General features: G+C 37.1%; 33 protein-coding genes and 1 long non-coding RNA gene across 63 annotated transcripts in view; 18 read left to right on the top strand and 16 right to left on the bottom strand.

Annotated features, from left to right (window-relative positions):
• The window catches only part of LOC129788784 (uncharacterized), a 12063-nt gene extending 9703 nt beyond the window's left edge, over nt 1-2360 (bottom strand). For 2 of the 3 annotated variants that reach the window (XM_055825119.1, XM_055825121.1), the window contains exon 1: nt 2244-2360. The gene's annotated coding sequence lies outside the window, so the exon portion shown is untranslated. Of the gene's footprint in view, nt 1-668; nt 1010-2243 lie in introns of those variants that run through there. The other variant, XM_055825120.1, reaches the window with a different exon arrangement.
• The window catches only part of LOC129788711 (mucin-5AC), a 1053002-nt gene extending 917758 nt beyond the window's left edge, over nt 1-135244 (bottom strand). Inside the window, exons 1-14 of one of the 4 annotated variants that reach the window (XM_055824965.1) lie at nt 134565-135241; nt 83536-83861; nt 83241-83447; nt 82412-82617; nt 80114-80233; nt 79782-79942; nt 79471-79715; nt 78673-78725; nt 74571-76982; nt 71946-72044; nt 71658-71851; nt 70003-70228; nt 69034-69670; nt 59535-61010 (exon numbers count right to left, since the gene is read on the bottom strand). In XM_055824965.1, coding sequence (XP_055680940.1) covers nt 60852-61010; nt 69034-69670; nt 70003-70228; nt 71658-71851; nt 71946-72044; nt 74571-76982; nt 78673-78725; nt 79471-79715; nt 79782-79942; nt 80114-80233; nt 82412-82617; nt 83241-83447; nt 83536-83861; nt 134565-134646 — 5127 coding nt within the window. In that variant the 5' untranslated portion in view covers nt 134647-135241 and the 3' untranslated portion in view covers nt 59535-60851. Of the gene's footprint in view, nt 1-59534; nt 61011-69033; nt 69671-70002; nt 70229-71657; nt 71852-71945; nt 72045-74570; nt 76983-78672; nt 78726-79470; nt 79716-79781; nt 79943-80113; nt 80234-82411; nt 82618-83240; nt 83448-83535; nt 83862-134564 lie in introns of those variants that run through there. The other 3 variants (XM_055824966.1, XR_008750383.1, XM_055824967.1) reach the window with 3 other exon arrangements.
• Nucleotides 2562-3989, top strand: LOC129788764 (sin3 histone deacetylase corepressor complex component SDS3). Its single transcript, XM_055825096.1, has 4 exons — nt 2562-2753; nt 2823-2898; nt 2973-3687; nt 3752-3989. Exons 1-4 carry the CDS (start codon nt 2645-2647, stop codon nt 3848-3850), a joined length of 999 nt encoding a protein of 332 aa, XP_055681071.1. The 5' UTR covers nt 2562-2644; the 3' UTR covers nt 3851-3989.
• Nucleotides 4804-8185, top strand: LOC129788730 (BTB/POZ domain-containing protein 9). The gene is made up of 3 exons (XM_055825044.1): nt 4804-5025; nt 5125-6708; nt 7523-8185. Exons 1-3 carry the CDS (start codon nt 4978-4980, stop codon nt 7667-7669), a joined length of 1779 nt encoding a protein of 592 aa, XP_055681019.1. The 5' UTR covers nt 4804-4977; the 3' UTR covers nt 7670-8185.
• LOC129788725 (complex I assembly factor ACAD9, mitochondrial) lies at nt 8181-10352 on the bottom strand. The gene has a single exon (XM_055825032.1). The coding sequence runs from the start codon at nt 10273-10275 to the stop codon at nt 8287-8289; it is 1989 nt and encodes a 662-aa protein (XP_055681007.1). The 5' UTR covers nt 10276-10352; the 3' UTR covers nt 8181-8286.
• On the top strand, nt 10392-35117 carry LOC129788710 (WD repeat and FYVE domain-containing protein 3). Of its 2 annotated transcripts, none has more exons than XM_055824963.1 (14): nt 10392-10601; nt 13819-14633; nt 17867-18053; nt 18134-18658; nt 20462-25678; nt 27079-28809; nt 30150-30444; nt 30508-30693; nt 30761-30994; nt 31980-32171; nt 32285-32690; nt 32769-32912; nt 34021-34270; nt 34346-35117. In XM_055824963.1, exons 2-14 carry the CDS (start codon nt 13835-13837, stop codon nt 34512-34514), a joined length of 10335 nt encoding a protein of 3444 aa, XP_055680938.1. In that variant the 5' UTR covers nt 10392-10601; nt 13819-13834; the 3' UTR covers nt 34515-35117. The 2 variants fall into 2 exon arrangements, with proteins under 2 accessions (XP_055680938.1, XP_055680939.1); XM_055824964.1 differs by having other exon boundaries at nt 10408-10601; nt 13729-14633.
• Nucleotides 11716-12486, bottom strand: LOC129788792 (ras-like GTP-binding protein RhoL). The gene is made up of 3 exons (XM_055825129.1): nt 12322-12486; nt 12134-12248; nt 11716-12076 (listed from the first exon to the last, which is right to left on the bottom strand). Exons 1-3 carry the CDS (start codon nt 12438-12440, stop codon nt 11735-11737), a joined length of 576 nt encoding a protein of 191 aa, XP_055681104.1. The 5' UTR covers nt 12441-12486; the 3' UTR covers nt 11716-11734.
• Nucleotides 35487-37012, bottom strand: LOC129788748 (uncharacterized). Its single transcript, XM_055825070.1, has one exon. It carries the CDS (start codon nt 36991-36993, stop codon nt 35641-35643), a length of 1353 nt encoding a protein of 450 aa, XP_055681045.1. The 5' UTR covers nt 36994-37012; the 3' UTR covers nt 35487-35640.
• On the top strand, nt 37540-39522 carry LOC129788765 (uncharacterized). Of its 2 annotated transcripts, XM_055825097.1 has the most exons (3): nt 37540-37741; nt 37914-37956; nt 38008-39522. In XM_055825097.1, exon 3 carries the CDS (start codon nt 38034-38036, stop codon nt 39411-39413), a length of 1380 nt encoding a protein of 459 aa, XP_055681072.1. In that variant the 5' UTR covers nt 37540-37741; nt 37914-37956; nt 38008-38033; the 3' UTR covers nt 39414-39522. The 2 variants fall into 2 exon arrangements, with proteins under 2 accessions (XP_055681072.1, XP_055681073.1); XM_055825098.1 differs by having other exon boundaries at nt 37544-37741; nt 37914-39522.
• Nucleotides 40756-42793, bottom strand: LOC129788762 (V-type proton ATPase subunit d). Its single transcript, XM_055825093.1, has 3 exons — nt 42507-42793; nt 41328-42091; nt 40756-41260 (listed from the first exon to the last, which is right to left on the bottom strand). The coding sequence occupies exons 1-3, from the start codon at nt 42625-42627 to the stop codon at nt 41099-41101; spliced, it is 1047 nt and encodes a 348-aa protein (XP_055681068.1). The 5' UTR covers nt 42628-42793; the 3' UTR covers nt 40756-41098.
• Nucleotides 44819-53651, top strand: LOC129788741 (cytoplasmic dynein 1 light intermediate chain 1). The gene is made up of 7 exons (XM_055825060.1): nt 44819-45002; nt 45543-45733; nt 47923-48326; nt 48399-48628; nt 48711-48822; nt 51782-51967; nt 52030-53651. Exons 1-7 carry the CDS (start codon nt 44923-44925, stop codon nt 52294-52296), a joined length of 1470 nt encoding a protein of 489 aa, XP_055681035.1. The 5' UTR covers nt 44819-44922; the 3' UTR covers nt 52297-53651.
• LOC129788364 (ionotropic receptor 21a) lies at nt 53667-58923 on the bottom strand. Its single transcript, XM_055824339.1, has 4 exons — nt 58420-58923; nt 56258-57474; nt 55435-56191; nt 53667-53807 (listed from the first exon to the last, which is right to left on the bottom strand). Exons 1-4 carry the CDS (start codon nt 58921-58923, stop codon nt 53667-53669), a joined length of 2619 nt encoding a protein of 872 aa, XP_055680314.1.
• On the top strand, nt 61304-68085 carry LOC129788772 (uncharacterized). The gene is made up of 2 exons (XM_055825106.1): nt 61304-62105; nt 67170-68085. Exons 1-2 carry the CDS (start codon nt 61931-61933, stop codon nt 67868-67870), a joined length of 876 nt encoding a protein of 291 aa, XP_055681081.1. The 5' UTR covers nt 61304-61930; the 3' UTR covers nt 67871-68085.
• Nucleotides 135245-151611: 16367 nt separating the features above from the next.
• On the top strand, nt 151612-155949 carry LOC129788729 (zinc finger protein 468-like). 6 transcript variants are annotated; one of them, XM_055825039.1, is made up of 6 exons: nt 151612-151761; nt 151961-152325; nt 153945-155020; nt 155092-155271; nt 155335-155524; nt 155599-155949. In XM_055825039.1, the coding sequence occupies exons 2-6, from the start codon at nt 152188-152190 to the stop codon at nt 155827-155829; spliced, it is 1815 nt and encodes a 604-aa protein (XP_055681014.1). In that variant the 5' UTR covers nt 151612-151761; nt 151961-152187; the 3' UTR covers nt 155830-155949. The 6 variants fall into 6 exon arrangements, with proteins under 6 accessions (XP_055681014.1, XP_055681018.1, XP_055681017.1 ...); XM_055825043.1 differs by having other exon boundaries at nt 151613-151761; nt 155335-155464; XM_055825040.1 differs by having other exon boundaries at nt 151614-151863.
• A 470-nt stretch (nt 155950-156419) lies between these two features.
• LOC129788724 (nicotinate phosphoribosyltransferase) lies at nt 156420-170853 on the top strand. 2 transcript variants are annotated; one of them, XM_055825030.1, is made up of 10 exons: nt 156448-156746; nt 158546-158716; nt 158795-159005; nt 159206-159333; nt 164134-164274; nt 164341-164512; nt 165750-166082; nt 168958-169223; nt 169300-169709; nt 169785-170853. In XM_055825030.1, the coding sequence occupies exons 1-10, from the start codon at nt 156635-156637 to the stop codon at nt 169860-169862; spliced, it is 2022 nt and encodes a 673-aa protein (XP_055681005.1). In that variant the 5' UTR covers nt 156448-156634; the 3' UTR covers nt 169863-170853. The 2 variants fall into 2 exon arrangements, with proteins under 2 accessions (XP_055681006.1, XP_055681005.1); XM_055825031.1 differs by lacking the exon at nt 165750-166082 and having other exon boundaries at nt 156420-156746.
• A 94-nt stretch (nt 170854-170947) lies between these two features.
• LOC129788717 (adenylyl cyclase-associated protein 1) lies at nt 170948-194714 on the top strand. Of its 9 annotated transcripts, XM_055825012.1 has the most exons (8): nt 177284-180947; nt 181385-182009; nt 183028-183203; nt 188685-189249; nt 189322-189854; nt 192234-192409; nt 193525-193875; nt 193970-194714. In XM_055825012.1, exons 1-8 carry the CDS (start codon nt 180674-180676, stop codon nt 194051-194053), a joined length of 2784 nt encoding a protein of 927 aa, XP_055680987.1. In that variant the 5' UTR covers nt 177284-180673; the 3' UTR covers nt 194054-194714. The 9 variants fall into 9 exon arrangements, with proteins under 9 accessions (XP_055680995.1, XP_055680987.1, XP_055680988.1 ...); XM_055825018.1 differs by lacking the exons at nt 177284-180947; nt 181385-182009; nt 183028-183203 and adding exons at nt 184386-185132; nt 186716-186874; XM_055825014.1 differs by lacking the exons at nt 177284-180947; nt 181385-182009; nt 183028-183203 and adding exons at nt 184852-185132; nt 186695-186874.
• A 1455-nt stretch (nt 194715-196169) lies between these two features.
• On the bottom strand, nt 196170-197827 carry LOC129788745 (dolichyl-diphosphooligosaccharide--protein glycosyltransferase subunit 1). Its single transcript, XM_055825065.1, has one exon. It carries the CDS (start codon nt 197743-197745, stop codon nt 196375-196377), a length of 1371 nt encoding a protein of 456 aa, XP_055681040.1. The 5' UTR covers nt 197746-197827; the 3' UTR covers nt 196170-196374.
• Nucleotides 197828-198486: 659 nt separating this feature from the next.
• On the top strand, nt 198487-199442 carry LOC129788796 (probable RNA-binding protein EIF1AD). The gene has a single exon (XM_055825135.1). The coding sequence runs from the start codon at nt 198686-198688 to the stop codon at nt 199127-199129; it is 444 nt and encodes a 147-aa protein (XP_055681110.1). The 5' UTR covers nt 198487-198685; the 3' UTR covers nt 199130-199442.
• LOC129788721 (centrosomal protein of 97 kDa) lies at nt 199144-203661 on the bottom strand. Its single transcript, XM_055825027.1, has 5 exons — nt 203555-203661; nt 202382-203353; nt 201883-202305; nt 201580-201811; nt 199144-200438 (listed from the first exon to the last, which is right to left on the bottom strand). Exons 1-5 carry the CDS (start codon nt 203556-203558, stop codon nt 199730-199732), a joined length of 2340 nt encoding a protein of 779 aa, XP_055681002.1. The 5' UTR covers nt 203559-203661; the 3' UTR covers nt 199144-199729.
• A 3105-nt stretch (nt 203662-206766) lies between these two features.
• On the top strand, nt 206767-215771 carry LOC129788719 (nonsense-mediated mRNA decay factor SMG8). Of its 2 annotated transcripts, XM_055825022.1 has the most exons (4): nt 208902-209758; nt 211292-212013; nt 212093-212384; nt 213999-215771. In XM_055825022.1, exons 2-4 carry the CDS (start codon nt 211929-211931, stop codon nt 215746-215748), a joined length of 2127 nt encoding a protein of 708 aa, XP_055680997.1. In that variant the 5' UTR covers nt 208902-209758; nt 211292-211928; the 3' UTR covers nt 215749-215771. The 2 variants fall into 2 exon arrangements, with proteins under 2 accessions (XP_055680996.1, XP_055680997.1); XM_055825021.1 differs by lacking the exons at nt 212093-212384; nt 213999-215771 and adding an exon at nt 206767-207102 and having other exon boundaries at nt 207172-209758; nt 211292-212088.
• Nucleotides 215725-216293, bottom strand: LOC129788799 (uncharacterized). The gene is made up of 2 exons (XM_055825138.1): nt 215949-216293; nt 215725-215881 (listed from the first exon to the last, which is right to left on the bottom strand). The coding sequence occupies exons 1-2, from the start codon at nt 216189-216191 to the stop codon at nt 215780-215782; spliced, it is 345 nt and encodes a 114-aa protein (XP_055681113.1). The 5' UTR covers nt 216192-216293; the 3' UTR covers nt 215725-215779.
• Nucleotides 216294-221270: 4977 nt separating this feature from the next.
• LOC129788805 (uncharacterized) lies at nt 221271-221880 on the top strand. The gene is made up of 2 exons (XR_008750394.1): nt 221271-221421; nt 221520-221880. It is a non-coding gene; the product is annotated as an uncharacterized LOC129788805 (long non-coding RNA).
• Nucleotides 221881-226413: 4533 nt separating this feature from the next.
• LOC129788753 (uncharacterized) lies at nt 226414-228196 on the bottom strand. Its single transcript, XM_055825077.1, has 2 exons — nt 227967-228196; nt 226414-227889 (listed from the first exon to the last, which is right to left on the bottom strand). The coding sequence occupies exon 2, from the start codon at nt 227848-227850 to the stop codon at nt 226630-226632; it is 1221 nt and encodes a 406-aa protein (XP_055681052.1). The 5' UTR covers nt 227851-227889; nt 227967-228196; the 3' UTR covers nt 226414-226629.
• An 865-nt stretch (nt 228197-229061) lies between these two features.
• On the bottom strand, nt 229062-231025 carry LOC129788746 (uncharacterized). Of its 2 annotated transcripts, none has more exons than XM_055825067.1 (2): nt 230610-231025; nt 229062-230560 (listed from the first exon to the last, which is right to left on the bottom strand). In XM_055825067.1, the coding sequence occupies exon 2, from the start codon at nt 230489-230491 to the stop codon at nt 229124-229126; it is 1368 nt and encodes a 455-aa protein (XP_055681042.1). In that variant the 5' UTR covers nt 230492-230560; nt 230610-231025; the 3' UTR covers nt 229062-229123. The 2 variants fall into 2 exon arrangements, with proteins under 2 accessions (XP_055681042.1, XP_055681041.1); XM_055825066.1 differs by having other exon boundaries at nt 229062-230534.
• A 7042-nt stretch (nt 231026-238067) lies between these two features.
• On the top strand, nt 238068-240589 carry LOC129788722 (conserved oligomeric Golgi complex subunit 4). The gene is made up of 2 exons (XM_055825028.1): nt 238068-238256; nt 238338-240589. The coding sequence occupies exons 1-2, from the start codon at nt 238155-238157 to the stop codon at nt 240558-240560; spliced, it is 2325 nt and encodes a 774-aa protein (XP_055681003.1). The 5' UTR covers nt 238068-238154; the 3' UTR covers nt 240561-240589.
• Nucleotides 240590-243699: 3110 nt separating this feature from the next.
• On the top strand, nt 243700-251627 carry LOC129788766 (sodium/potassium-transporting ATPase subunit beta-2-like). Of its 3 annotated transcripts, none has more exons than XM_055825101.1 (5): nt 243700-243762; nt 247750-247933; nt 249860-250117; nt 250189-250641; nt 250717-251627. In XM_055825101.1, the coding sequence occupies exons 2-5, from the start codon at nt 247789-247791 to the stop codon at nt 250821-250823; spliced, it is 963 nt and encodes a 320-aa protein (XP_055681076.1). In that variant the 5' UTR covers nt 243700-243762; nt 247750-247788; the 3' UTR covers nt 250824-251627. The 3 variants fall into 3 exon arrangements, with proteins under 3 accessions (XP_055681076.1, XP_055681075.1, XP_055681074.1); XM_055825100.1 differs by having other exon boundaries at nt 243700-243805; XM_055825099.1 differs by having other exon boundaries at nt 243700-243805; nt 247608-247933.
• A 521-nt stretch (nt 251628-252148) lies between these two features.
• LOC129788771 (replication termination factor 2) lies at nt 252149-253379 on the top strand. Its single transcript, XM_055825105.1, has 2 exons — nt 252149-252314; nt 252396-253379. The coding sequence occupies exons 1-2, from the start codon at nt 252246-252248 to the stop codon at nt 253254-253256; spliced, it is 930 nt and encodes a 309-aa protein (XP_055681080.1). The 5' UTR covers nt 252149-252245; the 3' UTR covers nt 253257-253379.
• A 682-nt stretch (nt 253380-254061) lies between these two features.
• LOC129788749 (zinc finger protein 501-like) lies at nt 254062-258130 on the bottom strand. 3 transcript variants are annotated; one of them, XM_055825072.1, is made up of 3 exons: nt 257914-258130; nt 256089-257418; nt 254062-254520 (listed from the first exon to the last, which is right to left on the bottom strand). In XM_055825072.1, exons 2-3 carry the CDS (start codon nt 257368-257370, stop codon nt 254492-254494), a joined length of 1311 nt encoding a protein of 436 aa, XP_055681047.1. In that variant the 5' UTR covers nt 257371-257418; nt 257914-258130; the 3' UTR covers nt 254062-254491. The 3 variants fall into 3 exon arrangements, with proteins under 3 accessions (XP_055681047.1, XP_055681048.1, XP_055681046.1); XM_055825073.1 differs by having other exon boundaries at nt 254062-257219; nt 257289-257418; XM_055825071.1 differs by having other exon boundaries at nt 254062-257418.
• Nucleotides 258131-259168: 1038 nt separating this feature from the next.
• LOC129788715 (protein cappuccino) lies at nt 259169-267906 on the bottom strand. The gene is made up of 10 exons (XM_055825004.1): nt 267013-267906; nt 265508-265918; nt 264882-265115; nt 262881-263044; nt 261481-262086; nt 260758-261258; nt 260365-260685; nt 259905-260301; nt 259545-259842; nt 259169-259468 (listed from the first exon to the last, which is right to left on the bottom strand). The coding sequence occupies exons 1-10, from the start codon at nt 267620-267622 to the stop codon at nt 259357-259359; spliced, it is 3654 nt and encodes a 1217-aa protein (XP_055680979.1). The 5' UTR covers nt 267623-267906; the 3' UTR covers nt 259169-259356.
• A 1126-nt stretch (nt 267907-269032) lies between these two features.
• LOC129788714 (hemicentin-2-like) lies at nt 269033-438764 on the bottom strand. 2 transcript variants are annotated; one of them, XM_055825003.1, is made up of 10 exons: nt 437454-438764; nt 318274-318466; nt 311652-311912; nt 311376-311572; nt 283412-284444; nt 282133-282829; nt 281114-281555; nt 280542-280925; nt 274916-275275; nt 269033-273868 (listed from the first exon to the last, which is right to left on the bottom strand). In XM_055825003.1, exons 1-10 carry the CDS (start codon nt 437479-437481, stop codon nt 273693-273695), a joined length of 3771 nt encoding a protein of 1256 aa, XP_055680978.1. In that variant the 5' UTR covers nt 437482-438764; the 3' UTR covers nt 269033-273692. The 2 variants fall into 2 exon arrangements, with proteins under 2 accessions (XP_055680978.1, XP_055680977.1); XM_055825002.1 differs by lacking the exon at nt 437454-438764 and adding an exon at nt 345033-345696.
• Nucleotides 438765-467131: 28367 nt separating this feature from the next.
• On the top strand, nt 467132-468398 carry LOC129788363 (sulfotransferase 1B1-like). Its single transcript, XM_055824338.1, has 4 exons — nt 467132-467466; nt 467542-467798; nt 467872-468072; nt 468145-468398. The coding sequence occupies exons 1-4, from the start codon at nt 467132-467134 to the stop codon at nt 468366-468368; spliced, it is 1017 nt and encodes a 338-aa protein (XP_055680313.1). The 3' UTR covers nt 468369-468398.
• An 890-nt stretch (nt 468399-469288) lies between these two features.
• LOC129788709 (sulfotransferase 1 family member D1-like) lies at nt 469289-470936 on the top strand. Its single transcript, XM_055824962.1, has 4 exons — nt 469289-469716; nt 469773-470029; nt 470092-470292; nt 470365-470936. The coding sequence occupies exons 1-4, from the start codon at nt 469382-469384 to the stop codon at nt 470595-470597; spliced, it is 1026 nt and encodes a 341-aa protein (XP_055680937.1). The 5' UTR covers nt 469289-469381; the 3' UTR covers nt 470598-470936.
• Nucleotides 470937-475971: 5035 nt separating this feature from the next.
• On the top strand, nt 475972-481950 carry LOC129788708 (muscle LIM protein Mlp84B-like). The gene is made up of 9 exons (XM_055824961.1): nt 475972-476535; nt 476645-476740; nt 476826-476886; nt 478362-478482; nt 478649-478745; nt 478822-478918; nt 480068-480361; nt 480438-480758; nt 481340-481950. The coding sequence occupies exons 1-9, from the start codon at nt 476430-476432 to the stop codon at nt 481620-481622; spliced, it is 1476 nt and encodes a 491-aa protein (XP_055680936.1). The 5' UTR covers nt 475972-476429; the 3' UTR covers nt 481623-481950.
• Nucleotides 481951-495176: 13226 nt separating this feature from the next.
• LOC129788707 (uncharacterized) lies at nt 495177-496441 on the bottom strand. 2 transcript variants are annotated; one of them, XM_055824958.1, is made up of 2 exons: nt 495326-496441; nt 495177-495229 (listed from the first exon to the last, which is right to left on the bottom strand). In XM_055824958.1, exon 1 carries the CDS (start codon nt 496265-496267, stop codon nt 495626-495628), a length of 642 nt encoding a protein of 213 aa, XP_055680933.1. In that variant the 5' UTR covers nt 496268-496441; the 3' UTR covers nt 495177-495229; nt 495326-495625. The 2 variants fall into 2 exon arrangements, with proteins under 2 accessions (XP_055680933.1, XP_055680934.1); XM_055824959.1 differs by having other exon boundaries at nt 495177-495399; nt 495471-496441.
• Nucleotides 496442-541016: the final 44575 nt, after the last annotated feature.

Genomic DNA, 541016 nt, shown 5'->3' with positions numbered 1-541016 from the left:
AAATATTTAATTTGATGGAATTTTCCAACGACTTTCCGCGGAAATGTCATATTGTGTTTTTTTGGTGGGTATATGTTTCAATAGTTTCAGCGTTTCAAAGAACATAGTTTAGTTCAAAATATTTCCGCCTCCATGAGCCGAGGTCGCCGGCGTCTGAAGATGGAATTTGCGATATCTCGGGGCCCTGCCTTTGGAGGTCTCTCTCTGCCTACTCTGATGCTGCTGGATGGAATTTCATCGTCCGTCAATTTTCTTCTTCCGAACCGTTGTTCAGGCCAGGCAGTCACACACACACACAACTACACCTTGTACACGCACACACAGCCAACACGGAAGAATATCAATTTGGAATTATGTAAAGATTTTTTTTTCATGCCTCTCTCGTCGATTGTTTCACAATTTTTCCTTGGGCTTTTGCGAATTTTTTTTCTCTCTTGTTGTAAAATTTATGCACGAAAGTGGGACACGAAAATGGGTTTTTCACACCCCACCCCACTGCAGAATGAGGGAAAAAACACCACGTCGCGAAGGAAAGTTAAAAGTAAAAAAGAAAAATGAAGAGAAAACGTCAAATTCGCTCACTTTTCTCTTAACCACCCATTTTTTCCTTCCTTCATTTTTTTCTCCCCAATCGCAATGAAACTTTTTTTTTTTCTGTGAAAACTCACCTTTTTTCACACTTTCACACACTTTTCCCACTCATTGGAGCAACGGTGAGGGGCTTCACCACTGCAACGTGTTCCCTTGTTAGTTTCACACGCAACTTACTTTAGTTTTTGTGGATTATTTTATTAATTAAATTGGAAAAAGAATTCTAAACTAAAAGCACTTCCATTTGTGCAAAGTGTCATCGAGTCGAAGAGAAAGTAGGACTGAAATCGCAGTTAGCCAATGAGAATTCACCTCACAGCTGTTGTACTACAAAATTTCACGAAATTTTCGCACACAAGGGAATGTTTCGTGAAATAAATATTTTTTTTTTCTATTGCAATGTTTTGACAGATCAGCTGGATTATTTTTTTTTCTACTGTAAAGGGTATTTATTACATGTCGTGTAAAAAAATATTTTACAGGTGATATAAATGTACTAAAATCATCCCAGCGGGGGTAGATGTAAGTTCTTTTAAAATTATCTCAAATATTAATCTTAATATTGGTGCAATTATCCCATTAATGTCTTACTCTATGCCTGCTGGGTGAAACTTTTGCTTACTGGTAGGCACTTTTTTTACACGCATTTTTCTCGATTTGTGAATGTATTGGCGCACTTTGAGTTCCGTAGTATTAAAATCTTAGAGATTTCTTTACTTCGCTTACAAATAAAAAAAAAACTCTATTTTCTAAAAACTAACCTTAAAGATATCTTTAAGACAGCTCGAATCTCCAACTCTGTGCCCGCTAGGATAACAGTCAAAAATTACCCAGCTGGTCTGTTTTCAAAATTTTACATATTATTGGCAAAAGATTTTCTCCATTTTTCCTAACAAAACAAATATCTTTTAAAGTAAGAGAAAACATTTCTTCTTCTTTTTATATTTTTCCATGGCCGAACGTTATTTCGACACCCACACAGCTAGAGAAGAGATTTCTCTTTGTTTTGCTTGTCAGCCGGGTTTTCAAATAAAAATCACACACGCAAAGAATGTAGAAAATACTTGACATAGAAAGTTTCATTGAAACATTTCCAAAAATTTCAAACAATCTTTCAAACCTTCGTCACACCAACACATTCGCAAGCAGTGGCGCGCGCATCGAGGTGTGATGGTGTTTGTGTGGAGTTGTGGAAGGAAAAAAGAGAAGAGTAAAAAAAATGGATGGGGCGCGCAAAAGGGCGCCAAACGATTGCACCACGTCGGTGCAAGTGAAAATCACCCCCACGGGTGTGTGCCTAAAAATAAATTACGCGACGATTGGGGTATTTTTGCACCGAGGCACGACGCAAAAAGACCCACGACGTTCGCCTTGAGACGTCGTTGGAATCAGAAAAAAATCGTGTCTCAGCAGGCATGTTGTCGCCACAAATTGCCGAATCGGCTCACACGCCCGTGAGAAATCCACGCCATTGATGAAAATGTGGCGAAATTCTGCATGGGCCCTACCATGTGGGACACAGAGGGCTTACCACGGTACCCTGGCGGGGGGTGTGCACGCGCGTGGCACGCACTGTCGCCGTGAACAGGGTGAGCCACGCAACGGCATGAGAGTGGGAAAGTCAAACAAAGAAATTAACATCGTTCAATAACCTTGTAGAGCCATTTTTGTTTCTCCACGAACGACAAATCGCCTCACCACGTCTTGGCTGCACTGCACACGGGGCACGCACGAATTTCACTCACAAACCATCACACACATGTCTTTCTTATGCACGGTGCATATTTTTCTGCGAAGGAAAAGGTGTGATTTTGTTCACGAAATCACTGCACGGAGATTTTTCGCGCGTCTGTCTGTCTCACGGGTGGTATCGGCACTACTGTGGTATCTCACCTTTCTTTATCGCACAACATTGTATGCATTTTGTGGTATCGGCGGTATCCAAAAAAAAGAACTTTTGACGTTTCACTCGGTAGTCGTGTGTGAGTGTGTTTTTCTCTGAGCGTCTGTTTTCCGTGGTTGCCTGGAAAATTGTGAATTTTCTCAGTGAAAAATGTCTTATCAGAACTCCCCGTACTACTCGGGGAATACCAATGAGGATTTCGATTGTGACTACGATCCATCATTTGATTTTATGGACCGTGAAAATGACAGCGAAGAAGGTGAGAATGAAACCCTTCTTCCTGGCCCCTGGAACGGGGATAAATCCCTGTTTTCCCCCCATTTTCCAGACACAGAAGAAGCCAGTGAGACGGATCTTGCCCTCCATCAGCGTAGTCAGGATGAACCTGTGGAAATTAAGGAGCAGTGAGTATTACAGAGACTTCCTGCCCCCCGGGAAGCTTTCCTGTATTCCTCTCCCATATTCTTCTGCCTTCCAGAATGTACCAGGATAAGTTGGCGAATCTGAAGAAGCAGCTGGAAGAGCTGAAAAATGGTTCACATCCGGAACTCGTGAGACGCGTCAAGAAGCTCGAGTATCAGTGCAAGGAACGTCTGAGGCTCAATGAGATCTACCGTGATTACCTTGTGGAGTGCGTGGAGAGGGACTACATTCTCGAGAAGAAGGCCGCTGTGAAGGAGTTTGAGGAGAAGAAGTCCGATTTGAAGGATAATCTCCTCACGGACTTTGAGGATAGGCGGAAGATGATTGAATCTGAGCACAATAGCATGGAACTCACGAGTGATTCCATGGATGTAAAGCCCACCGTGACACGGAAGCTTCGACGACGCCCCAATGAGCCCATTCCGGTGGTGGAGAAGCGCCGGAAGCCGACAAATGGGCAACTTGTACTCCTCCTGGATGAGAAGGATGTGGAGAATGATTTGAAGCTCATCAGCCGTGGGAAGGCAATGACCCCAATGCGACCACCATCATTGCCCAACAATGGTATTCCCACAAGTCCAGCCTCTTCCTCATCATCGTCCATCCCGTCAATTCATCCGCCATCGTCTCCGCCCATTGTTGAGGCAAAAATTGAAGATGGGAAACTTCTCTACGAACGCCGGTGGTTCCACCGAGGTCAACCAGTATTTGTCGAAGGGAAGGACTTTCACAGATTCCCAGCCACAATCTCCGCCATTGGCAATGATACTGTAAGCTCCCGGAAAACCTAAAAAAAGATCTTAAAAAAAATTAAAATTTCTTTTTTTCTTGCAGATTTGCGTGAAAAAACTCACAGATGCTGGGAGTAAATTCAAGATAAATACCGCCCATTTGAGCCAGGGGAAAGTATCCATCAAGAGGAGAGCAAATTGATGTGTAATCCCGGAGTTTTCTCCCCAGAAATTGTACAATTTTTCTTCTTAAATGTTTTCCATCATCTTATAATTTTTTTTATTTGATTGAATGTTCGCAGATTATTAAATAAAGCCTAATTATTTTTTCTTTTCCATAACTTCTTTAGTTTTAGAGGGATTTTTCGGGAGGAAATGGATTTTTTACTAAATTTTCAAGGAAGGAGATTTTTACAGATTTTCTGGGATTTTTTACGCCTCTGGATAAGCGTTTTTCAGGTTCTTTGATTTTTTTACAGCTTCTCTGCAATTTATACTTCTGGTTCTTTAATAAATTCTTGGATTTTTAAGTCTTTCCTTAATTTTTTACCGATTTTCTGGATTTTTTTTACAGCTTATCTGAATTTTTTTACGTCTCGAATGGATTTTCTTACAGCTTCTCTGGAATTTCTTTTACCTTTTCTGTTTTTTGACTAAGTTCCAGGGTTTTTTACGTCTTTCCTTAAATTATTTACAGTTTCTCTAGATTTTTTACAGACTCTAAGATTTTTTACGCCACTGGATGCTCGAATCAGCGATTTTTCAGGTTCTTTAATTTTTTTACACTTTGAATGGTTTTTTTTACAACTTCTCAGGAATTTCTTAAACCTTCTCTGGTTCTTTGATAAATTCTTAGGATCTGTTACGTCTTTCCTTAATTTATTTGCAGTTTGTTTTTTTACGTCTTCTCCAAATCCGGACGTTTTGCAACTTTGTTTTTTTTACGCCTTAAAGAATTTTTTACAGCTTCTCTGGAATTTCTCAAATGAAAAGTTCTTAAGATTTTTAAGCCTTTAATTATTCTTTTTACATTTTCTATTTATTTTTTACCCAGTTTCTTGATTTTTATACAGTCACCAAACTTTATTGATCCAATAAATTAATTTTTTATGAGAAAAATCAACGACTACCAATACTGGGGTGAAAATTCACCCCGTAGTCAGATTGAAGGGTTAACGACAACTGAAATGTCAAACAAAAATCGGTCAAAAAAAAAACAAATCTTTTTGCGTATTTGAAAAATTTCGCCAATTTTCCTTAAATAAATTAACAAGAAATCTGTGATTTTTCCGTGTAAGTTGTACCGGAAGTGGGCAGAGTGAGTGCCAAATGAGTAGCAATAGCCATAGTATGGCCGACCCAAATCCATGGGGCGAGGTAAGATGAAAGAAAAATAATCTCAAATTGGAAATCGAAGTAGCCCCTGGGAAATTAAATGAAAATAAAATTATTTTCTTGGCCTTTGTTTCCTTTTAGATTGAGCTTACGGGGCGCTTCTCGGAGGAAATGTCTCAATTGTGCATGAATCAAGACTATTCGGATGTCACCTTTGTTGTGGATGACATGAAACTTCCTGCCCATAGGGTAATCCTTGCGGCACGCAGTGATTACTTCCGGGCAATGCTCTTTGGGGGCATGAGTGAGAGTTTGCAGAATGTGATTGAACTGAAGGTACCACTGGATGCTTTCCGGGCATTGCTGCGGTACATCTATTCGGGGCATATGTCCCTGTCGCAGATGAGGGAGGAGGATGTACTTGACACACTCGGTTTGGCTAATCAGTATGGATTTACAGAGCTGGAGAATGCCATTTCGGGCTACCTCAGGCAAGTCCTTTCGCTGGACAATGTGTGTGCTGTCCTGGATGCAGCACGCCTGTATGCCTTTGAGGCACTCATGAATGTCTGTCACACCTTCCTGGAGCGCAATTCCGCAGATATCCTCAAGCACGAATCCTTCAAGACATTGTCTGAGCAATCCCTCATTGGGCTCCTTGAGAGGGATTCCTTCTCCGCCCCTGAGGTTTCGATCTTTGTGGCTGTGCACGAATGGTGCACAGCGAATCCGGAAGCAAATATTGATCTCGTTGTGTCTCAGGTGCGACTCCCACTGATGAATCTCGAACAACTCCTAACTGTGGTGCGTCCATCGGGAATCATTGACCCAGATCGTCTACTTGATGCCATTGAGAAGAAGACCACGAGCAAGTTCCTCCCCTTCCGCGGGGCTTTGTGGCCAGAAGAGAATGTAGCCGCGCTGAAGTATGATTCGCGAACAATTAAAGGGGAACTTCCTTCATCCTTGCTCGATGGGGACACAGACTCCTACGACATGGAGCGTGGCTACACGCGGCATACAATCAACGAAGCAAATGATCAGGGAATCATTGTAGAGCTGGGAAGGATTTTTCTCATAAATCACATCAAAATCTTGCTTTGGGACAAGGATGTGCGTTCCTACTGCTACTTCATTGAGGTCAGCGTCAATCAGGTTTCGTGGGAGCGTGTAATTGATCATCGGGAGTACAATTGTCGCTCCTGGCAGTTCCTCTACTTCCCAACACGTGCTGTACGCTACATTCGTCTCGTTGGCACCCACAACACCGTCAACAAGGTCTTCCACGTTGTCTCCCTTGAAGCAATGTACACAGCCAACGTTCCGCCCCTTCACAATGGCATCGTGGCCCCCGTGAACAATGTGGCCACACTGGAGATGAGCGCCATCGTCGTGGATGGCGTGAGTCGCACACGGAATGTCTTGATAAATGGTGATGTGAAAAACTACGATTGGGACTACGGCTTTACGTGCCATCAGCTCGTTAGTGGGATGATTCTCGTGCAACTCGGGCAACCCTACTACATTGGCTCCCTGCGGCTCCTCCTCTGGGATCTGGATGATCGAAATTACTGCTTCTACATTGAGACGTCGACAAATAGGAAGAATTGGGAGGTTGTTGTGGACAAGAGGGCAGAACCCGTGCGTTCCTGGCAACATTTCACCTTCACCCCACGTCCTGTTGTCTTCATAAAGATCGTTGGGACCTACAATACAGCCAATGAGGTGAGATTTTTGCTCATTATCCAATCAAATTGCTGGAAAAATCTCTTGTTGAAAGACTAGTTAATAAGAAGAAGAATTGCAAGTTCTCTGATTGGCTCCCATTTAATCAAAGTCTAAGGAGGAGCTTCGATGCAAAGTTAATTTGAAATTATATCAGAAACGTTTGTTAGGGATTGCAATTCAGTGGACTGTATTTTTATTTCATTCAAATTGATCTACGGTGTGGGAGGGTGTGGCGAGGATGGTAAAATCTATGGCGAGCGCGCCAGATCACAAAAAATGGCAAAATGTCGTTGATGTTGTGAGGGATTGTGCAACAAATTAATCTAATTAAATTCTTTCTAAATATGCTACAACTTATTTTACCTATTGTATTAGCTAGCCGCTTTTTATTCCCTTCACGCCTTTGATTCTTCTTCTAGCAAAAATCCTATTATAAATTAATTTTAATTAACTAAATTTCATTCTTCATACATACATATTATATATCTTTTATCTTTTGTTCAAACAGCTTTTTCAAATCAATCAATATTTTTACCATCCCATTTCGCCGACAAATTCCTATAAAAGTATTTAAATTATTAGTGCCTATTCTTCATTTTGTGACATAAATATATGCAAATTACTTACTATTTTACAAGGTTTTATCAAATTTTCATTAGCGTCTCTTCGAATTCACTTCTCTTTCTGTGCAACATACGCCTACTGCGACTAACTATAAAAACTAAACCTTTCAATTCCCCGAAAGGGACTATTGGGGCTATTCAATCATTAACAACGTTTTTTTTGCATAAAATTTTTACTTTTTTTGCAGATTTTTCACTGCGTTCACTTTGAGTGTCCATCGCAGGATCCAGTGTATCTGCAGGCGAAGGAGAATGACAAAACAAATCCTCAGCCAGGTAGCTCAAGTTCCGCCACACAGACTTCCACGTCAGAGAATCCCGAAGAGGAATCTTAAATGGCTCTCTCATACAAAATAAATTAGCGGGAAATCTTTTGCAGCAACGATCGATACAATTTTGATCCAAAGAATTATTTTACCTGTTTCGTTAAAAATCCAGTTTTTTATTGCATTAATTTCTGTGTTACAATCCCCCAGCATTATAGCATAAAAGCATAAAACATCCGCTTGAGAGCTTCTGGAATGCTTGAGAGAAGAAATTTTCTTGTCTTTTATCACTCAAAATTCCTTTAAAAAAAAAAGATCTCTTCCACTATTTAGGAAGAAAGATTTATTATGTATTCACAATTTGTTAAATGAATTTTATTATTTAAATCTTTTGAATTTTTACAAAAAGTTTTTTTATTCATTCGGAGAGGATTTGCTTTTGAAATCTTCCTAAAAGGTTTAAAAATCTTTCAAGAAAAACAATTTTTTTGTGAAGTTTAACTCGTTTTTGATCCTTCCAGTGACTTTTCGCTTCATTTTAAAGGCTTCTTCAGGTCTCGAAAGAATAAAAAAGTCAGAATAAAATGTCTTTATGATTTTTTTTTATTTCTGGATATTTTTTTTTCTACAAATTTGCCAAAAATCCTCCCATATTGACCATTCTTCCGCCCACAGAGAAGATTCATTTAGAAATTCCTCGTGATGGGATGTTCCAAGAAGTAGCCACGACTCTTGAAGAATTGCTTCCCAACAATTTGATGAGCAACATCATGGCTGAACATCTCATGCATTTGCGTCTCCTTGGCCAGCTCAACAATCCCCTCAGTGCCGTGGGAGCAAATATTTGTAGCCACGTGCATCTCATAGTCAGCATGACGTAGCCCAATGCAGTAGGATCTGGAAGCTCGTGCCACGGAAGCAAACATGGCAAAACAGTGGGATGCAGCTTCAGCTAGACGAATCAATTCCAGTTGATGCTTCAAGATTTCCGTCCCATGGCGATTGAGGAGGAATTCCGTCATGAGATGCAGACGTGTAATGCTCAGCTCCAGGGCATCAGCTCCGGATTTCACGGACAAGTGCAGGTAGTGCTCGAGATTGGCAAACTTCTTGGGACGATCGAAGCTCTGTGACGTGAACAGGCGCTTCATGACGAAGGAGGGATGAAAGAGGGGATTCCGGATCTTCTTTACATTCTCATACAATTCCTTCCCGACAAATTGCAACCCCGTCAGCGCAATGAGCCCCCGCAGGGAGTCCAGAACCTCCCCGTGTGTCTGAAATTGCAGAGCATCTCGGAGGAATCTCTCCGTGACGTGTCCGGGAGTGAATACAGAAGGATCCCGATGATTTGTTGCACTGCAAATGCCCCGACTGAGTGCCATTGCGGCCAGATTCTTCACAATGCCACACTCCAGTGTGACATCCTGCCCATCGTACATATCCATGAGACCAGCTGTGAGGTACATCGTTGATTCCACGGCGTATGTGTCACAAATAATCCGCGAGAAGCGATTCTTCAGCATATCCATTTCCGTCAAACTCACCCCAATTTGCTTCCGATTAATGCAGTGCTTTGCATTCTCCTCCAGGAACTTCCGGAGAATCCCTACAGCTATCAGGCCTCCATGGAGACGATGAAGCTTCAGCATTTCCTCACCAATTTTGGGACCTTCCCCGATTTTCCCGAGAATATTCCTCGATGGGACTTCCACGTTGGTGAATTTCACGGAAATACTCTCAGTGCCACGGAAGCCAAACCCATGCGAAGTTTCCGGGACTTTGTCAATCCCATTGCGATCTGCCTCAATGATAAAAGCCGTAACAACTTCATCATTAGCTCCTTTGTAGTTGATTGCTTCCGTTTTGGCGAAAACAACAAAGAGATTTGCCTTTGTGCCATTGAGAACGAATGCCTTTTCACCGGAAATCTTCCACACAGTCTCATCAGCATTGCACGTGGCTGTTGTATTGAATAGCCCCGTTTCAGCATCGTGATGCTCCTGCAGTGCAATACTCCCAATGAGATCTCCGGAAGCAAGTCGCGGTAGGTAGATTTGCTTCTGCTCCTCCGTGCCGAGCTTCATGATAACTTCCGCTACTTGATGATGTGCCCCAAGGGCAGCCAAGAGTGCCGGTTCTCCCGCTAGAGATTCCAGGGTGTACAGTGAATCAGTCACGAGGAATCCCCGACCACCAAAATGCTGTGGGATGTTCAAACCAAACAACCCATGCTGTTCAATCTTTCGCCACACTGTTTCCGGAATTTTCCCTTCATGATCAATCTGTGACATGTCAGTGAACCCATTGAAATCTTCCCGAATTGGTGTGGTTTTATCCATCATCTCCGGATGGGCTTGATAGTCAAATGCTTCCGGGTAGACCAGGAGATCCGTGTCAACGCGACACATGAACATATTCTTCACCAGTGGCTCCTTCCGAGGGAGTCTCTTTTCAACCTTTGTGTCAATTATTCGTATTCCTGGAGTTTTTGTCGACTCCTCCTGAACAACTTCCTTCTTCTTTGCACCATCTTCAGCGGGTGTCTTTGCTGATGATGACGCCTGTGGCTGTGTCTGAGCCCCACGGAGGGGGTTAGCCGTTGAAATAGCTACCCATGTTGGTTGTGACTGTGTCAGGAATCTCCTGATTGCACTCCTTCCCGCGATAAACATATTCCGGCCACAAGAAAACTCCTCCACTACAAAAGATTCTTAATTTGAGGTTATGTTCTCCACCGTCTCCCCCGAGGTAAACACGAAGATTTCTACGAAATTGCACGAATCAGAGAGAAAATGTTGATGGTGTTGATGTGAAGAAAATTTATTTGAGAAAGTTTTCTCTTGGGTTTTTTGTGATGAAAGGTGTGAGAAAATGTGATTGCGAGTTTGTGAAAATGTGAAAAAGATGTCCCAGTGTTGATTTCCTGTCGAGGGAAAGCCACAATATACGTGAATCATTCCGAAAATTGGTGTTTTTCCAACCATCATTACATTTTGAGGTATGTAATGCAAGAAATGTTGGCAATAGGAAAATTGCGAAAATTCCCATAAATCCCCTCACAATTTTCATCAATTCATCAGTGCAGTGAATACGTTAATGCTAAAGGAGGCTGCCACGGGGAGAATTTTTACTTCCGCCCTGTGGTGGAGGGTTGAAAAATCGATTGGAAAATTCGTGCGTGAGTCGCCCAGGCGACATCTTTCTTTTTCCCATCAAAACCAAAACTTTTCCGCGAACATTGCGTGCAATTTTTTCTACTACTTTCCATGATTTCTTATCAATTTCTCGTGCCTAATCCATCCGGCTAGACCTCAGACGTACCAGCTAAATATCTGGAAAAGACTTTTATCGCAAATTCTGTGAAATATTGAGTATTTTGAATGAGAAGTTGAAGCATAAAAACTCTGTTGAGTTGAGTAAAAACAAACAAAGCACATCAGTTGATTTTCAAAGAAAAAATTGATTTATTCATCATTTTTATTATGTGACACCCACGCAAATGTGTGAGGAAATAATGCAGAGACTACGCTGTAGAGATTAAACATCGCACTTTAATTAAATTCATTGAGTTTAATTGAGAAAATCGCACCGAGATGACGATGGATGATGTTTGACAGCGCATTTGCGTGCTGATCGATAAACTCATCCTCCCTCGCACTCTGTAGGCCTTTCCAGGAGGGAAATTCCACCCCATGGGGTGGAAAACTCAATGGGGCGAAAGTCAAAGAAATATTTAATTGAATAGAATTCTCCGTGAGATACAATTGGAGGCGGGAAATGCGATAGAAATTACCCCCCAAAAATCACTGAAACACCTCCCGAAGGCGCAAATTGATTTATTGAGAGGGAAAATCGATGAAAATTAATTTTTCACAACTCCCAAAAGCCCTCCGGGGGACACAGGGGGTACATCCACGTGGGTAATTCAATTAGATTTTGCGGGAAAAAGCAGTGAATTCCCTTCGATTCTGGCAAAATAAATATTATGAAAAGTGAGAAAGTTCCTAAGCGCCAATCACATTAGGGCAAACCCCTATGCCACCTTTTTTAACACCAAAAATGTTCACTAGATTTTGTGCAAGAAAATGAATAAATTGCAAAATAAAAAAAAATTGAAAACAAAGATTTTAATTACTTAGAAAACCACCTACAGCAGCAACAAAGCCATGAGCTATTTTCAGGTACTTTTCTTGATCCTCTAATAGCAGCCCTGGCAGCTTCTATAAAGATCTCCTCCACATTTTTCCCCGTCTTTGCGGAACATTCAAAGAAAGCATCAGCTCTTATCCGCCCACAGAGATCTTCCCCTTCTTTCCTCGGCACGCAATGGCGGTTTCTTTTGTCCTCTTTTGTAGCCACAAGAATCACTGGGATATCCTCATTGTCACCTCGAAGCTCATCTATCCATTTCAGCTCAATGTTATCGAATGAAACTCTATCAGTAATGTCGTAGCACAGCACAAATGCGTCCGCCTTAAAAATACGTAATTTTTCGCAAAATTTCAATGAACAAAAATTAAAATTACTCACTAAGTGATAGGAAAAACGTCTTAGACGCTCATAATCCTCTTGACCTGCTGTATCGTGGAGTTTAATATAATGTTCATTTCCGTCAATCGTCATTGTTATTTCCTCAGTATCGTATCTGGGATAAATAAAAAATTAATTGTGTTTCAACAAAAATTCTCTGAACTGGCAATTCTTTGGTTTCTTCTTACACAGTGGCCACATGAATTTCAGGGAAAGTCCCTTGAGTAAATGCCAAAAGCAGGGAAGTCTTGCCAACAGAACCATTACCAACCACAACAATATTTTTTGTTACACCAATTAAAGACATGGTTAACAGAAAAACTTTAAATGAATTCGTAGGCTGACAAACACAGACTGATTATGTTTCTTTCAAAATTAGCACCATATAGTCTGTTAAATTGATATCTCGTAATTTCTTTATCGCATCAGAGTTAAGAAAATTGATAAAATACCTTTATTCTTTATATACAATATTCGCAGAAAATTATCTTTAGATGTAATTGCTTAATTCGCATCAAATACTATCACAAAATGCTATCTTATCGTTGAATTCTTGGTAAAAGTACCTACAGCACCTACAGTTTTCTTTTATTAAGTACTTATTCTAAAAAGCGCGTGGAAAGTGCTTACATTAATGATAAAAACTCTCTAACTCAAGGGGTGTTTATCTGTCAATTATTCTGATTTTCTTGGTGAATCATTCGAATATTGGCAAATAATCCGAATATTTTCATTCAAATAAGCATTCTTAGCTAAATACAATAGTTGTGTTTGAAAGAACCACAGTTAAAATCAAATAACTTAAATTTAGTACTTTTAAGCTTTAATTTAGTACTTCTTCGGTTTAAATTCAGTACTTTTTAAAGTCTTTTTTTCTTAATCTGAGCTGTTTTAGGACTAATAACAGAATAAATCATTTTTTTTCGATTTGAATTTAGTAATTTTTACTCTTTCGCATCATTTAAATTTTCTTTTCTCGAAATTAAAAATTAATTTTTTTTTTTAAAGTTGCTTTTACGTAAAGTTTACATAAAAGATCCCAAATAAAACGTTTTTACTGAGAAATGTTTTCTGAGAGCATTCCTAGAATAAATATCGAGATAAAATGACCACGTCAATGTTTCACGTTAGACGCAAAAGGGTTTTTGTGATTTTTTTTGTCAAAATTTTGATTTTTGCGAATTATTTAAATATTTTCACTAGGTCCTACAAACATTCAATCTTATTTTCTTTACTCATATTATGTTATGAATTTAATTCATAATTTTTTATGATTTAGAATTGAGAAAATCTTCAAAAACCTTGTTCTCTTATCGTCTTTTGGAAATTTTCCAATTTAAAAAATAGATAGGTAGATAAATTTTTTTTTCGCAGAATATTATTTTATTACGAAGTGCTACACACTTGATTAATATCAAGTATCGCCCTTATCAAAACTCTAAGTTACATTGACACAATATATTATCTCCCATCAAAAACATAAAGCAAATCCTTGATGAGAAGACGAGCTAAAAAGCTACCAAAGAAAATCTCATTGAATGAGATTCTTCTTCGGCTTCTTCAGTGTCTTCTTCCGTCTTTTTTTTTTTTAATAGCTCTCGCAACTATACTTTCTCACTTGTATATGAACATAGTTCCACCACCAGAGAGCTTAGAGCGGCATTTGCTTTCTTCCTCCCACATAGACAAATCCACAACAAAATGAACATAATGCGGAAGCTACGGAGTGGGGCTGTTGCCAGCGACAGCAGCTCCGGGGAATTGTCTCTTGAATCCTCCTCCCACACCGAATTGGGGCTTATGCACCTCAAGAAGCTCTTCAATGAGTACACCCACCCCAAGGAGCCGCTAAGTGAGACAGAACGCGACTATAAGCTGTACAACATGCTGCCGCTTTTTTGCAAAGTGTTCGGTTCAACAAATAGCGCTGATATGAATGAGCAATTCTGGGATATTCTGGCCTTTGCACAGCAAGTTTCACGCCTGATGGTGTCTGAAATTCGTCGAAGGGCTTCGAATCAGAGCACCGAGGCGGCGTCCATTGCAATCGTGAAGTTCTTTGAGATTGAAAATAGTGAGGAGTCAAGCAATGGATGGATGTTGCTGTCGGCAATAAATTTACTCGCTGTGGGGGATGCTTCGCTCATTCAGGTCATGACAACAGCTTCAGTACCGTCGACACTTGTCAAGTGTCTCTATTTGTTCTTTGATCTGCCCGAGATCCCCGAAGAGGTGGCCGATCGTGATGATGGGAGTGAATTTACGCCACGCGAAAGACGAATTTTGCTGCAAAAAATCTTCGTGCAGGTCCTCGTGAAACTCTGCTCGTACCCATATCCAGCTGAAGAACTCGCACGTATGGATGATCTCACACTCCTCTTCTCAGCCATTACATCCCAATGTCCGGCACACAATGTTATGTGGAGGAAATCAGCAGCAGAAGTCCTCACAACGCTCTCAAGGCATGGGCTAACGGTACCAGTTGTCTCCTACATTCACTGTAAGTGAAGATTTTCTTTTCTTTTGAAAGAAAAAAAAATGAAAAAAAAAATTAAAAGATTTATTTCCGGAAGGGAAATTTATTTCCTTGGAAAAGTAGGTACAAATGTAGGTAGGGGAAGACGGGGTAATTTGACTACTTTGGCAAAGTTATTAATGGAAATATGTCAAGTATGGTAAATGCTAGAAAATCCATTTCTCCACAGTTTATACTCCTCATAGTGATGATCAATCGTACCAAGTTTGGGGAAAATCCGATCATTAGATTTTCTTTTATTTGATAAAAATAATTTTTTCACTTTTTCAAGTGCATTTGGAATTTTAGGAGTTTGACATTTTCGATATATTTTTTATGCTTAAAAAATAGTTTATACGTCACTAAGGGTCATTGATCCCTTATAAACACGATAGTGTCATCCATTTCCCGATATCTCAAACAGATTTTCCTGTGGAAATGGTTTTATTCGGAAAATTGGAGTGGGGTAATTTGGCCACTTGAGTTTTTCCGGCACATTTTCCGGCGCACATTTAAGATATTCATTGTGGTTATGCCTCTTAATGTTTTCTTTTTGATTATAGGCAAAGTACACAGATAAAATGAATTCGTAAAAAGTTCGTCAAATTTCTTGTGAGGTTCGTGAATTTCCCATGCATTTATATGGGGAAGTTCACCTCCAGGTTCGTAAAATTGGGTTTCAACTCCTTTTGGAGGTAAAAGTTTGTAAGAATCCACCTCCAAAGTTCGTAATTCTCATTTTACCTCCAAAGTGTGTCATTTTCACCTCCAAGTTTGTAGAAGGTTTGTAATTCGTTCTGGGCATAACTGCCTTTTTTGAACAACTAGCGCTCGGTGGTTGTTTAGGTAATTATTATTTTGTCTTCAAAAATTCTGTCATTCTGTGACTTTTTGTTTCCAGTTTCCTTCCAGTTTGTTTACGTTTGGTCATCAGAGCCATAAAAGAAAGCGGTGTAAATAAGCTAGAAAAACGTATGAAGCACCTGAAGAAGCCCCATGATGTAAGAAACCAGGTGTACAGAATCAGCAGGAAGTAATTGTGGAGAACAATTTAAGTTTCCTGCAAATTGAGAGGCACGGAAGCGCAAGACAGAGTGGCTGATTGCGGAGGAAGCAGCAAAGGATCGTGTAGCAGCTGAGGACAAAGACTACGAACGCGTTAAGATGATGGGAATATCTGTGGGGGAAGCTGAGATTGCCCTAAAGAAGAAGCACAAAGGCGATGGGATTTTTCCAACTATGTGAAGCACAGACCGCAAGGCAGTACGACAGATCCATCAATATCCTTCCACTGTGCATCACGGAGCATTATGAGACAAAGAGGAGAAGTCACCGATCCACTGAGACATCTCCGTCCAAAGGATTCAGCTGGGGCAATCGATAATATGGTGGAGCACCTCCAAAAGCGGCTTGATAAGAAGAACTTCTCCCGGAGGTGGACCAACAACGATGATGCTGACATTGACTATATCAATGAGAATAATGCACGCTTCAATAGGAAGCCGGAGAGATTCTACGGAGAGCACACAGTGGAGATTAAGAAGAATCTCAAGTGGGGAACAACTGTCTAAAAAAATGTCTTAAAATGCAAAAAGAAAACAAATTTAATTTTATGAAATGGAATGTCTTTTATTTTCACTTCTTCCCTCGATAGATCACAGAATTCTGAAGTTTCTTCAATGCGTACCTCATGGAGGAATTCAGGTTGTGGCAGGACCTCCTGGAGGCTGTTCCAGATGAACACAGACAGGTTTTTCGTCGTACTGGGGATCTTCTTAAAGGCATCAATATTCCTGACGAGATTCTTGTGATCCACCTTCTGCATAACCCCCATGTCCATGTACTGCTGCAGTTATGTGCTGCTAAATCTACAGTTGAATGCAGTTTTTGAATCCCCTATGTTATGTACGAGCCTCTGGAGAACTAAATCTCTCTCTTGAATGTCCTGTAACGGGGGAAAATGAAGAATTTTCATGGAAATTGTAAGAAATGCGTTAAAGATTAGCGCCGAACATAATACCTTTCCGTGAATTTCCGGTGAAGTTTTTGCACTAAATTCAGAACATTCTGCATACAGATGTTTTCATTGGGATGAGCAAGCTGATGCAGGGAATTTGCCACCTTGAGAATTTTCCTTTTTCATTCTTTTTATGGCTCTGATGACCAAACGTAAACAAACTGGAAACAAAGTCACAGAATGACAAAATAATAATTACCTAAACAACCACCGAGCGCTAGTTGTTCAAAAAAGGCAGTTATGCCCAGAACGAATTACAAACCTTCTACAAACTTGGAGGTGAAAATGACACACTTTGGAGGTAATATGAGAATTACGAACTTTGGAGGTGAATTCTTACAAACTTTTACCTCCAAAAGGAGTTGAAACCCAATTTTACGAACCTGGAGGTGAACTTCCCCATATAAATGCATGGGAAATTCACGAACCTCACAAGAAATTTGACGAACTTTTTACGAATTCATTTTATCTGTGTATGACAAAAAATTTTAGCTAAAAAATGAAATGTACGAAAATTTGAAAAATGGCCTTTTTGAGGTTATGCTCGTTTATGGTTCAGAAAATGTTTAAGTTTGAGGCTCTGTTAAATATTTTTATCTGCAAATTACTGGAAACGAATCTTAAATAAATACCCTATTACCCTAAAAGATAATTGAAAAAATAAAATTATTTTATTGTCCAAAAATTTTCATGTTTAATAATTCATGCGCCGAAGTGTCCAAATTACCCGTGCTCGGGGTAAAGATAAGGGTCCAGGAAAATGGAAAATTCACCCATTTCCCATCGAGATAGAGAAAAGTGTTATATGGGGAAGCTGTAGGCAGGAAAATTTCCTACAAAATATGGCTTGTTTGATATATCCCAAGAAACGCCAAAGTGGCCAATTTACCCCGTCCTCCCCTACACAGTGGTGGGCAATTGAATTGGCACAAATATACACACACACATTGAATGAAAATTCTCGGGAAGGCGCCTTAAATCCGTGCGTGGAGGGATATCGTGTTTGAAACAATCAATTTGTAAGGCCATTTAGATGTCGCGATGAATAAAGAAATTCTGTACACAACACAAATTTATTAATTCTATTAAAAGACGAAGAGCAGGAGGTTTCGTGTTGTGAGACAAATTGCCTTTTGCGCTAGAAGAAAGACTCCTTCGTGGGAAAAATCAATGAGAAATCTGAGATTTGTGTTTTTTATAGCAAAAGGATGCGTTGCTTTGTGCATTGATAACATGCAGAGGGTGCCACAATTGACACCATTGGAGGTTGTTGAGATGCTTGTGGCTGTTTTCTGCTTCCTCAAGGATTCAAGTGAAGTTTCTGAGATTCTCTTGGATGACTTTCGTGCATGCCAAGGCTACAGTTTCCTCGCGGATTTCCTTATCAAGTAATGAAAACTTAGAAAGATTTAAAAAAAAAAAAAGAAGAGAAAAGAAGAAAGTTTGTAATCTTTTCTTGCATTTGTAGGCTCGATAGTGAGCGTCAGATGAATACGGAAGCTCAAGCAGCTATACGGAATCTCGTTCTAATGATTGCCTCACTCTGTATGTGTGGCTACAAAGAATTACGCCCAAATATCAATCAATCGGGCTCTCTGTTTCAAATGCAGGGCTTTACAATGCCCCAAACATCCTCACGTGGCACGTGTATACGCAACGTTCATGCATTCCAAGTACTCCAGACGATTTTCCTCAAATCCAACTCAACGCCACTCTGCTGCAATATTCTCGATGCAATTTCAAGTGTGTACCATTCGGATAATGCCAATTACTTCATTCTCGAATCCCAGAATACGCTGTGTCAATTCACGGAGAAGATTCATGCAAAAAGTCAGGAGATTCAGGAGAAATTCTTCGAATTGTTGGAATTTATTGTGTTCCAATTGAACTTTGTACCGTGCAAAGAATTGATATCAATGTCAATTTTGCTAAAGAGCAACCTCTCAATTGATTGTAGTATCACCTGTATGAAGACACTGCTCAATATTCTCAAGTAAGTAGAACAATTCTCCGTAAGAAGAGGGTTATTCACAAAAATTGCAAAGATTTGATTTTTTTTTGACCAAATGCATGAATATTTAATTTTAATTTATACAGCTCATAATGAGTTTTTACAGCAAAGAATCTTCAAATTAAATTCATTCTGGTAAGTGATTTATTAAGCTTAAATTGAGAAGAATAATCCATAAAAATTCCTTAGATTTAGTTTGTTTATAAAGTTTCTAACATTAGAATCTCTTTGTGATGCTTTTGGCAGATGGAAATTGATTTAATTTTAATATTTTTTCTTAGAAAGGAAAATTTAAAACTCCATAAAAATGCATTAAAAATGTTTGAGGAAAGGAAATAAAGCTTTGTAGAATATTGTGAAATTAACCCCATCACGCACATAGAAATTCATGAGCAAAAAGAATATTATTATTAAATATCAATATTTTGAAGCCTGTAACTTTCCGGATATTCAACTTCTAGATAAAAATTATTATGATTCCAATCGGACGTCCCGGAAAGGATCTAGTCTATTTTGAGGGATATTAAAGAGTATTTTGAAGCGCAAATAATGAGAAATAAGATATTAGATGTTGAAAAAATGAAAAGCATTCATAATTTCTTGAAATTCGGCTCCCGGAAGGTTTTTTTTTTAGTAAAACTTCCGGAATGAAAAATCAAGAAAAATCCTTCAAAAATGTACAAAAATCACACAATTGTTGAAAAATCCTTTCTTTTTTGAAAATTATCTTTTTCTTCGCGATCTAATTATTAATCTTGACTAAAAATAATTTCAAAAATGTCCTTTCCGGACAAGATCTGGCTAAGATCTTGTCTCTTGTAGGTAGCTGAAATTCATCCAGTTTTAACAATTCTGATCTCAAAGTTGTCATTTAATATTGATTTTTCATACAAAAAAAATTAAAAATTATATAAAAAAAACAATTAGAGGAATTTTGCCATTGGGCCATAATGGCCAATTTCGTCTTCAACATAATTTTCAAAGAATTATCAAAAAAATTGAAGATATTGAAGAATTTCTTTAATAAAATCTGGAATTGAGATAAAAGTAAGAAACTAAAAAAGAAAAGACTTTTTCAAAATTAATGTGGTAGATTGTGATAAAAGTCTTTTCTTTTCTTTTTTAACAACTTAAAAGTTTGTTGTAAGATTTTGACAGATGGAGTTTTTAAATCATTCTGTTGTCGTTTTATAAAAGAAAAATTAGGAATTAGTTTTTCCAGAAAATAGTCAGAAAAATCTCTGAAGAAGCCTTTAAAAATAATTTCCTTTCAGAAACCCGTTTAAAGAAACAAATTAAATGTCAAAGTCTTAAAAGATTTTTCCCAGAATACCAAAAATCTTATAACTGTCGAATTGTAAGGAAAGAAAAGATAAGATTCTGTATCAAAATCTACTCCTAATATTAGAAAAATCATCAATTTTATTTAATTAATTTAAAAAATGGATTAATTCAGGTCTATTAGATCTGTTATTATGATTTGATGATTTTATTATTTTGCTTATCAGTTGAATTCACCGTCATTTCGGTGATGTTATGACGTCTTCTTCAGGCCTCCAATATTACATTTATTAATTAAATTAAATAATAAAGTCATCCCATCAATAAATCAAAGATTTCATTCTTTAGTTTGCACATTAAACATTTTTTCTTAGTTTCTTTAGAAAAATTGCAAGAAAAAAATAATCTTGACATATTTCATTGCAATTTTCGTGAATAACCCTGTGTTCTAGAGAGGAAGACGAGTAGAGAAGAATTTTAATTTAAATAAAAATTCCCAAATAGACACAACAACGTCTTCAAGGATGCTTACCGTGAGGTGGGAATCCTGGAGGTATTTGTGGCCTGCCTGCAGCGCTATGAGACATTCCTCATGAAGTACATTGGGGAGCATGGGAAGAGTGTTGAGGATGATTTACGCGTGGAATTGGAGGGGAATCAGAGTGAGAATCTCGGACGGATGATCATGAATGCCCTGACAATGCTCCTCAATGCCAACAATGCGAATGCAAATGTTTTCCGGGAGAGCGGAGGGGCTAAATGTGTGCACGATATGGTTAAATTTGGGCACTGTCGTGAAGCTGTTTTGGGGATTGTGCGGGAGTTAATTTTGTCAGCTGGTGGTGATGATGATATGCTATTTATTCTCAGTACAATGCATTCGGCGCCATCGTGTAAGATTCAGCTGAAGATACAAATTCTAAAAATTCTCCTTGGTTGCCTCCGTGATAGCCATAGGACACGAACAATCTTCCGGAAGGTTGGGGGCTTTGTCTATGTGACGAGTGTTTTTGTCTCCCTCGATCGGGTATTGGGGAATGTTGTGAAGCAGGAGGTTGTAAATGAGGGAGATGCAACAGAGGGGAGTATTGATTTTTGTACACTCCTCCAACTACTCAACATTGTCTGCCAAACTCTGGCCACGGCGATGCGTTTTGAGCCGGCAAATGCAAAATTCTTCCATCAGGAAATCTGCAGTACGTCCTTTTGTGACACATTGCGCCTCCTGGGGTGCTTCGGGACGCGCACACAGTTGGAGACACTCACGGAAATTCCGGGGAATCTCGAAGAGTATCAAGCGTACTTCCACACAATCTTCATTGGGAATGTGTTGGAACCGGAAGTGAGGGAAGATATTCCACTTTCACTCATCCTGGCATGCCTAATTTATCGCTTGCTGTACGATATTGCCATTGATAACTTTGATAAGCCCAATTTGAGTGGAGTAATGGGGATTCTGGCACAGAGTGGGCAGCAAAAGGTGGCGAAAGTTGTGGCAAAATCCGGTGATATTCGCAGTTCGATACAGAGTTTGAATCTCAGTCAGCAACCACCGGAACCGCTGATTGTGCATCCGGGTGTCGTTATGTGTATGCTGCAGCTACTTCCGTCAATTGAATGCGATGGGCACGAGGAGGTGAGTTATGCCCTGCAAACGTACACGGCTGAGGTGATAAAGAGTCTCGTGCGGAGTGAGAGGAATCAGCAGATTATGTGTGAGGCCGGTCTTGCGGGGCAGCTGCTCAAGCTCGGCTCAAATCCCCTCAATGATGAGCAGAATCTTCTGCATATTCCTCTTCAGTATGTGTTGGAGCGTTTAGCAGCACAAGCACTGCAACCGGCAGAGCTGAGGGCTTTCCTGAGGTTGGGTAATCCACTTTATTGCCTCAGTCCGGACTTTCAGGCACCCTACCGTCCGGGAGGTTCTGTCCCCCTGACGAGGATTAAGACTCTCGTCTCAATGACAACCCCGAGGGATTTTCGTGCTCATGGCTCGTGCACATTGCCGCCATTTATTGAAATGGATATGTCCTCTGAGGGCTTTGCGAGTATCTTCCTGCCCAGTATTGCTCCTCAAGCCCCAAATATTGGTGGGAATATCGATACGAATACAATTGGTGGCATTGGAGCGGGTGACAGGATATTCCCCCCACAGTCTGGACTATCCTACTCCACGTGGTTCTGTGTGGATAAATTCTCAGATCCACGTACGGATCCACACTGTGTGCGCCTCCTCACGCTCGTGCGAACGGTTAACAATGTCCGGGAGGATAATCTCGTGTGCTTGACGCTTCTTCTTTCGGCACGAGATAAGGCAATAATTGTGTCAACGCAGGAAACAATCGTTCCACCCAATGCTGGGGAATGGGAGCCCGATGGAACGGGTGATAGTGGAGCGAGAATTTGGTGTCCGGATCTCCTGCACGAGGGGCAATGGCATCATCTTGTTGTCGTCCTGAATCGTGCTGTGCTGAAGAATTCGAGTTTCTCCCTCTTCCTCGATGGGCAGCACATGCATACGCAGAAATTGCATTTTATCTCCCAAAATCCCGGCGCGGGAGCTGCTAATCTCACTGTTGCCACGTCTGTTTATGCCTTCATTGGGACCCCACCAGCATGGAGGAGGTATTCACGCCTCTGCTGGAAGCAGGGTGTTTGTCATCTCATTGAGGATGTCATTAGTCCGCAAATGGTGGTGACAATCTTCAATTTAGGGCCCCACTACATGGGTTCGTTGCAGGCACCACAGGTCCGGAAGCAAATGGAACCCCTTGGGCCGCTCATCCCGGAGGAAAGGGTGATGTTTGGGCTGAATGCCAAAGCAATCTCGCAGCTAACTCTGGCAAAGATACGCAAAGTCTACAGCAGGGCGGATAATAAGACAATAGCAAAGCAACTGGGGATGAGTTCGCATGAGAATGCCACTCCCATAAGGATTCTTCACAATTCCGCTGGACACTTGGCGGGTCCTGCGAGATCCTTGGGGGGTGTTTTGGTGGGATATCTCGGGGTGAGGGTATTCAGTCCGCATCCAGTGTCGGCAATGATTGAAACAGTTGGTGGCTGTAGTATCCTGTTGGGGATAATTGGAATGGCTCAGGATGTTGAGAGTCTCTACGCTGGGGTGAAGGCCCTGACGTGTGTTGTGCGCAGCAATAGGGCGACACAGAGTGAGATGGACAGGAAGCGGGGATACCAAACACTCGGGATGTTCTTTAAGAAGAAGAAAAACCTCCTAAATTCCCACATTCTCCATTTGACCTTCAGCCTCGTGGGAACGGTGAATAGTGGGCAGGAAACATCGGCAATCCCCAATGTGACGGCTTTTCAGGATTTACTGTGTGATCTGGAGGTGTGGCAGGGAAGCCCCAATGGTTTGCTGCGTTCCCTTCTTGAGCATCTTGTGCAGCTGGCATCGGAATCGAGTGAAAAGCGAACAAATATCAAGATAATGCGGGATTTGCAGCTTGTCATGAAGCTCCTGCATATAATCTTTGACATTCACGATGAACCAACAACGGAGATTCTCTTTTCGCTTCTTTCCATCCTTCTCGGGGGGCAGCCAAGGCATGCAGATCTCCTACTCTTTGGGCAATTTATTGCAGCGAGATTGCCGGTGGATGATGCGGAAAGGAATATTGTTTTGGGCAATGGGGGAGATCAGAGAGCTGGACAGAAGGACAATATGCGGAATCTTGTGGTGCGCAATCGTTGCTTCACAATGCTCCATTCACTCCTTTTCACGGCAAGAAATACCGTGAATACAATCATCTGTGATGATATTTCCAAGGTTCTCGGACTCGATTGGTTGCTCCTGTTTATGCAGCCACAAATTCACCCGACAACAGTTGTTTGGGCAATGCGAATTCTTATTGTGCTGTGTGCTAATGAGACAATAATTGCGCGCTTCCGCGATGGCTCACACAATGGTGGCTACCTTCGGCATACGGATATTGTGTCACAGAATAAGAGTATGTCAGTTCTGGCATCAACACAGCTGTCCACATCATCCCCCGTCAATACAAGCTCAATGATTCAACCAGGAATGATCTTACCCACGCAGTTGGCGACAGAAGTGAAAACTGGGGTGCTTCATGTACCGGGATTTCAGTACCTTGAATGGCTTTTGCCGTCGCATTTGGAAATCCCCGAGCTCTACTTCCTCCTCATTGCCCTGATTATGGGACAACCCGTCAAGGGGCTGGCGTCGGATCACAAAAATCTCGATTTAGACAAAGTTTGGGCTTTCCTCTGGGGTGGAACAGTCACACAGACATCCATTGGGTCGATTGGACCGAAAGTAAATCTCTGCCCCGAAGGTGTTTGTGTCCTCCTGACAATGGTGCGACGGATTGTGCACACAGACACAGCACTTGAGTGGCTGAAGAGTCATCCTGTGACAATAATTCAAGTAATGTTCTCCCTGTATCACAATCTTCCGGATTTCATGCCGGTTATCATGTCCGGGGATGTGATTAATGCCCTGTCGGCCATACTCTTTCCCGAGGGGAAATTTGATGCGGAATCCGGGCCAAATAGCCCAACGGAGGAGCAATTGTGTTGCGTTGTGATTCCCCCAACGCAGGAGAGCGCCCTGACGAAACATCCCGCACGGAAGTTCATCATTGACTTCCTCCGGGTGATCATTGTGGATTCAATGAGTCTTTCGGCAACGGGGAAGGCATCACCCGTTGTTGATCTTGTCTTGGACTCATCACCCGAATCGAGTGATCTCACGCAGCAAATTGAATTTCAAACGGAAATCATTTCAGCTCTAATTGATCATCTTCTTGCTGCGGATGTTCTTGTGGGTGAGCAAGCAGCCCTACCGATTGTTCCGCTCCTTCAGAGTCACATTCAGAATGTTGTTCCCAATGTTTTCTACGTCACAGCGAGGATTGTGGATAAATTGTGGCAGGGATGCCTCAATAAGGATCCCCATGAGGTGTTTGATTTCATCGTTAAACTCATTGGGCAGGCAAAGAGGCGATCATCATCCCTGTCGCTCGAGCAGCTCCATCATTCGCTTAATCGGACAATTCTCTACCTACTTTCACGGCCTACGGAATCCGTTGCGGATCAAATGGCCGTCCTGGAGGCACTACATAAGTTAACGACTAATCGTCTCCTAATTTTTGGTGCTGGAAATCATGAATTGGATTTCATTGGTTGCCTAACGTACTGCCTGCTGCAGCTGACGTCTGACATGAAGATCCTCTTGGATCAGAATACAGCTGCACGTACGACAACGTGGCACGTTAATCCGACAAATGAGATGATTGAATCCCGCGATGATTTCCTCAATCAGCATCAGGGGAAGAATTTAATTGCCGGAGCGGCTTTTCGTGTCTGGGAAGAGCTGTATGTGTGCAAGAAGCCAGCAATTGAGGAAGTCTTCAAGATTACACTCACACCACCAGCTAATAATGCCAAAGCACCCGACCTGACCGTAACAAGGGAACAAATTCTCGAGGCAGCTACAAAACTCTGGTTCAACTACGTTGAGAGTGAGCGGAAGGCAACATATCGCGTTCCCTGGGAGTTTCACAATCAAATCCAGTCGAAAATCCAAAAGGTCACCGGTGGTTTGACGCGACTTGCAAGCCGAACGAAGGTCAAGAAGGAAGACTACGTGAGGACAAAGAGTCAACTCACAAAGACCAAAGCATTCCAATGGACAGCAGTTAATGTGGGACTGGTTAGAGATCTCTGGGATATTAGGTGAGTTTATTTTTCTCTTAAATGCTTTTCTTTAAATTATCTTTGTATCAAAATAACCATTTTTCTTTTTATTTAACAAAAAATTAAATATAATTGATTTTAGAAACGTTAGAAAATAAATGTCAAAAAGCTGAAGAAATGTCAAATAATTGAAAAGTAATGTCAAACGTAAGAAAATAAACATCAAAACGCTGAAAAATTTAAAATTTTGAAAAACGAACAAATATTGTGTCAAAACACAATAAAAATGTTAAATATTTAAAGAAAAACATCAAACGTTGGATAAGAAATGTCAAAACGCTCGAGAAATTGTCAGAAATTTGAAAAGATACATTAAAAGCTAGAAAAAAGTTCAATCAAGAAAAGTAACTTGAAACGTTAAAAATGTCAAAATGATAGGAAAAATGTCATAGAGAAAAAACGTTAAATATTCGAAAAGAAATATTAAACACCAAAAAAATGTAAGCTGATAAACAAAAAAAAATTAAACTTTAGTAAGGAAACGTCAAACACCTAGAAAAATGCTTCAAAACGCTAGCAAAATGTCAAATAGTAGAAAAGAAAAGACAAACTTTTTTAATGGCATGTCTAATACTAAAGATGGAAACATCAAATGTAAGGAAAAACCATCAAACGTCCGAAACAAATGTCAAAGTTTTGAAAAGGAACGTCAAATATGAAAGAAATTTAAAATGTTAGACAATGGATTTAAAACGTTAGAAAAGAAACATAAAATTTCAGAAAATAAATGTCAAAACACTGGAAAAGTATGATACATTAGAAAAGACTTTTCAAACGTAAAAAAAGGTCAAAACACTAAACAAAATATATTTATTATATAGGTTAGAAAGAAAACGTCAAATGTCAGAAATAAATGTCAAAACGCTTGAAAATTTTAAATATTAGAAAAGGAACGTTAATAAATGTCAAAACGCTGGAGAAATAAATAATATTAAAGGAGAAACGTCAAACGTTAAAATGACAGCAAAAAAATTTGAAAAGAAACGTCAAACGTTAAAAAAATAATGTCAATGCACTAGAAATTGTCAAATCTTTAACTATAATCATCAAACGTCAGAAATGAAACATAAAACGATGGAAAAACATTAATTATTAGCGAAGAAACGTCAAACGGTAGAAGAAAATATGCTAAAAATTGGTAATTCTTTTCTTATAAGATCTTGATATTTTGTTTGTTTCTGACAAAAGATTTTTATCAGAATCGACCCTTGTGTCTCTCTAGTTGTCTCGATCTTTATAAATTTTTACAAATCATTTTTTTTTCCTTAATAATTTCTTGGCGTTTTTTCCTTCAAAAAAATATTTTAAAAATTCATCAAAAAAATCATTTTCTTTTCTTAAAAAATATTTTTTCTTCTCTGCATTTTGCCCCCCATCAGGTATGCACAGCACAATCAGATGATGCAGCACATCCGGCGGTATGTCTATCAGGAATGGATTCAATCGGAGACAGAATTAACGCGTGAACGTGGGCTTTGGGGTCCAGTGAGTGGAACACTGCTGGAGAAATGGATTTTAGATTCAACTGAGGGGCCACACAGGATGCGCAAGAAGACAATGCGAAATGATGTGTTCTACTTTCACTACCCATATCGCCCGGAGTTGGAGCTACCTGACAATCGTCAATTAAAATACAAAGTTGCCACGAGTTTCGATAGTAAGTTGTATTCGCAGTACTGCCAGCAGACCCCGCGTGTTCTGTGTGAGATGGATTCCCTGTTTGAGGGGCACAAGGTGGATAATCAGCTTTCCGTTGAGGCAGCACCGGTACTCGAGAGGACACACAGTGAACCCGGTGAGGATGTTGATGAGGAGGAGGAGGAAGTGTCGCATGTGTCGGACAATCAGACACTTTTGCGAATGCTTGAGGAGCAAGAGAAGATCTCCCACATGTTTCGTTGCGCCCGGATTCAGGGCTTGGACACGACGGAGGGATTGCTGCTGTTTGGCAAGGAGCACTGTTACATTGTTGATGGGTTTACATTGCTTAAGAATCGCGAAATCAGAGATATTGATTCCATTCCCATTAGAGCGTATGATCCCATTCTTCCCAATCCCGGAAGCCCTCGGAGATCTCAGACAATCAGGCAATGCTCAAAGTTCTCCTACGAGGATATTCGGGAAGTTCACAAGCGTCGGTATCTTCTGCAACCCATTGCGTTGGAAGTTTTCTCGGGGGATGGACGAAATTACTTGCTGAGCTTCCCACGGAAGGTGCGCAATAAGGTGTATCAGAGATTCATGTCAACGGCCACGTCAATTGCGGATAGTGCTCAACAATCCGTGGCGGGGCAAAAGAGAACGGCAAGTGTGGAGCAAACTTCGGGGATTTTTAGTAGTCTCATTGGTGAGACGTCCGTTACTCAGCGCTGGGTACGCGGGGAGATATCAAATTTTCAGTATTTAATGCATTTAAATACCCTCGCGGGACGTTCGTACAATGATCTCATGCAGTATCCCGTTTTCCCGTGGATCCTTGCTGACTACGAGTCCGACGAGGTGGACTTTGCGAATCCAGCTTCATTTAGAGACTTCTCAAAGCCAATGGGGGCACAATCGGGGGAGCGTTTGGAGCAATTTCAGAAGCGCTACAAGGAATGGGATGACCCTCAAGGGGAGACACCACCCTACCACTATGGGACACATTATAGTTCAGCAATGATTGTCTGCAGCTACCTCGTTCGTTTGGAGCCCTTCACGCAGCACTTTTTGCGCCTCCAGGGAGGGCATTTTGATCTTGCCGATCGAATGTTTCACAGCGTCAAGGAAGCCTGGTTGTCAGCGTCAAAGTACAACATGGCCGATGTGAAGGAACTCATCCCCGAGTTCTTCTACCTCCCAGAATTCTTGGCGAATGCAAATAACTTTGATTTGGGGACAAAACAAAATGGAGAATCTCTCGGTGATATTATTCTACCGCCATGGGCAAAGGATGATCCGCGGGAATTTATTCGGGTGCACAGGCAAGCCCTTGAGTGTGACTATGTGAGTCAGAATCTTCATCAGTGGATTGATCTTATCTTCGGGTACAAACAACAAGGACCAGCAGCTGTGGATGCCGTCAATGTGTTTCATCATCTGTTCTACGAAGGAAATGTTGATATTTACAAGTAAGAAAATTATTGATTTTTATTATTTTTTTTAATGTTGGGATTTTATAGCATAAATTGTGTCGTGATTTAATTTTTAGTGACTTTATAGCATAAAATGTATTTTGACTAAATTTTTGTGATTTTATAGCAAAAATATGCATTGGCTAAAATTTTAGCGATTTTATAGCATAAAATGTGTCTTGGCTAAGTGTGGTGATTTTATGGTATAAAATTTGTTTTGGCTAAGCTTAAATAATTTTATAGTATAAATTGTGTCTTGGCTAAATTAGTGATGACTTTATAGCATAAAATATGTTTTTACTAAATTTCAGTGATTTTATAGCATGATATGTGGCTTGGTTAAGTTTGTAGTGATTTTATAGCATTAAAAGTGATCTAGCTAACTACGTGATGATTTTATAACAAAAATTGTGTCATGGTTAAGTGTGGTGATTTTATAGAATAAAAGGTGTTTGGCTAAGTTTGGTGTGATTTTATAGCATGAAATGTGTCGTGATTTAATTTTTAGTAACTTTATAGCACAAAATGTGTTTTGACACAATTTTAGTGATTTTATAGCATAAAATGTGTCTTGGCTAAGTGTGGTGGTTTTTTTGCCATGGAATGTGTCATGACTAAGTTTGTGTCCATTTTATAGTAAAAATGTGTTTTGGCTAAAATTGTGCAATTTTAGAGCATAAAATGTGGCTTGGCTAAAATTAAGACCATTTTATAGCAATAAATGTGGTATGGTTAAGTGTGGTAATTTTATAGCATAAAAAGTGTTTTGACTAAATTTTAGTGATTTTCTTGCATGAAATGTGTCTTGACTGAGTTTGTGTCGATTTTATAGCATAAAATGTGGCTTGGCTAAGTGTGTGGTGATTTTATAGCATAAAATGTGTTGTGGTGATTTTATAGCATAAAATGTGTCTTGGCTAAGTTTGTGATGACTTTATAGCATAAAATATGTTTTGACTAAGTTCTTAGTGATTTTCTAATATAAAATGTGTCTTGGCTAAGTATGTGCTGTTTTTATAGTATAAAATGTTTATTTATTTAGTAAAGGGGGTGCCATCATTGCTGATGATTCCCCTGTGCATAAAATGTGTCGTGGCTAATCAAATCAAATCTGAATTCTTTAAATTCTTATTTTTAATTATTATTTTCATTACGCTTTTTTGTAAAAAAAAAAAGTTTTGTGAGATATAAAAATACATTTAGAACAAGCAGCCAAGACACATTATTTTTGCTATAAAAAGATTAAAGTCTTTCATTACCAAATTGTAAAGAAAATAAGTTTTTTTTCACAAGAAATTAGCTTGAAAATAAAAGACTTTCTTCCTGCATTTCTCCAGCATTGATGATCCACTGAAGAAGAATGCAACAATTGGCTTTATCAACAACTTTGGTCAGATCCCGAAGCAACTTTTCAAGAAACCACATCCAAGCAAAAAAATGTCCATTACAAAGCACGGTGGAATTGATCCGAATAACCTTCTACCGGGTAGTACTGCACTCCAGTCGGATAAACTATTCTTCCACAATTTGGACAATTTAAAGCCAAGTTTGCAACCAATAAAGGAGCTCAAAGGGCCCGTTGGGCAAATTATTCAACCAGATAAGACTGTTCTAGCTGTTGAACAGAATAAGGTAAAAATAAATTAATTCTTTAATGTGTTTAGAAGCTTCAAATTCTAACGCCTTATTGTGTAGGTTCTTATGCCACCTTCGTATACAAAGTACATTGCTTGGGGCTTTGCTGATCATTCTCTCCGTATTGGGATCTATGAGTCAGATCGTGTGCTCTTTGTGTGCGAAACAGTTGCACAGAACTTTGGGGAAATTCTAACGTGCGCCTGTCCCAATGCCAGGACTATCATAACGGCTGGAACGAGTTCGGTAAGTTGGCAAAATTTTCCCACCAAAAAAAGACTTTTTTCTTACAATAAAATGATTTTCCTTGAAGGTTGTAACAGTTTGGGAATTTGATTCGCGGAAGAAGATGTTGGCACTCAAGCAATCTCTTCATGGGCACACGGATGCCATTACATGCTTAGCAGCTAGTCCGGCATTTAATGTGATTGTTTCCGGATCACGCGATGGGACGGCAATTGTATGGGATATGGCCAGGTATACGTTTGTGCGTCAATTGAGGGATCATGTTGGAGTTGTAGCTGCTGTTTGTGTCAATGAGCTCACGGTGAGTTTGCGAAATAAATTCTTTCCTTTTGTCCTTAAAAAAATTCTTCAATTGCTGAAAATTGAGCATAAAGAACGCAGAAATATTTTTTTTTATGAAAAGTCGAATTGATTCATTTGCAGGAGGAATCTTAGAATTTCTTTGAATATTTCTTGAGATTTTGCTTTTTTAAATTTTGTTCAAGTTAACCCATTCATATCCATTGGATCTACGTTGACCTAAGCTTGAAACATATTATTTTCTCGATCTTTTTAAAATGAATTTATAGGTAATTATTTTTTTTCTAAGTCTTCAATGCTTTTGGTTTACGTTGAAGAGGTCAAAAGAAGACAATTTTACTAAGAAAATGTTCTCAGAGAGCATCTGCTGATTAAATATCGTGATAAAAAGACAGCATGTTTCATTGTTTCCATGTTTCATATGAACGCGAAAGGATTAAAGCAAATAGGTAGCCAATGATTAAGATTTTACCGCGAATTCATCAACCAATAACGAAACTCTTTGTTGGAATACAGATACTTTGTCAAAATTCACAGATGAAACATCAGCGATGAAACATGCATTGAAACATAATGACGTCATTTTTTGCATTTTTGTGCCAATTTTTGCTGTATTTGTCCAACTGATTCCAGGGTGAAATGGAAAGTTTGTTGCGAAATTTAAAAAGTGGATTTTCGATCGGATACAAGGGTCAAGAGCAATTATTGTTTCTTTTTATTTAATGTCGACGTTTCGGATTAATATAAGTCTTTCCTCAGGGCCTACAACATTTGAATAGAATACATTAAGACTCGACAAACAATTAGATGAAATTAATTTTTGGATTTCTTAATTCACAGTTAACTGATTCATTACCTCTTTAGCGATTTATTTGTTTTTTGAGGGGCTTTACCACACAGATGTGAATAAACTCCTTTCCAGTGCTTAATCGGGGTTAAAGGAAGGCTAAAGAATTGTTTGATTTATGAGAGAATCTCTGTTTTAGGGCGATATTGCAACATGTTCAGCCACATGGCTCTACATTTGGTCCATCAATGGGCATGCTCTGGCCAATGTGAATACAAGCATTGGGAGTATTGATCGTATGCAGCAAATTCTCTGTGTTGCCTTCTCGTCGAAACGTGAATGGGATCAGCAGAATGTGATAATAACTGGATCAACTGATGGTGTTGTTAGGGTGAGGCTCTCTCTCTCTCTCTCTTTTATTTCCCGAAAAATTCGGATAAACTTCTTTATGAATTTTCTTTGAAAAAAACTTTTTTTATTTTCTTTGTATTTGAATTTCAAAAGATGTGGTCAATGGAATACGTTCAAATCCCCATTGAGGAGAAGGAAAAGAAGGCAACAGCAGCAGCAGCAGCAACAACAGCTGCTGAAGTGAAGGCAGCAAAAAGACAAAAAGAAAATACGAATCTCATCAAGCAAATTAGTGGAGAATGTAGTGCTGGTGGAGGTGGGGGGATTGATAAGTCCCCAAGTGAAAGTAGCATATCCGAAGCATGCGACAGTGTGAAGGAGACATCAAAACGCTTCGAGACGGAGAAGGAGGATTGCAGTGAGAATGATGAGACACCGAGTCTCAGAGATGATGAACCACCAATTCCACCCGTGAGGAAGAAGCATAGCATCTCAGCTGCAAAATCCCTCCATGAATTTCGCGATGAAGATCCCGATTTGGCGGCAGATCACAAAATTGGTGAGTTTTTTCGGTCAATTTAAAAGTCTTTTCAGAGGAAAATTCTTGGTATTTTGTTTATTGTGTAAAATTTTGCAGAAATTTCAGCAAAGAATGGTGATAGTGGTGAAGAACAATCCCGTGGGATACGTCCCAGTAAATCAGAGACAAGTATTACGGGATCCTTTGTGGTGATTGAAAATGAAACGGCAAAGAAATCAACTCAAAATACTCTTAGAACAGGTTAGTTCTTATTCTATATAATATACTTTATTTCAATTTTCAATAAATAAAATAAAATAAGGATTGAAAAAGGATCATAGAGGGGCAAAAAAGATCACTGAATTGTCTTTTTTGAGCTCTTGAAAATACCTCCAAAAATAGTTCTAAAAAAAGCTGAGGTTTTGTATAAAAATCTCATCAATCTTGGTAGAGAAGAAATGAAAACATTTAAACTTTTAAGTAATAAAAAAAATTTGCTATATATTCTAGGCAAGATTCTGCATAAGAAATCGTTAATTTTTATTTTAAGAACTTTTATTGAAAAAAAAATGACGCAGAATATCGATTTTGTTTATAAGAGAACTTTTTAAAAATTTTGAGATCTTTTTTTTAGTATATTATAACTAACCCCTTGAAACGGTCATTAAAAATTAATATTATCTAAATTATAAAAAACTCAGAAATATTTTTAAAAAATTGGTAATTATTTTTAATAAATAATATATAAAAAAATTAAGTAATTGATATTTAGCAAAAACTAAACAGAAATTTTTTTTAAATTATTTAACTTTAATAATTTTAGTATGAGATCAATTTGTGTCGGATTCGTGATATTTTTACGTCGGCAAATGCCATAAAAATAGCTAAAAACGCTCATAGAACGACCTTAAAAACTCACTTTTACCATAAAAGATAAAAATCGATAAAAACTTACGCTGAATACCTATTTTTATAAAAATTTTTAAGAGTAGTAAGTTTTTACATTGAATACAAAAATTCTTTTAACTTTAAAACAATAGAATTTTTTTACGCTGAATCTAGCACTCTGTTTAAAATTATATTGCACTGAAGCTCCTCCTTAAGGTGTGACGTAAAGCCCTCGAAGTAGCCAATGAGAATGATTTGCGAAGAATTTTTCATCCAATCAGAAAGCTCTTATTTCAATTTAACGAATTTAACTCAAATTCTTCTTCTTATTTATTTATATTTCATTTTTAAATTAATTATTATATTGATCCAAATTATCGTTTAAAGGCGGGGCTTAGGAGTAAATCAGAATTAAATTGCCAGAGAAAAGATTCTTTAAATGAAGTTTTATAATAAATTACAAAAAAATCCTTTTTTTTAGGCTTTAAATGGCAACGGCAATTACTATTTCGCTCGAAATTAACCATGCATACGGCTTACGATCGCAAGGATAATGCCGAACCGGCAAGTATAACGTCCCTTGCAGTCTCGAAGGATCACAGGACGCTCTATGTGGGTGATGCACGTGGGAGGCTGTTTTCGTGGAGTGTGTGCGAACAACCGGGACGCAGTATGGCGGATCATTGGCTGAAAGACGAAGGGGCAGATCAGTGTATCAACTGTAGTGTTCGGTAAAGGCTTTTAAGGGTTAATTTTTTTTTCAATTTATCTTCTTTTAAATGTTTTTTTTTGTGGAAATCCCGCAGATTCACCCTGTACGAACGGAAGCATCACTGCAGGAACTGCGGGCAGGTTTTCTGCAATAAATGCAGTCGTTTTGAGTCTGAAATCTCACGATTGCGCATCCTGAAGCCCGTACGTGTCTGCCAGACTTGCTATACATCCCTCAGGCAGGCCAATGAGGCTGCCACGTAGACACAACACAGAGGACAAAGGTCTGGGCGATCTTTCCCCCTTGAAATTAAGTTGCAATGTTAGATAAAAAAAAAATAGTGATGAAACCAAAAGTATTTATACTGTGTAAAGTGAAATTTTAAACTCACCAATTGTGCGAGTATTACAAGACACAGAGAGATGGAGAAGAAAGAAAAAAAAAACAGATAAAAAATTCATGACTAGAAACAGAAAAGATAAGAAATTGTGTAAAAGAGCAAGAGAAAAAAAATAATTGTGTACAATGTAGATTGAGAAAAGTATTTAGAAGAAACTTAAAAAAAAATTGTAGAAAATGCATGTAATTTTCTGTTTTTAGACAAAATGTGCGTAAAGCGCAAAAAGAGCGATATTTAGGCAAAAATCTATCAAATATAGGCCCTCCTCCCGAGCCAACCCCCTTATAACTTCTTCAAAAGCAGTCTCATGTAAAATCCTCATCACTCTCTGTAGCTAAAAAAAAAATGAGAATAATTTATTTCTTTTGTGATTTTTTTTATTTTACAAAAATGTGGTATATATACAAGGATGTCGAAGGTGAAGAAGAAACACAATAAATTGACAAATATCTATACAAGAAAAAAAGGTTTTTTTTTTTCATTTTTTTCAGCATGGTTCAAAGGAATTTTCTAATGGGAAGTCTTGATCTTATCGGATCTATAAAATAAAGAAGTTTATTCACAATCTGAGGAGTTAGTCCCCAAATTTAATTTTTAAATTATCATAGGGCATTGTCAAAGGCTCAAGAAAAGCGTGGTCATTTCCCGGAAAAGCGCTGGGAAATATACGAATTTTCATATTTTATGTAAAATCGGGTGCAAACTTCTTTAATTTTTTTCTTAATTATCTAGTTAGTCTGGAAAATTCCATTTTTGTGACATTTTGTTTTGCTAAAATCATTTCAGACATTAAATTAAATTTCTAAATTTTATTCATCTTTTAAATACATTTCACTTCAAAATGTGTTTAGTTTAATTAATAAAATTAAAATAAGAACTCTAAATTCAAGATTTGTGAACGAGAAATGGCTTCAGTGCCAACAATAACTTCAAAATAATTAAAGAAGGTAATGGTAACGATTGTAGCGCAGCGTTGTGAAGAAATTAATCTAACGGAAGCGTCTTGTGCAGTATTGGCGGATGAACCAAAGTTCTTCTGAGAAACTCTTACGGATGTAGGACAGTTGGATCCTGTTGCGATTGTTCTTGACGAATGTTTTGATGAAATCACATTTGGGGCCCTTGCCTTCAATGTCCTTGTGAATGGGAGTATTGCTTACGATGAGCTCCAACGGATGCGGACGTCCAATCAAGTGGGGCTCAAGGGCAATGAGGAAGTCATCCGTATATTGTGGACACTCGGAGATATTGATGGATTCGAGTGCCTGGCAATTCTTGATAACCTCCAACAATCCTTGAGGTGTGATGTTGACGCATTTAATGAGACTGAGCTCCTGCAGTGTCTGCGTACACGAAAGCATGGCCAGAGTCGAATCCTTGCAGTTCCCTGCATTGTACAATCCCAATTCTTTGAGCTTTGTGAACTTTCCAATCTCCTGGAGGGTGCTGTCGAATTCGATATCTTCCAGGATCAAACTCTCCAGTCGATTGTACATCAATGGATAAAATTCACGCAAATTATCCTCATCCGTATATCCTGCGCCGTATTGAACGCGAATCTTTGTCAATTTTGGCAATTGTGCCAATTTCTCAAATTCAAACTGCGGATCATCATGATCGTTGTAGTGATCATTTATAGAGAGACACTCCAGATCCTTCAGTGTCTCCACGAGGGTATTCATGGCGTATTCCTCCAGCAGGCGCAAACCAATAATACCCACCGAACGGAGCTTTCGGTTTGCCTTGCAGAATCGCACGAAGAAATCGGCCTCAATGAAATCACAATGCGACAAATCAATTTCCTTGATCCCCCTCACGCCAATAAGGCAACTCCCCTGGACATTGGCATTCCCCGTCAATTCGAGAACCTCCATTTGTGTCGCTTCCACCAGGCAACTCTTGATGTCATCATTGAATACGCAACTATTCAGTCGTACCACCTTCGCCTCCTTAATAGTCACTGAAAGCCGCTTCAGGGATGCCGGAGTGATGATCTTAAATCCAGTCAATTGCACCTCCTGCAGCTTCTTGCATTGCGTCAACACAGATCTCGGGAGGATTTCACTGTTTGAAAGGAAATTCGTCTTGGAGGCAATGAGGGAGCTAATGTGCTTCCCCACGCGCTTAACAACGTCACTGGCATCAGTTAGGGGGATGAATGCCGTCTGTGAGAGTTCATCGAAATCAACCTCATCGATCTTGGGATATATTGACTTTGCCAAAGCTTGGAATCTGCGGCAAACTTTCTCCATTCTCACGAGATCCAGAACATTCAGGTAGTCGAAGATGCATCGAAGGCAATCTTCATTAAGATCAAGGAAGAAATTGCGTTCGCTGGACATCTTTACTGCCTCCGCTGAGTCCTTTTGGAAAAGAAAAAAAAACAAATGTAAAAAACTTTTGCAGCTGGAAGCTTCTGGAACAAAGAAAAACGATAAAATGTACAAACCTTTTTTGTTTTGGGGATGATTTTTCTGCGGACTGGGAAAATCTGCGGATTGGGCAGTTGAGGTTTCCCACCGCCTTCCAGGAGTTGTCCTAGGACAACTCCTGGGCATGAGGGAGCGCTCCCTCATGCCCATAGGAGGAACTTTTTAGTTCTGTCCTCAAACTTCACTCCCAGCTTTGAAAGGATGAAAATTTTCTTTAAAACCTCTAATTTCTTTGGTATATCAAGGAAAAACTAAAATAATCGCGGAAAAAACTTGAAGGACGCCGTAGTCGTGCGAGCTTTGTTGGTTTGTGAGGTTAGGAAAAATTTCGGTGAGAAGTTTCGGTTAGGTTTGAAAAGATTTTCAGCATTCAGCACATTCAAATCATCTATCTCACTCTCGCACACGCAACATATATTGCCATCTCGTTTTTGCGATGGTTTGTTTACTTTTTTTGTAGCATTTTTGACATTTTTACCTTTTATAAAAAAATATTGTCTTTGCTTCTGTTTGGTATTCTCCCTAAAAATCCTTTTCTTTCTTTATTGTTTCACCTTTATCTTACTCCTGAAGTATTAGACTACGAAGAGTGCATGAAATATCATTTGAAAATACCCAAAAATATCTGATTTTGAAGATTTTTCTCCGAGAGAAAGGGGTAAGATTTGTCATTGTTTTGAATCCTTCACAAAAATTGGGTTTTTTAATGAAAATTTAAGAAAATTCCTCTTAAATCTTACTTGAGGACCTTCCCTGAGTTCCCAAGAATCTAATTTTTATGTTCTATTGAAAATATAAATTCTAATTTTCCCTGAAAATCTTTCTTACAGAATGCCTGGTGCTGTTCCTCCTGCTGATCTCACAAAATCAAAAGTAGGATCCAGAAAGGCTCTAGAAGCTCAGACGGAATCTTTAACGTTCTAGCATTAAATTCCACTTCAAAGGACACAATGGCAGCAAATGGATCAATCCTGATGCTAAATGATGATTGTCTTCTACATCTCTTTTCCTTCTTTACCCTCAAAGAACTTCTTGTGATCGACAGAGTCTGTGAGAGATTCAATAATGTGGCACAGAGAATTTACAGAACATACCAAGTGATGGATTTTGATCAAATCTTTCGTAAGGACTCTATTCGATTAACTAAGGAGGATGTAGTTGAGATATCTCGTCGTATTGGACCACATATTCACACATTTAGAGCCTCACGTGTGTGTTTTGCTAAATCTATCCTAGATGTTTGTGAATTTCCCTTTGAGGCAATTGAGTTTTGTAGTGATAAAAAATTGCAAAATATTTACTTTTGTGGCTTCATATTTATAAGCATTTCGAAGGAACAAATGAAGATCCTTTCGCGGGCTTTCAGTTCCCTGAAAACAGCCCATTTGCAAAATTGCACAGTCACAGATAACTTTGAGAGTTGCTTTGTGGATTCCAGTCAACTTGAGGTGTTGAATCTCATTGAAAGCAATCCATTCACAGGGCAACATCTAGCGAAATTGACAACCATCACGGAGCTTAATTTATGCTACAGTGAACCCATAAATCCTCAATTTTTCATAAAATTTTGTCAAAGAAATCCCCAAGTGCGGAAACTCACCATAAGAGGATGCAATACTCTCAATGAAAACTGCTTAAGAGCCATAGTGAGTAATTTTAGGAAACTAGAAGAACTCTCAATTTGCAATAGCCTTTCAGTTTGTCTTCTGGATTATGCCATTTTGGCGGATATTGTGAGTTTAAAGGTTTTGCAAATAAACTATGAACTCTTCGAGAATTCGTTTACGGTGCAAATGCTCGTCATGAAAATTGCTCAACACGAGACATTGGAACATCTCGAACTTTTGCGCTGCAATTCAGATGAAGCAGTATTGAATGATCTTGTGGGAAATTTCAAGAAGCTAAAGGTGCTAAAGTTGTGCCACAGTTGGCATTGTAGGGACTCCACATTGGCGAGTATCTCGTGCACAGACACACTTGAGGAGCTCCACATTACTCACTGTAGGAGCATCACACCCTCTGCCTTGAAGGTACTCATTACTAAATGCAAATCTCTGCGTTTAATCGATCTATCGCACTGCTATCGTTTTGATTTTAACTTCCTCGTCAGTATTGAACCACATCTATGGAATAGGCAACAAGTTCTGGAACTTGTGGTTAATTGTACAAATATTTCAATTGATTTGAAGGATTCAAGTAAAAATGATCTCAAAGAGTTCTTAGTGAACAATGAGGGAAGAATAAAATTAACAACAACTGTAAATGATAAAACATGGACTGAGATGGATAGATACATTGTTGAAGAGAATGAAGATGACGAAAATGACTGATTAATGACTAACTAAATAATTAATCTGTGTGTTTTTTTAATTGATCTTTAAGTATTTTGTAATATTTTTTATTCAGTAAACAATAAGAACGAATAAAAAAATTCTTGAAGATTGCGTTTTCTTTTTTAGCTCCCAGCACGGTCCAGATTTTGATGAACCAGAATTTTGAATTTCCTTTCTAGGGCTGAGAAAAGTTGAAAAACATCAAAACTGTCTGAACACGTCACATTTTTCCACTTTTCTCAGCCCCCCAGAATGGAAATTCAAAATTCCGCTACATCAAAATCTGCACTGGTATTTCCTCTTTCATTTGCTTTTCACCCCATCAAAATCCATTCAGTAGATCCTGAGAAAAACCTTCCTTTGTGTTTTAGGATAATTCTGTGAAAAAGTCGGAAAATCACAAGATGGCGACGCAACGGAAAGTGATTTTCTTATACTTCACTAATTAGGCTACAAATGTAACCAACCAAGTTTAAGAAAAACCCCAAGAAAAATGAAAACATTAAAAATATGTAAATTCCAACAATTTGTCCAAGAGAGTCCCTTTGACCGTAGCGTAAGGAAGGGTGTTTTGGTGCTTAAACACCCCGTAAAAGATCAAGCTATGTTTTTGTTTTTTCTTTAGTAGTGAAAGAAATTATTTTCATGCTTAAAATTATAAAGATTCTCTGAAAAGAATATTTTCCAACGTTAGAAAAATAATTTCAGATATTTTATTAACACTTGGAGGATCGCGGTTTCTAACCTCAAAAGTTTGACCTTAATTTTCTCTAAAAAGAAATTATTTTTCCAAGTTTTCTTTCGACGATCTTGAACATCTTGAAGTAATGAAAATTGTCAACAGATAAGAACTTATCACGAACTATTTAATAGATTTTAGTTTTCTAACGATTGAAAAAAAGTCGAATTGGCCGCTTTGGCCAGCAAAATCCTGCAGGGGTTAATCGTATTTTAAAAGATAATTACTTTTCCAGGGCTCATTAGTGATTTTTCCGGCGATTTTCTAAAAAAAAAGAATCCGTTCGTTTTTTAACGAATTTTATTACCACTTTAAAGTTAATTCTTAAAAAAAAGATTTTTGACAGAATTAAAGAAGCGTCAAGTGTTAGAAAAAGAAACGTCAAACATTTGAAAAACTGTCAAATGCTAAAAAATAAATTATGGAAATGTTAAGAGAGATAATGTTAAAAATTAAAAATTACCTTTAAAAGTCACCTATGCTAAACACTAATAAAAACGTTCCTTATCAATCGTTAGAATTGCTGTAAATTGTAAAAATCTGCTAATTTGTGAGCAATAGAACAAACCCTGTTAAATAAATTTCTGAAAGAAAACAACATTTTTTTTCCACTGAAATTATCCTTTATTTGATGACACAAATCGGCATAAAATCTCCGCTGGAGGAGTCCCTTTAAGTGAACACTCCCCCGCAGAATCCAACAACAGACTAATAAACGATAAATATATACACATCATTCTTTGTTTTAACTAATACTCTTTGCACCATCCTGCTCTCTCCTTACTTACACGTGGTTGGTGCACTTTTAATTGGAAAGAATCCAAAAAAAAAAAATTAAATTTATACAATGTTTAGTTCCCCCGAAAATTAAGGGCATGTAGCTTTGATATCTAATAAAATGTGGGGATTTGAGGAATGTGTGCGACAATCGCGCCTTTTCTCCTTAGAATATTGGGATGTAGTTGTCGATCTTTGCACGATGCTTCTGTGCCACACATTCGGCAATCCACACAATGTTGCGGCATTCCTGCTCCTTCAGCTTTAGATACGAGTAGAAGACGCCAAAGTGGAATTGTTGGATGAAAGCAAAAACATTCAATTTCACCTGAAAGGAAGGAAAAAAAATAATTTTAGAGGAGGAGAGTTGGATGCAATTTAGGGGAGAGCTTTACCTCATGTTCAAAGAATTTATCCTCGAGAGTTTTATCACCGGGATTGTTGCCGGATCCATCAAAGAGTGCAGCATACTCCGCGTAGTACTCAGCCACAGCCTTCACTTGTTCATAGTCATCGGCTCTTGCGAGTGCAGCCAAACCATCGGGATTCATCTTACCGCAGCGTGGGTAGAGCTTAGCCCGGTCGTCCTTGGACAATTCCGTGCCGAAGGAATTGATGGTGATGATGATGGCCCTGCGATCAGCCTCGAAGGCAAGAATCTCGCACATCACGTCAGCCGTGGTGCCGCCGATGTTCTTGCAAAAGTCATAGAATGCCTCCAGGTAGGCCTTGTAGAGGGTATTTCGGATGATCTCAATGTTCATCTCATCGAGATCCTGCTCGGAGATGCAATCCACGAAGAAGGGTGCCAATGGGGTGTCCACGAGGACGGCATTGTACAGCTCAGCCGGAGTGGCGGCCACATGGATGGCTTCCATTTGCTCAAAGCTCCCCAGTGGGTGACATTTGGGGATGAGCTCGGAGATGGGGCGCTGATGGAGGGTGCCCGTAATCAGGAGGATGATATTGTCAATCATGTAGCTGTACGTGATGAAGTCCAGGAAGGTGGAGAGTGGTTCCACGGCGTGATTCCTCATGTGCTGGAACTCAATCACCAGCTTCTCACGCAGTTTATCATCAATCACGGACACCGTGAGCGGAGATGGCTCATTGGCCAGGAATTGACCATAATCCGTTCCCTGGAGATGGAGCTTCAGATCTGTGTGGATGAAGGAAATGTCGAAAAAGTTTATTCAAAGGGGATTTTGGGGTCTTCCAAAGTCCAAAAAAATCTTCCGGAAGCTCCACTAATTTTCATTTTTCTCCCCTAATTTTGGCAATTTCTGAACTTTTTGGGCCAAATTCTTCTCATTCCCTCCAACTAGATCCCCATTCAAGACAATGAGACAAGGAAAATGTCAAGAAACTCGAAATTTTCCCCAAAATATGATAAGAACCTCAAGGACACTCCCCTCACGAGACTTCTCACCTGACCTCCCAATCAGCCAGAGAAATCTCCCTTCCTACCTTAAATTACTCATCTCAGAAGCTTCCTGGAAGTATCACAAAACATCCACAACCCCCAGAAGCACCTCCTGCAGAAAGAAGGGGTCAGGAAAAGTTGGAAAACTCACCCTCAAGTGTTTCGCATTGAACCAAATTTAGGTAGTCCGATTGCTTGAGGATACCACACTTGAAGCCACGGCACAAGCCCTCCAGGTAGCCACCGTCAATGTTGAAAATGAAGCCCGTCATCTTCTGGACACTTTTTTCACGCGGAATCACGAGAAATTGATCAATTTAGTGGCCACAAGGGAAAATTTTCCGTGGTCATATGATTCCAAGAGTTTGTCACCACCTACCACGGGGAGCGCTGATTCACAACCATCCAAAAAGATTTTTATCACAGCCACGGGCAGCGCTGAATGAAAGAAAGAAAATGGCGCCATCTAGTTTGTCAGATTTATATTTCAGGGAAAATTCTTTTTGGCTTGTTTTCCCGAAATTTGGAAAATAATCTCTATTTTAACTGTGCTTCTGTGCCTAGTAAAATGCAAAGACGTTAAATCGGGCTCAAACTCGAGAAGAGAACGAATTAGGTCCCTACCGTTCAAAAATAAATGTGCGCCAAAAATCTTTCGAGGCGGCCGGCCGGCCGGCTGATATACAATATTACGAAAGAACGGTAATAGACTGGCAAAAAATAGTTTAAAAATTTAGTGAAAGGGGTGGAAGATATACAACTTTAAAATAATAAGTTTGTAAAGTTTGCAAATTAATAATTTAGCTGTGATTCTTTCGAAGAAAAGAATAGCACAGCTTCTGTGTCCACTCTAAAACTCAAGGTTTTTTATATTTCTTTGACTGGCCATTTATTTCCAATTAAAAAAAGAATCACAGCTAAAAAACAGTAATTCTGCAGCTCTTGCAATGATGATCTTTGCAAGAAAAATATATTTTATGGAGATTCATCATCCTCTTCATCATTCCCTTCCTTCTTGTCCTATAAATTTAAAGATGGAAAGCGACTTGAACTCTGTGAATAAATTAAAACGACGATTTTTTCTAACTGTTAATAAAGTAAAAATGATAGGAGTTATTCAGAAATGCTTCACAAACCGGACCCTCACAAACCGAAGAATGTAGGCACCTATCTTAAAAAGTTATGATAAAATATTACTAATTTTAGTCTTTTTACCTGCTTTTGGGCCAGACTATCTAAAAGTTCCCCTATACTTGACCAACTGCGTCTGAAGTGATCCTAACTACGACAACTACGATGGACACCGAAACATCCTAGTCCACGTCCACGTGTTCTATTAAATTGCTCTTTTAACTGTAGATCACGCAGATTATGACAAGTAATTTTAATTTTTTCTTGATTTCTCTCCATAAATTCTTCCAGATTACTATTTGTTTGGTGTATCATGTCAAAGGAAATTTTTGTTTGATTAATCACAAATTCCAGGACATGTTGCCTATTCATTATATGAGGTTCGAGACTGATGAGAAAATCTAAATCAAAATTACGGCAACACGTTAAGTCAACAAAACGTAGTGATTTGCATTTCATGATGAATTCCTTCAAGCCAGAGGGTGTAATGTTCGTGCAAAAAGTAATGTGGAGCTCCTCAAGTGTGTCTGTGCATGAGATACTCGCTAAAGTGGTATCATTGCAATTCACCATGCTATTCAGCCCCACATTCAGCTTTAACACTTTCAGTTGTTTGAAATTTTCAAGGAATGTATTCAGAGCAACATCACTATCCAAGATTTTGTCATCTACTTTTTGACCAATAATTTCTTCAATTTTTTCCAAGTCAAAGAGTTGTTGGTAAGTCTTGTAAATCCTTTGGACCAAGCTCTTGAATCTCTCACAGACTCTTTCGATCATAAGTAGATCTTCAATGGCAATGTAGGATAGAAGATGTAGAAGACAATCATCGTTTAGCATCAGGATTGATCTATTTGCCGCCATATTGTAGCAATTAAAGAAGCTTCCTGTTGGTTAATAAAAATGAAAGAGTTTTAAAGAGTTTCTTTAGTTAAATTCTTTTCATTGTTAGTTTTTTTTCTAAAAAATTATTCAGGAAGTCCAGGAGTAGTGAAATCATTTAAATAAGTACATATCTCATTTTTCTGCTCTGGCACCGCTCTGTTATCGCATGGAGGCGGGCAGGTCGCCGGCCGTTCTCGGATTACTCACGACTCTCATTTTTCCCATTAGAAAATGGAGAAAATGAACATTTTGAACATAGCTATGGCATTCAATGCTTCGTTAATTCCTGATCCCAGAAAATATTCGATTTTCCCCGGAAAATTTAGCAGAAAACGCGAGAAAGGCGATAAAAATTATAAAAAGTTTAATAGACTAAATTTTGGCGCCGCGAATTCGCAAAAATCAAATAGTTGTGAGGTGGTTTCTGGGACACCTTGATGATGGTGCTCGCCGAGGTGCTCGCGCTTTAGCAACACGCTCGTAGCGCCACCACAGTGTGGCTGTCAAAATACCTGGTTTTGCGTGAAGAAAAAAAATTGGGATCAAGAAAAATGGAAATTACATCACAGACAAACGGTATAACGGCGACCACACGCAAAAAGGATGGCACAGACATCAAGGAGAATCTGTGGTGAGTAAAAATGACGCTGTGACTGGTCGGGGGAGGATGGTGCGTGGCAGAGAAATGCTGCAGCACTCCCGTGAGAACGCCTATTTTGGTCGGCCCCCATTGTCAAAGCATTTTCTTTCACACACATTCACTTCGAAGCACCTCGTCGTCACACAATATGCTAATTAAAATTAATACGCGATTCTCCCCCCATCCGCGGAGACTTTTGCATTTCACATTAATCACCCACTTTGGGTTTGTGCGCGATTTGATGACATCACGGTGTGGCCAATAAGCCTTGCGGAAGAGACAAGAAGAAGGTGCTTCCAAGATGCCCCAGATGTGCTGTATTGGAGGTAAAATGTCAGCTCACCCCCATCCTGTGTGCGGTTGCTGAGCTGGAGTGTCATGAGGGGGTGCAAATTGTCGGAGTGGGGGTGGATAAACAGGTGGTGGAATCTCTCCGCGCACAGTGCTTGATGACTCATCGGATGCCTTTTTTTCTTGAACGGAAATTCCCCATTTCTCACACAAAGCATACGTTTCTTCCTCTTCCGGCAGGTCTGAAATTTTGGGCGAAGTACAAAAGCAGGGCAGTACAAAGCTGCCATCAAATAAGTCGGTGCTCGTCGTTGGGGACAATGCATCCGGGAAGACGAGCCTCATTGCTAAATTGCAGGGTGTCGAGGACCCCAAGAAGGGATCAGGCCTTGAGTATGCCTACATAGATGTTCGCGATGAGTACAGAGACGGTGAGTTTTCTATTTTTCTTTTTTAAACAATTTAATTTATGTCAATTGAAGGGATTTCTTTGTTTTTTTTATCCGGAAAATTATCAATTTTCCAACAAGATTCAAATAAGATTTAAATTCTTATTTGTCTTTTGAAAATTTCTTATAAGAATTTCGACTTTCCCTCAGAAGTTATTTTCTCATTTTGCACAGAAACCAAGGGGCGTTTATCTGTAGAATATTTTGACTAATTTTGGCGAAGAATCCGAAGATTAACGAGTAATCACAATATTTTCGAAAATCTGAATATTCTCATTTCAGCTGGAATTTAGTACTTAATTTAGGCTTAAATTTAATACATATTCGCCTTAAATTTAGTACTTTTTCGGTTTAAAATTAATTCTTATTGAATTTAGAACTTTTTCGGTTAGAATTTACTTTATTTTTGGGGAGAATTTAGTAGGGGAGAGCGGGGCTAATAAAGTCACTTAAGGGTTTAGAAAAAGCCTAAAATATCATATTTCCTAGCTAGATAGAACAAAATGATCTGAGAAAGAGTTGTAGGGCAGTAAATTTCCTAAAGAAATGAGCTAAACATTTCGCTTTATTCATTTGGGAAATATGATATTTTGAGCTTTTTCTAAACCCTTAAGTGACTTTTTTAACCCCGCTCTCCCCTATGTTTTCGATTTAAATTTAGTACTTTAAATTAATAAATTTACTTCTTAAGATTGAATTTTAAAAAGTACCTACTAAATTACAGCCGAAGCAATTGTAAATTCAAGTCGAAAATGTATAAACTTCAATAATTAAAAGTACTTAATTTTATTCAAAAACATAGTAAATTCTAGCTGAAAAAGTATACTGAATACAATGGGAAGAGGTACTAAATTTAAGCCTATAAAGTACTAAATTGAATTTTTACTTCTTTAACACTTGGAGGACCCAACATTTGGCACAACGCGGAGGATCAAATTGGTAATAACTACCAGCCGATAAAATATGCTCAATAATTAATTATTAATCAGTTTATTGAACAAGGATCGAAAGTTTCACTAATTCTTGATCTCCTTCAAGCATTCCTGCATCTAATTACTAAATATTTAATTGAGAAAATCGTCACTGAAAAAAAAATTGCGTCGAATCGATGCAAAATTGCCAATTCAAACGACTTTTTTAGCTACAATTTTGCATAATTTATTATTGCGCCTAAATCATCACAAACTTTGGTTCTTAAAGAAACTTTTTAGTCACTTCCGGCAATAAAATTAATCCATATTAAGGATTTTCACCGAGAAAAAGTAAACAAGAGTACTTTATTTGGGGAAATATGGGGAAACATAACCTCAAAACAATGGCTAAAATGTATGGGATTTTGACTGGTAGTTATTACCAATTTGATCCTCCGCGTTGGATTCTGACTTTGACCTCAATTATCTTCCAAAGAAAAGACTTTTCTCGAGATTTTCTTTCTGCTATCTTAAAGTAATTAAAATTCCCTACACATTGATGCTAAATTCATCGAGATAAGTCCAATAGATTTTATTCTGTGACGATTTTTAGGTTCCAATTGGTAGCAAGTACCAGTAAAGTCCTCCAAGTGTTAAGATTGAATTTTAAAAAGTACTAAATTCCCGCCGAAGCAATTGTAAATTCAACTTAATTTTATTCAAAAACATAGTAAATTCTAGCTGAAAAAGTATACTGAATACAATAGGAAAAGGTACTTTTAAGCCTATAAAGTACTAAATTGAATTTTTACTTCTTTAACTAGAATTTAGTACTTTCCGATTTAAGATTAGAAAAAAAGAGGGGCCTAATTCAGCGACCAAGAAACCCTTGAAATCTTTGAATTTTGTACTGTTTCAAGATTTCAAGCGAATTTCAAGGGTTTCTTGGTCGCTGAATAAGGCCCATTCGTCCTGAATATTCTGATTTCTTTGGTGAATTATCCGAATATATTTTTTTTTATTCAGATAAACACCCCTTGACAGAAACAATTTCTTGGCAAAATTACAACGACAGCATAGAGAGAAATAAAGAGAAAAATACGAATCTTGTATTAAATTTCATTGCATCCTCTCTTCCTTCTTTTAAAAGTCTTTGGGGGTTGAAAGAAAAATCGATTCAGAACGAATCCAACAAAGAGAGAGATGAGAGTGCGAGAGAAATAATAAAAATCTCATGGATTCTTAATTTTTTTCCATTAGATTTAACACGACTGGGAGTTTGGGTACTGGATGGTGATCCAGGGCATACAAATCTCCTGAAATTCGCCCTGAATGAGCAGAGCTATGCACACACGTTGGTCATTTTGGCTGTTTCAATGAATACCCCGTGGTCGTGGCTCGATCAGTTGCAGCATTGGTTGAAGATTTTGGCTGAGCATGTGGATAAGTTGAAGCTGGAGACGGAGGAACGGCAGGCGGCACGACAGAAGCTCGTTACGGCATGGCAGACGTACTGTGAGGCGGGTGATGATCTCGATCCGGGATCACCCATGAAAAGGAGCACCAGACTGTCGTCGGCAGACGATGAATTGGATGCGTTACCACTGCCCGAAGGGGCGCTCACTACAAATCTAGGATTGGACATTGTAGTTGTTGTAACCAAGGTTTGTCTCCTTGAGAAATTTTTTCTTTTTTTGAAGAGAATTTAATTTTGATTTTTTCTTGTTCATTTCCAGACTGACTACATGACCACACTTGAGAAGGAATTTGATTATCGAGATGAGCACTTTGACTTTATGCAGCAGTGGATAAGGAGATTTTGTCTGGCACATGGTGCCTCCCTTTTCTACACAAGTGTTAAAGAAGACAAAAACTGTGATCTACTTTATAAATATTTAACGCATCGAATTTACGATCTGCCGTTCCGGACACCGGCTCTTGTCGTGGAGAAAGACGCTGTTCTCATGTAAGTTTCATTTTACCTCCACATTAAGATGAAATTTGTTGAATTTTTTTACAAAATAAATGTTTTTTTTTCTCTTCTGTAGTCCTGCTGGTTGGGATAACTTGAAAAAAATAAGTATCCTGTACGAGAATATGCAGACCTGCAAACCCGATGATTACTACACGGATGTCATTGTGCCTCCTCCACAGAGGAAGGTAAGAAATTTTCTTAAAAAAAATTAATCTTTGTTCCCCCTTTTGCCTTGACCTCAAAGCCCCTAATTGATGCATTTTGCAAATCGAGAAAAAAGTGTCTCAAGATTACAGAGAATTGCTCCATCGCACACACAAACACGCCGCGATAATTGCGTGAAATTGTGCATAATTTAGAGATCTCTCTCAACACTAATCTCTTGGCTAAATGATCTTTTTTATGAAGAAAAAAAAATCCATAAATCTCAATCATTTACTTCATAGAAAAATTGTGTTTTTGGGCGTTAAAGATGCAACACAAAAGCTTTGACCTCATCAGTGAAAGTTTATCAGCAAATAGGGTGTCGTAGTGATGACAAAAAGTGACCTAATTTCTCATTAAATGAGAAAGGTCACTAAATGAACTAAATTTACTAGCTCCATTAGAGCTCACATATCTTATCACAAAGTGTTGTGAGTAATTTTCAGGGAATTTGATTTATAAAATGAAGCATAATTTATTGAAAAAAATTTCGTGGCTCTTTATCAGTTTGAAAGAAACGAGGAAAAAGTGAAAAATGCCTATTATTTGCATTTGTGGAGACTTTTTTTTCAAGTCTTTCACTCAAATTATGATTAATATGCAAAAAAAAAAGCAAACTTGCTTAGTCAAATATTTGACTTTTAATCACACTTGAATGCTGAATTGATGGGTTTTTACAATATAAAATTCAAGAGATTAAGCAAAATTGAATATTTTTTGGAGATATTTAGAGAGTTTGAGTTGAGATAAAGCCTCAATAAATACTCAGACTAGCTTTGAGAATAGAGAACATGAAGAAATATATTTTACATGGACTGTCTTAAGTCTTAAGTCTTAATTCAGCTCATTCAGATCCTTTGAACCACTAGGCTTCAGTTTAGTCAATCGTTAACGATTATTAATTAATTATTAATAGTTTTGCTTAGTTTTCTTATGCAAATATTGAGTAATTTTTTAACCTTATGCGCGCTGAGGTTTAAACACTCACGCGCATTGCTATGGGGTACATGGCAGACCTCATATATCTTTATATCAAATTATTATGCAAATTCTTTCGGAGATGAGATTTTATTGATTTCTTGGACAACTCTAAGAAGATTTTCTGTTTATATCACAGCCCAAGGGGTGTTTTCAAGCGAATCATCTGAATATTTCCAATTATCTAAATATTTGATTTCACATGAACATCTTTAGCTAAAAACCGAACACAGTTTGCTAAACGTATTTAGAACTTTTTGGTTTGAATTTAATCTTTTTTTGGGTTTTTATTGTTTTTTTTTTTAAGTTTTGTTACTCAATCTGTGCAGTTTTGGAACTGAAAACCATACATTTATCTGCTTGAATTTAGTTTTTTTTTTGGTTGAATTTATTACTTTTCAGCTTGAAATTAGCACTATTCGGTTTGAATTTACTACTTTTCGGTTTGATTTAAATGTTTTTATGCTTAAATTTATCATTTTTAGGCTTATAGATTTAATATTTGAATTTCCTTGCTGAATCACCCTAAAATTGGTTTGTCCAATATTTACACGGATTTCTAACCTAAGATATTCACATAAATTCAGTACAATTTTGATTTTCTGTCTCATTCATCCCCATTGAATGTAAAATGTTAGGTTAGAAATCCGGATAAATATTGGACAATCTAATATTAGCGAATAATCAGAATATTTACGAAGATCCGAATAATTTTGTCCAGATTAACCCCCCTTGTCACAGCCAAAAATTACTTTAAAAATTGGATTTTAGTGATTTAAAGGTTATGTTTAAAATTTTCTGAAGTGGGACAGAACGATTTTTCTTAAATATTCATATTTTTAATATTCAAAATTTTTGTTTCTGCTTCCTAATCACAATTTAATTATTAAGATTGATCAGTTAATTATAACATATGGGTGATTTTATGGAAGAAAATGAGAAAATCGATAAGATTTAGAACTGAAAAAAAAAACGAAAAAGTTTGACCGTTACGTCAATTTTTGAATTCTCATTTCTTATATTTTTTTTAATAACTTTTTTTCTGGTGATCGGATTTAGCTGAAATTTTAACATAATCTTATCAAACAATCAAGGAATCTATTTCCAAAAGATCTATACTAATTCTATCAGAATTATTTGGATTTTATTACAAAATATAGCTCTGGGGTCAGACACTTTACTCCTAATGACATTGAGAGGGTTAACGAATTTTTTTGAGAAAGTTTTTGCTTAGAATTTTTAAAAACATTTTATTTGTTAATTTTTCATTCTGGATGTTTTATTTCAAAATTCTGGGAGTTCTCACCTGAAATTAACTTTCATTTAGCCACAATTTCCTATTTAACGTTAATCGACACTTTATTGTTTTTTAAATCAATTATTTGCTTTAAAAATTGAGATTAATCTGGTTAGCTTCACTGTTTAACACTACGCAGGGCTGAATTCACAATTTCTTTTAGAATTTGAATAAAAAGCTCAGCTTTTATAGCTTTTGTCGTTACATAGGGAGAACTGGGGCAAAAATTTGAATTTTTTAGAATTTTTAGAAGAAGTAATTTTCTGTATTTGAAGAAATTATTTCTTTTATAATTAGATTTTTGGCAATTAATTTTATTGAACAATTTATCATCTAACCTTGAATTTTCTCAATGAAAAAATAGATTTTCTAACAACTTTCTCAGAATTTCAAAGAAGGAAAAGATTTTTGAATACTATTTTGATCTTTTGTATTTAATTCTCCAGCTCCACTCTCTCCTATAGAAGAATTTTTCTATGAGTGTTTTACCAAAAAAAAAACATCTTTTCACGATAATCTTAATGAAAACAATCTCTTAAGAAAAAGACTCTGTAAGTGGACATTGCATCAGTCATCGGGAATTCCATATTTGAAAAAAAAAATTAGAGTTTTTCTTTTGAAGTGATAAAAGTAGTTTATGTTGCATTTTGTGTCTTTGTTTGAAGACGGCAACAAATCGAGAAGTTGAGGTGCATCCAGAGGATGAACAGACATTCTTGGCGCGTCAGCAGCAACTGCTGCTGCAGGGACAGGCCCCAACACGTGGAGAGTCCCCAATGAGGGGTCAACCGGGTGTTAAGGTGTCACCACGAACGCCAATTACGGGGAGTCAGGGATCACCTAATAAGAAGGTAGGAAGGATTTAATTTATTTAGCAAAAGGAGGTTTATTTGAATAAATTTTCTATGCGTAGATTGATGCCAAACTGACGCCAGGGACGCCTGGTGGGGAGGGAGTCTTGGCGAATTTCTTCAATTCATTGCTGAATAAAAAATCTGGATCTCCGGGTGGGCCTGCAACGGGTGGGGAAATGGGTACCACTCCACGGAGTCCAGATGTGAGTGGGGCTACAAGACAGCCACCAAATGGCATGGAAGAGGGTACAACTGGGGATAAGTTGAGTGTACGAACAGATGCAGCCGCGGAACTCGATCGATTGACGAGAAATATGAGATTGTGAGTGGGAAGAGGAGCACAATATCCAGCAAAAATTGCTGCTGATTAAAAGGAAAATATTCCTCTGACCACAAGAGTTGAAGGGAAGAGGAAGAAAACGTAATGAAGGGACATTCTGATATTCCAAAAAAAAAAAGAAAAGAAACAGAAGATAATGGAAGGATAAGTTGGAGGAGTTTCTTCTCAATTTCTCGGGTTTTTCTTTCATTTAATTTAAAAAAAAAAAACCTACTACTGCTGCCCTTTCTACGAAAGGCTCTGCGTGGTTCCTGCAGTTGCCGCTGTTTCTGTGCAATTTATTAATATTTTATTTTAATTAATTTCTGTAAAAGAACAAAATCGCGATGCCCAGTTAAAGATGAAATTATTCTAAAGCAAAAAAAAAGCCTTCCAAATGTTTATTTTGTGTCTGTATAGATTAGAGAGATTGTTGTTTTTTATTTTGTTTAAAGAGAGCCATTTTCCCCTCTTCCTCCGCGCCTCACCCCCTCCCCAAATTCCCACAGGGGAAAAGGAGATTCGGATGAAAGGGCAATGCGTGGGAGAAGACCGATTGAGTGTAGAGGAGAGAATTATGTGTATAAAGATAAAAAAGAAAAAAAAGAAAACTTAACTCGTTTAGATGAAGAATTAAAATGAAGAAAGAATCACAGCTAAAAAAAATGGGGATAATAAAAAGAAGAAAAATAAAATGATAAAGATTTAATTATAAAGTGCTGCTAAAAAGTATTTATTTTCGAGTAATTACATTACAATAATTATAAATATATTAATAATATTTTGAGAGCGAGAGCGAGAGAGCGTGTGGAGAGGAAATTTAACATGATTTTACAATTTAATGTTAGATGGAGAGATAAATTTAATTTATTTTTTACTATTTTTTATTTCTCAAAATAATCCTTTCTGTCCATACGAAAAAAAGTTTTTTTTTATAAGCTCTGTCTTGATAGCCATTCATGAGTCTCTGAATCATTTTTCATCATAATTTTTTTTGGCTAAAATGAAAATTTCTTAACTTTTGCACACAAAATCTTTGCACAAAAAAAAATTTGCATCATTTAGTAACTTTTCAAATAGAATATTTAATAAAAAGAAAAATTAACAATGCCGAGAAAGTCTTTTTCATTGCAAATTAATTTCTATTTTCATCTATTTTTTTCATTTTGTAAAAAGAAATTTTCGAAATATTGATACTCTTCCCTCAAGACAAGAATAATTAACATGAAAGAATACTTATTAATGAAAAACAAAAAAATATTTGTGCTTTGATTGGTGATTTCTTTGGTGGGAAAGTCACCGCAAAAAATTAATGTAAAAAAACTATAGCAAATTGAGAAAATAAAAGAGAACCACAACTCATTTGCAAAAATATTTTTATGGGTGTGTGACCTTCTCCCCGAAGGCTTCGTCGATTTTTTCACAGCTAAATGGTGTTGCAGGACGATTTATCTCAACTTCATGCACCTCATGGATGATTTCAGCATCAAGGGAGCCGCCATTTAGTGCTGGTTTTTCCTGTAATTTTTTTTTTTAAAAAGATTTTTTAATATTTTTTTTGAAAATTTTAATTTAAAAAGCATTTTTTTCCAGAATGGTCAGAAAAAAGGTTTGAATTAATAAAAAAATATAAAATTATTATTTTAATGTTTTAAGGTATTTTTTCTTTTATTCTGCATAACCCCTTTGAAAGGATTTTACACACTCCAGTATAGAAATATTCCTCGTTCTAAGGATTAATCAGGACATGGTTTATTATTATGTAGACAAACAAAGAATAAGAAATCCCAAATAAAACTTCTGAGAAAATCAATAATCCCAGAAAAGACGTTAAATATTTGCCCAAAAATTCAAACAATGACGTCACAAGTCTGTTATTTTGTGTTATTCAACGCATGAAGCATTAGCGCAATTCTGGGATGAGATCCCCAATCCTGAGGTCACTTCATCATTACTAAGGAGGAGTGACCATAAATCCGGCAAAAACTCCTAACTTTTGTGTAAGGAATGCATAAAATCTAGTATTGGTCAGGAGGATCAGGAGGATATGGAAGTTCAGTGATGGTATCAAATACCCAGATGAACAGAAATGGCCAGAAAGGCGGTAAAAATCTTTAACATTTATTCCCGGAAGAGCCAAAGATGGCAAATTGCTTATTAAAGGAATTTACGAACCTTCACGAACATGGAGGTGAAAAACTACGAATCTGGAGTTCAAAACTACGAACCTTTTTACGAAAAAGGAGTGAGACCCCATTTTACGAACTGGAGGTTGATTTTCCCATAAAACCAATAATGGGTAAATAACGAACCTTCTACGAACTTTCGACGAACTTTTATTTTCTGTGTATAAATCTTTTCTTTTCTTACAATTTATCAGTTATAAGATTTTTTGTATTCTGAGAAAAATCTTATAATATCGAATCTTGTTTTTGAAGGAAAATTACTTTTTCAGGGTTCTTTAAAGATCTTTTCGGCTGTTTTCTGTAACAACTTATTCTTAATTTTTCTTTCATAAAACGACAATAGAAGGATTTAAAAAACATCAACTGTCAAAATCTTACAATGATTTTTAAGTTGTTAGAAAAGAAAATGAAAGATTTTTATCAGAATCGCCGTCTTATAGATTCAGTTTTTTTTATCATTCAAAAGAACTTTTTATTTAATTTGTCGTGTTCCTTGGAAATTAAGGATTTCTTTGCTTAATGTTTGCCAGCCGGGTAATCATAAACAAAAGGATAATTTTCTACTCGTAGAGAAATAATCGTCAATGATACCCATTGAATCGTTTTATAGTTTGGAATGTTTTAGGATTTTGAAAAAAAAATATATTTAAGATAAAGTAGTGATTTTCCGACGTGGGGCGACAATAATGATTTTTTGGGTTTTTCGTATAAATTCCTTCTCTCTGTGGCCACTGAAGAAGGCTCCGAATGGAACCGAAAGCTCTGGAAAACGTGAGTTTTTTTGGGTGAGAAACCCCCATTTAACCGCATAGAAAAACCCCGAAAATCATTATTGTTTAAGATAAAAATGATAAAAGTTCTTTAATTTAATTTTAAAAAAAAATGAAACAAAAAACAATTTTTCAAAATTTAAAAAGCAACGACAAAAAAGCTTGTAAAGAAGCGAAGGGTTAACTCACCATTTCTTGGATTTCCTTATCGAGATACCCAAAAAGTCGGAAAATATTAATCGAATCAGCTTCCTCGTGCTTCTGCTGAAGCTTCTCCAGTGCCTCAGCATCCGTCATCATTTGCCCATCCATGAGGATAACCGTTGAATGCCTCCTCTTTGGGCCATCAAATAGTTCCTTCAGTGTGTGCTGATTGAGGCTCTTCAGGCTCATTGCCTTTCGTGGAGTCTTCTCACTGCCTTCGCGCCCTATTTCCCTCTCCGATTGACTCGCAATGCCACTCAAGTGAAACTCCGAGTTTGCTTGGTGATCTGGTTGAATGGAATTGGGATGGTATGAGGTGGTTTCGGAGACTTCCTCCGATGGGAGCCCTTCGGCACGACGACGACGCTTCAGGAGGATACTTTTGCATTTTTTCGTGCATCCACCAACCCATTCGGAAACTAGAGCAGCCAGTGCAAGGACGAAGCCCATTCCCAGGAGCAGAAACATCCCTTCGGTGTCTGCGAGAGTGAGGCCACGTTCCTCCACTGCAACTGCTGCCACTTTCCCCGGGATAACCTGTAGGAGTCTCCCAGCAGGGGTGCGTTGCATTGCCCACGACACCTCATTTGAGAGTTTATCAATCAAACCACTTTGTTGCATTCGCAAGATGGCTTCATTGATGGGATCCGTGTAGACGGAATCTTTGGGCATTGCAAAGGCAGAATAGAATAATCCGAAGCAATCATCACTGATGTGCAAAGCTGATCGTTTACCCAGAGTTCTAAAAAAAAATAAATAAAGAAGATTGAGAGGAGAGAGGGCAAGAATTGAGGGATGAAAAACCTACTCATCCGTGTAGTTGGATTGGACAACATATTCCAGCTCCCGTTGAGATCCGAGAAAAGCGTAGGACCAGAAGAAAGCCTTCGTGACATTGTTAATACCCTCAGGGATATCACGAACAAATTCCAGATCTTTTATAAGACGTGCTGTATCCTTGTGCGTGGAATTGGCAAACCAGTACTCCCAGCCACCTTTCTCCAACGTCCCAAAGCGATAGAATCCACTGAGAAGTTGATCAATTGAGTCAACAGTTGCTGGGAAAATGGGCAGAGTGACGAAGGCAATGATGGATCCCGTGTAGCAGGATGTAATGATGATTGTGAAGACCCAATACCATCCAATGAGCATCCTCGTGGAGTCCTTCTTGCTTGTACTCCACGAATACTTACCAATGAATGTGAAGCAATTGGTGAATGTTCCAAAGACGTACCAGAACATATTCTCCACTTCTCCGGCATTCCCATAGAGGTGACTCAGGGTTAGGCGATCGGAGAAGGCAAGCGGGAAGATTGCCACGAGGTATGTGAAGGTGAGGGCAATCCACACGGGATACTGGAAGGGTCCGAGAATTGCACGATATCGTGGCAGAGCTTTGGACATGAGTGTCACGTAGGCGGCACAATCACGTGAATGCCCAACGGTCATCTCAACATCCGCTATTCGTTGGGTCGTCACATACGCCCCCCCAGCTCCAATGTCCGCCGTTCCAAGAGCCACCTCCTGCACAACTCCATCGCCGGAGCTGAGTTTCTGATTGTGTGGCTCCATAATTTCATAAGTGAAGTTCAGCTTGGTCTTGAGGATATTCAGCAGGCGCAGTTCAAGTCCTTCCCATGCAATGTTGACATTACCCACGCCATCGGTGGATTTCTTCTTGAACACAAATGGTGGTTGATGCGCAGCAGCCACGAGGAAGCGATGCCCAGAAAAGCCCTTGAGGAATTTTGGCGGGAAGAGATTCACATGAGGTCGGCTGAGCCTATCATTGATCCACGATGTCAGCACGATGGGCTTATTGGCACCCAAACCGTCTGCATAGAGTTTGTGCGTGTACAAGACAAAGGGGCGCTTTTTGGAGACTTCTGCCGATGAATATGATTCCCCAATAACAAGGAGATTCACAATATCACGCGAAAGGGGTGATGAGAGGAATTCCTGGAGCTTCCATTGTGTTGTCCGGGGGATTACAACGACACGTGCACGGATTTGTGGACCCAAAACCTAGAGGGAATTAAAGCCAAACGAATTAAATTGTGAATATTTTTTATTTTCTTATTTTTCTTGTTTTATCAATCATGCTAGATAAATCAAGCTAATTCAGCAATGAAAAAGGCAGGAAGCAATTTATTTGCAAAGATTTCCTTTGACTAAGGAGGGGTGATTATCTGAATAAAAAAAAACAGATATTCGTGTTTTGTACTAAATATTCGGAATATTTGAAGAATATTAAGTTTATATTCGGAATATTATAGGAAAATTAGGAAAACGCATATCGTTTGTTGGAATAACACAAAAAAAATTCGAGAATGTCGAGAATTAACAAAAAATCTGGGAAAAAGAAGACAGATAATTAGATTAAAAGAACTGTTAATAAAACTTAGAAGGAAATTATTAAAAAGTTTAAAAAATCCAAAAAATCCTGCTTTGTAGTCAAAAACAAGCTCAATAAGCAATAAAGATCCATATAAATTGCACAAAATGGGCCTTATTCAGCGACCAAGAAACCCTTGAAATTCGCTTGAAATCTTGAAATTTCAGTACAAAATTTAAAGATTTCAAGGGTTTCTTGGTCGCTGAATTATGCCCAATGTTTAAGAAAATTCCAAAACTTTGAATAAGAGTCCATAAACAATAAAAATAACCGAATATCTAACAAAACGAACATAAATTCATCTCAAATGTAAATTAAAAAAGCACAAAATGTGTTTCTGAAGCCATAAAATGCATTTAAAAGTGTAAAAATTGCTTTGGAAATGCTCAAAATTGCGCTTAAAACTTGTGGAATTCGTTAGAAAATATTCGATCCATTGGATCCCGTTTTCAATATTAAATATTCCATAACAAAGTGTCCCAATATTCACCAGATAAATGCCTCTTGATTCCTTTCACTTTAATTTTTCTTTTAGTCACTAAAAAAAAAATAAAAACTTCCCACAAAATTCTCACCTTTCGTGTCATCATTGCATCCGCAAGGAAGAGAATATAGCTCCGGCATTTTGAATCTGTGGCTACTTGCAGCAATTCCGGCTTCTCCACTGTGTAGTTTTGAGTAATCCTACCGTGAATGTAGCTCATTGGGAAGGTCTGGAAGAGTTTCTGTAGGATAACGCTGTCTGAATTTTGCACGAATTTATCGTAGAGAATAACTGGGATGCACGAATTGAGGTATTGCGTTGTGATTTTATTGAGAAGAATAATTAAGGATGGGGTTTGATCGAAAGAAGAGGAGGTTGTGTTGAAATTACTATGCCAGACTTCCTCGCGAGTTTTGGGATTACCACGAAAAGTTGGATCAACAAAACGTTTTTGGACACTTTTTTTAATTAAATTGTTGGTGGTGGCATTTTGGAGGTAATCCAGGACACGGGGGCACTCCTCCTCCTCAAGGAGGCTCACAGTTGTGGTGAGGAAAGCACACAGGGTGAGAACAACTGAGATTTTCACGTTCATCTTCACGACTGGGTAGCCTTTTGAGGGATTCTCGTGGCTTTTATAGCCTTCCACATTTATGGCTTGCGAGGATAGCCGCAGTGAGCAATAAATGAAGGGATTAAATATTCAGAAATGTTATGATGGAACACCTGCATGAGGGAAAAGCAGGAAAAGTCACACATTGAGGGGTTTACGATATTGGGTGAGAGTAGAAAGGGAAAAGTTCTAAAATAAGCAGATTATTATCATTATGTATCGATTTTTTGGGAATTTTCCTTTAAATTTGAGAATTTTATTTGTTTTTATGTACATTTTATGGATTTAATTGCATTTTTTTTACTTACTTTTTTGTTATTACTCTTTTTTTTAATAAATACGGAGAATATTTATAAAATATTCCGAATATTTGATACAAAATTCCGAATATTTGTTTATTTTTCATCCAGATAAATCCCCTTGATACAAAAAAATACTTACCTACCAAAAAATCATGAAAAAGCATAAAAAAGTCAAGTTGAAAACATAAATTAATTTCTTCGGTGTTGCTTCATCGCTCAAATCCTCTAACTAAATAAAATCAACTCGAATTACCCAATATAGACGCCATGCAGAAAGAAAAACAAATCCAATTTATTTCTTTTTAAATATAATTTTCTCTTTTATTATTTCTAATACATTTTCATTTCTTTTTTTGTTTTATTACATAAAGCCTATAAAATAATTACATAGAGTGTTTCAGATATTTCTCAATGGACACATCGGAAGGGGAAAATTCCTATTAGGGTAGGTATATAATGTATTTTCCAAATTCCCAAAGTCGAAGCAGAAATATCTCTAAATTTTCTCGACATGTACAAGTTTTTTTTTAATTTAATTTTCAAAGAAAATTTTCATTTTGCGCGGAATTCACATTTTTTTTTTAAATTTTAACATGAAACTTCTAAAGCATTGAAAAACATAGACATACCATAAAGAATAAAGCTCATGGGAAAAGAGAGAGATTTAAAAAGTAATAAAGAAATAAATTTTGAGATAAATAAAAGAAAAGAAAAAGATTTCAAATAAGAAAGAAGAAAGTTCTTAGAGAGAATTTAGAAGAAGAGTGTAGAGGATTAAGAAGGAGGACTTAAAAATTAAGGAGAAGAAGCTTTATTGAATAGATAGAAGAAGTCATAATACGATATTTTGTTCCTTCTCACACTCATCATTTATATCAAATCTTAAACATTTAAATTCGCCATCATTTCTTTGTCGTGGTTTTTTCATTTTATATTAAGTCAAAAAGGTATGCAGCCCATCATTTACCGCGAGACACGTCGGCGCGCACAATCGAAATTAAAATATTCTCCGGAGAATCCACTAAAAGTCGTCAATAAAATTAAGTAAAAAAAATGGCTTCGAATAAATCCTCACATAAATTAAGTGATAAAACAAATCTCATTTGTCGGCAATACGATGTACTGGACACCTTATCAACACTGCTAAAAGTTGAACATTTCTCTTCTTCTTCATTTTTGTGATAATTAAGCATCAATTGATCTCTGAACTTGCGCCAGGAGTATTCTTTCACATTTTTTTTTCTTGGGAGAGACTTCTCCGTGCCTCCCCCAAAAAAAGTAATACATTCATTTTATCACAAAAAACACGCAGCTAAAGGCGCGCAAAGTTGATTTTTTTTCAGAAATTAATTGACTTTTCTTTTGACCATCTTAAAGGGGGTTTTGATTTTCTTTTCATTTGCAGCAATAAATAAATTAATAAGCCAAATTCACAATTTTTTTGTCACACTAATTAATTTTTTCTTGTTTTTTTTCTCATCAGTACTAAAAATAAAATATTGATTAATTCTCATTTTGCTGTTCATAGGGTTTTTTGTTGTTGTTGTGTTGAAATTCATCATCAATAGTCAACGCGCTCAAAATTGGCGCTCTGGAGGAGTTTTGAGCTCACTCCTCAATTTCATTGTCAACGCGAGACGATCGAATTCCAGTCTTGCCGGTCCAGGGGTAGATATCCGGACACGGCTGGCACGTTCGCATGTACCTCACGCCGGATTTATGCCACAGATTGCACACTTTTGGATTGTTGCAGCGTTTAGGACGTCCCTGGAAGGTCGAGAAATTAAGGTTAGTTGTTTTTATTTTTTTAAAATATTTTTTATGGAAAGAAATTGATGATTAAGGGTGAAATTTGTTAGTAAAATCTGTTTTAATTTCTTTAAGCTATGTCTAGAATTTTTTTTAAGGATAGGCTTAAGTCGCTTAAGTTGTTTAGACTAGGCTTAGGTTTCTGGGTCACGTTCAAGTTTTGTAGCGTTCGCTTTTCCATGGATTTTCTTGATTTTTCAAACTGTCGTAAATTTCATAAATTTCATTAAATTTTTCAGTCTCGCAACCTTAATATTGGCCAACTGCTAGAATTGTTTTTTCTGAGGTTTTATGTGGGACAGATTAATGAGATTTGTGACGTCCCCTCCTCATTGGAAATTTATTTTAATATCAGTTGTGTCTTGATTCCCAGAGTATCCGCACGGAATTGGGGAGCCGAGCTCTTGGCCCCAAAATCCCCATAGAATGTCGTTGAGTGATCCGCGCGTGAGTGGACGGAAGAGGCTACTGTCCGGATTGAGCCGGAAGGGGCTGCACCCGAAGTGCGAAGAAGAGAAGTACCATCGCTCTCCCACTGGAAGGGAAAAGATGCTGCCGTCTACGAGGCCCCATGTCGATGGATGTGACCCCACGGGCTCCGTGAGCAAAGGAAAACCCTTTCACTGCCGAGCCAATGGCAGAAGAAGGGCAGAAGTGAGTACCCAAAGATGGAAGAAGCTTCTACACTGCAACATTCGTCGTGGGAGACGAATTCTGCGTGCTGTGCGTCGCGAGACCGACGGTTGTGAAGATGCCCTCCACCGAGATGAGCTTCAGGAGAACACCGAGTGGAGGACATGGATTCCCTTTCGGGGATGGGGAAAGTCCTCAAGCCTGGTGCCGAAGGATGAGCATCAGGAGAACACCAAGTGGAAGACATGGATCCCCTCTCGGGACTGGGGAAAGCAGCATCCAGAGAACACCAAGTGGCTGACATGGATTCCCTCCCGGGAATGGGGAAAGTCCTCAAGCCAGATGCCGATGGATGTCAATGGGACGTGGCGTGCGAGGACACTCGCAGAAGAGACAGGAATCAGCGAAAACCTGTATCAAGTAACTATGTTTCATGTTTAACAATTCTCGTCGAATGACGAGTGGCGCCCAACATAAAAGTCATTTAAAGTAACTTGTAAAATTCTAAATTTCAATCCTTGCTTTTCTTTTTCTTAAATAATTTAAATTAAAGTTGCCTACTTGTGGATAAAAGAAATGGTTTAATTCTTGCCAATTTTAATCATGAAAATTGAAAGTCCCAAATAAAATTCCGTAGTGCAAAAGTAAAAAGAAAATCTTTTCTTTTCCATGAAAAGAGGTTCATTTCAATGGCGCCCAACTATGCGCTCTTAAGTAACTCACCTTTGAGAATTTTTCTTTTTTTTGCCGTTTTTTCTTTTTATTTGAAGAGATATGGTTTTGGTATTGAAAGAGTCTTATGTTTTATCATTTTTTCTGAATTTAGCCGTGTGGGCAGGCTGTTAAAGTTAATTTTCTTTTGAATAGAGAGCCGTTCTGGGGATGAATGAAGGGATATTTGTGGCAATTCCTTTCCCCCAGAACCTCTCAGTTTTTCATGCGATCTCAGGACGAATGAGAGAGTCGAAACGCGTAAATTCGACAGGCTTTCTCCCTGAGATCGACATTATATGCTAAAGTTATTAAAGATTTCTTTTTCAAATTTTATTATAAAAATTTTCATGCAAATTGTGTCGTTTGCTAACATTGTGATTGTCTGTGGAGTTTTGTGATCTCATTTAGTCCCTTTGAAAATTTAAAATTCCTTGAGGGAGAGAGCGGGAAATTTGATTTCCTCGAAATGATGAGGAAAACCCCGGAAATCTTTGACTTTCATTTAACCTTGTGGAGCCATGACATTGCTCCACGGTCAAAGTGTGTTGGCTTATCACATAGCGGTGATCTCTTTTGAGATAATGGTTGAGAGATTAAATTAAACTTTGTCCCCTAAAAATTTTGGGGATTCTTTAGTAGTAATTCTTTTTCAAAAATTTTTTTTGCGAGAATTTTAAAATTTTACCGGTGCATAATTTTAAATCTTTTCTTTTATCTTTAATTATGCACTGTTGGGGAATTGTACTTTCAATTAGTTTTGATTCTTTTTATTTGCGATCAGTCCTCTTGGACTTTGATTGGTTGAATTTGGTTTTGAATTAATTTATTGGAGTATTTCCTCGTTTTGCCATTGAACGCGGGGCATGCGCTGTGGGTTGATCGGGGGCGGGTGCCCTTCGATTTTCTGATCCCCGTATCTTGCTTAGGCAATTGATTAAGCGGGTTGAACAGAATTTGCTGGACCATTTGTGACCCGCTTTTCTCGCGTGCTGCGTCCTGCGGGCAATGATGGAATGAGGGAAGTTATTCTGTTTTTTTTTGAAGTTTTCCAAGTTCAGAATATATTGCTGACACGTGCACCGTGCTAAAGATTCACGGATATTGGAATAAAGCTTTTGAACCCAAGTGCTTTAAATGCAATTAATTTGTCTATTCTTTTTGCAAACAATTTCCCCTTTTCCTTTAAAAAGCAATTATGTGGCAGGACAAATGGCATATGGTTCGGTGGATGGCGACCAAATTGAATTTTCTAGCAAATTTTCCTTTTTTTTTCCCATGTTAATTCCGATTCTAAACGAATTTTGCGGTAGGGAATTTGCTAATCAGAATAGTTGTGATTGAAGTTTTCTGATCACAATTTTCTTGCTGAAAGTTTTCCTTTATTTAATTTTGAATTTAAAATTTATTAATTCTCGCGTTTTCCTGATCCCTGCATCGGGCGTTGAGCATGCGATGCGAGCCGACTCAGGATGGGCGGCCGTTTATTTTCCGGACCTCGTATCTTGCTTAGGCAATTGATTAAGCGGGTTGAACGGAATTTGGCGGATCGCTTGTCGTAAACTCTGTCCTTGCGTTAGCGTTTGACGAACGGTGATGGGTTTATGGAAAATTAGCGCTTTTCATTTGATAAGGATGTTTTTGGAACAGCTTGCATTGCTGCTTGGAATTTAAGGGAGAGAATTGCTTAATCTATTTTAAATTAAACCTACTGAATAGGTAGTACAAACATCCTTGGAAAGCTTTCTTGTTTAAGCGTTAGATTTTCTATCCGGGGATGGAGGTCTCCTCAGTGGTTTTTCGGCGTATGTTTTTCACGAGACCTCTTGTTTTCTTTCCCCGTCGTGAAGTGGCGCCTCCTTCCACGGGATTCCCAGCTTTAGTCTGGTTTATCCAGTTCGGATGTGAGTCCTTCCCTTTTGAAGAGCTCGCCGGAAAAATTTTGGGATTCGTCCCGAAGTTTCGCCGTGGATTCTGGTTTGAGGAGATGTGTAGCTTCTCCCAGATCCATCCGACCCCATTGAGATGTGAGACCGTTGGTGGTTACTTTCCTCGCACCCTCTGTGTGAGGATCTCAAGGAATCTTGATTAGCTTTTGCTTCGATGCCTCTTGTGAGAACAATTAATACTCTAAATGGGTGATTCTCTTTTGATAATTCGTTGGGAACGTCTGGTCGGTTCGAGATCCTCCACTTTCTTTTCTTTTTATTTTTCTCGTTTGAAATTCATCGCCAACCCCAGGGTTTGACTTTGTTGACCCTTGCATTCTCTTTCCTTTCCTAAATATTTCCAATCATCCAATATCACCATTAAACCAGGATCTGAATTTATTCTGAGATTGGTTAATGCCCTTTTGTACAGGTTTTGCAAGGAGAGAAGTTAATTGAAGCATGTTCCGCAGGAACTAGGTTTTAACTGTCTGTACTTCCTCTCTCCATATTTATTCATTTTGTTCAAACCGGAAGGAAGGTATCGAATTGCTAATTGGAAAATTTATTATTGTTGATTCCTCAATAGTTGCAGTATGAGGAGAGATTTTGCATGAGTATCAGCATTCTTGGTGAGAGTCACGTTTTAAAATTTGTTAGAGTCGTATCATGCCTTGTTTGGCAAGAGCTCTTTCGGATGGCATTCGTTGATTCGTAATCGGAGATGTTTGTTCCTCGAATTCTTTCCCCTGCACTTGGCAGAATCCAATTAATTCCATCCTTCCCAATCCTATGAAAGTACATGCACAAGATGCATAGGACCCATCCCACCTAACTAGTAGAGTCAATACTCCTTTTGCATTCTCGTCTAGTCCGCGGAAAAAAAAATAATCACATGAAATAATAGAAAGATTCCTTCCTCTTGTTGCCATGCGACCACCTCCAATGGTAGGGCAGAAAAGTGTCATCTGGACCCATACTTATTCTCGTGGGCTCGTGGATGAATCACAAGAAAGCGAGGACGGCGTACCTCCAAGGTTGTCTCCTTCTTTTCATAGGTGCTCTCTGACGGTGACCTCGAGGCAAGGAATCGTCGAAAATTGAAGAGTGGTGGAGGAGTTGAGCGGCGAAAGAGAAGAGAGAAAGGCAAAACAGGAGTCAGATTGACAAAGAGCCCAATGAAAGGGGTGGTCCTTTACACCAACCTGGGATAACTCTGCATATGAGCCTTTTGCTCGAATGGTGGCGGCGACTGAGTTCACATCCACCCAGTACGCAATCTCACGGATGGAGCCGAGGCCCTGAAAAGCCAAATCTTCATCGAAGGTTCACCCCGTTCGTGCCCATGTCTAAATTCCACCCCATCTACGTTTTTTTGAAAGAGAATGAGGAGAAAGAAAGTAATTTTGGGCCTCCGGGTGGACTGGAGATTGGAGGAATAAAAAATAGGGTAGGGGGGCCGGTGAAATGCCGAGGGGAGGTGAACTCAGTAAAGAGAGAGAGGAGGAGAGAGAGAAGGAGGAGAAGAGAGAAGGAGGAGAAGAGAGAAGGAGAAGACAGAAGGAGGAGAGAGAGAGAAGGAGAAGCGGCGTTGAGGATTCTTTGCCTGGAGACCATCTGATGAGATGCTCCTGTGGGGAGTTGGTGTCGGCTAAGAAGGGACAATGGACGAGTGGACGTGTGTGAAGTCTTAAGGTTCTCGGGAGACTTATGGAGCGAGGAGCCAACGAGAGATGCCAGCAGTGGTTAACGCAGTTAGGATCTTTCGCCCCCCAAATCCGTTGTCCAAGGCTCACGTTATGCAAAGCGCGTGAGTCAATGTCTTACGAGTTTGCGGAAGGATCAGAGAGAGAAGTGGAGATAAATTTAAAGTCCATCTCACCTTTCCCCACACAAACACTTCCGCGTTGCTAATAGCAAATGCTGGTAAAGAGAGAGTGACCATCAGTTTGAAGAGAGCTCCGGAAGCTCTATTAGAATCACACCGCCTTCCGTAAAATCTCAGTTTCCTCAAAGAAAACATTTTTTCTCTCCTTCACTTTTGTGACTCTCGAAATAATAATGGATCTTTAAGCTAATCTAGATCCACAAGTTGAAGGAGATGTTGATCAGTATTTAAAATTTTTTTCATTTCATGGTAATTTTGAGTCTGACGAACCTGAAGAAACTCAATCTGCAGGGTTGGGGAGAAGAAGACTGTGGGTTTTGAAGAAGAAGGGCAATTAGAACAAAGATATCCTTTGTCATTCCTTGATTTCCCTTCCAATTCCTTTCCTTGCCTTTTTCCACCTCGAAACCTTTTCTAAAGGGCGTGACATTCACTCGAGGGTTTGGAGGAGCGGGATACATAATCCCCATAGTTTTCACCTCTTCTAGGTGCGATCAGCTCATATTCCCTTTGGTTTATTATAGTAAATATGGAGGCATAAATTCTTTAATTCACCCAATAAAGTTTCATTAAATAATTACGCCGAACGTGGAAGAAACCGATGCCAGCCCTTCTGTCCTTTGCCAATGTTTAAAAGATTTTAAAAGTAAAATTTCCTTTGCCTACATCACCTTATTAAGAATAAGTAAAAGTTCTTTTCTTTTTTTTTATTTCCTTTTTTTTTTCTTTTGTAACTAAGAGGTGATGTAGCGTTCGCTTTTCCATGGATTTTCTTGATTTTTCAAACTGTCGTAAATTTCATAAATTTCATTAAATTTTTCAGTCTCGCAACCTTAATATTGGCCAACTGCTAGAATTGTTTTTTCTGAGGTTTTATGTGGGACAGATTAATGAGATTTGTGACGTCCCCTCCTCATTGGAAATTTATTTTAATATCAGTTGTGTCTTGATTCCCAGAGTATCCGCACGGAATTGGGGAGCCGAGCTCTTGGCCCCAAAATCCCCATAGAATGTCGTTGAGTGATCCGCGCGTGAGTGGACGGAAGAGGCTACTGTCCGGATTGAGCCGGAAGGGGCTGCACCCGAAGTGCGAAGAAGAGAAGTACCATCGCTCTCCCACTGGAAGGGAAAAGATGCTGCCGTCTACGAGGCCCCATGTCGATGGATGTGACCCCACGGGCTCCGTGAGCAAAGGAAAACCCTTTCACTGCCGAGCCAATGGCAGAAGAAGGGCAGAAGTGAGTACCCAAAGATGGAAGAAGCTTCTACACTGCAACATTCGTCGTGGGAGACGAATTCTGCGTGCTGTGCGTCGCGAGACCGACGGTTGTGAAGATGCCCTCCACCGAGATGAGCTTCAGGAGAACACCGAGTGGAGGACATGGATTCCCTTTCGGGGATGGGGAAAGTCCTCAAGCCTGGTGCCGAAGGATGAGCATCAGGAGAACACCAAGTGGAAGACATGGATCCCCTCTCGGGACTGGGGAAAGCAGCATCCAGAGAACACCAAGTGGCTGACATGGATTCCCTCCCGGGAATGGGGAAAGTCCTCAAGCCAGATGCCGATGGATGTCAATGGGACGTGGCGTGCGAGGACACTCGCAGAAGAGACAGGAATCAGCGAAAACCTGTATCAAGTAACTATGTTTCATGTTTAACAATTCTCGTCGAATGACGAGTGGCGCCCAACATAAAAGTCATTTAAAGTAACTTGTAAAATTCTAAATTTCAATCCTTGCTTTTCTTTTTCTTAAATAATTTAAATTAAAGTTGCCTACTTGTGGATAAAAGAAATGGTTTAATTCTTGCCAATTTTAATCATGAAAATTGAAAGTCCCAAATAAAATTCCGTAGTGCAAAAGTAAAAAGAAAATCTTTTCTTTTCCATGAAAAGAGGTTCATTTCAGTTTCTTTAAGAATAGGTTTAAGTTTTCTTAAGCCAGGTCTTAGTTTATTAGGCTAAGCTTAGTTTTTTAGGCTAAGCTTAGTTTTTTAGGCTAAGCTTAGTTTTTTAGGCTAGGTTTAAGTTTCTGGGCCAAACTTAGATTTTTCAGGCTAGGCCTGAAACATTTTAAAGCTACGCTTAAGCTTTAGAGTCTAGGCTGAAATTTTCTTAAGCCAGGACTTAGTTTTTCAGTCTAAGCCTAGATTTCTGGGCAAAGCTAAATAGTTTTAGGCTAGACCTTATTAGTTTGTTAAGCTTGGTTTGAGTTCCTTTTTAAGGCTACGCTTAAGGTTTTAGTGTGGGCTAAACTTGTCATGAGCCATTCCTCAGTTTTATAGACTAAAGCCTAGCTTTTTGAGTTTAGGACTAAATTTTTAATATCAGGCTTTTAAGGTTTTAAGTTTAGGTCAGGCTGAATCATGGCTGAATGCATTTTGAGATGTTTTTTATGAATTTCGATGCGTAAAGCTTTTGGCATAGAAATTCGCAAAGTTATTAAAAAAAATGCATTCAGCCCTCATTCAGCCCTCATTCAGCCCGATCAAATTTTAAAACCTTAAAAGCTTAAACTTTAAAAATTCAATCCTGGCTTGAAAAAATGAAAATTTGTTATACAATTTTGGCATGACTAGTAAATCGATTAAGCTGGTCTTAATAGTGATATTTTACCCTAAGATTGAGGAAAAAATCAAACTTCATAAAAATTTCCAGCGACTTTCTGACAAATTGTAAATATTCAAGAAAGCTTTTAAGATAATGAAAACTTTCCTTTTTAGAAAAACGTTAAGTATAAAAACAATTGAAGATATTAGTAGAGTCGAAACGTCGCTGGAAAGTATAAATGTTTAAAAAATATCAAAAAAATATGCTACTCACTGCATAATTGCACTGGAAGGGCTGGAAGGAGTTGAGTCGTGAAATGGGTGTGGGATCTCGTACCCACTGGAGCGCTTGCCAGTTGGTGACGATCCACACATCCTTCATGGCATTAATGGCATCGAGGAAGGCAATGAAGCCCTCTTTGTGATGCGGTTGCGTGAACCACGCTGCGTGGTAGTACAGCCCAAAGGGTGCCCTATTGGTTGTGTAGTGACGCTCAAAGTTCTTCATTAGCATCTTCACGACACCTTCGGCTTCGGGTGGATTGGAGCAGGCATCACCCATTGAGCACCGGCCCCCATTGAGATCCTGCCACATTACCATTGGCACCTCCCACACACCTGGGTAGCTCTTTGTGGGGCACGGTGGGATCATGCAGTCGTGGAAGATTTTGTAGTCGAGCGTATAGGGCCAACTTGGGGGACGATTCTCGTACACGGGCATCGAGGAATCATAGGTGAAGTTGGAGTCGTAGAGCATTTTGAACATTTTATTGCCACCAATTGACAGGAAGGGTGCACGCATACCACGGACATCTTCCAATTTTACACCTCCGTACGCTGATAGGATCTCTCGCTGTCCGGCTACCTCTCGCGTCCATTTCTTCTGGCTGAACTGCTCTCCAAAGCTGTGCCTGTTATTCGGTTATTTTTTTTTTTGAAAAAAAAAAGAAAAAATGTTAAGATTTCTGCAAAATCTTCAATCTTGCGGTGCATTGAAGGTATATTTCAGTGTCTCATGAAAGTGTTATAAAATGTAGCCAATTTCTTTTTGGGAAGCCATCAGACATTCTGATGGCTCCCACGTGAAAAAAATGAAAGATTTTGAAGCTTTTGTGTTAAGAATAGTAGTGTTAAGAAAAGAATTTGTGGATTTTGGTGCTGTTGTGCAGTCTCCAGTGTTGCTGTGTGAATATCCTCCTTTCTCTGTGTCTCTTCGGCGGTGTTTTCTTGTGTGCAAACTTACGAGATTGTATGCGATGCCATTTCATGTCCATCAGCATAGAGATTCTGCACTTGGCTGTAGTCCGTCCATTCGTGCGATACGTAGAAGGTGGCTGTAATTGGGCATCCATTGGGGTTGACGCGTCCCTTTTCGAACAGATCAATGTAGAGTTGCTTGTTGAGGTCATTCACAGAGTCGTCGAATGTAAGCAACACAATCTGTGGCACATGTTCCACTGGCATATCACCTACGGACAAAAGTGGGTGGATAGGAAGCAAAAAAAGGTTTGAGGAAAATGAAAAAATAACAAGAGTTCCACACGCAAAAAAATGAGGAAAATGGGATTTCCTCCACATATGTTTTTCCCTCCAAAATTGTATGTAGTGTGTTAGTGTAGTATAATGGTATTTTCCCCCAAAGAAGTAATAATGATGGAGACATGAGAGGGGCGAAGCAGGAAAAGAGAGACACTCCTTCAGAGAGACAGAGAGATGTGTTTCCTGACGACACTTACGATACAGTGTGGGAGGCAATTTCATGACCATCCGCATATAAATTCTGTACTTGGACATAATCTGTCCACTCGTGCGATACATAAAAGGTCCCCGAGATTGGGCACCCATTCGGGTTAACCCGCCCCCGTTCGAATAGCTCAGCATACGTGCCCCGATTGAGATCATTCACGGCGTCATCGAATGTTATGAGAACAATTTGTGGTGTCTCCTCCACGGCTAGATCTCCTGCCATGACAAATTCATTTTATGCAAAAAAAAGAAGTTATGCCCATCCCACATCATGAGGTCTTCTCTCCCCACAATCTCAGCTCCATTGAGATGTTTTTGAGTGTATTTTTGCGTGTAAATTGTTTTACATTTATTCGTTTTTCTTGTGGCAAATAAATCCCATTTGTGATTGAGCAAGAATTCTTTTAATATAATTAACTTTTTTACAGGTTTTTCTTGACTTTTTTCTCGTATTTTGCTTTGTTTTCATAAATCTATTTAAGGAGATTTTTTTTATATGTTTAAGATGTCATTCGGATACGACGTTTCGAAGGCTTTTATTCCTTCTTCATCAGGTCTATAAAGTTTTTTTTTATAAATACGCTAAAAAATGATTAAAATGAATGATTTATAAGAGTCAAGGTTTATGAAGGTTTAAATTACTAAACTTTTTCTTTGAATGAACAGCTTCTGTCAATTCTAACGTTTACCATTTTTTCTTACGTTTGGCACTACGGTACGTTAGATTAAGTGGAGTGCGGTCCGGAGGCAAACATCCTTTGTGCTCTACAGCTCTATGGAATTTTCGTGCAGAGCGTTTTACATTTATTTTCTAACGTCTGATGTTTCTTTTCTAACGTTTGACTTGTTTTTTTTTTAAATAAAGTTTGACATTTTTTTTTACCGCTTGACGTTTATTCAAACATTTAACGTCTATTTTCAAAAAAAAAAAATCGACGTTTCTTTTGCAACGTTTTGATATTTATTTTCTAACGTTTGACGTTTACTTCTTTAAGCGAGGTGATCGTTTGAACATCAAACAAAAATGAATAGTCTCCTTTAAAGAATTTTTTCAAACCTACAAATAGGATTTCTTTTCCAATAAAATATTCCTATTATCCTGTAATTCAAGAAAAGGATGAGAAATCCTCTCGCAGGGGCTTTCGAGCTTACCTGGAATATCCTTTCCACCGCAGAAGCAATCAGGCAGGAGACAAACATCCTTGCGGCACTTGGCGGCCGTCTTGTCGGGTGTTGGTTGTGGATAAACTGGATCAGGACGCCATGGTGGGAATCTGTAGATATCAATGTACTCCTGTGCCTTTGAGACAATTGTCTGGGAAGGTTTAAGCGTTGGCCTGGCGCGACTGCAAGGCAAAGAAAAAATTCTTTCCTAAGTAATTTGTCTTCTTTCTATTATTTTAATGGATTTTTATGGTTTTTTTTTGGGGACGTTCTTACGGTGGATGCGTGCCGCGATTGGACGTTACAGTTGAATGTTGGTTTTCGCTGTTTGTTGAATAGTGCGAACTTCCTCGATTCCTTGTATTGGTATTGGTTCTACGGGAAATAAAATTGTGCTTTAGTGGAAACCTAAAGAAGAGAAGCTTGATTGTTTGTTTGGGTGTTTTGTTCTTCATAAAAGCATAATGTTTGTGTGTTTGTGTGTGTCTCCATTCCAACGAAAAAAAAATAATAATTTGATAAAGAACACATAAAATTATTAAATAAAAGCCACACAAAAAGTCATCACAAGAGGTGAAGAAAAGCGAAAGCTCTCTAATGCCACTATATGTGTGTAACAGGTGAACACAATGTTTCATGTCTTAACCCCTTTTAAGCTATTTACACAATATATATATATTTTTTTACAATCATCTACGGGTATATACGTGTTACATGGCGTGCATTGGTGCAGATTAAATACATATTACAGCTCTAAATTGATTATATTACATACATAGAGTTTTTTTTAGGTTTTTTTTTATTAATTTTTAATCACAACATTTACAATTTCTACGGTGTGGCGTGAATTCTTAAGTGAGGGTTTTTGGGATGAGAGGGATGGATTTTCAGTTTATAGGATATACGGAAGTGGATAGAAGGAGTCTTCCGGTAGGATCATCTTCTGCATTTGAGAAAGACAAAGAGAATCCAAGGATGATGACTTGCGATGGGATCATTTTGCTTCTTTTTTTTTCATTTTTTTTTTTTTGCTAAAATGGTATTCATCTTAAAAAAAAATGATTATCTCGCGATTGGATTAGCAACAGATAAGGTACAAAAAAAATGGTTGGTATACAAAACATTCAATGGAATGTGCTTCTCTTAGAAACAACAACGAAAAAAAATATCAGAAAAATGGTGAACACAGAGATGTGTGAATTAAACCAGCAACGCGCACAATGATTGATTGCTCCAAATGGCGAAATACTCCTTCGCAGCTTTTATGGGAATTTTCCCATGGAAAAAAAATGTCTTCATCTTTCTCTTTGTGAACCTCTCAGTGTGGTTTTTGTGTTGTTTTTCATGAGGAATTCTCTATTTATAGAAGTGCTCCAAGTGGGGTTTTATCAGCTTCTTTTTTTTGAAAATCCAAATTTATTTTTGGACACATTTGTTAATGGAATTAATAAATTGAATTAATATAAAGGTGATGGTGCAGTTCATCAAATTAAATTTCACTAATATGGCATTTCTTCGGGAGGGACTTTCAGCGGTGTTTTTTTTTTACTTGAAATTTAAAAGTTGGATTTTAAGGGTTGTTTGGCCATTCGTTTTAGCAGAATATTGAGCAAAAAATTGCTTCAAAATTGAATATTTCTCTTGGCCATGCTTAGCAGAGTGAAAGAATGGTTGTAGCTGCTACGTCAGAGGAGGGAAATTTGAAAAAAGGTTGAGTGAATATTCATCAAGATTAGAATTTAAATTTTCTGAAAATTTCGATTAGATTAGCTGTGAAAGAATCACAGATTAAAGAAAATATTTTTATTAAAAAATCAAATATTTTCGAGTTTTGTTATGGAACACAAGAAACCAGAAAATCATTTCACTGAACTCGGAAAAATCGGAAAACAGTTCAACGGAATACGTAAGACTTCGAAATTGTTTTTCAGAGCATAAAGAATCGAAAAATAGTTCTACGAAATCCAAAAACCTGGAAAATTGTTTCTCAGAACTTGAGAAATAAGGAAAAAGTTCAATGGAACACAAGAAACTGGGATAAATCGAATTTATTTCCGGGAAGTGAAAGAAAATTCGTTTCTCTTTCAAAAAAGTTCTTGAATTCAATGAAAAACTATTTTTAATCTTTTATAATGATTTATACGGAAAATATGAGAAGAATATCAGTAATTTTGGACCAGCCGGGTAAAAAATCTCAACCGTTTTAATCATTTATTACGCGTCGCGTAAAAAAACATTTTCCGAATATTTTACAGATCATTAACGCGTTAACAATTTTTTAAAAAACAATAAATAATAAATTAGAAAATTCTTTACTCAGCTCCAACAATTTTTCATTGAATTCTATGAAACTTTTCACAGGATTTTCCTTGCTGAAATATAATTGATGGAAATTAAACAACGACCTCTAAAAAAAAAAAGACCTTCAATTAAGGTAAAGTAAAAAATTCTCAAAGGAAAAGGGGGATTGCAAAATAGAAAGAAAAATAAATCAAATATTTTTGGGCAATTGCAGTGCAAAGCTCAAAAGCGATAGAGGGTGTGAGCGCATATCCAGCCTGCCAAACTTTCTTCTCTCCACATTTTATAGCATAGTCAAGAAAATTCACGAAAGGTTCTTCCGCTAAGAATGTTTGCCAAGGAAAAGAAAGTGAACAAAAGAGGTAGAATGAGAGAAAAAAAAAGATAGGAGAAAGAGCAAAACGCTTTTGAAGAGTAAGTGAGTGTGAAGAAAATGCCATTCAACTTCTAAAGGATTAATCTAAAAGAGAGATTTGACTTTTTTTTGGTAAACCGATTTTTGACTATACACAGAACTTCTTCACTTCTTTTGGCTTTGGTTGCGGTAATCTATAATAGTGTGGTGAGTTTTGCTGTTTTTTTTTTTCATAGATTGAATACCTCGAAGGAATTTCGTTGCATTTGGCATTTGGCGAATTGTCTGTACATTTCAGGGAGGCAGCTGGTATCCTGCGCGGCAGCGAGGCTGCAATGGTTGTCTTGATGGCATTGTTAACCCGAGAGGCGCGTGGCGGGATTATCGTTCTCGTTGTTGTCGTACTCTGTTGTGGGGTCTTTGTCGTGGTCTTTGTCGTCGTCACAACCTCCGTGGTGGTTGGAGGTGGTGTCGTGGTTGTCGTGGTTGTCGTTGGGGTGGTGGTTGTGGTAGTGGTGGTTGTACGACGCGTGGTTGATGTTGTTGTATCGACAACAACATTGGGACTCTCAGTATCCACGGGATACTCATATAGGAGGGGATTTTCGCGATCCTGATAGAGAAGCTCATCATCAACATCTTCTGGCTCGTATATTTCTTCCTCATCTTCGGGTTCATCTTCCTCCTCCTCCTCCTCATTCTCCACCTCAACATTGTCACGGAATGAGGCTCTCTCAGATTCGGTGGGTACATTCAATTCCGGCATTTCAACGGTTGCCCGGAATTTCTCACGATTCGCCTGATTGGCTAAGTCATCATCCGCACGGATGAATTCATAATTCTCAAGGTAGTGCTTCTTTGGTTTGTCTGAAAGGCGTTTGTAGTGTGTAAAGTAAACTGGACGATCAGTTATTTCCACGACTTTTTGATCAGAGTCAGTTGGGGACACGGTTGAGTCGAGGTCAAACTTTGTCAAATTCTTCTCAATTGTACTCTTAATTTTGGGAAAAAGTTTCTCCAGCGGAATCACCTCCTGCTGACGATCCCGATTAATTGAGCTTTCATGGAAGGCTCTCTCCTGAATTGGGGATGACAATCTATTGCGTAGTCTCTTCTGCGGCACTCGCATCTTTATTACCCGCTTTCGACTACTCCCTGGTGCCGTTGTTGACTCTGCTTTCGCTTCCTGCGTCAGTGGAATAAACCTCAGCTTTGGGGCATATGTTGTGGGATCAATATCGAGCGTATTGGCTGTTGTGTACACATAGGAACCCTTTATCCTCCCACGTGGACTGTAGGCTTTTGTACTTGTTCTGCTTCTTGACCTAGAAATGATAGCTGCTGTAAGATCTTCCACCACCTCAGGTGTTTCTGTCGCATGAGGTTCTTCCTCTGCAATTGTTGTCTCTTCAGCGGGCATTTGTGTTGTTGTTGTTGTGCTTGATGTGCTTGCTGTTGTGCTCGTTGTTGTTGTGCTCGCTGTTGTGCTCTCTGTTGTTGTTGTGCTTTCTGTTGTGACCACACTTGTGCTTCTTTCAGTGCTTGTAACATTCCTCGGGGCGGCCGTAATGAGGAAGTGACTTCGAAAGGGTGGTGATTGTGCATTTGTCGGATTATTCCTCACCACGGGCCGCAAGGAGGATGTACCTGCGCGTATTGTACTGTCTGTTGTGAGGAGCGTTTCGAGGCTCTTGTACGGGGAGACAATTGGACGACCACTTGTGGCGCCTGTATCGAGTGTCTTATTGAGAACTTCTTTGAAGAAGAGATTCCGTGGTGTTGTGAATGGCGTGTGTGTTCTGTTGATGAAAAAATCCACTGGGAATGTACCCCTATGACCACCAACCCTTGGGAATCCCTCTGTTGCTGGTATTGGTGTACTGAAGAACTTCCTTCGGGGCTGTGGGCTTGTCTCCACTACCCGTTCGAGAGTTGTCGTAGCTGTTGCAACTCTTGCTGTTGCATGATCCCAATTATAGGGGGATTGTGTTGTGGTGGGAATTACAAATTCAATTGGGGGATTTTCGCGATTTCTGAAAAATAGTGGCACAGGATGGATTTTAGCTTCAATCACTGGTTGTTGTGTTGACGTCGTTGTTGTTGTCGTCGAGGGAATGGGTTCTGTGGATGTCTCTACAGGAATTCTTCTCATTGGTACTTCACTGGATGGTTGTTCACTGTACGATGGCCTCACAGCGGGAGGCATAAAACTCTGTGGCTGTATATCCGAATATACATAATCGAAGATATTCTTCTTCTTAGCAACCGTCGTCGTTGTACTCCTGCCCTCAGATTCAGTCTCATTGAAAGGGGTCAGGGTTAATCGTGTGTATGGGCCTTCCCAATCTGCCCGTGCCAGTGGCGTGCTCGTATAGATACTATCAGTGTCTCTTGTGGTATTGTGGCTAATCGTGATGACTACTGTCTCTGGTTCCACACTGTGTTCCAGAACCTCACTCATGTGATCCCCACTCAACAGTGTGACTCTCTCCTGGGTGGGAATGGGATCTGGGGAAAGGGATGGGTATTCACTGGATGGGGAATGTTCAATGTCAGGATATGTCTCGTGTGTGTCATTAGATATTTCCGCGCGTGCCTTCAGTGTTAAAATTACTTTACTATCCGTCTTATTGTTGCTACCATCCGACAGTGATGATCTGTAGGGATGGGAAATAAACAGGACTTTACAACCACTTCTTACAAAAAAAAAAGAAACATTTCTTCTTTACTTTCTTTCGCCTAATTGTACTTTACTTCTGATTTATTCATTCTTGGCAAATTTATTTATTTTTTCTGCTGAAATACGATGAGTTAGATGCTTTCTTTTTTATTAAGAAAAAAAAATCTTGTTACGGATTAATAAAAGCTGATCGCTTAGAGATGGTTTGGGTTTAAACTGGACCTTTTACTCCGATCACGCCGCAAGATTTTTATTAGATTTTCTTTTAGTACGGTGTTAGAACCTTAAAGATTTCTCAACGAATTCTTTTTTATTAGTTTGTTTCTGAATCAATTGAGATTCATCACCATCATTCAGAAGTTTTCTTCTTCTTCTTCATTTTTTTTTGGATTCTTTAAGGGATTTAGAGAATGAATTAGAGGGTTGTTTGGTGGAAATGGTGAGAAAGGAAATGAGATGAATGATGTGAATGAAAATGATTTGTTTTTATTTAATCAAATTAAATTAAAAGAAAAAAAAAAGCTCTTTCACAAGAAATGATCTCTCCATGGTAATTTGAAGTAGTAGAAAAAAAAAAGAAAGGGGAGGGGACCCCGTGTGGATGTCGATGAGGAAGGAAAAGAACTAAAAGCAGCACTAATTCGCGATTTTATGCGCCTCTGTGTCTCTTTGCTCAAATAATTTTCTTCTTTTTTTTCACGGCTATTTGATTGAGACTTTCATTGGCTTTCCACCCCCCTGAATAAAAGTAAAAGAATATAGATTTCGCTCTCTACGCCAGATAAGTGTGTAAGAGTGGGTGTAGGCTGTCGCATTACTAATTGATAAACTTCTTCCCAATTGAGTGTCGCATGGTGTGGTTGATAAAAGGAATACCTTGTGGGCGCCGCTGAGTGGGAATATGCTGGCGTCGTGACTTTTTTGTGGGTGCTTGTGGTGATCGAAGGATATTTGGGGCTTGTGGCCGTCCGGTGTGTAGTTGAGATCACAATGGGACGTTCAGTTATGGAATTTAACTCATTTCTGTCTCCCCTTTAAGGACATGCAATTTTTTTTATAATGATTGTTTGTTTTTTAATTGACGTGAACCCTCTCCTCAATCTCATGGGGAATCTTTTTTCTCCAATATTGCAGAAAATGTATATTACCATGAAATGGAGCGAGAGAGAGAGAGTGTTTTATGTAGGTATGTGGGAGCACTTTATGCTCCCTCCGTGTTTTGTGTGATTTTTCTTTGCATATTTTTGCATTCTATATACTGAAATAAGTATTTTTATGTTTATCCATGTCTCACTTTTTTCTCATTTCTTATTTAACATCTCACACTTTTCTCACACTCAATGTCTGATCAACTTCTTGTATAAAAGAGTCAGCATTATAACGTATTATAGAGTTGAAAAAAAACATGTAATTTTGTATAATGATAAATGCAAGTTAAAAAAAAAAGTAATTTGAGAGTAAATAGGTAAATATTTTGTATAACAAAAAAAGGATAAATTAATAATCATGATTTACATTCATGTTTATGTCATGGATTGATTAGAGATTTTTGTTTTTAAAGGTAGAAAAAATAAGTTAATAATAAAATTGAAATAAAAAAATTATTCACAAATTAACTTTGGTAAAAAAAATCGGGCTAAGGGGGAGGAAATATTGGCTAAACATACCTGATTCCTTCTCGTGTTCCCTGGCTATAGGGCGTAAGTCCTTCCTGTTCGAGCTGGAAGAAGCATTAAAAATTGAGAAAATTACTTCTTAAATGATTTTTAAACGTTGGTCATAGTTCATAGTTTATCAGTCTTTTCCATGATTTTTATGCGAAGAAAATAATTTTAAAATAATAAAGAATTAGAGTTAAAATGCAAAGGAGATTATTCAGGCATATATGGATTTTTTTCTGTTTCGAGGAAACAATTTTGCCCCGAATTTTCCTGGAAAATGGAAAGTTTTTTGGTGATTTATTTTTCTTTTTTGATTTTCTGAAAGATAATAGGATCAAAATTGTTTTCTCGAATAAGGATAATTTCCGTATATTCCTGAATAATCTCTTATAGAATTAAAATATAGGGGTAACTGGGGCAAAATGTTAAATCGCAAGGTTCGGAAAATGGACTGAAAATGCATTTTCCCATTGAGATAGAAAGAAATCGTGTGAGACAAAGTTGTAGCCCGGAAAATTTCCTATAAGACAGTCGTCATTATAAAATTAAAATATTTTCTCGGTACATACCAAGGAATATATAATTCTCAATTAAAATTAACAAATTGCCCCATGTTCCCCTACCTTTAAATTCATCAAATAAACTTTTTAAATAAAAACGAATAACCCCAAATATCTCAAATTTACCCCATTTTACGATAATATATTCCCTCTTAAATTTTCTTTAGTTTTTACTTTCCGAAAAAATTCTTTTTGATTCCCTCAAAAGTATTATTTAGCAACTAAATTAAATTAAATTAATTACCTGTGAGAGGAGGACGTCATCATCCTCATAGTCGGGGGTGTATACTTGTGCTGGGCGTTCGTATTGCTGGGGTTGCTGATGAACATAGGCATCGCGGTGTGACTGAACTGGGGCATAAGGTGTGGATGAGTGTGTTGGCGTTGGAGATGCCGTAGTTGGTGTTGAACTTGAAATAATGGCTGGACGGTATGTTGATTGATGCTGAGGCTTCTGATTTGTATTCCCGCTGTACTGTTGACTGTAATCTATTGACCAAGCCGGGCTATTAGCAAAGAATTCCTTTCGCGAAGAAGATGAAGGGGATTACTTACCAACATCTCTGTAGAGTTCCACTTCGTCATCGTAGACGTATGAATAGGGATCGTATTGATCATATTGTCCTTGTGTGGTATTGTAGTAATTTCGTGTATTCTGTGTATTAACCTTTTGTGGTTGAATGTAAGAATTTGAAGCTGGTGACGAGGATTCCACTCTGAAAGAGCCACAATGATAAATTAAAGCAATTTGCAATAAAAAAGCAACGAAGAATTTAAAAAAAAATAATAAGAAGGTGTCCTAAGCTTGCTCTAGAAGCCTATGATGAAAGCAAGATGAAGAAGCTAAGAGATATAGATGGAAAAGTGAGATAGGGTGCCTTATGTACCTGTTGGGGAGTCTTTCGTCGAGGTCTCCGAGTCTGTCAGGTCGTTTTGTGCTCTTGGCCGTCTTCCACTTCATGGTGCCCCTATTGCCGCTGCCCACACTCGTGGGATTCCTCCCCCTACTGGGACGAACGGTGTAAATTTTGTGCGTGGTTACATCCGTTGTCGGTGCTGTGTGTGGTCTTGTGAATGGTTGCATTGTACCCTTAGTCGTCGTCACCTTCCATGGGTCTTTTATTTTAATTCTTGGTCTTGGCGTCGTTGGACGCACAACTGTCTTATTGGGTGCTCGTGGTCGTAGGTCTTGGAAAATGTCATCGGGGAATTTAATAATGGGCGGAATGGGGCTTGTGCCGCCAGAAAGGAGTCGGATATCGAGCTCTGTCACATGTTCATGAGGTGGTCTATGGGATGAGGGTTTAAAGTTCTGTGTGGGGGAAATTGTGGGATGAGGTCTGAGGGAGGGTGTTGGTGGTGGTCTTGGTGCCATAGTCTCAGACATTGGCATGAATTTGGACTTATTAGCTGGTGGCCTGAAGACTTCGTAGTCATCGTCGTAGTAGTATTCCTCACTACTTGGCGGAGGGGTGCTCTTTGGTGGATTCTTGCCAAAATTCGGTGGTGGAACGCTCTTGATGAAATTATTATCATTATATGGGCGTACAACGGTCGATGGCCTAAAGAATTGGCTACTTGGGGGAACTTTGGTTGACTTCTGTGGCGGTACCTCCTCTTCACTACTATCATAGTAGTACTCCTCATCCGATGCCAATGGCTTTGGGGTAGTCTTGACATTTTGGAGATAATTGAAGGGACGTGGTGTGCTCATACTGATAAAACTATGATTTTTCCCAATCTCCCTAAGTGGACCCTTCACGGTGTCCGGATCTGCTGAGGACAGATGAGATTGCCTTATGTCCGTTACAAATTGACTGAAGTCTAAATTGCTAAAATTAGGATTAATCACAGAAGGTTTCCGCACGAAGGTGTCTGAATTGAAACCGAGACCATTGTGTGGATTTTTGGGACCAGCTGGGGTTCCTATGTGCATTGTCGTAGGGGTTTGAGTGTAGGATTCATGCACAATTAGTGGCTTCTCAGTTGGAGGACTTTGAGTAATGTGGAAGGAACTCTTTGTTGTTTCACCTGAATTGCTGTAGATACCTCGGATGGGTTGGAAGCCAGGTGGTTTGGATGAATTGGGTTTCTGTTGTTGATTCCCAGAACTATAGAAGCCTCCGCTGTAGTGAGATGGTGCCGGTGTGGTGGTTATCAGGCCAGTTTCTTCGGGATTATTGAAGATGTTGTAAGCATAAAATCCTGGCCTAATCTCTGATGTTGGATTAAGTGGTTTGGTAGCATCTACCGGTCTGCCATCTTGCTGAAGCCTATAGTGTTGCTTCAGGTATTTATCTGACGTTGTTGCGGGGGTGGGTTTATTATTGTAAAAGCCACCCACTGTGCTGAAGGCTACAAAGGAACTCTTTGGCGTGGTATTTGGGAGATAATTGAAATTTTGATGAGGTTTTGAACTTTGAATGTTGGAGCTACCACCACCAGTTGGTACGCTTCCCTTTGGATAATGGAAAAAGGAGAAATTATCCGGGAGACCTTCGAGCTCGTGTGAGGTGTCTTTTGTGGGTTTAGGTTGGGATTCAGACTGATGTGACAGAGAAAGGGGATGTATAAGGACAGGGACTAAGTCTCCGTTGTTTTTGCGTGGCTTCTCCCGCGGTGGCGGTGGTGGATGATCAAAACCCCCATATGCAGCTGGTGCAAAGGCATTCTGTATGTTGTCACCGCTAAAGGACGTCTTGGGGTTGTATACGCCAAAGGGATTGCTCAGGGATGTTCTCACATGTTGACCCGTACTCGTGAAATATTGATTGATATTCGTATCCACCAATGGTGGCGGATGGAAGCCACTTAGGTGCTTGTGCGTGTTAGTCTGAAAGCCACCAAAAGCCCAAGGCGTCTTGGCACGTAGCTGCCGCACTTGGCGCACCTGACCATCATCATCAGGTGCATACAGTGCAGCTGCTTCGGGTATTAGGTCACTCGTCTCCAAATCCTCGTCCGTCTGCACGTCTCGCTTCTTTCTGTCGTGTCGCGTCTTCGTCCTCGCACCATTGTCCACGTCTTGTAAAGCGTCCTCACTGCGAGCGGCAACTCGTGAGTGTCAATGTGCCACAACACCAAAAACATTCGTATAAAAACAGATTTGGTGGACACACAGAGCCCAAGCGTGTCATACCACCGAGCATTACAAGAACAAGAAAAAAAGCAAAGCCCTCACTCACCTGTACTGATTGACCTGAGAACCAAATGCATATGATCCTACTTTCCCATGACTCGGGATGGCATTTACACTTGACTGCTGGAAGATACCGTCTCGGTCGCGCTGTACCTGACCCACTGTACTTGGCTGTCCGCGGTACACTCGCTGTTGCCTGTCGGATTCCTCCTCTTCTGCTGGAGGCAGGGTATCATGGGCATCTGCGTATAGCTGCAATGTTCAGGATAGATTTTTTTCTTTAACAGAAATTCCATTTTTAATTTTTTTTTATCTTCCTTCTGCCAAGATTTAAATTTTTAAAAAATCCTATAAAGAGTCTCTTTAAAAAAATCATAAAATTAAGCTATGGGGCAGGCTAGAGAGAGATAGAGACACTCCACTTGCCGGGTGAATAGTTCCAAATTAAAGCTCATAATTAAAATAAAATAAAACATTAAAAAAATTGAGGTCGCTTTCGTCATGAGATCTTCTGCAAATTTTTTTTCTTCTCTAATCTAAAAATGTTGAGAAATTCCCACCGAAAAAAATATATGTAAACCATTCCCCTCCCCATTGCAAAAGCATCAATTATGTGAGAAGTGTTTCACTACAAATAATCAAATCATCACCTCACGCGCTATCTTGGCAATGCTGCCTAATTGCAAACAAACCATAAAATTGCAATTATTAATTAGCAATCTCCAACAAATCTCGGGGTTTTGCACTTTTACGAGCTAAACCGCACATTTTAGCTCTTTTAAAATGAATATAGGAAATGATTTAACATGCAAAAAGGCGTTCACTCCGTGTGTGCGCTCACAAAACACGCAAAAAAGTCATCAAAAATACTCCACCTGGGCGATGTCCTCTTGTAGAGACACCTGCTTAGGTTGTCCACGTGATGTGATCACCGGATTTGGGGCTACTCTCAGCTCTGGTGGTGGTGGAAGGGATTGAATTTGCGCAGGAGCCGATGGGCCCGCAATCACAGATGGGACAGATGTGAAGCGAATCTTCTGCGGTTGTACCTGCTGAATCTGTGGCACTCGCGTTACTTGAGGCTTTTTTGGGCAGGGAATTAAACAATTAATTTGTTTTTCTAATCAGTGTCCTTTTCAGAAGGATTGCAAAGGAATAAAATGAGCTAACCTGCTGTTGCTGCTGCCGTGTTGCGGGTGTTGAAGGTGCTGCAGCAGCTTCAGCAGCATCACAGCCCACATTGCGTGGCCAGTCGCATGTTTGCAACTCATGGCTGTACATGAGGCCACCGGTGCAACTCTCCAGCAGGGCACTGCCAAAGACGCACACGTAGTATTGCGTGCAGTCGGTGGGATGAGGGTAGTAACCAAACTCCTCGGGGCAGTCAAAATCCGCATTAGCGGTTGATGTGCTTTGTTTGGGATTCACCCCAAAGGCACGTGCTGTGGGTCCTGATGATCGCGCCGACTGACGCTGTGAGTAAACTTTTGCTGCATCTGAAAGTAGAGCAAAGAAATTGAAACGGTTAGAATGAGATTTAAAAAGGATTTAAAAAGAATATTTAGTCCAAAGTTTGGAAACTAAAAGCAAAAATTTCGTTAAATGGGCAAACAACGCCTTAAGGAAATGCCAAAGTTGCCCAATTGTAGCACAAGAGAGGATTTTTTTTCATCGAGAATGTCTATTAGCAAACGCCGTACAATAATATCTTTTAAAATACTTCCTTTTACATGAGCGCAACATTTATAAGAAAACTCGAATGCCATGTTCAGGCAATGTATCACATTTCATTCAATTCAATTCAATTCCAAATTGCGCATTCGCAATCTTTCCCTCTTGTTTGTGAGCCTAATCTCCCAAAAATCTCCCCACTTCATTGTCTTGCTCTGAATTTTGTTCACCCAAAATAAAAAAGAACGAAGAATGTTGAAGAAGAAAAAAAATTCTTGTGGCAAAAGCAAAATTTTTGCGCAATTGTCCATGGGGCGCGGGGAGGGTTTAGTTTTTTTTCTTTTTAGCATAAAACAAGGAGAATGAATAAAAGCTACAAGAATTTGATTTAGTTTAACGACTCATGCACGAAAAGTGTAACTCTTTTGCAGAAATTGCAAAATCACATAATCCACAACTGTGCGCGACTAAGAGCGCGCTAAACCAGGAAATGGATTTTCTCCATCATACAATTCAAGCATAAGACACACACACTTCTTGTAGCCCACCAAAGGGAGGTTGGGAGGGAAAATGAGTGCGCTTTTGGTGCCTCCGGGGTGATTATTGTAAATTTTCCATCCACAACACTAATATTTCGTCGCGCCATCCCGCATGGTTTCTCGCGGTGTGAAGGTGTCTCTCTGCAGGATGTTTATTGCATGTTAGATTATTATTATTTTGCCGAGAACACGACTCACATAATTTTTCCTAAATATACAACATCATGCGACAGCTGTAGCCATGCTGAAAGATGAGATGATTTGGTGGTAAACACTTCTATGAAGAAATGCTCTCAACTTTCATAATTGGCATTGTCTCAGCTCAGGTGTCAGGTGCGCACGGGTGGTGGTATAGCGAAGATGCACATTTTTTGTGCCATCCGCGTGAGTCTTTCACCCATGGATGACCATGTGTGTCAGGGCTGGGTGCTGTATTTGCCATTGTTTTCATGCGATACTACTTTTAGCGCATCTCCCGCACTCTCGCACTTTTTTGCACATCCAATTTGCACCTCCAGAATGCCCAATCAAACATTTATTACTCTTCTAGCTATATTTTTTCTCCTATTTATACAAATTAATGGCAATTCGGATCGCAGAGACATCTTCAAGGGCTCCCCGTGCGGAAAAGTGACTTTTTGTGCGAAAGATTGAGGTGAGATTGTGCCCCGTAAGAGTTTTCATTGCAGGTGGAATGGAAAACAATGGGTGGAACAATACGTTATTATTCCCAAAAGAAAAAAAAAAGATTTAAAATGCAACACAATCTTATCTCCTAGGAGATATGTAAGAAGTTTAATAAATCTTAGCCGCTGCAGTGCATCCCGGGAGAGTCATTTAAAATACGAAGAGATTTTCATGAGATGAGAGAAAAAGAAAAGGCGATCGAAGGAAATCTTTAACGTTCTGTCTGATATTTAAATGTTGGCTGAACCTTTCAATTCAATAGGAAGTTTCTTTGCTTTGGATTTTATTATAAAGGTATTTTGCTGCAATACTAAATCCTTACAAAGCTTACAAAAGACTACAAAGTATTTTAATTGTTGAACGGTGCGTTGTTGTATTAGTTTGTGTACCATTTTTTTTATTTTGTAATCTTTCATTGTAAATTACGCTATTTTGTAGCAAAAAAAATTATTTAACAAATTGTTAGATAAAAGCATCAATAAAAATCGAAAGAATGGTTGAATTAGAATTTTTCTCAGTCTTAACACTACAAGATCAAAAGATTCGTTAGAACACCTCAAAAGCTAGCTAAGAAAAATTAAAGATCTCTTTAGAGAGATTCAAAAAGCAGCAAAATCTCTTATAAATAAAATTTCCCAGTTATCTCTATTAAATAATCTATTCAGTAGAATCTTGTAAAACATTCTAAATACCTATTCTCTGAACATTCATCACACATTTCCAACAAGAAAAAAAAATATTTAAAAATACACACCATTCAACAAGATGTTTTACATTCCATTGAAGAAAAAAAAACTCCCAATTCCGTGAACTTTTTTTTTCTTGAATGAGAAACACAAATAAAAGTGAATGGATCCCAAACATATGATGTTGATTCTTCTGCGTGATGGTTGGTGTTTGTGTTTGCAAACTGAAGAATCGGCAGTACCTCTTTCAGTACAAATATTTACATTAAATAATGCACTTGAGGTCACAATTTCGCATGCTTGATAATGAAAATGCTTATTGGGATAACGAGGTGAATTAGCATATTGATGTTTACTGTGAGATCTAACTTTTGCTGATTTTTTTTACTTCTAAAATTATTTTTATTTCTTTTATTTTTTAGGAAAATTGTCGTGTGATTCAAGAAGGAAAATATCGAGAGAAACTTTCTTGATGATGGAAATGTAGAAGAGGTTTACAAGAACTTCAAGGAATTAAGAAAAAATCATATTGCTGAGCTAAAATTTCCCTGGAGTGTTTTCTGGGTAAGTAAAAGAATTTTTTATGACCCAGAGCAGCTCTTCAATGTTTATTCTTGACCTTATTGTACAGTGAACTCAAAGAACCAGAAGAACTAATATAATTGATCAAACTGATCCCTTTTTTTTCTTGATTAAATCTTGATTTTTTATTATTTCTTGAAACATTTTAAGGAATTAATCAAGATTCTCCACTAAAGAATTCAAGATTTTCATTGAATTAATTCTCATTCTCTAACTCAAGACGCAACAAATGCAAAATACTCCAACAGATGCAATATATTTTAGCAACCTTTCTGTGCAAATTTTCTGAGAGACTCAAATCATCCCACAAAGTATCCTCATTTGTCTGAAAATTCCCATATAAAGACAGGATTTAATTCAACCACCTGCAGCTCTAGTGAAAAATTTACATAATCTGCTCGCGGAGGTATTTTTAGGTGTACCACAAGAATTGAATGGTTTGCGGAGTGAAGGTATATGCAAAAAAAAGAATTTCCATCTCTTACCTCATTTCCAAGTAAAATGTCTCCCATGTCAATTGCCAAAGCCAATTCATATCCAATACAAATTGCAATTGAATACTGAGAGAGCACTTATGGATGGAAAAAAAAAGAAGTTATTGAAGTATCTTTTGCCATTGAAGTAGAGGAGAGCAAAAGGGCGGCTATTTGTAGGCTGCCCACCCCAAAAAAGGGCAATGATTTGCATCTCAAAAGTCGCGAGGGTTTTTTGCATTGAAAAGGAAAATTAGTGTAAAATGTGAAAGACGTCTGTTGACGGAGGGGGGCTGCATTGAAAAGTCAATGCGACTTTATGCGCAAAAAGATGTTTGGTGAATGGGTTATATGGATGGAAAATGTCCATTGCGCCCACTTTTGTGACTGCCTCGTTCAATTCATTATTGTGTGTTAAATTGTTTGCCTTTTGCACTGATTAATTATACAACATACACGATGGCTGAGGAACGAACTGCACACACAATATCGCGTCAGACACTTTGGCAGAGGCCCCCGCGTGAGTGTGTAATTAAGTAGACTAATTTTATGAAATTTATGTACCACCATACCCGCCATTCATTTTATTATTTGCAATGATACACTTCATAATGTTATGAGAGTCATGCGAAAACTTGAAATTAATTGCTGCGCACAGATATCATTGCACGGTAGGTGCCATTGAGGTGTTGTTTGTTATATGTTGCTTAAAAGAAGAAAAGAGAATCACAACTCACGCCTTTATGTCGAACAATACAAGAAGCCGATAGAGAATTTTCTATGTCGTGCAATTTTATGCTCAAAAGAATAAATCTCTAAATTCAAATTATTATTGACTCCACAATAATTCGATTTCAAACATAAAGTAATCTCTTGAAAAGGAATTATTAATTTTCTGACCACCACTGTACGTAACACAGCATACCTACATATAAACTTCTCAAATGCACCGTAAAATGGTAAAGAAAAGAAATATATAGCTAAAAGCGTGCCAATTATTTACCTTTTTAACTCCCCAATCCTAAAAAGTTTTTCAATCTCCTCGCGGGCACTTTGCGTGGGCTCCCATATTGAGTAATGAAATACAAAATTAACAAAGAAAGCTCATTGAGTGCACAAAGTTTACCGCGCTTTCTGTGTGCAAAATTGCCAATTTATGCACACACCACCAACTTTTGCACCAAATTCTATCACACGCAACCTCCTCCCTCCCATTTTGGGTGCAATATATGGATAAATTTTCAATTTTGAGCGTGACGGAATGTCTTCTTATTGCAAAAGAGATTTATAAGAAGTTTTTCTTCTGAAGAAAAAACGACTCAATTAATGTGTTTCACACCTTCAGAGTTGTGTGGAGATAAAGTTGATATAAAAATGTTTGTTATGATCACACGTTTATGTTTAAGAGTCTTCAGATGTAATTAACTCTTTCATCATCATCCTACCAATATGTTCACACTGCTTTATGTATTTAGTATAAGTTCCCATAAGCAGAGATTTGTGGTTGATTTTTTTTTAAAGCAAAATGGCATTGTTGTGACTTCTTAGCGTGGAATCATATATTATTTAATGTTCAATATTATCGACGGAGCTATTTTGCTGGAGAATAAAAAATTGAATTTGTAATAATTCTTTGTTATTATGGCCTTGATGAAGATCTTAGTCAATTCACGAAAGCTCTGATAGAATTTTCTATTTATTTCTACACTAACAGATTTTCGAAAGCTTAACCCTTGGAGGATTTTGCTGGCCAAAGTGGCCAATTTGACTTTTTTCAATCACAATAAAATTAAAATTTATTTAACGTTTCGTGATGAAATCTACATTTGTGTATAGAAGAGTTTTATTACTTTAAGATCGTCAAAAGAAAACTTGGAAAAATATTTTCTTTTGAAAGAAATGAAGGTCAAACTTTTGAGGTTAGAAACCTCGATCCTCCAAGTGTTAAACCAAAACTCTTATGAATTTGCCAAAACTCACTAACCAATCAAGGATCTTCTTTAGCACCCTGATTCTTCTGCTCATTCATTTTTCAATTATAAGAAAATTTAAAATAAAATTTCAATAACTCCTTGAGCAGCTTAGCATTCTCGTGGAAATTGAGGAATTCTCACTGAATGTAAACAAACATCTATTTTTCTCTTAAACCACGATCTAATCCACCTTGAAATTCACATAAAATCCAAAGGTAACAAAAAATGAGTTCACTAACGATTACTTTTCTCGTATTGTAGCCGCACGAATTAAGATTGAATACCTGGTGTTGGCAAAAGAATAATCAACTCATGTAATTTACTCTGTTGATGCTATGCTATCATTCATCCAGAGACAAATCTCTAATTACTATTTAGATTCCAAAGCGTGAGAATGTTTAGCATTGAAGATGGTGACAATTTATTGGGAGGAAATCAGCTCCACCTTCTTTGTGAAAATTTGCACACTGAAGAAGATGAAAAAAAATCACAGCTAAGAGATTAACTCTGATGAGTGCATTGAAATTCAGGAATTGTTCTCATGACTGTTTTAGGGTTTGGTTTGCTCTTAAAAAGACACCCACATGGTGCGGTAGCGATCATTAACAGTGATCCCCTCTTTGCGTTGAAAATATTCTTCGTGGAGATGAGGGCAATTTGCTTGAGGGGGATTATTGTTCGCACGCGCAAAAGGTGAATAAGCCGGTGGGCATATATCTCATTCCTCCAGCGTGCGTCTTCCTTGATGTCGTAAATTCCTCCACACACCTTAACGTGGGATGCATGGAGATTCGCGTAAATTGCGCCAACAGATGACAAGCGTCAACAAAATTGACCAAAGTATCCATTTCCATGTCGCTGAACTCTCGCAAAAATATTCCTCAATTTATGGGGTTGTTGCTCAAAGAAATTTCCTTATGATGAGGCTATGGGATAGAGGAGTTTCTCAACACTACTCACTGATGCTTATGTTTGTTGTGGTTTATGCAAGAGGGAAAAACAAGTGGAGAATATTCCAATAAATCTTGAATATTTTTAAAATATTCTTTACATTTTAAGAATATTTTTTTTCTGTAGTTTGGAGGTAAGATTCGACTAAAACTCCATCATTCTAATAATATCCTCATCCGTGAGTTCACTAAACCCTCCTCTCTGTTGAGATGTTTATTGTTATTTACTGCTCAATGGGAACTCCTTAATGTTTTTCCTTATAAAAGATAGATGGTCAATGGAGAACGTATTTATTTTCTGCTATTCGAATTTAATGTAATTCTATGTGAATTCTGTGGGCGCAAGATGTGACAACATCCCATCGAATAAATTCTTTCTTCACAAGAATCGTGCCAATATCTTTTTTTCTCACCTTTTCCAAAGAATATTGCAAATCTATAATATTTTTTCCACGAAATGCCACTGCAGTGGTAGAAAGTTAGGGCTATAAATTTGCAAGAATTCACGAAGAAACAATAAACCTCTCCTGGACGTCCTTCACATCGATTTTTCCACCCGAAATTCTCAGAGTTTTTCTTGGTGATCTTTTTTTTATTCGTTAGCATCTCTCCCAGGTAGCTCGCGTGATTTATGGGCATTTTATGTGATTTGTATGCAAATGATGTTTTGACTCTTATTTTTTTATGTTGAATCTTTGCTGTTACTCTTCCTGCACAGCATGATACTGATGGCATGGCATCATCAAATATTTCTCTTGCTCATCTTGCATGACTTCTCAAATAGACATCTCCTGATCTTGTCACACGGAATGCAATTAGCAGACAATTATTCTTCGTCACGACAGGGCTCCCCGCGTGCGAGACTTTCTTTGAAAGTGAATGATATATTTTCTTGAAAGTAACAAATTGAAAATTTGCAAGTGATGGTTCAATTTGAAGTTGAAGTTAGAAGAATACAATACTTTCTTCGTGAGAAATACAAACCTAGTGTATTGAGTGTTTGTTATTTGAGTTAATTAAATGGAAAAACTGCCAATTAAAATTAAATTATTTCACTTAAGGAAGCCTGAGGCGATTTCGTACCATACTAGAAATATTTTTATTGCAATTTCTACGAAGGTTTTTTTAATTACAGAACCTTCAATTCTTAACATAGATGCCCTAATTATTTATTTAATAAGTAAATATGTTTTTATTGGGGTTAAAAGTATGTCATTTTATCAATTATTTAGCGACATTTTTTACAATAAAAATTGCAGAATATTATCTTTCCTTCTCCTCCTCTATTCCTCCCTATATTTGGTATTAGAACAAGAAGTGCTTCGCAATGAAGAGAAGTTTTTTTTTTACTTTTAACTAAAAGATGTAAAATATTCCACAAATGCACCTCATAAAAGGTTCTTTGGCCACACAATGCATCACCAAATGCCATGGGAGATGATTGGTGAATGGTAGCAGCGCGGTTGTGATCGAAAGAGGTGCAACACATTAAAATCCTCCACCTCGTGATGGTGCAATAAATCACCTTGTGACGCGATATCGAGTGCACAAGAGCAGAAGAGCACTGCGGCAGCAAAAGGTGTGCGCAATCTCCCGAGACATCGCCGATGACCTTTAAGGGGGAGCGTGTTTTGGTCCATGAATTGCAAGATCGCACAATTATTTGTTTTGCTATGGTGCAGAAGGAAACAGAAGCGAAACATCTTCAATTACGCGCCGGAGCAATGAAAGTCATGATTGAAGCAGGTTTCCCATTGTTCAAAATGAAAACGAGCTCATATGCCACACGAGAGTGAGTCTCCTTCACCTGGCCACCGTGGGGCTTCTCTTTTGCGCTCACTATTCTTTTTTTTACCATTCAAACTCATCTGTTTTTGGCGAAGGTGTGGGACTCACGGTGCAGTGAGCGATATGGTTTTGGCTTTGAGTCACATAATCTTAGATAACTTTTATAATGTTAAATTCTCTTTTATGTGGTACAATGTTTTACAATTCTCTTGAATGCCATGTGCTTTGGGATTTAGCACAGGTGGATTCTCTTTCTTGCATCTCCCATGTGGGTCACATTCTCATGTTAAAGTTGACGTTCTTTGCATTACGTGATATTTTGAATAACCTTGAGGAATTGCATACTTTTAGGCACGGAATGGTAGTAAGGATAATACATAATTGAGATGGAAATTCCAAAAGCACCTCCGTGAAATTTTTATAATGAAGTATTTCACAGAGAGGACAGTGAGGGCTTCTTTTGCATAAGATTCAAACATCAGGGGAACCCTTATTCATCTCAAAAGATCTCTGTAGCAGCATCATTGGCAATTCGCCACTCATTTGTCACTGCAATCGGTGGCACGTTAGGTGAAAAGATCCATCGTCAAATCAATTACAATAATCATCCAATGAGGAAACTATCGATCTCCTCTATGCCTTTGCAGCAGCAGCTCGAGAAGAGGTCCCCCCTTTTGAAAATTCATAAACGACCATTTTGATAAATGTGCAGAGAGTTGCAGCGGATGACAACACAATAGATGACTATGTTGCTACCTTTTTGCGCAATCCCTCCGTCTGGCCTTTTGTGCCGCGCGCGCTGTATTTCCATTCGTCGCAATTTGTGCACCACTCAAATTTCTAATATAGCAAAATCGTGAAATTATTCACCAACAGTCGCAAATTCCTTCTTAAAGCTCCCGCTCATGGCACTATTTTCGACAGCCCATATTGCATAAAATGTCTCAATGATATGTCTCTTTTGTGTCCCCTTCGCCATATTGATCCCATTTTTGCGCCATGTCGCGTTCTTATATGCAGAAATTGAGTGAATTTGATCGTTTTATTTTTTCATTCTCGTTCATTTCACAAAACTCCCGTGGTCACGCGAGATATTCCTGGATTAGACATTACAAAACATCTCTTTCTCTCTCTATCCAATTCAAAGGCAATTTTGTTGTGGTAATTTGATGAAGTCTTTCTTGGAGACATGCTCGGAATTGAAAATAAATTACTTCTTAAGCAGAAGGAACGAATTAGCAGTGATATATGATCATTTTGATGAGATCTTTTTCTCTGTGGTAGCTATAAGTGAAATCTCCTCACTTTAGGCATAGTTTTCTTATATAGTTATTTCTATCAATTAAAGTTGATGAAAAGACTCTCAGTTATAGCTTGTTTGAATGGTGCATTTAAAATGTTGAGGCTTTTTGCTTTTGCCGTGCCGACGTATTTTTCAATATTTGATAAAATATTCGGGTTCGTCGCTTGATTTGTTCAAGTCTATTGTTTATTTCTTACAATATTTTAATGTTTCTCCTCACAGCAGGGTATAAAGTTTGCAGAAGAAATATGAGAATCTAAATTTTAATTTATTTTTTGAAAAAAGAAATATAAAATTGACAAAAATTCTTTGAGGTTCCAAAAAAATGAATATGTTGTAGGAAGACTTTTACAATCCATTGAACATTTTTAATGTCTTCCTAATTATCCATCTATTCTATAGCAATTTCCTACCATTCTAAATGCCTTTTAGTGATATTTCTTTTTCCAATTTTCATTTATGGAAAAGAGAATAGAAATCAATTTTACAACAAAATCAGGTTCGTCGCTTAATTTGTTGAAGTCTTTTGTTCAGTTTTTCTACAATTCTGCAATATTCAGGGCATTTTACATCATTGAGGGCGCCAGAGACTTTTTGAGATTGTAAAAACCCCTCTCGTGTATTCGACTACATCCATTTAGAAGGACATTTAATTGACGATGGTTGGAAAAAAAGTGTTTGAGTACCAAATGCAGAGCAAGAAAAGTGGCTCAAATTGCATGAGGTTTAATTAGAACACCGCCATATAGGGCTTAGTCAATTTGTAAGAAATCTCTCGCAATCTTTTTTTTATTATTACTTCTTTGCCGTGTGATTTGAGATCTACCACACGACCCTAGTCCGCCCATCAGGGTCACATTTTTGTGGTTTAGTTTTAAAGAGAAAGAATGAGGAGGGGGCTGCTCTAAGGTAGACCCATTCTGTATATTAACAGATTGAGGTGGGAAAGAACGTGATAGACCAAGAAAAAACGACTAAGAGAAGGAAATTGAGGTGGAATAAGAAGAAAAAAACTGCAATAAATTAAACACCATTAAGTGCGGCAGTGTAATGAAAACAAAGAGGTGAAATTGAAAGTAAACACTTCAATCAATATTACAATCAAATTCTTGGCCATTTTGCGCAATCCAATTGTTTTGCCGCGCACAGAGTTGGGAAAAACTAACTGGTGGTGGAGTGGAGAGAAATCCACCGGATAAGGTCGTTCATTTGCTTTTCAGCTATGAATTTCCTGTGAATGAAACATTTTTTCTTCTCTCTCAATAAACTCCCAATCACTTCAAACAAGCACTTCTTTTTCGCCACTATGGCGTGTACCTTTTTTTTCGTCTTCTTCTTCTCAGTCTCCATCAAATACCATTAATATATGGATTTGGTACGTTTGGGGCCAACCGCGAAACCAGTTGAGCGTGAATTTGATTCCCAATTTTTGTGGATTTTTCGTCTGATTTCAAGTGTGGCAATTGCACAAGACTTGACCAAAATGAGTGGAGAAAAAAAGAGAAACATTGCATTGCGCAATGCTGAATCTGATTCATATTATTTATTTAGTTTTCACTCCATTCAGAGGATCTATAGCATATAGTGTGCGATTGTTCACAAAGTTCTCCTTTAATGCCACAACCCAATATCATCAAAAAGGGGTTAAGAATTAATTGCGATCTCTTGACTTCTTTCATACCCATTGATATTTTCATATAACTTTTTGCCAATCCTTTGCCATTTTATGCGCGCGCGCGGGATTCCTCCCTCTGACAATAATAAATCTCTTTGGGTTCGCCAGAGTTCAGAATTCCAAGCATTTTTTTTTCGTCTTCTTCATTATAAATGAAAACAATCAGTTTGTTGCCACAAACAAAGGGGGCAAAAGAGGCAGAGGGGAGGAGAGTATTTAAATTGAACATTAAAAAAAATAGAAAATCACTTTCGCCTTCGTGGGTGGAAATCACAATTCACCTTCCTTGCGACGCATACATAATACTTGGCAAAATTGGCACATGATTTGAATCAGCTGACGCATTCTTCAGCTGGCGCACGTTGTTGACCAAGGGGGTATTCATTATGGCTTAATTTTGACTATATGTACGATTTTTGCATAATGAATTTGAATAGAAAAGAAATTCTTTAATGTAAAAGGGTTTTGTAATTGAGGAATAGAAAACAATCTTAAATTCTTTGCTATAATTTCATTAATTTTCTTCAGAGAAGATGAAGGAAATTTTTTAAGAAAAGAATATTTCTTGTTCCCTCTCATAGATTTTATTCGTCATTGAAAGGAATCTATGAGACAATACAGAGAAATGTTTAGCCAAAACTTCCTAAATAGTGAAGCTACATCTCTATGGCATTCAGGTGTGGGATTTCACGTGTTCATTTCCATGCAGAAAAAGAAAATTTATAAAAATTAAGAAAGAAAATAAAAATTGGTTCTCTGCAGAGCCCCTCGTGGACTTGATTAACCCAAAGATAAACTCCACAATGCGTCTTAGCGTGGAAATTTAACGAAAAAAAAAGAGTAAAAAATGCAGTGAGAGTGGGATCATGAGAACGTGCTCTGAATACGCGCACCGTATAGAATGTCCCAATGGTCAGTGCTTTACAAGAAAAATTTCTCATAACTTTGCTACCGCGCGCTACCATCTCGTGTTTAATAAAAATTTTGCAATTGCCCACAAATATGCCACCGATTGGCCAACAAATTGGGTCTTCGAGGTGAAACGCCGCAGAGTCAAAATCACCTGCGATTTAACACTTTTACCTGCGCACATTTTTTTGTGGCTTCACCCAGCTGCAATTCTTTTTGCGGGGCACACAGAAAGCTTGTTAGGCACGAGATTGCATTACAATTTTTACAATTTCCACAGGGGAGAAGCGGGTGATTTCAAAAGGAATAAAAAATTTAGGAGTGTGTGTGAAGAAAAAAGATCAATGTTATTAATGCGCTAAATCATCTTTTCGTACACAAATTGATGATTACATGATGGGTGCGCGCGCGCGCGAAGCATTTGATTAGCCCTGGTAAAAGACATGGCGGCACTCATAGGTTTCTCCCTCTCCCCCCGAAAAAAAGCTTCACGGAGACAAGCCGCTGTCTCAAGCAATTTATCTTTTCTGTGGTAACTCCCAGGCTTGTGTGTCAAAATGAACATTTCGTTGATAAATAGAAGAATCGTGAGCCTTGACTTGCGTCTCTATTTTTTTGTCAATCATCCGCCGCAAGAGCTTTCGCGTGGCGTTCCAGGTGAAAATTTCAAAGGAGAGGTGATGATGTTCTTGAGAGATGAATTCAAGGCAGCAAATTCATTTTGCACACCTTACGCGTACTTCTTTAAATTGCCATTAAGATCATGAGATCATCTCCCGCGATGATGGCGTCTTTTAAATTACACGTTTAATTTTGATTGAAATCTTCTTTGCAATATGTGATTGTTTTTGGGAGCTATAGGGTCATTTTTTGTTGTTCTTGTTGGCGAGGAAATCAATGGTCATTTTGATTTTTATATAGAGAAGAAACTTGATAAGTTCCCTTCATATTGGATTAGAGCCATCACTTTGAGAGAATACTTGAAAATGCTTTTTATTAATCAAGGACTAATATCTTACTCTCAGGAAGCTTAAAGCATTTTATTGATTGATTTTTTTTACAATCAATTTTTAATGATGTTTTTTCTTTTATGAAAGTTTCTATTTTATTCTATTTGAAAGAAAAAATAATTTGTAAAAAGTTTGTCAAAGTTTGCAGTCTTGGGGGATTTTTCTAAAAATTCAACGAGAAAATTTTGTGGAATAAAGTCAACAATAAATCAATTGATTAATAAATTTTTCAAAAAATGTACATTCAGCATAAATATCACCACGAAAGTATTTTTCAAGCCCAAAAAACTTCATTAAATCTTCCACAAAAGGTCGATTTTAACGTGCAATTTGACCGTCAAATGTTACCAAATGAAGATTAAATAATTCTGGAGCGGCAATATTAGTTGGTGTTCCACTTCGTGGCCAACACCAAGTATTGTAATCGTCGGAAAAACCGGCCACCTCAGATCGGGTTCAAACTTGGTATGAGCACGTTTTAGACATCCCACATTACGAAAATGGTGGTGGAAAATTTTTGATCCGGCCGGCCTGCCGGCCGGCCTGCCGGCCTGCCGGCCGGTCGCCTAAACTTTGCCTTATAACTTTCGAACGGTAAGAGATAGAGACTTCCGGTTTGAAGTTTTCTATAGAAATATGGGTGTAAAATTTCATTTTTTCGCATTTTCAAAATCCAAGATGGCCGCCGTCCGCCATTTTGAAATACTATCAATCACTTCCCTTATAGCTAGAGGTCTGAAATTTTAGTATGTTGTAGAGCTCAGAGAGACGTTTTCATCAACAATTCATACTTGACAATCGGTCAAGCGGTTTAGCAAATATGGCGGCCTTAAGCAAAAAGTGTTTTTTCGATACAACTCGAGAACGGCTTGACCGATTTTGATCATCTTGGTATCAAATGAAAGGTTTCAAGAAGCCCTACAACTGTATAGAACATTCCAAGTTCCAAAAACATCCGCAAGAGGCGCTAAAATCAAAAACAAAAATTGCCTAACTTTAAGAGGCAATATCTCCCAACATCTGTTATAGATTTCCTTTAAATTTTGATATGTTGTAGCCTGACTCAATATCTGTCACCAGTCCGAAAATGAAGAAAATCTATGTCGCCGTTTAGAAGATATGGCCATTTGAATAATTCTTGCATTTGAAAAGTTCTAAGAACCATATCTCTTGAACCGCTTGTCCGATTTGACTCAACTTTGTATCAAATTAAAGGTTTTGCAATTATCTACAACTTTCTAGAACATCAGAAACCTCTAGAACCATTCCTTCAGGACGAAAAATGCGAAAAACTGTTTTGGTGAAACAAAAATCCGCCATTTTGTGTTCTGGAGGTGACCTTGAAAATTATTGAGATATATGTCAAATTATAGCTTATTTCAAGACCTTTCCAAAACTAGTCATGAAATTTCTGTAGGTGTTATAGAACAAGAGATATGACAATTTTTATGCATCAAATTGCTGAATTTCACTAAAAAATCAACTTTGCCTACTAATATTGTTCACAAATAGTATTACAACGCATAAACAAACTTCTACACGTTGTGGGACACCAACTCTTATAACTGGACGCGTTATGATTGACTTTAGTTTTTAATTGAATTTCAACCGCCTTTGTAAGCTCTTAATCATATCTCAAGTTCACGTTCAACAAAGCCAATAATGCGGTCGTTTTTCATTAATCTCTAATTGGAGCTTCATTATAAAGCTTCTTCAGATTCTTCCGAAAATTACAGACTTTCGTGTCTGCTGATGGCTCCCACGAGAAGGAGATTCATCACCTTAATGGATACTCTGGGCCAGCAAATTGAGTGAAGAAGCTGTGCGCGCATGATTAACAAGAAGTCTTCACGATTTCTCGATGAATCTCTTCTTCTTCTTCTTGTGAGAGATCAATAAAACCCAAAGTGCTACTTACACTAGTCATGCTCACTTTGAAGCACAAATCATCGCGATAAAATGTGCACTCTGTTGTTGCCCTCAAGTGAGAGAGAGAGAGAGGTTCCAATGTGGAGTCTCTTGACCATTTATGTATAGAATATGCATCACTAAACAATAAAAAGCATCGTCTCTTGGTCTTTTGCGGTTCCACATGATTGGACTTTCACTTTCTAGTAGGAAGGAACATACCGTGTGCACATCGAAATGTATAACACTAGAGCAAGTCTAAAGGCAAAGTTTTCCCGGTAAAAATAGTTCAGCAGTGTTTAACACAAAAGCCAATATACTAAAATATCAATTTTTTGCTGTTGGTTGTTGCTAAAAAGGAGACATTCTGTGGGGGCTTCTCCATGTATGCGCGCGCGCAAAATGAATATTCATTGCTGCTTTGGCCCCTGGGGGTACTTCTTAGTGCGCCAAGCTACCTGTACTTCGCAGGTGATGCAACATATCGCGAAGGTGTGCGGAAAAGTGTACGCGATGTGTGTACCTTCCATAGATCGTGATTTGCTATCAATGTAAATTATTGGTCTAACATGGGGGCCCCCTTCCCATATATAGGCGAGAGTGGAAGTGCTGGAATTTTTATGACTTGGCCCAAAACAATTTAATGTAGCGTGTAAGAGGAATTTCCTCCATCAAAAAGCTCTTCGCGCGCAGCTGGAAGTGTAATCTATAAATTTACACCAATTTTGGTGGCACTTAGATTTACCTTCCTACACGATAATGTTCCATGTTTTTTTTCTTTAATATTTTTTTCGTTTTTCGGACCTTCTCTCCGTGTGGTGAGACAAAAGGTGATTTCTTCAATTACCAGCATGGTGATTTTTATGGTTTGATACACCCAATATATTTTGATCTCAAATTGCCCCAACAATTTACATTTTAGACGAAAAATTTCCAACAAAAGCCATACCTTTTCTCTTCCTTCACGGTGAGACACAAACTGTGAAGAAAATTATTGAATTTTGCTCGGTTGCGAGGGAGAAAATGAAAGCAAAAAAAAGACATTAAAGAGAAGAAACTTATGGTACATTGAGATTCTTATTTTGGGTGAATTTAGGAGTTTTCATTTTTCTTTTAAAAATTAATTATTTTTTGTTGTTGAAAAACTTTCTTTCGTGTTGAAAAGAAGAAAAAATATTTTGATAAATTGTATGATTTTGCAAGATGTTGAAAATTAATTAAAATGAATTTGCAATTTTTCTATTAAATGCTGTTTCTTGAAGTAAAAGTAGATAGTTTAGTGTTTGTCTTTGCAGTTTATTTGTCATTTTTTTTTTGATAAGATTTCTATAAATATATCCAATATTAATGAAATCTTCAATATCTCAATGAAAAATTAAAAGTATTTTTTTTCTACACTGCAAAAAAACTCTTTGCTGTTTTTTTTCTCTTTAAAATATTTTTAACGTTTAATTAATACTTCAAATGATTTATTATCTACCCAAAAATATGAATTAAAAGAAACTTTTGCATTTTCCCCACTTGCAATATCAGTGATACTCAAGCAATGCCTTCGTGATAAACAATTGTAATCTTTCAAAAAGCAGGTGAACAGGTGGAACTGCAGAGAGGAAAATTTCACCTCTCTGCGGGTTTAATTGAAAAAGACGACTTAAGAGGGAAAAAGTGTGAAAAATTTCGTATTGAACTTTCAAGGTGAATCTCTGCATAATATTTTGCTTCTTCATTGTAATCCAAAACCTCGTTTGAATTACAAATTAATGAATTTTGCATGGAAATCTTTTATATGCTGCGATGCCATATATAGTAGATGGTATAGGTAATATTGATAGTGAGAGGTATTTTAGCGGTGTAGCATGATGGACTAAAAACGAGTATAAAAAAACATTGATAAGTTATGATTTTCTCTCTTCTAATTAGTCGCATGATTAATGAGTCAAATGGGTGGATTTGTGAGTATGGAAAGGAGCATTAGGTGAGTTTCGCGGTGGCGTTTTTTTTTATCATCACCACCCATCCACCGCGCCCTCCACGGAGCTCCAATTTCTCACAGGCGTGCAAATGTATGTATATTTGCAGTGTTGCCTGAATATGGGTGCGTTTTGAGACAGGCGCACTATACTTAATTAAATGTTCATTTAATATGTAACAACGTAGCACAGCCAGAGAGCTTTTGCACCGCAACGGACGGCCTAAATTCACTTTCACCCAAAGAGTAGCCCACGAAACCACAAGTGTCCGGTGTATTTGGTGCAAGTAAGAGGAATTTCTTAGCATGCGTCTTAAAGCAACATTATAAGAAATTGAGTCCACCATTCGAGTTGGAATTGCACCAAAAACAGCCATATGTGTTCATAATATGTGGTACCATATTAAAAGTGATACAAATACCTGTCCTCAGCTTGATATATTAGCATAATGTAATATGTGGTGTACAAAAAGAACGGATAAACACATATTTACACCTTATTGAAAAATTGGATTGCATTATGCAATAACCAAATTCGAATTGCCATGCAGAATGCCTTTATGTTTCTCAGTCAGTCCTTTCTCAGTAGCATAATCTTGTTGTTTAAACATACAAGAACAAGTTCGAAAAGATAAGAAGATTTCCTGCTTTATAAATATTTTTATGGGAGAGTTTTGAAAGAAAACATTTAGCTTTGGAGTATATTAAAAATTCCCAACATAAAATTAAATTTTCTCGAGCTTTCTAGTAAATTTTTTGCTAATGCAGCAATTTTATAAGACTTTAGCATAAATTCGTGAAGATTCCTTAATAAGAAATCTCCATTCTCTATGATTTTCTTAACAGAATTATCTCAATCTTGTCTTCAATTCAATAAACATAAACTTCCATCTGCATTGTGTCACCGCGCGCAGAAAAAAGAAGCTTAAAAATATCGAACAAATTTTTCACGAGAGCCGCAAAGAATTTATTACATAATTTATGTAACAAATAAGTCATTCTTCGCTCCAGCGAAATCACATCGATTGTACCTCCGAGTATTGTTCGTTGCGGGGCCCTCAATGAAAGTGAATTTGCTCCACATTCTGCCACAATTTCTTCACTTTCCACACTGTGGCAGACAAAAGGCCGCATACAGGCAAGAATTCCAACTATGAGGCCCCAAATGGGCAATTTGGCGTTCGATCTTTTTTCCCGTCGCGACTTTCGGACTGATGAATTATTCAGTTAAAAGAAATGTTTGGTGAAAAAAAGAGCTCGCTATATGAGTTGGATTGGGTGGTCGGGATTGTCGTGATGGTCACGTTCACAATAAATCACTCATGGGGTTATTTTTATGAGTGAGATATGAACGATTGGAAATTGGCGGGAAATTTCTCTTTCCTCACATATTCCACCGCCATACAGCTGGGTGTTGTGAAATATTAGTTTTGTGACCTGTCGAAGAGTTTAAGAAGTTATCCAGCGCCGCACTGATTGACTTGATTTCAATGGGTTTACCAATATTGCTTTCACTGCGGCATTAGTAGAAAAAGCTCAATTCACTGTCAAAGGGAGATTATTGAAAACTCGAAGAGGTCAGAGGTGGGACAAAAACTCATTTGGGGAATTTGATGAAAACGAAAGACTTCACGTTTAATCAAGAGACGAACCTACATATTTAGGCCACATCTTTATTAAAACTTCACTTGTCATCTACCTACCTACAAGAAGACATTTAAATAAATATGAGAAGGTGTTTTTTTTTTATTCCTCCAGTAACGTCTTCATTTGATTTATTTTATCTCTGAAACACGTAAAAAGAAGAGGCGCAAAAAGTTCGGTGTCACCGCCAAAAGGGCCATATATCTCACATCATTTGTTCCCGATGCTTAAAAAGTAATTTATTGGCAACTTCCAGTAAGAATCCATTAAAAGATTTAATCTTCTCTAAATGCTTTGCAACAATTTGTTGGGCTTTTATTCGGCTTTTAATGATATTTTAAAATGCGCGGAAAATTGCAATGTGTTCGTGGTGAATTTATGAGATGGATTTATTTAAGATGCTGTCTTGTCTTCCATATTAGTGGGTTTTATGGGATTTTATTGCATTTCATTAAGAAGATTTTTCAACAATGTAAACAATGCAAAATTTAATTTTTTTATATTTCTAATGTAGCATAAATTACTTTGGGAAAACATCCCAAAATTCTCCGAAAATTAAATTAAAATGAAATCATCAATAAAACAATTTTGTGAATTTATTTGGACAAAATAGCCCACAAGTTGCAAAGAAATAAGTGCACAACATGAACGTAATTTTTCTTTCGTGCTTCAATCTCAATCATGTGCACTTTATTGGTTTATTCACCGCTAAATCCACCTTTTTGCTTTACTTTCGGGAAGCAAAATGCATGGATGATGGATGATCTATTGGCCACGCACCATTATTGCTCATGTTTTATTGGCATTCTAACAAGCATCTGCAAATGCAAACTGATCCATCTTACTTGTGCTCTCTCTCCTCCTTCAAAATACCCGCGAAAAGCCTAAGAAAACCCACCAATGAATCGAAAAATCCCACGCACCATTTGCAATTCCGCATGCACTCGTGATAGAGCAATTGTGTCTCAGTGCTGTAAATCTCAGCTGAATCTCTCGCGGTGTCTCCGACTGTCCCATTAATGCCGCTCAAAAAGCCAAAGCGCGATCGTGCTGGAAAGTGGGTGGTGCAGATTCCGCGCGCGCACACTTCAAGGTCCTTTTGGGTGATTTCTTCACACACATTCGTGGGTATTTGGCGATGCATTGGACGCGATTAGTGTCGCTCTAATGGGATTTTCTTTTTGCCATCAAGAGACCAAAAATAATATTAATTAAATTCATTCGTGGGGATGGAATTCAGAGAGCTTTTTTTTTTCTCTGTCTTGTTGAGTGAGGGAAAAAGTGCGTTTTAAGTGTCACCGCGTGAGCATTTCACTTTTCCAGCAGCAACAGTGGCAAAGAGACACGAAAAACAGGGCAATTAATGGTATATAAATTCTTTTGCGATTGATGGCAATGAGATCGACAACTAACACAGCAAAATGCCAGGATGATGGTGAAGAATTCAAAACGCGGGAAAACACCGATTGGCACGACTTCTATTCCCGCCAATCACCTGTACAGTTGTGTCTCGCAAAATGAGCATAATAATTTTTATTTTAATGATGAAAATGAATTTATCAAGACGTCGCTAAAGGGGATAAAACTACCGTCATCTTCACGATTTTCTTGAGTTATTTTTTCTTTAAATTAGATAATACCACAGATGGCGGTAGTTGTTGAAAACCTCTACATCTTTTCTCATAAAAATCTAGAGAAGAAAATTAATTAAAATAAATTTATCAAGACGTCGCTAATAAATCTAGAAGTTCTGTCTTTTGGTCTGAAATTCAACTCTAGAAAATTCAACAGATGGCGGTAGTGGTTGGAAAATTAAACTTCTTTTGCCACAAACAAAAAAGAAAATGGTAAAAATTTATCAAAATAATTAAAAAATATTTAATAAAACCTCTCTGAATCTAATAAAAGTGCAGCCTTTTTGATTTATTGATTTGTGTTAAAATTCTAAGTTAGAAAAAAATAACAGATGGCGGTAGTTGTTGAAATTTTCAAAACGTGAGATATCCCGCAAGATTTCACGACAAACCCCAAATCAACGCCTACTTGTCTTTAAGTGCAGCATTGCTTTCAAATTAATTTCCAACGTTTTTGTGATCAGAGGCAAGCCCGTACTACATGATATTATACTACATTGTTCAAAAAACACGACATTGCACAACTTATCACCTCATTGTGCACCAAAGTGACATATTTCCTTGCAAATATTGCTCGACAACCCGCTCAGCAACAAATCATTTCACCGATATCAATATATAATAATTTTTTTTTCTCACACCAAAGAAACAATTTTTACGTGCCAAAAAGGTGTGGATTGAGGTGGCGAATTTGCTGTTGCGGAGAGTATGTATACCAGCATAGAAAAAAAAAATAATAAAGTCTCCACAGTGTGACACAGATCAATTGCAATAAATCTGCAGAAATGGAAGATGATGGCAAAATGCCATTTGAAAGTATCATCATCTAAGTTTTCTGTTGCAACCATTTCACATATTGGACCTGGAGGCGGTACCCAGGCGTGATTTACTTTTCTCAAGCCAGCACATAAGCTTGTGAGAAACCACAAGAAGATTCACATTTATATAGTTTCCGAAGAGATTTGTTATATATAATCTTTAAATATATATATTATTTGCATAGTGCCTTGAAAGTTTAGGTTTTTCTCAGCTGCTTTTTGCGAATTTATTTTATTCCTCAAATGTTAAATGTTTGTGCATGAAGGGATAATTTTATGCAAAAGAAGAAGAATATTTGAATGAATTTTCTTAGATCTCAAAACATTAATTTTCATCTATATAGTACTTCCTGCGAAATTATTAAATAATTTTAATGTTCACAGTGCAACAAAGAAATGGCACAAAATTGTTTTAAAAGCGATAAAATCTTACGAGTAGTAAAGCCCCAAAGTCAGCGTAGCCAAAGAAATCGTCTATATAATGGGTGGACTCATTAGCAAAAATAAGATGTATGATTTGCAAGTTTTCCCCCTGGGGCGGAAGTTGGACCTCTCATACCAATTGAGTGATTTCCTCCTCCCCATTCGCCGTCCCACCCACTTAATCAACGGCCTCAGCGCCGCCGTGCAAAGCAATTTTTCGATCAAATTTGCTTACGGACGCAGAGCATAGAATTAAGTATTAAAGATAAACACGGGGAGGAGAAGACATTGTGCAATAGGTATTTGACGTAATATCAATTAAGGTTTTTTTCTTTTTCATTTCTTTCATTTTGACTTTCTTACTGGGGCTCTCACTCGCGGCCAAATAAATATGTATGAACGAGAATAATTCGATAAGAGCCAACATATTGATGCCTATGTGGAAAATGTCTCGGAGGGACTTTTCCAATGTGGATAATGTACGATTTCCTGCCAGCTGATTTGCAGGCCTACCACGTGATGGAACCCGTTGCGCCGGATTTGCAAGTGAAAGACGCGACGCATAAAATTCCAGGAGCTATGGCCGTACACCATTTCATATTCATCGTGAGTTTTCGCATTGAGCTATAAATTGGATGCGCATCAGCATAAAATCCCGCATGGCCTCTAATTGGATGCTTCACTTTGAGGACATGAAAGAGATCATTTTGTGAGCTTCTGACTTTTTTTTTCCATTTAACATGGGGATTGCAGTCTCCTCTTCAAATGCCATGGATTGCGGAATTTTTCGCACACAGAGTATGAAATAATTTTTTTTGTTGATTTTCTGACTCTTCTGCGTGCGATCTCACGCCTCAACGCTAAGAAAGTGTTGAGGATTGTCGAAGATGCGTGAGAGAACGCTAAAGTGGCAATAAAAAAGCGATTTTTTTCTTCAAATTTATTCCCGCTGCAATGCACTCGAATTGAAGCTTTAATTGCTATATTATTTTCTATACATACATACATGTATGCATTACATATTAAATATGGTGGTAAACTCTTTTATTTTTCTTTTAATTTAATGTTTTTTTAACATTTGCGAACAAAGAATTTGAAAGGGACTTTTGGTTTTAAATTAATCAATAAATTTCTGAATTTTATAGCTTAATTTTAAACTCTGCAGCCATAATAATTGATTTATTGGTGCTTTCGGGGGGGAAAATGCAGTTGGAATGTTATTTGAAAAGTTAACAGTAGCATTGTTTCTCTGAAAGTTTTCATTTCTAACTGAGGAATCTTTCTTTTCTTACAGAAGATCCTGGAGTTAGGATCATCTAAAAAATCAATCAGGTTGGATTTTTTTCAAGAACAAGATTTGAAGGATTTTTGGCGCGAAAGAGGCAGCTTCAATGTAAGTAGAACCATCAAAAATTTATTTCTTTGACAATTTTGCAGAAAGAACACACAATCTCGCAAAGAAGCGAAATCTCTTAACGGTGTAACAATGTTTTTGGGTCTCTGTGCATCTTCCCATAAGATGCTGCGTGTGTCGTGAGAAAGATCCCAGGTTCCCATGATGATGCCCACACCATGTCTTTGATACTTATTTTTTCGGCTGCATGCAGACCGTGTCATTGGCCACAAGGTGCGCGTGCATTTCACGGGAGAGAGAAAAAAAGAAACAAGAAGCACAAATGATTGTCAGGTGTATGGAGGTGATCTCTTTTTCTCATCCACAGACGCATTTTTCTCTAATTATTCGCCGAGAGAGTGAGAAAATTGATCTACTTTCCCTGTTGCCAAGAGTAAAAGTCTCTCTCGCCAACAATGTTGAATGTTTTTTCGGAAATTCAAACAAGAAGAAATTAATTGATCTCGCGGAATGTATCGACAAGTGAATGAGATGCGTCTCTATGAAGAAGATCACTTTTACTAGCGTCTTTCACTCTCACGTGGGGAAGCACTGAGACTGCCCAAAGGCATGCCCAGTGGGAAGGAACCACACACGGGCATGGGAGAGCTCCGTGCAAGGAATTTTCATTGCGATCGTGCCTTGATATTTTCTCATACACCGCAAAAGAGCATTTTAGTGCGATTTGCGTTGCATAATGGATTCTTATACGATCACCAAGACGCACACGAGATCTCTCCACGAGCGCGGCAAATCAATTTTGCAGCACTATATCTTTCGGTACACATTTAATAGTCTTCCGACTGCTGTCCTACCTTTTGCCACTGATTGACTGATGAGATTTTCTTCGTAGACGCGATCGCCATTGCATAAATTCTTATGCTGTGCGCGCGCGCGGGCTAAAGTGCGGTGTTACTTTTGCCACAAAGTCTCGCACACGGGGGAATTCACTCTACCATTGCGCACAATGCACCTTTGCATGTCTTGTGGTATTTTGTTCAATTAAATGTCCATCCGAGTGTCCATTAATGCCCATTGAATGCATCGTATTCATGCGGGATCAGTGTCCAGACGATTTGTTGGAATTTCTTCTTCACTCTCTTAAATTCCCACTTGAGGAATTTCAGGAAGATATGAACATTGTACAGAATTTTACGCATTAAATAAATCTCTTGTTGCGAGATTTTTCTTACAAAAAAAATTATTTTCTTTGAGAGAGAGAAAAAAATCTTCAAAGCCGGATGAACATCTTCAATGTGGTTTTATTCGTTTTATTCATTATTTTGAATTGGCCACAATTATTCTTTAATTTTTCATTGATTGAAAGAATAATTCTGACATGCCAAAGAGGTGGGAAAAAATGTATTCTTGCGATTCATCTTATTTACTTACAATTTTGTGGTTTCTTTTGATTAGCTTTTAAACTAATCAAAGGTGCAAAAGATACTTAATGTTCTTGAAAAAAATTCTCTGATATTATCGATTGATTAATATGCTTAAAAACATAATTTAGAGGTTTGAATTGCAGATAAAAATGATGATTTTTGTATGAATTTAATGAAAAGAATTTCTAAAAATCATCAGAATGGCAAAAAGAGTAGAAATTAGTCGGAAAAACTACATAGAAAATTATTAGGAATTCTCTTTCCATTAAAAGCTTCCCAATGAGCAGAAAGCTCTCAAACCAACCCCAAATAAATCAATTACCTATGCTTTGCAACAGATGTTTGTACAACTCAAAACTCCTCTATTACCAACAAAGTCTAAAATCCATCATGGTGTTAATGAAGTCCAAAGTTAAATGCAAAATTATTAACTGGAAAGCTGATCATAAATTTCCCGGGACTCGAGGCGATGGCCTGTTGTATTTTTTTTTCTTCTCTTGCATAAAAAATATCAAGTCTCTCTGATCAACATTTGTGAAAAGCATAATTCCTCGGAAAAATCTCACCCTTGGCTAACTCTCATGGGTGCTCGTCAAAGTTCACTACACTTCCATAAAACTTTATTGCAACTCATTCCACCAGCAGTGGCTCGTGCAAACTTTACAAAATCACCGATCAATGCACGGATTGGAGGGAGAATGATGTTCTGCAAATATCTCGGGGTACTTAATGGCAACACACGCGCAACACTCTACCCACTATGGGTCCTCTTAAAATGACGTAGGCACTAAAAATGCGCGATTGTGGTGAGAATAAAAATCACATTGAACTTTAGGGGGGAATTATCACTCGGATGCTCGGATGAGATGAATTTTGCGACAGAGCTTTTAGTTTTTTTTTTTCACGCGAAAGTAAAACAAAAAGTGCACACAGTGATTTAAGCATAAAGTAGCAAAATAAATATAAATATAAATTGCTGAATCGTGCAAGGTTGATGGCGCGATTGGATTTTTTCAAAACATTTGCACCTAAAGAAATCAAATGTAAATTTATGGAAATTGTCTGTGAAGGTTGTTTGGGAGCTGTAGAGACTTTTTTTTTCTCTCTGTCTTTTCATTTTCAATTTTATCGGAATATTTTTGCAGATTATGTAGGTGATGTAGGTACATATAGTTGCATATATAGGTGTCACCTCCTGTTCATGCCTCGCCCCCAAAGCGCACAGCATGCAATCAAAGAGATGTGAGTGAATGAACTCCCAAAAATGCCTGGTGGATTTATTGGCAGTCGCGATTGAGATCACAATTCCACATGTGATTCATATCTCTGAGGCTTTGGACAACGCGGTGGGGCTTGAGAGTCATTGACACACACACAAGACCAGTTCACCTGGTATCACCTTTTCAATTAGATATGCCCCGCACATTGACAGCATCTCGAGGGGGATTCTGCCAAAGCTCGTTATTTATTTTCCAAGCCAAAAGGAAGACATAATCAACCGGAGAAGCCCATTTACGTGCGACTATATGTATTTATTGGTTAATAACTCCACATTATTATGCTTTTAATTGAGAATTCCCCGCATTTGGTGCAATAAATAATATTTCAATGTATACGCAGCCCCCTTGCAAACATTTCCCAAAGACTCTACAACATATTTTGCAACATGATCGAGTGATTGCTGATAAGGATCTCCCTATACACGCCGGAATCATGTAGTGGCTAAACCAGGGGATGTGCGAATGGAAAAGAAACCTTCCATGGCCTCTTTTTTCCAGCATTTGATTCAATCTCATTCCACAGGAATGGTTGATTGAAGTGATTGTGATTTGATTGCGGGGCTTGATTGTCATGCGATAGGGCTCATACTCAATCAAATCAAATCCAAATGCAATTTACTACTTTATGCAACATTATTAAAATCAATTTGCAAAAAGATACGAATTTTTATTATTTTCTCAAAGTAGAATAACCTGCTTCAATATTAAGAACTCCAATGGTTCATGGACTGTCGTGAAATACAAAAAAAATTGTAGGTATCTAAAGACTAATTAAGCAAAACTTGGAAAGTTATTATATTTTAACTTTTATTACCATTTTCAATCTTTATTTTATTTTGGTATCCATTTAGTATCATGTAAATGTGGTAAAAAAAACGCAATATAACCACCTTGCAGAATTATTTTTTTTTATTTTGAAACTTTTGAAATGAAATAATTTTACTTTTATTGCAGTTCAATTGCTTATAGCCTTGTGGTGGCAGTGTCGCCATAAGTGTGTCACCGATTAAATGAGAGTTTAATGCGAAAGTAAGAGTTCTCTGAACTACTACCTCTTTTTCTGCACACAAATCCCATCCATATGGATGTCGCGCGCGTGTTGTGCATTTTCAACATTTACCACCGAGTGCTCGCAAAAGAAGTTGATGGTGGAGTGAAAAAAATTGACACAAATAATGCACAGCACGCACAGAGACCTGCAAATTAGCAGGTACATAGGCAGCAGCAAACTTTTTACATTGATAGATAGCAAACAAATACACCACCAGGTGGTGACCTTTGCCGCCACAGCCCCGCGTATCTCCCGTGCAATTTTTGTGCTGAAAGTCAGGTGCAAAGAAAAAAATTGCGCGCCCCATCAAATAAATAAGATGATGTGTTGAGCAATATACACTAAAGGTAATCCTCCGCACAAACCACAAGATGACCATAAATTAAGCTAAAGATTGAGGGAGAGAATGCGCATAGCAAATACAACAAAAAAAAAGCTCCACAACTTGCCGAAGAGCCAAAGCGCGAGGTGCAAAAGGTATGCGGCTAATTTATTGTGTTGTCCAATAAAAGGGCAATTTTCATCGCGCTTAGATCAATCTCTCACCCATAAGAGCAATTTTTTCTACCACCTCGAGGTGTGAAGTTGGTGGAATTTTCGTTTCTTGCTTCTGACCAACGGAGAAGAAAAGAGCTCCACTTGTGAAATTAACTCCATCATGGAAAGGTTTTTTTTTCATAACTGATTAAATTGCAAAGATCGCATTTTGTGAACTTTCTAAGGCACGATGATTGCTTGAAGATACTTTGTCGTGGGTTCGAGAGCACCCCGGCATGCGATATTTCCTCAATTTATTGCGATAATTTATAGAATTCGCACAAATTGATTGGAAATTTCAATTGCTTTTAAACTAATACATAATACGGTGCAATTGCAACTGTCGAAATGATCGAGAGGACGCCGCCGTTGAAGGGTAAACAAATTACAATTTTAAAGCATCAAATGATTTCCTCGTTGATTAATAAAATCTCCTTATCATGATGCTTTTTGCATTAGTACACAGTTCAATTGGGTTGCTCCGTGATTAGATGAATTGAATGTGAAATGTTAAAGTTGTGGTAGGAAGTGGTTTGGAGTAATTAGGAAGAACATTAAGAGATCTTCTGATATTTCAATTTTTCCTTCATTTTGTAACTTTCAATCCTTTCTTGCGCGAGCATAAAAAATGATTTACGATTTGACAATATTGGCGCTCCAGCAGAAGGGCGTTTCTGCAATCTCCCAAAGGAAGACTTCTCAGTCAGATAAAAGAGATTCTTTTAACCACCTTTTCAACAATGAAAGTTTGAAATACAGAAATTAAATTTAGATTTAGTCGTATTTCAAAACATTTAATGCTCTTCTTCACTCACAAAACCTTTCGGTGTGACATCATAGAAAAAAAACTAATCCCTCCCCAAAAAATCAGAGGAGCAGAAAGCAAGAGAGCAATAGAGTGAGCACCGTGCTGGGTTATTTATGTGGTGCGATGAAGAAAACTTATGGTAATTGAATGCATAATTTTGCAATACAAAATCCAAAGCGAAAATTTCTCTGCTCGAGCACAAAAATTCAATTCACAAAATGAAATGTGTGGTTGTTTTTCGTGAAAAATTTCATACATCCGGCTAAGACCGTTGCGGAGTTAACGAAAACGTGAAAGTGTTTAAAAATGTACCCCCAAGAAGTTTAATAATTTTTAATTTCACAAATTTTGATTACTTTATGCTGCTGTTGCTGCAGAGGTGACCCAGAAAAAGAAATAAAGAATTGGAGCTTTGGCGGGAAATTCTTTTCTTATTTCTCGATTTTTTTCTCTCTAAAGGTGGACGTGGCTCTATCGACAACATATAGGGCTTATTCTTCAACATACATTACATTGCTATATAACGTGCATTAGACTGGCAAAAGGTGATATATCAGCATGGTGGTGAAGAGAATAATTTTCACTCGTTTCACTTTCACATCACAAACTCATAATAAGATTGTAACTTTCATGTCACATAACTTTGCCTTATCATTAAATATAATCGCTCTATCTCGCCTCCATTTCAAATTTCAATATAATGCATGTCGTCTGGCACGGAGAAGATTCTATCGTCCCACAAAAAAAAAAAACTAAAAGGTGTCACTTTAATTTTCCGGCCAGAGGCAAAATTGTCTCCTCTACACATTCATTTCGAGACCCCATTACCCCCTTACATCACCTGCAATCATTTCGGTGAGTGTTGGACAAAATTTCTTACAAATTGCCATTACATAGTGGAGGAACAAAAAAATCAAATTATTTTAATGTGGAATGTTACGAATGTTGGACGTCGTGAAAGATATTGTTGCAATATATTAAAAAGTATGTTGAGAATGTAGAAAATTTAACATTGGGAGGACATTGCAGAGAAAAAAAGAAGTATGCAGTGTCCTTGAAAAATCTAGCAAGTTACCTTCGAGGATGTTAAAGCTTTTCTATTTTTTTTTAAAGTATGATTTTATTTCTAAAAGATTTAGGGGTTATTTATACGCACGAAAAACTTTTTAAATAAAGGATTAAAAATTTACTATGCTAAGTCTGCTTAGCGTAGTATATTATGTAACCGACGATTATTTAAAATGATACGAAATCGAAAGTTTGATGTTTTACATCGCAAAAGGTGATAGAAAAATAATTTGGATGCTTTCCAAGATAAAAGAAATTCCAATAAATCTTATCTGTAGCTTACCAAAGTTGATGAGAACGTTAAAACTCAAAATAAACGTAAAGTATTCTTGCAGAATATTCTCTGAAGAATGTTTTCTTTAACAGTATTAGAAGATGCTTCTGTAGGTGATCCAGATATTTCAGAAATTTACCTGCAACAAAAGAAATTTTAAAAAAATTAAATTTATTAATTAAAAACAAACAATTAATGAAAATAAATTAAAAATTGCAAAAATAGGATTCAAGCCACAAAAAAAAACATTCAAACGGTCAAATTTAATTTCGTCAATTCTTCTTCACTCTCCACATGGATTAGCAAATTTGCGCATGTTTCTCATTAATTTTTCTCCCTTGAGTCATTTTGCAATTTTACTTTTCATCACTCTCATTGGGGATCTACCGGAGAGAGGGCAAAAAAAAGTACTTTCTTCACAAAAGAAACCAACCAAGCGGGAGGTTAGAAGGTGGTGTGATGAAATCCAATCTCTCGATTATATTCATCACATAAAACTAATAGGATAATGATGTACATATTTAAATTTTTTCTTCTTTGCGTACACGAAAGATCCCCGTAGCATTTTTATGTGTTCTATTTATCAATTTAATTGCGTACACACATTACACATAACAGCTGAAGAGATAAAAAAAGAGTGCTCACACACATTTCTGCGTTGAGTGAGCAAAAAAAATCCCCATGTTATGTTCCATTAACACCCACTATTGAATTGTTGATTGATTTATGAAATCAAATCGTGGGATTTTTTTGCCCATTGCGGCGCCATTGTTGGCTAAAAGGAAATTTTGTCTGTTCAAGAAACTCCAGAAGCTCCTGCGGGGGACACCACCATATACAATGTATTTGCGTGGGTGTGGGTGGACGCGGGAGTTGCAAATTGCTTGAACAAATGCAGGAAATGGGGAGTTCTTTCACGGCCATGGTGAGGCATATCGAGAAAAAAAGTCATTATGCGCCAAGAGTTGTTCTTCTTGGAAAACCAATAAATTTGCATTGAAAGCCCCCGAAGGTACTCATATTAATTAAATATTGATCCAGTGATGCCAAGTGTGGTGTTGTGTTTATCTTTCGCGCCTCACTCTCACCTCTGTTGTTTCGCGATCTCCCACCGATGGGGAAATTTATCGATATTTTCCTCCAAGATTAAGATCTGACTCACTAGTGCAATTTATGAGGATGCAATGGAGAACAGCTGCCCAGAGAAATTTAGGGCTTCCCATTGTTTAGTGGCATTTAAATGGAAAGAGGAAAAGTAGATTAGATATTTTATTCAATACTTTATGGCATTTAGAGACTTTCAAAAATTATTAAAATTGTTTGAATCTTTCAAATTTAATTTGGAGAAGCATTGGCTTTTATTTTACATTTTTAACATATACTTCAGTTGTAAAATACTTTGCTCATCATAAGTATTTTTCACTTTAACCATATACTTCGCTTGCATAAAAAGTATAGTGTGAGTATAAGTAAAGAATTTATGATACCAGTGTTGGGCCATTTTTGTCCTTATATTACTGCCTTTAAATTTTTAAATATTTATTTCAGATTTTTCTTTGAATTCTTTGATTATTTTATTGTTTTTTGAGATTAAAATATTTGAATAAAAATAACGTAAAACTTCATAAAAACATTTTTTTTAAAAAGAATATTTCGCGTGATACATCAGATGTCACAACACGTGCCACAGTAGGAAGGCTTTAAGGGTTTTATGTGCAACAATTTAAGCATAATCTCTCCTCCATCATCACATGTCCTACAGCACTTTCGTTCTTATGCGAAAAGAGAAGAAAAAAAAAAGAGACTTCTCATGTTACATAAAATAAAAGAAGTTTGCTATATGTGCAAAAATGCAATACTATGTTGTGTCTCCTTTCCATCACCAACTAAGCTGACGTTTTAATAACTTATGATCCATGCTATTTTACCTTTTGTACATAAATTCAATGTAATTACAACAAATTTTCCACGAGACAGAGAGTAAGTTTCCGTTCCGGGTTTGACATAATTCCATCTCTGGGGCCACGCGGGGCGGAGAAATGCTTTATGCGAAGTGAAAAAAAATAAAGTGAGCAACATTATGTCACTCTCGTCAACATTTTGCTGGTGTTGTGTATGTGGAATGGTGGTGTGCTAACCTTTAGAACAACCTCAAGCACTAGTGTGTGCCATTTAATTGGGAGGGAAAAGAAATTAAGCCGTTGTCTTTGGCGGAATTCCATCTACAATTGCGACAAATTATTTTTTAATTGTCCCCCAGGGAATGTCAGCACAAACAATTAGCTGTGAAATTGCATTGTTGTGGTTTTTCTTGCGTAAGGGTGTGCGCAAGTGAAAGACGCGCGTTTCCCGGGTCTCGTGATTTTTTTTCTTTGCTCTTTTTTCGTGTATTTTGACTGAAAAATCGCACCAGAGCCCCAAAAACCTTCAATCTGCTCAAAGAGAGAAAGGATAAGGCTATATTAAATTGCTTTATAGAAACTTTGCTATATATAGAGACACTACTGCTATATAGATATATAGCAATGGATTATTATTCAATAGATAAGTTGATCTCTTTAGTTGCACATTTGCGTGAAATTTTCCTCTATTTTGTGAGCAAAGCCATTTCACTTTTCCCTGCACCACTTTCCCGCCAATTTCAAACTCGTTCCACTCACAGCGCGCTTTCCACCATACTATATAGCAAAGGCCTTTCAGCACCCCCCTAAGCAGCACCACCGAAGATATTCACCGGCGTCTAATTAAAAGGTGGCAATTTGAGTATATGTTGCCTTTAAACCATTGGACATGCTTATAAGCAATAAATCGTAGAAAAATTGCCATTTCATAACGTCGGACAAAACTGCAATATTATATTACATTGTAAATAACCCTCGGCGCACGTTTAATTTCGTCCAAAAGGAGCTCATAGTGATGCTGAGAAAGCTAACAGAAAAAAGGCGAACACAGTGGTGTAGAAAAAAATAGACAGGTGATTGCGGAATTTGTTGTTAATGCACAATAAGAAAATGAAAAATACAACTTGGAGAATGAGAAATGCCGCGGTCAAAGCAAATTTCTTCGCGCGCGCACGGGTCTCCGAACAAATAGAAATGTGGACAAAAAACACCAAGACCATTTAACGGCTCATTATGCTAAAAATCTGTGCAAAATTTCATAAATTACATAACCCCGGTGGTGGCGCGAGTAATTGAATTGCCACGTAGTGGGAGGAAAAGCTATATGTGCAAATCCTTGGAAGGAGGCGCGCGGGAAAGTCTCTTGAATTTTTTTTATGCTTTGTGTCTCCCCAAAGAACTTCCCAAAGTTTTTTGTGTCTGAACTTTTCCCACCTGTTGAGGCCTTTGGGTGATATTTAAGAGAGAAAAAATAGTGTATAATCCTACATAAGTGAAAATCCACCTCATTAATTAGTGCTAATTTATTAGCTAATCCCAAGAGGTCAATTTCGTTTTCATTCACTTCACACATGCGTCTCCGCGGTGTAAAAATAACACGGCAGAGACTAAAACATTTGATTAGATCCCCATTAATAAGCACAACATGAATGGAGTAAGGTAAGAACAGTTGTGTGGTGGAAATATTGGCGCACACACAATGCAATGAATATTTGAGCTGTTTTCTTCTCTTTGGGCAAGGATCAACAAGAAATTCTTTAAAACTCTTGAATTGTCATTGGAATATTCCATGAATTCCACTGGAAAATGACATAAAATTTTAAATATTGCAAAGCAACGGAAGTTATAAATTTTTCAATTTCCTCGCAATCGTTTACTATCCCATTTTTCACCACAAAAAGTCCAATTTGTTGCCCCATTTTTGCCACAAAAAAATTCCTTCACACTTTGCTAAGACTAAAGAGCCTGCTTTAGTATTTCCTGCACGCAACTGTTTGGCGATTCTTGCACTCTGCTCACACCAATGAGGCCATTAACTCGAAAATTGTTAAATTACAGAAATCCCAAAGTTGCGTACACTCTCATTTTCAATTCCCCTACCGTGGTGTTCTCTTTTTTTTTTCACTTCATCATTGTGCCCGCGGTGGAAAAATTTTTCTACCGTACAAGACACTCAAATTGTAATTCACAATTAACCTTCACGCTGTATTTGCACGCAACAGCATAACAATTTTTCCCCTTAATCCGCATGCAAAGCGGATGATGAATGGAAATTCACGCAGGGGAACACGGGGGGGTACACAAAGTGTTTGTTTTCTTACCATCATCGTCAATTGTCCACCGTGAGGTGTCGAGAGTCGTCTGGTATATATGGGAATCAATTTTTTCGAAGTAAACACTTTACGAGTGCTGCATATGGTACTTGCAGATGAGGCATAATGGCGATGAGTACTCTCTGGGTGGGTAAATTGCAACATTTTGAGTGTTTTTGCGGATTTTGCACCCTCTTGAGACTTTTTTGGAGCATTTTGACACACATTTGGGTTAATAAAAAGGTCACAAGAAGTCTTAACCTTTAGCCATTATGGCGCAGAATTGATTTTATTACTTCCCTGCAAAATTATACTTTAGTTGAGTTAAGAATTCCTAAAGATTTTCTTAAAAATTTCTTAAAAATTCTTTAAGAAAAGATTATTTTAAAGTATTTTCTATTGGCTTGTACCTTCATAATAAGTTAAAAAAAATTACCGCCATATTTGATTGATCTCGAGTACATAGCTTGGCGGCCTTTTGTTCATTTCCTTAGTTATGTTTTCTCATGATAAAGCTCCAAATCAAAGTCAATATTAGTTCTTCCTACGTTTTATTATTTATTGAATTTTATTTCAAAGAGATCAAAAGATTTTTTATGATAATAAGAAAGGAAAATTCTTAACGAGGCTTTTTTAAGGTTATGTTTAAATTAGAGGGTAAAAATTTCAAAAACTTGCGACCGTTATGCTACATTGCGAAATAATTTCTTTTATAAAATATTCTCAAAACATTAATTAATCAAATTCCAATATCAGACTAAGTCAATCATAACGCGTCCAGTTATAAGAGTTGGTGTCCCACAACGTGGAAAAGTTTATTTATGCGTTAAAATTGATTTTTGAGCAGTAACTATTAGGCAAAGTTGAATTTTTTTGTGAAATTCAGCAATTTGATGCATAAAAATAGACATATCTCTAGTTCTATAAAACCTACAGAAATTTCGTGACTAGTTTTGGAAAGGTCTTGAAATAAGCTATAATTTGACATATATCTCAATGATTTTCAAGGTCACCTCTAGAACACGAAATGGCGGATTTTTGTTTCACAAAAAGAGTTTTTCGCATTTTTCGTCCTCAAGGAATGGCTTTAGAGGTTTATGATGTTCTAGAAAGTTGTAGATAATTGCAAAACCTTTAATTTGATACCAAATTGAGCAAAATCGGACAAGCGGTTCAAGAGATATGGCTCTTAGAACTTTTCAAATGTAAGAATTTTTCAAATGGCTATATCTTCTAAACGGCGACATAGAATTTCTTCATTTTCGGACTGATGAAAGATATTGAGTCATGCTACAACATATCAAAATTTAAAGGAAATCGATGATGGCGATTCGGAGATATAGCCCCTTAAATTTATGCAATTTTTGTTTTTGATTTTAGCGCCTCTTGCGGATGTTTTTGAAACTTGGAATGTTCTAGACAGTTGTAGGGCTTCTCAATACCTTTCATTTGATACCAAGATGGTCAAAATCGGTCAAGCCGTTCTCGAGTTATATCGAAAAAACACTTTTTGCTTTGAGCCGCCATATTTGCTAAACGGCTTGACCGATTTTCAAGTATGAATTATTGATGAAAACGTCTCACTGAGCTCTACAACATACTAAAATTTTAGACCTCTTGCTATAATGGAACTGGTTGACGGTGTTTCAAAATGGCGGACGGCGGCCATCTTGGATTTTAAAAATGTAAAAAAATGAAATTTTACACCCACATTTCTATAGAAAACTTCAAACCTGAAGTCTCTATCTGTTACCGTTCTCGAGATATAAGGCAAAATGTGGAGTCCGGGCCGGCAGGCCGGCCGGCAGGCCGGCCGGATCAAAAATTTTCCACCACCATTTTCGTAATGTGGGATGTCTAAAACGTGCTCATACCAAGTTTGAGCCCGATCTGAGGTGGTCGGTTTTTCCGACGATTACAATACTTGGTGTTGGCCACGAAGTGGAACACCAACTAATTAATTACATTCCAAATGAGTATAAAAATATATTTTTGATTTTCAAAGCGATAAATTTTAAATTTATAATCAAGCGTCTCAAAATGTATCGTGTTTGCCAATAACCTTTCTTGTTCTTCCCCGCAGTCCAGAAGTTAATCATTCCCAAATTCAATCGCGTCAATAAATTCCCCCAAGAAATATTTTTTTTATTGGAAGACCCAGAAAACGAAAACGTGTGCAAAAATTCCCAGTGAGAAATTTATCTGTTTATCTGAAAGGAAAAATCTACTGCGCTCCTACAATAGCTATTAATTACCGTCAGACGTGGCAGATTTGGCCCCATTTTTGGTGGCAGAGACTCCACTGAAAAGGGTTTCGTGGGACAAAAAAAAGCGACGAATTCCCGTGGAATGGTGCGCGATGCAAATAAAAGAAATCAAGCATAACTTGCTCAATGTATCGGAGCATTGAGTGAGCAAAAAATTGCATAATTTCGCGAGTTGGTTTGTCAATAAATTCGATCGAAAATGCAAATGAGAAGCATGGCGTTTTTTTTTACAACATTTTGTGTGCATTTGTTGTGCACATAAAAGTATTTTTAACGGGAGAGGGGGTGGTTCTCATTCCAATTTTCATCGGCAAATTCTTCGCGGGTGGATTACAATTGCTCACAGCATAGAATGCATTTTTGGTGTATAAGTCGCATAAAATGCAGCATGGTAATGCTACGGCTGAGAGTTGATTGTATAAGATGATGGAATTTTGTAAGTTTTATCCACTTGACGCCTCTTTTAGACACTCCGTGCGAGATTAATTTTTCACGTGAAGTTAATTGATTGGGCAATCCGTCGAGTTCACCTCACTTTGCCGGTATCGCACCTTCTTGGGCACACCGCACAGTCACCGTAAGGCTATTAATTAATTGACTGTCGCACGGATGTTTCATTATTTGTGATAGGATGTATCTCAAGTTTTGTGAGATGATTAATGTCACATTCAGTAACTCACGTGCGACGTGAAAAGTGGTGCTACTTTACACGTGAATTGATTACGATGTAATGTGACAAATTGCGCTGAAAGCTCTCTTTATGCTCTCACACTGAAATTTTCCTCGAAAAAAAAATCTCTTGTGGGGTGGAAAGTAGAGTGAAATTTTTAAGTGGCCATTTGGAAGTATAAATTGTGTCTACTTAAAAAATTTATAGCATTTTTTTTTCATGAGTGATCGAGGCAAAAAGAAGTAGGGCGTGATACACAAAAAAAATCACCATCAATCGACAGCTGGATGTGTGGTGTACCTGATGGTGTCTGGGTCAAGAGGCGAATGAGACGTCCTCGTGCATGTTAATTGAATGGGCAACCGTGGAGAATCGAGAGTATAAATTGATGGTGATAGGGCGACAATAAATATCGCGACAATTTTTGCCTTTGATCACGGCGCGAGAATTGCATAAAGTATTGACATTAAAGATGGAACTTGGCGTGAGATCTCGCGCACCAGAGATGAGGAGTGATTGGAGGATCATCAACAATTGCACAGTTGAGTGATCTTACATAAATGGTCAAAAGTGGCGAAAGACCTTTGCCACAGTACTCGAAATATAAAAAAAAGAAATCGAATTGTCTGCAAAAATTTCGATACAATTGGGTCGTTGATGTACGCGATGGACTGCAAATAAAAAGATTCGACTGCTCATCTCTTGAGAATTCGAGAGAAAAAGAGATAAATTTCATTATTGAGATGTGCAGATATGGTTAAAATCTTGTACATTATGTATTTTGAAATTTGGGTCAATTTTTGAAGGAGAAGAATATGTAAAACTTGCCCTTCTTTACTCTAATTTTAACCCAGATTTGATCAAGAATTTTTTTTATTTAAAATTTCGCGAAGTCTGATTTAAAAATTGTTCAAATAAATCAATTTTCAACCAAAACTATTGAAAATTTTTGCCAAAAATATTCTAAATCTCTTCAGTTAACTGAATTCATTCAGTTTTTGTTAAAATAAAAACTTTTTAAACCACTTTTATGGACTCAAAGACAGAGAAGCAAAATTAATGGGCGCATAAGCTCCTTTGTGACACCAGCGCACTCTTCTAAGTCGCGCCAAAATATCAAAACTCTCGCCATTTTGCATTTCAAGATTAATTCATTCTCATAACTCCATGACAAACTGAGCAAAGTGGACAAAAAGTGCATGTTTGTGTGCAAAAAGTTTAATCTTAAGCTCTCAATTTCGAAACAATCGCTTCGATTAAGTCTTTTTGTGCTAATTTGCAAGCGCAACAACCACGGGAAGCCACGGGTGAGTCTACTATTCAGCATAGTTTCCATCATCTGCAGGAACAGCAGAAAGCTTTTTTCTTGAGCCAATTGCTCGATTGTGTCCTCTTGACATTTGAACGCGCACATGTGCAAGAAATCCACCACAAAACAATACACCTCTTTGGGCTTATACGCAAGAGGTTAAACCTCTCCGCCAATTATGCTACAATTAAATTCACTCTATGCACAATTTAATTCCCGCGTCTGGTGCAATTTTCGGGCTACACCATGGTGTGAAATTCTGTAGCGCTTATTGAGCACAAAATCAATTTAACATCAGATATGTGGTACTCGATGGCGAGCTCTAAAAGAAGTCATTTTCAATCGAAACTTCGCACAGCTCCTTATCCGTGCTCGCCATCTTAATATTTCAATAAATGGACTTTTTCCTCTCGCAGGCAATTTTCAAGATTATTATTTAAAGAAAATTAATAAGCGAAAATGGAGTGTTCTTTTTTCTGCATCGCCACTCTTTTCTTCATTGTTCCCATTTATTTATTGGGTGCGATATGGAAATGAAAATGAAAGTTTTTTAAATACTCTCTTAAGATATTTTTTTATCTTATAGAGATTTTCGATACATAAATTTTTGCTTTTTTTATGAAAAATCTCCCCTTTGGCGTGCTTTTCACCATTTTTTTTTGGATGACTTAAAAACAATTCAATGAGAATTAGGGCGGATTTGCACGAATTGATTTGATGAGGTAATTGTTCTTTTTTTTCGAGGGTCTTGCATAAGTTTTCCGTATATAAACGTTGAGAGATTTTAATCAAGGCTGACTAAAAGAGCTCCTAAAAGAAATATAAAGAAATCAAGCGTGTAAAAAGTAGTTTATATTCCGGATTCCTGAAATTTTTGAGAGAGAGACAAACACCGGAGAATTGTTGTTCAATTAATCTGTTCTCGTGGTATGGTTTTATCTGTTTTTTTTAATAATAAATAAAAAAACAACTTCTTTTATTTTTCTGCACTACAAAGTGGACTTTTCCTCATCCTATATACACTTGGCTACCGCCCCGAAAATGCCAAGGTTTCCACGCGAAAAGCCACCCGGCTTTTGTAGCCCATGATCGAGACAATTATTAGTTGGTGTTCCACTTCGTGGCCAACACCAAGTATTGTAATCGTCGGAAAAATCGACCCCCTCAGTTCGGGCTCAAACTTGGTATGAGCACGTTTTAGACATCCCACATTTCGAAAATGGTGGTGGAAAATTTTTGATCCGGCCGGCCTGCCGGTTGTCCTGCCGGTTATCCTGCCGGTTATCCTGCCGGTGGTCGTCATTTTGTCTTATAACTCGAGAACGGCAAGAGATAGAGACTTCGGATTTGAAGTTTTCTATAGAAATGTGGGTGAAAAATTTCATTTTTTCGCATTTTAAAAATCCAAGATGGCCGACGTCCGCCATTTTGAAACATCGTCTACAGGTTCCCTTGTAGCTAGAGGTCTAAAATTATAGTATGTTGTAGAGCTCAGTGAGACGTTTCCATCAATAATTCATACGTGACAATCGGTCAAGCCGTTTAGCAAATATGGCGTTCTAAAGCAAAAAGTGTTTTTTCGATATAACTCGAGAACGGCTTGACCGATTTTGACCATCTTGGTATCAAATGAAAGGTATTGAGTAGCCCTATAACTGTTTAGAACATTTAAAGTTTCAAAAACATCCGCAAGAGGCGCTAAAAACAAAAACAAAAATTGCCTAACTTTAAGGGGCAATATCTCCGAACATCTGTTATCGTTTTCCTTTAAATTTTGATATGTTGTAGCCTGACTCAATATCTTTCACCAGTCCGAAAATGAAGAAAATCTATGTCGCCGTTTAGAAGATATAGCCATTTGAAAAATTCTTGAATTTGAAAAGTTCTAAGAGTCATATCTCCTGAACGGCTTGACCGATTTTGCCCATCTTAGTATCAAATTAAAGGTTTTGCAATTCTCTACAACTTTCTAGAACATCAGAAACCTCTAAAACCATTTCTTCGGGACAAAAAATGCCAAAAACTGTTTTGGTAAAACAAAAATCCACCATTTTGTGTTCTGGAGGTAACCTTGAAAATTATTGAAATTTATGTCAATTTATAGCCTGTTTTAATATCTTTCCAAAACTAGTCAAGAAATTTCTGTAGGTCTTATAGAACCAGAGATATGACCATTTTTATCCATCAAATTGCCGAATTTTACAAAAAAATCAAATTTATCTTCTAATTCGACTCACAAATCGCATTACAACGCATAAACAAACTTCTACACGTTGTGGGACACCAACCCTTATAACTGGACGCGTTATGATTGACTTCTTTTCTTGCTCACCAAGAGATATTACCAATAAATTCATTAATCGCGATTCGAAACCTGATTTGGGACTTAATGAATGCGCACACAAAGCCACCAAGAAATCCCTCGATGGCTGGCTTTCAATGCGATCATACGCAATTTGCATTTGATCTTTATGCTCAAGTGCTCTGGTTTTTTTTTCTCAATCAGCATTGAGAAAAAAAACTCGCGCCAAAACCATTAAGAAAAAAAAACCTTCCAAAGAAACAAGACAAATTGCATTTGGCAAAAAAAGGGAGGTGAAATCCAAATGGATATACACACGTTGGAAATTTGCATGAGGAAATTCCTCTTGGGCACGCGAATAAATCGTGAAGTTTCCTTTGCACGGAGCCGACCTTTTAAACCATACCTTCGAGTTCACCCATGTTATGCGATTCCAATCGAGAAATGGTCTTTCCAGTGCATTTCTGGGTGTGACCTTCTCACACACTCTGTCGTATTAATTGTGGATCATTGCACAATGTCTTGAGCTTTGTAGATGGTGGAAAATTGGTACAAGAATTCCGTTTACTTTTGAGCTGCATTTTGGTGTTGATTAACAATGTGATTTGCGCGCTAGTTTCGTTAGAAGAAAGTTAACCTAAATAGATATTTTCGTTATATGTACAGAGAGGAAGTTTAAATTAAGATTTGTGGATTAATTTAACCTACATAAATGGTTAGAATTTTTTGGCACTTAACAATTTCTTATGAGGTAGGTACTCAAAAATTGTCTTTTGTGGCCATAAAAATGTCTTTTAAGTTCTCTTAATTTTTTTCTGATTTCCATGACAATTTTATCGTTGTTTTACACCGTTTTTCGTCTTTGTAATTTTATTCTTACAAGGAAATGAGACAGAATCAACAACATATTGATCAATTTTAATAAATTACACAGCAAGGTAATAAATAAATTAACCTTTTAATACAATTTAAAGAGAACAAGCTATTTATCATGATTACCCCCATATTACCTTTTTTTTAATTAAGTAGGTATTTAATTTTTCAATCAAAAATATTCGGTTTTATGCAAATTTTCTGTAAATTTTCCAACCTAATTTTTTCTCACCTCCTTTTCATAGAGTAAATCGCATGATTTATGTTTGGGTATTAATGTTCTATTCCCTGAGAAAAACAAGAACATTTAGTGACTTTTTAATGTGTCTTTTCACGAGATTTTTGTAGATTCGTAGTATATAAGTTTTTTTTCTTTTAGCTCAAAAGCATCAAATTTAATTTAAAAACATGCTGCTGCTATTTTTGTTGCCAGAGAGTGTCATATTTTTTTTGCCTCAATAAATGCTACTCAACTTTGAATATCTGACTGGCTGGCGCGAAGGTTAACAGCCGACATTCTCGGGGAAATAAATTACTTGTCTATCACCAAAATTAATTCATTTATATTAAAAAGCAACTGGAGCAATTCCCATCCACGAGGAAGACTTCTGTGTAGCTTGGCATGACGTCAAGCAGTGAGAAGTTAATTTTGAAGCTTTTTATGCGGGATGTGCTTTAGGGGCTTTTGAAGGGAAACCCAAATGATATGCGCGGGCACAAAACAGCTTCGTGACGCATATCGTGCACCAACTACCATGAAAAACTCAAATTTATTTTCCCATATATCGGAATTCCTCCAGCACAAACTAGCTGACATGACAAAACGCTAAAAGCCATCTGCATCAGAAAATTTATCCTTGGCATTTTTCTCTTTAAGGGAATATCGCACCTAACAAGCACACGGCGAATCCACCAGAAATGTGCCCACGGAACCTCTCAATTGGATTAATGCGGATTTGTTGAATTTGAGATGAAATACTATTTTGTGCGTTAGACAGTCATAGACAGCAAAAGAGGCACAACACACAATGATGATTAATGGAAGTGAATTTATTAAATAAAAACCCGATGTCCGTGAAATGTTTGCGGTGCTTCAATCATCCACAATCGCGAGATGCGTGACATTCGTCGTCAATCTCTCCCACCCCAAAAGGCACATCTCAATTAATTAGCCATTCACGATGAGACTTATTGGCGATAAATGGGGATTTAAATGCTGAAGATTTAGATAAAGTAGCAAGAGCCATCTTAAGGATGGTTTGGATGCAAGAAATGGACGTTTTTAAGAAGGAAATTAAATAATTTTATCCTGTGAAGGAATGTTCTATTAAATTCTACAAAATTTCTTAGAAGATTGTGCGTGAAATCTTGCGGAATTTTTAGGTAGTCTAGACACGTACCGAAGAAATTGATAGGGGAGAGCGGGGCTAATAAAGTCACTTAAGGGTTTGGAAAAAGGCTAAAATATCATATTTCTTAGCTAGATAGAACAAAATGATCTTAGAAAGAGTTGTAGGGCAAGAAATATCCTAAAGAATTGGACTATACATTTCGTTTTATCTGTTTGTGAAATATGATATTTTGAGCTTTTTCTAAACCCTTAAGTGACTTTTTTAACCCCGCTCTCCCCTAATGTTGTTTTAAACAAATTATATTTTTTTTAAGAATTATTTGACAATTTTATTCTAAAGAAAAATTATAAACGAAAGTTTTAAAGCTTCTGGTAGTAAGAGAATTCTAAAATTCTTTTTTTTTTTAACTTTGTATTTTTTACTTTGCGAGATGTGTCTGGGCTAAAAAGTTTTTTTTGCATTAAAGAATTTTTTAATTTATTTTCATCTAAATTCAACTACTCAATTCTTCTGTGTAACTTTATTTTCACAGAATTTGTTCCACAAATTAATACAACAAAAAAATTGCAAAGAAAAGAAAAGATTAAGTACATAATTGAGGTCAAAAAATACATTTTCTTCTCTAATATATACTTCCTTAAATTATCATTAAACAATTTTAAGAATTAATAACAGACATTTCACACGCAATAACCCAATAGATACGATACGTTGTGCAAAATTTTCATGTGAGCTTTTAAGCGGAAACCGGTGAGAGAGCACACCATCGGATTCCCCAGTGACCTCCTTCTTGGAGATGCTTTCTGAAACTGGAAATTCTGGCTGAAAATTTCGCTCTCAAAAATTCCATGTTTTATTTATTAGAAAATGTCAAAGAAATTATTTATAGTGATTTGCACCACATGTTTTCTATGAATGAGGTGAAAAGACCTCAAAATACATCTCTAATTGCCTCATTATGTAAATATATAATACACTGTGAGACGCTGTGGTGTGGAGAAAACTCTTCGACTCTGTGCACATTTTTTTTCTTGTCTTTCAGAGTTACAGAAAATCCAAAACAATTGAGAATGATAGTTTGTTTTAGTTGCGAAGCTTTCAGAGAAAATGGACAGACACAGGAGGATTTCCCGCCTTTTTTGCAAATGCAAACGGCATAGAGGGGAAGGAGGTGGGGGGAATAAATATATGCAAATTTGGCTGTACGTGTAAATTATGTGCGAGGCTGCAATTTATAAAATAAAATAATTAAGGTGCAATTTATGTGAAACAACTTGGTGGGAGAGACACCATGTGCAGTGCAGAGAGAAGTTGAGATAGAACACAAGAGACAAAATAGCAATTGCATAATGATTTGCGCGCGCGGTACAAAGGGAGAGGGTGCTGTGTGTGTGTGCATAAGAATGCTCAAGCGGTGGAATTGAGGTGAAAAACGACGAAAAAAAGGCACCTCAAGAAGCATAATTAAATGGAATTTCTGTCAAATCACGTATCAGGCGACAAAGCTCTGCTACATTTTTTTTCAACTTCACCACCACCGGCTTTTCTTGCATTTTCGCGATACCTTACATCAATATTCGTGACTGCAATTGAGATCGCGGTGGACTTGTTGATGCTGTGAGTTACCATTTAGTGGAGGTTTTTAAGCACATTTTTTTGCCACATAGCTCTGTGTCACCTTTCCTTGATGGGAGGTTTAAATACTCCGCACCACCAACACCATTTGAAATTTATCCGTGCGGACACTTTTCCTCCACATCGTGATTTGGTGGTGAAGGAAAAGACCCATTCTACGTGATCCACACAGATTGAGGGAAAAAAATATGACGAGATCGCGTTCTTTATGAAAGTTTTATTGAAAAAAAGCTCTCACAGCTTTTCCTATGTTGTTGTTGCTTCGGGTGGCGGTTATTTATTGAGTGTCATGTTGTACTTAAAAAATGTCTTTAATATATTTTCTCTATGCAGGAATTTATTACACAGCAGCACTCCTTACTCTTTTCATTGCACAGGGTGTGCTATAGTTTTTTTTCTGCTGTGAATTGGCAATGGAGGCGCCTGGTGCTCTATTAAATGAACGCAAAAGTTTCAATAAAACTACTTAAAAGCGAGAATTTTCCATTTGACATCCTTCTGGCTGTTTTAGCGACTCACTCAATCGATCTTCCTGATTTTAATAAATTCATTTTAACGAAGAAAATATCAATCACACATTGCGGCTGTAGGTTTGGTGGGAATGGAAATCAATCCAAAAAAGTATTGCAAAAGATTCTTGACTTCTCAACTTCATGTCGCGCAATGATTTGAAATCCAATTTGAGCTCATGCGATCAATTGCAATCCCTGAAGCAAAAGATTGGATATCCATCCACTCTGCAAGAGAGAACTCAAAGGCATCAAATATGCAAATTCGCAATCAGCAGCATCGATATGGGCTTCAAATTGGTTCTCCGTCACCATCTCACAGTGTGACTCCCCATGAGATGCTTCACATTGCTCTTTTGCACATTTTGGCATGAAAGTGTGCAATCCGATCTCTAAGATATTTTCACTTTTACGGTAAAAACCACCTACAATTTTTTTTTCGCACACACCTCATACATGCACATTGGAACCAAATGTGTCCTCATTGTTGGCATGGCGTGGAATTTATGTCTCGAATTTCTGCATCGGAAGGTGATCTGGAAATCAGTCGAGTGGAAGGGAAAGAAAAATAGGAAAGGGCGAAAGTATATATGGCTTTTGTTGAGAGTGAGAGATAAGTTAGAGAAAACATAATTTCCTATATATAGCGGGGAATTTCTAGCGCAAAAGTCTTCATGAAATTTTTCAAGTGACGATGAATGGGCAATGAGGAGAAAATTCATATGAATTTAATTGCAATTCAATTTTAAAACATCTTTTCGCTGCGACTCATTAAATTGGTGATTTGTGCTGTATTATTTATGCTTTATTTTCGGGGGAAATTCCTCCTTTGTGGAAATATTTTACCATTGATTTTTATGCTTTTTTTTGTGTACAGGGTGTATACGAAAAAATTAACATTGATTTTCAAGATTTTATTTATGAAAAACATATTAGAAAATTTAAAAAAAAATTTAATTTTCATTTCATTCTTTATTTATTGAATGGAATTTTTTTTATATATTGCATTCACCTTAGGGAATGAATAACCGGACGCATATTTATATAAAAAAAAATAAATAAATCTTCAATATCAATTAACTAATAAAACATGGTAAGAAGCGGTTGAGTTGAATTGAAAAATAAATTTATAAATTGAATGTTAATTAAGAGAAAACACTTGAGGACATTAGCGTAATATTTTCACAACAAATATAAAGAAAATTAATTGATGTTTCACCCTCTTTTACGATTACATATTAATATTATCATAATTAGCAGTATTTTGTTCGTACAAAATTTAGGAACTTTATGTTTAAAAATATATGCTTAAAAAGCTCCTAAAAATGTTTGAATTTTCCTCAATTATGTCACACAAAATGCCATCAACATAAAAGTATTTAAAATCCCCTCTCACAGCATAAAATAATGTATTTAATTGATCTTCCATGGACACCTTTATAATTTTCCAGGTATTCATGCTTTTCCATCATGGCTTTTCATGCAATTTGGGGTATTTCGCAAAAGGAATTCACTTTGCCCGCGGAAGGTTCATGCAATTGTTTTATGTTCATTGTGCAATAAATTAGATATGTTAAGTATGTATATAAATTGTATAACGTGCTATATTGGAAAATTAAGTGGCAGGGAAAACCTTGAGTCTGTGTCGCTTTACCATAAAAATTTCACTAATGAGCCGCAATGTTTCGCCAGGTTTATCCATTCATTTTGTGAATTTCGACCATCTCACGCAGCGGCAATGCTTGAGCATCGCGTCTTGTATGCTGCCCGGGCGCATGAATTTTTTTTTGAGTCAAAGACATCTCATATGTCTCTTGGCGTGTCTCTCGTGATCGAATTATGTTTTATAATATTTACGATAATAAAAAAAAAGAAATCGAAATCGATAGCAAGGTCGCGGCGCGATTGGTAGTCATTTTTTATGCTTTCATCGTGATTGGCAACGGCCACCGCGGCCACAGGGAGTGGTTCTTGTTCCTGATCCGTTTCACCTCCCCCTCGGTATCTTTATTATATAGTTCACACGGACAGCCTGTCGAGTTGTATCCATCAGCAACTTCTGGCGTGTGGTATTTTCCATTCTCATGGGGCGCGCAAGATTGAACTAAATTGCGTTCACCAATTCACGCGCGCCACCACTATGGAGCCAATTAAGCTTTTTGTTCTTGGGCGCTAAAAGGTACTACTCCCAGGTGCTCAACGCAGATCCGTACTCACCCATAACAAAAGCTCTTTCCCGCCTGATACGAAAGCAAGAGCAAAAGCCCGAGCAATCCCTGCCTGGTGGTGCAGCAATAAATAATTGTATTTGTAATAGAACTTGATGGCATATAGCATGTGTTTGTTTCACAAAAGTGCCCACAATAAATGAAATGACATTCAAAAGAACAAGAGCTGAGATTGAGACCACACCCAATCTGCTGATGCAGAGAACTCGCGCGCCTGTTACACTTTATGTACACACATTGAATGTTGTGTAGAGCAAAAAAAAAAAGATTGGTGCTTAGAGACAGACATTTAAAATAGATCGAAATGTGTTTATATATTGGAGACCTCGAAGGCCGCGCCATTAGAAATATCATATGGAAAATTATACGTTATATCCCTAAGCATTGCGAGATGGCAGTTTTTTTTCCTTCTATTAATTCAAACTCACAGCATAGAGCATGGTGCTTTTTGGCATCAAAAAGTATACCAAATGGGAGTCAATTTAAGGCCTGCCGCCATGGTATTTTGACACGTCAATTGAGAATGCAATTCTTGCATTGTTTCACCACCTTCTTGGAATGGTGCGCGCGCTAATTCAATCTTCAATCAATCTTAATTGCTTTGGACATTTTTTTTGTGCATTCTTTGTCACGCGACGTGTAAGCCCACGAGATCTCCTGATGAATGAATCGAGAGAGATCTTTCTTACGAAATTCAACAAATGTCTAATTGACACCTGCCTAATTGACAGAGAATGTTTTTTGGTATTGACTTTTGATTGAGGTTGTCGAAAGTAATGCAATGCTGTATTGGGTTCTATTGATTAGATGAGGAGCGTCTGAATGCAAGGCTGAGGGTGCTCCGAGATGTTAGACTTGTTCCCGTCAAGAAAACCAGAAATAAAATTAATTTACTCTTGTAAAATTGAGAAGAATTTTTGTTTTTAGAGCGAAAATGACATTTTTAATTGTCAAAACTAATAAACGAAACGATTTACTTGAAAAACGACCGTTAAACTTATATTTATTCTATAGTCACGAATTTGAAAGCTTTTCTCAAAATTTAAATTCTGACATTGACGTTTATTATCCGTCAACGTCAAGTTCATCCCATGAAAGCGCGGGAATTCAAATTAATTTCACAAAATTCTCCAGCTAAAAATTACTTTTATTGTTAAATCAACGAAGTAAAAGTACTTTGAGTGAAACCCAACAAGGTCGCTCTACTAAACCGTTAAAGCCGCAAGAATTCACTTTTCTCGGACGAAAAGCCATCTACGCGACTCCAACGGATGTGCAGAATCAAAACAGCGAGAGTGTGGTGTGTGTGTAAGTCTCCTCTGGACATGAAAGCGCGAATGAAAGCATCAGTGAAAGAATGAATGAAAGTGCAATTGGTCGATCACGGTCATCATCGTCAGAGATGATTATCACAGCGTAGAGCGACCCGTCAGCGCGTGAATCGTGGTGAGGAGACACATATCCATCGCACATCTCAATGAGCCATAGATGTTGAATTTAATAGGTAACTTGTGGTCATCAAACAAGTAATTTTCTATCTCTAATTCCAAACCATGCATCCCAAGCTCGTTTGCTCAAGACAAATACTTCGCATATGCATTTTATATATATGGTCTTTTCACGCGGCTATTCTCGCGGGTGAGTTTGTTAATGGAAAAAAAGAAGATCTGGTTGTTGAAAGTTTATGTACACCATACACGTTTTTTTCTTCTTAGTCTTTGGTATGGTGAAAAGAAATCAAGAGTGAACGGAGGGCGGGAACACATATGAGGTTGGTTTTTCAAATTAAGATGCTTCTTTTGGAGTTGCATCGAGAGCATAATTTTCCTTTCATAGGGGAGTTGCATCAATCTTGCAAGAATTAGTTGCTTTTGCTGAAACATCTCACAGAAGTCATCTTCTCCTCTGACCACACAATCGAATTAACCTCGAAAGACGTTGAGGAGGGTAAAAAAAAGCAAGAATGATGACATGGGAAAAAGTAACGCGGCAATCTCAAAGATGCTTCGTCCACGCCAAAAAAAAGCTCGCACGATGATCAAATTCATTGTCGTAATCTCTGTGATTAATCGCGTGAATTTGAGAATTACAAGTTAGAGACGTATTTTTTTTCGTCTAGGCGATGCTAGCTTCTTCAATCTGTGCACCCAATCTTTCATTGATCACCTATACAGTATCTTTTTGCTCCTGCAAAACCGATCTTGCACCGCGTACATATTACATAATACCATGAAAAATCACAACGAGCACACAGAACAACCTCAATGGGCGCATCAAATTGATCAACAGCGCTAAATTGATGATGATCAATTAACAACACCAAAGCATTTCAATTGAAAATATATACGTCGTAGACGCCGCCGTACTCATAAGACCCAAACCCACAAGGTAATTATTGGCTCTTGAGATGCCCAAAAATTTCACTATTATGCGGATATTGTACTTTCCAGGTGCTTCCTTCATTTTGAAATTTCTTTTGCATTTGGATCGTTAAAGACTATTATACGATTTTCCTGATCATGTCGCTTTTATGACCACCATCCGATTTATTTCACTGAAGAAATGAGAGTGCCCACAGAGTCATCTCTTTTGACCCTCATCTGTTGCTTCTCTTTTTTTGCAAACATCCACACAGACTCTTCACCTCGAAATCACGTCACAATCTCAATAAAAATTGATGGTACATCACTGTTAAGTGAAACTCTTCTTATTTTTTTTTTAAGAGAAGAATTGAAGCAGGAGAGCAGATTTTGATATAAATTTTTAGCTCAATAAAATTAAAGGAAAAAAATAACTTTCTCACGTCTCAACATCACGTCACGGTTATAAAAATTAATAAATTTATAGACAAATTCATAAACATTTTTTTTACATTAGATAGTTTGTGGTAGAAATTATTAAATGGTATCATTGTGTTTTACATGTTACTGTTTATGATTTCTCGAATTGCCTCTTTAGTATATCATTGATTAATCATAAAAATATTAAATTATCTATGTTTACTCCATGTTAGAGCTTAACAAAACTCAAGGAAGAACTGCAAAGGCATAAAGAATTAAAAGTTTTCTTTTTGAATTCTTAAATTTAACAAAGCAAATTCTGCAACAGAATTAACTGCAACAGATTTATTTTTAAATTCTCTCTAAAACTCTGATCACAACCTCTGCTCATAAAATACATTGATTGGAAAATTTTACCCCATAAAACATAATTATGCTCACAAAGTCTACAATCTTCAACAGGAGACCTATTCTTAATTACAATGAAATTTGTCGCAGAGCAGTAATCAATTGATTTAAAATTAATTTGTAGTGTCTCTCGTGACTCAACCTTGTTTGCACGATCTTAATTGCAATCTAAAAAAAATCCAAGAAAATCAATTGATTACCAATCTCATGTTGGCTTTGACATTACAAACCTACTTATTATATGCCTACATGATCTCTTTTTTTATAAGTTCACCACAAGGGACGACAAGAAGAAGAAGTTGAAGTTAAAGAAAAAATCGCAAAAAAAGGAAAATTTCGAAAAATTTTATTTCCTTTTAAACGTTACATCCGGTCATTCCTTAATATACTTCCGTCCCTGGAAATTTTGCACCCAAAAAAAAAACAGCAGAGAATTAAATTTCCCTGAAAGTGTCGTTAAGTGGCGTGAGAACTCACGTAGAGCGGATGCCAATCATCAAATCGTCACTTTTGATGGGCACGACATTTTTCCCATTCCCGAAAAAAAGCATCTTCAGGTGCTCCTCATGCACCGCCATGGGGCAATAAATCCAATTTTGTGGCAATTTATATCCAATTACAATCTCTATTCTTCACCTCAATGCACGCACATATATATATTTTGATATCGCGTTGTGGAAGAAATGAACGAGAGAAAGAGAGAAATTTAAACTTGCATTACTTTCTGCTGCTGGTACCTCTCCAGCCCACCCCCCCCTCCCGCATGCCCCATCATTAAAAAGTCTCAAAATGGCAAAATAACCATTTTCTAATGGTATTAAGCATAAAAGTTAAACACATACTATATGGGTATTTTTGCAAAACTGACGACAAGCTCTTTTTTCGAGATTGCGCACTATGCTCCACTTGGGGCACGTTTCTTTTGCATTCTCATGCGGCAGTGATATATCGAATCAATTTATTAGCTTTATTGCTGTTGTGTGGTGTTTGGTTTTGGTCGAAAATGCGCGCGATTTTGCAAAAGGCAACTGCCTCGAATGAGGGTTCGTTGCCTGGTGCAGCGTTCAAGTCTTTCGTGCACAGAAGTAATTTATTTTTTGGATTTTGGTAGGAAAAACCAACGCCTGCTGCGCATTATGAATTATTTTTATAACTCTTCATGGCATGTGGGTGGTTTTGACTAAATCAAAAATTGAAACTTCAAAAAATTCTTACCTTCATTGAAGATCAGCATGAGTGCTAAAATCCAAAATATTCCAGCTGGTATCCCCATTGCTCCAGTTTGAAAAACTTTCATCACACACTTTCTCACACAGCTATTTTATTTGTGTTGCTTTTGCGCCAACAAAATATCAAGCAATATTGCAAAGAGGTGAAGTGAAGAGAAGAAGAAAAAAATGAAAAACCGAAGAGTTTTCGCAAGGTGAAGACGAAAGGGGCGCAACGGTGCAATTAAGATGAAAGAGAAAAAAATCCGAGCTTTCGTGAATTATGGCAATATGGGAATTTATGGTTTCATATGATTAACAAACGGCACACATGAAAATATTCTTTGCACTTTTCTCTTCCTTTTGAGCCTTCGCACCGTCATTTAAGCCATTGGCTATGCGTAGAAAAAAGGCTCTCACCACGGCAGAAAAAAACGTTAAAAACTCGCGGTTAAAGAAAATTTTAAACTCGAACAAAAATCACACAGTTTTCCTTTTCAAGCGACGAGTTTCGCAGAAAAATTCCTCAGGACACGCGGGGGGTGGTGCTGCAGTAGTTGAGCAGAGTCTTTTTCTGTTTTAAATAATATGTTTTATTTCTGTGTGCCTCCAGAGTGGATGGTTCGAAAAAAACGGGAAACTCTGTCGCTCTAGTGCTTCACATTCGAGCACTTTTCTTCAACTGAAGTCTCAATCTCTTGCAGGTAGCGCTGGGTGAGGTGAAATGCCCACGAGTCGTGCTACACGGTGGGGGATTTCAACTTCTTGCACAGGTGGGGAAGCATAAGCAACGGTGTGCAAGAACGAGAGATTGCGCCGTCTCAAATGGCTCTATTACTCCTTCTGCCACTACCACCACCACCAACGTCAAAGAATGGGAAATTGCGCGCTCTAATAGAGGAATTATTCATAAAATTCAATCAAGGAACTTTTTGGAAATTTTTTTATTAATATAATTTGTATGGAAAATTTACCAAAGCGTCGCTGGAAGTATAGGAAATACGCTAAAAGGAGTTTATGCATTGATATATGAAACAAATTGTTAAGGTGGGTCTTTTTTGAGAGCTGATGAAATTGAATATTTTAATTTTTCTTGGGGTTTTTCTTAAACTCAGTTTTCAAGTGTTGGTGTTATTCAAAGACTTAATATTGAAGAGTAAGAAAATCACTTTCCGCCATCTTAATTATTTTCCTCAAAACACAAAAGTAGGTTTTTCTCATGATCTACTGGATGGATTTTGATGGGGTAAAAAGCAAATGAAAGAGCAAATACCAATGCAGATTTTGGTGTACCAGAATTTTGAATTTCCATTCTGGGACTGAGAAAAGTGGAAAAATGTGACTTTTGTTCAGATATTTTTGAGGCTAAAATGTAACCAACATCAGAAAACTGAGTTTGAAAAAAAAAGCCCCAAGAAATATGAAAAAAATTAAAATATGTCAATTCTAACAATTTGCCTAAGAGACCCCCTTAAACTTACTAAAACATAGAGAAAATTTTTCCCAATTATTCACAATCCTGTATTGAAAAATATTAATTTCTTTGACCACATAAAAAATTAACATAAATTTCTCAAACATTGCAATGTGAATCATCGTCCTTTGAAACATTGGAATTTCTTCAATTTTTTTTAGAGCCCACTTATAACCCGCTAAAGGCCAAATTGGGGAGTGCTCTAAAAATTGGTGTTAATTGCAGATGATGTAAAAAAAATCGCTCAAAGCTCTGTGGCTATTGTTTAATTTCATAAAATGAAAATAATATGAAATTAGTGCTTCCACATAATTTCAATTGTTCATAACTGTCCATCAAGGTTGACCTTCGTGTGGCTTTTACAGCCCAACATTTTGGGTGACGCGCGAGCTAAGAAAAATAATACGAGCATAAAAAAAAGAAAAATTTCATTATATTCCGAAATCATATAAAATTCCTCGATGGTTTTGGTGCTCAATGGGGAGGAAATTATTCGGGCAACTTTTATGGGTGTTTTCCTTTCGCGCTCGTACAAAAATACACCACCTCACTTTCCATGGTATGTACACCGCAATTTCAACACCCATATCGCGCGCGAGGCTCTCTCGAAGCCCCCCAAATGGTGGGAGTGCTTGTGGAAAATTGCGCAAAAAAATCAAAATAAAGAATACTTTTCCACAAAGTACCTTTCGCAACAAGCCAACATGCTTCAATTAATTAATAATTCAAAACAATATTGCTATATACGCGGATTTACGTTTGAAAGTGGGGTATGCAGCTTGAAATAATATACAATACTCCAACGAATTTCTTGCACTTTGCTTACTCTTGCACTTGCTTCATATTTTGTACTTTTTTTTGCAAAACATTATACTCCAATTCTTTTTTTCTCCTCCTTGTTTTTATTTTTCCATTCAAAATGAGGGCCGGGGGAGGTGGGAGAAGGAAATGAGCCAGTACGGTAAAAGCTTCAATGCCGCCATGAGTATGGCAGAAATGCAAGAAAAATCACCATCATCGTCCGTGAATTCCGTAGAATGATCTGCAACATATTTCTCATTGTGTCCAACACGATATTAAATGGCAAAAGAATTTAATGATGGTGAAGCCATTAAAGACTTCCTACTTTTACAATATTTTTGTCTTGTAAAAGAATGGTTTGTAGCTCTGATGAAGAGGAAATCCAATTGGCCGGGAATTTTGGATCATTACCTTCCAAATAAAATAAAAAATTGACGAAGTAATTGACTTTAAAAGAATGGTGTGTGATGAAAAATTACACGATAAATCGCTTGATTTCGGTGGACAATAAATTTTGAGAGAAAATTAGGAGAAAAAAAGCAATTCCGTGTTTGGAAAAAATTGTTTTTCTGTGTTCTTTTGTTCTCTCTCTCTCCCCAAAATTCTGCGGCGATTTATGGTGTTTATCAAATTTGCATAAATATTTCTTCCTTCTAATGCTGATGTCAAAGATCTCATTGTGATCATCGCAGTGGTTGTATCAATAAAAGAAACAATACTAATTTACGATTATCAATGAATAACAAATCCACTCAAAGAAATTTCTTCGTGGAGTTAAATGACAAAAAAGGAGAAGAAGTTCTTATAAGAATTTGTAAGAATTTATTAATTTTGGGGGAAGAAATCCTTGAAAAAGTTCATTGATCTTCTTAAGATGAAACAGATGAAATGATTCTGAAGAGTGATGTTTTAATGAGATTGTGAAAAGTTGTTTTGAAAAAAATTCAAAATCTTATTCTCCAAGAAACCAGATTTGCTTGAGAACTTCTGCAGCAAAGCTTGTTAGTCACGGGAGAATGATGGATTAGGGAATTTGCAAATTGTCTTTGTTTTCTGCAAAATATTATCATTTATTTAAATCATTAAAAAAAATTAAAACAGAAGCATTATAAAGATGTTGTTCAAAATGTCTTCAAGACATTATAACAAGTATTTAAGGTAAAGTTTACATGAAAAAAAGAGCTCATGTAAAATGCCAGAGAGTCTGACCAAGAGCACGAGAGATGTTCAACGTTGCACCAAAGACGATGAACGTGTGGTATTTGATGAGGCAAAAAATAATGCCCGACAGCATTATTTATTAATTGTAATTGTCCGTCATCTTCTGTTGTTGCGAATAAAACACGAAATTGTGATAATTTCTTTGTTTGGTGCGTTGCGCCATTTGAGGCCACGAAGAAATCTCTTTCTCTGCCGCGGTGCATTTCTTCTTCATCATGGGAAAATTTGTGTGTTTTTCATTCTCCCAAAGGGGGAGTACAGCCACCTCCGTGAATTCTCACTGCTTATGTTTGTTTTGATTCAGAGCATTTGATGGTGGAAAAAGTTTCGCCATTTCGTGAAAAATGCGCCAATTTTTCTCCCTCCGTTTGGACCTCTTTTTAACTTCTTGAACGTACATATCACTGCGGGCTTGAGAGAAAAATTCCCATGCGGTACACTTACACGTGAACGCAATCATGTTGGGATGGATGATTAAAATTTAATATTATTGTAAATGTATCTCATGCCAATACTAGATGGAGTGAGAAAGATAAAAAAAAAGAATTGCTGCAGCTCCATGGCAAAGAGCTTTCGCGCCTTTGTGAGTTTTTACCTTGGAAACCGATATGTTGCTCTTAAATGCTGGCGTCGATAGTGTTGCATATTTTTTTTCCTTTAAAATTCAATATTTATATGCATCTTATCGCGTAATATTGCACAAAAGCTCACAACTGGGTGCATTTCCTGATTGCAATGGTGTAGGCAAAGTCTAAAGAATTTTTGCCATTCACATCCAGAAGAAGGGCAACAAAAAATGTGTGGAAGAGTGTGAGGAAATTTCTGATGAGGAAAAATGTGCAATGCAATGAGGGAAATTCGTCCACATACAATTTCCATCATCAACCGTGAACCAGTTGTGTGTGCTATGGTTCACTTGCCAAGGCAAACATTTGTTCTTTCGGCGCCTCTTACATTTTAACACATTTCAACAATGCTTAAATGGTAAAAAACACAACAACAACAACAAAATGAGTCCATCGTGTGTGAAACTTCCGAAGAGCCTTCATGGCTTTTCTTTTCTTCTCTTGCCCAGACCCTCTCACGCCGTCACGGCGAGATTGGTGATCTTCTCTGTCCTTTGCTTTTTTCCGCGTGCCTTTTGTCATGCAAAATTTTCAAAAGAAAAATTCCCGCGCACATCCGGACCACCACTGGCGTCCCGGAAGTAGTGCTTCAGGGAAAACCTGTGTGGTGGCTCAAAGGGTTGTAAATCTCAAACCGCCATGATTCACATCTCTCGAGGAAATTTCCCACCCTTCACGTTATTATTTTTTTCTTCTATTTACAATTTTGTTTTGGTAGCCCGCTGGGCAGTGAATCACACGAAGAAGTCTCATCAATTTCTATTTACGTGTCGGAAACCGGCTAAAAGTGCAGAAAAATTACCATGAAACACCAATTAAAAGCAATTAAAGGTGAACGTGGATGAGTTTATTTTGTCCAAAGGAACAAGCAAACATTTCCCGGTAGTTCCACACATTTTATGTCTAATTTTTTTTTACAACAACGAAATCAACCAGAAAATCTATCATTTGTTCAAGAATTGGACACGGTTCTTAATTCCAAGAATGCATCAAATAATCCATTATTAGTTTTTTTTTGTTATTTCACTTTGAAGAATTTTTTTAAAGCAATTTATCAGCCCAATTAATAATAAATTGATTGATAGAAAATGCAATTTTATCGGTCAATATATCTGTTTTTGTTTTTGGTGCCTAATTATTTTGGTTTTCTTCCAGTTTGATTAAAACTGAATTAATTAATTAATTTAGGAAGAATGTACAATTATTTTTTTTATTAATTGACACGTTAAATTATTTCAATAAAAAAAAACTAATGTCTTTTTCAAGGAAATTCTATGGAAAGTTTGTTTAAAAAAATGCAATGAAAAGAAAATATGCAGAATATTTAAAAATAAAAATTGCAGAAATTCTAAATATTTCCGGAATATTCGTAATAAAAGTTGACCTAATAATTAAGGAAAGGAGTTTAATTACTGTATATGGAAAAAGTTCTTCATTCATGGAAAAATTGGGACACTGGTAATCTTGTCAAAGAATCGCCAAAAAATTTTCTTATTTTCCACAGGGATCTGCTGGTAGAAGCCGGGAAAAGACAGCAAAGATTTATACAGAATTTTTTGATTTTTTTAAGCAAATCTTTGCCGACTTTTCTCAGCTATTTCCAGTAGAAGATGGGAAGTTTCTTCTAAGATATCTTATATTTTTTGATCCTGTACCAGATTAATTGTGCCGATTTTTCTCTCTGAATGAAGAATTTTTCCTTTTATACGTGACTGAATTCCTTTGAGAATTTTTGAGTCAATTTTACAATAAAATGTATTTTTTGAAGAAAATTTGTTATTTTCGTTTTTGAAAATAATTAATTCTTATTATTTTGAATTTCAAATATTTTTTTCTTTTACTTTGAAGAGGAATTTCCATTAGACTTTTTCATATTTTGAGAATACAGTCGTGCCTTGGCATAAGATAGTTTAGGATATACTCTTCACACTCATTGTTTTCAATACGCGAGAGCAGTACATCCTAGACTATCTTATGCCAAGGCACGAGTGTATTTGAGAAATATTCGGAATATTGGCAATGAAAATTCTCTGAATATTCGTTAATAAAAGAGGCTTACGTGACGACTCAAGAGTCCTCTCCTACTTCTTTGAGGTGGAAAAAACAACAATTATCTCTGGGGGCAAGCTATATGTTCCTTAATGTGGACTTCTGTGCCACAATGATTTTATAATATTAAGATCATAAAACATTCAATTCACGTAACAAACTGGAAAAAATAATTTTTGCATAATGAGGTTGATTTTGTATTTATTAAAAGGATTAAACAATATATTCTATATTCTGCTCTTTAAATTAAATGATCCAAATAAACAACAAGAAGAAAAAAAATGATTCAATTTAATGTTTCGGAAGTTTATTATTGCGCCAGAAGTTGTAAAAAAGCAGTTCACGTTCGTCAAAAAGAAGAGGAGAAAAAGAAACGTCTGTCCATGATCATTGACTCTCAGCAGTGATCGCGAGTCATCTTCCTCTGCACGAGGTCCATCTGAATTGCTTAATTTTACCCGATCAAAAGGGCCATTGAGTATCGAATATTGTAATTTTTGTTAAAACATTACGCACGAACAAGAAAAGTTGCAGACACTGAGAAGAGATAGTTGGGCCGATCCGGATTGTGTGCTTTATACTCAAGGTGCTCTGCTTCTCTGTGTCTTATATACAAGCAAAATGGATCGCTGAAATGGTCCAGAATGTCGCTGAAGGCGAATGAGAGATATTTATACTTTAGCTTTATAAATAAAATGTCGATCAGATGCAGGTCTTGAGAGTGGAGCAAAGATACCTAAAAAAAAATGTGCAAAATAATGCTGGTTAATTTGAGAAACAATGAGCTGGTTAAAAATTGCTGGTCAGTGGCCCACAAGCAGCGTGGCCCCAATTCCTCCAACTCGTGCGCGACTGTGTCCCCATGTCGAAAACTCGGCGCGCGCACAATAATGCGATTATGAGTGGCGGAGCCCTCCCCCGCTATGTGGGTACACATATAGTGCACGAAAAAAAGCTCGCGGACGCTTAAAGAGCGATATAATTGTAAATCAGAGACTTTGATTGGCATCTCTTCTATGCAATATGCGAGCACATTGTTTGGAGCTTTGTGTTTAGGAGTAGGTACCTATAAAGAAAATTCATTTTTACTCAGACGACTATTCGCATTCCAGAGCACCTTTTTTGGGCTACACCACAATCGTTATGTTCTTTCGAACGGATCCACATTGAGTGCGCGCCCCATCGGGAATTGATTTTACCTCGTTAAGTGCGATATGCAAGTCAATGGCAATAACGATGGAGTCTTCAAATTCTACGGTGTGGAGCTCTCTTCAATTGCACCACACGATGGCACTTCAAAAGACATCGCACCATCCAGCTTCATTTGCTTATGCGCCAAAGAAATTGATGGAATCCCGCGCTCTGTGGCCGATTGGGATTCTTAAAAGCTCTCGCTCGTATAAAATTTCACGGAAAATAAAGCACTTTGAGAGAGAATTTGTTTCAACTTTTATTGCAAAGAAATTATGCAAGAAGGTGAATTGCACGAGAATATGCGCCTTCGGTGATATTTTGTCTCTGAATTTCATTAAATACATATTTTTTATGTTATTTTTTTTTCTACCTTCTCCCCCTCTCCCGCCTCAACTTACACAAGAATTGAATTTCAGAAGTTGAGAGAGTGGATGAATTTTTTTTTACTTTAAAATTATATCAAATTTGGTAAGTCGGTGAGCAGGAATTCTTGTGCCGAAACCATTAATTTTATTACATTCAATATGCAGGTGATTATCGCAAAAGTAAATGTTTCATAAGAGAGGCGTTCCCCACATATGGTAGAATTTATGATTTTTTTATTGTCCAATTATTAATGATTCTTTATTAAAATAATTGCGGTGTGTGAGAACGTTAAAGGGACAACTATTTGCTGCAGTTTGTTAAAAACGTGCAATTGGTGTAAGATATGGGATTGGCAGTTCAGTTTCAATTACGAACTTCAATCTTTGGATTACACAGACAAAATAGACAGCTTAAGAGGCTACAGTTAAGTAAAGATTAACCTTGAAAAGGAGTTTATGCGTATTTGTGTGGGAAAACCCCTCATTCAAGGAAATAATTGGAAAACGCGATTTCTTAAAGACGATAAGAGTAAGAAATCACCAAAAAGACTTTCCAGAGAAATGAATAAACTCCTTTGAGCGATTTATTCTCTTTCAATATTTTAAATATTTTCAATATTATTTGTTCTGATTTAATTTCGTTGATTTTTTTATTAAGAAATTAATTTAATTAATAAATTTTCCATTGAAATCAATAAAAAGAAATATTTCAAAATTTCACAGTTTATTTCAAAATCCTGATATGCCTTTAGGGTGGCCTGTTCTCCTATAGCACAATGTTTCCATAAATTAAAGTCAATGTTGAGATCTTTCTGGAGAGGTGTGAAGAGACACCCATCTCGCGTTCCAGGAAGAAATTCCCTCCTTAATGAAGAAGAAAAAAAGCATCAAGAGCTCTCGGGAAGGCTTTTTCGAGAAGCAACTAAGCATATCGAGTAATTATTTAATCGTGACTTGCCAATTGGAGCTTTTTCTTGCACAGCATGCATATCACTATGCTTTTTTCCAGAGATCAAAATGCTTTCTCGGGTGGATTTATTTTTGCAATTGTCCGAGTCGAATTGCACATAAAAACACCACACTCCCCTTGACATCCAGCACTCCCCCCCGTGTGTGTGTGTATGAGATAAGAGAACAACTAATCTTTATACAATTTATATTTTCTTGTAAGTTATATTGAAAATTTCATGCCTTTCGCCTGGTGGTCTCAAAGAGATGGCGAATAAAAATGATTGGGGCAATATATTTATTTCTTTTCGTTACCACAACAAACCGCAAAGTTGGTCCCATTTGATTGCGCGGTGGGAGAATATTGAAGTGAACAACTGAGAGACTGGATGTAATAAAATTACAGCACTATTTTGTGTATATGGTAAGAAAATTGATTCGAAGGCTGACCAGTGTCTTGGGCGTTCACTGAAAAAGCCAGTTCCGGAATCAACTTCTTCGCCAAGAGATTTCCTGAAGTGCTGCTGCTGCTGCTCCCTCCCTACCCCTCAAGGAACCCACACAAATCGCAAAATCACTATGATACCATTCTCCTTCGAAATTAGCTCTGATTTTGTACAAGTCAAAAATGATGTGAAATTAATTAATTTTGAAAAATTATCCCAATTACATTGCTAATTTATTGGTATGATTTATCGGATTTTGCCTTCTCTCCTGCCATATATTGATTTCATATATACGACGACAGTATCTGATAAGGAGATTTTGATCCCGCGCGCACTTACATGTGAAAGTCTCTGCAGCTCCCATGTGGACAGACATTGATTGAAAAGGCGCGCGCGCGAGTTAGAATGTGCCGTATCTATTTAAATCTTGGCGCAATTCTCTTGTGTGTGGCATTTCTTGGGCTCGTCCAGCGCAACAATATGTCACGAATTTTTGCCAACTCCTGCGAGCGCCCCATTTGTTTGCCCACAAAATGCAACATTGGGCGGCAGATCTCTACCATAGATGATTTCTGCGAAACTTTCCTCACGCTTCACTCACAGCTATTCATCAAATGTTGTATGTGCAAAATTTAAAACCACAAAATGCACCAAAGAATTCAATTTATGATCAATTTGTGGATTAAATGTTTATTATATTTCGTTTTCACAGGCAAATGTTTAGCTACACACAAGAAATACTTTGGGATCGGTCGGGTAGCGTACATAAATAAATTCACCCAAGAGATGAAGGAATTTATTGCATTTCAATGAAAATCCAAAAGGACCATTTTATGTTGCAATTAAGTTCAGTTTTAAATTTATTTTGCTCTCTCTGTGAAATGAAAAATTATTTGAAACATTTGAAAGCTTCGTTGAAAGGCAAATTGGAGTGTTATTGGTTCAATTTTCTGCAAAAAGGTTCAATTGATTTCCTAAGGTTTTAGGAAGAACTTAAAATAACTCATTGTCCAATGAGATAGAAAAGAAAATTTGAGAGAAAATTACAGGGCGGAAAATTTCTCTTAAAAAATGATCTGAATAACTTTGTTCTATCTTATTGGAAAAAATATATAGGTCTGATCCGTCCTCTTCAGTATTTTTCGGTTTACAAGATCAATTACCTGTTGGAACGTTTCTTGAAAATTTAATTTATTTTAAAAGATTAATTTAATTTAATCTTTTTCTCTATTTCGTCGTTCTCTGTACGCCAGAATAAATACACTGGAAAAAAAACTCTTGCGTGAAAAACTTCTCAAATCTTTGATAAACTAAATTGTTAATAGTAGGGGAACGTGGACTAATTCGGACCTCCAAAGGTCCGCGCAGAATGAGAAAAAATGGTATAAAATTAAAAGCAATATTCTTAAATTTGGTACGATTTTAAAGCCCATTCAATGCTCTTTTAACTCCTAAAATTTAGGATTGAAAAAAGCCTTAAGAGGTCCGAATTCGGCTACGTTCCCCTAATCGTAAAGATGTTCATTTAACCTGTGAAAAAAAATTAATTAATGGTGCTATGCAGGAAAAGAATGTCAAGAGAAAATGATCATGACATTTTTTCCTGACATTTTTTGTCATTCCCTCTCACTCCCACTAATGTATTTCTGTATCTTTCGTCTTTCTCTGACGCATGCTTCCGACATTTTCATCATTCTTTTTTGTGCACTCAACATGTTTTTCATTTCGTATTATTTTCTCAGTATTTGGGGATATTTTTCCAAGAAAAAGTGAAAATGGGCTTTGCTGAAGTGTTCTCAGTGCCAGGAAAGCCGTGAAAAGTGGAAATTTGTGGTCATTTAGCGGCCAAATATGTGAAAATGCGCGAAGTGAAAAATCAAAACATTCTTTCCCTGACCAATTTTTACGGGATATTTTTCTGTATTTTCACGACACAAATCACTTCCTGCAGGTTTTTTGGACCTTCCTAAAGGTCATCTGCATACGTAAAGTCTGCCTGAGGTCAGGGAATTGCTTCCTGGATCGTACAAAAAACTCCTGAACACAGAAAAACTGGTCCGGGAGTGAATGTTTTGTTGTAGAAACTGCAGTTTTCACTTATTTGGCCGATAAATACCCACGATTTTCCACTTTTCACATTTTCACAGGCACTTAGAACACTTCCACAAGTCGCTTTTCACTTTTCCCGAGCTAAAATATCACAATTTACAGAGAAAATTGACGAAAAATAAGAAACGTGTTGACTACGCAAGAGCTTGAAAAAGAATGTCGCAGGAACATGTTTTTTTCTGTCATTCTTTTTTCAGCTCTTGTGAAGTCAACGTATTTGTTAGTTTTCTGCAATTTTCTCTGTAAATTGTGATATTTTAGCTCGGGAAAAGTGAAAAACGACTTGTGGAAGTGTTCTAAGTGCCCGTGAAGGTGTGAAAAGTGGAAAATCGGGGGTATTTATTGGCCAAATAAGTGAAAACAGTGAAGTTCGACAGCAAAACATTCACTCCCGGACAAAGTTTTTCCGCGTTCAGGTGGGATTCCACCACCCAGGAAGCATTTTCCTGCCCCCCACACAGACCTTCCGTGTTGCAGATGACCTGCGGGAAAGTCCAAAAAACCTGCAGGAAGTGATATGTGTCGTGAAAATACAGAAAAATATCCCGTAAAAATTGGTCAGGGAAAGAATGTTTTGATTTTTCACTTTGCGCATTTTCACATATTTGGCCGCTAAATGACCATAAATTTCCACTTTTCACGGCTTTCCTGGCACTGAGAACACTTCAGCAAAGCCCATTTTCACTTTTTCACGGAAAAATATCCCCAAATACTGAGAAAATAATACGAAATGAAAAACATGTTGAGTGCACAGAAAAGAATGATGAAAATGTCGGAAGCATGCGTCAGAGAAAGACGAAAGATACGGAAATACATTAGTGGGAGTGAGAGGGAATGACAAAAAAATGTCAGGAAAAAATGTCATGATCATTTTCTCTTGACATTCTTTTCCTGCATAGCACCATAAAACACTTAATTTTGGAAAAAAATGTAGAACGGAAAACGAAGAGGAAGAATTACTTTTATCGCAAAAAATATCATTTTAAAAGCTCACAGACAAATGATTTTTTTAGTGTATAATTCCCATGCTCAATACATTAATTTAATTTAAACATAAATGCATAAAATTTATAAAATAGTATATTTTTACAACTCAATTATAATGTAATTTTACATTCATTTTATGGATAAAAAAATACATATCTGTCATCTTCCTACCAGACAACGTCCACGTAATACTAAACACACTCTCCCTAATAGAAATCTGCTTGAAAGATGACAAGTAAATTTGATTTATATCGATTTAATATGAATTTGAAATGTATAAACTATTGCAAAATTAAAACTAGGTCAAGAAATATTTGGGCTATATTATTCTATTGGAATTTAAATAAGTTTTATAAAAGGAAATAATTTAATTCACATTCCCAATGAATTATTTAGTTTAGAGAGTTTCTTGAACTAACCCAATGTGAATGATATGAAATTCCAATATAAACAACTCCCCAACCCAATAATATTCGACCAAATGTGAATTAATGTGATCAAATTTTGCATCTTTTGGGAAAATATCGGGTTTATTTGCAACAAAATGACTTACTTTTGACATACCTACTATATAGGTAGTAAAGGCATATGTAGGTATTATGCTAAAGACTCTGCATTGCTGTATTTGGAATCTTTGTATGCGCGCGCGGGACTTTTTGCCTCAAATCACAATCTAATGCTATGGTACACGCGTCTGCCCCTCATGGGTCTCCTCCATCATGCTTTAGCACAAAAGAACCATGCCCAGAGTTGGTGGTGGAGTTGGCTTTTTTTGTGAAAGGAAATATCGTATGGAGTGCAATGAAATGTGTATCAAATACGAACCAAAAATGCATGGAAATTACCTTGATGGTTTTTAGCCGTGGCGTGGCTGGAAATTGGATTTTATTGCATTTTCGCATGATTAACAATCTGGCGGCATTTATCTTTTTCGCACTCACAAATTTCAAACTTTTCTACCAGAGAACGTTGTATTTTATTGAATTTACCGCATGTGCTCCAATAATTTGACCAGAGCCACCAAATAAATCTCAATCGTTGCTTTATTGTGTGTATAATTTATCTATTAATGATTTCTTTTAACGACTCAATGGCCCATTCGTCCACCCGCTGAGGTCTTTTCACTTTTTAGAAAAATACTTCAGACGTACATACACTCAAGGAAAACATTACGTACAAAGCACAAGGGAGAAGTTTTTAAAATTCATATTTTTTTTAACTGATACAATGGCGATATTGGGAAAATTAGATTACTTTTGGCAAATTGTAAAAATATCTATCCTATCCGCGCGTAGTAATTGTAACTGAGAAATGGAATTTTCAGAGGTGATTGTTGGAAAAATTGCTGTTTCAATAAATTCAATTTGGTTGTTGTGTGATATAATTGCATAGACATACCACACATGAAACTCCTCTATTTTCTCAACTTTTAATTGTAATTTCGTGCAAAAGCCGCACCCGCATGCGGAGAATGTCTCGATCTGTATCTCATGCCAACCACAAGATACTTATATACCCTAAAAGAGAGGTATATTATGTTGGGAAAAAACAACTAATTCGATGGACTTTTTTTGCTTGGCTTTGCATCCACATTAGTTACTCATTTGCAGCGTTCTCTGTAAATTAATCAATATTACTTTGGGTGGTGGCTTTTTGAGGTTGAAATCAATGACTAAGTGGACTAAATACAACGAGAATATTATCTTAAGGTGTGTTGGCGAATTTTAAAATTGTAGTTATATCTACTTTAATAAAAAAAATATATGCTATAAATAGATTGAATTGTGATTAAGAGATTTTTATTTAATATTGCTTTAATGTACTCCTACACTTGATTCTTAAATATCATGGAGTTGAACAATTAGACAAAAAAAATAATTCATCTTAAGAAGAAAGAGAAAAAATAAGGAATGATTTAATAAATCAGGGGCGTAGCAAGAAATTTATTAAAGGAATTGTCTCAAAGAAATCATTTTTTTAAGAGTGCTAAAACCGGGGTAAAAAGAATGGTTTAAAGTCAAAATTCATAGAGATTGATATTCTTTAAACTATATTAACGATTGTTGCATTTTGAATTAATAAAATTTTACAATAACTTTGAAAAATTCTTACGGTTGACAATACTTTTTTTTTCCAACGTTTTAGTTCCATTTTCAGATATTTTACGTTTTTTTCTTTATGTTTGACTTATTTTCTGAAGTATTACTTTTTTTCTTGCATTTGACTGATTTTTGAAGAATTTTTAAAGTTTGACATCACTTTTTTTACGTTTGACGTTTATCTGATGTTTGACATTTCTTTTCAAATGAATTTCGTTTATAATCAATTTTTTTAACCTCTAGGCCGCCAAGCGGGGTCGTTGAACGACCCCAGCCCTATATTTCGTGCTATAACTCAATAAGTATAAAAGTTAGCGTTCCTTGGTTATCTGAGGAGGTTGTGTAAAAATTTCAGCTCAATCCGACCACCACAAGAAAAGTTATTAAGGAAAATGCAGAAGAAGGGAATTCAAAAATTGGTGTAACTGCCATACAGCGGAAAATTTCTTAGAATGAAGTTAGTCACGTCATGAACCGTGTGCCAGTGGGGTTGTTTTTATTTCTCAATTTACCTTCTCAGTGACAAAATTATCGCGAATACGTAGCATAAATCGCATAAATCATAGTTAGAAGCACATAAATGTTGAAAATAATAAAGAATTTTCTAGAAATATTGTCATTTATTACGGTGTGGGAAGTGAGGGGAATGTGGGGAAATAGTGAAAAAAGATAACAGTTGCAGTCAACTTCATGGCAAATTTCTTAAGAAGAAATTGTGAAAAATGAGTGAAAAATGTTTTTTTCTTAACATCTCCTTCTAAGTCATTTGTGGTGGAAAATTTGTTGTTCAGGGGGCAGGAGGACTATACAAGGAGTCTAAAGGTAGTGACCCGACAGTTCCCGGTTGTATAGTTTATGAGAAAATCGACTTCCTTCTTGGGGTCGTTCAACGATCCCACCTTGGCGCTCTAAGGAAGTTCCAAGGTCTTGGCGGCCTGCAGGTTAAATTGACGTTGTTTTTATCTTTTTCTTAACGTTTCACTTTTTTAACATTTATAAATCCCTTTTTTATTTATAATTTTTGCATGTATTTTTAGTCAAAATTTAATTCTCTTTCACCAACTTAAAACTAATCCTCCCAACTTTTTAAGGTGTTTAGACCTCTGTAAAAAATTCTTTAATTTAAGAGTGTTTTTAATTAAAAATGTTCTATATAGCGTGATAAATTGGAATTTATGCTCTTCTGGACCTCATCTTTATTTCAAAACCACGTCCTTTTCAATCACACATAGTGTCCATATCGTTAGATCTTTCGTTGACAAAGTTTTATTCCCACAGAGAGAATTGTCCAGATGGCAAAGTTACGGCATATTAAAGAAAATTATAAGGTACAGCATAGGTATATGTATTTTTTAGTCACTCTGCATTAATTTGTAATTTAATATGCCATTTTAATAGTTCGTCGTTAAACCTTATGCTATACATAGTATTATAGCCCCACCCTTGGTGCCTTGGGGCTAAACTTTTGACCGGAAGTTATGTTTTGCCGCCTCGTGTATAGAATGAATTCCACGCAGAGGAAAACAAATCATTTGCACACACACAGCTTCTGAATGTCTGGGACCGCAACAAAACCTTCACGGGGCATCCGAAAAAACACCCTGACCGCGTCAACCTTGCTCACAAAAATTTTTAGAGAGCGCAAAAATTCTCTAAGAAAATTGCAACATACAATGGAACCCATTAGTGGTTGTGTTTTTGCCATTATTGTGTGGATGCGAACTCCCCCCAGTGTGCACATTAAACTTTCAATCAAATGGGCCAAATGGTTGTGCCATGCAGCAGCCAGACACAACACCTCCATCCCGCGTAGTCCAAGATCACCAATTAATCACGCGGGCGCTATAGTAATTTTTGTCAATTAAAATGCGATTTTGTCCAAACTGAATCCTCCTGTGTATTATTTGTAAAATGCAGCGCGGGTGTTGCGCAATGTAAAGAGAGGAAAACCAGACCTCGTGCGCCATTCACAGGTAAATTATTCAGCTCAGTTGCAATTTACCTGAGGCACACGCCTAGAAAATCCATAAAACGTGAATTATTGTGATCAAATTGTTCATGAAAGAAAAACCATTGCCCATGGAGGCGCCTGGTGCTGCTTCACATCTGGTGTGATGCAGTGGAGGCGCCTGGTTGTTCGTTATGTATGTTGTGTAGTTTGAATTGTGCGATGAAGACGCCGGGTTGTTCGAATTCTCAGCTTTGAAGCGCTTTAAAGCTTTCAGCAATTTCATACATATGCTGTCGTTGAAAATGGCGGGAAATCTGCAAAAAGGAATTAAGGAAAAATTTATGATTTTTTGTCATTGAATTATTTGTTTATTTAAGGCATTTATTTGTGAGTTTACAAGAAAGTAACTTCAAGAGCAGTTGAATGAAAGCTTTTTTTTAATAGATAAGAAAGCTCCCGGAAGATTCTCAAGCATTCTCTTCTTTATCACAAAAAAAATCAAGCTCTAGAGCTATAGAAAAGGCCATGCAGTCACCAAAAAGTCTAACAAGACTAAGAAAATGAATTGATGTGATTAAAAATAAGTTTAACAATTGAAAAGAAGAAAAAAAGTTGTCGATGTAATCAGTATTTGTCGTATTTGCTTAAGAAATTCCACACAAGCGCACGAGTATTTATTATACTAATCACACCAACAAGAGGTGGAGTAACCAGAAAAGCGCATGACGCCACACAGAGCATTCCAACAATATTATGTATAGCACAGTATATGTTTGGATGGAGCATTCGGGGGAGTGGATCCGTGCGGGCAGCATGTTTTGTATCTGGCTGCGGAGTGTGTATGCGTGCTGCTATAGTGAATGGTGTTGCCGCTGATGAGAAGGTCGGGAGAGGAGGAAGCCGACCCACTACCCCGCTCACCACCGGAAATTCTGTGAGTTGTGTGAGTCAGAGAGGCGCACAAAACAATAATACAGCAGTATGCGCCGTGACGCTGAAATTATCAAACATACCTCCACAGAGAGGATTGGCTCAAGTATGATTTTGTGCCCTGCAATTGACTCTCTAGCTTATTGATTAATTTGCATCCATTTAGGATTTATCAGTGTTTTTTTTTAATTCTTGCCTGAAAGCTCCAGCGCAGCAGAACATCGAAGAACTTTGGAAGGGAACTTGTGCAATTTGGTGGTGTGAAAAGTGTGTGCATAAGAAAAATCCCCAAATCTTCCGGGTGTGGACTTGAGAGTGAGCACCACAACCTGAGAAAAACTCCCGCAGGTTGGTGTGGAAGCTACCCTTGTTGATTGGGATTCAAGTGATAGTGTTGTTGTAACCTGCGGTGGAGAAGTGTGGATTGAAGATGGATTTAGCAAACAGCATAAAGGATATGTGTCGTCTATGTGCTATGGATCTCACAAATAGCCCCGCAACAACAAGGATTCTCCATCTAAATGAGAAATCCATTCTCGATCGAATTAAGAAGTACCTCCAAGTTACGGTGAGTTAGTCCAGCAAGGGAGATTTCATCAAATCTACCCCAATTCATATTATTGATTTTATTTTTAACAATTCCACACAACATATACGTTATGTATGGCTCCCTGAACACATATACTCTCACCCAGGCACTTCTTAAGAGAAGCAACAATAGGAAAAAAAAATGAGCCATACAGCAATATGTACGTAGATACATATATCGCTCTATGGGGCTTTGGAGAGATTGTTGTGTTATTTATATATATACATACATACCTACTTACATTTTCCTCACTCAACCAGCACTACCACCACAGCTATTTTGTGCCCCCTTGCATTTCCACGTTGCGCACCCGGAAAACCATCGCACACACAGCCAGCAAGTTGTGAGTTGGTGTGTTGTTGGAAAATTCGCCAACAGAGCTCCAAGTTAGGGTACACAGAGCAAGAGAAAAAAAAAGATATGCTCTTATAATGTGTTGCTCGTCCTACATAGAAATCGATAAGACACGCAGTCCCTGCTGATTCTACGTCGCAACCCCCGTTGTCAGGCCCAATAGGGGGGTGCATTTCCATGATTTTTGGGTAATCTAGTGGAAAATCTCACCCATTTGGGGGGTGGGTGGCATAAAATGCGGTTACTGTACTCTCTGATTGAGAGCATTTAATTCATTTTCATGCTCAACGTGCAATCGGTCAGGTGCGGTGGTCCCTGAAATTTAATTAGATCAATTTGCACATTCAACCGTGTTTGTTAAAGGGGTTGATTTTTGGGGAGTTCTTTAAACTCTTTAAAAACTGCCTAAATTTTCCCCACATTTTGCTACATTTTTTTAAATATTCATTTGCTGCTTATTTTATCAACGGTTTTTCTTGAGAATATTTTGAAAAATCAAGATCAACATGGCGCTCTTAAAGGACGCCAACTGATCTTGAAAATCTTTAAAGATTTCTAGAAGATATTTTAATCACCAGAGGGCTTCTCAAGGTGCCAGAGACATCTATTTTGTAAAATGAAGATAAAATGAGAACGCGTAGATAGAAGAAAATTCTTTGAATATTACTTTCACTACAAATTATGTAAAAATTCTTCAACAACAAATTACAAAGTCAAGAAAGAGATTTCGGAGAATTCTTCTTTTAAAATTTTCAACGCGAGGAAAGCTTTGAGAGACTTTGGCTGGGAACTTTCCGGGAAGATGGATGGATGTATGTGTGTGTTTGCTTGATGTTTTGCGTCTTGTTTTAATCACCAGCGCGACCAGCGCAGAGTGCGATAGTCGATGTGATCTCCAAGGTCTCCCCGCAGTTGGGACTGACTTGGGGCAGACTCACACACAACTCCATGGCACTCATACAAAATAAGATGAAAAAAACCCACGAGCACGGGGTCGCGAAAGCTCCTCAAAACTTCTTATTTTCCTTCATGAAAAATACCTAAATTTTGCTGAAGAAATTAAAATCAAATAGGGGAGTAAAAATTGGGTGAATGTGGGGGATGCGTGGGTAGATAAATTTAATAAATATACAGCCTGTATGCGCCGGCGTTTGAAGAAGCAACACGTGGCAACGGCTGTTGGGAAAAAAGCGCGGGAAATTAATTAAAGTTAATTCTTTTTCCCCTCTTGCATTGCATTGCAGGTAAAACTTGATGACTACATGCCAAAGCAAGTATGTGAGAGATGCTCACAGATAATCACGGATATTGATGAATTGGCAAAGGTGGCAAAGAATACCCAGAAATATTTCCTAATGCACCTCAATGCATCCCTGAAGAAAATTGAGGAGAAGCATGAAGTTAAGAATCCCCCTGATGAGCCACCTGTGCCACCAGTGAAGCGTTCCAGGAGACGTGGGAAGAAGCAAGATGGCAAAGCTCCTAAGCCAACAAATCCCCCAATATCCCTGGAACAGATGATAAATGAGCAAATCTCAAAAAATCCACAAGGTGGGGAAAAATGTCTCCACAGTAGTCCTCAGCTAACGTACTTGGCCAGCAACGAAGTGTCCATCTATGCGTATGATGATTTGAAGCTGGGACAACTCATTAAGGACACAGAGCTTCTAAAACTCATTCTGAGAACACTAAAATGGGAAGATTGTGAATCAGAGAAGCAACTTGAGAAGTTGAAGAATACGAGCTTCAGGAAGATCCTATCAAATTCAAATCTCCTCCACGATGGGGATCTCCTTCAGCTCATCAAGTCATACGTTGGCCAGGACACCTTTTCAAACACCTTTCGCCCCCTCAATGCTGCTGCAGGAGGCACGGATGGTGTTGTGTATGATCTTCAGGTAAGCTACCACCTGCCCAATGTTACAGTGACCAGTGGATGCCATGAGAAGCTTGGAGAATTGAAGAATCTCTATGGGGGTGAAGTCAGTGTCACTGAGATGGAGGTGGGAGTAGATCCGGAGCTTTTTCTGCCCTATGACGAAGACACAGAGGCTACAAATGGAGATGGTAGCTGTGACAGCACAACCCTCAGTGTTGATCTCTCAACTGAAAATCGTGTCAGGGACTTTGAGGATATCGAAGAGAAGGCGGCCAGTGATCCCCCCATGCCAGGACGTCCTGGAGCATTAAACATTCCAGAAGCTGGATTCCACTGCACAACATGCCCGGAAAAATTCCACACTCACGTTCAGCTACAGGATCACGTGTTGACGCATCTTCTGAAGAAAAAGGCGTCTTCGGGAGAACCAAAGAGCAAGACGTGAGCAATTGGGATCAAACTATTATCTATTTTAATAATTTTAACAATTTTCTTTTTGAAAATTTTTCTAGAACCCCAAAGGCTGGGAAGGAAAACGAAGCCAAAGTTAGGAACCTAGAGGAAGGAAATCTCATGGGAAAATTCACCTGCCTCGTATGTGGGAGGAAACTATCAACAAAGGGAAACTTAAAGGTTCATATGGAAACTCACAAGCCCAAAGGAAAGTACGCCTGCGATAAATGTGGAAGGATGTGAGTATGATCAATGCTGCATCCGGGAATTCCTTCTGAAATCTTCTTAATTTTCTTTTGAAGATTCAAAACGGTGGTTAATCTGGTGCGCCACAAGGAGTATCATAGTGGAATTAAATTTTCCTGCACAATCTGTGGACGAGTTTACCCCACAAATAGCACTTTGAAGGCTCATAGCATAACTCACAGCAATGTAAGGCCCCACACATGCTCCATTTGCCTAAAAACATTCAAAAGGAATCAGGATCTCAAGGTTTCTGCTTCCAGGATCGACTTTTTTTTAAAACATTTTTCTTAACAATAATTTTCATTTTTCTTTCCCAACAGTTTCATCGGAATCAGCACACCGGCGAAAAGCCATATAAATGCATTTACTGCCCCAAAACTTTTGCCAGTTCCGGGAATTGCTTTTCACATCGAAAAAGAATGCATCCGGAAGAGATGAAAATAGCCGAGCAAGAGGATGAAGGTGTTCGCAAAGAGAATATTTCTGCCTATGGGGAAGAAAATCCCACCGGAAGGACGGGAGAACAATCTATGGAGATTGAGAAAGCATAAAGAATTCCATAGTACTTATTTTAATGTGCATATACTTAATTGCTAGATAAATTAACTTTCTGTGATATGTTGAGAAAAATCCGTGAAATAAAATCGCCATGCTGGATGGATTGAAGAAAAGTGAGGTTAGAATTGGCGGGAAAGTGTAGGAAAAGATAAAAGGGAGTTCTTCTGTGATTTTCTTGAATCTTTGTGGTAGTTATGATTTTTCCAAAAGAGTTAAAGTGGAAATTTCAGAAAATATTGTTCGTTTAGTTGGAAAAACAATTTTTTTGCACTCAATTTGAGAATCTTGAGCGGGATTTTTTGTATGTGTGTGTGTGTTGCGCATGAGTTTGGCGGGCAAAAAAGGGGCTAATAATTTTCCTCTATCAAACCCTGGAAAATCGCAATGTTAAGGTATTTATGGCATTTATTTGTCGGATTCAACAAGAAGTAAAGAAAGAGTTTTAAAGAAATATGAACTGAGAAAGAAAAAAGGTTTTTTACATAAAAAAAAAACATTCTAATTTTGATTGAGGCAAACGAAGCAAACGCTTCAAGCATCGCAGCTGTGTTTCAAAGGTGCATCATTGCTTCACATGCGGTAACAAAAGGCAAAAACATTTGACGTCTCTTTCAGTCTGCTCGCGAGGTTATGAGTGTGCGGACGCAGAATTGCTGAAGCCAAATTCCGTCTCAATTCCCTTTGAGTTTCTCACCTCAATTGCGTGATTCCCCCAACCACTGGACCCATCCAGTGGACCCCCGGTATCTGTGACCAAGTGTTTTGTGCTGTGAACCCCGTGAATTGAGCCACCACACAATGGCCACGGATTCGCGAGAGGATGGAAAATTCCTCTGCCGGAAGATGATGGCCAGGTGCAGTGGACACTGCAATGAGAATCGCAACAGTGTTGTCCAGCCACTTCTCACAGGTGAGTCTCCGGGGCAGTGGGCAGAGCACTGGCACGAGGGGAATTTCTACGCAGTTGCACTCGTCTTGGAGTTTGACGGGAAAAAAGGCGCCATGACCTCTAATGACCCTGGCGGGCAGAAATTCGGCCAATCGCCTCAGGCAGGTGTCTGCCCTCGCGGTGAACGTGGTCAAGAGCGTCCGGAATCTTCCATTGCCCACTTGGGAACACCACCATGGAGATAAGAGCCCCCACGATGGACTTCTCATGGTCCAATCATTGTGTCTTTCTATTTGCCATGCCACAGAGCTTTCTTATCACTGCCTTATCACGTTGAGATTCAGCTCACTGAGGGTTTATCATTTGAATGAAAAGAATGCCCATCAAACATTTTTTTGATAATTTCTTTGTATACCAAACAATCTCTCAATCTCTTGTTTTGTGTGAAGCATCCATACAGAGATGACGAAACTTTGCCAAAAAGTCTGTGTGAGGAACGCAAAATGAAAGCAAAAAAAAAGAGCTAAACAGGTGCATTAAGATGAGGTCATTCATCTTACATGATGCCGAAATTCTGTTGTGTCTGATTGGGTCAGGCAGCAGATTCAAAAAGAAAAAAAGATTGGCGGATGACGCCAACAAATATTTTAGGCCAAATACAGACGCGACTGCTTTCGTCATAGACCTTTTAATGTCATCAGAAAAAGAGATAATCAAAGAAAGATTTAAAATAAATAAATTTGCATTAAATAAACTCTTGATATATCGATAAATTATTTAATTCTCTTATTGATTTGGACACATTTATATTTTTTCTTATTTTTAAGGCTTAAAGCAATATGAAGAAAGCCTTTAATGGATTAGTACCTCTATAGGAGTATGTATTTGTAGTATTTCTAAGGGAGAAAATGAGAAAGAACCTTTGAAGATTTTTTTAAAAATGATTTTTTAAAGCACAAGGACACTAATTTGATTTTCTGTCTTTATTCTCTGGAAAATTTTTAAAATAGGATAATTCTTCCCGTTCTAGAGACCATAAATGTTTCTTATTCTAATTGAATTTTCTTTTATAAAATTCACTTTGAATAATTTCTTATAAAAAAGCTTTTATTCTAAAAAAAAAAAAGCTTTAATTTAAAAGAAAATATTTTTTTACAATTTTTTATGTCTTAAAAGCCTTGAAATGTTCTTATATAATCTTATATCTTTTATGAAATAGCTTAGACACAGACCATGAAATCTATAAAATACGAATATGAAGACCAAATAATTCTCAAGAAGATTGAAAGAGAACCTCAACAGATTCTTTGAATTTTTATTAAGTTTTAAAATTATTCTTATGTTTCTTTTGCTTTAAATTCATCCCCACAATACTAAATTTTTTATAGCACAAAAATGTGTCTCGACTATGAAAATTAACTCCTTTAAAAAATTGATAAAATACAAAGTAATTCTTATCTGTTATGTTTTAAAAATGGAAAAGAAATAATGACAATGTAATTCAATTAACGTAAAATAAAATGCATTAATCTCCCCATTTATTGTGTCTTCAAAGGAGACTTCCATAAATGCGTAGAATTTTTCCAACTGATAAACCCCGCATGTGTAGCTAGCTGATCGTGGGGTCACAATGCAAACACTCACACAATGTTTGCAAATTGTATAAAAATAGGGAAAACAGATTGAAAGACCTCCACGAAAGGGGGTCGATACATGGAAAATGCCGCAATTAATGCAAAAAAAAAGTTCCCTCATCATGCCTTATCAGCGTACTTGTCAGTGATTGCAGAGTGAACCTACGTAAAATTAAATTTTTGCAGATCTCTACCAAATAACCATGGCCTATGCTTATTGGAAGTCCGGCAAGACGGAGGATCAGAGTGTATTTGATCTTTTCTTCCGTACTAATCCCTTCCAGGGGGAATTTACAATTTTTGCCGGCCTCGAGGAGTGCCTGAAATTCCTGGAAAATTTTCACTACTCCGATGGAGGTGTGTTGTTTATTAGATGAGTTGTCATTTCATTGAGAATTTCCTTGAGATCCCTTGAATTCTTTGCTTTCTCGGTAGATATTGAATATTTGAAGCAAACCCTTCCGGATGGGATTGAAGATGAATTCTTTGAGTATTTGGGGCAGCTGACAGCCAAAGATGTCGTTCTGCATGCCATTGAGGAAGGATCAGTTGTTTTCCCGCGTGTTCCACTAATCAAAGTCGAAGGACCTCTGATTGTGGTTCAACTTCTCGAGACAACGCTCCTTACTCTCGTCAACTATGCAAGGTAAGAAGCTCCCACGTTTCCGTGTAAATTCAATTAATTCCATCCTTTTTGTGAGCAAAAGGATATTCAATCAATAATAATGTTCTTTAAGAGAATTGACAACACGTGCCATCGACGGAAATGAATCAAATATTTGAGTTAATCACACAATTTGCGGGTTGGGGCATACCCTGCCGTTTTCTTCCTTTCTTCTTGCACAGTTTGATGGCCACAAATGCAGCACGCTATCGAATGGTGGCGGGAAAGAATATCAAGTTGCTGGAATTTGGCCTAAGGCGAGCTCAAGGACCCGATGGTGGACTCTCTGCATCGAAATACTCCTATGTTGGTGAGTTTCTTTTTTTTTTACTTCTTCGATGAACATTTCAGCCACCCCCATCCCCCATAAACAACTCAAACTTTTACCATCCACCCCCTGCTGTTCAGCTGGGGAACAGCATTGGTGAGAAATTCGTTGCGGGAACATCGTGAATCGCACGATTTTCGCTCAATGGGATTTCGTTTTTGCTACTTTATTAGATCGATATAAATTTTGCCATATTAGCAATTTATGCTGTATTACCCCCCGAAAAAGAGAAAGAAATATGGGCGTTGAAAATGGGGAGGAATTTTAGGCTGCTCACGAAGGACTTCAATGGTATTCCAATAACATAACTTCTTTGTCGCCGCTTACACATCAAATGCAAAATACAATGAAGGTTAAAATTATACGAACAAATGAGACGAGGAGAAGAAAATGACATTTTTTGAATTTTATTGAAATAACATGATCCTAAATAACAATTTTGGGGAAATTACGTCATTTTCTTATTGATTTTTAAATGCTATTGAAAACTGAATTGAGAACCCGGTAGGTCAATCGGTTAAAGCACCATCTAAAGCTCTAAATATCAAGGGAAGTGAGTTCAATTCCCACCTGGGTAGAAATTTTGTTTTTCATAAAAACTTCTTTTTATCAGCGAAAAATGAATTTTTTGCAAAAATTCAGAAAGTTCTAATTCTTCTCTGCAGCACTGTAGAGCTGAAATAATTTCCACCTTTCAATATTGTGCGGTTGTGTTTCTATTGTTTGCAGAATATCTCATATTTTATTCCATGCCTTCCGATTTCTGGTATAGCCAGGTGTGGGAATACCCTTCGGCAAAACAACAGACACGAAAAAAAAAGCCAAAGAAAGAAAATTTGCATGGCAGCCAAAGTTGTGGAGGGTTGATTGGCTATAGGAGTCAATAGAGCTTTTGGTAGGGGGTGGTGTGGGTTATGAATTTATCGATGACACGTGAAGGTTGAATCACTACTGTGTGAAAATTGTTTACAAATTTTCTCCCGAAAAAGGAGAAAAAAAAGAGAATTCAAAAAATTTCCCCTCAAATGGTATCAATCACTCTCGCTGACATCATGTCCGAATTCTAGTATAAAGCCCCGCAGAGATGGCTTTCCTTTTCCACCAAAATGAAGAGTTAGAATCCAATAAAATCTCTGTTGACCTAGTCGCATCGCATGGATAGAATTCTTTCAAATATATTCAAAAATACTCCATTGACATTGACTCATAGTCTCGTGACGCTCTTTTTAGAATCTCCACCTGATGCGATTTTATAGATGGGAAAATTGATGTTGGAAATTGAGTGGATAAATTTTTTTCTTTTTTGTGGTGTATGTTTCGAACAAAACGTGCTCTTGTTTTCTGTCGAACGATAGTGAAATCTATTTTCAATCACACGCCGAACACGTCTCTTCCGAGGTTATATGCGGAAAACGCGAGAAAAATTGGGTGGAGTTCTGGCGGAGGAATGGGTTTGAGAGAAGAGAATAAATTGGAGTTGTTTACAGGGGGAAAAAAAAGGGAAAATTTTCTTTTTCAACACATGGTCGTTTTTTGTTGTTTTGTTGATACTCTGTGGGGATTTTCCTTCAATGAAAATTCCAACTGATTCTTAATGATTTTGCTCTCCTTTTGCTTCTTTTTTTTTATTAAATAATTTTCTTTTTATTGTAAATGGAATTTCAAAAGAAAATTAAGAATTTTTAGAGAAAATTTTTATCTTTGTGCTCTATAGCAGTTTTTAGAAGTTTATTCTGTGGAAAAGAATTTCTTTTTTTTTCTTAAGAGCAAAGTGTCAAAGGTCATGCTTTATAGCACGTAATGTGTCTGTCTTTTATCTGGTTAGATTCTTCAATAAACTCTAGAGCAGTTAATCTTGAAAACATCTTTAGGAATGATTCTAAAAACAAAAAAATGGAAAATTACTTCATGTAAAAAAACATATTTGAAAATTAAAATTAAAATCTTTTAATATGTTATTAACGTATTTTTTAAGAGGAATAAAACGATCACAATATCAAGGTTTTGGAGGTCATGTGTCAAAGGCAAAAACTTTAAAACTTTGGAATTGCGAAGAAAAATTAAATTCAACTTTATTCCTTCCTTTTTGAAACGATATTTTTTGAAAAATTAAAATAAGCCTTTAACGTCTAGTTTAAACTTAAATTTTCTCGAATTTAAGTTAATTTAATTATTTTTCCAAGTTAACAAATACGTTAAAGTTACAGCCAAAGAAGACGTTTTGTGGCCGAAATGTAATTTGAGAATATTCACAGAACAAATATCTTGTTAAAAAGATCGCATTTTTAATTTTCTTTGTTTAATTTGAACAAGAAATGGTTAAATTAAAACATTTAAAGCAATAGAAACATTCTCATTTAAACTCCCTTCTTTTTATTTGTTAATAATCCTTAATAATGATAAAGTTTAATAAGAAGAAAAATCGTAATTAATGGTTTAATAAACCTCGTTTATTCGTACATAATATATATAATGTGGCTACAGTACATTACATACTAATAGTGGGATAGGTCAAACATCAAGACAAACTGGCACTGCACATAAAAAAAAAACTTCCTCAACGATAATTCGTTGGGAATGTTAACAGAGGAAACTAATGAGAAAATTAATAGAATATTTTCCACATAACTCTACTCTAAAGCGAGAGGAAACTTGCAAGTGAGCTTTCGCATATTTTCCTCATTGTTTCCGTCTTGCGGGGAGGAAAAGCAAGAAAAAAAATCAAAAAGGGGTTGAAATTAATGAGGTTACAAGAACATTTTCACTGGGGCATCACGCTAGATTGTGTGTGTGTTTGCTCCGTGGCGTCCCTAAGGAAGTATCAATTAAGTGCATCGATCAAGCATTTTCTTTCGCCACCACTAAGGCAAGTAAATAAATATAAAACTCGAAGGTGGCAAATGCCTCTGTGTGAGCTTTCGTCGAGGGTTGAGTGGCAGAGAAATATATGTACATATTTTGCTTGGCTGCCGCGCAAGGAAGGGGGGGCTTTGCGATGCCGATGGGGTAGGAGGAGTGGAAAAATGTGAAGTTTTTCCCACGGATTTTGCGAAAATGTAAAATAGTTTGTGATCGTGTTGGACGATAATTTAAAGCGAATAGGATACCTTGAAGTTCAACCTCGTGATGCCAAAACCAAAAAAGTTCGACAAAAGTTCTCACACAGCAAAAGGGGTTGTGATTTTTCCAACGAGGGGGTGGGTGGGTGGTTAGAGGGAAAGTATACCAACAATTCAAATATTGTATAGAATATAGACAGAGGGTGTGTGTGTACAGAGGGGGAAGGAGAAAGAAAAAAGACATGGAATGTGCCGCATTTGATTACGTTCTCATGATGCGATATTAAATGGAATCTTCCTGCAAACAATAAATTCTCGCAGATGATTTAATTATTTGCAAAATTAAAATTGTACTTTATACCTCTTTTGGAGATAAATAATTCTTATTATTTGTCGACAGGATTCTTTTTTTTTTCTATCGTAAATTGTTAATAAATTTTGTCTTTTGCATTGTAAATCTTTGTCAGAGATGTGGGGGATGCTTCAGCAGGTTATTTACAAAGTTTCATTGAAATCACGATTGTTGTTTACTTGCTTTATAATCTTTTTCTTTCTTGATTCTCTAACGATATTTATCTAATTTAGCTGTCATGAAGTCAAATCTTTTATTTTAGTTCAGACACATACCAAAAATTTTAATTTTTTAGTACTAAAATTTATTAAATATTTTATTTGCAGAATTAATTCATTAGGATTTTCGTAGAAAGAATTAAATCTTTTTTTTTATATTCTGTGAAAAAGATTCTAAAAATTTCAATTCTAAAAATTTTAGTCCCATGCCCATTTAGAAAAAAAAATTTCTATGAAAAATACTTAAAAACTTTAGTTCTAAAAATTTAGTACATGTTCTTTTAGAACTTAGAGTCGAAACACATTTCATGATAAAACAAAGAAAATGTGGGAAAATCGTATTTTAGACAAATCCAGATTAATTTAAAAAAGAAAAAAGCTGAAACATTTATTTATTAATGATCTTTACAAACGTGCAGCGCATTTAGAACTCATTTAGAATTTTGAGTCAGGACACATTTCGCGATATGAAAGATAAACTGCTGATGAAATTACAGGAAATTTGAATAAAGATTAGGTACAATTCCAGATAAAATTCTACACCAGTTCAATGATAAAAGTTCACTATTTAGGAGTAGTGGAAAATCTTTTTAACCGAAAAATAAGAAACTTGTGCTGTACGCTTGTAAAGATCCTTAATTAACAAATATATCAGCCTATTATTTATTTAATCTGGTTTATATAAAATATGATTTTCCCACATTTTCCTTTAAATCGCGAAACGTGTCTTTACTCTTAAGTTCTAAAAGAACATGTACTAAATTTTTAGAACTAAAGTTTTAAAGTCTTTTTCTCAGAATACAAAAAAAAACATTAAAAATGTAATAAAATATTTTTCAAAAGATCGAGATTTTAAAGATTTTTCTCAAAATATAAATCCTTTATCTAGGAAAAATATTTAGATTCAATAGAACTCTGCCAATTTCATTTGACCCTGCAAAAATAGAAAATAGCGTATCCTGATTGTAAATATCGAACGGCACATCAACGATGACAATGACTCACAGAGGGTTTTGCATTGAACTCTTTCAGCTGTCGCGGGTGGGAGAAGGTGGTGAATGTGGATTGAATAATTCACGTGAAAATTAATTTCGTGAATTTTTCTTTATGTTGCATTTGCCATGAGGGATTTTTTTTCTTTTGTATTTTCAAGGTGGTTTCGATGGGACATCCAATGTGTTGGCGGGAAAGTTATTTGACATTCCTGTTAAGGGAACACACGCTCATGCCTACATTACATCCTTTACGGGTTTCAGTGAACTCAAGACAAGGACATTGCGTCACAAAGTTACAGGTAATGATGAAGCTTTTAAATAAAAAAGATTTCTAGCGTTTTCTTCTTTATTTTTGGGTTTTTTAGGTGTTCCACAGGACCTCCTGGAGTTGTCTATTCGACACAGAGAAGCCCTTTCGGATGTGCTGGACATTAATACAGAGGAATCCAGTGAGGGTGAATTAGCAGCAATGGTTTCCTTTGCAATTGCATTCCCGGACGGATTCATGGCTCTTGTCGACACGTACGATGTTAAGAGGTATTTCGCTTTTAGGCAAAACTCTCTCGGATTTGTGTGTGTCTCTCGAATTTTCTTTTTGTGTGTGTTTTCTCTACATTTTTTTCAGAAAAAAATCACACGTTTATAATCTTTTTTTTTCCTCTTTCCATTAGTGTTCCTCTCAATTTTTCTTTCCGGTGTGTGATAAACCCAAACACGAGAGATTTGTCTCATATACAAAATAATATTTTCTATCCCGCTGACCCAATTTATTCACTGATCTTTCTCACTTTCCCATGTTTTTCTTTGGAGATGTTTTTGCGTATTTATTTTTATACATTTTTCTATTCTGAGCGGAAGATGTGGTTTTGGAGATTTGTTGAGAGATGTTCAGCCGAGTAATTGGATTTAATTTGCTATGAGGAGGAAGATGTAGTTGGAAGCTCGATGATTTATTATTTTAATGCGTGAAAAACAAATTAATGGATTTTCATTGTAAATTACTATTGGAAATTTTTTTTTCTGTCATTTATCAATTTTTAATGACTTGTTTTTACGTATTGTCGTCCTTTCAATAACTAAATTTAGTTGTTTTGAAGATTCTTATTCATTTAGATCAATCGATATTGATCAAGAGGTTTGATCTCTTTAGTTCTTTAACCTTTAGCATTGATTCTTCCGTTGAAATTCTAAAGAATTCAAAAGCTTCTAAACTAAACTAAATTAAAAATCAAATCAATTCACTAAAGCTGAATATGAGAAGCTAACTTGGAAGCTTATTTGCGAATTTGTGAACCTCTAAAACACACAAAAAACGATCTCCTTCTCTGTTTTTTAATGGGGTTTCTTGGCCTGATAACTTTTAGCTTCTTCTGTTCTCTTTTTTTTCTTTCTCTGGTGTATGTTCTTCTGTTTTTTATTTATTAACTCTCGTGTGCGTTTTGTGAGGAATGAAACGAAGAAAAAAAAGGCAAATTGTGAGCTACAATGTATTTTTCTTATTCAATTTTATTGTGTCTGAGCATCTGTGTGTTGTCTCATTTTGAAATTTGCATAAAATTTGAATATTTTGTTGTGCGAACTTTATGGGCAAGTCGTCGCATTTCTTATGTATGCTGTGAGGTGGGGGTGATCACCACGCATTTGCCCCTGGAGTGATGATCTCAAAAATGAAAAGAAAAAAGATCAAGAAGAAAAAACAGCCTAAATGGGATATAGCAGAAGATGAGAAAGTATTTAAAAAAAAAAAGGTTGATGTGTGGAATGTAATTTCTAGTGTTCAGAATGGCGTGGATAAGCTACATCCGTTGAATGGGGAGATGAATGGTCATTCAGGACATGGTGGTGCACAATCGTCCGATATCAACTCGAATAGCATAATGCCAAATGTTGCCATAGAATGTAATCATAAGACTGATGTCAAACCAAAGTTGACGTACAATGGAGATGATGTAGAATGTAAATGTAGACAGCCTAGTGGTCAACTGGAGGATCGTGGAGGAACGAGATGTTGCTCATCCATGAGAAATAGTAGGAAGATTCTTGTAGGACATGTTGTTTTAGGCAGAAACAGAATGAATCTGTTGACAAATGTTGGGAAGTCATTCAGGTAATTTTTAATTTTTCAATTTTTATTTTCTTATTGCACAAGTTTTATTTTAATTTATTTTTTATGCCTCTTTATTTTTCTAAAAAAAAATAAATATTATATATAATTCTCACCCCTCCCTCATCGGTGTTTATAATATTCATTAATTTGATCTTTAACTTTTTTATTTATATTTTTTTTTTTTACAAAATTCACATCTTGGATTTTGGTTGCATGATCGAAGTTTTGTTTAGTTTTTTTTTTAATTCATTTTTTCGACACAATTTAAAAAATCCGTCATGGGACAAATAAACAAGGATGATCTACATGAAGATCACTCTCTAAGATTCATTTAAAATGAGAATATATATTTTTTTATTTGGTGTGTTTTTGTGTTGTGATCGTACGAACTTTTTTGCACAAAATATCGGAAATTTTTGCGATAAGTCTGAGAAAATGATTTTTAAACAAAGAAGATCGTCAAAGATCACTTCGCGATCACATTGCAAAGTGACTTCCCAACGAATTTGTAAACAGAGGTATGTAAAATGTAGTTTGTAAATTTTGTTTCAGTAAAAAAAAGATCTGTAATTTGAAAAGCCTTTTTGCTAAATAATAGGATTTATTGATGCATTTAAGAGAAATAATTAAAAATCTCCCTTTAGATTTTGGAAGTTGAGAAGGTTAATTTCCAGTTGATTCATCTGCAATTTGCTGGTAAAAGTTTTTTTGGTATTTATATTGCAGAGGTTTGTGTTTGATGTAAAATAAAATAATAATATTTCTTTTCTAAATTTTATTTTTGGTATTTTTTTTTTTTTTGGATAAAAACTCACAGATTTTAATTTTAATCACAGATATTATTGAAAAACTAAAAAGTAAGTAAAGTGTAAAGTCCGAGAGAGCACTGCACGGCTTTGTGAAATGTAGTGACATATTTTATTTATTTTTATTCGTTGAACTTCTTTCATTTTCTTCACCCAATTTGGACGTAGAGGCCAATCATTTGTAAACATTTCTCATAGTGAAGGGGAAAAAAAGTAGAAAAAAACTTCATCTCGGTGTTTGTAAATTTGCATGCAGTGCATCAAATTATTACGTAGTTTAGTAATATACTGCATTTTATTTTGTATTTTGTTTTAATGTGATTGTTATGCAATGAAAACTTCAAACTAATTCCCATGAATGACTTCATCTGTAAATAACCAAGATAATTGTGTTGGATGTGAATTACATATACTTCTTTTATATTATTACTGTCTGAGTGAGCTAAAAAAAAATTCATTCAGGCAGCATTTTTTTTTTAATTCTCTTTTCTTATGTATAAAACATATATAAATATAAAAGCACATTTTTTACAAAGTGGGTGACCAGAGCTGAATAGCATGTACTCTGCAAGACAGGTGGTGTTAATTCTCCAATATAAACATCTCTTGCAATTTTTTTTTCTCATTCACGCGTGGCACGGTGCCATTATGTGAGTCATTTCAATGCTAAACCTCTCTTTTAATGCAAAATTTGCTCCATACAGAAGATTACGTTTTATATAAAGAAAAATCTCAACATTGTTGCTATCAATGTACATTATGTATTTGTTTGGGAAGATTAAAGATTTTTTTTTATCAGCCTCTATCCTTATCATGGGGTTGTTCTTTGCAATTCATTTGGTAGATTTATTGACATAAAAAATGTGATAAGATTAATGTTTAGGTGAGGCTCTTCAGGGGCTATTCACTCACGTTATCCTTTAATTAGATATGTTAACATTCTTTTGTGATTTGTAAAACAATCTTTTTTGATAATCGCAATTTTAACTTGAAGATTTTATCTTTTATCTATTTTTATAAGAAAATTAGGAAAATTAGAAAATTAATGGGCTTCGATTAAATAATTCAAAAGTTTATCATATTTTATTTATATTTTTTTTTATTTCATTGAGAAAATGAACGTAGAAAGTCTGAAGAATATTCCAATAAATTAAAATCGGAAAATTATCTTTAACATCTTTAATGACTTAATTCGCATAAAAATTGCATTAGAAATTTTTATTTTTGGAAAATCTGATTGGATTCGATTAAATGGAGAATTTAAGAACCTCTTGTGCGAAGATTCAAAAATGTTGGTTAAGAATTTTCTTTTCTAGAAAGATCTAAAGAAAAACTTTGTAAAAACATCAAAATTTTCAGCGCAAATCTGTGTTAATTTTCTGGGTTTTTAAAAAATATTTTGAGAACTAAAGAATAATATTTTATTATGTTTTGAAAGGTTTTGTATCAACTAAAGCCTTTCTGTTTGAATAATTAGCAAATTGTGTTAATAACCTCAAAATTTAAATTGGCGCAATTCGAAGGAGCTAAGAATTCCAGTGGTGGTTATTGGAATATTCCAATATTTCGATGGGAACATCGTCTGGAATTCACCACCAAATAATGCTGAAAATTAGATTGAATCAGTATTTTCTCGATTAAAATGGAATATTCTCAAAATAATTTTAGTTTTATTTTAATTAAAATATTTCTCTTTTGATTTTCTTAATTATTTTTTTTTCTTTGAAACATTCATTATTATTTTTCTTATCAAAATTATCTTTGAATATTAAATTATCAGTTTAAGTGAAAAAAAATCTATTTTTTTGTGCTCTAAAGAACTTTAAAAAAGGGACAATGACTTCCGCCACGCCATAATGTTTTTCTTTTTAACAACAAATTCTTTCTTTTTTTTAATTTAAAAAAGAATTCAAAATAACATCACCTGTTTTTATCTGATCACCCTCTTTAGTGAAAAATCTTTTCTTCTCAATCTCTCTTAGCTGACAAAATTAGGAACAAAAATACTCCAATGTTTAAGAGATGTGTGTAACTAACGATGCTCCCGATGCTTTTCTTTCACCTTCCAGGAGTGGTTTATTGAACTTCTGTGCCGTAGCGCTGGCGCTAAATGATCAAGGATACCGTGCTATTGGGATACGTATTGATTCTGGTGATTTGGCGTATCTCTCTTGTCTGGCGCGACAGACATTTGAGCAGGTGTCGACACGCTTCCGCATTCCATGGTTCAATACCTTAACTATTGTTGCGTCCAATGATATCAATGAGGACACCATCATCAGCCTCAATGAGCAAGGGCACAAAATTGATTGTTTTGGAATTGGAACGCACTTGGGTGAGTTTTTATTTTTATTTTTAATTGATTTATTCCTGCAAATGTCTGCAAATAAAATTTATAAAAAAAATTGTAGTTACGTGCCAGAGACAACCAGCTTTGGGGTGCGTGTATAAGCTTGTTGAGATTAATAATCAGGCACGGATAAAATTGAGTCAGGACGTGGAGAAGGTGACAATGCCGGGGAGTAAGAATGCATTTAGGCTGTTTGGAGCGGATGGGCACGCTCTCATTGATCTCATGCAGAAGGTGTCGGAGCCACCGCCGGAAGTGGGGCAGAAGGTGCTCTGTCGCCATCCATTCCAGGAGTCCAAGCGCGCCTATGTGATTCCCTCGCGTGTTGAGTGCCTCTACAAGGTGTACTGGTGCGAAGGTAGGGTCTGTCAGCCACTATCTAGGCTCGATCAGATTCGCGATCGTGTGCAAACATCGCTCAAAGCCATACGCAATGATCACAAGAGAACGCTCAATCCTACACCGTACAAGGTGAGATCAATTAGAAAGGTTTTACCTTGAAAATGATTTTTTTTTTAAATTAATAATTTGTCATCATCTCTGCAGGTTGCTGTGAGTGATCATCTGTACAATTTCATTCACGACCTATGGCTTCAGAATGCTCCAATTGGGGAGTTATCATGATAAAAGTGCATACGTGGTGTGATCACAGCTACGAGGAAGCGGAAATGGTTGGCATAAAAGGCAGATGCTTGCAATAATTGTTATTCTTCCCCCATCACCCCCTCATGGGTCAGTTTAGGCGCATCAAATGTGTGTAAAAAAAAAAAGAAAATTTTCCGTTCCACCAACTACCCCCCAAAAGAATTGTGCCTTTTTGTGTATTGCCGGTATGAAGAGAGAATGGGTTTGAGAGACGTGATAATGTCAGCTGTGCTGATTCCATTAATGGAATAAGAATCCCTTTTAGAAAGGAGGAATCTTGTGTAGATTCACAAAGATGTTATATTTTCTTGTTTTTCATTAAGAACTTGAGCTACTGCAATGGCGGCTAATGCACAACAGCGCCCCACGGCGTCACTGTGGCTGGTACGCAAAGTTAGCAAATTGCAGAGCCTAAGTGAGAGACTCTTTCCTCTATTATATTTGTAAAACCACGTACCTTTATGTAAAAATTTTGTTCGTGAAGGAATATCTTTTAAATAGTCTTTACACCCAAAAGAGATAGTTTGAGAGAACAAGAAAAAAAGCCCATCTTCGTGGGTTTTATTTAGGAGAAAGACACACTTACCTAATTTTAAGAGCGGCATTCAGTGTAATTTTTTTTGTCACAAATTTATTGTTCTGTAGAGTGCAGAGAAAATGTAAAATTGTAGGAGGGAACTTTAGAGAGGAATCAGCAGAAATTTAGATTCTTTCAAAGGAGATTTTCTGTGTCCCTTCTCCGTAAAAAGTAAATGCATTATAAAATGAGAAAAAAAATCTTGCCACGAACTTTATTTCCACCACCCTCACACCCTCAATAGCTGTAGCGCTGACGCAATGTAACATGTCCATGTAAACAATTTTGCGAGTACACAAAGTGGTTAAAAAAAAAATGCAAGAACACCGTGTTTTGCCAGTTAAAAGGTGATTTTTAGAGAGAAATAAATTATTTTAGAATGAACCTAGAAAACCGTTGATTTTTTGAATGGCACACTTTTCCACCGTTGTTCACGAGGTGGCGCATCGAGCGGATTACAAGAAAATATTGCAAGAAAAATCTTCCGCTGTGTTTTGTGATATTTATCAGCTTTTTTTTACAAGTTAATTCCCAACTTTTGCCACATTTGTGGATTAATTGGTCATCAGTGGTGTCCAGAGTGCCCCACGGAATTGCAGAACAGCAGGTAGGTGGGCTATTACTCCCCCAAAGAACTATGTTTTTGCGGCGTCCGTGAATGGGGAGAGGTCAAGTTCACGCAGAGAAAACTCCCCAGAGGGATTTTCTCGGTTGGAGGCAGTTTCTCCTGCCCCTTTCCGGAATACGTAGAATCCGTGGTGTTGTATGAGGAGTGTGCCTCCTGATCCGTGCCTCTGTGGAATGGCCGTGCGGCTAATTTTATCGCATTTTGTGAGGGTGTGAGTCATACAGCACAAGTGATGTCACTGATGATCCACCGACGAACCCAAGTCGGATGTGCCGGATGCAGGTAGATTGAGTGCAGAGCATGTATGTGGCTGGTGATAATACAGTTATCAGATTTCACATGTTACCGAGCACGAAATCCATTTAATTTATACGAAGAAAGCATTCGCTGAATCTTGCGACACTGATAGAAATCGTTGGGTAATGCTCTCAGAGATCTCGTAAGGAGGGATTGCAATAAGTCCAAGAATAAATCTTATTGGGATTCTGCAAAATGCCTATTAGAATAGCATAATACTTTCGTGTCTTCCGGTGTTTTCTTTAGTTAGTTTTTCCTAAAAGATACTTTGCTAGGTTTCCCGAGATTTCGGCGGCTAATAGTACCTTCATCAGGTACTTTGAGTAAGGGAAATTATAGAATTTTAGTTATTTTCTGCTGAAACATACATTTTTTTACTTCCCAACTTTTCAAGGCTTAATACAAAATTGAAAGCTATGGGAAAGCTTTAAAAATCACTGAAATGTTAGAAAAAATTACCTGGAAGAAAGAAATTCACTAAAGATTTACAAAAAACATGAATTTCATTTAAATTTTCTTAACTTTTTGATAAATAAGAAATTTTTAAAAAGAAAATTTATTCTTTCAAAACGAGGGTTAATAGAATTTAAAGAAATCAATGATATTTTTCACCTCTTTAGAAGGTTTAAACTGTCTTAAATTGGGAACGAAATGTGTGATCCAATTTACCCCTTTGTTGTTAATAATTAAATATTAGATTTCTTTAAATAAAAAAAAAGATCTTGAATAAAATGTATTTTAATTAAAAATCCTTCTTATTTGGTTTTGATACCGTTGATTTGTGATAAAGGTAAAAAGGATAGAACCTTAAATGCCTCTTAATCTTATTGTTGACCCTTTTAGCCCCCAATGATCCGTTCTTCGAAAAAAGATATAAGAAAATTTTTTTTTTTGAAGCTATCCTTTCAATTTTAGGGGCCAGAGCTTTCGACGCTACTGTGCGTCTTCCTCAGTGGTCAATTGTGTCTTTGTTTGGGAATCGTCAAACGTCTGAATTCTGTGATCTTGCGGATTTTCATGTAGGGGATTCTCTTTTTTCTTTGATTTTCTTTCACTGTACTTTAACTGACTTTTCTTGGCAATTATCTGAGGCATAACTGACGATTCCCAAACAAAGACACAATTGACCACTGCACTGAGGAAGACGCACAGTAGCGTCGAAAGCTCTGGCCCCTAAAATTGAAAGGATGTGTTTGGTTTGACCTACCGTCCCTTGGCTGACGCAATCGGAAGGATTTATCCTAAAGCTTCAAAAACATAAAATTTCCGTCAGTTACAACCCGAATATAAGAAAATTGTTAATTTTCAGAATAAAAGTTTCAGAACAATGAGAAATTCATCTTAAATGAGAAATAAATCTTAAATCTTCAATTAATTCAATTATTTCTCCATTTAATATTGCTTCATACCATTTCTATCAGTGTAACACACACATTCACTCCCCCAGTCTCGCGGATGGGCGGACGAGCGCTAGAGCTCTATGTCACCACCAGCAGTAGGTCTTTGACCCACTTCATTTTGTACCAACAACTGCATGCGCGGGACGGGAGCGCCACGACTGGAAGTGCAAGATTCAGCAAATTGGCCTTCCCATAATATGTGTCCGGAGGCTCATCTATCTCTATAACCCAACATAGAATATTTTCATACCCAGATGTGAATCACCTGGTCACATCATCGATTATCTGAACACGCGAAATGTGATTCAAACGAGTTTTTTTCGCAGTATCGGTTCACTGTGAGAGAGAGTTTTGCTACCATAAATGGCAAAAGCCGCAACCAGAGTGGGCTTCAACGAGAATGCCGCACTTGGGCAAATTTGTGTCGGGTCACGCAAGAAAGAATCACAAAATGCTTGTGCTGAGTGAGGAAGAAAAATAAATGCTGAATTGAAAGGAAAACAGAGGGATGAATTGGATACCCCTGAGTGGAATGGATGGGTCTGTGTTTTCTTTGCTACTGAACTCTCTTGTATGAACGTTACGCGGTATGAGATGAAGAGGCGAGGACTTGTTGATCTACACAGTTCTCTCCAATTATTTTTCTCTCCGTGTGTCTGTGAAAAAGATTCTTTTAGAGGTTTTCCATGTAACGAAGGATTTTTGCGTGAGATGTTTTTCTTGAAATTATTATTTTAAAACATTTTACATTTTTTGGGGTATTATTTAAATTTCAGGAGCATACAGAGAAAGACAAATTGTATTCTAACGTGTTCAGGTAGCTCAGGAACATACAATTTGAAAATTCACTAATTTTGAAATGGTTTTCATAGGAAGTGTCCTCTCAACCAATCTCTGAAATCTCTCTGGACAAATTAATAGTTCACAGAAATTTCAATCTCTTGTTCAATATTTGCAATAATCCCAAAATTAAGCGAAATTGCAATTCTGGAAAACTTTCATTCCACACAGGGTAACCCGCAGGATAAAATATTTACTCTACGTTACCAAAAACTTTATCTCGCACTGCAATATCATGGTGAAAATTTATGTAATATGAAAAGGTTAAATTATACAGTAAATTATTCAACGAAAGATAATTAAGAACTGTTTCATGCTTCAACAACTTCAATATCATAAACTCACGGTCCTTTTATCTTTTTTGCATGCGTGGAAAATTTGCGTCGCCAGGAGGGAGAAAAAATTGGAATTAGAGATTAATTTAGTGGATTTTTTTCCCAGAGAGATTTGAGAGTTTTTTTTTGACTCAGCCGCTTTCGTTGACATATAAACATGTTAGGCAATATTTCAACCCCTCTAGGTATTTCCATGGAAATTCTTCTCATTCTTCTTCTGTATTTTGCATTTGTTCAAAGATTGAGTAACATGTGCAGGATGTATAGTACAGGGAATGCTTTGCCTAGGACCTGGTTTGGTTCGTTTAACTATATTATGTACGTACGTGTACCTATGTATAGACTACCTACCATTTCACACGTCCTGAGAATCTTTATGAGAACATATTCTTGCAAGAGAAGCAAAGGAAGTAAATTTAATCAGGGCAGAATTTATGAGTCAAGAATTCATGTGGTGCCAATGTTCATAAATTTTGTTCATTCGGCGAAAAAATATTATCTTGAAATTTTGAAATTTCTGAGATTTCTATTTGTAAATTCAAAATATCAGTTTTTTTTTTAATTTTGCTTTAAGTTTAGGCTTGAACTATGCTCTCAAAAATTTCTTATGGGAACTCTAATTTATCTATTGAGCACTAAAAGGAGCTTATTCATGCTTATATGAATCAGGATCATTTAAGAAAACAATTTTGATTAAAAATTAGTAATGGTGCTATTCACGAATCTCATGTAAAAAGAAATAATCATTACATTTTTCCTGACATTTTTTTTTGTCATTCTCTCACACTCCCACTAATGTATTTCCCTATCTTTCGTCTTTCTCTGACGCATGTTTCTCACGTTTCCGACATTTTCATCATTTCATGCCTTCTCGCTCGGACTTGTGAATTTCGGATTTTTTCTCTTATTCTTCGCCGAGCTGAACATTTTTTCCAACATTCTTTTCTAATGTTTGGGGATATTTTTCCATGGAAAAGTGAAAATTGGCTTTGTGAAGTGTTCTCAGTGCCAGTAAAAGTGAGAAAAGCGGAAAATTAGGGTTATTTAGCGGCTAAATATGTGAAAATATCCCTTTAAATGTTTCAAAATATTCGATATAATGTTTCATAGCCAAAACCTCATTTACGAAACATCCTCATGATTGTTTTGAAACAATTAAAAGGACAAAAATTTAATCATTTTATACTCTTTGCTGAAATATTTTTAAAGGTGTTTCAATTTTATTGACAATTATTTATACTAGAATTATCCTGATCTACCTAGAGACTTTAAGTCTAGTTAAATTCTACCTGAAACATCAATATCTTTTAAATCTTTAAAGCAACATAATTCTTTGGAAAGTTCTTCCACTTAATTAATTATGTACTTAAAAAGATTAAAGATGCATCATAAAATTTCCTGCACGTATAAATTTGTTAAATTTGTCAGAGGATTTTGTATTATCCCGATTTTTAGTGCTTTTCCTCAGCCACAAAAGCTTTCCGTAAGCCTCCCAGTAAAATGCGTGTGCGTGCAACAGACGTCCTATTTAGGGGATGATTGTGATGGGATATGTATACGCGGGAATACATTGGAAAATGAGGACACAACGAGGAATCACCCCGCAAAAAAAGGATTTCCTACAAAAAAAGACTCGTTTTAGACAGAGCAGAGAAAAGATATTCCTTTTTGCAGTGAGTGTGGGTGTGGGGGGATTGTGTGTGATTTTAGGGTGTGGAAATGTGCCTCAAACGGCGCATGAGTTGCCGTATGCCAAATACTATCTTCGGACCATCATCCGTATACAACAAAAGGCTATCACCCCCGAAAAAAAAACGGGAAAGAGTGAGATGCTTGGCGATATATATCCGATAAAAATCTCACTCATTTATCATTCTCTTTTCCCATTCTCAAACTTTAGAGAATCGGTTGTACATTATTTTTAATTTTTTTCTCTATGGAATTGGGGAAATATTTTCATTTCGTTTTCTTTTTATACCTAAAGCGGGGTGTGCCCGTTGTGAATGATTCGTGAAAAAAGAATCTCCTGCGTGATCCTGAAAGAAGATAATCCGCGTGAAAAGTCTCTCTTATGTTGGGAGGATTTTCTTTGAGCCAAAAGACGCCTTTTTATCGCACACAACCCATCAGGAGGTTCTCTCGGAAAATGTGTGAGGAAAACGCACAAGGAGAGATTATATTATTTTGTACTGTAATGTATATTAAATATTAATCTGAATAAACAATATAACTTCAGGAGTATCACTCTCTACAACATTTCCCTCAATTACACTAAATAACACAAGATTTTCAACCTTCTTCCACTTTTTGTGAAGGAAAATGAATCACAATTTGTCGAAAAATAAAATTCCCTAAACTTGGGAGGATTGGTGGATAAATAAAGCTTTTGAAGAGATAATTTTTAATGGGCAATTTGAGTTAAAACTTTTCGGTGAATTCATTTTTAGGGAGAGTCATAAAAATGTGGGTGTGATTAAAATGTGAACAAAGTACAAATAAAAAAGCTCTTAAGTCATTCAGTAAATAATTTCTAATAAATTTGCTAAGAATGGAGTCGTTCTGCAAGGAACTCTACAGTATCTACCCAAACATATTTAGCAATTGAGTTTTCTCTTGAAATAAAAATTTCTTTTTCTGATAATTCTTGTTTTCTGTTCTATGGAGAACCTTTTTTTCATGAATATTATTTTCCAAACAATTTGATGTTCTGATGAAGATCCCATGGGAATCGAAAAGTCAAATGAATTGATTTATTAACCACAAATTCTGCTTTTTCAAAGTCTTTTAAAATAAAACTTCTTACATTCTGTAAACTTTTACTAACTTCCCCCAACTTTTTTTTCTTCTAAATCGTAAATCATTCGTCCCTACCTTTCTACGAGGATGTGTTTAATGTCTCACAGGTGGGGACTAAAATCCCCCAGCTAGATCCCAAAGTTGGGGAGAGGTCCACTCTTGCGCAGTATCATTCAAATAGCAGCACATTTATGATTCTCAAATTGATTCACTTACAAATGCTAAAAATTTTCCTCACAGACCTCTTAATTATTCACAAGGCAGTTTGTATAAATTCCTGGAGCGAGAACACTTCTTCGTCAATGACAAAGTCATGGAGAAAATTATGGGTTTTCTGCCCTCATAGTTTTCCACCAAAGCTGCCATAGAATAAGGGTGTTGAGGGGGGCTGGTTGTGTGTGTGGGGAAAAAGCCAACGACTGAAAAGCTTTTTGGGGAAAATTGTGTAGTGTGAATGAGATGGCTCTATGGTGGAGGAGTCTTTGCCGCTGTTGAGCTTCTCTGTATCCTTTGATGGAAGTCAGTTTGGTGGCATTCGTTGAACGTGCAGAACCATCGCAAGTTGTTCAACCAGTGTGTTCTCTGCACAAGTGCGCGCGGGTTGGGCAGAGGGAAGAAGAAGATTTCTCCATGTAGTTGATTTTCCTCAATGTTGGCTTGTCTTTAAGAGAGAGGAAAAAAATAAGTGTGGCACTTGCTGGGTGTCTCACACAACTGTGTGTTAGCTTTAATTATTGCCGAGAGTCTTTCCACTAAAGACGCATCTTCGGTGCAAAGTTGAACATTAGAAAATTTCAAATGGAGATAAAAATCGCAAATTCTTAATTTAAATTTAAATTTAATTTAAAAATAAAAAAGGTTTCAATGGAAGTGGGTGTGAAAGTGCGGATGAATATTGTGATACCTATAATTTCCAATTGATGTGCACAGAGGAAAATCAAGCTGAGTGTATATTGTGTGTGTGGTAACATAGAGAACACAAATTTATTATTGATTGCGAGGAAAATTCAAATTAATTTTAATTGGAGCTCTATACTGTGAAATATTGTGTGTAAATCATTAATAATACCAATATTAATTACAAAGCTTGCGAAATACTATTGATAACATTTCTAATAACTGATGGATGGGAGGGGGGAAGCTCAAAAGCTCATTAAGCTCTTCAATGCGGAAGTATAAATTTTGTGAAAAGTATCCTCCACTTCCCCTATTGAGCTTCAAATCTTCTCTCATTCCACCCTCAATTGGCAAAAGGGGATTAAAAACTTAAAAAAATATTTTTTTTTTACCCAAATATTGACGCAATTTCAGAGGCCTCTGTGTGAGGGATTTGTTATGCGCCCTGTAGGAAAATTTTCATTATTTTGTGATGCTTTCCCTCCCTCTGAATTGAGATGAATCGCGCGCGAATGTAAATGGAGGATTTTGTGTGTTTGTTGCTTCATGCAATTGGATATGCGATGGAAATTAAGTCAAGTGAATGTAATTTATTATTCACACACAAATTCCAAACACATTTCCCCCTATCCCCGATGTCTGCCCCTTTGTGCTCTATGTAAGATGCTCAGTGGGGGTGCGGCGAGGCCAACACAAATTATTTATGAGGTATTAATGTGGATAACAAAGTGAATTAAATGTCGATGGATTTTATCAAATTGTGGGGACAACAGCAAAAGGGATCCCCATGTGGCAGATGGATGATGATTAAAAGGAAGTTCATTTCATGCGAAGGAGGGCTTTATTCATATAGATATGTATATAGATTCTCAAGGATAGCCCAAACTTTAGGGGTGCTTGGAAAAATATACTTTTGCGGATAAAGTTTATCTCCAAAAAGCTCGTGCGAGGTGCAGGCTGAAGGAAAAAAGGGTGCTACGAGGAAATGCCATAGGGTACGAAGGAAATTGTTGATGTGGACAAAAAGGATTTTCATGGGGGGGGGGGGGGAGAGACTTTTGAGAAATCCAAAGTTTAAATCAAAAGGATTCAAGGAATCTTTAGGCAACGGAAACTTGTTGATTACCTTCTGGGATTCAAATTTGTTGAGCTTCGATTGAGAGGGTTAAAAGAAAACTCAAAGTTATGTAATATTTTTGCTGGGAAACTTTTTATTTCTTTTTCTGTAACTTTCTCTCAATTTTTTTTGGCTCTGATTTTATTCAGAATTCTACGCAATATAACTGTCTTTAAAGTTAATGAGTTTACGCTGAAATAGTTCTTGATTATCTCTTTAATTTTTGTTAGTTTAGAAATATAATTTATATTGAAAAATTTCTCAAAATAGACCCAAATATCCCTCGTGCTTCCGGGAATTACATGTAAAGTCAATTAGGTCAGGAGTTCATAAATCAATTTCCCGCATGCACATACCTCAAAATTGAGTACATAGATAATCTATAATTTAGAACCACAGATGAGTCTCCATCCCCAACCATTTAAGTACTATTTGGGGTAATTTTTGGTACCGGAAAATCCATTCAAGCGTTTCTCATTGATTTTTCCACCCTCTCACGGTTTCTTTTCATTCCTTTTTACCGTTTCTTTTTTTTCTCTCGACCAAGTCAGGTGATAACCACCCCCTACCTCATTTAGGGTAGGTACGGTAGGTACTACACAGGATTTTCTTTCATTCGTACAACCCCTCGTGGTGGTTAATCCACGGAGTCACATTAAATGAATTACACACACCAGCTAGAATTTCATTTCCATCACTCATTTCCTTAAGGGACCTGTTGCCGTTATTAGGGGGAGAAATCTCCATCGTAGAGTAGGATTTTCAACGGGTTGATGATTAAGGGAAGTCCTAAATTGTAGGGGTGGAGCGGGGAACCTTCTATTCCTCTGTAAAGGACATATCCATTTGAGTTATTTGCAAATCGTGCGGGAAATGCTTAAACTCCGCATAGGGGATGTGTGTGAGACAGCATTAAGCTTTTTGGCACCTTCACAGGATACCTATCTACGTGAAAATATGCAATGGTTGACATTATTAACCCATTATGGGCATATTGTCTCTGGGAAATGGATTTTCTTTCTCTAAATTCTCTTTGTTATTCAGTTAAGAGGTTAATTTTGGGATAGATTGGAATTTTAGGGACTTTTTTACCCTTCAAACCGCAAATTTCTCTCTGTAAAGTCTTAAATTTCAAATAAATAAAGTTCAAAATGTAAATTAGAGGTATTTAAAACTTCAACCTCTGTGGGATTTACATAAGCATGCAAGAAAGTAATTTAGTAAAAGAGATATCTCAATTTTGTCGCAAATTATACCCTCTAATGGGTTAATTTCCCACGAGATCCACCCCCAAATGCCTCATAATTCATCCAGAAAAAAAACACGGTAACTCATATTGTTTTCACTAATTTTTTGGGGTAATTTTAACTAATTATATGTGTTGGAGTTTACATAAAATTAACAGCATAAAAATGTTTATCGATGGGGCTAGAAAAAAAGACGCGGAAGGAAAAAGTTTCGAAGGAAATTGCTGAAGCAAACACAATTTTCCCAATTAATATTTCCCACTTCCGCAGTGAAATGAGGGTGAAAATTGAGAAGACAAGCTGTGCCCTATTGATTGAATGTTTTATTATGAATTTTTTGTTAGGATATTGAGATGAGAGATTCTCTATGGTGGCGTTGAAAATGAAACCATAAAATATAACTTTGTTGAAGTACATAAAGCTCTTTTGTGTGAGAGAGTGAGAGAGAGGAAAAGTGCAAAAATTATGCTGTTTTAACTTGTTGACTGTTGTTGGAAAAATTCTATATACAAAAACAACATTGTGAAAAAATTAATTAAGTGAATAAAGTGAAGCTCAGGGAATTGAGAGTTTTAACGGAAAAGAAAAAAAAAAGTGGAGTAGTTGTGTGTGGAAAAAGAGCAAGAAGATATCTGAGAGAGAGAGAGAGATAAAAAATGTTTGGAAGCTGCTGTGGATGCGGGAATCGTAAGGCGGGCAGGTCAAAAGCACTATCATCGACAGACGAGGAGGATTCATCGGTGGGTGAAGAGGAGGTGGTAAAGAAGAAAAAGGCAGAGAATGGTGAGGAGAGTAATGGAAAAATAAGCTCATTGGATGTACCCTGTGAGTCGCAACAATTGAGTAAGGATACACAGGATGGAAATTTATTGAATGACGAGATACCGGAGGAAAGTGCCAAAGGATGCGAAATTGACGAGAAAGCCAATGGTATGATTTTCCATCAATTTTCTTCGCCATATTCGGTGGAAGAAAATTTTATTTTCAATAACCTTCATATGCGAAAGACGTATCAGTTGCAATATGTGTAGTTTACCATGATTATATATTTACGTTATTTTCATGTGAATCGTCTTCTCTGCTCCAAACATGATTGACATTCTTCTTTCGCATCTTTACAATCAATTTATCTTCTCCTGACCTTCTTCATCTTCTCTTTACTTTCTCTCCCATCCTCCCTTAATGCTTGGGCTTGAACCCTCTTGATTTTTAAAGTATGGTTCTCATGGTATTTTCTCCTTTTTAAAATTAATTGTATATAAACTCACAAAATTCGCAAAAGATGAGAATAATATTTCTTATGAAAAGGAGGAAATCACATCATTTTTTTCTTATTTAATAAATATCTACCCTCCCCAATGGAACAGTCGCTGAAGGAGATAGTGTTGGAAAGAGTGTGGTGGAGGAAGAAGAGGTTGCTGGGGAGGTAAAACAGCCCTCCCCAGTCGCCCTCGAGAGAGTCACAGAGGTAGAGAATGGTGGGAAGATTGATGAGGATTCTGACTCCATGGAGAACGACGATGTTTCACAGAAGCAGAGGCATCGAAGCGATGCGAGCAATGTAACCGTTGAGGAGTCCATTGTGATACGATCTGGCACAAGGAGTAGCTCAGTGGACGAGCACGAGGATTCGTCCACATCGACGACTGTGACGAATAGAGAAAATTCCACAATGTGCCGCACAAATGGTAGCCACCATCATCAAGATGATCATTCCAAGGGTAGTGATACAGGTGAAGAATTGTCCAGGAGTTGCCTATCCCGCCGTAGTTCCTCAAAATCATCAATTAAGAAGCGTGTCAACTACAATGCAAGCACAGAATTTATCCCACCGTCTGATCTCACCTCAATCAATGATGATGATGAAGTCTTTTCGGACTCAGTACCACCGCAACTACCACGTGGAGATATGTGTGCACCTTACCTGAAGAAAAGAGGCTCAATGCCAGGACTTGTAGCACTTCCTGATTGGTTCAGTTCAGACAACTACAGGTTCTAAAGAATTTTGTATAAAGAGAGAAAGAATTTTACAGGAATTGCCATAAGATTTATTTATTTACATGAATTGTCCAGTGATTTATATCATTGGGAATAACTTGAATTCCTCAGACATCCTTCTCTTGTCTGAAGTAGCACTGGAGAGAAATGAAATCAATTTATGGCATTCTTGGTAGCTTCTTGAGAGGGGAAGTGTTTCCTCGGGAGGGTTTGTCATTTCATGTCTTTCTTTAAGATTAAATTCAAATACTTTTGTGTTAAAAAAATCCTTTTCATCGATCTCAATTTTGATTAAAAAAAACTTTAAATTTTTATTTAAAAACTACTTTTTTGGTTTAAAATAGTTCAAATTATGGGGTAGATTCTGATATAAATCTTTTCTTTTCTATCCTTTTAGTATTCTGAGAAGAATCTTTAAAAATTTTGACTCTTTATTTATTTCTTTAATCGGATTTTCGAAGGAAAATTTCTTTTCCGGGGCTCTTTAAATATCTTTCGGAACGTTTTTTGGAGCAATTAATTCTTTGTTTTTCTTTTATAGAACGACAACAGAAAGATTTAAAAATTCCATTTGTCGAAATCTTAAAACATCTAAAAAGGAAAAGATTTTTAACAGAATCTACCCTTATGTCGTGGGCCTGATGAAGAAGGCAAACAACTTCCGAAACTTTCCATAAATTTAAATAGAGACAATACGGCTATATCTCGTAGGTATAATCCCATTCAAAAACAATTATTTTAATAACTAATATTTCAATTTTTCCCACAAAATCTACCTTATTACTTATTAATGTACAAAAGCTTGTAAAATGACAAACCCCTCTTTGAGAAGCTTTTCTCGTAATCCGCTTTTAGTGAAGTAAAGAAAAATGAAGAAAGCTACAAAGTTGCGATATGTGTGTAGTAAATAGGATCTCTTCTAATCTCCCTATTTTCACGCTGCTATGGATTTTGCATGGGATACATTTGCGACAAATACGCATTGTGGGCGGATGGGGGTATGTCAATATAGGGAAGAGGGTGGTGTCCTGGAGCCACCTGTTACGCCAATTGGTCGAGATGAATTGGCCCTCAAGAGGCATCGATTCTTCTCGGAACTCCTTACAGCTGCTCAGGCGGCTGTTGAGCACAGGGTACGCTTTGATCCCCTTGGGCCGGATGTGGCGGACGATCTGGACGATGAGGACGGTATGCGAGATTATTAACTCTCGATGTGCTTTCAAAACCACTTTTGAGGTCACTTTTGTCGTCCTACTTTAACCTTCCACCCCGTTGAGTTTTATTTGCAAAGTTTTTTTTGTATTTTATTTTAAGTTGTTTTGTTGCTCTCGCATGTCCTCCTGTGTTGAATTTGTATCGCTTCAGTTGTTCACCTCATACATAGGATAGTTTTATGCCATACAGGAAGTGAGTGGAGTGGATTATAAAAGCTCTCTCCCTCTCTGACGTGTACACGTTCACTTACAAAATATTCATCAACAAATAGGTAGGCATACAGAGAGCCCATATTCTCACTGTAGCATTAAAGAGTTGGAGTGAGAATTATATTGCGGGATTTTAGCTTCAGCTTTAGTGGATTTATATATATTTTTTCTGTGCTCAACATCCCCAACATTTTATTATTCATGAAAGTTGCAATAAATTCCACCGCTTGTACACCACACAAAGTTCCTCCTATTGCAGGAGGATGATGCACAGAATTCTCTTAAGCAATGCGGAAGAGCATAAAGTTGGGGGTTGTTTTGTGCTCGCAATTTTGCTTTTGTGTTCGCTGAATTGACAATCGTTTGCCAAGTGAGAATTTTCATTGAAATTTGATGGGAGTTTTCTTGGAATTTGTATTTGAAAGTGCGTTTAGTAAAAGAGGAAAAAAATGGAATTATTCTTTAGGCTTTGATGTTATTTTCCGTGACACAGAGTGTAATCAAGGCACGAAAATTTCTCAGAAGGAAATATAATTGAAATATTTTCTTCATATTTATTCAGACATCCTTTTGCGCCTGGTGTGAAAGTACAGTGTGCAATACCACGAATGCAACTTGAAGTATAAAAGCTAATTTTCACAAACATTTATGCTTATTTATTTTTCTTATTGAAATTAAGTACCTACTGAAGCTCTGAAAGTAATAAAAACTGAAATGTTAACTGAAGTTTTCCATTTATATCGTAAAATGGCTTTTTCATGTGCGCGCATATTACGCGAAATCCTCCTTTTACAGCAAATATTAATTCAGATTATGAATCCAAAAGATAAATTTTATCAGTATCGTTGCTCCCTTCAACACAAGAATTCTCTAATCTCACGTCTAAAGCGTGGTTATAATGAACTGCCTTATCTATATAGCTGAAAATAGAGTTTTCTCTCTGTGTGGTGAAAAATTGCACAGAGAACTTCCAAATGAATGCAAAACTTTGCTGAATTCTCTTTTAGAATTTTTTTTTTTGAAAAATATTTCTCCAATAAGAAAATTTGAGATTTATCAACTTGTCTCATCAATTGATTGGGAAGTTTAATTAACTTATAGTCGATTTGATTGAATCACATTCAATTGATGTTGGTCTATTCCGGGAGTGGTGATATAATGTTTCAAAGTCAATGTAAAATAATAGAAAAAGAAGCACAATCGTTTGCAAATGAATAACACTGAAAAAAAAACTTGTGAAACTGATGATTAATTTGTGATCTTGGGTGACAATTTGCCTCAATTCGGTGGGATGTGAAGTGAGAACAAAAAGATCAGCAAACAGAGAGACTCAAGAACTCCCCGCTTGACTCTGGCCACAGCCCAAAATTCTACTCGCATGCAACTCATCAATTTGTTCAGATGTTCAGTTTTTCTCCCACTCTCATTGCCTCCTGACGCGACTTCTAAACGCCACTCGTTATGATTTTCACCGTGTGATTGAGATTTTTTTTTACCAAGGAAACGTGTATGTGTAACTGATAAAAAAGAAGTCAGAGATAGGTAGCAAAAAGTACGTTTGATAAGACATTTTCGTGGTAATTCAGTTCACTGTGAGACTTTCAGTGTGTTGCTGGTTAATTTTTATTTGTGCGAAGAACTCTTAAGGCAGAAGGAATTTCGCATCAAGAAAAAACTTTGAGGAGATTTTCTTGTAATTAAATTAAATAGTTTGAGGGACTTTTCTTGTGTATTTTTTACCCACCACACAGAATAAATCACAGAAGTGTGTCTCTCAATGTAGGTAAACGTTGGTGAAGAGAGTGGCTATTTTCCAGTCAATGCGCTCATAATACTAATAATAAATCTGCCATATAACATATTTTTGTGGATTTCAATACAGGAAAAACATTATGTACAGAGTGTTCTCTTTGAAATGCAACCAGATTTTCTTTAAAAAAATTATATTTCTGATTAAAAAAAAATCAGGGAAAGTCATTTTTATGTGGATTTCTATTAAAAAAAAAAAAAAAAGAAAAATTAGAAAATATAAGATTTTTTTCATTTTAAATTGTAAGAGAATTATTAAAATAATTTTAAAAAATGTTTCAAGTTAAAATCACGCCCATAATGTAACTCATCTTCCTTTTAAATGCACAAAACTTATGCGTTTAATCACTGAAGCATTAATGCATATGTTTTATGCTCAATAAGGCTTCCCGTTAGATAAATTAAGGGAATGGGGTTCTTGCATTTTCATCTAGTCTTTTCTAAATTTTAAGTCCAAAGATTAAATCTAGAAAAAAAATTTTTTTTGGGTTTCTTTTAGTATTTTTTTTTGTTTAGTGTACAATATGCAGCTTATGCTTCGTTCTTTGTCTTACTCTACTCAATGTAATTGTTTTTTTGAATCATAATATTCTATATTTGAATACTCAATTAAATGATTTATTCATTGGGTTTTTTTCAAATTGAAACAGATAAATTTAATATTTTATTGATAACGTATTCAACTACAAAATATAAAGCTTTAGTGATATTTTTATTAAAATTTTATAAAATTCATTTCATTAATCAGGAAACTTGGAAACGAATTTTTGAACAATAAATTTTGAATAATAATTCTTAAAATTATCTAAAAAAAATTAATAATGAAATTGATTGCATTTTAGGTGACTCACTCTGTATTTTCGAGCAATTTGTTAAGAGAGAAGAAATTTCAATTGACTTACATTTGCATGAAATTATGTATTAAAATTCATATTCTTCTTCTAATTTTCTTGAATGTGAAAATTTTTTCTTTGCCGTGCGGAGAAAATTTAGGGAGAATTTTCTTCAATTTTATCGCTTTTCACGTGTGATCTCACGCTATTTTTTCTTGATGCTTCTTTGGGCGTGAGAAAGTAAATATATTTGGAGAAAAAGCTCTCAAAAGATTGTGTGTTAATTTTATATAATTAGAACGTGCGCGCTGATATAACTTTTGCAAAAGACTTGGTGAAAATGGATAAATTTAGATGCTTGTAAATTGTGTGTATATGGCACGACGAGGAATCGGGAGAGATTCTCTCATCGTCCGCACATACAACAAGCCCAAACCACATAGGAATGCGATTCACACGATCATTCTGTGAGAGAAAGATTTTTCCTTTTTCACGGAAAATTCTTATGTTGTAGCCACTCTCTCCCTCTTGATTTGGTGGTTTCTTTCCTTTTTTTCTGTGGTGAGAAAAAATACACACAAAGTGGAGGTTTTTTCACGTTGTTGTTGGAAAGTTTTTTTTTCTTTCTTTTGAGTATTTGGAAAGCGAGGAAATTCCCGCGTGGGCGCGGAAAAGTGGGATGATGAAAAATCTGTGGGTGCGACTGTGCTGAAAATCCGAATGGGTCAGAGTTTGAGTGTTTGCTTTGGTAGAACACTTATTATCAATGATGTGAAAAACTGCAATAATCCAGGTAAAAAAAAACGAGATTTCTCTGCAACCTTCTGAAATTATAAAAAAAAAGAGTGGAAAATGCGTGGAAAAGTGCGAGAGGAAATTTTGCGTGAATAACGTGTAGGGGATACTTTTTTTTATTTAAGTGTCTGCAGGCGCTATCCATCCGTATTGTGCGTGTGAGTGAATGAGAAAATTCAAAAGAGTGAGAAAATTTAATTGAGCCCCAATTTGTGTAGACCGGGTGGCACTCTTTTGTATGCTCGAAGAGCTCGAAGATGAGAAAAATTCAATTGTGGATGAAAAATCAGTTGGTGGAAAAATCCTCCATTAAAAAAAGTGAAAAGGAGAGGGATTTGATAAGAAGGGTAATTCGGGGAATTTCACGATGAAAAATCATTTTCAAGTTTTTAATTTAATTTTTAATAAAAGTGATTTAAAATACGACGATTTTGTAAAAAGAAATTAATCATTTTAATGCGAGATTTATGTATTTTAATTTAGATAAAACGGGGAGTTTTGCAGTTTTCAATTAATCTATCAAGAATTTTCTCAGTAAATCATAGGGTTATTGCCACCTCTAGGGGTTTCACGCGGAGACTTCGGGTTTCGGGGTATGATCTTCGGGCTGCGGGTTTAGGATGAATTTCTTCGGGTCACACGATTTTAATTTTTTTTTGCTTTTACATTCGGCAATACCAGAAAACTAAAAAATCCAAAGTTGAATAGACTCTGTAATTTAGAAAGTTTCAATTTTTTTAATTCTAAACCAGAATAAACTTTTTTAATTTAGACTACCTACAGTTTTCTTCAAACTAGGTTTTACTTTTTTAAAGTCAGTCCTAAGATTTTTAAGTAAGACCTTTGTTTTTTTAAGGTCAGGCTCTTAAGGTTTCAAGGTTAGATCTGGCTGAATTGAGGCCAAATTCGTCTTAAAAGTCTGACCTAAAGGAACTATGGTTCGGCCTAATAAAAATAGGCCTGGCTTAATAAACGGCTTAACTTTGTTTCTTAAGTCAGGCTTAAGTTTTTAAGTCAAACTTACACTTTAATTTAAAATTTTGAGGTATTTAGCAATTTACTTAAGGCTAAAAAAATTCATGAAAAAAACTAAACTTATAAACGAAAACTGATTTAATTTTTTTTTAATTAAAAAATTCTAAATAAAAAAAATTAGGTAGGTATATAGAAATAAATTTCATTGCCTATCGTGATATCTACGTAATTTTTAGTATTACGGACATTCAAAAATTTAAGGGGGAGGGGGGTAGTTAAAATCTCCTAGTGAATCAGAATGAAAAATTTGAAGGTCTTTCTTGGTTTTTATTGAATGATTTTAAACGTTCTGAAAGATATTGTTAAGTATGAAATTTTCAATGATTCTCATAACACAAACAAATGTGAATAGAGTCCTTTTAAAATTGATTAAAATCATCTTTCAGCATTAGAAATTTATTCAAATCTTCATAATTAATTTTTTAATTCTTTAGAATAAAAAGCTTTCCCAAAAAAGTCAATTTGTAAGCTCTAAAAGCTCCGAGAGCTTAACAATTGAGGTTTTATTGCTTAAAATTATTTTTATGTGCTTCCTAACAGAACTTATCAAATCACCTTTATGGATTTATTTGAATGTTTTATTATATAATTAATATGTATTCAATGGCACTTTTTCTTTCCTTTTCCTCCCCATTCCACGGTGTCGCACATGTGTGGAAAAAAATCACGGAAAATTCTCTATCAAAAGCTCTCCCTCTTATTTATCTTATCAATAGAGTTTTGCTGATTTTTCCATATTTTTTCTTCCCCCCCCCCTCGTGGCCTTCCGATAGATTGCGATCCGAGCGTTAAACCCTCAACAGCAGCTGAATTGGAAGCTCTCATTGTGCGCCTAGAGAAGATTGTTGATCGTCTGGAACGAAGTGTTTCAGCACGTGAGTTAGCTATTGTCAATCAAACCCTTGATTCGGTGAAAAATCAGCAGGACATTGTTCCGGAAGAGTCCATTGAAAGGGCAGATTGTTATTTGAGTAAAGAGGAATCCCTTGATTTGGATTTACCTCCACCACCAACACCACCACCCACAGCAACTGCAACGAAGAATTTTTCAACACTTTCGGCGGATCTTGAGCAGAGAATTAATAATCTTGAGAGTGCAGTAAGGAACGGACAGGAAGAGCAACAGGAGGAACAACAGCAAGAGACTGAGGAGGACGATATACCAACGGTTGTGCATCTCATAGCGCGTGAAGAAGGAAAATTAGGGATGAGTGTTCAGGGGTATGAGGATATTGTGACGGGTAGTTTGGCCCAGTATGTTCAGCTGTCGCAGAAAATTGGCGGAGATGTTGCGGCGCAGGCTAATCTTGTCAAGGAAGCCTTTGATGCTCAACTAAAGTAAATATTTTTGGGTTCTTTTTTTTTGGGGGATTCTTTTGGTAAATTATTTTATTCTAATTGTCACGTCAGGTATGTTACGTTGGCAACGCAATCCGCTCAACCGCCGCAAGATCAACAAGTGAGGCTTTTGCAGCCAACATCGGAACGTATTGCTGCCATTCAGGATTTCCGTGAGAAGCATCGTACGTCGACATTTTTCAATCATTTGTCCGCCATTAGTGAGAGTATCCCAGCCCTTGGATGGGTATGTGTGGCTCCAACACCGGGGCCGCATGTGAAGGAGATGAACGATGCGGGGCAATTTTATACGAATCGCGTGCTGAAGGAGTGGCGAGAGAAGGATGCCACGCACGTGGAGTGGACACGCGCATGGATTCAAACTCTAACCAATCTGCAGCAGTACATTAAGCAGCATCACACAACGGGGCTCGTGTGGTCCGGCAAGGGTGCTGTACCGAGTGGTGGATGCCCACCACCACCACCACCTGGGATTCCGCCACCACCACCTGTAATCCCTCTGGGAGACTTATCGCTTAACAATAGCGGGGATGATCGTAGTGCTCTCTTTGCGGAAATAAATCGTGGCGAGGACATTACGAAGAGTAAGTTTCTCTGTTCTTTGTTTCTTTGAAAATTATCTTTCTTTGAAGGTATTCTGAGATAAATATCAAGATCAAAATAAGAAAAAAACCAAGATTTGGTATTCTACTTTAAAGTTCCAAGAAATTTTCAGGATAATCTTGAAAATTCAAAATATTCAAGATTTAGTATTCTGAGATATAGATTTACGGTCGAACCATAACCTAAAAATCTTGTTTCTTCATACAACTTCCAAGACTTTTAGTATTCTGAGATACGAATCAAAATCAAAATCAAGATTTACAAAATGAGTTGTCAAAAGAGACTTGGATAAAAATATTCCAAGATTCTGTATTCCACGATAGAGATTTACGGTCTTATTATAACGTAAAATGTCTTGGATTTATGGGAAATTCCAAGACTGTTCAGAGGTTGCCTGAAAACTTGGTTTTTTTTAAATGAGGTAAACGCAAAGTAAATTTGCTATGGGAGATATGAAAACTCCTGAACAAATAAGGCATGCAGATGACGGGTTTTTTGTCGGATTTATGTTCACTCCATCTTGCTAATGATAGAGTGACCTCCTGATTGTACCAGGATTGTCAAATTTTGGACAAATACGGGATCTTGGTGCAAAATTGTTTGTTTTTCACTGGAATTGTGGTCACTTCTCCTTTATAATGATGGAGTGACCTCCGGATTGCGGATCTCATCCCCGGATTGTCACATCCTGGACAATCCTGAAATGCTGGTGCAAAATTGTGGTTTTTTCTCCGGAATTGTGGTCACTCCTGATTGGTAATGATGGAGTGACCTCCAGATTGAGGATCTCATCCCAGGATTATCAAGTCCTGGACACTACTAAAAGTCTTGGAAGTTGTATGAAGAAACAAGATTTTTAGGTTAAGGTTCGACCGTAAATCTCTATCTTAGAATACCAAATCTTGAAATATTTCGAATTTCCAAGATTATCCTGAAAATTTCTTGGAACTTTAAAGTAGAATACCAAATTTTGGTTTTTTTCTTTATTTTGATCTTTATATTTATCTCAGAATACCGCCAGAGACTTGGATAAAAATATTCCAAGATTTTGTATTCCACGATAGAGATTTACGGTCTTATTACAACGTAAAATGTCTTGAATTTATTGGGTTGTCCAATATTTATCCGGATTTCTAACCTAACATTTTTACCATTACATTCAAGGGGGATGAATGAGACAGAAAATAAAAATTCTACGGAATTTATTGAATATCTTAGGTTAGAAATCCGTGTAAATATTGGACAAACAAATACAATCAAGGCTCCTGGATGTAATGTTCCTAAGGAAGAAATTCCCATAATGTGTTTAAATTTCGTTCAATTGTCATCCGAGAGCGAACAAGAAAGCGCAATACAAAAAAATTAATGCGTTAGAAAGAGATTCGCTAAAGTTTTCTTGGTGCGAAGCTGAAATCCTGGATAAAGCGTCGTAAAGTAGAATACCGACAGTCTTGGTCTTGAAAGGTGCTCTATCATAGAATGCCACCCATTTTCTTGGTTTCTTTTTTCTATCAGAAAGTTTCAAAAGAAAATCCCTAAATTGTAGGTCAGATGACAAACAAGATTAATTAATTACAAGAGACCAAAAATATATTCATAGAGATTTTAATGAGTTTGCACATAAGAAGTAGGACAGCTGTTAATTTCTCCCCGCGTGTAGCTACAGAATTTCCTGGTGTGGAAGAAAATTAAGAAATTAGGCGGGGGAGGATTGTATGGAGGCAAGCAAACATACCTCCGGCAACTTCATTACGGAAAATGAATAATGAGAGCAAATTTGCTCAGCATCTACCCCCCTTCATGCAAAGTTTCCCATTCTGTATGACTTTTAGTCTTGCAAGCAATTGGAAAGTTTGATATTTCTCCCCCGAAATTAAGTGCTTAATCTCGTGAGAATTCTCTTCTGTTAGAACCATAGATGACCCTAACCGAAGGATGTTTAGAAGGAGAAATTTTATCAAGGAGAAAAATGTCAATGTAGTGCAGGAAGTTCTAAAAAAAAAAGAACGTGAAGAAGCAAAGAAAAATCCATTTAAATGAATATTTTAGGAGCTTTGTGTCACCTCTGTGGATTTATTAAATTAACAAGAAGAACTAGGAAAGAAAACGAGACAAACGGGAGAAATCAATTGTTAGATTTGCTGTAAAAATATCTCGAAAGTTGTAAAAGAAGTAAAAAGGATTATTGTTGCTATCAATTGTCCCCAAAGTACAAAAGGCAATTCCTTTGGCACAGAAGAATATCCTTGAGAAATACAAATACTGTGAGAATTTCCACACAGAAGTAATTAATAATCCTTTATCCTCAAAAAGAAAGAAAGGAAAATCTCCTGATTAATGGATTAAACATTTCTTTGCAGATTTGAAGAAAGTAAGCGCTGATATGCAGACGCACAAAAATCCAGCACTTAGATCGGGTCCAGCTCCATTCAAGGCACCAATAAGTGCGCCAAAATCCGCAGGCGCCCCTAAACCAACAACGGATGTTGCCAATAAAGCCCCAGTCTTTTCGCGTGATGGCAAAAAGTGGCTCATTGTGAGTAGAATCTCTTCTTTAAGCTATATTGTTAAATAATTAATCAGAGCTAAATTAGTCCTCAATTTGGGGCAGAATCTAGTCTAGAGTAATCTGTTTTGGGTGTGCCACTGACAAAAAAAAAGCTCCTCAGAGAGCTTTGCACGTGACACCCTTTCTGTGTAAGCTCCCAATACAGGGAGGGGACGGAGGGAAGTTTAAATTTAATTTTATACCAACCACAATCTTCCATCTGTGCACGAAATATCGTAAATTCTCATTATTGTGGCTTTTGAATATACACGAGAATGTGGATGGAGAACATTTAGCTAAATTGGAAATGTGAATTCAACAAATTTACAGCTTTCAGGGACACTTCTTGCCCCCAAGGTGAGATGAGTGGTGTCCTTAATTTACTCTCAGGGATGGAGGTTTTTTATGGGTCAGATGTACGAAGCATATTGTTGATTTTTTGTTAAAAATATTTTGCCAAAAAAAAATCCTTTTAGAGGGATCCCACCGCTGCCACCAATTGTATGGAAGTTTCATATATATTTTTTTTACATAATTTAATTCAATTAATTTATTTTATTTGCAAAAAGGAACTCTCTACACCATGTACAAAAAAATCAACCCCCCCATCTTCTCCCTCAGGGCGTGAGAGATGATATAAAATATGTTGGTGAAGGATACACATTTTTCCTTTGAAAGCAGAATTATAGCTTGTCGTGACACTTGAAATGAAATTGAATTTACAAAATTGTTTCAACATATTAGATAACTTGATGGGAATATGTGTGACTATTTTATGAGAGAGAGAGAGAGAAAAAAACTTATCATCATTTGATTGGGAAACTTTTATCGGTGGTACTTGAGAAATTTAACGAGAAACTTGCAAATTTTATTTTATATACTTTTGATTTTTCGATGAAAGAAAGTTTTCCTCTTCAATATTGAATTGCATTTGCAAGGAAATGAATTTTGTGAAATGATTGGAAGTTTTTTTTAGAGATTTTTCTTTCCTCAATTTATTGAGATTCTTTGGGGGGAGATAGATGGATCCCACCGCTGCCACCAATTGTCAAGAATTGAATTTTTTTAAACGTTTTTTTTTTGGTGATGTTTTCTCTCTGCAGGAGTACCAGAAATCCAATCCTGGGCTAGCTATTGATAATGCCGAAATGAATAATGTGGCCTACATGTTTCGCTGCCAGGACTCAACGTTGACGGTCAAGGGGAAGATCAATAGCATTGTGATTGATTCATGCAAGAAATGCTCAATTCTCTTTGATTCCCTCGTGTCGTCCATTGAGTTTGTCAACTGCCAGAGTGTGCAGATGCAGGTCTTGGGGAAAGTGCCTACGATCTCCATTGACAAGACAGACGGTTGCCAAATGTATCTCTCCGATCAATCAATGGATGTGGAAATTATCTCATCCAAATCATCAGAGATGAACGTACTCATCCCCAAGGGCAATGGAGACTATGTAAGTACAACCTTCTTTTCATTTAATTATTCCTTCCATTTGTTGGTCTGCGCCTCTAATTTCGCGAATTTATGTCATTGTGTGCCGGAAATAGGCGGAACAACCGATTCCGGAACAATTTAAGACAACCATCAAGGGGAAGTCCCTCAATACGGTTTGCGTGGAGAGTCTTGGTTAAGCAGAAAAGAAAAAAAATCTGGTCTCTATAAGATGCCACAACATCCACATTTTTACTCTTTAGCACGTGGATTTTTAGCAACACAACTTTTTACTTTATTTTTTTTTTTCATTCTATCCTCCCGATCGAAAGTTTTTTCTACTGACACCCCCACAAAAAAAACCCTTAAATTCTAGAGAGAGTGAGAATGTCTTTTTCTAATGCAAATTTTGTCACAAAACAAATAGGTTTGATTTTTTATTTTTGAAATGATTTTTACTTTCAACCCCCCTCATGTTTTTTTCCAGAGCATGAGCAGGAAAATTGTAATTTAAGTGTAATTGATTGAAAAGATAAAAGAATATTTATCGAAAAGTGAGAGAAAGAGTCGAATTAGATAGTTTAAAGTGCATTTTTTAAGGTACTGCAACTAACAGTTTACAGTATTTTTTATGTTTTATTTTTACGTCTTTTATTCAATTTTTTTTCTTTTAGAGAGTTGGAATGATTTTTTTTTAAATTAAACTAAAAGTAAAAAGAAGAGAAAAAATCATTTCCGAAAAACTCATTAATATTATAAACAACATAATCCTTAATTAAAACAAAACAAAAAAGTATGTATTTATCCTCAAAAGATTTTATTGCTTCTTTTGTAAAATAAAAAGTTTTTTTTTGACTACAAGGAAGATGGATTTTTAGGGTAAGTTGGTGGATTTTTTTTTTCACTTTTGGTTCTAGGTTTTCTTAGGTACAGTCTTCTGAGGTAACGCATGAATGGAGAGAAAATCAAGTTGATCTAATTAAAACCTACAAAGTTTTTTAGTTAAGAACCAAGATATTTTGAATTGAAATTCATTTAAAAAAAACTGAAATCCGGGTATAAAAGTTTAAGCCCAATTAAACAGCTTAAAACTGATCTGAATATTTGGCTACACATGAACATTTTTTTTGCTAAAAACCGAAAATTCAAAACCGAAAAAAATCCAAAAACGTATTTAGGACTTTTTGGTTTGATAACTTTTTCGGTTTTAATTTAGTTCTTTTTCAGCCTTTTAATATATTTTTTTATGTTTTGTTCCTTAATCTTTGCTGTTTTGGGACTTCAAACCAAATACTTATCAGCTTTAGTTTAATCTTTTTTTTGTTGATTTACTACTTTATTTTTGTTTGAATTTAGATCTCTTAGACTTGAATTTACTACTTTTCTATTTGGTTTAAGAGTTTTATGCTTGAATTTACCATTTTTCGGCTAAGACTTATATTTAAATTTCCTTGACGAATCATCCGAATAATTTCGTCCAGACACTTAATCTCAGACCTAGCCCAAAAATTGAATCATTAGTGTGAAAAACCTGTCTACTTAGTCTGACAACATTAAATTCATGCCTATCTTGAAAAATTTAATTTTAATTAAAGAAAAAAAGCGTAAGCCTAGCCTAAAAAACCTAGGTTTAGGCCTTGCTTAAAAAAGTAAAGCCTAGTTTTAAAAAAATTAGTTTGGACTAGAAACCTTGATCCTTGCTTTAAAAAAATTTAAGCCTGGTTTAAAAAACTTTAGTTTGGTTTAATAAATTGCTTAAGACGGTCTCAGTATTGAATTTCAACCAAAATCTTGAAAAAGAAAACCTCTTCATGCCAAAAATTAAAGATTTTACAAAAGTAAAGTAATTTTTCTTACCTGATCTACTTAACCCTTTCGTGTCCACGTGAAACATTAAAGCATGAGCTCTTTTTATCGCGATATTTATTTTCTAAATACTTTTCGCGGACTTTACTCAGTCAGAACGTCTTCTTTGGCCTCTTTTGCATGAATTTGATTCCTTTGTAACTTGGAAAAACAATTAAATTCATAAATAATTGGAAAAATAAAATGTTTTACGTTTGGGTTGGTCAGCGTATGACCCAAAAAACGCGAAAGGGTTAATACAGTCGTTCCTCAACTTACCTTTTCTCACTCCATACAGCATAAGAAGTGAGCAGAGTTAAACCTCATTAAGTTCCATTTAAGAACAACTCACGAGCTAATTAAATGAGACTCATTGAGTCGATTTTGACTCATGAGGGAATTTTCCGGAAGAACATTTTCCTTAAAATTCCGCAAAACAATTTAAATTCTTAAAGAAAAAAAATCTTTAAATCCTCACACACACGTCTTTATTGATCTTATTATTATGTATGTATAAACATCTCTTCTGGATGATTTTCCTTACAACGTACAAAAAAAAATGCTTCCGGATGCGAATGTTTAATTTTTTTTGTTTGAAAAATGTCCGGCAATTTTTATTTCTTGTGGTGCTTTGCACAGAAAATCTGTGTGACTGGGATTGAATTTATTTATTTAATTATTCCTTGTGATGATGGACATCCTTTTCGCGTGAAATGGAAAAGTCCAGGCGCATCCAGATGATGACGAGGACAAAGAGAACCATGAAGAAGCCCACCACAAGGAGGGGTTCCTGCAGCATCATAATGCGCGAGAAGGTGTACTTGAGATTGAGATCACTGATGTGATTCTCCACGAGATTGCGCTTCGTGAAGGTGACCACGGGACGCCCGAAAGTATCTAGGTAGGTGTAGTGGAGGCTGTCCGGCAGTCGCGTGACGCTGTACGGGGTGACAAGTTTGATATTTCCACTTCCCTCGGGGAGGATGATCTTCACGATGAGCTCATCGATGGCCATGTCGTCGAAGATGTGATCAACGGCGCGCATCTTCAGCAGGTAGTTGTCCCCGGAGGAGAAGAGGTACTCAAAGGAGGGAACATTGTAGCCGAGCGTGTAGTGAGTTTTCCAGCCGCCAAAAAGGGGGAAACGCGGGCGTAGATCCAGCTCCACGGAATCCTTGAGAATTCTCATGGCTGACGTGGAGATATTTCCATTTGTATCGCGATAGTAGACCCCAGTGGCTGATGCCGGGAGGATGGTTTTGTAGGATTTAACACTCGACTGCCCACTTCGGGTGTCCTTCTGGAAGTCATAGCGTGAAAAGGAGCCCTTGAGCATTGCCCCCGAATGTACCATGTCGATGGTTTCCTCCACAGCAATATTTCCCCAGTGGGAGACCTCAATGGTTCTCTCGAGGCGTGTCACAGTGAGGAAGGGTGAGTGATTCTCATAGTGCACAACCAGTTCATCCTCCACAAATGACCCAATATTCTCATAAGGCCCATAATTGAGAATAGTGTCTGATTGTGAGACTGGCTTCACCTGTGTGTAGGATTCCACATTCCGGGAGGCCAAATGGACGGTTGTCTTCTGCGTGAGCGTCTTGTAGGGTGTGTAGAAGTACAAATGACCAAAGTATCGCACCAATTGTTTGTCAGATTGTGCAATGTGCGTCGGATAGGGTTCCAGGAGCTTCGTGAAGACGGTCTCAATGTAAATGACGGGATTCGCGGAGGGTGTAGCCAGTGTGATGCGGTACGATACGCCATTCTTTGTCTTTGACTCACTCAACTTCAATTCCTTCTTCGTGGCATCCTTGACGGAAATGTAGGCTAAATGCGGGGCATCCTTCTCCGGGACAACGAATGTGTAGAACTCAATGGACTTCTTATCCTTTGCTTCCGGAGTTATCTTGTAGGAAATCTTGACGAGCTGCGAGATCACATCTATCGTCCTATCCACGTTCTTATTCTCAATTTCCACATACGTTGCACCCTGGGTGGTGAGGACAGCAGCCAGGAGGCTCAGGAGACAAGCTACTTTGCGCATTTCGTGGGTTTTTTGCACTAATTTTTCCTATTTCACCCGCCGGAGCCGGAAAATATGACACGACAACACGCGGCGACTTCTTTCTGCTCAATGCGCCATCTACACCTGTTCAAAATCGCAGCTTTTACGATTAATTAAAAACATTAATTTTCCATATAAAACTCATTTTTGGGACTTGGGCCTACGCGGGAAATGCTTAGGGGAGCCCCGGGGAGCTTCAGTAAAAATTTGGGGGCGCAATTCGCTGGATTAAAAAAAAACATTTTGTACGACTTTTTTTGGCGGAAATGAGTGTTTTGAACTGGGGACGCCAATCGACGCGGCGTCGCTTCCTGGTCACAAAAAAGGTAATTTCGCTGGGAAATTCGGCGGAAAACGCGAGAAAATTGCGAAAAACTGAAAGAGTGAGGGAGACAGTATCAGTGACGTGCACTGTCTCATTTTCATACAAAACGTAGGAAAAATAGCAGTGGCGGCTTTTGGAAGTACATTTAGAGCGCCAAATTCAAAAGGTAATCAAAAATGCGTGAAAATTATTTGGGGGCGCTACGAAGAGAGGCTCTGGGGGGAAAATGAATATCGTTGGTGAAAATCGTTTTCTTTGTACCAAATTTCATCGCTATCGGTTCAACGCTGTAGCGTGTGAAATTAGCCGGATAGTCCTATTCCCAATCGATAGTTTTCGATAGCCGAAGCTATCGATACTATCGATAAATATCGATGGTTTTTGCATCTCTAATTCTAACCTCAAAAATCTACCAAAACAAACAAACACACACCAAAATTATTCTTCCAAAAAAGCTCAATTTTCTTCATTTTCTCCGCATTCCTTGTCAAGAAGTTCAGTCTCTTCTGATCCCCGAGGAAGAAAGGAAGCAAATTTTGTGAAAATTCTGTGAATTCATCAATAAGTTTGACGAGAAACTGAGAAAAACAAACAATGTCTCACACAACAAGACGGAAGCACCTGATGAGGGAATTTATGCTGGATAATTTGGACCTGCCCACAGAGAATCAGACTATTGTCAAAGTTACGGCATGTCCGGGGAATAATTTATTCGTCGTGGAACCCCCTGGAGATACGGAGACCTTCCTCGTGTCGCTACCTACCAAATTCCGGAGGAATATGTGGGTACAGCGTGGGAGCTATGTGCTGGTGGAGCCCATCGACGAAGGAAATAAGGTGAAAGCTGAGATTGTGAAGATTCTCATGCCAGAGCACATTGAGGAGTACACAAAAGCCAACATTTGGCCAGAGAAATTCAGGAAAACCATAAAAGAACCCGCAGATGCGTCTCCAAGAGACATCACAACCCTGCCCGGTAATCCAAATCGACCGGAAGAAGACTCAGAGGATGACGAAACAGCCAGCGATTCATCGTAGCTAATAAAAAAATATTTCTTCCGGAATGCATTGAATTTTTATTTTGAAAACTTTTCAATATAATTACATTTAATATAAGTTAATTTTTTTTCTTTTTAATCACTTTATAAAGTTGATTAAATTGTTGTAAAGTCGTAAAGCACATTTTATCCTTCTTTCGGCCTTTGCTGCCCAATTTTGCGTGCATTTATGTCTCAAAAAGTGAACGCGCGAGAGAAAACTGGGAAAATTAATTTCTTTTTTCCTAAATTCTACTTTTTTTTTGTTTGCTAAATTGGCTCTTTCTAAGAGACGAAATAAATATTGAAAACAATGCTTAATATTCTTTCTTCCTCCTTTTTATCCTGAGGCAGGTGGCTGGGGGAGGAGGTACATTATTACAGAGAAAGGACACTGAAAGCCACTACGGCATACTAACTGGATTCTTTGGGAGCTTAAAGGGGGATTTTTTTGGGGAGGAGGGAATGTACTACATTATTCAAAAAATGCCCTAAATGTGGGTGGATTGAAGAAAAAACGGTGGGGATGGTAAAAAGTGTTGTAAGAAAAGGAGAATTTGGGAATTTCTACAGGAAATGGGGACTCCACCAACATTTTCCTTCACTCTTTGGCCTCCGGGGCATCTTCAGTGGTGACTTTCTCACCATCTCGCGCCTCCACAGCATCCGGAATGTCATCTTCGAGTGCCTCCACAGCCGCCTGGGATGCTTCTGGTGTCTCCAGTGGCAGTGTCGATGGCCTTGAGATACGCTGATGCAGTGCCCCAAAAGGAAATGGTGGATTCTCCACTTGTGGCGTGTGCACAGCCACAATTTCCGTCTGTGTACCCGAACAATCCTTCATCTCGGGCACAGCTGCAGGATGCGGGAGTTGACAGAAGAGTGTCATGCAATTTACAATATCCTTCATACTTCCCTGCAGCTGTGCCACTTGATTCGTGAGCGTTGAACACGTCTTGGCTAAATCCAGCACCACAGAACTCCCCTCAAGTGGCTGTTGCGGCTGCCCCTCACCCCCCGTGGGGCCTTGCATTGTGGAAACCTTCTTCCACAGCGCACTAATTGCCTGCATCTGAAGCTGTTGGATCTTCCGTTCATTCTCAAGGGCTTCCTTCGTTACCTCCATGTCACTCGTTAGCTTCTTTATATAGTCCTGCGTACGCTTCCGCTGGAGCTTCTCTGCAACGTACTTTGTTCGCTTCCGGGTGCGATAGCCACGCCAGAGCTTCTGAATTAGTATTGCCGAAGTTTCCGTTTCACGTGTGGCCAGGAGGGGAGGCTCTGCTGATGGTTTTGTCTGCTTGGTTGCTCTGAAAGTCAATCATAACGCGTTCAGTTATAACAGTTGGTATACCACAACGCGGAGGGGTCAGTCCATGCGTGGTAATTTAATTTGTGAGCAATATTAGTAGGCAAAGTTGATTTTTTTGTAAAATTCGGTAATTTGATGCATAAAAATGGTCATATCTCTTGTTCTATAACACTTATAGAAATTTCTTGACTTGAAAGGTCTTGAAACAAGCTATAATTTGATTGATATCTCAGTGATTTTCAAGGCCACCTCTAGAACACAAAATGGCGGATTTTTGTTTTACCAAAACAGTTTTGGCATTTTTTGTCCTAAAGGAATGGTTCTAGAGGGTTCTGATGTTCTAGAAAGTTGTAGAGAATCGCACATCCTTTTAATTTGAAACTTATATGAGCAAAATCGGTCAAGCAGTGCCGGAGATATGGCAATTAGAACTTTTCAAATTCAAGAATTTTTCAAATGGCTATATCTTTTAAACGGCGACATAGATTTTCTTCATTTTCGGACTGGTGCAAGATTATTAGTCCTGCTACAACATATTAAAAATTCAAGGAAATCTATGATCGGGATTCGAAGATATTACCCCTTAAAGTTAGGCAATTTTTGTTTTTGTTTTTAGCACCTCTTGTGGCCATTTTTGGAACTTGGAATGTACTATACAGTTGTAGGGCTTCTTGAAAGCTTTCATTTGAGTTTGAGTTGGTCAAAATCTATCAAGCCGTTCTTGAGTTATATCGAAAAAACACTTTTTGCTTTACACCGCCATATTTGCTAAACCGCTTGACCGATTTTCAAGTATGAATTATCGATAAAAACGTCTCACTGAGCTCTACAACATACTAAAATTTCAGACCTCTAGCTGTAAGGGAAATGATTGACGGTGTTTCAAAATGGCGGATGGCGGCCATTTTGAATTTTGAAAATGCAAAAAAATGAAATTTTACACCCACATTTCTATAGAAAACTTCAAACCGGAAGTTTCTATCTCTTACCGTTCTTGAGCTATAAGGCACAATTTTCGTAATGTGAGATGTCTAAAACGTGCTCATACCAAGTTTGAGTCCAATCTGAGGTTGTCGGTTTATCCGACGATTACAAAACTTGGTGTTGGCCACGATTGTGGTATACCAACTAATTCTCACCTTTCAGCTGCTTTATTCCGGATAGTCTTCAACTTGTCCATGTTGATGTGATCACTATCCTCATCCGAGCTAACAGTGCTACTATTGACATCTTGATGACTTACAATAGCTGTCACCTTGGTCTTTGTCTCCTGCGCCTTTGGTGCCGTCTTCCTCGGGCTTAAAATGGGAGATTTCTCATTCCTGCGCATATGGGGGCTCCCTTTGTTCATTTTTGGTGAAGCTGCTTTATCTAAAATCAAAATAAAAAAAACGAATAAGAAAAGATTTGAGAGAAAACAAAAAAAAATCAATCAAAGCCACCTTTGGTTTTCGTGGAGAATTTTGTCGTATTGTTGGACTGGAGGATGACTTTCTGGACAATTTGTGTCGATGGGAAGCAATCGGGGCTCATGAGGGACTCGGGAACGGGCATCATTTTCGATGCAGCCGCCAGGGGACCTCCGGTGTGAGTTTGCTGCCCATTGAAGTGTTGCCCCTGAGGGCTGCTCCGGGTGGTGGACTCCGTGGTGTTCTTGACATTGTTGCTGAGTACCTGCGGATCGAGACTCTGCGTCATGAGGCTGTCGTTCTTGATGTTCTCAATGAGGGACGTTGTCATCTGCAGAAGTTGATTTGTTGATGCGTACGGATCACCCAGGGAGGGATTTGTTGATGTGTTGCCATGGTAGCTGTTTGACATTGAATCCGGTGAACCCTGGCGCACGCTTCCAAGGCGGGAATTGACTGAAAAAAAAAAAGAAAATCAAAATCTTGATCTTCCGGGAAGGAATGAAAGCATCAAAGGAGAGAATTTACTCACATCTGGGCGATTGAATGCGACTCGAGACACCCCTGCGACGTCCGGAAGAGGGGGAATTACTACTGGAATGTTCATTGCTGGAGATTTCTTCAGCCAACTGTCGCTGATGCTGCTGCGCTTTGCTCAGGATCAGCCGCAATTTGCGTTCCTTCTCACTCTCGAGCGTCTCTCCGGACAGTGGGCACACACTGGCCAGGTAGCGCGTGAGTGCCTGCTGCTCACCAACACGGAATTGCCGACCCCTACCCTGACTGTACAGCCACTCCGCCTTGAGGCTCTCAATTGGCGTCACGACGAAGCCATCAATCAGCTTGACGCTCATGCACCAGTTGAGGACGTACGGGCGATAGTCAAACCCCACGGCGGAGCCCGTCATCTGGACGCACGGGTTGTCCGAGATGGAGATACTGTGGAGGTTGCACAATCCCACGAGGGTGGAGATCTCACTGAGGTCACTAATGTTATTCTTGGCCACAGTGAGCGTCTCCAGGCTCACCGGGAGGTACTTATCGCATTGCCTCAGGTGCGAGATGCGATTCCCATTCAAAAATAACTCCTTGAGATGCTTCAGGAAGGATATATCGGAAATGCTCCCAATGGAATTCTCAGCGAGATTCAGGTGCTCCAGGCGCGTGTTGGTATTGAGGTGCTCAATGGTTTTAATGTGATTCCCCTGGAGGTTGAGATGCTGCAACTGCGCAAGCTCCTTCAAACCCTCAATTGTCAGGATCCCATTGTAGGAGAGATTCAATTCCCGCAGGCAGTGAAGGCGACAAACCCCATACATCCGCAGGAGTTGATTCCTGCACAGCGAGAGCTTCTCAATCCGCAGATATGAGTCGATGTTGTCGATCTTTTGCAGCTCATTGTCGTCGAGAATGAGATGCCGAACCGTTTGGGCATCATCCTGCTTCGGGACCTTCTTGAGGGACTTTTTTGACAGATCCAACACCCCACGGTTATCTTCGGCATCTACCCAGGAGTACAGAGATGCGAATTAATCCGAGAATTGATGGGAAATATGCCCAAAAGGGAAAAAGGATTAAAGGTCCTTCAGGCAGGTTCAAAGGGGGAGGATTTGTCAATATGGAAGAGCTTTTGATCCATTCCTCACATCCATTTGGGACTCCTGGCCACGTGGAGGGTTCAGAGAGGTTTTTTTGATAAACTTACCCATTCTGAGCCGTTATTTTTTCACTTTTCTCGCACACAGCAATTTTATATCAACAAAACCAAACAACTTCTCCTCGCGAAAACTGACAGCTGACCATGGAGGGGGAAGGTCGAAATTCAACCGAAAAGAGGGGAAAATGGTACTACCCTGAAGTTTTGGGACGTGACATTTGTTTGTAGTTGTGGGGAAAAATTTTAAAAAATTAAATTTCCATGGAAAAACTCATTTTTGGGCCTCCAAAAGTTGGCGGGTGGCTCAGGGGGGCCCAAAGTACGTTCAGTAAAAATTTGGTGGCGCAACTCCCCGGATTTTTTTGGGGAATTTGCACGACTTTTTCTGGCGCGGATTTTGAGAGTTTTGAACCAGGGGTACCAAACGACGCGGCGTCGCTTCCTGGTCACAAAAAACGTAATTTCGCTGGGAAATTCGGCGGAAAACGCGAGAAAACTGCGAAAAATTGAATGTGGGAGGGAGACAGTATCAGTGATGTGCACTGTCTCATTTTCTCTTATACAAAATGTAGCAAAAATAGCAGTGGTGGCTTTTGGAACTACATTTAGGGCGCCAAATTCGAAAGGTAATCAAAAAAGCATGAATTTTATATGGGGGCGCTACGAAGGGGGGCTCTGGGGGGGAAATGAATGTCGTTGGTAAAAACCGCCTGATATCAGGAGTCTCTGTACCAAATTTCATCACGATTGGACCAACGGTGTAGAAATGCATAGCTGTACAGGAACGAAATCCTTTCTTTATTATATAGAGATAAGATATAGAGGGACATCCGGAAGTATTCATGCTGCACAATTGTTAGATGGCACCCTAGGCCCTAGTCATAAAAATTAAAAATATAAATTAAAGGGTGCTCTTCTTCTGAGCCAATCTTCGTTAAGAAATGATGAGAAAAAATTTATGATTTTACAAAAGCTTGTTGAAGCCCCCGGGCAAATGTGAGTTACATGTAGTATTCAAGAAGATGTTTATTTTCAATATTGAAACGGACTTTTACACATAAAAATATTTTGATTACGACGTTTTGTTGTATTTTGAATTAATAAAAATAAATATTTGTCCTCTTACAAGTAAAAGAGCTAATCATTTTTTTAATATATTTTTTTCAAGCGAGAGAGAGAGAAATATAATCTATGAATAACAACAAAGATTTTTAGATAATGAAGAAATCGACCGTAGATTGTTTATGGAAAATGAAAAAGCGGATTTTCGATCGGTTTTTAGGTTAGTTTTTTTTCGCCGACGTTTCGGCGTCCTTCCTTGGTGGCGAATTGTTGCGTTTATGTGGCGAATTGTGGCGTTTATTCTCTCAGATTCGGGAGTGTCTGCACGTGCCAGTTAGGACCGAACACGCAACTCTAGACAGGAATTACATCATCACTGCGCACAAGGAAGGAAGCGGGATCTTCCGATCACTCCATAAAGGCCAAATAGGGCACTCCATTAATCTGAACTACCTCCAACCTAACGTTGGAGTCTGCGAGGGCTAGGATCTCTCCCGTGCCATAAACATTTATGATTCTGTCATACCGGATGGATGACAGTTCACTAACTTGACGCCACTGTTTGAACAACACATTTTCCGGAGCAGGTACTCCATTGTCTTGCAAGTGCCCTGCAGTTTTAACAACAAGCAGAGCCTTGAAACTCTCAACACTATAAATAGTGACTTTCTTCCATTTGGTCTTTTGAGACCGCTTCTTGTGCTCGGATTTCTTTCCTGGTTCGGACATCGTACACAGGATGTGAATTACTCCGTACTACGCTACTTTGAATCTTTTTAAACCATGTGCCACATTTCGCCACTAAAGCGCCATAATCCGCCACATAAACGCCACGATTCGCCACTAAACCCACTCCCTAGAAAATCCGAAAACAACGCCACAATCACAAAATGTTTCATCGAAAATCGGCCATAACTCGAGAACAAGATTATTCTTTTCAGCCTCTTCTTTTTCGTTAGGGCCCTAAAACACTAGTCTGTAAAAGGGTGAAATAAATTATTATTTTTCGTTAGGGTAACTCCGATAAATCGCAAGTGCACGTTGATACACTTCAGCCTCTTCGTACTTGTTTCGCTTTTCAGACACAAGAGCTAGTTTTTTGAGTTCCTTCGCCACTAATGGTTGATCCACATCCAATATTTTCTCCATAATTTCATGTTCCTCTTCCAGCTGGCGGATTTTTTTGGCCTGCAACTCGCAATTTGAGCAGTTTTGTACTGCATCTGCAATAGACGAAACATTTTTTTTTTATATTTGATAGGTTGACCAAAAAGTTAAATTTTGGAAGAAATATTTTTCTGAGGGCGTATTATGTAACTCTCCGAGTGCTGGGTGCCTGTACATGGGCCACCCAGCACTCGGAGAGTTACATAATACGGGCTCAGCTCTGTACTCCAAAGACGGATGCTTCTTCGTGAAATGGCGTTTCAGCGTGTCCGCCCTTGAGTATGTCTTCTGGCACACATAACACGTGAATTCGGCGGATCCAGAATTCATGTGCATCTTTTCGTGTCTTTGCAAATCGTAGAGACGGTATGTGCTGTATTCACATCTAGTGCATTTGAAGACATTTGCTTCCGCCATCTGAAAAAAAAGGCGAAAGGCACAAATTTTAAGTAATTTCTAAAAAAAAAATACTATTGTAGCTAGTCATCCCGAGACCCAATCAACTTGTATTGACACCCTCTACCCCCATATCAAACATCACGTTCGGCCCAGCCGTTTTGGAGGAGTTCATGTGCCACAAACAAACAAACAGACAGACTTTTCAGGTTTGAATATTAAGATAAAGCTACATAGAGAAGACGCGCTTTTAGAGAGAAAAAAATGTGTGACGGCTCGAAGGACCACAAATCAATCACGAACCTGTTTATATTTAAATTTATTTAGATGAAAAGTAGACTGAGCCCATCCGGTGAAAAAGGATCAAACTTCCAGTTTCCAGGAATCACTTTCAAATAAAAAAATACTGGAGAACTTTAATTTAATTGCACTTTATTTAAATTTCCTTGCGCGAATTGAAAATGCGTCTTTCTTTGTTTGTGATTTTGGCGGAAGTATTTTAATTAACAGTAATAAGTATAAAACTAGCTCAAAATTATGAGCATTGAGCCACTTGAAAAGCAGGTGTCCGCGCATATTGAGCGAAAATTTTTTTTGAACTTTCGACACATGCGACATCGGCTCATTTAGTTGACGATTTTGTCCAAAAAATCCGGATGTGAATCACCTGTTTGTTTTTTTTCCGAAACTCAATGGAAGTAGTTTTTAATCAATTTTGACGGTGATTTCCTGGACATAGAGATTGGAGACGGCATTCAAGTGATCACGGGGGATTTTGTAAAGGTTAATGTGACAAATTCCAGAAAGTGGTGGCGTTGTTGGCAAAATATATCTCTGGAATAGCAGCTATTTCCTGCTTCTCTTGATCCTCCTGGCCATTTCCGGTGCTTGAAGATTGTAAAAGAGAAGTTTTAGTATATAAAAACAATGTTGGAACATTTTTTATACGAGGAAATTACTCAAAAATTGAGGTTAGAAATTTGAATAAAAATCCCTCCAGGAAGTCCCCAAATCCTGACAAATTTTTTTTCTATTTCCAGTGATAGAATCTTCAGTGATGAGAAAAAATACATCATTGTGGGTGTCATTGGGAAATCCTTCACGATGCATGGGAATAAAATGGAGATCTTTAAGAATCTCCCGGAATACCCATCGCTGTCGGAGAAATTCCTTCCAGGATGCAGCAAAGATGGGCGAATAACATTCTATGCTGATCATCAGAATCAAATTCTCTACCTACACTTTGAGACAACCTACGATAATTGTGTTATGATGAAGATTCTGGAGGAGGGGAGATTTGAGCATTTTGTGAATTTTTCAACGCACATCCGGACACGATTTGGTCGGATATTGCTATTTGCGAGTCAAGTGTGTCACATTGTGGTACTCGTGGAGACACAGAGTGCCTTTGACACAACATACCTGGGGCTCTTCCGGAGTCTCAAAGTTATCCGGGAGAAGTATGTGCTGAAGTTCCTCCCAAAGTTCCTCAAGAATTCCACAGCAGGATGTATTCTGGGGAAAGAGGGAAGACTGTGTTCCCCAAGGTTTATTTTCTTCTTCGAAGATTGCCCCGGGGAGTGCCTCGATGATCCGGAGCAGCTGCGGAAGGTGGAATTTGAGATGGAAGATGACATCTACAAAATGCTCCGGAATGATTTTATCATCATGAACAACAGCGCCAATTCCCTCTTCTCCATTCCGCGCAACAAGAGATTTGTCTTTGTGAACACAGATCAAGATGTTCACTCAGATCCCACTGTGGATGCCCTCAATCATCTCATGGAGTTCATAAATAAACCATCAGGAAGGAATTCCGCCGTGCAGGAGGATGAATTTGACTCAATACGACCTTTTAGGGGCTTTGCAAAGCCCCTGAGTGCCTACGGGGATGCCCCGGAAGAGGAGACAAAGCGTAGCTTTGGGAATTTAATCCAGGAGCACGTTCAGGAAGCCCTAAGGGTGGGATTTGATGATAGTATGGCTAAATTCCGGGGGAAGAGTCACTTTTCAGCCCCAACGGCTAAGGCCTGGCTCGAGACTTTCCGGATGCTGCGTAAAATCTTCCTTGAGAATCCCGATACGCCGGGATTTGAGGCAAATGATGCCGACTACAGAGCCTACCTGGAGAACTTCCTCCGGATTATGGATATTGATGAGAGATTCTTTGCCGAATGCACAGATGATGGGTTAGAATTTGCCACACTGCACTACCATGAGCTGTTGCCGCATCACTATAGCAGGGCATTTCATGAGCAGAAGCTGGCACAGAGTGTGGAGTTGTTTGAGAAGTACGCCCGGGGGCCGAGAAAGGCGGAGAATGAGACAAAACTCCGGGAAGTTTGTGAGGCGACGTGGCTCACGAAGCAACAGTGCGAAGCACCAAGTCTCACGGGGAATCCCTGCACACTGGCAAAGCACACAGTGACAGATCCCACACAACACTCCAGTGGGGTTCTCTATGTGTCCACGTGCAATTGCGGAAGAACCCAAGGACGTCGGGAAGATCCCTACACGACAAAGCAGGCCAACTATGATTTCTATCAAATTCTCGCAGCAAACTGCCTCGGATGCACCAAAGCTGAGATGTACATCTTCCCAATTTTTGAGCCATCCGGTGTGGATTTTAGAGCAGCTGAAGTGGTGCACGAAGCCCTCCAGGAGTTGTACAGTGAAGATGAATCCAATGCAGCCACACAGCTAACACAGAACACTCACACGGATTTGAGTTTGAAATCCCTGGCAGAGGAGAATCTGCCACGAAAATCACCGGAAGATGTTCAGGAGATTGTTGTGAAGGTGGGTGAGAGCCCTGAGAAGATTCTGCGGCAGCATTCAACGACAGAGTACCTCCCAGGGATGGTGCATACGCAGAGTATCACGGGATTGCTGCCACAATTCCCAAGTTGGTCACTTGTTTGCATTGGACCGAGTTCCATCTACAGCCACACATCGGGGCTTCCGGAACACACACAATCGGGCTTCCTCTCAGGTGCAAATTTCCTCATTCCGTGGGATGTTCACGTGCGCCTGGAGCACTCAGCATCGTGGGCGGCGTCGTATGAGAAGAATCGCCAGAGGAAGCGCACGAAGCACCATTCAGCCGATGCTGGGGTTGTGTTTCAGCTGAAAATCTTCGTTGGGTGCGAGTATGAATGCCCACGGGGGCATCGCTTCATCATGGCGGCTCCGGATAAAATTCTACGCGGTGGTGGTGGATCCCTGGTCAAGGATAGCGGAAGTAAGGTGGTTTACAGCGATATGCCATTGTATTTCCCCTGTCCATGTCGCACGGGGAAATCCCTCACGGCTCAACTGATGCGGGTGCATGTGGTCACGCCCAAAGCTCCGGTTAATGTGAATCTGGAGCCGAGAGTAAGGATTGGGGCACGAGGGAGTGGCATTACCTTCACAACGGGACTCCCGGAGCCGGCAAAACTCAGTCAGAGCGCCTACTGGATTCTCAGGCTGCCCTACATCTATCAGGGAGACGATGGACCCATTTGCCCACCCACGGAGGTCACAGCAGCCACAGCCAGTAGCTACGGATGCCTCCTGGCGGGGATGTATGGTGTAACAGAGACTGAGGGCGCCGATGGAGATTCTTCCATTGTTATCTGATGAAATGTGAGTAAAAATTCTTGATTTTCTTTTTTTTTTTTTAATTTATTCTTCAAAAAGATGAAAGAATTTTAATTTTATGCGTATTTCGATAAAAAGGAGTTTATTCATTTTTGAGATATTTAATGGAATAAATCGATAATGGCGTTTTCGAGATATTCATCGAAAACTCCTCGAAAATTTTGTTTTTGATTTTTGACCCCCTAGCCGTCACTTTTAAAACTTTGTATGTTCTAGAGAGTTGTAGGGTTTGTTGAGAGTTTTCATTTGATCCCGGGTTGATCAAAATCGGTAAAGCCGTTTTCGAGTTATAGTCGATTTTCGATGAAAAATTGTGGCGACCATATTGACTAAACGGCTTGACCGATTTTGGAAAGTACAGTATCATTGGAAAGGTCTTGATAGCCCCTACAACGTATAACAATTTCAAATTTTTAGCTATTATAGGGGCTGATATATAGGCAAAACATTGATAAATTGTTTTTAAGAATTTCTTTTAACACCGGAGGACTTTACTGGTACTTGCTACCAATTGGAACCTTAAAATCGTCACAAAATAAAATCTATTGGACTTATCTCGATGGATTTAGCATCTATGTGTAGGGAATTTTAAGTACTTTAAGAAGGCAGAAAGAAAATCTCGAGAAATGTCTTTTCTTTGGAAGATAATTGAGGTCAAAGTCAGAATCCAACGCGGAGGATCAAATTGATAGTAATTATCAGTCAAAATCCCATACATTTTGCCATTGTTTTGAGGTTATGTTTCCCCATATTTCGCAAATAAAGAACTCTTGTTCACTTTTCCCCGAATGAAAATCATTAATATGGACTAATTTTATTGCCGGAAATGACTAAAAAGTTACTTGAAGAATCAAAGTTTGTGATGATTTAGGAGCAATAATAAATTATGCAAAATTGTAGCTAAAAAAGTCGTTTGAATTGGCAATATTGCATCGATTCTACACATTTTTTTTCAGTGACGATTTTCTAAATTAAATATTTAGTAATTCGATGTAGGAATGCTTGTAGAAGATCAAGAATTAGTGAAACTTTCGATTCTCGTTCAATAAACTGATTAATAATTAATTATTGAGCATATTTTATCAGCTGGTAGTTATTACCAATTTGATCCTCATCGTTGTGCCAAATGTTCGGTCCTCCAAGTGTTAACGCTCGTTGTTATTAAGAGAAAAAAAAACAATGAAAATTCTCGATTTTATTTGAGAACAAAAATGAATAGACTCCTTTTATCTCACAGTTAATTCTTCAATGAGCAGCTTTATCTAAAAAAATTAAAAGTAAACAAGAAAAGTATTTTTTAAAGTCTTTATTTATTGTAAATTAAAGTTTAACTAAATCCTTAAAAATCTTTCCTTTAAAAATGAAAAAAAAATTCTCAAAAAAAATATTTTTTAAAAAAAGTCAGTAAAATTAAGAACTTTGCGAATTTATAGCAAAGAAAGCATTCTAATCTCCAAATTCTTTCTCCTCTTTTTGAGGATTATAAATATATTTTTCTTATCTTCGTTCCTTCTCTAGCCCACCTCCTGTGCACGACTAATGAATCCCAATGATCTCAAGAAAATTCCCATCAGACGTTTTCTCAATTCCATCGTGTTTGAAAACATTTTTTTTCTTCCTCTCCGTGATTACAAAAAAAGAAAAGAAATCTTATCACCCTTATCACCACATTAGCATCATCTCGCAACTCTTTCTCACCACCAAATGATCTTGACTCCATGACGTCACCTATAACGGCCTTATCTGGCTGTATTGATGGAAAATGTGCATTTTTCTGATTATTTTTGCCGCGATGAGAGAATATTTTATCATCTCTGTAGGCAGAGAGAGATTCATGGAGTATTCTGCCAAGTTTTTCTGGCATTGTCAATGAATATGTATCCGGCAAATAGAAGCAAAGTCCATCATTTGGCCAGACAATGGGCATCAGGCAGAAAATGCTCCGTGCGGGAGAGAGAGAGGTCACTTTCTCGGGGTGGTGAGAAAAATTACATAAGACAACGAGCCGATAAGGAGTCGCAGCGGGTCAGCGCGATGATTGCTGTGCGTGTGTCTGGAGAGTGCTGCTGGCTAGCCCGTAGAGTAGCCACCACCAGTGTTGTGTGTATGCCATTGGTTGCCAGTACCATAGACGACGTGCCTGGGAAGTCATCAAATGGGGATTTATTCTGTGTTCAAGAGTTTGTGGATTTTTAGTGTGACGTGCTGCCTTGTGCCCGTTATTCTTGCTTGGTATCCGTGTGAGTACATCCAGAGGAGAGGATCATTCTGGAGCTCTTTTTTGTGAATTTTTAATAAAAAAAATTGTTTTGGCAGCAGTTGTTTCAGTTGTGCGACGTGTGTGGCTGAATTTGCTGCGATGGCAGTACCCAGCATTGGCGTTCTCACCCACAAATACAGTGAGGAGTATTGCAGATACAGCCAGGAATCCTGGGATCCTTCACATTGTGCTCAAGGTCCAGGGGGAGGCGTGGGATGCAGAAGCAGTGAAGAAGAAGATGTTTGAGCATGTTCTTGAGCGAAGGAATAAGGATCACACGTTGGCTTTTCCCTTCATGAAGCGCAGCCTAACACGCCGGTGGGGTCATTATGCCTGGGCAGATGACGCCAGGTGAGTTAATTTGTCTCCCATAAATCCCTCATTTAATGAGTCATAATCTCTGGGACCTTTGGAAGGTCTTTTTGCAAAGAAAATGTACTGGTAAGCTGACCAAGCTTACGAGAGCTGTGTTTCTTTCAATGTATACCAATTTTGTGAGAGCAAATTAGAGCGTATAAATTAATTTAAATACGCGCAAAGTCGGGAAAAGTTGAAAATTCATCCCCCAAGAAATCTTTGAAACGCCATATCTCAGGAACGGCTCCATAGATTTTCGATTATGGGCTATCGTTGGAAAGGTCTTAACCTCAACTATAATATATTAAAATATGAAGTAAATCGATAATGGCATTTTCGAAATATTCGAGTTCAAAATTTTCGAAAATTTTGACTTTGACTGTAGCGCTTCTCACGGTCATTTCTCGAAGTTGCAGTGTTCTAAACATTTGTAGGGTTTCACGAAACCTTTCATTTGCGCTTGAGTTGATCAAAATCGGACTTGTAGAACCTGAGATATGACATGTCAAAGTTGGAACTCAATATTTTCAAAATGGCGACATAAATTTTTTAATTTTTTTTTTATAAATAGATGTTACTAGTCAACCCGAGCCCCCAATCACGTGAGAGCAAACTCCATTTTGAGCTAGGGGGGCATATATTAGTAGAGAAGATAAATAATACGGTACATACCCCGAAAAATTTTAAAAATAAAAAAACACCCGTTATCTGTGACCCTTCACCAGGTAGAAAATGGGAAAAAATCAACTTTTCTGTGGGGGCGCTATAAAGGGGGGAGGGGGCGGAATCCCACATAGCGCTTGCAACTCGTATTGACCCCCTCTACCTCCATACAAAATTTCATCAAGATCGGCCCAGCCGTTTCGGAGGAGTTCATGTGCCACAGACAAACAAACATTTCAGCTTTATATATTAAGATAGTGTGCTATAATATATCAAAAAATGAAGCAAATCGATAATGGCGTTTTCAAGATATTCATCGAAAACTCATCGAAAATTTTGTTTTCGATTTTTGGCCACCTAGCGGTCACTTTTGAAACTTCTGATGTTTTAGAAAGTTGTAGGGTTTGTTGAGATCTTTCATTTGAGCCCGGGTTGATCAAAATCGGTCAAGCCGTTTTCGAGTTATGGTCGATTTTCGATGAAAAATTGTGACGGCCATATTGACTAAACGGCTTGACCGATTTTCGAAAATGAGGTATCGTTGGAAAGGTATTGATGGCCCCTACAACATATCAAAATTTCAGATTTTTAGCTATTACAGGGGCTGAGATATAGCGAAAACAAAATTTTGAGGTTATTCAAAATGGTGGACGCGGGGTTGGGGGGGTGGTGGATTTGACCTCATAATCGGATGTCTTCCGGTCGATATTTAAACTTTGCCGTTTACCGCAAGTCTCTATTACCGTTCTCCTGCAATGTGGGGACCCTAATTCGTGCTCATCCCAAGTTTCAGTCCGATCTGACGACTTTCGATTTTGCTCGGTACACAAAAGCTGTGTCTGAAAGAAACACAGCTAACTTTCCCTTTAGGCTAACAAATTTTAGGGGCAGGTAGATGAGCTTTGTGGCAGTTTTGCTGATGATTTTCTTTGTTTATTTTCCCAGCAATTTCGACATAGATAACCATGTAATCTTCAGCCAGGAGGGGTACAGAGGGCGCCCCATAACGGATGCCAATGTTCAGCTCTTCCTCAGTGAACAAAGCTCCAAATTCCTCCCACTTAATCTCCCACCATGGCAAATCACCGTAGTACCCATCTACCAGGCTCAGCGTGCCCATTCGAGCTTCACAGATACACCCACACCCACAATGGATCACTACTACATCCTCCTGCGTTTCCATCATCTCCTCCTGTCGGACATGCCGAATATTCGTATTTGTGACCTTCTCCTTGTGGAGAGTGGCAAAGCAGCTGCAGCAGCGGCGGCGGCTCGTGTGACGGATGAGAAGGAGGATGAAGATGTCCAAGATCTCCCATTTAGTAATCTCATAACAACCCCCATGAGCATCCAGGAGCTCTATTCACGCATCACAGTGGCCATAACGAATCGTTGGAATGAATTTATCTACCGGCATGACCCTTTGGAATCCCCGGATGGCTTTAAAGTTCGCGTGAAGGAGTTGCCACAGCTACTTTCACTCCTCCTCATTGCCGGTGTGTGCGTTCTGAGTGACTTCTGGCGTGGATATCATGCCATCCGGGAGCACCCATCGGAGAAGTTTAAATTCTTCATGAGTCTCGTACGACGGGAGGTACGTCGGAGGAATCTCTCATGGGAAATAGTTGGAGATTGCGTGCTGGATGCCATTGATCCCATTGCAATCACCCGGAGGACAATAAGGGGATTCTTCTGGCTCCTTGGGCAGGCAATTGTGATTGTTCCCTTTGCCATTGTACGCGAATGCATGGCAATACGGTGTTGCCTTTTCTTGGGGCACTGTGGCTACCCAAATACCATCATTGGCTTCCTCTTTGAATTTATCCCGCTTGTTTTTGCAGCTCTGCGGGAAGTTTTCGAAGCACTGTGGCTCATTGTGAATGCCCCAAAGTGTCTCTTTGAGAGTTTGATGGCTGGTGGCGGAGGGAAGAATACTCATGGCATTCAGGCGGCTACCATTTGTGGGCGGAAGGTGATCTCGTGGTCGGAAGTTGTGGAGAGGCAATGCGTGAAGGAGGGTGCGAAGAAATTTGGGGCATCTGAGGCGGAAGTAAGTTTGACAATGCTCGCAGCTGCCATTAGGGATGCCCTTGAGGGATTCTCCGATGCACCCGTACCGAAGGTGGTGGATATTTCTGCACGGAGTGTCCATCAGGATTGTCTCCTGGGTAGGATGTCACGGTGCTACGGTGTTGATGGGGTGATCTGTATGCCATTGCCATTGGGTGGAGGTGGGAAGGAACATGTTGTGGCCATGCGGAGGACACTCCAGGAGGCGAGAAGGAAGAATATCGCCCTGTATACAATCACGGCGTTTGAGACACGACGCACAGTCATGACGAATGTCTTCACGTGGATGTGGATAAAGCTACTGACCAACTATCTGTCCAAGAAATTCTGCATCACCGTCACGGATACAGTGGAGGACACGAGGAGACGCTACAGGACCCTCTGGGGGCATCATGTGAGTGATATGATCTACTTCAGACCACCCATGGCAAATACATCCCTCTCCCTGACCATACAGAAGTTCGGCACACACATCCGTGTGGGTGTGATTGCCGACGCGGAACTCGCACCCTGTCATGCAGACATTGCACGCTCCTGGACAAACTACATGCAACAATTCTCAAGACGTGAATCTCGGACATCAAGAAAACACCAACAGCCGGAAGTTTCTCAGAGGATTTATTAAACAAAGAAATTCATGACAAAAAATTCAATATTTATCGAATGCTGTAGACATTGGGTGCATTGGAAAGGAATTGAATCATCATATTGTGGGATTTCTTGTCCAATTCCTGCCCATCGTCCGGGAAGATGATCACCTGGAGGATGAAAGTGGGGTTATGTACAATCAGGTAAGTTTTCTCTTGCTTCATTTTCACATCTTACCTCTGCATTGTTGATTGTATCTGGTCGGGATGCTTGCCCGATGACCTCAACCCATCTATTGCGGAGATTTGTCTCCAGTGGGGCACTTAAATTTACATTAATAGTAGCATCATCGGTTGTTATTCCCTTCAGCAATGTTCCCGGAATATCGTATGTGTCCACTTTCACGATTATGCTGACTTGTTTGCCAACATTAATGCGCAAACTAGCACCATTAACAATGGTTCTCAGTGGGTCACTCATTTTCTTTGCTCTTTATTTGCGTGAAAATGTGGAAAAGTCGCGGAATTGCAAAGTATCACGAAACAAAAACAAAACTCGCGAAAGAAAGGCGCGTAAATATGCTTTGTTCGTATTTCTTTCGGGTAATATGCTTCGTACAACTTCGGCTCCTTGCGCGGAATTTTTGAATTATTTAAATTCTCCCTAACCTGCAAATTCAAAAATAAAGATTTTTTTTCTTTTTTGTACAGTTTATAAATATTTTCATTTTTCTTGGGGATTTTCTTAAACTTGTTTTTCCGATGTTGATTACATTTGTAGCCTAATTATTGAAGTGCAAGAAAATCACTTTTCGCCGCCAACTTAGGTGCGACGCCATCTTGTGATTTTCCGACTTTTCCGCAGAACTGCCCTAAAACACAAAGGTAGGTTTTTCTCAGGATCTACTGGATGGATTTTGATGGGGTAAAAAGCAAATGGAAGAGGAAATACCAATGCAGATTTTGATGTACCAGAATTTTGAATTTCCATTCTGGGGCTGAGAAAAGTGGAAAAATGTCAAAAGTAATCGTTGAAAACGCATTGAGATCATTAAAATTTATTACTCATAATTGTTAGCATTAGCTTTGTGGAGTTCCTTCCCACGTAAATTCCCTTAAGTTCTTCACGAATCTCTTCGGAAAGTTGCCAGTGGCTCTGAACAGACGGCCGTGACTATTGGTTGACGTCTTCGCGATGCAACTTTTTGGATGTGACTTTTTTGCGCAGACATAACCTCAAAGCAACTTTTTTTTGTGCAAAAAAGTGAGAAATACGGGAAAAAATGCGTGGCAGTGCCCCCGGGGGGCCTCCCTTATGCTCTTGATGCATTTTCCAGGCGGAAATTTGCACAATTCTGTTTTTTGTCACAAAAATCTTTCGATGCAACTTTTTTTGACACTTGGATGCGACTTTTTCGATGTAACTTTTTTGGATGTGACTTTTTGGGTGTGACTTTTTTGATGCAACTTTTTTGGATGTGACTTTTTCGAGGAAACTTTTTTTTTTGGTCAAAAAAAGTGAAAAATGTGGGAAAAACTGCCTTGCAGTGCCCCCGGGGGGCCTCCCTTATGCTCTTGATGCATTTTTTAGGCGAAAGTTTGCACAATTCCGCATTTTTTATTTCATGTTCAATTGAGGTTATGTTTGGTGGAGTTTTTTTCCCGAGCGAAAAAAAGTTGCATCCTCAACTGAAGTTTTGGGTGAGGAAAATTTTTTCCTCGCCAAACATAACCTAAAAGCAAATTGTTTGGGTGCAAAAACAAAGTGAAAAATGTGGGATAAAGTTCATTGCAGTGCCCCCGGGGGGCTTCCCGTATGCGCTTTAAAACATTTTCTGTTCAAAATTCAGCACAATTCCGAATGTTTTATCGTGTATTAAATTGAGGTACCAGACCACTTCCGGATGCAATGTGGGGTTCCTTCAAGGGATCAGTCGGTTTGCGGATGTGGCGGATTTGCTGAAAAAGTAGACGAAACTCATGTAAGTACTTTATTGAATTCTTGAAGCTTTCTATCAATCACAACATTCATCAAATTATCCAATTCTATCAGGTGAGCACTGCATCCAGAGCTTCCTCTCAACCATTGTCTACGTGAGTTTCTTCTCGGTGGTCGAATGCGGGATCCTGACCATCATTCATGGCACCTACATTGCCCACGTGACGCGCTTCAATCGTACCAGACCACTTCCGGATGCATTGCGGGGTTCCTTCAAGGGTTGCAGCGGAATACGGATGTGGCGGATTTGCTGAAGAAGTAGACGGATCTCCTAAGCTTGTAGTACCGCTGGTACTAACTGTCATGGTATAGGACAGATTGGCTTATGTGTGTGGGGTTGGCGGGAGTCTTAAGGTGGCTCTCTCTCCCAACCACCCTAGTACGGTTGGCTCAGTTACTCGTGGGCCATGGGGTCGTACGGACGGACCCACCCCATAAGTCTGAATCGTAGTACCTGGCTATGACAATTGGTATCCCATTGTCAGGTATTTTACAATTCAGAAGTGGGATAAGCCCAAAACTCGTTCGCGGAAGTGGAAAAGTGCGTGATTTGTGCGAATTCGCGAGTGAAAAATTTCATGGCGTCACTTTGACGTCACGTGGTGAAATTCGCGGAAAAAGTCCACCGTTTTGGGACTTTCGCGGCGTAGAAAATCGCGTTGTAGCACCCGTGAGTGCTAAATAATGGTTTCTTGTTGTGTAAATGAGCGAAATTCGGGGAAAACGCGTCGGAAAAACCGTGAAAAACGCGACATAAAAGTGACATTTTGGCAGTTTTTGTGTTGCCCGGCGCGAAAATGTGTGCGGAAAAAAGTCTCTTGTGGGGCTTTTGCGGGGCAGGGGAAGTCCCGTCGTGGTTTCCTTCGATGCGAAAAACGTTTTCGCAGAGGAAAAAGTGTCGCGAATTTAATGAAAATGCGTCATTTGAGGACGTTTAAGACGCAAAAAAAAAGTGTCGCGTGTGTAGTGCATGAGAGGGAGCGGGCGCGTAAGAATGTGTGTGTGTGTGCGGCAACGACGGAGATCGCTCAGCATGATCGTCGCAGAGAGCGAGAGCACATACACACACCAACGAAGCTCTCAGCGATGTAGCGAGTTTGCACGCCCAGGACGATGCGGCATGGGTGTGTGTGGTGAGTGATGGAGAGCTCCGCAGCGAACATCGTGACGACAGCGACACACACACACACACAACAACAAAGTCAGCATCATGCAGCGGCCTGACACGCTGAGGATGATGCGGCGGAAAAGAAGGCATGCAGGATGAGCATGTGGAGTAAAAGAGAAGGAAAATCGCAAGTATTTTCTCTTGGTAGGAGAGTGGTATTCTCCGAATTTGGTATCATGATTTTTTTTTTGTTAAAAAAAAATGTTTTATACCATGATATTGAAATGTTAACCCTGAAAAGCGCTTTTCAACCCCTGTCATTCTCTTGATGAATTTTGTGTTTATGTTTAACATGTTAAATTTAAGAGAATGTTAATTGCAAGATTCCTTTACAGCATTAAAGGAATGAAATAAAAAAAAAAAAAGAAAAGAGGTGAGTTGCAAAGGAATTATAAGGAACCAATGTGTTGAAATCTTCATGAAATTCAAAAAAAAAGGAATTTAATGAAAATTTCAAAGAATTGAAGAATTGGTTGAATTCCTTGAAATGCAACGTAACAAAAAAAAATTGTCCAAAAATTGAAAGTTTCCTTTCAGAGAATTGAAGAATAAAAAAAAAGGGAATAAAGAATAAGAAAAAAGAGACCAACCGGGACTCTTCTTGAAAAAAAAAAAAAGGGGGAAGAATATTTCAAGAGGAATAATGAAGAATTAGGACAACTGGTTTTCCTTGTGATCTTTCCTTGGGAATTCGTACATCTCGGGTTAGGATTATTGAGGGATCTTAGTTAAAAACCGAGATGAAAGGAATATTATGGTGGTTCGAATAGAGATCAAAGAGGATGGAATCAAGGTTGTCGATGTCCAAGAAAGATTCTTCAGTAAATTGTAGGGAAGAGAGAGAGGTTTCACTGAAGCATAGTTAGGGCTTGAATCTAGTGAAACGGACTAGTGGCGTTATAGCATAGGTAGTCTCTCTTTTGTGCAATGCCTACCGAGGCATCTGATGATACCTGAGCGGAAGGAAGTTCTTCGAGGTTATCGCTCTTTCCCTGGTGTGGTATCATGGTAAAAGAAAGGTACTGGTATTGGTACAAATCGTTATTTACTGAAGCGTAGAAGTATAGCTTGCAGTATAGGACACTGACAAGACGTAGTGTGTTGAAGTAGCGTTTCTCTTCTGATCAGGTTTACTGAAGCATTAGATACCTGGGTGAAAGGAAGTCCTCTGAGATTCTTGTTTCGCATAGAGGTATCAGGAGAAGAGAAAGGTGCTTGTGCACATGGAAGAGCGATTCACTCTGTTTATGTGATCAGTAGAAATACTGTGATAAACTGGCTCTTCAAGCATCCATAGAACCAACCTTCTGTCTCAATAGATATGGTAGAATGGATGAATTGGAATGTAGGTCTGGGCGATCAATGGACGCATTGTAAGCTAGACAAGACATTCAGGTCATGTAACCAGTTAATACTAAAGACAACATTCATGAGTCTTCGTTGACTAGATGATATAGAGATTCATGAGTCTGTGAGTAAATGATACTGGTGTAGATAAAGCATGACGAGGTTTTCGCGGAGAGGCATCATGCTTGCATGGTGGGCCTGTTACGTTGAAAATCTGAAGTGTCGTATTGGTTAACATCAATCCAAGGTTCTTGATAGTTAGTCATACGACGAATGGTTTCTCGGAGACACTAGTCTCTATGGAACGAGCTTACGGTTCCTGGAACTGGGTAAGCTAAGTCTAGACATATGTTCCATGAGAAACAAGTAACATGGCGTAAGCTGTGTTGAGAGAACCTTCTGTAGGTTCATGGGTGTGATGATTTTGTGTCATGTGCACTGGCGTACTAAATCAAATAGAACCCTTGTGTACTTGGACCACCAGGTACGGTTCCATTAGGAACAATTTGATATTCTTCCAGTTGTCTATAGAGTTGTTGTCCACTGTGCCGGGCTTGCACTCTAGAACACATAAACCCAGTTGTTATCGCATTAATTGCGAAGTATACTGGTTGGAAGAAGTTCCACTGGAACATTTTGATATGATCTTCAGTTTGTGCAAAGAGTTGTTGTCTAATACAGACTTGTACTCTATACAAAGGACCGTAGTTGTTATCGCATTCATTGCGAAGTATACTGGTCGAAGATCACGGGAAAATTCGGTCAATCTGTCTTGCTTTTCCTAGCTTGTGCCGAGGACGTCACAAAAGTCAGGAATGGCCGAATGTAGTACCGCTGGTACTAACTGTCATGGTATAGGACAGATTGGCTTATGTGTGTGGGGTTGGCGGGAGTCTTAAGGTGGCTCTCTCTCCCAACCACCCTAGTACGGTTGGCTCAGTTACTCGTGGGCCATGGGGTCGTACGGACGGACCCACCCCATAAGTCTGAATCGTAGTACCTGGCTATGACAATTGGTATCCCATTGTCAGGTATTTTACAAGCTTCCCCCTCAACAAGGAGATTATGGACGAGTTCGACTTTTGGGTTTTACGGGAGAAGCTTTTCTTTCCTTTTTGGAGCCTCCAGCGTCCGGAAAGAGATTGCAACAATCGCAACATAGTTCACCTTGTCACAACACCAGCAATTTTTTTTATGGTAAGCTCTTTCGGAAATGTGAATATAATTGAAATATGTGCTCACAGATCATCGAGTTGCTTTTCTTCTCTTATATCTTCTGTTTCTCTACTCTCCAGGTGCTCATTCAGCTGTTCAGGATAGCCCAATTCTCGTGTACTCAACAAACATTCTCATCTCAGGGAAGAAAATACTTAACCGTTTGATCGGCTGGCTTTTCATGAGTTACAGTTTGTGGTGGAAGAAGCACGATCTCATGGGATTTACAGAGGGAGAGCTTAACCACACAGAGATATATTTTTGCATTTTAAATAGCTCCCCAAGAGATTATTAGTTTGTACTTTTTGTTAATTTAGAATTTGTTTAAAATGTACCCAGGACAATGATGAGTAAATGCATTTATTCTGCATGCATTTAAGGCTTCAACGTACTTGTATGAGTTCCGGGAGAAGCATTATTTATTAAAATTGTATTCTTAAATTCCCTATGGTTTTTTTTTCTTTTCTCCTCGGTGTTGCTAGAACATCCATATAATTGAGTCTTGTGCTCTTGAAGTGTTTTATAGTTCTCTAGTGTTTTTTTCTTCTAATAATTGTCTTAAAACATCCTTCCGGGAGCAACTTGAAGTTTGTACCCTTTTCTTTCCCGGAACGGTTTGATGTGTGCCCGGAAAGTACCATAAGTGCCTGGAAGTTCAGCAGGAGGACTGCCAAGTGCATCAGGATGTTTCTAAGTGTTCTTGGGAACCTCCTTTTCAACATCCGACTGATCCTTGATTTCATTTAGGGGCCAAAAAAAATAAAATTTAGGAAGTCTTCTCTGCAATTTCGTGAAGCATTTTTATAGATTCAGACTTTGGCCTAAAGATGACACCGAGGATCAGTCGGGTGATGAAAAGGAAATTCGTAAGATCCCTTAAAAACTTCCTGATGCACTTGGCAGTCCTCCTGCTGAACTTCCAGGCACTTATGGTACTTTCCGGGCACACATCAAACCGTTCCGGGAAAGAAAAGGGTACAAACTTCAAGTTGCTCCCGGAAGGATGTTTTAAGACAATTATTAGAAGAAAAAAACACTAGAGAACTATAAAACACTTCAAGAGCACAAGACTCAATTATATGGATGTTCTAGCAACACCGAGGAGAAAAGAAAAAAAAACCATAGGGAATTTAAGAATACAATTTTAATAAAACATTTTTTATGTCTACAATTGCTGATGCCCCTCCCAGAGCACCCTTTTTGTACTCGGAATGTAGCACTGATTGATCTCCAAGCCAATGTTTTCTTCCTTGGTGACCTGTAAATACAAATTCTAGTTAGATTTCCATTCCCGGAAGAGCTTAAATAAATCTTACCATAATGTTACTGATTACTGCAATCTCGTCAGTCGAACTCGTCCATAATCTCCTTGTTGAGGGGGAAGCTTAGGAGATCCGTCTACTTCTTCAGCAAATCCGCCACATCCGTATTCCGCTACAACCCTTGAAGGAACCCCGCAATGCATCCGGAAGTGGTCTGGTACGATTGAAGCGCGTCACGTGGGCAATGTAGGTGCCATGAATGATGGTCAGGATCCCGCATTCGACCACCGAGAAGAAACTCACGTAGACAATGGTTGAGAGGAAGCTCTGGATGCAGTGCTCACCTGATAGAATTGGATAATTTGATGAATGTTGTGATTGATAGAAAGCTTCAAGAATTCAATAAAGTACTTACATGAGTTTCGTCTACTTTTTCAGCATATCCGCCACATCGGCATTTCGCTGCTGATATGGTGGAATGTGGTGGCTAAAAATGTCTTAAAGCGCATACAGGAAGCCCCCCGGGGGCACTGCAATGCACTTTATCCCACATTTTTCACTTTGTTTTTGCACCCAAACAATTTGCTTTTAGGTTATGTTTGGCGAGGAAAAAATTTTCCTCACCCAAAACTTCAGTTGAGGATGCAACTTTTTTTCGCTCGGGAAAAAAACTCCACCAAACATAACCTCAATTGAACATGAAATAAAAAATGCGGAATTGTGCAAACTTTCGCCTAAAAAATGTATCAAGAGCATAAGGGAGGCCCCCCGGGGGCACTGCAAGGCAATTTTTCCCAAATTTTTCACTTTTTTTGACCAAAAAAAAAGTTTCCTCGAAAAAGTCACATCCAAAAAAGTTGCATCAAAAAAGTCACACCCAAAAAGTTACATCCAAAAAAGTTACATCGAAAAAGTCGCATCCAAGTGTCAAAAAAAGTTGCATCGAAAGATTTTTGTGATAAAAAACAGAATTATGCAAATTTCCGCCTGGAAAATGCATCAAGAGCATAAGGGAGGCCCCCCGGGGGCACTGCCACGCATTTTTCCCGTATTTCTCACTTTTTTGCACAAAAAAAAGTTGCTTTGAGGTTATGTCTGCGCAAAAAAGTCACATCCAAAAAGTTGCATCGCGAAGACGTCAACCAATAGTCACGGCCGTCTGTTCTGAGCCAGTCTGTAATCACGAGCTCCAACATGTGGGATCTCCCCCGCAGATGTGGAAGAATTTGAGGAATAAAATTCTCATCAATATTTCGGCAATGTCTCACGTTGAGCAGCTGCAAAAATTGGCATCTCTTAACAAACAGCTCAAGATGTTTCGGTGAGACATCTGAATGGGGAATGTGGAGTTTCTGCAGAGATGTAGACAAGGACTCCAATGTTGAATCTGTGAATTTGTGCAGCCATGTTGTATCATTTATGTGCAATTCCTTGAGTTTGGTGAGATTTCGAAGGGCTCTGTCGTTTCCGTCATGGTGGGTGATGTATCTATGACACCATGCTAAGGATTCCAATTGATTGTGCATGCATATTCGTTGAATAAGTAAATTGCGATTACCCCTAGAATTCCATGGGATTCGTACGATTTTTAAATGCTTCAGCATTGGCAAATCCCCCAAATTGATGTAATCTTCATCCACGGCGGTTTTATATGAATCAGAAATTTTAAGGCTTTCCAATTCCCTTAGATGCGTAGCGATTGAACTCAAGCACGTCTTATCAATACACTTCAATGCACTTATATCGAGACTCTTCAAGTTTGGATGTTTTTTGCAGAATTCTTTGAATAGTTTACTCTTCACATTAGGACAGAAGCATAGGGTTAGCTCTCTAAGATTCCTCGTGAGTCCTTCCAAGAAAGTTCCATCGAGTTTTTCATTGTAGTAACATTTGAGAACCTGCAGTTGATTAACTTGGAAGAGCATCTTGAAGTTATTGTCGGATAGTTTGCAAGTGTCTATCACTACTTCCTTAACATCTTTAAAGGCAATTGAAAAATTCATGATTGTTTCACTCCCCTGAATATCACAGCCTTCACAGTAAATAAATTTGTTGCAAATTTTTAAAGTGAATCCTTAAAAATTTAGCAAAGTTCTCTTTTTCACTGTCGAGTATTATGTAGTTTGATTTTATGAAGCTAACATACGGCCCAACACGGCAAGCAGCTTTAATTGCCTTTGAGGAGTTTAGATCACACAGGATGTCGTCGGAAAAATCCAACATCTTGAAGGATTTATATGTTCTTGCTGCTACTTCTTCAAAGCGCGTGCAAACTTCTTCTGCCACCATGAGTTCTTGTAGTTTGAGGAATGAGAAAATGTGGTAAAGGCAATCAAAGTTTAGACGTAAAATAAAGGCGTCATCATAAGATCTTTTCGTTGGAATAGAACTGCACTGTTCTGCTGTTTGTAGATCCATTTTCCTTTTGTTGCTGCAGCTTAAATGCATTTCTGTGGAAAATTTTAATCAATTCAAAGCGTCTCTTTAAAAGAAAAAGAAATAAATTCGTTAATGTTTTAATAAGAGGGGCATTAAAGCATTTTTACTTACGTTTTATTTCTTTTCTAACTTTATAATTTCAACGGTTTTACAATGCAAAAGAAATTTCTTCTAAATTAAAAGGATGAAAAGGCACTATTAAATTAATTAAAGCAGAATTATGTCGCAAACAAATAAACTACAAATGCTCAGAAGACTTTTACGTTGAACATTGAACGCAACGACTGATTCTCGTTTTCGTTATTTCTTCTTCTTTAATTTTGGCGGAACCACGTGTTCTTCTTCGGATACTCTTCGTAAAACTTCGGCTTTACGAGATATTAAAATTTTCGAAATTCATTTCTTTATTATTTCGCAGTAAGATCAATTTTAAACATTAAAAAAAGCAAAAATATGAGAAATATTAAACAAAATTAAAACTCATTAAAATTTTGATTTTAGATAGGTAAATTTTATTTTATTAATCTCACCTAATTTCCTTAATTCATATCCTTATTTTTTATTAATTAAGAGTTATCATTAACTTTGACGAATTCATTCCAATGTAGGTCCTCTGAAATTCTACAGAGATTTTATCGAGAGTTTTGAATTGATTAATCACAAGTTCCAACATGTGGGATCTCTCCTTGAGATGTGGAAGAATACGCAGAATAAAATTCTCATTAATATTTTGGCAAAATGGCACATTGGCTCAGAACAGAAGGCCGTGACTTTTGGTTGACGTCTTCGCGAAGCAACTTTTTGGAAGCGACTTTTTTGAGGAAACTTTTTGGAAGCGACTTTTTTGAGGAAACATTTTTGAGGAAACTTTTTGGAAGCGACTTTTTTGAGGAAACATATCCTCAAAGCAACTTTTTTTTTGTGCAAAAAAAATTGAAAAATGTGGGAAAAACTGCATTGCAGTGCCCCCGGAGGGCTTCCCGTATGCCCCTAAAGTCAATTTCCACCCGAAAATTCGCACAGGAACTTGAAGGAAGTCATATTTGCAATTTCGTAAAACATTTTTATACACTCAGATTTTGGCCCAAAGATAACACAAGGAAAAGCCGGGTGATAAAAAGGAAGTTCCTAAGATCCCTTAGAAACTTCCTGGTGCAATTGGCAGTCATCCTGCTGAAATTCCAGGCCCTTATGGTACTTTCCGGGCACACATCATACCGTTCCGGAAAGAAAAAAAGTGTATTAAAAAGTGTACGAACTTCAAGTTGCCTCCAAGTGCCAAAAAAGTTGCCTCGAAAGATTTTTGTGACAAAAAAAAGAATTGTGCGAATTTTCACCTGAAAAATGCATCAAGAGCATACGGGAAGCCCTCCGGGGGCACTGCAATGCATTTTTCCCCGTATTTCTCACTTTTTTGCATAAAAAAAAGTTGCTTTGAGGTTATGTCTTCGCAAAAAAGTCGCTTCCAAAAAGTTGCTTCGCGAAGACGTCAACCAAAAGTCACGGCCTTCTGTTCTGAGCCATTGAGGAGTTTTAAAAATTTGCACTTCTTGATAAAGTTTTCAAGATGTTCAAGTGGGATTCTCGCTTCATAAATGTGAAGATGCTCCAGGCATGTAGACAAGGAGTCCAATGTGGAATCCGAGAATGTAACAAGCCACGTTGAACCAGATACATCCAATTCTTTGAGTTTAGTAAGCTTTCGAAGGGCTGTCTCATTTTCCCTTTTATGAAAAATGTATCTGTAATGCCATGCCAAGGATTCCAATTGATTGTGCTTGCATATTTGTTGAAGAAGTAAATTGCAAGTACCCAATGAATTCCATGGGATAGATGTAAATTTTAAATGCTTCAGCATTGGCAAATCCGCTAAAACGGCGTAATCGTCACTTGAAACATTTTTATATGAATTTGACATTTGGAGGGTTTCCAGTTCCTTTAGATGTTCAGCGATTGTACTCAAGCAGGTCTTATCAATACAATTTAATTCATATATATTGAGGCTCTTCAAGTTTGGGTGTTCTCTGCAGAATTTTTTGAATTTTTCACTATTCATATTATCACAACAGCACAAGGTTATCTTTCTCATATTCCTCGGGAGTCCTTCCATGAAAGTTCCATCAAGTTCATCGTCGTAAGTACATTTAAATATTTCAAGTTGATCAATTTGGAACAAAATCTTGAGATTGTTGTCCGAGATTTTGCAAGAGCTCAATCGTACTTCTTTAACTTCTTTGAAAGCAACAGCCAAATTCATAATACATTCTTCACATCTTCGTGCATCCAGGTATATCAAAACAACTTTTTGCAAATTTGTAAAGTACATCCTTAGGAATTGGGAAAAGTGTACTTTATCCTTTACATCCTTGTCAAATTCACGGCAGTATGCCTTTATGGAGCTAACATAAGATCCCACACGGCAAGCAGCTTTAATTGCCTTTGGTGATTTTATATCATTTTGCAAGTCTTTGCTAAAATCCAACATCTTGAAGGATTTATATGTTTTTGCTGCTACTTCTTCAAAGCGCGTGCAAACTTCTTCTGCCACCATGAGTTCTTGTAGTTTGAGGAATGAGAAAATGTGGTAAAGGCAATCAAAGTTTAGTCGTAAAATAAAGGCGTCATCACAAGATCTTTTCGTTGGAATAGAACTGCACTGCTCTGCTGTTTGTAGATCCATTGTCCTTTTGTTGCTGCGGCTTAAATGCATTTCTGTGGAAATTTGAATCAATTCAAAGCGTCGCGTCACCTTAAAGAGAAAAAGAAAGAAATTGAAGAAATTCGTTAATGTTTTAATAAGAGGGGCATTAAAGCATTTTTACTTACGTTTGATTTCTTTTCTAACTTAATAATTTCAACGGTTTTACAATGCAAATAATATTTTCAACCTTTCCTTAGAAATTTCTTCTAAATTTAAAGAATGAAAAGGCACTATTACAGCAATTAAAGCAGAATTATGTTGCAAACAAATAAAAAGCTCAGAAGACTTTTATGTTGAACATTAAACACAACGACTGATTACAGTTTTCGTTATTTCTTCTTCTTTAATTTTGGCGGAACCACGTGTTCTACTTCGAAACGATTCGTACATTATTCGTTAAACGACGGCTTTACGGGATATTCAAATTTTCGAAAATTCGTTTCGCAGTGAGATCAATTTAACACTTGGAGGACTGAACACTTCTTACCTACGCGGAGAAATAAAATGGTCACCGTGTCCAACATGATAAAAAGGCTAAAAAGGCCAAATATCAAATGTTTGGTTAATTGTAGATCTGCTTATTGAATGACGATCAAAAGTTCCATTAATTCTTAATCTAATCCAAGTATTTTTGTACTCAATTTTTAAATAATTTTTCACAAAAATTAATAATAAAAAAAGTTGCGTACAATCAATGCATAATTGTCAATTTAAATCAGATTTTTTGATACAATTTTGCCGATTTTCTTTTTGAGCCTGAATAATCACTTCCTTCAGTTCTCTAAGTAACTATCTGACCACTTCCGGCCATAAAATGAGTGCACACTAATGATTTTCATCGCGAAAAAGTTAACAAGAGATCTTGATTTAGAAAATACGGGGAAACATAACCTCAAAAAGCTGTCAAAAATGTATGAGAACTTGAATGGACACTGTGTCCATTTTCATCCTCCGCGTATAATTTCGACTTTGACCTTAATTATCTTATAAAAAAAAAGATATTTTCCGGATTTTTTTCACCTAATTAAAAGTAATTGAAATTCCTTACACATAGACGTGATAATTATCATGATAGGTCCAATATATTTTAATCTATGATGATTTAAAAACTCGAAATGGCCACTGTGTCTACAGAAATCTTCCAAGTTTTAATAACATTAAAAAAAAGCAAATCTGAGAAATATTAAACAAAATTAAAACTCATTAATATTTTGATTTTAGATAGGTAAATTTTATTTCATTAATCTCACATAATTCCCTTAATTCACATCCTTATTTTTTATTATTCAAAAGTAATCATTAACTTTGACGAATTTATTCCAATGTAGGTCCTCCGAAATTCTACAGAGATTTTATCGAGAGTTTTGAATTGACAAATCACAAGTTCCAACATGTGGGATCTCTCCTTGAGATGTGGAAGAATACGCAGAATAAAATTCTCATTAATATCTTGGCAAAATGGCACATTGAGGAGTTTTAAAAATTTGCACTTCTTGATAAACTTTTCAAGATGTTCAAGTGAGATTCTCGATTCATAAATGTGAAGATACTCCAGGCATGTAGACAAGGAGTCCAATGTGGAATCCGAGAATGTAACAAGCCACGTTGAATCAGATACATTCAATTCTTTGAGTTTAGTAAGCTTTCGAAGGGCTGTCTCATTTTCCTTTTCAAGAGCAATGGGTCTGTAACGCCATGCCAAGGATTCCAATTGATTGTGTTTGCATATTTGTTGAAGAAGTAAATTGCAATTACCCAAAGAATTTCCTGGGATAGGCAAATTTTTAAAATGCTTTAGCATTGGTAAATCCGCCAAAACGGCGTAATCGTCACTTGAAACATAATAATATGAATCTGACATTTGGAGGGTTTCCAGTTCCTTTAGATGTTCAGCGATTGTACTCAAGCATGTCTTATTAATCCATCCGTATGAACAAATGTTGAGGCTCTTCAAATTTGGGTGTTCTCTGCAGAATTTTTTGAATTTTTCACTCTTCACATTATAACAACCGCACATGGTTATCTGCCTGATATTCCTCGTGAGCCCTTCCATGAAAGTTCCATCAAGTATATCATCGTAATAACATTGAAATACTTCGAGTTGATCAATTTGGAACAGAATCTTGAGATTGTTGTCCGGGATTTTGCAAGAGTACAACTCTACTTCTTTGACTTCTTTGAAAGCAACAGCCAAATTCGTAATACATTCATTACATTTTTGTATATCCAGGAATCCCAAAACAACTTTTTGCAAATTTGTAAAGTACATCCTTAGGAATTGGGAAAAGTCTACTTTATCCTTTATATCCTTGTTGTTATATTCAAAGCCAACAACCTTTATGGAGCTAACATAAGATCCCACACGGCAAGCAGCTTTAATTGCCTTTGGTGATGTTATGTCATTTTGCAAGTCTGTGGCAAAATCCAATTTTTTGATGAATTTATACATTTGCTGTGCCACAGCTTCAAACCGCGTACAAACTTCTTCTGCCACCATGAGATCTTGTAGGTTGAGGAATGAGAAGATGTGACAGAGGCAATCATCGTTGAGCCGCAGGATGGAGTCTTCACCTTCCCGGAATGATTTTTTTCCAATTTCTTCGGCTGCTTGTAACTCCATTTTCCTCTTGCGGTGGCTTCGTAAATACATCTTTGTGGAAAATTTAAATCAGACTCTGTTGTAAAGCGTTTCCCTAAAAAATAAATTAAAAAATCCCGTCTATTTTGATATTAAAAACATTGAAATACTCACTTTTGTTTTTTCTAACCTATATAAATAACCTTAACTCTATCTTTACCACTTTTACAATGCAAATAATACTTAAAAAGTTTTTTTTTTAATAAACTTCTGGATTTATTGGATGAAAAGGCACTTATAATGGCAGAATATAAACCAAGAAAATAAATTAAAAGGCCGGAAGACGTTTTCGTTATTTCTTCTTCTTTAACCCTTTAAGGTTTTTTGGGTCATACGCTGACCCAAACGTGAAACATTTTATTTTTTCAATTATTTATGAATGTAATTGTTTTTCCATGTTACAAATGCATCAAATTCACGCATAAGGGGTCAAAGAAGACGTTCTGAGTGAGAAAAGTCCTCTAAAAAAATTCATAGAATACAAATCGCGATAAAAGAGCGCATGTTTCAATGTTTTTATGTTTCACGTTGGACGTTAAAGGGTTAATTTTGTCGGAACCACGTGGTCTGCTTCGGACACTGTTCGTAAAACTTCGGCTTTGTGGGATATTTAAATTTTCGAATCAAATGGGCGTGATTAAAATTCCACAATTATATTTTTTTTATAGCATTTTAATAAAAAAAAAGAAAAAACTCTGAATACAAATTATATTAAAATTCCTTTAGAGGTAACTGAGGCAAAAAGTTTGAAAGACAAGACAACACATCTCCAATATCTCAGTAAATATTATTTCGTAATTGTTCTACTTAATTTAGTCAAAAGGTACCTTTTATAACTCTAAACATATAAAGTTTTATAATTAATTGATCTACTATTTTGGGACTTATCTAAACAAATTTTTTTCGAATCTCAAAGTTACTTTGACTTTTAATTTCAATATCTTATTTTGGCGTATTTCTTTGTATTCTTTGTTGATCCAAATGCATTTTTAGATAGAGCAACTATTGCTGAACTTCGAACCTAGTCTAAATTTTCCGGGTTTTTCCGTAGAACATTGTCACTAAAAAGTACCACTTGGGGCAAAAAGTTAGAAACCGTTTTTAAGAATCGGTTATTTCCTATAAGATAGTCGTTATGGGCCCTATTGAACTTGGGTGTATTTCCCACCATCTCCCTTATGCACAAAATTTTGGGCCTTATTCAGCGACCAAGAAACCCTTGAAATTCGCTTAACTTGAAATTTCAGTACAAAATTTAAAGATTTCAAGAGTTTCTTGGTCGCTGAATTAGGCCCTTTAGCTGTGTTTCTTTTAGACACAGCTTTTGTGTACTGAGAAAAATCATTAGACAGGGTGACTCAAATACAAACTGCAAATATGTTTTTTAAAATAATATAAAGTGTACATTTTGTTACTTTGGCGTCAATTATTGCCTGTAATTTACGGGCCAGAGGGTGATTTCGGTCCTAATTTTTTATTTATTTTATTTGGAGGTCCGTTCATACCTATATGTGAAAGAAAAATAAACATTAATTTTGATTTAATAATTTAGCTCTGAGGGCGTATTATGTAACTCTCCGAGTGCTGGGTGGCTGTATAGTTCTTATGGGCCACCCAGCACTCGGAGAGTTACATAATACGGTCCCAGGAAAATGTTTCTCCCAAAAAACTATCTTTTTGCCCCATGCCCTCTTATAATTTTTATTTTAAAATTTGGCTAATTTTTTTCTTCATTAGGGCTTATTTCATTGATATCCGGAATGAATAATAAATGAACTGTACATATATCCTTAAACTTAAACTTAAAACTAATAGTTATAGTTTATCGTCAAAATTAATTTTGTGGGATTCCATCCGCTGTGAGTCATGAGTAAATCTCTTCTTTCTTTTCGGTATATTTGCCATGGAGCAAACTCAAGCTTCAACATGTGGGATCTCCCTCTCAAATAACGAAGAATTTTATTAATAAAACTCTCATTAATGTATTGGCAGTGTATTACACTGAGAAGCTTCAATTGTGTGCATCTCTTGACAAACAACGCAAGATTTTTTGATAAGACACTTGAATGATGAATGTGAAGGTACTCTATGGAAGTAGGTAAACATTCCAATGTTGAATCCATGAATTTAAAATCCCACACTGAACCAGTTATACACAATGCCTTGAGATTGGTTAGTTGTCGAAGAGCTGCCTCGGTGATCGGTGTTACAGGTAAACAGCACCATATCAGTGATTCCAATCTATTCTGGTAGCTTATTCGTAGAAGAAGAGAACTAACATCAGCAGGTTCATGGGAGGGATAATGTACGACTTTAAAATGCTTTAGCATTGGTAAATCCGCCAAAATAAAGTAATCATCATACAGAACGTTTTCATATGAATCTGAAATTTTGAGACTTTCCAATTCTTTGAGATTTGTAGCGATGGCAATCAAGCATATCTCATCAATCCACTTACATCCAATTATGTCGAGGCTCTTCAAGTTTGGGTGTTCTTGGCAGAATTCACTGAATAAATCAGGGTCCACATGAGGACAACAGCATAAACTTATCTCTCTAAGATTCCTCGTGAGTCCTGCCAAGGAAGTTCCAATGAATCCTTTAATGTGAATAAATTTTACAGCTTCTAGCTGATTAACTTGGAATAACATCTTGAAATTATTGTCGGATAGTTCACAAGTGTCCATCTCTATTACCTTAACTCCTTTAAAAGCAATTGCGAAGTTTACGATAGTTTCTTTGTCTTTTAAATCGAAATCTCTTAAGTAAATTTTTCGCAGATTCTTAAAGAATTTCCTTAGGAATTTGGCGAAACTTACGATATCTTTGATGTTATTTGATTTTATGTAGCTAATATAAGGCCCAACACGGCTGGCAGCTTTAATTGCCTTTGGGGAGTTTAAATCACTCAGGATGTTGTTGGAAAAATCCAATATCTTGAAATATTTGTATATTTTTACTGCTAGTTCTTCAAAGCGCGTGCAAACTTCTTCTATAGCCATAAGATCTTGTACTCTAAGGAATGAGAAGATGTGATAGAGGCAATAATCGTTGAGCCGTAGGATGGAGTCTTCACCTTCCCGAAAGGATTCATTAGCAATTTCCTCTGCTTCTTGTAATTCCATTATTTTTTTCTTTTGTTATGTCTATGAAAATCTTTATGGGAAAAAACCTCTATCAGATTCAACTGAAAAGTGTTGCCCTAAAAAAAACGGAAGTGTCTCGTCAATATTTTCATAAAGGAAAAATTGTTGTTTATTTAACATTATTGATTTCTCTAATTTCAACTCTTTTACCTTTTATATCTCTTACATGGAAAATAGTAAATAGGTAGGTACTTGCAATGTTTCTTATCGAATTTTCTCTATTTTTGTGAATAAAAGGCTATTATAAAGGTTGAATAAGATGAAAGAAAATGAAGGAAACAAGCCTAGAATTTTATATCGATCGACTTGGCCCTGACTTTTATTTTCGAAAAATTCTTTTTTCGTCCTTTCATCCTCGGATTCCTTCGAAATGATTCCCTCCTGTTCATGAAACTTCGGCTTAGCGGGATATTTGAATGTTAGAATTGGATGATATATGGTCAGTAAAATGCGGTAAAAACTCCAATTTTAATAACATTTATAATTTTATTTATTTATTTATTTACTCCATTTACTCCACTTAGATACACAATAACATTTATTAAAAATACTTACATAGATTCTGAATACAAAAATTTAATATACATATTAAAAGTCGTCAAAACACAGAATTTATCAAAATAAATTGGATAGATTTTAATATGGCGGTTTAAGAAAAAGTCAAATTGGCAGCGATTACCAATTTTGTCCTCCGAGCGTTAAAAGAAAAGGAATACATAATTCTTTCTACAGTCAACATTAACTTTGAAGGTTTCCTTCTAATGTAAATTTTTCGAAATTCTGGCGGTATTCTAAGATAAATATAAAGATCAAAATAAAGAAAAAAACCAAGATTTGGTATTCTACTTTAAAATTCCAAGAAATTTTCAGGATAATCTTGGAAATTCAAAATATTTCAAGATTTGGTATTCTAAGATAGAGATTTACGGTCGAACCATAACCTAAAAATCTTGTTTCTTCATACAACTTCCAAGACTTTTAGTATTCTGAGATACGAATCAAAATCAAAATAAAGATTTACAAAATGAGTTGTCAAAAGAGACTTGGATAAAAATATTCCAAGATTCTGTATTCTACGATAGAGATTTACGGTCTTATTATAACGTAAAATGTCTTGGATTTATGTGAAATTCCAAGACGGTTTTGGGGTCCTTTGAAAAATTGGTTTTTAAATGAGGTAAAGGCAATGTAAATTCAGTATGGGAGATATGAAAACTCTTGTACAAATATGGGATGCAGATGCAAAATGACGGGTTTTTGCCGGAATTGTGTTCACTCCATCTTGCTAATGATAGAGTGACCTCCGGGATGTACCAGGATTGTCAAATCTTGGACAAATACGGGATGTTGGTGCAAATTTTTTTGTTGTTCATTGGAATTGTGGTCACTTCTCCTTTGTAATGGTGGAGTGACCTCCGGATTGGGGATCTCATCCCCGGATTGTCACATCCTGGACAATCCTGGGATGCTGGTGCAAAAATGTTTGTTTTTTGCCGGAATTATGGTCACTTCTCCTTTGTAATGATAAAGGGACCACCAGATTGAGGATCTCATCCCAGGATTGTCACATCCTGGACAATCCTGGGATGCTGGTGCAAAATTGTGGGTTTTTCGACGGAATTGTGGTCACTCCTGATTGGTAATGATGGAGTGACCTCCAGATTGAGGCTCTCATCCCAGGATTATCAAGTCCTGGACAATTAGGGGATGCTGGTGCAAAATTGTGGGTTTTTCGCCGGATTTATGGTCACTTCCTATTAGTAATGTTGGAGTAACCACTACTCTGGCGAAAAAACCACAATTTTGCACCACCATTCCCTAATTGTCCAGGGCTTGATAGTTCTGGGATGAAATTCTTAGTCCGGAGGTCACTTTATCATTACCAATGAGAAGTGACCACAATTCCGGCGAAAAACAAACATTTTTGCACCAGCATCCCAGGATTGTCCAGGATGTGACAATCCGGGGATGAGATACCCAATCCGGAGATCAATTTATCATTACCAATGAGAAGTGACCACTAATCCTGGAAAAAAATTAAAAAAATTGCCCCAGAATCCCAGGATTGTCCAGGATATGACAATCCTGGGATGAGATCCTTAATCCGGAGGTCACTCCATCAATAGCAAGAAGAAGTGACCACGATTCCTAAGAAAAATTCAAAATTTTGCAGTAGCATACCCCCCCCCCCCCCAGTTACCGCCAAATTATCATAATCTGGAGGCAGAAAGCACCTCTCCGACAATATTCATTCCATTCCCGGAGCAATAATGCCTGGGAATAATAGCCGAGATTATACAATCAGGGCTCCTGGATGTAATGGCAATAGGGAAGAAATTCCCATGAAGTGTTTAAATTTCGTTCAATTGTCATCCGAGAGCGAACGAGAAAGCGCAATAGAAAAAATTAATGCGTTAGAAAGAGATATCGCTAAAGTTTTCTTGGCGCGAAGCTGAAAACAAGAAACTGACAAGTAGGATAACGCAAATTTTGATTTTACTTTCCTGGATAATTCGTCGTAAAGTAGAATACCGAGAGTCTTGGTCTTTATTTTGATTTTTATCTTGATCTTGAAAGGTGTCTCTATCCTAGAATACCACCCTTCTTCTATTTCTGTGGCTATTTGCTCATCATCGCATTTAAATTAAAACTCCTTCATAATTTTTATTTTAAAATTTGGCTAATTGTTTTTCATTAAGGCTTATTTCATTCATATCCTTAAAATTAAAACTAATAGTTATAGTTTATTGTCAACATTAATTTTGTGGGATTCCTTCCTATGTGAGTCATGAGTAAATCTTTTCTGTCTTTTTGGGATATTTGCCATTCAGCAACCTCAAGCTCCAACATGTGGGATCTTCCTCTTAAATGAGGAAGAATTTGATGAATAAAATTCTCATTAATGCTTCGGCACTGTGCTACATTGAGAAGCCTTAAATTTGAGCATCTCATGATGAACAATTCAAGATTTTTTGGTGAGACGTTTGAATTAGGAATGTGAAGGTACTCTATGGAAGTAGGTAAACATTCCAATGTTGAATCCTTGAATTTAAAATCCCACATTGCATCGTTTACATGCAATTCTTTGAGTTTGGTGAGATTTCGAAGAGCTTCCTCGGTGATCGGTGTTACAGGTAAATAGCTCCATATCAGTGATTCCAATCGGTTGTGGGTGCTAATTCGTAAAAGAAGAGAATTAACATCAGCAGGATCAAAGGAGGGATAACGTATGATTTTTAAATCCTTTAGCATCGGTAAATCCGCCAAAAGGAAGTAATCTTTATCCAGAATCTTTTCATATGAATCTGAAATTTTGAGACTTTCCAATTCTTTGAGATTTGCAGCGATTGCATTCAAGCATATCTCATCAATCCACCTACATCCAATTATATTGAGGCTCTGCAAGTTTGGGTGTTCTTTGCAGAATTTACTGAATAACTTAGGGTCCACATGAGAACAACAGCATAAAGTTATCTCTCTAAGATTCCTCGTGAGTCCTTCCAAGGAAGTTCCAATGAATCCTTTAATGTGAATAAATTTTACGACTTCTAGCTGATTAATTTGGAATAACATCTTGAAATTATTGTCGGATAATTCACAATTGTCCATCTCTATTTCCCTAACTCCTTTGAAAGCAATTGCAAAGTTTATGATAGTTTCTTTGTCTTTTAAATCGAAATCTCTTAAGTAAATTTTTCGCAGATTCTTAAAGAATTTCCTTAGGAATATAGAAAATTTGTTGATATCTTTGATGTTATTTGATTTTATGAAGCTAACATACGGCCCAACACGGCAGGCAGCTTTAATTGCCTTTGGGGAGTTTAGATCACACAGGATGTCGTCGGAAAAATCCAACATCTTTAAGGATTTATATGTTTGCTGTGTCACAGCTTCGAAGCGCTTGCAAACTTCTTCGGTAATTATAAGAGCCTTTAGTTTAAGGTAGGAGAAGATGTAGTAGAGGCAATCATCATTAAGCCAGAAAATTGAGGCGTCGTCTTTTCCGGAGGATTTTTCTGCTGCTTCGAGATCCATTTTACTTCTGTTGTAGCTGCGTAAATTTTTTTCTTCTGCTAATTAAAAAGTTAATTCAGCTAGTAAGCGATTTGATGTTAAGAATTCAATTTGCAGAGGTTTATTTGATGTTTATTGCATCATCAAATAAAGTTTTTCTTTGTAAATTTTTATAAAAAAAAAGAACGTTTGATAGTAAACTTTTGAATTCTTCAAACGAATAATTTGAACAATATTCACTCACATTTTAAATAATATTTTGCAAGACTTTTTTACAATCCTCTTCGAGATTTTTAAAGGATTCAAGACACTATTAAGGCTGAAGGAGGTTGCAATTTAACTTCACAAAAATCCTTGGAAAAAATTTAAGGCCAAGGATTTTACTTTGGCGCGTTGGCGCAGTTTGATTTTCGAATTGCATTCGGTTTTCTTCGGAAAGCCGAACATCCACGACACAGCTGATTATGTTTTTAGAATTTTGTGTTTGAGTGTTGTTTTTCACAATTTTCCCCAAAATGCTGAAGGAAATTGAGGATCTGGAGCATCAAATACAGCTGTGTGATCTCTCAACAGCTGATAAAATTGAAGAGTTATGCAGGAAAATTGATGAGAAGGAGGTGAGTTTGCTTTACATTAGAATTCTAAACGTTGTTTCCGCTTTGCCAACTCACCGGATATTGTTATGTTGCTTCTTGCAGGATGCTGTGGATGAGAAGCTGAGAGAGATTTTGTCGCGTAAGGAGCCAGTTGATACTAAGATGGGAGCAATTGTGCGTGGGATGGATGAGATTGCCCTCGTGAAGGGAGATTCCCGGAAATTGGCTGAAATGATTGGTCACACGGGGATTTTGGCTGAGAATGTGAGTGCCAAGGTGCGGAGGCTCGATGAGGCACGGAGTAGGGTGTCTGAGTGTCAGCAAAGGGTGCACGATCTTATTGATCTTCAGCTGTGCAGTCAGGGTGTCATGACGGCCATAAAGGAGGAGGATTACGAGAAGGGTGCCGCCCATGTGCATAGATTCCTCTCAATGGATGAATCTCTGCTTAAGAAGACAGCTGATGATGTTTCAGAGTCTGTATCATCGGTCAGCAAGGCTGTGGACACACTGCAGCAGGCAACGATGCAACTTCGACATCTCATCACACAGAAATTCGATGAATCCGTGAAGAAGGATGATTTGGCGTCTGTGGAGAGATTCTTCAAGATTTTCCCCCTCCTTGGGATGCATGATCATGGAATTGAGAAGTTTTCTCAGTACATTTGCCATAAGCTCAATGCCAAGGCACAGAAGGAGCTGCGAACGTCCATGGATACCGCAAAAGCGGAAAAGAGGACAGTGGTTGCCTTTGCGGATACCCTGACCATCCTCCTGGAGAACATTGCACGTGTTGTGGAGGTTAATCAGCCAATCATTGAGACGTACTACGGGAAGGGGAGATTACATCAAATGGTGCGGATTTTGCAGGAAGAATGCGATCAGGAAGTGAAAATTTGTCTGCTGGAATTCAACAAGGGCAGGCACATTCAGCGAAGGGTAGCCCAAATTAATGAGTACATAAAAACCGGCGGTAGTGGTGGGAGTTCCGTGGCAGGGCATTACAGGAAACCCTCCGGAGGCTCCATGGATAAGCTCAATCCCAAGGATATTGATTCTCTCATTGGGGAGATCACAATCATGCATTCCCGTGCGGAGCTTTATGTGAAATTCATCAAGCGTCGCGTTGCCAGAGATCTGGACAGCAGCACCCTGGATGAGGAGAAGAAGCGTACAGCACTGGCGGGTGTGGAGAAGTGCCTGAAGGATTCGGATCTCAATAGGCAGATGCAGGAACTTCTTGGAATTTATTTGCTCTTTGAGAGATTCTTCATGGAGGAGAGTGTCCTCAAGGCAATTGCCCTGGATGCCCATGAACCTGGTCAGCAGTGCTCCAGCATGATTGACGATGTTTTCTTCATTGTCCGGAAGTGTATCCGTAGGGCAAATACCACGCAATCTCTCGATGGGATCTGTGCGGTGATCAACAATGCAGCCACAGCGCTTGAGAATGATTTCATTGCCGCCATCAAGGAGCCCCTCAAAGCGGGCTATCCATCTGGCTACATTGACTTGGCGCAGGCCTACAATGTCCTCCAGAGTTCCATTCAGCAGGGGAAGATTCAAACGTCAGACACAGAGCATGCCAGGAGCAATTTTCTCGTGAAACTCAACGATGCCGACATGGCAACAGAGTACGTTGAGACTCTCTGGACAATGATGATGGAGGAGATTCGTATTGCCTTCCCTGCTCTCTCGCCGCGGGAGAGTGAGAAGCTCGAGAGTTGCAGTAGTGGCCTCAAGTCCGTGGGGGACACACTGAAGGCTGTGATTGATTTTGGGATGCAGCAGCTACGTTCGAGTGCAGTGAAACCACGCCTGCATCAGTGGGTTGATGAATTCCTGGCGCAGAGTCACAATTTCACCGAAGATGAACTCGCTGCCTACGATGCGGGGGAGACATTCATCCAATCGCTAATCTCTCAAATTGATTCCCTCCTCAAATCCTTCGAGAATGTCCTCACAGCGCGAAACTACGGGATTCTCGTGGAGATTCTCGCCACGGATGTAACAGCGCGCCTCGAGAGGGTTATCCGGAAGTCAACATTCAATCGCCTAGGTGGCCTGGTGCTGGATCAGGAGGTGCGGGCTCTTTCGACGTACCTCACGGGAGCAACATCGTGGTCTGTGCGGGATAAATTGGCCAGGTTGACGCAGATTGCGACAATTTTGAATCTTGATCGGGTCGCAGAGCTCAGTGATTACTACAATCCCAGCGATACGAGTACTACGCCCACCTGGAGGCTCACACCCAATGAAATCAGGACGATAATGGCGCTAAGGATTGACTTCCGCGTGGATGATATCAAGAAATTGAAGATTTAATGGCAATTAAAATGAATTAAATTCAATGATTTAACGGATTTTTCTTTATTTGAATAACTTTTCGTGGATTTTGTCCAAAAAGAAAAGAAAGTCAATCATAACGCGTCCAGTTATAAGAGTTGGTGTCCCACAACGTGTAGAAGTTTGTTTATGCGTTGTAATACTATTTGTGAGCAGAATTAGTAGGCAAATTTAATTTTTTTTGTAAAATTCGGCAATTTGATGGATAAAAATGGTCATATCTCTGGTTCTATAAGACCTACAGAAATTTCTTGACTAGTTTTGGAAAGGTATTAAAACAGGCTATAAACTAACATAAATTTCAATAATTTTCAAGGTCACTTCCAGAACACAAAATGGCGGAATTTTGTTTTGCGAAAACAGTTTTTGGCATTTTTTGTATCGAATGAGTGGTTCTAGAGGGTTCTGATGTTCTAGAAAGTAGTATAGAATTGCAAAACCTTTAATTTGATACTAAGATGAGCAAAATCGGTCAAGCCGTTCAAGAGATATAGCTCTTAGAACTTTTAAAATTCAAGAATTTTTCAAATGGCTATATCTTCTAAACGGCGACATTCAGATTCAGATTTGTTTGGGGTGGCCGCGACTAAGGTCGTTTCCAATCCACTGCAGCTAAAGCAAGCTTATTGTGGGTCAAAACGGCGACATAGATTTTCTTCATTTTCGGACTGGTGAAAGATATTGAGTCAGGCTACAACATATAATCGTTCGTTTAAAAAAAGATGTATACCTGAATGAGACTGACATTAGGGGAGGGCGGGGTTAAAAAAGTCACTTAAGGGTTTAGAAAAAGCTCAAAATGTCATATTTACCAAATAGATAAAGCGAAATGTATAGCTCATTTCTCTAGGAAATTTACTGCCCTACAACTCTTTCTCAGATCATTTTGTTCTATCTAGCTAGGAAATATGATATTTTAGGCTTTTTCTAAACCCTTAAGTGACTTTATTAGCCCCGCCATCCCCTACTAATAAAACAACACGGACTAATGCATACAATTTTTTTACTGTATTAAAAGGTATCTGCGGCTCAGGACAGGGGGTAACTGACTTTGCCCATGTACTGGAAGATTTCACCGTAACTTGCAAGAATGGCGAAAGTAGCAATGAAAGAGAGCTAGAAAGTGAACTGGGATGGGAGTGACAAATGTCAGATATCCCGTGGCTTAGCTTATAAAAGGGTCAAAGAAAAAATATTGTTTAAACATAAAAATAACATATTTGATGAGAGTGCCGTGAGCAGGTGGTGGCACTTTTCTATCAAAATCGGATTAACCCGGAGGATCTGGCCTACTTTGATGTGGTTCTTGAAGAATGTCCTGGCCACATTTCCGTCGTTGGAATTGCCAGATCCTCCGGGTTTGGGTTCGAAGACCCTGATCCCCAACTCAAGCCTCAGCTCTTCTTGTATCTCTTTCTTTCTCTGCTCCCTGGCTCTTTTCTTCTCTCCTTTCTACACTGGTCCTCCTTCTTCCCGCCACGGGATTGAGAATGACAGATTGAGCAGCCACTCCATGAAGCGAATTCGGGCATGCAAAGGCGAAAGGCCGTATTTGTAGTAGCCCTCATTCGCTTCATTATTGAAGTGCTGCTCATTCATTTGGCTCGGTCGTGTCTTGCAAATGTAGCAAGTTTGGGTTGAGTTGTTGGCTGTAAGGGCGTTGCATATCTTTCCATCTATCATTGTCATTTTCATGTTGTAACATGCACGTCCCCACAGCCGTTGGATTGAGCTTCTCAATCTCCTCCTCCAGCTCCCTGTTGAATAGAATTATTCTAACTTTTATTTCACAGTCTTCTCTCTACGTGCGACCTTGTACTTCGGCGTCTATACAAGAAGTGATTGAGTTTGCCGCCCTTCTTCCCCAACCCCTGACATACCCCTGACATTGACATTTAATTCGAAAATAGGAAGGGCGGCAAATTCAAAATCACAACAGAATAATAAAAAGGTTTTCTTACCCTTTACAAACTGATGCAAATAATGCAAACCTGGTGAGGTCCAACACCATCTCCGTGGTTTCCTTTGCCACAATAAGCCGGATTGGACGGCAAAACCATGGGGAGGATGGGGTGACATTTTGCCACAACAGAGTGCGCTCCTCTTGTTGGCAGTAGTATAGCTGAAAGGATAATTTCACAAAAATAAAAAAAACTGATATATTCTTCAAAACACCTTCTTTATTCTGTTAGTTCTTTATTTCCGTCCTTTCACTTTGCCTTTCACCAAGAGAATGAATCTTTTAGGACACTTTTGGAGAGGGCGACCTCTATGAAATTAACTTTGAAAACACTTCAGGGTAGGGTGCCTTAATAATTCAGGTATTGCATTTAAAACGTCCAGTAGATCCGAAGACTTTAGGGTAGCATTTATTGTGCTTCAAACAAAATTTAGAGAAAGAAATTTATTGAGATCAAACCTAGATTGAATGGATGACTAATTAAAAGAAAGTGAATATAGATAACGAGGTAAATTGGAGCGAAGCGACAATTTACCTCGCCCCGCTTCGCGGGGATTTGTTGCGCTTCGCGCAATTTTTAGAGAGAAAAATTGTGATGGATTATAAGTAGTTTGAGTTCACTTATCAATCCGGAAAAAAAATTTGCAAAGAGAAGAAATCATTTTCATACAACATTTCAGGCGCCAAATTCAAAAATTCGCAAAAACTGCATGAACTTTATATGGGGGCTACCTGAAGGGGGGCTTTGGGGGGAAAATGAATACAGCCATCTGAAACCGCCTGTTATAAGGAGCCTCTGTACCAAATTTCATCGCGATCGGTCAAACGGTGTGGATTTGTATAAAAAAGTCAGAACGACGATTACCAACAAACAGACCTTTCTTTATTATATAGATTGGGGAAGGGTAAGGAAAGACTTAATTAATTTGCCCACCCCCAATTTTCAACTAATTTTTACTGACAAAGAATCACAGCTAAAAAATAAAAAGAAAAGAGTAAAAAGATCTTTTTCAGTAAACCAAATGGTTGATTATTCTCATATATTGGTGAGCTTCGGCGGAAGCCGCCACGAAGGTGAATAACGACGGGAAATTCGGCTCAAATGGGAGCTGAGTAGCGGCTAGCAGAGCCAAACCCTAATCTGTGTGAATTCAGTGGCGCCTCGAGAGTCACACTGTTGAGTTGCTCACGCTTCCTTAAAGTGCTTTCGCGAGTTTCTCAGTAAACTTTTTTTATTCTTTTGCATTTTTTTTGGTGTTCAGAGGTCAGAGAAAGAGTGTCATTCACATCTTGAGTTTTTTTTTTAATCTTCTTTTGAGAATTTTTTTGTGTGCTCAACTTGTTCTTGCTTTTCGTTGGCCCACCAAGTGTGCAAAATTCTTTTTGGTAGTGCGGTGATTAAATTTCTTATTTAAATTATTTTCTTGCGATATTAAAAAAAAAATTATTGACATTGTGGATCATTGCAAAACTTCCCAGGAGATTTTTCCATTTCGTTAATCATAAAATAATTAGGGATATATAGGACAGGGAGAAAAGAGTAATGTGGTAACAAAAGCTCTATTTATTTCCCAAAGTAGACGTAGGGAGGGAGGGAAGGGATAGTGTTAAAGCAACAGGCGCCGTGATGGTATATATATAAATGTCCTCCGTCGAGACGAAAAGGACACCAAAAAAAAATTAGCCACATTAGAGACATCAGTCCATCAGTCTTCTCACTAAATATGTACATTTTCAATCGATTTTCTTTTTACTAACTAAACTATCTCAAAAAATTTGTTAAACAAATTAACACAAATGCGCCATAAAATACTCTTCTCGACTGTTCATACAACAACAACAACGAAAAGAAGATATTTTACAAGAGATGGGAAATTTATTATGGTTGAAGGTTCTTTTGAGAAAATTCTCTAAAGATAGATTTTCACACACTCACCCATATATTGTTTATTTTCTCACTCTGACCGAGAAAATGATGGAGAAGGTGGAAAAGTAGGAAAATTCTGGGTATCTCCATTACTTTTCCACATGATTAATTTATTAAAGAGAACCTCATAATTTTCAGTGGGTTAAACCATTTTTTTTGCGTGAAGGATTTACCTACATAATTAGAAAATTTATGCAATTTTCTTCTAATTGTGACTACATAATATGTGAGAATGTATAGTAATTTAATTACAAAATATACCTATAGTTTCGCGCTTAATTAAATTGCAATGCTTATGGGAAATTTCAATGAATATTCATTTAATGGATTGTCCACAAATTATTATAATTCTGCAAATATTTATGAACATAATAGCTCGCATATTTTCTATGATGAATGGACGGCAAGTCCATAGAACGATCTCTTGCTATCATAAGGGGAAAATAGCCTATAAATATATATACTAATGTACAAGAGAGGTTCAGAAGGGTTGGTGAGAGAGCTATAAAAAGAAAAATTTTCTGTTTAATTGAGCCGAAACATTTTCCCTATTTCACCACTCTCACGACAATAATGTGGCAGAAGTGTGGATATAGGAGATGGAAAGAAGATAATATTAAAGTTATTTTAGTAAATTTAATATTTCAAGAAATATTTAGAATAGGTTGAAATAAACTTACTCAACTTAAATTCTTCTGCAGAACTATTTATTATAAGTTAATAAAATAAAAAAAAATAATAAAATTATTTTGAAGACAAAAATTAAAATCAAACTATATTAGCAAGGGGATGGTTTAACCTCATTTTCAGTGAAGAGAAGTCACTTTTTGTTGAACAAAATGTATGAGGAATTCTCGAATCTCGCTCAATCTCGACCGATTCCCGAGAAACACTTTAACTTTTTTTATATTAATAATGTTATTTCGATGATGAGAAGGGATCAACCGATAGCTAATTAAATGTACTATCGATTGCAAGTGGAATTGTGCAAACTGATCCCTTATTTTGATCGGAAGAACCTGCTGCCTCACTAAAAGTACTGATTTCTCGGGGTTGGGCATCCCCCTGTATATTAGTCGTGTAGGTAATATTAATCATAAATACATAATGTTAGGTGAAATTTAGATACAGTGTCGTTTGTATTGTAAGGCACCCTCAATTTCAATCTTAAATATCTCATGCTGTGTGTGATCAATTTTAAAAAATGTCATAGATTCTGAAAGCTACATTTATCCCCTTTCCAACGGTGGTAACCTTTCGAAAATCGGTCCATCCGTTTAATTTTGATTAAGGATTGAACCAAAAATGGTATTTTTAGGTATTGGTCTGCTTGATTGACTATCAAAAATCATCCTTTTGCTCGATTTTGATCACTCTAGAAGTTTTGGGCAGATGAGGAGTGTAGCTTTCAGAGTTCTTTGAAATTATGAAAATCGGACACTCAAAAAAAAGTTAGGCCGACTTTTGTGAGTGATTCTATTTCTATAGAGAGAGTCTATAAATTAAGATTGAAAATGCATATCCAATAATTTACATAAATTCATGTAACAATTGTTGTAAATTTCAATTTTATTTAAAGGAGATTTTAAGTCTTGTGAGCTAACATGTCACCCACAGCCTGAGATATTCAAGATTGAAATTGAGGGTACCTTTAAAATAATATCACTGGTCCTATTATTTTTCTCGGCACTGTATGAACTGAACATCTATTGAGGTTTCAAAATATTAAAGATTATGTTTTTCCTTGAAATTTTTGTGATGAGGATCAATTAAATGATGAAGAAATCGACCGTAAACTACATTTCGGACTGTATGAATCCTTCCTCAGGACCTACAACACTTGAAAGAATACTTAAAGGCTCAAAATGAATTTTTTATCGGCTAAAAATAAAATTAGCCAAAAAAACGTCCGAAAATCCGCCTTTTCATTTTCCTTGGATCAATTAAAGTTGAAAAAAAAATCCCAATTTGTATCGAGAAGCGTTTACCATGCGTGAAAAGTGAATTTACAAAACATATTGTTCTGTTTCCTGTGCTCACGCTCAAGGTGTTGAAGTTTTGCAAAATAAAAGACCGTTTATGCGGTTTATTTAAAAGTAAAATATTACCTCTATATTAAAACCGTCTAGTCCACTTTGCTGCGAAATAACCATGAAAATGAAGATTGTGAGGGGTCGATAGTTTTTTTCTCTTCAAGCCAAACATGTGGTTAAAAAAAGCGAGCAAACAATGTATGTATAGATATAGCAGAAGCTAGTTCTCTTGATAGCAGTATTCCTACTGATAAAAGTGGTGAAATAATACCAAGTATGTAGAGAAAAACCATTTAGTGTGTAAGTGTTTGTGTGTACGTTATCAAGAAAAACTTCCACGCAACTAATGAAAATCTTGAGACTTTGACGCATTTTTCTTCCTCATTTCATGACGATTTTTTTTTAACTCCACACATTTTGTCGCCAATGTGGTGTCTGTGAATGAAATTTTGCTTTAGTAAAGCATTTTGCGTGAGCCATCGACAAAAATAAAGCATATTTATGTTGTCTTATTCAGTCAAAATCTTTAATTAGTCTCCCCTACATCACACCAAAAGCATTTGAAAGAGATTAGAAAAAAAAAATTAAAATTTTGAACTTTATCTTTTACTTTTTGAAATATCTTGAAATTAAGTTTCTCTTTAAGATTTGTCAATAATTCAAAGAAAATTAATATGATTCGAATAGAACTATTTTCTCAATTTTATTAAGATAATTTTCACAAATTTTCATCTTTTTCAATTCAATTTTCAATTGGAAATATGATTTAAGGTATAGCTTTAAAATTTGCAGAACGTAAAGTTGAATTCAATCCCTTCTAAAAACTCTCTTCTATTGAATAAAAACCATTGATTTTTTTTCTTGGATAGGGTATTTAATTGAGCAAAGGACTAGCTAAGAAAATTAAATTAAAAACATTAAAAAAAATTCTCTTCCAAAAAAGAATCGTCAGAAAATGGATTAATGTTCAAATTTTTATAGAATACTTTTTAACCCTTGGAGGATTTTCCTGGCCACTGTGGCCAATTTGCTTTTTTTATGCCGTCTTAAAATTGAAATCTATAACGTATATAACATTGTGTGATAAATTCTACATCTGTGTGTAGGGAAGTTTCAATCGTGTGAAGCATTAGGAATTCAATAAGTGATTTGTATATTTTTTAAATGTTGCCAAAAGAAGAACAAAAGAATTTGAAAAAAAGATTAAATTATTCAAGGAAGTGTGAGACAATTTGTGATTCTTTTCAGTAAAAAAAACTATTAATAAAACAGAAATAGCTAAAAATCATGGCTAGTCCAAAGGACAAGAATGGCACGGGTCAAGTGACTTATGAATTTCCCTATATGAAGCCAAAAGAAAAAGTTTCTCTGCGTAAATTTCTCTATAACAGTGAAAATGGGACCATTATGTCACGAACACCATCAAATTGGGGTAAGTTTATGAATTATCTTTTATTTTTAATTCGTAAATTATTCTATTATTTGTTTGATTAACTCCATATATGAGGATTCTTTTTCAAGAAAATCCATAATATAAATACCTCACTGACATCAAATCCTTTTTTATTGTAATTTTATTAGAATTTTCTTGTGCAATTCCACAAATTCCAAACATCCATTGACTTTTACATTGTTTAATATGTAGGTACATATGTCTCTTATATGCATATTATATGTTCAATATGTTGCGTGAAAACGAGAAAGGCACAAAAAATACATAACGAAGTAAAGTACCTACCTAATACATAGAATATTGCAGGGAAGGAATTTTAATGAGATTTTTTATGCTTTATTAATTAATTGAACAAAGTGTCTCTACTGGACAGTCATGATGTTTGCTTTTATTTAAATATTAAATGACCTGCAAATTTATTGACTCACTATTGGATTGCACATTGACTTATTAATGAATTACAACTTGTATTGTACGTAAAGTGAGTTCATGTTGAATAACATTGGGATTTTGCCTGTCTAAACTGCTTTATGCAGTTTATGTTGGCTCTTTCACGATCACAGTTTTTGCAGGACTTGAAATATAATAAAATCTAAAAGGTTGTTAAACACGCGTTGATTCATTGAATTATCAATCTAATCATAAAGATATAAAACTTTCTCTGATTTCTAAATTTAAAAAATCATTTTATTTGATTTTATTACATTCATAAAAGATTTTTCTTCAGACTAAGGGGTAGATTCAGATGAAATTCTTTTCTTTTCTAACAACCTATAAGTTGTTATGAGAATTTAACAGTTGATGTTTTAAATCGTTCTATTCTCATTCTATAAAAGAAATAATTTGTTCTTCTGGAAAACAGTCAGAAAGATCTTCAATGAGCTACAGAAAAGCAATTTTCCTTCGAAAACACAATTAAAGAAAAAAACAAGAAATCAAAATCCTATAAGATTTTTCCAAGAATACCAAAAAACCTTAGAATTGTTGTAAGAAAAGAAAAGATTTTTGGAGTAAATTCCGATAAAAATCTTTCCTTTCTTACAATTTGTCAGTTACAAGATTTTTGGTATTCTGTGAAAAATCTTAGGTATAAGTTTTTGACATTTTTTTCCTTCTGGTTTTTGAAGGAAAATTACTTTTCCAAATCTCTCTGAATATTTTTTTTTAACTGTTAAGAACAAATTCTTTGTTTTTCTTATATAGAACGACAATAGAATGATTTAAAAACATCATCAGTCAAAATCTTACAGCAACTTTTAAGAATTATTAGAAAAGAAAAGATTTTTATCAGAATCGACCTTTTTATCAGAATCTACCTACCCATAAATCCTAGAATAAAATAATGTATAATATTTGTCTATTATACCTACTGATTATAATTATACCTTTTCCAAGGACAAAAAACGTCAGTATTAAATTACCTAATTAGGTTTTTTTTAGCGAAATCTGCTCCTAGATTCCAAATAGGTAATAAAAGTAAACGATAAAATTGTTAATAATTCCCTTCTGAGAAGCAAGAAGTCTGCTAAGCTAATTTAAAGGCTAAACTTCCTTAACACTTGGAGGACTCGAATTTCTAACCTCAAACTTTGAGCTTAATTTTCTATTATAAAGAAAACGTTTTTCCGGATTTTCTTTTGACGAACTTGTTGTATTTGAATCCGCCTACACATAGATGTAGAAATTATCAAGATAAGGTGGATAGATTTTAATCTATGGCGGTTTAAAAAAGTCGAATTGGCAGTGATTACCAGTAAAGTTCTCCAAGTGTTAACAATGTCTTAGCCTTATCTATTTATTTCAATTTACTTTACAAAAAGGCCATCAATAGATAATGCAGAATGAATCAAATACAAACTAAATATTTATTCAACACTAATTTTATTTATCTTCTTTTCTCTTTAGCAAAACTTCTTATCTTCTATGCCATCTTCTATACAGTATTAGCTGCCCTATTTGCCATTTGCTTCCAAGGTCTTCTCGCCACACTTACTGAGGAATACCCAAAGTGGCAATTGGATAGATCACTCATCGGCACGAATCCTGGTGTTGGTTTTCGTCCCATTTCCGAGGATACAAGTCAAGGATCTCTTATTTGGTTTAAAGCATCTGATCCAGATAGCATTCGTCCATGGACTAAATTGCTTGATGATTACTTGGCCCGTAAGAATTCTTTGTTGATTCTTCTTATTAAGAAAGAATAAAAGAACAATGATTTAAAATTTTTTTGCCAGCATACCAGAATGAAACTTTGCTCCCTGGTGAAGGGAAAAACCAAGAAATGTGCGACTTTGGCTCTCCCCCGAAACCAGGACGTGTTTGTGCTGTGGAGGTGTCAAAATGGGAGCACTGCAACAGCGAAAATGATTATGGATACTCAAAGTCATCTCCGTGCATTTTTGTGAAACTCAATAGAATTTTCAATTGGATTCCGGAATTTTATGATGATGTCAATGATCTACCCGGTGATATGCCCGAGGAGTTGAAGGCACACATTGCACAGTTGGATGAAAGTAAACGGAAACAAGTGTGGATCTCCTGTCGTGGAGAACATCCGTCCGATCGTGAGGCAATTGGGCCAATTAAGTACATCCCTTCACACGGTATGCCCTCATACTACTACCCCTTTACCAACGCACCTGGATACTTGAGTCCAGTGATTGCAGTACATCTGGAGAGACCTGCATGTGAGTTGATAAAATTAAATTATGTTTAATTCCAAGGAAAAATAAATATTTTCATTAAAAAAAAATTCATTGCAGTGAATCGTTTGATCAACATTGAATGTCGCGCATGGGCTAAGAATATTCAATATCAAGGTGGACGAGAACGATCTGGATCTGTGCATTTAGAGTTAATGATTGATTAAGGTACCCACAGAGTGGGAGGATTCAATGTTCATTTTAGGATCAAGTATAAAATAAATTGACATTAAATGCCTTCCAAATTGCCCTCATTTCTAGCCAAAATGTAAAGAAGGAAAAAGTTCTATAAATAAAAAAAATTCGTCAGAAAAAAAATTAAAATGAATTAGATTCAAATATAGAATTATTATTTAATTAATTGCGTATGTAATTTATTTCTCATTCGAAACACTGACTTTTTCTAAAGAATTCAGCGTGATTATTCTTTTATTTTTCTTTAATGTTTGATGCTACAATACAGCAGAAGTAATAGGAAATTTAACCTCAATTACAAAATTAAAAAATTCGAAAAATGAAAATGGGAAAATGCTCAGAGACCTCAAGTTGTAGGACCCCAATTAAAACGGGAAATAATTCAGGATCAAATTCTGAGCCGATCCTAAAAAAATTGGGACTACACATGTCCTAGTTTCTTTATTTCAAGGTTAAAAGTCAGATCCGCTGTACTAATAATATATTTTATTTAATATTGTACAGAGATGCGAAAAATTTGTAAAAAAAACAACGTTTGTGTAGGTAGATATTACATTATGGCTGTAAAAACAATTTTTATGTTATAATAAGTTATGTTATATTATTTATTAGAAAATAAAATATAATAGATTTAAAAAAATCTTGAGATATCATCTTTTATGAATAATATATGAATCCCTTAAAAAAATCTTTGTGAAATTGAATAAAAAATAATTAACTTAACTACTCTTTAAGTAGAAATTTTAAAGTGCTTAAATAAATAAATAGAATAATAATTTATGTTTTTTTTTCTTATGTTGATTTGAGAGTTAACCATTTCGCGACTCTTAAGGCATACGTAGACCCGAACCTGAAACTTCTTATTTTCCCAAATTTTACTTAATTTGATTGATTTTTAACTTAGAAATGCGTTAAATTTACGTAAATTAAGCCAAAGAGGACGTTCTGACTGAGGAATGTTTTCTGAGAGCAACCATAGAATAAATATTGTGATAAAATAAGTGTTATTTCAATGTTTCTATGTTTCACGTGGACGCGAAAGGGTTAATTGATGTAATCTTTATTTTAATTTAAAAAAAAAAGAATTTCGCCTCTTCACAGTTGTGCATTTCTACACCGTTGATCCGATCCCACCGATTTCCATTTTCCCCAGAGCTTCCCTTCATGTAGCCCTCATATGATTTCATGCATTTTTGAATTTGGCGCCATAAATGTAGTTCCAAAAGCCACCACTCTGTTGGATAGGTTGGATACGTAGCAGAAACAAAATGTAAAACATAAATGTCACAACATTAAGGAAAAGAAAGGCAAAGAGGAAGGTTGTGTTTACTCAGTTCTCTTACTTTTTTCCACAATTTGGAGAATTTTCCGAATTTTCTCGTACGCAAACAACAATGGGTTGCGATGGTGGAACAATCCCTCGTCGCGATGAACTCGTGCGGACAAAAAAGAAGCCCGAACAGGTGAGTTTTCCATGATTAAATTTTCACAATTTCCCAAAGACTTCCGGACTAATTTGTTTTGTTTTTTTTTTATCCCAACAGAAGGATAAAGAGTCCGAGATGCAGTTCCGGTGGCGTCATTGTGCCCTCACGCAGCAACCACTGCAGGAGCCAATTGTGATGTGTGGCCTGGGGCGTTTGTACTCCAAACAGAGTGTCATTGAGCATCTGCTGGAGAAGGAGAAGATGCCCGAATCTGCAAGCCACATTAAGTCTCTCAAGGATGTGAAGCAGCTCACTCTTACACCCAATCCCACGTACAGGGATGCCGATAAGCAGGAGGGATTGCTGGATGTGCGCAGTGCTCCGTACATTTGCAAACTCATTGGACTGGAGATGAGTGGAAAGTTCCGATTTGTGGCTCTCTGGGGATGTGGCTGTGTCTTCTCTGAGCGTGCCCTCAAGGAAATTAAGAGTAGTGTGTGCTCACTGTGTCAGACCCCCTACACGGAGGCTGATATTGTGATCCTCAATGGGAGTGAGGAGGACACAGATTTGATGAGGAGTAAAATGGAAGCTCGTGTGGCCAGAAGGAAGGCAGAGAAGAAGGAGAAAGAGGGCAAGAAGGCTAAGAAAACAGCTGAAATGCCACAGATTTCCGAACCTGGACCATCAACGGCATCAACATCGTCATCAACAGTGACAACAGCCGCTCCTGAACCCTCAAAGGAGACAAAGGAGGCAAAGGAGCTCAAACCAGGCAGCAGCAAGATCATAAAGGAGCTCAAGAGATCCAACAGTGAAAAACTCTCCGATCCGGCATTCAAGAAAGCCAAAAAATCCTACAGTGTGGCCAGCGATCCCAAAGCCACGGATGTCTACAAATCCATCTTCACGTCGCACAAGAGCGAAAAGGAGCAGGATAGAGCACACTGGGTGACCTACAATCCTTTCTACAACTAAACTTTGCAGAAATTAGTGGAATCAGACGATTTCCTAGCGTGAAAAGGAATTCCGCGTATTGTTTTTGTCTTATTTTATGATTATTTGTGTAATTAATTAGAAAATAAATAATTTTCTTTTGAATTTCTCTTGTTCTTTTCTTAAATAAAAACTCACAGCCACTGAAGATGATGCGATGAGCATCGAAAGCTCTGGACCAAATGCTTTTTAATTCCTTGGATTAATTCAGCAAAATTTAACGACGCTTCCGGGTGAACGTAAGTTCAAAAATTACATATACGTCGGAAAATTAAAAAAATAATTTAAAAATTGTGATTTATTTTTAATTATTAGGTACTTATTACTTTCTTAAGGAGATTAAGAATTGTTAATGAGTTTTTAAAGATTAAATGGAGTAAATTAATGTGAAAATTCAGGCTAAATTTAATTAAAAGATCTTGAAAAAGAATTCTCATGCTCAGAAATACATTTTTTTTTATTCTTGCCTTTCTGCTGTTTCTCCTTCAAGTTAAGTTCGTGAATTAGACTCAGAATTTCATACAGAACCATTGAAGATTTTATTTGTCGTCTGTAAAAATAATTTCCCAATTTTCGTGAATTTTCTTTTCAATTGAATTAAAACAAAAAAATCATTCTAAAGTTTTTCTCTTTATTTTACACATGGAAAAAAACTCAAATCACTACAGAAAATCATAATCAGATTACAAAATAATTAGTTGGTATACCACAATCGTGGCATACCAAGTTTTATAATTATTTTGGTTCAATGACATTCTCAAACAAACGAAGGAATACATCTTCGGAATTATTATAGCGCAATCACAAATCATTACAAATATATTCTATGCTCTTTAGGGACTTAAACATAAAACTTACATTATGTATGAGAATACTGTGGCAAATCTATGGCAGAAAAATGACAAAAAAAAAGATAAAAAGTTTTGTCTTAAAAATTACATTTTACAAATCAAATTAGTCTCTAATATGGCAAAAAAAATCTATACGTCTTTAAAAGTTTTTTCTTCGCATAAACTCTCTGTTCTAGTTCTTATGTGAAAAATACTGCGTGGAAGCTGAACTAATGATCAACTTCTTTTTTTTTCTTTCTTTTTCTAAAATATAAGGATCTCTTGTTTTCTCTAGCTCATATACATTGTTTTTTTTAATATAAAATTCTCTGTGTAACTTTTTTTTTCTTATTAAGGAAACTGGCACAAAATGCTTTCTCTCTCTCTCTAAGTACAATTTGTTGATTTGCTTTCGCCTACAAAATACTACATTTTTAAATCCTATCCAACTAATTATCATGATTTCTTTTACAAGTTTTTGAATCTTTTTTTTTTCTTTTGTGGGGGAGCAAAAACATTTTGCTCTGTGAGAGTTATTGTACAATTCCAGGAGGTTTCTTCACGTTTAACACTCGGAGGACTTTACTGGTACTTGCTACCAATTGGAACCTTAAAATCGTCACAGAATAAAATCTATTGGACCTATCTCGATGAATTTAGCATCTATGTGTAGGGAATTTTAATTACTTTAAGATAGCAGAAAGAAAATCTCGAGAAAAGTCTTTTCTTTGGAAGATAATTGAGGTCAAAGTCAGAATCCAACGTGGAGGATCAAATTGGTAATAACTACCAGTCAAATTTCCATACATTTTAGCCATGGTTTTGAGGTTATGTTACCCCATATTTCCCAAATAAAGTACTCTTGTGCATTTTTCCCCGGTGAAAAGTCAATCATAACGCGTCCAGTTATAAGAGTTGGTGTCCCACAACGTGCAAAACTTTGTTTATGCGTTGTAATTTAATTTCTGAGTTGTATTAGTAGGCAAAATTGATTTTTTTTTGTGAAAATCAGTAATTTGATGCATAAAAATGGTCATATCTCTGGTTCTATAACAGCTACAGAAATTTCTTGACTAGTTTTGGTAAGGTATTGAAACGAGCTATAATTTGACATATAATGATACCTTTCAAGGTCACCTCCAAAACACAAAATGGAGGTTTTATGTTTTACTAAAACGGTTTTTTGAATTTTTTGTACTCAAGGAATGGTTCTAGAGATTTCTGATGTTCTAGAAAGTTGTAGAGTATTGCAAAAGCTTTAATTTGATATCAAGATGAGCAAAATCGGTCAAGCAGTGCAGGAGATATGACTCTTAGAACTTTTCAAATTCAAGAATTTTTCAAACTGCAATATCTTCTAAATGGCGACATAGATTTTCTTCATTTTCGGACTGGTGCAAGATATTGAGTCAGGCTACAAGATATCAAAATTTAAAAGATTTGCCTAATGGGGATTCGAAGATATTGCCCCTTAAAGTTAGGCAATTTTTGTTTTTGATTTTAGCGCCTCTTACGGTCATTTTTGGAACTTGGAATGTTCTAGACAGTTGTAGGACTTCTTGAAAGCTTTCATTTGATACCAAGATAATCAAAATCGGTCAAGCCATTCTCGAGTTATATTGAAAAAACACTTTTTGCTTTAGGCCGCAATTTTTTTTCAGTGACGATTTTCTCAATTAAATATTTAGTAATTAGGTGCAGGAATGCTTGAACGAGATCAAGAATTAGTGAAACTTTCGATTCTCGTTCAATAAACTGATTAATAATTAATAATTGAGCATATTTTATCATCTGGTAGTTATTGCCAATTTGATCCTCCATGTTGTGCCAAATGTTGGGTCCTCCAAGTGTTAAAAATGATGTTCAGAAGGACCATCCTTTGTGGAATTAACGCAGAAAGAACATAGCTTATAAGGCATTTAGTCCTTAAAGTGTCCCCTGAGATGCGTAACGAGATCATCTGAATTATCAAATTGTGACCTACAAATGGAGCATTGGTAGATCTGGGGATGAGCTTTTATCATATGCCGGGACATTGCAACGGCATTATCGAATGTCTGATGGCACTCAGTGCACTCCTCACTACCCTTGGTGGTGTCTCGTGCTATGTTGTGTCGGATGGCCATGTGCTTGTTGAAGTAGGCCTGCTGACTGTAGGATTTCCCACATTCACGACACGTGAATGGCTTTTCGCGACTCGTGTGAATCTTCATGTGCACCGATAAGCTGGAAGCTTGTGTGAAGGATTTATTGCAGTCGGAGCATTTGAAGGGTTTCTCCCCCGTGTGGATGCGCATGTGTGTGTTGAGACTGCCCGGCTGTGTGAAGCTTTTTTCGCATATGCTGCATTGAAAGGGTTTCTCACCCGTGTGGCATTTCATATGTTGCACAAGTTCACTCGCATGGTGGAATGCCTTGCGGCATATGCTGCACTGGTAGAGGGGTGTTTCGGTATGTAGTAGCATATGCTCCTGCAGGAGGTGCGCCGCCTTGAAGGTTTTATCACAGCTTGTACAGGGGAAGGGTTCTCCTTGGCTGTGAAGACGCATATGCAGCACCAAGCTACTGCTATTGACAAACCCCTTGTCGCATATGCTACACTGGTGGGGCTTCTTCGTCAAGTGGGACCGTATGTGCACCATAAGGCTACTTGATTGTGTGAAAGCCTTGTCGCATTGCTTACACTTGTACGGCTTCTCGCCGCTGTGGATGCGAATGTGTGTGTTGAGGCTGCCAATATGCGTGAATGTTTTGTCACAGATGGAGCACTGATAGGGTTTATTTTGTGTGTGTGACCGCACGTGCTTAGCCAGATCGCCGGCAAATTTGAATGTTTTCTCACACACCGTGCACTGGAAGAAGCATTCTGTACCCGTATTCCGGGACTCCACATCTTCTTCCGGCACATCTCGACGACGTCCTCGGCCGGGCGCTTCGGAGAACACCTTCGCTACACCATTGCTGGAACCGGAGGAATTCTCATCGCTTCCAGAAAATTGGCGGAAATTCAATTCCGTATCATCGTGCCTTAGCTCACAGATTGGTTCCAGGGGGAGATCATTGCAATCATCGTCGTCATCGTCAAAATCCATCATGAAGTCATCAACATCAGCATCTGAGTGGAAGATTTCTATATGATGAGCGAGGTCCAGTGGCAAAACAAAGTCAGCATGGCAGAAAATACATTTAAAACTCAAATTTGGGACTAAGAGCGATGATGGAGATGCTCCACCAACAGCTTCCCCAAAAGAATTCTCAACTTCCATTCTTCCAGGAATTCCACAATCCCACCACGGCTAATCATAGAGAAGAATCTGCAAAATAATAAAAATTTAAATGAAAAAATCCGTTAAGAATTAATCATTTAAAAATGTTTAAAGAATAACTAAAAATAAACTAAAAAAGAAAATATGAAATGTGTTTCATTTTGCTAAATTCGCGCATTGATTGTATTAATAATTGAGAAAGAGGGTGGAGGAAGGTGCTGTCTAAACCACCACCACCACCACCATTTTACTGAGCTTTAAATTATTGATTTTTCTTATGAAACTCTCAATATAATTAGAGGGAGGAATTTGCAAGAAAGCCCTTAATTCGCAGGGCTCGCGGGGTTTTTCCTTTGGAATCTCGTAGGAGGAGTCTACAAGTCATATAAATATATAGCTAAAATGTAATGCAAGCAATTACCAGCATCTTCCCGCTCTTGTAGACACAAAGAAGATTATGAGAAGCGCAAAAAGAAAATGAGCAAAAAGAGAAAAAAAGAATAATGTTGGAATATGATTTACCCACGCGCTTCGTATCCTTACCCGTTTTTAGCCCGTTTTTTTAGGGTGGAAAATCGGGAAAACCGTTGAACGGAAAAGCGTCACAATTCACTGAATTCACAGAAATGACATTAATTGAAGAGTTGGTGATGAAGAAAAATAGAAGAATTTAGTAAAAAATTAGATATTCAAGTGAAAATCACGCAAAGATTTCTCACTGTAATTTTAAACCATTTTTGACAGCCACTGAAAGTGCCCCACTAGCGCAGTTTGATGCCGTATGGGACATATTGTATGACGTTCATATGGCATGTCCTATGTATGAATTTTATGCGAAAATATTTCAAGTAGGGGTAACTGGGGTAAAATGGTGAACGTGAAAAAAAATTTTAAATCATATTTCAAAAAGTAGTGACCACTGTCTAATTTTGTCAGTAGATACACTTCATACCCCTGCCTAAGCATAGAAAGTTTCATAATAATTGATCCAATATTTTGGTTTTTATTTGAAAAACAAATTTTTCGAACCTCAAAGTTACTCTGACTTCTCAACTAGAAATTAAGTTTTGGCGAAATTCTCTGCAATTTTTTTTTATCCAAATGCAACTTTAGACAGAGTAACTATTGCTAAACACGAATCTAATCTAAATTTTCCGAGAAAAAAATTCCGAAAGTAAAAAGTACCCCTTGGGGCAAAATGGTGAATTGCGGTTATTTTTAATAACTTTTTAAATTCTTCAAATAAATATTTTTCTTTAATCAGTATATAACTAATTACATTCAATTTAGGATATTTGATCACTCACTATTACCTATTTTTATAAAATAAAAAAGGCAATTTCTTAAATTTAACGGTTTTTTTTGTATTTATTTTTATTAAAAAAAAGTTTTAACTGGTACACAAATCTCTCATTCTCAATAGGTATTTTAGTGCCTTGCTAAAATAATTTCGTTAAATTAAGATTAGGGAACATAAAACCGCAATTCACCATTTTACCCCAGGGGTGGGGCAAAATGATGAAAGTGCAAGGGTTCGGAAAATGCGTTTTCCCCGTTAAGATAGAAACAAATCGAATGAGACAAAGTTGTAGCCTGGAAAATTTGCTATAAGATAGTAGTCATGGGAAAACTCAAGCATTTTCATAAAAATCAGGAAAAATTATTTCCCAAAAATTCACCATTTTACCCCAAGTTCCCCTATTGCTACCATTAATTCAAAAAAATGTCCGTTACTGCATTAAAAAAAGGATTAAAGGTCAGCTTCGAAGGAGAGAAAGGAAGAAATAAAAATCTCCAATTGGAATAACGCAGAATGCAATTTTGCAGTCCTTTGAAAATATATATTACTCATTTTATTGTCTAACAATATTCTACAACGAGGGAGAGCACTGTACATGATTTTTTTTAAATAGCTTTGTAGGTATATATAAAACAATCTAAGGTACTAATATACAAGGAATTTCTTATTAGGAGACTGAAACAAATCTAACTGGACAATTTACTGGAGAACTTCTGCATGCGATCCTTTAAACTTCCCGGAACAACCTTCTTAGCCTTTGCTTTGGTCACCTTCGGTGATGGTTTGGTCTTTTTGAGCCTGAAAAAAAAATGTTTTTTTTTTTAAACTTTCGAATCCTTTTTGGTAAATTAATTAAATGTTAAGGATAACTTACAATTCACGCGTTAGATCGTGAATCTCCCGTTTCCAAATGTCTTTGAAATCATTGGAGAATGTGAGCCACAACTCAAAGAACTGCTCAGGTTTTGTGTCATCCAATGAACCAGATTTTGGGAGAAATTTGTAGAAAATCATCGTTCTGTGGAATATCTTTTTGCAGTCGTTGACATCCTTTTTCTGCAGCAACAAACGATCCGTGGCTGCATCCAGGAAAACTTTCATTTTCTCCTCAAACGGTTGAACATTTTCTGGTGTTGAGGAATCAATTACTTGCTGCGATGTTTCCTTGCATTCTACAAAAAATCAAGATGTTTTCAGTAAAAGAGATCAACGGCACAAGATCAACGTTTATTACCTTTAAGTTTCTTCTCAAGACGCTCCAGTTGCAGCGTGAGATCCTCAAAATCAACGGTGCCACAAACGGATACATCTGCTGCTTCTGGGATGGGAATTTGTAGTTCAGTTAGCGGAGTTCCATTTTTCCTGCACTGCTCAATGTATGTCTTAACAATGAAATGCAAAAGAGTTATTTTGGAATCCTTCGACTTGACATCTTTGAGCTTTCCGAGAATTTCAAGCCCAAACCCATCGGCTTGACCACGTGTTCGATTCCCGCCATTCATGTAGTTCCCAAGTGTAAGGATGAGAGAGAAGAGATTCTTGAGTGCCTCACTTTCCACCATAAACTTGCATGTGTCCGTGAAGACGTCCATCTTACGTGCGAGGAGGGTTACTGCTTCGTCAAACTCTGCCTGTAAAAATCGCGACAACCTCTTTGATTTTTCTTTACCACCTCAAGACGCGCCCTCACTCACCTGGAAGACGATGCAGGAGATCCGTTCGGAGCAGGATGAGATGTCTTCGAGACGCAATAGAAACTGCTCCGGCTCATCTAGTGGTGATTCATCATTAACAGCTTCTCTTATTTGCGACAATTCCTCCGACGTTGCTCGTATATCACGGATAACTTGTAGCGCTTGCAGACTTATTACGGATGTATCACAATGGCTGATTGCGTGTTCAATTTCAGCAAAGTCTGCATGCAGTGAACGGACGAAAATTGCAACATTTTGACTTCTTTTGCTGTCTAAGATTTTTATTGAGCGAACTTTGGTCACTTTGGGGGTTTCCTTCATCTGCAAAGAATCGAGATGATCAAGAAATTCTCAACGTAAAAGCTGAGTGAGGATTTTTTTTTTTAAATTTACTTTGGGTATAACGGCCTGTCGCGAGAAGAGTTCCGTAAATTCATCGAGATTGTCTAACTTCATCTCATCAATTTCAGCCCAGAGTAGGTTGTTAGTTGTACTCTCAACAGGAGACTTCGGAGCAACTATTCGTGTCCAGTAGAGCGGCCTCATTGGTTTGGGCGGGTTAACAGCAGACTTCCGTAGTGTAGCAGCTTGTTGCCATCCCCCAGCTGGTGGCATAGGGAATGGAGCAGGTCCTGGACCAGCTTTATCTGCTGATGCGGGTGGTGGTGGTGCTGGAGGTCCTGGCGGGGGAGGTGGTGCCGTTGAACCAGGCGGCAAAGGAGGCGGAGGAGGTCCTGGGGGTGCATTTAATCCCACAGGAGGCATTGGAGGTGGTGGTGGCCCCGGTGGAGCTGGTGGTGGAGGTGGCGGCGCTGCTGCAGCAACCTGAGGTCCCTTTTCTTCCCGTTCCCCATTAATTGTATCGGCATTTTCGTTGATTTTATTTGTTTTCTCCTGCAACCAAAAAAAAAAAATCAACAATGTTTGTATTTTTCTTTAAATGATTAGATTAGCTTCCTAGTAAAGCTTGGATTTTCCAGAAGTCATTCAGTATAAGATCAAATAATCTCAATGAAGCCATAAATGGTTTCAAGGGCTTCAAGATAAGATTGATTTACTTTAAATACTATTTTTTTCCAAGAAGAACGTTATCTTATGCTGAGAGAGAAGTGTTACCATTTCTTTCATCTGCGGAATGCAGGAACCTGGTGGTGGAGGCGGTGGTGGTGGTGGTGGAAGTGATGGAGCTGCTGATGCAACAGGACTCTGAGCCGGACTCTTTGGTGCTGTAGCGGAAATGGTGATTTTCTTGAGGTGCAGCACATTGATGTCCTTCTCAGCATCCGTCTGCGTTGCTTTATCCTCACATATACTACGATACCCATTCGCCTGACCATTTTGGACGATGTGGTGGTGTGATCTCAGTTCGGCGTCACTGAGATCACTCGATAAATTCCTTCGTATCCGTCGTGGTTGAATTTCTCGGGAAACTTTGGTCACATCACTAATCACATCATCACTTTGTGGGGAAAATTTCTTCTCCGCCGCCTCAATGAGGCTCTTCATGCCACTAACACTTTCACATTCACATAGTCTCTGTTTGAGTTCCTTGAGATTGTCTTCTGTTGCTTCCTCTTCGATTTGTTCCTTCTCCGGCTTCAGTGGTGTTGATTTGTCTGATTGCGGTGTGTGCGGCCATGCTGATGAAGGATCTAATCGTCCTGGTGTAACTGGTGTGGCAGGAGGGACTTCTGTGTGCGTCCACTGGTACATGAGATTTGCCTAAAGAGAGAGCATAAAATCGTTGAAATTTAAATGAATTCGAAAATTTATCGTGTTAAGGATTAAAATTATGCTGAGGCCAGGTTCAAAGATCAACGAAAGATCAAGATCAATTAAATCAACGATTAAAGTAAAAACAAGGAATTAAATCCAATCCCACATTAACAAGCCGTTGAATCATAACTGAATTTAACTTTCTTCCCTTATCATTCCATTATCCAATTAAATTTAATCGCAATTCATTGCAAAATGATAAAAACTCATTGTACCAGAGTTCAACATGAATTATAAGTAGGTATATTCCACCAAAATATTTACAAAAATGTTGTCACCTGATAAGGTAAAAAAAAAGAGGGGATTTCTTATAATTTCCTTGCGGATACCTCGTGCGGATTACGCGTGAAAGACAAACCATTTAATCACTTAAGTATTGGATTTAGGATTAATACCGCAATAAAACCAATAAATGACCCTCTGTGAGCATGCTAAGGTGCTGCTTCACATGGAGTCTTTGTGTCTCCGCAAGTAAAAAAAAATAAACTAATAAAGTTGTTCAGTGAACAACCATTTCCTGAATGATGATGGGTCTTTGTGGAAGAAGAAAACGCGAAACTTTATGGTATTTTTGAAGTACTTTTGAGAATGGCGCACACAACACTTTCGCCTGAATGAGCCAAGAGCCATGAGTTCACTGACTCACTTCTGTGGCTATGGGGCTCTCTGGAGGCAACGTGGGTATGCACAAAGTCACCTGGCCTCAGTTGAGGACAGAAATTAAGGTGTGTGTGCCTTACGCGAAATGCCTCCTGAATGGGCGCAAGCCGATCTGGTATCTGCTTAATGACGCCGGCCATGAGGAGATTTGTGCACGTCTGCAGACAAATGGCGTGGATGTCGTGGTCCGTGAGATTGGTGTGTGGCTGCACTGATGTCACCAACCAATTCATTAGCATCTGACCTGGAATGAGAGTGAATTTCTTTGTGTTATTCACAAGCATTTGAGTGGGGAGATTTTGCGCGCGCGGAACCCACATGGGTCGATGGGCACGAGAGCGAAATGCTTTGTACGAAGGTATTCTGTGGCTAGGCGAAAGTGAATGGCTATACGGAGAACCACAGGCCCGGAAGTACCGTGGCACGCACACTGAGCACTTTCCATCCACCACAGCACCGATGCGCAGTGGTAGCAAACAATTTTGGCGCACACGCATGCTGGCACCACGATAGCCCAGCATTTCTTCCGCCACCCTAGGCTCCGTCGTGGCTGCCATACGAGGCATCTTCGGCGACAGAAGCGACGGAAGTGCCTGAGGATCGCGAGGGCTGCACGTGAAGCAACCACGAAGTTCTTTGACTGCCACGGAACAACCACAAGGAGCTTGCGAATGAGGATGATCTTGTGATCTCTCATGGTGCCTCCATGAGGTATTGTCTTGCACTGAGTGAGGGTGATTTTTTTCTTTAAATTCCAAGGAGTGAGTTTTCAAGACGAATACCATCAATGAGATCAAGGGAATTCATCTACATGGATGTGGTGTACTCAAAGCTTTTTTTTTGGAAATTTTATAAATGAATTTTGCTTCATGAAAAAGTCTAGAAAAACCAAATAAATCATTTTTGGATGAAGTGGAAGAATTTGAAGAAGATTTGCCTTATAAAATTGGATAAGCCACGCCTCTATTATCTTTGATATTCCATTGAAATGCTTCGAATTTTATCATAAAAATACTGCAGAGATGCAATCAATGATCTTCCTGTAGTGAATTAAAAATTTAAGATCTTTTATGGAAGATAAGCAGCATATGCTTTATGCATGTAAAAAACCTAAAAGGGGCGTGACTTGTTATTTTATTTAGCAAATCTTTATGTTGATCTTTTTTGGATGACCTTTAGCGTGAAAAATAAATCAAGATAAATGTATTTTCTTTTGATTTACTTAAATATTTTTGCCTCTCAAAAATACTTTGATTCTTTTTAATGATTCTTCAGTAGATGTTAAAGCCCCAAAATGAATAATCTCCTTTGGGAAATTGTTATTTAGGCAAATTGAATTTTCTGGAAGAAAACGATAAATCTTTGCAAAATGTTTCTTCAGTAGATTCCAGAAAATCATTCCTTAATTTTGTCTTTTCGTGTACTTAATTTAAAAGGACTAATGTGCTGAAAGTTCTTAAAGAAACACTTCAATTTATTAAATTAATTATTTTATTATTCTTACTACTTTTATTATTCTTTATTTTTGAATTTTCCCATATAAGTTATTTTCAGCACATTTTCCTGTATTTCAAAATTTTCTAACGAGAAAAATAACAGATTTCTCAATAATTTCCTAAGAAAATGAATAAAGCTGTCATCAGTCTCTAGAAAATAATAATAATAATAATCTTTATTATCCCCACTACAAACGAGTGTATGGAGGCTCTAGAAAATAATCCACAAAGTGTTCCAAGTTATTCACAAGATTCCATAATCTTTCTCCGTACATTGTGCATAAAGTCCTTTTACCAACAACACCGAACTGAGCTTCTCAGTAGAAGAAAAAAATCGAATTTTCAATCAATTTTTCATCTTCATTTTGGTGTACATTCCTTCATTGCAACACTTCCACCCTTTCACTGGGCTAACGATAAATTTATCAATTGAACATCGTCACTCTTTGTCTTCTTCTTAGCTATCTTATCGGGTGTATTTATGTGCGATAAGATGGTCAGAAATGGCAAACACTTCAAAGTCTCCGTGGCAGCTTTTAAAATTGTCTTTGAGTCATTCTTCATTGATAAATTTTTCCAACTTACCTTCGAACTTTTCATAGGCGCCAAAATTGAGTTTTTCCGGGACGAATGATGGCTTCCGTTCGGGCTGTTGGTGCTGCATGCGTTCAGCTGAGATCAAGGAGGCCACCTTCTTGAGTACACTTCCATCCGAGGGGCTCTGGGGTGTTCCATTGCGTGGGAGTGCTGGTGTTGTGGGCAGAGGAACATCCCGTGGGTTAACGCCATCGCTCTCTGGCAGACACTGAGTTGGAGTGGCTGGAATAGGTGTATGTGATAAGGCTTTAATAAGCAGGTGCTTGGATTTTTTTTATTTTCCTCTTTCTGTGCTGAATTCGCAAAAAAGAAGTGAGATAAAGCACAGAGCAATGCTCGAACTTTTTCTTCGGAATCTAATTCAAGGAGTATTTTATGCTGAAGATTTTGATCTAATTGCGTGGAAATTTAAAAGGAATTTTCTTAAAGCTCAATTAAAGAAAAAATGTAAAGAATATTTTGTAGAAAATCCCATCTCTGTAGCCCCCCTATTTTAATCCCTGTGCCAGTGATGGGCAAATATGAGAGATTGAGGACGTCACAGTGAGCTTTATCTAATCTCTAATGTGTCTTCCAGCACCAAAATGTTGATAAGAAAACGAGCTTCAACTCACGTATTGTGTTGTCCGTAAATTTAGCCAGATTATCGATCAATTCCACCCTCTTGACGCGCGAAACATTGAATAAGGTGCCTCCTGATCGCTCCTCTTCGCTACTCCCTTTGCGGATCCTCTCTTGCGCCATATCCACGACTCCTGCCACACTTATTGGACTCAATCGTGCCACAGTGAGCTTTGTGAGTTGATCACGATAATTCCTCGCCGCTAGGGCACTCAGGAAGGGTCCACGGACGTCGGGGGCTGTGGAGTCGCAAACATCCTCTTCGGAGTAGTAGCACTGATTGAATTCCGCCGTGAAGCCCAACGGTGTTTGGGCATCCGTGAAGACGGAATCGGAACTAGAGGAGGTTGTCTGTTCACGTACAACGATGTAGCTTCCACAATTTGATGGTGATGTTTCTCGACCTACGTTTGAGAGAGGATTTAGTTTGTTAATTCAGAGTGGAGAGAGAGTGTGAAATGTTTGTTCTTCACACAATTATGCTGGCGCAATTCGTGGAAATAGAGTGTGAGCATTCAAAAGAAAATCTCCGCATGAGGGAAAAGTTGTCAGAGTGATGGAAAATTGTGGAAATTTTGTGATTTAATTGGGGATGAATTGTTCTCTCGGAGTGTGTTTGGGAATGTTTTGCTTCTATTTGATTTTTTATTTAATAAATTATTTGTTTATTATTTTTTAAAGTAGATAAAAATATTTTTAAAAGCAAAAAAAATTAAGAAGATTTAATGCAAAATATTTTTGCAAATTGCTTCGAATAGTTCTTTAAAGCAAAAAGATCCTTCTGATGGGGTTGCCTGGTTGTAACTAGGCGCCTCCACTGCAAATTAATTTAAAAAACTAATACTCTACGTTCTACACGCTGCTTAAATTAACCTTGAACCTTAATTATAATTTTAAATTAATTCAAATTAAGTTTTCAAACAATTTAATGCAAAAAAAACTCATTTATTTAATGATTAAAACTCACAAAATAAAATTAATTACATACAAAACACTAGATTAAATTAAATCACAAAGCGTGGATGTTAAGAGAAATAAAAGAATTTCCATTGCTCACAAATAAATTGTGCAAAAAAACAACAAAATAAGTCACGTTGTTGTAGCACAGCAAAAGCAGCAAAAGAGATGTGAAGCAATACCAATTTGATACACTTCTTTGCCCTAATTATTTGAAGCACAAGAATTCTTTTTTTTTTGGCGTTAAAAGAAGTTTAGAAAAATAAGAAAATCTTTAAAAAAAAAATCATTGAGCGTTCCCGGAAGTAGATAGATGTGGTTTGTTTCGAAAGTTCCGTGCGTCTGTCTCTTTGGGTTTGTTGTACTCCCCCAAGTCCCGGGAATGCGAATGTATTGGAGAGAGAAGCTAAGAACTGGTTCCGTGTGTACATAGGGTCCCATTGTTTGATCTCACAGAGTCTCTCTCTGCTGCGTACCCCAACAACCAACCATATGGAATGCCATTCATTTTGCCACCATTTAGATGCTCGATCAAACTCACCTGTTTGGGTGATTTCTGATGCTTGAACAGCACAAACACTCTGGGCGTTCTTCCAGGAATCCGTGACAAAGAGGATGGATTTTTCCTGACACGACGTTGGGACACTGTGCGAAATTGGCGGCTGACTCCCGGCCCGTGTGACGGCCGAATTGTAACTGAGAAGGTCGTCCCCATCCAAAAGCACCGAACAATCCACCGGAGCTGGTTTCTCCTGCACACCTCTTTCTCTCGAGGTCAACGACACGTGCTCACTGATGGATTTCCGCGGTTGTACCTCCGATTGGGTCTCATTCACCGCACAATTCCCATTGTTTGTCATTCTCTCCGAGCACACAGTGCTACTCTGCTGACTTTGCTGGCTCTGCTGCTTCCCATGGGGGCTCTCCGTGCCAGCGATGCTGCCCTCGGGATTGAGACTTCTGAAGTAGGATGAATCGACTGATTTGAATCTCTTCTTGTGCCCGCCAACGAGTATTCCAGGAACGTCCTCCGGATCACCATGCCTCGGTGTGTCCTTTGTGGGGGTTTTCTTACCACCAAATCGCATGAAACTCTTCGCCTTGACCATCTTCCCCGTGGGTCGTTCCGGAGCTGCCTGGGAGTTTCCCATTTTCCCACCAATTTGCAAATTCTGCTTCACAAGAACGTCGCAATGGAATCCAGGGGGAAAAGTCACGAAATCACCGCAACACTTCTTGGGTTTTCACATTTTTTCTTCCTGATCACGGACAAGCAACTTTTCCTTTTTTTTACATGGGGGGTGGTTTGTTGGTTCTACGAGAAAAGTGACGGAGGAGCAGTTGCTGCTCTTGCGCACTTGTAGCCACGAGAATGTCTCCAAAACTGGGGCACCGACCAAAATATGTTATGTGGCTGGTCAACACGAGGAATCCCAGTTATCTCTTTGCAGGATTAACTGATTTCAATGGCTCAAATCTGCGGCGTTGTGTGAGTTTTTAAATTGAACGATTATTTTGTGCAAGGTTTGGCTGATACAGTGAGGAGGTAAAAAAATTGCCAGGAAAACCAGGAAATTTTGTGCAAAGATGGATTTATTTTTAGGGTAGTTTTGGGAATGTTTTTTTGACAAAAAAATTAAGAAATTGACGAATAAATCTTAAGGATTGATGTAATGCGAGAGCCTCAATGTTCGATTAGTTTAAATCGTTTGAATAAAATATTTTTTATCAAAATCTTGGTCTTATTTTCTGAAAATTTTTCTCCAGATTTTCAAGATCTTTAAATATTTTTTTCGCAGAAATTTTTAATAAAATTTCAAGAACAGTCTGTTTCCTGAAAATAAATTTGGATTTTAAATCTTGACGATATTTTCTTAATTTTCTTACATAAAAAAAGTAAAAACGGTTGCAAGAAGATTTTAAAGTTTGGGATCGATTCAATTAGAAATATTTTCTAACAACATGAAGGTTGTAAGAATTTGTTCGTTGATGGAGTCGATTCTGCTAACTTTTCTTTTTTATATCTTGAAATGCTTCAGTTATAAGATTTTTTAATTCTAAATTCAATTTAGAATTTTTTAATTTCTAATTTTTAAAGAATTTGTTTTTCCAGAAAACAGTCAGAAAGATCTATACCTAGAGAACCCTAGAAAAGTAATTTTTCTTTAAAAAAGCTAATAAGAAGTTAGCCGGTTTTACAATGTAGCCTTTGAAATAAAACAATCTGTCAAAATTCGATAAGATTTTTCATAAAATTCCAAACATTTAATAACTGAGGAATTGTAAGAAAAGATTTTTAACAGAATCAATTCTTTTTGTTAAGTTCACGAGACAAGAAAAATAGAGGAAAATATGGATTTTTCAAAAGTTTAATGATTTAAAATAGAAGCTTCAATAAACGAATACTTAGAAAATAAAATAAAGTACAATATTTTGTGAAATTTTCCTAAACAAGAAAATGGTTACCATAAAAATCCCAAATTCCACGAATACAACGAAGGTTTATTAGGTAGGTAGTTTATTTATGTGGAGTCGGTAGAGCCTAAAAAAAAGAGTCTTGATTAATTAAATCATACTTTTTATTTATCTCAAATTCCTGTACATTGTAATTAAAATTATAATTCTTTTACTATCTCGATAAAATCTTCAATTTTTTTTCTCTTAATCCTCCATCGTGATAATATTTACAATATTTAATGATAATATTAAATATTTTTTTTTTCTTTTCAGCTTTATCAGTTTTTTTATATATATAGCTATGTCCTCTTTAATAGTAAATGCTTGTTCGTGACCTTAGAATTAATACAAAGGTATATCCATGCTTCTTTTCTTTGCTTAAATCGCTAAGTTTCTTTTCTTTTCTTCTTTTTTTTAGAGTCGATCACAGAAATATCTTGAGTTATATTTCTATGAGAAAACCGATATTTTTTTTATTACCTATCTATACACAAAAAATATTTTTTTTATGTCAAATCCTACAACTTTCCCACCTTTCTCCCTCCAGTTTTTTTTTCATTAATATAGACTATGATCGTGAATACCATCCTTAATTACATTAGATATTTCAAAGAGGTTTTTTCTTCTTCTTTTTATTCTTTTAGGGAACTTTGAAATATCTTTTTTTTATATATTCTTCCTCTGTAGAGATTCACTTTTTTTTTCTTTAATCAGTAACATTTCCATCGATGTAAGACTTTTTTTTTTATATAAGAGATTTCTTTACAAAAACAAAAAACAATTTTCCACATACTATTATAGGCATAAAATGCAAATTACGGAAAAAGATTTTTTGCAAAAAACTGTTCGTTTATTATTCTTTATTTATATTAGAGATTCTTCTTTAACATTTAGATCTGCTTGAAAAAAAATAAAAGATTTTCTTCTTCTAATAAAATCACCATCATTTTTGACACTGAAATTACTTTGCGGCAAAGCAAAATGATGGATATCTTTAGTTGAAGAGCGCGTGTGCAATTCACATTAAATATGTATAATGTTATGTGTGTGTTAAAAATCTTGGAATTCTTCTTTTTTTTATTGTTTTTACTTTTTCGGTCGACAAACAAGAGAAAAACACTTTTGTGCGAGATTAATACACTTTATAAAAAAATATATGTATATTACTTTATGAATGATGATATATTACAATTTTTAATAATATATATTTTCTCTTTCCACGCGAAATTCATCAGTGTTCCATCAGTAGCGCCACAATTTAACATTTTCTTGTTGTTTGTTTGTTTAGGAGTTCTCAAGTGGGGCAGAAGAAAAATCCGCTCGGAGGATTTTCTTTGAGCAAATTTTCTTCTACTGAAGCATTTTCTGCTACAAAGGAAAATTTTATGAATAGTTCAAGTTTTCTTCTTGTTTTTCCTATAAACTATATTTTTTAAGCTCAGTTGGTGATCTTTTATTTCTTTTTTTTTTCTTCTCAGTAAGTACAATCGCCGCAGATTTTATTTTTACGAAGATTACAGACATGGTGAGAAAATTATTGATTTTTTTGCATTATTTTGTTATGAAGCAGAAGATATAGAAGAATGAAGAAGAACTTTTTGCTGTTGATTCTGTAGGAAATATTTTCATTTCTTTATCATTTTTGTCTAATATAAAGACAAAATATAAAAGCTTTTCTTTTATGATTAGTCCTCAATCGCCATAAATCGCTAAGCTTTGAGAAAGACTAAACTAAGGATTAAAGACTAAACTTTTTGGAAGATGAGGCGCTGCTTATTTGTGTTATACCGAATTGAAAAACATTTTTATAGCACAAAAAATTGAACTGATTTTGAAAGATTTTAAAAGAAAAGAAAATATTTTTGTCAATCCCTGTGATTAACAATGATTTTTAAACAAAAAATGTAAACTTCTTTAGCGACCAAGAAACCCTTGAAATTTTCTTAAAATCTTGAAATTTTAGTACAAATTTTAAAGATTTCAAGGGATTCTTGGTCGCAGAATAAGGCCCAATATCGCCATTATTTAATTTTTTTTATCTCTTCGTCGATTATTTTTGACAAAGACTTAAAAAGCAAAATGGTGACGTCATTCTTTAAATTTTGGAACAAATCTTTGTCGAATTCTTTCACTGAAAAATTGAGTATAGTGTTTAGCGATTTCTTAACATTCTCCACAAGTTTACGAATCCTGATTAAATTTTTGAATGAAATGATTTTCTCGTTCAAAAATGAATAAACTTCTTTGAATCACTGCTGTAAAGTTTCAATCCTTAAAAGGTTAAATTTCCTTTTCCTTTCAAAGTAAAAATTCTTTCTTTTGCTTCAAACAAAAAATTCCACACAAATTAATAATTTTCACCATCAATTCAATTCATTTTTACAAAAAGAACATTTTTTTTCAAATTATAAATCAACAAATTATAATTAAAGCACTTAAGAGATATTTTCCTTAAAACATTCTGTATTTTATAAAATCTCGAAAATCTACAAATGATTCTCTTTTGAGCACATAAATCTACAAACTTCTTACATTTTTTTTACCCAAGAAATGAATTAATTTAAATTTATTTATTAATAATTTTAAAAAAAAAGTCCCCACAGCTTGTGTGTGAAATGCGTTTTGGCACTATGTCATTGTGATTATCAATTTTCTTCTTTTTTTTCTCTTAAATAATTAATAAGAAAGTTATATCTAACACAGAAAGACAATTAAGTGAGAAATAAAACAAAAATAAAACATTTTGGCGCATTTAGGCGTGCTTCTCTGGGGGGAGGAAGGAAGGTTCAAAGTGAGCACTGCTAGAGTGGAGCTAGAGTCATGAATTTCTCTGAGTGTACACAGGGGTTTGCGTCACCGACATAATTTTCAAACTGTTAGCAAATCGGTTATACGACAAAAGTGCGCGATAAACCTCTTTTACGACCTCCACCGAGAAAAATCTTTATCACAAAGGCGTGCATTTTAATAGTGAATGTGCTTTGCTGATAAATACATCGTTTTTTTTTCTTTTTCAATCTACATTCCTTTTGTATAAGAGTTGAGAAGAGACACAGACACCTTTTTTTTCTTTAATCTTTACCTAACAATACACACCAAGTATACAATTTTTTTTTCTTACCTCAAGCTTCTTGTTTTCATTGTTTTCCCAACAAATGGATGAAGGTGTTTTGAGAGAAGAAATTTGTGATAAAAGAACATATATTGTGAGAATTTTATGGAGGGCTCGGCGAGAAAAGTCGTCGGCAGGGGGGAGGTTGAAAGAAGCGATAAGAAAGTATTTTGTTGAGCAAAGAAAAGAACATTCAAAAAGGGGCTTTATGGATTCTTTTTTTTATCAATGACCTCTCAATCAGTTCTTTCTTGAAGCACATCGCGATGGACTACGGCTACAGAGAGATCTTTAGAAAATTATTCTGCAACTTTGGATTTTTTTTGTTCTTTGTAGAAGCTTTAAGGTTTGAGCATAAAACTCGGAATTTACTTAATTTCAATTCCAATTTTGTTTACGAGGTTTTATTCCCAGACTTGTGAAGGCCTTAAGAAAATCCTTTTAAGGACATTCGCGTGTTCTTGGCCTCTTGAACAAGAAAAAGCTTTGAAAATGTTCCAAAGTTGCGGGGAAGAGATTAAGAAGCACAACATCTACGAAGTCTTCTAAGCAAACCAATTGATTTTCTTCACCTTTTCCAGATTTTTTTTTCTAAACCCATTTCGCTTCTTTTTTTATCCTTAAGTATTTATACTATATACCTTACTATGTACAAAATACACTTAATGGTGTTTTTTTCTTAACGAAAAATCCCATTTTTTCTTCTTTTTTTTTCTAAGTACGTTTTCTGTGTGTTTTTCTTTTTTAGATCGATATAGGCTACAGGATTTCTAAATTATTAAAAAATATATATTTATAATAAAAATTAGATAAATTTCCCAAAAGGTATTTATATAAAAAAAATCCCTTTGGAAAATAACTAAAACAAGATTTTATAAAAAAAATAATAATAATATCTAAAATAAACATTCTAAATCAATATCATGGCAATTTCGTGAGAGATTCAACAGATTTTCTTTTAAATTTATTTTAAATGCTTATCACTATTGCTCATTGGATTTTCCTTTCTTCTTCATCTCTTTTGAATTTTCTCTCTCACGTGAAAAGGATGTTTTTGCTCCATTTATTTTTGGAAACAGTCCCTTCAGTTTAACAAATACAAAAAATAAGTTGTTTACAATTAAAAAAAAAACCATCACGGCGGGCAGAAATATTTGTACAATATCATGTCAATTTTTTTTTCATCTTTCTCACATTTCGTCTCTCAATTTTTTTTCTTTAAAATTTCTTCTTGCTTACAAACTAAGGGATGAAATTCTTAAAAAATAGTAAATTATCTTTCTTTTATTTTTTTGAGTTGTTGCCAACAATATTTTGTTCACATGCAACAAAATTGCAGCACTATATGTCCCTAAAGTTAAGTTTTTTTTCTCATTTCACAAGAGTTCACTTTTTAATGTTTTTTTTTTAAACTCACTAAGGGCACAATTTTGCGAACGATTTTTCACTGTTTTTTTTCATTTATCCGGACACCACGGCGATTTTTTTTGGGAAGCTTAAGTGTGCAAAAAAGCCTCTCAATCGTCCTCCCCCCAAAGTTTGACGGCACCCTCTGTGATTCAGTCCAGCGAGAGTGTGTTGTTGGGGTGCGTGGCGTCGCGAATCACCCGCTATAGGCACGTTCCGTCCGCAAAACGCACCCTTGGCGTGTCTCAGACAATTATTTCCCGAATAACCCGACGATTCCTCGAGTTGGGTGTTGAGTAGCCACTCTCGAGGCTCTCATCGTAGCTCAGTGACATGTGCTGTGGCGGTGGTTTCGCATCCTCCTGCTCCATTTGCTCCATATATGGATCTGGGAGGCCACTCACATCGTGATAGGGGGAATCTGTTGGGGAAAAATTAATTTAAATATAGGAAAAATTGAATTTTATGCAAAAAAATTGAAAATTTTTAAAATAAAAAGAAAACGATTTAATTAGGAATTATTAGAAAGAAATTAGGCATAGAAATGCCAGGAAAAGTGTCTAAGGAAAGTCTCTTTGGAAGTCGAGTAATAAAAAAAATCATTCCCAATATTATAATAATTTCTAAATTTCTTAAGATCATTGTTAAATTAATTTTAAATTCTAATTTATTCTGAGGAAATTTTAAGAACGATTTTTAAGTCAATTTCTTTTTAAACTTTTTATTTATTTTCTTATCTTTTTTTTATTTAAATAGGATAAGTCTATTTGGAAGAAAAAAATTTAAAAATTTCCTTGAATTTTCATTAAATGGCCAAAAAATTTTATTTTTAAGTTTTTGGCTCTAGCTCCCACAATTTTTGAGATATCGACTTCAAATCGAAAATAAAATAAAATAAAATAAATAAATATTTTGGCGCTACGTCCCATATAGGAACAGGGCCGGCCGCCCTATATGATGTTGTTGTTCTCCTTGCGGAGAAGTAGTGGGCGGCTTGCTAGATACTACCACGTGTGGGCCATTTTACGGATAGGAGTGTATCAATCTCCTGATCCAACCGGTCAACGTGATCTAATTGCACGTTGGCGGATGGGGCCGGCGTTGGCGTTGCCGGGTTCTGTATTCGAACCGGCGACCTATGGATGCGCACTCAAGCGCTCTATCCACTGCACCCCAGGCCCACTTCAAATCGAAACCAAATGAAAATTTTTAAAGTTTTTCTACATTTTTCTTATTTTCGCGCACCCAGTCAAAAGATATAGATGATCAAACATAGACATTAATTTTTGAACCACCTTGTATATAATAGATTAAAATTTATTATTTTTTATCTTTTGTAAACAATTTTTTGTAGTCAGAAAAATTATTTTAAGTTTTCAAATTTTGACCATTTTTTTTGTAGAGTTCCCAAATTAATTTAACCATCCCTTAAAATTAAATTTAAATAAAGAAAAATTGCCAAACATACCTAGGTGCTGATCTAGTCGCTTCTTTGGCTTGTGCACCGCCGCGTAGGGATCGCTGCAGTACTCCTGCCGCGACGGATTCTGGCTGTTGCGGACATTGTGGTAATCATCGCCATGCTGGCTCGGTGTGGTCGTCAGGTGTGGGTAGGGTGCGTAGTCATCAACGGCACCGTATCCACCGTGCGTAAGGGGATCGTAGCCGTAGGATGGTTGTCGTTCGACAAAGTTGTGCGATGGGACGAGATTTGCCGTATTCCCTGCTGCTGCGCCCATCTTCATCTGCCAGAGGGAATCCTGGGAGTTGACGCTACCGCCGTTATTTGAATTGGAATAGCTGTTGTCCATGTACCCAATATTTACCCCTGTTGAGGTTCAAAAGAAAACAAAAAAAAAAAGCCAACGTTTAGTTTTAGCACAAAGGGTAAACAATCTCACTATATATTGTAGTTGATTTTCGTGGGAATGTAGTAGCGAGCGAGCACAAAAGGGAATGTCAGAGCTTAACTAAGCATGAAGGATAAAATTTAGGAGATGTGTATGGGAGAGAAGGTAACTTTTGGTGGTAAGGACAATCGTGTTAGATCCTTGACTTGCGACCTCACAGCGATATCTCACGTTTTCTTTTTTTTTCTTCTTCAATGCTGCATTATCTCAAGGATCGTCATACTATGAATTTTGCAGCAGAATTCTAAATTCAGTCACATATAGCCCAACCTCCGGGCGAGGGGTGAGGGTGATGGGGTGCACATCGTGCTTTGTTTTGCCTCTCGAGAATGCGATAGAGAATAAATTCCATGCAGAAACCACACGCTGCAGTTTACATTTGAGCTTCCGTTTGTGTGGAAATTGCTCTGATGGGAAAGAAGTGTAAAAGGGCTGACTAAGCTGTATGATGGGCTGTCTGGGTGGGATGGGGGGGGTGGTAGTGCAAAAATAAGGCAAACACTTGAGGAGTGGCATACATTCGACAGAGTGTGTGGAAAAAAAAGCTCCACATAGAGCTTCCAAATGAACTTTTTCACTTTTCGCCTCTTTTACTCCAGACACAGTGCACACACAGGCAATTCTCCTTTCCACTTTACACAACAGACTGGGGGCCTTGGGGTGTGGGGTAGTGAAGGGATTTGTCTGGAAAGTATATGTGTACAGTGGTGCACTACCACCCCTGCGGTACCCATGAATTCTACACGTAACAGACTCTAAGTAGATGTGGTTTGTTGGGCCGAGTATTGCTCTAACAAAGTTCCCAAACCCCGCAAGAACATGACCACCGCCTTCTCGTATCAATGCCCATCCTACTTCAGGTAAACTCCTAAATTGGTCCAGCCACACTGTCTCCCCTTTTGTCTTCTTCGTGGAGCTTCCACCCAACATACAGAGGCCTGCATTCAACTTCTCTTCTATAGTTTACAAAGCACATGCGACACCCACCAAAAGCTTCTCTTAAGGTTCAAAAGTTTCGTGGAAAATTTAAGGAATTTTACAAGTTTACATAAAGTTTATGTAAAAAGAAAGAATTTGTAGATTTACTAGAATTTGTACTAAAAGTAGTAGGTATATTGGGAGTCTATAAAACTTTTCTTTTATTTATTAAATTGAAGGATATTTGAAAAATACTTTTAAAGGAGAAAAATTGGAAAGCTTTCTGGTCTTTTTTTTGGATAATTATTATTTTAATACGAGAAATAATTAGATATGTTTTTAAGTAATTTTCTCCTGAACTTTCTTTAACGGATCTTGGAAAAGATCCTTTAAGTATTCAAAAAGAACTGAAAAATTAATTTATTTCTTTAAAAATGCAAACGCATGATCAGTCCTGGCTTAAGTTGTGAATTTGTTATCTTTTCATATAAAGTTTTAATGGTTTTAATGTAATTCAGGACTTAAGTTCTAGGTTAGTCCTAGGTTCCAGAACACTAAAAAAGATTCTGTGTCAAATATTAGATGTAAAAATATTAGAAATCGACAAATGTTGCGCTAAAAAAATTATAAAATTTGATTTTTATTTTTTTAAATAAAATTTATAAATTATATAATTGGATTTTTAATTTTTTTGACTAGTTGATAAAATAAAAAAGGTATTATGATAAACTTTAAGTGGATCGATTTGTACTTTTAAAGAATTGTATTTAAACAAGAATTTAATGTTGTACAGTGTTTTTTAAGAGATATTGAAAAGATCTTATAAAAGCCTTTAAAATTTTTAATGTAGAAAAATTAGCTACAAGTAGAATTATTTAAAAATAAATAAACAAATTAAAATGAACCTAAAGAAAAATTTTGGCCTGCTTTTGACGCTAAGAATTTCATTAATTGAAAGAACAAAGTGTGATTAAATTAATCATCTAATTATGTATATTGCATCTAATTTAGCCAACAATTAGTAAGAAGTTAGAATGAAAATTTGGGAAATTTGCTTTAATTCAGACATTAATTGACACCTTCACTTTAGGCTAAATTTAGCATCCTAAACCTTTCTGCTAATTTATCTTTGACTTTACTAAATATTCTAATACTTTTTATTTATTAAAGCAGAATATTTAGCTTCTTCTTCTTCTTCATAAAAGAAAAAAAGGGAAACTCTTCATTAAATAGCAAAAACAATTTAACAGTCTGGGTCACAGCAAAACAAATCTGTTTTTCACTGCAAATTCCATTGGATCTTGAGGGTGTTTACCGCATTTTCTTCTCTGTCGCATGTAGTTTTTATGAAGCAATTTGTGGGTGGAAAAAATAACTTTGTTGCAAGAGAATAGTTATATGTGTGTTTGTATACGGAAAAGTCGAGTCATTTGTAGCTCATTCATATGGCAATTAGCTGTTGATTAAATTTGAAGGGTTTGTGCTGCAAATTTTCCACTAAATTGTACCCCATTCACTGCACTACTCTCCTATATTGTATTTACGGAAAATAATTACATCCACCATTCTTAAATTAGTATATAGCACACCCAATAACCATTTTTGCCACAACCCCCATTAATATATTTTGCTATATATGATATTTTTTAATAAATGCTATTTTTAGTAACTCTATAGAGGGAAACTAATATTATTGTGCCAATCAGTGGTTTGATTGTGATTAAAAAAAAAAGAAAATTATTAAAAAAATTAATGGAAATATTTCCTGGAAAATTTCACGAGGGAAATAAAAGCTTGAAATGTTTTGGGACGTTTGCGTTGCATGAAGAAAGGATATGGAGTGTGTGTGGGCATTTGTGAATGACTCAAAGAGCCACTATAAGCTCCCCTGGCGTTTAGAATAGATAATCGTGGTCAATTTCCGGAATTGCATGCATTATAAAAACTTTTACCCTCAACGCTTCTCGAGATCCCCACACATTTTGCTTTTTAGATGAATTTTCATCCACCCACTGCACACCACAAACGGGTGGGGGGGTGAGGTGTGTAGGTGAGAGTATGAAACTCAATTTCGGGAGGATTATTTATTTTACTGGGTGAATGAGGATGTATAGGGTAGAGAGAGAGAGGGGATCCGGATGTGGGGGTGTGTGGATTGTGTATGCAATAATTTGCAATTTATGCTTGCATACAGTGGAATACCACATAATTAAAACTCATAGCATGCACGCAGAAATCTAGAATTGGTGGCCACTTTTTTTTTCTCTGCTGTTTTTGATTACTTTGTATGGTTCTCTTTACCTGTCTGATGGAGAGGTGCGCTACCTAGTCCTGAGCATTATGAGCCCATTTTTTTGCATGTACACACACATAGCAAGAAGCATGAATGAAAGAAATTTTAACCCATTTTAACCACATTATCGCCATTTTGTAATTTATGCTAAAATATAAAACGAGAAATCCTCTCATTTGCTGACCGGATTAAGAGATTCGAAAATATGTTGCTGATTGTACCACAGATATACACACACATACCTACATAAATACCGCATAGGTGGGTGGATTAAATTCTCTCTCTAAAGTCCAGTTGTGGTTAATAAGTTTAAATTGCTTTTAATGTTGAGGTATGGTACATAATTTGTGGTAATTCCGGACTAATGCTCCTTGTTTCCCAATATGTTGTAAATTGTTGGGTTTACATTACATGGGAACTATTTTGAAAATTAAACACAATATTTAGAATTGAGTGTTCTTGAAATATTAAAAAAAATTTTTTTTGTTGAAATTATTTATATTTTTATGAGAACTTATTTTTTTTTGTGGGAGTAAAAGAAGAGAAAGATTCTCCGGGTAAGAATAATTTTATTAAAACGTTTAAAATATTCTAAAATCTATTTTGGATATTCAAAAAATAATTTCAAAGGATATCAAAAAATCCATCATTCTTTAAAAATAAGTAGGGGAGACCGGGGTAAAAATAGTCAATTTGCATAAATCCTTATCTGCAGGATTCCCCAAGGGCAAGAAAATTTCCTCGATAGGTCATTCTTATAGGAAATTTCCTGGCCTATAACTTTGTCTCAGACCACTTTTCTCTATCTCCACGGGAAATATGAGTTTTCGAGCTTTTCCTAAACCCTTCCGCTTCTGACTTTTTTTAAACGCGGCGGGTAAATATAGTCACCAGTTGGCTAAATAAAGTCGGTCGAATTTTCCGACATTTCCAATGATTTTCCACCTAAGAGATTGATAGTAGTTGATAGCTAAACTTCTCACCTTTTGATCCGCAACAAGGAATTTCACTTTTATACGCACTAATACAGAGAATTTTGCGATTTTCTCAAACACGCCATTTTGCAACAAATGAATAGAAAATATGCCAAAAATTTCGATCTCCCATATGATTTACATGAGATGACTAGATCTACCCCAAGGGGTATGTTTTGATTCAAAAAATTGTAGAGAAAAATCATTAAAAGTTAATGAAAAATACACCTTGGCAACGTTTTCTGAAGTAACCCAGCTAGTGAGAAAAATTATCAGGTTCGAAAATTGCTGAAGGAAAAGCTCGGAAAACGCGTTTTTCTCAATACGCAAAAGTTTGGGAAATGGGCCAAAAATCTATTTTCATTTTTAACTCCTAAAGTACTGATCGGATAACCTCCAAATTACTGTCAAAAATTATAGGTTGGTAGGGCTTTGCACCCTAATTTTTTCCGATTTTTCCGATTTATATTTTGGGAGAAATTGGCATTTGAAAATTCCAAAATGACTATTTTTACCCCGGTCTCCCCTAATAGAATCTCTCTGGAAACAGCTCAATTTAAGAAGTTCTAGCAACTCCTTGAATAATTTTAAATTTATAAAATTTTTTTTTCTCATACAAAACTATTTTTTAAAGATAAAATTAGAATGAATTCTTAAAGAAATAAAAAAAAATATCAGCATAGTCGGAATTTTCCTTAATACATATTAGGAAAAAAATTTAGTCAGCATTTCAAGAATTTCTCGTTTAGTTTTATTAGCCAACCCCTTATTAGTTTTAAAGCTACCCTAAGCTATTACATTACAGATATCAGAACTAATCAAAATGTTATCTCTTTAAAATTCTAATGATTCTGATGTTTCCACAACAAATGAATTAAAAATTTCAAGAAAATATTTCAAACAGTTCTGATACCTTAACTATCTATATCTTTGCCTAATTTGGTTATTAAAGCTTTTATAAAAAAAAAGATAAAAAATATAAATAATAGAAGGACTTACATTCATTTCCAGGGATTGTGTGGCCAGGAACTTGAAGTCCAGCATTAGGGTGGTAGCCGTAGCCATTCTGTGTTGCATAAACGGCATTCTTTTGATCCTCCATGGCTAATGCGAGATCCATTGAGTGCTCCAGAGCTTTATTCTCAAGTCCACTGGCAGGGTAGTAGGGTGGTGGAGCTTGATTCTGTTGCGCAACAATTGAGGGGCGTACTGAATCCATTTCGTAGTCTTTCGCCGCAGCACTCTTTTTCGATTGATTCCTCTTGCAGCGGCAGAACATAAGAAGGAGCCCAACAAATAGGGCGAAAACCACGCAGGAGACAATGATGGCAATTAGCGTGGGAGTTGCAATGGCAGCTTGTTGCTCAATGTATGATGGTCCAACTAAATGAAGAAGCAGTGTTAATTGAACATGACAAATTGATAGGCAATTTGGGGGTATCTCGTAAAACTTCCTAATGAGGTAATTGGCTTCTCCGCAGAGATTTCTTTTTCATGGTAATTCAATTAAATATGTGACGTTGGAAATATTTAATTTTTTTTTAGAGGAAAATCCCCAAAAAGCGACTTACTTTTAGCTTCGGTGTATTCACCGCAGTGTTCGTGATTCTTGCGCAGGCACAACTTCACGCGTACTTTGGGCTGTAGCTCATCACTCAGCGCCAGAGGGAGGTCATCATCGTTGGGTGATCCACCACCAAGGGATCGTCCACTTGTACTACGTCTGGGTATAACGAGATGCTCAATCACTGTCTCCTTGTACGTTGGTGCATTCCCGGACACCTGCAGGGGTATCGTGTCGACAATTTGCCATGCCGGCTGCAGGGTATCCCCATTCACGACGGACTCCACGATGGCGATGACGGAGAGACACGTGGCACCCACATTGATGGCCAAGACGCGGGAATTGGGGTCAAAGGTAACATGGAGGGGTGGTGGGATTTTGCTAACCTTCGTCGTTGTCGCAATTTCGTTCGAATACTCTGAATTTCCTTTCGTGTTGAGTGCTTTCACCTGTTTTCAGACAAAACACAAAGATGAATTGCAAGCTTCCTCATCATCCCCGCCCCCACAGCCTTCGTGTGGGGGTGGTTTTACAGGGTGTGGGATAGAGCTAGATGGGGGGAGTGGGTAATTGACTCATTGTTCAACTTCTTGTCATTGCAAAGTGACTGACCAACTATCAATTTTCTCTCAGTGGAAAGACACACACATTTCCTCTCCCACTGTTGGGATGGATTTGTTTCGCAACTTTGAATACGGATATGCTCTGAAAATGTTGTCAGGACTATTGTGGTCTTTAGGGGGAGGTAACTTCTATACGGATTAGTTTATTCTTGTGTTCATTCGTTCATTTATATTCCAATTTTATTCATGAATTCTCATTTGAAAAGTTATATTAAAAGTTCCTCCAGAATAGCCTGATTGGCTCTCAAAACTTTTTTTCAGGAGAATAAGGACTTAGTTGGAATGAAAAAAAATGTTTCAATTAGCAGCAATAGTTAATCATGGTTGAGATTTTGTGCGCTGAGCTTTTTAATTAAAGATCAATCTTATTTTATTTTGAGAAAAAAAAAGGAATGATTCTCACCTTGAAGACGTAGCTTTGATGCTGCTCTAGTGGTGTAACACTGCAGGGGATGTCACGATGGCAATCAAACTCCATCCATTCACTCGTGCTCATTGAAACAATTCCACAATCACCGATAACTTGGTCATCATTTGCCCCTGCAACTTTGCGGTAGGATACGAAGAATTTCGTATTGCTGAGGCCACCATCGAAGCCGGGGTCCCAAAGTAAGCTAGCATAGTTGGGTCCAACATCAGCTGCTTGCAGATTAATTGGCTTCTCTGGAGGCCCCTTGGGCTGAAGGCGAATTGTCACGCGGATTGTTTCGAGGGAATTCGCCACACGACAGTGGTAGTCACCGTAATCCTCATGCCCAAGCCGGTGAATCTTCAAAATTGACGTGTAAACATCATTGTTGTCGGTTGTTGTGTTGATCTCATAATGCCCATCGGCGGACATTGATAGCGTAGCTGGGTTATTGGCAAATTGCCACTGAAATTCGGGTTTAGGGTATGCTTGGACTTTGCAAATAACCTCAGCTGTTTCCCTAATGTCGTAGGCAACCTTATTGTACTGATGCAGCACAATTGGCTCATGCTCAATCCGGAGGTGCATACTGGAGTTCGCTGTACTCACTTCATTCTCAAACAAACACGTGTAAAGTCCACGATCACCGGGGATCAGTTGATTCTCATTAGGTCGTGATCTCCCATGGAATCTGCAACAAATAAAATTATAAGAGGGGAAATTTTATTGCACATGCCGCACCAATTAGCAATTTAACTCCTACTATGAAAGAAGGTAAAAAATAAAAGATCTGCAAGTTTCCCACCTAATGCTTATTTAGACACAAAAAAAAAGTTATTAAATTTAATATTTTTTCGCTCTGGGAATGTGAATTCTTAGACGTAATTGGTGTAATTCTTGAAATACGATGATGGTATCGATAAGATCTCTTTGCGGTGGGTTTTTTTTCTCTCCTTATTTCCACAGAGTTCTGAATGAGTAAACTTCATGAGATCATTAATAATTCATAAAAATTACAAATTCACAATCTTGATGACATTTTGCAACACTATAAAACCTCAGTGGAGAATCTGAATTGCAAAAATGTAGCATTTCTTTATGTTCTCTCATGCTCTAAGAATTTCATTGAGATTGATTTAATTTTGATAAAATCTCGAGGTTTCTTGTACGGATTCTATGTCTTTCAGTTTTTGGCTTTTCTTGAGCTTTATCTTCGTCTGAATTTGATACAATTTGCATCCGTTTCTTTAAAGAAAAATAACTTCTTCCTTACCTCAATGTACTGTGAACGGTGACCATTCCATTGGGACCTTCAACAGGATCAGTGATGACTTCATACAAATTGGGTTCTGGGGTAATTTCCTTGCCATTCTTCAACCAAATAATCTCCGGACGTGGTTTCCCCTTAGCACTGCAGGTAACATTGTAGTTGTAGTCACCAACACGCTTTGTCATGTGCTGCTGCAGCTTAGCTAAGAATTGTGGTGGTTGATGAACTTCCAGCACAATTGTAGCCATATCACCGTGTCCTAATTCATTAGCAGCATGACAGTGGTAACGTCCTTCGCTTCCGAGATGAGCACGCGGGATGACGTACTGAGATCCTTGGGCTAGAACTGTCTGTGGTGAGACTTCTCCCTCAATATCCCTGAACCAGCGGAACTGCGGAACAGGCCAACCAGGAGGATTGGCGCTGCATGTAAGTGTAACACCATTACCAACGTGAACCACTGGTTTACTGGGCGTAATGAATGCCCTGCCAGGACGATGACGAACAAGAAGAGCAACAGTAGCATTGCCGATTCTCTCCAAACGTTTACCACCGTGTGGCATGAGGATGTTTACAGCACGACAAATGTAGGTGCCAGCATTCTCAGCCTTAACATCCCTCAGGGTTAGAATATCCCCGCTAAATCTGAATTCGGGACTTCCCTCCTTAAGCCATTCAATGGTAACTGGAGGTGGGTTTGATGTTACGTTGCAGCGAATGTTGACGGTTTCCCTTTCTTCGGCTTCTCTTGTCTTGGACTCAATGACCACAACAGGTGGATACAGGACATCCAGGTTCATCTCCTGCTCACCCACCTTCCCTAAACCATTGTCAGCTGAGCATGCATACTTCCCTGCATCTTGAACGGATACACGGTGTATCGTATGCGTCATTGAGGAGCTGATAAAGCGGCCATTGCGTGTCCATCGGACAGTACTGACTTTTGGTTTTGCATCCACGAAGCATTCGAGTTTAGCCGTTGAATCGCGTTCTACTCTCAGTGGGTTCTCTGGGCCAACTTCAACGCGTGGGTAGTCTGAAAGAAAGAATTAAAGGAAATCCGTTAAAATACCTAATTTGAAATTCTCTAAAAACGGAAGCCTTAAACGGTTATGTGAGGAAAAGTGAGAGAAAAATGATTTTCCGAAGTTTGCAGAGAATTTCGCTTTATTCTTTCTGTTAAAATTATTTATGCTTTTTATGCCTTTTCATACACATAACTTTTCTTAAAGGAAATTAGGAGCTTTTAAAATTTTAATGAACATTTTTGTTGTAAAAAGCTTCAAATTTTTTTATTTTTAAAATTCTCTTAATCGAAAAAAAACTTCAATGGGGAATTTATGATTTTTCCGGGAAATTTTTAGCAAATTGAAAAGGTTTTTGACACCCGCTCCATAGCACATAAGTCCATTCTTTAATCTCCAATCAATCTCAATTGCCTAACTACTCTCTAAAAAATTATATATCCGGCCTTTGAGCGCTTTTTGCTATCTATATTGAATTACAATTGATGTGCAACGGCGTTTCCGTTTCTCTGTGTGCACACCTCATGCGGCTTGTTTGCCGTGAAAAGCTCACAGTACTCAAAGCTTACAAATGTGTGTTTATAAGGGGAGTAACTACATCCCCTAGAGGGCCACCATGTATGATCTCAACGAACTTCCGGGTATTCCTTTGTATTTAGGGTTGCCATTCCTGCGCCTAGTTCGTTTAGTTGATGGACTAAAGAAGGATTATTTGGAATATTTTCCTCTCGCCTTGCTTAATGTAAAAAGCTTCCCTCGCTTCTCTTGATTTCAGAGCTTTGATGGGTCCATTGTCGCGTACAAAAGCACCTCATCTTTCATTAAATGTTTTGGCGATTGATCCAGGAAGTTGTTGGTGGGAATTTTGGTTTTTTTTGGGTGTGTATGTTGTACTTGTAAAAGCACAAATATAATTCATTCATTTGAAGGGGGAATTCTCTGTTGTAATAAGCTAGCGGGAAGAGCTCAATGAACATCTTGTTCCAATTGTATGTAGATCCGCTGTGTTTACATTTAGCAACACAACAGACGCTTGATTCTTTTCATTTTCTCGCAAGTCACACCGAATGGGAAAATTCGGCACGAGGGGAGATTAACTAACCCAAAAAAGAGATGCGAGAGACGAAGAATTTGTGGGGATTATGAAGATGCTAATAGCATGTAATGGACTGTAAGCCATTGGATTTGGGATTTTTGGAGTGTTTGGTTGAATGTGCTGAATTGCGATTAAGTGGTTGAGATCATTGTACAAACACTGAGGTTTAAGTCATAATATACAAAATTCTTAATACAAGAATTTGAAGCTTTAATTTCCTCGTGAATTTTCCAAGGTTAACGCTACAATTCTCATTGCCAATTAAATGTAGGATAAACAATTTTATTTTATTTCTTAATTTTGTCTTAATTTTCTTTCAATATTTTTTGGTTTTTTTGAATTTTCTGGGTTGAGAAAAGTCGGAAGATTTGTCTCTGTGAAACGTCAATGTTCAAAAAAATAAATTATTCTTTTGAGAAGTAAAATAAAATGTGAATGTTGTCAGAATGCTTTCATTCCATGATTTATTTAATAAAATGTCTTTAAGACAATTCCTTTACAATTTTGAGGATGCTTTGAAGAATTTCAAAGGAATAATTGATTCAAAAGATTTGCAAAAGAAAAATTAATTTTTAAAGAAAATTTGCTTTGCATTTTTCCTCAAAACTTGACAAGTTTTAATTGTTTTGAGCTATATTTCGAATAGAATCTTTCTTATGTACATTCCATCAGCAATTATCTTTATGACCCCTTAATTATTATAATAATTAACTCAAGGAATAATTATACTTGTAAAATTATATGTTTTGAGCTTTTTTTCTCCCCTAAGCTATAATACAAACTGAAAAAATGGGAAAAAGTCTATTAATTTCCGGTGGGAGGTTTTTATACATAAATTTTTTACTTCTCCGAAGAAATCTTTTATGGATAGACCATTTCTTTAAAAGCTTTTTAAGTGAGCTTTTAAAAATATATATTTCACGCATTTGCGTGTCACTGTGGGTGTGCATTTGCAAACCCCTTGGTTGCACGAGACGGAAAAGTGTGCAGATTGGCATCGTGGGGAAAACACATTAAATGCGTTCTTGTCTCTGTTGAATTTTCTTTCTGGGTGGACGTGAAAATAGACTAATGCTGAGCTGAGAATGAGAGTTAATTCTGCCTGTTCAGATGCCTTTTCCTCTGCTCTGCTTTTTTTTCTACTACTAACTTACAAATAAACACGTCAATTCTTCTCTCAACCAATTAATCCCCCCGAACTCTCGCCACACCGTGTGTGTTCTGGGCAGGGGATTGGGATACTGTGCTTGCTTGCCTTTAGCCTATACATGGGAAGTCAAGATGTCCGGAATAGAATTTATATGTTTTGAGAGTCAATGGGGTTTACGAACTTCTGCTCAGTGTTTCATGACTTGAGAGATAAATAAATATCAAAAAGTTTAGTTTCTCTGTCTCAACAACCGACATTCTGCTGCACATGGATTGTGTGTGTATAATGGAGAATTTTCACTTGTTTATCCCTCATAAAGATATTTCTATAATGTGATGTTGGCGCGGAGGGAAAATGTTGAAAATGGATTTTCGCTTATGGAGATTCTTTCGACGAAAATTCTCTCCTTCATTCTACAATAAATTCTCGAGCCATCGGCAACACAAAACATGAAAGAAATATTAAATTAATATATATAGTGAGATGGTGAAATTTTTCTCTCCCATTCTGCGGGTACACTCCACACTCGTTTTTTCCTCGACGTCATCTTCCATCCTCCTGGCCAAGTCATTTTTCATCACATGTCTCGTAAATAATTTTATAGTGTTTCTCCTGTTTTGCAGGAGGAGCAAACATGCGGAGTGAAAAAACTCTGCGGTTGCACTTCTTTTTTTCCCGCCCCGTGTGATGGATCATTTTGAGATGTGGAAAGAAGTGAAGGAGCGAGAATGCTTTAGATGATTTTATATAAATTTCTCCCTCAATTGTCTACACTTTTGTGAAAAGGAGTAAAGAATGGAGCGAAATATGTCAGCTGCAGCGGAAGAATTCTAAGGTGCCATGCGGCAAATTGCACTGTAATCGTTTGCCGTATATAGCAAAAGGCGGGCGGACATGAATCACCAATGTAGGTATAAAAGAATGGTCGGGTGGAGATAATTAAGGTCCATCGTGCTGCATGCTCATTACATTGTCAGAGTTTTTTTTTTCACTGCAAAGTGACCACAATTACTCGCGGACTTTTAAAGAGGAATCTCAACAACAAAAAATGCTCATTTAATGTGGCAAAATAATCTTTCCTTGATGGCACTTAATGATTTACAGATTGTTATCTGCGTAGATGGTATAAGATGATTCAGTGAAATTAAATTCATTTAATAATTCCACAGTGATAGTAGACTTGATTAAAATTGCTCCATTATACCATAAGAATGCTTATCATACAAAAAAGTTTGAAATGATTTTAATTTCAATGGTTTTGCAGAGCTTTCTTTTGATTTAAAGCTCCTAAAGAACTCGCAAAGATATTTAAAATAAATATTTTGAAAGCTTTTTCTTGATTTTAGCCAACAAATAAAATAAACAATATAAAAGATAAATATTGAAATAAAAAGAAATTCGGAAGAAAATATTGTATAAAAGGAGTTTATTCATTTCACTATGGGAAAACTCATCATTCGGGAAAATAATTGACAAACTCAGAATCTTGTAGAGATATGGAAAAATAAAAAATTGCCTAAGAAACTTTCTATTGGGATTAATTGGGGAAATTCAATGAAAAGTTTCCCCAAATATTGTGTTTTTTAAATCTTTTCATATATTTTTGTCCAAGAGCTTTGAGAACGTAATTTTATTTATTTAATTTTGTTACGGGTTCCATCCAATAAGATGATTTCCCACGTAATTTTATGTTTCATACGTTAAAAAAAAAGACAAAAAATACAATCGTGACGTCATTTGTTGTATTTTTGAGAAAATTTAGCAAATCTTTGCAGGATTTTCTTAGACTTTTAGACTAATTAGAATAGAAATTTTATTTTTGGTTAAAAAAGTAATATATTCTTCATATATCTGCAATCAGAATCTTTTTCTTCTATTAAATATTCAGATTAATCAAAAATGTAATCAAAGACATTCACACAGAAATCGAAAATATTTTAATTTATTAAAGAAAACTGCCCGAAAATTTTCCTTAAAAACAATGTAGAGTAAAATATAACAGCTACGTTTTCCAGCAAAATTGACACCATATTATATACAAGTATACGTTTAAGCGCCCTTTGTAGACAAACTAATGTGTAAGTTAACAACCGTAAGTATCCATGGGAAAAACAGACCACCAAAGTGCCTGCTGGAGTATTAAATCTCGGAAGCGGTGAATGATGGAAGTGTTGTTTGGGAGATCTAACTGATGGATATGTGGAGGCAAGTGACAATTTGGTACATCATCATCGTCGTCTCATGGGGGATAATCAGAGATGTGGAAAATTTGTTCTTGAGCCCCCACACACATCAGGAAGCAAAGAAAAGCCACCCGAATCACGACAATGGACGCTAGACAAAAAAAATCTAATGAGTTTATGAAGAATCACTGATAAATCTCTGTCGTTGGGTGATTTGTTTGGGGGGAAAAGTCCATCCTCTCCTCCCATATATTGTAAGTGAAGAAAAATGGGTTTCACGTGTTGGATGGAGCTCTCTCGTCTTCCCTGGCAAAGAATCTAATGACCATCGCGTGTGGAAAATATCGTATGTCGTTTTTTTCTTCCTCCTCCTTTGATCAATCCCAAGAAATGGAGCTTCATCTTGAATCCTTCGTTTCTTTCGTCGTTGGTTTTTTTTTCTTCTTAACATCATCTTCTTTTTAATCTTCGCACGGGAGAAAATACGAGTGAGGTGTAATTTAAGAAAACTTGTTAAGTCATTAGATCACATATTAAGGCCTCATCTTCGTGCCCATGATTGGTGAATTCTTTTCATCGACATATTCGGGACGTGTAATTGGTTTTATTTCTTCATTTTCAATTCATCTTCATCAAATGCGAGGTTTACGTTTATTTTTTGTTGTTGTCTACATTGCTCCCCATCTCCAGTGCTCCCAGAAAAATCTTGCTTTGGGTCTTCTGCTCAAAATCAAACACAATCGTGCCGTTCTCTGTGTAATTAGTCCCCATCGAAATGTAGTCCAATAGTTTGTGGTTTGCTCGTTTTTTCTTTCCTTTTCGTTTGAGAAATTGATGAGGAAAAAAATCCATTAGAGATATTACATGAAATCCATGTACGCGGAGGCAAAACCCGGGTGGAGCATTTGCCTTGAGGAGAGAGAATGTGGCGTGTAAATTAATTACATTGACTGAATCATCTGCCTCTGGTCTCACATAATCACCCATTTTCCCGCTTAGATTATCATTATTTCATCCGCAATGTTTCGAAAGATTCAATTTGGGCCCGCGAAAGGCGTACAATTGAACTATTCGAATCATCCAAACACTGCCCTAGAATTAACTGCACAGAGAACGTTCTTCAAATCTCTAAATATTCTACTCGCGATTGTGATTACCTCAAAGTAGCCATAAGTAGGTTTATTCGTGTGCAAATTGTGCGAATTAAAGTTTTCCTATTACAAATTTAAATTCTCATTTAAAATAATTTTTCCATTGAACAATCTATATACATACATAGCACAACACAATCTTATGGGGATGCTTTTGAATACTTCTCACCATTTTATTTAAACCAACACTTTCCAATTAAAAGTTGTTGTTCTTTTCAACATAAATTCGCCACCAAGAAGTAGGAAACTTGCTCACTTAATTACTTTGCTATATAGAAAATCGTGTGTAGTACATGAAGTTTTCTCGGTTGCATTTAATGAGAAAACATGGAACTTAATTAGAAATAAAATTATTATAATATGCTAATTTTTTGGCTGAGAGCATCAATGTTTTTCTCAAGATGATGGATTGCATATTATTACCCATCTTTTGCCATTTAATTCTTCACATTTTTTTGTTGGTTTTTTGAAATATTTCATTGGGAAAATTTCATGAAAAATTTCATGAATAATCAACCTCTCACTACGTACATACATAACTACGAAAATTCGATTAGGAGGAGACCCTACGCCAATGAATTGAGTCAAAAGAGCCACATCATTTGATGGATTTTCTCTCGTGGGGCACCACAATCGATCCTCGCAAGTCGCCAAAGTGACCGCCGGAGCGTATCGAATGGGGATACCGAATTGGTCGCCTTCGCCCCGGCTGCTGTTTCACTTTTTGGCTTCTGCGGCTTTTGTGGTCTTTTGCTGATTCATTTACATAAATGAGTTCAAACACGTCGTCTTGTCAATATTTGTTCAAGGGGGCCTCAGCACACGTTCTTTTCCAGCATCATTTGGCCCTTTTTTTTCTCTCCTCCATCTTCTTTCCAGCCTTTCTATACCTACATACATATATGTGCCTACCTATGCCTTCCCACTTGGGCTTCTTTTAGTCATGCACTGAAGATACGAATAAAAAACCACTTCCCAGAGAAAAAGATTCTCATGGGGTTTTTGTGTTAGCCAACCTATTGTTTTGTTTGAATTGAAGAGAAGAAGCAGAAAGGTGTAGATTCATTTATTTCTTTTTTTCTTAAAGGGGCATTGCGTTACACACCAGAGGATGATAAGAAATTCTCATTTGAAAGTTGAATATGAAGATAAAAAAAAAATCTATTCAAATTAATGTTTTGTTCTGATTTAGTACTTTTTTAGTACACAGATTGAATAAAAGAGTTTTAGTACATCATGGACATAGATTGAAATTAAAAGGCATATTGTTTTAAAACTCGTCAAGTAGCTTTTTTTTTTAATTTAATAAAAAAAAACATTTAGTATTCATTGAGGGACAAAAATTTGTACTAAAAAGAGCAACAAAGTTTCTCAGTGATTGCTACTAAATTAGCTCTAAATTCATGAATAAAAAGAAAAGATTTAAGGTTGACTAATGATATCTAGAATTTTTTTTCGATTCTACGCATTTGGTACATGATCTTGTACTAAAAGTTAAAGATTAAAGATTTTAAAGAAAAAAATATTTTCAGGATATCCTTGGCACATTTCTCTTTGTTCAGTTTTCGTTTTGGAACAAAAATAATAGTTAAGAGTTTTTTAAAGAAACTTTCAATTCTTCAAGTGAAAGAAATAATTAAAAGTTTTTAGTTTGAATTTCTTGTACTAAAAGTACTAAAATTAATTAATTCTTCTCAGAACTCTACACATAATAAGAACTTTCTATAAAAAGCTTCATTCTTTGAGCCTTGATCTGAAATAATTATTTTTTCTTAATTCTAATTTCCAAGGTACTTAAGATAGGTAGGCGTACTACACCCATCAATCAAATTAAATTAAATCAGATAATTTAAAGTACAATAAACTAAGCACGATCCAATATATAATATTCTCTTCAGTGTCCTAATCCTTTGTTAGCCGCCATTGCAACTGATTTAGTGCACTCTGTGTGAGCTGCGCTAGAAAGTCTTGCCACGTGCGACGGATGAATGATTTTAATTAATAGTTTATTGCCATTGTTGGAACACACTCCTTGTGGCAGTTTTCTTTGCAAACCTCCCGGAGAGAATTGCATTTTGTTACGGAGTGCAGCATATGTACATATGTATGCATTGAGTTCGGGACCCCCCTTGCGGCCCCCGGTGGCCATTTTGCTTGCCATATCGCCAAACACCGTTGATCTCTTGCGCGTTCTACTTTGGCGCTTTAAGTCTCGCGAATGGCTTCTTGCAAGAGAGTCGCGCTGCTGGGGTGCAATGAACTGTGTCTTGTGCCGCACGGAGTTGGTACACACAGCCACTTTTTCGCAAAAGCCAATATATGTTGTGTACATACATATAGGAGTTATGTATGCTGTTGTGCCTCGTTTTTATTCCAACTCCATTGTGGCAATAAAATTGGAGATTCATGTTTATAGAAGAAGATGGAGAAACGTCCAAGTGGGACGCCAAGGGAGATCTGCGCGCACAAGAACTTGAGGAAAAGATGAAGCGAAAGATGCTGATAACGAAGCACAAGAAATAAAAGCAGGGCAATGTTCTCTTTTTTTTTTCTCTCCTTTGCCCCCTTATGCCCAAAGAGTGTGGTGGACTCCTGGTGGAGCGGGTTTGGGTGGTTATAAGATGAAGAACTCTCTCTCTATAGGGAGCTTCAAGGTGTTTTCTTGCCTTCTGCCTTTACTTCTTCCTCTCTCTCTCACTATATTGCCTTTCAGCACTATCGCGCACTCAACTACCTACTACCTACCTATATAGTTAGTATATATAGCTTTTCCGTTTGAGAAGTCAATGAGTCAGATAAATCGTACAAAGTTAGGAAGTTTTCTATAACATTTTGCAATTCTATTGGAAGAAACTCGTGAAAAATTGGGGAAGAAATTGTGTGTGCAGTTCACTGGAGAAAATTGGAAAATTATATTTAAGAACTTCACAACATAACTGTGCTTATTTATTTCTATTTACATATTAGAAGAGAGAGAGAAAAAAAAGACAGAATTTTCAATTAAAGTTGCTAAATATTTCGCTTCATTGACTTACAATGTCTAACACATCTGTGACATCTTTTTTCATCATTCCATGCGCAACCATTTAGTGTACAATATTGCCTGAATAGCATTTTTATTTTTCTTTAGAAAAAAAAAGACGCCATGGTGATTCATGGACAAGGTTAGGAAAATTTAATTAACTTTTCTCAGGTGCACAGTGTCCGGAAGACGTGGAAAAAATTGAATTTATAATTAAAATTTCCCCAACACTCAGGATAAAATTCTGTTCAAAAATTAATGCTAATTTTGTTAAAACATTAAAAGGAAATTTCTTTATTTTATTTCTGGAAAATCTTTCAACATTGTAGAGAATTCTTTGGAAATAAAAAATTGCTCAAAGCTCAACAAAGCTCAAAGAGAAAAAGAATCTTTTTGAGATAATTGTCTTTTAAGAAAAGAAAAACTGAAATTTCTGAGGGGAAAGTTCAGTTTCTTTCAGAATCTTTTGTAAAATGAAGAAGTTCTCTATTATGAGTCTTCTTAGAATTAGTCTCACTTTTAGGGACAAAGCTCCATAAAATGTATATAAAGAAAATGAAACATTTCGGCATACCTATGGAAGAGATAAAAAAGAAATGACTCAACTAAACTACTTTTAAGAATTACTACAAAACAAGAAGTAATCTTTTTGTATCAGAAATGTTCAAGTAAAGAAAATGTTGACCCAAATTTCTCTCTCACAGCCACAATCACAATTGCACGCCGTCATTTTAGAGACACACGCAGAGGCATTTAAGGAGAATATTATGTGATTTCCATATGGTTGCATTTGTGAGAAATGGTCAGAAACACTGCACTATACAGTAGATGCATGCCTACATATATATATGGGGGAAAATGAAATAGTGAAAAGAGATATTATATCAGCGAAAAATGGAGTAATGGCAAAGTTGCAATTTGGTGTAATTTATCGAACTGGATCTCGGTGGAGAGCTTTTAGCGTTCCTCAATTTTGGAGTGCATGGTAATGTCGAGTGGGCGGTCTATATTGCCGCCGATTGCCAGGCTTTCAGCGTTGTTTGCTATACGACTTCTTGTACAATGTATACAGATAGATACGATCCTCCCGCGGGTTGGAGAAGGCATTAAATGGCTTGGCATTAACTATAAAATAGCGCCAAGAGTGCATTTTCTGCCTCAATCTTTTGCCATTTGATGCATCTTCCCAGATGGACTTTTTGCACCCTTCTCCCCCCCCTCCCAACACCACCCATCATTGCATCCGGAAAATTGAAGAAGCAATAAAGAATCAGAAGGAAAAAAAAATTATCCATTTTCCCATTGCATTTGCATCAAATTTCTTAAGCAAAAAAACACACGATAAAACTATTTAAGACAAATAAAGAAAGAAATATGAGAAAAACCACTCGCTGAGAGGATCGTTTTTTCCATCTTCAACAGCCAAAGCATTTTTATGCCCTTTGATGTTTTCTGTGTGAGATGCGATAGAGGCGAAGAAAAAAATTTAACTGTTTATTCTTGTAAATGTCTTCACAACTGCCATCGCGCGCCCAAGGAGAGCCCACGAAAAATGCTTGGGTGGAAATTAAATACAGAGAGCCGTGTAATGAGAAAAAGTGGCACAGGCAAATAAAAGAGACACGATGATTGTGCTCGTGTTAATCACTGCCGGATTTTAATCTTTTTACATGGCGGATGATTATAAGATGAGAAGTGAAAAAAAAAAGAGCTGCCCCGTCTGACTCATTCCATCTTTTACCCAGCACTATACTCTGCCTCATACCAATTTAATGGCAGAATTTTTTTTAATACTTCCAACGACTGTTTTACTAAACCATTTTGCAATTTGCATTAATTTTTCCCTCTGTCGCGGTCATTTTCTTCCTCACACACCGACTGCAATAATGTCTCTCCAGTCAGTAGGATGCTATATACAGCATGAGTAGCTCTTCTGTGAGATGCTTTCCACGAACGAAAAGTGAGCATTTTTTCTCTCTTGTTAATAAATTAAGGACCAGCACTCTTGCTATATATGCTGCTACTATAAATTCAACAAAAGGATTTGAAGGGAAAAATATGCCAGAAATGCAAAAAAAAATTATTTACGTAAAATGAATTAATTGGAACGTGAAGAAAAATAGAATAATTCCCTATTTATTTAGTTGAAGTCTGTCGGAGGCTAAAATTATGTACAATCATGGAGCATATTTAGTTTATTTTATTTGCCTATGTAATTAGATGATTGAAGAAAGACAACATAAAACATTAAAAAAAAACAATTTTCTTGAATCATGTTTTTTCTCTACAGAATTATGCAATAAAATAAAGAGAAAGAAATAGATAATTGCAATTTTATTGATTTATGCAATATTGCATTGAATATTGAATAGAATTCCAAGAAAGGATATGCTCTAAATTAAAAATTGATTTTTTAATCGATCACACCTACATACGTTGCAATTTATGATACAATGCCCTCTCTCAATTAACCTGATACCTTCCTCTATCCTTACAAGATAGTTTTTCTCCAATAATTATAAGTCTGAAGAGATTTAATTACAGAGTTGTTCCTTTTAATCTCTTATTTATCGCAGTTTGTGGGTGTTCTATCATTATTCTTTGTACTTTATTTCACGCGGAAAATTTTGAAATCTTTTTTTTTGTGCATAAAAATGCACTAGAAGTTTATAAAAAAAAAATAAATTTTTCCAGTTGAAACACAGTCAAAGGATTAAAACTTTTTTTTTACAAACTACATTTACCCCTTAAAATCCTTTGACGAACTTTTTGAACATCTGCAAAAAGCTCGTGTATTAACCCTTAGCGGATGGCACTAACCAAAAGAGTAGTGAGGGGGGGAGGAATGGTTAAAGAGGGCTGGGGGAGTGAGGTTGGAGACTTGAATATAATTTCATTTCCTGCCTCTGTTAGTCCTTGTCGTGTTGGCGTTGTCTAATTTGCCAGGAAAAGCGAAATTTCCCGTCGTCGTCCTCCACGACCGGCAACACCCATCCTCCCGTATGCATAAAATTAATGCTGGGAAACACAGTGCGGCAGAGGCAAAAAAAAAAACGTGCGGAGAGATGACAAGCGCTCTGGTAAAAGTTTTGTGTGTTAGAAAATGAGAAACATCCTCCTTATTCATCTCTCCCAAAGCCCAGGAAGGAGGAGCTCTTCTGCCCTACTATGCTACATACAATCTACATGGAGAATTCACACTCATATTGCCGGAAAATCCCTTTTCCTGCCTTTTAATTTCCCCCGCCAGCCATGTTATACGTATTCGGGAAAAAGTGTCTCATCTCCACTTATAATTACCGCACCGAGTCTCTCTCATATATCGTGAATAAATCCACTGTAGCCACTGCCAGACACACACACACATGGTGGTGGTTGATGCGCGGTTGTTAGAGATGCCCACCCCCACCGTTCACAGCATCCAAGTGCTGCAGCAATTCACCAGACAATAAATACCATAACCAATTAATACACACACCACCCCCACACACTCTGGTTTGCATCCAAATGCACGGCGCCAGTTACGAATGCAAAGTGTCGCCGTGGGAGTGGGGCCAAACTTCCCGCTCTGGCATTTTCCCGCCAAAAAGCTCATCTGGGATGTGTATGTGTTCGACGCGAAAACAAACACTTTCAACTTTAATTTGCAAAATTAATTGCATTAATATTTTCAGCAGTATGTGGTGGAATATGTAGTTTGTGTAGTTGTTGTCACACTTTGGTATTCATCTGAGGGCTTACATAATATGCATATTTCATTTTCCCGCCAATCCTTTTATCGTAATAAACACCAAACGAGGGATTTTGGTGAAAATACGGAAATTTTGGCAAAAACCCTTGGAAATTTTTCCCTTTATTGAGAATTATTTCAAATTTTCATTCCTTTCAAGAGCTTTTGCAAAGTTGAAAGCTTTAAGAAGTTTATTTTGTTGTGTCGTCTTTTTTATCGTGCCAATGCTACCCCTTTTAGAATAGCAAAACATAATTTAGTTGGATGTTACATTAAGCTTAAGGACTAACCGATAGAGCCACCCCCGCAAAGAAGCTTCATTGAAGTGGTCATTGAATGGGTGGTGGGTTTTAGGGGGTGGGGGAGTGTCCAGAGTAATTTGGTGTTCCATTTTACAGAAAGTCACCCCCTTATGCACCGCACTATCAGCTTCAGTGTGCGAGAAATATTGTTTTCCCCCCATTTTATCTCTTCCTTGTCATATTTTCCGGGGGATGAAGAGAAAAAAACCCCATCATATACATAGATACATACACAGAAATAACATCATGTGGCATTTACCATCACGAAAAATTTTCATCCCTTCTGTGTGATAAAAACAGCATCCTAAAAGCGAATGCTGATGTTGTCGATCAACGGTTTGGGTGCAAAAAAAAAACCAGGAGCTGCTGCCACTTCCTCAAGTCCAAAAGACTTCAGGGGGTGTGGGCGAGAAGCACGTAGTGAGAATATTGAAAAGCCAAAAAGCTCTCCTTTCTGGGACGATGGTGTTTTTTTTTATTTTTGCTCTCATGCCTCATGGCAAAGCACATTGAACATCCTCTTCCGACACTTGCCTTCCTGTTGACGCCAAAGCTGGCACTATCGCCACAATTTCCCAATCACATCCACACCCTCAGGGAGTCAGGGGTACGGAATCGAAAGTCCAGAAGCTGATAGTTATAGGAGAGCTTTTGGAATTTTCCTCAAAGATTAATAACTTTCAGCGAACTTTAATAATTTATCGCATCGAGTGTGTGCCAGTGGAGAGAAAAGTTAAAGAGGCAGCCGATTAATTCACAGCCTGTGAAAATGGATAAAAACTTCCCGCTATCGGGGGAGCTTTTAAAGAGAACATTAGGGGTTGATTTATTTCCAAAGTACTTTAAGTTTTAGTAATTTAAAAAGATTGTTTTTTTTTCTAAGTAGTTTTAGTAGTTTTTTTTTTACTAAATTGATCTCAATTAAATAATGCAGAAAATCTTCAAACTTTAGTGAACAACACGTGTAACCAAAGTCCTTAAGTTGTTGTAATTTTTTTCAGCCTTGTATGGAGCTTTTATGAAGTTATATCATTCAGAATACAAATTATTCACCCCTTTATGGGAAAACTGCCCACCCAAAGTTCCATTTGCCTTTAGGACTTGTCGGTAATCTTGGGAAGGAGAAATAAATTGTAGGATAAGAAATACTACAATAATAACTCGTAAAAGGGGTCATTCTCACCCCGTACGTGGGAGGGGGCGAGGTGGCTTTCTCATCTAGCTCTTCATCCTTCCCCCCATCCATGGAGACTTTAAAGTTTCATTAACTTCCACATCGGGGCTTGATTTATGCTGCTGAATTAAAAGTTAATTCGTTGTTCACCCTCAATCATTGTTGCTCTTCCATATAGCAGACTTTTCCTTTGCTTTTCCGGAGCCCTACCCTTTTGTGCACATCGTCGACACGATGTCCAGGGTTTATTTATTTACTCTAACCCCACCACCACTAAACCACAAGAGCTGTGTGAGAGAATTCCAACAAACTATCCCCGGCTTTTCACATTGAAGTAGCCGTCATCCCTTTTTCATCCCTCATATGTGTGTGCAACTCCATTTCGCCTCACATGATTGATGACATTTTGCCAGTGACATTTTTCTATATAGCATTTCTACCCCATTCACGAACGTGTCACTCACGTGGCTACCGACTCATCTACCCACCACACACACACATGATTTCCCATAAATCGTTGTGCGAGAGAGTGTCGTACAAAACCAAGGAAGACCATCCCGCGGAGGTTTTAATTAAAAAATCTTAATGAATTTTGCTGTGTCCCCCACCTCAGCCACCACCCCCGCTCCCTTCCCTACCATCTGTTCGAAAGTTTTCGCGATTTTGTCCCCGTAGCCAGGATCACCCGGGGTTGCAACACTGAAATTCATGAAAAATTCCATCCGCGGCGCGAGACTTTTAATATTCCGGTGCAAATGAAAAGTGAAAAAAGGACCTCCTCACCGTCATTTCCCACGGGTAACGTTTTCAGTTTTAGCACGGTAGCAACGAGAGGGAGAGAAAAGGGATATAAAGCATTGCAAAATTTTGAGGATGTGATTGAAAGTGACACAGTGAGAGTGTGTAAATAAATTTTGTATATGTTGCATCGTGAAGTTTCCTTTTGGCTCTTCAGAATTATTCCATGCATAATAATTCAATTCCATGTAGAATACCCTCAGCACTGTAAAATGTTTATTTAGCTCTATACAATTTCATTTGGGGGTGGTGAATGAGTATGTGGAGGGGATAGGGTTGAAACAAAGCTCCCTGAATTGTCACATACCGTACCACCACAACACCCACTTTTTCTCATGCATGTCCCCTCAGCATTGTACCCCATGAGAGGGTAGCATTTTGCTTCTTGAAACTTTTGAGGATATGTTGTCACATGGGTGTGGTGGGATTGTAGAAGAATAAAATGAGATCATAGGGTGAGGATGAATGGGTTGTATGAAAAGGATTTTATTTACTCTATGACAAAAGGATTTATTCTTAAGTTTCAACTCATGGGAATGTCATGACTTTATTAAATCTAAATTGATTTTTAAACATTTAACGAACTCGTGTCAAAAGTCTTTTTGAAATATATAAATTCCCCTGGAAATATTTAGTAAGAAAAATTGCTTTAAATGCAGGTAGAATAATTTTAGTTAAATCATTCTCACAAAGAGCTAAAACATTTGAAAGGAGTCTATTCACTTTTATCGTCTCATGGGAATAATTCAAAAATATAAAATTTTATAATTTATAATTTAGCATAATTAAATGAGAACCTCAAAAATGAATAAACTCCTTTTATAAATTTTTCAAGATAACATCCGTTTAGTTACTTGGAAGCCCTTGGCGTTCTTCTTCATCCCTTTACATCCACATACATATGTACATAGAGAGTTTTTGGGGTTAAAAATAGTGAAAAAGGGCCCATAGCGTAGGACGAGGGCAATTGGCAAGACAACTTTTCAATGTAAAACGCCAGCAGAGGGTAAAACATTGAATTCAAATGTCTGTGCAATAAATCATGACTTTATGGTAAGCACTGCAGAATTCAAATGAGCTTTTATTGCTAAAATATTGAGCACTTACGGAGATTTTCGGGGCATAGAGAAGCCTTTCACCCCCCTCCCTCATCCGCCGGGAAAACTGAATATGTGTGGAAAAAGCCCCAACCAGACGGTCATTATTAATGTTTTCAATCCTTTCCCATATCCCAACACCCCCCAAAAGTGGTCGGCAATATTGGAAATGATTCTGGGATTGGTTGTGTGCAATAATTTCAGCATCTGCCGAAGAAAACTTTTTACACAACCACTTTCCATGTTTGCTGACTGTCTTGACTAAATATTTATTCTGGGCATATTCGTAAATTTCAAATAATATATACCCATAACATACGAGGCACATGGATGCACCGTCAATTCCTCCCATGTCTCTCATGGTACGGCGCAAATATTTGTTCATCGAGAGACTTTTCTGTGCTGCCATGAGATGGTGTATTCACCATTTAGCAGGCGAAATGGACACACACAACTTTCAGAGGGACAAAGCGGGTGTTCGTTAATTGAATATAAACATTTAACAGCGACGCCCCAAAAAGTGTATTTTTTGGCCCTCACAGTGGACAACGCGCGCTCCGGTGTGGATGAGAGAGTTGTTCGTCTATTCGTGGTGTTAAGCGCACTTTATTTAGTGTGTCAACACCCAGGTATATACGGAAAACAGACAGAGAAAAGGTGGAATAACACCAATTTTAGGCCATCACCCACCCCCACTAGTACAGTACAATCAATGGGTAGCAGTAATACCGGGAAGTGAATCAATTTCAGCACACACAGGGGTAAAAGAATTTACTGAAGCATGGAATGTCCCACCCTTTTTAGGCAACAGGAATCACACAAAATATGACATCTCCTTGACGATGATAAAGTCTTTACCGCCCCCTGAAAAATCCTTCTCATCTTCTCTAGCCTCTCATGTCCTAGTTTCTCCCAATAACCACCTTTAAAGGCAAATAATACCATTAACTCCTTTGGAGCTTTCGACGAAGCTTTCGCACATACATAGCATGATTGGGAAAAGTTGAAATATTTATTATTTAATTCTGAAAATGATTTTCCAATTCATTCCTAATCAAACAACAAGACTATGACGTGAGAAAAATCCTTTAATTCCTTAACAATGACGTCATTGGGACTATATATATCAGGGGAAACTATAATGATAAGTAGCACACATAATAATGTGAGTTAGATAGCAACACCCCATAAAATCCGACACATTCTAACAATATATTTCGTCGATGTGATAGGGAATCTTGTGAACTATAATGGGTTAAATATTACCTCTCAATTGATGTACCAAGACCATTTGTTAAGCTCTCTTGACTCTTTGTGTTGAGCTAAATCGAAAATTCTCCTTGTATATACCGAGGGTAAAAGCGCGCCCATAAATGGTCCATGCCAGGGCTATATGGGTGCTTTCGATGAGAGATGATGATGAGATTTTAGTCCATAATTACTGGGTACACCCATCTCTCTACAAGTTGCCATCTGACAAAGGAAACACTCTCGCGCATATCGATACCATCATCTACTATTATATACAACAATCTGAATGAGGAAGAGAGAGATAGAGACGATTCAACATCCCCAATGTCGCCAGCTACCGTGGGAATCTCCTCAACTCGGCTTTCCATCTTCATTTCCGCACCCTCGCATTTGGGAAAACAACACACCTCAGTGATCGACGAGAGAGTTTTCCCACCGTACTCACAAACCCCCCTCAACATAGCCAAATTGTCCCACTTTTGGGGAAATCTCCAGCGCGCGTGGAATTTTCCAAGAGCGGGTTTGTGTGGAAGTGATGGAGCATTTGGAAGCTTTCACCGTTGCATCTTTCAGATTTCCTCTTCCCCTGGCTGTTGGATAATTGTATTTTCCCAGTCACGAGACGATCAATATCTCCCCCCTCATCTATTGCTTGGCATCCTCTACTTTAGATGCTTCCTGTTGCAATTGTACCTTGAGGGGGTTTAATTGAGGATGTAGGGGTTTGTGTGGACTTATCTCGCTCTATACATTGTTAATATGCGGTGGGAATGTCAAGAAGGAGATTCTTTGCTTAAATGAACAATTTAGAATATTCCTAGTTTTCATTTATTAATTTTTGCTCCATTTCTATCAAGTTCTGTTCTACAAAATTTTCCATAAGAACTTTAAGGGGGGTCTCTTGGGAAAAGGAAAGAAAGAAAATATTTCTTGAAAAAATGTTTAGAAAATTGTATTCCTTCACCAGGGAGCTTTATGCCAAAATTTCCCATGTAAAACGGATCATTTTCTTTTGCCTCTTTTTTCCCTTGAAAAAAAAAACTGATAAAAGTTTTCTTTTTTTCCCCAAGAACACGCATTTCGCAGGCTATCTGTGTAGAGAAAGAGCAAGAAGTCAAGTTGAATGCCCCTCGGGAGGGAAATCCAAATAATGAGAATGTTATACATATCTTGATATTCGACATTTTCTTCAGAGACTTTTCCTTTAGATGGAAACTCAAACCAAACAACGTATGTGTTTTTGATCCAATTGTTGTCTGAAGAGGCACAAAAAATGACTTCTGGGACATGGCGTGGGTGGAAATTTAAATAGATCTCTACAAGATTTGTGTGCCTATTCTTCGGATTGTCGCATTTTTTTCTTTGGGTATGCTGGTAAATGCTCTCAGCCCAGCTAAAATGTTTTTTTTTGCATGCCGGGAGCTGGGGCAACGTGAATTCCGAGGCTTTTCCGAGAGGTTTCGCTTTTTTTTTAGTTTATGTATTTTCTGTATTTGAGAGAAAAAGGGAAGAGAAAAGTTAATTACCATACATCACTTGTGAATTCACAATGACTACGTGGGGGGTTGGGATACGTCGTTGTGGGCTGCATTGACTACTTGAATGGTTCTTTTAGAGATTCTTTTGCCCATTTATTTGATCCCCAATATATTGAGGAGGAAGGGAAATTGGTTGAGGAAAAAATATAAAAGGAAGAAAAGGATGACCATCTTTCTATTACAAAAGCTCCCTCGCGCTTTTCCGCATATCCTGATGAAAAAAATTGGCAAACCATACATTAAACCACCCACGCTCATTGCAAGAAAGCTGCATTTGGAGAGAGAGACAATTCGGCACTCACAGAAGCCATATTTTGACCTCATAAACACATCTCTTCCAGACACCTCCACACACCAAAAATCCCCCATTCAGACGCCCGTGCCAATAAGCAGTTTCCTCTGCACCAAATTACTACATATGCATAGTCATTTATGTCCTCACATAGAACAAGAATAGAGAAAATCCCACGCGAAATTTTCATGCGAAATCGAGGAATTGTTTCCTCCATGGCAATTTATTTACTTTTCTGTCTCTTCAACAAGGAGATGATTAATGAATTTCAGATTTATCATTGCAAAGGGGGGAGAGCCTAAGAGAACTCCCCGCGTGTTGCCATTCATTTCATCTGGGCTACAATTAATTTATATTAGTAAATTAAGCAGTGGGAGAAATAACAATGGACATGATTCTCATAAATGTGAAAAATGTTTATTCTTCTAATCGCTTTCGTGTATCTTATCAATTACTAAAATCTTATTATGATAGAATTTTTGTTTAATAAATTTTTCTTCAGTTGATGGGAATTCTAAGAAAGCCGTTATTTTTTGCAAAAATTCAAAAATTTCATTCACTGCTTTAAATTTCTATGGGCGGTACTGCGTTGCATTTCCAGCGATGCTTTGATATAGTAAAATATATAATAAATTATATGTATATGCAGTTTCTAACTCATAAAATGTCACATGTTAATTGAAATCATCGTGATACATAAAGTACCTGACATTATGTGACCAATTAATATAACGTCTCTGCTGCTACATGCAAATTTCGAAGAAGATCATCTTCACTATAGAAACGGCATTCATGTTGATTGTCTAACTGTCTCATGAGCTTAATTCCAACATATTTCCGCTCATCAGTAATATGTTTTCTCTCTTGTGGAGCTAAACTTGTGTACGATGGGTAGGATGCCAATGTTATTGGGTGACGATGAGAACGTTTGTCACCTTGGTAATTGATATTGTCGCAATGTTACAAAGCATATAATATATAACCCAATTATGATGATGTTTAATGGTTGCACTCAATTCCACTACATACATTGTGGTTAAGTCCACGTTATTCTTTTTTTTTTTCATTCAACAAAGAAGAGATCATGAGCTTTTTTTCACCTCGTTGAGCACCTTTTGTCGATCATTTGGACTCATTTTTTTTCGCTTTTAAACCAAACTCTTGCCTCTAGTTTGCATTTAAACAAAAACCACGCGAGAGGTGTTTGTGTGTCACAGATTTTGTTCTTTTATTTTAACACTATATGTGCCTTCTGGTGCAAATTGTATCCATAAACAATGGTATGCTCGTATGTCTATCATAAGATCACAATGTGGCTCGCCTTGAAAAAATCTCCCGACTAAAGTTTCTCATTACGCATTGAAAAACATCGTGCTTCATTCTCACTATCGAGAAATATCTCCTGGGTAATATTCTACACACAATATTACTGCAAAAACATTTTATTGGATGCCATGGAGTAATAGCCAGAAGAGATACCATACCATACATACATATATATGTAGATAATGTAGGTAGTACAACAATTTCACAAAAGATATCTCTTGTTAACCTCTTGTGAAACTATCTATTGATGGGTTTTGTATCATATACAGGGCATCTCATGGAAGTTGTGAATGAATTTTATTTGCTGAAAAGTATTTTCTTCAGGAGAATTTTCTTTTCTTGAAATTATTCAAAACAAAATTATATTTTTATGCAAAGAAAGGAAAAATATTTTATGAAATTTCATTGAAAATTCATCTCAAATCTTAATTTAAGAGGAACATTTTAAATTTCCCTGCAAAATTCAAATAATGAGAATATTCCTATGTTATTGATAGTTTTCTTCATAGATAGGAACATTGGATGATGTATGAATAACCAATACAACATCCAATAGTTGTTGGTGTATTCATTGATTCTGCAACAACAACACTATTTTGATAGGGTTTCCGTGAAAACTGTCGATTTGCATGTGTGGCAAAATGATGGTTCACTCAACCAAAAGCATTGCATTGGCCAAATATACACCTCGCACGAGCTATTGAGGAATATCTACTTCCCAAAATTCCTCACTCTCTATCAATGATTCATCCCCCTCTGGGGACGTCCCCCAGTGCATTCCTCAATGATGGTGTTTCAGGTTTTGGAAATGGTGGTTCGGATTTTCGCATGAGATAGGATGCAAATTGGTGGTACCTGCGGCGAGAAACACAAACCCAAGAATTTCCGACACTCCCCTCACTCTCAAATACAACGTTCCGGGAAAGTGGTCATAGGTGCGGAATAAATCACTACCGATCACCAATTTCCAATCTCATTCCCAAAAACGAAAATCTACCCTAAAATTTTCACGCACATCAAATATGAAACCCCAAAATTATGTTTTACGATTGACTACACCCCCCCACCCCGCACCCACTCATTCGATATTGTTTAAATAAATAAATAAACTATCAAAACATCCAAGGGAATTTATTTAAATCATAATCAAAAATCTTTCATCAAGTATTGGAAAGCCATACGCCAAAATAATTACCGCCTAGCAATTAATATGCACACATTTCCCGGAATATTTTGCTGTTGTGGCCCACCCCCATAAATAATATATTTTGAGTAGCAAAACCACACCTAATCCAACGTTACGGGGGTGGAATTTGCACAAACCACCCTCCCTCCCCTCGCTCAATGGTTCTATTTGATGATGATACTTCCCGCTGGCATCATTTGCCACGGCCGGAAATTCAATCTTGGGGCTTAATTTAAAATCATCACCACTAAATTGACTTGTTGGGGGGCGGTGTGTGTGTGTGAGTGTGCTTTTGGGAGCTGGTTTACTGTACGTACAGCTCCCAACATTCAATTCCGGAAAATTCATGAAAAATTAATAAAATCCACGATTGGATTGCAAAATGACCAAAAAAAGGGAGGCGAGAGTGCTGTGTAAAAGCAATCCACCACAAACTCACCATAAAGTGTTGCAATTGTCTGCAACGATGTGTGAGATATATTTGCAAATTTTGAATTATTTTCTGTAATGATAGGGGAGACGTGTGGATGAAGTTAGTTGTTGAGAAAAGAGGCTTTCAATGCATTTTTTTTGAGGAAGAATTGAAAGAAAATTCTCAGAAGTTGTTTAAAATTTTTCTGAAAGAATATTCAGAATTTTCTTTTATTCATAACTATTTAATTAAACAGAGACAATAATTTATGTTCACTCACAATGTATTACAGCCGAAGTATTTATTTAAAATGTAAAAACCATGTTTTTTTTAGAGAGAGGGCAATGGGGGATGTAGTATTGAATCTAACATGCTTTAAATAAATATTAATGATATTAAGAATAATATAAGATTCAACGAAAATTACTTCTCAATGTCATTAAAGATATTCCAATATATATTCAGAGAGTAAGAAAAAAAGAAGAGCATCTTTTTCATTAATATAATGAAGTTCTAACACCCACAAGGACTTCAAAGGATGATAGAGAAACCTGAGAAAAAATTCTTTTGCTAACAAAGTGATTTTCCCTTTGATAGATCCCAAAATATTTTCTCGGTTTCCCCCCACATTGAACGCACATATATACATACATATATGTTGTACATACATATTGTAATTGGCTTAACCCACAAGCCAACCCCATGAGCCTTCTCCATCGTTTAGGGATTGAGGGATATCAAATGTCTTAACGTAGAAAGGTGTTGTATATGTGCCCCAATTCCATGCGAGGTGGATTGATTGGGAAATATATCTGTGAGGGTTGGTGGGGGAGAGTTGAAATGCAGGCAGAGAGCTTTTCTGTGAATTAAACTTGCGTGCCGATGTATTTGTGTTTACACCCCTTGGCCATAGGGGTGCCTAATCGCAAAGTCAAACAGAGAGCCCCGGCAACCATGGCCGAACTTTAAATCAAATTTCCTGTTTATTTATGCTCACGAGAGGTATATGTGTTTTCCACCCTCTCGCCATTCCCACAACATTGACTTTCGATATATATGCCATGTTTGCATTTTCTTTTCCAACCTCCGTCTCCAACACCCCCTCAATTGAAATCAGAAATCCCGAGGACTGGTCAAGGGACAAATTGTGATTTCCTCTACAAATAACCGCACACACACAGAGTATGGGGTTGGCACCCATACATAGGGTTGGGGATTGTATAGTGTACTGTACACACACACATTTCAAAAGGTTCACTCCCCCCACCTCCCAATCAAGAGGAGAAAATAACTATGCATAGCTTCAGGTGTTTGTAATGAAAGAGGACGATGAGATTAAATAGAATTTCGTATTAATTGCATACCTATCCTAATCAATTGCAGTCGGTTGTGAGGGAGGTACAAAAAAAAACGTTGCGCATTTCCATGTACTATACGAGAAAAAAAATTCATTGGCTTTACCCTAAAAGTGCAATCTACCCCCCCTCCCACACGGATTTTTTCCAGCTCCACGCATTGCTTTTGCTTTTTGATTGACTAAATCCACCGTAGGATGGGAATAGTTTTATAATCCAATTTATTTTTCTCTTTGATTTAAATTCTGTGAAATTTCATAGGTCAATTGGGGGAGGAGGGAGTTGAAAAGCCATTTGGGGTTGTAAAAGTGGATTTGGCAATTCGAATTCAATAATGAGGAGGTTTCTATCAAAGGATTTTTGTGTTTTAATGTTTTTATAGGATCAATAGATAGGTCAAAAAATAATTTAATTGAAAAATCAGAAAGAAATGAGATTAAAATTGAATTTTCCTTGAATTAAATAGTTGAAGCTTTTGAAAGTTTAAAGAAAAACTATTGGGAGCTTTTTTATTTCATGTAAATGTACTTTTTGATCAGTTTTTATCAGCAAAAAACAGCAATGAGCTAAAATTTCCAATTAAGAAAAAGATTTCCTGATGATAAATTAATTCCCTTATATGCATTATAATAGGTAGCTAAACTACAAAGCTCAACAATGTAAATATATTATTTTTTTTTATCAAACTTTTAATCTGACTTTATTGCAATTTAAATTAACTTTGGTGCATCCTGATGGTTTTATTTTGCATGTAATATGATTTTTTATTGTGCGTCAAAAAGTAATTTTTGACAAATTAACTGCCACACAGTGGGGCTGCACGTGACAGCTTCATTAAGTATTGTTAAAAAAAATGAGTGAGAGAGAGCAAAAACGTGATAACTTTACCCCAAAATGGGATTAATAAAATTTTAGCATATTGTACAAAAATACTTTAATAAAAGCTTCATTGCTTTATCAATGAAATTTTTCAATGTGCTTCAGCTTTATTGCTATATACATTCATAAAAAATATGTATGTCCTCTATATATTCTCAGCTATAGGTCATTGCGAATGTCATATATAGTTGTTGATAGAAAAAAAACAAGAGTAGCAAAATAGCATAAAATATGGTGGTGTCAATTAAATTTTTTTAATGCACAGGAAGTACTTCCAATGCCAAATGGCTACTTTTGTGTGTTCCCAGAGAGGAAGCTCTAAATTTCTATAATGTTCCGCATGTATCTCTTATCAGAATCACTTAAGCAATAAAACTCCCTTATTCCTTGCAAGGAAAAACAGTCCTGGCACCCCGGGAAATGCATCGTGGCAAATACAAATGGAGTTAAATCTCGTTTGGATTGTAGGTTTTTATTATGTGTACTCGGTGCTTTCTGTATTTTCTACATAAAACCCCAAAAGGGAGGGGAAGGAGAACGCGTTGTGAGAACAAATCAGAGTGAATGTGTGGAAAAAATACGCGAGAGGTGCTTTTGTGGCCAAAAATACTACATATAATATGCAATTTCAAATGAGGTCTACTCTTTTTGTCTACACGCTCCCCCTTCCACCCACTGTACCCCACCCAAAAAAATACCTCACAAATGAATGAAAGTGAATTGAAGAGGAAGTTATGAAAGAAAATTTAATCAAGCGCAATATTTGCAATTAAATGCGTTGGGAAATGTATTTTTTTTCAGCCCATTTGACGTTGTAAAGTGTAAATTTTTTTGAAAATGCTCTACGCTTTCGCAGAAGAAAAAGCTCCCCTGTGCCCCCCAGAGTGTGTGAGGTTTTTTTTCCATAGTGAGTCTGGCCAAAATTTATGGTGCTCTCTTGGAGAAAAAAAAACACTTTCTACGTGTTTAGTTTCACCGTTTGGCGAGAGATTTGAATAAAATAAAGCGACGATGGTGAAGAAGAAGAAAAAAACTCGCGAGTTGTGGTATTTGAAGTCTCTGGATCTCGCGAGCTGTGTAGATATCTTTCTCTTTGCGCGCGAGTTTTTAGAAAGTCCACAAAGTGTGGCATTTTGTGCTGTGAAACACACAAATGGAGCCAATGAATGGCTGTAAAAATAGCAAGTAGCCAGTATAAATCGTGGTATTTTAGTGTTCGGTGAGGAGAGAGAAACTATATCACTTCACTTAGATATTTTGATTATATACATTTTTTTTGCTTCATCAGAGCTGCACTGAGAGAAAATTTTAGAAGGAAGTGAGATTTTTTTATGAAATGTCGTTAATTTTTTTTAAATGAAAAGAAATATTTCTTTTTATTTCAATGGCGAAGATTGAATTAAAATTTTTAAAGATTGTTATATCTCTGTGATAATATTTGAATATTTTTACCGAACTTTGCAAAAAAAAAACGAATAATTAATTAACAATTAATTTTCGCGCTCTGAAATCTTATATTTTGGAGCCTTAAAATTGCATTTTCCAAGCTCTTATTTAACTCAGTCTTGAATAAGAATAAATAATGTTTAATAATTCAAGTCTTGCTCTCTGATATTCCGAATATAAATGAATATATTCCAGATATTCGTTCCAAAATTCGAATAAATTAAAAACGAGACTATTTCTTTGAAAATATTTTATAAAAATCATCAAAAATATCAACAGAAAATCATATTAATTAAAAGAAGATAAATAGAAAGATTTTTTTAAATAAAAGAAGTAAAAAGAGAATTTTTTCTCTCAGTGCAGACATTCTCCAGACGAGACCATGTGCTCAAGATTTTTCACCACGTCTTCCTCCTCGCGTTTCCTCATGTTGAAATTTGTGGCTTAAATTGACTTGGCTTTCAAATTGAGTTTCTTTTCAAACAAAACCTCGTATGTGTGGCTTTTTTTTCCGCGCTCACAAGGCTCTGGTTTGTGTTACAATGAAAATAATTGCAGCGAAAGCCACTGCACGAGTTTCATTATACGCCCCGTGCCATGGGGATTTAACAATTTGCAATCTCGTGAGATCATGGTGGAGTTATAAGAAAAAAAATCAGAAGAAACAAAAATTCAAAGTCTTGGAACATAAATCAATGGTAAAACCAAGTTTCATTCTTGATGTGTGAGATTGCATTTTCCAAGTGCCGAATGCATGTCAAATAGGGGGAGAATATTTCATACGATAGAGTATAACCACCCACCCCCACATACTCTCGAGAGTTGGAGTTTATGTGGGCTTGGATGAGAAAATTGACCACATTTTCGATGAGACGCATTTCAATTTCCTCTACCATCTCACACGTGCGATCCGGACCAATCCATTCACACACACTGTGTGGAGTTTCAATGGCTCTAGTGGAATTCAATTCACCAGGTCATTCATAGGAAGAATTATTGGATTCACTGACATTCTCGTGATTTGGATGTTGCTGGCTCATCCATCTGAATTGAAGAGTAGCACCAGATTTGCGGGCATACACTACCCTTCAAGGGGGGGGGGGGGTGAGGAAAATGCCAATGGCATTCTCATGATGGATCGAAGAGCAATCCTCTGACACTGTGTCAAGTAGGATCATTTGGGAATATCCGGACTTCCAAGCAATTCAATTGTGAATGCTTTTTTATGTATCATTTTGTGATAGTTCATGGAAGCTTTCTAAGTGCCATACTTTTTGCATCAATAAATTGACAGACCTCTGCACTAATCTAATTTGATTATAATTGATCACTAAACTATTTGTCTTTTTTTTTGATTGGATTTTTTCCCGGAAATTTGCAAAATGATGTAAGAAAATTCATGAGAATCACACTGATAAAACCACTGTGTAAATATACAAAGGAAAAACCCTTTCTCTCTCACATACAAAAGGAAAATCCCTCAGGGGAGGATGAAAGTGAAAGGGTATATACAGGGGCGTGCTGGCGGTGAGAGAATAATAAAATGGTACTCACAGTTGACGCTGAGTGTGACTGTTGTCTCAAGACGCTGCCCATCGGGCATGGCTCTATTCCACACCACGCACCTGTACGTGACCCCATCGTCATCCCTTCGTGGTGTCACAATCAACGTGCTTGTGGTTTGCAAATCCTTTGAACCACCACGATTTATGGATGCCTGAAGGGGTTGTGAACTTCCTTCGCGGTACCACCTGAAGAACACCAAATTTAACCCCACAAATTATGTTAAAAAAATCCACCTTTTCAGCTCTTTGTTGTGCGGAAACTCACGTTATTGTTGGATCTGGTGATCCACCGATGCTACTGCATGTCAATTCCTGCCTCTTGTCTTCCGTGGCTATGGCAATATTTCCAGGGGCTACCTGGGGTGGTTGTGGGGGCGTGAGTACCGTGACATTGTAGTACTCCTGATGAACATCAGCTCCCGTTCCTACGGCCTTCACGCGACACTCAAAACGCCCATTGTCACGACCGTATGAGGCGTTCTTGATGAGTAAATCGTAAATTCCTCGTTCTGGACGGAAATCCAGTCTGGAAAAGAAAAATTAATGAATTAAAAATAAAATATTGTAATAATTCTGTAATAAAAATATTTAAAAAATATATTAATCTTTAAACTGCTCTTATTGATTAAAACGTTTTATGGTGAGTCGAAATTGAAACGTTTTTAACCCAAATATAGCCAGGTCTGACTTGAAAAAAATTGAAATCAATTTTCAACTATATAGTTCTTGAAATTTAGATTAAAAAAAAACATCAAAACTTTCCCTTTAACCGAATCTTTTCGATTTTTAGATAAATAAAAACTTTTTATGGTATTTTTATGAACTCAAAATTAACAAAGAAAATTTTCCAAGCAATGGTATAATGGGAAAGTTTGAGTTAAAACTCTTGAAAAATGTTCTTAAATGTTCTTGAAGCTTTAATGAAAAAAGCTGGAAAAATTCAATGATAACAAGAAGTCATTAGTCGTTTTCTAAAATCACTAAATTCATTGAATAAATTGAAAATTGACTTCAGGACTAATGGGAAAATTATTTTCAAAATTTCTATTGAAATTGGAAAATTTTTATTTTAAATTAAGCTGTACGCAATGGGTCAAAGGACAGGTTGAATGAAACAAAAAAAAAGCATTTCAATGAAATTATTAATTTACTCAATTTTCATGTAGGCAAAATGATAAAATAACGTTGACACGAAAAACAGATGAAATGCGAAATATATATTTATGTATATAATTTACATTCCCATGAAAATTCACGTAATGCTATTTGTTTTGGATAGGATTAATGAAATAGCATTATAACCGGCAAAAGAGTCCAACAATTAGTTCACATTTCAATATTTTTTTTTTCAATCAAATAATTTCCATAAATATATACACAGAGATTTAAATTTCCAACATATGCTTTAATATGTACATTTTGTTTGGTAATATAAATTGAATTTTTTGGGGACACACGCATCCTCACACCATGAATGCCGTGCTTTTTGGCCCTCTCATGAACTAATTTTCGCTGAAATCATAAATATTTTCGCATATTGAGAAAATCGAATTGATGTGAATGATGATGAAAAAAAAAGCCCGGGCAATTAATTGGTAAATGGACGAAGGCAATTATTTCTTTCTCTCAATCGCAAATGAACTTTTTTTCCCCAATATTCTACAACATAAAATGTGCCTATGGTAAATGTAAATGCCGAAAATATTGGTTTTTTTTCGGGTATGGTGAATAAAGTCTGAAATTTATCCATGTTCGCTCTCATTCCCTCTTCAGATTGCTCTGTGGAATTATAAATATTCATGAAGTGGATGGAATGGTTTTTTAATAGTACTTTAGTTCGAACCGCAATTTTCTTTTCCACATTCTCTCTAAAAATAATCTGGGTTTTTTTTTGTGTGGTGGTTCACCCATTAATCAATATAGAAAATATTTTCCAATAAAATAATATTTCCAATGAAATATTTTTGCATTCCATACCATAAAGTCAATTTTCTGCACTATTTTACAGGGATACAGTGCTATCAAGAATTAAATGGGAAATGCAATAATAAATTCAATCGCTGTCCTGGAATTTTAGAGGAGTTTTTTTAGGAGGAGAACAAAATTGAAGCTTTTTTGTTCTACGTATTTGTGTCTCCTGCAAAGCTCACAAATATTTGTTTCTAATTGAAAGAAAGCTTGAAAAGCTTTTAGTATAGTTTATGTTGTCAATAAATAAATATTATTTACAGAGAATAAATTTTTTGAAGCTTCAAATTTATTCATTAAATTAATCAAAATTAAACATAAAATCAATTTAAACTTTTTAAATTTAATTTCCCGGAATAAAATGAAAATGAATAGATTGTGAAAGAAAAAGAGAATCAAGTGGAAGAGATCTGCCCCTATTTGCAAGCAGAGGAAATCCTCTTTGTGCTCTCTTTTAACATTGTAGCTCCAAGGGATTGTGAGAAAAAGCAAGAAGGTGCTGGATTAGGGTATTTTTAATTGGCAGGATATCCGTTATTAATGATGGCGTGGAAAAAAAGGAGAGAGAGAGCGAGAGTTTGCCTCCGTACCCAGGATTGGAGATGGATGGCTGTCCAACCCCAAACACCCCCGGCCAGGCATCCCTCACAGAGATACCTATACCACGCATAAAAAAAACCCCCCCACCCACACACAACACCCTCTCACAGATGGATGTGGATATTTTATCGAGCTGCGGGCATTCGAGACATTTTCCCTTACCCTGGAAAACCACCCCCACCCACCCCCCACGAAAGCACACCCAACAGCATGTAAGTATATAGAAAGAAGAACATCCACAGCGAATATACCCGCAGTGGAAGCGGCGTGACTTGATTAATGGTAATGAAGTATAGTTATTACACGTAGTTGAGAAATGATTAAGAGTACCAATGAATCACGAGCACTTTTTTCTCCTCTTCTTCCCATCCTCCCTGTTCGCTCCAACTATTTTGCAATAATCGCGACGCTCTTTCCTCTTCATTTACATTTTCGGTGTGGATTCTCGTTGTCACTCCGTGGCACGCAAAGTGAAAAGTAAAACTCCTCAAATTTGATGCAGAGAATGGCGTGGAAAAAGAACTATAAATCATATGTTGCTCGCATTTTGCCTTCAAGACCTCGCTCTCTCTCTCAAGTAAAATGATTTAAATTGTTGAGAAACATTTCACATCAACTAATTTTTTTTTCTTTAGGTACTCTCAATCTTCCTCTGCAATGAGAGGATGAAACACCTTGCTCTAGGTGACTCTATGTGGCTTCAGGTGACACGGTATGGTGCAAACTATCTCTCTGTCTAATGGAAATTCCTTTCACTGCCATGCTGTTTAATTTCTTTTAAGCTTTTAGTTCGGTTCGTCCTTACACACTACTTCCTTCGCAAAATTGTAATGCAATAAATTGCTTTTTAAAGATTCCTAATTGAAGGTTTTTTTTTTTAAAGAAAAAAGCTTTTAAGAGTTTTCTATATTTTTTTTATAGAATAAATAGAATTAAGAAAAGAATATTGATTTGTTTTTTTTTTTACTTAATATTTATACAGCTCCATGGCTGATTAATTATTATTTTGTTAAAATCTTGAATAAAAATTTCTTAAGGCTAAATTTCTAAAAATTCTTCTAAGAAATATTTTTTTCCAGAGTCATAATAAAGTTTTTTTTATTTCAGAAACAATTTTCAAGACAGTTTTTCAAAAAAATTTTCAACAAACATATTTTCGCAATTTTTAAAGAATTTCTTTAAAATCTATCAGTTTAGAAATTAAATTCAATAAACTTGAAACCAGAAATAAAAAAAAATTAATTCTTTATTTTTAAGATTAATTTAGGGCATTCTTTTAAGTCAAATTTTCATAAGAAAACAAAGAAAGAAATATAAATGGATGAATAAATCGAAGACAAAAGTCAAATAAAATTTTTACCTTTTCTTTAACAAAATAAAGGATTTTGGAAAGAAGTTTTTAAGGAAAAAATAAATTGAATAATGAAGTAAACATAAATAAAATCAATCAAATATTTTTTCTTTAATAAAAATAAGATTCTGAGACAATATTTAAGGAAATACAAAGAAGTCAGAATTAATTATTCGCTGCTTAATAATTATTTTCTCTTGCGAAAAAAAACAAGAAAAAATAAGGAAACTTTTAAGACAGTTTTTAAGACGACATCTATGTACATACTACGTACATTATAAAACTGAGGTAAGATGTCTCCAAAGATATCAACTCTCTTCATTTCTTCAACATAACTGCCATGGGCATTTGACAGAGTCAATGGAAGAGAAAAAGTTTCATTTTAGCATCTCATTTCCGTTCTCTTTGACTTTTTTCCTCACTGAACATTTGCAAACTACACAAAATCTACATAAAATTTGATAGTATTTAGGAAAATTAATAAGAAATGCATTTTTTAACTGAACCAAGCTTTTCCCCGTGACTATGTGCTTTCCCCCCCCCCTCTCCTCCTTCTAAATCTATATAGAGAATATATTCAAGAAGAATGCAATTATATTAATGCATGAGAGAATAAATAAGAACCGGTGTGGCTTTTTTTTCTCCTCCACTGCGTTTTTTTTCGCCAAAAAAGCTTTTGGCAATATTCACATTTTTTCCCGGGAAACAACAATGGAGTTACTAGAGAGAGAGCAGGGGAAAATCACAAAATACTGTATGTGGTACCACGGGGTCGTTTTTTTTTTCCTTGGAAAATAATTCAAATATCCTGACTAAAAATGTGGCTCGTTGGGGTTTGCTTTTCATTCCTCCCTCTGGACTCTTTTAATCATTTGTCTTGTCCCATTTGCTGTGAGCAATCTCCTTTATTTATAAAACTCCCCGCTGTACAATTTCCGAGAGCTTTTTTCACCCATTCACACAGAAGTAGTCCACCCCTTCGTGTGCGGGGGGATCTTTGAAATAAATCATGGTAAATGGTGAATTTGTAACTCTTTTTTTTTCATTTTCCTACAGAGGGATGCCCCTTTTTTTGTGCTACCACGGATTTACACTCCCTGAGAGTCTGTAAACTTCTTCCTCACTAATTGGTGGCACTTTGGTTGTTTTCTCTTCTCCCATCTTCTATGTTTGTGTGTGTGTGCCGGGAAAATCCCAACACTTTCCCTTCGTCTTTTTAGCAAGTAGGAAAAAAAGAATTTTAATGGGGTGTCCACAATTTTTTATATCGACTTTTGCAGACGTTTCCAGCAAACAGAGTTGTCGTCGAGGGTAGATAAAAATTATGAAGAAACCTTAATAAAAGCTTCAAAAGGACCTTAGAAGCTTTTCATTAAACAAATAAGAAAAATTTTAACTTACAAAACGTTTAAATTCAAAAATTATTATCCATTTGAAATTAATTACAACGTCTCTGTATAAGTATTTAGATCGCTAATTGATCAAACTTTCCTTCTTTCACACTAATCCCATCTCTTCCACCAATTTACCACACACTCTGTGAAATACTTCGTTGCAATAACCGAGAAATAATGCAAATCTCTTTAGCAGTGTGAGAAACTTTCTGTGCCAAAATCTCATTCCTTAATCTTTTATGTGAACCAAGGATTATACACTTTGCGATGATGAAGATTAAATCCCCTTTGCAGGAGGAAAAGCTGGGGTGAAAATCCACGCTTTAGGGGGTGAGATGAATGAGAATAAGAAAAAAAATGATATCCCCTTTTGCTCAATAAAACAATCCGCAGAATGGCCAAAAAATTGCTGTTTTTCTTTTAACTTTGTTGTTTTTTCTTCACGCAGAGCTTTCGGCATTAAATCTCTTGCTTAAGATACGATGAGGGCTATATATAAAATGGCAAATGGGTTACAAATTGCTTTTCATTGCTTCCGATGTATTTTCAAAGGAGTTTGGGGGATGTCTTGCTGGGTCATCCACAGAGGAAAAATTCAAAGAATTTTTTTTCTTTGTACAGCAATCCCATTACGACCATTCTTTGCTTTTTTTAATACCTTTTCACCCCGTGAGCGGGCACATTGCATTGGAATTGAAATTTGATCGGAGCTTTATATTGGCTCGAAGGGGTGAGCTTTTTGTGTGTGTGTGTGCTTTCCTGACACAGAAAAAATCCTCCCTCCGAAAAAGGGGACAGAGAGTAATCGCCAATTATTTTATAACAAAATCAAATGGCCATAATTCACTTTAATATACAATATTTATTTGCCATGGGGGAAAATGATTTTCTCTGTGCTTTTTTTCGCTTCTACCCAGGGGGTTGTTGGGGGTGGGTGTAGCACCGAAAAAAAAGGTCATTGAAGCCATTGGGAGAATGCGATGTTTTTAATCGGTGATTATTATTCAATTATGGGTTAATTTGTCAAGAAAAAAAAACTGCCATCGTGATAGATGGGCAATTTTCCATCACACGAATTTTCCGATATGTCCCCAGCGGGCATATCGAGAGGAACACAGAGAGAAAAAAAAACCTTCCCTGTGCTGCGGTGAAAGTATCAAATGGGAGATTCACTGCACGCTTCATTGGCACAGGATGCGAGATTTTGTGTGGCACCACACTTGAGTGACTTGTCGTGGGTAAAAACAGACTATGATGGAGACCCCCAATTCTCTAGCCCACCCGGGCGTGCCACGGTGAAGAAAAACAAACGCCAACGCAGGCTGTCCGGAAAAAAATCTCTCTGCAGAGTCATTCACGCATCTCTCAATCGGAATCAAGTTCAATGACAAGACACTTTTTCCCTCTTGCGCCAATTTCTCCACGCTTCTTTTCCACAGTGCTATGTGTGAGCAAAAAGCACAACAATGGAGAGAGAGAGAGGTGTACGGGAAAGGCCTCAAAATTTAATTGCACGTGAGCGATGTAGCGTGAAGAGGAAAATAAACATAGAGAATCGTGTGTGTGAGCTTTACCTGTAATTGGTGTTCAATTGAATGTTGCCAATGGCCACATTTTCGTATTTATTGCCAACCGTCCATCGGGCCCAGTAGTAGGAGAATTCATTGGTGGAGTGTTGCTCATTAAATCGACACTTTAGGGTCACGTCTTCGCCCTCTCGCGTATCCAGAGATTCATCTCCTGCCACAACACACAGCGCTGCGAATGCTGAAATAGATAGAAAGAAAAGAGAAATTTGTTAGAACATTCTATTGAAGTTTTCTATATATAAATTAATTTTTGGGATGGTTAATGTTGTATTTTCTTTTATAGTTTTTTTAATTGATTTCACAAAGGAAGTTAAAGCTTAAGCGAAGCTTTAATCTAATGGTTTTCCTCGGAAAATATTTAATAAGCCTTTACTTTTCCGGAATTCTTTCCTAAAAAAGAATTAATAAACTTCAAAAACTTGTCAATCAACGAATGATTTTAAAGATTTCAACAACAGTTCACCAGAAAGAGGAACAGAGATGGAGATTGAGTGACTTTTTTTATATGAGTTCTATTTTTTTTATTTTATTACAAGAAAGTATGTAGATAGTTAAAAATCTCTTGGTCCGCTGAGTTTATTGATCTACCTCTTGGTACAATTTCGGTGAATTAGTCACTGTTGATTGATTCCGCGGCTAAATCATCAAATTGTCTCGTGGCGCACTCAAGATTGAATTGTTTGATTTGAATGCATTTCTAGCGCACCACTCACCAAATGCAAAAGTGAGTCAATCAAACGAGGGAAAAAAATTATTGAGAGAAATGACGTGTAAAACTAGAAAATCTTGGAAAAATTATAAAGGAAAATTATGTCATATTGTCATTATATGTGGCTGCTGCAACGGATGTTGTGCAAGTTATAGTTGAGAGTAAATGGAGAAAAAAAAGCCAACAGGGACTGCTTTTTCTTCAGTTTGAATTTTCTACATTACTGAGAAGTTGCAGAGCTTTTTTTTAAATAACTTTTTCCTCCAAAGCTTTTCTCTTATCTTGTAGGTAATAATTTTTTTTGAAATAAATTTAATTCCTTTTTACTCTACTTGAGCACCTTATTGGTTCATCTTAATGAAATTACCACATACAGAGGGGGTTTCGTGCTAATCTTGGTATGCACCCTCCTTTGGTTCTCTCCTTGGGTTTTGCAGCACTATGTAAGTTTCCGGGTGAATTGCTAAATTCATTGCAACAAATAACACTCAATAAAAGTCACTCTATGTGACATTTATTCACTCCATCCGTCCATAAATTTAATTGGCTCGGTGGTACGTGAATAAATTGCAAAATGTGCAATATTCATGTTTCTCGGGTTTATTCCAGAGACTTGTGTGAGTTTGTTTTTTTTTACGATCACCCAGTGAGATTTCTCGCTTCATTCCCAACATCGGTGTGCAGAGAAAACTGATAAGAAATTCATGCAAAATGCACCCTTTGCAATCAGATTGAGACACACATTCCCTTGGAGCTGCCTTTTCCGTCCAACTTTCTCACAAGCAGAGTGGACGTCTTGCAGAAAAGGAAATTTCTTCTGTGTGCCATGGACTTCTTCAGGGCCGCGCTTTTTGTGCTATATGTAACTCCAACCCAAAGGAAAAGTCACAGGCATGGAGCAGATGGTGGAAAAAACACTTTACCTCTTCTTTGGAGATAAAATTTATTGCTGACATGGTTTCTTACAACACGAAGTCCTGAAGAATTTTTTTCTTCTTCTTTCCCTTAAACTACGCTCCATTTTAATCGCTCCACCCCCTAGCTTGTCCCTAGTTTTCCCACCACGCTTTTCCTTTCTTGGGTGAAACTTGAGGCGTCCGTGGAGACAGAACACACACACACAAAGTACCGGACAGTTGGTCTTCCAGTTTGGTGCGGAAGGGAGAATGGCAGCAGGGAAGGCAGTTGGTTGGAAAAATGTGAAAATTAAATTTCCATATTCATTGCATTTGCGAATGTGAACCCTCCTCCACCACAATGGGTCAGAGATGGAAAATTCTTCTGTGTACAGACATTTTGCTGTTGAGATGAACAAAAGGACAAACCATTTGGATTTTTTTTCCTGGAAAAGCCGCCAGCATCACATATACAATTCTTCGGGAATAAAATGGGGGGTGGAGGTAAATACAATTTTAATAATTGACGAAGGGTGAATGGCCACAAGAATAGGGGTGAGGGTGGAGGAAACCTCTAAAAAGCCCATCGTATTGATCCCCGATTCCAACGGCAGGAACGACCTCGTGATCTGCCAGACGTACGTGACTTGGTGCTTCATGCCTCGAGGATAACAAAAAGCACAACGAGGGTGGAAACTTACGTGGTGGGGTTGGGGGAGGAGTTTTGTCAGGGTGGGTGAACTTTATCCTGAACAAATGTACACTATATGCTTTTTGTTTTGGGATAATCCTTCCAAACGGAAGTGTACCTGCTGAACTCCGTATTCACGTGAGGAGGGCTTATTGTCTTGAGATGAAAAGATTAAGAGCCAGGCTTCTTTTTGCGGGGGGAAAGTATGGGTGAAAATGGAGCTTGATAACTAATTGAGTTGTTGTGAAAATCTTTTGAGTTAAATATTTATTTCCTTGAGATAAAAATTTTCTTTTGAAAATTATCGAAGGAAAGCTCCAGAAAGCTTTAAGGGGGAATTAAGAAAAATTTTATTTTTCATAAATTCTTTGGGGATATTTTAATGTGCTAGAAATGATTAAAAAATAACTTTAGACACTCAAAGTTGCAGAGGAAACATAAAGTACACCAACTAATGCAATTTTCCCTCCCTTGGGGGATCTAACGAAAATTTTGTTACTGGATATAACATATACTATGTCTCGTATTTCTTGAGAAAAGCTGCAGAGAGAAATTTTAATAACAACCCTCCTCCATCTACATTTGGAATAAGAGAGATATATGGGATTCTGCCAAGAGAATCACTGCGCCACCCCCTGAAGAAACAAGTATTTTTGAGGAATTTCCAATTGAACAATCAACAACACCGCAATTGAAGTTCCATGGGTGATGGTGTGGAAATATCATGAGGCAGGCATAAGTTGCAGATGAAAACTCCGCAGTGGTATCTCTTGGATGCTCTTCCAAGAAGTCTCCCCTCACCATCATGAAAATGTTGTATTCCGGGGGTGTTTAATGATACAGAACTAGATGTACCATGGAGATGTACATTGATTTGACTTGGGGTGTCCCAATGGGTGAATTTATAGCTTTGCGGAGGATTTCTCTATATCCCAAAAGTTCCTTTTCGAGTAGAAGATTTGTGCCAAGTGTCTTGCAATAATTTTCTACATTTTCTTCTTCATAATAACGAGTGGGGGTGGGGAAATAGGTCAAATGGGTGGGTTTAAGTTTTTGGGAATATTACTTCATATGTATGTATGTTGGGAGACTTTTGAATTGCTGGCATTCCCTTTTCGGGAAGAGTTCTGGGTAAGAGCGGGAAAAGCTAACGAAGTGATCTGGAGTATATCTATGTATTGTGTCTCCCTAGAGAGAATTCAATTGATGAACTTTTCCCATTCTATGGTAATTCATGGCATCGCGCAGAGAGGCATTCTTGGGCTGTCATGGAACATAATTTCATGTAATTGCTTCCATTCATGCTGATCTTGTTTACATAAATTGCCCATTGTTGGGTGACTTCGGAGACATACATCAAGCCCACAAGTGTGGCCCACGCGCACCAGGAGATGCCCTCTCAATGGGATCTTCGGTACCCCTTAATGCTGATTGACGGTGATTTTATTAAGTCTCCCTGTGCCTTTTGCCAATTTCTCACCGCACCCTCATCTTAAATTTGCTACCTTATTTACGGTATATAGTGGAGGGCGAGTGATGATGGTGGGTGAGTCAACTAGTATAACATTGGGACATAAACAGACTGTTGTGGGCACAGTGGATGGGCTAAGAAAGTGGAATGAATAATTGAAGGACCTCAACACAATTTTCTCATTCACATCTCCACACAATGCAATGTACTCAATGTCTTTTGCCACAAAATCTACCCTCTATTTGCCCTATATTTCCTCTATTAAAAGTGGATCCCTTGCATTTAATTGTGTGCGCTTCTCCAGGCTCTTTCTCTCACTCTAAAGGGGTGGATAATTGATAAAATTGCATTTGGGCAGTTAATTTATTAGTTATGTAATTGAATTCGAAGGGATCATATTTGTCTTAATTTCAGCATAGAAACGATTAATTCAATGAAATTCTAACCTTTCTAACTCATTATCATCATCTAATTAAAAAATTTAACAAGTATTTTTTTTTTTCAAAAATCTTTAACAGAATTTTCAGATCAAAAGTAACCACAAAACCATCAAAAATTAAATTTATACAGAACACAGTCACGCAAACCTTTACTCTCAATTTTACATTTATATGTGAAAATCTCTGTGCAACACTCTGTGGTCTCTCTATGGGAGTAAAATAAAATTCTGCCACAACAGCTTTCGCCCGCAAGATCAATTTACCGAGAAAATTTCACTCTCATCAGCAAAATTTCACATTCATTGCCAATTTTTGGTATATATCGTAGATTTTAGGGGAGAAGGGGGAGAGGGGGGACACCGCACTGTGAGTGCATCTTGCGATGACATATAAAATGAGTATCAATTTTCCCCTTGGGGCAAATTTAAACCATTCTCTTTTGTCTTCTTCACACACGGATATATTCTCAACGGGCAAAAAGCCACATTTATATACAATGGGTGCACATATGTACATATTTCGGGTGAGAGAGAGTCTTGGAGCTAGTTTTCGGGAGGGCAAACCACGTGAAATGCGGTCTGGTTTGAACTGAATTTCTTCCCATGTTAACCATGTCTGACATTACATACAATGGCAGACATGTAAATCCTCCAGATGATATCCGGGATATGGGGATAGTGAGGAAAACTAATCGTTCGGAAAGCTCTTTGTGGGGTGAAAAGGTGTCCCACTCATGGGGTATATAGCGAACTAAAGCTTATCGTGGTGGGTAAAGTGAAGAAATCTCAGTCGTAAAATGGCCTCAACAAGTTGAAGTGTCTGGTGCAAAGGGAAAGCTTTACTAGCTCACAGTCTCATATGCGGAAAACTAATACCTTCGGTTGGAAAGTTAATGTAAAGGAAGTACCTGAAGGTATTTGATAAGCTTTTTCCCTATTAAATCATGAAATATGATGAAAAAGATAATCGAGAAAATTATTCCAAATAAAGATATTATTTTTAATTAAATTATAAAATTCGAATTTTGAATAAAAAAGCTTTTTCATTAGAAAAAAAGGAGATTTTCCAAAGAAAATGCTCCATAGTTTTAGATAATTTTCATCATTAAATGAAAATGTTGAAAGAACTTATCTCAATGATGCTAATCTTTCGCATAAACATTTTCATTTCTGATACCATTGAAAGTTTCTCATTTACCGTGGCATTTTACAAGAAGAAACTGTCATTACATACAACATGTGAGGAGGCAGAGGTAGGGGTGGGAGCGATGCTCATCATCCTCAACCACATCCAAAGTGCACTTGCATGATAAATTGGTGAATGTGAGTGTTATGGGTGATTCTGCACGACACAATTTGTATGGCGTACGATCTCTCACTAATGATGAAAACTTACACCAAATGCTCGGCAACTTGAATAAGTACCTTAATAAAATAAGCCAATTAAAATTTCCCACGGCTGAAATGTCAACGGAATTGTGTGCAGCCACAATGCATAGTGCATCCAATTCGCACCACCCGAGCTTTTCTGCATTGCAAAAATATATTTTAATCTACCAACAATAAAATATTCTTTTCTCCCAAAACGGCATGCATCATATTTTTTTCATTCCATTCATGCTATATGTGAAACAATAAAAAAATAATAAAGCACTTGTAATGACTCTATTTCAACTCGTTGGACGTCAACCCTCTTTTTTCTCTCATTTTTTTTCTTCCATTTGGGTTTTTGATTCATTAAAAATCTACTCAATTACATACAAACGCGCCTTCAACTTTTCTCAATGTGAAAAAGTCAGCATATAGTGGGAATTTTTCTTTTTAGCACCATGGCGCGTTATTCAATTTATGGGTGGGATTGTCTCAATATTTCCCTGAGATACTTCTTTGGAGCTCTTGATTGAAAAACTCACTCAGCATAAGAGTGGGAAGTCGGGGAGTGTGTATGGAAATTCGCCATGAAAAGCTACTTTTTGTGGGAACTTGTGGCATTATGGAAATAACTAATATAATGCTTTCCACGGTGAAACTTTAACTGTTTCCAATCGCCACCATATAATTTCTCTTTTGACACCGAATTTCTTATTATAATATTGCACACACGTTGGGAGAGTGAAAAGTTTTCCAGTTGAGAGGGACTTGAATTATTCTTTTCTTAATTTTTTTTAAGCGATATTTAATAAAATATTTTCTTTCAAAATTGTTTTGAAAAATAAATTTAAAAACTTCACCTTGGCCTTAAAGCCTAAAAATTTAATTCTCTTCTGCAAATTCTAGCCCTGAATTTTTCTTCCAGCCAATTTCGTGCCCCTTGAAACTAAAATAAATATTTGGAAAATGAATGGGGAGGGAAAAATTAACTTTTGCCCCCAAGAGGAATTCCCTTCGTAATCCTTGGGTGTCAGTGGGATGTTGTCTAATGCCACTTGTCTCACTCGTAATCCGACCTCTTCGGTCTTTTCATCTAATTTACCAACATTTCGTCACTCTTATGAATTTGTTAATAATTTTATGTGACACGAGATGCCTCAGCGTGGGTGGAGTTGGACTGTACGTACACACAACAACCTCCACACCTTTCCGTTGCACCTTTCATTGGAATTAATTGCAATATGTCTTTTGCATAATGTGAATTCTTTTCAAATGAGGAAGTTAGCAAAATACCAACCATATTGCGTTTCTTAATGGTTTTGGGTGAGGTGGAAAATAAATTTTGTGAACTTCTTGACTCATTCTGGGGTTTTGTGAAGCAACATCAATTTCAGCCCGGATGGGTAAGGGGCGCTTTAAGACAATTAAAGCACCTGGAAGTGGTTTGGACTCCCCTAATTGTCTCGCAATGAAATGTTTGTATGTTTGGTGTGTAAATGAGGAAAATTGTGAAGTGGTGCACGCACTCTTCCACACCGTGTACGCCATTCGGGAAAGTTGGTCTTTTTCATATCCAAATAAAATGTATTAAATTTAATTACATGCGGAGGAGCTTCGTAGCGTTGGCTCCTGCAGAAGATGCGGCTGGGAAAAGAGCTTGTCTATCTTCGCACTTAATTAAAAGCAGCAACACCCTCGAGCCCACGGTACTGGGGCATCGCCTTCAATTATTGCGCCAACATGGTGAAGAGGGACACAATAATTTTCTCATGAGATACCTCTTTGGGATTATGCTTTCTAAATTGAACTTTCACCTCCTGACATGCCATTTTTGCCCCTGGAGAATTTCTCATTACGCCCGTGGCTTGGCTTTTTTCGAGGGATAAAATTACTCTATACTCTGCGTTGGTTAGTTTGTCGTTGTGGTGCTTTTATGTGTGAAACCATCTAGCTAGAACTTTTTTTTTTATTTTAAGGGATGGTCACGTTATTTTGGAAACTCTATCGAGCTAAAATACCATTTTGCTGTGTACTCAGTGACGTCACCGTACCACGTGACACATCACTTTGTTCACATTTTTGACAACTAGCGCCACGATTGCTGATACTCGGAATTAAGATTTAACACCGAAAAAAACAGTTTTTGATCGATTTTGTTCGCCCGAGTTTCCAAAATAACGTGACCATCCCTTAGTTCAAGTGTGAAAAATCTTTAGAATGATGCGATGCTTGTTAGTTTTCCCTCTAAAACTATCTAAAATCAAAAGGAAATTCATTTAGTGCTAAATTAATAAGTTTTCGTCCCAAAATTTGTATTTTAGGATGGATAAATCAATTTTCAAAAAGTTCTAAAAAGACGTTTTGAAAAAATTCTATTCAGAATTTATTTTTATCAACCCAAGCAATAATTTATTTCTTTAAGCTTCACATCTCTCCACGTAGGCAAGATTTGAAAAGCTCTTTTATTTATTATTCAGCAATTAAAAAGAATATTGATATAGCACCATTTCGAGGGTATTTAAACCCTCATTTGTATCCACACTCAAAAAAAGCTCCAAATGAGAAAAAAGTTTAACTCTTGGAGCTTTTTTATATCTACAATTCCGAATGAAGTATGTTGCAAAAATCCCTCTTAAAACATATCGGCTGAAATACTTTTGAATTGTTTCGGAGGCGTGTTGTTGGAGGGACACAGTTTTTTTCCAGAGTGGATCCTAACACGGGAAAAAAAGTCCTCATAATTTAATCATGACACAATTTTCACCTCTACAGAAGGGTTCTCATCGCAAAAGGTGGTGCTGAATTTAAATTTTTACCCGATAAAATTGTCGCTCTGCCGTGACATCAGGGCGGGGGTGGAAGAGGGTGGGGTTTGGGGATAAAAAATCGTCCATGAGAGCTTTTATTTATTCACAAACCTCCCTCCCCCCAAGTACTACGACTCTTCCCTTTTTATCCGCCACGTCCTTTTATTTTTATTGTAATGATTATTGTGCCATTATTTTCTCCCAGAGCCCCACAGAGCGAAAGCTCTCCACTGTGTGTGTACCAAACAAAAATGGGGCGTAAAAAGAGTTGATCCACTTGAAGGGTGGATAATATCTTTTCTGCTAAAGACTCTTATGTGCGTACACACGGCATTCCATTTTTTTGTGCTGCCCTTTTTTTTACTCTCCTTTGGGATCATTTCATGCTTCGATAATTATGTGCTCTCTTCGATGAATTTCAAATGAAACGACTTCTTATTCATCTTATGGTGTGGACAGAAGAATTCTCTGCCTCTTCAAAAGAACACACAGACTTTTTCGGAGGAGATGAGCACGGAAAAACGACAAAGGGGGGAGCTATGGGTAGAAAAGAAAAAATAAACGAGAATTCGGTCCGAAAGATCTGCTCTCTTGCAACCCAATTTTCTAACACAACAATTCAATTTCATTTGAAAGACCGACATGTCCTCCTTAAGAGAATAATAATATTATGTTACACACAGCCGAATGAAGCGAATGGTGGAGACAAGACCATAGCACGACAATTTGGTTCTTGTTCTAGATATCTCCTTATTTATTTGTTTCTACCTTTCTGCTGCTCCCCTTGTGGGGTTTTACAATTTCGCTTTTTTTCTGCTGCTTCTCCTCTTCCTTCGTCTTTACCCAAAAAAAACCCACACCCGGATTAATACTGATGGTGTAGGAGAGACCAAAAGAAAACACACACAGAGAGACCAAGAGGTATGCGGAGGACAAAAGAAAAACCCTTATAGAAGAACAATGAGACAGTGGAACGAATCTCAATCCAATCTACCAAACAATTACTACACTTTAATGATTATTTTCTCCCCTAACCACCACCGGGTGATTCGAACAAACTATATGACAACCTCCTGTGAGTGTCATTTATCTCCTGAAAAGCTCCTCCATCTCCTCCATCCATTCAGCTTTTTTTTATACATAAAGAAAGTTCCACAAAGAAAAGCAAACGATTGCCCTACCAGGGTGATTTAATCTTTTCTGCCTTAAGTGGTTTTATTTTAAAAGAATAATTTCTTGGGGATTCATGGAAAGAGATGAAGAAGTAATATTCTTTAGTCAGAGAACCGTGTTAAAATGTCTTCATTTTGAAATATTCATATTGTAATGAAACGACTAATTAGGTAGGAAAATGATGGGATAATTTGAATATTTTTTTTATTAAAGAGATTTAAAGAATCTTAAGGAAAAAGTTGAAGAAGGAAAAATATAAGTAAAAAAAATCTCATTTGTCAAACATAAAATTACATGTCATTTGAAATGTCACAAGAAATCAGTACCAGCGCTGTGCAAAAGCAAAATGGACGTTCATCAGATTTTACAAGAGAGAAAAAGAATTAATTGTCTCTTTGAAAGCATAAAAGGAAAAAAAAAGTCAGCATTTAAAAAAAAAGTAAAAAATTTCGAGTTCATTGTATAACATTGTATTGCATTGTTAAATCGGCTAAGTCGGTGTGAGCTCCGGTATAACATTGCAGCCTTCGAATAGTGAGTTTTTCCAACATTGAAAATCACTAAAAAAAAAAAAACAGTTTTCCCAGCAGATTTCCCCAGCAAGTGCTATACCAAATGAAAGGGGATTAAAAAAGCTACAAAATGAGGGATGTTCCAGGTGGTCCCATGCAATATTGTGGAAATGGGAGGCGAAAGAAAAATGCGTGTTCGGAAAATCTTTCCGAATTTTCACCTTCTTGTGCATTTTGGAAAATGGTTTTAATATATAATATTAAGCATTGATATAGCTTTCATTTGACACCAATCGCAATATTCTACAATTGATAGAAATTGAGAAATAAATCAATATAGGTTACACCAAAAACCGGAAAATTCGTAGGTTTCCCAGCGCTTTTCCGGGAAATGACCACGCTTATTTTGAATCTTTAATGATCCCCTACAATAATTTAAAAGCCAATTTTGGTTACATGCGGGGGACTTACACTATGCCTCGTGCATAACATTCTTTACTGGCGCTCGCGAAGATGGAAGAAGGTAAGTTTCTATAATTTCAATACCCCCAAAATCACATCCGTCCATTTCATTCTGCCCGCACCATGATAAATGACAATGGGCCTAATTCAGCGACCAAGAAACCCTTGAAATCTTCAAATTTTGTACTAAAATATCAAGATTTCAAGCGAATTTCAAGGGTTTCTTGGTCACTGAATAAGGCTCAATATTTCTGGAAAATTCTTCATTTTTTTCAACATTTATTTGCTTTTAACTATATTTTATGCGGATTATGTTACTTATTCGCGACATATTTGACACTGTTCATTTTGTGATTAACTTTATTACAAGTAATTTCCCGCATCATGGCTGTTATTTCACTTTCTGCAACATTTTCCCTAAAATGAATGGAAATCTACAATTGAAAAAATCAAGTTTTGTAATTAAATTTCTATGAAGCTTTTATTAGAAGAATTTTCGATGAATTGTGAATTTTTGGTGCCTTTTGCAGACCTTAACCCAGGCCTTGTTTTAAATTGTTTGACTTAGGTCTCAGATCTAAGATATTAATCCTTTGAACCGGAACAATTAAAATAAATTTAAACAAAAAAAATTAATTTAAATTCGTTACAACATGGATTAATTTACGAAACAAATTAATTTATCGATCGTTAGTTCAAAGAATCAACGTTCTAATAAATTTTGAATTTTTTATTCATCCTCTTTAAATTCTATAAAGATTCCTTGTATCCTTAATTTTCAAATATATATATATTTTTTTAAATAAATTTAAATTTGAATTTCCTAATGCTGGAGAAGTTTACGAAACTGGGTTACATTTAAACGAACTCTTTACTAGGTTAACTTTATTATGTTATCCAATTCACGCTTCATGTTATGTGATATGCTCCTCTGAGTTTCACTCCTCCACATCCTCATGACACTCAATCCGTGATGCGTAAAAGTCATTCGGGAAATTGTCAGTTGATTGAGACTTAAGTGAAGAGATAATAGCGTGAAATGTCGATTTTGAGGCCCCTCGGCGATTGGAGTTTGTTGGGATGTGTGTATGAAGCCCTGCCAGCACCGGATAAGGCAAAAAAGGGACAGAGAGATAGCGAGAGAGCCAAAGGGAAGGTAGAGGTGGAAGAGGAATTAGATTGAAATCCATTAAATTTCCATATCATTAATTATTATGATTGTTGATGCTGGAAGACGATGTCATCCACACAACACCATACATTTTTGCCTACGGTCATTCTCGTTCGCATTTCGAGGTTAATGTCTCCTCCACCAGCTCGCAACTCCGGCGTGTAAATACACAATTTATGACTTGGAGAGCGGCAAAAGAAGTCGATGGTAAGATGGAACGAGTTTTGTAATAAGGCAATGGTGGACGACAGAGATTGAGCGGACAAGAAATGGCTACAGTGCCGGAGATTCTTCCACTTGATGGGCATGAAAATCCTGTTCGACTCAACACTTGTCCGAAAAAGGGGGGAAAAGATGATGGGCCTATTGGTGAAGATCATTAGAACCTTGTGAGATTTGATTTGAGAGGAAAGCACAGAGATGAGAGAGAGAAAAAAACGGCCACCAATTAAGGTGCTTCTATTCGAAAAAATTTCATCACCTGTTCATCCATCGCGGCAATTAAATTTCTTCACTGAATGCTCAGTGTTTGACGTGGTATGGTTGTCTTAAGTAACAATTTAAATCCCATAAGGAATAATTGGAAGAAAAAAAAGGCTATGGGAAAGAAATGTTGAGCAGCAGTTATGTTTGAACCTGCGAACTTTGTCTAATGAGATCGGTGCTTTTACTGCCTTTTACTGCACAACGCAAAAAAGGAATTTGAGGTATTTTAAGGGGTTCAAGTCGCCTCATTACGCGTTAACAAGGTTTCTTATTTAATTCTTTCCGCAGAATTAGGACTCAAAGGATATTTCTAATTGTTGTCAAACCTTTTGCATCACTTTAAAAGAATACAGAAGAAAGTCAACGAGGTGCAACGAGAAGCGCTCGGCTAAAAGTTCAACGGAAGCAAGCATAAGATAGTGAATAATTATGCGGAAGTCTCGATAAATTTTACAAGATAATCAAGAGATTATCAGATTAAGCTAGAATTTTTCAAGAGTCTGTGAGAGAACTTCTGAGTTTGAAGGGGGTTTCTTAAAGTTGTCTAAATGTCTTGCTTTTGGCATGAAAAGTCAACGCTGGAGGAGAAGGTATAACGGTTGCAAAATAGCTTTCATCGCCACTTGTCCCATTACTCTCCTATGCATAATTATTGCTGCAAATTGTGACATAATAATGAGTAAATAACTCATTTCCCGTCCGCAACGGGGTTGGAAAATACTCGTTACTAGCGTAGTGCTTCTGTAATTGGTGATTTTGTACAAAATTGCTGCATACTCAAATGCCCCAACCAGTGCAGCACACACACAACCCAGGGCAGAAGCAGCAACATCCTGGAAAAGCATCTCTTTTACCTTCACACACAGCCCACTCTGGAGGAACGAGCTAATTGTGTAACCATTTTCCAACCATTAAGAGCACAAACATTCCATACATGAATAATGGACGGATGGCACATTCAATTAGCTACCTACTTGAACCCATCGATGGTATTCGATGGTCTTTTTCACTCTCGATGACATGGAAATTTTCTTCATTCTCCACCATTCTCATCTACTTCATCCCACCCCCAACCCCGCTGGAAAGCTTTTCTATTAGTCATTGAATTGTAATGCTAAAAAGGGACCCACTCACGTCTGGGTAATTTATGCACAATAACAAGAGAATTTCACTCGCGCGTACAAAATTATTCGAGAGTGAAAAAATTGTCCAAATTGTCCCACCCTAATTAATATTAATTTTCATCAGAATTCGAATATTCAATTTTGGGGGTGGCGAACAGACTGACAAAATTCTCCCATGACTTGGAAGGAAGAAAATCAATCATGATTTGTTTCAACTTCTTCGACAAATATTGATTTCTTCTTTGTGGCAAAAAATATGGATCCATTTTGAGGAGGGAAAAAGGTACAATTTTGCGGATATTCTCTTGGTCAATATAGGCCCACGCAATGCTTCATTTTCAGAAAACAAGCCAGCAAATAGTCTGTAGTAGAAGGAAGGATGATTATTACAAAAGTGAGTGGGTGGTTTTCATCTGTGGAGGTGTTTAACATTGAGAATCTTTAATAAAAAAAAAATTGTAAAACACAAAAAGGGATATATTTTTCATATATAGAGAGATCCTCGTAAGAAATTGATTTTTTTAAAGGCTCTCTCTCTCTGTCTTTAAAATATTCCACACACAGCAAAGGGATGTTTTGGCAACGAAAGAAGCAATCTAAATTAATTTTTATGAGTGCACAAAATTGTATAAGAAAAAAACCTTGCAGCCCCGGGGAAGATGTGTAAAATGCGAAATTGCCCACGTGGAGGGTGTTCCAAAAAATGTTGGATGAGTTCCCGTGGTTTGGTTGAGAGAGCATCTTAAAATTCCCAATGAGTCCCTTCATAAATATTCAAATTAGCCAAACAAGGGATGCTGCTGTGTACGGCTGATGGGGGGGACCCTCCGTTGGGGAATCTGCGCATTCGCCCCGTTCCCCCACATCAGGACCACCCTTAAGGAGTCCTTTGGATGTCGCACAAGTGTTCCTTATCGCAGGAGATGCGGCGGGATGAGGTGAGAGTGGCAAAAAAGGCGTGTTTATTGCCCAAAATGTGAAAATAACAGAGTGTTGGTGCCTCCATTGTCGCCCACCATCCACATCTAATACATCCTGGGAATTTGCAATTGCAAGAAAGGCGGTTTGAATTTGTAATTTCAAATGAATTTGGAGAATGTTTCGTTACATTTTGTGCCAATCTATTTGCACAGGAGTGAACACAAATTTTCATCAATGCGAAATTATATGAGGTATTGTAATTACACAAAACTCCACAACATGCAATCACCACAATGATGGAATGTACGTGCCTACCATCTTTCTCAGGTGGATTTACTATACAACTCTCTGGGCTTCTTACTTCTTCTTCTTTTTTTCAACGATTATTTCTTTTTTTTATTAAGCTTGTCTCGACAGTGTGTGTGTGTGTGGGGGGAGGAAGATATAAAAGTACGAGGTAAATTGTCGCTTCGCTCCAATTTACCTCGCCCCGCTTCGCGGGGATTTGTTGCGCTTCGCGCAAATTTTATATAGAGAAAATAATTGAGATGAAAAAAGTCCAATAGAAAATGTATTCGTTGGTAACAATCGCCTGGTATCAGTAGTCTCTGTACCAAATTTCATCACGATCGGACCAACGGTGTAGAAATGCATAGCTGAACAGACACCATATTTTAGAGAGACCTTTCTTTATTATATAGATGGGCCACACAAAAAATCTCCAACAGATATTTCAAAGGGAAAAAGTGAATTTCACACAACATTTATGGCGCCAATTTCAAAAAGTAGCCAAAAAAACATGAATTTTATATGGGGGCTATATGAAGGGGGGCTCTGGGGGGAAAATGAATGTCGTTGGTAAAAACCGCCTGGTATCAGTAGTCTCTGTACCAAATTTCATCACGATCGGACCAACGGTGTAGAAATGCATAGCTGAACAGACACCATATTTTAGAGAGACCTTTCTTTATTATATAGATGGGCCACACAAAAAATCTCCAACAGATATTTCAAAGGGAAAAAGTGAATTTCACACAACATTTATGGCGCCAATTTCAAAAAGTAGCCAAAAAAACATGAATTTTATATGGGGGCTATATGAAGGGGGGCTCTGGGGGGAAAATGAATGTCGTTGGTAAAAACCGCCTGGTATCAGGAGTCTCTGTACCAAATTTCATCACGATCGGACCAACGGTGTAGAAATGCATAGCTGAACAGACACCATATTTTAGAGAGACCTTTCTTTATTATATAGATGGGCCACAGAAAAACCTCCAACAGATATTTCAAAGGGAAAAAGTGAATTTCACACAACATTTATGGCGCCAATTTCAAAAAGTAGCCAAAAAAACATGAATTTTATATGGGGGCTATATGAAGGGGGGCTCTGGGGGGAAAATGAATGTCGTTGGTAAAAACCGCCTGGTATCAGTAGTCTCTGTACCAAATTTCATCACGATCGGACCAACGGTGTAGAAATGCATAGCTGAACAGACACCATATTTTAGAGAGACCTTTCTTTATTATATAGATGGGCCACAGAAAAACCTCCAACAGATATTTCAAAGGGAAAAAGTGAATTTCACACAACATTTATGGCGCCAATTTCAAAAAGTAGTCAAAAAAGCGTGATTTTTATATGGGGGCTATGTGAAGGGGGGCTCTGGGGGGAAAATGAATGCCGTTGGTAAAAACCGCCTGGTATCAGTAGTCTCTGTACCAAATTTCATCACGATCGGACCAACGGTGTAGAAATGCATAGCTGAACAGACACCATATTTTAGAGAGACCTTTCTTTATTATATAGATAAAGAACGTGGAAATTATTGTATTAATTTATGCAGTGGGAAATTTCTCGTTGAGCTGACTCTTTGTCTTCCCCTCTTGGCTTCGTTGTGCGGGGCGATGATGAAAGACACAAGTAATTTACTCAAGACTCTTGCCCTCTACCTCTTTTCACAGGTGCGCTTCACTGTAAGAGGAATGGAAGTCGCAGTGGCGGCGGATAAATGGTCAAACGTGAGGTTTCTGCAAAGGTTTCTATTAAGCTTTCTTCTTTTGTACATATCGTTGCATTCCAGGCACCATTCCATGCTATATATTTTGTAGAGATTATATAGAATGAATTCAGAGAAAACCAGAGAAAATATCCTGCATTCATTAGGGAGTTTGTTAAAGTGAAAAGTTTTAAATCTTGATCTAAAATCTAAACTTAATAGTTCCAATAAATTTTAGCTTTAATTTACATTCCTATAATAGGAAAGTTTTAGAGAATTTTAGTCTATGGTAGCTAATCTAATTTATTCTAACTCCAATTGTGTGTTGAAATTTTGTTCTCAAATTCAACAAGAAAATTATGCTAAATCCCAATTTTCACTTCTCTATGCATAAGTTTATAAGTTTATTCGGGTTAAGCAAATTTCTGCCGATTAGCCCATTATTTCTAGAAAACTATTTTGCGAAATTCCAGGATGAAAACTAAATTCTAATTTTGCAAAATCTAATTAGAATAATTTGAGATTTCATCCTAAAATGAGTATAATTAAAAATTTTAATAATTTTCAATTTTTTTGCTGAGTGAGATGGAAATCATATTAAAATTGAAAAGAAGAATTTTGCAACGCCGTTACGACTCCCACCTTCTTCTTTTTCATAATCACATAGCAAGAAGAGGAGGACAGTGTGCTGGCATTGTGCAAGAAATGGCGAATAGTGTCCGTGTAAGATTTATTTCGAAGACAGCACCGGGTGTCTTTCACTTGGTGTCGTTTTTGCTCCCACAGGTATTTTCCCTGGTGAATTCCAGGAAGGCCCTCCACCTTATGTATGATGAATTGACCAAGGTGGTGGCCTCCCGGGGAGGGTGGACGTTTTGTGCAAAGAAAAATTTCACTTACGGGCTGTGATTCTTCCTTCAGAGGCCAAGTTAAATATATGTAAATGCAAAGTCTAATAGATAGCTGCAGAGTATGGATTAATAAGAAAAGGGAATGTACTGGTAAGTTTCACTTACGGGCTGTGATTCTTCCTTCAGTGATCAGTCTAAGTGTGATATTTGATATAAGTTTGGTGGTGCAAACTCTGGGGGAAGGCTAACTCGCGCATTGGCTGTGATTCGTGGCGCGAGTCATCCTTCCCCAGAGTTTGCACCACCAAACTTATATCAAATATCACACTTAGACTGATCACTGAAGGAAGAATCACAGCCCGTAAGTGAAACTTACCAGTACATTCCCTTTTCTTATTAATCCATACTCTGCAGGTATCTATTAGACTTTGCATTTACATATATTTAACTTGGCCTCTGAAGGAAGAATCACAGCCCGTAAGTGAAACTTACCATGTACATTCCCTTTTCTGCTTAATCTATACTTTGCAGCTATATATACATTTTACCGTTATATTTTACTTTGCATTTATATTTATATACTTTATATACGTTATATATAAGGCGCCCCGCTTCGCGGGGCGCCAGAAGGTTACTGTCTTAATTTGCATTTATATTTATATACCTTATATATAAGGCGCCCCGCTTCGCGGGGCGCCAAAGGGTTACTGTCCTACTTTGCATTTATATTTTCTAAATAATCTTATGTACTTAACTCACTTAGCCATAATGTTATATTAAATTTTAATTGTCCATATCTCCTAAACGGTTCGATAGATTTTCTTATATGACCCATCGTTGGAAAGGTCTTGATATAAGCTATAACATACTGAAGTTCAATCAAAATTTATGATCTAGTTTTCGAAAAATTAAGGTTCGAAATTTTCGAAAATTTTGTTTTTGATTTTAGCGCCTTTTGCGGTCATTTCTCGAAGTTGCAATGTTCTAGACATTTGTAGGGTTTCACGAAACCTTTCATTTGCGCTTGAGATGATCAAAATCGAACTAGTAGAACCCGAGATATTTAATACTAACTTTAGAGCGCTATATCTCCGAAACGGCTCGATAGATTTTCTTGAATGACCTATCGTTGGAAAGGTCTTGACCTCAACTATAACATACTAAAATTTAATCAAAATTTATGATTTAGTTTTCGAGATATTCATCGAAAACTCATCGAAAATTTTGTTTTCGATTTTTGGCCCCCTAGCGGTTACTTTTGAAACTTCGGATGTTCCAGAGAGTTGTAGGGCTTGTTGAGAGCTTTCATTTGAGCCTGAGTTGATCAAGATCGGTCAAGCCGTTCTCGAGTTAAAGCCGATTTTCGATAAAATATTGTGACGGCCATATTGGCTAAACGGCTTGACCGATTTTCGAAAATGAGGTATCGTTGGAAAGGTCTTGATGGCCCCTATAACATATCAAAATTTCAGACCTCTAGCTATAATAGGGGCTGAGATATCGGCAAAACAAAATTTTGGGGTTATCCAAAATGGCGGACGGAGGGGAGGGGGGGTGAATTTGACTTCATAATCGGATGTCTTCCACCCGATATATGAACTTTGCCGTTTACCGCAAGTCTCTATCTATTACCGTTCTCTTTTTATTAAGCCACATACGACGGACGGACGGACGGCCGGCCGGAACATTTTTTTGGCGCATACGTTTTTTGGAATGTGGGGACCCTAATTCGTGCTCATACCAAGTTTGAGCCCGATCGGACAACATTGCATTTTAGGTGGTAGACAGAAGCTGTGCTATTCTTTTCTTCGAAAGAATCACAGCTAAAAATATGAGAAAAAAAGGAAGGTGTGTGCACTATATGAAATTTGTGAGCCCTCCACCTGTGTGCTAAATAATGTAACACATTCACTTCGTTTTTGAAATTCCAAATGCATGCACAAGAAATGTACAGTGCGGGTGTAATTTATTAATTCCCGGAAATTAAGTGGGGATTCCGTGAGTTCACGGGGATATGGAAAACCCTGACTTACACAGGGTGTCGCGTCGTGGAAATGTGGCTGTGATGATATAAAGAAAAGCAATTTGATATTTTTTTTTCTTTCGACGTCTATTTTAGAAGAAAATTCGACACCCCCGAGACACTTCCTGGATCGGGGCGCCGCATCTAGAGGGATGGTTAGAAATTGACTCTTATGTGGCAGGTAGAGAGCAATGAAGGTATCCCTACGCCCACAAATTCCAACCCCCTCCCCCCCAATGTCAATTTGTGAGAGTACCCAAAAAGAGATCCAATTTGATTTTGTGTGATGGGTATATATTTTTTCTTTTAGACAAATAAATTGCTGTGCGGTAACTTAACCTGCCGTTTCCGGTGGTTGAAATCATTAACCGTGAATTGAGCACCTCTTTTACCCGGGAGCAGGAAAGCCATGAGGGCAAAGTGGAAGGAAAGGTACAAAAGACGTTGCCTTTAATGCACAATGAATAACATCTCTCGGTTATTTTTTTTTTATTCTTCAACTCCATCTCCGGGTCCCATTGTTGGTAAGAAAATTATTTGATGATGGGTTATTTTATTTTTATAATTTAGTTTAAAATTCAAATAATAGGTATGAAGACAAACAAAGCCCGTAACATGGGAATCGCGTCATATCCCATCCGCTCTATAGGAGACGATAATGTGAGAAAAAATGCCCCTTTTAGGGTGCTACAAGTCAATTTGGCTGTTGACAAAGAAACTCTACTCTACGTTGAACCCCGCGTTGGGAAATTGATGGTAAGAAAATCTCAATTGCTCTCTCAAGTGGAGATTGAATTAAACGCACGCCGAATTGAAATGGATTTATTGGTGCGGAGGGACCATTGGCAATTAAATTGATTGATTGGAAAACACACAACGCGCCCCACGATCCCATCGAATGGGGCCTTAAATTGGGATGAAGAGAAATTGATGAGTAAATCCAAAAAGTCTCTGATTGTTGAAGCAGACAATGTCGGATGAATCGAATGGGTTATGTGGATGTAAAAAAAAGAGTCAATTAGAGATTCAGAATCCCAAGGCGATGTTGAGGAGAGAGAAAAAAAACACGATCATCTCAAGATGAAGATATTTTCTTCATCAAATGATCGAGAATTGTTGCTTTTGTGGACGTCAGAGACACTTCAGCGCACGAAGAATTATTAAAGGAAAGACACCACGGAGGAGGTGAGAATTCGGCGGTGTGCTCGTTATTTCTAGAGCAAAAAAAAAGTAACAAAACTTTAAGTTGAAATTTTCTTATTCATTTAAAAAAAAATAAAATAATAATAATTTTATAATTTTTAGCCTAATAAATTATTTTTAAAAAATCTTTTAAAAATATTTTTAATCTCCAAAAGACTTTATGTTTAGTTTAGACGGTTGGAGTGAGCAACTTACATGCCTTAGAATAACAACCCCATACATATTCTGTGCTCTACAAGTTTCTTCATTCATTTACAAAACCCCCGCCTTGCCGTGCATCCATGCGAGTTGAGGCAATAAAAAGAAACTCTCATGTTTATCTTTAAGACATTTGTGCAGCAATCATCAAAGACTGTACACGTTTTTTCCTCCCAAAGCCATCGCCATTGAATAAATATATATAAAAGTGAGGGGGAGAAAATGTATGTCTGTAGCGTCTGTAACATCCATTTCTAGTGACATGTGGTCTTTGGATGCAGATCGAGAGTCGAAGAAAAAAAGCATTTGGGTTTCCTCATACACATTGGCCGGATGATGCCAAAAGCGATCATTCGGTGATCTCACAGCCCTCTCTCGATCTCTTTGGCTTCCAATTTTTTTTGCTGTTTTATTTCTTCCAACGATCGCGCGAGTGATCTTCACGATTGTTGGAACGGGTTTTTTGTTTTCACTTTAGCTGCCAATCTTGGAGCTAAAAAGATTATAAAATATATAATAGAGGAGAATTGTACATATGAAAAAAAGCACGATCGCAAGAAGCTGAATTGAGAAGCGATCGTGAAGAAAATTCACCAAGAACTGCCTCTTGTTTTTGTTCCTCAACTATCCTTCTCTGCTATTTTGCAAGAGGAGATGGAGATCATACAAAATGAACCAAATAACATTTGAAACGATCTATGGCAAATTATTCTCTGTCAGGAGATCCTTCCTTCTCTCCAAGTCTTGGGGGTACCTGCGTGCAAGACGACCATTGCAGATGCACAAAACGAATCCTCCAAATTATATGGTGCAGCACCGAAGAATGGAAGATACAGAGTGAGAATTGTAATTTATTCTTCGTATTTTTTTCTTCTTCTCATCTTTTCTCCCCTCTGAATGCCTCTGGGGGAGAATGATCTTCGAGAGGCGATGGCAAATAAAACATTTCTTTTGCCAAATTGATCGAAAGCACAAAAGGATACAAATGTCAGCATCCAATCTCACCATGATCTTTCCAATGATTTTAGAGCATCCTCTTCTCTTTTTTTTTCTGTGGACGCGACGGGTGGTTTTGTTGCCTGGAATGGCATTGTTACAGGGAGGATGCAGAGAATGGGCCAATGCAGGGAGAAAAAAAAAGTGCTCGTTTTCAGTGAAAAGGGGCCATATGAGAAGACAAGAGGGCATAAAAGGAATTCCAGGCAAAACGGCACTCGAAACTTCCCCAAATACAAAATCTCTCTCTCCCTCCGTTCCCTGGTACACAACGCTCCATTCCCGGAGTCTGCACAATACCCAAGGAATTCAATACCTGAGGATTTATTTATCTACCCAGAAAAATTGTGAAAAATGTGCTGCCTTTTTTGTGTGTGTCCTCTCCCCAATTGTTCGGGTAAGCGACATATAGAGGATTCTCTCACCCACACCGGGATTCTTCGCAATTCAAAATGAATTTCACAGAGAGCAGAGGGTGTAGCCCAATGGTGCTCCTCTTGTCGTGCCAAAGTGTAAATAATTGCAATTTATATTTCCGCCAATAAGTCAGGGGGATGAAAAGGCAAAAGGGGCGCGCGATCGTGAGTCAATTATGGGGTGCGACGGGAAGGGAGGAGAAAAATTCGTTACAAAATACATAACGATCGAAATTTCCGTCAATTTATTGCTAAAGGGTGTGAGGGGCACAGCATCCCTCGTCTGAAATTCAATTTATACAACGCATCATCTCACATAAATGCTATTTCTTTGTAAATATATTTTTGTACTATTAGAGAGAGGGTGTTTAGGGGGAGGAACTTTTAAAATATAAATTTTAAAGATGCTTTATATGGGAACATATGACGGAAACTATATATGCATGAAAGCTTATGTTATTCAGATTTATTATTTCATGACTTTTACTTTGAATTATTATTATTATCTTGATTTATAACAAAAGTGAGAGGCTTCTTCATTAAAGCCTTCATTTATGCTTAAATATGCTTATCTATGGTGTAATCAGATCATATGACAAAGTAGTAAAGCATAAAACATACAGTAAAAAATCAATAGACTTTTAATTCAACACAAAAAGGCTACAATGTGTGCAGAAGAGGATATAATTTCACTAATTGATTTACTTTTAAAATAACTATATATGCCCATTTCGTGTATACCTCCCATGTCATTTAACGAAATCGTGCATGCAACTTCCATATCAAATACGTAATCAAGTGGTCAACAAATAAGTTCGTGTGTAGACACAAAACGTGATAATATCAACGATAATTGAATTGATATGTGTGTGACATGATAGTTTAGTTATTTACTAAACAATACCCCCAACAGCAAGTAAATCCTCCATATACATTGCATACGAAAGCTCAAACTGAAAATACCTTCACGTACAGCTAGTTCTGAAATTAACTAATAAAATATTCATGAGATACATCCAACTGAATGGAGTGGAGAATGAGAGTGAGAGATAAAATGTTAAATAACATGGGTTTTTTAACTTAAAAACGTGAGGGATGGTGCTACATAATATACATATGTAAATAACATTTGTATTAGTGTTGTCATTGTGGTCGTTTTTTTTTTTGGTAAAAATAATAATAAATTCATGTTTGAGAAAATCTTTTTGTTTATTTTGCATTTCTTGAGGAGTGTGAGGTGTTTATGAATGATTATTTCTTGAATTTTCCTTTAGAAGAAACTTTAAGTATTTTTTCTTACAAAATGCTTCAACAGTTGCAAATTATGAAGAAAGTTCATGAGGTTGAATTTTATTTTTTTAAAGAAATACTTAACAATAAAATTATTTCACTGATTTAAGCTTTTTTTCAAAGTTCTAAGAAAATATTCTAAAACATTCTACGAATAATAGTTGCAAACTTCTACTCGTGCCTCATCCTCATCATTTGCACATTGATGCAGAACTCTTTAACTTTCCGAGATTTGTATTTTGCCACGATGGAATAACTTATTTAATTAAATAATTTAAATGATTTGTTAGTCTTGTGTGATTCATGTGGTTCGGAGCTAATAAAAAAATACTTGAGAATAATAAATTTTTTAATAGAAAAACTTTTATTTTGCATCTCAAAGCAAATTCTTATGGCATTAATTATGTGCTTTTAAAAGTTAAAAAATGCAAGATTTTCCACACTGAAAATTGTGTGTGTGAAGAGAAAATCTACGGAGCTTTCTCAGAAAAAAAAGCTCAATACTGATCGTTATACATTTTCTCATAGCAATTTTCAAAGTTAGTGTTCTTTCGAAGCTCTCACAGCAAGTAAACTTTCTTCATTTCTGGTGGTAAACCCACGGAGTAGTGCTGAAAGAATATTTAAATGAGGTATTCTCATGCATTTTATTAATTTTCCGTTGGTTGTCTATTAAAGTTTCAACTCTACTCCTTGGATGCTATGCAAATAACATGTTGTGGGGCATATATAGAAATGTAAATTCACCATCTAACACAGTGAATTGCACAAGAAATATTTGTGTGGAGTTCTTTGCTAATATTTAGCGGGTGGGAAGGAGCTGCAAGAAAACTTCAAGTTGTACATTGAGATGTGTAGACAAAGTGTTGAAATTCATCATCCCACCCTTCCCCATTGTGCAGCATGGGGCTTTCAAGGAGGGTGGTGGTGGTGCACCCAAAATGCGTCCTCACCAAGTGGATGCTCAAACGGCACGGGAATCTTGTAAATCAGAGCAGTGTTCACATAATCTCGAATCAAGTCATCCGGAAATAATCTACTCTGATAAGAGGATATAAGGACAACAGCGTCTCACAAATTCTGCCTTCGAAAGGGGTCGCAATTTTGAGGGGGTGGGACGTGAAGGGGATGAATGCATTTGTGGCCAAAACTTACGTCTTGAACACACATCGTCAATTCCCTGATGGGATTTTGAAGATATCCAGAGTTGTTCGTATGACAGATTTGAGATCTTTGCTTAATTAAAGAGCTTTTGATTCATATTGATGAGATACGAATGGGAGAGATTTATTTGTTAAATTTATGGCATGATTGGCAAGTAAGCTTTCTTGATTACCTACAGATATGTTTTAATGCCATAGGCGGGAGTTTTTGATTTCAGAACGTGTCAATCAGATAAGTTTCAAATAAGCTACGTACTGTGAATCATAACTTATCCAAATTCTGGAGATTATTTAAATAACTCTCAAGGAGCAGAAATATTGAATCTTGAGTTGGTAATTTAATAAATTATGTAGGAATAATTTGATTTTGCAGTCCTAAAAGCTTTTTAAAACTAGGAAAATTTAAAAACAAATTTCTTGAAAGTAATTTTGAGGGCTATTGCTGACTCTTCTTTTTTTGTAAAAATTTTAAGAACTTTTAAAACCAAGTTTTGCACTCATAGAAAAAATTCCGTATTTATCACTGCAAAAGTGGTGTTTCATATAAGAGAATTCCGTATTTATCACTTTGCGGTGATAAAACGGGAATTTGTTCTATGAGTGTGTTAAAACAAAGAAATCGAAAGAGATCCTTAGAGAGCTGTTTAAGTTTAAGAAAAATATTGAAGAATACTGAAGACATTGAAAATTAAATCATTTTCAGTATCTTCAGAATTTTAATACATTTGAAAACAGGTCTGGAAGTTGAGCCAAATTTTGTTAAGATTCTAATCTAGAATTAAGCATTGCTTAGAACTTCGTAACGTTGTCTCTTTTAATTAACTTTAAAATATTAAATTTAAAATTCAGAATCAAAATTTAATTTAAAATTGTTGTTTTTTTTGAAAAGCTCATTAAATTAAGAAAATGTATTATCTTTACTCTTTGAAATTAATGTTTGTAGTTACAACAAAGTAATTTTTAAAGGTTTTCTTAAACAAACATTCTTCTAGTTTTAAGGAAAATGTCTTTCAATTTTAAAGAAAAACATGCAAAAAAATATTTAATTTCCTTAAAGAAATAAATAATGGAGTCAGTTGGTCAGGGAAAAAAAAGCTTGAGAGTAATTCTGAGAAATAAGTTGAGAAATCTACCATAAAATCCAGCAAATCTCACATTTTATTGGAAATTAGAAACCATTATTTACTTTAAGACGCTAAAGACAGTGTTGCATGACTGTAAATTGTCTTAAACCGTATTGTTGAGCATCTCCCACTGCCACAACCATAATCAACGCCGGACAATGCTTTGCAATTTAAATGTCATAACTTTTTGCAAAAGATTCATCCAAAAATCCGATTTAGTCATAATGGCATACCCATATACGAAGAGCAAATGTTGGCTTTCCTTTCATTTCAACGGCATGATTGTGTCTCATCTCAATGGTGTTTGGTCATCAACTCCCAAAAGCACTTCTTGGAAGCAATAATTCACATGGGATTACTCACAGTAAAATAATTTTGCCTACACTTGATGCTATTTAGTTGAAATTAGCACGCATTTCCTGGTGGGGTGATCGACGGTGCGTCCGCCTCAACCCCCCAACATGTCTTAATTGCATCTAGATAGAAATCTACTCTGTGCTGTGCTCACAATCGAAATGCGTGCACCGAGAATGAATGGGATTTATGGGTAAAGTGAAGAGAGTGGGGGGGGGGTTTGTGAGTGGATTTAGTAAATCAGCAAATTTTGCATAGTCCACAGGAATATTATATGTATAGGTATTATGTAGCCCATCACATGACAGGAATACAATTTCACATTGAATATTTGCTGTCGATGCACATTATTCCCCTTCTCTCGTCTGGTTGGAAAATATAATAAAAATGAGATTGTGGCAGAAGTGTGTGCAAATACCGATTGGGTGGAACAAGGTATGGTTTTGTATTTTATGTGGAATTCCGTTGGCAGCTGCAGCTGCTCTAAAGGTTTTTCGGGAAAAATGGCATGTTTGCCGTGTTGGGATTCAAGCGAAAAATTCACCAAAATATGTACGTAGCTATAGGTAGTTAATTGGTCCGCGCGATGTGGTTTGGTTGCGGAGAGACTTGTCTGCGGAGAATTGTGGATGATATCATACAGGTGTTCTCGGAGGTGGAGATATTACTTAGAATCAAACCTTCAGGAAACCAACCCACCCTGCACACACCCCAACCCGTACCCCCAAAAGTGCCCATTAGTCAATTTCTTCGTTTTACTCCATTCGCCCTGAGAGGCGAGCGCGAGCATCTGCCAGCGGGCAGGGAACGTCAATTAAATTAAATGCATGCTTTTATGGATGAAACTTTTATGATGTTACATTTTCCGGTGGGGAGGAAAATGAGTAATTCCTTACCGAGAAGCAAAAATGCTGTGATGAAATTAAATGATTTCACAGTGTAATCCATTTTGATAGCAGCGTGTAATCCGTGGCGCCTTTGGTTAATTGAGGTGGCGCACTATACCACACAAAAAATCCTTCTATCCTTGCACTTTCACAATTTTTATTCTTTTTTTGTTACAAAATATTTTTCAGGACTCTTTTCTATTTAAAAATAATTCCTCTTTGGTCCTCTTACTGTGCCTCAGTGGCAATCCATGCAACAACACTGATTTTTTTGCACAACATTCTCTCACATTCTCTCTTGTTAGAGAAGATTTCTTTGAAGAAAATAAACACGCAAAAGAATTCGTTGCAAAACACTGCACGCACGGATATATTTATATTCAATATATATAGCCACTATATCCTTTTTCTCTATTGGCGGGAAAAGAACCAGCCAACGGCTTCTCACCTCACATGCACCAAGAATCTCTCACAAATCACACATTCATCAAGCCAATAAATTCTCTTTTTCTCTGCTTAATCCCAAAATGGTCAGTACACAACACTTCCAAATCCTTCCGTGAGAATCCTTTCGATTTTACAAAACAACAAAACGGTCAGATTCAAATGAAAAGGAGGGTCGTCATGCGAAACAATCAACACACGTGTATCCGTCTGAGGCGAAAGATAAACTAAAGTTTGGCTTCAGTTCGATTTTCAGTTGAACCTCCCGATGTTGGAAGTGGTTTTTTGGTTTGGATGTGTGGTGGTATGCCTAACACAACCCAACAATCGACGGTTGTTTGGAGTGTAACAAAACATCTGCACATAACTTTTAAATACACGCCACTATAAAATCTACCTTTCAAAATGTCTTCTCGTCTTTTCCACCTCTTTCCAGCACATAATGAGGTTCACCGCTCTTTCAATCTTTCGCAGAAACTTTCCGGCATGTGTTGTATTCATGCTGTGAATGATTTCTTAGATAGGTGTACTACCTACCTACTATATATTGTAGATTTTACGGTGTATTGAGAAGTGCGTTTTGGAATGGTAAACTTTTGACTTCTCTGCATGGAAATGGCAGTTTTGGAAATGTGAAAAGTTGATGCTTTTCAGGGAGAATTAAATTATATAGAAAGTTCTTTTTTTCCGGGAAACATTTAACTATTGTAGTTTGGTGGAAAACTTATAATTGTGCCAAAGAAAAACTTTTATTAAGCTTGAATTCTTAAACTCGTTAAATAAACAAGTTTAGTCATTGATAAGAATATGGAAAAATTCTCATTCAGGGAATAATTGAAAGACGGTTAACCCTGAAGAGGATCCTAAACGGATATATCCCAGAATAGCTGGGAAAAGCTGATAAAGATTTTTCTAAAAATATCATAATAATGGACCTTATTCAGCGACCAAGAAACCCTTGAAATCTTTAAATTTCAATACAAAATTTAAAGATTTCAAGGGTTTCTTGGTCACTGAATTATAGGCCCAATGACGTAGTTTTTTTTATTTTTGGAGTAATCTTTGTCAGCTTTTCTTAGACGTTCCCAGTGGAAAATGGAAGTTTCTTTATGAACTTCTTATTCTTTTTTAATCCGGCACATATAAGATTATTTTTATTCCAATTGTTTCGATCGAAGATTGATACCTATATCTGCTTCAGTTTTTAAGATAGCAACGTAGGTTCAAAAGTAAATTTTTTGTAAACATGACAAAAGCTCTCTTAAAAAGCTCGTTTAGATTCTAAATTAAGGAATTTTCAAATAAGATTCTTAGATCCTATTAGAACGATTTTTTCAAACAAGACTGTTTTTTTTACTTTTCAAGCAAGTTTTCATGAAACATTGCTAGCCTGAAGCCAGAGAGTTTCACTGGAAACACACCTTGGCTATTGAGAAAGAGGCAGAGAGTTGTTTTAAAAGACTCATTCTGTGTATTGGTGAAGAAAAAACAAACTGACTGAGGCCCATCGAAGACTCACATAGCTATATGCCAGCATTACCAGCATAATGTTGTATGCGTACCCCTCGGATGAATGCATAAAGTCGAGAAACATGGCAACGGTGTGGTCTCGCAGCCAGTCGTTGCTGCTGCATATCGCGAGGGTATATTGTTTGCTGGATTTCAAGACTCACACAGCTTCTCACAGAGTTGAATTTGGGATGTGATTTTCCTGCCTCTACCCAGCTAGCGGCTCCTGGCTTATATTCCATCCAAAGAAACTCCCACTCTGCTTTAAACAATATTTTGATGACGTTGGGTTTCAAAAGTAAACAGATATTCGTTCGAATGCACAATGTCTTCGCGTTATAGGAGCGACCAAGAATAGGATGGATATGGAGTGGAATTTTATTGGGTATTTTTTTGTCTTCCATCGAGATGGGACGAAGATGTCTGAGAGCTCAAAGGGGAACACGATGAAAAGTCATAGTGTGGTAATACGATCTGTCTTCACTCTTATCTCAAATCGATGCCTCTCTTTCCCCTTTTTTTTCTCTCAACATCTTTTATAGGTTTTCTGTCGTAAATAATTAAAGTCATAGGAAAAATATTGATGCACATCGCATTGGAATGCCATCTCAAAGGGCCATAGTGATGAAAACTCATAATGGAGTGCGCAGGATATTGCTGAAGTGGGTAAACTAATAATAATGGAAAAGGCGCGAGAAAAAATGTTGAAGAAAGATTTTATTTTTCTTCATTTTTTTTCGTAAAATTGTATTTGATAAAATATGTTTAAAAAAATCTTCTCGCAGCTTTAAGTCCTTCTGAGAGCCATCTGCTTTTTCTCAAAAGCCAATTTAGCATACCATGACCTTTTTTCTCCTTTACCTCGCAGATCATACATCAATATATATAATTTAAAATTCAAATTTTCCACTTCATCTGTAATTTATCCTGATGGCTGGGCCTAAAGAGAAATTGAGCGAGGCGGAAAAATTGGAACCACTGAGGGAATTATATTTTTGGTTGCCTTTGCGCTTCCTTTGTATAGACACACAGCCTATATGAGGACCATATGCTGTGAAGAGAGCATGATTTTCAGCTACCTGCCTTTTTGCACATTGTATCGTATCAGTTGGGATTTGAGAAGTGGAACACAGCGAGGAACAAGATGGAGAATAAGATTTTGTTGAGGTATAGTCTGCAGAGACCTGCAATAAAAACCACAATCCGATATTTTTGTGACTCCTCCAATTGGGAAGGGTTCCAACCTATGAGTTTTTTGTTTAAATTATTCTCCATACAGCCGGGTGGAGACAGAAACCTTATCAGTTTGATCTAGTTAAAAGCCCTAAATTGAAGAAATCTCCAGGTAAACAGCTCTTCAGGCCCAGCCCTCATGTATACCGCGCACCAACATTTATATGATTCCTCTGTTGATTCTCCACAACCCAAAATGAAGGGCAGGTGGTCAGAAAGTGGCTTTCACGGAGTCAACCTTTTTTTCGGATGCACTCAACATGATGAAAAATGCATATATACCTTAAGAAAAACCGGCTCGGTGTGCAACTCTTGCGGTCCCCGTATACTGCAAGAAAGCACGGCAACATCGCGTTTTACCTGGGAGAATCAAGGGGCTAACAAGCTATGTCGCTTATCCACTTAGCACATAGTCCCTCGTGGCTATTTTTAGTAATGCAAATTGCATGATTTTCATGTGATAAAATTCTTTGGTTTATTTGGAAATTAGGTTTTCGAAAGATCTTTAACCCTTTAAGGGTTGACGAATTTTTTTTCCGTTTTTCATTAAAATGTTTTAATGGTTTAAATATGATTTACAAACAAATTTTATATTTTTTACGTATTTAGCTAATCTTTATTTTTTAACGTTTTTTTTTCTGTTTGTGAACAGAAAAGCTAAAAGAAATCCTTGAAAAGCTTGAAAAGTTTTAAAAATATTTTAAAAATTTTTCAGCAAAATTAAAAAGAAAAAAAGATCTCTTGAAGAATTTTAAAATGATCTTTGTGTTAATTAAGAAATAATAGAGAATTTTATTGCAGCATAAATTCGATTTTTTAAATTCTTTTTTTAATCTAATGCATAAAATGATCATTTAAGTAAAATTATTCAATATTTTAAAGAAATTTCTGTTTTATTTTCGTCTTAAAGATATTTAAAATTAAAATTAAATTCTAATCAATACTTATTCTTTCCGCCGTTTACCTAGAAAGATCAAGCAAATGTAATTCAGCGGTAGACGTTATGAAAGCTTTCCAAGAGTAGAACAGAGAAAGAAGAATAGAATCAAATCTAAAGACTAACTTTTGATCTTATTTGTTTCTTTCACAGTCAAACCACGTGCTTGGCCATTTAAAAAGAAGCAAGGAAATACAATAAGAAAGTTTCTCGCCCCTTGGTAAGACAGATCAACAATTTCTTGACATAGGTGTGTGTTGCGAGCTCCAAAGTCGTGAAGAGTTTTACCTGGTTTGGCGAGATGTGAGAGACAACATCACCGCCACACGTACACACCATTCACTTGAAACTTGGGCCACAGAGGAGGCCCACGGAAAGAGGGGGCGAACCTGTAATTTAATGACAACATCCCAAGTTGAAGAAAACACAAATACAATTGCAAGTGGAAACCTTCTCAAATTGCTTTTATTGTTCGCCTCCGTGGCACAATAATATTATCTCCTCTAAAGACGTATAATTGTGTAGAAACAGCTTGGAAACGAGTTGATGGAATTTAAAAATTCACCTCTCGCTCACACCACTGTGCTCACTCTATGCTCTTGTGCGGATGGGCAGCATATAAAGGAGGTGGAGGGACTCAAACAAACAACCACACTCGCCCATATCTTGGACCATAAGTCAAGTCTCTTTTCGATTACTTCTCCTTACCTTTTTTCTTCCTTTACTTTTGGATTTTTGAGCTTCTGGTCTCGGAGTTGTCGTTTTTTTTCTCTTCCATCAGCTTTTCATTTTCTCCATGGGGTTTCTTTCTCCTGTCTTATACTACTCAATACCTATGCGCTACTTCTTATGCTGGTGGAGTACGGTGTAGTTGCAGCAGCAGCAGCAAATGCAGTGGAGTCTGAAGTTTGTTGTGTAGAGAGCTTGGAGAACCAATTGGGGGCCAGAAGTATGATACGGAGGGGTGCGTAGGGTCCCTACATTACCAATTTCCTCAACATAAGCACGCTCTCGGAGAACAATGATGGGTCTCAAGACGGTGGTTTTAAACTCCTTCGGGGCAGAGTGGTCGACAGAAGGCATTCGTCATGCATTGTTGAGCACCAACAAATGCATAATTCCCATTGTCAATTCCTCCTCTGCTTCCGACCACAATCGTCAACCTCCTCCGGACCCTCTCACTCTCTTCCGCCTGCCCTCTAGGGATGTCATCTTTCAAAATTGGATGAAAGTGAAGGAGACAACATAAGGTCTGTGCCTGTGAGTCATTCTCCATCCAAACTGGGCACACCTCACTTGAGTCTCCCTCCCTGCTCCGCATCTAAATTTCATTTTCAGATTTCAAAACTGTAAGAGGCTTATAAATAACTGATTGCGAGTTTAAAGCTCCGCCAAGGTAACCTTTGAGGCACTTCCATGTGCTTTGAATGGAAAGTTCAGCTTTGAAATTTCCAAGAAATAAATTGTACGACGTCTTGCAATGCCAAAGGTGATTAATTTCTACAAACGTGGCGAATGTGGCTGAGGAGTTCTTTTTTTTCTATTTTATAAATAAATCGTTGATTTTCTTTATATTTCATGTCTTTTAATAGAAAATTGAATTATTGAAACTGTGTTAAAAATTAAAGCTCACAACAGGAAGCTTAAAGCTTTCAGAAAATTGAGTAATCAATCAAATTGATTGGGATAATATGAAGAAAATTCTTGAAAATGTTTTGTTGGGTTTTTAATTTAAAAAATAAATTTTTTTGGAGAAATTAAGAATATTTATTTGCTGACTCAAATGCTTTTATTTTAACGAAGAAAAAAATTTAAAGATTCAAAATTTGAATCGAAGTTAATTGAAAGTTCCTCACAGAACTAAGAGAATAATATCCTTTTCAAACTATATATCATTCAAATGGAAATTTAAGTAAATTTCCAATACCTCAAATACTAAAATACCCATAAAGCTCTCGTTCTATATATGAATATTTCGACGGGAGCTTTCTTCTTATCATCATACATACAGGTCAAAATAACAACTCAATATTGTCTTATTTGCACCATTCTCAACAATCAAACACGTTTCATTTTCCTAATTGGTTGTCACGAGTACCACACCAACAATAAGCTGTCCATCCTTGGGTTCAAAAGGAATGTAGAGCAATTTAGGGTGCGTCGTTCTAGATGGGGAAGGGGAGGCCCTGTGATGTATTTGTGCCAAACAATTGAAGTCTCAAAGTTGCAGAGTGTGGCAGCTCAGAGTGTGATTGACTGGCTGGCATTGAGTTGAGTTGTACTATATATGCACATGTACATATAATGAAAAGCACACGCCTTTGCTTCCAAAGTCCGAAATTGAAAGGCAATTGTTGAGAAATATGAGATCCCAAAATACTTCCTTCACACAAATACAAATCCAATTGTCCTGTTTGGAGGGAAAACAATTAGGCAGGCAGTTCTAATGAGATTTTCTCACTCTTATGTATAGAGAATAGTGCGCCCCCCGCAAAGTTTCCCGGAGGGAGGGAGCAGGAACATGGTGTATCTGCCTGAACAAAAACCACAGCATAGTGTCTGCCGCCAATTAACGTGAAAGTATCGACAATAAATTGAGGTGGAAATTCATTAGCTGACCATAACGCCGCACACACTGGCTTTGTTATTAGCATGTTGGGCGACCTTAATTGAGTCGCCATACAGTCCGAAATTTCTCTCCTTCCATCCCAAATACGCGCCAGCCACACCGCACAAACCCAAGACATTTCAGCTATTGTAGCAAACCAAAATGTGCAAATGAGTGCTAATCGATTTTGACTATATACGTTTAGCATATGAGGTGCGGAATTGAGAGTGAACCCGCAAAGACATTCTTCATCTTTTGAGAGATTTCTGTATGCGCGCGCAGCTCTAAGAAATTTGCAAAGGTGTGTGAAGTGCTATAAAAAATATTTATATATTATATGTAGATATATAAACCCAAGTTGAGGTATAAGAAAATGAAATTAAAGAAGCATAAATTCTCTGTCGATTATCGAATTTCTGCTTGGGAGGATGGAAATTTTCTTTTCAACCGGGGGAGAGAGAGAAAAAAATGTACGTTCGACCCTCAGCTTTGAAGCGGTGTGATGGATAAGAACAATCTTTGTATTTAATGAAGACTACGATGAGGGAAAGAGGAGAACCATAAACATATGACGCTGCTTCACCTTCTATATATACGTGATTACGTATAGGTTCGCGGAGATCATCTTCATCGGAGAAGCGTGTTCAGCATCATTATCATGAATCTCCTTTTGTGCCGCTGGTCCTCCACCGTATACACAGCGCCCTACACGTCCCCGGAGTCAGCTCTCTTCGCGCCCAATCAACTCCAAACCAGCAACCTCATCCACCTCATCGTACCACACGGACCGCGCATCACTGCTCCATCATCCACCCGAGAACATCTCATTTTCTTCTTATACGTAGGTTATACCTTTAAAAGTCCGCGCGTTGCAGCTGCTCGATGGAGAAATATATTTTTTCTTCGCTGGCTCCTTTATGGCCAAAGCAGCATTTTGATATGTAGTGGCCATTCTTGCAGTCGCCAAGTAGGGAAAAAGAACACGAAGTAAAAGAATAAAAAAACTCTCCGCGCGCTCAAGAGGTGAAATTGAAGGTGCAGCAGCTGAGATGATGGTCACGGTGAAGGAAGGTATAAGAAGAAAAAAAAAGAAGCCCACTTATTGTTGGGCAAAGAGATGCGAAGAAAAGGCATGGAGAAGATGAAAAGACATGGGGACAAAAGACTTGGCGAAACAATATGCCCATCTTTGAGTCAACAACAAAAGTTGAATTCAACAAGGAAGGTATACCATCAGCAGGTTCTTCTTCTTATACCAAACTAAATGGCAGTGGCATTGACATCCGCGCACCACACAAAAAACATCACGCACGCCAAATTGATGAGGCAGCATCTTTACTGACGGCACTGAATTATTGGGGCTCGTAACTTAGACATGAGAATCACATATTGAAGGGATTTTGTAGAAAACTGGCAGCTCTATCGATCTCCCGCCTGCAGTATAATGTGTAATGTGACTCTTGAGGTGCTTCGAAAATCGATACTGCATTTTGTACTTCTTCAATAAGTTTAGAAATATTCTTAAAAAGAAGGAAAAGAAACTTCTTCACTGCTTTGGTGAAATTGAAACCTTTTTTTTTGAGCTGATTTTAGTGACTTTTTGGTATTTAATATCCATTTGAAGAGAACTAACCCAGGCACGTTTTCTACCAGATTTAGTATTTTCCAACTCACCGAGGAATAGTTGGATTTCCATTTGGAAATCTTTGAGGAATTTGTCTAACAGTTGCGCAAGATTCAGAACCTCTCACCTGTAAAGAAAAGAAAATTTTTTTGATAAATAAAAGAATCATTTCTTCAGAATGTTTTGACTAAATATCAAAAGTTCAAAAGCTTTGCCAAAAATCCAATGTTGAATGTTTTTTCCAGGAAAATGTTCTTAATTTCAAAATTACAAATTTATGCTCATCAGGAGACAACTCACATTTCCAAAAACTCCTCAAGCGGATAAATAGGGAAAACCTCGTAAATGAGTCTCATCCACCCACACCGCCCGTGTACGCAATGAGAAGTTTTCAAAGTCGAGTGCTATGTATCCAAACCATTAGAAATCATTAGGGACAATTAATTCATAAAAGCACACATTTCGCGAGCAATTGAGAGGTTCTCTCCACCACACCGCCTCCCCCCCGTCGCCGTGACTCTTTGTGCATGCGAATTGTGAAGCAAATATGTACACAAGAAAATGTTCCTTTTGGCTCTGTATTTGCATAAAATGGAATCAATTTGAGAAAATTGCGCAAAACTTTTCAACACAAATTGCCGCAATTATCGCTCCTCTATCGCCCATCGAAAGCACGCGCCACAATGTATAAAGTCCACCCCGGGGGTTGTATACGTCAGGCTATTCTACAGCAAATCCACCCCCTTCCTCCCATTTTGTGGATGAATCCCGGAAGTACTTCCTCATCTCGTTAATCATCCTTTGTCCGTGCGCCGAAAAGGTGATTTTCATCGGGAGTGGCCATCGAAGAAGTGAAATTGTCGAATGTCACGAACATCCTGGCCCTTTAATCGATAGCCCCATGTATTAATATGTCTTCAAAATATGCTATATACATGCATACATAAATATGCTTCACATTTGGAGAAATTGTTCATCATGTTTTGTTGACCACATTGTTCGTTGAAAGAAGAAAAAAGTCTTTTAGTTGGCAGCTGCCACCGCATGTAAAACAGACACAGCAATTTTGTATGCGAGTAAAAACATCCAATTTCCCAAGAGAGGCTGCACTGCGAGATAATTTCTTGCACGTGAAAATTTATGCACGATACCTCATTATGTGGCACACACCGTTGACGAAGCATCGTAAAAAAAACGCGCACACACACATTTTGTGGTTTTCGAATCGCCAGAATTTCCGCAGGTTCCGCAACTTTTTTTTTTGGTCAAACTCCGGAGATGTTTAATGATTTATTCAACCCACTTTCTGGCGGATTCTGCCAACACTCACTCTGTGTGAATTCCTCACATTGAACGTGAATTGCATACGATTGTATAGCCATGCCAAGAATAGCTCTACGAGAGAGACGTTCTTGTTGGTCCATTATTAGGGGCAATCGATAAGTACTTAAATAAATTAACTTTGTCTTAGGACACCCGATACTTAACACATAGCGCTTGTCTTGCACATTTATCTTGTGTTTTGTGTACTTAAATCCTTAGTAACATACATACGTTGTATATTAGGTATCGTTGGTTTGGTATAGACATACTTAAGGGAAAGAACATCTATATAAATTTGAAAAGATTTATTTTTAAGGCAGTTGAATATCCCTTAAAAACTCTTTAGTGGAAATTATCGAAAAATGTTTGGAATTTAATTAATTAAATTCATTTAACTCAAATAAAATTTATCCGAAAAGGAAAATTCAATTTTTGGACTCAAAATCTAATCAATTTTATTCATTTAAAAATGTCAAAGAAATGATTAAAGGACTTTACCTGATTTTGTATGAGACAACTTCTCATTGAAGAAATTATATAAAGGGAACTTTTTAACGACTGTGTAATGTTGTGTTTGAGGTAGCTTCGGATCGCAGTCAGAAATAATACAAGCTTATTTTATGCTAAATAGCGACGTTTCGCTAATAGATTTAATTAGCATCATCAGGCTCTGGGAAGGGGGAGAGAAATTACAAAGATTTCTTTAAGAAAAATTTTTAACAAAATTTTTAAAAATTACTTAGTTAGTTTTTTACTTAGTTTTTTCCGTTAAATTTTTAAAAATTTTGTTAAAAATTTTTCTTAAAGAAATCTTTGTAATTTCTCTCCCCCTTCCCAGAGCCTGATGATGCTAATTAAATCTATTAGCGAAACGTCGCTATTTAGCATAAAATAAGCTTGTATTATTTCTGACTGCGATCCGAAGCTACCTCAAACACAAATTATATAAAGATTACTGAGAACTTCCCTTTATACACTGAAATTTAAGCTGAAAAAGCAGGCAAAGTTTTTATCTCTTTTACTGCATAAAGCAGAAAAATACTTCATTAGAAATCCCAAATAGTGACGTCATTTCTTACATTTTTGAGCAAAATTTCCCAGATGATTTTAATCAGAAAATTAGAAAATTAAAAGTTCTTTTAGCAAATTCTTATTTCTTTTTTTAATTCTCCAAAAGATTACATGAATCTCGGTTATTTCATCGAATGAGGAGTTTTTTCCATGCAAATTAGGTTAATCTCCTTTTCAAAATTATCAGAATATTCTTTGAGAAAATATTTATTTTACGAATTAATTTTCATTTGTTTTCTGAATCACATTTTAATCTTGATTTATGGGAGTTAATAGAATATGTAATTTTTGCATTAAAGCATATTTATTTTTGAGGAAAAAAAATTCAAACAAATCTGCAAAAGTTCTTAAAAGATTTTCCTCAAATTTCATTAAAAAAATCTGACCTCTCAACTTTTTTTTCCGAAGAGAGGTGAATCCTTTCTTCAGCTTGTTTTATCTTTAAAACATTTCCACCTAATTCATCCCATTAAATCAAGTGTGATTGAATTGTAGGACAATGATGGTATGCTATGTGGTGGCATGGAGTGGAGATGGATGAAAAGCTCCAAATAGAATAAAAGCGTCAACAATGGCAGACGATTTAATTTGTATTTGCCATTCGTACGCAGAGTTTAACATCTCCAAACGAGGCGCGGGTGAGGATTTCGCGACTAATTTCATCCCAAAAAAGAACCCCCTTCATGGGTGAGGAGGGGAAGCTCCTCCCTCTCAACCTCCTGAAGAAAAAGAAGGATAAGCAAGACTGGAGGATTCGTACGAAGGCATATGGAGAAGGGAATGAATGGTGATAAGCACCTTGTAGCTTAAGTGTGACAAATGATGGCACGAGTTGTTTGAATTTAATCCCTTTTAACCAATAAATGGGCGACAAGCTCTTGCACTCGCATTCAATAGGGCTCTCTACTAGAGTTCCGGAATTGAATTCCAGGCAAAGACATTTTACGTACAACAAAAAATTGCCATTCGCTTTTCTTCATCTTTCACCCAAACTATAGGTACACCCCATCACAATTTATTTCCATCTTCTTCGTGATGAATGACAAAAATATAGCGTCTCTGTCTCTGGCACATTGAATATTGTTATGGCGGGGGCTACCGGTACAAAAGAGTCTAAATTGTAAATGCTTGTTTCATTTCCTCTTTGCGTCTTAATATTTGAAAAGTCTCGTCTACCCCCCCCCCGTCCTGGGAAAAATACTCAGGATGGAAGTGAAAAAAAATTTATAGCAGTTGCGATAGGACTCTGAAATGAGAAACATTCTTCCTGGGGAAAAAAGAGAGACTTTGTTCTGCCGGGAAAATTTTGTTTTGCTGAGTGGGAATACTCACCAGGAAGATCTCTCCAAGGGATATGGAATTGAAATTAGATGGGAGTTTGAAAATTATACGAGGGGGGCGTTTTCTGTGTATAGTGGAAAAATAAAATATATTTTCCTGAAGGAAAAATGTTGCACAAGTTCAATTTTTTAGTACTACTTCCTCCAATTTTTTTTCTCCTCCTTTTTATTGGAATGGGGAAATATCTTGAAGAATTTTCATCACACTTAAATTTAATTTTTTATTTTGCAATTCCTTGTAGAACAGACTGTAAAACGTTTTTCTCTTTCAGTTTCATTTAAATTACAATCAATATAAAAGTGAATATAAATACCTATAGGTTGAATTTTTGATTCCAGTAAAAGCTCAAAAGAACACACAAAAGCTCCCTGGGTCGTTTGGTTTGTTTCTCAAAAATCCGTAAGCTCCAATAAGTCGCAATAACTCTGACTCACCGTAAAAACACAAAGACCGTGTTCTTTTGAATAAATTTTTAAGAGAAGAATAAATTTCCAAAGATTACAACTGAGTATCTCCTCATAATTTCCATGCATTAACAAGGTAAGAAGTATGATGAAAAGAAGATGCAGAGAGAAAACGAGGAAGAAGAAAAAAAAAACAACAACGACTTCTTGAGGTGTTCTTTTGGGGAGAGACGGACGCAATGGAGAGAGATATATAAATTTAAATATAAATGAAGATATTTAAAATGACGTTTTTGTGTTATTTATAGAGAGACGCAAGAGCGCGGCAACGGACGCAGCGGGGCCGGAGGTGCGGATAAAGGTAAGAAGGAGAAATCTTTACCACATATAACAAGGAATTATGGGGAATAATATGGAATATACACACATAAAAGATTTAATACCAAATCGCCTAATAGATGCGTGCTGGTTGAGGTTTCTTCTTTCGCCTCATCCTCGCCCGTCCGAGAGAAAAGATTTCCTCAATATTGAGATGGAAATTTATGGGCATCAGTGGAACCACCACAACCACCGATTAACATCTGCCAATGGAGCAATTTTTGCTGGGGCCATTTTCTTCTTCAACATAATCAGCATTTCATTTGATATCCGAAATATCGAGATTTATGCCATCCTAATGCTGCCTCCCCCTTCCACCTCACGCCTTATTGATGGGGAAAAGCTTTAGCCGATGGTGGCCAAACAGGTGGTTCTCTTCCCATCTTCGCCCGTTTGTCTTCACCATCGTCTCGAGGCTCCATAGCGATAATGACTGGGCGTGATTAGGCCATTCCAATATATAAATTTCTCTTTTTTTTCCTCTCTTGTCTTCCCCCCGTCCTTATAACCCATGCCCCCCGCGGGGTGTGGTCCGCGCCAACCAATTCTTCCTCATCTTGTCCACAGCACCACGCACAAATTGTCATGCAGCGGGGGGAAATGAGGAGTTATGCGGGGGAAACCCAAATGGGTCTAATGAAGAAATAATACACAGACTGGTGGAGATGCCTAAATCCAAATGGCCCTTCTCTAGCCCTTTGGGTCTTTTTAATTATCTTGTAAATGAGACAGAGGAGCCAGATTAGAATTCCCATGGATTGCATTCTATACCTTTAAGATAGATTTGTTCTTTTTCACCTCAACCCACCGCTAATTGTGGGGTATTTTCGCGTGTGAGGAATCAACCGAGGAAGTGTATGAATCACCCACCAAGATGTGAATGAGTCAAGCTATAAAAATGTACACCACAAAGCCCACAAAGTGCAAAATTATGCTGAATTTTTTATTTTAATTTTTATATTTTCAGCTGAAGATTTTCTTGGAATAATTGAGGAATTTCTTTAAAAAAAACTTAATCAATATAGCATTTTATTGTGCTTTTATGGCCATATTTCTTTTAAGTCACTAAAGAAATGTTGAAGACGTTGAGAATTCCATATTTTCTAATAAATAAATTACCATTTTTTATCCTGAAAAATTCTAAAATACTTTTACAACAAGAATTAATTTCATATCAGAAGGATCTGCAAACATGTTTAATTATTATTTAAATGTAACAAAATTGAGAAATGATTTATTTTTCTATTTTTAAAAAAATTAAATTGAGTATAAAATAATTAGATGCATTAATATAAATAAAAAATGATTTATTTAATTTTCTCGTCTTGACTTATACCATTGATTAAGGAATTACCTATAGGATATTCACATAAAAAAAATTAAATTTTATTCGTAAAACAGATTAAGCCTAAACAAGCTTGTCAAGTCAGAAAGTGTAGCTTTGTTTCAGTTTTTTGCATAACATTTTTTATAAATAAATAATTAAGGAACTTAAAAAATTCGGAACGAACTTTTAACCCTAATTCGTTTTTATTTGACTAAAATCAACAGAAAAAATTGAATAGAATCTTTACTGCTTAAGATAGGTCTCCAACGACTACAAAATCATAAACTTTCAACGTCTCAAAAGAAACTTATAGGAAATTGTTGCTGCTGTTTATCAATTTCCTATCAATTAGCGTCCGATATTTACGCTTACGCTTTTACGGCTTTCTTTTACAATTTTATGTGAATTTTACTTGAAGAAAGAATTCCAAGAAAGCATTGAATTTATAGTAAAAAGTCCCATAGTGTAAACGTCCGATGATTTGTATCATACAAGACGATTTTTCCTGCTATTTACATTGATTTATTGAAGTTCGCTTGATGCGGTACGAGCGATAGGAGAAAAATCAGAAAAATGCATTAAGCTTTTTTGAAAACGGCTGCTGCATGATTTGTCTGCCATGTCAGGTTCAATAGAAAGTCATTACCCAATAAATCATCGAAAAAAAAGCATCGTGAGTTGTGAATTTTTTCCCCAATCTACGCGGTGGTACAATCTGAGAGAGTACACGCGACAGGTGCTGCTCGTCATGGTGATTTAATGATTTGAACATTTGAGGTGTACGTACAACCCTCCGCGCGTTCAATGTACACCACATGTGCGCAACAGTGTGTCCCTTGCGGTGTGGCGGCAATGAATTTTCGGGGGAGAGTGAATTTTGCCACCACTTGTTGAATCCGTCACGCTCAGTTGACGACGGTGTCTTCCACCTTTTCCTGCCGATGCATGGCCTGTGTGTGGGAACAGCTGGAGGATCACGGCGACTTTCCCGCATGGGAAGCACCTCATTGTGGCCAGAAATCGCACATCGGAAAGAATATACTTATAAGACAATTCCCACTGTATTAATTTACATTTAATAAGAATTCCCATCTCTGTCTTCTTATGCCTCTTCACACACACCTCATATTATGTGGGGAGGTGAGGAAATACAAAACATCTCTTGAGAGCCCATCCATTCGCTATATATGTAATGCTATATACATATCTTTCTCCCGATATTTTATTCATAGCATCGTATTCTTATTGTATTTTTTATTGCACGCTCTTCGTTACCTTAGCACACCAAGAAGTGGACATTGAGACCGTATATTTGCCTCTGGGCACTCTTGGCATATGAAATGGGCCCAGTGTGGGGGACCCCAGAGGTGAGTTTCGAAGTGTCAGGGGGCGGAATATAAAAGTCCAAGACCCACACACACACACACTTGCTTCTTAAGAACACGATGGCACGAAAAAAAGCGATACACCTGACCAAATGAAATATTCATTAGTCTTTTGTATAAATAATTTATTATTGATGGACCATTGGCCCACATGAGCTTTTCGTGTGTGTGTGTGTGCAAAAAAGCTCATGATGGGAGGAATGTCTGTATGATGGGGAGAAAAAAAAGCTCTATCCACCCTCAGACTGACACCCATCCACGCAGAGAAAGAGGATTTCAGCTGATAGATTTGAGTGAGTGTTGTCGACAGTTCATGGGATAATAATTAAATTCGCGTCGCTCGCAGGGGTGGATTGCTGGCAGTGCTGGCATATAAAAAAGACCACCCACATACCACATTTTCGGGGTTACAACTCTCTCTACTTGGTTGGTTTAACCCCACCCACCATTTGCCAGTGAAATGTAATAAATTCCACAAAATACAGCAACTAAATTTACACAAAGTGCTTGTGCTTTTGACATCTTCATCTGTGAGTCCAGACTTGGGTCAAATGTGGTCAGTCAGGGTCACCACACAGGCACTCCGAAACATCCGCCGAGGGGCTTGGCATTACGAATGTATAGAGGTGTTTAAATCGAAAGATAAATTGAGGAAATGAGCCTATGCTGAGTGAGCCGGGTATACGTATTTTAGAAAAACCATTAAGAATTTAAATAAAATATGATGAATGAGAATAAAGAACATTTTTATTTACTTCTACGACATAATTAATGTTTTCTAGGTAGATTAGTTGAGTTGTTTGCTTTTTTTTCAGAGAGAAGTTCCAAAGAGAATTCTGAGATTTTGATTTAAAAGCTAGAAGAAAAATTCAAAAATTCCTGAATAAGAATTTCGTCAAGCTTATAAATTCACATGTTTCGTGACCAAAATAAACAAACAAAAATGCTTTTGTATGACTATTTACACACCCCTCGGGTATTACTTACATAAATCCAATTTGTGTCACATAAACTACACCCACAGAAGAGTTTTTTAATTGCAATCGTGACGTGACGAGTGCGTTTAAGCATTGTTCTACAATAGGCGTGTACTTGAACGTGCAGGATTTTATCGTAAACGTACCACGAGAGAAAAAAAATGCTAATTGGCAATTATCGAGAGAGAAAAAAAATTTTTAAAATATGCTTAAAAATTCTGTCAAAGACAGACATAACGTCAACATAGATCAAAAAGCTTTTAAACTTTCACAAATTTAGTTTGGCTTCATCGAGGTACAATATAATGTCAAATTGATTGCTCCTAAAGCTCCCAAAAGCTCACCCACACGTGAATATTCTTGGATAAATTTACATTTTTTGTCACTTCCCCAAAAAAAAGACGGTGTGGTTTCCGCTCCAATTGATATCGAAGGGGCACAAAAATTGAGGCAAGGTGAGATTCTTTTTTTCTGAACCAAGGGGCGGCAAAAGGTTTTCAATGAAAATGTTCAAGTCTAGTCTAAATAAAAAAAAACCCCAAGGAGGATTTGTAGAGGTGCAAAACATACCCAAATGAAATTCTCACAGAGAGACACTTTGTATTTGCAAGAAACTACCTCATTTTGATCCTTTTCTCTACGGAATCCCCATTTGGGATGCGTGGAACAAAAGAGCTTTCATGTGATAGCAAGAGGGAGAGAAAAAAATCTGTCTTCGCATCTTCTTCTAAATTGCTTTTCCAACCCCTTCTCTATCGGGTCTTCTCTCACTTTGAAGATGAAGTGTTTGATGTTGAAAGACGTGAGATTGGAAATTTATTCGGTGGGAACTTCTCCAGTCAGCAGTGAACCAATTAGTAAAAGCTCATTGAAAGAGCTTTCGGGGGGTGACTGGTGTGTGTGCTTATCTTACGAGAAAAGACATTAGTACGTTAGTTTGAGGGACAGCAAGACTGATTAAAAATTCATGAAAAGTTGCTAAAAGATAATGAAAACACTGTGCAGTTAAATGTAAGAAAAAGTCCTTTTAGATTGTTGAATCCACGTGGACGGAATTTTTATGATTCTTCTACTTAACTTTTGGTTGAAGGAAAATTCCTAAGAATCCCGGAGATATTAACTGAAAGTACCTCTACGTGATTTACAATTATTATTTTGAGCTTTCTTTTAATTTATAATTTTCTTGTCTTAATTATATAGGATTTTTCTGATTTAATAGAGGATTCATATCCAAGAAAAAAAATTTAATTTATTTTCTGAATTTTCAGATAATTTTTCCTTTTCCTTTGGTCGTATGAATTTTCCTAAATAAATCACTTTAAAAGTTCATTGAATTTTTTGTAAAGAAAACCACCCCTATTCCCTTTGATACGTTAACTTTTTATTTCTCTTGTAAATCATATCTCCCATTCCCACCGGATGATTAAAAGTAGGTCCCTAGCTTTGCTATATGTATATCTAAAATATACATAAGGAGTTTTTGAATCAATAAATCCATTATATAGGTATATAATGGCATTAAAAGAACATTATGAAAAGTTTATTGGGCGGGGAGAGTGCTTTTATGGAAAAAGCTTCGCCTAATCCTCATGCACCTACATCGCGAAGAATATTAGTTCCTTGCACTTTGGAGATAATATCTATCTACATACATATATGATGCACACCAAGGCAAATCCAACAGCTCAAATCTCTTCTAAACAAACCCCGTTTGAAAGGAATTTGTTGAAAGGCACAAGAACACAACCCCGCCTCCATTCTACCCTAAAAGCTATCATATAATGCTTCGATTGAGGAAGTGCATTTCCATCTGACGGCAATATTCCTGGCAAAAGAGGCGAATTTTATCTCCTACAGGGTATTTTGGGGGCGGGGGAGTGGGTATTGCTATGGGGGAAAAGTTCTATGTAAGATTTCTCAGCAAGATAGAAAAGGTTTTATACACAAATATTCCATAAGGTCCCTCCTATATCTACGGAGGGTTGTGGGTTTGTTGGGGAATTTTTGCATTTTGTGGTTCGTCTTTGCATACTCGCATAGAGAGAGCAAATCTCCATGGCACAGAAGAAGGTGAGGTGTTGTGTCGTAAAAAAATCCCCAACACTCTGTATTGAGAAGAAGAATTCCATGGAAATGTGAGGGTTCTGAGATTTTCCCCGGGGATGGCATCCCTTTCTGCTGATGCTCCCAATAAGATGTGCTATAAAAATCTGTAAAGCAATCACCTTAAAATATATTTGATATTGTAGCATAAGGGACTTTATACGGTGTGTAAAATTTTTCTTTCCTACAAAGGGGTGTGGGTGTGCAAATTTCTCGCATTTTACTTCAATCCGGTGGGGGTAAAAAGCTCTCTGAGCTTTTTTTTGAGCTGGTGCTTTCGTGAGTTTGGGAAAATTCACGGAGATTTCTCATTGAGTGGAAAATGTCTCTGCGTGTATTTTTTCTCTCTCAAGTTTTGAATTTCCCATCCCCTCCATATTATTTCTGTTGAAGGGGGATAACCACAATCGCGAGGGGTTTTTTTTTAGTATGTTGTTACATATCTGCAAATCGTAGGGAATAAAACGAAGAATATATTTTCTTCTCAATATTGTTTGGATATTAAAGAAGAGTATTACCTCTTGAAGATTTTATCGCTTCATGTCGTTTATTTGCTCATTTTTGCCCCAAATAACCCCACCCCAAATACCCCACATACCCCGCCCAAAGTTATCCTGGTACAACCCTCATTTCACACACACATATACACACTTTTATTAGTGGAGAATTGCGAGGGACGTCTTCTCAATTTTCACATATTTCTCTGCATAAAATTCCTACCAATTTTCATGATTATCGCTTTTGCATGTGGAGCACTTTAGCACACATATATGGTAAAAGCTTTTTTCCTCACCCCCCACGAGAAGAAAAAAAACCTCCCAAAAGCAGGAGTTTATAGTATTCTCCACGCTCATAAATACCCCACACATATACACATGGTTAGTACATATTTGGGGTGGATTTTTTTCGCGAGAAAAAGTGAATTGGTGGGGATTTAAATATTGCAATTCCCAGTGTGGTGATTGTCGACGCTAAAAGTCCATAAAAGCACACACGAAGAAAGTGTGCTACCAAAAAGAGCTCAATCGTTTGCCCCTTCCGGGTACTTTTGCTGCAAATATTCCCGCAGGGACAAGAAAAACTTTTCTACGCCACCTCATTTCCATTCCTCCGGGGGCGGATCATCTTATGCTCACTCACAGAACGCGACGATGCGGGGGTATGCACTTTACAATTCCACATTATAATGTTGGGGGTAAAAGGGAATGGAATTACATAAGATGGGTGGGTGTGGGAAATTGATTGGAATTGATTGAAAATGGAATTTTCAATTAGATGTGTGAATATGTCGTTCAATGATCACGTTAATTGAATCATCTAATGTTACTTTGCATAACTACATAAAAATTTCCATATTTATCCCTATCATTTCAATGCATTTATTCAATATATGTTTGCCTCTTATGTTCATGTTCTGGCTTAAGGAAGATTGATCAGAATATATGATGAGCTTTTCATCCCAAAAAATCCATTTTCACACCAAGGAGCTTAAAATGAGTTTAGAGAAGCTTTAAGATGTATTCTATTTGATTTTGATTACCAAAACTTTAATCAAATAAATTCCCCAGCAAGTTCTTCAACAGAATATAATGAATTTGATGAAATTCCCTTTTCATGCGCTTTCTTGAGTGGCACCTCTTGAAGGGGAGATAAACTTATTGTCCACCTTCTGGCAGGAAAGCCTTCCATTTCACAGACAATATTCCTCACACATAAGGCTATGTGAAAGACGGATGACCACTGAAGAAGGGCTTTCACCCTTTCTTGACACGTGATTAAATTCATCCCTTTTCTCCATCTTCAATACAGCACACACATATATAGCAAATCTTCTCATTTTGGCATACACAACATAATTTTTTTTCTCTTGAATTTCCCTCATACATTTCTTAGGGGGAGTGAGAAGGGATTTACCATTGAGATCTGTGAAGAAAAGCAATATTATGCAGGGAAGCGTGTAAAACGGGAGGCAGAGCATAACATATATTACAAATAATTCATTTGCATGGTGTGATGTACGAAGCGGAGAACGCAATAAAGTTGGGATTGTTTGTACAGTTGACTCAAAAGCACCAAGTCAGCAATATATTCCAACTGCGCGTAATTAGCACATCTTCCAAATGGAAATGTTTGCAAAACTTCCAAGTTGCACAGAATGCAGCAAGGGGTGTTTTTTCACGCATTGCAGATTCCTTATTATATTTACTTTTCTCGCCACTCTCTCTCCCTCTCCCTGTAACCTATATATAATTTTAATTTAGGGGTCAAAGTCTGAATTTCCGCGTGGAAATCTCTTTAAAATCCTCCCTAGGATTTACTTGACATCGTGATTAAATGGTCAAAAATTATAAATCCAAATGCAAATCCTTTTGGATTTTTTTTTCATTCAAAAAATATTCGGAAGTGATTTAAAAAATTCCATAGGATTGATTACATTTGGGTAAAATCATGGGAAAAAAATATTTTTAAATTTATTTATTTTTACTGATTGTACTGGGATCTGTGAAATATATAATTTGCTTTATTGTTGGTGTGAAAAATGCAGAAAAACTGTATATGGGAAATGTTTTCCATAAATATAAAATAATTCTCAATTTCATTTAATTATGCACGATAACTCTCGAAAATATCAGAGTTATAGTATTTTCATTAAATGAAACACCCATTAACAGTCAAATTTCACCAGAGAAGAGGGGTGGTGGCAAGGGGTGGCTTTGCATTAAAGAGCAGATTGTGGTAGACAGCTGCAGTATAGGTAAAAAAAATTAAATATTTTATTTTCATTATGGATTTTGCGAGTTAAATACATTTAAATGATGATTTTTCATTAAAAACATTTTTTTGCTTATGCTTCATTGATGCTGTGTGAATTATGTTGCATGCATCAAAAAAGATCCCACCACTGCCACCATTTGTTACCACATTGAAAAGATCTCAAAATGACATGAAATTAAGCCGCGTATTTGGCATTCTACAGGAATTTTATATTAGAAATCCCATTCTATTGCCATGGAGGATAAAGAAGATAAAAAATCCCTTCAATTCGTCTTCCTTTTAAGTGCGTTTATCGCACGAATTGCCATGCCAAATTTGATTCAATGAATAAGACATGACATCCACGAAATCTCACTCCATGGCAAAAATGTGAACACTCCATGTAAAGCTTAGGGATTTCCCAGGTATATAAATACACAGAAAAAAACCTATACTGTGCAACATGAAGAACTTTTCTTCTCCTCCTCCCCAAAAAAAAATCCCATCTCAAACCTCACTGGGAATTAAATAAAACTCCTGGGGATTTGGGGATGTACTTTTTTCTCTCTCTGGTACTGCAATGAAAGAAGCGCTTAAACTCACAGTTGCAGTGTGGTTGGAAGTTTCAAACTCCCCGTGGTTTTTCGGTCAATAGACCAAAATACTTTGTGCTCTTCTTCGATCATGTCGACCAAGCTCCCACCCACAGGAGAAGCCAACACTGGATGACAATCTCCTGTGGGAAGTGCAATTGGTTGGATTAATTTTAAATCTCTGTCGGACTTTGCTTTTGTGCTGGATTTGCTTTTTTTGAAAAGTAATAGTACAGGAAATGCCTTTGACAGAGAATTCTTTGAGAGGAAAAAATCAAAAGAAAAGTCGCTTAATATTTCAGTTATGATTTTTTTGTGAAAATTCAGTTACTTATAAATTTGAATTGACGTCAAACGTTGACATTATTTTTAATCCGTTAAAATAACTAGAATAATAAGAGACTTTATGTGATTTACCTAAGTTACATTGCAACAGTTTATTCGTTGCAAATCAGAATAGTTTTAAACTGTAGATTTTGAAAGTGACAGCTGTTTATGACAGTTGAAAGGAATCAAAAACATACTCTTTTTTATTTAATCTTTTCGTTGTAGCTGTTGTGACAAAGCAGATGACTTGGAACAAATTTCCACGCAATAAAGCTACATGATGCTCACCTCAAAGCAATCTCCATCCTTTCAGAATCCTTCTTATTTTATATTTTTTTATAGTATAACCTCAATCTTTCATGACATTTGCAAATGTCATTCACCCAGAGATGACCACATAGCCCACTCTCTTTGACTGTCACAGCAAACAAAAAGAGTTGCATTACAAAGTGAATTCCTTTCTCAAACGATAAAACTCTTGTGACGACAAAATGAAAGTATTTTATGAACTAACGCCAAAGTACTTTGGATGGAGAAGAACTGTCATAAAAGTGACAGAAATCAATGGTATGGTGGTGAATCCCGCCAGACATAATGCATTTTTCAGGAGATTGCATTCATTAGGGTGCGTCCATGTGTAAAATGAAATTTTCCTCCGTCACACACCCCCGCTCTATTTCCTCCATTGTCATCGTAAAAATTTTCTCGCAATTTTCCCATGGGCAGGAAAAAGACGGCGCCTTCGGATGAAAATTCCGTCGGCATATATATGAATTGTGGGCTTGATATTCAATTTTCCCTCATCAGTTGGTGATTTTATGTGTGTGATTTTTCTTTTGGGCCAACCTCATCCACCAGAATCTGCATGACTTTTATTGCTTTAATACACTAATAAAATTTTTCATTATTCACGAACCTTCTGCAGCATATATACGGGTGTAGCCTCCCCCTGGTATACATATGTATATGTACATATTTTTTTACCATGTCTGGAGAGGTTGTAAAACGAAGCTCATATTTTGTGGTGAAAAATATGTGGAGTCTCATGCGAAAATTTTCGTATTATATACCCACATATGTATGTATATAGTGAGGCACATGTAACGTACAATGGGGCGACGTTGAAATGGGCTTTAATCCAAACACTATGAGAATGCAGATGCTCTTTGCGGGTGTAGCCACATTAATCAAAATAGTACTGTGGTGGCCTCTTAATTTCCTGTCCACGACGGACATTCTGCTGCAGGGCGACATTTTCAAAACAAACCCGTCCGAATAAACCCCCCACGGAAAATCATCCTGAAAACCACCCCCTTGGGAGGATTATGCATGGTCTTGCACTGTATATCATTCCTTTTGAAAATTCAGCATGGGGTGTGTGTGTGGTGCACAATTAAATTCTCACCATCGTTCACCATCCGTCACCGCCATCAAGCCCATTCTTCGGGCTTGTGGAAATTGCTCGGAATTTCAGATTCCTTCTGAGAATAAATCAGCCAGTAGTGAAGGAATAAGGACTATTGAAGAGATATTTCTATTATTTCAAACATTTAAAATGTGGAAATGAAATGAAATGAAAAATTATTATTAAAAAAAATCATTATAAAAACTGAAGGAGTAATTTTTATTTCAGAAAAGCTCTTTCCAGACGGAACCAGAAAAGCTCTTAAACTTCCTAATAATCTCTTCATTAAAATTATATTGCTGCACATAGAATATTCTGTATGAGCTTTTTGACACTAAAATCTATATAATAAAGAAAGGTCTGTTTGTTGGTAATCTTCCGTCGTGTTCGGCTATACAAATCTACACCGTTTGACCGATCGCGATGAAATTTGGCACAGAGGCTCCTTATAACAGGCGGTTTCGAGTGGCCGTATCCATTTTCCCCCGAAAGCCCCCCTTCAGGTAGCCCCCATATAACTCTCATGCAGTTTTTGCGAATTTTTGAATTTGGCGCCTGAAATGTTGTATGAAAATGATTTCTTCTCTTTGCAAATTTTTCTTTGGGATTGATAGGTGTGCCCAATCATACTTATAAATCATCACAATTTTTTCTCTCTAAAATTTGCGCGAAGCGCAAAACCCCCCGCGAAGCGGGGCGAGGAAAATTGGAGCGAAGCGACAATTTACCTCGTATTTTATATTCACGATATTTCTATATTTTATATGTAGAAGATCATTCGGAAACGTATTATATACTCATAGAAAGTTCCCGGAAAAGAGCATTTATATGTTTAAGAAAAAATAATACCGCAAGTGGAAGATCAATGACATAAGAATAGGTATATAAAATAAAACTCAAAATTCACTTTTATTGCTTCTCATGTTTGAGAAATTGCGTGATCACCCGGTAGTACTTAAAATACATTAACAAAAACTCATGTGTGCTAATTTTTTTTCTCTCTCAGACTCCAATCATCCCAATTCAAAACTTCCTGTCATTGTAGCACCTAAAATAGCTTCTTTTTCCTCGCACATATGTATAAATTACTCTTTCGCAGTGAGAGTTTCTCAAATTGAATTTGAAAGTTGGGAAATGGTGCGAGGAACAATTTTTGTCACTTTTCAGCACGAATGGCAAGAAAAAAACACACAACCGGATTGAATGGGAAAAAGCGAAATTACAGCAAAAGTCAATGGGATATGTATGTAGGTATGTTTAAAGAAGGGCGAATCGGGGGGTGGTAAATAAACTATTCAAATGAAAAACTCTTGGAGAGACCTTTGATTAAATTTTGTTGGTGCGCAAATTAGAAATAGTTTTGTCAATTTTCTCTCGTGAAAAGCAAACGGGTTGATGTGAAAGAGGTAAAGAGAGAGACATTCTGGCATAATCATTCCTCCTCATCGTGATGGGTGGAACGTGGTTGAATTATCAGATGAATCGCTACGATATGCATGGGAATACAAATTAATGTAATTAAGTCTCTGATAAATTCTGTTGTGGCTTTTCGCCTCCCGCCTTCGACTTTACCTCGCACGGAGAATCCAATGCCGGAGAATGGAAGAACGCTCCAGCATAGAACTCGAGAGACACTTGAGTCTTTATTCTGCTTCAACAAATTAAGATTACACAAAAACCTTTAAATTTCACCCATTGAAATGCAGTCGGCAAGTGCAGAGCAATAAAAGATTATTGTGGAGAAAGGAGAATTAATTAGTTGGGTTTGAAGAAGAAAAAAAAACACGAAGGAGCTGAAGATCTGGTTGAGCTTTAAAATTTTTCATTGGATGCTCCACGATTGAGTTATTGAATTTAATTCGATTTAATGATTCGATAGACATCTCCGATTAACTACTAAAATTAATTAGGTGCCTCTAATTTCTGTCGATATAATTAAATTTCCTCTGTCTTTATCCCTTTGATTGAAATAGACATTTAGTTTGAATTGTCTTCACAGGTAGTAGCTTAATATTTTTACTGGATTTAATTATTCTTTTTAGGCAAATTTTAACAATTTGACGGGAAATCAATACTTTCAATCATTTCATTTTTAACTTCTCAGCATAATTTCCAAAAAAACGAACTCAATATGAATTCACAATCTTATAATTCTTTTGATTCTTCTTCGTGAAGCTTTTCCCACAGGAAGCTCAAAATATCTCTCTCCTTAAAAATGAATTAAAACCATTCAAATGTCTCCTTATAATACGATCTTGTAGAATAGAAAAATTTTTAATCAGCACTATATGCACTCAGGCGTTATGTTATGGAAAAAATCCGGAGACTTTTGAAAAGCTGAAATCACAGGTTGAAAAAAAAAAAACACGGAAAAGAGAGATAGAGATTGCAGGTATGGAGAGAACAATAAGTGTAATAAAAACGAATTGAATTGGGGAGAATTGTCGGGGGATTTGTCGGAGAGGGATGCTTTCATGTTCAAACCATGAGAAATAATCCATAATTGAATTACATCTTTTTAATAAAATTCCCGTGAGATTTCACCGGTGAATGTGCGGTGAGATTTTGCACAAAAAAAGTATTTTATGTCACTCTTCCCTCAATTATTAATCCAAGTCTAAGGTAAAAGGTATTTGCTGTATACACGACTCATGAGATTTATTTGAAGAAAGAATAAAAATGAAAAATAAAATAAATTTCATTTTTTTACTGAGAATCTTGTTCTCTTTTTTTTAAATAAATAAGATTAAAATTCTAATTTATGAAAAGAAGTAATAAAAAGCATAAAAACTTTTTTCTAAAATATGAATTTCACAAAAGTACCCCTGAACGTGTGATAAAGATTTTATGCTCTCAAATGCATTCAATTTCATTAAAATCCATCCAGTAGAAAGTATATATAAAAATGCATTTATGTTCAAAATCAATAAAAACCAAATTTGCTTTTTCATATAAAATGCGGAGGAGTTATTTTTCAAAATGCAGAAACTCTTTTAATAAAAACTATTATTATTGCATAACCAAAATTTTTAATCATTATAAAATTACTAAAATTCAATTTTAAAATTTAATCAAAATCATTAATTAATTCTTGAATTAATTTTCATTTTGCAATTAATAAGTTGATTAACACGGTAAAGAATTTATTACAATTTTATTAAAATGTGTAATAATATAGGGGTAGTTACGGGGGTAATGAGTCAATTTTTTTAAACGAATTTTTCATAACTTTTTTTTGAGAAAATTATTCAAATACATTATTAATTCTAAACAGAGACGTTGAATTGAATCAAGCAAGATTTTTTTAATAAAAAATCAATGCTTCGCCCAACTTCCCCTAGGAAAAAACTTTTAAACCACGGAATATGTAAAATATTAAACAACATTGCACCTTATTCATTTTCAACCAACATCAATGATTTCCATTTGGATGATTAAAAATATAAATCAATGGAGTTCCACCCCCCCCCTAGTTAGTTTAATGGAGACGCTAGGGTTGGATGGTACAAAAAAATTAATTAACAAAAAGCTCTATTTTATTTATTTTTATGTCAAAAAGCAATCCCCCGAAACGTTGCAATTCAATTGGGCACCACATTAAATATCGATTTGCGAAAAATAACCTTTTCACCCGTCCTACGCTCTCTTATATTGTTAGTATCTGATTTGACAATATATATTTGTTTTTGGGGAGAAGTGATTCAAAACATTCCATCAACAATTAATTCACTGAAAATGCATTAAAGCTTTGATTGTACATAATAGGTAGCTCTATGTACATATCATTTATTTAAGTATAGAGTGGATCCTATTAGTGGAAGGGTATTTAATCATAATTTGCAAAATGATTTTTGTATGTAATTATTCGAATTCTGTACAACATTTTGGGTACAAAGTGAGAAAATGGGGGGATTGCAATTTCGGTTGTATATTTAAAATATAATTTTCAAACTACATTGACATGCAATTTCGACACGAAATATCAATCAAAATTTATCCGTGAGAACATTATTTGTGGCAGAGTTGTTAAGTGATAAATTTGTTGAGTGCAATTGAGGTGGAAAATCATGGGAAATTATTTTATTTTTAACTCTTACTTTTAAAAAGTTCATGCAAAAATATTTCTCTTTTGGGGAGTAAGAGAAAGAATAAATGTTTAAAAAATGCAAATTGACGAAGGGAAAGGTCTAAAAAATACATTGAAAGAGATTTTAAATGGAACTCCTCACAGAGTAACTCAAGGAAAGAAGACTCTTGGCAATTTTCTCTGGCTCCATGGGAAAATTATATTCAAGATCATAAATACAAACAAGAAAATACTGAAATGTTGATTTTATGCCATGGAAGATCCTTCCGCTGAGAATGTACATTGTAAAGAGAGAGAGAAAATATATTTTTGCAGGATATACCTTCATTGAATTTCCACCTTCACTTACGCATAAACTTCTCAGGGGAAGCAAACAAAAACATTATTAGCATTAGCGCTATTGGTAAGGTTTATATATCCGGGGCATATTAAATGATTATATGGGATAAATTATCGTGTTTATGCCGAGACGCACCAGTAGTTAATGTACAGAAGAGATTGACTTTAGCGTCGACTCTTGCCAGCGGGTGAGCTTCTAAAACTCCTTGTATAATATGGATATATCTTCCTGTTTTTTCTTGCCATATTTCCACGCCGTGTAAACCATCTTCTTGCTTATGCCACAGGCGACAGGAAAATATGATGAACTAGCGAGACAAGGAGTGAAATATAGCAGATGCCACCGCATGGCTAAAACAAACCACAACTCGCGATGAAAATCACAAAAATTCCACTGAATTTGGAGTTTTTAGTTTGGAAAATATGAGAAAAGTTACTGGAAAGTTGCTGAAAACTTACAGAATTTCTGTGGAATTTACTTCTTCTCCGCAATTGAATAAATAATCACATTTGATCCCATCAGAGCCACGAGATGATCAAGAACTCACCTGGAATGAAAAGAAAAACAATTTTCATTAATAAAGTGAAGAGAAATTATTTAATTTATTTTTATTTTGTTTGATTTGTAATTTTTTATTTATTAAATAAATCTTTGGACATTCTAAATGATTTTTAAGAATTTTATGATTCATCTTTCTTCAAGAATTCTTTTTTTTTCAACACTATTGCTTCCTTCATTTTGTCTCCACTTTAAAATACATAAATCCCCAGAAGAATAAAACTTCCAAAATTGTAAAATAGGGTTCCTTTTGAAAAAATCTTTGAGTTAAAAAATGTTGCAAGTAATAAAATTGAAATGAAAGCGAAACCCCCTCACGTGGAATCCTAATGCATCCACTTATGAATCAAACCACGTCCATATGATGCCTCGAACGGGTGTGGAAAGAGTTATGATTTCATTTTGGTTTTCAGCAGGGAAGGGATTCTTTTTGCACCTTCCCGGAGGTGAATTGAAATCGCATGTGACAGAAGCTTTTCCTCTTGCTGGTGAGCTTTTTTTTTCTTTCTCTTCTTCCTCTCGGATTTATAAGAGAATCTCACCGTGTAGAGGAATCTCTGTGTGGAGCGTGGGAGGAAAGTGAGCTCACAAAGCTCATACCAAAGATGAATCCCACATGCTATACCTGCAAATGTGGAGATTTCTGGGAGAGAAATCCTCAAAATCCTCGGTATTGTTGAATCAGTGTATGGGGACCGTTGTAATCAGTGCTAGAAATCGAGATTTGAGTTGTGGGAAAGTAAATTATTTTCCTTGTTCGTCTCCTCATGGGGATTTTGATAAAACATCTTCACTACCTCCTGAAGGGTCCTCTTATAGTAATGTTTTTTTCTTCCCACCCGAAGAACATGTGTTATATGTTGAAGTTTATCACTATGTGTAATATTTCAATGTAAGTTTGGAAAAGGAAATATAAAATGAAGATTTGCTGTAGTAAAATGTATTAAATTCATGCAGACAAATGCTTTGGATTTAACTGCAGCGGAATTGTGAAAGAAAATATTAAAGTCCCTAAAAAATTAGAAAATAGAAAACTTTATTCCATAGAAAGTTTCTTCAAGTATATTTTACAGGCAACTTTGAGGCCTAATGTACATAATAGACCGTGCTGAATCCCTAAGCAAAAAGCATAATATGGACATTATGCCATTTTATCATTAAATGAAAGGACACCCTGAGCTATTTCCTCTCACACTTGAGAAAAAAAAAATAAGGAAACCGGAAGGGGGTCATACCAAAGCTCAAACGTTAATTTGATAGGGAATTTTCATGAGGATCTCCCCATCCGCAGATTCCAGCCCACATCTCACCAAGGTAAAAATTCCCCACAGAGGCGTATGTGTGTGTGTCGTGAAAGACGTCATAAAGATGAACATTAAGATGCTTTAGGGGTGGATTTACGATTACATTTAGGAAGCTCCCTGGGTGCCGAAAGCTCATCCACACACCGAAGCAAATTCAAATGAACACCCACTTCCCGTGTTGGACAGCCTGCTCAAGGATTAATTTATCCCACAACCTTCCATCACTCACAGGATCATTGGAATTTATCATTCTTTGATTTACTATTTTTGCTTTTTCTTCTTTTTTCTTCTAGAAAAGACGCCATCCTGATATAATAAATACTCCCGCATGTCAATTTCCTTTTGCGCCTTTCCTTTCAAGACAAACTTCTTCTTTTTTTTCATCCCTGGCCAAAAAAGCTCCCCAAAAAGTACTGGGAAAGAATGAAAAAAAAAAACAAACCTACAGCTGAGCTTTTGGGGGTTTTCAGTGTTGGAGAAAATGAGAAGATATGGTTGTGTTCTGTTGCGACGCCGTAAATCAAAGTTAATGACTCGAACAGAAGTTTAGCACAAGTTGAACTTGGGGATAAGGAAGGAATTTGTATTATTTCTCCACCTTAATAGTCTCCCCATAAGCCCCCGAAGCATTTCTTTCGCGAGCACCATTCATTGCATGCCCAGGAGGCTTCGATGGAAAAATTGCGAGAACATTTGAGTTAAATTAATTAAAGGGAGAGAGGAGAGAATTAATTCTCCGCATAGGAAAATTCAATTGCCACGTGTCGCTACCTCTGTCAAGGTGTGAGAAACGGGAAATACGGTAAATTGCGTAATGGATTAACATTAGAAAATATTTAGTAGTTTATGTGCAAATACAGGAAATGCTGTGGTTTGCACATGACAGTGTAATTGGGGCCATGAGGGTGGGTGGAGTTTCTCATGATAAGTGGGTGGGGTGGTAGTATGTAAGAGGGGTTGGTTGTAGTTTAATAAATTCCTATGAAACACTTCACTCTCTCTCACACTAAGCAACAGAAGGTGGAAATTACATTCAAGACAAGTGGATTAAATTGAATTTCAAAGTGACCTCAATTATTCTCATTCAAAAAGTTACCAAATTGACTACCATGTAGTTGAAAGTTACAGGGTAGACTATTGATTAGGAGTGTGGTATAAAATGATTGTAATACAGGCAGGAAAATGGGAGGGGGTGGTTAAACGGTTGAATTATTTTCTGTATTAGTCCTTTTGTCCTGAATTATGATGTAAAATTTTAATTTAAAATACTTCGATGAAAAAGCAATTTCCCCAGCTTTTTCTTAACCGTATTATGTGTTTCTGTGTAGGTAGCACGGTTACCTCTATATTTAAAACTTATTGATGTGATAATAAAGTAATTTTTGCAAATAATAAAATAAAGTTTTTAATGGAGATTACTATCGACCTAAGCATTTAATGAAAAAGCTTTCAGTCATATCTTATGTACGTACATAATTATTTTAAATAACTAATAAAGAGCATGCCATGAAAACTAATGATTCCTCTACTAAAGCTTTTGAATTTTGAACAATTTAATGCATTTACTGGTCAATTTACAAACAATTTACCTGAAGAACTACCTTCAGTTGGCCCAGAGTGGAATTTGCATAAATCCTTAAATGCTTTAATCTACAACTTCACCTCATGCGAACAATAACATTTCTATTTGCATTGTATGTAGCATACAATACATTTGCCCATTTGTGCTGTATGACCCACGCGATAAATTAATAAAATTTTTCCCCACTAAAAGTCCCATAAAAGCTCCAAAGAACTGGTTAAGTTTAACTTGGGAAAATGAATGGGTATTAATTAAAAAAGATCCATCAAATTAATTGAAAATAGGAAATGCCATGGATTAAAGGATTACCATGGTGGATTTGAGCATGTGGGCGAATGGCTGTAGAAATAAAAATAAATCCACACATTTATTCTCGCAGAAGCAACTCTCTGCAGTCATGTTAATGTTGAGTGGACAGTGCTTTGTAGGAAGATTAATGCCCGTGCTCCTCTCTTGCAGATTATTTATCTTCCACCCAACGCGTTTGGGCGTTTGTGGATTTTCAAGAGGAGCGTTTTCACCACCCTTTTAGCCAGATGGACACGTATATACCGCCATTCATTCACTCTGAGGCCCCATTTGATTGAGTTATCAAGTATTAGAATTGAGATGAAGCACACTGGGAGAGTGAAGAGAGTCTCAATATGGAGGAAAGGCCTCTCAAGTTCTTCTATATAGTCTGTTGTACTTCTTGTCGTATATCCATTTGGATGGACAAGAAATTAAAGCAATTTACCTCCGTTGGAGAACTTTGTTATAATCATGATGGATCGAATATAACAATCTGGAGCACCCATCGAGGATAATCATCTCTCACAGGCTTAGTGCTCCACCATTTATCTCGTCCATGGAGCTGGAAGTGCGCACCAGAGTGACAATTGTGCTGCAATCGGAGACCCAGAGGGGGGTTGTGCTTACTATGGGGTGTTGGCAATTGCATGCTATTTGATTGTTTGCGCAGGGTGGTATATGTGAAACACACCACTGGCAATCATCTCGAATTACTCGATTAATTACAATTCTCCGCACATCGCCTGCAAGATGCTGAAACTCACACCTTATCCACATGATTGGTTTCCGCCACTGTTGATTGGGGATTTTCATCGATCTCAAAATCCTCCCTGTGTGTCTCCAAACTTAACTATTACGTAATACTCCACAAGTTCTCTCCATGAGATTGCAGCTCTTACGAAAAATCTTTATCCACTAATCGAATGTGATTTTAAGAAAATAAAAAGTGAAAATTTGAAAATGTCCCATTGAGAATGCAGAGAAAGAAAAGTAAGTTATATCTATTTAAATATTTCTCTAATCAGGTTAGTCAAGCACATGAAAATTAGGAAATTTAAGTAAAACTTTTCTCATTTTCATGCACATTCAGAAGATTTTTTCTATTTATAAACTCATTTCTCTACAATTCTTAAATTAGAAAATCACAGACTTTTCCTTTAGAGTCTTCTCCCTACCTACTCTATATAACAAAGCAGATAATCTCTGCTATGAGAAAATGTAGAGGAGTCAACAGAAAGCATATTTCTTTGTACATATACAATAATGGTTTAGAAGCTTTGAGCTTTTGCCTTTGAAAAAATAAAATAAGGGTGGTGTGTGTGAAAATTTATTGCACGTCGAGATTTCTCCACATGAAGATTCCACACGCAGAATTTTCTCCCCAGTATGTGAGAGAATATAGCGTAGGTGGAAGAAGTGTCTTGATATTGAGACAGACATTAAATTGAAACACCCCTTGAGATTCAAGTGGTGTATACAGTTCTTGTGTGAGACACTTTTCACTGAGCTGTGCATTTTGTGGCACGTGTGTGGGTCTGGGAAATCCATTGCGACATTTCGCTGTCGCTGTGTAGCTCCCCTTTTTCCGGGGTTTTACAAAAAGGGAGGGAAAGTGCGAGCTTTGAAAAGCTCTTGGGAGGGCAGAAAAGACACCATCAGAGTTCAAGGATCACACAGAGCGACAAGGTGTGGGTGGAAAAATGCGCGACATGGCAAAAGAGATGAGCTTTCCCCCCGCATGCCGCCGTCATAGGATCCAGAGGGATCGGAAAAATCCGTAGGCGGTACAGGGTGAGGGGGAAATGAAATGAAAAGACAGCAAAATTACTTTCAACATTTTATTCCATCCTCCATCTCCTCCACCACCCTAAACATAGATTCTGGGGCATCCAGTGCTGAGGATATAAAAAAGGACGACATTCCCTCGTATGTCCTGCAGATGCATTCCTGGGTGCAACATTAAATGAATGAAAAGAAAATTGCAAAGCGGCCGGGAGTTTGAAATTGCCCACTCTCCCACATTTTTCTCATGCACATGGTCCAATAACATTTTCCTTCCATTCATAAATGCGATTGAAAGTTAATTAAATTGTAGAATTTTCTCTTTTTTTCTTGCCTCCAATGGCGTCCTTTTATCTCAATGGAATTGCATTGGGGACATTGGGGGTATTTCCATAAACATCCACCACCCTCGGCCTTGTTTGGATGATCCTCGCACAGACCCAAAATAGAATATATATACACGATATCTCAACTAAAGGGTGGGAAAATGGAAAGGCGGTGTACTTAATAGATTGTGTCTCATGGATATATCCGAAAAAAAAGAACGAATAGAGGAGAAAAAAAGTGCCTGAAAGCTTGCTTTCAAATTACCTTTTCGACTGCTATTTTGCCATGAAGGGATGTAGCATCCCACCCACGCAGCAATATCGATAGTATTGCGGCATTTTTGTATAAAATTCTCTATTTTATGGGTTTTAATTTTGTGGATAAAGGAAATTCCTATTCTCCATTTCCTGAAAATTTTTCCCAACAAACATCCCGTGCGTTTAAGCTGTTCGTAATTTAGGGAATTTATTGAGTAGAATGGAATAAAATACTATTTTATATACACGTGGAATGTGAATAATATTTAAATAAGCATTAAGAAATAAAACAATAAAGCATTTACAATAAAAAACTCATATTGATGATTCGGTAAAGTAAAAGTATTTGTTTTAAAAATATTATTTAATATTTTGTAAAAGCTTTTCAATATAGCAATGCGAATGATGGGGAAAAATCAAAAAGCTCATTTACTATGGACACATAAAAACGGGAAAAAAAACTACTGAATAAAATGATTTTTAAACATTTTTTCATTAATTTGATTAAAGGGAAATAAATTCGAAAATATTCATTAACTTCAAGTTATTTTAAAAGGTAATGAAAAGCTCTCAATTAAATATATTATTTTTTCATCCTCTTCAGGAGATTTAGATTTTCTGACAAATTTTATGTCGTCAATGACTCTAATTTTATAATATTTAGTACCAGAACGTGTACGAAAAAAATTCAAAGTCAGAGAATGGAATGAAAATAAATTAAATAATCCCCATTTCTCATTCGCAGAAATGTTTCCTTTGAAGTGGTAGCAATAAAATTGCAGCACAACATTTCAATTCATGGTTTTTGGGTGCAATAAAAGCCACGCTTTCGGGTTAACTTTCCCTCCACCACATAAATACTTTTCCCATTTTTCTCCACCCAAACGACGGAACTTTTGCACACCCCCACACCACACATACAAACAACCAGTCGCCCTGAAAAGCTGACACGATGATGGAGTACAGCTTGAGTCCACAACTCCCAAAAGTCACTCCCCGGGCAGGAAGTAAAGTCCTCGCGCGCCGGGAACTCTCCGTGTGAGTTTAATGAAATTAAAAGTGCCTCCTGCTCAATTAAACCCCCGCGGAGTGTCTGGGAAGCCCACAGAAGCGAACTCAAGTGGCGCCTCTTGGACTTCATATCATGTGCAGTGTGATGTTTCCCCCAAAGGAGGAAAAAAAAAGAGCACCCCCAGCGGGTGGTGAGTGGCGCAAAAAAAAAGTTAACTACATTTTGGGGGTGTGGCTGGGGGGAAAAAAGTTCAACTGGAGGAAAACCCCCTGCCGAAAACTTTTAATTGGACCACTTCCATTGAGATGGGGGGCGGGAGTGAAACTAAAAACTGGAAAATCTCACACACAGGCTCAGAGGGGTGGAAAATCCGTCTACAGGGGTGAAAAATGATGTTGCAATCGTCTTGAGAGAGCAATTCGCGATAAAAGTTTAAATGTGTTTTTCATTGTGAACAATTTTCCACCGTGGTTTTAAGGCAAAACCCACCCCATGCGTTTTCCCCACAAGCTATATGCTTATATTGGCAACTTTCTACTTCATGGGACAATATACTATGTACAGATACATCCCGCATGTAGAGTGCGGAGGGCGCCAGAAGTCGCGACATTTTATTTTAATCAACTTAAAATTTTCACCCTCGCACACTGTAAATTAATTATTTTGCCCCACCGATTTACACAGCGTGTGCATTTTTCACCAAATGGACGATTCAGGGCGCAAAAAAAATCGACAACATAAGCACATAGCCCCTGGATTTTAAAAAAAATGTACATAATACATATATAGCCCTAAGCGAAAGCTCGGATAAAAATTGTGTGTGTGCGTTCATTGAGCTTTTGCGTTGGCTAAAAGTGTTTGGTAAAATAAATAAAAATTGTGATTAACTTTGGGTGAACAAAAAAAAATACACCTACCACCCCCTCCCTCCCTAAAACCACCCACTTAATCTTTTCCATTCATACGTACAAAAACAACACACAAAAAACCCTCATCGGATGTATTACAAACAATCGGTTAAGCTTTGTTGTGTCACCGCACGACCCACGTGAGAAAAAGTCGGGTAGAAGGACCCACCATAAACAGAGGGTGAGAGAGAGGGGTGGGGGTGTAAGTGCGGCATTTGAGCACCGCGCCGCCACATTCAAATATATGTAATATTTCCTCGGCACTTGAAAGGCATGCATGGTGGAAAATATATGACATTTTCTAGCGGGTTATTTATCAAATGGCTCGTGAAAAATGAGCGCGTTGGCGGTTTATATGTATTTTCCGGCAATGGGTAACTCCATGTTATTTAGCATTGATTTATTCCACCCGATACTTTTCGCTAAAAACCCTCTCTATATAGTACTCCCCAGCACCCCTTTTGCCCTCCTCCCATCTGCATCAACTCAGCAAGTCACATGATTCCCAAAATGTTGCCAACAATTTCCATATTTGCACCATTTTTGCCCGAGTAAATGGCTCTTCTGCAGAGAGAAAAAAACAACAAAACACATAAAAAAATTCCCCATATTCACCCCCCAATACACCCCTTCACATTGTTAATGAACGCGTTATGATTAAAAAGCTCGACAAAGCATAAAAGCTCACGAACAACTCATGTTCCCCCGCGCTACAATATCCTCTTCACATCGCATTTGCAATTGTACCCTCTCATTTTTGCATTTAGAAAGCACTTTACAATCTTACATTTCCGCATGCTCGGCAATCAACCCCACAATGGTCAGACATGGGTTTCAACATACCTACATACAAGGTGGATAAAGCAGTGTGGAAAAAACACAATGTTTTCCACAGCAGAGGATATTTTTCAGTGCGAAAGAAACCACTTTAGATAGCAATCTCGTTGAACCAACACTTCAAATTGCCCGTACAACAACCAGGGTGGGGAATACCATACACACCACCCTCCAAAGTGAGGGGATGTTTGACGAATTGAACCTCATTTGTCTTAGCCCCAAAGTAGAATTTTCAGGAGTTTTGACTTTGATGTAGAGTTGAGAGATTTTTGTTAAACTACCCCACAGAGGGGTGAGAAGAAATTGCATGATTTCCTTTTGCAAAAAGGGTGCATCTTAAAGGGTTGATTTTTACAAAAGATACCAAGAGGGTTTATTTAAAGTCTTAGGTGGTATATTTTAGGTGAAAATGCGAGTTTTTCTAAGAATTCTCAAAGATTTCTTCAAAAAATCTTCTTATTCAAGCATTTAGTCTTTAATATATTTATTTACAAATAATTTACACAGAGAAAAATAAGTGTGAAAGATGTTTTCACATTTTTAAAAAAGACTTTAATAGAATTTTAGTAAAGTGTGAATAGGAGAAAAGTTTGACAACACATTATAGAGGAAAAGTTTAGAAAAACTTGGAAAAAGTAAAAGTGAACGCTAAGGGGGAAAAAACAATACACTTAAATAAAAAACGCGAAAAAAGTACGAAATGTACTGGTAAGCTGACCAAGCTTACGGGAGCTGTGTTTCTTTCAGTGTACCAATTTTGTGAGAGCAAACTAGAACGCAAATTAGTTTAAATACGCGCAAAGTCGGGAAAAGTCGAAAAGTCATCCCCTATGAAATGTTTGAAAGGCCATATCTCGAGAACGGATCCATAGATTTTCATAAATTTTTTTTTGTTTGAAAGGTCTTGAAGTCAGCTATAACATATCGAAAAATGAAAAAAATTTATGTCGCCATTTTCGAAAAATTCGAGTTCGAAATTTTCGAAAACTTTGTTTTCGATTTTAGCGCCTCTTGCGGACATTTTACGAAGTTGCAATGTTCTAGACATTTGTAGGGTTTCTCGAAACCTTTCATTTGCGCTTGAGTTGATCAAGATCGGACTTGTAGAACCCGAGATATGACAAGCTAACTTTGGAAGGCTATATCTCGAGAACGGATCCATAGATTTTCTTCATTTTTGGCATGAAGCTAGATAATATGGTCAGCTACAACATATCAAAAAATGAAAAAAAATTTATGTCGCCGTTTTCGAGATATTCATCGAAAACTAATCGAAAATTTTGTTTTCGATTTTTGGCCCCCTAGCGGTCACTTTTGAAACTTCGGATGTTCTAGAGAGTTGTAGGGTTTGTTGAGATCTTTCATTTGACCCCGGGTTGATCAAAATCGGTCAAGCCGTTTTCGAGTTATGGTCGATTTTTGATGAAAAATTGTGGCGGCCATATTGACTAAACGGCTTGACCGATTTTCGAAAATGAGGTATCGTTCGAAAGCTCTTGATGGCCCCTACAACATATAAAAATTTCAGCCCTCTAGCTATAATAGCGGCTGAGATATAGCGAAAACAAAATTTTGAGGTTATTCAAAATGGCGGACGGGGGGGTGGGGGGTAAAATTTGACATCATAATCGGATGTCTTCCAGTCGATATTTAAACTTTGCCGTTTACCGCAAGTCTCTATCTATCACCGTTCTCTCGCAATTTAGCGTTATACTACGGACGGCCGGACGGCCGGCCGGAAAAAAACTTATTTTTGGCGCATACGTTTTTTGGAATGTGGGGACCCTAATTCGTGCTCATACCAAGTTTGAGCCCGATCTGACGACTTTCGATTTTGCTCGGTACACAAAAGCTGTGTCTGAAAGAAACACAGCTAAAATATTTAAACAAGAATAAAACGAAAATATTCAAAAATTTACGGAAACATTGAAATTAATATGGAAAAATTAAGGAAAACCGCGTAAGAATAAAAAAATGTAAGAATATTCCCAGAGATTTGTGAAAACTCTTTGTTTAAAGCATTTCATAAAACACGAAACACGAAGAAAACATTTCAGGTTTAAAAAATTTTTAATCTCTGGTTTATTTTCTTTTTTAAACAAATCTCAAATTACTGAAAAATTCCCGATTCCACCGACCAATGAATTGCTTTACTTCGATCTTTTCTGGAATTTTGTGTAACTTTCGAATCAATCTAGATCGGTGAGTCTGAATAGAGGAATAATTTTTCTCTGCGTACAAGACAATGTGTTTTAAGCACGTGTCTAAAATCATCCCCAGAATTTGCATACAATTCACACCTTTCTTGTGGAATTCGCAACACTTTGTATTGTATTACTTTACTCCTAAATTTCAATTGAAAAATTTGAAACAAATCCTCAAGAAAAACCAATAAAATTTCCTCAAATGATTTCTCAGAATTTTTTTTATTTCCATCAATTCGCGCAATGAAAGATCCGCATTTTCAGGGAGAGCCTGGCGTGCCTTTTGGCGGAAGGCGGAAAATTAAATTTGTACCAAATGGCAATTTCTACGTGCTCCGTGTGATGATGATGTCTCATGAATTGTCGTATCAATTCTCAATTGGGTGTGTGTGTGTGGATGTGGAGTTTAGTCCATTCATTTGCCCAATTTCACGTGAACCATTTTCCCACCATTTTAGGCCCCAAGAGTGGATAGAAAATTGCTGTCCGGCAAGTCACTCAAGTATCGATTCAGCATGGGGCTGAGGGGGTAGTGGGAATTGTGTCGAGAAACCCCGTTGGGAGAATTTTTGTGCGACAAACAAGTCAAGAGAAAAGCTCTCCGCCTATACTAAAGCTCTTTAGGGGTTCTTCTCGGAAAATTCTCACGCACATTTTGGGGGCGGAGGGTGGGATGAATGGAGGTGGGAAAATAAGAAAACCAAAAAGGAAAATCGAAAGCATACACACAGGGGTGGTTGTGGAAAAGTGTTGGGAGTTATAGGTCAACTTATTGATGGGTCATTTTGGGGGTAAATTGTTTTCCTAAGCGGGGAAACACACTGAAATTGCCACTTTCATCATCAGATTGAATTACTCTTTTCCGGCCAGAGACGCCATTGGCATGAAGAAGGTGGCATGTCTGGGATACAAAAAGTTCAGCCATCCACCCCACCCAAGTATGGGTGAAAAGAGAAAAAATCGTGTTTATTTTCTTCCATCATAATTTGTTCCCCTCAAATAAACTGCCCTTATATATTTTATTTTCTTGTTTCTTCTCTCAATAAATTGGATAATGTCACATCTTCAGCCTCAATTTGACCCCCCCCTCTCGCCCTGCTACAACACTTGCCACGCACGCACCATTCAAAAAGGAAATCTCGAGGGTTGGATGGAAAAGCACAAAAAAAGCTTTGTGTATGTTGGAAAATATATTCATATGGGAGTTTATTTGTGAAAAGAAAAGCATTTGGACGGAAAAAAATGTGTGTGGTTTAGGGATTTAAAGTGTTTATGTAATGAAAAAATAGTAAATTGAGTGTTTGAGCACAATAAATTAAACTGATTGTTTGGCTCTTAACTTAATATATTTGTACATTGTGGTGCAATATTTTGTATACATAGTTCAATAGGTTAAAGGGCAATTTTGCAGTTTTTACTTCACAAATGGGGAGAGCTTTTGTAAAGCTCTTGAAAATTATGCTCAATTGAAGTTATTGTAAATAAAGCTGCGTCAATAAATATTTTTAAGGGATGAGAATTGAGCTTTTTTATGCAATTTAAGGGTAGCCATCGTAGGGAGTAGAACACAAATAATATGTATCCAACACACCCTCATTCCCAAAAGGAAAAATATTTTCAATCAAATGTCTTTTAGAAATTTAATTTGCACCATGATTTTCATATTGATTTTTCCCCCATGACAAATACCCACGGCAAATGTGCTTGACTGCACCATGAGATTTTTGCATATATGGCACGGGAAGCATGCAAATGTCAGGGAAGATATAACAATATACAAAATTGAATATTGTGCATTGAAACATTTCATACGCTGAAAATTGATTTCTTATTCACAATTTTGCTGCTGTGTTGCGATCTGTCGCCAAAAAGGGATGATGCAAGTTTCCCCGTCTTGAAAAATATCTTTGTATTGTTATATGATATTTACACAAGCATCATGTTCTCTGCAACAATTCAATTTCAATTCATCTCCTCTACGCGGGGGCGGTTGCACCAAAATTCACAACGTATATACACAAATGGAATTCTGCGCCCTGGAATATATTCCCTGTGTCGTGAGGGAAAATTATTATTTTGGGATTCAGCTCAAAAGAGGAAGCTTCTGTATTGCAGGAAAAGACACAAGACGTGAAATTGAGCGTGTCATTTTCAATAGAGAGATTCGCTATATACGTAAATTGCGCTCTCTTCCACGCAGAGGGTTTGTCATTGTCATGGTAAAAATCCACTGTGTGGGTATAAGTATTTAAGAAAGCAAAAGAAAATCCCCATGGGGAATTTTTCACCTCCATTAAACCCCTAATAAAGTCTCCCCCTTTTTGTCTGCAACCACCCCCCATACGCGCGCGTGGTTTCCATATCGAGCACTTTGCGGGCACAGATGAGGACTCTCCCTTAGCGCGTTTTAATTATTCATTTAAGTAAAGTTTAAATGCAATTACAACTCAATTTCTCATCGTCACACTGTGTCACGGCAATCGCTGCCACAGTTGAGATGAAATTGTGTGCATCCACCCACCCACAAACCCATCTAGCGCACCCTTTGCACGTAATACATTTCAGGGGGTGGATTTCACAACTCTGAGTGGAGGGTTGATGCACGAAAAAAAGAAACATCAAAAAGGAGTATTTAAAACTTAATCCACCACTTTTAGGATACATTTTCTGAATGAGTTGATCCTCAAGTTTGTCATTTTTTTCTCTCCATTTTTTTGCTGAAGATTTTCTGGACTTTGTGAAGCATAAAATTGACTACTCAGACCAAAGAATATATGTTGCTGTATGCATTTCACCTAAGCACCGTGAAGAAGTGTTTTTCAATTGCATCAAGTGTAGTTGTTGTGAAGTTTATTTGAGTGCGAAAGTTGCAGAGAGTATTTACAAAACAAATATACTTTTATATTGGAATTTCTTTGAATTGCCATGATGGAGTTATAATGCAAAATACCCAAGAAATCTATATTGAAGAAACCTTGTGATGGAAATAGGGGAAAAAGTTGTTTTATTGAAAAGAGGTTTTTTTTAATAAAGCTTCAGAGAATTTATTTTTCCTATAATAAGGTTTCTACTCAAGAATGTTATTTGATCGAAGAATAGAGAATACTATTGAAAATTTAATCTTGTTCTCAGAACTCATTGTGTACATACTTGAGGACTATTTTCTTGTTAATTTTTAGTTTTTTCTTAAGTCCTAAATCTGAGGATTTTAGTTTTATTTTAATATGTTAAAGTATAGTAGTAGCAATCTTTAAGTATATAAAACCGGAAAAAAACATTTTCCATTTTTTAAATATTAGTCTCGATTCTCCTCCATATTGAGCAAAATTTTAATAATTTTATTTGAGAATTAATTTTTCTAGATAATTTTTAAATCAGAATTTAGAAAAATCTCAAAATATTTCTAGTCACATCAGGGTTTATTTGACACCGAGAAATATCTCAAGAATCGTAAGAACTTTTCCGAAATATGGCCTAATTAATCAGCCTATGATTTAATATTTTTCAATTCTCATACCATTACTTTAAACAGGCTTTGTTTAATACTATTGTTTTCATTTTATTTCATAATTTAATATTTGTCCATATATCAGTATTTTTCCAGTTTTTATTCAAAAGAAAAACAAAGCTGTTTTAATTAGATTTTCGTCATAATATAGTTCGGATTGATTATATATAAATCCAATTGTTTTCATATCAATTTCATTCTATTTTATTTATGGGATATTTAATGTTTTATGCATATTAGTTGGTGTTCCACTTCGTGGCCAACACCAAGTATTGTAATCGTCGGATTTTCCGACCACCTCAGATCGGGCTCAAACTTGGTATGAGCACGTTTCAGACATCCCACATTCCAAAAATGGTGGTGGAAAATTTTTGATCCGGCCGGCCTGCCGGTGGTCCATACTTTGTCTTATAACTCGAGAATGGTAGGAGATAGAGACTTCCGGTTTGAAGTTTTCTATAGAAATGTGGGTGTAAAATTTCATTTTTTCGCATTTTCAAAATCCAAGATGGCCGCCGTCCGCCATTTTGAACTACCATCAACCACTTCCCTTACAGCTAGAGGTCTGAAATTTTAGTATGTTGTACAGCTCAGTGAGACATTTTTATCGATAATTCATACTTGAAAATCGGTCAAGCGGTTTAGCAAATATGGCGGCACAAAGCAAAAAGTGTTTTTTCGATGTAACTCGAGAACGGCTTGACCGATTTTGACCATCTTGGTATCAAATGAAAGGTTTCAAGAAGCTCTACAACTGTCTAGAACATTCCAAGTTCCAAAAACATCCGCAAGAGGCGCTAAAATCAAAAACAAAAATTGCCTAACTTTAAGGGGCAATATCTCCGAATCCCCATTAGGCAAATCTTTTAAATTTTGATATGTTGTAGCAGGACTAATAATCTTGCACCAGTCCAAAAATGAAGAAAATCTATGTCGCCGTTTAGAAGATATAGCCATTTGAAAAATTCTTGAATTTAAAAAGTTCTAATAGCCATATCTCTTGAACGGCTTGTCCGATTTTTCTGAACTTGGTATCAAATTAAAGGTTTTGCAATTCCCTACAACTTTCTAGAACATTAGAACCCTGTAAAACCATTCTTTTAGGGCAAAAAATGCCAAAAACTGTTTCAGTAAAACAAATAGCCGCCATTTTGTGTTCTAGAGGTCACCTTGAAATGTATCGAAATATATGTCAGATTATAGTTTATTTCAAGACCTTTCCAAAACTGGTCAATAAATTTCTGTAAGTCTTATAGAACCAGAGATATGACCATTTTTATCCATCAAATTGCTGAATTTCACAAAAAAAATCAACTTTGCCTACTAATTCTGCTCACAAATCGCACTACAACGCATAAACAAACTTCTACACGTTGTGGGACACCAACTCTTATAACTGGACGCGTTATGATTGACTTTCCGAATATATTTGAAATTCCATATCTTGCTTTTATTACCTTTGTTGTTTTTGGGAAATTTAAAAAAATACAGAGAGAATATTATTGCTAAAAAAATCAGTTTAGAGTCTACTTTTCACCATGAACTCCCTTTAAAAGCTCGGAAACTTTAAGCTCTGAAATCAAACGATAATTGGAGCTAAAATTTTCAATTAAATCTCAAATCTTTTGTCAAAGACTTAAATTAAGCTTTTCGATTTTAGAACCTTTCCGTCTTTCCCTCTATAGCTTTGCGTTAAATTTTAAGTTCTGAGTTAATCCAAAATCTGTCAGGGGTATTATATACCTACATACATTGAAAGCTAATTTTAGAGCTTTAAGTGAAACAATCGATCTTGCGTGTCAATCACTGTTCTCATACAGAGACAGGTACGGTGGCATGAGGGAGGAAGAATCCTGAAATGCAATAATCTGTAATCAATCTCGTTTGGGGTAAAATGTAGTTGAATACACAGGGAGCATTGAATAGTTTTGCTGGTGCATCAATCTGCAGTAGAAGCACCCTTTTGCTAGGTGTGTGGAGACGCTTGATGGGAGGTACAGGGTGCTAAAGAGTCGATGAAAATGTGAGAAATTTTGTGCCTAATATTTGCACCGGAGATGGTTGGGTGCGAATGGGTCGATGGCAACACAAAGTGCTTATTGAGATGGAATAAATCAATTTTGCATGTGGCATCGAGCCATTTTCATCATTTACTGAATGCACCATTGTCTCTCCACCCACCACCCATCCTTTTTGCCACACCCACACTGCCCTATCCCCCCGCGCATAAGCCCTCGTGTATATTTTTTTTATTTCAATTGAATTCCCACCCGGTGAAGCTTTAGTTGTGTGGTGCAAAGAGAGGAAAAAAGCCAGCAAAAGCTTTTTAGGGAATGTTTGTCTCTCTGTGTGAATGGACACACACAAAACATGAGCAATTTGCTTTTATTCATATTCCCCAACGACGATATACTGGGTTGAATTTTACCAAGTTTTATGCTTCTTTTTTTTTTCAGCAGGAGCCAAGGGATGGAAAAACAATCGAGGGTGGCAGTTTCCTGGGTGAAAATTTAAAGCTTCCCCTCCTCAGTCCTATGCCCATGTAGAAAGTTTTCTCGTTTGTGGCGGATATTGAAGACGAGGGGAGAGGATGTGTGTCCCAGTAAAAATCCAGGGTACCGTATTCAGCTGAAAATGACAATTTATAGGCTGCCTGAGTGTGGAATAAAAGCGAAATTGGGTTCAAATTGAAGGATTAACTATGTTTTTCTAGGAGATGAATTAGTCGCCATTCGTCAATATAGCCAACACGCGCGGAGCTTTAAAGCTCTCATCAAAAATTATGTAGGTATGGACTTTAAGCGTACTTATGTAGGTAAAAGTTAAAGTTGGAGCTTTTGCCTTGGTTGAGGACAAAATTGAAAATATCCCATGATGCAAAACCAACGTTCTGCTTTTGATTCATTAAAGTGCCACTCTAAATTGTAATTAAATGGTGTGCGAGAGCCATGTGCTTGCCTCTGAGAACTCTATATACCTGCCCTTTCCCTAAATGGTGGACCAAGAAAGTGGATGGTGAAGAGAAAGCCAAAATGCCACTCAATTGAATTACACACACACACAGTCTCCACCTCAGTGGGTGTTCCGGACCACCCATTCGAGAAATTTCTCAACTATATCTTGGGGACACACGGCGGTGCTATATAAGGGTGAATGTGAATATTGATGGGTGAATTTCTCTAAAGTAGAACATACTGATTGCTTCCACTCAGTTTCACATCCCAGCCAGCCATCGTTCTCGACGACGCAGGAAATGAATATCCTTCAGTGCTGCTGCTGCTTCATTTGCAGACCAACTTCAATCATTCAATCAATTGTTGGTGAATGAATAAATGGTTTCCGCAATGTTAAAGCTATCGAAATTTTTACATCAATTTTTCTAAAGGATGAATTTTAAATTAAAAAAAAAATTATTTTTTGAAGCAATTTAGAATTTTTTCAAAAGAATTTTAACAAACTTTATGTTCCAAAATTTTTCTTAATTTATTGAGTGACGAGGTAAATTGTCGCTTCGCTCCAATTTACCTCGCCCCGCTTCGCGGGGATTTGTTGCGCTTTGCGCAAATTTTAGAAAGAGAAAAATTGTGATAAAACATGCACTTATCAATATCAAAAAAAATTGTAAAAAGAAAAAGTGAATTTCGCACAACATTTATGGCGCCGAATTCAAAAAGTAGTCAAAAAAGCATGAATTTTATATGGGGGCTATATGAAGGGGGGCTCTGGGAGGAAAATGAATGCCGTTGGTAAAAACCGCCTGGTATCAGTAGACTCTGTACCAAATTTCATCGCGATAGGACCAACTGTGTAGAAATGCATAGATGAACAGGAACGAAATTATAGAGAGACCTTTTTTTATTATATAGAAGATTATGTAATGCATTTGTGATCAAATAAGGCGCTAAAATTAGATGTAGAGTAATGACTAAGAAGTCGAGGTTAAGGAAGATTGAGATATTTAGCCGTAGTAATTGCTATTGAATTCGAATTTAATAGTTTTTGACAGTTTTTGTGAAATTCTAACGTTTAACAAATTTTCTAACGTTTGACATTTTTAATTGATCTGTAGGAATAACAGGACTCAATGAAAGCTTCTGTAATTCTTTTATCTTGCTTTAATCCTTTTATTTCTCCTGCAAATCATCTAAAATATCCCTTTGTGCTTAAGAAATGTTCAAAGACAATCGAGACGTATTCTCGGAATGATTTCAAATATTCTATTTGCCTTAAATTACTTTGAACGGAGTGAAGTATAATATCTAAAATTGCCCGTGGCCATTTATGACCCCCATATTGTCACAGAAGGGTTAATAAATTCAAACCAAAATGTTCTCAATTCAGTTCAATATTCAATTGAGCAAAAAGCCACAGAAATGTACAATCGATACGGCATTTAGGTTCTGAACATTTCAACTACATACACTGTCCACAGCATTAGATGTGCAATGCACCACAGACCTCTTTTTATTTAACAATTTATTTTCATGGAGAAAATAAAATCCTTTTGCTGCAGAGAAAACAGATATATATAAATATGTATATGTAGTAGTTACCCGTATCCCTCTTATGAATTAATCAGTGATTTTGTAATTTATTTCAAAAGCATGATTTATTGCACATTTACTCCCATTTCAATTCCATCGTATACATGCGGAAATTCAAGCAAAAAAGCGAGAGAGAGAGTCAGTTCTGGCCAGTTCTATATGTGTAAGCAAAAGAACACATTGCTGCATTCTGGGATTGAAATAATCTCAATTTAATTGGAATGGTGCAGCACGTGTTGTTTTGATTTGTTTCATTTTATTATTAGAAATTCCACAATAATTCCCCCCGCGTACAGTCTCGTTTTTCACAATTTCTATCGTTTCTACTAAAAAAAAAATGAGTGGAAATGGAGATGAAGAATTTTATTGACTCAATTTTCATGAGTTTTTTCCTGTAAATTTCACTTTTTCATGAGAATTGTTTTTATTTTTATCCACTCCGCGGCTTGAAGAGACACAAAAGCAACTCTCTCTTGACGTAATATCCTTTTTTTTATTAAAACTATCCCTTTGAACTTTTGATAGCCACTATATTTTTTTTATTAAAAAAAAAGTTTTTCTATGTATTTTTTATGACTATATATACACAGCATGCATAGAAGAAGAAAAAAAGCAGAATCATATCTATGCTAGACGAGCTTTTCCGCGTGATAATGTGTCCAAAATGTAAATCTCACTTTTGCACAGGAATATTTGCGTGTTTATATTGCTTTTGATAAAAATTCTCGGGAGTGTAATAGCCTAGAGGCTGGTGTTACCAACTGTAAGGCTTTCAGGGGAAAAAAACGTAAAAATTCCACGTCGGAAAATTCACACGTCTGCCGAAAGAATAGCTGATGAGTTTTGAATACAAACGACACGACAATTTGTGAATAAATATTTGAGTGGCATTCCTGTCTAATTCCGCAAATTCATCCCCAGCGGCAAACACTTGCCACATCCCATTGTCTTTTTTTTGCCACCCACAGCGAGGGAGGACTTCTATTCACCGCGCTCTGGTATTCTACATTGAGATTTATTTACACGTCCCATGACTTTCTTCTCTTCGCGCCGTTCCATTTGGGAACTTTGTCAATTGAGGCGGTAAAGCTTACGAGGGTGGGCTTTTCGCTCATAAAAATGTATGATCAAACATCAAACAAGCCGATGCTGCGCTCACTCTGTGGGAAAAGTGTCTGCGTTGGCAAATTCTGCGGATTGTTTTTTCTTCACTTGTGAAGCTTTTCTCTTGCATTGTGTTCAATTGTGCTTTTTTTTCGGGTCTATATGTACTTACAACCACCCAACCCCCACCCCCATCCATAGATTTTCCCACACAACCTTTCCGACGCCAAAGGAGGAGCAACGTGAACTGATATTTCAATCCAATGCGCTGGATACGGAATAAGCTTTTCAAAAAGTCACATTTCTGATGCTACAATTGTCGGGGGTAGACGCCCTATGATTGAGGGGGCATGGGGGATGAATGGGGTTGAGGAGGCGCACGTTAAGAATTTTTAAGTCAATTTGTGCTCTCCCCACATAAGGCCCAAAAGATCCACCCTCTCAAATACAAGAAGAGAGAAAGATTTATGTGGTGGAAGGCATACATATAAAGAAAATTCAGTGGGAGCTTTTTTTCAGCTCGGTGAACTTTTAAAATTCATCCCCTGCAAAATGGTTCTCTTCGTGTGCCTATACCCTGCAATTGACTCTCTCTCTATATCTTGTGATATGCGATGGATCTCCTAAAAGTGTATAAGCATCGTTTTATGCCACATTCGTACAAATATCACGGAGGAAATCAATAGAGGAGAAAATGAATTGCTCCTCTAAATTCATCTCACTCTTTCTCCTCTTTGTGTGTGGCGCGATAATAAAATTTATTGCCCGCCATAAATAATATCTCTCGCTCTTTTTTTTTAGTATTATTGGATATTTCGAATCGTTTACACATTCAATATTGGCCCGTGGATACAAGATTGTTCAAATCAAGGGGAATGCCCGGCAGGCGGACAAGTACACAGTGCTACAAACACGTGTTATTCAGCGATATGTTGCCAACATTTATGTAGCAATAGGGGATGCAATTTTTTTTATACCGGGGAAACTTTAATTTATTTCCTTCCTTGCAGCTTAGCTTCAGTAGGAATGATTTATAGAAATTATTTTTAAATTCTTCTTTTGAGAATAAAATTAAATATATAAGTTCAACGATCATTGCCTCAATTTCTTATCATTTAATTATGTTAACTCATGCGCATTCGATTTTACGTCTATCTACGAGTTCTTTAACATCTAAGAAGAAACAGAACAAAGATTGAAATGTAGAACCCAAAAAAAATCCACTTGACAGCCTCTTGAGGAAGCTCATGCCCAAAAAATTCCGAAAGAATTCATCCCCTTGAAGGAAAATTGTACCCAATTGGTATGTTTTGGGGGTTTCCAACCTACCCCCATGAGACCACTCACCCCCCATGTCCACCGCAATTCCAATTCAATTCACACCCATTGATTTCGCATGATGCTCCCCGGGAAATTGTTTATTCCAAATAGCATTTCCATAATACTCCCATTCGTGTCATTAATTAGTTATTAAATGGACTACAAGGAGCTCTCTGTGCTACACAGCCCCTAACACACACACATATACTTTTATTCAATATGTTCCAGTGCAGAGGAGATGGTGTGTTTGCCCCCTGTTTGCCCCCAAAGGACCAGACACAAACCCAAGGAGAAACGATTTTCCGGAGGGGAAAGAGAAAACTGATTAATTTCCAAATGGATCCGTATGAATGAGCAAACTTTTGGTCACTTCTCTCTCATTTTCCTCTTCTTCCAAGAATTTTCTTTTATTTCCATGCCAACGTCTCGCACACACACAGCAGAGTGAGAAGAGCTCCGGATGGACGCATAGAAGAAAACTTTCGGTGGCCTCATCAATAAACATCAAAAGAGTAAGAGAATATGGGGGTGGGGGTGTGCTTTTGTGTAATAAAATTCAAGTCATTTGACCTTTTCTTATTTGCCCTCATAGCCTATTCTTTCTCTCGTTTTTGGGGGCACCAATGATGACCACGATCTTGATTGGCATTCCCATTGCTCAATGGGCGTCGTTATTGGGGAAGTTTTGTGTGATGGGGATTTCCCAGCAAGTCTCTGTACGCTTTTTTTCCTTTCATTTCGGGACTTTTAGATTTTTTTCCCCGGGAAAAAGCTCCATTGCTCAGTTTGCGGGTGAAGCTCCTGAATTACAGTGAGTGCTTCATATAACGACCGCAATGGGATTTTAAAAATGTTTTTAAATTAATTTAAAATATATATTTATTTTTATTTGGTTCGAAAATTTCTTAGCGCTTTTCCTTAAGTTTTTAACATCGCTTTATAATAATTTAAAAATAAAAATTCTGTTGCAGATTAAGGAACTAACTCCATATATCATGAATAAGACTCTTTTGCTCAAATTTTGTTCATGAAACTCCTTAAGTTTCCATAATTAGCGGATTATCCTTTAAATGAGATAATTTTTGATAAAAATAAGGCAAATAAAATCAGTATAAAGCATGTAACGTGCACAAAATTTGAAAATTTGTCATTATGGGAGAAGTAACGATCAATTCAAATAAGTCTCCAAAACCCAACTTACGCCGATGATCTTTTGTATGTGTATGTGTTGTGTGGGTTTTGGGGTGGGGCAAGTTAATATGCCTTCTTCTTCTTGACAGAGAAAAAGTTTAGTACACCTTGGGAGACCGGCAGGAAAAGACCTAATTTTCCGTGCGAGTCGGACGTACCAGCAGGGGCGAAATCCCCTTGGGCCCCAGTGGCCATCTTGTAAAGAGTGCCACCCGTGAAGTGGAGGAGATACGCCGCCTGTCGCGGCGAGGAGTCAGAAGGACGGAGGGATTTGCTGCAATTGGCGTCCAGTGGCAGCTACCGTGCCACTGCACACTCCCCGTCAAATTTGGGAGTTCCGCCAGGGCGAGGGATTTTATCCGGAGCCTCTCGTGATCCACAACTTGTGACACAACTCACTCTCAGGCAATTCAGTGAGTTCTGCGGAGTTTGAAGCTCATCAGAAGCAGCAGTGATCCACCATCGGTGACGACAGCCTCCCAGCCAAATTAGGGAGCACTGTCAAGGCGAGGGATTGCATCCGGAGCCTTTCGTGACCTGCAATTCGTGTCACGACTTACTCCCTGACAATTCGGGAGTTCAGCAGAGGTGGAAGAGCGTCTGTGACGACAGTGATTCATCACCCAAGCCGGCTCACTCCCCGTCAAATTGGAGAGTCTCACCGAGCCGAAGAAATTCAACTTGGGCATCCCGTGATCCAGCGATTGTGCCTTCCCGTGGGGTAGAAACATCCCCCACGAATCTAGTGACGTCGTCAATTGCGTCACACGGCAATTGGGATCACCCGGCCATCTGTGTACGGGCCTGGGTGCAAGGAGAAAGGAGTTATCAACGACGACGCGGGATCTTGAGCTTCAGAAGGAAGTGCTGCGACGGCGACAGCGAATGCCGAGCATCGCGACAACAAGAAACGCCGCCCTGATGACGTGAAGAAGAAGGAGCCCGATTGTGTATTGAGTGGCTGAATAAATCGTCCCCGTTTGAGGACTAAGAGGAAAATTGATTTCTATAAGCAATATGGTTAAATTTATTTATTTTTTCATTAAGAAAATCATTCGGAAATAGAGCTAACTAACTAACTCTGAATAAAACTTCTTCAGTACATAATCTTCATTAATAAGTTATTTGTGTAATTTAGTACAAACTGCAAGTCAGTGTGCCACGGGGGATTGACGCGACTGAACGGACTGAACTTAAATGAATGCGCATGGATCAACCATATAGCAGCAATATGTAGTTCAAGTGAAGAATTCCCGATAAAATTGCCATCAGCAAATAAAATTCTTTTTCTTCCATTTGATTGTGAAACAACAAGCCTGGCATTTTTTGGCGACATGCCAATACTGCATCCACTGAGCCATGCTAAATGTTGAGGGATTTTAAACGCTACATCGAGTGGCATTAGTAGAAATGCAGGATCTTATGAGGAAATAGCAATGGGAAATATATATGTAGGTACGTATTATATATAAAACTCGTCAGCCCTCGGGTGGGAGTATTACGAAAGTTAAAGTGGTGGTGTATTAAAATTTTATTCTTTTATCGATAGAAATTACACTCGCAGGCAGCACTAGAATGGATATTATTTGCAAAGAGAGAACGCCCTCCATTCCCGAGACCCCATACACTAAATTGGTAAATCGTTTTATTCCTCGGAGCCGTGTTGTTGGAATCAAAGTTCGTTTGAGAGTTTTTCTTATATAGCTACTTTTTTATGATTTTCTCGCGTTCTCTGTGCGCCTTTTTTGGTGCTCCATTTCACTTTGGCTCACTTTTATTTATTTAGAGCTAGATCCACGCGGAGGCAACACACGACTTGTGGTGTTGTTATTCTTCAAGAAGTGCCACGGAGTTGTTTTGTTGACGAAGAATGACTATAATTCTCCGTTTGGCTCGTGTTTAATTTTATTTTCATCTCAAAACGTGATTTTACATGCACAAAGTGGGAGCAAAATAATTTCAGTCACGAACAATTTGCATACGAGAGCACTCAAGTGGCTTTGCCCACAGACATTACGCTCACTCCATCGCGCTCCACATTGATTTGAGGCAGCGCCCACGGAATGAGATCTCGCTCCTCTAAGAACTCTCTATATACAAAATGGATTTAAGAAGCAACAAAAAAGGCGGGCAATTAATCACTGTGTGTGCTCTTGTTCTACTATACCAGCCCCCCTCGCCACCTCTGCAGCATCACACAGCCAACACCACCCATTCTCCGAATCTCCCTTTGGGACTCAATCGATGGCAACTAAATGTACAAAAACAATTTCACATGTCCATCCATGGAAACAATCAATTTGGGCAGCAGCCACTGCCTGTTGGCATTTCTTGGCTTTTTTTTTGTCTTCATTGTCTTCAACTTCTTCTCTTGTCTTGGTAGAAAATCTCGCAAAGAGACGCCAGGTGGTCAAGTTCTGCGAGACAAGACTTTTGAGCTCTTTCACTCTCTCGCAGCGAAAAACACCTGCTAGTCGCGACTTTTGTACACCTTTTGCAGAAATATCCAATGGCGATGATGCAAATTTCGCGCCATGGCAAAATGCGGAAGATACAGCCGCGCAGACGGTGCTCGATCAAAAATGTAAAAGCCCAAGAAAGGCACGTTTTATCGATTAATAAATTAATAATTTGGCAATGTTTCTTTTTTGTGGTAATTTGTGCAAAAGAATTACAAGGCGCGCACTTGTTCTCTGGGCATTTATTTGTCAGGTGGAAACTTTTAGAAAGCTTTCTAAAGTTATAAGAGCCCCATGAAAGGGTTTCTATGCTGATTTATCTTGAACTGTGCCTTTAACATATTATACCATTATGAAAGGAATTAAAGAATTTTTGAAAAAAGAATATATTTGTTTAAAAATAATCGAAAGCTTTGATAAAAAATTGCTCTTCGAGGGCTACATTGTAAAAACGGCTAAGTCGGTTCGGAGCCTCATACAAAGTTAGCCGGTTTTACAATGTAGCCCTCGTCTTGCTTAATAGAAGCTTTGAAATATTTTTTTTTGTTTCAAAAAGTAGTTTCTTTTAAAAATTTTAAATTATTTCGCGATTTTATTGAAAGAGTTTGATAAACTCTTTTCTCAATTTCCGTTAATTTTTAATGTTTCGCGATTTTTTTCTTATTCCACGTTTTTAATTGGTCCTCTGAATGTAATTTCTGTTTTTTTTTTTTTTAATTTTCAACGATTACCGTAATTTTAATATTTTCTCATACATTGCCCTAATTAATTTCTGTTTCTTCAAGATCAATGGGTTTTTATTTTCTTTAAAGACTTTATGCAAAATTCAAAACTATCGATTCATATTAGTTTCATAAATTTCTGAATAATTTATTTTATTAAAGTTCTTTGATATTCAATCGCGAATAGAGCGTGAACTATTGAAGGCACTCAACTGCAAATTCGGCAAATTCCCACGATATTTATTAGCACGTGGTGGAAATTTGTGGAATTTCCTCGTGAACTCTACAGTTACTAAAATTCAATAATCACACGTTGTATGTGATGATGATGGCAAAGAGGTTTATACGCGGTATGTGTGATTGGGGGCGAGGGAGGTTTTGTCATATTTGTTCAATTTACGCATTTCAGTGGAAAATCGCCATCGGGGGCTCCAAAGTCCAATTGCTCAAACTCATTGGATTTCCATGTGCTTCAAAATGAAGGACATGCGGAGTGAGGGGTGGAATGGAAGAGGGGTAGAGTGTAAAATTTAATAAATCACACAATCGGCATGAGATTGGATTTTAGAATTTGATTTTCAGAACGAGAACTCCAATGTGTTGGGCACACAATGCATGCCAAAACAGACGTACTTTGGGGTGTGTTAATTATGAACTTAACATCCGCATAATGAGATCCTGAGGATTTGTTTTAGGTATATAGCTGTGGAGTACCTCTTGGCAGGGAAATGTGGAAATTCTGGAAGGATTTATTTTCTTTATTTTGTGAATTTTGAGATATTTAATGTTAAAATTTTAATTTAAATTCAACAAAATATCGAAGAAAATAATAATCTCCCTATGTAATCAATTTATCCCTTTTTGGTGAACTTAATCGCATCCATTTATCTCCTTTTACCTGAGGTCATCTTAATTAAATTCATTTAATTTATCCATTCAATTTAGACAGGTGCACAGAATACATTACAAGTAAATTGCTATGTATATATGTATGTACGTGCATATGTACATATGTATATGCAAAAATCAAAAACCTTCTCCTTTTGACATAAGAAAATAACTCACACACTATCAAATGAAGCACAAACTGGTAGATGAAGCAACCACCACAAAACTTTGTGACAAGTTCTCTTGGGCACATCAATTTGCATTCCGGCAAAACAACCCCTGGGGCAATCACATGCCAAACACCTTTACCCCCAGATGGATGCAACCATGAATTACCTTTACAACCGGGCACTTCTGTGGACATGTGAAGGTGAGAAAGTTTTGCATTTCTGGGGAAAATTTCACATCCTTTTCACCTCTTGATGGTGAAGTTTTACTTTAAAATCAAAAATTGATTTTAAACTAAATTAGAAATTATTTTGGAATTAATTTTCTTGGCATTTTAAGAGAATATTTTATCCACATATTTCCTGGGACAAAATGTACTAAAATATTTTTTAAGAGAAGCTCATGAATGTACATAGTAATATTGAACATCAAGTAAAAAGCTTTTCAGAGCTTGTACAGCTTTTAGAATTCTCTTTGTGCTTCAATATAAACATTGTATTGCGAGCAATTAAATAAAATCAAATATAGAGGAAATAAATTAATCAAGAATTGCATATTTCTTGCATTAATTTTATTTGTACAGAATAATAAAAGTTTCTCATGGCAATATTGCAAAAGTTTTCTGCAAGAAAACTCGTTCATGCCATCATCAAAAACACCACACCGTACAAAAGAGTTGTTTTTCCACAATTAATCACTGCTGGTTAATTGATCAGAGATTCCCAAGAGAACGAGAAATGCAAGAAAGGTGCGCGCAAAAGTAACGCTCCTTTACCACCTGAAGGGGAAGAAGGTGTGAGAAAATTTGACCCAACACTGACGAGATGATTGGTGTGTGGAAGGAAAAAAAAAAGAAGAGAATTGGGATAAAAAGAACAGCACAGTGGTATTTTCTTGCTATATTGCCGGTTTCCTGGAATGAAAGACACCGATTTCAGGTAGAGGAGAAACCCATCGATGGCTTGCAGAATCTCCGGTGTGATGCAACACGCACGTCAGGTGAATTTCTATCTCTGCTCGGAGAGTGGCATTGCACTGAATATCTCGCATGGGAGAGATTTATCGTCTCACAGGCTCAGGTGGGTAGGCTGCAAGAAAAAAATCCCTCGCCAGCTTCAAAAGTATTGGCACAAGATATTCCAGACACATGCTGCGTTATACTTTTATGCTTCGGTTATGCTCAAATGTTGCTGAAGAAGTTGAGTGCAGAGGTTTGGTGAATTGTGTGTCTGGGACACATTGAAATTCTTCTTCTTCAGCAACTTTCTTGAGCCCCTTGAGCTGGATTGCTGACTGAGAACTCATTGACGGCTCTTCGATCTGTGAGCGTGAAGAAATTTGCACAGTTGTCGGACGTTTTGGGAGGTAGTTCCCTGACATTTTCCCAGGAAGTTCGTATCCCACAGTGTCTGTCCAGCCACCAGATGTACCTACATACCTATCTAGCACGAATCCAGTTTCATTGCAAAAGTCTCACACATTGTTGTTATGGGAATAAAGACGACAAACTCTCCCAACGACAATTTTAATTGTTATTGCTTGCATGTTTTCAAACATATATAGCTCCCTGACTGAGAAAATACATAAATCCCCGAATAGACAGAAAGACAATTTATCGCATAAAGAGAAATTGCCAAAGTTTTGTGCAATATTTTGCATTTTAGAACACATTTTAATGTTCAATTTTGTGATATTTTGTACGACCATCAAAGCTCTCACGAATTGGATTACATATTTTCACACTGAATAATACATTTTTGTTTAGCCAAATTATCCAATAATTTCACATTCAATTAATATATTTATGATGTAGCATTAATTCTGTGCAAAATACATATTTATTTTAATTCTTCCGTACCGTATATATTCACACATTGCGCGACGACAAAATTTCCATATTATATAAAATTCAATAAATTCATTTAAACGTGTATGGGGGTGGAAAATGTTGGTTTTTTTGTTTGTGTTTTTTGGGCATATAATATAAATTTATCTCGCATTGCAAATTTATTGATATACACACATTTTCACCCATCACGCAGCAAATGGAAAATACTTTCCCCATGATTAACTTTAAGAGCCGCGCGCTATTTGTGCATGAGGTTCTCTCCGTTTTTTTTTTTGCTCCACGCGCCTCAGGAGGAAATTTCTTTTGAATTATTCTTTCCGGGTGTTAAAGAAAATCAATTGGCGGGAAAATTCAATAAACTCACATTTGTACGAGTTAAATTTTCTCAGCGATTTTTTTTCATGGCACAAGAATCGCAACACTCCCAATTCCGAGGAATTCAATTACATCCGCACACCTTTTGCGAAAAGAAGATGAAAAAAAGAGGTGAAAAGGGCTCAGGAAATTTTGGGGAAATTTACGAAAAAATCTTGAAATGTTTTTATTTAAAATATTTTCTAACTTTTAAGGGGAAAAATGTGATGAATGAGTAAGAGAGCTTTGGAGCTTTAATTGATTAAATTGCAGAAGCTTCACGCAAAAACATAAGAACCATTTTGATACTCCTCCTATAAGTCGGTGCCCCATTCGGAAATTCACTCGCATTGATACTGCATTAAAAGGCAAAAACAGTGAGAATGATTGATTGAGTATTATTCTACAGTTCTGAGCAAGCAAGATTGCACCAAAATAATTAATCAATGTTTGCGAGTTTATTGGAAAATTCACAAATTCGCGAGGAGATTCAAACTAACCTACAAAGAAAGTGAGGTTAGAATGCAAAACAAATAAAATCCGTTCACTTAAAAGCTTTTTAAAAGCTTTTTAAATACAAGCTTTTTACAAAATTGTTCTTAAAGGTATATAGTATATCTCTTATAATTCATGAATGAGTATTTTCTCTTGGAATACCAAATAAATTGAAACATTTGTCATGTGGAAATTATTCCACCCCTCACTCCCAAATTCATTTGCTCATCAATATAATTTGAAGAGAATTATTGAAATTGTCTCTTTCATTGTTGCTTTCTATTGAAACAATGCTGCAATTTCACATAATTCCCCGAATTAGAACGATTCTATACTAACCCCTTTGTGCCATTGCTGCTCAATCGTATAAATTTCATTAATATATATTAAAGTTCAAAAGCAAAATTGGAATGAAAAGTCACTTTGAGACTTTTGCAGATACACAAAAAACGTTCACCCTGAGTTCAGAAATAAAAAAAAAAGATAAACTCATTAATGGGATCACGGGGAGATATAGCGCGCGAAGGAGGTGTGTTTTTAATAAATCGAGAATGTACAATTAATTATAATTTCTCGGACGACAAGGAAAGGAGTAGAGACGCGAACGTTCTTTGAGTAGCGCTCATAATTAAAAAGACGATGGATGAAAAATGATCAGTTCAATTTTTATTGGAGTCTTACTCGCGGCGGAAAGGGGTGTGGATGAAGCAAATGGGTGAGTAGTTGTAAAAAGTCGAGCGTGCCTTTTCGTGCTTCCGTGCTAGATGGATTTCATGGCAGAATCATTAGTGTCAGAATAATCTCTTTGGGTAAATTCGAAGGGAATCCATTGGAATCGCCTGCAATTAATGTCTCGCTGAGACAATTTATCACTCTCCTCTGAAAATTCTATATTACATACATATAAATTCCAAAAAAGTGGGGGTATTATATTTTGCCTTCCATCTGCAGTGCTGGGGGATCAATTTACGCGCCGCGGTATGAGATAAAAAGACCCAAGAGAGGGGACTCATGGAGAAGATTTTGTGCTGGGGTACAAGAGAAAAGATCAGCGAGTCATCATTACCTGATTAATCAATCAACTTTAATCAGTGTTGCCATCCAATCTACCGGAGATATCTGCTGTGACATCCTCAAGTGCTGAATAATTGCACGAAAATCCCTGTGCTCTTCCTGGGAGGAAGGGGAGGGAGACAATGGGCAGCAGACAAAATGATGAATGTTGTTTGAGACAATGGAAGCGCAAAAATAACCATTTTAGGCCACGACACCACCCCCACAATTTTTCCTCTCCACCCCCTTCCTAAATGTCCATTAATATGACATTTTGTGGTCGCGATTGCCAATAATTAGATACAAATCAGCAATTAATTGAGCAGAAAATAGATATTATAACACAACATAGTACATCCATAATGTTAATGCCGAATGTCGAGAAATTATAATTTTGTCATTGCATGAAAATTATGCAGTGAGTGTGACAAAAATGGGGTGAATTACCCCATTCAGTGGGTGACAAGGAGTACTTTTCATTGTGAATATGCTGTATTTGGTTATTCAGTTAAATTCAATTGAGCATTCAAGGGGGATTCATGTGAATGTAAAAATGTACACCTGATTTTTTAATTTAATATTTTATGTATTTTTTGGGGAAAAAATCAAAAACCATTTTCATAATAAGGAAATACTTTACTTTTAAAGTTTTAAAAAAAATTTTTTTTAAATTTAATTTAAGATTTCTTATTACACGACGTGTAAAGAAATCTGAGTAATTTAGTGGATCATTATGTATTAATAAATATTCAAAAAGCTTTGTAAAATAAATTAAGTATATTTTTTTAATTTTCAGAAAAAAACTCTTTGTTTAAAAAACAGTTTAAAGCATAGTTCGGTCTCAGTCAGGGAATGATCCTTAAGCGTTTGCAAATTCATGAGCTTTTTTATGTTAAAACCATGAAAACACAGACACGCGTGTACACCGTAGCCCGTGAATTTTCCACCACTCACCGCCCCAAATCATTCTGATGGCCCAAAATTACACATTTATCCCCATTTCTGTCCCCATGTTGTACGTTCTATTTTGGGGGTGGCATTTTAAATAATTCAGTGGATGAAAATTCAGGCGTCGATTGAGGCCGTCAGTGATCGGCTTGCGTGATATGTAAATTACCCTATCCCCCAAGCACTTCACGTCCAAAATCACATTTGGCTTTTAATATGTGTTTAATGCATATTTGATCATCCAGCGGCCCCAGGTGAGACCTACTATTGTGGCGTCTTTGCCTATGCGGAGACGTACATGAAGGAAAAAATCCCCACCACACACACATTGTGAAGAGTTTTCCGGTGATTTGACACCCCCACAGTTTGGGGAGTGCGCTCCGCATCACTTTGGGTGTGTGGCATGTTGGTAATGTGCTGTAATGACTCGCTGAGGGCCTTATCTCAATAACCCTTGACGTGAAACAACACCTTCGTGCGGTCCCCGTGCACCACCAGTGACTCTCGCAATGTTCTGCCAACACTGTAATTTGTCACGTGAAGTCCAACCCCGTCTTTTTTTCTTACTTCTTTTCCACATTCTTCTTTCTTGACCAGCGTTATTTTTTTTTTCTGTTTGGTCTGCATGCACCCCCAAACCTTCCACCCCCCTGAGCTGCCCTATTAATTGCAACATTAAACACCCGCGAGTACATACAATTATGATTTTTATGCAATAACACTGCATTTACACACAATCCATCCTGAGCACGCGAATACCCAATGGATCAACCCCGGGGTTTGGCTGAGGGCGGGGGGAGAGTAGGTGAAATTAATTGAATTTAAATCACTCGCATGTTTAATGGCGTTGTCGTAAATATTTCGTCCATACACCGAGTGCCAAACGCCGTCAAACAACCGGCGTCTTGCAATTTCTCAGGCATGTTTATCGTACGGAGGCACGAAGAAAAAAAATATCGACTCGACAGCTACCTCCGTGGAATGCTACCCCAACCCTGAGGGCAGAAATTGACTCCATCCGGGTGACGGGAAATTCATTAATTTCCTCCGGGATTTTTTTCTCACTCAAATCTCAAACAAATCTTGGGGTAAGGAAAAAAGCTCAAGTTCCTGAGGGAGGAAAAAATGCGTGCCGGATTTGCCAAAAAAAACACGGATGTTTCCTTGGTATAAAAGCTCTTTTTTGTGCTGCAAAAAAAAAGCTGGAGATTTAAATGTATAACTTGTAGGGGAAAGATTAAGAAGGGTTGAAAATTCGAGGGAAATTTAACTAAGGGATGGTCACGTTATTTTGGAAACTCGGGGACTTTCAAGAGCGATTTTCAAGCCAATTTTTAAACCAAAATTTTGAAATCTGCTTGCACTCTTGTTAAATGGCCAAATACTGATAAGAATTCAGTATTTTTGATTTAGAAAATAAATTTTTGTCCTCAAAAAATTTATTTGAAATTCTCACATTTTGGCCATTTTGTTCCTGTAGAGTTTCCAAAATAACGTGACCATCCCTTAATTGGGACAAGGAAAATTTCTTTAACCTTGTAAATAGAGTTTAAAATTCTAAATTTGGAATTTCCTTTCCTATTACTCTTTCTCGAAGCTTCTAAAGCTTTTCAAGTCATGATAGGAAGATTGCAGAATAATGATAAAACATGGATATATCAAGGAGCTTTTCATTGCATTTTCTCAAGAAGAGAGCTTTTGCAGATGAATAGCAAAAGTCTCTACAATATGTACTAAAGGAAACATATTGGTTGATGTGGCAAGTTATTTGCCAATTTGCCTTAGGCATCGTGTCAATCCTCAACATTTCCAGCAACCACCAAACTAAATCAGTATTTTAACTTCTACTTATACACAAAATATACGTTATTTCGCAAATGTCACTAACATGGAAGAGCTCTTGTCCTGTGATGCGATGTTGCTGAACTTTCCGAAGGGAAAATTGCAATTCCCGCCTAAATTCACCTCATCCAGAAAGTTTTAAACATGCGAATTTGATTGAAAATACTGCACAACACAATTCGTAAAACACTTAATTAGTGAAGAATTTTCCTCCTCAAAAAACTTTTTCAGCATGAAAGTTTATAACCACAAAATTCTTCGATAGATACCCGAAAGACTTCCTCCCTGAACTCGCGCACATTTCACATCATGAACGCAAATGTTTCATCCTTCCTGGAGATTTTCCTTTAAGTATATGGAGTGTGGCTGTAAGAGGGTGCGGTTAGTGCTTTTTCCCGGTTGGTGCGAGAAAAGCGAAGAAAATCGCGTGAATGATGGTGTAACAAAGTTGGAAGCCGCAGTATATAAAATATTCCAGAGGATCGTCTTTTTCACCATCATCAACGTCAGATATAATTCGTGCACCGTGCTGGAGTGAAAGTGAAGGAGTTTTGGTTTTATGAAAGCCCACAGGTTTATTAACAAAATTTGCTGAAAGCCGTAAAGCTTGAGGAAAATCAGGAAAAGATTCTTGAATAAATTTTGTTCTGAAATAAAGGGGCTGAGAGAAAATTTGCACTATACTTAATCTCAATTTGCAGGTGAATAAAATGTCTTAGGACCTTGAAAAATAAATTGAAAGTTTCTCAACATTAGACAGAATCCTAAAAAAAATATATTCAGCTTCTAAACCTCATGAGTTTGCTGAAAACTTGGCTTGAAAAGTTTTTTTTTTAATTTTCATAAAAAAAGAAAATTAGAAAATTCCAACATTGAAAATTGAATTTTCTTCAAAAATATGAAACTGACGGGATAAAATAATTTTTCAAAAACATTTTTTTTATCTTGACATGAGCAGATTTTCCGAACAACCCCCGTGCAGGAAAATTCACATCGCGCGGTATTATTGAAAGGTTGTCTTCTTGCGTGGCACGAGTTGAATTTTTGAGTAGGAAAATTGTTTATCAAATATTTATGTTTTGACAGTGAATTACAACCATCTACTTGTGCCAGAAAAATCCACTTCAATACCATGTTTGAGCAAATTTTCGTAAAAAGAAGAGGAAAGGATTTATAAATTTTGCATTTTCTGTTGTTATATGTGTGTGTGTGTTATATGAAAAATGGGAATAAATATTACAGGAGCGAGGCAGAGAGAAAATTCAATTCGGACGCCAAAATGCGAGGGAAAGAGGGTGATGGGCTGAATAGGAGGGTAGCCGCCTTCCGCATTTACATGTCGGCAGTATTCTCCATATACAAATGATTTAGGAGATGAAAATCTCCGTGAATCTTATCACTGATTCATTAAAAGCCACACCGGGTGTGTGGGTGGGTGGAATATAATATAACACAGAAATTCCGCACAAAGATTTTTTGGTGCGGGAAAATATTCAAGAGATGGAACATACCACAGCGTGGGCCTGATGGGAAGTTCACGAGACAAGGCACAAAATTCCCGTGTCAGAGGTAGAGACTTTTTCCGCAGGACGCAAAAGTCGACCTCATGGCATATTTTCAAGTAAATCTCCGCACATCACCGTTGGGTTTTGTGTGTGGGTGGGAAGGGTGGAAATGCGTCAAAAAATTCAACACACCCCCCTGAGTGCGGTTGAAGCTCAAGGAAGAAAAAGGGAGGGAAAAGCTCTACAGTGTGTCGGAACTCCATGGATGTCTCCGTACAATATATACCATCGACTGCTATTTACAATTTCCTCCATCCATCCTCGGTTGGTTTTATATTGGGAAGAATCTCCCGCGTGGAGCGCCTTTTCTTTCTTCATCTCCGCACAATCCTGCATGTGGAAAAAGGAGCTCACACAACAAAGGGATGGAATTTCCCTGGGAGCGAGAAAACCGTAAGAAAGCACACCACAATCTGGCGAATAAATGGATATGATTTGTAGATCTGTGTACATTTTGACAAGGGGAAACTTTTCATGTTTGCATGCAAGAATTTCACCTGTATATTGTCATCATTGCGGGCATTTTTATATACATACATATGTGGAAGGTACAAAAAAAATGTCCGGATGTTTGTCTTTGCATTTTTTGTTGGTTGTACAAAAGGAATGAGATTGAGAAATATAAAGGAATGGGGTGGATTTGTAAGAAAAAGAATAATCCTAAATTTTATCTTGAGGCTGTGGAAGATATGGAAAAGAATGATATCAAAATCATGAATAAACGAATAAATGCATAGAAAAAACATTTTGCGATATTCCAGTGTTTTAAACGAATTGGCTAACACACAAATAAAGTCCATGACACTATTAAAAGTGAATAAACTCCTTTCTTTTGTAACATCACAGACTAACAAAAGAAATCACAGAGAAAATTAAGCAATTGAGATACGCAAAAGCTCTCCTTTCTAAAGATCATTTCAGACATTTTAGGTATGAATATTTTCTTTATTGCAAAAATATGTAGGTAGATTTCGTTCTTTGCTTTTCATCTTAATCCCCTTTTTACTCTCTTTTATTCCTTTTCACGTTACCCAAACAACAGACACTCGAATTAATCTGTATAAATATTAATCGTCTTGCTGAACCATGTTGCTAACATACAGCCCCCGAAAAAAAAAATCTTTTCTAAGAACAAAGCGCCGAAAGAGTTTTTTTTTCTTCTTTCTTACAGGATTTAGGTGTTTTTTTCTTATCTTTGGGGGGACTTGAGGGGTCTCATTTGAAATTTATAAGGCTGAAATAATGAGATAAAAAGAAGGCGGCACATTTTGAAAAGATATTTCTCGATGTAATTAGCAAAGAAATTTAGAGCTTTATTGAATTCTTATTTAGCATAAAAATCCCATTAAGCTCTACGCCGTGCGCGCATGGTGAGAATATGTGTGAGATATTCGTTACACTTTATGGCAACATTTTGAGTGAATTTTGGGGTGATCAAAATGTGCAAAAGAAGTCACATTATGGCACTTTTTTTTGTCTTCAGATCACGATGGGAGATTGATTGAGAATTTAAAGGTGTATCGCGAGTTGTGCGAGAAAAAGCGCACAAAGGTACTTGAAGAATTCTTGACGAATTCCGTTCTCCTTTAGTGATGATGTCTCATCGATATTGGTTGAAGAAAAAAAAACGAAGCAAATCGACATCGCGAGAATGCACTCAATACGCCAAAAAGTAATGAAAAATGAGAAGATTGGAGTTGAAGAAACGCAGCATGGTACGATGGAAGTGGCTCTCCGCGATGGGGACTGGATTGAGTGGCCTCCGGCACGAGAGCCGCTACATGACCTCAGAGTGGGTCACAATCGCCCGTGGTTGGAAGACGACGAAGATGGTGACTGGTTTGGCGGGCAAAGCAACTCGTCTTATGCCACAACACAGCCATCGGTCGATTCGGTATACAATTGCGTCGTGGATGGTCAAGAGGGACCACTAATGGAGTCTCTTGCATCGTCTTTTTTGGCCATATCAATTGAGTGCGCGGCCATCGTGAAGACAAGAAGACGCTTGCACGGTGAATACATTATGTTTGAATCATTTAGAGAAAGAGAGGCAATTTGTTGCGCATACACACGAGAGTATCTTTCGTCTTTTCTGCATCACCCATCATTCTGGAGTCAATAAACTTCCATTCTGGATGCAAGCACAGGAGTGTGCTGTGTGCACCTCTCTTTATACCTGATTCCTCATTGTCAACTCAATTGACCACAAATTTGCTATGCTAGCAGTTACCACAATGCATCTCTCTCTCTCACCATTATTGCGAATGTTGCTACCGCAAGGAATAATTTATACATAATGTCTCATCGCACGGTGCTCATGTGATTGCTTCATGTCTGAAGACACAACAATTTTACCCACCAACGAGACAATTTCTATGCTAAATAGTGCAAATATTGGTGCCTGGGCATTGCATTTACAAGAGAGAATGGGATCCCATCACTGTCGCAAACGGTGGAAGCAATACAACATACCCAACCCAACTATACAGCATTCACACCGCAGAAAAGTGGTGGACCACCCCCCACATTGGACTGACAAACAGATGCTCATGATAATTTAAAATGCATCAACATTAAATTACACCCCCAAAACACCACCCTCATGCTTTTCATTTGCGCATTTCTTATTCATGGAGAGCTTCAAGGGAAATTTCCATCGAGGGCTTTTCCATACAAATTTTATTCCACAACAGTGCAAATTGTGTGGACTTGTCGCGCTCCTTTGTCCAACTTTCGCCCATTCCCGCCCGCCCCCCAAACCATCCCATTCCCCCAGTGGACTCCCAACCGATAAGATAGCATGGCAAAAATAGCATCTATAATGGTATTTCTTTAGGAGAAATTCCCTTGTATATAGACACGAAAGCTCTATGGATTTTTGAGTAACTTTTCCCACCATCCCCTTGGACGTTTTCCGTATTCCTCACAAATTGTATGAGAATTTTGACGAGAAAATTTGATGTATAAAATGGTCAATATATATTTGATGCAAGGGGTGTTTAGCTGAGTGGAAAATTATGTATTTCGTGGCTAGATTCTCATGTAAACGTAAACATTTACAAACATGGGATTTTCCTGCAAGTTTTTCTTTAATTTTATACGATAAAATAGAATCAAAATTCAAACTGATCCAGTTGAAGCGTTTGAGAACTTTTTTCATGTTTCAAGAAATTAGAATGAGAATTCGGAGAATTTGGAAAGAAACATTTAGAAAAGTCATAAAATGCAAGAAAAGCAATAAAAATCCATTAAAAAATTAAAACATAAGTATAGGAAAGGTCTAAAATTTTATTTTTGTAGCTATTGGAATGAAAAATTTGCAGCAAAAAATATTCTCATCGTTATTGAGATAAGTCTGTCACATTTTGCATAGGTAACATTTATTCACTTTGAATTAAATAATCTTTTAAAATTGATCAATTAAGTTAGTTTCCGAACAATCAAATATTTGCTTTTTGTTAAAATATTCGAATTCTACCGCATTATTCGGAATAAGTTTTTTCGATTTGTTCAAATATTTCTCAGATGAATCCCCCTTTTGATTCCATGTACTACTACCAGAACTTTAATCAACCCTTTAATATGCTTATCGAGAATTTTGTGTTATGCAAATTGTTTGGAAAATATACAAAATTCCGTATACAATGTGACGGATATTCATACAGAGACACGGATAAAAATAAAACTTCCAAGAAAAAGAATATCAAATTCAAGTTCTTTAAACTTTCCTGTTTCTTTCATGATAAATTTTTAACTATGTGCAAATTCAATAGGAGATTGAGGGTGCAAAATAAGTTCACAATCGCTTCCGTGCGCTTACTTTTTAGGTCAATATTAAGTACTTTTCACCCAAAGTTCTCGATACAATCTCAATATTTTATCTCACGACAAGAAGTAAAGATCACTACGGGGCGAATGCGGGTGACGGGGTTGAATGGGTGTGGATTTAAGTGAAACAGCGCAGAGAGAAACTTTTGGCCGGAAAGCCTTCTCGAAAGTGTGTAAATTCAAATTACCCACCACGGAGTTGCTGTGCGGAAAGTTTTGGGTTAAGAACACAATTGCTCGGAGGGATGGAAACCACAAAATTTCTATTGCAATATTTAGATATTCGAGACATGGTCTCTATGCCATATAATATTGGGGAGGGTTTTGGATACGTCGTGCTTAATGGCGCATAGACAAATCTCTTTGAGCACAACAACAAATATACATATACAATTGAGCCTTGTGGGGGTTGAAATGTAATATTTAGTATAGAGTATATTTTGGATAAGGTTCACTCTCTTGCTGTTTAGAATTTGAAGACATTAGTGAGTTTACGGGTAAATTTTCTCATATTTATATATTACACCTCCTCCTTGCTATATATACAAATTGATTTTGAAATTATTTCAACGAGGCACGTGGGTTTAACATACATATACAACCCCCATGTCCCTGCAACTTTTAATTCAACGCCATCCTTTTTGGTTAAAGCTCTCCGGTGGCGTCGAGGAAGTTTCAGGAAAATGTACACACAACACACATATATAGCAATACACTGGGAAAAGCGGGAAAAGCAGAAAAATATTAAGCAACTTTCGTGTTTATTTATCGAACACATCGCAATTTGAAATATTGTAGAGATGTGCAATTTTTCCTGTTATGCTACATCGTGCAGTTGAAAACAATTTTTTGCTAAACTCAAACAAGGGGACATTTATGACTCTAAAAGATGGTTTATTTGGGAATGGAAGAATCCGTGGGAAAATCCCCAAAGCGGAAGGTATCGCGCGCGCGGAATTCTTCTCATATATAGCAAAAGCTTGGGAATAGGGGGTGGAAGTGCTTTCGTGGAACAGAGTTTGTCTTCGTTGTGGAGGAAAGCCTTCAAGCTCTCTTTTTCTCTGTGAATCCTTTCTGGAGCATTACCTCCCCCAAAAAATCCAGGGGTCGGTATTTGGAGAACGACAACGTGCACACTGGCAGGGGTGGTTACGTGGAAGGGTGGAGGTAAAAGTTTCTCAAGAGGATTTTTCGTTTAACCCGGCGGGATTTTTTTTTTTTGAAATTCATACAATGGAGACGCACTTTTGCTTCAAATCGAAGAGATTTTCCTCCCGAAACATACACAAAACTCACCCACCTTTTGTGAGTTCGTGAAGTCACTTCATAGGAGACTCCTTGCTGAGAAACTTGGTATCTCTCAGAAGCTATTCTTCTTCTATTTTTACACACAGTACATTTTTGGCAAACAGATGGAAGGGGTTCAACAAAGTATCAGCGTAGTATCAAAAAGTATGAGTTTGGGTGCAAAAATCATCCAGTACAATTCCTTCTTGCAAAAGAAACTCAAGGAACTGAAGAAACTTCTGTTCTCCCTCCTTTACCCCCGAAAAAATGGAGGCATTCAAAAAGCCCACAAGGAATTTAATAAAGCGTAAATTAATCGAGTCATATAAAACTTCGCGAGGCGTATGTTTTGTATGTGTGTGACATTGTTCCATCTAATACGCAATCTAATAATCCGGCAGCCAACGACTAGCTCACAACTTCTTCGACAGAGCGGCAAAATAGAAGAAAATCTCACCACGGATTCTTATCAAGATGAATCATAAGAGAAAGAAACGCGACTTTAGCACGCAATTTTAGCATCACTTCCACCGACACGGATATGAGCTATTGCCTTCACCTACATAATTGTTTGTGATCACATACATTAAAATTAATTATGTACTCTGCAGGTTGAATGAGTGACAAAGACGTGGAGGGAAATAGAAACATTACCTATATAAAATTAGCACTAATATTATATATTTTACATTGCCCTGAAAATTATTCTGTGAATCTAATAATGAAGAAAATAAATCAATTAATACCTTTTTCATTTATATAATAAAATAGGAAAAATTCTACTTTTCCTCTAGTTCATCAAATGGGGAAAAGGGAAAAGTATTTTCTAAGAGACTCCCAAAATTTTCCATTTATTTTTCATGGAAATCTTTGCACTTTCACCTGCAAAACTTCATATACCTGCTACACATTTCCGCATCAGGAACTGCCACATCACTTCCCATTTATGGATGAAAAATAGGGGTGTATGTTTGGCTTAAACATAGGGTGGGGTTAGGGATATGGGTTTCAGGGTGTGCAAAATTGAAAATTCGACATGACATTTACTTTGTGATCCACCGTCTCCCATTTCACCACCTCTTCTCCCACCCTGCCTTCATGGCTACCATCAAATTTATTTAAGGGATGTGAAAACGCTTTCAGCGCACAAACCCCCGGAACTTTCGACACGGAGCTTTTTTTTTCACCACGCACACACCCCCCTTTAGGAAGACGTTTGTCTCGTATTTGCTGACAAAGGATTCAACAGTTTGCCGCGTCAGCACTATTTGGGTAGAGAGAGAGAGGAAGGGCAAAAGCCATTTTCCGGGGTGTGCATTTCTTTTCCCATTCCCACAACGAAGGAAAGGGGTGTGAGAAAAGAAAATTGCCAAAGGGCAAGGGAGGTAAATAAGTAGTTGATGCGAAGGCGAGGGGGGCAAATCAAGCGACAAGAGTTGATTGTTTATGGCCATTTAGTCGCACCAAGGAAGGCATTTTCAAGAGAGCTTCTCCGGAGCTACTCAATTAAATCCTGATTGAGGGGGCGCGTTCTCGGGGCAGAACAGCCCCACCCACATCATTATTTTGCCCCGTGCACCCAACCCTCCGCAGTGAATCAACCCAACTCCCACATAGAATAGAACATTTTGATATAAAAATTTATCACACCGACAAAAGGTGTTGAATGGAATCTTGTCGTGCTGACAAACTTTAAAGAGGAGATATCTTTATATATAATACACCATATATACGACAAAAGCCCTTTGTTATCATCATGCTGGCAGAGACAGGCAGCTAAAAAGGAGCAGAGAAAGACAATATGTCGAATGAATCACGAGAGGAATAAAAAATACGATGATGATGGATTGTTAAGAAAAAAAAGGAAAAATTTCTTTATGGATGTGATTTTAGCAATTGTCAGGGTACCAGAAGTGAACGTCACTCTTATCAAAGTTTTTTTTCTCTTTTCTTTCAAAGAGATTTCTTTCTCTAATTATATTTCTTTTCGTAAAGAGAGCACACACTGGTTCACCATAGAGATGAAGATTTTTTCTTCTGTTCCGCTTTTCCGCAAATTTATCCAAAAGGAGCTTTTCTTTTTTGTGGTGCTCTCCTTGAGAAATAATTGCTGAAAATGAGGTATGAAGAAGCTGGAGAAACCACCCCCACGTAGGGGACTCCATATATAGCACAAAAGGACAATATAGAGTTTCATGTGAAGCATAAAAAACACAAAACGTGTGTTTTTGTTTGGATTAAACGAACTCTCGCGAGGTCTAGCAAGCTTATAGGTTTGATCAGAAAGCTCTATCAAGGTATGTAGTTTAAAGAAAGCTCCGAATATTTTTTTCTTGAAAAATCTTCATTTTCTTAGCAAGAAAATATTAAAAATTGATAAAAATAAATCAAAAAATAATAAGAAAGTAACAAAACATTACCATAAAGTGAAGATTTAAACAAATTAACGCCTTGTCTTCCATAAAAATTATTAAAGTCTCAATTTAAGGAAAGAAAAAAAGAGAAAGAAATCTTCTGAACACATCCATTCCCTTTTATACTTTCTTCTTCGTGTAAATCGTGCGTTTTTTCGCTGCCAAACGACCCACAATGAGGCGGTGGGTTGTCCAATAAAAGCAAGTATACAATAATGATATATCATAAAATGTGCCAAAATTATTAACACATCCATATTTATTAATTTTATAGCATACTTTTCCCTTTGGTTCTTTATTATTTTCACTGTTCGTCGCCACATTATTTCACATATTATGACTTTGCCGTTTGATGCGTTTGTGTCGTTTGCGTGCAATAAAAGCGCGGCTTTTCTCTGCTCTTTTTTTTCCTCTCATGTTCGTGCCTTCCTCCCGGGGTCATTCCACACCATGATGACCCAGCATAAAAAGTCACCAATTAAAGGGTAGGTATATATAGAATAAGGTGGGGACAAAAGTTTCGTTCTTTTAGCATATAAAGAGGTTGATAAATAAAAATCTCTGAAGCAATGTTTGACAGGAAAATCTCTGCACTATGTATAATAAAATGGGGAAAATCTGTAGTGGGGCAGGAAGTAGTGAAAATCGGATATTGGAAAATTCTTGTTGGAATTTAAAACCTTTTTTTTTAATTAATAAACCAGTCAATATATTTTGGATATAATATTTGTCTTGAAAAAGCATAAAAAATTAAATTTATCTCAAATAAAAAATCCTCCATAAAAATCTACTTTCCCGGGAAACATAAATTTTTATATACACATTGTACACATAATATGATATATATAGTTCATACAGCATATTGGAACATTTTCTGCATTTTGCATCCTTTTGTAAACAATTTACGTTCATCCCGGATTTTCCGAAGAAATCATGAGCATGTGGTGGGGGATGAAAAATGATCCAAAAATGGGGTGGAATCATCCTTCTAAAAACATCCCAAATAGCAAATAAATACACACACATCCCCTCGAATTATTTCTGCACAATCATCGAAAAGTTAAGCTATTAATAAAATTATTGTGCATTCGCTACGAGAAAAAGTCGAGTGTTGTGTAGGTGACACAATACTGCGGAAAATATTTCCCAAAAATACATTACAATGCTATTTTATTGCAACAATAAATCCCAAAGTGCGAACATTTTCGAGGGTGAAATTAGAGAAATTTGTGTGAGTTTTCTTTATGGGGTGGGATGGGGTGAAAAGAAATTCACATGCAATTTATAATAATTTTGCAGGAGAATTTTCACGCAACAGCACCAAGTATTTTGTGGCACATACGAAATGTGGTGAGATTTTTTTTGTTGGGGGATGGGGTGAACGGCAGGGGATGAATAAAAAGTAATTTATTGTTGTCGTATCGTGTGTAACGGAATCCCACACACGCGTATATATATGTGAGAATGTGGAAAACAAGTTTTCCATTTGATGGAGAATTATGCATGGAAAAATGTGGGCGCCGCGCGACTTGAGATGCAAAAAGAAAAGTTTAACGTAAACTTTACCGCGTGAAATTCTTTTTTACTCAACATGCTAGAAAATATCTGTGCGTACCAACCATTTTTTCTATTTGTTTTCCCAAAGCACCCTGTACTCCCCACCCCCCTCCCCTATTACCTAACCTAGCTTGAAATATTCCACCCCCGCGTGAGCGAGTTTTTTAATATTTAGCTGATGTTCAGAGGGGGGAACTTTTTTTTTCTCTTAAAACAGAATTTTGAAATATATAGAAAATAGGATAAAGCAAATTGTCGTAATTTTTCTCTGAATTTTGATGAATTCTTTCCTCCCCCCCCCACTCTGCTTAATTTTTTATGCTTCAGCGGAAAAAAATATCAAATTCAGAAACTTTTGTCCCCATAATTGTTCAACAATCGTTCATTTAGAGACATGTTGAATGTCCAAAAAGGAACGCACCATCTGCTAAAGCAAGACTGTGGCTTGGGGAAGAGCCAAAAAAAAGCACATCCATTGATTTTTTTTAGGAGAAAAGAAATTGCCCTCTCTGTATCAACAAAAATCGTATTTTGTTAAAAAAAGATTCATCTCTGTATTACGACATTTGTTGATACAAATGACGAAGGAGCTTTCGAATAAATATACATATTTTAATGTATGTATATGTATATTATGTATATGTATGTATGTATGTATAAATATGTATATTTTAAAATATGATCCAAAAAATTCATTCATTTACAAAGATATTTCTTTCTACTTGCCAAGTTTTTTTTGTATAAATAATTGATTGAATATGAAAATGGGAAATGTTTGTCACATAAAAGCTGAAATATTGGTAGGTACATTCTTTCGATTTCATAAGATGTATTTTAACTATTTCAAACCTTTCTTTAAACTTTTCTATACAATGAGCTTTAATGTTTTCTTCTTAAATTTCATTTCAAAACATTTCTCGATATTTTCTACATTTTTTAAGGTTTGATTTAACTTCCATTTCTCCGCTAGAAAAATCATTTTCCCCAGAAAATATCTATTTTTCTGTGGAAAAAAATATTGCATAGATGTGCGAATGAAATATCAATGTTCTATGCTCAATGCACGCAACTCCATTGATTGTCAAAAACATATATTTTAGCAGAGTGTATGGATACACCCCCTCTGGCAAAAATCAATCTGAATTTTCACATGGTTATAGAGAGAAAATATTCGATGTTCATCCATTCCCGAAGGGTGGGCCTCTTTTTTTTTTCTCCCGCTCTGTGCGAGAGACAAAAATTGGAAAATATTACAATAATGGGACCAATATTTTGAATGTAGCATTGCGATATTTCAATCTCTCCACCAAAATCACACAATTTATACACCCCCACATCTCTCATTGTAGCCTCTTTTTTTCACTCAATGTTCGAGACTTTTTTTTTCTTCTTTCAGCTGTGAGTTTATTTGAAAAAATTGTGGTATTTTGCACAATTTTACGAGAGAAAGAGACACACACAACATACATATAAAGGTACCTAACCAACCAATTATTCATCATACAAAGAGATGGAGTGAAGGAAAAATATATAAATACAGTTAGGTAAAAGAAGGAGCTTTTTCCTCACAAACACACCAAAATGATCTTCTTTTTTTCACCTGATGCGAATATCAGGGCCAGCAATGGAAGAACTTTCTCTCCATACTATATTGCGCCACCTATATAAATCATGTCAGAATACGGAGAGACAGTGGTTGGCTATATGTGGGGGAGTGTGGGTGCAAAGTGTGCTCGGAAGGTGTCTTCTACTCCTTGTCAACATGAAAGCTGAAGCTCTTCACTATATATTGCTGGAGACAATTCAACATTTTCCCTCTCGACGGGACATCCTTCACAAGGAGTCACTCAGCAATAAAAATCTGACATCCTTTTTTTCTTCAGTGCAGAAGAAGTAAAAGGAAAAAATGGTAAAAATAAGAAAATATCTCAAGAAAAAAAGCAGAGAAATTCAATGTAGGTGAAATTTTAAAGAGCTATTTTCTTCCATTCATATTTAATGGGGATTTTTTTCAACTTCTTCTATTTCTCCTAATTGCTGCTGCAATGCGGCTTTAAGAGAGCTAAATGTATGGTTAACCACTGAAGTTTAGCTCTAATATGGAAAATTCACCACAATATTGAGTTTTTTATTCTACGTGGATTTCGAAGATATTTCCTTTAATTTTTAGGTTAAATAAATGAAAATTAAAGAACTTAAAAAATAATTAATACTGTCCCTTTTACAAATGAATTTTTTAAAGTTTGTTTTCGCCCTTAAACAAGCCGTACGAGTGATTAAGTGTGAATTACTGGAGACTACACAATACCTACATAATATAGAAAATGATGAATATTCTGTCAGAGCTTTTGAATAAAAAAAAAAATCAAGAGTGCGAGAGAGAGACAGGCAGGAAAATATGAAAATTTTGAAAATGGAACTAATGCAAGCCTCTGCAAAAAAAATCTCTTTCCGCTGGAAGAAAGAACCTGAATGTACCTCCTCATATGAAAGGCATTGTGAGTACCTATATGTAAGCAAAGGGAAAGTCGGGGTGGAGCATTAATTTTCTGACATGATAGGTGAAATGGCTGAAATTGTATTTACAGCCAAACACAGCCGCACTTCCGAGATATGCAAAAATCCACCGTGGCCATAGTCCATCGACGGGGAGGTTTTTATATCCACTTGGTTATAGTATAGAGAAGGTTTATGGAGAGAAAAAAAAGCCCCGACGGTTGAAAAATGTGCGGTGTTTCGGATCCCACATGTGAATGGTGCAAAGTGGGCGCCACACCCCCACCGCGGAGAGCCACCCCATAAAGCCACCCAACATAAATGAGAAGTTCCCGCGTGCACTGGCCCTCGAGAGCTCACAGCAGCTACCTATAGGAAGCTACTGTTGGAATTTATCGGAGTTCTGTGCTCGGTATATCGCCACCCCCAAACCAACCCCGGAAAGCCCTCAAAATAGACTTTGTTGCTACTGCTTTTTTTTGTCCACACACACGCAAAAAATCCTCTGTCCAATACCTGAAATTTTTCCCACCATCCCTCAGGCTCAACATTTTAAATCCGCACAGTATTCAGATTCGATTTCTGTAAATTGTGCAAATTGGTCAATTTGTATTGCGAACTTTTTTTTCTCCTCAAACTATATATGTATACAATTTTCCCTGAACTATTTCTCTACATACTTGAACTCACCGAGAGAGAGAGAGAGATGGAAATTGGTGTTTCAGATGTGGAAGACATTGGATATCCATTGAAAATTCAAATGACACCTGTGTGCCATAGTAGAAGTGTGTGCAAACTCACCTGAAATTAGAAGAGAGAAAATTAATGTTAAAAGAGAAATAAATTGAAGTTGAGATAATTGTGCGCAGGAGATAAAGAGAAAATTAAGTTTAATTTTTTTTCCATGTCAAGTTCGACGTTGAATTAATTTTTATTTTCCTTTTACAAAAATTTAATAAAAGAAAATTGATAGAAACGAATAATAAATAAGAAGATTTGGAAAGATGCTAATGGGTAGGGGAACGTGGCCCAATTCCGACCTCCAAAGGTCCGCGCAAAATGAGAAAAAAATGGTACAAAATAAAAAGCAATATTCTTTTTGGTATCATTTCAAAGCCCATTTAATGCTCTTCTAACTCCCATAATTTACTAAATTTAAAATTTTATCTCTTTAAGTAATAGCGGATTGAAAAGAGGTCTAAGGAGGTCGGAATTGGGCCACGTTCCCCTAAGGAATTGCTAAATTTTCATGTATTGGAATTAAAATTAACTTTTTAGCTTAAATGTTTTTTCATTATGTAGAATTTTTAGGATGAGTGAAAAATGAAAGGAAATTGCATCAATATTTGTCTTATTCTTATGAATCTTAATCACTATTATCACACTTGAAGTTTTCATAAAACTTTCCTTTAAAAGTTCTCTGTTTTCACAAAAATTTTGAACAAAACCACCCCAGGAAAGCTTTGATTCATATACGCTTTTGAATACTCAAACATTATTCTTAAAAGTGTCTGAAGAGCACAAAGATGTGCTTTCTATAGCCTGAAAATTGATTTAACCATTCTCAATGAGACAATAGAACATTTGTATTTAAATGAGAGTCTATTGAGAACACAAATTTTCATTCTAAACAACGAAGAAAATTACAGAAGAAAATAATTTCTTCTAATTTTCTAAGAAATTACGCTTCAAACTAATAAATAAAAATTAAATATAGGTACAATAAACTATTTGACAATGCACAATCTATTTCAAAACATGACTCGTGAATAAATTGCATATGCAGTGTGTATAAAATAAGAGACGACAGAAGCGGGAAGCGAGATTACAATTCACGAGACAATTTAGTTCAAGTGGCGGCATAATGGATAATAGATTGTATTCATATTGCTTGGGCTCCTTTTGCGTTTTGCCATTGTCTGCCGCTTTGTATATTCTGTGGAGTAATTAAATTAAGTACACGCACTCTCGCTCAAGTCATTCGTGCTTGCCGGCACTCACCTCCACAATTTCCTTGGCAAACGGATCCACTACATGGGCGGGGGAGGTGGCATAAAATATTGCAAGAAGGCCGACGACTTCCTCCTTGCGAGAATCATTTCCTTTTGAGGGTGAGTGAGTTTCTTTCTCTCTCTATTCATTACATGGCAATACATGCACCCTCGTCCGTAAAATATATTCTTTTAATCAGACTAAGTGAAGCGGTTAGACGGGGGGCCGCGCTGTTGTCTCTTCTCTGCCTTCGCGCCAATGTGGCATCTTTCACGCGGAATGGGTGGCGGCGTCTCTCTTCACAATTTTCCTATTTTCCACGTACAATGTGGACGCACCCCGCGCGTGGAATGGAGGAAAGTTTCCCGAATTCATCGCACATACGCGCTTGGTGATTAATCGGAAGGAGAAAATCAAAATCAATTGTTTGTACGTGGGGAAATGTCTTGTGGGTGCTTACGTTCTCACACCCACACACACCGCCTTCCGGTTATTGTGGTCCGATATTTATGATTGTTTACCTTAGTGATATCCCAGTGTTGTGGCTTTACCCCACACAGAAGCCAACCCACTCAGACACTCAATAAATTCAACCCAAAGGGACGGGGTATACAATCACGGGCATGATGAGGAGGAAAATAGGGAAATCACGTCTCACAAAAATACTCGTAATGAGCAATTTAGTTGGGTAAAAAAAATATATACATATATTAAAAGCTCCAGGATGAATGGCTACATCCGGAATAAGGAGTGCTTAAGGCACGTATTGAGCATATCGCTGAAAAATGAGGAAAATTCTTCAATATATAGCGACATAGTAGGGGGGGACCTGAGGTAAACTTGTGAATTTTAAGAGATAATTTTTCCTGAGTTACATGGAAATATTTGAGTTTTCCCATGAAAATTATCTTATATATCTTACTATCTTATAGCAAATTTTCTGGGATACAACTTTGTCTTAGACGATTTCTCTCTAGCTTAACGGGAAAATGCATTTTCAGGCCATTTTCGAAACCCTTGCACTTTCACCATTTTGCCCCAGTTACCCTTATTTGTGCTTTGTACAAACGATCATTTTCAAAAAAAAAAAATCGTGCTTTATGGTTATGAGAAAGTTTTCTTAGAAAGAAAACCAAACTTGCATCAACATATAAAATTAAATATCAACCACCACGAAAACTGTCTTAAAAGCTCTTGGTCAATAAAGAAGAATAAATAACAATATTGCAAGAATAAACAGAAATTATATTTAAAAAGTTTTCAAAGAGAAAACTCTCGATGGAATAAATAGAAAACAAACCAAATTGGGCCATTGATTTTCTCAATATAACGAAAGCTTTTCCTGAGTGTCCTCACAATTTTATGCCGGGGTGAAGTTTGGGGGGTGGTGGAAGAAAAGGGTGGAGAATAGTGTCGATAGAAATGCACACGGTGGAACTTCCGTTTAATTAATGAAAATACCATCACGTTTTCCCGTTTCATCCACCACCACTACTTCCACTGAAATTTGCATCTCACGCAAACTTTAAAAGCTCGTGGTTGGTCTTTTTTTTTCAACTTGTTCCCCAAATGATTTTCCACTGCATTTTCCAACTCGTTTGCTTCAACATAATAATTCATTTTCTCAAATTCCTCCTTGACTTTCTTTCATCCGGTATACGTTGTCGGAGGAGTTGGACTGTTGCGGTGCTTTTTTTGAAAAAGATTTATTGAGTTAGCCAAGAGGAAGATCTCTATCGAGAAGTGAACAGATTTTATTCACAAAGAGTTGAAAATGATGAGCTTTTTGATACCTACATTTTTTAGCAAATAATTTCGTAAAAAGGATAAAAAAATAATTAATTTTTACTAAAATTTTGTGTATAATTTTAATTGATTAATTTCAATTTAATACATAATCAAAACATGACGTTAATTGACAGCACAGCTATTGTATTGATCACAATTGAGGGCACTGTAGGGGTTATTATGAAAAAATAAAAGCTTTCATTGAATTGTATTGCCCTGCTTTCCCCTTAATCAAGTATCTAAACATTTCATTGTGTAACAATTATTATGCCAACATCCGCATAGTTTTATTATGACACAGTATCCTGCTACTACAAGCTAACTATATAGCAAACTATGTAGTCTATCATTCATTATTAATTAGCCACTTTAACATATTCATTCAATTAAATCTTCATTAGTATTTTCAATAATTTATGAACTAATTTTGCGAAAATTCCATTCTCTGTGCCTTCCTGACCAAGCTGAACAATGAACAGATGAACCATCCCCCATTGTGCTTTGGGGATAAATATTTTAATGAATTGTTACTCAATATTGAACGCGGACATTGGCGCAACAGAGGCCAATACCACTTGTATGGCTCATTATTTTATTGCTTTTATATGTACGTACATATATGTCTTTTTCCCAGCTTGAATTAATCAATATTTTATATGGTTTCAATTGCAGCAATTTCTAACTTGCTTTTTAGAGAGCTTTTGTCGGGGTGTTGTTGAGAAATTCTAGGAAGTTGGATTAAATTGTCTTCCGTGGTATATATGCAATTAGTTGGTATTTAAACGACACACAGTAAGTCTCTAAAGTATTTTCCTTTCATTCCTTTTTCCTCGCTGTCATGGCATGAAGTTTGTTTAAAATACCCGGAAGAGCGTATGACCCAAAAAAAATTATAAAGCTCTAAATAAAGCTCGGGAAATTCATGTCAAATTGTGGCCTAAATTTTCTATATAAAAATGATCCATTACCCAACTTTTTCAAAGCTCCGAAAATAATAACTATAAAATTTATTTTCCTTTTATCAGAAAAAAAAGAACTGGTGGCAACAATTTTCTTTTGTAATGAAATAAATGTAAAAAAAAAATTAAATTATCCACTAACTGGATTATCATGCAATCCTTTACCTAATTTGTTGTGCAAATTCTATGAAGCTCTAACTATTATACTACTAAAAACTTCCCCAATAAAAACACAATAAAAGTTCCTTTTTACGATCGAATTTTTCTCCCACTCACCCCGTTTCACCAGAGAAAATCTAATTCTCACTATCCCGGAGAAGGAAGTATTTCTGGGAATTTATGGGGCATTTCAGGAAAGTTGCTACATCACACATAGTGTGTAGGGGGGGTGGAGGTTGAAAAGCAAAGAAGGTGATGTTTGAGGTGGGTGCATGGTTATTTCGTGTTAGCAAAGATGTGTATGCGGAATCACGACCTTCTCGAAAATATACAAAATAATTTAATTTTTCACAGTGAAACGTGTTCATGTCAGCACTTTTATTGCTTCTTTGCCATACCGCGCGCGTTTCTACCTTTTCCCATCGTGGCGACGCGAGATTTTCTTGGCACAAATCCCCCATTGGGTGGGTGTTTGTGTGTGTCCCTCTTGCCATTCGGGAGCCATTCTCTATGTGATTCTATTACACTTTAACAATGTTTTCTATTCACTTATATAAAGTTTGTCTGGCTCTGGGCGGTATATTGGCAAACAAAGTAATGTAACCATTAACCAGATTATGTCGAGCCCCCTGTACATACAATATACAACATACAGGGTACATTTCCTTCCCTGCTTTAGGCACACGTGGAACTTATATATGGAATATTTCTACCAAAACTGAAACTTCTCTTTGGTGAATCAACCGTGTGCCACAGTTACAACATATATTAGCCCCCCTCTTAATCTCTCATACTCTCCCTCCCGAAAAATCTCCACTCTCAGCATCCGCGTGTGGAAAACAATACCTCCGCATAGGTAGTTAGAAAGTTTTCCTCGTGTGCCGCTTTATTTTTCGATGCCTAAGCTAATATTTTTCAAGTTTATCCATTATCCGTGACACGGGTGGTTTACCACGCTGCTCTGAAAAAGCTTCGTTAACATTTACATTGCCCCTGTCCCCCTATATGTGGGATAGATCATCAAATGAAAGTTCTCATGGATGAAAAAAAAAAACTAATTCAGAACAATTTAGAGCCAATTTTCCCATCCTCAGGGGGATTTTCATTACCTACATATAAGTTGTAGCATTTTAGCACACATTCACAATACAACGGGAGAATAAATTAAATTACTTGCAATTAATGTGGGAGAAATTGACACTACAGCTGCAACGAGGCAGATTAGTCTGCTCTCTTGTTGTAAATGTACAAAGTGATGAGAATAATTGATCTGTCCCTGTCTTCCTTACAGTGTGTTGTGTGGAATTTCTAAGGAGAGCCACTTGCATGACAAGAGGATGGGTTAGTTTCACTTGAAATTTCAATTTATTGTATCACGATGAGAAGTGGAAGAATTTTCAAGCAGAGAAGAACATTTTCCACTATACAGAATATGAAGAATTTGTTGCTCTTTCGCTGCCATTTCTAATGAATTTATATTCTTGCTAATGAAAACCAAAGCAGAGTTTTCACATTTTTTTCTTATTTTCTTTTTATAAAGCTTTTCAATTCAAGCTTTTTAAATTCTTAGTATTGTAACTGATTGTTGGGATTTTTCTTTGAATACAATCCAATTAATTAAAACGAAGAAATCAAGAGGAGATTCGTGGAATTTTCCCATAACTTTTGGATGGAGCTTCATGTTTTTTTTTTGTTAAATTTTTTAGGTGACTTTTAAAGGAAATTAATAAAAAGTTTAAAAAGCTATCTAAGGTAACAAACAATAACGACAATTTCGTTACTCAACTTTTAATTTTGATCATCTCTGTTGTAAGATTTTGATGTAAAATGCCACTTTTATATACGATTTTCTAGTTTTTCTTCTGTTTTTTTCATGTGTTTTCACCACACAAATATTTACAAAACTATCGAAAATCCTTATAGGAAAATCTTAAAGAAAAATCGTTCAGAAAGGTTCCACATTTCACATTAGAATCGACCAAGTTATCTTCAAATCCGTAAATTTTTGTTCATTATTAGGAAAATTCCTTCGATTTACATTTTTTTTCACAAAGAAAGAAGCTTCAATTACAACCAAAACAAGAAAAAATAAAATGAAATGAATTACAACCACTTACTTAAAACAAATACAAATACAAATAAAGGAAGAGCTTCCATTTTAACATGCAAACTCTAAATTTAAATTAAAAGTTTCCCAAAACGTTGGTTTTGTTTTGTGCATAAATATTTGGAAATGCTTAAAGTTATATCATTTGTAAAATGTTCTAAAAATAGTTCGACAGACTTCCTCATCGCTTGGGGAATTGTGATGAATCTACAATGATAAATATTTGAGTGTTTTAGGAGGATGATGCTAGAGAATTTGGTGAAAGCGTCTGTCTGTCTGTCTGTCTGTTACATCGTCCACCTCCGCAACCGGGGCTCGCATGGTGTGATGATTAAATATCCAAAAGAAGCGACTTTATCCCCCGTGAAGGTGCGCCTCGCTCTCCCCAAAAGTGGGTCTACCTCAAGAGCCCATCAATTCATCTGCCCACCCCCATGGCGTGGCCGGGCTCGTCGGAGAATTTTCCTTTCCATCATTTATCATTTTGCACCCTCAAGCATAATAATAAGGGCATCATCCCCACATTGCTCTCCCTTTTACCAAAAATACAACGCACCCCAAAGACACACACACACACACACACACTTTTACACTTTTCATCTCCACCATACCCAACACTGGGGAGGTTGACTCATTTCACCGGCATTAAACTAAATGGGGTGTGCTCTTGTTGTTGTCACACACCATAAGTGAGCTACTTTTCTCTTAAAGCACATAAAATCATTCCCTCACACCCAGACGCATGGAAAAAGTGATGCGAAAGCAGACCAGTGGGGCACACAGCACCGAATTTTACACATTTCAATGAATAATGAAAATCTGTTTTTGCCAAGAGGGCCACACGAGCACAGTGAGAAGGCAAGTGAAAATGCCAAGAAAAAGCTCAGAGCAATACCTACACTACATACATAAGCTGTGAGCTTTAGGCTGAAAAATTACATTTTTCCAAAGAAAATAATCCCCATGAGAAGCCCCGGAGTGCAATTAATGGAAAAATGATAGTGATGGTATTTTTGACAAATTATAGAGCTTTTTCGCTTTAAAAGCTCCGGGTGTTCAATCAAAATGTGATTTTTTTTTATCCTATAAAAAAAGTGAAAATCGAGAGAAATTTAAAAACAAAAATCAAGTAAAAAATTCAATTTATCTGTGAAAGTGTTGAAAAGCATTGATGAGCTTTTTCAATGTTCAAATGAGTTAATTTTTTGGTAAAAATTGAGGGGAAGTTAGGCAGACTTAAAAAAAGAGAATTTAGTTTCTGTCAACTTTAAAAATACTTTCTGTGATGCTTTGGATTTATCAGGGGGCCTATAAATTAGACTTGAATTTACTACTTCTCTGTTTGATTTAAGAGTTTTATGCTTAAATTTATCATTTTTGTCAGCTTAACTGTTATAACTCTACTAACTTTAGGCTTTGCAAAGAAACTTTAATAGGGGAGGGCGGGGCTAATAAAGTCACTTAAGGGTTTGGAAAAAGCTTAAAATATCATATTTCCTAGCTAGATAGAACAAAATGATCTGAGAAAGAGTTGTAGGGCAAGAAATATCCTAAAGAATCGAGCTATACATTTTGCTTTATCTGTTTGGGAAATATGATATTTTGAGCTTTTTCTAAACCCTTAAGTGACTTTTTTAACCCCGCTCTCCCCTATAAACTAAAACAGAAACATAAAGAACATAATACTACGAGAAAATCATTCTAAGTAATTTTTACACGTAATTATATTTTTAGTTCCCTTTAGAATCACGATTTGTATGTCTTTTGACCTAGTTTGACTCCAATCAAATGATTTTGAGCTTTTCGAGATATTCAGGGAGCTTTTCAAAGAATCGCTCATACAAAGTTACATAGAAGTATTTTGCAAATTCCTCTCTACATAGATTTCTGAGCAGCTTTTGACGGAATAGCAGTATAAATAAGAAATATCGCAATTTAAGCTTAAACTATTTATGCTCTTTTTCTGTTTTTACATTCTCAGAAAACGAAACAAACGGAAAAATCCTCTTTGGTTTCTTCTCAATAAAAATCTTTTTCTTCAGTGATAAAATCCCCATATAATAGTGAATGATTTTCTCTGTAAAGTTCCTATATGCCATCCCCCTTAAGTGGGCTGAGAGAGGTCAAAATGGTTTTTATGAATCTCCTCTGCATAAATTTGACCCTTTTTCCCCCAAACACACACACACAAACTATGAAGAAGAAGAGAGCTTTTTTTCCATCCATTTCACAGAACCATATTCCATCGATTAAATACCTTTTAATCCGATAGAATCTCTTCCACCCAAACTCTCCCCATGCCTTCTTGTGGATCAGACGGATATGAAATTCAAATGGCAGAGGGAGCAAAAGTGGATAAATTTTGTATCTGAAGGGATGTTTTTTTCTGGCCTTTAAAGGGGGGCGAGAATGTTGCCCAAAAATTGGCCACTCACATCTTGCCAATTTCCATGGCAGGGAGGCTTGATGCGGAAAAAATCCCCGATCATCCAACCTGGTATTTGCACAATGAAAAATTGACGATATACCTCCTGATTGATTTTTGCCGGATGAAGTGCGCCAAATTGAGTGTTTCTCCGGGATGTGCCACGTTGGGTGTGTGTGTATGTGTGGATGTGTAGTGAGTTACCCCAAGGATTCGGCGCGACGCAGAAAAAGCACACATTTTACTGAAGTTAAACACACACAAAAAATGGATGGTTTTCCCGGGGAAAACCTCATGCAAAATGCAGATGGATGGTTGAAAGGAAAAGTAGAGAGAATAATGGGGTTGGTCCGGGTGGGGCTACAAAAAAACTTGACCAGGATGAGAGCTTTAAAGCTCTGTGACGGCGATAGCTTGTCTTGTTTGAATCGTCCGCAAAAACTTTCGCAAACAGCATTATGTGCGGCATGTAAAGGCTTTTTTTCTAGCCTATGTGCTTGCACAAAGAGAGAGCTTTTTCGAGTGGAACACAAGTTTTACATTTAAAGCTAGACTTCTGGCTTGTGGAACTTCATTTTATTGCTATGTATAGAGGGTGGGTTTGATGGAAAGCCTGACATCTGCAAAAAAATACCAATAAATTTTTTCTCACAAGAGCGCGAGAAATTTTCCCTGAATGATGCCTCATTAAACCCATCTCCTGTTGTGTCATTTGTCTATTTCCTTTGGTAACAATACACGGAGTTAGGGGGAGGGAATGTAAAATATACTTCTGAATACAAAATTAGGGGAGAATTTTCAATCAAAATTCATTTTCCCACCCACATTTCTTTCCCATTTAAATCGACTATTTTTGTTCACTTCCACCTCCTGAAAAAAAAAACTTTGTGGAATATAAGCCACCTGTATTAATTTGCCCACCTTCCGGTCCTATGAATTCAAATTATTATTAGTTATTTTGAGAGTATATATTTCGAAAGTTTTGTGGTTATTTTCATTGAATAAACGTTCATGGGTAAACAGAGAGCTTGTCGTATCTGTGATTCCTTTGTTTTATTTCTGCTTTTTGTTTCAAACAAATTTTCTTTTATGTATATTTATTTTGAAGTATATACATAATATATTTATAAATAATACATTTTCAATTTTACTAATTCATTTTCAGCAAATAATATAAACTCATTCTATTCTGCAAATAATAATAAAATAAATATATAGTTCATTCTACGAGAGAGAGAAATAATTATTCTAAATCTATTTCATTGGTAAGATTATTAGCAAAATAATCTCTGAAAAGGATTTTTATTTTATATTAAAAAAAAAAGAAAAATTTCAATTTCTCTGAAAATTTAAATAGCAGTGTCTTGTACAAGAGAAAACTCCACAAGAAGAAAAAATGTGTGGGAAATCAATTGGAAAGAAAAATGTGGAAGGATGGAGAAATGGAATAAAAATTGAAAGAAGTTTTCCCTCAATCATTTCCACAAACACACATAATAAAATGCCCATTGAGTGGCACAGTCAGAAGAAATTGGTAGTAAATGTTTCACGAAGACGACACTATATTGGGTTCGTAGTCTTCAATCAATGTTGGTAAAGAAAAAAAATTGGAATATCTATGAAGGGAGCAAGAAAAAAGTATGTGGAAGGAGACACGACAACTTTTATCAACCACCCCCCAAATGTTTCTCAAACATACAAAAGCTCTCTTTCACTCTCTCTCTTTATATTTCATTTTCCAAATAAATCGAACATGTTAAATGAATTTTCACGAGAAGAAATAAACTTTCTATCTCTTCTCCACCTCACATTGAATTTCTTTTCTCCAAGTTGGAAAATTTTTACGAGGGGACAGGGAAAAAAATTGTGCGGTTGGGGTATAATGTGAGAAAAAGTTTTATCCTCCTCATCACCCTCCCCCTTCGCATAGTACGTATGCCATGGGAAAAGCTCTAGGGCACTTCTGCGTGGACTTTTAGTCACACTATCAATAAATATAAAATATTGTCGGATGGCAGAGGAAAAGTTGTTGTTGGTGCAGGAGGGATCTTTTATAGTTAGAAAGCTCGTGGAAAGTTTCAACAAAGTGTCGATTTTAATTATTATTTGAGCATTTTGTCACAATTTCTTCGACATTTTCTCGTTTTTACCCAGCGTCGTATATAATTTTCCGGATTTAGTACTCATTCGAGGTAATAAGAAAAATATGTTGTTGACAGAAGGAATTACTCTTCACTTGAACCTTAATACACCATCATGTGCTATTTTTAAAGATATCCCTCTCTCTCTCCTCTAGCCTTGGAGCGTATTTTGCAAGAAAAGGGGAAAAGAATTTTCTTTCTGAGAATTCAAAGAAAAGAGCTTAAATAACAAATAAATTCTTTTCCGTAAATAAAGAAAAGCTCTCTGTTACTCATATTTAAAGGAAAGAAGAAAAATATCAATATCTTCCAAAGAATTTGTTTTAAATAAGAGAGGATGAATAAATAATAAAATCGAGTACTTTGCTAGCTGAATTATTTTAAATTTTAAATATAATAACAGGTAGTAAATAGAAAAGAAGTTATATTTACAATTTATGATTAATTTGAATTATTATAATTTATTTTAATTTTTTAGAGAAACGATTTGGGACACTTTTCTCGATTTAAGTGAACTAAGCACAAAACCGATTTTATTTTATTAAATCCATTAAGTCTAAATTAAGGATAAATATCTCAGTGAATTAATTATACAAAAAGCTTTCAAACAGATCGTGATCTATTCAAAAATATAAAATAAATCAGAAGAAATCTCTTCTCAAACAAACAATTTAAAGCTCTGAGATTTCTTCTTAAGAGCATTCTCTTCTATATACTGACTCAGAACTTTTCAATGGAATGAAAGCTTTTTCAATATATATAGAGAGCATAATATAGAGCATCAGACTATACAGCAAAATGTGTGTCTGTGCAGTCTCATAGGGTTAGACTCCTTTTAGGCTCTACCACACGCTCTGCCTAAAAATTGCTCCATCAGCGAGAAAGCTCGCAAAAAAGCTCCCATGCGAAAATCACTCGCAAATCGATTGGGTTAATGAAAAAAATATTTTTCTTCGTCAATATTCACAACATTGTCAGCACATTCACTCCTCGTGCCTATTGTGTCGTCTTACAATTTTTCTCATAGTAAAAGCCATCCATATGAGAGCTTTTTTTTTTTGCTTTGGGCGTCCCTCGCAAAGGGACACACGCACAAATGGAGTGGAAATCCCCTCGGTTAGAGTTAGGAAAAAAATGTCAATTTGGAATAGAAGATGGAGGGATTTTTCTGCTGCATAGGCAACGATATGTGAAGAAAATCTCCCATATACACACACACACAGAAACTAAGAAGAGAAGAAAAGTCAATCTTGACGATGTGAAACCCCTTTTTCACTCTAGAAAGCTCCTCAGCACAGTGTGAGAAGAAATGCAATCAACATATGAGAATGTACTTCTACACCCCCGCACCCATGGATCTTGTATTGTTCCTGAACAGCATGAAACTTTCATATTTGTGTTGTGCAAATATTTATGTTGCCTCCGCGAAGGGTGAGAGAAAATGAGAGCAAAGAAAAAAACTCGAGATGAATTCTTTTCACTTGTGACGGGGCTAAGTTTCTGTGTCAAAAGCTACTTTGTCTATGGAGCTTTTTATGAATTTTCCGCAGGGTCGTCATGGAAAAGTGCAAGAAAGAATATTTTCTTCTTGCTCTATCCCATGTTAATTTTCCAGGGGGTCTACCGAAAAGAATAAAAAAAAACAACAACCCAGCAAACTCCTACCTTTTAGTTTTTTTTTTAATAACAAAAAATTCTCTGTGATCATTTCTTCTTCAAAAAAATATTTTTTTTTATGTAATAATTCTTCTGAAAAACCCTCTGTTCGCCGTCAAAGTGAAATGCACACGGGATGCAGTTCAAGCTCTGCAAAGCTACAAAAAAGCACAACCCTTAATGCTATGGAACAAAAATTCTTCCATTTAGGGATGAGAACGAGCACACAACAGCACAATGTGTTGAACTTTTTGACGAAAAGCTTTTGGAACAAAAAGCGCAGAGATTGTGGTGAGATTGTGGAATTCCGCGGCCGTGATACAGCATGAAAAAAATCCTCCCTCCCCTAAACTAAAAATCCTTCAGAGAGTTCTTTTTTTTTCCCTGAGTCGTGGGTGCAAAAATTCTTCATCCATAGAAGGAAAATTCTTCTGTATAGAGCTTTTCAGCACACACACCCGGCAGTGAAAAAATGACGAGATAAATTAGGAATCTCATAAAGTTTGTGTGTTGCGACTCATGCGAAACTCGTAAAGTATATTCTTTTCGTTCACACAACAACTTCATTTTGCAACCAAGTCTCGGAGGCAGAAGCACCCCAAAAAAAATTTAATATAACTCGAGACAATTTGTGTCATGCATCATGGAAGAAAATTTGTGCTGAGAAAGCAGAGATTTGCGGGTTTTCCCTTTTCGCAGAGATCGTCCCCTTGGGTGCGATATGTGCTATTTTCGGGACAAAATTGAGATAATTATCTCCCTTATATGGCGAAGAAATGAAGAGATGCCAAATCCGTCGCTCCCAGTCGCATCTTCTCCATCATCTTCCCATTGCTCATTGTATGTATGTATGTTATATAGTTAGTTGCTTCTACCACACATAAATGGAGAAGGGGGGATGGGACGTACGCCATACTCTCTCTTCATAAAAAGCTCTTATTACTGCTAAAGGGTGAGTGACTATGGGGAGAAGGGGAGGCGAACTAAGACGTCCCACCGTGAGACCATCAAATGGGGGTGAATTTGTATAACTTGATTATGATGATAAACCCATATGTATCGAGATAAAGATGCGCATATATTTTGCCCCTAATACTTCCTCCTCAGTCTCATGGTGTGTGTGTGTGCCTGATATGTGCGAGCTTGCGAATAATTTATAATGGGTACTCGGGGATCGCACCCCTCACACCCCATTCCCCTATTTTGCTTTGGCTGTATGCTCAACGCAACCCCCGCATCAATTCCCACCTCGATTCTACCATACTTTCTGCCGCGAATAAATAATTATTCATCACCAGAAGCCTTCGGTTGTACACACAGAGAAATCCACGCGGGGGGTGAGATTAATACAGGGATTATTGGTGTTGCCTATGATATTTGCCCGTATGTATTGCTAAATTTTCTATATACCAAACACGTCTACATAAATATGTACAGATTTAATCGATTAAGACACTCCCCAGCAGATTTGATTAGCCTATTAAAATTCTCAAAGTATACACGAAATAAGGCTCAGAATCTTTATAAAGAAATACTTTTTTCTTTTGAGATTTTCCCCACATCGTGGCGTAAAGGTTAACATGGAAATTGGGTTGGAAAATTACAAGACTTGAGGTTGTTTTCACGAGTTTATCATTCATATTTTCAAAGTTCAAGTATTCCGTATGAATTTCCATTTAATTATAGTTTAAATTAATTCGTGAATTTTCAATTTATAAGATTTATTTTGGACGGAATTCACTATTCAATCGGACTTAAAAATTTAAGTCGGTTTTAAGGGTTTTAAGACAGTTTTTTTTAAAGTCTGATTTAGAAATTTTAAGTCAGATTAACAAATTGCATATTTTTCAATAAATTTTACAAATTTTGATGTTTGAAGATTGTCAGATGCACATATTGGAACTTAAAAACTTGCTGATTACACTTTTCAATTTTTTAAGTTCCAAAAAGTGCATCTGACAATCTCCAAACATCAAAATTTGTAAAATGTTAATCTGACTTACAAATAGGACTGACTTAAAACCTTAAGACGGACTTACAAATTTTAAGACCGACTTACAAACTTTAAGACCGACTTAAAAACATTGACTTAAAACCTTGAGGTCGACTTAAAAAAAAACTGACTCAAAACCTTAAGACTGACTTAAAAACCTACTTAAATTTTTAAACTTGACTGAGTAGTGAATTCCACCCAATAGGAATTTTAATTTTGAATTTATTTTCTGTTAAAATACATTTTGAAGCTTTCAAAGTAAAATATTCATTTTAAAGAAAGAATAAAGATAAAAATATAGGTACGAAGGCACTGTCTGTAGGAATCCTTTGCAACCTAGAACATTGAATTATACCACCACAACGCTATTTTACTCCCCTGTGTACAGTCAAATCAACACGAAACTATATTCCATAGGTTAATGCCGTCGTTCATCTAAAATTTTCTTCCAAAACAAACTTCCATAATCACCCACATACCGTCGGGAATTGGTATAAATTTAATCTGAGTGTTCACCCAACTAGTGTTGGAACATATAAAGTTCAACTTAAAGCCTGTTATATACACATACGTATTTAGGTATGTAAATAGAACACTATATACGCAGTGAAAAGCCACACTTAAAGACTCCCTCGCATTTCTGCACAACCAAGGTGTTAAACAGATTTTCGGGGGCTTGGCAGCGGAAATTTCTAAAATATTAATTAATTCCATGCAACTCACTGTAATTAATTAAAATCTCCACAAATTGCTTCATATCATCTAGACAGAATGGGTAAAGGAATTTTTAAGGGGGGAAAGGCACAACATTCTCACATAGGTGATAGACGGGCGCGCGCGAGGCGGGGGTTGCGAGAATGTTGTGCAATAAAAAGAACATAAAATACATACCACAAGACACATTCTCCCCCTCAGCCGGAAGGCAATTTCGTGAAAAGACTCTTCGTGAATTTACATAATATCACCCCCATCGTACCACAACTATACTGCTACCCAACCACACTAGATATTCCTCATCTGTGAGCTTTTGCCGTATACAGAGCTTTATACCAAGAGCAAAGGGAGGTATGGGACGGGGGATGCTCTGTGAGATATGTCTCCCTCTCACCCATGTTTCGTTTTTTGGAAATAAAAATAAAATATAGGGCAGAGAAAGAAGATCCTTCTCTTTGGAATGAAATAGATTTGTGGGGGGGGGGTGGTTGAAGTTGAGAGAGCACGAAAAAAAAATGTATAATGGTGGGTGAATGTTCACTTTTCAAGTACAAAAAACCGCCAGTTTTCTTCATGGCGGAAGCTTCCTTGGGGTTGGGGGTGCTGAAAAATGAGAATACTCCTCGATGGGGGCAAAAGAAAGCACCAAGTGAATCGGAAATGTAAAGGATTTGATTCCATTTTCACTGAAGAGATAATGGAGCTTTAACATGATTTTTCTCATCCATTTTAATCCATATTCGTTTCCGTGCTCTCAACCCCGCGCGCTCCTGGTCTCCTTTGTGGGGGATTTATTTGTGTATACCTCACACAGATGAAAATATGGCGAGAAAAAGCTCTCATCTGAGATGATCTTCTATATAAGAAAGCTCTTAGATAAATCAATTTTATGAGAAAAGTAATTTTGTTAAAATTTATTGAAGATTTCCTTTGGAATGTAGAAGAAAAAAGAACTTGTCGTTTTTTTTTAAATGAATAAAATGAAAGTGAATTAACTAAATAAATGGAAAATTAAATCTTTTTATAGCATGGCAATGGAACAATTTAATACATAACCGTGAAAATCTTACAAAGTCTTTTGGATTGCAATAAACATTCTCATATGGAAAATAAACTAATAATTTCTTCATAAAGGCAGGGACAATGGAAAATTTCTTGGAACTGTATAGACTTGGAAATAAGTCAAAGTTCTATGTGTCCAATTTGCATACAATATTGCTCAATTGTTCTCACAATAATGTAAGAAAATTGCCAGGAACATTAAATAAATTATCACATTCTTCCTTGGAATAAAAATCACTTCAGGAATTTTGCTACTTTTACTTGAAATTTTGCCAATTGAAAAATTTACATAATAATGATGAAAAACTCTTTTTTAAATCTTGAGAAAATAAGCTTTTTGTGAGCTTTTCATATTTACTAGTGTGTGCTTTTGCACATTCATATAATTAAGTAATTTTTCAGACATAAAGACATTAATAATTTTCAATGAGTTTATCGTGAAAAGTTTCAATCCACATAAATTATCAAGTATGATACTTTGTAGGCAATCCAGGTCAATTTTAACTGTCCTGTATTACCCAGTGGATTGCATAAATACATACATACATACATAGTATAGTGTACATAGTGTCAAGCATGAATGTAAAGTTTGCAAAAAACTTTCACCAACCTGTTAGCAAAATCCACCTATAATCCATATTTTCCACGCTATCTCGCCACACAATGCAGTAGTTTACTGGAAAATCCTCCTGCAGGCTCACGAAAAATCCTCCTCTTATTTTGCCTTTTTTAACACCCAAGCTTTACCTCCAAAATCCCTAATAAAACACACACACACACTGTGAGGGTGAGCTCTGTTATTTCAGGAAAGAAGAGCTACACAAATACACTGTGGGAGCTTTTGTTCTCGCCTCTATTAATATAGTTTTTGGCGCGAATTCAGGATGAGCTTTTGAAGCCTTATATACGAAGAGAAAACCCCAAAATCCTTTGAATTTTTAATCCCTCTATTACAACACTTATTTCCGCAAATGTTTCCTTTCACTCTGTGAGAATGATAATGCAGGAAAATGGTTTGTTCGCAGAAGATGCTGCAGCAGCAGTGGTTTTGCAAAAAGGATTATTGTCCGGAAAGCTTAAACACCCTGAAAAGGGAAGCACGGGGGGTGTATAGTGTGGAGCTTTCTCTCACTCACTGATGTACCTTTGATGGTTACGAAACACTTTGAACGTTATATAGGAACAGAGTGGTTTGAATTAATGAAGTGACTCTCAATCGATAGCCCTGTGTCCAACCTAAAGTAGTGTCTGTGAGTGTTAAACTCTTTCACGTGGTGCAATTAGTCGAGGTGAGGATGTCATTTGCACCGCAGTTCAAACACTGAAGCCATCCTCCCTATTTGTGTCCCACAAAACTCTATCGTTTATGCACACTCTGCAAAGGTTGACCGTTTGCTTTTCTATATGGGAAAACACTCCAGGTTACATAACACACACCCCCTGTACACACATTTGAGGGTAGGACAGTTTCACTATTTTTCCTCTATGGCTATTATTATGTAATTCCTGCCGCACATTATACCGCCCGGAAGCAATTTCCTGCGCGGCCCCAAAAAAATATCCTCACTGTTTTGCGGTGTATGGAAAATGATGGACACCCCACCAATTTCCTCGTTGGGGACTTCCGCCACACTGGGTATAAATTGAAATTTCCGTCTCCAAAAAATAACTTTTTTTTGCCTTCTCGCGCTTTTCACAGGGTTTCCTGTTTGCTCGGAAAATTCTCTTTTTTTATTCTAATAAATCCTCCCTGTCATTTGGACAAATCTCCAAACACTGCACTTCACTTGTTTCCCTTTAGGGGTTTTGAGAAACCAAACTAACCCTCCTGATGCACACTGTATGGAGAAGATCGCACGAGATTTTTGCCGCGTACTTTATAAATCGAATGCACGTTCCATTCGACGTCCGTTGCCGGAATGACAAGGGTCGTACCGAAAGAGGGTTGCTTTCCGCAGCACCCACAAGCAGGGGCACGGCCGACATTTATCCGGGAAATTCCGAATGAATCGGGAAAATTCAGGGGAAATTCTCGGCTAAGGGGCAACGGAGCTCTATGCCAGGGGGTGGTGGTGGCCGTGCGAGAACACAATTGTTGACAATAATTCGTGGGGCTCGCACGCCAAAAATTCATCTCCCCTGACAGAATAACAATGCCATAAAAACCGCAGTAATGTGGTTTAATGATCCCCCGGAAATGGAGTTTTCCCTCGAGCGGAAGCAGTAAAAAAAGCACCATAGATGAAGGATTTTTTCTTCTGTGTCGCATAATTCTTTGATATGCCATCGGAACAAGCACTTTGCCAAAATCTTGCATATTGCTGCTGCCCGAAAAATTGTCTGAGGGAGGTTGAGTCGTAAAGATTTTCAAAAAAAAAACATTGTAGATTTCATTTGATTGAGAGGGATTAGAATAAGAATAAAAAGAACGTCGCGAGCAACTGAAAGAACTTTTAGTCAAGAAAGAAGAGCTTTTTCTCAATGAGAAATTAATTTAGGAATAAAATTTCTTATTCAGGATAAAAGATATTATTTTCTTAATTTGTTTAATAAAAATTTAGAGCAAACTTTTAGATTAAAAAAAAACTACATACATTTAAAATTGCTTTAAAGCCTGAAAAGGACTTTATTCATTTCTATATGGCCTAAACTCACAAACATGGAAACCAGGATACAAATAATCTTATACAGAATCAAATACTACTAAACGAATAATGAATCCCTAAAGATACTTTTCATTTTTCACTGGAATCAATTAGAAAAATCTAATAAAAATTTGTTTTATTCAAAAATGCTAATAATGACGTCACGATGTATTTTTTTACCTCTCTGAATGTATGAAGCATTAAAATTCATCAAATAAGCATAAAATATGCATGAAAAGGGACCAAAACATAATAAAAAAGTCATTTTTCGCAAAATTAATATTAATTTAATATGTAAAACGAATTTTTTTGAAAATTTTTAATATTCTTTTAAAAAAAATGATTTTTTGCTGCTTTTGGTGATCTTTAGAATTTTTACCTGGAAATTAAAGTTTAATAGAATTCTAAAATTTTAAGAAAAACAATTCTAAAGTAGCATTGTAGTTTCCAAGAGAATTCTGTGAAAAATATACAAAATTTCTCAATATTCAAAATAAGATAATCAAGCTTTCCAAAAATACTTTAAATCCAATCTAAAATTCCTTCACAACCAAATAAGCCGACACACGTGGAAGATAGCCTGTGGGGCTATAGAAATCACATTTATAGGTAATTCACAACAAAGTTCCATAAATAAATTGGGGATCAATGTGGGGATTTATTTGTACAAAGTTTCCTAAAAAAAAATATAAAAAATTTATCAAAATACTGCAGAAAGAGCAAAAGATGACAAACAGAAATCTCCTTGGAATGGTCCCCAAAGATTTGCCATAGGCTTCCTGGGGAGATAATCAATTGTGCTTTCATTTTCCACACACCACCCTCTTTGAGGGCTTTGGGGTAAATAAATAGAGAAAGTGAGAGAGAGTGGGTGAGTGTAAGTACCTAATCCAGTGAAGAACGGAAGTGATGGGAGAAATCAGCCGAAATAAAATATCTTCACAGTGTAAGTATGTAGCTACATTATATATATATATATATATAGTGAAGGTATTTTCGGGGGGTGAAGTTACTTGATCTTTCGGGGGTTATTTTTGCGAAAGACTGCACATCGAGTGACATACCGCACACAATATATATATGATCCCCTGATATATATGATTATGTGTCCAGTGATTTCATCTTAATCCAATTCTGGGTTACTCGAGTGGAACACATAATGATATAATAACAAAAATTGCTTCAATAAAATTACCATCACCCTTCGTTGGAGGAACTTCACCCCTCGGGGGATGCCAAGGGGTGATGTTGGGTGTGTGAAGTACGTTGAGGAGGGAGAGAAAAGTCGCAGCAGCGATGGCTTATCGGCAACGGTAGGAACCAAAAGCGTTGTCGATGAAAGAAATAAGCCGTATGTCTCGTTTTCGGATTACAAATTATGCCATTTATTCCACACAACTTATCACTTTGATCGACCCTTTTGCACACACAAACATCAAATTGTCCTCAAACCAAGTGAGACAGTCGCATTGATGGTGTTTTCTTCACCAAATAAAAACCCACTTCTTCCACTTCCTGCCTCCTGTGTGTTGTACGTACCACCTTTACCATTTACCTGATATATGAGGATGGATGGGTGATTGTGGAAATGGCGGTGACACACGTGAACAGCCGAATGTGTAAATTCACCCACCATTCACACCTTATATAGCATCCAATCGTTTCTGTTTCTCTTTTTTTTTTCTTTTAGCTTTTCTGTGAAAAATGCTTTTCAACTATTGACATTGTACATGGAAAACAGAGAGACAGATTTTTCTTTGAAAGGAATGCCTTCGAAGGGAGAGTCCTTCGTATACATTGAACAAGATTCTTATAAATTTCATGCAAAATGGAGCAAAAAACATTGCTGTATCATGCTTGATTTAAATTGTGTTTGACGATATGTGTTTGACAGCTTTTTGGACAAACGTTAAGGGTCCCATCTTTTAATCAGAAAATTCTGCTTTTGGTCAAAAAAAAAATTCTGCTTTTGGTCAGGAGAACCTGCTTTTGATCAATATACCATTTTGAAAATAAGAATGTTCCAATTCAAAGTGGAATGTTCCATTTTGATCAGAAAAATATAACATTCAATCAGGATAATAAGCTATAAGTCAGGATAATTAACCATTGAACAAGTGAAATTGGTTCATGATCAGGAGAATAAAGCTTTTTGGTCATGAAAAACTAGCAACAGATCACGAAAATAAGGCGCTGGTAATGAAAATATGACAAAATGAAAACAGTTTTTCGCATTTTCTGGCTCTCCTGTTGATTTTAGAGCAAATCTGAATGGTTTTTTGGGTAATCCCGTATCCACAGGTTCACCAATGAGCCCGATCGATGTATACCAAAGGGAAGTTTCAAATGCAAAATATTCGAATTTTCATTTTTTTTTTCCTTGAAGTTTATACGTATTTACATGATCATTAACAGTCCTCATCAAATTGGAACATTCTTCTGATCAAAACGGAAGATTTTTTTTTGATCAAAAGCAGATTCTCCTGAACAAAAGTAGAATTTACTGATCAAAAGATTTGATGCCAACGTAAGTGTTGCAGAGTTTGTGCATAAATCGATTTAAATTAATTATTTTTCCATTCATGATTCATCCCTTTGTCGTTCTCGAAGAAAGTCTAAAATTTCCATTTTTAGGCAAATCTCAGATGAAAATGAAGAGTTTTCTGAATTTTCTGAATTCCAAAATGAATAAACTCCTTCCCATTACTATAATTCCCAACAAACAAAACATTAAATCAAACTAGAAATTCGGCTAGACTAATAAATTGTCATTTTGTCAGAATGAATCAAAATTACAATTTATTAATTTATAAATGTATTTCGGGAAAATATTGAATTAATTTAACGTGCAAATTATCAAAATAATATACATTCACAAAATCACTTCCATTTGCCATTTATTTTGGGATATATAAACTTGTGTGTGATGCATGGCAATTGGGGAATTCATTGGGATTGACACAAATTCGTTGCAGATGAATTAAAATTTCAAGATGCAATCTCGCACTCAATTCGGCATCTTTCCATGGAAAATTCACTCTGGCATTTGGAAGATATCTCCCTGTGAGAAGGAAAAACCCCGAGAGATTTTTCTTCGCTCCCGTTCGTAATTTCTCCAAGTCTCAAGGAAAAGCGCAAAGTTTTCCCGTTATATCCATCAATTTGCACTGGCTCCCCAAATTGGGGGGGGGGGGTGTGGGTGGATGGGAGGATGAGAATGTTGTCCATGTGAAGCCAATTATATAAATTACAAACAATTAGAAATTCTCTCTCTCTCTCTTTCGCTAGAGCTATGTATACCCATGAGGAAAAGTTTCGGCATTGCGGGGGAGGTTGGAAGAGATGTCTCTCGAGTGGAAATTCGTTAGTACTTTGTACGGGAAGTTGCCTCAATATAATGCGAACTTTAATCGAAACCCAGTATAATTTTCACTTTGGACGTCGTGGGTGGGTGCATCCTTCTCCCCAAAAACATCTTCCTCATAAGTAATTAATAATAGGGTGCTACTTTATTCCTCTTCATCCACATTGCAATGGAGCCGGGGAGGGTTTAGCACATGCCTTTTGATACGATGCTAGATGGGAAATCAAAGACTACCCCAGGGGATCTCTGATGGGATCTTTTAGGGAAATCTCACTCACTACTTAGCTCTCTCTGCTGTGTGATGGTGATGCACTTCAGGATGAAACCATTCATCATTTACTGTGGAAAATCACGTTAAATTTTCACCCAACGCTCATCAGGGGTCCTGCACTCCGGATAAATTTGCAGCTACACTTGGAAAATGCCCACATACTGTGAGTTTAAAATTATTACTCATTGAGAGTGATAAATTTTAATTTGTTTCTCCAAATTGGGGAGAGATTTCACCTGGAAAACAAACATGGATAAAAATCTCAACTTTTAGGAGTTTCTTTGCCAAAGGATTTTCACTCAGAGATGGTACAAAAAACACTTTTTTCACCTTTAAAAATCAAACTGTGCATTTTCCTGAGTGTACCTTCAACGTAACCTCCTCCCCTGGCTGTTTCATTGTAATGTATTCGATATAAATAATGCATCATCAAAGATTTAATGTTGTAATATGGCAGCAAATGAATGATTCCGGCCTCAGTGATGGATTGGTTGAGAAAGAATCGATTTGATCCGCTTGCCAAACACGAAATCATCCTTGCGTATGTGAGTTGGCCATCGGGGCCAGGAAATATTGTAAGTGGGAGGTTTTTTTGATCCATTCAATGTTCCACATAATTAAGTTTCATCGCATGAAATCGATGGGGGATGGAAAATTTCTCGGGTGGTGTGCATAAATTACATACATGATGCGAGGGCGCGCGGGAATTTTTCACGATGGAAGAAAAACGCAGCCATGGGTTTGAGGGGTTGTGGTGGGCGCATCTGGAGCGATAATGGTGTATATACAGGGTGTCTCTCCATCCCCATTTGGAAGGGATCATCCCACTCTACGAATTTTCTTCTCCCGCAGTGCAGACAATTTCCCTGTCGCACATAATGTGATTATCCTCCTGCTGTGGTTGCTGGTGTGCTTCACAAAATGCCATTCCCTTTGTGCATGGCCCTTCTTCTCCTTTTTTTTCATTCCTTGATGTCCTCCTACCGCTGTGCAGGAGTGACACACACTGATAAATGCTACCAATAAAAATGCCTTTATTAGTCAACCCTCGTGCAAAAAAAAAACTCATTTCCGTCTGTCATCATTTTAGTAATTTCACCCACAATCGAGATGATGTGTCATGAAATCCGCAAGCACATTGCGCTTCCTGTCATCATATCATCTCCTCCTGGTGGTGGCGTTGTAGGTGCGCAAATGAAGTACCTCACAGAACAATCATAAAAGTCCCATTCACAATAAAATTTAATTCGATATGAATTCTTGAAGGCACCGAATCTCCTTGTTTATCCTACAGGATCATTCTGTTCCGCAGAGCTAAAAGCGTGCGTCCCTGAGCGGAAGATATTGCAAGAAAAAGATGTTTTTGTACACAAGAATCCCTCCATCAGATATTCTTATACAGTTCCGGAATGCAGAATATTCTTCCGGTTGGGAGGGTGAGACCACCCACCGCCTATAAATAGGAGCAGTACGAGAGATAGAATCCCCTGATTGTATTCCATGCAACCCTCTTAATTTAAGTAATTGGCATTTTGCCAATGAAATATTAAATGTGTAGTCAAAAGTGTTTCGATGATATTTTGTTGCTTCACACAGTACAAAGCCACCACCACCCCCATTCTCAGTGTAGCATTGCACAACTTCTGCCTGCCATGTTAAATGCACCACTGAAGCATAGAGTATGCGATCTTTAAACACACCCACACCTCATACCATCGGTATACACATAAATTTCCCCCCGAGCACCTTCATTGCGTTGTGAAAGTTTGCCGTAGACTCAAATGTGGGGGAATATTCACGAAATTTCACCCCCAACTACCCTTAAATGTAGGAGTGTGCCTCTTGACAATAGGATGAATTCGCTGCGCGTTTGCTGAGTGGGAGAATTAGTGGATAAGAGCATGGGAGAAGCAGGGGGGAAAATTATTGGAAAAATTGCACACAAAAAGGTTCTAGAGCTCAATATTATATATAGAACGTAGCTATTCCTACGAAACTACTTGAATTAATTGCAACCAAAAAACCTTTTTAAAAAATCATAGAACATCCCCAATTTGTAATTAATTCATAAACGATTCATTTTAAATATTAGATAATAATTAAATTCCACGAAATGTAAACTCAATTCCCATGGTTTCTCTGTAAATATTCAAAATGAAAATCTAAAATAAACTTCACGTGAATTATAAAATAAACCACCTACACTATAAACTTTCTGTATAAATGTAAATTGAAGTTACACCCGCAAATCCCATTCAATTTACCTTACTTTTTACATATAGAGACACATCCTACCTACATTTGATTCCTATGCTGAAGAATTCTTGGAAAATCAAACAGTAAAAGAGACTTTTCAATGAACTGATGAACAATTCTGTTTGATTTAATATTCTTTACGGGAATTCTCTTATAGCATCTTGCATTCCTTTATTTATAGACAACTTTCAACATGTATTCATTGGTTGCTAACAAATTGCATCCTCTCAACATACATGAAGTTTTATCTCTAAACGCAAAGAGAGACTTTTAGAAGGAATAGGAAAGAGAAGACATGAAGTTGTTGTTGTTGTTGTTCGGGGAACAAAGCGCGCGGCGACTACACGGCCATATGCGCTTGCAGCACTTTTATTGAAACACTTCACACGCGTGGAACCCCAATGCGGGGAGCCCCGAATTTAAAGTTCATCAAAAATACGCACTTTTTTAAGAAATTCAAAAACCTTATTGATTGTACGGGTATTGGATTGGCTTCCGAGGTCGCTTCTAAGGGAGATTCCCCCAACTTCTTCTCTTTCTGCAGCATAGCGCGCACATTCCTCTAGGATGTGGCGGACGGAGATGTAGATTGGTAGGGTCTCGGTGGTGCAGGTGGTGCATTCTGGTGGTTGTGTGCTGGCCATGTGGAAGGAATGAGTGTATCGCGTGTGTCCGATTCTTAGTCTGGTGAGCGTGGACTGGAGCCTTCTGCCCAAGATTGGATGTGGGAGATTGTGGGGATCTTTGCAGAAACTTCTCAATTTGTTACTCTCCTCAGGAATATGCTCCCAAAACGCTCTTCTTTGCTCGACCCATTTTTGCTTGCAGTGTCTCTGAATATCAGGCAGTGGAACTGTGTTGTCTTCTATCACCTCCTTGGAGGCCGCGGTCCTCGCAAGCTCATCCGCACGTTCGTTGCCCGCAATTCCGCAGTGTCCGGGCACCCAGACAATTAGAGAATCAGGGGAGTTGTTCAGGAGTGACTTTATGCTTGTTATTGTAGGATGATGAGAGTCAAGGCTTCTCAGAGCAAGGACCACCGACAGGCTGTCGGTGCAAACTGCTATTGGTCTTTGCGTAGATTTTGCGGCCGAGAGGGCACTGTGGATGGCCTTAGCCTCCGCAGAAAAAATAGAGATGATGCCACTAGTGGATATTGAGTAGGATAGCTCGGGATCCTGGCAGAAGACTCCAAAGCCAGTTTTTCCTTGCTCTCTGGACCCGTCTGTGAAATAGAGGTGGCGATCACCCAGTTCGGCCAGTTTCTCCTGGAACAGAGCCCTGTATACAAGGGCTGGCGTGCTTTCCTTCTTTGATTCTGCCAGGCTGGTATCGAGGCGTGCCCCGTTGAAGCCCCACGGCGGATCACGGCCGACTTGATTCATTTGTCTGGTATGCTCGGGGAGTTCCATCCTGAAGACCGTCTCATTGGCGAGATCTACCACCGAGATCAGCCGCCTTCTTCTCCTGTTCTGAGGGTTTTGGAACTCTTGATGTAGTATGTGTTGCGGTTCGTGTTGAATTTTATTAGCCCACCTCACGAGTAGGAGAGATCTCCTTTCCTCGAGCGATGGCATATCGGCCTCTGCCAGCACACTGATCGTTGGGGAAGATTTGAAGGCGCCGATGGCTAGTCTGATAGAGGTATTGTAGACTCCATTAATTGATTTAAGAGTAGCTTTCGTGGCGGTTCCGTAGACCTGGGAGCCGTAATCGCATTTTCCACCTATCAGTGCCCGAGCAATATGTAGAAGTTGCCTCCTATCGCTGCCCCACCTTGTACTACTGAGTATCCTAATAATCCTTAGTCTTTTAAGGCAACTGGCCCTCAACTCTTTTAAATGGCCCCTGAAGTTAAGCTTCTCATCGAAGAGAACTCCCAAGACTCTAAGTGCAGCCGTGTGTTCAATGGGGACTCCATATAAATTGTAACCCTGTGGCGAACAGCCCTCCAGCCTGCAGAAATGCATGAACTTGGTTTTCTCAGTCGAGAATTTAAAACCAAACTCTCTTGACCAAGCCTCTAATAGCTCTAAAGCGCCTTGAATTGTGCTCACTAGTTCATTTCCCTTTTTCGCCCTGAAGAAAATTACGAGGTCATCTGCGTAGAGTAAGTGTTGAACGGAAGCTACTGATAGGGCGTGCGAAACAGAAGCTATGGCCACCAGAAAAAGTGGCACGCTAAGGACGCTACCCGTAGGGACTCCATTTTGCTGAAATCGGCTGTCGGAGAAAGTGTTACCTACCGCCACCTTAAAAGATCTGTCCGTAAGAAAATTTTCTATATACTTGAGGATTCTCCCCCGCAGACCCCAGAGCCTCAGCTGATTGGTAATGTTGATTCTCCACACTCTTTCATAGGCTTTCTCTAAGTCGAAGCTCACCCAGGTAACATGCTCCCCTGCATTGAGGGCTCTCACAGTATAATGTTGGAGAAAAGCAAGATTATCCGTTGTAGATCTTGCCTTACGGAAACCCGACTGATTCCGAGGGATGAGTTCATTAGATTCGAGCCACCACGTAAGTCTCACAGCAATCATCTTCTCCATCACCTTGCCGAGACAGCTGAGGAGGGATATAGGTCTATAGCTGACTGGTTGGAGGGGATCCTTACCCGGTTTGAGTATGGGCACGACCACCGCGTTCTTCCACATCTCAGGGAGCTGACCCTCTGAGAAGACTTCATTATAGAGAGAGAGCAGGTTTTTCCTCTCATTGAGTGGCAAGTTCTTAAGCAACGAATATGAGATCTGGTCAGAACCAGTGGATTTTCCTTTGACTTTGCTCAAGGCAGAATTTAATTCGCAGAGAGAGAAATTGGCGTTGAGATCCTCGATTGCATAATTTTCAGACACAATGTTAAGCTGGTGAAGACGATTACGAGCTTCAACCTCCGTTTCGGTCAGGTGGGAATCATCAGAGTTTCTGCAAAAGGCCTCTGCTAGAGTGTCTGCAATCACTTTCTGTTCAGTTGTATACCCATCTGTAGAGAGAATTTCCACGGGCCCTGCACCTCGAAAGCGTCCGCTCAGCTTCCTCATTTTGTCCCAGACCTCCTTTGCAGTGGTCGAGGCATCTATTCGCTCTACATACGCCTGCCATGACTTTTTCTTGGCTTCTATGACCAAGTTCTTGGCTCTCCTACGAGCTATTCTGAAAGCACTCCAATTTTCAGCTGAAGGGTTTCTTCTGTAGACTCGGAAAAGTCTTTTTCGAGTATTAATGGCGTCTTTTATTTCAACCGACCACCAAGGGACATACTTTTTTCGTACCTGGATGCTAGTTCTGGGTACAAACAGCTCTGCCACCTTTAGGATTTCCTCCGAGAATTTATCCGCCTGGACCTTTACGGGGAGTGACCCATTTAGGGATAGCCTACCCTGAATCTGGCGTTGATATGATACCCAATCCGCTTGGTCTTCTTTCCATCTTCTCCGTCTTGTTATGTTTACACTGGCATCCAGGCTCGTGAGTATAACAGGGAAATGATCGCTATTATAGATGTCCCTTGCAACCTCCCAGTTGAAGGACAAGCTTAAAGCTGGGGAGCAGATTGAAAGATCTATTGCCGCTAAGGAGCCGTAACTCGAGCTGATGTGTGTGAAACTTCCGTTGTTCATAACCACCAGATCATTTTCGAACACGAATCTCTCAATGACTCTGCCTCTGGTGTTAGTAGAGATACACCCCCATGTTGTGCTATGTGCATTGTAGTCTCCAAGAATTAGAAAAGGGGTTGGGAGTTGTGAGAGGAGGTTCTGTAGGTTTTCGTAATTTATTCTTTCATTTGGATTTAGGTACAGAGAGCACACAGTCAGATTTTTTCCATGTATTCTCGTTTGCACCGCCGTGCATTCCAAGGAGGTGCGTAAAGGGACCTCCGACGCCTGGAGTGATGATTTGGTAAGAATCGCTGTGCCGCCTTTTGCTGTGTTGGATGGGTGGTTCTTCCAGAAAATCTGAAAACCACTGAAAGTTGGGGTGGACCGACCAGTGAGATGTGTTTCTTGGAGGGCAAAGATGAGCGGATCATAATCTTTGGACAATAAATTGAGATCGACGAAATTGTTATAAAAACCATTTATATTGTATTGAATAATCTTATCCATAAATAGGAATTATAAAATAAATAGACGGAGGAACCCCAAGACGGGTTAATCCGTCTGCATGTTTGAGGTTGTAGAGTTAGATTCGTCTTTATTATTTATGAACTTATTAATAGCAGTTTGGAACCCCTCGTGTGAGAGAGTTCCTGCGTTTTTTGCAGCTAATAAATTTCTGTAAAGTGCGGCTGGAACTTCAGGTGGAATACCTTCGAAAGATTGAGGAGTTGGAGCTGGAGAGTGCTTAGGCTGGGCTTTAATTGGAGTTTGAGGGTTACTTCTATCTTCAGAGGCACTGGAATTCTTCCTGGATCTTGCGCTACGGCTTGAAGGGCCCTCCTGTGTGCTGGATGCCGGCTTTTTGAAGGTTTTACGCTCCTTTTCGGCTCTTTGTATAGCTTGATCTAGGCATTCGTCTTCAGTCATCTCCGAGTTTAGCCTTTTTCGCTGACGGCTCCTTGATGCGTCTCTTGTCTTCCTTGCTTTGTTTGATTTGTTGTGAATTGCTGTCGGGATTGGAGGTTTCTCATGTGCTGGAATTGGGGCTACGTGGGGTAGATTCTTCTCTTTCTTTCCGAGACTTTCTTGCAGGGTAGGAAAGTTGATATTCTCTTCCATAAGAGGATGAAAAAAATTAGCCACTGGAATAAACCCATAAGGGTTCTTCCTATTGGCCCGTGGGAAGAGCATTTCCGCCTCATTGCGGCACATGTTATTTGCTGCCATAGCAGAGCGAATGTTGTTTTGTCTAATTCTCTCCGGACAGTTTTCTTCAGTGGATTTGTGACTTCCTCTGCAAAGAACGCATTTGAGCACACTTTGGAAACATTCCTCTTCTGTGTGATCTCCCCAACATCTTGGGCATTTCATCTCCGTGGATTTGCAATTGCTTATTCCATGTCCGATTCTCCAGCACTTCCGGCATTGGGTGAGTCTCATGACGAATGGTTCGCAGCGCATCCTGACGTAATTGATGAAGATATATTGAGGAATGGATTTACCATGGAAAAAAATCTTCATTCTCTTAGTAGGGCTCAAGAGACTTACCCCATTTTTGGATTCTTGGCGTTTAATTCTCTCCACCTTGAGCACCTTGAATTGTCTACCATCAATTCTTGACAAAATGTTGTCGTTAGAGTACTCAATGTCGACATCGAAAATAATACCGCAACTCGTCACGAAGTACAATGGGATAAACAAATTGTAGCCGCCGGATTTGAATTTTTCTTCTGACACAATGCGATTGGCCGTCTCGAGATTGCTGCAGTGAATCACCACCGAGCTCTTCCCGATCTTTACCACCTCGATGATTTCACCCTTTGTACATACTTCTTCAAGAACATCATTAAGAGCCAAAGAACTTATGTTTTCTTTTGTAGCCAACACTCGGAAGCCGTTGTATTCCACTCCGTGCAAATAACTGTTCGTATGGGGCTCCCCTTCTGTCCGTGGGGGTCCCGGGTTCTCCCCCGGGGGGTCACTCATATCTCCCACCCTTTACGATTCGGTGGATGGGGAGTTTTCTACCACTGAATTAGCAAAAATTGAAAAGTTCACAGAGGCGAGAAGAAAAAAGAAAGAAAAAGCACACAGCTAACAACTACAGGCAAATTTAGGGGCCGGTAGAAAAAATTATCACAATCGTGTGACTGCTCTCGATGAGTGCGAAACGAGAACTGAGACATGAAGTAATCAATCTCGATGTCAATTAAGGATTAAATCAGAATTTTCCCATCAATGGTAAGTTCCTATATATTTAATGTGAAATAAGGAATTATTCAACAACTACGGAAACTTTATAATAACAAAATATACTGAAAATGTTAAAAATTTGAATTTATTGAGAACGAACAATTTTTTGTAAGGATAATAATTTCAAATTTTAATCGGTTTGACTTGGATTCAAAAATTTAAGCCTAAATTTAAAAAAATCAGATGTAGCCTAATGAAGGTTAAGTAAGGCCTAGCTCTGATATCTTAAACCTAGCTTACAGACTTAAGTCTGGCTTAAGACACGTTTTAACCCGGACTTAGAACAGAATTTCATACCTATGTATGTATATTTAACGTACTTGACAAATTACACGAAAATATTAAAAAATATATATTTAGTTTTAAAATTTGTATTAAGAATTGTTAAATAAAAGCTCCCTTGAAAGCTTCTCAAGTTTCCATATAATTATTGGAGCATTTCAGCATTTCTTATATGTATATACAATACCATACATGATTTAAACATCAGCCTAGGAAAATTTCCGTGAAAATTATTCCACTTTTTGCACACCCAACTGTAATGTTGTATGAGCTATAAAAGGAAATAATAAACACGGTGCTTACGGCAAGAAGTGTTCGCGAAAGCTGACTTGTGTGCTTTTCCTCGCTTTTGATCATTTCCACGCTCATCATCATCCCAACCCGTATCACACACACCGTGTCACGTTTTATCGTCATACACCGTAATTTGTCACGTTTGAGTTATTAATATCATTTTTATTCCCTTCCCCAACGGCCTCCCCGCACACAATTGTCCTTTGGTGCGACAGCCCCAACGCTGCGCAATTTTGCTGCAATCCGCTCACCCCCTAAGATGCTGTGCGGAGGACATCGCACGGATTAGATCGTGCTGAAGAGTGTTTTAGTAATGATACTTACAACACTGAAATATTGATTTCACTGTGAATGTTGTTCCCTCCACCCCGCCCTTTCATCTGTGCCAATACGAATGGCCCAAGGGGTGTGTGTTGTGTAGTGTGTTATGCTGAAAGGCCCCCTTTGTGGAGGGATGGTGATTAAGTTCATTATGTAAATGAATAAAAGCTCAGCGCCGATTTATGCACAAAAGGAATGAGAGAGGGTGGCATACGAGTGGAGAACCCATCGCCTCACAACCCTCATAGCTCGCCATGTGGAACAATTCTGTGCGTGCTAAATATGTACATAAACAAGGTATACATACGGCACTGAAGATATAATGCTGGGAAAACAGAAGCTCATTACATTGATCACACAAATACAAACAACCCTGTCGCATGAATACACTGAGATGGGAGCTTTTTGAGGGGGGCAGCATGGAAAATTTATGCTAATCACAATATGTGGTGACTGTGTAAAATCAGTGGATTAGCACATTATTTCAAAATTATGAACCATGTTTGAGTTAATGTAAACATTCCATTTGTGCAATTGTATGGATTTGTTTTTATATACTACCCTCCACGTATTCTCAGACACACCGCATCCCCCACACGTGGGGCAAACAGTTAAACTTGGACAGCATTGACTACATCATTAGTATTTCCCATAAAATCATGCTAATGTATGTAGATTTAAATTACATAGAAATTCTGTGAGTTTGGTGAAAATTAAATCAATTTGAAAGGCATAATAGAGCAATATTGGTACAAAAAGTATTGATTTTATAGGTATAATGGCTCATTAATTTTTGAGGGTTAATTTGGAAGCTTTTTGCTTTTGTTTTATTTTCATCTTCGTACAATTTGTAAATTAAACTACTTTCTGTTGCTTTTTATATGAGAAAAACATGTTAAATTAAATAATAAGTAATGTAAGAAAATAAAATAAATATTGGTTCAGAATTTTCTTAAAACAACTTATCACATGAAAAATTATTTTCAGTCTAGAACAATAATTTAGAATTTTTTCAATTTTAAAGCTATTCTAGTGAAAATTCCGGTAAATTCTGAACCGAGTATGAACTATAAAAACTACAAAAAATGTAGAATTTTTTTAATGAGGTAAATAGATTTTTATGGTATGTGTCTAGACTACCATAAAATCGTTTTCCCAGAAAATTAACCTTCTATTGCTATAATACTTCCTAACAGCGCCACCATCTATCCATCAACCCTTTGTAGTGGCAAATCTAGAAAGTTCTCAGTATTTTATAGCTACTCTGAACTTCCAAAATTCACCACCACAGGCCTTTATGGAACGTGAGGGCGTTGTTTCACAATTTTATAGCACTTAAGGCTTAACTTTAAGCTGAATAAAGAAAATCAAAGATATTTTTTTCAGTGCAACTTGCTTCATTTCTGAGGAAATGGAATAAATTTTCCACTTTTCCACACTCTTACAAGTGCGTTGAATTACCCCAAGTTGGATAATTGAGCGGGAGAAGCCTTGGGGGTAAATCAGATTCTTACTTCTGAGAAGTATACAGGGATTGTATTACTCTTACAAACACCACAAGGTGATTATTGCGTCAAATTACGATTTCTATTGTGATTTAAATTATAGTGGCTCAATATAATTTTGCGCTCTTATAAATAATAAAGCTTTTCACACGAATATAAAATAATTTAAATAAATTTTCCTCGTAGGAAATTACCTTGCGAACGAAGAAAAAGTTTTCTAGTCGTTTCCTAGAATTATTCTAGATCAAATTTTCGTATGAATCATTTATGTATTACAAAGTCTCTCAAATTATTTCTTGAGAATCTCGCTCTTTCAGCAAAAAAGTTCATTTTCCCCCAGACTTCCTTTATTTAAAATATTCAAGGAATTAAAGATTGCAAAAAATGCTATTAATTTAGGAGAGAGACAGAAAAAAAACGAACCCTGAACCCAAAATTCCATCCGGGATTTTTCCCTTCATGGCTGTTAGCAGCAACCCTCTCTACTGCAACCCCTGGCGGGCATAAATGATTGAAAATGTTGTGCGAATGCTTCTCGATGGTTATTAATTTCCCAATAAATTTTCCAATGGATTTTCAGTTGTCTCAAACTGTATGGCATCTGCGTTAACCCCTCAACCCTCTTAGTTATTACCCTGCTGCACTGTGTGTGTGCTAAATATATACAATTCCATTCCACTTGATCAACCGGGAGGAATATGTTTTGCTTTTCGGTGGTGAGTCAACTGTGAAAGAAGAGGATCAGTGGGGATTTCACTTGAATACAATTGCGCCTCAAAAGTAGGGCTATCACGCAATTAAAATGCACCCTCGCTTTGCGGCATGGTAATGTACATGATGGGTGAGCAGAAAAAAAATTTGAGACAACAACTGTTCTATGCTTGAGAGACGAAAGCAATTAAGGGGGTAGGATGGTAAGGATAACAATAATATTTTCCATCCCCTACAGCTAGCTTCTCTTTTTGGGATTTTGTCTCTCTGCAACTTTTTGAATAAAACGGGGAGTTTGTTTGAATATTATGGTATGCCAAAGGTACACGGGTACGAGACAGGGGTTACATAGAAGGGGTCAGCTCAATGTATTTGTGGAGGATTTCAAAGGGAAAATGTAGGTGAGACAAAAATATCCATTTCCCACCGTCAAAAGCCCCAAATATAGGAAGAAAAAATCCCTCAATTTCCTCAAATATCCCGCGTGCAGCACACCATCACAAGGATCATTTTCTACCCTCTAGCAAGATTTTCCTTCTTTCATCGGTGTTAGGAGAAAAGAGAAAAAAAAGTCCAAAGAAAAAAATCATTTAGCACAATCTGATAAGATGACAAGAAAACACAAGGATGAGTGTACAAGAGAAAAGGAGGAAAACACATTGTAAAAATATACAAATACGCCATTAATTTTCCATAAATGTTGCTTGTTCAGATGAAAAATGTTGATGCGCCTGTGAGACAAGGTATTAACGTTATATGGTTGGAAAATCATCACGGGGGAAAATTGTTTTCTTCAGCATTAAGCTGCACACAAGAAAATACCCTCGCCTAGGCCGCTTCAACACCATTTCCTCAAGGGTACATTTATCACATCAGAATTCATATATTCCATGTCGAATACGTTTTGAGCGGTATGGCATGGATAAGAAGCAACATCGCCTTGCGACATATACATAGATGGGAGATGCCTCACAGCTCCTTGAAATGGAAAATCCAACAGGGGGTGGCTTTTTCTTGGAATTTTCCCCCCAACAGCTCATACCTTTCGTAGTATTATGGAGTTCATGTGGTGCCATCGTAAGTGCCAAATGGCTGGGAATGGCGTTCACACAAATATCACTCCTTTACCATACGAGGTCGTCCCTGTGACAATATGCGATACTCAAACTCAAACCCCTCAAGGCAGCAGCAGCCCCACGGCTGCCGCTGCTATATACCACCACCCTTTCCGCAACGTGACGCCTCCACCATGTGGTGCTTCTCTCCCGAAGAGATGTGAATAATTTTTCCTTGAGATGTGATTGCTGAGAATGTTTTTATCTATACCTCCGCAGCACAACTTCTCACAACCCCCTGCCACACATCCCCATGCTCACCCCCGCAAGCACACTTTATACATCGACGTGTGATTCGTATCGGTAAAAATAAAATAAATTGCAAATTAATTGCAAGAACAAATACATCACACCTCAAACCATCATCATGTCGAAATATGCTCAACGATAGTCAAACAATTTTCTCTTGGCGCATCCCTCAGCAGAATGAATAATGAAAGAATAAAATAATTGCATTATCTCACGAATTCTTCATGTCTCTCTCCCCTCAACACACCAAATGGCACTCAATTGGTCATGAATTATTCATCAAATCTCCGTGTGATGTCTCAATGCGCGGGATATGGGGTGCAAAATTTGCACATAAGAGTGGTAATTTTAGAGACAAACTGCAGGAGGTTGATGAATGCACTCTCTGTGATGAAATGTTAATTTTATAAAATACAAAAAAGAACAAAGAACGATGAATTTCGTCACATTTGGCTAATTTTTATAATTAGCACACTTTTATTGTGTCTTCAACAGTGGTCCTACGGTAGATTGGGTTAAATGACCTAAATGGCCTTAGGGAAATAAAGGGAGGGATTTAAAAGAATCATTTTACCAGTATTAACGATATTTCTTCAGTTTTTTTAAACCATTTTTTAACCTTAGTAGGGCCACTGTGACCAAAAGAACTATTTAAATCGTCAAAAAAAATCTTTTCAACCTATCGTGATTAGTTCTATATTTTTATATAGAGAAACGAGGTAAATTGTCGCTTCGCTCCAATTTACCTCGCCCCGCTTCGCGGGGATTTGTTGCGCTTCGCGCAAATATATAGAGAAAATAATTGAGATGAAAAAAGTCCAATAGAAAATGTATTCGTTGGTAAAAACCGCCTGGTATCAGTAGTCTCTGTACCAAATTTCATCACGATCGGACCAACGGTGTAGAAATGCATAGATGAACAGGAACGAAATTATACAGACACCTTTCTTTATTATATAGATAGATTTAATTACTTCTAGTGTGTCCTAAGAAAACTTAGAAGAACATTTTCTTTTTGAGAGAAAATTAAAGTCAAAATTTGTGTAAGAAAATATCAGTTTCTCCAAGGGTTAATGTAAGGCTACACTCACAAAAATTAACCAGACTTTGAAAACTATTATTATGTAGAATAAAAGAAACAAAGAAAATTTTTACTAAAAAAGATTTTGTTTCTAAAGAAAACTTCTTGTACAACACTAAAAAAATCTCAATCGAGAAAGAATAAATTTTTGAAATACTAAAGAGTTATAGATTTTTTCCATATCGAGGGCTAAATAATAAAAGGTCGTAAGTCCATACGGCGCCCGTATGGACTTACGACTTTTTATTATTTAGCCCTCGATATAATCATCCCTATATATTTTTGATAAGAAACTCCCTGTTCAGTTAAAATTTTATTTAAAAAAATAATAATAAAAAAATTGTAGGATGAAGATTGTGGCAAAAAGAGGAAATTGACGGAGGAAAATTGTGATAGTTTTTCAATGCTATTTTTCTGCATAAATCCTACCATCACAGTGCGTATTTCCTGGGAATGCTTTTTCCATTTCCGCACCCTCTCACACAGTGGAAGAGTTGTCTTGAAGGAGTATATGGGGGTAGGAGGAGGTTTTCCATTTGTCATGAAGGATTGCCGGTGAATGGGAATTGCGCGCACAGCAAAATGCGGGGGGTGTGAATTCAAGGGAAATCCCACAGAGAGTCGTGTTTGTAGTTAAATTGTTGTTGAAATTGAGTTTCAATCAATTTTTCATTAATACCATATGAATAACACTGAATAGGAGCAGTCAATCTTGTGCTTTTCGTTGCCTGGGTGGTATGTTGAGGGCGTGCGGGGGGACGGGGGAGTTGTGAGTGGAAGTTTTGATTGAGCGTATATTCTTTGGGTTATATATTTTCTCCAGAAAGACATTCAGCAAAACCATCCAGTGAAGAGTGTTTTGGAGAAAATTTCTACATACATACCACTGATTACACGGCACTTCAAATTACATTTTCACTCGAAATTTTCACACACACACACCACTTGTTGGAGGAATTTTCCAAGAGATGCGAAGGCACCTTCCATTTTCCCAACAAACCTTGATATGCTGTTTTCCCTGTGTGGCTTGGGGGGGTGTGGGAATTGAAGTTTTGCATGGCTTTTAGAATTAATTGGAAAATCACCACGAATCCCTTCCACGGGGCGCAATGGAGAAGTTTTCATGGTACAACGAAGAAAACCCAGCAAGTATATAATGAAAGAGTAAATGATAATTTTCCATCTTCAGGTAAATTTCTGGTGGGGAATTTGCGGTAAAGGTGCGCATATATAAATTGCTAAATATAAATTAATTGGTCTGTTGGAGGTGCCGTGCTGTACCCTTCAAAATACTCTCCGTGTCACTGAATTGGGCTGTTTAATTTCTCTTGGTAATACGATACCATAATGCTTGATTTATTCCATCAGCTCGGCAAAATGTGAAATCCATTACCCATAATTTTGTTTCAACAATTATACCGATTAAAATGATTTATAGTTGAGCATCAATTGAAATTTAATTCAATTGTCGAGCCCTAAAGCCACAGCCGTATCATTTTGCTGCGCATCTTCGCGCGAGGAATCATCTAAGTGTTAATTAAAGGGGTTTTTAGCAGGTGCTGTATTGATCTGTAATTTTGTGAAAATTTATTTAATCACTTTACCTAAATATGGGGACGAAACTGTGGTCGGTTCTGCTAAATTTCCATTCCAATGTAAATTTAAATTTTGATCGTTATTTTCGATTTCAATTTTGGTTAGAATTAAAATCTATCATGCGAGTTTTTATTCTCAAAATTAGAACTAAAATTATTTGAGATAACATTCTGACCACATGTACAGCAGATGCAATCCATAAACTTTTCAAAATAATAATGAGAAATGTCTAATTAGGCGATTCTGTGGTTACATTGTAATCTTACCCCCTGTACAGACCATATAGGTAATTTTCATTATCTGACCATTATTATTACGCCGTCAGCTGCAGTCTTTTGGCATTTTGAAATCCAATACAACACCACACCCTCCTTTCGGCTGTGTTCATGAAAGGATTGACACATGTAATCCCCCAAGCAATTCCATTTTGATCAATACTAACTCACCCTTGAAATCCATATACATCCAATCCCCACCCCTACCGCCCATCAATGAAAATTATTGGGAACTTTGCAATCTCTGCATTTTCCAATTAATCCTTTGCAAAATTCTCCGGCGCATGCATGAAGTTTTCACGGGGAAAACTCCGCCGTATATATCTTCAACAATTGCCGCTACGGAGTGTAATCTAATTGGGCAATTAGAGTAAAAGCTCACACAAGAAAACTTTTGTGCAGAGCATCGTGGAAAAGTGAATGAGGAAATTCTCCCATATGTGTAACGGAACTTTTCAATACAGCAAAATTTCTTCGCGTTTGTATCGCCCAAATGCAAATTTCAGCCCATGTGAAGGATTTTTTTTCTTCCTTAAGCTACCCCCTCCCCTTCATGGAAATCTCAACAATTTTTCTTGAGAAAATTCTCCCCGTGGAAGTAATAATATGTGCAAAATTTCCTCCACGTGCTCACAGAATTTTCAGCTAGATCTTTCGGGGGTTGCACACAACTCTTTCTCGCAATCCACCCCCGCTCCATTCTTTCTCAGGAGTGTAATTTACCATCATCAAATGTTACCGCAAAATGCCTGTGGCGATTTTATTAATAAATAACTTTATATACACACAAACCCCAGTGAAAAGCACGCACATTTTCCACGAGGGGCGCTATCAGGGGAGCTGACTCGGATTTTGAGGCTTTCCTCAGGCGTGTGAATGTACAGAGGTGCGGGATACCAACGGGGAAAATGGTATAATTCCCAGCGGGGCTGTGATGGAGTCCAAGGGAAAGTAGAGTGTGTAAACATGTACTTTTATGTACGAGAGAACGTGAAAGAAATGCTAGAAAGATTAGCGAAATTCTATGGAATTTTAGAGATTTATGCAAAAAGTTTGCAAAGAAAATCTTTGGAGGAGTCTATTCATTTTTATTTGTATCTTGAACGTAATTGAAGATATCACCATGTAAATAAAATTATTTAAAATGATTTTTATTTAAAAAAAAAAACTTCCATGATTAATTTTGTGCTCTTGAATATTTTTTGAATTTATAATCTTCCATAATTTCTTGATTTATTCTAAATAAAATTATAATTGCTTGGAGAATTTTCTTGAATGGATCATAGAACGAATTAAAGTGAATAGACTCCTTCATTGAAATATTTAAGGATATTTTTTTTTCTTAACTTCTGTTTTATCTCAAAGAATTAAAAAACCATCAATCTTTCATTTCTAACCATGAAAATAATGCTATTAAAATTTAATTTAAATTACACATAATCAATTTAAATCTTGTACATCATGCCTAACGAATCCTTTAGCCTTGCCGTCTACATTTAACGTCCACCGCCACCCTTTAACTATCTCATCAGCATGTTAAATAAAGAAAAAGACACGTCGAGTGAATGATGACGGGTGAAATTTTCAATTATTTCAATATATAGCACAAAGCGTACATTCGACATTCATGCAGCAACCCCTTCTGGCGCCGCATATGATGCTGAAAATTAAATTATGGAACGACCATTTCCAAAAATAAGACTCTTAGGATGATGAGCACGTCGTTGGGCTACGGCGAGGGGTTGAAAATTTATTATTTTCAAAAACTTCCACACACACCCCCATTGATTTCTCCATGCCCGCGGGGAAAATGTAATTAAGGAGTGAATCCATGTCAAGAGTTGGGCTTTAGAGAAATGCAAATAATATATCAAGAGGATGGGGGGAGAGAGAGTATGGGGTGAATGGAATTTATAAGGATAAGGCAAGTCTCGAAAAAACATTGAATATGATTGGAATTTGAGCAATGATGGTCTGCACTTGAGCAAAAAAAAAACGAATAGCATGTGCACTATACAAATAAACGAAACCATTTGCTTTATATATAAAATGGAATTCAATGGGAATTTTCACAAGGGTGGTAGATATTAAAAATCACCCGGAATCACACTGTCAAGTGCCACGTGGCCGTGCACGTGCATGGAGAAAGTTTTCTTTCGACATGTTAACCCAGGGGGTTGTTATAATGTGAATTTGGGGGTGGTTTTTTGTTCACAGAGGTATATAGTTTCACCGCAGACACATACGTTGACGTTAATTGTGTCAATTTAACACGATACCCGGTAGTTGAAAGTTAGGGGTTTTGTGCAGAAAAAGGCATGTCTGGTTTATATTTTGTTGAAATTTTTCTGCAGCTTCTTTTAGAATTTTTTTATTTGTCGAAAAATCTCGATTTCTTATTGAAGTTTTCTTCTTTCACAAGAATTATAGAAAAGCAATAAAATCAGGATAATTAGGCCCCAATCAATGATCTTTTAGTACAAATATGTAGTGAGTGAGTTTAAATTGAAATTGCGCTATATATGAAAAGCTTTCGAGAGAGAATCGACTTTATTCAACGTCCAATTAAGTCCATTTGTGGAAATATCTTCATAATCTCATGAATTCTTCACTCAAAAAAACATTTTAAATTGACAGCTAATTTTCCGCACTGCTGCAAAAGCCCTCATGATGGATATTTTTCTAATTATCCACGGTGTACTTTCCATGGGGATTTTTACATTAATGTAAATTGCCTGGGAATGTGATGACTTATTTTTCACATTTTTTTTTTCACTCCAATCCAATTGTGAGGAAATGTGTAATCCCCATTGCGGAATCATGGCGGGTTCTCTCTGTGCTATATACTCGGGGAAAATGGGAAATTTTTAAGAAAACAAACAAGGACATTTCAAGAAGAAAAATAGAAGGAGGGAGGATGTGGAATAAAATAGAAAATTAGTGTTTGTGTCCACAAAAACACGCATATTTTTTTTGTATGCTGCTTGTGAGGAATATAGAGCAAACATTGGGGACCATTGAGTATATGTGTATGGGAAAAGTAAGCTTTTTGGTTGGGATAAAATGGGCTACCCATTCCGGAGGGCTGTTGTGATATATAAATTGGATGAGGGTGAAGCAAAAAGTGAGTCTCGTGCATGGATTTGTATGCGATAGCCACAGAATGTGGTCTCCTACACAGCCATTAAGTGTTGCAACCAATGATGGAGAAACGATCACTTAATGGCTTGTATTTCTCATGGGAGAAATGATACTGAACATTTTACTTGTCCACCTTATATGGTTTCCCATTGATAATTTATCTTGCATTTTCCACTGTGACTTTCCTACATCAACCCCACCAACTTCTCTACCCATCCACCCTCCTATCCATGACCCAACCCAATTAGCCACAAGAGAGAGAACAAAATAAAACTCCAATACTGCGCCCCATGAACTCTTTGCCAACATTTTCTCCACACATATAGCACAACGTGGTTGTTTTGAGAATTCAACTTGAATCGGATTGATTTTTCCCAACACACAGAATTCTTCTCACCCTATGGGCCAATCCACCCATTAAATACAACCCTATGGCACAAATCCACACCTTAGGAGAGAGCTTCAATTTTGTGAAAACGATACCAGCAATTTATCCATTTATCTATATACATCTCCAACAAATTTTCACAGCAGTTTCCGTACAAGATTCCTATTGAGTTTTCCAAGTCCAACTTTCACCCGCGCGCACGCTACACCCTCAGAACAATTTTCATTTTGGCAAAAATTTTCTTCGACATTCCATTTGAAAAAGTTTTCCCATGTGTGATGCAAACTCCCCTCGATTTGGTGACAAATTTCTCACACAAAATAAGGGAATTTGAGGGGGGGGGGCAAGCTGGAAGGCAAAAGGGTGTGTGTCCCATGTGAAAGTTTAGCGCATTTTTACTTTAAATTCAGTTTTTAGGAGTTTTCGACTTTTCTCATATATGGCAATTTCAATTTAGGGATTTGGGGTTGCGGCATTGTGTTTTACTGCAATAGTAAAGGAATAAAAAAAATATATTTTTATGTCTATCGAGATTTTCAGCATGAATGTTTCATGCAAATATATGTCGTCACTGATTACGTTTTTGAGCAAAATATTTGCTGGATTTTCTCAGTTAATCCCAGAAGATTTTTTTTTCTAATTATTTGCTCGGTTTTCATAGAGAAACGAATGATCTCCTTTAAGAATTTTAGTCAAGACATATTTTTCCGATTGACTAATATTCGATTTTTTTTATAAATTACCCAAAATAATCCCCAATTTTAGGCAGTTAAAAAATCCTAACTCATCTCACATTCTTTTCGCTGTAAAAGTTTAAAACAAAGTATGAAAAATTCAAACTATTTTTTGCATGAGAGATCCTTTAAAAGCCAGTGTGTACGAGAGGGAATACCCTACAGCACCTATATATACCCACCTACTTTAAAACTTTAGTATTCCAAAAGAGAAAGTCACAAGTCTTAACTCTCCAAATGAAATTACTTTGCAAAATCAATCCCCAAACAATTTATCGGTGATCCACGTCGGTTGTGCACGGCGGGAGATGGAAATTCCAAAAGGGGTGGTTCCAGTGGGAGAGAAGGAGTCTTCCGCACGCGACAAGCATTAAAGGGGATCCACTCCATCGCTTCTCCCATGGACGACACACCGAATAAGAAAAAAAAAGTGAGAGGCGACGAAGTATACCTGTTGGGAAGTTTTCCCAAAGAGCTTCGATGCGTGTGAGCTTTCCCTCCAGGGGGTGGTGGTGAAAGTATCCAATAAAAAGAAAAGTTGAAGAGTGATAAAGTCTCGTTTGCACTTTATCACGTTCTTCGTCGCTATGGTAAGATGTTTTTTTTTTTCGGGGAAGCTTTCCCCACACCAGGCGAGCTTTTTTCGCAATGAAAATCATATTCACACAAAACCATCGCTCGCCCCTGGAGCTATCTTTTCGCCCCTCTTTATAAATAAAAATCAATTCTTATTTCTTCCCCCCGACACTGCAACTTTGCTCGTTTCTGTGGGCGAAAAATTTTCACCAAACTTTTCGCCCCCGTAGGCGGGACAATCTCATGGTGCTTATGTGCGGAGGAAAAACTCCCAGAGTTGTCAGCACGAGTGCGGTTTCTTTTTAAATTAAATATGGGAGAAAATTATTATCCACTGAGGGGTGGTTTGGGGGAGAAATTTCTCAATAAAAAAGACATTTATTTAACGACTTTTCCATATGTACACGTCGGTGCTATATTAATGCCCATGGGCAGTCATATGGCCGTGGGTTTCGGCAAGCGGGGTGAGAGAGAATTCGCCCGGAGAGATGGAAATTTCATATTGAAGGCAAACGATGGCCCATAAAAGGCGCTTTTTGACGTGGGGGGAAGGATGGACTATATTCCACAGGCAAAGGCAATATCCTCGGGAATCTCGCCTTGTTTCGGACCCATACAAACGCCATCATCGTGATCTTAATGGGCGCCTCTTCGTCCCGCACATAAAGTGCGAAAGCTCCATGCATGGCTGGTACCATTTTTGGCCAAGTTTTTATCATCCAATTCGTGCGGTGCTGTCAAATGCACTTTTTATGTAATACCTGGCGCGTGATGAGCCCGAAACTTCCCCCAAAATGCCAACTTATGAACTTTCAGGTAGGTTTTTTTCTTTTGTGTGTGTGTGTGCGGGAAAATCACCCGGAAAATTCAGAGTTGGGCAATAATATAACTCTTGGGACGATAAATGAGTAGCTATATAGTTTTTCTTCCGTTAATAAAGAGAATTATTCTGTCTTAATTAGATTTGTAGCATTTTTTGAGCTTTTTCATCGAGCTTAAATTCCTATATATTTTGTCTAGAGCTTTCGTTTTTTTTTTTTAAAGAAATAATCGTTCATTAATCCAATAACTAAATTAATTGACTAAAAGCTCGAACAGTTCAAATATCAAACTTTTTACTAATTCAGCAAAAATATAAATATTTCATCGTTGAAACAGATTCTCCCTCTCAAAATTAATTATCTTCAATCAAATAAATCGTCTCGTTTCCATTTATTATAAAAGTCCCAAAAAGGCTTCTCAAAGAGCCCCTCTTATCAACAACCTTTATGGCAAAAGGTACGTAACAGAAATGAATATTAAGAATTAATTAACTTCCTATAAATTCTTATTAATCTCTTCATGTTTATCCATATCCACGAATCCACCATCTAAAAGCTTCTTTTTTAAAAATTCTCAATAAGAATTTCTTTAAAAAAAAACTCATCCATTTGTCCTTTTTGACGAATAACCTCTCAAATCGCGACAAAAAGGCAAAATATACATATTTCCCAAGGGATTAATGAAACCATTTAAAAGGTAAATCATCGTAAATTGTTGGACATTTTATTTATTTACCCACGCAGAGATCTCTGGCAGTTGATATGCGAGACGAAAATTTATATCAATTAACAAGGGTTTGGAGGGGCGCTGCTCAAACAGAATTGCTCGGTGAGGGTTTGATGAGGCGAAAAATAAATTGACATTCTGGGTGGTCGCGCTTATCTTGGGCATATGGGGTGGGGAATGGAGGGATGAAAGAGAGACATTAGAACCTGCAATTATCACCCCATTTCCGTGCCCTAAAGCACCCAACCCATATTGCATGTACATTCAACAACCCTTTGGGGGAAGCCTCTCTCTTTTACCATTGGGTCGCGTTCTCGGGAAGTTACCCGTCTCGTCGGTCAGAGGAAATTGCTATATCTATTCTCACAGGACGAATTGAACATCAATTGGCATTTTTCTCCAATCAATTCCGTCTGTTGTGAATTGCTTTGGTCTCTCTTTCATGCCTGAGCACCCTGCCAAGGATTGATCTCTATTTTCATTCTAAAATACATAATATCGCGTGCTCATCCAAATCAATTTACTCGCCTTTAGACATTTTTTGGTTTTTGTGAATTTATTAAGTTTATACGTGTGTCACTCATGCGGTAACTTCTAAATTGATTTTTAATTTAGAATCCATCGTTCCATTGAACAAATATAGCTAAATCCCTCCCTCAAAGAGATGAGGGGGAGGTGAAAATCAATTGCATTCTCAACTTGTTTATCTCTCGTAAACACAACGAGCTAACCCCTTTCACAACCCCCGTCTCCATTAAAAACTCAATGTGTCACCCAACATTAGCGCAAGAAAATGGAGAATAAATAAAATTACAAGTTGGAAAAGAAGTTTTTTTTTTCTTCCTTTCCTTCCATGCCAGAGACAATTTTCGATAGTACAGATAAGAGAGTGACGTCAGGGTGAAAAGTTGCGAGGGGAGAGTTTTATTAGACTTTCTTTTCCCTCTCTCCTTCCCCTCGCAATCTATCCCATCCATCCCCTCGATATTCTGTCCCATAATTCATGTGTAAATCACCCCCTGGGATTCAAAAGGAAGGTCCTCCAGGGCTGAGCGAATGATTGCGTGAGTTTTTTTCTAGCCTTTGGTGCTCTATGACCTCTGAAAATGCATTTTAGGGGTGTCAAAAGACATCTGCAAATAGGGTGAGTCGCCTCTGTGTGTATAAAAGAAGTGCCTGAGCCACTCACGAAAGCAAATATGTAATCGCTGCATTGTCTATTGTCCAGCCAAAATTGTTTTTTTTTATCAGGGAACCAACCACTCCTACACCTTTATGGATGATGGCATGAATCTTCCTTTGTCCACAAGATAGAAGAGGACCGTATGAGGGGGAGAAATCGTTTGTTCGTTTAGTTGAATTTACATAATTCTTTAGGAATAGAATTTGTGCCCAAAAAGACAAAAAACTTAGGAATTTAGAAAAATATCTATAAAATAAAACTAATAATGAAAGTTTTTGAAAATTAATTTTTTTTAACAATTTCGTAAAAATGGTGGGTAAAATTAGACTCAATTATAGATAATGTTAATTTTAGATTTTTGCTTGACGTCAACGGATTGTTTTTCTCTAGTTTTTCGCTCTCGTAAAAATAAGTTAATAAAGAGATTGTTTATACCTTTTTTAATACTTTTTCATTGTCTGTATAAAGTATCTAAAATCTTGAAAAAAAAAACTTCATATTTACCTGTTTTTTTCCTTTAAATTATGTTTAATCTGCAAATAAAATGCTAATACCAAACAAAGACTTAAGAGAATTATTCTCATAAACTTTCAGCTGAGTTTCTTTCATTTTAAATGGAAATTTAAAGAATTTTTATAAGACCATAATACAGCTCAATAGCACGAAAAAAAACTATATCATCAGTTCATTTTAATAAACGTTGCTGGGTAGTTTATGTACATGATTGTGCCAATTGTTTTTGTATTAAGACTGGTCCGGAATTATTACGTGTAGAGCTTTGCCAGTGAATATATATAGCCGTGAATAAAATTGAAACCACCAGTGTGATCTTAGCTGAAGTACAAGAGCATTAAGGCAGAGTGTGATCAGTACTTTGGAGTGTGTCAAATATTGAAAAATGCATCTGAAATTCGAAAGAATTCCTGCTGGAGATCTTACGAAGAAAGCTGAGTACTTTGGAGTATCAGATTTTGCCAGAGTTCATCATTCTCCTCGTCCTGATCTCGCGATCTCCAAAAAATGGGGTCCAAGATCTTTCTTCATCCCTTCAAGGCATGAACAAAGTGTCGAAGAGATTGATAATTTTGTTGTTCGACCGGATGACGTGTGGATTGTGGGCTTTCCAAAAACCGGAACAACATGGACACAGGAGATGGTTTGGCAGATTTGCAATGATCTTGATTTTGAGAAAGGAAAATCAATTCAACTGTACAAACGATCCCCATTATTTGAGTATGTAAAACGTCTTTTTAAAAGCATTTCACATACATTTTTAATATGACGTTGATATCCGTTTTTTTTCTCCAGGAAAGGTACAAGTTTTAGTTTTCGTAGCACTACCCAATCTTTGGCTATGATTGACGCATTGCCTTCTCCGCGAATCATTAAATCACATCTCCCAGCTCCTCTTTTGCCAAAAGGCATCTGGACTGTTAAACCAAGGATCATCTACATTGCCAGAAATATTAAGGATACGGCCATTTCCTTCTACCACCTGTACAGAAATATTTTAGGGTACAGAGGAACTTTCAATGATTACATGGAGGCTTTTCTTGGAGATGCTGGTAAGACTTTTCCTATACTTCTAAGATCCCAAGTGAAAAATTATTAATATAATATTTTCTTTCTTCTATTAAGTTATCTTCACACCTCTTGAGGGTCATATAACTGACTACTGGAATGTTAAAAATGAGAGCAACGTTCTCTTCCTAACTTACGAAGAAATGAAGAAGGATCTCAAGGAAGTCTTAAGGAAGACATCGAAATTTCTCGGGAAAACCTACAGCGAGGATCAGATTAAAGCTCTCGAAGATCATCTTTCTTTCAACAAAATGGCCAGTGAGTTTCTCAGTTCACTTTCAAAGTAATATTAAAGATTTTCACAAAAGTATTTTTCCTAATTTTCCTTAGGCAACAAATCAGTTAATTTCGAAGGACATCTCATTGAGCTTTCCACCATAACACGTTCCGATAGAGATATGGAATTCAAATTCATGAGAAAAGGAAAAGTCGGTTCGTACAACGAAGAAATGACTCCAGAAATGATTGAGCAGTTCGATACGCAAATCCGAAAAAGGCATTCAGAGTACAAGGCAGCTCCAGAATTGCTTGATATCTTTCTAGGCAAAGCTTAGTAATTTAATTGGTTCTTTTGATGCATAAAAAGCTCTTTTTTTGGAGGATATTTGATACTAGAAAAGAGAGCACAGCGGTTCTCTCTGAGCCTCTATTTGCGCTAAGGGTTATGTACAATTTCCATACAAATACTTAGACATTCCCATTGGAGATTATCTCTTCTCAATGAACTTATCAACAAGAAACATTGTTATATTTTCTCATACAAAACAAACTCAAGAAACTTTAATCACAAACACTGATTAGATTAGGCAAAATACCGTGAAGTGGGTGTGCACTGCATATGTTTCGATATTTGAAGACTTCTGGGCAGAGTCGTGATATTGACCGTGATATTACCTGAGATTATAATCTCAAAAAGTTTCAATAAACTCCTCCATTAAAATTGAAAAATTTTTATGGGCAAATTAGACTTAATTAGATAATCATCATTTTAGATTATTTTGCTTGATTCTGTCTGGTTGTTTTTCTCGGGTTGTTTCGCTCTTAAAAATAACTTTGTAAAAAGATTGTTTTTCTTTTTTTTTTAATACTTTTTCATCAACCATATAAAATGGGTCAACAATCTTGAAATAAAATTTCTTATTCACCTGTTTTTTTTATTTCCTTTAAATTATATTTAATCCGAAAATAAAAACTACAATACCACACAAAAACCTTAGAGTATGTTCTCAATAAAAACTTTTTTTAATGAAAATTCAGAGAAACTTTATAAGATCATAAACTGGGGTTAAATATAAGACAACCCAATACCATGAAATAAAATTTTTCTCTCTTCAGTCCCTTTTAATCAACGTTGCTAAGAAGATCGTGTACATGAATGTACCAAATTTTTGGTATTAAGACCGTCCGTGATTATCACGTGTAGAGCTTTATCAGTGAGTATATAAACTGCCGTGAATGAAAGTGAAACCACCAGTGAGATCTTAGCTGAAGTACAAGAGCAATAAGGCAGAGTCTATCAGTACTTTTGAGTGTGTCAATACTTCAAGTTTAGTGCAAACATTGTGAAATGCATTTAAAATTCGAAAAAGTTCCATCTGGAGATTTGACGAAGAAAGCTGAGTACTTTGGAGTATCGGATTTTGCCAGAGTTCATCACTCCCCTCGTCCTGATCTCGCGATCTCCAAAAAATGGGGCCCCAGATCATTCTTCATCCCTTCAAGGCATGAAGAAAGTGTCGAGGAGATTGATAATTTTGTTGTTCGACCGGATGATGTGTGGATCGTGGGCTTTCCAAAGAGTGGAACAACATGGACACAGGAGATGGTTTGGCAGATTTGCAATGATCTTGATTTTGAGAAAGGAAAATCAATTGAACTGTACGAAAGATCACCATTCCTTGAGTAAGTTAGAGAGTTTCTTATTTTTAGATAGAATTTAAATTTTCTTCGTCTTGCAGGGCGGGTACAATATTAAATATGGAAAGCAACGCTCAATCTATGGCTAAGATTGACGCATTGTCTTCACCGCGAGTCATTAAATCACATCTCCCAGCTCCTCTTTTGCCAAAAGGCATTTGGACGGTTAAACCAAGGATCATCTACATTGCCAGAAATATTAAGGATACGGCCATTTCCTTCTACCACTTGTACAGAAATATTTTTGGCTACAGAGGAACTTTCAATGATTACATAGAGGCCTTTCTTGGAGATGCTGGTAAGGCTTTTTCACTCCTAAGAGACGAAGTAGAAAATTAATATTTTGCTTCTTCTATTAAGTTCTTTTCACACCTCTTGAGGGTCATATAACTGACTACTGGAATGTTAAAAATGAGAGCAATGTTCTCTTCCTAACTTACGAAGAAATGAAGAAGGATCTCAAGGAAGTCTTGAGGAAGACATCGAAATTTCTTGGAAAGACCTACAGCGAGGATCAGATTAAAGCTCTCGAAGATCATCTTTCATTCAGCAAAATGGCCAGTAAGTTTCTTAGTTCACTTTCAAAGTAATATTCAAGATTTTCACAAAAGTATTTTTCCTAATTTTCCTTAGGCAACAAATCAGTTAATTTCGAAGGACACCTCATTGAGCTTTCCACCGCAACACGTTCCGATAGAGATATGGAATTCAAATTTATGAGAAAGGGAAAAGTCGGTTCGTACAACGAAGAAATGACTCCAGAAATGATTGAGCAGTTCGACACGCAAATCCGGAAAAGGCATTCAGAGTACAAGGCAGCTCCAGAATTGCTTGATATCTTTCTAGGCAAAAGCTTAGTAATTTAATTGATAAACTTAAAGCTTTTTCCATTCGCAAAATAATGGAAGTTAATGATAAATATATTTTTGGCAAATTGAAATTCAATTTTACCAAATATTCAATGATTTATGTATGTATTCAATATCAATTTGTACTAATTATTTTTATTTTTTAAATAAATTTGAATGAAATAAAAAATATTCCTCCATAGTTTTGCGAATGATCCCGCTATTAATCTAATTAACCAACCATCATTGGTGAGCACGTCACAAACGCCATTCATTAAAATGAACTCAAAATTGAAGTGAAAATAAATTTGGTGTATAATTCAAATTAATTAAATAAACAAATTGCATATTTATACATGACATAACACAATTTAATTGCTTGCGGCTTCGAATAAATTGTATCATTTTTTTCCAACTCCCGCCAAAAAATTTATGAATTGCACGAGTTTTGTTTGCGTGTTTAACCTTTTTTTTTTCACCGGAGGGTGAGATTTCCCCGTGCTTTTGATGCATCAAAAGCTCCCTTTTTGGGAGGATATTTTGATACTAGAAAAGAGGATGAGCTTTAGCCACGTGAAATGTATTGCACAAAAAAAGTCATTACCACGTTCAATGTGGAGCTGGATGCAAAAAAACTGACCGGGGATGCATTTAATGAGAAAATATAAAATTAAATCAGAAAGTGAATGAAAATTTAATCAAAATGAACAAAAATATGGGGCACACACACGGGCAAAAATTTGATGAGATACCGAGACAAATTGACAAATAGCATGTTGGGGGTAATTTAAAAACTTTTACCATTTCACCCCCAAACCCCCATTCCTGCTACAAAAATTCCATTGGAGTTGAATTAACTTTAAATTGCGATATTGAAATGGTCTCCACACAATGAATCGTCTAGACTGGGGAGCTTCTCCTTTTCCAGCTATGTATGTACCTATCCCCCACAGTCAAATGGAGGAGTGGTGGTGGCTTTTTAAGGGAGAATATTTTTCTGTGAGCAGCTGCACAAGAGAGTAAAAAAAATGCCACCACACACTGAATTCCAAAAACACACCCCTTTACCCCGCATTAAACCGCACATTCCCCCCTTAAATGTGGCTTTATATAGATGGGGGTGTACTCTCAATGGGATTCAGCGAAAAAGCCCCCATCCGCACGAGGGGGGGGTGTCGCCGCGTATACATCGGGAAAACTATTCAACATCTCCGGGTGAGCAATAAAAAGCACACTCGTCCATTTATGAATGTAATACAGGAAACAAATTGATGTAACGTGACTTGGGATTTAATTTCTTCCCCGGAGCTTTTAGAAGCACCTCCCCGCCTACCCCCAAAAAAAAAGCTCACAGAGCAAAAAGCACAAAGTGTGTTTGAGTTTTTTCTCTCCCATACAACCAAACAATATATGAAATTAAGTGAAAGCGAGTGATGCTAGAAAAAGAAAATTCATAAATACTTCACTACAATGGCTGAGGAATTTAGAGGAGGGTGGCGGGAGTGAAAGCACACAACAACAACAACAAAAAAAGTACCAAAAGGAAATTAAAAGTTTTTCCCCCATTGATGGGGAAACTTCCACTGTTTGTGAGAATTTTTCACAAAATACAAAGTCCTGCACACAATGCACCAGGGTGCCGAAGGAAAAAACACTCCAAACCTTCTCCAAACTATTCTATTTGTGCGAGAATTCTTTGCTGAATTTTCTTTTTTTTTTAGGGACTCATTTTTTTCTTTCTCATTCAACAATGCAGCAGGATATCTGCTAAAGGGAAAACTTGCAAAAAAAAACTTTTCACGAGCTTTCAATGCATTTTTCTGCAAAGATATGAGCTCTATAGGCCTTAAAAAATTTGTAAGAGATGTAAAGAAGACAATTAATTGATATAGTGTTAATTTCTTTGAATCTAAATGTTCATTTAATAATTTTTTTATTTTATTTATTGGATATTTTGTGAGATTTATTCAATTTCAATTCATCATTTACACCCCAATACCTTTTGCACGTAAGCTAAGCACACTTGAAGTGTATTTAATGCAATCCCATGCAGAATAATATGTCTATTGAACGAGGTATAGTGAGAGCACGCAGAAGGTGTATCCCTTTGAATATTCTCCCAGGTGTAACGACAGACAAAAGTCCATTGAGTATGTGTGACGTAAATGGAATATTGTGCCTCCTCATACATCCCGTCTGGAGCCATTCAAGCTATATAGACTATTATAGACTCTCTTGAATACAGCATGAAGGAAACTCCAAATATGAAAAGGAATAATATTTCATATATAACGCCAAATAGTGCGACCGTTTTCATACGACATTGTACGAGAGAGAGAAAGAGAGAAGGATTGCATTCACCTGAGTGATCTTCTTGGTATTGTGTATTTTGGGGGATGCCTTTGAACTCTTCAAATTGTAAATACAGCAAAGCTCCAACAGACTTATTAGAATTTCCTTCTCAAAACACCCCGAATGAAAATTAATAATTAACCAAAAGGAGGGAACCCCAATGGATGTCCCTCGATGAAAATTTGCATAAAGTAGTTGAACTTTCCTTGCCAAGCAACTGTTACTGTGTGGATGAAACCAATAAGTAAACAAGGAGCGAAGTATTCATGTTACGAAACCATTTCAAATGGGGGACGTTCAACCCCTTATTTTGTATGCATATGTATGTATATTTATGCTATTTGGTATCACTCGATATTCAATTATGCTATCGATATAAATTAGTTGCTATTACACATATGTAAGGTATATTATTATGCCCTGTGTGTATGTAAATTTCATTCTTCTTCTCTTCTTACGAATTTTCTTGAAGAAGGTATAGATGTATTTAACTGAAGAATACTTAGAAGGGCTCACCTGCTCATACAGAGAGTTCCTTTTTTCTTCAAATCCTCAAGTTTTATTGCAGAAACCATAAAAACTCTTTAAGTTTTATTCCACAATTCCCCTAATTCATGCTAAGAAAATTATCCGGTGTTAAATAACTTTAAAGAAAAACCACCGTATTGTTGAAATTTGACCAAGAAGGAAATATTTCAGGTAATAATTTCCCGTCAAAAAGAGGTAAAAACTCCTTGCGATGAATGTGAAAAGTGTACCATCGCGAGTTTCCCCAAAACATCTTCTTCACGATTTTTTCCCACAGTTTCGTTACTTTTTGCACAAGGCAATAAAATGAAAACAAACACGGTAAACATAAAAGAAATGAGATGAAGCACACCCACAATATTATTTTATTTTGTGTGTGGAAATATTTGTGGATTATTTTCCATGGAAAATGCACGTGTGCGTCAATTTTCCAACATTCACACTTGTATTTCTTCTTTTTTTTTCTCTCTTGGAGTGGTAAATGTCACACACGGATATGGGAAAATCATCCTACTCTTTGCCATGTGCTAAATTTTATATCTCAACCCCGAAAAAAAATATGTGAAGAGAGTCATTTTGGATTTTACAACATGCCAGCATATCACTTTATGCTTCTGCCATATCTTTGCCATTTCCTGGCATTTTTTTCCTCTTCTTCTTCTGTGAGGGAAATGGTGGCATTACAGGGAAATCGAGGTCCCCACCTCTGTGAACTGTGAGGAAAAAAATATTTCCTGCCAAAAGAATTCGAATAAACTAAAGATCAAGACGGAATACAAATTATTACCAAGGATGCCATTGACACCTATCTATGCAAAGACAAGCAAGTATACTATTGTGCGTATGTAGGCGTTGTCTTTGTTATTGCGGTCTTTTAGCAACACGAAATTTTGTCCCCTCAAATTGCAAGAAAAAACTCACCCACACCACCAACTTTTTTTTCTCCATCTTTTGATGCGAAAACATCAAAGAATACCCGCAGGGAAAATAAATCACACCCCCAACTGTCAATAAAAGTCACATTCCCTGCAATGATTTCTTTACCATGACATTGCAGCTTTTTTTTCTTCCCTTCTCCAATTTCTCTGCATCGTCAATTAAATTTACCCCGCAAGTAATTGATGTAATTCAAGAACATTGACAGCAGCACGCGAGGTTAAATTATTCACCACTACCCTGAGGGTTGTAAAAAAAAGTCTCCCTCTATGCCCCCCACTTAAATCAATTTGCATCTCATTACAATGACAGACCAAAAATCCCGTGGTGAACGTGCAAGAAAATTACATGATATTCATTTTGCGATAAACCCACCTCCACCCATTGTACAAGTGGCAGAGAAAAGATTGCAGAGAAATTAAAATTAATTGTCACATTTAGCAGAGAGATTTCCTATGATACAGCCACTTAACTTTCTCCAGGTACGGTGGACCGCAGTTATTTGTGGGGTAAGATAAATGACCCAAACGTGACCCTCCGGCGGGTAATTCCCGTGAAATCCCCACTATGACAAATTCACGGAGGCAGAGTGAAAAATTAACAAAAGGAAAATAGATTTGTGTCTCTTAAGTGGGGAGACAAATTAATTTTCAGCCTCATTTTCCGCCGCCAATTGGGAAAGTCAGACACAAATTCATAAGATGGGGGGAAATATGCAGCGGCCAGAGGTCTACAAAATGTGACGAATGTTGTGAACGATTGGCGTCAAGTGCGTCAGATTGAATTTATAATTAAATTTAATACCCCACCGTGTTGCAGGCGGTGGTAAAAGAAATGTTTGCACAATATGCTGTATATTATGTACTATGTTCGAATGTACAGTACAGTACATGTGCGGTTAAGAAAAAAAGACTGAATGTTTTGCTTTTGCATGACTTTTGAATTTTAAGTAGAGGAAATTTGAATATGTAGCGAAAATTTATACAAAGTTTATGAATTCTAAGAATGAGGAATCTAATTTAAATATCCTTATCACCCAAAATGGCAGACTGAAAATATGATGTAGATATATTTTCCTACCTTTTTATGCTGCGATTTCCATTCTCCTGAGATTTTTTAATCAAGGACAATCTGAAAAAAAAATCAAAATATAATTTTAGAAGCGTGATTGAACAGAATGATCGAAGGAAAAGTTGAGGGCCGGAAAATTCGCTATGTGAATGATTAATTAAAATAAAAATATATTATTCATGAATAAAGTGATTCAATTAGCCCCACATTTTCCTATAGTAAGTACAAAAAAAATCAGGAAAATAACTTTTCTGCATATTAGTTTCAAAACAAAAAAATCATGTCTTGACAATATAAGATGTCAATGCCTTAAATCCACGAGAGAAGATCGAATATGTTCTTTATAAAAGAAATTTTTCTTTTGATTCTTTTTTTCAAACTCCCCCGCTAAAGCTTCATTTCCTGCACTTAATTTTCCAATCATGAACTGTGGTGTCAGTTTTAAGCTAACGTGAACAATTAAAATAATTACAGACGCATGCTCTCGGCGACAAAATCTAAATTTAATCCTCATATGCCTGCAACTGTGAAGTGGTTGATGTGCCTTTGGTGTCCCCTCGGTCACAGTTTTCCCGTGAAAATCCACCAAGAACGTCCCTTCGTTGTGCAGAGTTTTTCCCGCCATTTGGGTGAAGAAAAAAAAAATAAAAATCGCACACATCGAGCTTCTTCTTTCACAATCCCAGCAAAAGAGTGTTAAATTCCCCAAGGGAGCACTTTCCATCTTATATATAGTTATACATATAGCTCCCTATTTTCAACGATATTTGGTGGAAAGTGGTGAAATAAAATAAAGCTCCTAAGTATGACATGATTTCATCGTATCGTGTGCATCAGAAACTCTAAGTAGCTCTGAAGTGCCGTCCAAAGAGTTTAATTTTAGCTAAGAGTGTGACTTTGTGTGCGGGGGTGAAGGTTTTTTCTATTTTTTTCTTGTATTATTTTACACTTACTCTGTGAAAAATGCGAGAGGACGACCCAAAGTGTCCAAAATGCAAAAAATCCGTCTTTATGGCGGAAGCCAGAGGCGCCGGAAAGTACAAATGGCACAAAAATTGTTTCATCTGCCGTGAGTTTCATGCGTGTACCCACCCACCCTTTAATTTTCTTTGTATATAGCAAAAATTCTCCTATATAATTCCCTCATGCGTTGTTTTTTTTTCAATTGCATTTCAAAGAGGTCTGCCATAAAACACTGGACTCACTCAATTGCTGCGAACACGGCACAGAATTGTACTGTAGAGTCTGTCACGCTCGCCGATACGGCATGAAAGGTGAGATGGAGTGACGGGGAAAAAAAGCTCCCCAAAAAGTTCACCCACATTCCGCACGACGTTCACAATTCAATTTAATTTGCAGGATATGGATTTGCAGGACTTGCCGCAGAAACTCTCGATTCCATCTACATGGATGCAATGCTGTAAGTTTAATTTTATTGCATGAACCAAAAATATAATGTTAGAATTACTCGCAAAATTGCACGGTGGCTTGACTATAGAATGACAGCTATTGGTATTGAATCGCGCGTGTTTATAGTTTTGATTTTAAATTAGTTCAAGGATTTGTTTATTAATTCAAATGAGGAAATGATTTTAATTGAATAAAATTCGTTATTTTTTCAAAATTAATCTGTAAAGATTTGATTAAGAATATGCTAGTAAAGTCAAACATATTGGTAAATTAACACTAGAGGCTCGAGGTTTTTAACCTCTAAAGTTTGACCTTCATTTTCTCTTAAAAGAAAATATTCTTCCAAGTTTTCTTTAGACGATATTGAATTAATGAAACTTTCCTATATACAGATGTAAAATTTATCACGAAATGTTTAATAGATTTTAATTATACGGCGATTGAAAAGTCTATTTGGCCACTTTGGCCAGCAAAATCATCCAAAAGATATTTATTTAAAATTATCTTTTTAGAATAAAAGGATTTTTATAAGAAATATTCAGTTTATTGTCCAGTGTTCGATTCAATTGAGAATTTTCAAATAATTTGCCAAATAATTCAAGAAATTCAGCAGAAAAAATTCCTTCGGCAGGACCAGCAAAAAACTGGCAGGATTTCAAATTATTTAAAATATTCCACAAAATATTTATTTGCTATTTATGGTTTTATTCAGTTCACAACATATTGCCCTTGATTGATGATCTTAATAATAGTAAACAAATAACTTTGTAAAAGCTTTCTAGAACTTTCCTACCAAACATAATGATCCACGTGAGAATCACACGGACTCCCGTGTGGTATTTGCCCTATCTCGGTGCACTTTAGAAAGAAAATGTTCTTCCTACATGAACTGATTGAATTCACAGTGTTGCAATAGTTGCACAGCAAAATGTGTGCGAAATTTGCGGATACGTTCACGATTACATAAATACCCCGAATCTATTTCTGTACGCATTTTGCTAGAGCGCATTGTGGGTCAGCAGAATTAACGAGTAGTAGCACGATACAGTATGTTAATATTCCCCCGCCCTGTTGGATCACAGATGGGGATGCTTCTCATTAAACTCCCTCTGTGTCGCACAAGAGATATGGGGATTTGTAGGCAGTAGATCAAAGGACCAACCCCCTCATTCCACTGAGATCTCTTCAATTTCCTTCGACTTGTGATGAATTTTCTCAACCCGGCGCTCCCATCAATGTATTATTTAGTATTCGTGAGAGACGCAAAAATTTCCTCTTTTCAGCATTATAAGCGCGGGGTATAGGGTGGATGCGTACAAGGGAAAAGCCCCCCCTTGTATTCCATTCCATATATATACACAATAATTTATATCCTTGGGCTTGAGAAAAAGAGCGGCGGAAAAAGTAAATTTAAATTTTCGATTAATAATAAAATATGCAATAAAGCCGGAAAATTCCTCCTTCTTTTCTCATCTTTTCATGAAGGGATGATGCCCCAGCAAAGCCCACCACTCCACGAGTTCTCAGGAAAGCCAGGGAGGGTGAAGGATGTCCTCGGTGTGGAATTCATGTGTATGCGGCTGAACAAATGCTAGCCCGGGGCAAAGTAATTTCGCATTATTGTAACCACACCACACACAAAAAGGAAAACATATATACACAGAAGAAACCCACAATTTACTCTCCATATATGTATATAACTCACATCCTGTTTTTTTTTATTCCATTTTTCTTCGCTAAATCTCTCAAACTCTTTCAAATGAATTACAAAGGGCTACCACAGACGATGTTTCAAGTGCCTCAATTGCAATAGAACGCTCGACTCGACAACTCACTGCGATGGACCCGATAAGGAGGTCTACTGTAGAGGTATTGTTGCAGCAATTGAGCTTTTTTCTTCTTCATGTGGTAGAGTGCTTTTCACGTAGAGCTTTTGCTTCTGCAGGTTGCTATGCACAGAAGTTTGGAGCACGAGGTTATGGACATATTGGAGTCTCCTCATTGGGACTCATGTCCGATATTAAAGATAAAGATTGGCAGAGGTATACATTTTGCACCCCTAACCCTTTGCACTGTAGCCCCCTTAAACTAAAAATTTCATATCAAACTAAACCCATTAAATTAACAATTTATAAGAAAAATATTTCTTACAAAATTAAAAAAAAAAGTTCGAGATTCAAGTCTTTAATACAGAGTTTATCAAGGATTTTACCTACAAAGCCATAAAGCTTTGATCAAAGAAGGTATAATATTATGTAGAAAGCTTATGCACAGAATTATAGGTTGACAGTTTTGTAGTATATTTGAGCTTTTTTGCTAAAACTAATTTTATAAAAAAAAAGTTTTTTTCTGAAAGTAAATAAGATTTAAAACTTAAGTAGAACTTTTAACCGAAGTTTAGACTTAAGTTTCAAGCCTGAAAAGTTCTGACTTAAATCTTTAAGTAAGAGTTAGAGCTTAAATCTTAAAGACACGATTTAAGTCTTAAATCTGAACCATCTGAACAGAATATTAGATAAATTAAAAGCTTTGTAATTTAGCTAATTCATCTATAGATTTAATTAATTTTTTGTAGGGGAGACCGGGGCTAATAAAGTCACTTAAGGGTTTGGAAAAAGCTTAAAATATCATATTTCTTAGCTAGATAGAACAAAATGATCTGAGAACGAGTTGTAGGGCAGTAAATTTCCTAAAGAAATGAGCTATACATTTCGCTTTATCTGTTTGGGAAATATGTTATTTTGAGCTTTTTCTAAACCCTTAAGTGACTTTATTAGCCCCGGTCTCCCCTATTAGTAGAAACGCTATTGTGTAGTTTCGTAGTAATTTTCTTCCTAAGAAAATCATGTAAAATTTCATTTTTAACTTTTTTTTCTACATAAATTCTAAAACAGTTAAAAAAAACTTTATTGAAACATTAAAAGCTTTTCTGAGCTTTGGCTCATTTTGTCTAGAAATTATCGTCCTTTTTACTCGTTTTTTCTTAAAGGATTTATCTACATTAAGAAAACATAATTGAATGATTCCTTAACCTTCCTCCACTTCCATAAAAATCCATCAATCGATCCCTTATATTTTTTATAAATCCTAATAAATCCTTCCTATATCTCACTCAGATATTCCCTAAACCAAAGACTTATTGCTAAACCAGAGACATTTCTTTGCAACTAAAATTTTCTTCTTCAAAACAGTGAATTAGCCCCAAAGACCGCCGAAGTGGATCCATCGAAAATTCAGGCCAAGGATGGAACTGGGTGCCCAAGATGCGGTGGCGTTGTATTCGCTGCTGAATTGGTCATCTCAAAGGGACGCGGTTGGCACCGAAAATGCTACAAATGCAAAGATTGCACAAAGACATTGGATTCCATAATCGCATGCGATGGCCCCGATAGGGATGTCTACTGCAAGACGTGCTATGGGAAGAGGTGGGGACCCCATGGGTATGGATTTGCCAATGGCTATGGATTCCTTCAGACTGATTTGTCGTAAGTCAAGCAGAAAAGTAAGCAGGGATCAGACAAGTAAAAATGTTGCTTTTTTATCTTTCCTAAATTTCAAAAGGGAGGAAGAATTAGCCAACAGTCGGCCGTCTGTGAATATTGACACGACAAAAATAAAAGCCCCCGAAGGGGAGGGATGCCCCAGATGCGGAGGGATGGTATTTGCAGCGGAACAACAGCTGGCACGTGGTACAATGTGGCATAAGCAGTGCTACAATTGCTTCGAATGCCATCGACCACTCGATTCGATGCTCTCATGCGATGGGCCGGATAAAGAAATCCACTGTCGCACGTGCTATGGGAAGCTGTTTGGACCCAAAGGATTCGGCTATGGGCACACACCCACACTTGTCTCAACAACGGGGGAGGCACCAGTCATTGCGTATTATCTCATTGAATTTTACATTAGAAAATTACCATGCTTGTGGCACACGTCTGAGGGTTTTGTGCAGATTTGCAATGGGAGGACTAAATCATTAGGAGAGCTCTGTGTGAGAAAATCAGTCTTGCATAAATTTATATATGCTTATTAGTTTAAACGGAGATGAGCTATATTAGGAGAACTATATTTAATACATCACAAATAGTCCGGAAGTTGCATCTCAAAGCTCATTGATCATGCATAAACTTGAGCACTTTATATCTCCATTAAATTAATCTCTTATTAATTTAATGCTTAAGGTTTATATTATTTTATTTAATAACCTGACCTAATAAGATTTATTATAAATTGGAATTTAAACTAATAATATTTTATTAAATTTGTTATGTAAAAAATTGTATTTCAGAAGCAGAATTTGTTAAAATTTCATAAAATTATCACAAAAATCATTGGCTAAAGGCTATAACTTGCAATGAACTCCTCCAGATTAAACTCATCAGGCTGTGCTGAACAAATCCAAGTTTAATTAAAATATGCAAATTATGAGAAAATTTTAAGAAAATAATTCTTCTTCTCCTTAGGCAAGACTCAGTACCAAAATCAGGACCAAAGAAGGTGGAAAATGGCAATGGATGCCCTCGCTGTGGCTACCCCGTCTATGCAGCTGAGTTGATGATCAGCAAAAATCGCGTCTGGCACAAACGCTGCTTCTCCTGCGTGGAATGCAACAAACATTTGGACTCAATGAACCTCAATGATGGTCCAAACTTGGAGATCTACTGTCGTGGCTGCTACAACCGCAACTACGGCATTAAAGGATTTGGCTTTGGTATGGGTGCTGGTACCTTAACTGCCATGGTGTAGTTAACCGTTTAGTAGCAGCAACAAAGAAAATCTGACCATGCGGCGGGGGTGTCAAATATATACGGAAGAAAATAAGGGAGGAAGAACCCCCGGCGGGCCAATAACAATGATTTAATGAAGTAATTTACATTGAATTGAATTACAGTTGAATAAATCGCATTAAGTGGTGCAACGGAGAGGAGTATCACACGAGAAAGTCTAGAAAGTTTTGCAAAAGAGAGGGAAATTTATGTTCTTTTGCTCTTTAACCCCTCTTAACTCATCTTCCCTTTTGCGTTTTTTTTCCTCTGTTTTTCCCATCTTCTGCGAATAAAAGTTTATCCTTCAAGTGCACAAGCTTTTCATTTTCTCCGCTTGGACAAATTTTCTCTGGGCTTCTGTGTAAAAGCAACATGAAGGATGCGCATCTCTTCCACATTGGAGAACCCGTTACAAAAATATACATTCCCTCTGCTGCTGCACCCAAGGATTACACTTGAGGATTTCATGATGAGTCATAGTTTTTAAGTATTTTATGCACACACATACTTTCTCCTCAACATACAATCCCCCTTTTGGTCGTCAATGCTGTACGAGTCCTCGTCACAGGAGTAAGAAGGAGTGCAAAGTGGAGGAAATTTAAGGGACAAAATGGATTTGCCATGATAAAATGTGATTTTAAGAAGGAGGTGCATTTTGGAGAAAAACAACTTTGCAGACACTTCAATTTCAATCTCCTTTTTCCCATTTTTGCCAGAGTGGGAATTATTGCAAATCTACCAGAGAAGGTTGTCGAATGGGGGTGGAAAAATCATTTTTAAGTGCTTTTCTTGGATGATTTTTTAAGCTTAAATTTGAATTTAAAAAAATGATTAGAAAATTCAAGAGAAGTTGGAATATATCAAATTATTTTTAAATTTCTTTTCAGTAATCTCGTTTTGATTTATTTTTATATCTTCATCAGGCTCTCTACATGAAAAAATTTAAGAGTCTACAAAGTTGCTAAAAGAAGGTCTCAAAAGGATCGAGAGATATCACAAAATTTATTTCTGAAACCTCCAAGAAAACCTCCAGGATTGAAAAAGTTCAATAACAGATGGCAGCACTAGATTCCTCTAAACCTTTCATCCACCTGTTTTCCAGCACACATAAATATTCTCTACATTCGGCCTTTCCTGACTACGACTTCCTATAGTTACAAAATCCACAATCACTACTATTCACCAACCCCAACAGAAAGCAAATGCAAAGAATGAATGTTTTCCCAACGTGACCAGCATGATTCCATCAATCCTTTCCTCTGCTCCTTAAATGTATTTTCCAAGCATTGTTGCTCTTGGAAAGATAACAAAAAAAACTAGGGCAGTTAAAGAATTTAATAGAAAATAAACGAAGAGTTATTCTTCAAAGGAGAATCTTTTTAGTAGAACAATTCGCAATGAATAGCCAAATAAAAAAATCTCCCCTCAGACAAATTACACAAAATGGTGTAAATTAATTAAGTTCATATTACAATATATTTCACAGAATTGTGGACAGAAAAAAAGAGAGAAAAATAAGTTGTGGCTTTATATTTTTTTTAAATGCAGCAGAATACTTTTTATATTTTTTTTATATGTGTGTGTTTTTGATGTAATTTCAAGAGTCCATGTAAAAGTAAAAACCACGCAGATCGTTCATCGTGGAAAATTAAATAAATTCACTCAGTGTGAATTGAAAATTGTAGGTATACATACATACATAAAGCAAACATTGTACGATAATTGCAGCTGGGGTGTGCAGTATTTATTACAATTTTCAGTGGCTGGCTAAATAATTATTTCTGCTGTGTGTATCTAAAATATGCTAAAGTTGGTTGATGGGGCAAGGAATGGGGTGGTGATGGTGGTGTGTATATAACCATGAACACTGTGAGGTAGCATGCGAAAAGTTCTCCGTGGTGAGCCACAATTTTTAATTAAAATTGTCATTAAGGACTGTCTTCAGGGGAGCAAACTATGTGTGGGGGGAGTGCTTTTTATCTTCCACAGAGCAGCAATGGGTCACAAAGTGAAGTTGGAACTTTTGCTCGTCCTGCGGACACAAATGAAATGAAATGAAGCTGTAGAGGCGCAAAAAGACGAACCCCCTCAGGCTGATGGTTTGGTGGAACAAATGGGGGTAAATTTATGTAGGACAAATGGGATAGTTGAATGGTTAAGCCTGTTGCGACATTCTCGTTATCCATGCCACACCACATATACATATAACTACGAGCACCCAAGCATAGAAAAGCACGGAGAAAATATAAGAAAATCTCCCCAAAAGCCAACCCCGTCAAAGTCAATACTCTCTCGAGACGCCTCTCGAAAATCCCATGGCCCTGAATGCAATCACGTGGGTGGAGAGATCTTTGCATGCTAAGAGATGCGAATAAGAGGCCATACATAACATACTACACTCTTAAAGGAAAGAAAGATGGGGTTTTGCAGAGGAATAAGGGAGTTGGTTCGCGCTCGGGATTCCGCCACACTGCGATAAAATTGACTCTTAACTCAATCACTTGTTCAATTTCCCTGGCTGATGGGGCCTGAACGCACAAGCCAAAGGGCAAAAGTTGAACGAGTTAATTAATGGAGAAGCATTTCGCCAAAATCCCCCAGTATAATAACGATGTTTTACTTCCTCTAACATCATTAAACCATGCTCCTTCATCTGCTTTCTCCGCATGTGAAAGCTTCACTCGAAAGATGGATGAGACACTCAGAGAAAAAAAATATATAAAAAAAAGAACTTTAACACTAATGAGAAACATTTTACTGCTTCATTTCCCGGAAAAGTTTTGATTTAAAAATAAAAGAAATTAGAATTTTTCTTTTTGATCATTTTTTTTCTTTTCTTTAAGCATTTTTTTTTTATTATTTTAATTTTTAATGTAGATTTTTACCCTAAAAAACTGAAGAATATTTGAAAATTAATCAGAAGTTTTTTTTTATAACGAGAATTATTTTATGAAGTTAGATAAATACATAGATAAATAGGTAGTTAGACAGTAAGGTATTAATAGGCCTGGTTGTCCACTAGAAAGGCTATTAAATAACCTAACCCACCTAGTCCCACAAAGCTTTACAAGTCCAGATTATCATAAAATCTATTCAAACACAGAACAATTTTAGTGGAACTCTTGCATAGATAGATTCTAAACCTACACCTAGGTCTTCTCTAACACAAAGGATCCTTCAGGTCTAGTTTATTTGTAGGCAGATCTTAAAGGATTGCCCGAAATCTAACAATTCACCTACCCAACACTGAACTTTTTAATCCAAAAGAGCTTTTGAAACTCTTAAAAATTCCTCCTTGTCAATTTCTTCGAGTACAATTTCTGTAAGTCTAAGGGAGCAAGGGGAGGGGCATGTCCTAGAATTTTCCTTTCAAAATTCATTATCCCCCGCAAAGAGTGAAGTGGAACTTCCTTCAATATTTATAGACATCTCATCAAAATTATTTAAAATCCACTTGAGTTGAACGAATAAATAATACTTCATATTCTCTATTTTCATCTTGGTATCATTTTAAAACATCCCTCCATCCCTCAACAGATGGGGAAAGAAGGAAAATTCTCATTGAATTTACAATAAAAGAGTAAAGTTTATGAAAAAATTATGACAATAATTAAAGCATTTTTGCAAGAAGTTGTAGATTTTTTTAACGTGTGAGATTTCTAATTAAAGTTGAGGAATGTGATAACATTGTAATTTTCCTAATTAAAAAAATATAGAGACTTTTTTGCATTTAAAATGCGCATTTTACGGAGCTAGTTGCATGCTTTTCACATTGGTTGGAACTCTTGTTTTCTAAATTAATCTGCGGATTTTTTTAAAGTAAAATCTAAAAACGTGTTATATCCACCTACATGTGAAATATTAATTGTTAATCTCATCCATGTTCGGTTAAGTTAAATTAAATAAAACACCAAAAAGGATTTTAAAAAAACATTCACGAATGAATCAAAAAACATTCCCAATTGAATGGATTAAAATATGATTTTTTTTTCAACACTGTGAATTGCTTCATTTCAATTTCAATAAACATTTTATTTCATAACAAAATGATGCGAAAATCTGTTGAAAGGTACTTAATATAAATTAAATATTAGCTTCGGAGCATGTCGAATGGGGAAATTCGTATTAATTCATTATAAATGTCTCCTGGAAACTTTTTCTTTCACTCACCACCCTTCCATGATACATAAAAGGGATAAGATTTAAATGACAAGTAATTGAGTTTTAAACTGTAAATTATCTAGGACGTTTCTACCATCATTGAGAATCCCCCAGAGTGGATGAGCTTATGCTCGCTTCCGCAAGCACAGGAAGTGACGATATTTGATATTCCCGTGGAATAGGAAAGAAAACTCAATGAAATTATAGGATAAATTAGCAATTATTCTTTTTTTCCTTCATTGTAATTTGCAATTAATATTAAAGTAATCATTTACATGCTGGTATCTATTTTTAAATTCTCATATCCCTGTTGTACCTCATGTTGTTGCTCTACCTTTTATGACATAAAAGTACAATGAAAACCAAGTTAAATATATGTAAATGCAAAGTCTAATAGGTAGCTGCAGAGTATGGATTAATCAGAAAAGGGAATGTACTGGTAAGTTTCACTTACGGGCTGTGATTCTTCCTTCAGAGGGCAGTCTAAGTATGATATTTGATATAAGTTTGGTGGTGCAAACTCTGGGGGAAGGCTAACTCGCGCATTGGCTGTGATTCGTGGCGCGAGTCATCCTTCCCCAGAGTTTGCACCACCAAACTTATATCAAATATCATACTTAGACTGCCCTCTGAAGGAAGAATCACAGCCCGTAAGTGAAACTTACCAGTACATTCCCTTTTCTGATTAATCCATACTCTGCAGCTACCTATTAGACTTTGCATTTACATATATTTAACTTGGCCTCTGAAGGAAGAATCACAGCCCGTAAGTGAAACTTACCATGTACATTCCCTTTTCTTATTAATCTATACTATACTGCTATATATATTTTACCGTTATATTTTACTTTGCATTTACATTTATATTTATATACCTTATATATAAGGCGCCCCGCTTCGCGGGGCGCCAAATTAAACTAATTAAACATACAACTATATATATTAAGATATTTTACCGTTATATTTTACTTTACATTTATATTTATATATCTTAATATATAAGGCGCCCCGCTTCGCGGGGCGCCGGATAGTTAACATATTAATTAAATAAAATATTAAAACCCTAATATCTCCTGAACGGCTCCATAGATTTTCTTAAATGACCTATCGTTGGAAAGGTCTTGACCTCAGCTATAACATACTCAAATTTTAACGAAATGCATAGTGCAGTTTTTGAGATATTTAAACTTAAAAATTTTGGATATGCAAAATATTGACTTTAGCGCCTCTTGCGGTCATTTCTCGAAATTACAATGTTCAAGACATTTGTAGGGCTTCACGAAAGCTTTTATTTGCGCTTGAGTTGATTAAAATCGGGCTTGTAGAACCCGAGATATGACATGCTAACTTTGCAAGGCTATATCTCGAGAACGGCGACATAGATTTTCTTCATTTTTGGCATAGTGATAGATAATATAGTCAGCTATAACATATGAAAATTTGAAGAAAATGCATAGTGTAGTTTTCAAGATATTCATCGAAAACTCATCGAAAATTTTGTTTCTGATTTTTGGCCCCCTAGCGGTCATTTTTGAAACTTCGGATGTTCTAAAGAGTTGTAGGGTTTGTTAAGAGCTTTCATTTGAGCCCGGGTTGATCAAAATCGGTCAAGCCATTTTCGAGTTATGGTCGATTTTCGATGAAAAATTGTGACGGCCATATTGACTAAACGGCTTGACCGATTTTCGAAAATGAGGTATCGTTGGAAAGGTCTTAATTGCCCCTACAACATATTAAAATTTCAGACCTCTAGCTATAATAGGGCCGGAGATATAGCGAAAACAAAATTTAGGGGTGTTCCAAAATGGCGGACGGAGGGGTGGGGGGGTGGATTTGACTTCACCATCAGACGACATCAGGCCGATATACTAACTTTGCCTTTGACCGCAAGTCTCTATCTATTACCGTTCTCTTGTAATTAAGCGTCAAACTCCGGCCGGACGGACGGACGGACGGACGGACGGACGGACGGCCGGAAAAAAAATTTTTTGACATACGTTTTTTGGAATGTGGGGACCCTAATTCGTGCTCATCCCGAGTTTGAGCCCGATCTGACGACTTTGCATTTTAGGTGGTACACAGAAGCTGTGCTATTCTTTTCTTCGAAAGAATCACAGCTAAAAGGATGCAAGAGGAAAAATGCAAATTGAGTTTGTACAGAAGGAAAATTGTTGATGGTTTTTCTTCTTGATAAAAAGTCAATGTATTTTGCACCCAATCATCATTTTTTCTTTACATTTTATTGGTTTCTTGATGTTACCACGCAAAAATGATCAAACAGAAAGCACAATTTTGCTTCAAAATTGCAATGAAAATTCACAGGAAAGAATGGAAACAACTTACTACTATATTGTTACATATTGAAGCTTTCAAAGCTCTCTAGCAAATGGAAAAACTTGAGATAGCATAAATATAAAATTTGTGATAATTTTCGTTAATTTTTTGATCAAAGATCTTAAAATTTTTCAATAATAAATTAAGATTCCAATAATTTAGATTACATTGTTAATTGAAGCTTTTAAATAATTTTATCTCCCTCACGAGCTTTTTTTTTTCAAGCAGAAAATGAGTAATATACGAGATTGTAAGTAATTTCATTTGAATTGCCACAGATTGCTAAAAGAGAAATAACTTTGGTGGTTGGATGAACGCCTAAGCATCAACCATTGTGCTCACAGTAAGATTTTGTTATCTTTTTAAACATTCTTTCCAAGAAACTTGTATTGTCTCTATTTACTTTATTAAATCAAACTCTCCGCATCCCAGAGTGAGGGGCTACTTTATATTTTCAAAGCACCACTTGTGAAAATTCTACCTTTATTTGAACCTTCCTCAAGGAATTTCCAACCGGGAGGTCAGCAGGAGGCTGCCGAGGCACTAAAAAGGGGGATGTCCAATCAAAAAACAGTGATTCATGCCACGAGGTAAGTACATACCTACATACATAGCACGGGTAGATCTTTAGACGAACGAGAGAAAGGAAATGGAATTAAATAAAGGAAACCCACAATAGCAATAACGAGGAAAATCGTAAATCCAGACGAGACATTATTTACACTTCGTGTCACAAAGTCTCTCGTGGTTTTTCCTTGGCGAAGAGGAAAGGATTTTTCACATGTGGACTCACTCTGTGTGTGGTCAAAGTGGGGTATAAGAGAAGTTTGGTATGGAGTATATAATTTATATATAGCACAAAGTTGGAATGGGAAGGAAAAGTGAAGTGTTTGCTGCCAATAGAGAATGTATATAGGAGTGCAGCCAAAAAGGAAAAACATTCCATTGGGGGAAAGCACAAAAATCCTATTGAATGTGAAATGTAAGTTGAACAAATAGAAATGGATTTAAATTGTATTGTTCTTGTGCTTTTCCTATCTTCATCTTTGTGTCAACTCTCTCACAATTCTTGAGGAGTTTTTTTTCTTCTTCAGTTCAAACAAATAAAACGTGATCAACCAAATGTAGCAAAATTTGAGCTGAACCGAATCTTTCCTAAAGGCGAAATAAGGATAAAATGGTACATATATATTCAGACAATCATTTCCATTTTTTGGCATTGATATGCCAATATAAATTGCAAATTCTCTCAATGAAGATTTAGGGTACAGAGAGAGATGATTCAATGTAGCTTCCTTGAGTTTTTTTTCTGTGGTCATTCGTCTGGAAAAAAATTTCGTGAATATTTTAAAGGTTTGAGCTAAACTATTCCCTTGTCCTTTATGTGGAAAGGCTGGAAAAACTAACTGTATATAAACTGATCAGTGTCTGAGTGATTTATTGCCATGAAATGCAAATTTTTACCTACACGGAAGATTAGATTCCACCACATCTAATAAGTATACAAACACCGTGTCAAGAGCTTTTGAATATACCTACATATAGTGAGTAACAGTAAACTTTCTAACACTACTGAATTAACTTGGAAAGTTGCTCAAAAACTAAACAACTTTGAGTATCTGCTGCTAAAATTTTCATTTCTATGAATTGAAATATTAATAATCTTTGACCTTAACTTTCAGAAGTTAAGGAAAATTCTGGAAAATTCTCAAGATCTCAGAAAGTATATTTCCCTCCAAACTTTGTGAATTACTTACTAAAAACTTGACTCTAAAAGATACTTCAATTAGTTGGTATACCACACGTGGCATACCAAGTATTGTAATCGTCGGAAAAACCGACCACCTCAGATCGGGCTCAAACTTGGTATGAGCACGTTTTAGACATCCCACATAACGAAAATGGTGGTGGAAAAAAAATGTTCCGGCCGGCCTCTGGCCCACACTACCTTATAACTCGAGAACGGTACGAGGTAGAGACTACAGGTTTGAAGTTTTCTATAGAAATGTGGGTGTAAAATTTAATTTTTCCGTATTTTCAAAATCCACTTCCCTTACAGCTAGAGATCTGAAATTTTAGTATGTTGTAGAGCTCAGTGAGATGTTTTCATCGATAACTCATACTTGAAAATCGGTCAAGCGGTTTAGCAAATATGGCGACCTAAAGCAAAAAGTGTTTTTTCGATATAACTCAAGAACGGCTTGACCGATTTTGACCATCTTGGTATCAAATGAAAGGTTTCAAGAAGCCCTACAACTATCTAGAACATTTCAAGTTCCAAAAATGTCCGCAAGAAGCGCTAAAAACAAAAACAAAAATTGCCTAAGTTTACGGGGCAATATCTTCAAATCCCGATCATAGATTTCCTTGAATTTTTGATATGTTGTAGCAGGACTAATAATCTTGCACCAATCCGAAAATGAAGAAAATCTATGTCGCCGTTTAGAAGATATGGCCATTTGAAAAATTCTTGAATTTGAAAAGTTCTAAAAGTCATATCACTTGAACGGTCTGTCCGATTTTGCTCAATTTGGTATAAAATTAAAGGTTTTGCAAAACTCTACAACTTTCTTGGAACATCACAAACCTCTAGAACCATTCCTTGAGGACAAAAAGTGCAAAAAACTGTTTTGGTAGAACTAAAATCCGCCATTTTGTGTTCTGGAGGTGACCTTGAAATGTATCGAAATATCTGTCAGATTATAGCTTATTTCAATACCTTTCCAAAACTAGTCAAGAAATTTCTCTATGTGCAATAGAACTTGAGATATAACCATTTTTGTCTTTCGAATTGATGAATTTCATAAAAAAAAATCAACTTTGCCTACTAATACTACTTAAAAATTAAATTACAACGCATAGACTGACCCATCCGCGTTGTGGTATACCAACTCTAATAACTGGACGCGTTATGATTGACTTTCCTATAATTTTCGGGGAAAAAGCACCCATGTCTGTTCAGTTTTCTCATAATTTATTCTAAAAGCAAAATGTACATAGTCAACTACAAACTACTTAAGTGTTTACTTTGAACATCATAATTATAAAGTTTTATCAAAAATCCATCAGAAACCTTTTGCTCTTTTCTATTAAAATTAATATTTAAAAGAAGCAAGAGTTTTCTGAGTTTTCTTCTTACAATGTTACTTAAAAAAAAAACTCTCCCAGTGAGTAAACTTTGACCCCACTAGCGTGTATTTCTGAAATTTCTATAATTTCTTGTTTTGTATTGTGAACGTGAAGAAAGCTCCCCGCTTATGTTGTGTACAGTGCTTGTGCATAGTGGCTTTTTACTTTAGCATAACGTGTCCTCTATTTCCACCAAGAGTTTTGAATCATGTGGTGTGTGTCATCCCCACATGTAATATGTTGACATGTCGTGAAAACATTTTTAATATAAAATTTATTCAGATTACGTGTGTGTGCGAAGTTTGTGGAGATCTACACAAGAACTTTGGAGGAGGGGGGTGCATCAGCATGGTGGAGGAGAGCTATCGAAAACTTTATCCAAACAGGAAGATCATTCTCTCACACGAAAGCTCCGTCCTAAATAAAGGTGAGGTAGCCGAGTGGAAGTGAGAGCTTTTGAGATGATGGATGAGGTAGTTTTGGGGAGTTATATGTCAAAAAGCTTCCCAAATTGACGTGCAGGGTGTATTGAAATGCTCCTCATTGGGAGTCTTTACCAACAGAAACTCCTTCTTGAAGCTACTAAAAAAGCTTAAAGTGTATTAATCTCCTTTTCCTTGTACTACTTACGCCTTTATACTTCCAGGAACAATATATATATGCATTTCGTTTGCTCTAGCGAGCTTTTCTAAAGAGTTGCGGAAATAGATATCTCATGCAGAGTGCACAAAATGACGCGGTGGGAGGGAAAGGAAAAAGGGTTAAGTTTTGCCCAGAACAGCGACATAGCTGGCTGCCTTGTAGTAACGAGAAATCCATCATCAACTTTTACTCGTACATCCACCAAGTCACTCGTTGAAAGCGAGAATATCAAAAGATGTACGAAATAAGCTGTATGGGGGTGAATCACGTATACCCACCACCCTCCTTCTCACCCATTTTGCAATTTCCATCACCCTGGGAATCTCAAAAGCTCTCAACATACACACACTCTCCGTACGAAGAGGAGCTTTTCAGGGAAGAAAGTTGTCTCCATTTCGTTCATCCCTGGGAAAATTCAACTTATCATCCACTCGATTATCAAGTCATTCCTTATGGTATTTTAAGTCTCACAATTCATGAGACACTCAATCAAATGCAAGGGATGCCGCGCGAAAAACCCTTCTACCCCGGCCCAACTCGATATCGTTGATGCAAATTGAGTTTCAGCGGTACGGAAAAGTTTCCACCACGCCTCAATGCCCACGAAAGAAGACTTTTGCCTGTGTCTTTAGAGATGACATACACGACTTCATAAGTCGAACACCACCCGCATCCACATAGCAATCTCCTACAGGGTGCACCCATCCCTCCCTCCCCCCACATGCGCAAGTTTTTCATCACCTCCGGGGCATATGTGGGGAAAAGGATTGAAAAGCAACGGATCAATAGGGCATCGCTCCATCGAAGTAAAGAAAAAAGAAGTAAAGTAAAGCAATCTGGCACAAATTCTCCAAAGCAGGGCAATCTTCCAACATTGAAGCACGCCTATGTATGGGGACGAAAGATCGTTTAGCAAGAATTCTCCCATCCAACTAATATTAAGCATTTCAACTGTCACATTTAATTCATAATGTATTTCCAACGCCGCCAATTTTGTTGAAGCCCCATAGAGAGCGTAAAAGCTTTCACAGTGCCAGCATATTGGGGTTTGTGAATGCAAGATTATGGCTTATTTGTGAGACAAGCGTGGTGAGAAATGGGACATAAGTAATTTCGGAAGAAACATTAATTTGACGATAATTAAGTTATTGTTCTTTTTTTCACAAGAAGCTTAAATTAATAATGTCAAACGTTAAAAACAACAAAAAAAACGTTTAATGTTGGAAAGAAATCAAGTAACGTTAGAAAGGAAGAATCAAAACGTTAAAAGTTAAAAAGAAACGTCAAACATTAAGAAAAATTGTCAATTATTCAAAAAATAAAGTCAAATGCCAAATGAACCGACAAATGTTAGAAAACACTCGTCAAACACTAGAAAGCCAACTTTAAATGTTGAAAAAGAAACTTCAAACGTTAAAAATCAGAACGTCAAACGTTATTTTAATAGAAAATCATAATAGAATAATAGAAAATCTAATAGAAAAGAATTATGTAATAGAATGTTTTTAGGAGTATTATTCTCCTTCCGGGGCGGAAACCTAAAAAACATTCTGCAAAGATTTCCGTCAAGAATTTATTAATTAGAATTAATAGATTAATTCAGAACTTTATACCATTTCGACAATTTTAGTTGCCCCTAATCAATTTTCATCGTCTCTTAAAAATTAATTTGCTTTCTAAATCACCCTCTTAAAGAGCTTTCTGCCTACGCCCCTGCACTCCTGTTTTTTTTTTTTTTTTGAATTTTTGAACCTTCAAAGAAATCACTCCTAATTCCAGGGATGACATTCTAAAAAAAAAAGAATTATCAAATAAACTTTTTTATAGTCTCTCTGAATTTTCTTTTTAGAATTCTTGGAAATTGTCGCTTCAGGACGTCTTAACGAGACAATGATGCAAAAGCTAAATTTTATACTGTAACTTTATTATACTGTTTTGTTATTGACGAGAGTACCGAATATAAAACATATATAGCTCGCATTTCGTCAACTTCTCATATATGGATTCGCCTTTTACATTTTCCTCTCGGCAAAATTTATATGTGCTTTGGGGGGTGATTTGAAATGTTTAGGAAAAACATTTGGAGTAAATTGAGGGATGGTTGGAATTAATTAAATTGAGCTGGATATTTATATATAAGTATGTTGACACCATAAAATAGCTTGCACATTTCGCTATCTAGCCCGTTTAGGGGTGAGTTTTTATTGCTCCACCCGATGTGGCACCACACACTGTACTATGTCGCCTTTCTTTGAAGGAATTTCCTATTGGGGTGAATTCTTTGACTGCGATGGGTGGTGAAAGGTGCCACCTCGTCCCCCTATGTAGTGAGTAAATGTTGAAGAGTTGTTGTGTGCGGTGATAGACTGAAAGAAGGGGGTCAACGCAGCCACTAGACCCCCTAATGCATTCAATTGAGCTTTTCGTATTCAATGCCAATGGCACACCAGACACACGCCACAATTTATAGTCAATTTGTTTTATAGTCTTGCCTATTGGGGGACCGTGACCTCCCTTTGTCCCAAAGAGGTGGAGGATATGGTATTTGAGGCCGCGTGTGTGTGTGTAAAAAAAATCAACGTCAGTTTACGTGTGACAATCCAGAAAATCGCATCGATCCCCAATGCGAATCGAATTACATTGACGTGAATTTTTGTGTACGACACCATTAAATCCCCATCCCCCTATGTGTGCCATCCTCGACCCGTATCGGACTGTATTTTGCAGATATGAGGACTTTTCCAGAGGGGAGAGTTTTTCGGGGGAGCTCCCATGGGGTGTGTTTCGCCATGTGATCGATTGCTCGGTCACAGCAAAATGAAGGGACAGGGTAAATGGAAAAGTTTTCCAAAGCGCGAGTAGCATAAAAAAATCACCTCTGAAACACCCATAAATCTGTGGAAGCACGCACGATCGCGAAGTTTACATTCCTGTAGTAAATCACAATAAATCACACACACATATAACTTATGTTTTGACCAACTTTCTCTTATAACACACTCCAAAAACAACCTGCCAATATGTGAGGCTTCCATGCAACTTTACTGTTCTCGCACATTGCACGTGCCCTCTATGCTGGAGAACATTTTACTTTTTGCGGTGCCCCACAGAATGGGGAAGTTCTTGCCGAGTTGGAAATAGGATTATTTTTGCGAAAAAAACTTTTACTCGGGTTGATACTGACGGAAATTTTAATGTTTTGATGATTTAGGATAAATCCTTCCGAATTGCGTCAGCCAAGGGACGGTAGGTCAACCCAAACACATCCTTTCAATTTTAGGGGCCAGAGCTTTCGACGCTACTGTGCGTCTTCCTCAGTGGCTGGAATTTTTATTAAACATTTCAATAAATTACAATTTTTCTTTCAATATTTCATCTCTTTCAATTTTTCCAATTTTTCAAAATTTCCTAACTTACTCAATTGTGTCTTTGTTTGGGAATCGTCAAACGTCTGAAATGAGTGATCTTGCTGATTTTCATGTAGGGGGATTCTATTTTTGAAGAGAATACGATTAACTGACTAACTTGTGATCTTTGGGACCTAAATTTTCTTAAATTTTACCTCTTTTTTCTTTGATTTTCTTTCACTGTACTGTAACTGACTTTTCTTGGCAATTGTCTGAGGCATAACTGACAAATTTTCGAAATTATAGGGGAAGGGGTTATCCTACAAACATTGAGATAAGCATAAGTGGCATAATGGCATGGCGGTTTCCTTCATGTTTCATGCAGCAATGCTGCATAAGCAATGTTTATATCCGCGCATTCCTCACGTCGATTGACGATCCGGGAGAGATTCTTCTTGATGTCAGCTGCCTCCAGAATCAATCGTTTCCTGTGATTTCTGTGCTGATCAATAATCTTCGTTGCTTTCAGGTCAAACTCATGTCCAGTGGCAGCCACATGGATGCACAACGAGGATGCCTTGGAATTTCTCATGGGAGGACCCACATCACTTTTGTGTCCACTGAGCCGATTTTTCAACATCTGGGACGTAGTCCCAATGTACCGTTTCTGGCAATCCTTACAAGGAATACTGTACACCACATCGCACCTCCTGTCCATTGGAACCGGCTCCTTTACGTGGGAGAAGAATTCTGCGACTTTTCGTGGGGGCTTGAATGCAACCCTTATCCCTGTGGCGCGCATGATCTTCCGCTGAAGTTTCTCAGAGACTCCCCTGATGTAGGTAAGAGTGTGAAAGAACTCCATCTGGTCAGCCAGCGCAACAGTACCACGAGTATCCGGTCGCCCTCCCTGTCTCATCAATCTCTCAATCACGCCCTCCGGGAAATCGTTTTTGCGGAGGATATTCGCCACTTGATTATCAGCATTCTCATGCGGATTGGTGGTGAGCATTCTGGATCTCCTAATAAGGTTCCGGGCAACGTTAACGATGGTATAACGAGGATGTCTACTATTGTAATTGAGTAATCTCTGAGATGAGCTGGGTTTTGTGTACCATGAAGTACTGAGTTTGTTTTCTCTATCTCTGTGAATGTTGAGATCTAAATATGGCAATTTTCCCTCTTGTTCCAGCTGACGCAATTCGGAAGGATTTATCCTAAATCATCAAAACAAAAAAAAAACTTTTACTGAACTTTAAGAACATTGGAGCTTTTTTCGTGATAATTCTGTAAAAGGATTATTCATTTTTTTTGCAATTTTCTGCGTTAGATTTTGTTCAAAAATGTGCTCTTTTATAAATTTAAATAATAAATGTTTAAATGAAAATGAAATATATCTATGTAAAAAAGAAGGAGCTTTTTTGAGCTTTTGAAAGGAATATAATCTATTATTTAGATTATTTCCTATATTTTAATAATATTAGAAAATCATGAACCATAATTTTAAGAAAGAGGAAAAAATATTTTTTTCTACTAGAATTTCCCAGAAATTTTAAATTTTTGGTGTGCAGCACTGTTGGTGATTGACACCAATAGATTAGGAAGAAAATTATTAGCGAAAAAACTTTATAAGATAAAAACTTTAATTTTTGTTGCCTTGTGTAAGAATTCCCTGTGCACCAAACAATTAACGGGTTTAGGCTGCATATGATAAGAGCTTTTCTCCTCTCTCAAATCACTCAAAATCACTCTTGCATTGGCATTGAAAAGGAATAGACGTGTGACACAGTGAGCAAAGATTAAAATCCCCAAATCTGTAAATTATTGCAATTAAATCAATTTTATTAAAGTTAAGTTGTGTTAAGAAAACCCAAGTGTTTGCCTACACTCCACGCAATCTACAGTCCACCGTGGAAGAAATCTCGCCAGCATCAGCCGGAAACATCTTCTGTGCCGCAAGGAATTCAAAATTTTGGTTCCTTGCGTGCCGGACGACTAATTCCTGGCCTGTGTAATTACAGGTACGTTGTGTACTCTACAAGCACAATATTATGCTTTTCCCAAAAAACGCAGCTTCATTTCAAATGATAGTACACATTGAAGCACTCTACATAGGAAAACCTAGAGGTTTCGTAATTTTTACTGTGAAAATAAACTTTTTTTTCAGTTTACAGGAAATTTATCTAAAAAAAAAAAAAAATTTTGTTTTATTTTACTAAATTTCTACGTAGTGATTTAAAAACTAAGAAATTAGGTCTTTTTACTAAAATTTTTTTAACTAGAACAATTTCGTAAAAAGAACTAGGAGAATTATTTAATTTAACCATCCTCTTTAGGAAATTCTCTGGTTTTACGTTTAAAAAAGAGAAAATTTCCCGTAAAAGTACATTTACGGTGAATTTAGTAGCAAATTAACTAAAAAATTTTTTAGTGTGCGTAAAAGCTCCCTTAAACTTTCTTATTTATAAGATTTATTTTTAACTTCTACATAATATCCACACAAAAAAATTCCAACCAAGTGAATTGTTTATTAAAATAAGAATTTAATAAAAAAATGAAAAATCCTCTTTTTACCAACTACAACACAACCAAATGCTTGAAGAGAGTCAAGAGAGTATTAAAAGTTGTGAAAAAAATTGTTTTGCAGCTTTGCATGTGTGTTTTATTGAGAGGAATAAAACTTTTTAAGATAAACTTTCTCAAAATGTTCCACCGTGTGTCTCACTGAGGTAGTTTGCTTGGTGGGAAGAGAAATGGGAGGGGGTGGGGTAACAACAGGGTGGTTTTGGACAAGAATGCAAAAATTTTTCAATCTTATTTTGAAAAAGTAAAAAGAAACGTGTTTGCATTGGAGGATGTGTCGCAGAGAATGGTACACTTGAAGGTGCGAATCGACTGTCTGGAAGGATTCATAGATGGAAAGCACGAGGGGGTAGAGCATGGAGATGAGGTAGACATGAGAAAACTTTCGATGCAGGTGGATATTGCAAATAAACTATTCACACTTTCAAGCCGTCGAAGGGGATGGTGCAACAGACACAGAAAAAAAAGAACTTCAGGTGGTAGAGCTTTGTGGGAAGAACAAGAGCGCAAAAGCTCCCTTCTTGCACTCAAGCACACCACCACAGGGGAAGAAATTTCAATAATATCCTACATTTTTCAGCTTCATGTTGGCAAAAATTTTCTCACAAGATTCTCCATATAGCTGCACCGAGTATAGAATAGAAAGGGAATTACCATATTTTTGCCATATATATGATGTGGAACGGAAATTTTTCCACAAGAAATTTGCATTTTACACAGAAAAGCTCCTAAATTTGCCTTAAAATTTCAACACACTGCCCTTGTATGAATTGTTAGAGACGAAATGCATTTATATAGAAGCAAATATACCGTGCAAAAAAAATTCTAAAAATTTTAAACTGATTTTTTCACCCACAAAACCTCAAATAAAAATTAATATTTTGGGGGTTTTATTTAAAATATGTATAGTTTATTCTCTGCTGATGCATAACAGTGAAAATGTCATGTGGTGTGCTACCGTGGCTATAACGATGACACCGCAACACTTTGACACCATTAATTTTTCAATAGATTTTTGTGGAAATTATTGGAGGTTTATGGAAATATCATTTTATGGAATCATAACTGCGGTAAAGCTTTTCCATACCAAAATAATTTCCAAAATGTTCGAATTTTGCATAACTCGGCTACCCCCCAACCCCTTTCGCTAATGTGGATTATGTGTTTTTGTGGGGGGGAATCTAAAATTGTGGCTGCAATTCATTAAATATAAACTATTAGGCAAAATGTGACAAAAATAATTCCAATGTACATCCGCTGATTATGATTACATTATCATACCCTATTTTCGCTTTTAATGCAACCCAAGAGTTGAATTTCAACTAAATTCAGCACAGAGTGGGGGTGGGTTAATGATGAAGGGTCATTTTCTACACGCAGACACACATAAAATTGATTGGAATATTCATATCTTTTACATTCCTCGTTAACATTTTGTTCATTTACCACATACCCCGCGCTTAACATTCTATAATAATCTAAATTATTTCCTAAATATGTTATGACACTCGGAAAAAAATATAAAAAAGACTGGAGAATAAAATTATTATTCGAAATATTTAAAATATTTCGATAATATTCCGATTATTGGAAAATATTTCGAAGTTTTCCAAAAAATTTGCTAAATTTTCAATTAAAAATCAGGAAATAATCCGTTTTTATAATTTAAAAAGTTAATCAAATTTAAAAGATTGGCAAAAAATCATTCATGGTTTTTCCGGGGATTTTCCCAATCAGAGACTACATACAAAATGCATTACGGAACAATTTTCACAAGCAATTCTGGAAAAAATTCAATTTGAATGAAATTTTCACCAAAAATCCGCCAGAAATGAGAGAATCAACTAAATTTTCTTTCCTTAGCCTGTTGTTGAGTTTTAAATTGAATAAAAGCTTCCTTTCTCTCCGTAGTTTTTCAACAATCTGAAGCTTTTTCTCTTAAAAATTGAATTCAAAATTTGCAAATTCTTCCCAATTTTCCCTTAAAAAAAATGTAAAAACAATTTTTTTTCTTAGTGCATTTCATATTGAGGTGAATAGGTGGGATTTTAATGAGTTCTATATACCAATTCTGACTCTTTGGCAAATCGATATATTAAATGCATTATGCTAACATTTGCTGTTGAATAATATTACAACCAGCAAAACCAAACCCCATTCCGTGGATTCATTTTGTGAAAATATGTATGATGATTAATTATGGATTCACCATTCAACCCTATTTCCTGCCCCTACACTGATTGTAATTTTCTAATTCACTAACCTATAAATTATTTAAATATTATATCATAAAATCCCCCGCCCCCACCATGCTGGGGCTGTTTATTAGTGCCCTCACCACTATGGAAGCTTTAAATACGGTTTTAGTTTTGTTTGTAAAGCCCTATATATTGGGATTTTACGCGAGGGTGGAAACTAATAAATCAACCACATGCGAAAATGTTTCATGTATTGTTTCAATTTGCATAATCTGTAGGGCGCGTACGGGCTATATTAGGTGTAATATAATATGTGGATATTTTTCCCCCCAATTTTGGCGTATTATCCGCAGCATCAAAGCATCGCCACTTTGTTATTGAGAATTAATTGAAAATAAATTGACAAGCGTGAGATCTTAATCCACCCATTGCATGAAGCTATCAACGGATTTCCATGTAAATGACCAAAGCTTCATATTTTATGAGAATAATTTATAAATAATTTGTTTTTATTAATCCAGACAAAATTCTTCCTTTTGTGGAAGAAAATTCTAACCATCCAGGGTGGAGCTTAAATATTCGTAATCTAACGGAAACTGGTTTATATTCAATATGGAAAAATTCCGGAAAATTCACACCAAATGAAAGTGATTCTGTATAATTAATTTAGGCGATAAATTTCAAAGGCAAGTGTTGGACACTTAATTAAAACCACACAGTATTATACGAAACCCACAACCACCTTCTCTGTGTATATGGAGAAAAATTCCCCGACGCACAGGGTGAGGGGGAAAGGTGACGCACTAAAGCTGTGGTCTCATGGAATTCACGTGCGATTCCACCTGCGCCACACTCTCTGTAATGTTTGTGTATGAATGCCGGAGAAAAGCTCTCTCTCTGTGTCAGCCTCAACCGAATACTAATGTTCTAGCAGCCCCCTTATGCGCCAATCCCCCTCCCCCCAAAGGCATCCTGGGGCACAAAATGTGCGTGCTTGGAAAACGACGAGGTATAAGAAATTTTTCTGCTAGAGCGAGGGTGGAAAAAGAAAAGCTCATGGTGTACCACTCATTTGGGAGAAAATGATAGAGCTTTACCCCGCATGCATATATAGTCTCAATATATGTATGTATACATAACCTACCCTTGAAAGCACACACCGTCGTCACATTTGTATGTTTATTTGTGACAAATACACCATTCGCTGAATTTATTTCCATACATTCTTCACTAATTTATACAATTTGTCGCGCGCGGGGTGGAGATTTGTTTGCAATGGGGTCGCCTGGTATGGAAAGCTATGCGATATATTTGCCTCGTGCGGAAGGGGAGACGCACACACACACATTTATTGTAAATTCGGCATGGGGGAGGGGGGGGTCTCTTTGAAAAACATGTGTGAATGGGTGAGAGAGATGGAAGGATGAATCACGAGGATTGATTACATTATTAGGAGTGACACGAGCCCCGTTTCTGCCGCCACGATAAGACGCGGGCTTCGAAATTACTCAATGTTCGCATAGCATTGCGTACACGATAGGGATTACATGAGGAGGAAGCTCAAAGCTTAGTTAGCCGCGATAAGATTTGCATGATTTACACGCGACGACGCACAAGATGAGATGAAACACAATTATGTTGAATTATATATTCAAATGAGGGCACTTATTGTGATGTTTCCACTGAGGCGTTGATATCATATCCCACCCCATCCCCCGTCGTCATGTTTCAATGTGTAAAGTGGCTTTGGGAGGGCTTCCATCGTGTGTATGTATGTGTTTCTGTGTCTTTTTTGCTTTAGAGAGCTTTCATAACACACATACCAAATTCAACACTCACACCCACCCCTTTTCCATAAAATCCTTTTCGCAAGCTTTTTCCACACCCGCTTGCGATGTATTTTACATTTCCATTTCGATTGTTTTTGCATTCCATACGTGGGGGGAATTTTATTAAGATTTGTTTTAATAATTCTCATTTAATCAAAAGCTTTTTGTAAATACAAGGAAAAAAATTGAGAGCAAAACATTTACCTTTCCTCTTTGATATGCAAAATTATTTTTTATGAGAAGAAAAATCAAGGAGAAAAAATTAGACATCACAGAGGCTTTCCCGGAGCTTCCACTCGAAGGTCTCGCTTAATCCAGCGAATTTGTATTATTCTCCAAAATTGATAAATAATTTTGCAAAAAAAAAAAAAGATTTTTTGTAGAATAAAAAGATTATTTTTCTCGTTTTATTTGCTGATTATGTAAAATACCAACTAATGATTAATGGAGAAAAAATGTTTTTTTTTTCTTTTCATGAAAAAAGAAAAGGAAATGTGATATTTTTCATGTTTTTTTTTTTCTTTCATGACAAATTAAATGTATAATTTAATTTAAAATTCACACAATTGAATTTTTCACAACATTTTTCTTGTTAGAACCCATAGAATTATACCCAAAGTACTTTAGCATTTTTTACTACAATTTTACTCATTTTACTTGTACTTTGCAACACGAAAATCAGTCATGCGAAAGAAGAAACTTTCTTTACCAACCAACAAACCTGAAAATATACAATCCTGTAGTACTTAATAATACTCTGAAAATTTTCTTGTATTCGGTTGGGAGATTTTTTTTTCAGGGAGTACTTTTAGCTAAAATTGGGGAGCTTGTTGGGCTGAAAATCACAAAGGAAGTGCAGGGAAAAATCAAGAGCGGAAAGAACAAAGAAGAAGTGTACCTAAATGATTAGGTGCTAGCTGTATTGAAGTTGGTATTCCATCATTTTGTGTCTGCCTTGTGTGCTGATATTTGATTTGTTCGTTGAAATAAAAATGCTTAGAAGTGGGGAAAAACGAATATTTTTTCGTGAAAAACAATTATTCTTAAAAATTTTGGAATTTAGGTAATCGAACAAGCGGTTTTCTAGTTACATTGGAACAAAAATTAAAAAAAAAGTCTCTAAAATCCAATTTCCTTCTCTTTTTAACTTGAAAAAACCCCCAAAGGATTGTCGAAAAAAAATATTTTCATTGAAAAGAAAATTTTGATTTTCCTAAAACTAAGGATTACAATGCATTAGCCACCTATGAAGAATACCGAGTAATTTATAAACAATTACAGCTGCAGGGAGAAAATATATAAAGGAAGGAAAAACTTCCCTTCAACTTCCGAGATGGTAAAAAGAAAAGTCCAAAACTACACGATAGGGCGCGGAGAGAGGGAGAGAGACGAGAGGGCAAAACTATGTGATTATGGGGAAGTTTTGCCAGGAAGAAATTTGCGAATGGAGTGGTTGGAAGCTTTTTGGATGTGGAAAAACAGAGGGTTAAATTTTCCAAGAGAGAAGGCATATCGTTGAAAAATCATGTCATAAACCCTATAATGTAATTGAATTGAGGGCAAATCGAGCGAGATGATTTATTGAATTGCATACGAAAATCCTTACAATAAATCTTTATACTTGAAAATCACTCCCTTTTGCGTCTCTCCACATGAGGCTATTATTGCAAAATACCACCAACTATTATGTGGACGAGTATTTTGTGCAAGAGGACGGAAATTTTCGGAAAATCCAAAACCACATTTCTATATAGCTTTTCTCTCGTGCACTTAATTTATTGTCTTTGAAATTACACACAAAACATTTCTCTATATAGTAGAAGATTTTGTTACAAATCGGCAGTTTAAGTATGTAATTGTGGAGGGAATTTTCTATCCACCACTCTGCAAATTTTCTTCGTCCTCCCACTATACGCTCCGTACCCCCCCCCCCCAAAGAGCACCCATAGCAAAAGCTCAAATTCTAATTGCTAAACAATTACTCCTGCCTCAGGGGATGTTTACATTCTTAGGATGTATTTTACTCTCAACACACACACACACCATGCTCTTTATAGGAACATCCCATCCATTGTAATGTAACTAATGAAAAGACTTTTCTCCCACAAACTATTCATCAGGGAATTTCAGCACAAACTTCTATCAATTTTCCACAAATTTATCTAATCTTCATTTCCTCTTTGAATTAATTTGCAAGAGTAAAGAGTTGAGGCAGTTTTGCTTTTCCTTCGGCATCTTCCACAAGCTTTCCACACTTAGCAGCACATTCCCTAACTCTTACACCGAGCTATAGTGGAATATGGGGAGAAGGTTTGGGGTTGATTTGCAAATTATTGGGTCAATTAGAGGGTACTTGATGAAAACGATTAACGAGAAGCTAAAGAGAAGATGTTACATGAATTGATGAATAGACTTTTAAATCCTTAACAGTCCTTTAACCCTTAGAAAAGCTCCATAACCAATCGGGAAATTAAAAAAAAATTCCCTATCAAATCGTTTAAAACCTTGGTTAAAACTCTCAAACTAATTTTTAGACAAAATACCTGCTAATTACCTTTCATTTTTGAGGTAAAAATCCTCAATTTCCGTGTACATATAATTTGAGAAATTATATACCTCCCCTGTAAACTCTTTTTCACCATCGGATTACCGGAATTTCTTAACTGGATGAGCCGTCAAGGAAGCGGAAGACGAAGGTAAACATGAATTTTTGTAAATAAAAAATAAACTTCAAGTAGAGCATAAGAAATTTCCTGTTGTGAAAAACTATAAGAAGGCAAAAGGAAAATGTTAGCCTTAAAACTTGACGAGTTCAGTTTGAGGAAAATTGTGAGATTTTAATTAACGAGCCTGAGCATCTAATTAAAATTGTTGAACAACAAGAAAACGCCCCCGGATTCTCTTCAAAAAACCTTGCGCTCTTCGGAAAAGTTATTTTCCGGGAAATCATGTAAAAAATAGCGGCATTTTCTTGGTATTTATCCATAAGGGATGACAATGAATTGAACAGAGTTCAAATGATATGAATATATGTTTATATGTATAAAGGATGTGTAGGGGTGCTGCCTGTGGGTACAAACTAGAACAACAACAACAGCAACGAAAAAAATTCCAATATGCATTCCGCAACATTCAATGACCAAAAAACGAGGCATTAATCGGCCTGTGGGACATAGAGAACGCAATTTATTTACAGAAAACCTCTCTGTTCGATTTTTCCCCCACCCTCTTGCGATATATATTTTTTAACCAGAATAGCAAAAGCATATCCTCCATCCTTTTGTTCCCCATTTGTCCATTTGACAATGGACATCGTTAATTATGAGGCCGTTTAATTCTCAATATTTTTTCGTCACGTCAATTGACTTCACGCAAACTATCCCCCATGGGGAGGTTTTGTGGACAAAAAGCACCCCCCAAACATAGAACACAACAAATTGTCAGGTTGTCTGTTGGCTGGATGTGGTGGTGTTTAGATAGAGAGAATTTTAGGGGCGGGAAGGTTCACTCATTATTTGCCAACTAAACGAGCTTTAACGATTTTCCACATTTCCCACGTCAAATTAATCAAGCTTGATGGAAAATCAATTTTTTTAGCAACTCTTTTGATCTTATTATTTAAATAATTTTTTTTAAGTTTTATTCCTGACGTTTCGGGGGTAAATTACCTCTTTCTTCAGGTACTTTCTGAACAAATTCGTCAAGAAAAAACAATAAAATTAAGGATTCAAAGAAAGTAAAGAAAACGCCAAAAACGACAATAAACTTTAACGGGAAATTGAGTAATAAAAGAAATAATTTAAAATTGTTAGAACGTAATTAAAGAAAATTATTACCCTCTTTGACGAGCAGGAAGTTTCGGGTGGAAAACAATTTCACAAAATATGTGCAATTTTCATAAAAACCAGCCAATTTAGCAACTAATGAACATGTTTATTGCAATATAGTTTAACTTAAGCGTAATTCCGCACTCCTCTTTATTACTCTTCACAACAAAATTCCCTGATTCAGTGTGAAAACTTTATGCATCAAATCACAATTTAATAAACAATATATCGAGTTGTTTTGAACAAATATTAGCAAATGAGATATTTTAATTACTTGCCACGTATGTCAGTGATTTCATCAATATTGTCCCGAAGCCTATGGATGATGGGCCAATACATGAGAGACCCGCGAGGGTACCAGTGACAGGGGAGAAGCACAGGGGGCACAGGGGTGTGATTTGGACATGGGTGACAATCACCATCGCAAACTCGGAAGTGAATAATTTGGAATGTTGTACATGATAAATGATCAGATATGGGGTAAAACTTTCATAATTACTTTGACATGCTATATGACAATTTGTCAAGTGGACAACATGCGCCAAATATGATTAAAATGTATATACGTTTTAGCCATGACTAGCACAATGAATAGTGGATTTTGTGGATTGGGAGTCACTGCGGACGAGAGACTGTCGCGATCCAGTCAAAATTGACTAATTTGAGAGAATTGGGGTCAACCGCGACAGCCACAAATGTGTTGAAATATATTTAATGCGATGCGAAATGCATCTGCTAGGGGTGGCTTTTCCGTGAGTGTCGGAGCGAGTAATTGGAAAGGCGCAAATGGGGGATGAGGGGGTTGCAGTTGCTGTTGCAATGGAAGCTTATAGGTTGAGCTGTTTTTTCGTCTTTCACACATTTTTTTATTCCGTTTAAAATGGTGTGTCTCTTGCCAGGGGAAAATTAAACCATCAACAGCGAGATGAAGCACATAAAACACTAAAGATGTGAATTGTGCAGAAAAGCTCCCCGAGCAATCCACGCCCCGAAAATAAAAGCATTAAATCCCACCACGGCCCCGCATTGTATGTAAATGTTGAAATGGTGACAAATAATGGGTGTTTGCCGGAGGGATATTTCATCCCCCGCATATTCCGACACCTCCCCCACCCACCCAAAAGCTCCTCTTTGATAGATGGGGATTTTATTGATGCTCAACCATGAGATCTCTCAGCTGAGATTGGGATTGATTTCCACCGGAGAAATGGGCCAAAAATGGTGGACATGGACAACATTTCATGCGAAATATTGTTTCAATGCTGGCTTTGAAAAGCCCCCTTCAAAAATCACCCCCCGAAGTATTGAAGACTTATGATGTTTAAAATTATGACCACAAAATCCCTTTCTAACCCCTCTTCGCCGCACACCCATTTTATTGTACATCAACAAAATGTGCCGTAATCAGCCTAAAACACTGAACTGTGATTGATGATGAAATCCAAATGGCTGAAAATCATTCGTTGTTACACCAACCCTTCATATATCCATGCTATGTACCCCTTTCTCTCAGCCAGCATTGCAAATAAATTTCCACGCATTGAACAACCATTGGTATAGCAATAAATTCCCTCCTAATATCAATCATGCTATGAATCAACATATAAAGGAGAAGTTCACAAAAAAATATTCACAGACTGGACGTTGGAGAAACTTGGAGAAAGAATTTTCAAATAAGACTATTAAGGAGAAGTTATCTTGAGAATAGTAGAGATATGAGCTGTTTATTATGCTGTTTTCTATGTTTTATGAGCAGTTTATTAGGTCAAGAGTCTTATAAGATGTTTATATGGGTCAGAAAGGGCAGAAATGATGAGCTATATATAGTCCGAAAAACATTTAAAAGAGATAAAAGAAATGTAGAAGAAAATGAGGAATAAAATCAAGAATTTTTGTAGATATTTAATTAAATTATTTACTTAATTATTATTAAATAAATAAGTTTGTTAACAAACTTTACATTAGTCAATAAAATTCTCCCTCAAATTAATGACCCCGAAGGAATGAAAACTCACCCCATTATTCTGCAAAAAAAATTCAAGATTTAAAATAATATCTCCTCTATGTATCGATCAGTAGATCATATTCATGCATTTTACACATCACCAAGCATCTCCACGCAATCACTCTTTCCACGGGAAATGAATTTTTCATCAAAAAAAAACCTCTCTGCAGAACCCCCAATGGGTGGGATTGTGAGATATTGTATGCCACATTCATTCGGATATTGCAATAAATCATAACAAGGACTCTTTTCCATCGATTTTTCTCCTTTACAAAGAAATATTTTAAACTCTCTCACTGCGAATGCTTATTTTTTCAACATAAACATGTTGTGCTTAATCCTTCTTTTCATTTGGTATTTCCTGCCATTTTACAGACCGCCATGATTATTCTAATTCTTTCGCAGACTTTTATTTATCATTTTGAGAATTTCTTACAGAGAAAAAATATAAAATTTCTTCTAAGGGATGGTTTCGAAATTTTGGAAACTCTACAGGAACAAAATGGCCAAAATGTGAGAATTTCAAATAATTTTTTGAGCACAAAAATTAATTTTCAAAATTGGAAATACTGAATTCTTATCAATGTTTGGCCATTAAACGAGAATGCAAGCCAATTTCAATTTTTTTTTATTCAAAATTGGTTCTAAAATCGCTCTTGAAAGTCCCCGAGTTTCCAAAATTTCGAGACCATCACTTATTTTGCAGAATAATGAAGAAAAGTCTGCCAAGAATTTTACCGACGCGTAGAAAATTGGCAATTCTAGGCAATTTTTCTCCAGGAAAAGGAAAAACCTCACAGAAAATTCCAAGGCATACGAGAATAACTTCTTGAAGTGCGTTCACCACCCAAACCCACCCTTAGTCTTCTCAAAAATTTCTGCGGGCATGAATTGGCAGGAGAAGCAACACAAAAAAAACGGAGCATATTTCACATACGAAAAAGGTCCTCCTATGCTTTCGCTGATTTTACAAAATGCTTTCAAATTCCACAAAAAGGAATCCTCTGGGCGTGAGAGACGAGATGTCCATTTTCTGCTGGAGTTAATCTAACAACTCTCCCCAGCACTGATCCAACGCATTTTGGGATATGTGGGAGTGTGGGGGTGGAAGGGGCAGTGAGAAAAGGAAAATTCCATTACGATTATTAATCATTTGATAAATTTTTGAATATTTTCCCGAGTCGAACGTTTTCTCTGCTTTTTCTGCACATTCATTAATAATTCTGTCAAAAATTCTATTGATTTTTTCATACCATCATCCAATTTCACAAATGCGGCAGAGCTTTGGGGAATGCGGGGGGTGTGAGGATGAATAAAAAAAGAAAACATTACCTCTTGAGTCAATTGGCTACAAGTCCGGCAATCCATGAGAAATATCCACCACCTATTGACTCACACATTACAACGTACATAACGTATAGATGTGTTGTGTGTGCGCGAGGTAATATTTTCCATGCCATTAATGAACTCTTCAAATATTGTATGTGATTCAATGGAAATAAATTGCGTGCGCTAGACACATAATTGACTGACATGATTTTTTCTTTTTCTATAATTGTTTGGATTTCTTTTTCACTACATCGTTAATCATTCTACCCCTTCGCACCCACGATGGAGCTTTTCAAGGCTCTCAGAATAAATAGAAGAAAAATTCATTATCGCTCTAGATGGTAGGAAAATTCTTGGAAAAATATATTTTTCTGTTTGAGAATATTTAAATGAGAATTAAAAAAAATTATTTAGAATAAATCGGGGAAAAAATAATAATTTGCTTGAGAAGATTTGGCTGTGCTTAAAAATTGCAAAGAGAGCTTTTAAACAAATATTTCTTTTAAAGGAGTCTATTCATTTTTTTTTCATGAAATTTGAATCACAACTAATAAGTAAAATTATTCGATGGAACAGGAAAGAAAACCATTTAGTAAAATTTCACATTTTCCGTTGGAATTAATTTTTCATAAAAATTTCCAAGAAAATTTTAAAAGCCATGCCCTTATTGCAACTTAATTTTTTTCTTGCTACCTATAGTGTTTTCTCTTACTTAATTGCATAAAGCGTATACTTCAATGCTCCAATCGACGTTTTCTAACTTGAAAACCGTAATTTGAGCAGTGAAGCATATGCTTTGTGCACTTTAAAAGACTTCTAAGTACCCTAAGTACAAAATGGGCGTGACTTTTAAATTCTTAAGCTTCAATTTAAATCTCTGTAAATCCCGAATTTCCTAAAACTTTCAAACCAACTGCCAACTTCCTTGTACCACCATTCAAAAAAAGTCAATGATATTTATATGATGGAGTTCCCTTTTTTTTAGGAACGGAACGGTAGATTGGAAACCTCGGCAAAAATCCCTCGCTAAGCTTAGAGAGATTTCTTAGAGTTCATGCCAAAGGGTATAGGAAAAAGAAGGAACTCCGCATCCTACGCAATATTGGGGAGATATTGGCGTCAATTTAATAGAGACATTTGTATTCTGATCAGAATTTTTATAGGCCTAGTGGTTGTACCATTTCGTGTCTTTTTTTATTGGTATCCGAGGCATGGGAAAAAATATGTAAACTACCCTTTTTGAATAAACTCCCTCTCTTTTGCTGATTTTCCGCATTCCCAGCGCAAAGTGGGGGGATTTTGTAATCATAGAAATATGTTGATTTCTGAGAAATTTTGTAAAAAATATTGTAAGACGTTTTGCTAGAGTAGAAAGGGGAGTTTAGCTGTGAAGAAGAGGCGGGTGGGTGGGCTCAGAGGTGCTTAAGCACCAATTCAGCAGAACCATTGAGGTAATTATATCCAATTAAATTGATAATGAGTGATCACAAGCTTAATGGTGAAGGACTCGAGGGACACCACGGTATTAATGCTATATCCTTGCACCACCAAAGCCCTCGTATTTGTCGCCCCTCAAACCCCCAGTACAGATGGAACCCCATCACCTACCGTGAAACATGACCTCTCCATGAATTATGACATTCGACACAGTCAACCGAGATGGAGTCTTCTCACCTCAGAATCAATCAATGTTTCACTTCTCTATTAAATTGATTTCAATTGTAATTTGTCCTCATGACCCCTCATTGTCCCCTGCGATCACATTTCACACCAGAATGTACCTAATTTTGGCGACATTGACCTCTCACCCCTCACAGTTCACAGCAAAAATAATTCGAATTATCTTCTTGGCTTTTAATTTTTCCCACCAACAAAAGAAAATATAGCTTGAGCCAGACTTTTATGAAATATATTATTTGCAAGGACATGCAGACACATAAAATACACGAGAATTCCCCTAAAGAGCTTTAGTGGACAATTGGCGCGGTTGGCAGAGATTTTCTTTTCCAACTATGTAAGAGTTTTTCTTTTCACTGAATTTTAAGTGAATTTTCAAAGAAAACATATTTTTATGCTAATATTCCACTAGAAAGTTTCAACATTTTCTTATTTAAAAGTTCAAAACTTCTTCAAGCTTGTAAGTATTAAATGTTAGGTCTGTTAGGTAGCTATTAAATTAAATTATTGCTTATGGTTAAAGAGAAATGAAAAGCTTGTGTGGAAATGAGATGGAATTCACTCAATTTTAGTGCCAGAATGATGAGAATTATTTTTTAAACACTTCAATTAATTCTAATAATAATAGATAATACATTTTGATTATTTCATAAAGTTTTTCATACTTTTTTATGAGAAGAAAAACAAAAATTCATTTCAATTAAATTTGTGCTTTATATGAATAAAAGTTCAATGCAGAAAGCTTTCTTAGAGTATATTTGTGATGTAATAAATATAGATTAAAGCTTAGAATCCTTAGAATGTAGGATGATAGGTACTTTAAAAGAGAATTTCGCTCAATTTAATGAAATTTGGCTCAGACTTCGATGAAAGCTATAATAATAACATGTCCAAAATTGCTCAGTGATCGGAAAACTTCCAAAATACATAGAATTGAAACCCATTTTCCTTTCTCTTTACCAATTTCATTTCTTTTCTATATAATCTAGTGGAGTCTATTCAAATTTCATTTCCCCGGAATCAGTTCTATTATCAAGAATGAATTTTGTGAGGTAAAATTTCCTCTGAACTTTGGAGAAACATTAATATGCTTAAAGCATATCCTTATGTGGTGGAGTCTCTTTAAAATATCAAGTTCTTTTCACATATACTAAATTCCGCTGAATATACTCCTTCATGTCTCTTTGATAAAAAGGACACATACTGGATGGAAGAAGGCAAAAAGGAAGAGAAAAGAAGAGGAAAGGAAAGTTTCGTAACCCCATCAGGAGCCGTATTATCCCCCCAATTTTCTCCCAATCTAGAAAATGCTTCAGTGAATTACGTACTGCTGCAAATGTGGAATAACAACCATACTTCGCGTGCTATTTGCTGTATTTACACGATTTACACTTGCGAGAAAATCCTCAAATATTGCATGTTGGAGAGGATAACAAGCCACCATTATGGACTTCCTCTCCTCCACTCAACCCAAGAGGGGAGCGCATTCTTTGGCATCATCCCTCCTGTGCTATGTACAGTACATATGTACATTTATAGAGAGATCGTGGTGCAAAGGAGAAACTGCAGAGAGCTATCGGACAATGCGGGTGTGGCGATAAACACCACATTTCTCTGTGAGTTTATGCTCAACAATTCTTAGCTTAATTGGAATTCCATCCACATTTGGTGTTGGATTTACCTTCAGAGAGAGCTAGAGCTTTTTTTTTCCTTCGATGTGGGGGCCCTTCACCAACTCAATCTGTTCCATCATGTTTGGGGATTTAATGCCTCTGCATGCGGATTATTTTGTGAGACCTTCAATTGCGGATTTTATGAGAAGAATATAACACTGAGACGGAAATCAATGACATAAAGAGAAGGTGCTTCAGAATGATGCATTTCAAATACAAATTTGTACAAGAACACATCCTCCCACCCATCATCCCAGAGGGAATTATCATCGGGAGAACACGTTGTGTGGAATAAAAGCACCCAAATGAATATTTTAAGGAACGTTCCTCGAGAGGAATAAGGCTTCCACTGTCAAAATTTCATCAAAATGAGGTTTTCTTTAAGGTAAGGTACACACACACACATAACGCTGTAGTACACCTTAGCTTTTGGTGCTTTTGGGAATTTCCAAGCTGGTGAGATATTAAATTACACCAAACTATTCGTACATGCAGGTGCATCGCTACACTCAGAGAAATCATAAATAAATAAAGTCAAATTAGAATGTACCCCATGTACGTAATGAAAGTTGTTATAAGTTTCCATTATATTTCACGTAGAAATTCTCAAATAAAATAAAATTGGGATATTCACCGTTGAAATGTAAGAAGAAATTAAGTTAGTACTTTGTTGGAGTGAGCGTAATTAAACGGAGTTTATTCATTTTTTTTGTATTGGAAGATTCCTAATGAGAGAAAACAATCGAAAAAGGCTTAATTTAGAGAATTCTTAAAGGAATAAGAAAATTGCCAGACTTTATATTTTTCACAAAGTGCAGCTAGGAAAACCCAGTAAAAATTTGCTCAAAAATACAAAAAAATGACGTCACAATTCCTATTTTTGTTTTTCTTTAAATTAATTAAGCTTTTAATTTAATGTTTTATTAATGATTCTTCACAATATATTTTTTATACTTCGTTAAAGAGACAAAAAAAATTGTAATTATGACGTCATTCTTTGGATTTTTGAACAATTTTTCTAAGCATTTTATTCTAATTTCAATTCACAAAGTATTCTGAATGAAGAATTAAGTAATTTCCGACAGGAAAATTCTCCTTGACTTTTCGCACTCAAACCACAAAAGTAGGGCACGTGTATAGTTAGAAAGGGGTCTCATACATCTTATTATATGAAAAGTATATATGAAATTAATTACATTGTAGGTTATAAAAGAGAATGAACGTAATACGGTGCGCAATGAGTGTCTATCAACAAGTTTATTAGTTAGTATTTCGTAGACATAAAAGTTATACATACATTTTAGCAGAGAAGACAGCTGAGGGTGCTGTATATAGCACTGTCTGAACAAAACTTATATAGTTGCACTATGTTTTAAGCTGAAATTTGCAGAGAGAAACTGTGAAAGGCATCAAGTCACGAAATGCCAAATACTTTGCAAAATCAATAAACATTTTCGCTGACTGGATGTACACAACAACAGACGAGTTATTAAGCGATCACGAGAATTATTGCTGGTTTTGCTGTAGAGAGAATTTGATTTCAAAAACCACCCTCAAACACCCCCTTGTCTCGTATCGTGGGAGATTTCTTCCCACCCCGCCTTCATGTACAAGAGAAGGTTATTTCACCGGGAAAACTGACGCCACCCTGGGAGGAATCCACACGAGGAGAGCTCTTGGCACACAAAATACTCCAAAATTGATAAGATTAGGAGTTGATTTTGGTAGTTTTTGCCATGAGAAATTGAGTACTATTATCACATAGTTGAAAAGACGGGAGCTTTTCGTGCTTCAGTGAACCTTAAAGTGGATTTTCTAAGAAATGTAATTTAAAGAGTTTTCAAACTTGAAGCTTCTATATTTAGGAACTGCTTTAAATGAGAATATCTAAATTAAGCTTTTTTCTTGAATGTTCTAAGAATCCTCATATTTATGATTAACAGTAAATGCAACAATATAAATTACATCACGAACAAACATTAGCAGCAATTATTTTAAAAAGAAAAGTCAATCATAACGCGTCCAGTTATAAGAGTTGGTGTCCCACAACGTGTAGAAGTTTGTTTATGCGTTGTAGTGCGATTTGTGAGCAGAATTAGTAGGCAAAGTTGATTTTTTTTTGTAAAATTCGGCAATTTGATGGATAAAAATGGTTATATCTCAGGTTCTATAAGACCTACAGAAATTTCTTGATTAGTTTTGGAAAGGTCTTTAAATAAACTATAATCTGACATATATTTCGATACATTTCAAGGTGACCTCTAGAACACAAAATGGCGGATTTTTGTTTCACAAAAACAGTTTTTCGCATTTTTTGTCTCGAAGGAATGGTTCTAGAGGTTTTTGATGTTCTAGAAAGTTGTAGAGTTTTGCAAAACCTTTAATTTGATACTAAAATGAGCAAAATCGAACAAGCCGTTCAGGAGATATGGCTCTTAGAACTTTTCAAATTCACGAATTTTTCAAATGGCTATATCTTCTAAACGGCGACATAGATTTTCTTCATTTTTGGACTGGTACAAGATTATTAGTCCTGCTACAACATATCAAAATTTAAAAGAAATCGATAATGGGGATTCGGAGATATTGCCCCTTAAAGTTAGGCAATTTTTGTTTTTGTTTTTAGCGCCTCTTGCGGATGTTTTTGAAACTTGGAATGTTCTAAACAGTTGTAGGGCTTCTCAATACCTTTCATTTGATACCAAGATGATCAAAATCGGTCAAGCCGTTTTCGAGTTATATTGAAAAAACACTTTTTGCTTTAGGCCGCGATATTTGCTAAACCGCTTCACCGATTTTCAAGTATGAATTATCGATGAAATCGTCTCACTGAGCTCTACAACATACTAAAATTTCAGACTCCTAGCTGTAAGGGAAGTGGTTGATGGTAGTTCAAAATGGCGGATGGCGGCCATCTTGGATTTTGAAAATGCAAAAAAATGAAATTTTACACCCACATTTCTATAGAAAACTTCAAACCCGAAGTCTCTATCTGTTACCGTTCTCGAGCTATAAGGTAAAGTTTAGAGTCCCGGACGGCAGGCCGGACGGCAGGCCGGCAGGCCGGCAGGCCGGCCGGATCAAAAATTTTCCACCACCATTTTCGTAATGTGGGATGTCTAAAACGTGCTCATACCAAGTTTGAACCCGATCTGAGGTGGTCGGTTTTTCCGACGATTACAATACTTGGTGTTGGCCACGAAGTGGAACACCAACTAATTGTGTACAACTTATTTGTAACGTCTAAATACACAATTTCACTGGAGCGTTCATTAAATTGCAAAATAAAGCGATACTTGAAGCTAAAACCGCTTGCCGTAATCATTGCGACGTGTATACAACTTATGAGATGCCATGTGAGATGCTACCAGGCGCCTCCATTGCTCCCTTCCATATATCTTGCACCAATATAGCAAAATCAATAGTATTTTATGGTAGTTCTCAACTGAAGGAAAATTTATATACCATGACTTCATTCTCACCCTCTCTCTCCCCCCCCCTATTACCACATACCCCCCCCCCACCTCCCCCTCCTCTCTATACACATCTCACACGCCTCTCTCACATTCCCATATGGCAATTAATTTACCAAGCGTGGAAATTTAATTGAATGACATACTCCTGCAAAGTACGTTGTCTCCGTTAAGTCACGGTGAATGTATTTGCATGGTAAATGATATATTTGCTGAAAATCAAATTAATCTAAAACTCGCAACGAGAATTGATTCGTGACATGAGGGATCTGTGGGGGTCCTTTCAGCGTCCTTTTGCACATTTAATTGGAAACTCATGTCTTTTATCACATATAGGGCTTATTCGTTTGATATTAATATTGCATGCGGAAATAGAGAAATTCATGCAAGTTTTTGTGGCTCAGTGCAACATACTATGCAAAATGTAATTGGGGGGGGGGGTTGTGAAAAGAAAGAATGGAACACCAACAGCACCAAAAAAAAGAACTTCAGGATAGGAGCAACATTGAGAATAGAATTGAATTAAAAATTTAACAATGTGGTGTGCAAAAGGGATGTCTTTTGTGGGGAGAAATTGCAGAATTTCATGTAAGGTGGCCGGAGAAGGGAGGGTGGATGCAAAAAATACGATGCTGAAAAATACTTAAAAAGGAATATTTATCCCATGTACATAATATGAAAATAAACTTCTCCCATACTAAGCTGCAGTTGACTTGCGCCAACAATTGAAAGTTGCAGCAAACATTCATTTGTCAGGTTGAAATTATATACCATTCTTCGTATATATGGAGAGGAATTTAAAGAGTCTCCGCCCGCCCACGGTTGCAGAGAATTTTTCCTATTCAAATAAATTGCATTTCTTACGAAGGAGGCAGCAAAAAGCATCACCCCACTCAATACTTCACCCCAACAACGGTGGTTGGGTGAAAGAAAAAAAGAGCTCACAAAACTTCTCTCAAGCAAAGAATACAAATACGAATAAACCCCTCTCACCCCCGCCACACCGGAGGAAATGCCGGGAAAAACGTTCGCTTTTGAACATTAATTGAAACACAAGTGTGTAGCTCACATGCTGACATCAAAGTGTTTGTGCATCCAATTAAACGTAACAATTTTACTTATTAACTCTCCCAGGTTGTATTTTCATTTCAATTATCGCACCGAATTGATTGGAGCGCGCAAAATGGTGAGCTTGATGAACAGTTATTTTATATTTGCAAAATATATGTATCAATGATCCTACCCCCGCCCCAAATGGGTTGGGGTATTTTGTGGTTTTGATTCCCATGAAGACACATATCCGCCATGTCAATTTAAAATTTAAATCTCCACGCCCATTTTGCGCGTAAACAAAAAAAAAGAAGTAAAATATCAATGTGAATTTAATGGAAAGCTCTCACATTTTATACTATCAATAGTAATTCGATTTACCTCGATATTGAAATTATTTGTACACATACATTATAATCCGCATTCTCAACTCCATGTTGTATCAATGCTATTGATATTGCCTTTTTGGATCAACAATATCATACATAATATAGTTTGTTGATGCACTTTTTGATAGCAGAAATGTGGCAGTTTTTGCAAATGACTGATTATATCTATATTTTTAACCCTTTCGCGCCCTTAGATCATATCCAAATGAGAAACATTATATTTCTTTTTTAATTTAAATTAGTTTTATTGATTTATGTGAGGTAGAAATGCGTTTAATTTACTCAGAGGAAACTAAAGAGGATATTTTAAATAAGAAATATTTACTGAGAACTTCCGCAAAATATCATGATACAAAGATTCAATGTTTCACTGCTGTTTCATGAGGTTTTATAAGTATTTAAAAAGAATTATTGTTTTAAAAATTAAATATTGAGGTGTAAAAATCCACTGAGATCGCCTTTTTAAATTTTTTCGATGCTTTTCTCTTCTCTCTGTGAAGTAATTAAGGGCTTTCGCGTGGCTCATAACGTGTGGACCTTTTTTTTGGCGAATGAGAATGTATCTCCTCTACATCATAACCTTCTGCAGTTCCAATACAATATTTATTTAAAGACAGTACACAGGTAATTAATTGAGAAAAAGATTAATGGGAGAAATGAGAAAATTGGCAAGAAATATATTTCAACAAATTCTCATATTTTCCTATCTATATTTTTGGCACACCTTATACAGGCCGACGGGGTAAAATAAATAAAAAAGTTTAGAAAACTTTTTGAATACTTGCCAGAAATTGAGTTCTTTTAGAGAAATGAAAGCTTCTTAAACTCCTAAAGCCTAATAAACGTTCATTGACCCTCCGGGGGATTTCCTAAGGCTCCAACACCCAACATCAAGCAACAAGAAAATAAGACAGCTGTGTGCCAAGTCAATTGAACCAAACGATGCATTTTTCTTTACTTTTAAAACAATTCAACAGTTTACCGATATTTTTCAAATTTTTCCGCCAAGAAATATTTTTTTTATTGTCCATTCTCTTAGAAAATTTTCAAAGAACTTAAAAAAGATTTAAAGTAATGGAAAATCAAAAAATAGACTTGCTGGGTCAATACAAAAATCATAAATCTCTCATGCTTCCTATGCTTAATTCATTGAGTGAACAATGTGGAATCAAATGTGAATTGGAGAAATAATTCACATCGACAGACAATATTTCGTTATCAATGGCAAATATTGTGATAGCGAGCAAGCACAAATATTTTATTAACATTACATAATTGCATTATGGCTCGAGTAATCCAAAAGCGAGTAGATTTCCGAGAGAGAAAGAGAGAAGATGAGAAGCCCACCATAGAGAACGCGTGGAAAGTGAATCGGTTGAAAGGGGAAACGTCGCTGGATGGTGAAGCTTGCGCACTTTGACATGCTAAATAGGGAAGGGATGTGACCACTTGTACCCCTTTTCGTGGACATTTTCCCGATTCAACGCACAATTTTCCCCCCACTTTGCCACACAGTAAAAACACATGAATGAACACTGGCTGAGAGCTTATGCTCCCCATCGGCACCCTCGCCCGTGTTGGCGGGAAAGCTACTCTAACTCAATTTTCTCTCATATTGCTTGAAATGTATATTTTCGTAAATTTTCACACGACCATGGACAGAAGAATGCCTCTCACATAGCAGTCTTTTACACAGCTCTGTGCTTATATGTATGTAGCTACATACATTTTGTGAATTTGAATATGCAAGAAAATCAATTTAATATTTCTCTGTCGTTCTATCTCGGTGAATAAATTTCATTTTCTTTTGCTGGAAAAATATGCGAGGGGGTTCCGCAAAGGAAAACAAGAGGCACAAAAAAACACGCCGAGGAAAAAGTCCCAGAGAGGCTCCCCCGAAAAAAAAATAAGACTAATAAGCGATTTATTAGCAAGAGAAGCATTGTAATAAAGTCGCTGGGAAAGTCAATTTGCATCTCATTAAAAGCCATTCTCTTCGCGCTCCATTAAAATTTGAATAAATTATATTTGTGAAAATTTCACTTCTTCATTTTTTTATCCCTCATCCTTGTGACATTCTACAGCTTTTTCTAGCCGCAAGTTCTGCGGTGACTTTTTTTTTAATTCAGGGAGCAACATAGCAGTTGTGGGAAGATTTTATAATGAAGCTCCTGTGAGAGAGAGATAGCGAGAGAGTGGCTAAGTGGTGAGAAGAAATTTGAGGTTTCTGGGCCATGTACTTGTCTACGTAGTTGATGAAGTATTTGGTTCACCAGAAAATTTTCTTTATTTATCTTAAATTAAAATAAAAGGAGCTTATTATTTTTCACTCAAAAATATAAGCAATGACGTCATCATTCTGTTTTTTTGTTTCATTAAATGCATGAAACATTTGCGCTAATGATTCATCTGTGAGTTTCACAAGCTATATTCGAAGCATTTTTACTTTAAACTTAGATTGAGATGTATAAATTCACAAGAAAATCATTTTAGAACGATTCCAAAAATTTCAGAAATTTTTGGGAAAATGTTCAAAAAAATTCTTGCAAAAAATTAATCGACGAAACACCAACGCGATTATTTCATGTTTTGAAAGACAAAAATTTTAAGCAAAAATTCTTTTCAAAAATAGATTTTTTTGACAAGTTCTCCTACAATTGCAAACGAGTTGAAAAATTTTAAAAATTTGTTTGGGAAATTCTAACGTTTTTAAATTATTTTTCACCAATGTTTAAAATCATTTTTTAAACGTTGGATGTTTCATTAACATTTCTAATTTGTTTTCTAACGTTCAAAAATCCCTCTTATAATTTTTTTCTGTACAATTTTCAGTCAAGAAATAATTTATATTGGTCTCTTAAACAAACCTTAATTGATTGAATCTTTTAAATGTTTTATCTGTTAAATACCTTCCTCAACTTTGCCATAATAATTCCTTCAATATTTTACAAATAAATAAATATCATTTCCACAATTCCTTTTAGCCACTGATTTCCTCAAATTTCACACAAAAGCTCGAGGAAATGCCGAAAAACAGAAAATATCGATCCTGTGAGTAAAAATACCCCATCCCTCGCTTCGGTAGAGACTGTGGGATAGACAACCTACCCCAATATTGAAGCTAATGCGGGGAGAATTTCCACCCCGCTATGCCTATTTCAGTGGCACTCTCTCTCTCTCGCAATTGTGTGATTCTGCCACAATCATCTCACTATCAGGGCGAGTTGCCTTTTCTTCAACTTTTCACCCCCTCACAAACCATTTGGTCCGTATTTTTTTTTGTTTGGTTGTAAGGGGTGTAGAGTAGAGTCTAACCCTTACATAGTGAAACCCAACTCTTTTAGATAGTCTCTGCTGTGTGTTACAATTTGCAGAGAGATGCCAGCGACAGAGATGAACGAGAAAAGTTCGAAAGACCTCTTGTCGATTTAATCTCTCATCCGTGGGTGTATCGAAACATTAAATTAAATCGCTGAAAAGGATTGACAGAATGACGTCCTGAAAACTCGCTATATAAACTGTTTTTTGTGGGTCGAAGGATATTTCTGAATTTATTTTTGGGGGATTCAAAACAACTTTCCCACTTTGGCGTTTGAAATGTGAGATTATAGACATTTTTTTCTCTATATTTTTCATACAGAATTTTTGCAAAAAACCTCCATGATGTGCAGTCTTTACACCACGTAGAAATTCATGCAAGATCAAGCAAAGAACCATCATTTACATCAAATGGTAACATTTATCTATCATCTCGGTATTTTTGCTTTTACCCATTTCTGACGTGCCCTCAACTTTTTCGACTCCCTCCGCCAAAAAAAGACGAATAGTGAGGAAAAACTGTACTATGGGGGAGCTTTGAAGGAAATCGATGTCTTTTCCAATACATTGACTTCCACGCGGTTTCTGTTTCAGGGGGTGGGGGAAGGAGGAAAAGAAGTAAAAGTGGTATAGTCAATTTACAAAAGTCAACTCTGCAAACCCATCCAATACTTTTTCTTCCATTTTCCGAGCGCGTCTTTTCCCACGGCACATTGACACACACACAGCAGTGCTGGGGCACACGGGTGAGAGCTTAAAAATTACACTGCGAGGCAGGAGCTTTTGCTGTAAAACGACCCAACTTTGTACCAAGTTTGCAATTTAAGTTCAAGAAACTCATTAGTAGTCTTGATAATTAGTTCACCAGCTGGAAGGATGCCTCCCGAAATTGCGAGGGTGTTTTGTGGATGCAAAGAGAAAGTCATCAAGCTTTCTCACACCAACCCACCCCAGCTTCAATACAGCTCTTCCCCCTTGACACGGTGAGTGTGGCAAAAATTACCAAGCAAAGGTATGTCAGAGAGTGTGGTGAAACTATTTTAAACATTTTCTCATTGCAAGTCACACACCAAGGACAATGGTGGCGCAATTTTGTTAGCACATTAAGCGGGTGTCATTTGTTAAAGACGAACGGGCAGAATGTCCTTAAACATTCGCCGCTTTATGCTTTTACCTACAACTTATGCGAAATTGTGTCAGTCGGGAAATGAAAACTTGCGCGCTATCTAGAAAATTCTAAAGTTTGTCCACTATTTGCAAAAAGCTCATGCAAAGCCCAAGGTTATGTAGTTCAAGTGAATAAATTTGAAAGCTTTTAGAAGTCTTGAAATCTACTCATGAAGGTTTATCTACTAAAGAAGCATTGAACGTTTTTTAGAAGAAGAAAACTTCTTCCGGGAGCGTCGACAGGAACTCTGAGTTTTAATCTAACCTGCTTGGATTAAAAGAAGACTCATGATACCTGTCGATGCTCCTGGAAGAAGTTTTCTTCACCTAAAAATGCATACTAAAAATTAAACTCGCCTAAAGAAGCTTTGAGCTATTTTCTTAAAAACGGTTAAATAAATCGGTTCAAGTTTAAACCGGAGGAAAATATAATCCACAAGATTTGAAGAAATATCCCTAAATAATTCCCAGAATATTAAATCATTTTAATACAAATTTCCAAGAATATGAAATTCCGAATTTTCCTTAAAAAAAAAAACAACATTCAGACACCACAAATGTTTGATTTTGAACAAGAGTAAGTATACTTTTCTTTCATTTCAAGCTCAAAGCGTATAAGTTTCACAAACATGGAGAAAAATCCACATTTTCCTCTATTTTGATATTTGTTCACCACACATACTGGATCATCTTTTCGCGTTTACTTGAAAGCTTCCTCTTGCTATACATGAAAAAAAAAAGAAAATCTTCAAACATATATAGTAGAAAAAAGCTCATCGGGGTGGGCTTGCGAAAGTAAACGCATAATATAGTAGGGGAAACCGGGGTAAAAATAGTCATTTTGGAATTTTCAAATGCCAATTTCTCCCAAAATATAAATCGGAAAAATCGGAAAAAATTAGGGTGCAAAGCTCTACCAACCTATAATTTTTGACAGTAATTTGGAGGTTATCCGATCAGTACTTTAGGAGTTAAAAATGAAAATAGATTTTTGGCCCATTTCCCAAACTTTTGCGTATTGAGAAAAACGCGTTTTCCGAACATTTCCTTCAGCAGTTTTCCCATCTGATAATTTTTCTCACTAGCTGGGTTACTTCAGAAAATGTTGCCAAGGTGTATTCTTCAATAACTTTTAATGATTTTTCTCTACAATTTTTTGAATCAAAACATACCCCTTGGGGTAGATCGGGTCAACCCATGTAAATCATATGGGAGTTCGAAATTTTTGGCATATTTTCTATTCATTTGTTGCAAAATGGCATGTTTGGGAAAATCGCAAAATTCTCTGTTTTAGTGCGTATAAAAGTGAAATTCCTTGTCGCGGATCAAAAGGTGAGAAGTTTAGCTATCAACTACTATCAATCTCTCAGGTGGAAAATCATTGGAAATGCCGGAAAATTCGACCGACTTTATTTAGCCAACTGGTGACTATATTTACCCGCCGCGTTTAAAAAAAGTCAGAAGCGGAAGGGTTTAGGAAAAGCTCGAAAACTCATATTTCCCGTGGAGATAGAGAAAAGTGGTCTGAGACAAAGTTGTAGGCCAGGAAATTTCCTATAAGAATGACCTATCGAGGAAATTTTCTTGCCCTTGGGGAATCCTGCAGATAAGGATTTACGCAAATTGACTATTTTTACCCCGGTCTCCCCTACACTTTTTGAACAAATAGAGAAAACTTTTTTCGGGCAAATTTCCATGACGCGGGGACAATCGACCTGCAATGCTTGCTATTGACACGAAGTGGTGGTGTTTACAGACATTTTGTGTGACATACCACCTGGAAAAAATACACCATATTCGGGTAAATGATTTCCGCCAGACAGGGTGCAAAAAAAGTGCGGCAACAACAACAACAAAAGCCGCATTGGACAAAATGGGATGACCAAAAAAAGTGCGATAAATGCAAGTGAGAGTGAGAATCGGCGCGAGTTGTCCGTTTGTATATTTTGTTTGCGTACAATTCAATGCGAAAAGCTCTTCCACAAAACCACACACAAAAGTTTCGCCATCGTGACTCCTTTTCAGGCTCAAACGGGAGTGGGGGGAGACTAAAGAATGATGCAGAACAAAAGGCAACTCCTCAGCAAAGTATTTTTCTCCTTTTAGAATGTTCTACAACCCTGGCATTACATGAAAAGTTTCTTCGGCAGTAAACTTTCTTGACATGGCCCTTTTCTTGTGATCCGCTCCGTCTGAATGGGATTGCTTTAGGGCGGGGGGTGTGTAGATGGGGTTGGTATGGCTATGCCAGGAAATCTCTCCACCTCACTGTCGAAGTAAAACAGTCTCTGAATGGGCTGTATAGGGGTAAGATTTATCCCAAGAAAATGACACGTTACGCGATTTGTTTTCGTCTAACAGTTGTGAAGAGCTTTTGAAGAATATTTTGAACGTGGTAACAACATCAGTGACCACAACTTTAATGTTTTGTTGAATTCAATCAAAAGAATTCAATTCTTCCCATTCATCCCAATGAAAAATCGGATTAGAATTCGCCTTATTAGAATTTATCTTAGAATCTTAATTAAATTGGAATTATAACTCACATGCATTGGTGAGGGTCAAAGAGAATTTGTAATGATCTAAATGCCTTAAATCTTTAAATAAATTGAGATTTTTAGAAGTCATAAAAATATATTTCCAGGTGAAAAGTTTTGAAGAGGATTTTAAACGATAGAATAAGCGTATAACGTTTAAGAAAATTAAACTTTAAACGTTATAATAACGTAAACCGTTTAAATAAATGTCAAAAAATCGAAATTATTTGTTAAACGTTTGAATAGATAATGTAAAACTTTAGTAGAAACGGGAACAATCTTTTACTTTCAATTTAAAAATCTTTTCCTCAGCTTTTCATTAGCTTAAAGTACTTCTACATAATTTTCCAACCCCTACTCTGTTATGTAGGTATCCCATTTATGCTTCAAAGATTTTCAACTCTCTTCCTCACTATTAACATTTTAGTTCCAAACTAATAAAATCTTCAACTAAAATATAAACCTCTTCCTGAAAGTTTTGCTATATATAGGGGAGGGCGGGGCTTTTTGTGTCAATTTGGATAAATCCCTATCTGCAGGACTCCCACGAGGCAAGAAATTTTCTTCGATAGGTCGTTCTCATAGGAAATTTCCTTGCCTACAACTTTGTCTCAGACCGCTTTTCTCTATCTCAAACGGGAAATATGAGTTTTTGAGCTTTTCCTGAACCCTTCCGCTTCTGACTAATTAAGTCGGTGGAATTTTCCGACATTTCCAAAGATTTTCCACCTGAGAGATTAGTTGTAGCTACTAACCAAACTCCTCACTTGTTCATCCGCGGCAAGGAATTTCACTTTTCTATCCACTAAAACACAGAATTTTGGAATTTCCTGAACTCCTACATTTTGCAACAAAAAGGTTAGAAAACATGTCAATATTTTGACGTTCCATATGATTTACATTGGTGACAAAATTAGCCCCACTCGACATGTGTTGATTTGAATAAATGTGCAGAAAAACCATTAAAAGTTAGTGAAAAATACACCTTGGCAACGTTTTCTGCATTGATCTAGCTCGTGGAAAAGACTGTGAGATTGGAAAATCGCTAAAAGAAAAGTGTCGGAAAATGAATTTTTCTCAACACGCAAAACGTATTTTTGGAGGCCTCAAAATTTGTTTATTTTTTTATTCCTAAACTATTCATCGGATAATCTCCAAACTACAGTCAACTATTGAGGGTAGATAGGACTTCTTATCATAATTTTTTTAGGTGCTTCCGATTAATAACTTGGGAGAAATTGCCATTTGAAAATTCCAAACTGTCACAAATAGCCCCGCTCTCCCCTACGTTGCTAAATGCACATGAAAAAAATGGAGCCATGAAAGTTTTCAAGAAAGCAGCATTTTTCTAAATTGAAAACCCCCTTCTTGCACTAAAAGGATTGAACGGGGGATGGATGCTTTTTCCCCCCGAGGAAGGGTGTGAAAATAGAATGGTGAAAAGTCATTAAGTTCTACATATTTTTTTTCCTCTCAAACAAGCCTCATGAACTTTTTTTCCTCACTCTCCCCATTCTTTTTGCACAAAACTATTTTGCAACTCTCTCATGGGAGTGTCCCTTCGGAATGCACACACAAGAGTTGAATGTGAGGGGTTGCAATGAAAAAAAAAGAAGGTGGATAGTCAACACAAAATCAACACATGAGATAAATAGCGGCTGAATACTTGGCTGGAGGGGTGGCTTGTGGGAGGAGATGGGTGACAAAATAAGTCGCAAGTATATGAGGGGAGGAGAGGAAAGGGATTGAGGGTTGGGATTTTATTTACAACTTACAGTGCAACTGAAAGAAATACCCGCATGGTTGGATTTTTCTTCTCTGTTTTGCTTCCTCCATTCGCAATTCCACTATCATCCCCCTCCCTATGGCTCAAAAAGCTTCCTATTGAGAAAAAGGAACGCTGCTGGTGCAGAGGGATGAGTTTTAGCAGAAGGGAAGTTAGCTAAAAGGAGCTTTGTATGAGCTTTCGAGTTCAACTTAAATACTTTTTTTTCCTCAATTGCAGAAAGAGCTTCAGCAGACAGAGAGAATGGGGTAGTGAGAGAGAAAGCAAATAAAATCACTTTTCTGCAGTTAGATGTATATCTTTATGATATAATCGGTGATAAAAGCTTCTTCATTCCAAAAATTTCCATTCAACCTTTTTCCCATTCAGTTCGTTTTTTTTTCCTTTTTCTCTTGCATTTTCCACCTTAAAATAATTTCTTTTCACCCCAAAAAAACATGCAAAATGCATTCAGGGTAATTCATTAATTTCACACAAAAAATAATCCACAAAATGCATGAGGTCCATTTGAGGAATAAAAAATACTTCATAAATGAATATGCGAGGTTTGTATTTTTAATTGCCAACAGAGATGGAAAAGAGCACAACAGCCCCCTTGAAGTGGGCAAAAAGAAATTGATGGGAAAGTTTAGTGATGAATAATCTGTGGGGTAGAAATTCATGCGGATATTTGCATATTAGATGTGCATATAGAAGTTACCCAGACACCGTACAGAGAGAGACAGAGATGAATGACCAAAACGAGGTGGATAGATTCCAGAGATTCTCTTGACAACCCCTCCTGCCAAATTTCCCTTGTAAGGGGTTGTAGGGGAGACGAAAACTACAAAACTGTATGTATGAAGCGCCTGGTCAAACATATAATTTGATGCTCAATATTTAACACACATCCCTCTTTGGTCATAAAACATGACTTACGGGAACAATTGTTCTCCAAAATCTCTTGTATCACCTCCGGTCGTCCATATGCACCACCAACTAAAATGTCTATTTAACAGGCAAATTTTGTAATTTTCCAGTTTCCCATTCAAACTATCTCACACACACACATTCAGCTTGTTTGGCCAATTTGTAGCCAACATTACTTTTTCAAGCACTTTCAGGGTTCTATATGGACTTTTAGTCATTCAATATTTAATATTTTCCAAATAACTGCAAAAGGAAGTTGTCTAGAAATTTTCTCATCCATTCCCCAACTCAATTGGATGCTCTACACAGAGAATTTTCAATCAAAATTTAAATAAACTGAAAACTTATTGGTCTCTTGAGAAATTCTCTTAGGGGGTTTGTATGCTTTTATGGAAAGTTTGTGACCAACAAGCTCTATTACCTGCATACATATTATAGCATCCTGAGCACTAAAATCACTGTATTTTGCTTGAAAAAGGGAAATTCTTATGAATTTTTATAAGGCAAAATTAAATTTATATTTTTTAAAAATATTTATTGTCGACTTTTATGGAAAAATAAAGTTTTTAGGCTAATTTTAAGAGATTATATCTCAGGCTATGGTCAACTTTTTTTGTAAAAATCTGCCAATTTTGCAAAGGAGCACATCTCACCTTTGCAAAATTGATAGATTTTTGAAAATCCGTCCAACCGATAATTTTTGGTAGGTATTTTTAAATTTATGTGAAAAAACGTTTTCAATTTTCCACTTTAAGTTCAAACTCTTGAATTTCAGCCGTTGTTGGTGCACCGATTTTGACAAATAAATCATCATTGGAAAGGTAATTTAATTTCCTTTCAGAAACTGATAAATTTTTCAAAATCAGTTTAATGGCTCAGGCGTGGAAGACATTTTAATGAAACCATTGTGAATAATTATATTTTTAAGCATATCTCAGGCTGTGACTAACCAATTTGAACAAATTCGAGTACAAAGGGCAGCTAAACTTGCCCTCTAACTTAAGAAAAAAGAATTAGCTAAATCGCTTAAGTAGTTCTTTATCAATGCATGGATAAAACCTCTATTCAACGAATAAATTCAAAAAGCTTATAAAGAATCATTAAAAAATTTTAGAACTTTTTGCTTTAACAATTTATAAAATTTTTAAAATTCTCCACACACCTATGTACATCAGACCTAAAAGATAAAATCTTTATTTTGCTGAATGTTTTCAAAAATAAAAACCTCCATCCGACGTTTTGGTGAAAAATTATCAGTTTTAGTTCATTTGAAATCCATTTTGTTTGTTCTCGAAACTTGAAAACAAAATTTTAGCACGTTGAATTGATAAATCCATTAAAAGGGGAGTAAAAAACAGAGGAAATGCATCACTCTAAAATGATTTTCTGATACAAACCGTGTCCGAAATATTAACTTTGTGAGTGAGAGTATATTTGTGGCAAAAAAGGATGAATTAAAATGTGTCTCTATTTCTGTGTTTAATTTAAAATTTTTCAATTTAAACCCATCCATTGAATTTTCCATCAGTTGGACGGACAAAAAAATGCTTTATAGGTAAAAAAAAAGAACGGATATTGAAGAGGGCATGAGGCAAAATCTGAAAATTATTTTTCATTCAACTCTTTCATTTTGTGGGAAATATGCATGTAGGAATGGAGAGTATGTAGGTATCTACATATATTGAAGTGCAGGGGGGTTATATGTATTCAATGCTCACTATTTTCATATTGCCGATTGAATTTATTTATGGTAAAAGAGCCGGAATGTGCTGCCATAAAAGAGTCCATCACAAGTTCCATATATATTGTGCTGTTTGTTTGAAACATGTGCATGTGATATACAAACCAACAGGTGTAGTAAATATAAAATTCACGATGAAAAAATGCATCAAATTGTTAAATAACAAAACCCTCCATTGAATGAAATAGTGACAGAATGCAAATTTATACAGCATAACCATTCATTTTAAACCCAATCGCAAACAGTGTGGGTTCCCTTTGTCGCTTTATCCCCTCATTCGACAACCCCAATAACCCCTGTGCTACATATAAAGCTTCACACACTTTCAGAAAAATATTAAACCCTCCTCGAGCAAAAGCCACTTGCGGGACCCATGAAATGTACTCACAGGCGAAATTAAGTGAGGTGAATAAAGTTTATTATGAGTGATTGGTATTGGTTTCAAAACACATCACATTTTAACCATATTAGAGGAAAACTCCATTATGGAGTTACGAAAAGCCACCAAATATGATGTGGCAGGCACTAATTGGCTTTTAATTTAGAATTGCAGAGCAATCAACTACTAAAAGGTAATTAGAAATTCATTAAATAATTAAATTATAAAATTATTTGAATAACTTTTTCTCATTTAAAAAAAAATGGAAAAAATTTATTGATTAATTTCTATAGTCAATTACTATTTCGTAAAAATTTAATTAAAATATTCAAATTTTAATTACATCAAAGAATTCAAAATGATTATCGTAATCATTATTATTGAATGCTTGTTTTTTTTTCATATGAGGTCAAAAGAAAGCAAATTACATGAAAAAATTCAGAAAGGAAATTTTTAAACTGTCAATAAATGTCAAACGTTACAAAAGAAACGTTAAAAACGTCAAACTTCAGAAAAGAAAGGTTAAAAAACGTCAAACTTCATAAAAGAAAGGTTAAATTTTATAAAGCAATTGTCAAACGTTGTAAATAAGTTATGTCAAACTGAAGTACCAAACTAATGAAATGAAATGTCAAACCTTAGAAAAGAAATAGAATAGAATAGAATAGAATTACTTTATTAATGCCCAATGAACATAAAGATTCCTTATGGACTATACATAAATTTTTACAGTCATATGAAAAAAGTTAAAGAGTTGCGATCGACCGGGAGCCCTAAACATTGTGAAAATTCATCCTTTTGATATTAAATTTCAAACCTTAATTTCAATGTCAAACTTTAGAAAAGGAATTTCACATTTTATATAAAAATTGTCAAACGTTAAAAGAGAAGCATCAAACTCAAATTCAAATTCAAAAGACGTTAATTAAGTAATCTCAATTTTTATTTATTTTCCTCGTCTTCAATATCATTTAAATCTATTTTTAACAACCCTTAAATACAACTAAATCAAAAGCGATCCCTACATCCTATCTTTGTACACGTTTGTGTAAAACGTGAGAAAATTTTCCACGAATACATAGAAACCTATTCTTATATTCTTTCCTTGTAATTCATTTTGAAAGTTCAAAAAACATATTTTTATACTTTTTTGAAAGAAATTCTTTTCTTAGAATATTTCATAAAATATAACATCATTATTTCTTAAAAGCTTTAGTTAGAAATAATATATAAAATTCTCAGAAATTTATTTAAAAACTTTATGCGAATTTTATCCTATTTCTTTCTCCGAATATTTCACAAGAGAAAAACCAATTGAATGGGATTGTTTGTTGAAAAAAAAAGAAACTTTTTGTGTGAGAAAAGCTTGGAGAGACGAAATTTGGTGTTGTAAAGGCTTTCGTGTGTGTCAATGAATCTGAATTGCTTCACTAACAACCGTAAATTGGCAATCCTTCGCAGGCAATCATCCTGAAATTTCGGGAAGTGCACAAAACTGATTAAGGGAGAATAGGAGAGAAGCGTAGGGGGGGGGGGTTGTTCATCAACTCAGCGAAAGTCGCGAAAGCTTAGTGGGAGCTTTTCACTCTCCTACATACTCCTATGAGGCACCGGAGTGAGTAAAGCTACATGGGGGAGATGCATCATTCAACATTGCACTGGCATATATACCTTCCACCACTCTTCTCCCTTCCCCTCCGCTCGTCATCCAAAAACCAAACAGACGCGCGAATGGAAGCTAAATATGTGCTCATTGTGGCAGCATAATGCAGATAAAGTACTCGACAAGCTTTCTCGCCGATTATGCATTGTGCGAGCTGCTACAAGCACACAATAGTCCTCGAAATACAATTAAAATCTTACACAATAATGAATTCATTTTGGGGAAACCCAAACACATTTGTGCTAAATATTTGCCTTTATATACTTACGTGGCACGTGTAAGGAAATTTACACGATATATAGTCTTTTTTTTACACACTACAATGTTGCAAAGAACTTTTTGGGATTGTTTAGAGTCCCAATTGGATAAAAGACTCTCTGGGAAATCTTCAAATACAAAGTATACACAAAAATCTAATGAAAATCACTACCATTATATAGAATAACATTAGATTGAGTTGAGTTTAGTGTGTATTGTTACGAATTGCTCCGTATTTCGTCCCCTTGGCGAATCTTCCCGAATGGAACCGACAGTGAAAACGCAGGGAATTCCTCTTGTATAAATTTATTTAAAAGAAATTCCCTCCACCGCGTTTTATTACACGCCCTTTCGTGGGCGGCTGTGCTTCGTCTCCCTCTCGCGAGCGCTGCTGGTTCGGCTGCTTCCCACACGACAAGGGCTTTCGCTCGGCCTCCGCTCGGCTCCGGCACGGCTCCGCCCTAATATGACAAGGGCTTTCGCTCGGCCTCCGCTCGGCTCCGGCACGGCTCCGCCCGAGTGGTGAGTCGGTACTGCTGCTGCTGTTGCCTTCCTTCGGGGGCGGCTCGCTCGGCTATGTCGGCGAGCTGAGCCCGTCTTCCTCGTCTTGGCTTCCTTCTTCGGCCCACTTCGGGGTACAATGGCTTCGTGCCCTTCGTCCACTCGGGGACGGAACTTCGGGTCCCACTTCGGCTTCGGCCGATGGCTATGTGGGCTCGGCTGGCTGGCTCTCGCTCGGCTAATGCTCGGCTCTCGCTCAGCTTATATCGGGCTTCCGCCCGCACCAGCTTATCGCTCGGCTCTCGCTCGGCTCTCGCTAATAAATAGCGTTTTCGCTCGGCTCTCGCTCGGCTCTGCTGGGAGAATTTCGCGGATGCTCGCTTGACTTAGGCAGATGTGTTCTGCTGCAATGCTCACACCGGAATGATGCTGCTGCTGCAACGCAGCGGTATTTATAACCCACGCTGCATGCTCGGCCACTCTCGGTGCTCTTTCGTATCTCTCGCGTGCGACTCTCGTCGATCAACTCCCGAGCGCAATTTTCGGGGTTCTTTCGTGTCGCTTGCCGAGTATCTTCCGCTTAGGGGCACGAGTGCGCCTTTGCGGGTATTTGTTGTCGGTGATTTTCGTGGGGCTTTCGTACAACTTAATTTTCCGGGCGTAACAATGCCCCCACCTTTTGGACTGATCGTCCCGATTGGCCTAATTCTCTCGGTTACGCCCAGAGCTTACTTCATTTTCTTTTCTTTTTCAATTCAAATTTCAATTCTTACTTCCTAATTTTTCTTCTGCACACTTCACTTCATCTTCTTTCTTCTTGATTTTTAATTCATTCATTTTTTTTTCCTTTTTAAACCTTCTCTACTACCTCTCCCTTTCTCTTCCGTTCCTTCTGCTTCTGTTTCTTCTTCTCCCGTCGTCGGCGTTGCCTAGCTGGGCGTCGAGTCCGGGATTGGCCGGGGCCTCGGTCAACTTCGGGAGTTTCTTGAGCTGGCTCGCTCACGCGCCTCTCCCTGACCTCACGGATATACCGTGCACTTCGTGCGAGGGACTCCTCATCTCTGTTTTCGTTGCCCCCTCGGTTTGGGATCGGAGGATTCCGGTTTTCTCTTCGTCGATACGCTTCACCTCTCGTGGGCTGATTAGCCAAATCCATCGGTCGTTCAATACTCCGATTCGCATTGTCTCGTTCCTCTCTCGGGGACTGAGCTTCTGCACCCCACGCTCGGCTTGGTGGTCGTGATGATCGGGTGGCACGGCGATTAGCCTCGCACTCCATCGCCATTAATAATGCTGCTTCAAGGGTTTCAGGTCGGCTCATTCGAACCCAATCTTGTACCTCCATGTCGCTAATCCCATCCAGGAACCGCCGGGAGGCAATGCGATCCTGGGCTACTGCTGGACAATCGGGAAACGCTCTCTGTACCAGTCTTCGGAGAGCGGCGGCGAACGCTGGCAATTCCTCCTTCGGTCTCTGTCTGCGTAGCTTCAGTTCCACATGGCTCAAATCCCGGAGATGCTCCCGACCAAAGCGAACCTTCAAAGCTGCCACCAACTTCGTCCAGTCACAGTGATCTTCGGGAGGGATCGTGGCCAGCACCGAAAGTGCTTCTTCCCTTAATGAAGCTGCGAGGATAGTGGCTTTTTCTCGCAGGTTCCATTCCATGGCGGTTGCCACAATCTCAAAATGGAGTAAATAATCCTCCAATGGCCGTTTCCCGTCGTACTGATCAGCCTTTAGCTTGGCTGCTCCACGTGGACTTCGATAACCTTCATCTCGTCTCGGCTCGTATGGATTCGGGATCCGTCCACGAACGTCTTGGCTTCGTGTGGGCTCGGCAACCGGTCGGTCCTGGCTTCTTAGATTCGGTGTCTCCACACGAGTTGATTCTCTACCGAGCACCCGAGTGACTCCAAACCCAAGGCTTCTCCTAGGTACCTCCTCACGCCGGTCTTGCGGCCGAATATCACCGCCCATTGCGTTCGGACCCATTGTTCGTAGCTGTTCGGATGACATGATCGGGTTTTCCATGCCTCCGTTACGATTGGCTTGCCGAGGTGGATCTCGTGTCACCTCGTTTGTTGGGTGAGGGACTTCTCTTCTCATCTCCGGTGTATTTTCCACCTCCACAGTAAAGAATTCCTCATAGCCGCTGTTCGCCGATGATTGCTGGGGTATCTCCTCGAATTGGATTAGACTATCTCTGGTCGGAGCTCCTAGGTCGCTGCTTGCGGCATGAAACGGAGATTCTTCGCTGACACTTCGTTGCATGAGGGAATTTAATTGCCGTCCCTGTTCGGCCTGCATTTCGCGGACACTCGTGATGTTGAGTGTTAGCGCGTTTATCTTCTCAAATATTGCCTCTTTCAGGGCTGTCAGAGCTCGTAGCTCTTCTACATGTCGGTTCAAGGTCGCCATCTCTAAGGGGGTATTAGATCCTGCCGACTGCGCCATTGTTACGAATTGCTCCGTATTTCGTCCCCTTGGCGAATCTTCCCGAATGGAACCGACAGTGAAAACGCAGGGAATTCCTCTTGTATAAATTTATTTAAAAGAAATTCCCTCCACCGCGTTTTATTACACGCCCTTTCGTGGGCGGCTGTGCTTCGTCTCCCTCTCGCGAGCGCTGCTGGTTCGGCTGCTTCCCACACGACAAGGGCTTTCGCTCGGCCTCCGCTCGGCTCCGGCACGGCTCCGCCCTAATATGACAAGGGCTTTCGCTCGGCCTCCGCTCGGCTCCGGCACGGCTCCGCCCGAGTGGTGAGTCGGTACTGCTGCTGCTGTTGCCTTCCTTCGGGGGCGGCTCGCTCGGCTATGTCGGCGAGCTGAGCCCGTCTTCCTCGTCTTGGCTTCCTTCTTCGGCCCACTTCGGGGTACAATGGCTTCGTGCCCTTCGTCCACTCGGGGACGGAACTTCGGGTCCCACTTCGGCTTCGGCCGATGGCTATGTGGGCTCGGCTGGCTGGCTCTCGCTCGGCTAATGCTCGGCTCTCGCTCAGCTTATATCGGGCTTCCGCCCGCACCAGCTTATCGCTCGGCTCTCGCTCGGCTCTCGCTAATAAATAGCGTTTTCGCTCGGCTCTCGCTCGGCTCTGCTGGGAGAATTTCGCGGATGCTCGCTTGACTTAGGCAGATGTGTTCTGCTGCAATGCTCACACCGGAATGATGCTGCTGCTGCAACGCAGCGGTATTTATAACCCACGCTGCATGCTCGGCCACTCTCGGTGCTCTTTCGTATCTCTCGCGTGCGACTCTCGTCGATCAACTCCCGAGCGCAATTTTCGGGGTTCTTTCGTGTCGCTTGCCGAGTATCTTCCGCTTAGGGGCACGAGTGCGCCTTTGCGGGTATTTGTTGTCGGTGATTTTCGTGGGGCTTTCGTACAACTTAATTTTCCGGGCGTAACAGTATTATATATAGCTCAAGGAACTTTCACAGAGAGAAAGGAGAGAAACAACAAAAGGGAAAAGAGTTGCGAGGATAACTTTTCGCAAGTTTCACTGCAAAATTTTAACTGATTTTGGTTGACTTTTTGAACTCTCTTCGGGACTGCAGTGGATGACAAAATCCCTCCTGGGGGCGAGACAAGAAAAACACAGTGGCCAAGACAACATATTAAAAGTTTAAGTAGAAAATATCTCTGTGCCAGAGAATTTTTCCAATGGATTTTTACGCTTGTAATTATTTCCCGATAAACTTTTTTCAAAATCACCTCTGTAGCAAAGTTTGCTATTCTAGAAGAACTGTGTGGGTGAGCTTAAAAAGCCAAGAGTGCAAGGAATGGAAAAAAGCATGTTTCGTCGAAGTTATCCCCAGAGGGGTGATTTTTCATTATATATTTTGTGGGAAAGAGACAATAAAGTGAATTTATAGCTCGTTAAATTGGAAGTAAAGTGACAAACAATATTTATTAATACACCTTATGAATACCATTTCACTTTAATATACCACGAAAACATACGAGGAGATATGGAATTTCTATGAGGATCTTTATGATGCGGTGAAGAGGATAGCATGAAAATTATGTATGTACATATACAATGAAATATTGTGCTGAGGGTAGGCCACGGGGTAGGCTACAATCTGTTCGAAAAGTCCACTAAAAAAGCTTTCTTAAGCACAGATTGTTAATGAAAGTTTTAAAGAAAAACTTTGAGATAAAAGGGCAAGCTTTTCTGAATATGTTGGGAGACTTGTTACGTCCTTAAAGGATTAATCCAGCCTGATTAAAAAAAACCTTTCTGGAGCTTTCAACGATAACATTAGATCAGGAATCTTGTCTTCTTGTCCTGATTTGGAAATTTTTTGCATCAAATTAAAATAAATTTAATTTCAAAATAAAATGGCGGACGAACCCAGCGGCCATTTTGAATACATTTAACACTTGGAGGATCGAGATTTCTAACCTCAAAAGTTTGACCTTAATTTTCTTTCAAAAGAAAATATTTTTCCAAGTTTTCTTTCGACGATATTGAAGTAATGAAACTTCAATGAGAATTTATCACGAAATATTTACAAAATTTTACTCTATGACGATTTAAAAAATGTCGAATTGGCCACAATGGCCAGCAAAATCCTCCAAGAGTTAAAGCCGTTGAAAACCGATTTTCAAAATACTTTTAAAAATTATTTTACGCCTCTCTTTAACAGCTTGTCTCTATACACCTAATCACCGCATTTGAGGTCATTTTAACTTTGTTGCATGCAAAACAATTTTCGACACAAACAAAACCACAATTTATCATGAAATACATACCTTTCATAGAGAGAGAATGTCTTATAAAATATATTATGCAATGTACTTCCGCAAAGAGTTCCACAACGGAAATCTCAAAGTCAATGAGACTTGAATTTAGAGCGTGAAAATCACGCAGCTTTCATTGTGAAAAGCTCCGTGTGGCACATATCTTTCCCAATTGGATTCCCCACATTGTATGTGAATTTTGTGTTCTGGGACTGGAATTTCTCAACCTCCCACAATCTTCTAACTGTGTAATAGTTTTCCTTCATATATAATTTTGTGGGCACACACGGGGAGCGGGGAGTTGTTTGTTGTTCTGTGGGTGGAAAATTGACGTGTTATTCCCACGGAATTTCATCTCTCTCTCCGTTGCACACAATCCATGAAGATTGCGCGAGATCCCACCGCGTACAATTGCCATCGTCACACTGAGAGAAATATTAAAGAGTTGAAAATTCACTAAATGAATTTCCATAATCTATAACACGTATTTATCAAAGCGTCCTTCCCACCCGCACCATAAACTCAATTCGGATGCTTTCTAGATAAATACTATCGATGTGCCTTCGCATCATGAGTAGAGAATTGGAATTCCACCCACTACTACCCACCCATATTATGTATATAGATAGATACCTCCCCCAAAATGCCCCCCGAAGCCCCCAAAAGCCGTTCATTTTCAAAATCTCCATCTTTGCATCCCATTGTGTGTGCACATTGTGGGTGCCTAACCCGCCTTTTGTCCCACACGCTGCTACCATCTCCCCTAAAACCCCTAAAACATTGTTATATTGTAATTATGTACATACACAGAGGTAGTGACAAAGAATTTATATACCTGGCTCATGTCTCAAAATTCACATCCAAAAAAGCTACAAAGCTTCTATCATGCTGTAAAATACTCCAACGAGAACTTTTTATGTAGTGCTTCATGAAAAGGTCGTTAATTAGGTGAGAAGCAGAGGAGATAGTGATTGTGTTATTTGCAACTAAAAAAAAAAGAGCCAGAGTGTTGGAACAATCTGACTTCCTTCCAGTCTTTCCACTCTTACCTAAAACTGATGAGCTTTTAGTTTGCAAATAAAAAAATTTTGTGGAGCTTTTGCCATTATTTTTTTGCTGACTTAAACTAGAAAGAAAAAAAATTACGTATAATGAAAATTATTCGAAGGAATTCTATATAATCTACATTAAACATACAATTATAATGAGAGTCCTGCTCAAAAGCTCCAAGGAATTTTACAACGTCTTTAGAATCCGTTAAATTTTCTCTCTAACAAAAAAACTTTTATGAAATACTTCAACCATCTCTCCTCACTTTTCCTCTTCGTATTACTTTTCACCATTTTGTATGTAATTGTTCGGCATTGTTATAGTTTTCCCCAGCATTGAAAAGTCAATGAAAGCTTAGAACATGTAGTCATTTCTCTGTGAGCATTTGTGTGCTTTCCTTTTGAACTTTCAAAGTAGATCTTTCCCAACATGTTCATGCACAATATTTTCTATGGCTTTTTAACTACCATCTGCAGTGCCTTGATGTTCTTTCAATGCTATATAAGCTCCCGCTGAATATTTTCACGCATTTTGGCAATATTTTTCCCCGCACACAGATGACACCTCTCCGGTGCGGACAGATGAAAATTTCTCTTCATTTCCGTCACTCTCCTGTCAGGTGGTCGTTATTTTTTTTAGGAGCTACACAGTACACACCCTCCGGTTTAATTTATGCACAGCATCCCAACCAAATGAAATATTCGTCACTTGCCTTTTCAATTTAATACACCTAATTTATTATGAAAATTCATAATGCGGCATCACAAGAGAAAAAAATTTGACACTTTCTCTGTCTCACGCGGGAGCTTTTTTTTGCTCTTCTTCCCTTCAAACGGTATGGGGTGGTATTTTAGGGTGGGGGTGAGTGGGTGGATGCGTGCGTATGAAGTAGGCCCGTAATCTCTGTGCTTCTACCTTCGGCTCCTTTTCCAGAGGATGGCTGCTACTTCAGCGTGTTTCGCCCAAGGCGCGAAAAGAATTAATCTCAACGTCAAATAGGTAGACCGGAAAAATATTTATGAGTTGTCAGAGGATCCATTTTGGCGTTTAATATAAATTTATACTTTGCCATCCTTGTTTGCACTTTTTCCTTCTCCCCACCATCCAACATTCAAAGAACAAAACGTGTAGGCCCTCTAAGGGGATGAAGTAGGGTACCCCTGAGAGTTATTCTCCATCGCAAATGGAGAGGGTGGGGGGAGAGTGTGTCTCAAGTGAATTTCCATCACCCCATATATATAACTTTTCCCGTAAAATTATGTGTTTTTCTTTCACCCAATTTTTCACTTGAGTGCAAAATTACGGAGCAATTTCAATAAATCAAAATTTAATATTCAATTGATTGGGCAATCATTGCCCAGGCTTCTTCGGCACAACCTCCCTCACCCCTTCCACCCGTGGTTTCATCCCCAAACAGAAGGGAAGAGAGGGAGAGAGAATGAAGAGGCTGAAGTGTCAGAAATGGACAATTTTAATGTGTTTACCTAAACTAAAAGCATAGGCAAACACGTAATGGGATAAATGAGGGTGGATAAGTGCATCAAAATTGGCAAAGGGATAGCCCTTCGCAGAAGATGGTGGGAAAATTTTCTCATTTTCATCCCTCTGGAGGTGTATTACCATGTCCTAAGCACTTTTGGCCATTTTCCCACACCCCCTGGGTGCGAGATGTGTGATAAATTGCTCACTTCTTTACCCATATTTTCTCGCTATATATTTTGCGATCCACACGAGGGTTTGCAGATTGCGCGAAAAGCACGATTCTTCAATATTTCACATGCGGGAAGATTTGTTTGCAACCACTTTTGCAAGGAAGAACAAAAAAAGGGTCTTGGAAAATTGGAAAATAGTTAATTTTTTTTATCTTTCTTTCTTTCAATAAATAAATCAATACGTCAGCAGAGATTTTAAATCAATTCCTAATTTTTTCTTCATAAAAAATTATTTTGTTAGTATGTGAATTACTTTGGAAATTATTTAATTTCGCCAAGAAGAAAGATGAGAAGACCATTTGAATGAGTTCAAGATATTGAGGTTGATTCTAATAAAAATCTTTTCTTTTCTTTTCTATGAACGTAAAAGATGTAAGATTTTGACAGCTGATATTTTTAAATCGTTCTATAAAAGAAAAACAAAGAATTTGTAGTTTCAGAAAGTAGCAAGAAAGATCTTTAACGAGCCCTGGAAGAGTAATTTTTATTCAAAAATCTGATTAAAGAAATAAATAAATTGTCAAAATTTTATAAAATTTTTCCAAGAATAGGTACCAAAAATCTTATAACTGATTTATTGTAAAAAAAAAAAAAGAAAATAAAAGATTAATATAAGAATCTACCCCATTATTTTTTAAATTTCAAAACAGATCACCTCATTTAGGAGATCCCAAAAAAGCTTAAGAAGCTTCTTGGCGATTTTACAATGTAACACAGCCACAATATGGGGGTAAAAACATTTAATGCGAAGAAAATATGATTATTAACGCAATCAATTTGGAAATTCACCAAGAAACTTTCAGGATGGGCTACAGAGAGGAGGAGGATGGCGAGTGCGCAAGAAACACTTACAACGTATTAGTGCCAGTACATTAAGTGAATAAAATATTGACGACACAGGGGTGGAGAATCAATTTTGAGAGCATCGTGGCTATGCCTATATCTCCCTCATGGTATATACCTACATATTCTTCTGACTCCCGGACGTTTCCCCGTGTGGACGTGATAAAGATGCTCCACCAGCAATTTCGGTGCGAAACAAATTTCTGATAATTTTGGCAATTTCACATAGAAAGCTTTTTTTTTTAAACGGAGACCGAAGGTATGGTTAAGTCATATAGCGATGGGATGGAAAATTCGTTTTTTTTTTTTCTCTGCATAATTTTATATTCTACCCTCAGCCATAAAAAAAGCCCCCAACCCCCACGAGAAGGAAAGAGAAGCAAAAAAAATGTTTTTAAATAAAAAATTTACTCTGAAATAGTCATTAAATCTTGCGTATGAAAGTTTACAGTTGCTCTGTGTGATCTCTCAGGTGAGATATTACCATATCCAGCACACGCAATGAGGACATGAAAGTGAGAGATTTTATGTGAGTGCGATAAGCAAAATGAACTATCCTTGTGCAAAATAATGCCAACCATGAATGCATAATAGGTTGGTACTTAAATGATAAACATTCCCATCTCAAATGAGCATGCATATTTTGAAGTCATCGTAGAATAAATTATGCCATCATTATGGTTTAGTAGAGATTCACTTGTGTGCTGTTTTTGGGGTTGTGTGGGGTTTACATTAAGAAGCTCCACCACACATCCCCTATAAGCAAATGCACTTGACACTGACATTCCCACCCCCGCAACTTCCTCAGCAAACTCATCAATACACCCTCTATAAACTTTGAAGCCACACACAACTGAATCGTGATAAATCCTCCCCCAGAGCCAGACACAAAATACCTCACATATTGAAGCAAGTTTAGAGCGATACATTTTCATAATATTGAAGTAGTGGGTGGTACTCAAGTACACTCCCAATGAGACATATTATTTAATATAAATTGGTTGCATATCTTGGAGACATTCTATGGGGTAGAATGAAAACACATTTAATTAAAGTTGAATAAGTCCATAGATTTTACACGAAAACTTTCAATTAACCCCTTCAAACAACTTCTTAGGATA

This window comes from Lutzomyia longipalpis, chromosome 2 (genome assembly GCF_024334085.1).
Source record: "Lutzomyia longipalpis isolate SR_M1_2022 chromosome 2, ASM2433408v1".
In the NCBI taxonomy this organism is placed as follows: domain Eukaryota; kingdom Metazoa; phylum Arthropoda; class Insecta; order Diptera; family Psychodidae; genus Lutzomyia; species Lutzomyia longipalpis.
Note: the sequence above shows the minus strand (reverse complement) of the source record. Positions and strands in the feature narration are given on the sequence as shown.

What these genes read in the sequence shown, in the direction of transcription:
- LOC129788764 (XM_055825096.1), top strand. Translation starts at nt 2,645, where the DNA reads ATGTCTTATCAGAACTCCCCGTACTACTCGGGGAATACCAATGAGGAT. An exon ending in TGAAAATGACAGCGAAGAAG is followed by an intron (nt 2,754 to 2,822) that starts GTGAGAATGAAA and finishes CCCATTTTCCAG; the next exon opens with ACACAGAAGAAGCCAGTGAG. An exon ending in CCTGTGGAAATTAAGGAGCA is followed by an intron (nt 2,899 to 2,972) that starts GTGAGTATTACA and finishes TCTGCCTTCCAG; the next exon opens with AATGTACCAGGATAAGTTGG.
- LOC129788730 (XM_055825044.1), top strand. Translation starts at nt 4,978, where the DNA reads ATGAGTAGCAATAGCCATAGTATGGCCGACCCAAATCCATGGGGCGAG. An exon ending in ACCCAAATCCATGGGGCGAG is followed by an intron (nt 5,026 to 5,124) that starts GTAAGATGAAAG and finishes GTTTCCTTTTAG; the next exon opens with ATTGAGCTTACGGGGCGCTT. An exon ending in CCTACAATACAGCCAATGAG is followed by an intron (nt 6,709 to 7,522) that starts GTGAGATTTTTG and finishes CTTTTTTTGCAG; the next exon opens with ATTTTTCACTGCGTTCACTT.
- LOC129788725 (XM_055825032.1), bottom strand. Translation starts at nt 10,275, where the DNA reads ATGTTTATCGCGGGAAGGAGTGCAATCAGGAGATTCCTGACACAGTCA.
- LOC129788792 (XM_055825129.1), bottom strand. Translation starts at nt 12,440, where the DNA reads ATGTCTTTAATTGGTGTAACAAAAAATATTGTTGTGGTTGGTAATGGT. An exon ending in GAAATTCATGTGGCCACTGT is followed by an intron (nt 12,249 to 12,321) that starts GTAAGAAGAAAC and finishes TATTTATCCCAG; the next exon opens with ATACGATACTGAGGAAATAA. An exon ending in GACGTTTTTCCTATCACTTA is followed by an intron (nt 12,077 to 12,133) that starts GTGAGTAATTTT and finishes CGTATTTTTAAG; the next exon opens with GCGGACGCATTTGTGCTGTG.
- LOC129788710 (XM_055824963.1), top strand. Translation starts at nt 13,835, where the DNA reads ATGAACATAATGCGGAAGCTACGGAGTGGGGCTGTTGCCAGCGACAGC. An exon ending in AGTTGTCTCCTACATTCACT is followed by an intron (nt 14,634 to 17,866) that starts GTAAGTGAAGAT and finishes TGTTTTTTATAG; the next exon opens with CAAAAGGATGCGTTGCTTTG. An exon ending in TTTGTGTCAATGAGCTCACG is followed by an intron (nt 30,995 to 31,979) that starts GTGAGTTTGCGA and finishes TCTCTGTTTTAG; the next exon opens with GGCGATATTGCAACATGTTC.
- LOC129788748 (XM_055825070.1), bottom strand. Translation starts at nt 36,993, where the DNA reads ATGTCCAGCGAACGCAATTTCTTCCTTGATCTTAATGAAGATTGCCTT.
- LOC129788765 (XM_055825097.1), top strand. Translation starts at nt 38,034, where the DNA reads ATGGCAGCAAATGGATCAATCCTGATGCTAAATGATGATTGTCTTCTA.
- LOC129788762 (XM_055825093.1), bottom strand. Translation starts at nt 42,627, where the DNA reads ATGACGGGCTTCATTTTCAACATTGACGGTGGCTACCTGGAGGGCTTG. An exon ending in TCAATGCGAAACACTTGAGG is followed by an intron (nt 42,092 to 42,506) that starts GTGAGTTTTCCA and finishes TCATCCACACAG; the next exon opens with ATCTGAAGCTCCATCTCCAG. An exon ending in ATAAATTCTTTGAACATGAG is followed by an intron (nt 41,261 to 41,327) that starts GTAAAGCTCTCC and finishes CCTTCCTTTCAG; the next exon opens with GTGAAATTGAATGTTTTTGC.
- LOC129788741 (XM_055825060.1), top strand. Translation starts at nt 44,923, where the DNA reads ATGGAAATTACATCACAGACAAACGGTATAACGGCGACCACACGCAAA. An exon ending in TCGCGATGAGTACAGAGACG is followed by an intron (nt 45,734 to 47,922) that starts GTGAGTTTTCTA and finishes TTTTTCCATTAG; the next exon opens with ATTTAACACGACTGGGAGTT. An exon ending in AGGGATCACCTAATAAGAAG is followed by an intron (nt 51,968 to 52,029) that starts GTAGGAAGGATT and finishes TTCTATGCGTAG; the next exon opens with ATTGATGCCAAACTGACGCC.
- LOC129788364 (XM_055824339.1), bottom strand. Translation starts at nt 58,923, where the DNA reads ATGAACGTGAAAATCTCAGTTGTTCTCACCCTGTGTGCTTTCCTCACC. An exon ending in ATGCAATGATGACACGAAAG is followed by an intron (nt 57,475 to 58,419) that starts GTGAGAATTTTG and finishes AATTCCCTCTAG; the next exon opens with GTTTTGGGTCCACAAATCCG. An exon ending in CAATCCAACTACACGGATGA is followed by an intron (nt 56,192 to 56,257) that starts GTAGGTTTTTCA and finishes ATTTTTTTTTAG; the next exon opens with AACTCTGGGTAAACGATCAG.
- LOC129788772 (XM_055825106.1), top strand. Translation starts at nt 61,931, where the DNA reads ATGGATCCCCTCTCGGGACTGGGGAAAGCAGCATCCAGAGAACACCAA. An exon ending in TCAGCGAAAACCTGTATCAA is followed by an intron (nt 62,106 to 67,169) that starts GTAACTATGTTT and finishes CTTGATTCCCAG; the next exon opens with AGTATCCGCACGGAATTGGG.
- LOC129788729 (XM_055825039.1), top strand. Translation starts at nt 152,188, where the DNA reads ATGGATTTAGCAAACAGCATAAAGGATATGTGTCGTCTATGTGCTATG. An exon ending in AGAAGTACCTCCAAGTTACG is followed by an intron (nt 152,326 to 153,944) that starts GTGAGTTAGTCC and finishes ATTGCATTGCAG; the next exon opens with GTAAAACTTGATGACTACAT. An exon ending in AAAGGAATCAGGATCTCAAG is followed by an intron (nt 155,525 to 155,598) that starts GTTTCTGCTTCC and finishes CTTTCCCAACAG; the next exon opens with TTTCATCGGAATCAGCACAC.
- LOC129788724 (XM_055825030.1), top strand. Translation starts at nt 156,635, where the DNA reads ATGGCCACGGATTCGCGAGAGGATGGAAAATTCCTCTGCCGGAAGATG. An exon ending in ACTCTCGTCAACTATGCAAG is followed by an intron (nt 159,006 to 159,205) that starts GTAAGAAGCTCC and finishes CTTCTTGCACAG; the next exon opens with TTTGATGGCCACAAATGCAG. An exon ending in AATGTTGGGAAGTCATTCAG is followed by an intron (nt 166,083 to 168,957) that starts GTAATTTTTAAT and finishes TTCACCTTCCAG; the next exon opens with GAGTGGTTTATTGAACTTCT.
- LOC129788717 (XM_055825012.1), top strand. Translation starts at nt 180,674, where the DNA reads ATGTTTGGAAGCTGCTGTGGATGCGGGAATCGTAAGGCGGGCAGGTCA. An exon ending in TTCAGTTCAGACAACTACAG is followed by an intron (nt 182,010 to 183,027) that starts GTTCTAAAGAAT and finishes ATGTCAATATAG; the next exon opens with GGAAGAGGGTGGTGTCCTGG. An exon ending in CGATCTGGACGATGAGGACG is followed by an intron (nt 183,204 to 188,684) that starts GTATGCGAGATT and finishes GCCTTCCGATAG; the next exon opens with ATTGCGATCCGAGCGTTAAA.
- LOC129788745 (XM_055825065.1), bottom strand. Translation starts at nt 197,745, where the DNA reads ATGCGCAAAGTAGCTTGTCTCCTGAGCCTCCTGGCTGCTGTCCTCACC.
- LOC129788796 (XM_055825135.1), top strand. Translation starts at nt 198,686, where the DNA reads ATGTCTCACACAACAAGACGGAAGCACCTGATGAGGGAATTTATGCTG.
- LOC129788721 (XM_055825027.1), bottom strand. An exon ending in TCGCATTCAATCGCCCAGAT is followed by an intron (nt 202,306 to 202,381) that starts GTGAGTAAATTC and finishes TTTTTTTTTCAG; the next exon opens with TCAATTCCCGCCTTGGAAGC. An exon ending in CGGAATAAAGCAGCTGAAAG is followed by an intron (nt 200,439 to 201,579) that starts GTGAGAATTAGT and finishes ATTGACTTTCAG; the next exon opens with AGCAACCAAGCAGACAAAAC.
- LOC129788719 (XM_055825021.1), top strand. Translation starts at nt 207,059, where the DNA reads ATGTTGGAACATTTTTTATACGAGGAAATTACTCAAAAATTGAG. An exon ending in GAAATTACTCAAAAATTGAG is followed by an intron (nt 207,103 to 207,171) that starts GTTAGAAATTTG and finishes TTCTATTTCCAG; the next exon opens with TGATAGAATCTTCAGTGATG.
- LOC129788799 (XM_055825138.1), bottom strand. Translation starts at nt 216,191, where the DNA reads ATGAGTGACCCACTGAGAACCATTGTTAATGGTGCTAGTTTGCGCATT. An exon ending in ATACAATCAACAATGCAGAG is followed by an intron (nt 215,882 to 215,948) that starts GTAAGATGTGAA and finishes TTCATCCTCCAG; the next exon opens with GTGATCATCTTCCCGGACGA.
- LOC129788753 (XM_055825077.1), bottom strand. Translation starts at nt 227,850, where the DNA reads ATGCATTTAAGCCGCAGCAACAAAAGGACAATGGATCTACAAACAGCA.
- LOC129788746 (XM_055825067.1), bottom strand. Translation starts at nt 230,491, where the DNA reads ATGTATTTACGAAGCCACCGCAAGAGGAAAATGGAGTTACAAGCAGCC.
- LOC129788722 (XM_055825028.1), top strand. Translation starts at nt 238,155, where the DNA reads ATGCTGAAGGAAATTGAGGATCTGGAGCATCAAATACAGCTGTGTGAT. An exon ending in GGAAAATTGATGAGAAGGAG is followed by an intron (nt 238,257 to 238,337) that starts GTGAGTTTGCTT and finishes TGCTTCTTGCAG; the next exon opens with GATGCTGTGGATGAGAAGCT.
- LOC129788766 (XM_055825101.1), top strand. Translation starts at nt 247,789, where the DNA reads ATGGCTAGTCCAAAGGACAAGAATGGCACGGGTCAAGTGACTTATGAA. An exon ending in ACGAACACCATCAAATTGGG is followed by an intron (nt 247,934 to 249,859) that starts GTAAGTTTATGA and finishes TTTTCTCTTTAG; the next exon opens with CAAAACTTCTTATCTTCTAT. An exon ending in ACATCTGGAGAGACCTGCAT is followed by an intron (nt 250,642 to 250,716) that starts GTGAGTTGATAA and finishes AATTCATTGCAG; the next exon opens with TGAATCGTTTGATCAACATT.
- LOC129788771 (XM_055825105.1), top strand. Translation starts at nt 252,246, where the DNA reads ATGGGTTGCGATGGTGGAACAATCCCTCGTCGCGATGAACTCGTGCGG. An exon ending in CAAAAAAGAAGCCCGAACAG is followed by an intron (nt 252,315 to 252,395) that starts GTGAGTTTTCCA and finishes TTATCCCAACAG; the next exon opens with AAGGATAAAGAGTCCGAGAT.
- LOC129788749 (XM_055825071.1), bottom strand. Translation starts at nt 257,370, where the DNA reads ATGGAAGTTGAGAATTCTTTTGGGGAAGCTGTTGGTGGAGCATCTCCA.
- LOC129788715 (XM_055825004.1), bottom strand. Translation starts at nt 267,622, where the DNA reads ATGGGAAACTCCCAGGCAGCTCCGGAACGACCCACGGGGAAGATGGTC. An exon ending in CCATTCAGGAGGCATTTCGC is followed by an intron (nt 262,087 to 262,880) that starts GTAAGGCACACA and finishes CTCTCTCTTTAG; the next exon opens with GCAAATCTCATGTACCAGTG. An exon ending in TTCCGCAGATGAAAGAAATG is followed by an intron (nt 261,259 to 261,480) that starts GTAACACTTCTC and finishes TTTTGGTTGCAG; the next exon opens with GAGAAAACAAATAAAATCAA.
- LOC129788714 (XM_055825002.1), bottom strand. Translation starts at nt 345,084, where the DNA reads ATGGATTACACTGTGAAATCATTTAATTTCATCACAGCATTTTTGCTT. An exon ending in TGAATACACCGAAGCTAAAA is followed by an intron (nt 280,926 to 281,113) that starts GTAAGTCGCTTT and finishes TTCTTCATTTAG; the next exon opens with TTGGACCATCATACATTGAG. An exon ending in CACAATCCCTGGAAATGAAT is followed by an intron (nt 275,276 to 280,541) that starts GTAAGTCCTTCT and finishes GAACCTCAACAG; the next exon opens with GGGTAAATATTGGGTACATG.
- LOC129788363 (XM_055824338.1), top strand. Translation starts at nt 467,132, where the DNA reads ATGCATCTGAAATTCGAAAGAATTCCTGCTGGAGATCTTACGAAGAAA. An exon ending in AAACGATCCCCATTATTTGA is followed by an intron (nt 467,467 to 467,541) that starts GTATGTAAAACG and finishes TTTTTTCTCCAG; the next exon opens with GAAAGGTACAAGTTTTAGTT. An exon ending in TTCTTTCAACAAAATGGCCA is followed by an intron (nt 468,073 to 468,144) that starts GTGAGTTTCTCA and finishes AATTTTCCTTAG; the next exon opens with GCAACAAATCAGTTAATTTC.
- LOC129788709 (XM_055824962.1), top strand. Translation starts at nt 469,382, where the DNA reads ATGCATTTAAAATTCGAAAAAGTTCCATCTGGAGATTTGACGAAGAAA. An exon ending in GAAAGATCACCATTCCTTGA is followed by an intron (nt 469,717 to 469,772) that starts GTAAGTTAGAGA and finishes TTCGTCTTGCAG; the next exon opens with GGCGGGTACAATATTAAATA. An exon ending in GGCCTTTCTTGGAGATGCTG is followed by an intron (nt 470,030 to 470,091) that starts GTAAGGCTTTTT and finishes TCTTCTATTAAG; the next exon opens with TTCTTTTCACACCTCTTGAG.
- LOC129788708 (XM_055824961.1), top strand. Translation starts at nt 476,430, where the DNA reads ATGCGAGAGGACGACCCAAAGTGTCCAAAATGCAAAAAATCCGTCTTT. An exon ending in CAAAAATTGTTTCATCTGCC is followed by an intron (nt 476,536 to 476,644) that starts GTGAGTTTCATG and finishes TGCATTTCAAAG; the next exon opens with AGGTCTGCCATAAAACACTG. An exon ending in TCGCCGATACGGCATGAAAG is followed by an intron (nt 476,741 to 476,825) that starts GTGAGATGGAGT and finishes TTTAATTTGCAG; the next exon opens with GATATGGATTTGCAGGACTT.
- LOC129788707 (XM_055824958.1), bottom strand. Translation starts at nt 496,267, where the DNA reads ATGCTCACCACCAATCCGCATGAGAATGCTGATAATCAAGTGGCGAAT.